This window comes from Castor canadensis, chromosome 10 (assembly GCF_047511655.1).
Source record: "Castor canadensis chromosome 10, mCasCan1.hap1v2, whole genome shotgun sequence".
Lineage (NCBI taxonomy): Eukaryota > Metazoa > Chordata > Mammalia > Rodentia > Castoridae > Castor > Castor canadensis.
This window is the reverse complement of record NC_133395.1, coordinates 115,392,945-115,956,922: the sequence shown is the minus strand read 5'-3', so window position 1 is coordinate 115,956,922 and position 563,978 is coordinate 115,392,945. Positions and strand designations below refer to the sequence as shown.

Below are 563,978 nucleotides of genomic sequence, written 5' to 3'. Positions count from 1 at the left end.
TTCTAGTTCATTATGTTGTGCTCAACTCTCATTCCTTTATGTGATATTGATCATCTGGATTATATCTATTTCTAGTTTAATGTCTTCCAGTCTACTGTACATTTTGTTGCCATGTTGTGTTAACGGAAAAGGTGGTATAACTGACCTGCCTTTTCTATGTGCTCTAACACAGTCACTGAAAACAGGGAGCTGCTTCTTCTCTTCCCTCACCTGGCAGAATGGGTGACTCCCCTTCCCTCAATAAAGATATTTTTACTTCAAACACCCCCCCCCGCCCCCCAAAAATAAAAGAAAGAAAGAAAATAGTCGGGGAACTTTCTAAGCAACAAAACAACTTTCCCATTGTACCTGCCACATAACATGGGTTGGAAGGGAGTCTTCTCCACTGTAAGGAAATCTGGGTATTTATTTTTTAGTTAATGGAAAATCCAACTGTGGGGGAAAGGAGAGGTGTTTGTTGGTTGGTTTTACTGATGTTACCTTGAGGACTCTGTCCAGTGAAAGCCATACTTCAACTTTCTCCATTTGAGTTAAATTTTCCCTTGCTTTCCTTTTCTTTCTTCCCTAATCCTCTGTCCTTCCTCTCTCCCAATATTGATCAGAGCAAAGGTTCTCTTGGAATTATTAATTCTATGACCACTACACATTTCTCTGGAATTTTGTTCCTTTTTCTTTAAACTACAGAAAGTTTGTCTTTTATTTCCAAAGAAAAGCAGCCTACCTTGGAATTGAGAGTTTTTTAAAATCATTTACCGAGAGCACATTTACTTGGGGTAGAGAGCTCTGTGTCCCAACCACCTGACAGTTTCACTGTTGCAGAGATAGAGAAAGAGAAGCAGGACCACAAGGCAAAAGCAAGGCCAATCTTCTAAGGAAGACTGGGTCACTTTTTTCCAGTCTAAAGAGCTGCTTCCCTTAGTTATAAAATTGGAGCACTCTATGCATTATGTTAGTCAAAACTTACCTACCAGGAGCTTTCTTTGCTCTTTATTAGGTTCCTATGAAATCGTTACGTTAGAGGACTGGAAATTACCAGGAAAAGGCCTTAGCAGAGTGGTTTGGGAGGGGAGGGAATGTCTTTTATTTTAATCCCCAAAATAATTTATATATCGTACACAATTTAAGCACTATAGAAGTAAAATCTCTCTCAAACTTTATCCTTCAGAGATAACCATTCATTATTAAATATTTTATAGATCTTTGTGTGTGTGTGTGTGTGTGTGTGTGTGTGTATACCTATGTATGTATATACTTGCTGGGTCTATTTTTTTTTTTTTTTTTTTGAGGTACTGGGGCTTGAACTCAAGGCCTTCTCCTTGAGCCACTCCTCCGCCAGCCTTATTTTTATGAAGGGTTTTTCAAGGTAAGTCTTCGTGGAATATTTGCCTAGGCTGGCTTCGAACGGCAATCCTCCTGATCTCTGCCTTCTGAGTAGCTAGGATTACAGGCGTGAGTCACCGGCACCCAGCTATACTTGCTGTTTTGCTATTTTTTTTTAATATGATCACAACTCACAATCTGTTCTACATCTTTCTAATATCTTCCCATGTCAGAGTTATAGCATTTTTTCCTCAGTGTCTGCTCAGTTTATGATAAGATTTCAAGTCTTGCACAGAACAAGAAACTATAAAATAAATATTAATATTTGGGTATTTTCAAAGTAGTGCTTTTTACAAATTAGGATTTCAAAGAGAAATCATGGTTTGTCTGGAATGTATCTAGAGTTAAACCTAACCCCCAAATTCCCTGAGGAGTGTTAGGAGTTTGTAAAAAAAATTACAGAATTTAGAAAAAAAGAAAAACATCAAAGACATTGATCAATAGCCAATCACTTATTTTTTCAATTTATTAAAACTGATCATACATATAAAAAGTCTGGTGAGGAAAGAAACAGTATCTCCACAATTCTCTCAGTATTTTCCAGCAGCAAATTTTGTTGCTGGGATTTGAACTCAGGGCTTCACATTTGCAAAGCAGGCACTCTACCTCTTGAGCAACACCTCCAGTCCATTTTACTCTGGTTATTGTGGAGATGGGGGTCTTATGAAATATTTGGCCTGGCTGACCTTGAGCTGCTACCCTCCATATCTCAGCCTCCCAAGTAGCTAGGATCATAGGTGTTCATTGTTGCATCCAGTAACAGTATCATGTAGCTGATTTATGTGGTCCTAAAATTCAACTTTATGTATAACTGAAGTTACATATTTATAATTGAAATACAATAGAAATAATACAATTAGCACTGGGTGTAGTGTGCTATGCTACACTGAGAGCATACCACTACTCATATTAGTAGAGTACTTACCTAGCCTGCACAGAGCCCTGAGTTCAATCCCCAGCACCACAAACACACACACAAAAAAATAGAGATACTATAATAACTGAACTATATTTGGAAGTCAGAAAAAATTGCTGGGAGCGTGGTTCAAGAGATAGAGTGCCTGCTTAGCAAGTGCAAGGCTGAGTTCAAACCCCCAGTACTTTAAAGAAGTCAGAAAAAATTAAAATAATACCAGAATTTGTAATGTTAAAGGAATAACCACAAATGTAACTTGTATATCTTTTTTTTATTTTTTAATACTAATAACAATTTGAGTTTTATTAAGACTTTTCTGAAGCAAGTTCATAATACATAATATTTAAAGAGCAAGATACTATCCAAGACAGCTATTTCCCCAGAAATCATTTTAAAATCCTAAAAGGCAAAGTCTGATCTCATTAAAGGAAATCGTGAGTCATTAACATTTTGGAATTACAATTGCTAATAATTTGGAGAGAACAGGATGACATTCAGAGAAAAATGGGACTTTAACTTTGAGAAAAATCAAGCAAAGTGAAAATGGACAGGAAAACCTAAGAAAGAATTCTCTTTCCCTCTAAACACACAGGCTGTAATCCACAGCTTATCTGTGCTCCTGGTAATTCCAGCCTTTGTCTCCATTAATGCCCAGGACCAGGTGAACAGTAGTAACAAATCAAACTGATGCAGTCAGGCTAATACCTGGAGGTCTGTATTATCTGATGTCTGCCTCAATAAGGTTATTTAGTCTCCCATAATGGTATTTGTCTCTTGTGAAGCCAGTCGGACAAAGCCCATCACTAAAGAGTTTTGGAAACAATGGCTGTGTGTGCTGGTGGTCAACTTTTGAGTTAATCAGTGTTAATGGCTGTTGCACCAGCATGCATCTTACCACACCATGGCATAAATCTCCCATTACCAAACCCAGCACACAGCACCATAAACTGGGGTCTGGGTGCCTACGTCCAAGTCAGGGAACCATGAAGCTAGCCTTTGTTTATTTTGATGTGAGAAACAAATCACTATGACTTGCTGACTCCATTTCACTGAGACCCACCAGTATAAAAACTTCTCCCAGTGCCTTTGGCTTAATTTAGTGTTCAATTTTTATACCCCTGTCTTGTTGCACTAGTCCACAACAGTCAAGGCAGCTCTTCATGGCTCTCACCACTTGACACCCTGTTAGACTTACCCTCTCCCATTTTCCTCTCTTATTTGCTTACTTGAAATCCTTTTCCTTTTCCCCTGCTAATTAGCCTTGGCAAGCATGTTGGTGTCAACAGGCTTTATTGAATCCCACAAATGAACTTTCCAGACTATTGTATACCTCTGTCTCCTTCCTGTGAAATCACCACCATATAGGAACCTAGTGTCTGTTCTCTTCCTCCAGGTCTCCTAGGATTGGCATTTTATGACAAGATAATTTCAGTGGAAAAAATGGCACCATAGTTTATTGTCCTAGTGTTCTGTTTGCCACATCAAAAACTTGCAAATAACCATGTACCTCCATAACTGCTGCCATTTTAGTCTAAGAAACCTGTAGCAGATCTGAACCAGAGGCTGTGGTGTGAAGCCAAGGCCACCCATACTGGCTTTCTCTGCTAAACCCCAGGTGACCCACGGACCTGCGGATGAGTTTTCAACCTCAATTTAAGGGCTTATAAAATAGCTTTGTTGCAGCTATACAAGGTACTACACTTTCTCTTTTTGATGGGTACTAGTTTTTATATCATAAAACATCGATTACCGTATTTTGATTCTTAACATTTGCCTTTCAATTTGATGACTTGCATACAGAAATTTAAATATTTTTAGCTTTCAGTTCTTTCCTTCATGATTTTTTCCCACTGCATTATCCAACATCTTTCCTACTTTGTTTTGCTTTTTTTTTTTTTTTCCTGGCAGTACTAGTGTTTGAACTCAGGTCTTTGCACTTGCTAGACTATGCATTCTACCACTTGAACCAAGCCTCCAGCCCTTTTTGCTCTGGTTATTTTGGAATAGGGCCTCTCTCTCTCTCTCTCTCTCTCTCTCTCTCTCTCTCTTTTTTTTTTTTTTTTTGCCCTGGACAGTGATCCTCCTATTTTCCTACAGTGGGGGGATGGCAGGTATATACCACCTATCTCTGGAGATTGGGGGTCTTTCGAACTTTTTTGCCCAGCCTGGCTTGGAACTGTGATCCTGTCACTCTTAGCCTCCCAAGCAGCTAGGATTACAGGCATGAGCTAGCAAAGCGTGGCTGACACCTTCCCATTTATATGCTCACTTTTTAGTGTCTTGATAGCTCATCTCTATAATTTATACATATCTACTACATTTTTGGGCCTATCACGTTCCTTTTGGGTAATGAGTAGGATGACCATCATAAACAATGGTTATACTAACAATAAAAATAATAGTACTGTTTATGAAGTGCCTGCCCCCTAGAGTTCGATGTGATATTTGGTGGTAGAATCTTTGGGAGGTTACCAGTTCATGAGAGCGGAGCCCACAGAACTCCCTTGCCCCTTCTGCCATGTGAAGACACGGTGAGATGATGGCTAACTACAAACCAGGAAGCAGACGCTCACCAGACATTGAATCTGTCCATGCTTTAATCTTGTTCTTCCTAGCCTCCACAACTGGGAAACTTGTGTTTGGGGAGTGGTCGTTTTTGTTTTGTTTTGTTTTGTTTTTTACAATACTGAGGATCGAACCCAGGGCTTTGTGCATGCTAGGCAAACACTTAGCCATTGAGCTATATCCCCAGTCCAATTTCTGTTTTTTGTATGTTTGTTTGGGGGGGGTTGTTTTGTTTTGGGAGCACTGGGGTTTGAACTCAGTGTCTGCCTGCTGGCAGACACTCTTACCACGTGAGCCACTCCTCCAGCCCTTTTTTGTGGTGGGTTTTTTTTTGTTTGTTTGTTTGTTTTTTTTTTGCCAGATAGGGTCTTGCAAACTATTGGCTGGCTTTAAACCAAGATCCTCCTGATTTCTGCCTCCTGAGTAACTGGGGTTACAGGTGTGAGTCACTGGTGCCTTGCTCAATTTCTGTTTTTTTATAAGCCACACAGTCTATTTTTCAGAGGTGAGGTTACCACTACATTAAGGAAACTGGCTCTGTTTTTATGATAGCAGCCCAAATGGACAGAGACAGTGCTCACCATGAGCTATGCAGTATAGTTCTTCTCATGAGTTATCCTATTTAATTTTCACAATAATGCTGCAAAGTGGATATAATCAACCCCTTTTACAAATCAGGAAACCTTGCCTCAGATATTTCTTTTAGTATGACTTATTACCTCCATTTTACAGATGAGCAGACTGAGAGATTTAAACTTCATCAAAGCCAGACAACTAGGAAATGGAAAGTCAGAATTTGTACCAAGTTTGCTGGGCGTCATGCCTGTAATCCTAGCTACTCAGGAGGCAGAGATCAGAAGGATTGCTGTTCGAAGCCAGCCCAGGCAAATGGTCCCATTAGACCCTATCTCTAAAAAACCCATCACAAAAAAAGGACTGGTGGAGTGGCTGATGGTGTAGGCCCTGAGTTCAAGCCCCAGTACCTCAAATAAATAAATAATAGAATTTTCACCAAGTTCTGTCTGACTCCAGAGTTGCTTCTTTCCACCAAGCCTTCCAGAAGACAAATGTGATGCCAATACCTAGAAAAGTGCACTAGATTTTTCTTTTCTTATTTGGTTGGTTACTTTTTTTTTTTCTTGAATAGGAGAGGCAGGATTGCAGGTTTGAGTGTTTGATACATAAAGTAATCAAATTCTCTTAAGTTCTAAGAATTCTTTATAAGTAATATGTTTTCTCTATATAAGTGCTATTTTGGTTAGCAAATATGTACTTCCTTGGCTATATAAATATTAAACCTTGCAATTAAGATTTAACAACAGTAACTATTACTGGAGGAGGTGTCCAAAAGGGAGACCTTGGATCTTGGGTACTAAGTTCATGTAGTTGCAAAAAAGAATTTTATGATACATTGAGGTGGAGACCAAGAAAGTTTATTAATATAACAAAGGAAAGTTAGAAATATGGTACATAGTCAGGACATGGTATGGGGACATCTGATAACAGGTGCAATGGAAGCCCTTACAATCAACAGTATTTATGGTGAAAAAGTGGGGTGGGGGTTTGACCCTAACATATCCTGGGGTGATTACTCCTTTTTGTTATGAATACCTGGTATATTTTGTCATTCTTGCTGTCACACTACCTCATCAACTGGACCCAGAGATTTTCAGTGTTGGCCTGTTTACTGAATTTGAGGCATAATTACGTAATGGCTGAGCATCCCTTTAAACAAAGGATGCGTCCTGCCACAGGACCCCTTCAAAACAGATGTCCATCTTTGTGGTACACATTGTCGTTTGTAAATCCTTTTTGTGCCCAGAGCAATCATTTTCCCAGGTGTCACCCCCCACTGAGGAAAATGTCTTTCTCTGAGACCTCCTTGCTCATTCCCAGAGCATATTCATTTGGGCAGGAGGGCCAAGGACATAGCAGGTGCTGGGTGTCACTTCTGTAACCCTAGCAACTCAGGAGGCAGAGATCAGGAGGATCGCGGTTCAAAACCTGCCCTGGCAAGTACTTCACGAGACCGTATCTCAAAAAACCCTTCACAAAAATAGGACTGGTGGAGTGGCTCAAGGTGAAGGCCCTGAGTTGAAGCCCCAGTACCAGAACCGCCAAAAAAAAAAAAAAAAAAAAACTGAAACATGTCCACATAAAAGCGTATGCACCAGTTTTTAACATCATTCATAATAGCCAAAAAGTGGAAACAATACAAATGACTGCCAACTAATAAATGGATAAACAAGATGTGGTATGGCCACACAATGGAATATTATTTGGCCATAAAAGGGAGTATATCCTACAACATGGCTGAACCTTGAAAACATTATACTAAGTGAAAGGAGCCAGTCATAAAATATCTCATATGGAATGATGGTTTATACAAAATGTCCAGAATAGGCAAAGCCATAGTTAGAGGAAGTAGATTAGTGGTTGCCAGTAATTAAGAGGAGAGGGTGGGAGAGCTCTTACTGCAGTGTTGAGAGAGTGCTGATGATGCTGTGGCATTAGATATGATAATAGTTACACAACCAGGTGAATGTGTGTATTCATAAGAGTTCTCCAGAGAAACAGAACCAGCAGGACCTGTACAGATGGAGAGATTTCTTCTAAGGAACTGTTTCCCATAATTAGGGAAATCTGGCAGGTCCAAAACCTGATGTAGGAGGCTGGTAGGCTACAGACAAGTTTGAGTCCAAAGGCTGGAGACCTAGGAAAAGCTGGGATTACTGTGTAAGTCCCAGGGCCCCTTGTGGACAGAATTTTCTCTGGCTTTGGAGGATGTCAGTCTTTTGTTCTAATCAGACCTTCAACTGATTGAATGTGGCCCACCTTGCTTTACTCAGAGGTCACTGATTAAATGTTAACTCATCTCAAAACATCCTCACAGAACTATCCCGAATGATGTTTCACCAAATATCCTGCATCATGACTCAGCCAAGTCAACACATAATGTTCAACATCACAGAATTCTAACAACTGCTGAATTATGTACTTTCAGCAGTTCATTGCCTTGACTCCTTTCATCCCCTGAATTATGTACTTTTAAAGCATGGCTTTTATGTCATGCGAATTACACCTCAGATTTGTGTTTGTGTGTGTGTGGTGCTGAGGATCCAACCCAGAGCTTCACACATGCTAGGCAAGCACTCCATTACAGAGTTACATCCCAGCCCTCAAATTTTTTTTAAAAAGGTGAGGAGTCGGGGCTGGGGATATAGCTCAGTGGTTTAGTGTTTGCCTTGCATGCATGAGGCCCTGAGTTCAATCCCCAGTACCACAAAAAGAAAAAAAAAAAAAGGTGAGGAGTCTTGGTAAATGGAAGCACTGATTACAGGGAAGAGACTAGAAAATATGTCTGGGTAGCATCTGGAAAAGCAATACTTCTGGAGGAAAGAGGCTAAAAAGGAAAAGAGAAGCCAGGCATGGTGAGTGCGACTGGTCCAGGCCTATAATCCCAGCACTCAGGAGGCAGAGGCAGGAGGATCACAAGTTCTGCATCAGCCTGGATTACATAGCAAGACCTTGTCTCAAAAAGGAAGGGAGAAGTAGAGAGCTGTCCTTTGAGGCTGTGTGGTAAAGGGGGAAGGAGCAAGAGAGAGAAATTTAGGATTCTGCCAGCCAAAAGGACAATAAGAATATCCATGTGAGTTGTGTTGGTTTCCTTATTAGGAAGCCTGTATTGCAGTATTTGAGGTGCTTAGGGCTACAAATTGGCAATTTAACTAATGATTCAAGAAAAAGTGGTCTTTGTATTGTAACCTGTTTGTTCTTTGTATTACAACCTTTTTGTACAACTGCAGTGTATTTAATTGACTAATGAAAAGGACATTTTGCTATGAAGATTAAAATAAATGACACAGATTATGTTTCTAACATAATCTGGATTGAGCCCAAAGTGGCCTTGAACTTGTGATCCCTCTGCCTCAGCCTCCCAAATTCTAGGATTACAGGTATGTACCACCATGGCCGGTCCATAAGAGACTATTTTTAACTGGGTGTGGTTGTTAACTGCAACAGTGCAGTCTTTGATCAGAAGATTTCCATATTCTTTGTGTCCCGTGTGGAAGCATCCAGGCAGTACACATAGGTGTAATGGAGTTTATTAAAAGTTAGAGAAGGGAGTTACAAAAGGGAGCATGGTGGGCCCAGGTAGAATCTCGAAGCAGAAACAGCATGCCTTTCTTCTCCAGGTGCTTTTAAAATGAGGTGATTACCATTCAATGATCAATGAGTGAGGAGGGGCACGGTGGTCCCCAGGCCAGGTGAGGGCGGTCTAAACCATCCCTGAGCCAGCATGGTCAATATGAAATGCAATATGAAGCATATATTTTCTATGAGTTCCAAACTCTCTCTAGCTCTAGTTTGTCTCACAGTGACTTGCACCTGTAATCTCAGCTATTTAGGAGGTGAAAATGGGAGGACTGCATCAACCTCGGAGTTCAAGTCCATCCTAGTCAGAAAGAGAGAGAGAACCATTTTGGAGACCTTTAAGTAAATGCATTTGAAAACCTACACAAAATGAATTTCTTTAAAAAAAAAATTCCTAAGTTTACAAAATGTGATTCCTTTAGAAATAGAAATCTTAGACTGATTCCTTTAGAAGAAAGAGAACTTTATCAAGAGACAATGCCACATAAAGTACCAGCTGCAGGTGGTTTCACCAAATTCTACCAAAACCTTCCATTCTGAAGATTTTAAGTTGTACCAGATGCACCATAAGTTGTCCCAGAGTATTGCAAATGAAGGAAAGCCTCAAAAAAATGTTAACGCAAGTACAACATTGATAACTAAACCTAATGAAGTTGATTTTAAAAAGCAAAGAAAACCACAAAGCCTTGATTACTCATGAGTATTGATGCAAAAATAGTAAACAGAATCCAATGTTAAGAAAGCAGTACCATGTTAAGAAAATAAGGCACAGGCTGGAGGTGTGGCTCAAGTGGTAGAGTGCCTGCCTAGCAAGCATGAGGCCCTGTGTTCAAACCCCAGTGATGTACAAATAAATAAATAAATCAAAGAAAGTAGTGCACTCTGAACAAGTGGGATTTATTCCAGGTATATAAAATAGGTTCAACATTAGGAAATTTATTAATTTGATACACCATAGGAGTAGAATTAAAGAGAAAAATTATATGCTTATCGCCATAGCTCCTTGATAAATTCAACTCAGTTGAGAACAAAGAAAATTATGTTTATTTGTGCTAACTGGGATTGTAATCCAAGAAAATGGTTTCATACAATTTTTTTTTTTTTAAGCAGTACTGGGGTTTGAACTCAGAGTCTCACACTTGGTAGGCAGGCACTCTACCACTTGAGCCACTCCACACACTTTTTTGTGCTGGATATTTCCAAGATAGGGTCTTGTGAACTATCTGCCCAGTCTGGGTTTGGACTGTGATCCTCCTGATCTCTGCCTCCTGAGCAGCTATGATTGCAGACATGAACCACTGGTACCCGGCCCAAACATCTTCAAAATGTGCTTCCCCAGGTTTTATAAAATGTTGACTGTATTTATAGCTTTAAATTACAGTGGGGCTGGAAATTGCAGCACTGAGTCAGGAAGTATGACTGGTGCTGGCAAAAGTTAAGCTGTCTTGTAGGAAAGGGATTGGGTATGGTCTTAAGGCAGGCTAAAATAGGAAAAATTTGGAACTCTTAGAACATATATGACTTAATATTGTATTTCATATCGAATATTCTTCTCTTTCTCTTAGCCTTCTTTTCAGTTGCAAATATGTGTAGGTTATTCACACCCTGGTGGGGGGACAATTCAAACTACCCCACCCACCCAGGGACCACCCGTGCCCCTCCCCACTCATCAATTATTGGTGGTCGGGAATCACTTGGTTTTTCCCTTCCCATAGGTTAGCATAGGTTAGCATCTGGAAAAAGGAAGACTCTCTCTGCTCCCACCTCATACCTGGCCCACCATGGCTGCTTGTAACTGTTCCCATAACTTTCAATAAAGCTCATTACCTCCCTTACTACACCCATGTGTCCTGCCTGAATGCTTCCATGTGGGACACAAAGAATTTGGGAATCTTCTGATCAGAGCCTACAGAAACCTACAAGAATCTCAGTCTCTGGGTGGTTTGGGGGTGTGGTCCATTGTACAGATGATCGGTAGAGGTTAACAGTGTTTCAAAGGTCAAGTCTCATGGGGTGACCAGAGATCTGATTAACAGTGGCCTCCTGGCTCTGTTTTAAGTGCCTGAAACCCAGGCTACTCCATTGTGATTTTCTTGTTTGTTTTGCAGTGCTGGGGATTCAACACAAGGTTTTGTGTGTGCTAGGCAAGTGCTCTACCAACTGAGCTATATCCTCCGCCATAATTTTTTTCTTGACATTCTGACAAAGTTTTGGACAAAATTCCACATCTATTTCTATTTAAAAAAAAAAACCTCAAGAAAACTGGAACTGATGGACACTTTTTAACATATTTGATTGGAAAAAACCTAGACATTTCCACAAATATCAGGAACAAAGCAAGAATGGCCCCATCTCCATTACCAAAAACACTGACAAGTTTTCTATCTAAATATAGAAAGTGATGTCCATATGGAAAAACAACAATGAACAAAAGCAAGAAAAACACCAAAAGAGAAAATCTGCTGATGCCTACCATCCATTAAAACATTCTATAAAATTTATGTAATTTTACATAATTTTCAAACTATATTATTGGCACATGACTATACAATGTGGCAGTAGATCCATGGAATATGATAGGAAGTTCAGATAGAGACCCAAATACTTGCAGAAATTTAGTAAATAAAATTAAAAAGGCATACATGTTTCAAACTTCCAGAGTGAGAGAGCAGATTAGACTCTTCCTCCTTGTGAAAGAAAAGTGTCATGTAACAAAGGACAGAGCATAATTCCAAAAAAAAGAGTGAGAGAGCATCTTGAAAACAGTTACAGGACAGCTGAAAAGCACCGAGAAACAGAAAGGCTATTCAAGACAACCTTTTTAAGGTCTAGAGTCCACAGCTCCAAACCCAGCTGAGAAGGAGAGGTGTGAAACCACGACCGCAGGGGTACCTTGATGCACCCCCTTTTTATTCCAGAAATAGAAAGAGATTTAGACACAGACATTAGTCCAGAGGCATTAAAACTATCTGACTCATTGGAATTTTCTGAGGACTTCATTATGTCCAGAACATCAGCCTTTAGGCTAGAATTCATTTCCAAGTATTGAACTTGGGGAATAAATTCTCTTCTTGATGAAACTGTAAGCCACTCTGTCTGCCTTTAAGTCAGCATCCCCAAGAGAGGTGCGATGAGGGTGATTCCAAAGATCCTGAATGCGATAAGGGATGCTATGGCATTTGGATTCTTTGGTTCCTGCAGTTCTGGGGAGGTGCTTCACAGTCACTTGCCCCCAAACACCAGCAGGACAATCTCAGAGGGCACTCATTCCCTGCCCTGCTTCGGTGAGTTCAAACCCCAGTACCGTCAAACAAAACAAAATGAAAAGATTAAGAACTGGGAGAAAATATTTGTAATTGATATCATAGACAAATAGTTAATGTCAGTGATATATAATGAACTATTAAGTATTTTTATTAGCACATATTATTTGTACAAGAAAGTTTCATTGTGATATTTCCATACATGTGTATAATGTACTTTGATCAAATTTATCCCTTGCATAACTCTTATCTCTCCCTTTTTAAGAAATTTTTAAGAGGTTACATTATTCTATTTTCATACATATATATAAAGTACTTTGACCATTTCACTCTCCTTCCTCCTGCAAGTTCTCATGCCCAACTAGTCCCTGTTTCCCACTCCTGTCATTCATTTTTATAAGGTCTAGATTCCTCATATGAAACACACATGCAATAATTGTCTTTCTCAATCTGGTTTATTTCACTAAGATAATGATCTCTAGTTCCATTTTCTTGCAAATGACAGAAATTCATTCTTCCTTATGGCTGAATACTACTCCATTGTGTAAGTATACCACATTTCATTATTTGCTTATCAGTTGATGGACACCTAGGCTGATTCCATGGCTCGGCATAGTGAATAGTGCTGCTATAAACATGGGTGTGCAGGTGTATCTATGCTGACTTAACATTCCTGAGCATATGTGCCCAGGAGTGGTATAAGTAGGATCATACAATAGTTCTATTTTTAGTTTCTTGAGGAACCTCCATGCTGACTTCCAGAGTGGTCACACTAATTTACATTCCCATCAGCAGTATAAAAGGGCCTGCCCCACTCCCCACATCCTTGCCAACATTTGTTGTGGTGATGGTAGCCATTCTGACTGGTGGGGTGGAGTCTCAGTGTGGTTTTCATTTTCATTTCCTTTATGGCTAAGGATGCTGAAAATTTCTTCATGCATTTATTAGCCATTTGTATTTCTTCTTCTGAGAACTCTCTGTTCATATATTTACCCATTTATTAATTGCATTGTTTATTCTTTTGATGTTGAATTTTTGAAGCTCTTTATATAGTCTGGATATTAATCCTTTTTCCAATGAATAGCTAGGAGACATTTTCTCCCATTCTGTAGTTTTTCTTTTCATTCTGGTAATTGTTTCCTTTGCCATGCACAGCTTTTTAATTTGATGCAATCCCACTTGTCAGTTATTCTTATTTCCTGAGCAATTGGGGTCCTATTCAGAACACCATTACCTATGCCTATGTTGTAAGGCCCCAAAATGACCATGTGGAGAGGAGTGATCTGGCCAAGAGATTCTTTATTGCCGGGCAGGAGAGGGAAAGAGCAGAGAGAGCCAAGAGAGAGAGGGAGAGAGGGGCAGGGGCTTAAATACCCTTCAGTGGGACTCAGCATGATCTGATTGGTTAGGATCTTATGGTTCATGTTGATTGGAGGTTGGGGCAGAGGAGGGTTCAAGCTAGACTTGAGGCAGGACTGTGACTCTGGGAGGCAAGACTGTGACCCTGGAAAACAGAAGCTTAAGGGTGCAGTAAGAACTGAAACCTATTGGCGCCATTATTGCCAACATATATCTCCAAGGGTTTTCCCTATGTTTTCTTTTAGCAGTTTCAGATTTTTAGTTCTTACTTTAAGATCTATGATTCATTTTGAAATAATTTTTGTATAAGGTGAGAGATGGGGTCTAGTTTTGCTCTTCTATGTATGGATATTCAGTTTCTCCAAAACCATTGATGAAGATACTGTCTTTTCCCACTGACAACATGCTTTTGTCAAGAAGCAGATAACTGAGGTTGTGTGGGTTTATTTCTGGATCTCCTATTCTACTCCACTGGTCTTCATGTCTGTTTTTGTGCCAGTACCATGCTGTTTTTATTACTATGGCTCTGTAGTATAGATTGAAGTCAGGTATTATGATACCTCCAGCATTGCTCTTTTTGCTCAGGATTGCTTTGACTTATTCAGTCTTTTGTGCTTCCAAATGAATTTTAGGATTGATTTTTCTATTTCTGCAAAGAATGACATTGGAATTTCGATGGGCATTGCATTAAATATGTAGATTGCTTTTGGTAGTACAACCATTTTCACAATATTAATTCTTCTTATCCATAAACAAGGAAAGTCTATTTTCTAGTGTCTTTCAGTTTTTTTCAAGATTTTATGGCTTTCATTGAAGAGGTCTTCCACCTCTTTAGTTAGGTTTATTCCTAAGTATTAAATTTTCCTTTGAGGTTATTGTGAATAGGACTGTTTTCCTGGTTTCTTCCTCAGCCTGTTCATTATTGGTATACAGAAAAGCTACTGATTTTTTTTTTATAATGTTGATTTTGTATCCTGCTATTTTGCTAAAAGTGATGCTACTATCCAAGAGTCTTTTGGTGGAGTCTTTAGAGTCATTTAAGTATAGGATCACATTATCTTTTTTTGATTCGCACATGTTGAACCAGTCTTGCGTTCCTAAATTTTTAATGTAGGCACTTACAGCTATAAACTTTCTTCTCAACAATGCCTTTGCTGTGTCCCAAAGGTTCTGGTAAGTCTTATTTTCATTTTCATTTAATTCTAAGAATTTTTTAAGTTTCCCCCCTTATTTCTTTCATAATCCACTGATCATTCAAAAGTGTGTTGTTCAGAATCTATGTGTTTGAATATTTTCTATAGTTTCTCTTGTTATTGATTTTTACTTTTTTTCTTTTGTGGTCTGATAAAATATAGGAAATTATTTCAATTTTGTTGTATTTGTTAAACTTGCTTTATGTCCTAAAATATGATCTATTTTGGAGAAAGTTTCATGGACTGCTGAGCTTTCTGTGGGTTTTGGGAAGAATATTCTGTAGATGTCTGTTAATTCCATTTGGTCTATAGTATCACTTAATTCTGAAGTTTTTGTTGATTTTCGTCTGGGTGAGAGTGGGGTATTAAAAGTCACTCACTATTATTGTGTTGGTATCTGAGTTTTACATACAGTAGGGTTTCTTTTATGAAATTAGGCTTGCCAATATTTGGTGTGTATTTGCTTACAAATGTTATATCCTCCTGATAGATTAAAACGCTTAAATATTTAAAGGTAAAAATGACTAAAACTCCAGTAGAAAAGTGGCCAAAAAACATGAATTAGAAATTTACCAAAAGACAATTTAATATAGACCTTAAAGATACAAAAAGGTGTTAAATTCTCTTTTTTCTGGGGGAGGGGGTTATTAGGGTTTGAACTTAAGACCTTACACTTGCTAGGCATGTGCTCTACCACTTGAGCCATGTCTCCAGCCCTTTGTGTTTGTTTTTCAGATAAGGTCTGGAGCTTTTACTGTTGCAGGAGGGCTCAGACAGAGACTAAGAGGGCACCAAAGCTTTTGGGAAGCAAGTTTATTAAGCAAGCCAACAGCGCCTCAGTGGACTTAAGTACAAAGACTGAGCACCGAGAACAAAGGGGGCCTTCTTTATATATCATTTAGATCAGGTTACAGAAATGGGGGGGTACAGCTTGTCCCATACATAGTCACATGCTACTTCATTGGCCGCTTTATTTAACCTCTAGGGCAAGGTGACCCTTCTCTGGTCTCCAGGTAACATTCCCTGACTCCTGTTTTTTGTTTCACTGTAGCACTCATTATCTCCCTTCCCCCTCCCGGCCTTCCTGCCACATTCCCCCTTTGATGCTCAGACCCACTTTTGGGTCAAAGAGCATCATTTTGATCTAAGGGTTTATATTTCCATAGCGCCATTACTTGAGCAGCTGTCTTTCTTTTTATAGTGGCTTCCATAATGGTCCTAAAAGACCGACTACCAGAGGAATTAGGCGGGGTGATATCAGGCATGCTCGTAAGAAAAGGAACGCTGTCCCTATTAAGGTCTTGAACCCACCTAGGGTTGAGAACCAGCTCCTGAATAGGTCACTGGGACACCATCCCTTCCAGGTCTGCACGGGGACATGGGCAAGCTTTTTCATCTTGTTGGTAATCTCTTTAACCACCTTTCCTTCATCATCAGTCTGTAAACTGCAGTTACTCGATTGAACTTTCCACATATTTTACCCTCCGAGGCTAGCAAATAGTCCAAACCCAGTTTTGGTAGATGGCATTGTGTATTTTAGTTTGTTGTTTGGCTAATGTGTGCAGGGCTTTAGCTGTTTTTGCCTTGTCTGAGGGGGAGCAGTAAGAAAGAAGGCCGGATGGTGCCCAGTATACAGGATCCAAACCAATCCTTGGGAAGGATTGTGTAAACTTGTTCCCCACAGATCCAATATACCCTCAGGCTCCTGCCACTCTTCGCCCACGGTTAGATTATTCCAGGCTGTTGTAAACTTACGGAAGTTGGCCAGTGAGTGAGGTTGGGGCTCCATGTGATTGGGAGCCCCCCCACTACTGAGTCTCCTGAATAACATCATTGTAAAACTTTTGTCCCAAGCAGATCAAGTCCCTTCCCACCTTTTGGACGGGAGATACAGTAATTCCCAACAATAGAGGTTTTTAGGAGTCAAAAGCTCTCCCCGAGGCTAGGGAGAGTGTTTTTTTTCATTAAAGGGCTCTTGTGGGTTTAGCTCTTTTGCCTCCCATGCCCAGTGGTCCCCCATATTCGCTCCCCCACAAACATAACACGAAGTTACATTTAGAGTTTGTATTATGGACTCAGCTAGTGAGAGGAACAGGTTTTTGGTTGTAACTGAGATGGGAAACTCACTTTGTATCTCCTCGTAAAAGGAGTGAAAGACCTGGTATAAGGAGAACTCATGAATGATTATGATGAGTTGAAAATGCAGCAAAGTACTGGGGCCTGTTTCCTTTCCATAGATTAAAATGCCAAACTTTTTCCCAACTTCCCAGCCTGTTTCACTGAGGTTGAAAATAGTGAAATTTGCAGGGTTACAGGCACCAAGAGAGCAGTCGGGGGTTGCTTTCATTTTTTGTAAAAGAGCAGCATTTCCTGTGAGGTATGGACCTCCCCTTTTAGCCAAGTTGCCTGCCTTTCACAATCCCAATAAGGGCAGTAGAGTTGTTTATAGTATGCACAACCAGATGTCTCACTGTCGTCTTCTGGACATATAACCTTGTCATTTAACCTATAGGTCCTTTCCCAGGCTAGCCCCCACAGTTGCCCTAAGCCCTGGTGTTTTTAGCTATTGCAGCACACACATCAAAGAATATGGACACAGGTTTGTTGGGGGTCATTAACCCGGGTGCAGTTAATGAGCTTCCCAGTTCTGGTGAAGCTTCGGACCTCTAGCCATTGCTCCCGAGGGTGATAGATGGGGTTACAACAGATATACTGACCGTCAAGAAAGAACACTGAGCAGGTGGTATGGTTTTGGGTGCATGACCCAACAGTGGTCCCTGCACAGAAATAATAAGTATGGAAAAACCAGAGTTTTGGTAACAGCATCCCCACTTGGGTAGTGTGCATACATGAATCGCAGTCCAAAGCCCTGGGTAGAAAGCTGACCAAATTATCAAGAAGAATACACAGATTGGACTCATCCTCAAAGGTGAGACGGGTGACTCCTCAAGCTTCTGCCATGCATAGACTAGTCAGCTTCCAGAGTGACTAGAGCAGGGCTGACATCTCGTCATCTGTGGTCTCCTGTTGTCTCCTGGGAGGCAAGGTCCTGTCAGGGAAGGGCACAGGTGTTCTGAAGGGTGATCTTGCACAGTGAGGCTGGGTCAGGAATGCACTCCCATTCCAGGCAAGCTGGCTTCACTCGGCTGTGGTGGATCCAGGGAATGATCTCTGCTACTTTAACTGTGGTGGGGGTGGACAAAACAACAACAAAAGGGACCTTCCAGTCAGCTTTAGTGGCTGAACCTTCCGTTCCTTTACCCAAACAGCATCCCCTGGTTTATAAGGGTGCATGGGAAGTGTCAGGCTAATGGGGAGCCTCTCTCTTACCCAGTCATTGATTTTCAAGAAAGTCAACCCAAGGGCCTGCATCTGTTGTCTTAGGGTGAGGTCACCTACTTCCTTAAGGTCCCCTCACAGGCTCTTGACTAAAGGGGGTGGATGCCCAAAAAAGAATTTCAAAAGGGGAGAGACCTGTCCATTTGATGGGGCTAGACCTAATCCTGAGCAAGGCTGTTGGCAATAATTGATCCCACTGTAGGTAAGTCTCCCGGCATAGTTTTCCCAATTGCAATTTTAGAGTCTTGTTCATACATTCTACTTTCCCTGAACTCTGGAAGCAGTAGGCCATGTGTAGCTTTCAAGTTATCCTTAATCCCTTAGCCATCAACTGTACCACCTCAGCCACAAAGGCCAGCCCATTGTCTGATCCAATAGACACAAGTATTCTGAATCGAGGGATGATTTCCTTTAACAGGCACCTGGCCACTTCTTGGACTTTCTCAGTTCAAGTGGGGAAGGCTTCCATCTATCCTGAGAAGGTGTAGACAAGTATCAGCAAATATTTACATCTTGGCCCTTGTCAGGGATTGTTTCTGGCACACAGACTGCACTTTCACATACTGTCTTATGCTGGAGAGCTTGGGAACATAAAAATGTTGGGCCAAGTTGGTCTTGAGATCTGTCTGCCCTGAGTGAGTTCCTTCATGACAAATGTGGCCGTCAATGACTAAGGTATGGCAATGCAATCATCAGTAAACTTCCACCATCCGTTTGGTAGAAAATTTCCTCCTTCAGTCTCAAACCAAGACTGTTCTTGTGAAATATACCATGGGTCCCATCTAGATAAGGGGCACAGGAACAAGGTGGCTGCCAATGAGTCAAGGTTTGTCCTTCTGTGAGGGCTGCTCGCTTGGCTTCCTATCAGCCTTTTGGTTTCCCTGAACAGCTGTTGTCTCCTCCTTCTGGTGTCCTTGGCATTGCATGACTTACTCGCTTAGGGGCCCACACAGCTTCTAGTAATTTTAGAAATTTTTTGTCCATATTTAACATTTTTTTCCTCCCAAGTTAATGAGTCCCCTTTCTCTATAAAGGGCTCCATGGACATGAATGGTAGTGAAGGCATATTTAGAGTCTGTATAGATGTTTACTCATACTCCTGCAGTGAGCTGGAGCACCTGTGTGGGGGCAATAAGTTCAGCCTTTTGTGAAGAGGTCCCAACTGGCGGTGGTCCTGCTTCAAGGACAGTGTCCAGAGTCACTACTGCACATCTGTCAAAACATGTCATCCCAGACAAAGCTGCTGTCATCTGTGAAATACTCAACATCCGGATGACTGATGGCTGGTCAGTCAAGTCTGGCCATCTGGACAACACCTCATCCATAACCTCTAAACAGTCATGCTTTGGTGGGGGAGGGGGGCTGAATCAACCAGTATTAGGGTGGCTGGGTTTAGTCTTAACAACCTCTAGCCAGACACGTGGGTTTTCACATAATGTGCTTTGATATTTGACCATTCCGGAGTTTGCTAACCAATAATTTCCTTTATATTTCATGAGAGTCAAAACAGTGGGGAACTCAGATTGTAAGTTCTTGTCCCAAAGTAAGTTTGTCTGCTTCAGCCACCAAGACAGCAGTGGCCGTCAAGGGTGTGCAGGCAGGCCACCCTCTGGAAACTGAATCAAGTTGCTTTGATAAAGAGGCCACCAGCCAGTGCCAGGAACCTAGCACCTTGGTCAAGACTCCTACTGCTGTCCCCAGTCTTTCATGTACATATAGGAAGAAGAGCTTCATCAAATCTAGTAAGCCCAGAGCAAGGGTGTTTGTGAGTGCCCTCTTAATTTCTTTAAAGGCCTTTTCTTGCTCCTCTCCCCATACCGTGGGTTCCCGTTCTTGCCCCTTTTTGGCTTCATAAAGGGGTTTTGCCAAGGGAGAGTAATTGGGGATCCAGATCTGGCAGAAACCTGCAGCTCCTAGAAATTCTCCAATCTGTGCAGTGACACATAGGGGGCAGGGGATCCTCAGGGTTCTCCACTAATATGGGTTTCTCTGGATTTTTACATTTTTCCCTGTACTTGGAAGCTGTTGCCACCCTAGCTACCATGACACTACATGCTTTCTCTAAGTGGGGCTTTAGCCACGTGGCTTGACTGAAGACTGCATCCTGCCAGCAGTCAATATAAGGAACCATCTGGGTGTCCAGGCTCCCTACATCCACTTCAAAAACTCTATTGACTATGACCTTATCTAATGACCCATCTGAGGGCCATCCTACATCAAAAGCAGGCTGGCCTATTTCACAGAAGGTCCTAAGCTTTCCAGGAGTCAGCTTGAGCCCGCAATCTCCATTAAATCCCCCCTTAAAGTTCTTAAGCACGCACTCTAGGAGGGCATTTTTACTCTGATCTCCTCCCATTCCTCCCATTTGCCAGATGTCAAGATAGAGACAAAGATGGAAGGGATAAGGGCTATGGAGAGGAGAGGAGGTAAGGGGTCCTCCCATCCAGAACACAGGGAAAAACAAATAACACCACTCACTTCATCGTTATCTGGCTGCTCCCCTCACAGGAGTTTAGGCATCTCTTGGCCATAGTGAGTCTGTATAAACCCCAGACCAGAGGCCCTGTTAGGGCTCACCCTAGACCATATGAGTTCACCACAGACCTGCAGATCATGACTCTGCACTCGCTTTGTAACCAGGTTATGTCTTAGGTTCACACTTTCACAGACACTCACACAGCACAGTACTTTCACCCTGCTCCCTGGACCTGAAAGATACAGTTTCACCCCCAAAAAAGGGGGTTACTCAAGTGTCTTTGCTGGAAGTTGATCAGACTCCCCTTCTGCCTCCTGAGGCAGACCTGAATTTGAACTTGGGTGCTTACCAGTCTGGGACATGGAGCCAGTGACAAGGAGGTGAAAACACCACCCGCCAAATCCCAGACAAGCACCCCAGAAGTGTTGTAGGAGGGCTCAGACAGAGACATAGAGGGCACCAAAGCTTTCAGGAAACAAGTTTATTAAGCAAGCCAACAATGACTCAGCAGACTTGAGTCCAAAGACTGAACCCTGAGAACAAAGGGGGCATTCCTTATATACATTTAGATCACGTTACAGAAATGGGGGAATACATTATACATAGTCACATGCTATTTCATTAACAGCTTTAACCTCTGGGGTGAGGTGAGACTTCTCTGGTCTCCAGGTAACATTCCTCAACTCCGGTCTTTCTTTGTTTCACTGTAGCACTCATTATCCCCCTCCCTGCCTTCCTGCCACATTCCCTAGGGCCAGCCTTGGATTGTGATCCTCCTACCTGTTTCCCAAGTAGCTAGGATTACAGTTGTGTACCACCATGCTCAACTAAAATTCCCTTGTAGTAAGAGAAAGGCAAACTGGGTGCCAGTGGCTCATACCTGTCATTCTAGCTACTTGGGAAGCTGAGATCAGGAGGATGACAGTTTCAAGCCAGCCCACGCAAAAATGTTTGTAAGGCCAAATTTCACTGGGAAAAATCGGGGCATGGTGGTGCACACCTGTCATCACAGGTATGGCCAGAAGCTTAAAATAAGAGAATTCTGGTCCAGGCCAGCCTAGGCAAAAAGTGAGACCCCATCTAAAAAATAACCAGAGCAAAAAGGACTGGAGGCGTCGCTTGAGCAGTAGAGCATCTGCCAAGCAAATGTGAAGCTCTGAGTTCAAATCTCCATTACTGATGAGAGAGAGAGAGAGATACAAATCAAAACTATACTGAGAGCATTCTTGTTCCAGTTATGATTAGGCAAACACACTCCATCCTACCTTCAGTCTGACCAGAGACCCTTGGGTCCAGAGGGCAGAGGGAATCCCCTCTGCTTCTTTTCTCTCTGTATCCTCCCACTGTTTTGCCCCAGAAGCAGGTACAGTCACAGGAATGCATAGCAGAGATGGGAGACTAAAGCCCTGGTCTTCCAGATGACCGCAAAGGAAGGAGGATGGGCCAGGACAATGTAGGGAGAAGACCACAGAAAAGAGGTGGGAGAAGGGAGAAGGTAATCTCATATTCCCCTGGGTTGCATATATATGAGTCTGATCCTAAACAGAACCAAAGGCTTTGAGAACTAAACACAGGACAGAAAACTGCCCAAGTATCAGCCTGACACTTGTGTGGCACATTTGCAAAGTGGATTCAAATACACTGCAAAGGCCTTGAATATTGTAAACACAAGCCACAGAAGGCAGGTCAGAACTTGCAGCCTGAACCTAACAAGCTTTTTTTTTTTTTTTTTTTAAAAAGGCCACAGGAATTTAACAAGACTTGGAGTGTCATAACACAATATTCAAATGGTGAGTATATACAATCTGAAATTACTCAACATACAAAGAACCACAAAAAGTCTGACCAATGCTTATGGGAAAAGAGAATCAACAAACACCTGCCCCAAGATGTCCCAGATGTTGGGATTATCTGACAAGACTTTTAAGGAGTTATCAAAACCATGTTCAAAGAAGTCAGGACAGCCCAATATGATGCCAGGTGTCTGTAGTCCCAGCTACTTGAGAGGCTAGGACAGGAGATGGATTGAGGCCAGGAGTTTGGGACCAGCCTGGGCAATATAGTGAGATAGTCTCTTTCAAAAAAAGAAAATGCTGTAATCCTAGCACTTGGATATCCTGAGGCCAGAGTGTGCTACAGAGCAAGACACTAACTCAAAAAAAAAAAGGCACACTGGAATAGAAAGAAACTCTTGGTACAGAATTATTAGAAAGTATAAAAAAGAAAAACTAGGAGAATATTTAGAACTGAGTATAGCAAAAAAAAAAAGAAATTCCCTTGGGTAAATTCAGTAGCAAAATGGAAATGACAGAAAAAATATTCAGTAAATTTGAAAACAAAACAACAGAAATGATCAAATCTGAACAACAAAGAGGAAAAAGCATTGAAAGACAAAATAGAGGGTCTGTGGAGCAAGGTGGGTGCCAGTGGCTCATGCCTGTAATCTTAGCTACTCAGGAGGCAGAGATCAGGAAGATCACAGTTCGAAGCCAGCCAGGGAAAATAGTGAGAGAGACCCTATCTTGAAAAAAAATCCATCACAAAAAAGGGCTGGTGGAGTGGCTCAAGGTATAGGCCCTAAGTTCAAATCCCAGTGCTGCCACAAAAACAAACAAACAAAAAACAAACTGCTAACACTGAAAGGATCCATCACTATACTTAGAGAATTAAATACTAATGGACGAGGAGATGAAAAAAGCAGCAATCTATGAGGAACATCACCAAACACATTTGACAATGTGGAAACAATACAAGAGGAAACAATACAAGAAGCAAATCCACCTGGGGATCCAACCCAGGGCCTGGTGCACACTGGGAAAGCTCTCGATCACTGAGCTAGATCCCCAGACCAAGAATACACATTCTTTCAAGTGCATATATTCCAGCTCATAAAGCAAATCTTAACAAATTGGTAAGACTTGAACTCATACCAAGTATGTTTCCTGACCACAGTACGATTAAACTTGCACGGTAAAGGCTTATCTCAGTGGATCCAAACTGTTCAAATCCTGCACATTACAAAGACACTGGCCTGGCCTGGCTCCTACTGTGACCTCTGAAGAGGCTGGAGACCAAGTACTTAAGTTCAGCCACATAAGCAGTCTGTGGCCACCTGACCAACCCCAATAAAAACACCAGACCTCAAGGCTCCTCCCGTTGTCATTACTCCAGATGCTTTGTCACTTGCTGAGAAAATTAGGCACTGTCTGTACAACTCTACTAGAACAGGACATCTGGAGGCTTGTTACTGGTTTCTCTTAGACTCTATCCTATATGCTTTTTTACCTTTGCTGACTTTAAAAAACTATAGCATGATGCTGGTGGCTCATGTCTCTAATCCTAGCTACTTGGGAGGCTGAGATCAGGATTGCGAGTCCAGGCCCGCCCAGGCAAATAGTTCTGGAGACCCCCATCTCCAAAATAATCAGAGCAAAATGGACGAGAGGTGTGGCTCAAGCAGTAGAGCACCTGCTGTACAAGTGTGAAGTCCTCAGTTCAAATCCCAGTCCTACCAAAAAATAAAAATAAAAATAAATTGTAGCTATAATAGCTTTTCTACATTCTATGAGTCCCAATGAATCATTGAACCTGACGGTAGTCTTTGGAGACCTGATATTTCTGAGATACTGAATTAAATTCAATAACAGAAAGACATCTGGAAAATACTACCAAGTACTTAGAAATTAAACAACATTCCAAACAATCCTTAGGTCAAAGAGGAAGCCCAAAAGAAGATAAAAAAATACTCTGGCTGGGTGGTGGTGGCTACTCAGGAGACTGAGATCAGGAGGATCACAGGTCAAAGCCAGTCAATAGTTTGCAAAATCCTATCTCAGAAAAAAACCCATCACAACAAAAGGGCTGGAGGAGTGGCTCAAGGTATAGGCCCTGAGTTCAAGCCCCAGTACTGCAAAAAGAAAGAAAGAAAGAAAGAAAGAAAATACTCTGAACTGAATGAAAATTAAAATAGAATATGTCAAAATTTGTGATGCAGTACCTGAAGTAAAGTGATTAGTGTTGAAGGCATTGCTAAAGAGTTCTCAAATCAATACTGTGAACTTCTACCATAGGAAAAATTGAAAAAGAGCACACTGCATTCAGAATAAGCAGAAGAAATATAACAAAGGACCAGAAAAAGCACAGAGAAAATGAATCAGTCAAAAAATGGATTTTTTTAAAGTATCAACAAAACTGGTAAACTTCTAGCTAGGCTAACAAAAGACAAGATACAAGTCACTGACATATGCAATAACAGAAGGGATGTAACCACACACACACTGGCACCATTAGAAGAAGAATAAAAATGCACTATGAACCATTCTATGAACGTAAATTCAATAGCTTAGAAGAAACAGAACAAATGTACAACCTACTAAAATTCATCCAAGAAGAAACAGATGGTTTCTTAATATCCCATATCATTAAAGGAATTTGAAATAATAATTTTAAATCTCTGAAAAGAGAAACCCCAGATATAGATGGTTTTACAGGCAAATTCTATCTAAGATTATAAAGTGACTTTTTTTTTTTGGCAGTATTGGGGTTTGAACTCAGGGCCTCACACTTGCAAGGCAAGTGCTCTTACCACTTGAGCCACGCCACCACCCCCCACCTAACATTTTACAAAGGGTATGGGAGGGTAGCTCAATAGAGCACCTGCTCATTGACAAGGCCCTGGGTTCAACCCCCAGGACCACACACACACACACACACACACATTCCAGTATTACAAAAGAAAAAAAAACTGGTAACATCATACACCAAGATACCATGCTTACATCGAAAGACAATGAGTCACATTATTGTATCAGGCAATCCTGGAAAACTACCCAACAGCTACTGAAATTCAGTATCTATTCATAAGCCGGGTATTAGGACATGAGTCTATAGCCCCAACTCTTAGGAAAGCTGAGGCAGGAGATAGTAGATCCAAGGCCAGCTTGGACAACATAGTAAGACCTTGTCTTTTAATTTAAAAAAAATTCTCAGCAAACTAAGACTAGAAGGGAATTTTCATAACATCTACAAAATATCTGCGAAACCCCCTAAAGCTAGCATTATACCTAAAGATGAAAGACTGAATGCTCTCCCCTAGGACTGGGAACGAAGCAGTGTTTGCTCTCATCAGTCCTATTCAATGTTGTCTTTGCAGTCCTAGCCAGCACAATACACCATAAAAACAAAACAAACAAACAAAAAAAACAGCATAAAGATTGGAAAGAGGGCTGGAGGAGAGCACCTGCCTAGCAAGCGTGAGGCCCTGAGTTCAAACCCCAGTACCGCAAAAAAAACCCAAAACAGATTGGAAAGAAAGAAAACTATTCTTATTCACAGCGAAATGACTACCTGTGTATAAATTCCAAGGCAAGGCTGGGGTGTAGCTCAGTGAAAGAGCATTTGCTTAGCATGTGTTGAGACCCCTGAGTTTGACCCCCCCCAGCACCAAAAACAACAAAAAAAAAAAAAAAAGAAGAAAATTCCAAGGTATCTACAAATTAGTTCCTAAAATTAGTGGTTTAGGAAGGTTACAGGTTACAGGATGCATGGTTCACATGCAAAAATTAATCATGTCTACATATCAGCAATTAACAATTAAAAAATGAATTTTAAAAAGGGAGAAGCAGGGTGTGCAGCTCAGCGGTAGAATGCTCATCTAGCATGCATGAGGCCCTGGGTTCAATCTCCAGCACTGCTAAATAAATAAATAGAAAGCTATAGCAATCCCTTCCCCCAATGAATATTTAAGTATAACTCTAGCAAAGCATGTATAGGATCTGTGTACTGAAAACAACAAAAAAAGCTAGTGAAAGAAATTAAATAAGGCTTAAATAGAGAGACATACTATGTTCTGTGATTACAAGACTCCATGTGGCCAACAATCAGTCCTTTCCAAAGTGACAGAAAAATTTAGCAAAATCCCAGAAGTTTTTTTGTGTGGAAAAGGCTGTTTGCAAAATGTCTGTGGAAATGCAAAGGAACTAGAAAAGACAAAATAATTTTGTAAAGGAAGAACAGAGAAGCAGAATCATGCTACCTGATTTTAGGACTTACTAAAAAAGTACAATCATCAGAAGAGTATAAGATTAGTGACTAAACAGACACACACCAACGTAACAGAGGAAAGTCAAGTTTCCCAGGCTTCACACTGTTGACATTTCAGGTTGGATAATTTTTTGTTGTGAGGTGCTGCTCCATTTATGGGATGTTTAGCCATATGCCTGGCTCCCATCCACTCGATGCCAGCCAGTTAGCATCCTGCGTGTCAGGTTGTGACAACCAAAACTGACTCCAGACCTTCCACATGTCCCTGGGAGTCAAAATCGCAGGAGCTAAAACCTCTAGGATAGAGCATTCAGAAACAGACCCACACTGTATGTCTAATTGGTTCTGACAATGGGCAGGGCTAATCTAAGGAGAAAGGATAGTTGATTTAAAAAATAGTGTCTGAACAACTGGACATCCATATGCCAAAAAAAAAAAAAGTGAAGCTTGATCTAAACCTTACACATTAATACCAAATTTGAATCAAAAGGGGCCATATGTCTAAATATAAAGCATAAAATCCTAAAATGTTTGGGAGAAAACACAGGATAAAATCTTTGTGACCTTGCTTAAACAGTGTTCTTGGCATGACACCAAAAGTATAATCCATAAAAGAAAAATATGATAAACTGGATTTCACTACAATATAAAACTTTTCCTATGTGAAAAATACTGTTAATAGAATGATAAACTATGGACTAGAAGATATTTGCCAATCATACATCTAATAAAGGTTTATATCCACATATGTAAACCATATATAAAAATCATATTTATAAACCATATATATATACACATATATATTTCAAGAAACAACCATAAGAAAATAAATCCAATAAATGTGAGCAAAAGACTTGAACAGAAGCCTCATTTGAAAAGATATGCAAGCCCAGCACTGGTGGCTCACACCTGTAATTCTAGTCTGAGACTGGCAGGATCGCGGTTCAAGACCAGCCAAGGCAAATAGTTCACGAGACCTTATCTCCAAAATAGCCAGAGGAAAATGGACTGGAGGTGTTGCTCAAGTGGTAAAGCACTTGCTTTTGCAAGTGCAAAGCCCTGAGTTCAAACCCAAGTCCTGGCGGGTGCTGGTGGCTCACGCCTGTAATCTTAGCTACTCCGGAGGCAGAGATCAGGAGGACTGCTCTTCAAAGCCAGCCTGGGCAAATAGCTTGCGAGACCCTATCTCAAAAAAAATCCATCCCAAAAAAGGACTGACAGAGTGGCTCAAGGTGTAGGCCCTGAGTTCAAATCCCATTACCCACAATAAATAAATAAATACATAAATAAATAAAGTAAAACGTGTACCATATGACTGGGCAATCTCACTTATGGATAGTTACCTTAAAAACTGAATGCAGATGTTTATAACAATTTTACATATAATTAGCAAAACCTGGAGGCAACAGATGAGTGGATAAACTGTCATATAGCCATACAGTCGGTTGGTATTCAGCAATAAAAAGAAACAAAGTAAGCTAGGGGCATGGCTCAATTGGTAGAGTGCTGCCTAGCAAGCCAGAGTCCCTGAGTTCAAACCCCTGTGTCACCAAAAAAAAATAAACAAACTCTTGGTACATGCAACAAGTAGATGAATTTGAAAGATGGACTGAAAGAGGCAAGTCTCAAAAAGTTACATACTGTGTGATTTCAACTACACAATGCAGGACAAGTGACAACCATGAGAATAGAGGAGAGGCTTTGGTGGCAGGGGCTATGGCTGGACAGAATATTTGACTAAAGAGGGACAACATGAGTACATTGGTTTGGTTTTTTTGGGGGGGGGAGGGCGCAGTGATAGAACTGTTCTGTGTCCTGACTGTGGTCACACAAATCTATACATATGTTCAAAGCTCGTGGAACTGTATACCAAAAAAAAAAATTTTTTAAGCGGGACACAGTGGTGCACACCTGTAATCTCAGCACTCAGAAGGTAGAGGCAAGAGGCTCACAAGTTCATGGCAGCCTGGGCTACATAGTGAGACCCTATCTCAAAAAACCAAGGCCCAGGAATATGGCTTAGTAGTAGAGCACTTACTTGCTATCATGTGGTACCCTAGTACCACCCTACTTTTTTTTATATATCTACATTTTTAAAAAATTTAAAGGATGGCAAAGCATTCAACTGGCAGGCTGCAGGTAAACAGGCTGTTATTTCTCATTTGGGTGGGATGCAATTGTTAGAACCCACTTGAAGAGAAATCTAACAGCATCTAACGGAACTACATATGCGTTTAACTTTTGATCCAGCAATGCTGCTTCTAGGGATTTACTCTGAAGAAACATTTCTAGCAAACAAAAATCCTTATGCATGCTGGGCACCAATGGCTCACGTCTGTAATTCTAGTTACTCAGGAGGCAGAGATCAGGAGGATTGCAGTTTGAAGCCAGTCCAGGCAAATAGTTCAAGAGTCCCTATCTAGAAAAACCCTTCACACACAAAATGAAATTGAAGCAGCAATCAAGAGTCTCCCCAAAAAGAAAAGTCCAGGACCTGATGGATTCTCTGCTGAATTCTATCAGACCTTTAAAGAAGAACTGATACCAACCCTCCTTAAACTGTTCCATGAAATAGAAAGGGAAGGAAAACTGCCAAACACATTTTATGAAGCCAGTATTACACTTATCCCAAAACCAGGCAAAGACACCTCCAAAAAGGAGAACTATAGGCCAATCTCCTTAATGAACATTGATGCAAAAATCCTCAACAAAATAATGGCAAACCGAATTCAGCACCACATCAAAAAGATTATTCACCACAACCAGGTGGGCTTCATCCCAGGGATGCAGGGGTGGTTCAACATACGAAAATCAATAAACGTAACAAACCACATTAACAGAAGCAAAGACAAAAACCACTTGATCATCTCAATAGATGCAGAAAAAGCCTTTGATAAGATCCAACATCATTTCATGATAAAAGCTCTAAGAAAACTAGGAATAGAAGGAAAGTACCTCAACATTAAAAAAGCTATATATGACAAACCTACAGCCAGCATTATACTTAACGGAGAAAAATTAAAACCATTCCCTCTAAAATCAGGAACCAGACAAGGATGCCCACTATCTCCACTCCTATTCAACATAGTACTGGAATTCCTAGCCAGAGCAATTAGGCAAGAAGAAGGAATAAAAGGAATACAAATAGGTAAAGAAACTGTCAAAATATCCCTATTTGCAGACGACATGATCCTATACCTTAAAGACCCAAAAAACTCTACTCAGAAGCTTCTAGACATCATCAATAGCTATAGCAAGGTAGCAGGATATAAAATCAACATAGAAAAATCATTAGCATTTCTATACACTAACAATGAGCAAACTGAAAAAGAATGTATGAAAACAATTCCATTTACAGTAGCCTCAAACAAAATCAAATACCTAGGTGTAAACCTAACAAAAGATGTGAAAGACCTCTACAAGGAAAACTATACACTTCTGAAGAAAGAGATTGAGGAAGACTATAGAAAGTGGAGAGATCTCCCATGCTCATGGATTGGTAGAATCAACATAGTAAAAATGTCAATACTCCCCAAAGTAATCTACATGTTTAATGCAATTCCCATCAAAATTCCAATGACATTCATTAAAGAGATTGAAAAATCTACTGTTAAATTTATATGGAAACACAAGAGGCCACGAATAGCCAAGGCAATACTCAGTCAAAAGAACAATGCAGGAGGTATCACAATACCTGACTTCAAACTATATTACAAAGCAATAACAATAAAAACAGCATGGTACTGGCACAAAAACAGACATGAAGACCAGTGGAACAGAATAGAGGATCCAGATATGAAGCCACACAACTATAAGCAACTTATCTTTGACAAAGGAGCTAAAAATATACGATGGAGAAATAGCAGCCTCTTCAACAAAAACTGCTGGGAAAACTGGTTAGCAGTCTGCAAAAAACTGAAACTAGATCCATGTATATCACCCTATACCAAGATTAACTCAAAATGGATCAAGGATCTTAATATCAGACCCCAAACTCTTAAGTTGATACAAGAAAGAGTAGGAAATACTCTGGAGTTAGTAGGTATAGGTAAGAACTTTCTCAATGAAACCCCAGCAGCACAGCAACTAAGAGATAGCATAGATAAATGGGACCTCATAAAACTAAAAAGCTTCTGTTCATCAAAAGAAATGGTCTCTAAACTGAAGAGAACACCCACAGAGTGGGAGAAAATATTTGCCAATTATACATCAGACAAAGGACTGATAACCAGAATATACAGGGAACTTAAAAAACTAAATTCTCCCAAAACTAATGAACCAATAAAGAAATGGGCATGTGAACTAAACAGAACTTTCTCAAAAGAAGAAATTCAAATGGCCAGAAAACACATGAAAAAATGCTCACCATCTCTAGCAATAAAGGAAATGCAAATTAAAATCACGCTAAGATTCCACCTCACCCCTGTTAGAATAGCCATCATCAGCAACACCACCAACAACAGGTGTTGGCGAGGATGTGGGGAAAAAGGAACCCTCTTACACTGTTGGTGGGAATGTAGACTAGTACAACCACTCTGGAAAAAAATCTGGAGGCTACTTAAAAAGCTGGACATCGATCTACCATTTGATCCAGCAATACCACTCTTGGGGATATACCCAAAAGACTGTTACTCCAGAGGCACCTGCACACCCATGTTTATTGCGGCACTATTCACAATAGCCAAGTTATGGAAACAGCCAAGATGCCCCACCACTGATGAATGGATTAAGAAAATGTGGTATCTATACACAATGGAATTTTATGCAGCCATGAAGAAGAACGAAATGTTATCATTCGCTGGTAAATGGATGGAATTGGAGAACATCATTCTGAGTGAGGTTAGCCTGGCTCAAAAAACCAAAAATCGTATGTTCTCCCTCATATGTGGACATTAGATCAAGGGCAAACACAACAAGGGGATTGGACTATGAGCACATGATAAAAGCGAGAGCACACAAGGGAGGGGTGAGGATAGGTAAGACACCTAAAAAATTAGCTAGCATTTGTTGCCCTTAACGCAGAGAAACTAAAGCAGATACCTTAAAGCAACTGAGGCCAATAGGAAAAGGGGACCAGGTACTAGAGAAAAGGTTAGATCAAAAAGAATTAACCTAGAAGGTAACACCCACGCACAGGAAATCAATGTGAGTCAATGCCCTGTATAGCTATCCTTATCTCAACCAGCAAAACCCCTTGTTCCTTCCTATTATTGCTTATACTCTCTCTACAACAAAATTAGAGATAAGGGCAAAATAGTTTCTGCTGCGTATTGAAGGGGGGGAGCGGGAGAGGGCGGAGCGGGTGGTAAGGGAGGGGGTGGGGGCAGGGGGGAGAAATGAACCCAGCCTTGTATGCATATATGAATAATAAAAGAAAAATGAAAAAAAAATTTAAAAAAAAAAAAAAAAAAGAAAAACCCTTCACAAAAACAGGCTGGTGGAGTGGCTCAAGGTGAAGACTCTGAGTTCAAGCCCCAGTACAGCAAAAAAAATCCTTATGCAAGGTTGGAATGTACCTCAGTTGGTAGAACACTTGCCTAGCATGGATAACAACATAGGTTCAATTCCCAGCAATGCCAAAAAAAAGCAATCCTATGCATAAAAATATTTTCGGAAGTATATTTGTAGTTGCAAATATTAGAAGCAGTCTAAATGTTCACACATAGGGGAGTAGTTGGGTTGATCCTAGGTCAGCTGCACAATGGAATACTATACAGATATATAAAAGATCAAGTATCTCCCTATGAACTGATAGAGAGTGATGTTCAAAGAAGGAGTGATGAACAAAGAAAAATGCTAAAGGGTCTTCATTGTGTGAAAAGAAGGAGAAATAATAATAATAATAATAATAAAAACCATAGATATATCCGCTTATTTTTAAAAGGGTACACAGAGGAGATTGACCAGGAAACAGAACTGGTTACCTTCCAGGAGAAGGGATGTATGGCAGAGATGGAGACAGCGGGGAAGGCATGGGGTGGGAAGAGGGAATACAACTTACCTGCAAATACCCAGAATGTATAGTTGGATTCTCAGCCTCTATTAATATTCCACATACTCAAAAATTGAAACTGAGGATAGAAGAAAAAATCAATTAAATTCAAATACAAGCAAAACCGATAAACTTAACATTCATTCAAATGAAGAGGGCACCAGAACCTAGAGACTTTTGCACACTGTAGTCTGTGAAAGTATCCATGCATTTTGCATAAGAAGGCCCTACCACACATGCCCCCTCTGTAGTGTGCTTTTTTTCTGTATAAAATGTCATGATTCCAGGTCTACACATGACCCCCATCCGATGAAGGGAAGTTGAATCTCACACAACAGGATTTCTTTGTTTATATATATTTTGTAAGTCACAGAAAGACCTTGAAGAGGTATGGCTTTGGTAATTTTCCTAAAAGGCAGGAGAGGGGCTAGGGGATTTAAAAATTAAAAAGCCAGAAAATATACTCCAAATAGAGGAGCTAAAAGTGAGTGTAGTAATTTCCTCCCAGAAGGGAATGTGATGCCTGGACAGATTCCATTGTTTATTTTTCATGGTCTTAACCCTAGCTACACAAAAAGCCCGAGAGCAGTGGCAGGAAGTGCCTTCCTGCGTCCTGGTGGAGAACAGGCTCCCCATGTGAGGCCTTTGGATGTCTCAGGATTAGTCAGGAATCCTCAGAGCAACTTACCCAAAACACTAATTGTATTTGCGGCTCCGTCTTGGATTGTTGGTTTATTTCAGCTTTCTGGCTCATTGTCATCTTAATCTTTTTTTTTTAATGTCTTAGGCTAAGACTCTCGTTTTATTTTTTTCATCCTCCCCCAAAGGGAAAATAAACTTCAATACAGATTTGAAGGTATGTTCTATCCTCTTTATCTTAATATAATTAGTAACCTCAACATGAGCATTTTGTCTCCTTTCTGGTGTGTCACCAAATGGCTAAAATAGAAAGCAAAGGCCTTGGATTGCCTGAACCCTGTACTCTGCCACCAGTTGTCCTCAGGTGGCTCAGAAAGAAAAGAATCAAAGTGTGCATGGGGGGAAAGTGGGATTTTATGTTTTAGTGATGGAGTGTGACAAACAGGAACAACTTGATGTGGATGAAGTGTAGAACATGGGTGGTGGATGGATGGTGTTCACCGTAAACCTGAGTTCTAGATTATTGCCTTACTCACATCCACTTGGTTTCCCAGGCTGGCCTTGAGCTCAACATCCTCCTGCTTCAGCCTTTCTAGTGCAGGGATTACAGGCGTGCACCACTGTGCTTTATTTAGGATTCTCACATTTTATAGGGGGAGAGGGCTCCTTCTCATTGTCCAGAACTTTCAATAGGAAAGAGATAACCCTCCCGATCCTGTGTCTCCCTTCCATGTAACTACTTTTTCAGTTTGATATGAATGCTTCCAAATCTTTTTCTTATGGCTTTTTACATATGTATATGCACCCATAAAATATGAGACAGTGTTCTATAGTTTTCCTTATTCGTTGCTTTTTATAAATGATATATCATATGTATATCTATAATTAGCTTTTTTTCCAACCCACTTGATAATCCATTTTAGGGTTTTTTTCTAAACTCCTCATAAGGGCTGGCAGAGTGGCTCAAGTGGTAGAGCGCCAGCCTAGCAAGCATGAGGCCGAGTTCAAGCCCCAGTGCTGCCAAAAGACAAAACAAAAACCCTGAATCTAAGCTCCTCATAGCTGTACCTTCAACAAACCTGTTGGTCAGTATATAGCGTGTTTTCAGGCATCTCCCTGTTGATGCACATCAAGGTTGTTTCTGTTGTTGCTTTTCCTACTTTTAAAAATATTGTTACTACATGGGCTGAGTGTAGGTGCCTCTCCCCCCAACCTCACCAAATTCATATGTTGAAATCCTAATCCCCAAGGTGATGGTAATAGGAGGTGGGGCCTCGGGGAGGTGATTGGGTCTGGAGGACAGAGTCCTCATGAATGGGATTGGTGTCCTTATAAGAAAGAGGCTTGAGGACTGGGGGTTGTAACGCTGTGGTACAGCATGTGCTTAACACGAATGAAGCCCCGAGTTTGATACCCAGCTCAGGAGGAAAAAAAAAAAAAGAAACAAAAACCGAAAACCAAAAAACCCCACTAAAGATGGAAAAGGACTGTACACAGATTGTAGGTTAGTTCGTAGTTTTGTTTCTCCCCATGGCTCTCAAAGGGAGTGATTTAGCAGTTTCAAAAATACTTCAGATGCAGACTAGCTGTGTCCTATCAGGAGACAGAAACCTCACAATAATTTGAACAGATAAAGTTTAATATAAGTAATTATTGACCATTACAAGGGATTGGAGAAGTGAGGGGCTGGTCAGGAAGAAGAAGAAGGAACACTAGAGAATACAGGAATAGCAGCTCCAAGGAACTGAGACAGACAACCCAAGAAGAGCCCCTCCGCCAGGGCAGAGACCCAGACCCTGCTGGAGAGGAAGGGCACAGCCACACTTCTGGGAGGCAGAGAGGTTGCTGTGGTAATGTGCTGTCACAACCTGCTAGAAATCCTGACACCTGCTGTGGTGACAGGAAAGGCAGCTGCTCCTGCCTCTCTCCTATGAAGCCACCCAAGTGCAGGGCCACTGGCACTTTTGGCTTCTGGGCACTGTGGGGGCCAGCTGTCACAAGAACCAGGTCTTGGGAAAGCTTCCATGATGCAGGAGCTGGACACTGGAGAAGGAGCCTGCACTGCAGGTATACTGGGTAAGCCACCCATGCTCCAGGAAGCAATTCACACTGCAGGAGCAGCTACACTGCAGGAACACAACAGCCAGGTTTTCTTCCTTCCTCTGCAATGTCTCTCCATCACCCTCTACTGACAAAGTTTAGAATAGAGCTAGCTGACAAAGGAAAGTAAACTGACCAGCTCTATTTTGGCATATCTGGTAATAATGGGTGAACTTGGACCTGAGAGGCAACTAATTGATTAGGAATAGACTCCTCCCTTTTCTTAATTTCCTTATGCTCCTTTGTTACACACATCTGAATTCTTTCACAACAAAATATCCTTATGATTCCACCTAACAAAGTACAGATGTTCATTTTATTTTTTATTATTATTTTTATGGTGCTGGGATTTGAACTCAGGGCCTCATGCTTGCTAGGCAGGTGCTCTATCACTTGAGCCACTCCATCAGCACTTATATCCTGTTATCTAAAGACTAACTTGTAACATAAACTTCAGCAACTTCTCACATACACACAGAGAGAAGTAAATATATAAACATCTGATATATGTGTGTAGCTTAGTGTACATGCAAAGAGTCCCTAGCTGAGTCCATTGAGGACCTAGGAGCAGCGAGGCCCCACTAACAATGAGCACACCTGGTACCCAGAGTTTCATTTCTAAATGTGACACTCCAATAAAGGAAACATAGATTGGTGGACATAGGGAACATTCCAGAACTGGGATAGGGAAAATACAAGATGATCCAGGAGCATTTTGTGTACCAAGAGGAAAGGATGTATTCAAAAAATGACAGGGGCAGGTAGATAGAATTCAGGGCCATCTTGAAGGTGCTCGCAAAGGTTGAAGCTGAAATAATTTGAACCACAAAAGAACTAATGATAGTGTTGGAATTAAACCTCCAAAAGTAAACACCCATGAGTCCACATTGATGTAAATAAATATTGAATAAATAAATTACTGGGACAGGAGAGACAGGAGAATTCTCTTTACAGAATTGCAATTAATAAATGTAGAGGGAATGAGGGAAATAGAAAATCACCATTAGAACATCACTGTAATAATTTTGCATGCAAGATCCTCCTGTGCAAGCGAAGGAGAAATGAGATATCTAGATCATCTACAAGCATCTCTCCTAAGATATTAATTAATTACAAGGGAAACTAGTAAATAATAATTTCCCAGTGGAGAAACCTGACTGATACCAGCTTAACCAAGTGATCAGGTGTAATATGTCATTGTGAGCTGGAGGCATGGCTCAAGCAGTGGAGCACCTGCCTGCAAGCACAGCACAAAGCCCTGAGTTCTGCCAAAAGCAAAGCACAACAGAAAGACATACTGCCATTATGGACACCTGATACATAGCTGCATTTCTCTGGCATTCTCATAGAACTTCCTACCTTCAATTCAGTTATGAAGAAAACACTAAGCGAATCCAGATTAAAGGATACTGTTGAATATTCCTCCAAAGTGTCTAGGTCATACAAAACAAAGATGAGGAACTTTCAGAGACTAGGGGAGACTCTACTTAAAGTGCGATTTTGGATTGGATGCTGGACAAGTAAGAAGGTCATCAGTGGAGCCTTGCTATGTGATGAAAATGCTACTCTACTTCTGTGGTCTTCTTTTCAAATCCCCAGGCCCCCAGTCTACTTGTGTGAAAATGTCAGACAAATTACAGTTGAGGACTAGCCCTCAAAACACCTAACTAGCACTAGTCAAAACTGTCAAGGTCAGCCATAACTGAAAGTCCCAGAGACTGTCCCTGCAAGCAAAGAGGGGCCTGACCCAGCATGGTAACCAAGTGTGCCCTGGTATATTGGAGGAGAAAGCCACACCCAGTAAAAAAACTAAAGAACTTGGAGTGAGGTGCATAGTAATACAGCATGACTGACTTCCTGGTAGGGCACTCACTTTAACATGTATGAGGCCTTGGGTTCAACCAGCATTGAAAAAAACCTAAAAATCAAGAAACCAAAGAGGCAAATGTAGCTTACTAACTAAATAAGATGTTAAAAAATAAGGGATGCGCTGGGATGTAACTCGGGGTAAAGCACTTTCTTGCTAGCTTGCTGCGATGCTCAGCACTGCAAAAAGATCAAAAAAAGAGAAAAAATGGGGAGGGGACTGATTGTACAATATTTGGGAATTCTGTAGTCTTCCCAGTTTTTATGCAAATCTAAATCCACTCTACAATTTTAAATTTTATGTTTTTCAAATGGGACATTAGTGGAAAGGCATGAAATTCCAGTATCTGTAGATGACTCGGTATTACCTTAATGTTCTAGCTTCTGACCGCTGTGCTCTGCTTGTATAAGAAGTTAGAACGGAAAGTCCAGTGATAGTGGTTCATACCTGTAGTCCTAGCTACTTGAAAGGCTGAGATCAGGGGGATTGTGATTCCAGGGCATCTGGGGCAAATAGTTCCTGAGACCCCATCTCCAAAATAACCGGAGCGAAATGGACCGGAGGTATGGCTAAAGTGGTAGAGTGCCTGCTCTGCAAGTTTGAAGCACTGAATTCAATACTCAGTCCCGAAAAAAGGATGGAAGGGAGGGAGGGAGGAAACTTTAAAGGAAGTTGAATGGAGAGCATACGGGGATTCTGAGCTTTTTAAAAAATATTTCTGTAAGTTTAAGATTGTTTTAAGTGCATTTTATTTCAAATGAGCTTGAAATATTGCCTTTTTTTTTTCCTTTCCAAAAAAGAGGAGCCCTGGCCAGGGTACATGCATACTTTCAAAGGCACAGCCTGTGTCGGGGGTGGCCGGTGTGCACATGGCTAGGTTTTTGGAGCGCCGTTTGGAAGTCCTGAACAAAGCTGGAAACGCCACCGAGGCGGTAAATGAGACCGCCTGGAGGATCCCCGGGAACCACCGGGAGACGTTGCATAATCGCAGCCAGCAGCGATGGGAGAATTTGTTTTAGGTTTCCAGCTTAAGTACATCTATTTACCTGCGCTGAGCAAGGCTCACGGAAGCCATCGTGTAAGCGCGAGGGAGGGTCGGGGTGACAGTGCACCCCCCCCGCCCCCGCCCCCTGCAGGGGACCCCGCCTGCCCCCCCGGGGTGCTCGAAGCCTCGTCCAGCTCCTGGCGGGGCGGATAAGGCGCCTGGGCCTCTCGGGGCTGTTCTCTGCTGCGCTTTTGTTGGTGGCGTAGGGGTGATTTCTCTTGCTCGTGAACTTGGCTCAAGGCCTCGCTGTGCTTTTGCAATCGGTTACTCCGATTTAGAAATTTAGAATTTCCTGCGCGACGGCTTTGGTTTGGGAGAGACCAGAGTCAGGGTGCACTGCGCGTCTGCTCAGCCGCGGGGCGCGGGCTGCCCCCTGCCGAGGAGGGTGGCGGCTCAGAGCCGCGGGGCTGCCATGGGGCCGTGGTCTCCCCCCCTCCCCCAACACCACCAGGGATTAACTCCGGAGTCAGAGGCACAGCTGCACCTGGAAAAGGAACCGCTGCCTCTCCCAGCGCTTGCAGCCCGTGCCCCGCTGTCGGACCAGGGCCTGGGCAAATGGCTCACGCCTGCTATTTGGGAAGCTTAGATCGAGAGGATTACTGTTCGAGGCCAGCCCGAGCAAACAGTTCCCAAAACCCCATCTCCAAAAATAACCACAGCAAAATGGACTGGAGGTGTGACTCAGGTGGTAGAGTGCCTGCTTTCCAAGTGTGAAGCTCTGAGTTCAAACCCCAGTCCCACCATAAAACAAAGTTAAAAAAAACCCTTCAAGCTTAAAAACTCCTTTTCAGGTTGACTCCTTTTGAGTCTCCTCCTGTCTCTCTGAGCCCTCCTTTTTTTTTTTTTTTTTTTTTTTTGGTGGTGGTGGGGGTTGCAGTACTGGATTTTTTAACTCAGGGCCTCACACTTGCTAGGCAGGCACGTTTACCACTTGAGTCATTCCACCAGCCCTGTTCTGTGATGGGTTTTTTCGAAACAGGGTATCTTGAACTATTTCCCAGGGCTGGCTTCCAACTGAAATCCTCCTGATCTCTGCCTCCGGAGTAGCTAGGATTACAGTGTGAGCCACCAACGCCAGCTCTGAGCCTTTCTTTTGATGTTCATCTGTGGCTTGTCTTTATAACCTTCAGACATAGAGTGTGGGAGAAGATTTGAATTCATGACACAGCGCAATTCTCAAACAGCTGTATGTCACTGGGTAAGCCAGGGAACCTCCCTGAGCCTTGATTCCTTTATCTGTTAAGTGGAAGTGGCAGTGGCCACCTCCCAGGCTAGGTGGGCTCTGCTAAGTGGAAGGGAGGGCCCAGAGGGGAGTTCCTGGAGGTCAAGGACATCATGACTTTTTTCATGTTCTTTTTCAGTGCCTTGTACAGTGCCTTGTATACATACAGTAGTCATTCAACAAACACTTGCTAAACTAATAGTTAAATGTATAAATGCTAATCATTATGGGTATGCATTGATATATATCACGATCACTTGGATTCATGATGGTATTAGAGAAAACAATACAATGTAAGGTTAAAAGGTGAATGGAGAGCTAACAAAATGGGTGTGATAATCTGAAAATAAAAGGACTAAGAGTTGGCATTTCCTCCAGATGGGGCAGCAACCAGGTCTCACCCAAGTGTCACCCTGGGGCCTCTTTCCTCCTGACACGTGTGGCCTGTCTGGGATCTTTATTTCTGGATGTTGAGTGCATGATTTAAATTCTAATCTGCTAATATAGCATTTCCCTAAGAATGATGGTAGAGGAGCCAGGAAAAGCTGATTTCATTTTAAAAGTTCAAGCAAACTGAAAAAAAGGCATTTGGAGGGAACAGAAGAAAACTTTAATAAAGCTATTCCTTGGGGAGATGAGAGAAGGAATTACTTCCTTGATTCGAGAACAGAAGGCTCAGCAAGAGACAGCACTGAAATAAGAATGCTCTTGGGTATTAACGTAATAGCTGAAATAAAATGCACTAGTGTTTGAAGACCTGCTTAAAATGTTCCAAGGCATGGACTAAAGTGACTAAGTGATGGAAAGTGGTGGATAATGACATGAAAATTAGAGGATATGTTTTTAGGACACCTGTCCTCCAACTGAGGGCTTCCAAGAGAGTGAGCAAAGGGAAAAAAAAAATACAGTTGTGCCTCCTTGTCTTCAATTTTGCTTTTGGTGGTTTTGGTTATTCCCAGTCTACTGTGATCCAAACATATTAAATGGAAAATTGTAGAAATAAACAATTGATACATTGTAAATTGCATGCTGTTCTGAGAAGTGCCATGAAATATTACACCATCCTGCCGGGGTTGTGAGTCATCCCTCTGCCCAGTATATCCACACTGTATGTGCTACCTCTCGTTAGTCATTTAGGAGCTGTCTCAGTTATCAGAGCCACTGTCATGGAATGGCAAGGCTTGGGTTCAAGTAACTTTTTTTTGGTTTTTTTTTTTTAAGACAGGCTCTCTCCACTATCTTGCCTGGATTGGCCTTGAACTCAAAATCCTCTGCCACCCGAGTAGCTGGGATTGTAGACACGTGCCACCTCACGCAGTCTGTGCTCAAGTAACTCTTGATTAGGTAGCTGACTGCTCTATAACCATGCCCATATCATTAATCTCACTTCGTCTCATTAGTCAGGCATTGTACATCAGGCGTTGTATCACCTTGCACCTTCATAAGAATAAGAATGAGCAGAGTTCAATAAGGTATTTTCAGAGAGACCTCATTCACAGAACCTTTATTACAACATATTGATGCAATCCTTCTCTCTGATTGCCGTTGTTCACCTCTTACTATATCTGATTTGTAAACTTTGTCGTGGGTATGGAGGCATATGAAAAAACATGGTATACACAGGATTCAGTACTATCTGAGGTTTCAGGCATCCACTGGGGCCCTGGGGCGTATCTAGCCACTGTGGATAAGGGAGTCTGTTGTACTCAAAAGAATGTTCCAGAACTCAAGGACATGTGTCTCTGAAGGAAGGGCCACAGCAAATGAAGACATTCATTTCTAAGGAACCCCAGGACAACAGGGATTAAGGAGAACAGCCAAAAGTCAGAAAGGGAGAGAAAGAGAGAGACTTTCAAAGGACCAGAAATGAAGACGCCTAGGGAACTGAAAGGTAGGGGAGCAATGCTTTGACATCCGGGTGGAAGACTACTTTCAATTTAAAATTCAACACCCAGACAAATTATTCATCAGTAGTCATGTTTAATATAGTTTTCAGTCAAACAAGGTACCACAAAATCTACCTCTCACACCTTTTCTCAAGAAGTTAATAGACATGGGCTGGTGGAGTGGCTGAATTGCCTAGCAAGCTTGAGGCCCTGAGTTCAAACTCCAGTACTGCCGAGCCAAAAAAAAAAAAAGAAGAAGAAGTAGTTGATGGATAGCTGGGTGGGGTGGCACATATGTATAATCCCAGCACTGGAGAGATGGAAGTGGGAGAATTGTTAGTTGGAAGCCAGTCTGGGCTATATAATGAGACTCTGCCTCAAAAACAAACAATAACAACAAAAATCCAAAACAAGAACAACCAAAAGGAAGCTACTGGAAGGTCTTCCCCACCAAGATGAGGGCACAACCCCAGAAAGAGACATGGGATCTTGACAACAGGATCCAACCCAAGAGAAGGAAAGGGACTGCAGCTGAGCAGTCAGACCAAGAGGAGTCAGGGAGGAGAGACTGGGGACATAAATATCTGTGATCACCCAGTCACCTGCCTGCGCTTCCCATTGGCCCAAAGGACCAGGGGAAGGAAGCCACCTGATGTGGTTTGCATGGATTGGCATGGCTCTGGAAGGATTACAGAAAAATGCCCAGCACAGACCTCAGTGGGTGGAAAGAGGAAGGGAATTTAGAGAGAGCTTGATTCTCACAAAGAACAGGAAGTTAGGAGCTAATTCCAAACTGGGCAGTCAAGCATGATGGGGGCTGGGGGAGGGGCTCAAGGGCTAGAGCGTTTGGAGGCCTTAGGTTCAATCCCCAGTACAGTTAAAAAAAAAGAATGAGAAAAGAAAAGGAAAAGGAAAAGCGTGATCAGCACATGACTTAGCTTTAGGGCAGCAAATGAGAGGAGAAACAGCTGGAAGAGTTGAAGCAGGGTGCTCTGGGGAGGGGGACTGGAGAGGGACCCATCAGAGGATGACTGTTTTTCATTACACATCCATTAGTACTAGTATGACTTTTTATACTTTAATCAGAGTAAAAAACGTTAAGATCCAGTCTAATGAGAAAAACATCAGTCAAATCCCAGTAGAGGGTCAACCTAACAAAATCTGTGACTGAAACTCTTGAAAATTGTCAAGGCCATCAAATACAAAGGAAGTCAGACTGTTAGAGCCACTCAACCTGAGACATGACAACTAAATGTTCTATGGTATCCTGGATGGGACGCTGGGTACATAGAAAAAGGACATTAGGTAAAAATTAAGGAATGATAATGTAGCAACATTGAGTCATGAACTGTAACAAATGTTCTATAGTAATGTAGTGTGTTTGTAATTGAGTAAAGAAGGGGCAGGGGCTGGGCGCCGGTGGCTCATGCCTATAATCCTAGCTATTCAGGAGGCAGAGATCAAGAGGATCAGAGTTTGAAGCTAGCCACAGGCAAATAGTTCGAGAGACCCTATCTCGAAAAACCCTTCACAAAAATAGGGCTGGTGGGGTGGCTCTAGGTGAAGGCCCTGAGTTCAAGCCTCAGTATGGAAAAAAAAAAAAGGGGAAAGGGATGTGGGAACTTTCTGTTAGATCGTCTCCATTTTTCTGTAAATCTAGAATTATTCTTTAAAGTCTACTGAAGGGCTGGAGATATAGCTCAGTGGTAGAGTGTTTGCCTAGTATATCTAAATCCCTGGATTTGATCCCCAGAACTGCAAAGAAAAAAAAGTCTATTAAAAATAATAAAAAGGATTGGGAGCAGGTGGCTTACATCCATAATCTTAGCTACCTGGGAGGCTGAGATCAGGAGGATCATGGTTTGAGGCCAGCCCTGGCAAATTATTCATGAGACCCCCCATCTCCAAAATAACCACAGCAAAACAAACTAGAGGTTGGCTCAAGCAGTAGAGCACTTGCTTTGCAAGCACAAAGCCCTGAGTTCAAACCCCATTCTCACCATAAATAAGTAAGTAAATGAATGAAATAAAGAGAGCGAGGCGTGGAGGCTCATATCTGATATCCCAGCTCACAAGAAGGTCAGGAACCTGAATATCCATCCCAGGCCACCCTGCAAAAAGCTTGAAACCCCACCTGAAAAATAACTAAGGAAAAAAGGGCTTGGGAGGGCATCTCAAGAGATAGAGCACTTTCACAAGGCCCTGAGTTCAAACACCAGGACTGCCAAATAAATAAGTAAATAAAAGAAATAAGCAAATAATTTTGGTAAAATAACAATTACTTCAAAAGAGAGAAAGAAAATGTTTTTCACTTTGTTTTACTTTATTTGTATCTTTAGGGGGTAATTTTTTTTCCCAGATGTTTTAATAATTCTTGGATTCAAGACATTAAAATCCAGAATTTCAACAATGATCCCGGTTATTCATTCATTCTACAAGTATATATCATACTGGCTGAAGGTGGGGAGAGTAGCACCCAATGCATGTCTCTTCGAAATATAGCTTCAGCCCTGTGCTTAGTCCCTGGCTACTTTTAGGTTCAAACCAGAACAAAAGCAGGCTGGGAATGTAACTCCATGGTAGAACAGTCACATACAAGTGGCCCTGGGTTCCATCCCCAGCATCACAAAACAACGAGGGAGGGAGGGGAGGTGGCCAAAACAATGTATACCCATGTAAGTAAATGTTAAAATAATGAAAGAAAGAAGCGGGGCATAAAGTCTGCTTGCCTGCTTCTCTACCCACCATAAACCATTCCTCCACACTTCTCTGCTCTCAACCACACTAGCCTTTCTCAGTTTATTTGAAGTTGCCATGTTCCTTACTGCCCCAGGGCCTTTGCACATGCTATTCCTTCTTTCCAGAGCACTTTTCCTCTCTCAGTTCCCCTTTTTTCTTCCCCAGTAACTCTTTTTCTTGGAATCTCAGCCCAGATATCACATCTTCAGGAGCAAATTGTCTATCTGCAATTCTCCTCTGGTCACGTGGCTATTTGGGTAATACCAGTGTTGCCCCAAGAATGTTTCCTTGTAGGTTTTATGACAGCTGGGATGGCGTTCTATTGGGGACAGAGTCTGTGTTGTTCACAGGGGTCCTCACTATCAGGCCTAGTGACTGATAAGGACTAGGAATTCCTCAAATAGTTGTTGAATGATAAACAGGGTATGGCCCGGATCCTTCCAGGCTAGTGCAGCTCCAAACTAGGTGTCATCTGAAGGAGACAGGTGGCCATCTCCCCAGCTCCTAAGTGGGTTCTACCTGCCTCAGGCCTGGCTGCCTCAACTCAAGGCTATTTGATTACTTTAGATTGTCAAAAACTCACTGAGGTCTGCATTCCCATCATCTCCTGTTGCGGCTGAGAAGATGAGCTGCCTAAAACCACGTGGCTGCTAAAAGCCAGTGTTTGACCCTGTTTTCTCACGGCCTCCTGAACCCTACTTCCCCTAAAACTTGTGCTAAGCTTGTCCCTCTGGGCAAAGCTGATTCCTTGCACCTGCCCTGGGGGCTCTGTGGCTACAAGGATGTTCCCTGGCAATGGCAAATGCAGGATCCTCCCGAGATCGCGCACCTGGACTGCGCGCGCCCCCTCGCGGTCGCCATGGAGACGAGACGCCAGGTGCTTCATTTCCTCCCGCAAAAGTGCCAAGTGGCGGTGGCGCCGTGATCTCCGTGCAGCGGCTGCGGGCGCGCCCCGGCTCCTGTCCTTTGGAGTCCGAGTCTTGGGATTCTGGGGCGCCGGGTAGGGTGGTCCCGCCCCAGACCTTCCGTCCACTCTGGTCCGGGGTCTCTGGGCGGACCCCGCGGCGCGAAGACCGGGGGGGGGGGCTCTGGAAGGAAGTCTGGAGGGGTCCGAGGAATCCGGGTCCGGGGACTCCCGCCCAGGGCAGGCGACCCGGCTTGTAACCGCGGACAGACTTCCTTTCTCTGAGTCAATTCTGAAGTGGGGATGATGACACCTACCCTTTTGGAGCCAAGACTGCCTTAGGTGGGGACTGACACCCCAGCAACAGCGCGGTCTTGGGAGTTCCGACAGAGGTTGTGCTGGGCAAGCAGGTGCGGGTTCTCCACATGTGCTCCCCCAAGGTCCTAGGGAACCTTGCAACCTCAGCTTGAGGGTGAGGGCACCCCCTTTATATTCAACAACTTCATTATACAGAAAACTTATACGCACTACTTTATCACAGTACCAAAAATAAAGTAGGATTTCAGCTCACTGACTGCAACCTTTGTTCATTAAAATGGTGTTTAGTTATTCTTGGCTAAAAATGATTCATGACACAGATTATTTCCATGATCTTTTTATCCTTTCTTATGTTTCATGGGATAATTTGACTCCTAACAAAAGCCAAACCTTGTAATTAAGGGTTTTTCTTATCTGGTTAGATTCTTGGAGGATTGGGGAAACACATTGGTATTTCAGCAACAGCTCCCCCCTGCCTCTTGCAGGGGATCAGGCATGCTAAACAAGGTGCCTACTACAGAGCTGCATCTTCAGCCCATCAACGTCTTATTTAAGGTCATTTTGTCTGGTAAACCTTCAGCTTCATTCTAACAAGGGAAAGAGATAGCAGTTTCTCGCCTGCTGATGTATGCCAAGCAGAGTGCCAGGCACAGAGGGCAGAGAAGTGAGTCAGACAGAAACTGTGATAGGACCTTAGGCAGTCTTGGCCCTGGTGGGTGAGAGCAGGTGTTACCTGTAGGGAGGGCTCCCCTCTCATCCTCCGCTCACCTGCACAGCTGTGTCCTTCTGCTGTTTGGAGGAAACCATCGTACACGGAGGCCATGTGGGGGCCTGCCCCTCTCATTTTATCATAATATCCAAGATAGAATGCCCTCCCCCCTCCCCCTACACTCCCCTCTTGTAATCCCAGAATATTCTGAAGGATCAGGATAAAAAGGAGGAGAGGAAGAAAAACCCAGAATGAACCAAATGCCAATTTATTGCCTTAATTTCCTGACCAAAGTTGACCTTTTGATGTAGGTGGTTCCCCTCCCACCTCCACACAAGCTTAGGGCTTTCCTAGAAAGTAAACATGCCTCTTTGTCCTGGTCCTGAAGGATGTCACTCTGTGTTCTAGACTGGGTGCTCAAGCCTTTTCCTTCGTCCTCTGTGGGTTTCATCCTGGCTTAGAAAGGTGGGGCAGTCTCTGGACTCTGCAGTAGGTGACATGGCTGTCTGTCAGGTTCTGCAGTGAGCTGTGATGGGAGTTCAACAGCGGGTGGATGTGACAGAAAAGGGAGCAAGGTCACACGGTGATGTGAGGAAAACTCAGAGAGCAGCACCTTCCTTTCCCTAATGCCTTCCCTAAGGTTTTCCCTCTGTCATAAGCCCCAAACACTCTTCTCCCCCTTCCCAGGTCCAACTTGGAACAAGAGAAGAAGTGCAAGTGGTTAATAAATATCTGGGAACGTGGTCTACCTCATTAGTAACCAGAGAAGCAATTAGAGGGCAATGAAGAGACTGAGAAGTTTGGTAATTTAAAATGTGCCTAATTCAGTAATTCCAATTTTAGGAATACGTCCCAAGAAAGCAGTGGAATAAATGTGCAGGCCTATTTTTACCACACTGATTAGAAGCACTTCAGCATTGCACTGGTTAATAGTTATGGAGCATATCTAGCCAGGAACACATGTAGATTAAGGAATCAATAGACTCACGGTTTCCTTGGATTTTACCAACACCCTGTTAGCCCTGAACACATCTCAGCCTGTGGCATTCCTGAGCCTGGATGTCCCCACTGTGGGGGTTTCAGAATGACCAAGAGAGGCAGACCAAGTGCAAGGGAAGGTGGTGAGATGAAAAAAAACTCTTCTGTCCAGCAGTGCACTTGGTCAGGAAATCCCAGCACCTGGGTTCTGTAGTGGATGCTGTTGTTTGGGGAACCCTGAGCCCATTCTCCCTCTCCATGGTAACAGTGCCAGTATCCAGGCAGCAGCCTGCCTCTGCTGGCTCTGCTCCTTGGTTCCAGGGATAGGTACTTTGAAGCCAGACTCTGAGACTTCTGCCAACCTTACTAGGAAGAGTCCTCTTCTCCACAAGGGAAACATGCAAAACTGGGGCGACGTCGCTTGAGTGGAAATTTAAGTACAAAAGTGGGGCAGTATGTGGGGAGCCACCAGTGTAAGTGCCAGAAGGCTGTGTTAACAGCAACTGAGCTCAGGCCAGGCTAAGACAAGAAGGAGTTAGGCAGAGGAGGTTGCCTTGTTGAATAGACAAAGGAGATAGGAAGACCAAGATTGGGTCAAAGGGGAGATCAGTATTGTCAGAGCCAGGTATCAAAGGCAGAGAAGAGGTGATGTGGGAGATGAGGAGGCCTGGATGGATTTTATTTTAGGGTCGAGGTTTTTTTTTTTTTGTCTTTTCTTTTTTGGTGCTGGGATCGAACCCAGGGCCTCACGTATGCTAGGCAAGCGCTGTACCACCGAGCTACATCCCAGCCCTGGATTTTATTTTAGATGGCCTTTGAATAAACGTCACCAATGGAGAGTTTTAATCAGGAAAAGTCAGTGGTCTGATCTACCTTTTTAGCTCTCTCTGAATATAAGATGAAGAAATATACTGTACACAGGGATAAGAGTGGAAGCAGAACTGGCTCATGTCCATAATTGTAGCTACTCAGGAGGCAGAGTTCAGGAGATCGTGGTTCAAAGCCAGCCTGAAGCAAATAGTTTGTGAGACACTGTCTCGAAAAAAACCCATCACAAAAAGGGCTGAAGGAATGGCTCAAGCAGTAAGAGGGACTGTCTGGCAAGTACCGTGAGGCCCTGAGTTCGAACCCCAGTGAGGCCAAAATAAAAAGTGGAAGCAGAGAAAACCTCAGGAAGCTGCCTGAGGAGGAGGAGGGGCTAGATAGGTGCACAGATATGAGGCAGAGTGGAGGAAGGATTGAGGTGTATCTTTGGCTGCTAGTTTTCTGAGTATCTCAGCCTCCTCTTCCAGAAGTAATCTCCACTCCACAGGGGTAAGTTTGGCACTAGTGTAGTGGTTAAGAATACTGTTTGCAGTCAGATCTGAATTTGAATGCAAGTCTGTTGGGTATCAGCGGTATGACCTTATGCAAGTAAGTCAGTTAATAATAGATGTGCTATGTGTTAACCGACAGAACCTTCCCCAGCTAAGAATTCGTACTTTTTCATTCCAGCTAACGAGGGAGGGCACAGCATTGTGGATGGAGCAAGCCATTTGTCCTAGGTCCCAGCTGTAAATGTGGCTCTAACTGCCACGTTATGCTAACTTTTCTGCGCCTAAAACATGGACACTGACATGTGGTTGAGAGGACACAAGAAGTGACCTGGCACATAGCAGGTGTTTAATAAATTATTATTAAAATTACTATTATTATATTCTTTGTGTTCTTCCAAGTTTTTGCACGGAGAAGTCATCATTTGGACAAATCCTTTGGATTAAAAAAAAAATCCTTTAAGGGAGGGGGGAAAAAAAACCCCTGCAGTTGCCGGAGCCTCAGAGGCAGCTTGGGCGTAACCAGAAAGGGCGTGGTCAAGAGGGGCGGGGCAGGCTGGGCGGGGGGGAGGACCAGACCTCAAGAACTGAGACTGGGGGCGGGACCCAGAGGAAGGGGGCGGGACATTGGCCGGCAGCGCATGCTCAGTGTGGTCCGCTCCACCGCGGCCGCCGCCACCGCCCACTCGGGGCTGGCCAGCTGCAGGCGGCCGGGGCGCAGAGAAGGGCCAGACTGGGCGACCGCACGGCCATGGCCCCGTGGCTGCAGCTCTGCTCTGTCTTCTTCACTGTCAACGCCTGCCTCAACGGCTCGCAGCTGGCCGTGGCCGCGGGCGGCTCGGGCCGCGCGAGGGGCGCCGACACCTGTGGCTGGAGGGTAAGGCGGGGACAGCGGGTGTCCAAAGTAGTCGGGGGCGCGCGGAGAGGCAGGGGCGCGGCGGGGCGCGCACAGGTGCTCGTGGGACGGCGAGCCTGGGCGGATAGAGTTACTCTCCGCTGAGTTCTCAGCCTCACTGGGGTCCCCCATCTCCACCAGCCCATCCTCGGTTCTTCCCTCCTGGGGCTCGCGTCCGCCGGCCCCGGCCGGGATGAAAAGGGCCGCCGACCCCTGGCTTTGTGTTGCTAATGAGGCACGGCCGCTGGCCGGGGTCCGATTCCAGAGGGCGGGTGTGAGGGGGGCGGCGAAGCGGGGTAGGGGGAGTGCGCCCCACCCTTTGTTCCCGGCCCTCTGCCCCGGGGCTGTGCGTCCTGGGCTGGGATCCCACAGCCCCAGCTGTCTGGACGAGGCGGCCCTTGGGAACGAGTGTAGGACTTGCCCCCCTCCCCGCCCGACGTCTGGCCCACAGTTCTGCAAAGGCTCGGGGTGATCAGGGAGGAGACCTGCATCGTTGGGGAAGGGTGCATCCTTCTGTAGTGGTCGCTTTGTTCCTTCTAGGCAGGGGTCGTCACCCCACTCCCACCCTGTCTCGGACTCCTGACTTGTTGAGAAACTTAGCTTCCTATTTAGCGTTCAGTCTCCCAAATGGGCATAGATGCTACTGGTCCCCCACTTCCCGCCCCCAGCTGGAGTTGAGAATGTTTTTGGCCAAAGGGCATCGAGAGTTTGTCACCTCAGCCAGGTGCCCCAGACAAGACGAGACTGGGGAGGTGCTTGGAGCCCGCGCCTCAGAACTGGGCGCTCTTTTGACGTGGTCTGGGCAGTAGGGCATTGGTATTGGGGGAAATGTGCCTAGGGACACCACCCTACCCCCCCACCTCCGTCTCACCTGTGCTCCGGGGGCTTGGACGACCTGGCATCTGGAGATTTTATCATCTGCCTCCCACAGAGACCAAAGTAGCTTCTGGGTCACTATTTTCACGGTGTAAACTTTGTGCAGAGAACACAGGCTTTGCACTCCGGCAGCCAGGAACTGGGCTTTGGCTCTCCCAGGTGCCAAGAGCCTCAGTTTCCTCATCTAGAAAGTGGGAAGGAAATGAGAGATTTACTAATTATCCCAGGGCTCAAGGATGAGTGTAGAGTAGTTTGCTTAAACCAAGGTTGACCTCTTCTGGGAGGCTCTGACCAGCCTCAGCACAGACAAGACCTAGGACATGACACCTCCTTAGGAGCACAAGCTAGTGCCTCTGGTTCACATGCCTCACATTTAGAGAGAAGCACAATTGAGAAAACCAGGTGTCCCAGAGCAGCTGGGATGTCCTCCTCCCAATAGCTGTGGGGTGGTCAGCTGTACCCGCCCCACCCCTCAGTGAATACGACTTTAGACTATCACTCCTCCCCATTTGAGTAGACATTACATATTCTTACTCTGTTCTACTGTAGCAAAACATCACAGCTCTTTTATTTTCAATAGATAGTGAGTTTCCTTAAGGCAATTTCATGTTGACATCAATCCTGCTAAAATTTTGGATCTAGACTGATTTTGGCTTTTGACTAAGTGTACTAGTATCACAGGTATTTTATTCTGAGTTTGTGTGTAACTGATAGCGTTGGTGGATCAGTCCAGTTTGCTGCTCTTCTCTCTTCTTTCCTTTTCTCTCTCTCTCTCTCTCCCCCGCCCCACCCTCCTGTCATTCTTTTGTTTTTTGTGGAACTGGTTTCACAATTGCAAAGCAGATGGTCTACCACTTGAGCCACACCTCCAGTCCATTTTGCGCTGGTTATTTTGGAGATGGGAGTCTTGATAACTATTTGCCAGGACTGGCCTCGAAGTATGATCCTCCCAATTTCAGCCTCCCAAGTAGTTAGGATTACAGGCGTGAGCCATCTGTTCCTGGCTTCTTCATATGGTCTTTTGACACAGGGTCTTGCTGTATAACTGAGGCTGGCCTTGAAGCCACGATACTCCTGCCTCAGCCTCCCTAGTACTGACATCTCAGGTATGCACTGCCGTGCCTTACAATTTGCTGCTTTCCTGCAGTAGCCTAGGTGGCTTCGTGTGCTGGAACCCACAGCTTGTGAAGTTTTCATGCTGTGGGTGTGGTAGTGCTCTTGAAGAAGCCAAAGTGGTGGTTTTGCTCACCTACACCCCCACGGAATTAATGGCGGCACCTATCCCAGGCTGATCTTTCTTCCACCACAGGCTGCTGTCTTAGCCCCTGTTTGGGTCCTTTGTTTGGGTCATCATCCCGTTCCTGGATGAGTGTGGGGGCCTCTGGGCCATACCCCAGATTCCAACTCTTCCCAACCTGATACATGGCTCTTCCCTCCTGGACTTGCCTGCTCGTGATGCTTGGGTGGCCCACCTGTTCATTCTCACCCTGTGCCCTTCCCACTCTCCTCCCTAACTCCTGATACCCTTCATGCTACCAGAGCATGCTTTTCCTTTCTCCTGGGGTGTCCTTTCCTCCTCTGAGATTCCCTGCTTGACCCAAGATTCAGCTCAGGTGATGTCTCTTCAGAAAAGCCCGCTGGGAATTCCATGCCCTATTCCTTACCTTCTCATACGTTCCTGAGACTGGTTCTCATCCAACTGTAAGGTTGGTGTTTGCTCATTGTGTCTCTTTAGACTGTTTTCTTGGTGACCTCAGAGCCTGGAGTCCTTAGACCCTGCAGCCTTCCTGCAAAAATCCTGTAGTAAGTGATAGATTTTCAGAAGTTGTGGGAGAGATGTCAACACCTAGCTCTTGTGTCCTCTCTGCAGCAAGCCTTCGCACATGCAGTTCCTGCCTTTCGTCCTTTTCTTTTTCCCTTCCTCTTCCCCTCTGAGCTGCAGCATCACTTCCTGCAGGAAGCTGTTTCTACCCACACCTCTGTAGGTATGATTTCCCTAGCAGGGTGGCATATGCCTTGTAATCCTAGCTACTTGGGAGGCTGAGATTAGGAGGATCATACTTACAGGCCAGCCCTGACAAGTAGGTCCTGGTGTTCAGAGACTTGAGTCTGGGTCCCTGACCAGATCTTTCTTCTCAGTCTACAGATGCAAACCTCAGCTGAGGGTGCTCACATTCTAGTTGTACACAAACATGTAAGAATAAATGTGAGCTATATGTGATGCAAGCAGGAGAGGGCTTCTTATGGGTCCAAGGTTCACTCAGAACTGGGGGGGGGAGGGGTGGGGAAGCATGGTGCAAAATGGAGCCCTGAAGGAGGGGCAGGATCTGGATGCTGGAGAGAGCTGAGTGAGTGATCTCCTTGATCTCCAGGGAGCATGTGCTCCAGGAACCCTGGTCCCAGTAGGAGTGGGGTATTTTCCCAGGACTTGCAAGGTGGCTGCAGACAGCCAGGCAGCAGCCCTGCTAACTGATTGTTCAGAACTGCTCTCGAAGTCCTGGTTTAAGTGGTCAGGTTTCACAACCTCTCCATTATTCGTGGGGCAATTAAGAGGCTGATACCATCTTGAACACAGTTCAGTGTTTTAGAAATGAGTTGCGGGCACACTTCCTCAACCACTAGAAAAAAATCTCATGGCCCTTGCCAGGTAAAGTTGCTCTTTGAGTAATAAATGCTGTGGTTTTTTTTCAAAGAAGTAACAATTTGTAAAACTTCCATAGGGGCCAGGCCCCACTTTTACCCTGGGTCTCTTGCTTCTTGGTAGTGGAATGGATTGGTTTGTGATGGGTAACTTTAATTGTACCAGTTGGTTGTGTCGAGGTTCACAGCTTGGCTCATTTTGCTGGTGAAGAAGCTTGTTTATAGAACAAGGAGTTAGGAATCTAGGCCTATAGATTTCTGTTCCTGCAGTCGGGAGGAAGGGACATTTGTTGCCTCCTTACCTGAATGGAGTACACATTCTCTGGTCTATTGCACCAGAAACACAATTGCTACTCTAACCCTTAAGGCTGCACCCTTCAGCAATTTAGGCTAGCATCATCTTCACAGTGAAGTGCAAATTTCCCATTTAAGGCAAATACTTCATCTCAAAAGGTAGGAAGGAATAGGGTGGTACTTGGAAAAAAAAAAAAAGTTCCAGCTGGTTAAAATTTAGGTCTCTGATAAAAGTCCAATCCAAGAATTTTCTTTGGCTGTGATCCCAGGCATGTTTATTTGATTCTGAATTGGATGCATTTTCATTCACTAGCAGCGCGTGGCTCTTCAGCCCAAATCTGATCTGCCTGTCCTGTGGCCATGACAACCACGTTACAGATGCTCTTGTGTCCCTTACAGAAATTTTGGTTAAAAATTACACAGCCCTGGGTTGACAGATTTTTCAGAGTTTTTTTTGTTTTGTTTTTTTAATAAGAAGTGCAATGTTTTCTTCCAGCTTTTTGCCTCCTTGACTGGGAACCATGCCCATCTTTCTAGAATTGCCCTCTCTTCTCTCCCTAACCCCATCCATCCATCCATCCATCCAACCAGCCCTGGAACCCCTGAGGTATCTAATTATTAATCAGGAATGAAGGAGACTAGGTACCACTTGTTGCACCTTTTCCTTCCGAAGGTGGTTTCTCAGAGTGATGTCTAAGGGCTTTTGAAAACAAGGCTTCCACAATTAGGAGACAGGAGAGAGAAGATAGGTTCTAAACATTTAAAATCAGTCACTTTGATTTTAAGTTATTTTACTGAACTTAGAGAGAAATGTGGAGACTTTGTCAGAGCTCTGACCAGTAAAAGGGGTCAGGCTGGCTGGGGTGGGGGTGGGGTGCCTGGGGAGTCATTTAGGTAGGGCACTCTGGTGGAGGTGGGGCCTCTGGTCTGGGGCTGAAGAGGAGGTCTGGAGGAAAGGGGACTTGATACTTCCACTGGGTTCCTCCCCAGAACAGCTGGGTTTGTCTGGAAAACTGTCTCAGGAAGAACAGGATCCAAATCAGTCTTGAAGTTCAAAACTTACAGACAGCTTCCCTACAAAGGAAAGAACTACTAATGCTTGTTTAAGTCTTTTGAGTATTTTTCATGCTTCATTTGGCCTAAAATGTGTTGGGTTCTCTCTTTCTCTCTCTCTTTTTTAGCATGCTTTTCCCTCTTGAACATACTGCGCCCAGCAGATGTTTGCTGCTGCTGGACCACTCCATCAACAATTTTATTGTCCTCTTTCATTCCCCCACTGCTTCTTGTGCCTGCCTATGATGGATGGGTTTTCAGGCTTCTGGTAGCTTGTCTCCGCCCCACCCACATTTGTAAGAGTATGGGCTCAGGTACACTCAGAAACTTGACAGGGTGCACGATGGAGCAGACCCCTCTCCTGCCGATCTTGCAGCCAGACCTTTTCCTTTTCCCGTCTCCCCCCAATTTGGAGGGTCTTTTGTCCTCAGCAAGCCTGGGCGCCAGCTGGGCTGGTGCCACAGGCCCTATCCCCAGCTGGCTAGACTTGCCCAGCCTGTGGGAGGCATTTTCCTCCTGGGCAGTGTTTGTCTTGGTTGCCTGGAAGTTCTGAATGGCCCTGACACACGATTAGGTGACTGATGGCCCTGCAATACATTGTCAGGGCCTTTGAAGCTCCTCCTGGTGGGAAGTAAAGAGACTATTTGCTCTGTTAAAATGTCTTGGTATTTCCTCTTTTTAACCACAGGCCACTTCCCCTCTGCCACTCTAAACCCGGCAGGGCCACCAGCTGATTGAAAAGACACAAGCCCTGTAGTGATCACATCCTATTGAAACAGATAGTCTTAATGCAGATTAAACCTGGGGCAAGTCTCCAAAAGGGACAATCTAAGGGAAGGAAGAGATCTATGAGGTATTTCCTTGTTTTGCTCAAAATTTAGCCTGTTGACAGAATTCATGTTTGAGGTCCTGACTGCATAAGTGGGTCCTTTTTTTCTCTTTAATAAAGAAGGGAGGCCTAAGTTATAAATTGAGATCAGTGCACGTCTTTCCTATGTATGACCAGTTAAAGCAGTTTGGTCAACAGAATTTCTCATTGTGTGAGTTGGAAGTTCTTTGGTATCTGTTCACTAAACCACACTGGCCTTGTTTCTTGCAGATTGTGTGCTTGGTTTCATGTGCTCAGAAGTCCACACAAGAAGTTTGTAGCTTGACTAATACCAAGAATGTCTCTAGGGAGACTCCCTGGTCCTTTTCCAAGCAATATCTTAAAAAGAAGGTTTAATTAATAACACTAGTCAGGAAACTAAAAACTGAACAATTGAAAAAATTACCTATGTAACAAACACTGAAAATTGAAACCCCGCCTGTCCCATTTTTGTGAAGGACCCTTAAAAAGGCCCTAGAGTAGTACTCTCTAGTAGGGACAATTATTTTAAGTTTACAACTCCATTGTTCAAAGTATCCATGATAAAAATGGGCTTCCCTTTTCTTTGGTTCCTTGTTTGGAAATGTTGGGGGAAGGTGGATGTAGCTAATTAAGGGCTACAACATTTAAAGGGGGGACTTAATAGGTACCAGCTGTCCTCAACAAATCACGGGGTGGATGACAAAATAAAGATGTGATGTGAACACACACATGTAATTCTCTTCTAAAACGGAAGTTGGCCTGTAAATTTTCTGATTTAACAGCCTAAATGAAAACTGCCTCTACTGTGTATATTTACGAACATTTGTTTTTATAGTGAGCCTAATGGCAAAATGTCCTATTTATGTTTGGCTGGCACATTGAGTTGAAAGGGTAATAGATGGCAATTATTGTTGGAAGCTCAATGCATTACAATTTTATTGTACCTTCCTTTATTCCAAATCTGATCTAATAGACATTAATCATGATGCTTTTCATTAAAATTACTACACTGAAGTGAAGCTTGCTTGAATTTACCAGAAAAGCCATATAAGATTGAAGCATCAACTTTGAAAAAGAAATGGAAATTAATAGCATTAGTTAAAATGCTCATACTGCTATTTACATTTCACACATTAAATACTTTAAATGAACCATTTTGAAATCATGAGGGATTAGATTTTTAAATATAACTTTTTTTCATATTTAAAAAGTTGGGGACTGGGAGTGGCTCAGTGGTAGAGTGTATGCATAAGGCCCTGGGTTCAATCTGTAACTCTGCAAAAAAAAAAAAATTAAAACCAAAAAAACTAGGGCTGGGGCTGGAGTTCAGTGGTACAGCGCCTGCCTAGTATGCGTGCGGCTCTGGGTTCAATTCCCAAACACAGCGTAAAAGAAGAAAAAAGGACTTTATATCCTTAAAAGTAGGAGTTTTCCCAAGTGTTCTGTTTTGTCCATTTTGTATTTCCCCCCGCCCCGCTGCTGAATAGTAGTAACCCTTTACAAAGTGTTGGCTGTGGCCCCAGACTTCTGTTCTGCACTAAAGAATGGGAGGAAGGTTGATGGGATTGGGGTGGGGGGAGCACCTTGGAACTAAAAGGTACACTCTCCTGAGACAGGCCATATGGTTTAGAAACCCTTTCCCTGGGATTTTATTCTGTCCAGGTGACTTCTAGTTTTTCCTCTCCTGAAGTGGCCCCCCTTTTATCTGAGGAAAATGCAGTGCAATGCAGACCAAATGTTGGAGCATTCGGCCAGAGCCTGGTCTCTGTTGAGTGACAGTTTATGGCCTCCTTCCTCTGGGGTGTGCACATTTGCACTGGGTGGAGCACAGGCACTAGCCTAGTTAGGCCAAGCTTTAAAAGACTTATTTAGAGGCAAGAGATGGTTGTTTTTGAACAGCTACTCTGGGTCAAGTCACCAGGAAAAGACAAATAGTAGTAGAACTAGCTCTTGTTTCTGAGGCTCCCATCCAGGTGGGGATCACCAGAGGGACAGGGGTCAGGACGGGGAGGTGTGCAAGTGGGATTCCAGTCCATGGTCCAGAGACCTCTATGCCCTTCCAGGCTTCCCTGCTATTCCCAGAGAAATGCGAAACCACTTCCGTCTGCTCCTTATCTTGCAGTCACCTCTGTGTAGAGCAGTTTAATGACAAGTGAGTGTCTGAGGCCCTGCTTGGAGGCCCCTTGGGTGTTCTGAGCTGTTTAGTTTCAATTGGTTCCTAGTCCCTCTGGCACCTTACTCTGCCTCAGTCTCCACTGCTTTTTTTTTTTTTTGTGGTACTGGGGTTTGAGATCAGGGCCTACACCTTGAACCACTCCTCCAGACCCCCCCCCTCTTTTTTTATGGTGGTTTTTTTTGAGATAGGGTCTCCTGAACTATTTGCATGGGGCTGGTTTTGAACTTCCATCCTCTTGATCTCTGCCTCCTGAGTAGCTAGGATTACAGCCGTGATTTCCCCTGTGAGGCTTCTCTGCATGTGAATATTACCTGTGCCCATAAATTCTGCGTTGAATAAAGTCAGACCCACTCTACTCCTCCAGTTTTAGTGAGAATGTGTCCAGCTATGTTTGCAGTGAGGCAGGAAAGAAGCAGCAGAAATAGGATTTCTTCTGAAGAAGAAATTGAATTTGAATGTTTGGCCTGGGTGGGGGGGTGGGGGGTGGGGGGTGGGGTTGGGTGGAGGCTGAGACAAAGGAGATGGGGATGGATGGAAGAAGGCTGGCTTTCCTGAGTGGACTTGGGTGGGGGGAACAATTTGGGCAGCCAGCAAAATGTGGGGGAGAGCTGCAGAGGGGTTCATTGAAGAGAGACAGTGGGGCTGAGTGGATGATGATGACCAGCTTGATAAGTATGACACTTTGGCATTCATTCATTCCATGACTATTTAGTGCTTCCTGGGTATTAGGCATGATTTCTAGAGCTTAGATTTAAGGTGGAGACAAATAGGGATAGCAAAATGCCAGGGCGACCACCTGTTAAAATACACCCTGCTGCTCACTCTGTCTGCTTTTCCTCACTTTATTTTTTCTCCACAGAACTTTTCACACTGAGAGAGACATGGCATTCTCTTGTCTGTCTGTCTCGCTCATCACAACGCCAGTCCTGAAAGGATGGGGCCTTTGTTGTTTTGTTTCCTTCTCCATTTCCAGAAAAGTGGCTGGCATATATGAGGTTCTCCATACCTGTTTTCTTGAATGACTAAGTGCTCTGCAGGAAATTAAAAGTGGGTGCTAAGAATGGCTCCTTGCAAGTGAATGAGCTCCCATGGCCTCTCTGAGGAGGCAGGCAAAGGGATAAGTTGAGCCATTGTAATAAAAATTTCCTCTGAAATTCTCGAGTTACTTAGGTCTTCTCACCAGTAGTTGATCATGGGGCAGTAGTGCTGGGAGTAACACAATAATATGCTCAGATTATTCAGTCATAGCACACACAGATTGTCGGTACTTTGCCTGGTTGTCACATCATAGGTGAAGGCTGTGCTGCAGGCTGGGATGCCCCATCATGACCAAGGGACTGAGTGGAGGGTAGGTGCCACACCTTACTAAGAGTCACTTCTGAGAGGGGGTTTGTGGACTATCCCTGTTTCCCTGCACTGTGGATGAGAAAAATAGAAGTTACTGCTAAGCACTAAGTATCCCGGTTTTAGACTTTTTCAATGATGTGAATGAGGCAAATTTCACTCCTTGGCAGCAGCTTTTACTTTGAAAACTTTCTTTTTTAAACAGAAGTTCAGGCTCATTTTTGTTCCCCATTCCTCCATGGTGAATGCGTTTCATTTTCTGAAGTCACAGGAAGGTCCACCCAGGATCAGAGGTGCTCTTTGCCATCTTTCCAGGCTGTGGATTTACTGGCCAGCTGTGATAATGAGTTTTTGCTGAGCTTTGATTTTCACGCCTTGCCTCCCTGTGGGAGGAACTAGATATTTCTCATCTTACCTCTGCTCATATTCAGATCCAGCCAAGCAGGCAGTGACTTCCCGGGCTTTTTTGTAGGAGACTGTGGGAAAAGTCCTGGTTGGCTGGCTACGAATTAATGAAATCCTTAGAAGGCTTCACTAAAGATAGTTCCTGTGGCTTTTTTTTTTTTTTTTTAAATGGCATTGCTGTTTTAATTTGAGCAAGAGGTCATGGAGTTTTATCAGAACTGAGCAGAGAAAATGCAACATCTGGCTGCATTGGCCAAAGACTGCTTCAGGAACCTGGGCTCCCCAGTGTCCCTCCTGCTAAAGGTGAACGCCACTCCAGACCCCTTTAAAGGTGCCCTGGACTGACTGCCTCTCATTGTTCACCTCCCTGGGTTTTGAAGTCATTGAGGCACAGAAATTCTACCTCCCATATCTTTTCACTTGAGCAAATTTCCATCTACTGAGCTTTCTCTTCCTTTGAGTTAAAGGATCACACTTTAAAATTTTTTTAAGTGTGTAGTTTTCACGTAGATTAAGACTAGTGTAATCATTGCTTTTATCGCATTAGAAAACGATGGGAGTGGATAATGGGGGAGAGCTGGGGTGGAAGACAGGTGGGGGTTTAAAGAGCTCTAAAAAGTTTTCAGATCAGTAGGAATTTTGATAAGAGGAGAGGGAGAATGATAAATTGTTGGAGAAGACTTCTAGGGGAAGGCATGAAGAGGATTTTAAGGGACCTATGACTCTTAAAAGCAGAAACACGAATGTCTTTAGTGTCCTGTGTGCACACTCTCCCCACCTCATCTCCAGCTGAGTAACAGTAGCAAGTTACATGTTATGTTTTTAAAAATTTATTTTTAAAAATCTTGGGTGGGAGGGCTGAAGGCATGCAAGGCTCAAGCAGTAGGCCTGCCTTGCAAGCGCTAAACCCTGAGTTCAAACCCCCAGGGCCACCAAAATATAAAATTGGGTCTAGCCTGTGTTAAGAGTATATGATTTTCATTTTTAAATATCGTAATATTTTGGAGCATGTATTTTCTGCAACTGCACAGGAAGATGAAGTTGTTGAGCTCCTCCCCACCAGCAGGCAGCCAGTCACCTGTACCTGATGCTCCCCTCTGTTGTACTTGGTATTATGAAAAATTTCAAACCTAAAACAAAATAAACACCCATTTCCCCTTGGCCCAGAGTCACCAATTTTTTTTTTTTCTTTAACATTTTTGCTACTCTTAACCTCAGGTGTCCTTTCAGTGCCCTTCATTCTGAATTACAGGATGAACGGGGCTCTGTCATACATAGCTTTGGATGTCTTGTCTCTTTGGTCTGCTTTAATCTAGAACAGTTCCTCCATCTGTTTTTGGTCCTTTATTATCTACACATTCTGAAAAGTCCAGGTCACTTGTATAGACAGTCTCCCAATTTGGATTTCTCATTGTTTCTCATGATTAGGGTCCAGTCAAATATTTCAGCAAGATCCCTTTCAAGGTGACATTGTGACTTCGTTGTATTTTAGGTATCAGTGGGTAACAAATACGGATGCTGGCTTAGCCATAGGCAATTTTTTTTTTTTTTCTGCTTGAAATCATTACACATAGAGACCTTTCCAATGCAATTTAGTCTTATGTGGTTTGTCTTTTTTTAAAAAAATGCAGATGTCAGAAAAAAAAATGAAGTGTTCACATTAAGGCTTCTCTTTTAACTTTCTTGAGTGCCTAAAGAAAGTGCAGGGTATCATGTGCTCTCTCTTAATACACTCTTTCCTTAAAGACTGTTTGAAATCAGCTGAGCTCCCTGAAAATTAGCAGTACTGTTTCTCAAGAATGCCGAAGGTTTTTGCCATTCACACAGACTCCTTGCAAACAGTTGTTGACGTCGCCCTCAGAGACTGGGAATGAGTTTCTATTAACAACCTCTACTTGGCTCAGGCAGGTTTACGGTTGAGTGGCTCCTCACACCAAAATGCAGCCATTTCTTTCCTTTGTGCGAAGAAAACACTGAACTTTATTTTTAGCAAAGGCTGCTTCACTCAAAACATGCCCTCAAAGTCAGTTTCTAGCCTTTTACTTCTGTGATTACATGTCGCCTAAATTATTTTAGTAGCTGACAGTTTCATTAGTTTAACTTGAATTACTATCTTCTACCTAATTACATGACTTTTTCTTACTTTTATTTCCCCCCTTCCACCCTCCACACCCCAGATTTAAGGGCCAAGACATGTAAAGTTAATATTAGTCATTTTTCAGAGTAAGTTAAAATGTCAAAAAGCGACAAGTTGTTATTCTTGCAGGGTACCAGGGAAACAACGGAGACAAAACCTCCATCTTTTATTCATAAGTCCAGGGGGACTGGGCGGGCACAGGAGTGCCTGGCGTTTGTTCAGCTGTCAGGATGGGGCCTCCTCCCCTGCTGGCCATGAAACGTCATGCCGAGATGGAATAGTGGGACATTCAGCCTCCAGAGAATGGACTCCAGAGGTTCCACTTTGCTTTTTTGGCATCAAGTGTACAGGCTCCTCTGTGGCCTGACAGTGAAAGGCCAGAAAACAGCAATTGGGATGCTGGCAGGGATGGGGTGCAGCCAGCCCAGTGGGCTGGGGCTCCTGTGCTGGAATGGACCTCCACACAAAGACTATGTGCAGGGTGATTGCCCCTCAGACTCTACTGAGTCTAGTTTGCTCTGGTCCTAGGGTGGGGAGAAAGGGAGAGAGAGTGTCCTTGTTTCCAGGGCTATGATACCCTCAGTTTTGGTGGGTTGGGAGTGGTGGTTACTCTGATTTCAGAAATCACTCACCAATAACTTGTTCCTGTGTAGAGGGAGGCATTACTGGCAGAGCGCTGAGGCCACCCAACTCCCCAGGCTCCACATTTTCTTTGCATGAGGAAAATCAGACAGCATTTGCTAAACAATCTTAGAATTTGATTTAGAGCAGTGGTTTTTGATTGGGAGTGATCGGGGGGAATTTCTGGAGACATTTTTGGTTGTCACAAGCAGGGTGAGGTGCTACTGGCATTTAGCAGGTAGGGCCAAGTAATGCTGTGGAACTTCCTAACACGCATAAGAATTATCTGACCAAAACATCAATAGTGCCAAGGTTGATTAGAGCTCCTATCTTGGTATGGGAATTTTTCAACTCACTTAGGTTCAGAATGCTTTTCAATTTCCTTTCTGTTTAACAGAAGCTGGTGGCTCTATAAATGTATAGTCAAGATGGATTGCCACTAACATCTCCAGGGCACACCAGTAAACCTTTGTTGGTGCTCCTTGAAGATATGCCCTGAATGCAGCTACTATTTTAAATGCAAATGATGATTTTTTTTGGAGGGGGGGGCATAATTTGATCAAAGTAGCCTAACCTGCACCTCTGTTTTTGTTGCTCGCTGATGGTCTGTGGATAACATTACATTTTTTCAGCATGAAACCCAACACTTCAAATCCCCAAAGCAGTCTCAAATTTATGGTTAATAAAAGCATTTATTGTACTGGATGTCATCTGTTATATCACTCTGGGGCTAGAAACTGGCAAGCAGTGGACAGGAAATATTTTCATTTCAAATCGCTTCAATCTTATGGTCTAGGGGCAAAAGTGTCTGATTTCAGGAAAGCCGTGGTGAATAGCAGAGTATGAATGCATTTTTAGTTGATTAAGCAGGCATTCTCTCCTTTTCAAACAATCTTCCCTTTTTGGCTTGGTGGAGCTAAATAAACATGTGATATTAAATGATAGCATTTCTTCTGTTGGCCGTGCTTTGCCTTTGATCATCTTAAACTTTTCAGTGTTTTCCAGGAATCCTCAGCTGAGCAGGCACAAGCCGGTGGAGGTTGTCTAAACTCAAGTCTGGGCCTCATAGTCACCATTTCTTCCTGAGCAGAGGTTTTCTGAGATGATGCTGACTCTTTTGAATTCCTCTTTAAAAATGGAATTTGGTATCTTGCCCTTGGGGTATGAATTTAGGATGAAAAAAACCCCATTTCTGTTATTGTTTTGTTTTGAAAAAAGTCTGCAGTTTGAGTGTAATTTGAGCCCCAATCTCCCACATTCAACAAGCGAAGAGTGTGGGTGATGGAGTTCTATGCAGAGGAAATCTGTGTTGTGATGTTGCATTCGTAATGCTGGCCTTTCCTCCTGGCTGCCCAATGCCTTTGAACGTGAAATCTCAGTCCTGTTTCCCAGTGAGCCTGGAGCCTGGGAGCCAGACAATTATTTCTGATGTGGTTCCGTGTTTTCCAGATGAGGGTTTCATGGCACAAAGATCCAGGAAGGGATTAAAATGGGAGGCCATGTGATTTGGGGAGGTCTCTCTCTCTCTCTCTCTCTCTCTCTCTCTCTCTCTCTCTCTGCCAGAAACCAGAGCCACAGAGTTCTTACCCTGCTTGTGCCCCTGCTTGTAAGCTTGAGCTTACCCGCCTTCCAAGCACCCAGCCTGAGGGACATCTGCCATGTGTCACAAGGCAGCCAGTGGGGGTTGGGGGTGGACAGAGAGCAAGATAGAGACCAGATAGATAACACTTTGCAGATAATTAAGCCCAGATACATTTACCTCAAAGGTTCCCAAACCTGGCTGAGAACCAGAATCACCTGAGGAAAATTCTTGGGCTGGAGAGGGGAGATCCCGGGCCTTACCCCAGATCTGCTTAAGTGGGATTTCCAAGGGAAGGCCAGGAATCTTGAGTTTTTAAAAAGGCTGCCAGATTAGTGGTTGCCAGGGTTTTTGAGGGATAAAGGAAAAGTTTGACTAAAAGAGGCATATAAAGGAATGTTCTGTATGCTGATTGTGGTGGTGGATAATCTAATGTTTATATGCATATAAACTCCTGGAAATGTTAATTTTACTGACTGTAAATTAAAAAAAAATTGCTGCCTAGACTAAATTGAGTTATCACCTGGGTGTTAGATGAGGTGGTAGATGTGGCTGGTAACAGTGCTGGGAGAGAATGTCACCTGGAATTGCAGAGGTGTACATGGTGGGCAGGTGCCATGCTCTCTAGCCTAGTAGAATGATCTGTGGTGGTGGACGTGTTCCTTCTTGTGCTGTCCAATACAGTAACCATGAACTATACTGCCTATAGTTCTTGAGCACTTGAAATGTATCTTGCACATTTGAGGCTCTGGTTTTTTCATTTTAATTTAAATAGCTGCACATGCTAGAGGCTATTCCGTTGGACAGCTCTCCCTCAGACGCAGAGCTTTGGCTCTGAGCTGGATACATAGTGAGCCCAGTGGTACTTGACGCTTGGACAATTGTGAGTCATCGCAAGTGCCGAGCAAAACGGAACCTTGGCAAGATTTGCCAATGGGGGTTGGTAAGTACAAAAGAAAAGGAGTCTTGGAATGAAGACTGACCTGGGGCTTGCCCAGGCAGAGGGCAGTCCTGCCCAGTGGAGAAATTTGCATTTTCTTCCCCCAAATTATCACTGTGTTTGGCCCAGTTCTTTCTCCAACTTTCCAACCTTCTTCCTCTTAAAAGATGCAGAGATTATTTGGGATGCTAATTAATTGTGCTTTGTTCCTCCACAGTGATAGAATAGTCAGGAAGCCACTTAAGGTGAGGATTCAGGGGAGTCCTGTGCAGAGGTTATGGATGTGTGGCCTGGGTGGGGGTGCCCTGGGCCCACCAGCCTCTCTGAATGGAGTATGATAAAGAACTTGTACGGCTGGTGCTGGTGGCTCAGGACTGTAATCCAAGCTACTCAGGAGGCAGAGATCAAGAGGATCATGGCTTGAAGCCAACCTGGGCAAATAGTTCGTGAGACTCTATCTTGAAAAAACCCTTCATAAAAATAGGGTTGGTGGAGTGGATCAAGATGAAGGCCCTGAGTTCAAGCCCCAGTACTGTAAAAAAAAAAAAAAAGAACTTGTATGAACATATCCTTTTCCTTTTTAGGGATTGAGGTCATATGAAAATGGCAGTTAAGTATAAACACCCCACATCAGGCATCGGCACATGGTCCAAATGTGCTTTAAAAGAGATTCAAGGTGTGGACTTTATTATTAGTCTAAACCAAATGGTGACAGAAATAATGTTCCAGTTTATAAAGATACCTGTTCATAAATAAATTTGCTCAATGGCCAACAAAATTTTTCATGAGCCGTGGGCTTAACTAAGGAGGTTTTGTTAATTTGATTTAAAAATAGGACTTAAAGGAATAGCTCTATTAATCTGAAGGCCCTCCTTTTGGGCTTCCAAATAAGTCCTTTTTTTTTTTTTTTTTTTGTGGTACTGGGGCTTAAACTCAGGGCCTACACCTTGAGCCACTCCACCAGCCCTTTCTCTTAATCTCTGCCTTCTGAGTAGCTAGGATTACAGGTATGAGCCACCAGACCCGACTTCTTTTCTTTTCTTTTCTTTTTTTAATATGAAAACTTAATTCCTTTGGAACAGGAAGAAAAGGACATTTTTGGGGTTGGGGTTGAACCTCAGGGCCTCACACATGCTAGGCAAGTGATCTGCCACCAAGCTATATCCCCAGTCCAAGAAGGACATTCTAAATCATAGCATAGTCATGGAGGGTTTCTTGTGTTGCTTTTGTGAATTGATAACTTCAGCCTAATATGAGAGAGAGAGAGAGAGAGAGAGAGAGAGAGAAAGCTAGCTTAAAGCTTAATGAGCATTAACTATCAGTCCCTCCACTTGAACACACAAATACATCTTACTGCAGAGTTGTAATCAGTGTATTGACTTTACTTATTTATAGTTAATTTTTACTTAAGTTTGTTTTCCAGAGCTATTTCCAAGTATTGACATAGTGCACAGACATGTCACTGTTAGTAGCCCTATAATACTTGCATGTTGTCTACCTTTCTCCATTTTGCCAGCTGTCTCCCCCTCCCCCCTACTTCCCAAGGAATTTGGGCTGATTCTATGTTATTGTTACTGTAATACTGCCATGAGTGTCTTCATGCAGTTGGATTTCCTACACAATCCTCCTTTGCCATTTTGGTTTATTTCCTTGGCATAAAGGAGGATTTGTAGCTCTTATTACATGTTTACCAGCTTGCCCTGTATAATGACGAGGCCAGTTTACTGGGAAGAATTGTTTTGAGAAAAGCTCAGGGTTGCTCACAAATCCCAGCTCTACTATTTGCTGCAATTTATTGTGACTCTGGTAAATTTTTTTCTGAGCCTCTTTCTTTTTTCAGAGGAAAAAGAATACACAAAATGTATTGCATTGCACAGGAGTTGTAGACTCTACTTCATCTGTAAAAATGGGTTCATAATAGCTCATCTCCCAGGGTTGATTTGAGACTTATGAGATACTGTTATTAAAATATTTACCTCCTGGGTGCCAGTGGCTGACACCTGTAATCCTAGCTATTCAGGAGGCAGAGATCAGGAGGATGTCAGTTCAAAGCCAGCCCCGGGCAAATACTTTGCATGACTCTGTTTTGAAAATATCCAATATAAAACAGGGCTGGTGGAGTGGCTCAAGTGATAGAGTGCTGAGTTCAAATCCCAGTACTGCCAAAGAGAATTTACCCTTGTACCTGGTCACATAGCAACTGCTTAGTGATTGGTGGTAGTCTCTGTTGTCAACAGAATGTGTGTACTATTTTTCCACATCCTAAAAATAGCGACATTTATGATAATCATTTACTCTGTTATTATCTGTACTTTGTTTGATGCTGAATTTATTAAGGAAGGATGAATCTTTCCACCTGATTTACTTTCTGGGTATGTTTTAATGCTGTTGAATCTAGTAGTATAAGAGCTAGGAGTAGATAAAATGTATACTCAGAAGGGTGTTGGGGAAGATGTTTAAGTGGATAAACAAAGGTTTTAGAATAAGAATCATTGGTTGAGGGAGTCTTTCTGATATAACCGCAAATTAAGAAAATCATTGAACCAATGGGAATTCTGTTTGGACCACTAATTTGGCCCCTTGCATCTCTCAGTTTGTACCTTCAGCACTACTGTTAATGACTGATTTCAACCCATTTAGTTTTCTGGACCAAGAGCTTTTAGGGCCCAATCCATCACTGAATCAGTAAACAAGGCCACTGCCTCAGACTCCCCTGAATCACATCAGGGTATTGACAGTCCTGAAGGCCTGGACCTTTCTGTCAGTAGTTGTCAGGCTTGGAGGGAATTTGGGGTATTGTGGAAGGTGGGGAGCAGGCAGAGGAAAGGCCCTACAGATAAAAATAGATTAGAAATAAGTGTTTATTTGGTGGATAATCTGCATGTGGTAATTGCAGGATTTTTTGTGTTTCCCTTCTCTCATTTATACCAAGATGTCTTCTTACTGGGAAGGATAAAAAGATTAGAATAGTGATACACACATTCACACACACACACCCCGCCCCCTCCCTTATCTGTTCTAAACAACGAGTCCTTCCTTGGATCCCCAGTATCAAGCAGAGAAGTGTATAGGAGCTCTAGTTGAAGGGAATGGGAAGGAGCCCCCTAAATCAGTGCATGGGTTTCCCTCTAGGTCAAGCACCGTCCTCCTGAGAGATTGTTCACCTGCCCTGGTTGAACTAGTATTGCTTTCATGGGTCCCTGCCTGTGATAAGAACATATCTGGAAGCACCTTGTGATAGCAAACCCCTCCCTACCACAAGGGTGAGTCTGAGTCACCCTTCTCAGTGCTTAGTGTGCACAGAAGGAAGGCCTTGAGGGGACCAGGCAGAGAGAGGATAAAAGCAGAAATGTGCTTGAAGAAGATGTGAAGACTGGTGATGGGCAGAAGAGGAGACAAGAATGCCCAAGACTGTCAGGAAGATGGATACCTATAGAGGAGTCTGTGACACAGGCCAGTGGAGGAAGAGGTGGCCAGTGGCTGGGGAAGGTCACTCATTCAGAGGTCAGAAGGGCAGCTGCACCTGATAACAGGGCCTGAGCTGGACAGGGCCAATTCAGTGCCTTATCTCCAGAGGTCAGGCCCTCTGGAAGTTCTGCGTTTAGACAGCGGTGATGACAAGTTGTCCTGGGAAGGAACTGCCTGGTGCTCAATCAGTGTTTTCACCTGCCTCAGTAGCAGAGCAAGCAGTGTCTTAACCCTTTGCGGAAAGGTCTGAGGCATGCACGGAACATGAGCTTGTACCTCTGAATACCCTTGCTTCGCCCCAGTAACGTGTGGTCATGGGCATCTTCTCTCAGCCTTTCCCCAACATCTCATCATTTAGCTGGCCATCCTTCTGTGGCTTTAAGGCTTGGGGTCCCCTGCCAGCAGAAAGCACTCAGTGTGCTTCTATGGCAGGGTCCACGCTGCTGCTATGAGGCTGAGAGGGAGGGAAGGGAGGAAGAGGCTGTGGCCGTCTTGGAGTTCCCTCATCACTGGGAGCTCTTCTCTCCTCATTCTGCCTTGGTTGCTTGAAACTTTGGCCACTTTTGCAGAAACTCTTGGCTCTGGTTGAGAAGATCTTGAAATGGGCTTCACATCTGTGAAAACCGGGAAAGGAGATAAACAACAGGGGCCATTTTTCCCAGTTCTCATGTGCCTCCCACCCCTGTGGCTATAGAAATACTGAAGTTGAAGTAAATGTGGTTTGAGTCATAGTCCTGTGTTTTAATTTGCAAATGTGAAGCTGGCCACATCCAGAGGATGTCCCCTCACCCAGTTTTCTCTCAGGTAATGCAGTTATGTCTCTTCCATCTGGATGGCACATGACCGCCATCTCAGTCACTCTTAGACTATTCTGCAGGCCCTAGCTCTTGACTCTGCTCATCCTGGGTGCTCTATAGACAAGGGCTCTGATTACCTACGGAGTAAATTCAACTGGCATACCTTTAGGGCATTTGGTTTCAGGGCATTGTGTGCTGATCAGCATCATCAGGAACATGTGAAGTTTGGAGGGCCTTAGTCACATGGCAGATCTGTGTGGAACCCAGCCTCCCTAGCCCCTGCCTGTGTCCAGTTGGGACTGAGATGGATTGTCCTGAAGGTGACCCTCTGACTTCTGGGAGGCAGAAGGAGAGCGCCGCCAGGCTGGCTGGCTCCTCTGATGGGGTCACTTGTTTTTGCTCTCACCTTCCTGATGAAGCTGGCTTAGCCTTGGTCAAGGTTGTCTTGGTAGAGTGGAGATAAATAAATTCCTTCTAGTACCAAGACGATTCTGTGCAAACAAACCACTTCAAACAGGATACCGTCCCTGCTCCTCCTGGTGTAAGGTGGCGGAAGGAAGCGGTGGCTGACAGGGGAGTTAAACAAACGTGAAGGTAGGTCACATTTTTGACATACCATTTTCCTCTGCGGAGCCAGCAGCTGCTCTGTACTTTGAAAGGGGCTTAGCCGCTCATATAAACTTTGGTTTGTGATAATGTAAACTATTATTAGGATTATCTTTTTATTCATAATATATGCCTGACTCTCTGTCTGCCTTATTTATGTTCTGTTTAAAACACTCATTTACCTTTTGTACACTGAGCCAGCATCAACCACTCTGAAAATGAAGGAAAACTTTAGAACAGACTGTTTACATCCCTCCTTAGTAAAAAGGGACTCTGGGAAAGAAATCACTAGGTTGAGGAAACTTCAAGTCTCAGCGAAGCTTCCAGGTTAAAACTGCGATGTGGTGTTGACAAAATATTTCAGTTTATCCCAAAGGTGGTAGTTTTAACACAGAAATGCTTGATTACTCACTTGAGAATTTTTGGCCCTCAGAGTCTGTTGCTCACTCACTCCCCCATTTCGTCCTCCACTGGTGGAACCATTTACCATTAAGGACATTCTTGAAGGGAGAGAAGTTGCTAAGAGCAAGGCTGGTGGCACTGAAGTGGCCAGACCTGGACTCCTGTGCAGAGGCAGGAGGAACACCAAATTGGTTCTGCCTCAGGTGCTTCTTCTTGCCTTGTTCCTCAGCTGAGAAATGGTTAGTGTGTGAGCCAAGAAAATCTAATAACCTTTTCAGTTTTTAATAAAATGTCTCTCTCACCCTTTGTTTCTCTCCACTTCTTCCCAAAAGAAAGAACACTCTGAATTTTTAAGCACATCTGGACACTGTTTTTGTAAAACTCTTACCCTGAATTCCCAGAAGGAATGTATTGGCTCCCATTTTTCCAAGCAAAAACCAAAATGATTCTTTTGTTTATAAGTACTGTGCTTGCCTATTTTAATGAAACAGTAAAGGAAGGAATTGCACTGGTTTGTGAATCCTTAGTTAGGCCCAAATATTGTTCTTTATGCCTCTCTTGAAGTCTCTGAGAGGTGCTAAAAGTTTATGGTTGGTTATTTTTGGAGGGGGTAGGGTGGGGAGTAGCAGAGAATGCATGTGTCCTTTTTGGAAATTACTTTTTCTGCTTTCCGTGGCTGTTAGTATCTTCATGCCCTTGGGCACGAGGTGCTCATAGTTCCTGTCCATCCCTCCGTTCTGCTCTCTCCCATGCAGTGCCTTGTAGGTGGATACCACGTAGATATAATCAGATGACAATATTCCAGATCTGAGAGCCTGGAGGCTTGCAATGGGAGATGGAATAGTGTTTGTGTTCTTAGGCGAATCTTCTAGAAACCCACTGTTGCTAAGAAAGCGCTAAGAAAACAAAGTTGATCTTTCATTAATACCCATCCAATGATTCCAGTATGGGAAGAATTGCAAAAGAGGTTTGAGTGAATGTCAAGCTTTTGAAGATGACATACAGGAATTGCTGTTTTGGGGAACTTGTAAGATAATGTGGTTGTGTTCAAACTGGTCATTGCAGGGTTTTTTTTTTTTTTTTTTAATGGCCATATGAATTTTAGTTATACCTTCAGGAAGACATTAGATTAAGTTATGAGGGTTGTAGCTAAGCTGTTACCCCATAAGTGTTCATTAGACACAGTAACCAGTGCAATAGTTACCATTTCTTTGAATATTACTTTCCCTACACTAGTTTTTGGGTATGTCTGGCAACAAATTCTAGAGATGGAGTGTTTCTGTATGCCTCATCTTAGAGATGAGTCAGTTGTCAGGGATGAGCTGGGCACCAGTGCCTCCTAGCTACTCAGAAGGCAGACATCAGGAGGATCAGGGTTCCAAGCCAGCCTCAGGCAAATAGTTCAAGAAACCCCATCTTGAAAAACCCATCATACTGAAGAGTGGCTCAGGTGGTAAGAGTGCCTGGTTAGCAAGTGTGAGGCCCTGAGTTCAAACCCCAATGCCAACAAAGAAAAAAAAATTAGGGATGTCCACCCTTCTTCAGCTTTCCCCCCCTACTTATTGGGAAGAAGGTTGTTAGTTATGACACCAAAATTGATCCACTAAGCCTGTCATTGCTATGGACAGGCATCTGTCAAAAGGTAGCATGTGTAACAGAATAATGTCCAAAGCAGAATGAAGTGATAATGAATATGAATGAATATTTGTTTTTTTGTTTTTTATTTTATTTTATTTATTTTTTATTATTCATATGTGCATACAAGGCTTGGGTCATTTCTCCCCCCTGCCCCCACCCCTTCCCTTACCAACCACTCCGCCCCCTCCCTTCCCCCCCACCCCCTCGATACCCAGCAGAAACTATTTGCCCTTATTTCTAATTTTGTTGTAGAGAGAGTATTAGCAATAATAGGAAGGATCAAGGGTTTTTGCTAGTTGAGATAAGGATAGCTATACAGGGAGTTGACTCACATTGATTTCCTGTGCGTGTGTGTTACCTTCTAGGTTAATTCTTTTTGATCTAACCTTTTCTCTAGTTCCTGATCCCCTTCTCATATTGGCCTCAGTTGCTTTTAAGGTATCTGCTTTAGTTTCTCTGCGTTAAGGGCAACAAATGCTAGCTAATTTTTTAGGTGTCTTACCTATCCTCAGCCCTCCCTTGTGTGCTCTCGCTTTTATCATGTGCTCAAAGTCCAATCCCCTTGTTGTGTTTGCCCTTGATCTAATGTCCACATATGAGGGAGAACATACGATGTTTGGTCTTTTGGGCCAGGCTAACCTCACTCAGAATGATGTTCTCCAATTCCATCCATTTACCAGTGAATGATAACATTTCGTTCTTCTTCATGGCTGCACAAAATTCCATTGTGTATAGATACCACATTTTCTTAATCCATTCATCAGTGGTGGGGCATCTTGGCTGTTTCTATAACTTGGCTATTGTGAATAGTGCCGCAATAAACATGGGTGTGCAGGTGCCTCTGGAGTAACCTGTGTCACAGTCTTTTGGGTATATACCCAAGAGTGGTATTGCTGGATCAAATGGTAGATCAATGTTTAGCTTTTTAAGTAGCCTCCAAATTTTTTTTCAGAGTGGTTGTACTAGTTTACATTCCCACCAACAGTGTAAGAGGGTTTCTTTTTCCCCTGAATCCTTGTCAACACCTGTTGTTGGTGGTGTTGCTGATGATGGCTATTCTAACAGGGGTGAGGTGGAATCTTAGTGTGGTTTTAATTTGCATTTCCTTTATTGCTAGAGATCATGAGCATTTTCTCATGTGTTTTTTGGCCATTTGAATTTCTTCTTTTGAGAAAGTTCTGTTTAGTTCACTTGCCCATTTCTTTATTGGTTCATTAGTTTTGGGAGAATTCATTTTTTTAAGTTCCCTATATATTCTGGTTATCAGTCCTTTGTCTGATGTATAGCTGGCAAATATTTTCTCCCACTCTGTGGGTGTTCTCCTCAGTTTAGAGACCATTTCTTTTGATGAGCAGAAGCTTTTTAGTTTTATGAAGTCCCATTTATCTATGCTATCTTTTAGTTGCTGTGCTGCTGGGGTTCCATTGAGAAAGTTCTTTGCTATACCTACAAATTCCAGAGTATCTCCTACTCTTTCCTGTATCAACTTTAGAGTTTCTGGTCTGATATTAAGATCCTTGATCCATTTTGAGTTAATATTGGTATAGGGTGATATACATGGATCTTGTTTCGGTTTTTTGCAGACTGCTGACCAGTTTTCCCAGCAGTTTTTGTTGAAGAGACTGCTTTTTCTCCATCGTATATTTTTAGCACCTTTGTCAAAGACAAGCTGGTTATAGTTGTGTGGCTTCATATCTGAGTCCTCTATTCTGTTCCACTGGTCTTCATGTCTGTTTTGTGCCAGTACCATACTGTTTTTATTGTTATTGCTTTGTAATATAGTTTGAAGTCAGGTATTGTGATACCTCCAGCATTGTTCTTTTGACTGAGTATTGCCTCGGCTATTCGTGGCCTCTTGTGTTTCCATATAAATTTAACGGTAGATTTTTCAATCTCTTTAATGAATGTCATTGGAATTTTGATGGGAACTGCATTAAACATGTAGATTACTTTTGGGAGTATTGACATTTTTACTATGTTGATTCTACCAATCCATGAGCATGGGAGATCTCTCCACCTTCTATAGTCTTCCTCAATCTCTTTCTTCAGAAGTTTATAGTTTTCCTTGTAGAGGTCATTCACATCTTTTGTTAGGTTTACACCTAGGTATTTGATTTTTTTTTTTGAGGCTATTGTAAATGGAATTGTTTTCATATATTCTTTTTCAGTTTGTTCATTGTTAGTGTGTAGAAATGCTAATGATTTTTCTATGTTGATTTTATATCCTGCTACCTTGCTGTAGCTATTGATGGTGTCTAGGAGCTTCTGAGTAGAGTTTTTTGGGTCTTTAAGGTATAGGATCATGTCGTCTGCAAATAGGGATATTTTGACAGTTTCTTTACCTATTTGTATTCCTTTTATTCCTTCTTCTTGCCTAATTGCTCTGGCTAGGAATTCCAGTACTATGTTGAATAGGAGTGGAGATAGTGGGCATCCTTGTCTGGTTCCTGATTTTAGTGGGAATGGTTTCAGTTTTTCTCCGTTAAGTATAATGCTGGCTGAAGGTTTGTCATATATAGCTTTTATAATGTTGAGGAACTTTCCTTCTATTCCTAGTTTTCTCAGAGCTTTTATCATGAAATGGTGTGGGATCTTATCAAAGGCTTTTTTTGCATCTATTGAGATGATCAAGTGGTTTTTGTCTTTGCCTCTGTTAATGTGGTTTATTACGTTTATTGATTTTTGTATGTTGAACCACCCCTGTATTCCTGGGATGAATCCTACTTGGTCGTGGTGAATGATCTTTTTGATGTGTTGTTGAATTCGGTTTGCCATTATTTTGTTGAGGATTTTTGCATCAATGTTCATTAAGGAGATTGGCCTATAGTTCTCCTTTTTGGAGGTGTCTTTGCCTGGTTTTGGGATAAGTGTAATACTGGCTTCATAAAATGTGTTAGGCAGTTTTCCTTCCCTTTCTATTTTGTGGAACAGTTTAAGGAGGGTTGGTATCAGTTCTTCTTTAAAGGTCTGATAGATGAATGAATATTTGTGATAGTGCCCTCTTCTTCGAATTCATCTCTTTCTTGAGCTTTGGGCAAAAAGAGTTTGCCTGGGTGGAAATTTGATAACTTTGAGTCATATCGATAATGTTCTAGCTAATCTTTTGAGCTTCTTATCTGTGTGTGGGTTCTGAGAAATAGTTTTGCAGCTATTCTGAATGCTAGCTATTAGACTAGTTAGTTAGGAGTATTGGTTAAAAAGATTACCTTGTTTAGAACTAGCAGTCCAGTGTTTCTCGCCTCTACACTTTTGAAATAATTTTATTTCAAAAACTGAGAAAATCATGTAGTGTCTTCAGTGGTTGAAGCAGTAAAGCGCTGAGTAGGTTTTTAGTGACCATGGTGACTTGGGGTCTCTGTCCTCTGTAAAGTGGGAGACCGGAGTGCTGTCCTGGCAGGTCTGCAAGCTTTGCAGGCAGCTGCACACAGCAGCTGGAGAGTCAGCAGTCTTGTTCCCATTGCCAATGACACCTTTTTTTTTTTTAGTTTTCAAATCCATGGAAAATTTTTACTTAGATGATCTTCATAACATGCTTTCTGCAGGGGATGTGTGCTGGGCATGGTGTCTTATACCTGTAATCCCAGCATTTAGAAGGCAGAGGCAAGAGGATTATAAATTCAAGGCCAGCCTGGGCTACATAATGAGGTACCCTCTCTATAAACAAAACATCAACAAAAGCAAAACAAACCAGAAAACCCAGGGGCTGAGTCTGAATAATAGCAAAAAATTGGGGAATTAATATGGAGGAGGTATTTTAAATAATAATCCATCAGCATATTCATTTGCTTGGATTTTATGCCATCAAAAGGGTAGTTGAAACATTATCTTGACATTCTTTTATCTGTAACCTATTTAACGGTACTGGCAGCCCCTTTAGCTATAGTTTCTTTTCTTTTCTTTTCTCTCTGTCTCTCTCTTTTTCCTCCTTCCCTCCCTCCTCCCCTCCTTCTCTGCTACCCTCCTTCCCTTCTTTTTTTGGCAGTACTGGGGTTTGAACTCAGGATCTCATGCTTTCGAGGCAGGTGCTGTACCACTTGAGCCACAACACAAGCCTTTAAACATTTTTAATTCACAGTGTTGTATAACCATCACCACCATCCATCTCTAGAAATTTCTTATCTTCCTAAACTGAAACCCAGTACCCATTAAACAGTAACTCTCCATTCTCCTCTGTCCCAAGCCCTGGGCAGTCACCATTTTACTTTGTCCCTTGGAGTCTGACTACTATAAGTATCTCATATAATGGAGTCATATACTATTTGCGCCTTTGTGACTGTCAGATTTTTAAAGGTTGTATTTAGTGATTCTAAGCTTTAGATAGTAGATGAAGAATTGGTAAACATTAACCAAAGGCCTTTGCTTCCGGGCTTCTCTTTATTTCTTTAGTATCTCGTGAGTTCTGCCTGTTTTACCCTGATTATAGAAGGAGTGATGAGGAAGATCAGGGAGATGTCGAGGGAGACTGCCCCCACCATGGGTCTCTGCGGGACTCACCTAATACTAAAAATTAGTGACAGTTTTTGTAAGGTAAGGTGAAAATTAGAAGCAGGTAGTGACCCAGACTCTTCCTCCTGCCTTCTTATCTTCTTAAATACCTTCTATCTGTGTTAATGGCAGGGAACCAGGCCTATCTTCAAAATAAGAGGATGTATGTGACAAGACCCCAGCTGTTCTGTCTGTGAAACCTCCAACCTCTAGGCCCTGGGGTTGACTCATCCTTTGACTCTGCTCTCTGCTCCTTTTGGTCCATCCTTTGAAGCTATTTTATTGCCTCTTCCTCCTTTCTTCCCCATGTTTCTCTAGCCCATTGCCACCTGTCTGGATCAGAGCTGCCAAATCCAGGCTGTTCTCACCTCTGCCAGGACCACTTTGTTTAGGTCTTGCCTAACTTCAAGATGCATGGCAGGCAAAGCTGGACCTACTTGTCCATTCCAGCCCCATGGTGCCTGTGTTTTCAGGCCAGTTGGGAATAAGGGACTTGGTTAGTTTCTTCAGGGTTGCCAACAGCATCTGTTCCTGGTGAAAAGGAGGGCTCTTCACCATCCTGAGGAGTAGTGAACATTCACTGAATGCAGATCGTGTGTGGGCACAGGGCCATGCCTCTGGTTACAGGGGCTCCTGTGTCTGCATTTATTGTCTTCCTTTCCTCTACTCACCCTGAGGCTCACATGCTTCAGGACCCCTACTAGACACCTGCCTGGCTGGGAAGACACTTCGCTGCCAGCCTTCCTCTGTTCCACTCCTCTTAAATTTGGAGTTCAGCTGTGTAACTTCCTGTGTTCATTCTGGAAAGTGTAACAGCAGCTACTGCAGTTTCACAACTTTTAGCTTTGTTTTCCAATGTGAATTGTAAACTCCTGGAGGCAGGGGTCATGGTTAGCTTTTTTTCCCCTCACTCAGAATGGCTTCTTGGTGCAAAAGTGACCATCAAACTCTTGAGGCACCTGGTTGATCAATGCTGGGGCCTTTGTAGAGGTCTCTCTTTAGTAAGTGAGAAGAGAACTGCAGGGTAAAATTTAATGCTGCCCTTAGATTGGGCTATACCTAGGCTATCTATGTTCATTGACTTTAGTCACAAAATGGAATTTGCAGTTTTTACCTACATGTTGTGTTACTTATTCAGCTTCTTCTATAGAGTCAACCCTGCTTGGTGTTTTCCCAACTGCTTCTCTGGATAGAGTGGGAGCACTTAAGTTGCTACCTGCTATAATGTGATGACTGTGGGGGACGGGGACATTGTCAGTCTGCTTCCTGGATTTGTCATTTTCACTTTTAATTTTACACAGTTCCATTATTTACATGAGACCCACCAGCTAATCATAAAATCCCCTAAGCTTATGTAATTTTTAAGAGACGTACAGGATAAATTATAGTAATTCAGTTATCCTTAAAGCAGCATTTAGGGTACCCACATCAGTAGGCAACCTCCCAAAGTGTCAACATGTGTGTGCTGCACTCAGTAGCATTAGTGGTGTGTTTGTTCTGTTGCTCTTTCCAAGGAGACAATGGATATTAGAGCAGGAAAAAGGACTAATTTTGCTACTTCTTAGTGATACTTTCCCATCAAAGCAAACAATGGTAAGCCAGGTATGGTGGTACACATCTTATAGTCTCAATTGGGTGGGAGGCTGTAGGTAGGAGGATCACAGTCCAGGCCATCCAGGGGCAAAAATGTGAGACCATGTCTAAAAGATAACTTAAAAAAAACAAAAAGGGCTAGAGGAGTGGTTCAAGTGGGATAGTGCCTGCCTAGAAAATGTGAGGCTCTGAGTTCAAACTCCAGTATTGCCAAAGGAAAGGAAAAATGATGAGGAATGATTAGAGTTGACTGAACTCTTAGAATTTGGCTTGATGTTCCTAACTCTCACCTTATTAGGTTCTTTCTGTTACTTCCCTCATAGGTCCCACATGTCTCTCCCAAAAGGAATGGTATTTATTGGTAGCCAGTGGAGATTTCTCAGAAAAAATACTGTGTATTAGGATCTAACTTAGGAGGAAAGCATTCTATTGCTTGAGTCCCTCCTCCAGTCCTTTCGGAGGTTATTTTGGAGGTAGGGTCCTGCTTTTTGCCCAGACCTGGCTGGATTGTAATCTTCCTTATTTTATGCTTCCCGCTGTTGCTGGGATGACAGTGCATGCCACTATGCCCAGCTTTTTTTGTTGTTGAGATGTGGTCTTGTGAATTTTTTGCCCAGGCTGACTTGGAATCACAATCCTCCCAATCACAGCCTCCCAAGTAGCTAGGATGACAGCTGTGAGCCACCAGCACTGGACTTGAAAATCTTTCTTAAGGAATACGGGTTTGAGAAGCGCTGAGTGTCTCACCTGTCTTGGGCATTTGTGAAATAGCATATAGAAGATGCTCCATCCTCGCTTCTGCCCCTCCCAGCCACCTGCCCATGAGGCTCTGGACCTGCTTTTCCTCCTCAGCATTCCTAGGAATACACTGGCCTGTCCTGAAGAACTGTGCTGCTCACCTGACGACATGGCCCGGCAGTGACCCAGCTCCCCATTCTTAGCTTGAAGTCATTTTAGCTGGAACCTTTGGGCTGGTGGAGTGGCTCAACTGATAAAATACCTGCCTAGCAAGCACAAGGCCCTGAGTTCAAACTACCCCCCTCCCCACAAAAAAAATGAATCTGGAACCTTAGGCCCTTAAGAAAAAAGAGCCAGGCAACAGTGGCTCATGTTTATAATCCTAGCTACTCAGGAGGCAGAGATCAGGAGGATCACGGTTCAAAGCCAGCCTGGGCAAATAGTTCCTGAGGCCCTATCTCAAAAATACCCATTACAAAAAAGGGCTGGCAGAGTGACTCAACTGGTAGAGTGCCTTCCTGCAAAAAAAAGCTTTTAATTTTTTTGGCAAGCCCCTGCCTGTTTCACACTAACTTTATGATACCTTACAGTTTTCTTATTCATTTCCACCATATGCTTTGATTTTGTAAACATTTCTTCATGGGAAGTCTAATGAAGGAGACAAAGTACATTGGTTTTTTTCCCCCAAGGAAGAAGGCTGGATGTGCCATTTGCCTGCCTCTGCCTGCAGGATAGGAGGGCTTCGCCAGGGGAGGAGATACACCCCCACCTGCAGTTCCATCTCTGCCTGGTCACCTTCAGTGGATTTGCTTTTCAGCTGACTTCTGTAACAGTTCATGTCAGAAGTACTGGAGAGGGATGCAAGGAGACCTTCATGCCTAGGAAGGTTACACTGCCTGCTTCATCAACAGGAACGTTGACGAAAAAATCTAAAATCAATCAAGACAGCCATACTTCATTTTCACATCATTCTTCCTTTTTTCTCAGAAGGACATTTTAGCTGTTCAGGAAAATTAAAATAAAGCTGATTACTTCTTGGCAAACACAGTTATTTCCTGGCCTACCTATCATAGGACGATTTAATTGGTGTGTCATCGTGTATGTGTGTGTGTGTGTATTTGCACACGTTTGTGCTTTAATGGGAATTCCATGTGGTATTACTGGGAAATTAGGACAGAAGTTCTTCTAGATTTATTGCTTATAGTTTTAAGAGCAGAGTGTTGGCTTCCATCCAAGAAGTGGAGAGATGGAAAGTGAGAGGGATCATTAGTATTTGAGTATATCCTTCTATTTGCCCCACCATTTTGAAATTAGTTTGACAAAAGGTAGAAATCAGAACCAGTAATGAGACCATTTGCCCTTTGAAGCTCGTTGTGTGGAACCATGTAAGCCATGATGTCTCTTGCTGTCTACCAGCAGCTTAGTCTTGATGCTTGAATGAGTTTTGCCCTTGCTGGAGGAGGCAAAGCCACACATTAGTTTTCAGTTTGGAAAGAATGCAGCTTTAATGTTTTAGGTTATCTCCTATAGTGGCTCTTGGGAAAAGATTTAAAAATATATCCAAAACCTAACCCAGTTTTGTGTGTTGACCACAAACACCACACTCTGTAAAGGTCATTTATCAGGACTGAGGAAATCAGCTGTTTTCTTGTTCTGCATGCTATGACTGTTTTCCTCCATGTCCAGGGCTTTTTTTTTTTTTTTTAAGTATAAGAATTAGCCACATTGTGGTTTATTTTTTTCAACTTGATTCAGTGAAACTGACCTGACTTAAACATGACCTTTGGGTCCCTGTGATCTGAAAAGTGATAGACACTCTTTTCTTAATGGGCTCACTGTGCTAAACAGGTAAATGGTTGTTGCCTTTGATGTTGCTACTTTATTAAGTTCATGAGTCCCTGCATATGAAACTGGAATTTTGGATCCAAGGACCAAACTCTAGAGATTCCATAGGCCAGGCCCTTAAACACCAAATAAAGAGGCACGGAGAAAGCAGAGAGAGGTTTATTACACGGCTCGGGACATGCCATGGGAAGAGGCAGAGTAAGCACTCAGCTCACCCTCAGGGTACAGACATGAGTTACAGGCTTAAGTAGACAAAAAACTGTGGGCAGGGGACAAAGATATGCATAAACAGTTCAGTCACAGGTGTGGCCTGGTTGGCTATTATCTCAGTCTTTGTTCTGCTGGTGGTCCGTTCTGAGGAAAGTCTACTCTTGGAGGAACTTTCTGTCCCTTGTCATGAAGATGTTATCCGTCTTTCCTGGAATCCAAGGTGATTGCAAAGTGACACAAAGAGAATGTCTTAGAGCAAAGACTGATAGATACAAAACGGAGGCAGGGATGCCAAGCTCCTCCAGTTTTTAGTTAATTGGTGGGCCCAAGTAAGGAGTCTGTGCTTTTCAGCAAAAGCAGTTTGAGCACCTCTTACACATCTAGGACAAAGTGTTCCATTACTGAGTTGTAACAAATACTGCCTACAAAGCCTAAGAGGTGGACAGCATTAATCCCGAGTTCTGTTTAGAACTGAGATTTTTCTACTTCTCTCTTCCATTTTAATTTTGTTTGAAGTCACCAAAGTAAAATTACTATTTCATTAAGAGGAGCAGGACTCTCAGGCAGTCAGGTGAAGGGCTGGGTGGGTTGTAGGGACCCAGAGCTTCCTGCAATACTGTGCACATGTGCCCACCATAGTTTTCATCAAGTGTAGAGCATTTGCATAGCAAGGACAAGACCCCGAATTTAAATGCCAGTAATACATAAACAAAGAGTTCTCAAAGACATCTGTTCCCCCAAATGAAAAGCTGAAACCTTCTGTTGGAAGGGCTGAGGGGATTTTAGTGATTTTTGGCTCTGATGGTGATGGTATTACTGAGAAGGATGGTGATGGGGAGGATTACTACTATAGCAATTCTCACTTACTCCATTTTTAGATCTGACTAGTGTTTGAAAACCTCAGGGTATCTATCAAACCTTCAGCAAGACCTCTCACATCCTGAGACTGTCTTGCATTTCAGTCCCCAAGCACAGGTGAATGGAGCACCCTCCGTGCTTAAGAGGGCTCTGGGCTGGGTGTGGCTAGACTTTGTTCAAGCCTTCCTAGTTTAAGGCAGGACAAATAACCAGCAGGCACTCATCACATAGTTGCATGCTTCCAGCAAAAAGGCCCTTGGGGACCGCTGGCTCCCTCACTCCTCAGCATTGAGACTTGGTATTTCTCACAAGTAACTTGGATTCCCACAGCTGGAGAAAACTAACTGTCGTGAGTTGCCCAAGTGGTGGGCTGGATTGAGGCTGAGGGGAGGGCGGCGGGGTAGGGGGAGGAGAAGCTTGTTCACATGCTTGTTAACATTTGAGGGTCTTTGACAAAGGAAGTCTAATGCCCTGCCCGGGTCAGCCGGCGATTGCCCCCTGGGAGGCCCTGTTGTGCACAGGAAGTCAGACACTAATGATGTTAGCTAGGGGACAAAGGCGCCTAGCCTTGGAAGGGCCTAATTGCTGTGTCCGGCTCCCAGGCGGCCAGCCTCCAGCTGGAGGGGGCTGGGCAGGATGCGCTAAGTGTTAACACCTGGAGCCAAAGCTGCTGACTTCCTGGTCTTTTTTTTTTTTTCTCTGTGCCATGTGGCTGGGCACTCTCACTCAAAGGCACTCACAAACTCACATTTCAAGATGTGGTTATCTAAGAGACTAGATGGAAATGGTTTAATCAGAAGCCAGTCTTTTGTTGAGTATTGTTGAACCCTGAGCCAGGGGTGGAGAACCAGGAGTTCTGAAGCCCTCTGTCTATCCACCCATCAGGGTTTGGTGACTGTGGTTTCACCTCTAAACCGAGCCATTCCTTCCCTCTCCTTCAGGAAATCACCTGGGAAAGGCCAGACACCTTGCCAAGAGGCTGATACATAGTGTAAGGGTCACCCTGGCTTTAAGTGGGATATGCTAGTCAGAACTGGTAGGAGAATGCTTTTGGGGAAGAAGGTGAGGTTTTGGGTCAGCTGAGGTCCCAAGGGAGGTGGGAATATGGCAGGTTGAGAAGTGATGCAAATATTGTCAGCTCTCAAGGGGGATCACACTGTATGTGTGGGTATCTGTGTATGTGCGACTTTGGAATACACACATCTGGAGAGGCAGTTGGAGATTTGTGTCCCTGGAGTGGACAAGCCCAGATGCACTCCCCTCATTTCCAAGTGTGGCCTTGGACCTGGGACCTATGAACCCCTCAGAGGCTCTTGGCAGCCTTAAGGTCCTGGGAATTCCCTGAAATTGTTAGGAAATGTTTCTGTGGGAAATTGGGTAAGGAATGGTTTTGAAAGGATTCTCCAAAGGTGTTCTAGAAACCCTTCCCCCCTTGACCACACCAGAGTCATCAATAATTAAAAGTGAGGAGCCCCAACCTTGGCTAGTAGCCCTGTGGTAATAGGATCGGAGGCTCAGCTCCTTTAAGGTCAAGAGCTGGCTGTCTATACCCTGAGTCTGGGAGTCTTCCCGTGGGTGCAATGATGGCAGTTAAAGCACAGTTTGGATTTTTGTAGCTTGAGAACAGGAGAGGTGGAAAAGGATGTTTGAAGCCTGCCTTTCTTCTAAAGAAGGGGGAAGCCCTTCTTGCTGCTTCCCACTCTTATTTTAAGGAGGTTTTTCAGTCCAAGACCACCATGTGGACAGATTCACAGAAGGGCTCACCTTGTTTTCTAACACATCCTGTACTGTTTTGATTAGCACCAAAACCTGAAAGGGTGGCCTTCCATAATTTCCAAGTATGAGAAACCCACCTTGGAGGAATCACGTGTGGGGGGCATGCCAGGGATCTGCTGTGAGGGAGGAGGCTGGGTTCCCATGGCAACGTCACAATCTCCCACTTCTCAGACGTGTGTGCTGTAAAAGCAGAATTCCAGATGTGACACAGCACTCAGAGACTGTCCCGCCCCTCAGAAAAGGTATTTGAAGTGGGCACAATTCGGTGTACCACTTTCTGTGTGGTCCTAAGGCTTTTTATTAGCAGTTGTATTTGGAGATGAACATTTCCTCCCAGCTTAAGCATAACAATCATGTTTATAGCTTTAAGTTTTCCTCTATTGTCTAATCACTGTTTTGCCCTTTTGGAAGAGACTTTCTCCGGCTTCTGGAGTGAAGTCTTTGTTCCTTTCACAGCTAAGTAAGATTGAACCACTTGCTGATTTGCTGGGTGGGTATTTTAGGGGTTGGTTGTCTGTTTCCTCTTTGTACCCGGTGTTTACAGAAAACCAGCTAATCTCTGTCTGTGAGTAGTCTACGGATGGTTTTTCAGCTACAGATAGGCTGCCTGTTACCTTGAAGAAGCTGGTTCTCTAACATGCGGTTCTCATTTGAGTGGAGGGGCGTGGTGTGAAGCAGAGGGGAAGGTCTGGCCCTTCATCCGGAGCTATGTTTTATGGCCTGCCTTTAACGTGTTCAGAACTGGAAAAATGGAACAATGCTGTCTGCTTGTGAGTATCGGCCACAGGAGAACACACAGCCCAGATCCTTAACAGACTCATTGGAGAAATTACTTGGGCTTTTGCTTTGTGAAAACCAAGAAACCTGTGGAGCTTTGTTTTGTTTTGTTTTGTCTTTAAATGCAGGAAGAAAGTTAGTATGTGTGTATGTGTGTGTGCATGTGTGCACAGACATGCAGGCACTGATATCTCTGGGCTTTTACTACCCAAAGTATGTTCCAGTGGCAAAGCAATGAAAGAAATCCTAAGAGCAGGGAAGGACATTTTAAAACACTAAATTCCATGTAAGTTTCATGTCTAGAAGTTGCTGAGTGTCAACTCTAAATGGCCTGGCCCGTCTGTATGTTTAGTGAATGAGTTGATAGTGAAAAGGAGCCTGGAGGAAAACTCGAGTTTTCAGTTTGATAAGCGGGACACGTGGTAACTTGGCATGGGAGGACTCCATGTTGGAGCTCAGAAACAGTTGTCCCTTCAGCTTTCCTTTGGGGAGCGTGAAATTAGGAACATGTGTGTGCTGATTAACAGCATGTCAGAGATGAATCATGATTACGGCTTTGGTCTGGAGCACAGACCATGCTTTGGAGTAGTGATTTCCTACCTCCCTGAGCAAATCTCTTTAATTAGCTTAAGATCTCTAGGTCTTTGGGCCGATTGGGTAATTGCTGCTGGGAACCCCATGGCACTGCCCCAGAGCTTGTCTTGCTAGACATCCCAGACCTCACCTCCGAAGATCAGCCTTCGGGAATCCTTCATTTCTGAAGGTGATTGCATCTAGATTGAGAGTGAGAGAGAACAGCTCCCGGGAATGCGGGGTGGGGGGCGGGGGGGGGGGAGGAGATATATCTTGAACAGATCCAGGCGCAGGCTGGCTTTGTGATTTATTTTCCTTGTGTTTTGGATTCGCCAGCATTCTCCTCAGCTTACATCACCTGGGGCTTCTCTGCCTTTCCTGATTTTCCCCCCCTAAGTTAAAGGTTTGCACTGAAATGAGTGGGATCTGTCTTCATTTATAAAACCATCTGAACCAGTCCAGAGTCACATGACCCTTGATCTGCCTGCTCGTGCCCTTCTCACATCCACTGGTCATGGGCAAAAGTGTGTTCTGTTGTACGTTTCCAGCCTCACAATGCTCTCTGCTATCTTTTTAAACATCTCATTGACTCATTGAAAAAAAACCCAAGGTGGGGAAAATGTTACAGGCCATGCAAAATATGAGTTGGCCTTAGTTTTAAGTAGTTACTTGATGTACCTTTAAAAATAAAAACATCCTCTGGCTCAAATGGTAGAGTGCCTGCCTAGTAAAAAAAGCTATCCTCTTAGTTCTTCTGATGAGTGCTCTGATCTGAATTTTCACTCCAAGTCTGTTCACTAAAATGTTGCCAGCTTTCTGGAAGATCCTCAGCTGGTTTGAATGCAGTCTTGCCTGGCCTGCCTGGTAAATTTGGGGGTACCATATTCGCAGTGTGGTCCTTTTGAAAAAATGCACTTTTCCTAAATGGCATTTAAACTATTGGAGATGGATGGAAATGTAGCTCTGGGTACTTGGATTCTTCAGGTGGCTTCGAATCTTCAGGAAATTGGCAGTGGAATTCCCTCTCCATGGCTGCTCCTGGCCTCTGGTGGGAAGGGATCCTGCCTCATGGCTGACTTTGTGTCCAGGCCTTTGCTTCTTGCCATATGGCTGGAGCATGGTGTGGGTTTTTGTCTTTTGAATTTTATTCCTTTAGAGCACTTAAGAGTTATCCTCTCCTCACCCTTCCTGGTTAAAAGATGTTTTCTCCATTATGTTCCCATTTGCTCCTTCCTGCTCCTTCCGCCCCTGCTTACCATAGAGCACCAACCAAAGGAATTTCATAGCAGAGCTCCAGGCGTCGGGGGCTTGCTTCTTAGTTCCCTTTGGAACAAATTAAAAGCTACCCGTTACTGCAGCAGATGGGGGTGGTTAATTAACTAAGAATGTGGCACCCTGAGGCCACAGCATTGGCATTTATAGGTTTTAAGTAACAGGCAACAAACAAGTATTTTTAATTGTCAGCTCATTAAATATCAGAACTGTGTAGTAGCTAAGACTTTGGGATCGTTTCCTGAAGAACAGTTTACAAAGCTGTTGGCCAGCTTTGTAAGTGGCCTTGTCTATTTTCTTTTGGTGTGGGCTCTGATTCTAAGACCATAAACCATTGTGGAATTCCAAGCCAGGTTCTAGTATTGAATTACCTAGCTTAGTCATGCATTCATTTATTTAGGCAGAAAACTAATATTCATCAAGGGTTGACAATGTACCAGGCCCAAGAGTGTGGGGCAGGGGTCTTGGGGGCTGCACACCTGCCTACATTGTCTTCAGCATCTCCACTCCACTCCAACTTACACACTTTTCAAAGACGGAGTTACTGGACCACCCAGTTTCCACCACAACTATCAGCAGAACCCATTCCTTAGCCTGATGCTCATAACTTTCTGCCACCTTGCTTTGACTTCTCTGTCTGCCACATCTACAGTCCTCCCAGGCTCTGCATGCTGGGGACCATCCTGTCTAGGAGATGCACCCTTATCTGCGTCATGTACCCTCATGTCACCTTCCCTGCAACTCAGCCTCTCCCATTTATTAAGGCAGGAATATTCTCAGGAAGGATGGCTCAGACACTTTGGAGTTATTAGGTGTCAGATGCTATGCTGAGCACAATAGATGTCATCTTTTGTAGTCCCCACACCAATCCTTCCCAAGAAGTTGTATTCGAATGCCCTGTAACTCAGGGAAATGAGGCCCAGGGAAGTTCAGAAACTTGCCTGAGGTCACACAGTAGGAAAGTGGGTGCTTTGAACACATACCTATGTGTGTTCTCTTAAGCCTCATTCTCAATCTCTACTCCAGATGAACCCCAGGTGAGCCTATAGATGCCTCTAGGGTGGCAACATCACAAGCAGCAGCTCTGATGGGTCAGGTTTTCCTGCCTGCCTGAAGCCAGGGTGCAGAGGACAGGTGACAGTGTGTGATCAGTGCTGATTGCAGGAGGGGAAGAATGACAGTGCATGCGTGTGTGACGTTCACATCCAGTTCATCTATAGTGCTGAAGTTTCAATTGCTGCTGTAAAAATTACCATGAGCTTAGTGGCTTAAAATGACATGACCTATTATCTTATAGTTTTGGAAGTCAACTCCAAAATGGGTTGTAAGCTGCTAAAATCAAGGTGTTGCAGGACTGGCTGCTTCTGGAGGCCTTGCTTAGCCTCTAGAGGCTACTTACATTCTTTGGCCCTTAGCTCCTTCCTCTTCCATCTTCAAAATCACCAGTCTAACAGCTCTTCCCCACCTTTCTCTTCTCTTGCTTTCATTGTCACATCTTCTTTTCTCCAATACTGACCCTTCAGTCTGTCTCTTATAAGAACCCTTGTGATTACATTGGGCCTGATAGAGGAGTTAGGCAGGGAGTTAGGCAATCTGATGGCTGAGAAAGATGACTTGTATGTTAACAAGGAATCAAATCCTGGCCTGCTGACATTAACAGGACATCTGTGACATGCAACAGGGTCTTGCTGACTCACAGTCCCCACAGCCTGTGGAAAACGACAGCCTGGTCTGATCATCCAAGGTCATGAATTCCCCCACCCAACATATAGGAGTTGATAACGCGTAACTCAGTCTCTGGAAATTAATGACACCTTAACCCAGTTTTCCAGGACTGACTGCCGCCAAGTCTGCAGACCCCAATAAAAGCTTGAGGTCTTGGGACCTCCAATGCATCACTTCTTCTTGAGCCTGCCCGCCCTCCCATCTGGAGAGTGCACATTTGCTTTGCTTTGCGTTGATAAACCAGCTCATGCTTGCCTCCTCTGTGTCCATTCTTGCATTCTTTCTCAGACAAGATCTTTCTGGCTTGCGGATCCACTGATATGAATCCGGTGACAGACTCACCTGCGTAACCCAGAATACGCTTTGCATTTCATCATTCTTAAACTTAATCACATTTGCATAGTCCCTTTTGCTATGTAAAACAACAAACTTTCAGGTTGAGGAGGTGGACACGTTTAGGAGGTTATTGTTTCTGTCTGCCATGAAGTATAAAGAGAGCAGCAGTGTTTTGCGGGCCAGCCCAGACACAGCATTTCTAAGGTGGTTTCTGAGGGCTCTGGAATAGCTAAATCATTATTTGATGTGAGTTGAAGACAGCTAGTGGAGCAGCTGCCAGGAGTAAAAGGTCTTTAAAGTTCAGGTAAGAACTGGTATCTGAGGGTTGAAGTGTGGCTCGAGTGGTAGAGTACCTGCCTAACTAAATGTGAGGCCCTGAGTTCAAACCCCAGTACTGCAAAAAGCAAACAAACAAAAAACAAAAAAATCCTGCACCTGGTGTCTTGATGGTGTCTTTTGCTTCTGAGTTCCATGACCAGGCTTGGATGGTCACAGGCTCTTAGGTCTCTGGTTTGTTGTGGAATTGGAATCACTAGTTCACATTTACATCTGCAAAAGTAACATGCTAGTTGAATTGTGGGGATGAATTACTGTGCTCCCCTCAGGTGAGTATGTGGGTTGATGGTGTGTCAGGACACAGCATGATAGGAATAGACTAAGACAGGCAGCCCATTAGGGGAGCAGGACCTGCATGATGGGAAAGGGTTCACAGGGGATATGAGGAGAGGAGAAGGGGATTCTGGACACACAGGAGTGCCTGAAGACAGGCACTGAATGGAACTGCAGTGCTTGAGGTGTTTGGAGACTGGGAAGGAAGTAGCTGGGAAGGCAGGCAGGTGGGAGCCACATCAGGAGTGGTGTAGTAGGGCAGTGAGTCAGGGCAGGGGAATGAGGCTAGATGTGCATGGTTGGAGCTTACCTTGATGGCCAAAGGCCCCAGAGGTCAGAACCTGGGTCTGGTTCATACCTGAATGCTTAGGCCTGTGGGGCTCAGGACAGGCTGGAATGCTCAATGGGCAGTGACCAGATGCCACATGCAAGCCTCACCATCCTTGAGGCCAGCTCACTGGGCCCTCTCTGAACAGCTCCCCATATATCACAGATTTTATGTGGAGGGATTTAGGTTCTTGCATGCATGATACAGCACAACTCACTGTCTTGGACTCCTTTCCACAGTGCATTAACCATTTCAAGTGACTGACAAATGTGTGTTAAAAATGCTGCAGGCCTGAGGGCATGACACAGTAGAACACCTGCTTAGAAGTCCTAAGTTCAAACCCCCTGCCAAAAGAAACAAAAAAACAGAACAAAACAAAACAAACAAAACCCCATGATGCAATAGAAATAAAGTGGAAAAAGGAACAAAGGAAAAGCTGACCAAATCCCACAAGTAAAGTGATTGGTCACTAGCGTCCCTATGTGCCTTGAAACCGTTTTAGAAGAGTGCCTCTTCCACATGGCTTCATGGTCCTCCTCAACTCTCTCTCAGAGAAAAGCTGTATACATTCTTCAAAAAAAAAAAAAAAATCAAGATAGTTGAGGAGAATCTGACCAGTGGAGCAGAGAATAGTTTTTCCTGGAGGATGAAAGTGCTGAAGTACTGGCCACGGCCTGTAAATTATACTTTTGTTTCTCTCTAGTGATGCTGCTGTTTTCCTCTCCATTCTAGCCCAATCACCTTCCTGTTCCCTCTAAAGCTTCTGTCACCCCCATCCTTCTCTTTCACTGGGCCTTATTCAGGTGCTGCCTTGTAGCATTTTGTGTATCTCGTGTGCTCCTCCGTGGCTGGCTCTTTCAGCTAGCCATTTACACCTTGTTTGCCATCTCAACTGGAGATCTTGGAGGGCCATGTGTTTTGAGATTTGTCTGTATCCCCGTTACTCTTCCCTGAAAGGGTGAGCGCCACATCCTTTTAGGAGGCAGGGGCGTGGCTGTTGTGTTTACTACCACACCTGGTATGATGTTTGGCTCACCATGGAAACTGAGTGGGTTCATGTCCTGGGGCTTTGTAAGGGAGGAGAGGTTATGGTTTGGGGGTCTCAAGCTTTGCTCTTGGGTGTTCCCAGAGGGGTTGTGTGTTGTGGGTCTTGGATTGTCTCTTTCCTGTTTGTTTTTCACATCTCTGCCATTTGGCGGTGGGGCAGCCTCTTGTTGTGCTGTGTGACCTTGTGCCTAAGGAGTCATGGATACTCTTAGGATTCTAATAAGGTAATAGTACTTTCCAGAGTTTCAATTCAGGTGAGGGGTTGAAGAGTTCTGGAGTCTTTTATATGTGGGGAAGAGAAGGTAGGAGGAGGAAGCTAGAGAAGGAAGGTGAAATCAGACAGAAGGGGAGCCCCAGCAGCAGATCAGGGATTGCTGGGGCACTTCTCCTATTGTCTTAGGGGAAGTTAGTACCCACTGATTTAGGTTTTGTGTTACTGCCTGCCTTGGAGTGGAGTGGAGTGTGTGTGTGTGTGTGTGTGTGTGTGTGTGTGTGCTTCTGTGCAGCTGTGCTTTCCCAAGGCCCACTTATATCTGAGCTCAGGGATATGGTTTCAGTGGGCGTGCCTGGCTTCAGGATAAGCAGCGTGAACATGCCTGCAGCATATGGATGTGATGGGGTTGTGGCCTGGAACCCTGGGCCCCATCAGCAGTGTTCTCCACATCATGTCTCAGTAACAATTGCCCATTAAATACCAGGCTGCCAGCATATGGTTTCTCCCAACATCCTCCTTGTTAAGTGGAAATGTTAGCTGTGTGGTTAGAATATTTTCCCATCATTTAGCGTTTCAGAATTAACATAGTTTAGAGATTTTTGCAATTAGTACTGAATGGCCCATTTGCAGATTATTAGAGAAACAGTTTAATTTGGGTCTGTAGATCTGGAGCTGCTCTTTCCCATGATGGATAAACTGTGGGTTAGGGAAAGGCAGGATCAGCAGGAGGATTCGAGGCTCCCTCTGTGGCTGCTGTAATTAAAGTGGGAAGTCTGGCAAAGTTATTAGTGCTGCTATTAAGAGTGCAGATGGCTAATGGCCACATCACCAAGAGTTAGGAGTTAGACCTTTTAAGGTCTTTTTACTTTTTATTTTATGACCCACCCTGTGTATTCCAAGCATAGGTATGGAAGCAGTGAAGAATTTTCTCATTAAAAGTAACGGCTTATTCCCACACTCATTCCCAGTCTTGGAATGAGAAACTGGTTTCCTTAGACTTGAGGAATTGCCTATCTGTCCTGGCTTAATAGAGCTTTCGGATGAGGGTGTCTGGTAGGCAAATTTTATAACCAGTCAGTGCTCAAAGTGGATCCAACTGGAAGAGCTCCAGTTGGCAGCCCTGGTCTCTCTCCCAATTTTACTGCTAATGAATTATTTAACCCCGAAACATAGAACAGCCTTCTCCTGTTGTCTTAGGGGAAGTTAGTACCCATGATCCTGGTAGCCTGGCAGTTTGAAAGCTCTTGGATGTTTGGCATTTGAGGGGAGGGGGTCATGGAATGGGTGTGAGGAGTGGTGGCTGATAGGTGGAGACCCCCCCCCCCCCAGGTCTCTGCCCTGCTCTGAGCATTTAGACTCCATGGGGATCTGTGCTGCAAAAATACATTGGCTTCACTTGGCCTCATGTCTCTTGTTTTCCCACAGGGTGTGGGGCCCACCAGCAGAAACAGCGGACTGCACAACATCACCTTCAGATACGACAGTAAGTAATACTTGACCGCGAAGAATGGAGCTCTTTCAGTAATCTAAAGCTTACATGCTTGTACTTCATCAATGACACTGCAGATCCCAAGGCTGAGGACTTTTCTAAACCTTTTTGTCAACAGCTAGAGCACCGTAGTCTCGATTAAACCACTAAAGTATTTGGGAGCTTGAACATGTCAAGTGTCTTACATAGTGTTTAGAAAAGTTATATAATAAAGGCCTTCCCTGAGCTCCTTAGGACATACCTGAAGAACAAACAAAGAGGTCATTAGAGCCCAGCAGGGGACAAAGGAGCAAAGCTGCCCAAGCAGGATGCTAGGGAAAGGTAGGGACTGTAGCAATCTGGGTAGCCTATGTCTGGTTCAAAGTAGGCATTGACTTCTTTGTGTGAGGAATTCCCACAGAGTGTAGCTAGGATGGAGTTTTCAAGAATAGCCAGAAATTTGCCTTTTTGGTGAACATTTTAAAGTATTGGCATTTATTTAAGTTTTTTCATAAACTCAGAGTGAGGCAACTGAATCCGGGTCCCACGTTGGCCCAGGTATCTCCAGTTGGCCACCTCTAACTTAGGCCTTGGTACCAACTTTCAGTTTCCCATCTATTTGTACGAGCCACGGCAGGTGTCTTGGTTTCTCCATGCTTCAGTTTGCTCATATATAAAAAAAGATTAGTTTCTTTCTCCTAGCATCATTTTGAGGCTTAAATGAGGCACTGCTTATACCTGTTTAAAGTTGGTAGCTGGCCTTCAGTGGACGCTCAGTAAGTGCTATCTGTTAATATTAGAAGTCATTCTAACTGGGGTTTAGTACAAGCAAGTTTTTTTGCACTGTGTCTTAGCAAAGTTTGACTTTTTAAAAAGTCTGGCTGACTTGTTTTCTAAGGATGCTGTCTGATTAAGCATATGGGATCTTCTCTAGGCAGCTGCTTTCATTCCCAAGACGGTAGTTGTATAGACCTGGAGTATTTTTAGCCTTATGAGCCGTAAGTCATATAAAAATGACTCATAGTTGGTGACTCCTGACATCTGATTCAGCTCTTGGAGAAGGTTAATGGTTCCTGGGATTAGGTCACACGGAGGCCTCTAGGATAATCAGTGCTAAGGCAGAGTTCTTGAGGTCGTGGATGAGATACAAATATGTATGTCAAATTAACATCATCGTTGCTGGCATGGGAATCTTAATTTAACCAATGGGGACTTACACAGGACACTCAAGCATTTCATGTTAGTGGTGTGTGCGTGCTCTGAGTAAATGCTGTGATGGTAATGAAAGATTTGCAAGTCCATGATACTTGATGCAGCTAAGTAAAGACATGTGTAAGGGTCTTTCTTTGAGTTCAGAAAGTTAATTTCTAATATACGCTCTTGGTCCTGGCAGGTCTTGTATTACATTCAAGAGTTCAAAATTTTCCGGTCAGCTGAAAACAAGCATTTGCCTCTTTAATTTAATATGGCGTGGTGAAAAAGGATCTATACCTGTAAGAGTTAAAAGCATCTTATTGTTCTCTTCACTATACTAAATTTTTGGCCCATGTGCCTACGCTTTTGTCTTTGTTATTACTTTTTTCTTAATTCTGCAGCATTTAATTAAAATTTAATTCACAGCTTGCATTGACTCCTGGGATGTTTGAGGCTCAGTTGCATTTTGGCAAAATGTCATTTGTATATAAAGTTTTTTGAAACCAGAATCCAAAACTGTAAACTTGCTAATAATTGGATGCAGGCTGTATAAAAACTTATTCAGTGTTTTTCGTTGAAAAATATATCTCTGTCTTCTACAATGAAGTTCTTGCTGTTGCTCAGTTGACTGGACTAGTTCTGTTTGAAATAGCTAAGAACCAATTATAATAAAGTTTTCACCAAAATTACTAAACTATATAAATCTTTCTTTTTTTTTTTTTTTTTTTTTGGAGAGTCTTGTTATGTAGCCCAGGCTAGCCTTGAACTCTCTATATAGCCAGTGCTGGCCTCAAACTTACTATCCTTCTTCCTTCGTCCTACCGAGTGCTGGGATTATAGGCATGAATCACCTTGCCAGCTTTCTATTCCTTTGTCATTAAATGTTATGAAGAAAGAAAATGTCTTTCCATTAAGTCATAACAATTTCTCAAGTCTCCTTGCCTCCTATGACCCTGCGTTCCACATTTCTTCTTTAGGCTTTTGAAGGGGGTATGCCTAAGTAGACTACACTACATTTTCTTAATTCTTAGACTTTCTGTTTGCATAATTGTATTTGCAGAAACTCAAAGAGTATTAATTTTGGCATTAGGAAGGAACAAAGATAAAATCCCCAATGATTTGCTCTTGTTTGTACATCTTTTCAGAGCTAAGTCAAAAGTTTCCCTTACATTATAGACCTCAACAAATGAAAATACTGGAACCTTACAAGTCTGAAAGACTCTTAGTCTTTATTGGGAAGCTGGTCTCAGTGAGCGTTTTTGCAGACTGGACACTCTGGTTCAGTGCTTCTGCTAGAAGTAACATGCTAGGTACTGAGGCCAGAACACGGGGCCCTGGTTGGCTGCTTTTCCTCGTCCTGCCCCTGGGCCCCCTGGCTTATCCCTCATGGTCACAGTTTCCTCATTTGTACCATGTGGGTGTTAGATGTTAACATTTTTTTTTCCTATTCTAAATTTCTCTTCTATACCAGAAAACACACGTAGATTGCTTTGAGAATAAAATTTTCATCAGAAGTAGAGTGTGGCCAGGTGCCAGTGGTTCACACCTGTAATCCTAACTACTCAGGAGGCAGAGATCAGGAGGATTGTGGTTTGAAGCCAGCCCAGGGAATAGTTCGATGAGACCCTATCTCGAAAAATTCTTCATAAAAATAGGGCTGGTGGAGTGGCTCAAGGTGAAGGCCCTGAGTTCAAGCCCCAGTACCACAAAAAAAAAAAAAAAAAAAGAAGTAGAGTATGGTTTTGTTATGACTATCTTTTCAATTGCAGTAATATTGACATACAAATGTGACAGCTTTTGAGGTGGTTGGAGTTTAGGGAAGAGAGTGTGCCTAATGTGCTTAGGCAGGAAAACAGGACACAAGGCATCATGGAGAATGGAGTTTTACAAGTAGAGGGTGCGGTTTAGTGTATGAATGCTGTATTTCATTAAGAAATAAAAAAGGAATATTATGTGCATATTACAAGGCTTGAGAGGCTAGCTCTGAGAATGTTAATAACAGTTACCTGTGTGTGGTGATTGAGTATGAATGACTTTCACATTGTTTTGTTCTTGTATTCCTTTGTGGTTTTCAAATGACTGAATATTTTTAGATATAACAATGGGGAATGCACTGTACAACTTACAGGGGAAAAATGCAGCAGATTCACCGAGTATCTGAGAAATGCCCTGGAATACTTCAATCCAAAGAAGTCCCCCTTGCTTCAGTGGGATGCCAGGCAGGTTTGGACCGTTGATGATGGGAAGACCTTGTGCAGTAGATGCTGAAGAGGCTATTTGAATTGAATTGTTGAGAAAGAGATGGAGATGGAGTAGCATGAGGATTCTGGGTTGCTGTCTGCTGGGACTGGCCAATGGTTATCTCAAGTCCCAATCTGATTCTGGCAAGTTTTTAGGGACCTTACAGATTTTTGAAGGTGTACTTAGCAATACAGCTGCTTATGTGGTTGTCGCTACATTGACAGGAGGTGGCAGTGAGTAATGTCCTCAGACAGAATCAAAGGAGGCGATTTTGGGGGTTTAGTGAGGATTGTGGGCATCTTTGATGACATTTAGCTTCTCAGAGGATATTTGAGGATGCTAGTTGGTACCCTGTCGCTCAGTCACTCAGTTAGTACTTGTGTAAACACTGACTTCCATAATCACCTGGCTATGACCCAGTCCCCTTGGAGTCACATCTGTACACCAGTTCCTCCCCACTCCCACTTGACCTCCAGGTTTCCTCTAAAAACAAATCCCAAATTATTACTATTGTGGCACTGGGGTCCGAACTCAGGGCCTCACGCTTGCTAGGCAGGCACTCTACCACCTGAGCCACTCTGTCAGCCCACAAACCCCAAATTATTTAGCATTTTTTTTTCTTTAAAATCACTCTAATGCGAGAAATTGGTTGAAATGATATAAATACTGATTGATTTAGGTAAAATCATAAAAGAAAAGTTAATGCCAGATACACAAACTCCACATTGTGAATGACCCTCAAGTACTGTCCTGGAATTTAACTGGGGGAGGGCGGGTGGCAGTAGGGGTGCTATAAATAAACCCCTCTGCAGCATCTTACAGTGTAACAAACCATAGGCAACCTTTCATTTCATATTTGGGCTTTTGAGGCACATGTCTTTAAATAGCATGGATTTGGCTACTTCCAGACATGTTCTGTATAGTTTGGTAAGATGAAATCGAAAAGTAAAAATTTAGAAGTAACCATTCTTACTTTCCCAACCTTCCAGACTGTACCACCTACTTGAATCCAGTGGCAAAGCACGTGATAGCTGATGCCCAGAACATCACGATCAGCCAGTACGCTTGTCATGACCAAGTGGCAGTCACCATTCTTTGGTCCCCAGGGGCCCTCGGTAAGTGGTAAATCATCAGGTCCACTGTGATGGGCTGGGTGGATGGTGCCCAGTGTGCAAGTCCCACACGTGATGATCTCCCTGCAGGCAGGTCTGAATGAGAGTGACACCAAAGTCACGTTGGGCACTGGCAGTTTGTGCTTTGTTGTGTCTGCTTGCTGGTCATACACAAAGCTTGAGGCTGGGCCCTGTGGCTCTTCTTTTGTTTCCTTGATTATTGTTGAGAGAGTTGTGGGTCTGAAAAATAACAGTGTGCGGTTAATAAGGCACCAAGGCCTTGGCCTCTCTGTGTCTCAGCAATAATCAAAGGGAGTTGGGCGACAGTATCAGGAGAGCTTGTGGACTCTCCAAGGGATAAATGCTTTGACCTCCAGCATTAGTGGTCTCTGTGGCCACAAGGACATGTGGGCTCAGCATTGGCACATTTTGTGACTTTTAAGGAAAATCCTGGTTTTCATGACAAACCATGAAATGAATGAATTTTTAAAATTGGCAACCAATTGAAATTTTATTTACACTGTGTGGCTCCCACAAAACACAAACTGAAACAAAGAAACAGAAATAAACACACCTTATCCAGCCAGATTCAGGTTAGGTTTGAATCCAGAATTGGCCCTTATTTCTTTCCTTCCTTCCTTCCTTCCTTCCTCTCCCTCCCTCCATCCCTCTTTCTTCTTTCTTTTTTGCATGTATATGTGTATTTGGTTGTTGTTTGTTATTTGTTGGAGACAGAGTTTCACTATGTAGCCCACGCTGGCTTTGAACTCAAGATCCTCTGGCCTGAGCCTCATGAGTGCTGGGATTACAGGTGTGTATCACCATGCCTGGCTGGAAGTGACCTTTCACACAAGGCACTTAAGCCTTATGGATCCCTAGCTTCCCCATTTGCCAAGTGGCACTTCTCATTAGAAGTGCCTCAGGGTTTTAGGCATACACAGTAAGTGCCCAGAGAGTACAGTCAGAGAAGATTAGCTGATTATTACTTGAATGTGGGTTTCAGCCCTGCCCCACTGATGTTGCCACTGATCTTAGGTATTTTCCAAAACCTGGCTAAGTTTGGATATCTTAATCTGACAGTATAAAACTCAGAAGAACCAGATTGCAGGGAGGAGTTGAGTGCAGGGTGAGGGCGGTTGGAGTAGGCCATGGGCCTGACCTACCTGTGCACATACATACTTCTAGATCTGAACTCTCTGGGTTTCTCAAAAATAATATTGCCTTAACATTTAAAGATAAAAACATTCTATGTAGTTAAAAGGGAAGTGGTTATTCCATGTAAGGCTTAAATGACCAAGGCTTGGTCTGAGGCACTGGAGGCACCTAGTTAGAAAGAGAGTAAGAAGTGTGAGCTGGGGGTGGGAAGACTACTGAACTGGACAATGAGAGCAGAAGGCCATATTTTCCTGGACGGTGACTTATGGGTGGGATGAATGGACAGGTTCCATCAGCTTCTATTAGGTTTTATCAAGGAAACTCTGGAAGCAGGAAAGCATGTGGGTTCCAAGGTTTGAATCCCACCTGTACCATTTCATTCCTCTGTGACCCTGGGCAAGTCAGTTAGTTGTTGTTAGTTTCCTCATCTGTACATGGGAATGACAGTGTCTTCCTCCTGTGGTTGCTAGTTAATGAGTTTCAGATGATCTGAGAGAGAGCAAGCGTGTTCCTTCAGGGGAAGCTTCTCTGTAAGACTGCTGTTCATTCTGTAACTTTAAGAGGTGTTGGTGGTTCAGAGGTTGCAGAGACAAACACATCTCTGCAAGTTACACTTGCTGCCTCTGCCTCCAGCCCCAGATTTGACATAATGATTTTTCAAGCTAGCCTTTGAAAAATAAGGACGAGTTCCACCCATACTCACCCCAGCTGATTAGTTTTTAAGTAATTGTGAAATGCATGCCATTAATCCTATCAGTCACCTGACTTTTGTTAAGCAATAGTTCTGGGATCACTGCGTAAATTAACTTAGTATAAATAATAAGCATTTGTTCAAAAATCTTTTTACCCCCCTTTTAAATAGTTGGTTCAGAGACCTTGTATCTTGTCATCACATCTTGTCACCACAGACTGTGGGTCTGCTGACTGTCACCTACTGAAAGTTTGGTGATTGGAAAACAACATGGCAGAGTTAGTTCCTGTGCACTATATAGAACTCTGAACCCTAAAATATAAGGCTTTAATAGTGACTCCTTTGCCCTACCTACCATGAAATCTGTACTCTTCATTGCGTAATTATAGGATTGGAGAACCTATTAGAAAGAGAAAAAGATTTCCCTGGCCTTTGCCATCAATAATTTTCCCACCTGGTTAATTGCCTCCTGTGTAATTACTTTTGCCCTGGGAGGGGAAGGGTTGCAAATGTCTCCTTGTCTAGTGTTCAGAAAGAATGTGAAATCGATATCTTGCCAATTGAGGCTGGCTTTGGGGATCTCCAGCTGCAGTTGGGCCACTCCAGTCTCCATGGGATACGAAGCCCCAGTGCTGGCTCTTGTGGCCATCAGAGCTTAATCCTTTTGAAAGCATGTAGTTGGATGTGGAGTGGGGGGAGCTCAGGTGGCTGGAGGTTGGGCCGGTGCCTGTGCCTTTCAGCAGCGCTGTGGGTGTCTCCGGGCCTCTTAGGGCTGTATGAAGAGCAGCCCTTGGATGTCTGCCTTTCAGGCATGATTAGAGTAAGAACTGCTTTGTAAGTCACATTGCCATTCCCCTGAAGTATTTAATCTTAAGCCTGGGAGCCTCTTAGGTGCAGACACATACTTTGTTGGGAATTTTGTACTTTGCTCATTGAAAAATGCCAAAAAATAGAGGACTAAAACTTCAAGTTGAAATGTGGCTTAGGGGCATTCCCCAGTCAACATTGGGAATTATCATCAGATGAGTGTACTTTGTTGAGTGACCTAGAAATGACACCTTCCACTTTTATGGTTAGTTGTGACTTGAACTGAAATATTTGAACTTTAATGTCACAGAGGCGATGGGTATTTGTAAAATGGCTGGGTAGATTAGAGATTAATTATATCAGCAAGGATAAGACAAAGAAAATTACCTGGCCTGTCCCAGAGGAATGAAGGGTATGCACTTGGCCTTTGTATGGACTTACATATCCTGGGCAAGGAATGAAGTCTTTTAGCTATGGTGTGCAAGTGGAGAGGACTGCAACCTCGGAGGAAAGAGAGTGTGTTGAGAAGTAATTAGGTCTGCTTTTCATAAAAGCATTCTGCTTTGCTTAGGCATCGAATTCCTAAAAGGATTTCGAGTAATACTGGAGGAGCTGAAATCGGAGGGAAGACAGTGCCAACAACTGATTCTGAAAGACCCGAAGCAGCTCAACAGTAGCTTCAAAAGAACTGTAAGTCACACTTGGGGAATGTGCTCCTGAAGACACACCATTGTTCCTGGGGTCTGAATGGTCTATTGAAAGTCTGAAATTGGAGAAGGAGGGGCTGTGGGGTCTCACCCAAGGTGGGCAAGATTGGGGAAGCAATGCCAGAGTGGACTCCACACTCACAGGGAAACTCTTCAGCACCTCTCTGTGGTAAACACACCTCTCCGGTTACAGGAGCAGCCATCCCGGAAAGAGGGCTGTGTGGACTTACCCTTCTCTCTCCACAACTCTCAGGTTCAGCCCTAACAAGCCTGTCAAAGAACAGGCAGCACTGTTCATCTTCTGAGTTAGGGATCCAAAACCCAACCCTGGTTTAGAAAATAGACTTGACTGCTTCCCTGGGGCATGGCCCCAACTCTGGAACTGTGTATGAGCGACAGTCTGCGTAGGAGAGAAGTTCTCCTATGTAGGTGGAGGGGTGGGTATTTTCTCCATGACGCCACATGTGTTCTTGTTCCCTTTTAGGGAATGGAATCTCAACCTTTTCTGAATATGAAATTTGAAACGGATTACTTTGTAAAGATTGTCCCTTTCCCTTCCATTAAAAATGAAAGTAATTACCACCCTTTCTTCTTCAGAACACGGGGTGAGTATGGTCTTTCCTACCTGGTTCCAGTGAGGAGATGTTTCTTTTTCTTTTTTTTTGTGGGTCTGGTTTTCTTGCTTTCAATGATTTCTCTACAGAGATGAGTTCAAGAGCACACTAGATACTGGTATAAAATGAGCAGGGTGAGAAGAAAAGCATCCAGTAATGTACTTTTTTTTTTTTCTTCGTCTGGGGTTTGAACTCAAGGCTTCATGCTTGCTAAGTAGGCACTCTACCACTTGAGCCACTCCTCCAGTCCCAGAAATGCACTTTTAAAACTAAGCTTAGGCCAGGCACTGTTAACCTAACTGGAGACACCTGCTCCTGGTTTGTTCTAGAACAACCCCGACAGTTTGTTTGTTTGTTTATTTATTTATTTATTTATTTATTTTAAAAGGACACTGTGACTACCATTAAGGCAGCCATATATCAGAATAGTGTGATTTTTGTGGGCTGGGGGTATAGCTCAATGACAGATTACTTGCCTAGTATGTACGAAGCCCTGGGTTTGATCTCCAACACCAAAATCAAAATGTGATTTTTAAAACCCAGGAATAAAAAGTATAAATTGATTTTTGGGGTAAAGGATAGGAACATGATATGGTCCTATCTTATATCTGTTATCAGGAGGGAAGTAAGGAGTAGATACAGAAATTTAAGTAGTATTCCTGAGACTACTTCTTTCTAAAAAGGCCTAGTTAACATGAAAGTGCCAGGCCTTGTTGTAAATGCTCTCCAAATATTAATACAGTTTATCTCTATAATAAATCATACACAGAGAGAATAAAAGCCTGAAGGTGGGGTTTGAACCTCAGAAGTCCAGCTGTGGCATCTACACCCTCAACCATAGCCATGCTGGATTCTAGATGCTCAGTTTTCCCATCTGTTCTGTTTTGGTGTCTCTTTAATCTTCCTGACTCATTGCTTTCAAATTTGGTTGCCAGTCACCCTGGCACCTGCAGTGGCTCCTTCCTGCCTCCAGATGAGTCTTCCATCTGGCATTCCAGGTCTTGGATGGCCAGCTGCCCGCTGAATCTGACATCCCCTCCCTGTGGTCTGGTCACAGTCTTCATCCTCTTTGAGATTTTGGTCTCAGCTCTAGCCTGCACCATGTTTCCCTTTGGTGAATTCTTAATGTGGTTGTTCTCTATGTTGAAAAGTTATTTTATAACAATTGGTCTTCTTTTCTTAATTTAAATGAGATTCCATAGGGCAGAAACCATGCATATGTCAAAACATCTCCCATGCATAATAACCAGATAGAGGATTCAAAGATGTGTTTATAAAAACCTTTCCTAAATAAAAACTAGCACAATTTCAAATTTTTCCCCAGTGAAGTAATTTGTGTATGGTGTGAGGAGGGAGCAGGATATGCGTTCCTGGAATGCAGGTGTTTGTTACCATTTCAGTGCATCATGGCTTTCTTTCATGTTACCTTCTACTTTCTTGACATTGTATAACGCCAAGGTACCAGGCCCTTTCCTAGATGCTTTGTGAATATTAATTCAGTTTAGCTCTGTGACAACAATTATGGGTATTTCCAGAAGATCCTCCCTGGGTTAGCAGCAGGCATGTTGGACTAGTCGTTTGGCCTCTGTCAGTGTGTGTGACAGTGTTTGAATCCTGTTTCAAAGGTGCTGACTTGGGGTGCCTGGTTCTCAGTGCTGATGCTACTGTGTAGCAGATGCCAGCCTGTCATTTTGAAAGCCCATCAAAAAGATTTTAAATTAGAATGCTGGTGAGGTTAAAATAACCCCTCAGCAGGTACCAGAACCACTCCAAAGTTCTCTCCTACATGAAACCTCCACAGTGGGGCAGGGGCTGGCATTATTTCTGTTTACAGTTGTAACAGCCTCCATGACAGTTCTACTGCCCTTGGCCACCAGTCTTGAAAGTATGTAATATCTGACAAACTTTTAAAATCTCCATGACTTTACACTGTTTCCATTTATGTGGCATAAAATGCACCGCTTTAATATTTCTATACTATACCCTTTAAATTTTCGTAAGATACAACTGCTCTGTAGTGAAAATCATTGTGGAATTGATGTATTTTATAACCTTTCCAGCAGCACTAGGCACAGTATTGTTGTATTTTTTTAACTGTTGCATAAGAAAAATGTAAAATTGTCCTTAAAAGAAAAATATGTTCTCTCTTAATAGCCTGTGACCTATTGTTACAACCTGACAACCTGGCCTGTAAACCCTGTAAGTACAGCTGTTCTTATCTGTCAGGCTCAGTGTGTTACTTCTGTAATGGTGTTGGGGATGCTCACTCTGGCCCTTCCTCCTCCCAGTCTGGAAACCTCGGAACCTGAACATCACCCAGCATGGTTCGGACATGCAGGTGGCCTTCGAACATGCACCATACAACTTTGGCTTCCGTTTCTTCTATCTGCATTACAAGCTCAAGCATGAAGGACCCTTCAAGCGAAAGACTTGTAAGCAGGTGAGTGTTTCAAAGTCACTCCTCCTGGGCCCCTGGAACTTGCTTGGTGCAGTGTGAGCCTTAGGCTTTGTTGGCTGTCAGTGGTCAGTAGATCTTCCAGGATGTTTTTCACTGCGAGTGTCTCAGGGTGTCTTGCTGCTGTCTCTCTCTCCCTGGTTATCTCTGTCTTGGCTGTTCTTGTGATGACATAACCTGGAAAAAATACTGCCAATGAATCAAAAGAATTAGTATTTCTAGTTTGTTCTTCTATTTATTTATTTGGCAGTACTGGAGTTTGAACTTATGTGCCTCACGCTTTCCTACAACTTGAGCCACACCTCCAGCCCTACTTTTTGTTGTTGTTTTGTCTTGAGACAGGGTCTTGCTTTGTAGGTCAGGTTGGCTTGGAACTTGTGATCTTCCTGCCTTTGCCTCCCAAGTGCTGGGATTACAGGCATGAATTGCCACACCTGGCTGTTCTGTATCTTAAGTATTTACTAGGTGCTCACTATATAGCAGATACTATGCTTTCTATTCCTTGAACCCTGACCGTTCCATGAAACAGAGACTGCTGTCACACTGTCACCTCCCTACCCCTTACAAGTGGAGAACCTGAGGCTCATCGAGATCACCTGACCTGCTAAAGGTCATACAGCTAGTAAGTGGAAAAACCACTTAGCCAAACCACTAGCAATTTAGTGGCCATTGATTTTACCACAGGCCAAGGTTAATTAGAAACTCAGTAACCAAGATCTTAAACTGAGCATGATCAGAGGAGTAGGAAGTGTTTGGTGGATGTTTATAGGACTGCCAAATGGCCCCTACAAGCACCAAGAGATATTCTTGGTGGTGTGGCAAAACTCAGCCCCTTCCTATCCTAACATGCTCTCGTGACTGTTGAGTTTGCTCTCCTGCTGGCTCTCATCTGCATCACTGAAATTCTTTGACCTTCTACTCAAGTTACAATTATGGCAAATAAAATACTACAAATACAGACTGGTAATATCTTTCCCCACTTGTTTACTAAGCAAAGTAGGTATTCTAACTAGGCTCTTTATTGTCCAGTGAAAATCACAGCTAAAAGCACCACCAACTAAGCACAGAATATGAACGTTATCAAGGTGAAGTCAGATAATATGTAGCAGGTAAACACAACTGCTTTCCAGCCTAGTCACATCTTCTAAAAAAGTGATGAAAACTGGTAGGGGAAGAGAGAGGCCTTGATGACCTTTATGCATGAGGTGAGTTTTTGAAGTGTTGTTTGCTTCTTTGCAGGAGCAAAATACAGAGACAATGAGCTGTCTTCTCCAAAACATTTCTCCAGGGGATTATATAATTGAGGTATGTACAACTGTAGAAAGCCCTATTATTAATTCTATACAACGCAGTTCACGTAGACCTCTGATTCTTTAGAACACTAACATTTCAAGCATTGAAGATGTGTGTTATTATGTTTCAGCATAGTTGTTAGGCTTTTTAAAAAGTTTATGCATGAGCTGGGAGTGGTGGTGTATGCCTACAATCCCAGCTACTTGGGAGATGGAGATAGGAGGATTGTACTTTGAGGCCAGCTTGGGCAAAAAAGTTACCGAGACATGTTACCGAGACATTGTCTCAAAGAAGAAGCTGTAATCCCAGCTACACAGGAAGCATAGGGAAGAGGACTGTGGTCTGAGGTCAGCCTGGGTGAAAACCATGTCACCCTCTCTGAAAAATAGCTAAAAGCAAAAAAGTGCTGGTGGCTTGGCTCAAGTGGTAGAGCACTTGCCTAATAAGCATGAGGCCCTGAGTTCAAAACCTCAGTACCACCAAAAAAAAATAAATAAATAAAGTTTATACATAATTGATGTTTGATATTTTCATTAAATAGCTCAAATAAATATTTTTATGTACCCATATAGTCCACATAACAATCATTTAAAATTTCTGTATAGCATTACTTCATATTACAAAGACATATTTTCAAATTTTTATCTTTAAAAAAAGTTTTGTTTTAGGCTGATCATGATGGCTCATGCCTATAATCCCAGCACTCAATAGGCAGAGGTAGGAGGATCACAAGTTCAAAGCCAGCCTGAGCTACATAATGAGTTCAGGGTCAGCCTGATCTCTAGAGCATGACCCTGTTTCAAAAAACCAAGGGTTGGGATGTAGTTCAGTGGTTGATCACTTGCCTAGTATGCACAAGGCTCTGGTTTGATCCACAGCACCATCAAAAAGAAAACATATTTTGTTTCAGCAAAATATGAGTTTGGCCCATTATATCTGCCAAGTTTCTTTTGCTGTTTTCTAGAGATACCACTTCAAAGAGCATCTACATGTTTCTTTTCTAAGATTACTTTTCCAGTATTAAATTGGTACTATAGAAAGAGTAGAAAGAAATTAACAATTTGTCGGTAGCCTCACAATGGAGAGACTCCCAGCATGTTTTAACATTTTGGTAAAAACACCTAGTTCTTGCATTCCCTGGTTTGGGACATACACACCGTAAAGCACTCAGGGCGACCCACTAACATCAGCTGTAGGATTCCTGTGGAGCTGACAGTTATGAGAATGTGGGACTCACTAGCTGAATTCTTCAGTGAATAAACAGCCTTCTGATTCAGGAGAGGAAGCATGGTGAAGGTTAGAGTTTTTTATTTTTTTGGTGCTACCGGGGTTTGAACTCAGGGCCTCCCACTCACTAAGCAGACACTCTACCACTTGAGCCACTCGGCTAGCCCAGTTAGAATTTTTTGTTGTTTTGATACAGGGTCTCTTCTTGTAGCCCAGGTTCACCCAGAACTCTTTAGCGTAGGCTGGCCTTGAACTGTGGATACATGCTTCAGCCCTCTGAGTGCTGGGATTATAGGCATGTGCCACTGCTGCTGGTTAAGGTTAGCGTTTTGAATTGATAAAAGTGGAGATGAACCTGAACAGATTTGGTGCCTCGCTTCAGCCTGGTGAATGGTTTAGCCTCCAGCCACTTTCCTCCCCTTTTGAGCCCACCCCACTGCCCACTGATGGAAAAATGAATGAAATCACCAGTTTTTCCCCTTCCCTTTGTTGAGGTGCTGTCTCTTTAAAAAATAACAATAATACAGCTTCCTCTGTTTTGCAGCTGGTAGATGACACTAACACAACAAGAAAAGTGATGCATTATGCGTTAAAGCCAGGTAAGAGTTGTTTTGTTTAAAATTTGGCTTTAGACCACCGTAGCCCAGGGTTACCTGATCTCTTCTGTACTCGGTACCTCATGGTTCACAGAAACAAAACTCAATGCAGCTCTTCTCTCTTCTTAAATGATGTTCCATCAAATCTGTTTCCTTCTCCCTTCATGTTGATGCCTGGAAGATCAAAGCCAGCCTGGTGTCTGTCACTGGGACTAAATAAATAGGCAATTGTCCTTGGAAGAAAAGTGGGAGGAGAGGTTTCCTTAGGCAAAATTCCCACTCAAAGGTATTTACTGTGCCAGCAGACTCTGAACTGCTGAATTATTTTCTGTAACTCTTTAAAGAGGAACTACTGAATCCTTTTATAATCACCACACCAGCTAGAGAAAGGTGGTTGTGGGAGTCCTAGAACCTGTTAGACGGCTTACATTTACCAAGGAAAAAAAAAGTTATTTCTGTTTGAACCTGTTAACACTGCTTAACTTTAAAAGCCTTCCTTTTGAAATTCCCAGTGCATTCCCCATGGGCCGGGCCCATCAGAGCTGTGGCCATCACTGTGCCCCTGGTTGTCATATCAGCATTTGCAACGCTCTTCACTGTGATGTGCCGCAAGAAGCAACAAGGTATCTCTTTGTGTGCCATGTCTCCCCCAACCCTACCCCCCAAAAAAAGAAAAAAGAAAGTATAGAGCAGGCCAGGTTGGCTGCAACAGAAAAGCAGACTGGAAACACCTGGTTCCTCCAGGCAGGCATCTAGGAAGCCTCATATCTTCTAGTCAGCTCCCTGCCTACTGTAGTTCCCAGAATGAAAATTTTTGGCTTTCAATCCCTGGAGCCACTGAAAGGACAGGTATGATTCAATTCTCAAACTCAAGGTAGTAAATTCAAGGGCAGAAGGGAAGTGTATGGTATGAATAAGGATCTAGGGAAAGATTTGATCATTTATGAAAGTCAGGTGTGTTACATGAGCGCTTTCTGGGGAGCCGGTAATGATTGACATCTTGGTCTGGGTGGGGGTTACACAGGTATATACTTACATAAAAATCCACAGAGGTGTACACGTAAGGTTTGTACACTTTTTGTTGGGAGTACTGCCAGCTACTTGGGAGGCTGAGGCAGGAGGATCACTTGAACCCAGGAGTTGGAGGCTATCCTGGGATATATAGCAAGACCCCAATTGTCCCCCAAAAAAGGATTTATATAATTTACTTTTATAAATTATACCTCAATCAACCTTTTCTCTATTTTTTAAAGGGCAGTTCTACCAACTTAATTTGTCTAGTAGGTGCACTTGGTTGCAAGAGCAAGTTGTGGGCACTTCACTGACTGGAATAGCCCCTGGAGCATTTTTGGCTTGTCCAAGGTCAATTTCAGGTTAAGAATTTTTTTTTCAAAAAAAAAAAAAAATTTTTTTTTTTCTTGTGGTATCAGGGTTTGAACTCAGGGCTTCATGCTTACTAGGCAGGTGCTCTACCACTTGAGCCATGCTTCCAGCCCTTTTTTCTCTTTTTTTTTTTTTTTTTAAGATAAGGTCTTTTTTTTGCCAGGGCTGAACTGGAAGTGAGAGTAGCTGGGATGACAGGTGTGCACCTCTGTATTCAGATATTGGTTGAGATGGGGGTCTCGTGAACTTTTTGCCTAGATTGGCCTCAAAGCATGATTCTCCTGATCTCCACCTTCTGAGTAGCTAGGATTACAGGCATGAGCCACTGGCACAGGACTAAGGATGCTCTACTACAGAGATTGTCTGTCCCATTCACAGTGGTGACTCGGGGCTGATGTGTTGGAGACTAGAATTCTCTAGGTGAATATGTCAACTGTTTGTTCTTGAAGATATCATTGAGTTCCAAGTCATATGAAACCAGACAAAGCTTTGTTCATAGGTATCAACCCTCTTCTTTCCCAATTTAGAAAATATATATTCACATTTAGATGAGGAGAGCTCTGAGTCCTCCACATACACTGCTGCACTCCCCAGAGAGAGGCTGTGGCCGCGCCCCAAGGTCTTCCTCTGCTACTCCAGTAAAGATGGCCAGAATCACATGAACGTCGTCCAGTGTTTTGCCTACTTTCTTCAGGACTTCTGCGGCTGTGAGGTGCAGAATTTAATCTTTTTCTCTTACCCTGGGCAGGACAAATACTCCATACTCCTTCCTTGCTGCCTTCTCTCCTCCAGGGCTGCTTCTGTAACACCTGCTTTTGACTAGTGCATAGTTTCCCAATTGGGGATAGTCTTGTACTCTTCTTTCAGTCTGTCCTACCCATTACTAGCACTAAATGTTTCATAAAACTTGGTTCTAATCTTGACACACTCCTGGCTCAAAAGCCTGGAGTGGCACCCACCTGGCAGGAAGTTTCATAAACATTTAAAAATCAGTGACTGCCATGGGAACATGTACTTACGATGGGGACAAGTCACTTGACATTCTGGTGAGCATGTGCCAGACAGAAACCTCAGTGGAGAGTCAAAGAGGGAAGGGCAAGTGTAAGGACAATTCTTTGAGGGAGTGTAGATAATTCTTTGAGGAAATTTTGCTGAGAAGGGAAGTAGAGAATGGTACTGCCACTGGATGGGATCTTGGGGACCAGGGAGAAATGTTTAACAAGGGGCTGTGTGAGTTTGGCCACTGTCTGGTATGAAGTCATGGAAAAGAAGAAAGTAGTGAGGTAGAAGAGGGCAGTAGCTGATGAGAACCAGGAGGTAGAAGGGGAGGACCCCAAAAAATGGAAATGTCACGTGCTTGAACATCTGCTCTGGTTTCTTAGCTGTTTTTGACTTAACTACCAATTTGTAGCTTTTCTAGCTACAAATCTGAAGTCTGAAGCTAGCATGGAAGGCGTACTATGCTTATTTTCTGTTTTGGCAGTACTGGGGTACCCATTTCTTACAAATGCAGTAACTGTACAATAATTGTATAGTTGGAAGTGATTTGTACTTTGTAACCTCCCCATTGGCCTGTTGCTCGACTTTTTCCACGTGGTGAGGCTGCCCTCTGCTGTCAATAAAATGTATTTAAAGACTTGGCCCAGTTTCCCCATGTGCATGCTATGAACTTGGCAGATCAAGCCTCTGGAAAACTGCAAACTCTTAATACACTGTCTTCAGACACCACAGACATATTTGGTGTATTTCCTCCCACTCTTTTTCTCTGCAAATGAACTCACACGTATACTTTTGTAGTTTGGGCAAATTGATCTTTTTCTATCTCTTAATAATTTTCTATACTATTAGCAAGTTCTGTGTGAACTACAATTTTAAGTAGTTGCATAATCTATAATATTGGCATATAATAGTAGTCCAATATTGGCCTATTTCTGATTATTGCCCAAAGAGAAATGCCTAGAATTGGAATTAGTGAGACAAAGATAGGTAGTACATACTTGGTATATACTACCAGTTAACAAGAATTAAGGAAAGTATAAGAGGATTCAGTATTAGTTTCAACAAGTAGATAGATGCTATGACTTTCTTCCCTTGGTTAACATCTGAGAGCAGAAGAGGAGAACAAAATCGTTTCAGAATGTTCTTCCCCTATAAGACTCAGTGTCTGCCATGTTTGACCATAGCCATTGAGAATTAATTTTGGGGGGCAGTATTAGGGGGTTGAACTCAGGTTCTTCAACTTGCTAGTCAGGTGCTCACACTCCCAGCTTGGGAATTAGTTTTTGAACTACAGAAGGAACACCACCAACACAACTGCCAAGAAGCATTTTCAGTAGAATCAGATGAAAGTGGCCTGAGATGGTGATGACACCCTCTGAAGGGCCACACATGCCTAGCTTTCTTTTATGAAGTACTACCCCACCACCCCCTCCCTGCTCAGTTAAAAAAAAAAAAAAAGGTCTTATTGCTCACAAGCCTTGCAGAGATGTGATACTGCCGATCTGTATGAAGCCATGGAGGAAGGTACTGGTCATTCCAAAGTGAGTTAACCAGAACACCCATGTTACAGCTGTTCATCCTCCTCCCCATCAGTGACCAACTGACTGACTCTGGGTCTCTGAGAAGGGCCAAAGGTCGTCTATCAGTAACACTTCTGGATATGAGTCAACTAGCATTGTGTGTTGTGACTCTGGCATTTCCCAGCACACTTTTTGGTTACTCATCTACATATTCCTCTCAGAGCCCACCAGCCTTCACTCCAGGATCTGCTTTTTGCATCTGGTGGCCTTAATACCCCAATCCCAGTTCCTTCCTGTTCTGTGATCTCCACCTTGTAGTTCCTTCAGGGCATCCTCTGTAGTGACTTAGACAAATTGCTAAAAGTTCTGTGATTCTGACTCCTCAGGGTTAGGGCAGGTGGTAATAGACCCCACATGATGCTAAAATGAGTTGAAGGATAGTAAGTACTAGCAGAGGGGCCCATGTATGACCCTTATCACAAACCTCAGCTGTTCTATACCTTACTGGGAACACAGATCCTTCACATAACCCTGCTAATAACAGTTAAGATGGCAGATAATGGGCCCTTCTCTAACATTTAACATCTTTTTCTCTTTCCTTTTCTTTTTGCGGCACTGGGGTTTAAACTTAGGGCCTCACACTTGTTAGGCATGCACTCTTATGACTTGAGCCTCTCTGCCATCTCTTAACATTCACCATCTTATTCCTTCATTCTTCTTCCTGGTGTTGGAGTGAACTGCATTGTCTTCTTTCCAGGTGGCTCTGGACCTTTGGGAAGACTTTAGCCTCTGCAGAGAAGGGCAGAGAGAATGGGTCATTCAGAAGATCCACGAGTCCCAGTTCATCATTGTGGTGTGTTCCAAAGGCATGAAGTACTTTGTGGACAAGAAGAACTATAAACACAAAGGAGGTGGCAGAAGCTCTGGTAAAGGGGAGCTCTTCCTGGTGGCTGTGTCAGCCATTGCTGAAAAGCTCCGCCAGGCCAAGCAGAGTTCAACTGGGGCACTCAGCAAGTTCATTGCTGTCTACTTTGATTATTCCTGCGAGGGAGACGTCCCCTGCATCCTGGATCTGAGCACCAAATACAAACTCATGGACAACCTCCCTCAGCTCTGCTCCCATCTGCACTCCGGAAACCACAGTCTCCAGGAGGCTGGTCAACATCTGGGACCTGGCAGCAGAAGGAACTACTTTCGGACCAAATCAGGCCGCTCCTTGTACGTAGCCATCTGCAATATGCACCAGTTTATAGACGAGGAGCCTGACTGGTTTGAGAAGCAGTTTGTACCCTTCCATCCTCCCCCACTGCGCTGCCAGGAGCCAGTCCTGGAGAAGTTTGACTCAGGCTTGGTTTTAAATGATGTCATCTGTAAAGCAGGGTCAGAGAGTGACTTCTGCCCAAAGGCCGAGGCGGCTGCTCTTGGGGCCACTGGACCCGCAGACTTGCACCCACTCCAGGAGAGTCAGCATGCAGGCCTGGAGCCTGACACCGAGGCCCGGCCAGCCCATGATGGCAGCTCCTGCCTCCCGCCCCTGCTGCATGCGGTTAAAGTCGGCAGCTCTTCAGACATGCCTCGAGACTCGGGCATCTACGACTCTTCAGTGCCCTCATCCGAGCTGTCTCTGCCTTTCATGGAAGGACTCTCCCCCGACCAGACAGAAACATCTTCCCTGACTGAGAGTGTGTCCTCCTCCTCAGGTCTGGGTAAGGTGCCCTTGGGTCAAGTTCCTGACATAGGCCACAGCCTTTGATCACACTTCTCAAGTCCTCTGTCAAAGTGTTGTTCTAATTGTAGCGCCTGCTTTTTGGGCAGTGAAACCTGATGGGAAGTTGTACGGTGCCTTTGATAGTCTTGGTAAGTCAAGACTATAAGTCAGCTTATCAAGACTTATCAAAGCTCCTTTTGCTCCTATTTCTACAACTCTTTTGATGGTCTTGATTTATCTCAGCTAATGGGAATATTCACTTGTTTGAACTGCAGAAATACTGATCCTAAATTATGAAGAGCTGCCTAAAGCCCCTCCCCAGTTATATTATGGAGCATTCACTAGCTGCATTATATTGCTTCTCTGAACCCCCCAAACACCAGAACACCAAAACACTTTGGGCTCCAAGAACGTTACTTAAGGTTCTGCGGACCTTTTGTCTTTGCTGGGACCTGTAGTGTTTACTGCCTTCACTCTCCCTTGCCTTTAAAACCACATATATTGAGCGTGGGGTTCATAGGTGCAATATTCGCTCCATCCTAGCTCAATACAAGGCCTCAAAGTCCAAGGGCCAAGACCACTTCTCCAGGGAGCTCCAGCAGGATGTCATGGTTGTAACTAGTTGAATTATACATGCAGACACTGGACCCTTAGGGAAGGTGTCTTCCTTCCTCAATTAAGGAAACTAGAATCTGCTAAGAGAATGAAAGTGCCACATCTTGAGCTGGTGTGGATGCCTTTCTCAGTGGTACAAAGCCTATAGCTCAGTCGCAGATCCAGCAATGTTCTGGTATGAGTGCTAAGACCAGTGAAATGCAATGACTGTGTGGCTGTGTCCTCTCTTCTCTCCTTAGGTGAGGAGGATCCTCCAACCCTTCCTTCCAAGCTCTTTGCCTCTGGGGTGTGCAAAGCAGAACTTGGTTGCCGCAGCTACACTGATGAACTCCACACGGTTGCCTCTTTGTAATGAAATGGAAGAGTCTAAGCATTGCCACTTTAGCTACCGCCTCTCTCTGGTTCCCCAGCTCATCTCTGTGGTTGTGTGTTCTATCTGCTTGGAGCTGAGGGCTCATACAAGGATATTTGGAGTGAAACTCTGGCCAGTATTTGCTCCCTTCTCTCAGTCCCAGAACCTCTAGCCAAATATCTTAGCATGTTTTCTAAACCATATGGAGCTCTGAAAGGCATGTCCATAAGGTCTGACAGTAACTTGCTATGTTAGGTCAATCTATGGAGCAGAGCCTGTTCTGGGAGGTAGGGAGGAAACAGCTAAAGAGAAACAGGGAGATACCTGCACTGATCATTCAGACTTCATTGAACTCTGCAGTTTGCTTATTAACTTTTGGCTACTTCGATTTGAAATACTTTGTGGGAAAAGCACTTTTAATGTCATTACAGCTCCAGAAATCAAGTGCCACTCTATCTGGAGTCCATGCCCTATTGCAGATGATCTTCCCATCTGTTTTTGATGTGGGACCTACAATGCCATGAGTGTTAAATAAGTTGTGAGTCAAAGGTCAAGAAAGTGACTGAATATCTAGTCATTTTTTTATAAAACTGATCTCTGTGCATTACTGAGTAACATGGCTGGTAAAGATGGGGACCACAGAACAGGATGACTGTGTTGACCATTCCTCTGAAATGGGTTGGCCAACTTGCAGAAGATGCCAGAACCTCAGCTAGGGTCTGAGTAGTCATCATATGTGAGCTGCCTACCACGACTGTCACCCAGCTGGGCTGTATTGTTGGAAATTGTAGTTCATGCTTTGGTTGGCCTTCTGGTCTAAGTCTGTGTCCTGGGCATTAGGGATCGAATTCACTGACACAAAACAGTGTGCGGAGGGGTGGCCAGTAAATTTGTTGAACTGGTTTTGACTGATGACAAACCTCTTTTAAAGAAAATAGAAAGGAGGGGACTGTCACAACAGTATATGTTCTATTTTTTTTTTATGAACGGTTTCTCTACAGAATTTGTTTCCAAAGGGAAAATACTTGTGTGTGTTGATTAGCATGGATGGAAACCCTTGCCCTCCCTATGCCCTGGAGCATCCGGGCCCAAGCATCTTTCCCCACCTTTCTCATAGGTGCTGTTGGATTTTGACATTCAAACTGGGAAGGGGGATGCTAAGAAAGATCTAAGCTGGGGTGGGGGAGGTGGGATGAGACAGGGCTTTCCCTTCCAAGCACATGCTGGGCGGGCAGGTGGGGGAAGGAAGGCTTGCACTCCTGCTACAAAGAAGAGGTTTGTGTGTATTTTGAATGCAAATGTCTTCCTCCCTGCTCTGTAAAGGCAGCTGGCAGCTTCTTGGGAGAACGTGCTCACTTGTTCTCTGGCATCGAGTTTCCTGCAGCTGCTCTGAGGGAGAGACAGTTAGCTGCAAGACTGTCTCCCCATAAAACCAGGCATCCCAAGAGAGGGGAGTTGTTCCATATTGTCACTGTGGAATCCAGAAGAGGGACAGAGCTCCTGTCTACATAAGACTGCCCCACTATTAATATGAAGGAGATTGGTTGAGCCCAAATTGCTAAAAAAACGAAAAGTTGCTTGGGACATTACCTGACGGATTTTTAAAAACTGAGGCCAAGAGATTCTTCCTATCCCCAAAGGAACCACTAGGAGCCACTTTTAGGATAGGACAACTTTGCGTGTGAAATTGACTTGGGGGGAGCATTAACTGGATCCCAAGATATGGGCAGAGAGTTCACTATACAAACTCACTTGCTAATAAATGGAAGGGAAAAAGAATGTGCTAGTCCAAGAATCAGGTGTGTTCTAGTTTGGATGTAAGGTTTGGATACTTATTTTGGAATACTAATGTTTCTGACAACAAACTCAGATTTTAACCTGCCAAATAATGAAACTATGCTTGGCTCAGAATAAGCTGATAAGCTGAAAATGAAGTTGTGCTTCATTACTTTCACTTTGTTTTCCAACCTTCCCATCATACTAGGAATGGGAATAGATGTCTTGCAGATTAAGGCAAAACATCTGTTCTGAGCAGAGCTGCATATTTTGACTCGCAAATTGTTCCAGACAGTGGAAATGATAAGAAGGAATTCAGAAAAGTTTTCTGCCAAGTCACAGGTTTTCCAATCTGGGAAACAAGAATTATATTATAGGGACGATCTCAGTGACAGGCCTTGATCTGAGAGTGAAAATTGCATGGATAATTCCAGGAAAAGAGACAGGTGAGTGCAGGGCTCTAGGAAACCGAGAAGATTGAAGGTAGGGAGCTAGTTGTTCACCTCAAATCACCAGTTCCCCCAGGAAGGATTTGGCCTCTGATGCAGTTAGCTTTGTTGGGAGAGTGGTCAGGGAGGTAGAATCTCAGGCACAAGGATGCTCCTCTCAGAAAAATTGGCTACAAATAACAGGGACCACCTTGGTGGGCCCTGCCCAGCCGCATGGGTACACATGGATCTCCAGGAAGAATCAGAAGTCATTTCAGTCCAAGCCCTGGTATTCAGCCAGGTGTAATACAGTATTTTTGAGCCTAAAATGAGATTGAACCCTAAAGTTAGGAGATGAAGTTAAAAGTAGGTGTTAATTGGAGACAGTCCTAGGTTAGAAGTTTTATTTAAAAAAATTGTTTTTAATGACACCATTGGAATCTGTGCAGTAGGTTATTGGTATATAAGTTCATGTATGTTTGTTTGTCATAGTTCAGTCTTATTACTTCATAGCTATAAGAGTTTTTGGTTTTGTTTTTACCAACCTCTAGTTTCAAGTCCCTGACTTTCATGCAAATAAACAGGAAGATTATCCCTCTAAAAATGTGAGGTGACAGGATTTTTTAGAGTTTTTTTTTTTCAGAGTTGAATTTTTTCCTTTAAAAGAAATAAAAGGGGGAAAAGTTATTTTCTTCCTGTAGAAGAAATGACAGACCCTCCCTCCAAAAGAAAGAAAACCCTGCAGTCCCTTGACACTTAAATAAACTTTCTTAAGAGAGAAATCACTCTGTATTTTCTGTTGTTGAAGACTGCTGATTCTGAAGGCACAGACCCTGTGCCTTCACTGTGGGCACCAGTGTACCCAGGTATAAGGAAAATAGCTGTATGAAAGTTAATGCATTGACACACCTTCTCTTTGTCAGAGACAATAGGGCATGAAGGGACTATGGCAAACTAAAGAGCTCTTGTCCAGCCTACAGGTTGAATGTGGGCATGCAGTATCCCTGATCTTCCCATTTTTTGAGAGAAGGCAAGCCAAGTGCCGGTGGCTCATGCCTGTAATCCTAGCTACTCAGGAGGCAGAGATCAGGAGGATCACGGTTTAAGGCCAGCCTGGGCAAATAGTTCTCAAGACCCTGTCTTGAAAAAAACCCATCACAAAAAAGGGCTGGTAGAATGGCTCAAGTGCTAAGAGTACCTGCCTAGCAAGTATGAGGTCCTGAATTCAAACCCCAGTGCTGTCCCCCTCCCCCCCAAAAAAGGTAGGTAAAAATTCTGGTTTATTTAAATACTGACAACTCATTTTAAAATTTTTCTACAGTGAATTCAGGACCAACAGAATACACAGATGGACCTAATTTGGCCTACTGGCTGCCAGTTTGTGACCTCTTCTTTATAAGATATCTTTATAAGATATGAAATGAAAGCCATCTATAGTAATTACAAATGTCAGGAGCCACGAGAAAATACTGTTTCTAAACCCTGTCTCTCCTGGAAAGAAATTTGATGCGATTCTGAATGTATTTAAAATGTTTTGATTGCTTTTTCACATTTCATAATTTTTTTTTAAGAGAAAGCAAGTCAGCTGTTAATTTCAAATTCAGATTGATATTCTCCCAATTTAAAATATATGCTGCTTGAAACAATTTCACTTAAACCCCACAACCCTTGGGTCCTGGTTTATACTTTAGCTCTAGATATAATTGCATTTTTAGGTGGTGTACGATTCTGAGCTTAGGCCAAGACATAATTAGGAAAATAGGCATTTGTGGGGAAAAGGCCAGAAATCAGCCTCCTGTGTCCACTCAAGCCAGGTATTTGCATTATCTTTTTTCTTTTCTTTTTTTTTTTTTTTTTTAAAGTGTGACAGAGCAGGGAAGGATGCAGGGAATTGGGCAGTGGTAATAAGCATGTATGACATGCCAATAACCTTGATGCAGGGTATGATAAAGAAGAGAAATCCACCAAACTGGGCGATTTTTATATAAATGTCGTTCAGAACAATCAGAGGAGACAAAGAATGTATGTAACCAAACCCAATAGAGTTTATAGCGGCAACAGTGACAGCAGCACCCAAAACCTCATGCTTTATCAAATTGTGGCCCAACAGCAATGGCAGTAGGATCTGTCAGGTGGGCATGTGTACCTAAGTCTTCTATTACATCTGAATCAGGGAATTTGACATTAATTAGTTCTAATGATTGTGGAGACTGAATTTCTTTAGGCAAAGAAGATGAGCTGGAAACCCCAAGGAAATAACAGTCATCAGCCTTGATAAGAACATTTGATACTAAGGGGGAAGAAGCATACACTATTGCAGTGTATGGGTTTACAAAAGAGCTTCAGTTATTGTAAATTACTGGGGGAAACAAGGTCTTATTTATCCATGGTTCAAATTCAACATCAACCTCTGAACATGACCTGTATAGTACAAAGTCTCCGTTGACCAGGCTGGTAACTCTCTCCATCCCTGTAGATGGCAGATGAACGGTGCCTGGTCTGTCAGCAGTTGAGCCATTAACAGCTGTAGATACCAAGAACCCATAATTGCTAACACTGTCACATGGTCAACAATTGGAGCAAGTAAATCCAGGAGGTACTGCTGTTCTTTGTCAATGAAGAGTCTATTTTAAACTGGTTGTCGGTAAAGCAGTAATTTTCGTACAAAGGGAAGGAAGTGTGCAGCTCATCAGTCATGACATGAGGAGGTACCACGAGAAGTATTCCACCCACTTCTTTCTTTGTGTACTCCACAATATGTTGAGGAGTATCAAATACAAGTTGTGATCTTGGCCCAAAGAAAAGTTCCCCTTCACAATGTCATCCTGTGTACAAATGCTGCAGTCATCAAAGGAGCAGTAAATGTGAAGAGGATGAAAGGACAGCACTATTTTTACAGCAGTCTCCTGAAAACACATACACACTGGGTCTTGTAAATCTGCCTTCCAAGTGCGCAGATGTCAGGTTTTCCTTACCCTTGATACCACCATTTATCATAAGGGTCAAGAGAGTACTACTCCATTAAGGTGGAGGTATAAGTTTATATTGAAAATTCCAATCTTGAAAGACACCCCAGGTTGTTTCAGTGTCAAGGCCCTTGCAGCAAATAAGCTTGGCCTGAATATGTAATAGCTCAGACCTGGCAACTGAAACCAGGCATTTCCTTATTTCTTTAATACTGGTTGGTGGGGAAGAAAACTTGAACCATATTCCTCCTGGAGTGATGCCTTAAAAGTCATCCCAGTTGACTCTGGATCAGAATAGGGAGGAAGAGGAGCAGGAGCAGACCGGGTAAGCTGAGGATGGAGCTTGAGGTTGGTGCCAGATTAACTGCAGAATGTAGGTCAACATTTCCTTGTTGTACCTTAGTGGAGACAAAAGATGACAGATTAAGTGCAGATAGCTTTTTTTCAACAGATGGCAACCTGGACAAAATATCCATGAGCACTGAAATGATCTCATCTAGTTTGTGATTTAAATTTTGGAGTTCTGGATGTGAATGCTCACCTCTGATCCTCAGATGCTCCACTAATCTGCGTAATTTGGATTCCAGACTCGTTCCAGAGTTCTGTGCCTTCACCCAGGCAGCTAGGGCTATCTCCTGAACTTGTAACACAGTGTCTTGGAGCATCTTGGGGTCTAGTTCTATTGCCATGTCTCTGCCACCATCTTTGTAATCTCCCCAAATTCTTCCCTTGTTATCAACTCTGACATTCTGATCTGGTCCTGGATCTCACTCTTGGAGGCTATATTTGCATGTACTTGATCTTGTATTGTTTTCGGAGGCCGACACTTCAGATTCCTCCAAGGTCTCTGGCCTTCTGCACTTACCAAGATAGACTGACATGAGCAACAATCTCAAGGACTCTTACTATGACCCTCTCAGACATTGTGTCCTCTTGTTTTAAATGATCTGTGCATCGGCTGATTTGGAGGTGTGACACGAGAGGAAAGCTTTTCCTGATGTTGAAATACCAGGAAGGAATCCCTGTGGGCTGTGGGTCACCCTTGCCATATACATTCGCCTCCTTTCCAGGCATAGGGTGGATAAACCAGAGGAAGTCTGTCAGCCAATAGCTGAATTTCAGAATTTGGGGACAAGGAGAAAGGTTAGATCATCTAGCGTGCTTCCTCCATGGGTGTCTAGATAGGCTGTGCCTGAATTATTCCAGACAGAGCTGTGGATGAGATTCTGTAACCTACCCTGCTGATCAGGTGGTTCTTTGTATGTCTCCTTGTAGAAATTCAAACCGGCTTTCTTTTGTTTAGGGTGTAGTGGAGAAAGAACAGCTGGTCACCTTCCTTGTGGTTGAAAGCCACAGTGAAGTCATTCCCCTGGTGTTTTTATTCCAATGGTAAATAATACCACCCACTTAAGCTGTTCTTCACAGCTCTTGTTTTCCAAGGGCTTAGTGATTTTCACTGCTCTTCTGTTTCTCAGCTTCACACTCCGTTTAGTTGCCCAAACAGAACATTGGTGCCTTATTCACATTGGTGCCTTGTGACAGCCAAGCTCAGGGTAGGATTACAGGGAACTTTGTACATGCCTGGCTCCTCTTACCACATAAAGATATAATGGCACTTTTAAAAACTGGTACATTGCTTAAATTTATTCTGCCATGTGTTTTGTTTTGTTTTTCCTCTTGGTGATAGTTCTTTGCCCTATCTTGTAGTTTATTTTCTGCATTGAGGACTTATTCTTGATGTCTGGTGTCCATCTTGAACTTGGGGATACTCTGGGAGACGAGCTCTTGCCTTCTGAGTGGCAGCTACCCCACACTCCCAATTTTGGGTTTATTTTACCTATGTTTAGACTTTACCTTTACTTTGTGACTCACAATGTTTTAAACAGTGCAGAATTCAGCTTAGTCACTGGTAAGGTGATGCCAGTGGATGCCAAATGCCACCTTACTGTTGCTGTTTGGGGGCTCATTTGCAGACACATTTAAATACCACAGGGAGGACTTCTTGGGAACTTTGGCCCGTTGTCTTCTTTCCTGTTCTTTAGTTTGTCCCCAAAATTCAGCAGAGACCACAGACACCTCAAAGTCCTTTTCCGTGTTCACAAGGGCTAGAGCTCTGTGACTTGAACAGACAACATGTTTCCCGCAATCAGAAGACTGACAAAAGCAGTCCATTCCCACTCCATACATATCTGATATTTGTATCATATAAAATCTCAGTCAAGACTGGGAGTGTGGTGCTCTCTTCGGCAGCACATATACTAAAATTGGAATGATACAGAGAAGATTAGCATGGTTCCTGCGCAAGGACGACACGCAAATTCGTGAAGCATTCCATATTAAAAAAAAAAAAAGACTGGGAGTGTGGCTCATGCAGTAGGGTGGTGCCTGCCTAGCAAGTGTAAAGCCCTGGGTTCAAAGCCTAGTACTGCCAAACAAAAACAAAACAAAAAACCCTCTGTCAAGAAGATGTAAAGGAGCAGTCTTTCCTTTATGCATGACATAGCCGAAAGTGGCTACTCCAATTTTTAGACCAAAAAATTGCCATTGGGTTACACTAATATGCTCACCCATTAATTAAAGCTTTTTTTTCCCCTTGAGAAAAGCAAAAGCTTCTGTAAAAACCAAATGCATTCATTTAGAGAATTAGTAGCTTTGATTTTCACTATTAGTTACATTTTTTTGTTTGTTTACTGTGGAGGTTCCTTATTCCTGTGTGTGTCCTCAGGGGAACACCTGTGGAACATAGTGGTTATTGATGTCATTGTTTTTGTTTCATCTTAAGTGTGTCCTTTGTGGGAAGTGGTGGCATAATGGACAGACTATAGCAGTGTGCTCTGTTTTTATATTGAAAAGGTGAGTGACATGTTTGATTTGTACAGAACTGTAAATAGGTGAAGTAGACTACAGCTGACATTTGCAAGATGTGTTTGTACCCTAGAATTTCTGCATCAAATAAAATGTTTTGTAAAGACTTTCATGGTTCATTATTTTAGAACAGCTGTCCTGTTTTCTACCTAGCAGGGCTTCTAGTTTTCAGAGTGTTCTGCCTCAGGAGGAGGAGGAGGCAAGGGTGGCCCGTATTTCTTACACGTTAGACAAGGGAACCTGTTCCCTAGATTACTTAGCTTGTTCTCTGGAATGCACTGGCTTCCTGCTTCAACACAGTGACTCACATGCAGAGGAGATGTAGCTCTCAGAACAAATGAACTTCCTATTCAGATTTGAAAAAAGCCACCGAAATTTGGGAGCCACCCATAAAGTAGGAAGAGAGATGCCTGACTATTGTTCCGGTGGATGCTCCCTTGCTCTTGTGTGCCATGTGCTCTGAAGGGACTGTTGATGTTCATCCACTTCCAGGCCAGTTCTCAGTTCTGCTGCTTTTGCTGTGACCCATGACTGTCAAGACTGTTCCTCAGTTTCTGTCTATAAAGTGAGCCAAAGGCTCTGCTTCAGAGGGTAGTGACAGGTGTCAAGTGCTGCTGGCATAGCACCTGGCACATGCAAGAGCTCTGAAAATGACAGGTGTCCAGAAGGGGCAAAGGGTGTGAAGAAACAGCAAGCACACAGTACAAGCCTTTTGGCCATCTCCAGAAAATTTTAGGGCTTGGGAGTGTAATAGTTTTAAAGTTGTGTCTTCTTTGTTTATTTGTTCCTTCTCATTCACCCCTGAGACTTGAGTGTTGAGGTCCTTCAACCTCAGCCCCCCCCCCCCAAAAAAAAGTGGAAGAGTGCAAAACAACTTCAAGAGAAGCACAGTTGGTCACAGGGGGGGCTCTTCCCCCTTGCCTTGGCATGCCCTTCATTTTTCCTGTTCACATTCACTCCGTTTGCAGTTGCTTGATTTACCCTTTGATAGCTTGTTTCCCATGGTCACTGTCCTTTCTCCTTTTTTCTCAGCGCCAACATTTGAACACCAAGTGCCTTACGTGTGAGATCTCGTTTGTCTTCACAGCTACTCTCTGAGGTGGCTAGTCTTAATATTGTCCCCATTTTACAGACAAGGAAACTGAGGCTCAGAGAGACTCTCATTGACTTGAACTCATAGCTGGCTAGGGCAAAGTCCACTCATGTGGCCCCTGAGTAAAGGTCTAGCCATTCAAGGTCACCCAGAATGCTAGGACGGTGAAAGGGAACAGAGCTTCCTTGTAAAGTGGGTGGAAGAGGAAGTGATGATAGGCCACCTCAGACTGGTTCCTGCACCAGCTCTCTTACGCCTTTTCTCACCATCCCACTGTGGAAAGTTCTTAGCATCCTCAGCTTTGAGATTCTGAGGGCCAGAGATGGGGTAGCTTTGCCAAGATCACACATAAGGAACCCACAGCCTGGGGATTGGGATGTCATCAGTCCTAATTAGTAGGCCACAGTGTCCCTCAAAAGACACCAATTATGGTGACCTGATTCCTTTCTCAGTATGAATTTTTAGAGAGTAAATCTGGTTCTCCTGGTCACCTTTTAGCCTTGACAGAGACACATGGACTTGCTGCTGCAAGGCCTCTCTGCCCACAGATGACCACAGCTGCTCAGGATATGAACAGAGGTGGCTTGTTTCTCACACTGACTATGTGAAGTCAGGGGAATTACACAATTTTTAAAAGTGTGAAGGGGCAGATCAAATTTTAGTCCTCCAAGATAAGGTGGCCCTGGCCTGGTCTTTTCTACCCTTGCAGTCAAAAAATATTCCAGGGAGTGGGCAGAGGTCAGCTTCATGACAAACCAAGGCCAGGCCAGGGGGAGCTTTTGCCATGGAAAGTAGGCGTGTGCCTGCATCAAATGTAAGCTCAAGCCAATTCTGCCTTTGGGTTGACACCACTGAAGTAGTTGTCCTGAAAGACCTTGTATGTATGGATATAGTTGTGCATTATGGATGAGATATTATTATTAGCATTGTGATTAAAATGGAAGCATTGATCTCTGGCATCCTGAACGCAGAGCTCACCGAAGGATTTTCAAGGCTTGAATGAATGAGGCCAGATGACAGAGCCCTGCCCACAGTGAGGCCCTGTGCCTGTCAGGATATGGCCACCAGAGGGCAGCATAAAGGATGTACAGTTAAGTGGGACATCCCCCAGAAAATCTGCCTCAGCCCTGGTCCAGCTGATGGGCAGCTGGGAATGGCCTTTGGGGGTGACTGATGCCACTCCCTATTTGAAACTGCCAATGGCCCTGGTGGACACCAAAGTTCATACATGGCACCTTGTGACTGCTCTTCTCTGTCCCCTTTTTCTCTCTGACCATACAGACTGTTTTGAGATTCCTCACTTCTATGTTCTTGCCTATGGCCTTTGCATTTGCTGTGACACCCTCTTTCTGCCTCCATCCCACCTTTGCAGTGAAACCTCTGACCACTATTGACCCCCAGACAAGGTCCTGACTTGTCTTCAGAGCACTTCAGAGCACTTATCTCAGCTTGCATGAGTACATGACAGACCTCTGTGTCTATTAGAATGGCCTTCCATCTGGGCTGGATGCTGCTTTAACCATCTTGAGACCTTAGCTCTCCCACTTAACAGTCCCCTGAAAACAGTTTCCTGAAAACCATGCATGGAAATAGACCAGCCTCATGGGCTGTTGTGAGGATGAAACAGGCAGAGAGGTTGGGCATGGTGACACACACCTGTAATGCCAGTACTTGGGAGGCAAAAGTAGTAAGATCACAAGTTCCAGGCCAGCCAGGACTACATAGCAAGGTCCTGTCTCAAAAGACCTAGGTTGGGGGCATAACTCTGCAGAGTACTTGCTTAGCATGTGCAAGGTCCTTGATTTGATTCCTAGCACTGCAAAAAGAGAAAGGAAAAAAAAAAACACGGGAGATTGCCCAGTGTCTGGTACAAGGCAAGTGTTCGGAAATGTCACGTTTGTTTGTCTCAGCTGTCAAGATAAACAATCCCAGTCACTAGTACCTGAAGGAAGTTCTCCTGGAGCAGAAAACTTTATCTGTTCTTTACTGGCTCTAGGTTTCCACCCCCTGTCTGAACACTGGATAATAAACTCCTGTAGACATGGGGTTAGTTTACCGTGTGGGTTCTGTCTGAATCATCCTGATGTTGGGTGCTTGCTACTGTGCCAAGTACCAGGCTGCCGTGTGAGCGCACCTCACCCTCCCAGTGGTGCTTCACAGTTTTAGGTTACATTTGCCTCCAAGACGGGGCTCAATGGATTCAGACTCAGGTGCTTCTTACTGTGTAGCTCTATCTTTCCATTCCACTGCTCAGCCATGCCCCTCAGGTTTTTCTTGTAATCCAGATCATAGGAACAGAAAAGGCTTGAATTCAAAGAAGCCTTTTCACAGCTGCTTGCAGAGCCTTGCTTTGATTTGAGCAGTAAGACCAGTGCCTCAATCCTGCAGGAGAGGGGGATGAAGCCAGTGTTGCTTCATCAGTGGGCTGTTCCATGTCTTTCAAATGCCAAAAATGAGAGGGGAGCATCGGACAGGGCACTGCTACAGGCAGAAGGTTCAGTGTCTCTTCCAGGAATTCTAAGGTTTTAACTTTAGGATTAACCAGAAATGTGGGCCAAAGTTTATTGTGTAAAGACTTTTTTCACCACACATTATCTTCATGCCGAGAAATGAAGAACAAAGCCATTACTCTCAGGATTGAGTCTAAAAGTGCACGTTGGGCACATTCATACAGCAGGCCAAGGAGTCTTTCAGTTATGTCACAGAATAAATAGTTCATGACAGAGGAAGAGGCTCATGATACATTAAATAAAAAATAAAGGACACAAATGAACAGTACTTATCTCTGGGAGATGTGATTATGGGGAGGTTTTATCTTCCTTTTTATATCCCTCTTGGTATCTTCTACTGTTTTTGCAACAAGTGGTATCACGTAATCAGAGGGTTTACACTGCATGTTCCACAAGTGTTAAGGCACCTGGTGGACACTAAGAGGCCAGGGCTGGCCTGAGCATCGTGCCTTCTTAGCCCAGTTACTTTTCCCAGCCATGCCATCCGGCCCTTCACCATGGCTTTCCTGGCTGGTGTCAGTCAGAGCTTATTACCTGCCCCTCCACGTGAGGGCTCCTGCAGACACCTGCTCCTCATTGACGATTTAGTGGCGTGATTGCCCCAGTCCTGCCCTATCCGGTCTTGCACTTGAGGGAGACAACTGAATTCAAGAATGACGGCGCTTGTAATCTAGTGGACTATTCCAAGGAGAAAAGGTGGATGCTTGTGAATGTCTCCTGGCCTCTTCAGTTGCCAAACTCTGTGGATGGTCACCATGTTTTCTGCCTATCCCCTTACCCACCAAAGGACTGTCTTCAGGTGTGTCATCTCTTCCTCCAGCAGTTTTAAACTGAGTCCAGGAACCAGGACAACCTCGGGGCCCGGTAGGGCATAGGAAGGAGGGGTGGGGGGCTGCATTGTAACTTAAGTGCTGCTAGTCTGTGTATGCTACTTGCAGACATGTTGAACTTTCTGGAAGCCTGAATTATAAAAACAGGAAGTCATGGAGTTTGCCTTTAGTAATAAAAAGGCATGTTGCCTTTGGCCGTACTCATAGAACTATCCTCACTCAGCAGCCAGTGTGACGTCTCCAAACCACAGCCTCCATCCCATAATGCCTCTCTGCCTGTGGGCAAAGTCTTGTGTCTCACCTTGGCCATCAAGGTCTCTCCAGCCTCTTTCTCCCCCACGTCTCCTCCCTCTGGATTTCCAGTGGTGTGGGCTGTGCTCTCCCACCTCTGGCCTCTAGGTCATCTATCTTCTCATGCTTTCTTCTACTGCTTTCCTACCTTGTCAGGGCCCAAGCCCAGGCCCCCTCTCCACAGGAGGCTGCCCTCTGCCTGGGCCAGTGCTTCTTGAAGTGTTTCTTACCACAGCCTGCTCTCTACATGCCCGTAAGAAGTCTGACCGTCTTCCCTCATCAGCTCCCCAATGTACTAGACTGTGTCTGTCTTGGTGACCGGACACTGTCTGGTAGAGTGTGTGGTGTGTAGTAGACATTTAATTGTTAATCTAATGGAAAGAAAACTGACAAGGCTGAAAGTGTGGGCCTGAGGCCCCTGCTGAGCTCTGGGTAAGTGAGGGAGTTAATGCTTAATAAACTTAATCAATCACTTAATGAACATGGCTGGTTGGAGCAGGGCTCTCCTGCCCTTGGAAATGGAGTATCGGGGAGAGTGTGTGTTCCCTGAACAGGAAACAGAGGAGGCTCCAGGGCTCTGGTCAAGGACTTCCCCCACCTCCCCCGAAACCATAGTGGAATGAATTTGCAGCTGTTGGAAAGAAAGTTAAGTTTACTCAAGGTGCTCCAAAAGGCTGCAGGCCAGGAAGATGCCACCCAGCACGTGGAGGCTGAGTACTTCCAGCAGGCAGAGGTCGCTGGGAGGAAGGTCCCAGTTGGATTGAAGGAAGTTCTGAGCATGGACCTGTACTGGAAGATCCACATCTCAGGGATGCCATCAGGAAGGGTGGCCTCCCTGGACGCTCTCACCCATCCTGTGACAGACAGGGAGGGGTGGCTGTTAGAGCTCACCCCAGGGGGCGCAGTGGGTCCTCTCAGATCCCTGGTCCTGCCCCTACCCAGTCTCTGAACAAAAGCCTTAGCACCTTGGGCTGATGCTCTTCTCTGTACACAGGGGCCCACTGTTCTTCTAGGGTCTGTCCTCTGATCTGGGGGCTGGATTCATCTAAGCTTCAGTTTCTCCGTCTGAGAAGCGGGCTGCACACAAACCCACACCACACAAGCCTGCTGTGATTGTTAAATTCCACCAAGCAGCTACAATGCACGTGGGAGCAACCAATAGTTTAATTTTTAGCCCCAGGGTTTTCACGACAGCCCAGGTAACTACTGTCCAGAGCATTCTTTATTCCTGATTTTATGGTCCTGAGGGCTAAAGGCGTTTATTTAGTAGACGAATGAATGGTTGCAGCAAATAGTTTTATTTAGATGCCCATATTTATTTCTGCATGGGTTACCCCGGCCATGTTCCTACAGGCTCGGTACCCACCCACAAACTCCGATTACTGAGAACATGCTGGGCGCCCCGGGGTTTGCGCAGCAGCAGGCGCGTCCTCATTCTCACCTCCAGGCAAGCAAAGTGGTGAGTGGGGCAAGACTTGACAAGCCCCAGATCAGCCTAGGGGCGCGGCGGGGGCTCAACGCGCAGGCTGTGGCTCTAACCCTCTAGGGCAAGCCCTCCACTTCAGGCTGGAGTACCGCCATTCTCCCCTCCAGCTCGAATACTTGTCCTCGGTCGGGGAGGGCTCCGCCACCTTTCTCCCACCCAGAGAACTCTCCGCTCCAGGCTTGTTATGGCGGCAGGGCATGTCCCAGGGCCGCCCCCTCCCAGCCTTAACCTCGCGGGAGACCCGGGCATGGCGTGGGAAGCGCGAGCGCGCAGCACTGCTGCACTAGCGATGTCCAGTCCAGCCTTGGCCGGCGCAGGGGTCCCGGCCCGCCTCCCGCTCACGTGACCCCTCCCACCCCCCACCCCCGGCGCCGGCCACGCCCCCCGGCGCCGGCCACACCCCTCATGTGCCCCGGAGCCGCTCCCGCAGCCCCCGCCTCCACCACCTCGGCTGCCGCCGGGAGCTGCCCCAGCCGGGCGGGGCCGAGCCAACGCCGGGCGCGAGGTGAGCGCGGGCGCCCGGCCGGGAAGCCTGCCCTCTGCTGCACCCTCCCGGGCTCGGTCCTCCTGGCCTTGGCCCGTCACCCCGCCTCAGCTGGACCTCCAACCCCCTCTCCGCCCGCAGGGACCCCCGCCCGGGCACCCAGAGCGCACCCGGGCGCACTAGGCGCAACGCAGGTGGGCAGTGCCACCGCCAACCGCGACCAGACGCCGCTTCTGCTGGAGATCCTGACTTCGGTCCTCTGGCAGCTATTGGGCGAAAGTTCTCCGAGCTACTTCCGGGGACGAAGGCGCCACCTGTCCCGGGGCGCGACCCTTTCCCAGGACTTTTTTCTCCAGGTCAGTGTCGCGGGGGGAGCTGGGCTCTGTGCTCCCTGCGGGCGCGCGGGTCCTTGGGTTGGTGGGCTGTGTCTTTTAAAGTGCGATCTTGAGATGGGAGGCGAGGGTGACAGACGCCGAGGTTAAGGTGGACATTGACGAGTCTTGTCGCCAGAAGCCGGTAAGCGTTTTCCAAGGGTGGTAATCAATGGAGCCGGGTGGGAGTGGGTTCCCGTGGGCTTTGCCCGTGGAGGGCTGTCTCGCTCATGGGCTTGAACGTGGCAGGAACACAGCGGCTTGTTCCTGGAGGATTTAGCTTGCTCGATTTACTGCCTGGACCAGGCTTGCTTCCAGCACGGGGCAAGGATGTGACAATTGCCAAACAGCAGTTGTCCTGAATGCACCAGCGCAAATAGTTATGTTTTTTGGCGACACTGGGGTTTGAACTCAGGGCCTCACGCTTGCTAGGCAGGCGTTCTACTGCTTGAACCACTCCACCAGCCCTCTTTTTTTTGTGATGGGTTTTTTTCAAGATAGGGTCTCACAGACTATTGCCCGGACTGATCTTGAACCGTGATCCTCCTGATCTCTGTTTCCTGAGTTGCGCGGGAGCCACTGGTGCCTCACCCTGCTCGCAAACTTATTTTAAGTGTGCCTAAGTGTGACCGCTTTGAGAAGTTTGCTGTCTTTGTCTTAACAGTGTCACAGTCTTGGGCAGGTTACACCACAGGACTATGCCTTACTTTCCTCATCTGGAAAATGGGGGTGATAATAGTACAGGAAGTCCGCCTATTCTCGGACTTATTACCAGCGGTTTTGACCAAGCATGGACAAAAAAAAAAAGACCCAAAAAAAACCTTCAAAAGCAAAAAATTTAAATTCCTGTACGCATCATGCAGCTGGTGGACTTGGAGAAGCCCTCACTCTGTCCCGTTTTCCTCAGTTGTGTTTCAATCGTCCAGTGATCTCCTGTTTCCCTTTCCTTAATTTTGGGAAAATCTGCCTCCCCAGAATGGTGCCCAGAAATCAAGCTAAAAGTGAATGTGTTTAATTGAAGTGGCCAAGTGACAATTTGAGATTTGTTGAAGGATGGCATGTCTTTAGCAGAAGTTGCGGGGCATTATGGGATAAGCGGGCCAAGCATCTAGGGTACAGCGCTGAACGCTGTGCATCCTGAGGTGCAGGCTTTTGCTCAGTGATGGTCTCCTTGGAACTATACGCCCATGGATTCCAAGGTTGTACTGTACAGACCTTAAAATTCCTAAGGTTAAAGTGCCTACAACAGTGGCTGGCACAAGGTCAGTCCTACATGTGTTAGTTGTTGTTGTTATTATTTGGGACATGTGACTAATAGCGTGTGTATACGCTCAGCTTGCCAGTGAGGTGGGCCTGCAGGCTCCTGCTCCTTCCCCTGATTGCATGGTAGCATGGGAGCATGGGGACACCCTTCAGACTGCAAAACTTGAGCTCTGCAGGAGCATGTCCCATGGTTAACCAGCCTTGTGTGAAGTGTGCCTCAGAAGTGGGATTAGGTGAGATGACTTTTGTCAAGGTTACTGTTGGGAAAAGGGGTCTTGGACCTTTTGGAAGCTGTGGGTGTGACTGGCTGTTTGCCTCTCATGGGTGGTGAGGGGATGGGGCTGATGAGGTTTCACTGGAATTCCTTCCAGCCTGGGGCCCCCTGGCAGGCTAACACCCTACAGTCTCTGAGTGTGGGAGTCTATTTAAGGGTCCAGTGCCTGATCTCCTCTGTCTCTCTCCCCATACTTTCATCTTTGGTTGATTGTCCCCTGCCTCAGTGCAGTCTCCCTGGGCTGCACCTGTTTAGTTTCTTCTAGAACTCCACAAGAAGTATTGAGCCCAGGGCCTTGGCAACTCCTGAAATTGGAGCACAGGTATATATTTTTCCAGAGGGTTCTCCTTTATCCTACTCCCCAAGAGGGTACAAAAATAGACTCTGGACTGCTGGTGGGAAGGGACAAGTTCCCCAGTCCCCCAGAGCAGGGCATGGTTTTAGGGAGTGGAGATGATGGAAAAGCCAGAGCTGCCTGGACTTGAGGGAATCTGATAAGAGGTCAATTGGGGAAGGAAGAAGGGGTTAGGGACTGTTAGCCAGTTGTGGGGAGTGTGGGACGGAAAGTCAAGTGCAGCAGCGTCAGTCAGAAGACTTCTCACGGCCTCTGCACTTGCTCTTCCCTTTTCTGAGCACAGTCTACTCACTTCTTCCCGTGCGTCCCTCACTTTTTAACCTTCAGCTCTGACGTCTCCTCAGTGGAGTAGCTTCCCTGACCACAGTGCAAGTGCAAAGCCGTCCCTCCCCTCAGTTTTAGTCCCGTTCTCCTGTGTTGTACTCAGGTAGCCTTCCCACGATGATCTGTTCGTGTATTTATTTCTGGCTTTGTGGTCTGCACCCACCCAGGAGAAGGTAGGGTCCAAGAAGGCAGGAGGGTTACGCTGGTTACCACTGCAGCCTGGCCCTGACACTCAGTAGATGCTCGATAAATGTCCCTGAGTGACAGAATGAAGGGACACCACAGGATGAAGTGGGGTGAGACTGGAGAGCTTTAAGAGTAGTGGGTACAGGGGACAGGCCAGTAGTCCAGGTGGAAAGTGGCTTCCCAGGTCACATCCCTCCGTACCAGTTGCCATCACCTCTGTGACATCTCTTCCTGGTTATTGCTTGAATTGGTGACAGGGGACTCACTGCCTCCAGACACAGCTGCTTCCATTGTTGGAAAGGTGTGGGGGACAGAGAATCAGACAGTCCCTGTACCCCCTCTGATGGGGACAAGAGTGGCCTCCAGTCTTCTGCGTGTCCCTGCTTCAGCCCTTCCAGTCTGTTGAACATCCCAGTCATCCTCCTTTCATCAGTATCTGTCACCCTAGACAGCTGTCTCTTCTTCTCCGTGAACACTATGTTCCTGAGCCCCTGGCCAGAACTCAGTATGCCAACTGAGCCATGTGTGACCAGATAACTGAAAAGGCCATTGCCAGACAGGTGTGGTGATGCATGTCTGTAATCCCAGCACTTGAGAGGCTGAAGTAGGAGGATTATAAATACAGTCTGGGCTATTTTGTGATACCCTGTCTCAAAAAAAAAAAAAAAATGAAAGAAAGAAAAAAAGAAGAGTTACTGCCCCAGTCTAGAAATCTTCCAGGCCAAGTTCTGTACTGCTCAGGCCCCTGTAACTGCAGTGGGTGGGGGTGGGGATAGTTTTGTTTCACTTTTTTGTTCTTTTACTGAAGTATTCCTTAATCAATTCATTAATTGTAACCCTCACTATATTTTTCAGAAATTACTTTTTAGACTCATTTTCTTAATGTTTTATTCAGATATTTTGTGACATCACTTGGCATGTACAGGTTGAAATTCAAGTGAAAAATGCGATGTTTTTCTATGATACATTGTGTTAGCTCAAGTGCGGTCTCCTTTGGAGAGCTTTGGTGACAAGCTTTGCTTTTTCTTCACTTTGGTATAAACCGTTCATTCCCTTATGAAAATGAATTGGTACACATTTTTTTAAACAAACAAACAAAAAAGGAGGACCAGGAAAGAATATTTTCTTTTTTCTTGAGTCAGAGTCTCACTGTGTAGCCAGGCTGGTCTTGAACTCATGAGATCTTCTTTCCTCAGCCTTCTGAGTGCTGGGACTACAGGCATATACTGCCACACCCTGCCAAAGATTGTTTTTAGTTGAGGTCATATTTACACACGAGCCTTAGCCCTTAGCTCAGCTGATGACTTCATTCGTCTGAAGAACACTATGGAGTGTGGGAGTCAGTGGCAGAGCACTTGCCCAGCATGCACGAGGCCCTGGGTTCAATCCACGCCGGCCTCCCCTGGTGCTGACCTTACAGCGGTCAAGAACAGAGAGGGCAATTCTTCCCACCTTTTACCCGCTGGCAGAGATGGGCAGTGGACAACGAGACGTGGAATGTGATGCCTGGGAGAGTGCTTGTAATGACCATGACAGTGGGAGGGGGATCCAGAGTGCTGGCATGGAGGCAGAGCTGGCCCAGGTCAGGAAGGTCTGTCTGGGGAGGTGACATTCAAGCAGAAACCTCCCACGAGGTTGCGGCCATGTGGCTATCTGGGGAAAAACTGCCCATGCACATGGAGCCCAAGGTGATGCTTGAACTCCTGGGTGGCCGGTCGGCTCTTGAGGCCTGGATGTGGTGTGCCCCACCCAGGAGGGAGAGGGGGGAGTGAGACCATGGCGGGGAGGTCTCCTCCCCGTCCCCAGGTCTGAGCAGGTGGCTGGGTTAGTACCAGTGCCTTGTGTGCTGTGACCATAGACTAGACAGTCTGGCCTCCTGTACAGAGGGTGGGATCAGCGGCAGCCAGGCCAGGGCTTTTGCTGGAGCTACAACCTGCACACCTTAAGACCTGCCTCACCCACCTGCCCTGGCCTGGATGCCTTCATCTTTTGTGTCATTTGACTAGAACCACATGGAAGGAATGTAGTTGCTTAGCAGGGCTCCCATTAAGAAAAAAAAATCAAGAGATACCATTATACAGCCTTAGAGAACAGAAGATGCATGCTTCACACTCAGTCCCTCGACTGACTGACTGATGAATCAACTGATATTACTTAATATGGTGTAAGATTTCCAGAGGTTAAGAATATGAGAGCTTGTGCCATAGACTTGACCTTTCTGAGGCTTGGTTTCTTCACCTGTAACATTGTGGAAAAGGTAGGACAGGGAGATGCCTTGGAAAAAGTGACATCTAAGAAGACACAGAGGGGGATGGTTGCAAGTCATCCCTACCTAGTGTGGGTGAGGGTGAGGGATGGACGAAAGGGACAGCAGCATGTGCAAAGGCCCAGATAAAGATGATGGAGGATTCTCTCTCTCTCTCTCTCTCTCTCTCTCTCTCTCTCTCTCTCTGTGTGTGTGTGTGTGTGTGTAGCAGCCCTCTGGATATGCCAGTGCCCATTGACGTGAGCTCAGCTGTGCTGCTGGACTCTGTGCCTGCCTCCTCATACGGTTTCTGCAGCCATCTTGTGTCCAGGCTTCTTACTCTTCCCATCTTCCAGACCAAGAGACTGAGACATGGGGTCATGAATCCCTTACTGACAGTTCTGCTGGGCTGCACCAGGAAGTTGGGAGGGGAGCAGAGCCTTCCTAGAAGACTGACTTGGGATGCAGGGATGTCAGCAGAGATGGCTGGCTCTGAGCAGCTTCAGCAGCCTCGCTTTGGTGCACCTCCCATGGATACACCAGGCTGGGAACAGAGACTGATCCTGCTTTATTACTTGATGCTGGCCTAATGCTAGTGCATAGAGAGGGTTCACGGGGTGTGAGGTGGATGCCCAGGGCAACCATAGGACAAGGCTGGAAGAGGTCTTTTTTTCACTTCCTGGATCCAGGGTGGCCCCATAGGTTGAGGCAGAACTAGACAGGGAGTCCCAGTCAAAACCAGGGGTTCCAGAAAGAGAGGCTGGGGTACTGGTTAAAGGACTGCAGAGGCCCACAGCCTCTGAGGGTCATACAACCTGGAGCCTAGTGGCCTTCACACACTGTTCTGACTGGTTTTCAACTGCACCCCCCCCAGTCACCTGTGGGGTGCTTGGGCAGGGCCCAACCCCAAGTCTGCAGGTACCTCAAAGGCTCACAGCTTTGCCCCAACATCCAGTGCTCTTTCACCAACGGCCACTTCCAGAATTTCCCACACTGCCCGCCTCCTCCTGCTTCCTCCCTCTCTCCTCCTTTTTTTGGCTACAAAACCACAGGCTCTTTTGCACAAGAAATCTTGACTATGTTCTTAGCATGCACAGTTGAAGGTGGAGAGTAATAAATGAAATTCTGTCTTTCTCAGCCAGGCTTGTCTCCAGAGACAATGTGTACTTCTGTCTTTCTGGACTGATGCGTGTACCTGCAAGTATCTTTAAAACCCTACATACTGAGCTCGGTTTTCACATATTGCTCACTCACTGATTTTTCTTTTTTTCATATAGCCATGCCTGAGAGTGCTTTTCTGATCCATGCACATTTCTCTCTCTCTCTCTCCTTTTTTTGAAACCTGCTTTGGTAGGTAAAACTTTGTCCAGCTTTATGTGGACATAAGTTTTCATGTCTCTTGAATACATACACAGTGCTGGAATTGCTGGCTCGTATGCTCATTCTATAGGAAAAAATTTATTTTTGGTGGTGCTGTGGTTTGAACTCAGCCTCATGCTTGCTAGGCAGGTGCTCTACCATTTTAGCCCTGCTCCCAGCCCTTTTTGCTTTAGTTATTTTGAGGACAGGGTCTTGTGTTTTTGCCTGGGAAGACCTGGACCTCATCCTATTTATGCTTCCCATATAGCTAAGATGATAGGTGTATGCTGCTAAGCCCAGCTATTGGCTAAAAGTACCTGGGATTATAGGCGTGAGTTACCACGCCCAGCATTTATATTAAAAAATTTTTAACTGCCAAACTCTTTCGCAGAGTTGGGATGTCTCCTTCGTGGGAGGGTCTCAGTTTCTCCACATTCTTACCAGCACTTCTTACTGTCTGGTTTTTGATTATTGCCCCGATAGTGGCTTTGAAGTGGCACCTCACTGTGGCCTCGGCTTGTGTTTCTCTGATGGCGGATGATGTCGAGCCTCTTCTCAGGTGCTTATCACCATCCCTGTGTCTTCTTGGAGAAATGTGTATTCAGCCTTTTGTCCATTTTCAAATTGGGTTTTGTATCTTTTTTGCTGTTGAATTCTAGAGATTGTTTATATGTTTTCAGTTCAGTCCCTTGTTAGGTAGGTGATATACATACATACTTATTACCATTATTATTATTATTATTGTTATTACTGGTGGTACTGGTGTTTGAACTCAAAGCCTCGTGCTTGCCAGGCAGGTGCTTTACCACTTGAGCCATGCCGCCAGCCCTTTTTTATGTCGGGTATTTTTCGAGATAGGGTCTCACGAATATTTGCTCAGGCTGGCTTCGAACCATGATCCTCCTGATCTCTGCCTCCTGAGTAGCTAGGATTACAGGTGTGAGCCACCAGCGCCCATCTCTTTCCCCTTTCTTGATCATGTCCTTTGCGTAATTAATTTCAGTGATGTCCAATTTATCCATTTCCTAGTCTTCCTTGATACCTAAGAAACTTTATGCCCGTGTTTTCTTCTCAGATTTTTTTTAGTTTCAGCTCTTAGATTGAGGTCTTTGATCCACTTTGAGTTAATTTTTATGCAAGGAATGAGACAATGTTCCAGCTTCATTCTTTTGTATGTGGCTATCCTTTGTTCCAGCACCACGGTTCCAGCTGAGATGGAAGGATGGCTTGAGCCCAGGTGTTTGAGCCCAGCCTGGGCAACATAGCAAGACTGGCTCCAAAAAAAAAAATTAGTCTTCTCCATTGAACTGTCTTTACACCCTTCCTGAAAATTGGCTAAGCATAAATGCAGGTGTTTCCACACCTTCATTTCTGTTCCCCGTATCCAAACATCTTCCTTGTGTCAGTATTGCTGTGTGTGCCATGTAGATGGCTGTAGCTGTGTAGTTACATCTGCGATGAGGAAGTCCAAATCCTCCGGCTCCCTCCTTCCTTTTCAAGGTTGTCCTGGCCATGCTGGGCCTCCATGAGTTTTCAGATCAGCTTGCTCAAGTCTGCAGAAAGGCAACTGAGTGTGGAGAGGAGTTCGGGTGACAGTGTGGATGCTGGGGGAGTCTCCCCACCCTGATCACTTCAGTGTGGAATCTGGGGTGCTCTTCATCACTCAGTCAGCTCTCCAGTCACTGATTCTGCAGAGGAGATGCTCAGAGGCCCACCTTTCAGGCTGCCTGGGCACAGATCCTAAGAGGGACCTAATAGGCTCTCTTCCTTACTGAGGACAGTGACGAGAATAGTGTGTTGTCTAACCCAAGTCTGGAAACCTGGGAGAAGACATTTTACTGTGTTGGTGATATGGCAGCCCTGGCTGGAGGGGCCTGGTGTCTGCCCAGCGCCTGGCGTCTTAACTTTGAGAAGGTAAGAACTGGGATCTCCACAGGCCTTCAGGTAGCACTGGTTTGGGGGGTCTTGGAGTCAGGCCTCACTTGCCTGATTTTTCTGTTGGGCGAAGAGGTAGGGATTTGTTGGAGGAGAAGATCCTGCTGCTAAAGCAGTTTTTTCCATTTCTCCCCCAGTTCACCAGCATCATAGTGCTGGTGAAGGATGGGATAAAAATAAGAAAGGAATTGGGGGGGACCAGAGGAGGGGGAGGTGACTAAACAATGTATATAGATGTAAGTAAATGTAAAAATGATAAAAGAAAGAAAGAAAAAAATAAGAAAGAAGTAATATCATGTATTAAAAGTTTAGTTCACATCCCTGCATGCACTTATGTATTCCAGATGTAATGCTTTGGCACGAATAAGAGGTTTTAGTCTCAAGAAAGAAGAAATAAGAAGTGAAGCTGACTACATTTATATCGCTGGGGGCCTTGTTTTCCAAAGTTAAGGAACAATCTTGGAGCCTGCAGTTGAAGTTTCAGATCCATTCACTTATCCCTCTGCTACAGTGCAGCTGGGAGCGTGGCCCAAGCTGTAGGGCACCAGCCTAGCCAGCCAGAGGCCCTGAGTTCAAACCCCAGTACTGCCAAAAACAAAGCAAAACAAAACAAAACAAAATCCTTAAACAAAAATTGTGTGTATATATGTATTTAGGATTATTTATCATTGCTTTTTCTAAAAAGGCAATTTCTTTTTCTTTTTTTTTTTTTTTTTTTTGTGGAACTGGGGTTTGAACCCAGGGCTTTCTGCTTGCAAAGCGGGTGCTCTCTTACTTAACACACCTCCAGTCCATGTTGCTCTGGTTATTTTGGCGATCAGGTTTCTTGAACTGTTTTCCTGGGCTGGCCTTGAATCTTGATCCTCCTGATCTGAGCCTTCCAAGTAGCTAGGATTACAGGCGTGAGCTATCAGTGCCTTGCTCAAAAAGCATTAATTGGGCCTGAATGTTCTTAGTTTGCTTCCGGAAGGAAAAAGTTGTATGCAATAGAAATTATTTTGAGATCTTCAAAGTCTAAGCTCCTTGGGTTTAGGAGATCTTTACTTAAGAGGTTACCACAGTCAGTTTGTTTGTAGGGATTTTATTTCCGTTCTGTAGGGGAGGGGAGGAGGTGTGCATGGAAAGTTAGGGGAAAAACACAATGAAATAATCTAGTCCCAAAACAAGGAAGGAGTTTCAGAGCTGACACTGGCCCAGCCTCAGAAGGTGAAGCTTAGTTGACCTTGTGTAACCTCTGTCCATGACACATCTCCCGAGGGGGTGGGAAGGACCAGGCCTCTCCGCATGGCTTTAATTTTACAAAAGCTCTGTGCAGTCTTGCAGACTCCAGGGTTTAAAAAAAAATTTTTTTTATTAAAACAAATCACTCACATTTCATGTGTTCTGGGTTGGGCAGGGCCTCACTAATCTTTGGCCAGCATTGTGAGTCAGAAAATATTTAGATGACCACCAAGTCCTTTTGTGGAAAGAGAGCTGAGTGGTTAATTGAGGGTGGTTAATTGCAGTGACTGTCATACAGTGCTGTGTAATGAACAAGCAGCTGAGTTAATAGAAATGTTAGCAACTCTAGTCTATGGTGACAATAAATGCTAATAAAGTTAACATATTCTTTCTTAGAGGACAGATGATGTTGCTACCAAATCTTTTTGTTTTTTTAATGGTATGGGATTTGAACTCAAGGCCCCAAGCTTGCTAGGCAGGCGCTCTACCACCTGAGCCACTCCACCAGCCCTGCCACCAAATCTTATGGAGCATTTATTCTGTGGTACCCTGATTTTTTTTTTTTTTTTTTTTACTGTTCTCCTCCATAAGAAGGAAATCCAGATTATAATCTGAAACAAAGATTAGTGAAAGAGTACTCTGTGTATGTCTGGTATCCTCTGATAATTCTTTTCTACATAAGTTTATTTCTGCTTTTTTATTATTTTAAATAATGATTGTGTAACCCCCCTGAATTTATTTCACTGTGGAATCAAAATCTCCTGTTTGAGAAACCCGGTGCCAGGCAGTTCACCATTGCCTGATCTCATTTAACCCTCACATCAACCTCAAGGAGCAGGTATTATCCCCATTTTAGGGATGGGGAAACTGAGGCACAGAGAGGTAGCTTTCCTGGGGTCACACTGCTACTGAGTGGTGGAGCCAGGATTTGAATCCAGAAAATCTGAGTCCTAGTAAGAGATCTTGGTATGAATCCAGATCACATACCTACCACCTGTAGCAATTAAGGAAGGGGGTATAATTCATGTTCTAATGAATTATTATACATTGGGAAAAGAAGCCACAAAAGTGCTACAAAATTAATGACATTTGTTTGATCTAAGAATGCATTCAAAAACAAATGTGTCTATTCTGAAGGCTTTGATCAGTATATAGATAGATGTTGTTCTTCTGGGGCTGCTGTATTTTGTGAAGTTTTTTGTTTGTTTATCTTCTCATACATTTAATGATGAAATTTCATGCAAGTATAGTTCCTTAGGATTGATTTCTGATGGAAAATCACTTGTTTTAGGTGTGTTCTAGGGTTTTGAGAGAAATAGGACTAGTAGAATGTATCCATCCATCCATCCATCCATCCATCCATCATTCATCCATCCATCCATCCATCCATCATCCATCCGTCCGTCCATCCGTCCATCCATCCATCCATCCATCATCCATCCATCCATCATCCGTCCATCCGTCCATCCATCTGTCCATTCATCCATCCATCCGTCCATCCATCCATCCGTCCATCCATCCATCCATTCGTCCATCCATCCATCCGTCCGTCCGTCCATTCATCCATCCATCCATCCATCCATCCATCATCCGTCCGTCCGCCCATCCATCCATCCATCATCAACCAGCTATTGAGAGACTCATTTTCAGGAATTGGCTCATGTGATTGTGAAGGTCTGGTGAGCCCAAAATCTGCAGTTAGGGCAGACCCAGGGAAGAACTGCAGACCCAGGGAAGAGTGAGTCCAATGGGAGCCCATGGGTGGATTCCTTTGGACTAGCCATTTCAGGGAGGGAGTAAGATACTGTTTAAAGTTGTGTAGAAGAAAGGAAAAAGGCAGTGATTATAAGCAGGAGTGTGAGATCATTACAGATAACAGGACATCCCAAAAGAACCTCCGTCTCCCAAGGCTGATTGCAAAATAAGCCCATTCCTGGTTCTTTGCAGTTACAGACGTGGGCTGCATAGTGACATAGCAGTCAGTGATGGACCACTATTTGGCCGTGGTCCAGTGGGGTCATAACGGAGCTGAGCAAGTCTTTTTTTTTTTTTTTTTTTTTTGTGGTACTGGGGCTTGAACTCAGGGTCTATGCCATGAACCACTCGCCGGTCCTTTTTTTTCATGATGGGTTTTTCAAGATAGGGTCTCTCAAGGTATTTGCCTGGGCTGCTTTTCAACTGCAATCCTCCTGATCTCTGTCTCCTGAGTAGCTAGGATTACAGGCGTGAGCCACCAGTGCCCGGCTCTGAACAATTCTTACTGTACAGTGATGTCACAGCCGTACAGCACATTTTTCTTGTGTGTTTGTGGTGAAGCTGGTGTGCACCTGTGTAGTGCTGGTGTAAAAGTGGTGCACATGAAATTATTACAGTATATTCTGCTTGTGCTGGTAATGACCGTGTTACAGGCTTATGAGTTTATCACACTGTACTTTTTATTGTGCCTCTGTGGTCCAGCTACTCAGAAGGCCGAGGCAGGAGGATCATTTGAGCTGGGAATTTGAGGTCAGCCTGGGCAACTTAGTGAGAACTCATCCCAAACAAACAAACTACTGTGAGAGAGTGTGGTGAGTTAAACTGGCAGCTGCTTCTCACATTTTGTGCTTACCAAGTCTCTTGACTGACCCAAGAGGCTATGTCCAGGTTTGTGTGAGTACATCTGGTGACACATTTCTCAGCATGGATCCCCACTAGGAAGAGGTGTGTGACTGTACAGGGGCATGGTCTGGACTGGCAGATTAGGGGGATGGTGTTGATTTTCTTCCCTTTGCATGTCGCTTTAGTACTAGAGCCATGTGTACGGATGGCTGTAAGCGGAAGAGCCATCTGTTTGCAGCCCATTAGTGCAGGTTCAGTGGTTTTAGCTGCAGTGGGCTGCATGTGCTCTGTAGCATTGATGTCTCAGCCAAAATGTAGGTGACCTTGCCTTGCCTGTGCCGCAAGCTACCACACGGTGGTGGGGACCTATCGGTCACTGACCGTAGGAACTGTGGGTGTCTGGGGCTGTCTGGAAAGAAGTTCAAAGAACAGGCTATTCAGGAACATCGGACATTGACTGTAGTTGTTATTTTATTTTTATGGAGATAGAAATCACAGACCATAAAATCAACCCTTTCAAAGTGTCGATACAATTTAGTATTTTTTAGCACATTCACAAGATGGGACAACCATCACTGCCAGCTAGCTTCAGGACATTCTCACCACTGCACAATAGAGCTTTTATTTTGAATGTAATTTAAACAGTCAAGGATGTGGTCTGCTGGATCGGCCCTAGCAACAAACAAGTAGGCTGTTATCACTCCCAACTTAAAAACAAAAACAAAGAAAACCCTCTCCTCACCCAAACTCTCCCTCTAGTTATGCCCCCAGTTCTCTTCACTTTACAGCAAAACTTCCTGAAAGAATTGTCTGGAGTTGTTACTCTAGTTTTTTTACCTCTGTTGTCTCTCACTTTAAAACTGTTGTGATAAAGATACATCACCAGGTACAGTTACTCACCCCGAAATCCCAGCTACTTGGGAGGCAGAGATTGGGAGGATTGTGGTTCGAAGCCAGCATGGGCAAAAAAGTGAGTAGAGATCTCATCTTAACAAGCAAGCTGGGTATGGTGGTGAATGTGTGAATGTATATTATGTATGTATTTTGCATATATATATTATATGCATAATTATGTATGTATATGAGACAGACTCAGGGAGAGAGCTAACTTTTCAACCGGATTTTCTTGCCTAAACATTTTTTCAGCTCTAAAGTCGCTAGTTAGGTCTTCATAATCATTGCTTGTTAAGTAGTTACAAAGTTTCTTTCTGAGCAGCCTTCTTTGGCCTTGTTTTGCTCAGGGATACTGGGTAGTGTCCAGTCTGGGCTCTTGTAGATTGCAGGGCAGTGTACCTCCCTCTGTGCTGGACATTTCTCCTCTGAGCCTGAGCAGGGCCGTGCCCCAGGCCAGCCTTATCGTGGTTCCCCAGCCCCTGGTGCGGTGACCATCAGGACAGACCAGGCTGTGGGCTTCCCAGGGTTATTGCAACTTATTCAGAAGTGACAGGGAAGATACTCACGGTACCTGGGTCCTGAAAGTAAGGACAGGCTCAGGGTTTAGTAGTGACAGCGTGAGGCGTGGGGTGAACATGCTGCCTTTGGATCCAGGGGCAGTCCTCACTCCAAGGAGTGACTCTGCTAAGGGAATCCCAGCGCCTCCCTCCCCTCCCTTTGGCTTTGGCTTTTCTTAGTCCTGAGCAAGGAGAGGTCTGGAAGCCCGACAGGCACTGTCAAGATAAGAGGTGCATGGAGGCTCTCTGTTACCACCGCAGAGACAGTGGAGAGCTGGCGTGAGTCTGGGGTTGGGTGCTGGCATTGCCATCCCATCGCTAGCCTTCCGGCCTTCTTTTTTTTTTTTTTGGTGGTGGTGGTTCTGGTGTTTGAATCCAGGGTCTTTGTGCTTGCTAGGCAGCCACTGTACTACTTGAACCATGTCCCCAGCCCTTTTTGCGATAGAAATTTCTTGAATAGTGGCTCATATTTATGCCAGGACTGCCTGAACTGTGATCCTCCCATTCATACTTTGTGCATAGCAGTGATGACAGGTGCACATCACCATGCCTAGCTTTTATTGGTTGAGATGGGGTCTTTTTGCTCAAGCTGGCCTTGAACTGCAATCCTTCTGATCTCTCTGCTTCCCAAATAGTTGGGATTATAGGCATAAGCCACTGTTCTGTCCTTCTTTGTTTCTTTGTCAATGAAATGGGGCCGAAAATAACCACATCCCACTTCAGAGAGTTGTTTTGAGGGCTAAATGAGTTAGTGAACAAAGCCCTGTGTCACAGTGTGTGACACAGAGGGAGAAAGTAGTTAGTATCAATTGTGGTGACTGATTCAGTTCTGATACCAGAGTCCTAAAACTGGAACATGAGTTAAACAGAATTTCCATAGAGTCCAGAGAATTGAAGGCAAGGGCTCAGACACATCACACCCACCTTCTATTGTGCAGTGTTATGCACAGTAGCTAAAAGGTAGCAACAGTCCAAGTGTCCGTTGAGGGATAAATGAGCAAACAAAATGTGTAGACATACAACAGAATGTTCGTCAGTCTTCGAGAGGAGTGAGATGCTGACATTTCTGCAGCGCGGATGATGGATGAGCCTTGAGGACACTGTTACAAGTGAAATAAGCCAGAGAAAGGACAAATCCTGTGTGAGTCCACTTATATGAGATTCCTGGAGTTAGGCAAATTCAGAAGAATGGAAGTTGCCAGTGACTGGGGAGGGGATGGGGACGGGGAAGATGGGGTGATGGGAAAGGATGGTGGTGATGGTGACACACAGTGTGAATGTACTTGACACCAGCGTTGTGTACTTAAAAATGATTAAAGTAAATACATTTTTATGTTTTACCACACACACACACACACACACACACACAAAGACAGGAAGAGTTTGAGGAGGTGAAAGGGTTTAAATGCTGTAGGAGTACCCCTAGACCTGTTTTAAACTGGAATTAAATCAGAATGGAGCACACAGTGAAGAAACGGTCACTAGCCAATAAAAAAGTGGTGGTGGTGATGCTGTTCGTGGTAGGGGGACGGTGGTTGTGGTGATGTTGGAAGTAGAGGGGTAATGGTGACAGAGGTGGTGGGTGATGGCCGTGGAGGTGGACGGGGTGATGGTGGTAATGGGAGACTGCTCACAAGACCCCCATGGTTGCTCTGTGGCCTGATGCACTAGCAGGCTCTGGGCAGGGGGAGGTAAGCACTGGGGAAGAGGAGCCAGTGCACATGGGGTTTCCTTAGTGACTCTGGGCAGGGCAGCTGGGACAGGGTCAGAGTGGCACAGCTCAGGACTGGAGCCCGTGTGAGTCACAGCTCACCTCCCAGAGAACAAAGGGATATGTCAGGGAGGGCTGGTGGTGACTCAGAGGCCACTGTTGCCTAAGTATCCCCCAGGGCCCCCTGTGGGGTGGAGCAGGTAAGCCCACTTCCTGGGCAGGACCTGGTATTGTCCAGACTTTTTTTGTGGCTTCTCTTTGACAGCACAGATAGCAGCAGCTATACTGATTGAGTGCTTGCTGCATCCAGCCCTGGGCTCTGTATGTAGCGGAAGTGTCACTCCCACTCTATGGGGAACCTCAGCAGTCCTTTCTAGAACAGGAGCTGGGCTGCTTGGGGTGGAGCAGCTGGCCTCGGGGCCTCACAGGTGGTAGAGCAGGATTTCACCCTGCTACTGACTTTGGAACCTGGACTTGTCACCATGCCGAGGCACACACATGTGGATGGATAGACTCCGAAATGTGACTTTTCTCTTACAGAAAAGGCTTCATATTTTCCCCTCATGCTTATGAAGAATTAGAAAATACAGGGAGAAATATTTTACAACAAAAAGACATCAGCAGGCATGACTGTGCTTGGCATCTCAGGTCATTATTTTTGGGCCTGCCTTTGGGACCTTGAGGAGCGGATGACATGAGCCACACCTGAGGTACCAAGAGCGCTCATTGTGCTGGATGCTGGGCATCACAGAGCAGAAGGACCAGACTATTTGAGCAAATTGCCATAAGAGTTGAAATACATGCTGGGCGCTGGTGGCTCACACCCGTAATCCTAGCTACTCAGGAGGCAGAGATCAAGAGGATGAAGGTTCAAAGCCAGCCTGGGCAAACAGTTCACGAGTCCCTATTTCAAAAACACCCAACATAAAAAAAGGCTGGTGGAGTGGCCCAAGGTATAGTCCCTGAGTTCAAACCCCAGTACTGCAACAACAACAACAACAACAAAAAAAACCCCACAAAAACCAAAAAGCCCGGTACAGGGAAAAGGAAATTCATTTTAGCCAATAGTTCCAGATTCAGTCCTTGAAATTTTATCCAAGCTGCTTACCTGGTGGCAAAAGTGACTCATTTGTGTGGCCCCTCTTTAGCGGTTCCCTATCTGTCTGACATCAACAGCAAAATCTGTGAGGATGAGAAGTAAGCACCCACGTGTGTCTGTTACACTAGGGCAATGCATTCATTCATTCTACAAGTTTGTGTTAAGTGATAAGATGACTGGACTTTCCTTTGCCAAGTGGGGTATAGGAATAAGATTAGGTCAAGTGTAACCTTATAGAAATAAGATTAGGTCTCAGTACTTGGGGAGATGGAGGCAAAAGAATCATGAGTTTGAGGCCAGCCTGACATACATAGCAAGACACTGTCTTAGAAAACCAAAACCAACCAACCAACCAAATGAACAAAAAACAAAAGGAAGGAAAATTAGGAATGAGTCGACCACTGAACTTTTATGGCGTATGGTACATGGTATACATCATATTCTTTCTACCTTTGGATGTTTGCACGTTCACATTTGTAAAAGACTGTATATATGAACTTGGGCCAGGACCTGTGCTAGCTGCTGGGGAGGCCTCTGGCTTAGACTTGGCCCTTCTGTCATCAATAGGCTTATTCAGGAAACAGATATTAATCAGTCAAACAGTCACGTGAATGCAAGTCAAATTACACTGGGGTGAGTGCTGGTGTAGACTCCGCCTACCCACGGCTGGAGGAGGGACAAGCCGTCTCAGATTGAGGTGGTTCAGGGGACAGGTGATGTGAGAGCCTGCTTGCATCCAGAAGGGGCTGGTGCGTGTGCGTATGTGTGTGTGCGCGTGCGTGTGTATGTGCGTGTGCGCGCGCGCGTGTGTGGTGGCCATACAATCAAGGCCAAGGGCATCTCTGTGGTTCCTTGCCTGCTTAAACCATAGTGTGCAAGGAGAGTTTCAAGGGAGACCACTGCCTTCAGCCTCACATAGGACTCTCGTGATGTTTGTTCCGGGAGTGAAGTAAGTTCTAGCAGAATTCTCTAATGGTTTCTGATTCTACCTAGAGAAAATTCACACTTTTTCTTACCTCCATTGGAATGCCCTGCCACTCCTTGTCCCACCTTCTGGTTTCATGGAGGTTCCAGTGATGTCCCAGTGCCTTTCCTTTCTCAGCCTCTTGGGTACGCGCAGTGTTCTTCCCCCTCAGAGTGCTCTACCCCTTCTCTTCTCAGCGCTGGTTCATCTCCCCCGTCAGGGTTTGGCCCCAGTGTTACCTAAGAGGCTGTCCTCGAGCGCTTCTGCCCGCTTACTTTCTCTTCCCCTGTGAGCGAGATGATAATGGGGGATGTCCCTTGTACTCCATGGCCTCCCTGACTCCCAGCACATGGGGGTGCTCAGCTATCCCTTACCTCATTATTAGTATTTTTTTGGGAGACTGGGATTTGAACTGAAGTCTTTGTGCATGCAAAGCAGACGCTCTACCACTTGAGCCACACTTCCAGTTCATTTTGTTCTGGTTATTTTGAAGATGGGATCTCACAAACTCTTTCCCCCGACTGGCCTTGAACTGCAATCCTCCCAATCTCTGCCTTCTAAGTAGCCAGGATTACAGGCGTGAGCACCTGTGCCTGGTCTCATGTTGCATTTTGAGAGGATTTTTGACCCATGTACAATTGTCCAGGTACACTTATGGAAAGCTGTAGAATCTTTAGGTAAGGTGGGAATGTGTCATACGCAGCTTCTCTCAAACAACAGGCACACGTGCGTCTGAATTCTGTTGGAGGCGAAGATGGAGTCACATGCTTCTGGAGGGTCCAGGACTAGGGCATGAGGGAAACCACATTGAGCTTTGGAGGAGAGGGTGGAGGCAGAGATTAGTTTTCTTTTTTATTATCGTTTTAGTTTATTTCCCCACAATATTTTATAGGCATTTTTGTATTGAAATATTTCACACACCATAAAATACATTCCTTCACATGATTCAGTGGATTTTAGTTATTCACAAGGCCTCTCTCTAACCACCACCACTCTCTAATTCTGAGATATTTTCAACAACCTCTCTCAAAAAAAATGATGGTGGGCTGGCAGAGTGGTTCAAGTGTAGAATGCCTGCCTAACAAGCGTGAGGCCCTGAGTTCAAACCCCAGTTTGTGAGACCTTATCTTGAAAAAACACACAAAAAAGGGCTGGTGGAGTGGCTTAAGGTGTAGGCCCTGAGTTCAAGCCCCAGTACTGCAAAAAGAAAAAAAAAAGGTAACCCATTAGTGACTACTCTCCATTCTCCCTCCCTCTGCCCTGAGTCTACTTTCTGTCTCTGAGGTTTTTGTTTTTCTGTTTTGCAGTACTGAGGATTGAACCCAGGGCCTTGTGCTTGCTGGGCAGGTGCTCTACCACTTGAACCATGGGCCCAGCTCTGGGTATTTCTAATAGTTACGTTTTAAACCTGGTTGATTGTGGGAACTGTCCTTGTTTCAGTTGAAGTCTGTCAGAGATAAGTTTTTTCATTAATGAACACATCATCTGCAAACTGAAATACAGAGAAATCTTTTTTTATTTATGGTCATACCAGCCTTATTCATAATGACCCCCACATGGAAACAATCCAGTCACCTACCCACAGCTGGGTGGATGGAGAGGTAATTTGAGGCATACCCATATAGTGGAGTAAATGCAGCAGTGACACAGGAGGAGCTATGAGTCCACACAGCAATATGGATGGAACTCGTGACTCGGTGCTGAGTGCGAGAAGCCAGGGGCAGAGGCCATGCACGTGAGCCCACGTATATGCGTTTCAACCTGGGCAAAGGCAGTTATGCCGTTAGAAGTCAAGGTAGTGGTTGGTATTAACCACAGGGGTGTTAGCCAGGAGGAGGCACGAGGAAGCCTGGTTTGTAGGAGAATGGAACTGTGTTATGTTTTCATTTGGTTGGTGATTATATGGGGGTGTATGCTGTTGAGTTGTATAGTTAAGATTTGTGTGCATTTGGTACGTTGAAAACTACTTTATGTGTCATTGGAAAAAAGAGCACAGAGTCTTTGGTAGATCCTTGGAGGAAGGCTGAGGGTAGGCAGGCTGGAGGGGAAGGCGGGGTGGAGGCTGGTAGGAGGCCAGTATCTCCCTGCCATGGGGCGCTGCCCTGCCCCTAGGTGCTGGCATCGGTGATGACTCCTGGGTGTCCTTCCCTGCCCTCTCCTACTTCACCCTCATGTCCGGCAGCCTGTGAGCACTAGCTACCACCCGTTCCTGGCAGGATCCTTACCTCGAGGAGAGGAGACACTGGGGGGGATGGCAACAATTCCCAGTCTTATGCCATTTGTAGGATAGGTGTGTCTGTCTGGTTTTTCTAGAGTTTGCTTTCCTTGGGTTCCCTGTGGTTGTCACCACAGGGTCTGGGTGGTGGGGAACTGCCTGGTGGCCAAAGAGAAGTTGTGGTGGTGGTGGTAGTTTTACTGGATCCAGCAAGGTGGGCAGACCTGCCTCTGCCTGGGCACATGGCCCTGCTCCCACGCCCTGGGCTGATCCAACAACAAATTAAACCTGTTGTGTAGATGGCCCCGGGCAGCCCTGTCAGTCTGCTGGGTAGATCTCAAGCTGAACGGACCAAAGTGCCCTGGGGTGCTTGGGTACTTTTGCTTGGTGTCCTTCTGACAGCAGGACATGCTTCCTTTCTGGGCCAGGTGCTGGCTGCCACGGGACAGTATTCCTTGGCTGTTTATCTGAATGATAGCTTTTATTTGTGTCCTCGTGAGCTGCCATCTTCCATAAGTTTTAAGCCCCTTTGTCCAAAGAAGGCAAGATGTGTAAGATGTAAGAACATGGGTCCTGGAGTCTAACAGCCAGCTCCTCAGACATGACATTGTGCCAGGGGCTGTGGAATACGAGGAAGAGGGGGAGGAGAATGAGGAACGAATGGCACACTGGCTGGTGGCCTTGGGCAAAGTGTGCCTCGGTTTCTTGATTGGATGATAGAAGATACATGAGGGGTACGCCCAGAGGACCCGGGAATAGTAACAGTGCACCCTTTGGGTGTTGTGTGGAGCGAGTGAGGTGACTAACATAAAGCCTGTCGCAGGTCACCGCTCAGTAGGTGTCAGCAGTGGTGGCAATGGTGAAGGATGCTTAGGTGAGTACACGATGAGGTGTAGCAGCACCTCAGTGGGCCGAGTGAGTCAGTCACTGTATGCAAAGTACCTACAGTGGTACCTGTACCACAGAGGCTCAGTTGGTCCTTTTTTTTTTTTTTTTTTTGGTGGTACTGGGGTTTGAACTCAGGGCCTCGCACTTGCTAGGCAGGCACTCTACTACTTGAGCCACTTCACCAGCCCTGGCTCAGTAAATCTTCAGTGACATTATTTAAATTATTCCATTATCTGACTTTTTTCCATGGTTATAAAAACAAGAAAACTAACATTAAAAAGAAATGTGGAGTCAGGTGCTGGTGGTTCACACCAGTAATCCTAGCTACCTGGATTGCAGTTCGATGCCAGCCTGGGAAAGATACCCCATCTCAACCAACGGCTGGTCACAGTGGTGTGAGCCTGTCATCCCAGCAATTGTGAAAAGCATAAAATAGGGAGATTGAAGTCCAGGCTGGCCTGGGCAAAAATCAAGACCCAATCTCTGAAATAACCAGAGCAAAAAGGGCTAAAGGCATGGCTCAAGCAGTAGAGCACCTTCCTAGCAAGCACGATGCCCCGAGTTCAAACCCCAGTACCACCAAAAGCCCAAAAATACAACAAAACATCCTGTTGGGGTTTTACATAACATACTGAACATACTTCCTGTTACCTTTCCAACATTCCAGCAGGTTACGTCCCTTGATAGTCAGCAACCAGTTTCCCTCCATGTCACACACACACACACACACACTCTCTCTCTCTCTCTCTCTCTCTCTCTCTCTCTCTCTGCACAGACCCCCTTCTTTGTGCGCTGGGGCTCAACCATGCAGGTTAGGGCTGCCCTTGTGGCATTGCCTTCCAAGGAAGCAGCACACCCAACTTGGCTTCTGGACATCCCGTTAGCTCACTAAGGGCCCTGAGCTGGGAGGAGGTGAAGGGTGAGAGGGAATTGCATTCAAGGACAGGGAACAACCTGTGGGAAGGCCCCGTTGCAGATTTGGAGGAAGATTGGAGTCTTCACAGCTGGGGGAAGGAAGCCTTTGAAGAGTGCCATGGGTCATGGTGGAGAAGCAGCAGAGTTGGGAAGGAGAGGGCAGAGGGAAAACAGTCAGGCCTCAATCATGGATTGAACTAAGGGGAAGGGCAAAAGAGGTTGGCGACACGTCCCAGGTCTTCAGATTCAAAATCCAAGTGGATAGAGGTGTCCTTCTCTGAGCCTGGGATTCAGAGGGCAAGAATGGAAGGAGCCAGGGTTCAGGCTGCTGGGTTCAAATGCCACTCCCATCACTTGTTGGTGCCAGCACCTTGGGCAAGGAGTGTTGCCAACCCTGAGCGACGTCTTGTAGGGTTGTAGGGAATACAAGCAATGCTGACAGTGGGTTCTGGGTAGGTGCAAATCTTGGTTTCCCTCATGTTGTGAAGCCACCCCCTTTCCCTCGCCAGCCATGCATCCCCAGACTGGCTTTACTGTCAAGATCACCTCCGCTGTTGTCATCTTCCCATTTCTCTCTCTCTCTCTCCTCTCTCTGGCTCTCTCTCTTTCTCTGTTGACTGTGCTGGGGTTTGAACTCAGGGCCTCATGCTCGCTAAGCAGGCACTCTGCCACTTGAGCCATTCCTCCAGCCGCTAATTCTCTTGTCAGGTGTTGCTTTTGTTTCCTCCTTGGACTCTGAGTCCCTCAGAACTCAAATCCAGGCCTTGGAGTGCACACATCTGAATTTCGGAGCCAGTCCTCGGGGGGTGCGGCTGCTTATACCTGTCTGTGTCCCCAGAGGGCTGTGTTTCCTCAGAGCCTTACATGGGCCACCCTCGGGTGTGGGAACCATCAACTACTGTGTGGCCTTGGTGTCTCCCACAGATAAACCCAGCAGACTGCTCTGGTCTGCTGTCTGGAGCATCCCAGCGCCAGGTCAGCTGCCTCAGTCACTTGGGAGGCAGCTCAGAAGTGCAGATTCCCCAGGCCCAGCCTTGGCCACCCATCTGATTCAGATGCTCTCGGCCGTGACTGCACGTGGTTCTGTGCCTGGACGGTTCTGTGCCCTGTCATGTCAGGACACCTGTAGGCCCTGAACGTTGGCTCTGACATCCTGTGACTCTGTCATGGAAGCACAGGCCTTTGTCCTCAAGCCACAGGCCCCGGCACGTCCCACTGTGCTGGGTGAAGTTGGTTTGTTGGTGTCATCAGGTGAGGGTTTCTGAGTAGTGGCAGCAGCTGTTCCCCTCTTGCAGTGAGCAGGAATCAAAGTGTCTGCCTTGCTCTGATTTTGTGTGTCTCAGTAACAACATGGGGGAGTATGTTTGATCACAGCTGATACGCCAGAAATTTGGGCACCCATGTCCTCAGATATGCTTTGGCTTGTGGTCTCTTGGCCCCTGCCAGTCCCTTGGGAGGGAGGCTGTGGGGAACAGCCGGTTCTATCCCAGCAGAGCATAGGGCTCATGTGTCAGGCTTTGCGTCCAGAAGCAGCCACCCTCCATGGGTACAGAGGAACGATTTATAACCCCACGGAATGGTCCTCCTTCCCCACTTCTGGGCTGCAGGTTTCTGGGTGGGTTCTGTAGACAGTATTGAACTCTCACGTGCACAGGTGCTAAGTGAGTGCCCTCCCACCATGATGGGGGGCACCTCCCAGTGAAACCTGCCAAATGAGAAACTTAGAAAAAAATGAGGACTAACTCCTAAGTCCACTATTCCTTTCAATGAGTGTGAGTCCTGGAAAGGAGGGGAAATTAGGTGTAGTAAGGGTTCCCCAAGCTGGACCTCTATCCCACAGTGCTCCAGCTAGTGTGGGGCAGCCCTGTGTGTGAATCTAGTTGTCACAGGCCTGCGTTTTCTTTCTTGTCTGACCACTAACTTTACCAGGAGTGCCCGTGAACACCTGCCAACCTGCTCCAGGGCTGGGCAGCCATTCTCTTTCTATGTTGCACCATCCTACGGGGTTTTCCAGCGGAACTTTGCACTCTGCAGGACTTTCCCCACCAACTTTAGAATTTTCCCTCCAGCGTCAGAAGGCTGCAGTTGATCCACCCCTCTGCAGGAATACAGAGATGGAGCAGAGAGGCAGCAGGGTTTTCTTTCGTACGAGAGTCAGGCTGCATATTCACTCAGGTGCAGAACCTGTGGACACTGGAAGTTTGGAAGGTCTGGACCCAGGATTCAGATGGGTCTCCTCTGCTGGTGTCCACTGTCTAGTCCCAGCTGCTAGAGATCAGCCACTCTGCTTAGGCTGGCGTTTGTTTCCTTCTTTGTAAAGTGGGGGTGACAGTGAGATCTCAGGGAACTCTTGTGTGTCCTTTGCAGTAGAGAGCAGGTCCTGTGCAGATCTTGGTCTGCCCTGCTGCTTAACTTGAGCACTATTGAGTGCCTTGAGTTTTCAGTTGTCTCTAAGTGACTATCTGGGTACAATCTTATGAAACAGGACTTAGAATTGTTTAAAACAATGTTTTAACATGTTTAAAAACATTTTTTTTTCTGTGTCATTTTGAAGCATGCTTTGGGCGTGAGGTGTGCACTTGTCTTTCCATGTGATGAATGATGACAAAGCCAGCTGAGGTGCTGGATGGATGTGAGCTGAGTTAGTAGTGTGAGACAGTCAGTCCTGTGGGGCTCAGTTAAACAAATGCCCCAGTGAGAGAAGGGTCAGGTGCTCAGGTCAGAAAACCTTCCTGACTATGGGAGCCAGTCTTAACCTCAGTGAGAGAAATTGGTGAGATCTTTTTAGGGCCATTTTGTGTGTCTGCTATTTCCCCTTGGGATTTGTGTTGCAAGACAAGGTGTCCTTGGCTTTCAGGCATGTGTCCTGGCTCTTCACCCTCTGTGCCTCAGTGTCCTGGAATGTGAAGAGACGCGTCCTTTGTGTGTAATGGGACTGATGCTGCAGATGCAGTGTGGCATTTGAAACCTCAGCAGGTGCCTGGCACAGGAGGAAGTCTCGTGCTGTTGCCTGTGGGGTGCTGAGTGGTTTTGCCTCTTGGAGGCTCTTTTTCAGTGACTCTGGGTTGGCCAAGTCCCTTGCGGCCACTTTATTTCTTCAGCTGTGTCGATGGCTCTATGGTGTCCTGACTGTGCAACAGGTGTGGGTTATCCTTACCCAACTAAAGAAGTACAGAGTTGGCTGAGGTTTTTTTCCTTCTGTTTGTTTAACAAGCATCACACTCATCAGCATACAGAATTAGGGGATCATAAAACCCAGGGATACATGTGCACGCTGTGGGATTAAGATGAGAAGGAGCTTGGTAGGAATGCAAGGAAGGCACCAAGGCTTGTCTTTCAGGGGATGTGAGTAGCTGAGCTTACAAAATGCTGTCATTTATCCTGTGCCCTTTACCTAGAGTGGCCCCGACTTTTTGGCCAGGCAGTTTCTTATTCACCCTTCAAAACTCAGGACAGGCATCACCTCCTCTGAGAAGCCTTCTGTGATTTTTTTTCACTTACAACTGTATATTCCTTCATTATTGCTTTTTCACATCATGCTGTAGTGGTCAGTGCTTTTTTTTGGGAGCGGGAACAGTGCTGGGATTTGAACTCAGGGCCTTGTGTTTACTAGGTAGGTGCTCTACCATTAGAACCATGCCTCCAATACTTTTGCTTTGGATATTTTTCAGATAGGGTCTCATCTTTGCCTGTGGTTGACCTCAGACTGTGATTCTTCTACCTCTGCCTCCCAAGTATCAGGGATTATAGGTGTGAGTCACTGTACCCAGCCCCGGTCAGTGCTTTTGAAAAAAAAAAACAACAACACAAACTCAAAGTTAAAAAGGTGTTACTATCCTAAAAACACTAGTGATACCGGTGTTCCTGCAGCCTGCTGCCATCAACTCCAGTCTGTCCCATATCCCCAGAGGCAGCCATGTAAAAATAACTTCAGAGTTGTTTTAATTTTTCTTTCTTTATTTTTTGTTGTGCTGAGGATTGAACCTGTGGCTTCATGCATGCTAGGCAGGTGCTCTACCTCTGTGCTACAGCCCCAAGGAGCTGTCTGTTCTAAACCTTGCAAAATATATTTATATACATAGTGTTTTCTGGGAAAGGTTGGCCAGCTTTGGGCGATGGCTGGAGGATGTGGGGCCGTGATTGGTAGTGTTTTCTGATTCCCATGATTTAAAACTCCTATCATGGCCAGTTTCAAGACATCAGTCAGAGCCGATAGAGTGGGAGAGGGACAGGCACTGTCTGCCCCCAGACTGGGATGCACCAGCTCTGCACACTACAAGAACAGCTAGCACCGTCTAGGAGTGTGCAGGCTTCTGTTTTGATGCAGACATCACCATGCTTCAAGCGTGGTTCTTCTCTGATGTCATATCAAGCAGTGTGGCCTATGGCAGTGCATCTCCACTGGCTTTGTTGTTTTAACTGTTGTGTAGTACTCCACACCAAGCAGTCAGTCAGTCATTTACCTAGTGCCCTGTTTATGACATGTTGGCAGTGTGTCCTGGGGTGAGTCCCCTCTGTAATCTGTGCACTCCCGGGACATAGGCACTGTCCCACATAGGTGCTGGTGGCCATTGTGCGACGGCCAAGAATGGTGAAGGTGTGCTTAGAGACAGCAGCACGCTGGCAGACATGTACTGGTGGCCCACACGATCTGGAGCACTGCCTGGTGACTGGCCATGAGGCAGGCCTTGAGGAAGGGGAATGCCTGGACTCCACCAGCATTGTGGGCCACTGTGGGATGTTCCCACAATGGCACAGCCGCCTGGGTCATTCAATATCTCTGGTTCAGTTTGGTGGCCACAGCAACACTCGGGGGCAGTGACCTTGCTTTCAGCCAAGGCCTCTGGGTCATGTTTCTTGGCTGTTGGAGAGGTGAGGTGATCTGGGGCAGGTGGCTTGGGACCTTATGGCTCCATGCCAAGTCACCCAATCAGCCTTTCATTCTGACTTTGGCTCTGGCCCTGAGGTTGGTAGACAGCAAGACAAAATGTACCCAGCTGTCTCCCTGCTCTGATAAAAACTGGAGGACAAATCCTGGCTATGGTTGGCTGATAAACGTTTCTAAAGCCCTCCGAGGACCAGGCGTGCTGCACAGCCAGGAGCCCTGGGCCAATGCGAAATTCTCCAGGGGGTGTGGCCACATTTGGAGCTCTGAAGAACAGGTGTCACTTGGTGAGGAGTCTTGATTTGTTTTTGGTGTACTTAGGAAAGTCTTTTTGCTTAGTACACATTTTGTAGTGCTCTAGCATGTCAAAGTGTTTATTAAGTTCCATCTGTATACCTGATCCTCCGTTGGGGTGGAGTTGCTATGGATGCCAGGTGGGCTCTGGAACCGGATTGCATGTGTTCTGATGATGTTTCTTGATGAGCTTTGGGGCCCTGAACAAGTCAAGAAGCCATTCTGTGCCTCAGTTTCCTCCTGTTCAAAAGGAGGACCCATTTTAGTGAGCAGGAAGAGAGGAAATAGGGTGTGGGGAGCAGGAATCTGATGCCCAGCAGGAGTTCTGCAGAGACCGTCGCTGGTAATGATCGGTATGAATTATTACTGATAATTATTGGAAGGTCACGGGCAGGCAGAACCAGGAGACATGGAGGGCTTTGAGATGTTCTGCTCTTGAGACGATTGCTGTCTGTTTGGGGAGAAGAGACTAACAGATCTGATACTATTAGCAATTAAAATGCCACAGTGGTACTTGAGTCAAAATGGTGCAGTTTGTGTTTCAGTCCTACAGAGGTTTGGGATGGAGAGCTCCTGGGAGGGGCTCCCAGCAGGTGAGTGAAGGAGACGAGGGGAGGACATTGTGGGGCAGGAGAACATTCTACTTTGGGTCTGGTGGGTAGCAGTTGGCAGAGTTGGGGGTGTTGAAAGCGTGAGCTGGGGTCTGTTTCATCCAGAGGTGGAATGGTACAGACTTGTGGAGTAGAAATGGGATGAGAGAGGCAGAGCCATTTCTTTCTTTTTTTAATTATTGCTCTGATAGGCTGTTTTTGTATTTGCATGATAAATTTTAACACAATGGCTCCATTGGTCAAACATATTAGAAACCATAAAAAATTAAGAACTAAAATATACATCATATACTTATTTATTTGTTTTTTTTTTTGAGACAGAGTCTCTCCATATAGTCCAGGCTGACTTCAAACTTTCAATCTTTTTGCCTCACCCTCCTGAGTGCTGGAATTACAGGTATGCACTACCACACCCAGCTCAGAGCCCATTCTTAGAGCTCCGTGTTCACATACAGTAGACCCTCCGGGAAGTGGTAGGTCAAAACTGTACACTGTGGTGATTTCTTATAAACGATTCTCCTGTGTAAGCAGTGCCTAGATTAAGAAGCAGAGCTTTGCTAGTCCCCCAGAAGACCCCTCCCTTGTCGTGTACTCTTCCAGCCACTACCTCTCTCCCTAACTGCCATCCTCACCCCTAACAGGTTGGGATAGTTTGACATTTTCTGGCCTTTCCACAGATGGAAAGACGTGCACTCTTTTGGGTTTGTCGTCTGACTCAACATTGTTCCATGAGAGCCATTCATGTCGTTGCTTATAGCTGTCAATCATCCAGGCTGCTTGCTGTGACTGACCACCATGGGTTTCATTCATTCTTCTATCCATGAGCACTGGGTAGCTTCCAGCTTGGGGCTTGTGGTAGGCCACACAATGACCCCCCTCAAAAGATGTCCATGGTCCCAGAGCCCACTCACTTGTCATACCTGGGACTCTGTGACCTTACATTGGCAGAAGGCACTTTGCAGATGGGATGATGTTAAGGACCCTAGCACGGGGAGGTTACATTGCATTTTTCTGGAGGGACTAATATTGTCCCAGAGACCCTTCTAAGAGGGACATCGGGTTCAGGTTCTGAGAGTGAGATGGGAAGAAGAGATGGGAATTGAAGATGCTGCATGGCTGGCTATGGATTCGAGGAGTAGAGGAAGATACCCCAGCAGAGGGGTCTCTAGAGGCTGGAAGATGCGAAGTCTTCTCTACACTTTCAGAAGGAAGCTTTTACCTATTTTTTTCCTTCAGAACTGTGAGAGGATAAATTTGTGTTTTCTTAAATCACTGAGTTTGTGGTGGTTTGTAACAGCAGCAATGGGAAACCAATTCAGGCTGTTAGGTCTAGTGCTACAAGAGAACATTCTAGAACATGTCTCTTGGTGCATCTGTGTACCTAGGACCAAATGCAAGGTGACTAGATTTTGTCACAGTTGATATGATCCCAGTAGCAGCAGTGTGAGCGTTCTGGTGGCTTTACATTTTCATTGTCACTACTTGGTATTTCCTGGGAATCGAGGAAGTATTGGGGCTTGAACTCAGGACCTTGCACTTGCTAAGCAAGTGCTTTACCAGTAAGCCATGTGCCCATCCGTTTTTGCTTTTAGTTTATTTTTATTTATTTATTTATTTATTTTTTATTTTTTTTCATTTTTCTTTTATTATTCATATGTGCATACAAGGCTTGGTTCATTTCTCCCCCCTGCCCCCACCCCCTCCCTTACCACCCACTCCACCCCCTCCTGCTCCCCCCCCTCAATACCCAGCAGAAACTATTTTGCCCTTATCTCTAATTTTGTTGTAGAGAGAGTATAAGCAATAATAGGAAGGAACAAGGGTTTTTGCTGGTTGAGATAAGGATAGCTATACAGAGCATTGACTCACATTGATTTCCTGTGCGTGGGTGTTACCTTCTAGGTTAATTCTTTTTGATCTCACCTTTTCTCTAGTTCCTGGTCCCCTTTTCCTATTGGCCTCAGTTGCTTTAAGGTATCTGCTTTAGTTTCTCTGCATTAAGGGCAACAAATGCTAGCTAGTTTTTTAGGTGTCTTACCTATCCTCAGCCCTCCCTTGTGTGCTCTCGCTTTTATCATGTGCTCAAAGTCCAATCCCCTTGTTGTGTTTGCCCTTGATCTAATGTCCACATATGAGGGAGAACATACGATTTTTGGTCTTTTGGGCCAGGCAAACCTCACTCAGAATGATGTTCTCCAATTCCATCCATTTACCAGCGAATGATAACATTTCGTTCTTCTTCATGGCTGCATAAAATTCCATTGTGTATAGATACCACATTTTCTTAATCCATTCGTCAGTGCTGGGGCATCTTGGCTGTTTCCATAACTTGGCTATTGTGAATAGTGCCGCAATAAACATGGATGTGCAGGTGCCTCTGGAGTAACAGTCTTTTGGGTATATCCCCAAGAGTGGTATTGCTGGATCAAATGGTAGATCGATGTCCAGCTTTTTAAGTAGCCTCCAAATTTTTTTCCAGAGTGGTTGTACTAGTCTACATTCCCACCAACAGTGTAAGAGGGTTCCTTTTTCCCCACATCCTCGCCAACACCTGTTGTTGGTGGTGTTACTGATGATGGCTATTCTAACAGGGGTGAGGTGGAATCTTAGTGTGGTTTTAATTTGCATTTCCTTTATTGCTAGAGATGGTGAGCATTTTTTCATGTGTTTTCTGGCCATTTGAATTTCTTCTTTTGAGAAAGTTCTGTTTAGTTCACATGCCCATTTCTTTATTGGTTCATTAGTTTTGGGAGAATTTAGTTTTTTAAGTTCCCTGTATATTCTGGTTATCAGTCCTTTGTCTGATGTATAATTGGCAAATATTTTCTCCCACTCTGTGGGTGTTCTCTTCAGTTTAGAGACCATTTCTTTTGATGAACAGAAGCTTTTTAGTTTTATGAGGTCCCATTTATCTATGCTATCTCTTAGTTGCTGTGCTGCTGGGGTTTCATTGAGAAAGTTCTTACCTATACCTACTAACTCCAGAGTATTTCCTACTCTTTCCTGTATCAACTTAAGAGTTTGTGGTCTGATATTAAGATCCTTGATCCATTTTGAGTTAATCTTGGTATAGGGTGATATACATGGATCTAGTTTCAGTTTTTTGTAGACTGCTAACCAGTTTTCCCAGCAGTTTTTGTTGAAGAGGCTGCTATTTCTCCATCGTATATTTTTAGCTCCTTGTCAAAGATAAGTTGCTCATAGTTGTGTGGCTTCATATCTGGATCCTCTATTCTGTTCCACTGGTCTTCATGTCTGTTTTTGTGCCAGTACCATGCTGTTTTTATTGTTATTGCTTTGTAATATAGTTTGAAGTCAGGTATTGTGATACCTCCTGCATTGTTCTTTTGACTGAGTATTGCCTTGGCTATTCGTGGCCTCTTGTGTTTCCATATAAATTTCACAGTAGATTTTTCAATCTCTTTAATGAATGTCATTGGAATTTTGATGGGAATTGCATTAAACATGTAGATTACTTTGGGGAGTATCGACATTTTTACTATGTTGATTCTACCAATCCATGAGCATGGGAGATCGCTCCACTTTCTATAGTCTTCCTCAATCTCTTTCTTCAGAAGTGTATAGTTTTCCTTGTAGAGGTCTTTCACATCTTTTGTTAGGTTTACACCTAGGTATTTGATTTTGTTTGAGGCTATTGTAAATGGAATTGTTTTCATACATTCTTTTTCCGTTTGTTCATTGTTAGTGTATAGAAATGCTAATGATTTTTCCTTTTAGTTTATTTTTTAAGTAGGGTCTTGTGCTTTTTGCCTGGACTGGCCTTGGACTGTAATCTTCCTCCCTCTGCCGCCTGCATATCTAGGATTGTAGGCATATGCCACTGCACATGGCTTGAGAAGAGAATTTTTTTTTTTTTTTTTGGTGGTACTGGGGTTTGAACTCAGGGCCTCATGCTTGCTAGGCAGACACTCTGCCACTTGAGCCACTCCACCAGTCCCTTTTTGCTTTAGTTATGTTTTGGATATGGTCTTGCATTTTGGCCTGGCACTGGCCTCAGATCACAATCCTCCTACCTATTCCTCCTGCATAGCTTGGGTTACAGTTTTGCACCACCATGCCAGGATTTTTGGTTGAGATGGAGTCTCGCTAATTTTTCCCCTGGGGTGGCCTTGAACTGTGATCCTCCCTATCTCTGCCTACTGAGTAGCTAGGACATGTACCACCACACTGCGCTGGGGAAGAGAGGTTTTAAAAGGGAGAATTAATAGGACTCGGTGCCCAGTGGACAGGGTTGTGCCTTGCAGGAGGTAGATGTTTGGCCAGTGCTGGTTGATGCTGCAGCAGTCAGCTGAGGAGAGGAATGGGGAGCGGGTGCCAAGTGGTCCCATTCCACCTGGGGTGAATTAGACTTCCTCTTCCAGGGAAGTGACTGGGATAGGAAACACTGATGAACCTGAGATGACACAGAACTTTCTGCACGAAGAATTAGCACAGTTCTTATCTCTGTAATGTTCTAATCAACTAAGGCAAGTGGTGGGAATAACCCAGGCTGTTCAGTCAGCTGCTCAGAGTCTGAAAACTGTCCTCATCTCAGAACTGTGACCAGAGCCAAGTAACAGCGTCCTGGGACTCTGGGTGTGCCATCTGTAAAATACTTGGGATCCTGGCTTTCCTGTGGGGCTGTGGGTAATGAGAACCCTCTTTTTATGATCCACATTGTCAGCAGTGGTTGTGGTCATTTCTGACAATAGCATGAAGCATTGGTACGTTCCTTTTTCAGAAGCTGGTGACCCTAGGTTCAGAGTGGCCCCTGATGGGCTGAGGTTGGCATGGAGGCTGAGGTTAGTTCCTGCTCATAGTTTACTGTTCCCTCACCCATGCCATTCCTGAACTTGAATTTGAGATTCTCTGCTTATTCATTCATTCAGCCTTGACTGAGCTTTACTGTATATGTTATAGTGCAGTGGTGAGGAGCTCAGTGAGGAGTGCAGCCTCCCAGGTCAAAGGCCAGCTCAGGTCTCAGCTTTGCCACTTGCTGTCTGTATGGCCTTTGCCAGGTCTTTGTGCCCAGTTTCCTGAGTGATTGATTGTTGGATTGATTGGGTACTAGGGATTGAACCCAGGTTCTCATGTGTGCTAAACACAGGCTGTACTACCAAGCTACACCTCTACCCCTACCCCTCAGTCTCCTGATTCTTAGGGCGAGTGGAGTCCTAGGGTGGGTGTGAGAATTTGGTGAGCTAATCCATGTCAGTGTTTGGTCCTTGGCGTCCCTCAGTCCTGGGGTACAGAGGTGGGTGTCCTCAATACCCACCCCTAGCTCCAGGCTAGAGAATACCTCTTCCAATCCTGGGAAGAAAACTCTGGAAGTCCTTACCCAGGACAAGTCAGGAGTAGGCTCTGCCCTTTCACAGTTCCTCAGTTGTGACTTCGAGGAGAGGCCTGTAGAGGCGTGATTCTGGATAAGGCATCAAGACCCCTTACCACACTTGCTGTGCTGCAGAACAGGTTGGGACACCAAGCAAGTTCGGCTTCTCAGCTGAGACGAAGCCGATCGAAGCGTTTCCAGTCACAGAAGTGACCACGTGTGGCCAATCTATTTCTCCCTCACTCTCTGCAGCAGTTCTAATTGCAGCAGTCCCTCTAGACCTGCACTCAAGTCCCTCTACCCATCCTTCCAGGAATCCTTATCTTCACTCTCACCTTATGCCAGGACTCACAGGCCTCAGTTTATGAAGTTAGTGCTGATGGAAGCCAGAGCAGTGGCCCAGGACAGGCAGCCAGAGGCTAAAAATATCTCACACTGGCTCTCTGCAAGTTATAGGAAAGGGCAGAATGGGAGGTGGTGGCTGCAAATTCTCCCTAACGCTGACTCTATCCAGTGCTTTGGGGTGCAGGTGGCCCCAGAATCTGGTCCTGCTCACAGAGTTTGTCCAAATGGTGCCTTAATCTGGGGAAAGGCTGACCCATGGTGGAGCAGATGGAGGTGGATAGGCCAGAGATGCAGCCAAGCAATCTGGGATGCTCAATGGAGCCAAACTGGGGTACAGTTTCTGTATATATGGAAATGTCACAACAGAATCTCCTCTCATATACTAAAGGAATGTTTTAAAATGCAAAAAAAAAAACCTGCTGATGCAGCAGCTTAGAGCATGGGTGTCAAGGTTGTCCTGAGGTGCACTGGAAACTGACACACTGCCCCTCAACCTCATCTTCTAGAGTGGAAACTGGCCGCTGTTTGCTTGGATGATAACAAATGAAGGAGCTGGTTTGTGTTTGGAGCACATCATACAAAGAGAATCTATGTTTTGATGCTAACACTCCAGACACAGTGGTGAGGGACAGTGGCGGAGGCTGGAGAGGCCACCTCAGAGTTGTAGCTCAGGCTCCTATGGAGGGGGAGTGCTCAGAGAGTGAGGAGAGTGTGGGCAAATCCTCCACACTTCTAGAATATTCTCTCTGACCCTGCCTCGCTCCCTCTCTTTTCCTGTCTTCCTCTTATCCTTTGTGGCTCTCACGTACTTCAGCTTAAATCTTTCCTGTGGGTATCATGTGCATTTGGATGGTGTTTACCATGCCAGGTAGTCATTTTGTGGTGAAATGCCCACTCATATTTGTGGATGTCACCTGTGCTCCTCCTTCTGTGCCAGGTACTCTACACTAAGATACTACATGCTTTCTACATCTCTCATTCATTAAGTTCCCCTGAGTACCTGCCACAGATGAAGCCATCATGAAACTGCATGTAGTTTACTGACCTGTGACCAGAGTTTGGCTTCATCCGGCCCTATAAATATAGTCCATCCCATGCTCCAAATAACCAAACCCACCATCACAAGGGCCCCAATGAGGAAATGTATGTAGTCGTAATCTCAACTGGGATGAAGGTTCATGAGGTATAAAAATAGGGCCCAATAAGACAGTGGCTTAAAGAATAAAGAAATCGCTCCAGGTGAGAGGGGTGATTGTGCTCCCTGCAATCAGTCAAAGGCCCAGGTGCCTTCTGTCTTGTTGCTCGGTCCTTTCCAGATTTATCATCATCACCTGTGTAGTCAGAGCCGGGATGGTGGACAAGGCATGCCCGTGTTTTAAGATCTGGCTGGAAAGTGGCCCATGTTCCCCTCACATTCCATCGGGAACAAAGACATCTGGCAACACCTAGCTATAAGGATGCCTGGGAAGCCCAGTACCTGATAAAACTCAGACCAAATATCCCTCATCTGACATGCTTGGGACCAGAATGCTTTGGATTTTTTTCAGATTTTAGAATACTTGCATATACGTAATGAGAGATCGTGGCAGTGGGACCAAGGTATCTCTGTTTCATGCTTGTGCCTTATAAGGCATAGCTCAAAGTTAACTTTATATGGGATTTTAAAAATAATTTTGTGAATGAAGCAATGTTTCGTGATGTGGAATTTTCCACTTGTGGCAACATGTTGGTGCTCAAAAAGCTTTATTTTTGGTGGTACTGGGGTTTGATATGAGGGCCTCAAAATTGCTAGGCAGGTGCTCTACCACTTGAGCCACTCTTCCAGCCCTTTTTTTTGTGTGTGTTGGGTATTTTCAAGGTAGGGTCTTGCAAACTATTTACCTGGTACTTCCACTGAACCATGATCTTCCTGTTCTATCTCCTCAGTAGCTAGGATTACAGGCGTGAGCCACTGGTGCCCAGCCCTCAGAAAGTTTCAGAATACAGAGCGTTTTGAATTTTGGGTTTTTGGACTGGGTCTGCTCAACCTGTGACTGTAGGAGAAAGGAGAATGGATTTTGGTGGACTCTGGGTAGGCTTTGACTTAGTCCTCTCCTGTCTAATGTAGCTCTTTGTGTGTTTGTCACATTAATGTGTCAGTTGTTGGTTGTACCCATCAATGTTGGTTGCTTTCTTTTTTAAGAAAGAAAATCTGGACCTGCTACACTGAGCCTACAGACAGTCCTACAGTAATGAATCAGTGCATCTACAGAGGAATGGAATCAAACAAGGAAAGGTAAAAGTTCAAATTGAAAATTCTTTTTGCATGCAACAATTAAATGCAGTGCAGAGCTGCCTTAAACCTGCTTAAGTCAGTAAGGGTAGGAAGAACGTGGAGATGGCACGGTGCAGGGGTCAAGCTCAGTGGTAGAGCGCTTGCCTAGCTTCTTTGAGGTCCTCATGGAAGGACCTCTGCACTGAAAAAAAAAAAAAAAGTCTTTGGAGATAACAAAATGTCATGCATTGCCTTTCACTTTTTTTCACCAGAGGAGAGATGCCATTGTTAAGCATGAGGGATTTTTTAAGTCTTAGAAGTAAAAGTTGGTATAAATGGAACCAATGTGATATAGGATTGAACGTTTTCATTCTAAACTGTGGACATTCATTCCCAAACACTGTGGCATAGGCTCAGAATGTCATGTTTACATTTATGAGTGGCCTGTCCCCCAAGAGAGGGCAGTGGCAGACCTTGAGCTCTTTTTTTTTTTTTTTTTGTGGTTCTAGGGCTTGAACTCAGGGCCTACACCTGCAGCCACTCCACCAGCCCTTTTTTTGTGAAGGGTTTTTTTGAGATAGGGTCTCTCGAAACTATTTGCCCAGGCTAGCTTTGAACCACAATCCTCCTGATCGCTGCCTCCTGAGTAGCTAGGATTACAGGTTTTGAGCTCTTTCTTGGTAGCTATATCTTCTCTTGGAGTCATCATTTCTTTCTCATTTTGTACCTTCACTTTTTTTCCCCTTTAAAACTAATTTTTAATTTAATTTAATTTTAGTATCCAAGAAATGAATGAAAGCATGTTCTTGGTTAAAAACAAGAATGAAGGCTGGTGGAGTGGCTCAAGTGGGAGAGCACCTGCCTAGCAAGTGCAAGGCCCTGAGTTCAAGCCCCAGTACCACCAAAAAAAAAAATGCTATCCCTATTGATCCGTGTTTTCATTCTCAGCCCCAGCCCCACTCCTGCCCTTCCCTGTGATCTACGTAGCATATGTATGTGATGTACATAGTATGCGTGTTTCCTTCCACAACTTTCTCTAGGTGTCTAGCTCTATAGAAAAAAAGTCATCGTTTATTACTTTTTTAAGTTTTTGATTTTAAAATGCATGCTGTCATATTCTGCTTGTTGGCTTATTTTGTAATTCTTTAATAAATTCAGTAACGTGTCTTAGAATGTTCTGAAGATAGCCTGTGTGAACCTGCCTCATTTTCGTACTGCATTGAAGTACTGTTGAGCTGTCACCTTGTTAATGTTGATACTGGTGCTAATTTTTGCACTTGTAACGATGCTGTGACGTGCTTGCTGGTATCTTCCTCCTGGCACATGGGCAGAGAGTTCTCTAAGGTACTTACTGCGGAGTAGAGTTGCTGGGCATTTAAGATGCTAATAAATTCAGTCAAGCCTTTCTGTAAAGAGCGCCACCTGTCAGCTGGGTGCCAGGTCTGCTGTTTGCCCATCTCCTGCTGCACCTCAGATCTGGTCTTTAATTTTGCCAGTCTCTTGGGTAGACAGTGGTGCCTCTCTGGGGTTGTAATCTCCTCCCCTTCTCTCTCCTCTGAGGAAGTTCATCTTCTCAGGACTCTGTTACCTGGTTTCATCTTCCGATGGTGCCAATAAGTCTCTGTCCTCACAGGGATCCAGAGATCTCTCCTGAGACCCAGTTCCCTGGCATGCCTGGGCAGCCCTCGTCTTTCCCTGGAGCAGTTGCTGCATCATTTTCTCTTCTGTAAAAGGTTCAAGTTTGTCCTGCTCTGGGCACACCCACTTCAGCAGTCTGCTTGTCTTTCCCTTCAAGGGGTTTTAAAGAGGTCGTGGTTGGATTTCCAGAATTCAGGTGGTTTTTTTCGTCACCACCATCACTGGCAACAGTTGAGTGTTTACTGAGTGTCACCCTCTGTGTGATCACTTGACCTACCTATCCATTTTAATTCTCACAGTGGCCTTGGAAGGTAGGGAGGGGTTGTTTTGTGACCACAGGTGACAGACAGGGATTCATTCAAAACCAACTCCAGCAGTAGGAAGAAAAAGAACAACAACTCCACCTCTCCAAGGAGCCCCAGCTCCTACCCAGTGCTCTCCTTGGGTAGCAAACAGAGCCGTGCTGGCTGAGAGGCAAAGTCTCCTGTGGACGTAGCCTTGGAGTCAGCATGCAGTGTTTACGGTTGCCTTGGACACGCTCAGCTGTTATTATGCATCTGTGGTACTGTGGGACAAGGAGGAGTTGGAAGTGGGGCCTTGTCCTCATCCAGCATGTGGACGTGGGCTCTGTGTACTGCCAGCATCTCTGCTGTGGGATTGGCAACCCCACTCAAGCCCACCCAGATGTTTCTCTGGAAAACGTTTTCCCAAGTTGAGCAGATTTGCCATGGGGAGTGAATATACTTCATTGGGGTAAATGTGCCCACTGAGCTGTGGAGAGACAAAATGCTGCACTCACCCTCTGTAGGCCTCCCTGTCCTAAAATATTTAACTTTAGCTGTCATTTCAAAGATCAAGAAATAGATAGAGGCTGGCTCACGCCTGTAATCCTAGCTACTCAGGAGGCAGAGACCAGGAGGATTGAGGTTTGAAGCCAACCCAGGCAAATAGTTCGTGAGACCCTATCTTGAAAAAACCCACCACACTAAAGGGCTGGTGAGGTGACTTAAACAGTAAGAGCACCTGCCTAGCAAGTGTGAGGCCCTTAGTTCAAATCCCAGTGTTGCCAAAAAGGATAGCTAAATGCAATTTATAGGCAGAGGACAAATTCAAATGTCTTCCTGAGCATCCCTTTTCTTATATATTTCAGAGATATAAAAATTTGGAGCTGGAAGAGATCCTAGACTTGTATTTAGCTTTTCATTACAGTTTTAAGCAGACAAGAGTAAGGAAGTGATTGTTCAAGTTTAAGGGGAGGAACAAGCCTGGGCCCCAGGGCTCAGGGATCTGGCACTGGCTGTTTCCACACCCTCACAGATACTTCTTGTGGGATTGTCAGGAGACTGTCTCTTGTATAACTAGGCCTTATTACTTGGTGATACTTTGAAGGAAACTAGCCCGTTGATTGACAGATTGGCAATCACCAGGTATATTAGGGCCACAAGGATGGGTAAGAGGGGAATTCTTGGGGAATTCAGAGGCTGGTGGAGGAGGTACTTGCACACTTTATGAGCAGTGGCCAAGTGGGAAAGCTTCAATGCCATTGGCCAGTGGGAATCCCAGCAGCACATCCCACCCACAAAAGGTGGTTGAGAAACCCTGGGTTGATCATCGTAAAGCACCTGGCGCTCATTCAGCACCCAAGAAAGACACCACTTTTCAGTTTGTGTGTTTATTTTTATACCTGTATAGAGGGAGGGACCTAGGAAGATTTTCATGTCAGGAAATTGATAACACTAGACTTACGTTTCAGGAACAATCATCAGCCAATGCAGTTCTTGACCTACGTGGATTGTAGTGTCTCTCAGCTTCTGCTCTGCGAACTCCATGGGCCCAGGTCTTAGGCCTTTTGTTCACTGTTATTTACCAGGAGCTCAGTACACAGTAGGTGCTTACTAGTATTTCTAGGCTCATGAGGGTCAAGGGTGGAGCAGAAAGGAGGGGCCCTGGCTCCTTGAGGTGAGGTGCTGGGACAATGCAGGACCACAGATTGGCCTGGGACCAACTGTGCCTCCCTTAGGACAGCGTCTCCCTGGACACACTGCTCACAGACCACGTCTCCCTCTGGGGGATGCAGTTTTGCTCCTAAGACTTATGAACGTTGCTTGTAACCAAGTAACTTTGTTCTGAGGACATCCATTCCCACAGCATTTATTGGTCAACCAATCTTTTCTGGTTACTTCCACTTCTGGATGGGAACTGATCCTTTAGGGACCAAGGAACACAGGCTCTCTACCTGGTAAAGCCCCAGGGAGTGAAGTTTTCTGCTGCCCACAGGGACTGTGGCTGGATAATGTCACTTCTCTGTTCAGTGCCGTTTGTTTGTTTTTTGGTGGTGCTGGGGATTGAACCCAGAGCTTTGCACATGCTAGGCAAGTGCTGTATACCACTGAGCTACATCCCCAGCCAAATGACACTTCTCTGTGCCTCAGTTTGCACTGCTGTGCAAGCAATGGAGCTAGGCAAGCAGAATTTCTGCTTCTCTTAGGAACAAAGAGGAGATTTTGAGGGGAGACATCCTAACTATAAATCTGTCCTGTGAATGGACTGAGTGAAATGCTTGAGTAGTTAGGACTTTAACCATGCTGGAGAAATGGAAGGATTTGAGTTTGTTCATTTGTTCATTCATTCATGCATGAATTCCTTCATTCATTCACCAGTCAATCCCTGTTACCCAGCAGGTCTCAGGCTTTCCTGCAGGCCTTCTGCTCACAGATTGCATCTGAATGTGTCTCTTTCTCCAAAATAAAAGTCCTGTCTGGCTCATCTGTTCAGTGTAGTCATCCCTTGGTATCTATAAGGGATCGGCTCCAGGATTCCCATGGATACCAAAATCCAAGGATGCTCAAGTCTCTTACATAAAATGTATTTACACAGAACCTGTGCACATCCTTCTGTATATGTTAAATTAGATTACCTATTAGATTACCCCAATACAATGTCAGTGCTGCAGAGATGGTTGTTATGCTGTATCACGTAGGGAATGACAAGAAAAAATCTGTCCGTATTTAGTACAGATGAAATTTAAAAATCTTTGCACTCCACAGTTGGTCGCATCCATGAGGCAAAACCCATGGATACAGAGGGGCCACTGTGCTGTGAGCACCTCCTGTGTGGCTGGCTGCCCACTAGACCTTCCTCTCCTGGAAACCTGCCTGGGCCTCGCCCACTGTGGACCTTGGCCATGTTCTGCTCTGGTGGGCTGAATTGGTGGGGAAACAGAGTCATTTGTAGGTGGCCCCATGAAGTACTTGTGCCAGTGATGTGTCCTGGTGCTTTTCATGCTCCAGAGTGAGGCTGCTGTGAGAGGCCTCCAGAGCCCGGCCTAGAGGCTGGCTGGTCTCCCTGTTCATTGTTGGTCGCTGTCTTCTCCCGGGCCCACTTATCAACGTCCATCTCGTTGTTAGGCCAGGGCTGTTTTGGTCACTGATTTTAATTAGTTCTTTATTTACTGCCCAGAAGGCTGCATGGGACCTGCTCTGCTTCCCCCACTCTACAGAGGATCAGCTGCTGACCTTGAGAAGCTGGAAAGACAACAGAAGGGAGGGTGACAGCTGGGGGCTGGAAATCCCCCAGGGGCTTTGTGACCTTGAACAAGGTACATCATCTCCCTTAGGTGATTCTTGGAGATCCTGCCAGTATTTCCAGAGTCAGCTAGAAATACAGTTTTTTTTTTTTTTTTCCTTTTCTTTCTGATATTAAACAAGCATTGCAGGGGAAGTGGGGGAATGGAGTCTGTTTCCAAACTTGTTTGGCCAGTGCTGGCTTAAGCCTAGTTAAATGGAGTCCTTGTTGCAGACCTTGTCAAAGCCTATAAAACATCAGTGTGCATGGAGGGGTTTCTTAACAGAAGGCTTCCTCCTTCCTCCCACACTGTTGGATGTGCTGGATTAGGAGTTCTCTAACCTTCTACCCAGTGCTCCATTCTGTGGCCAGAACCCGAGGCAGGGGATGTATTTCACAGGTGAAAAACCAAGACTTATGGAGATGGCAGACCGGGCTGTGGTCCTGCAGCCACGGAAGGGAAGAGCCACAACCCAGATCTGAGCTTCTGAACCTCGAGTCCTGTTTTCTTGTGTGTTTTTTCCCTCACCAAACCAAAGTCTGTCTGTGCTTGTACTGGCCAAAGGCAGGAATTGGAACAGCATCTTAGAAGGTCTCTTATGAAGCCAGGAATATTAAGAGGATTGCTTGAGTCCAGAAATTCAAGACCAGCCTGGGTAGCAGAGCAAGACCCCATCTCAAAGGAAAACAAAAAGGAAGACAGCCTGTGAAGCCACTTAAAAAGCCCATCGGTCCCCATCAGTCCCCCTGTGAGCCTGGCCAGTCCTCTACATAGGAAATTATAACATCTCCAATGTGGAAGCCTCGCAAGGGGCTGTGGGTACTCTCTGGCCCCAGACACCACAGCCAGCTGGTAAGGTGCATGTGGCCCACCTCCCTTTTACAGGTGAGGGAGCAGAATTTTAATACCTGCTTCAATGTCAGTGGCTTAGATTTAAACCTGTGCCTTTGACACTCTGAGAGAGGAAAACCCCAGGCCTCTCACTACCCTACCTGCTTCTCTGCTTGGACCCTCCTTTTCCTTTCTCTCTGCAGACAGGGGCTCAGAGCCCTTCTGTGGAATGGAGGCCTGCTGCTGAGGGCACCCCCTTGGGTGGGATTGGGCTTCAGAAATCCAGTCATTTATGGAGATGCAGAGGGGTGGGTGGGTGTTCCAATCCCACTGGGAACCCACGGGCATTTTCTAATTCCAGGCAGTCACCCACCCACAAGATGGTCCAGTGACAGGAAGGGGACTGCTAGGCCAGTGTGAGTGGCAGTGGTGATGATCCTGGCCCAGTCTGAAGTTCTGCCACACACTCACACTCAGTCTGTGTGTGAAAGGTGCTAACGGTGGGACTTGGTTCCCAGAATTGATGCAGGGAGCTGATGTGCTTGGAAGTGCTCAGCTCCTTTACTGGGCACCAGCACTGCAGCCAGCATGGGACATCCATCTGTTATCAGTCCCCAGACCTCTCCTGCCAACCTCAGAGCTGAGGAGGAGCTCTTGGCATGCATGGCCTCTACTTCTCTCTGACAATCCCAAACAGACGATGATCACTTTTTAAAAATTCAGGCAGCAGTAATCTGAGTTCCTGCCCTGCCTAGGCCACAGTGGCTGAGGACCTTGCCTCATGCTGCTTATAGTCTAGAAAGGGAGGGGGATGTGTGTAATAGGAGACTAGATGGGCCTAAGGAGGGGCCCAGCTGTGTCACTCATGTCTTTGTTATTCTACCTTCTTATGAGGATGGTTATTACTTTTGGTGATAATGAGGTTTGAACTCATGGCCTTGCACTTGCTAAGCAGACACTCTACCACGTGAGCCACTCCACCAGCCCTGTTTTGCGTTGGGTATTTTCATGATAGGTCTTCAGATCTGTTTGCCCAGTCTGGCCTCAAACCATGACCTCCTAATCTCTGCCTCCTGAGTAACCGGGATTATAGACATGAGCTACTAGCATCCAGCAATATATACGTTATTTTTTCAGGGCCATATAGACCTTATTCGTTTGAAAAATACCAAGTGGCTGCTGGAGGCCAGCAGGTACTTGGGGAATGTCTAAAGACACATGAACCCAAGAGGGTGCCATGGACACAGCACTCTGAGGTGGCACCAAGAAATATGCAACTCACATCGCGCTACAGGTCAGAGAAGGTCCTTGAGGGGTTTTTGTCTCTGGCCCATACTCATGTGGCAAAGACATGCTCAGAAGCCCCCACCCAGGAGGCGCGGATGGTGGCACCTGTCCTTGTCCCTCCCCTTGCTGGCTGGAGTCTGTGTGCGTCACGAAACTCTCCCTCCTGGGGAATCTGATAGAAAATTCCTGCCAGCCAGGAGCATGACACTGGCTCTGGAGGTAGATCGACCTTGCCAACCGAGAGCCAGGCACTGGGTACCGGGAGCAGTACGAGGGTGGCTCGGAGACAGTGGAGGCCTGCTGGCCGAGGTGCCCCCGGGCCCATGAGGTATACTTGGTCAGCGTGTGCTCACCAAGTGCTGGGTTATCTAGGGTGTTCTGCTGGGGCGGGGGTGGGGGTGGGGAGTTCTCACCATCTCCTCTGAGATACACCTACTGTTTTAGTTTCGGTGGGTTTTTTGTTTGTTTTTTTGAGGGGGGAAGGCACAGCCTTAGTTTTTAGTGTTGTTGTAATCATAGTGGGCTTTGTTTTTGGCAGCACTGGGGTTTGAACTCCACTCGTCTGGCCCTGTGCTGGCGATGAGTGACACTGAACGTGGCTCCCTCCCACACGCAGGTTCTGAGGAGCAGGAGTGTCTGTCATTAACCATCGTCACACGGACAGGATGTTCTCGTAGGACATGGCGATAAGTTAGGGATGAGTTTTAAAACATATTTTTGGTGCCGGGCGTGGAACCCAGGGCCTCACCCTTGAGCTATACCCCCGGCCTCAAGAGTAGGTTCTACGAAATGTTATCATTCGCTGGTAAATGGATGGAATTGGAGAACATCATTCTGAGTGAGGTTAGCCTGGCTCAAAAGACCAAAAATCGTATGTTCTCCCTCATATGTGGACATTAGATCAAGGGCAAACACAACAAGGGGATTGGACTTTGAGCACATGATAAAAGCGAGAGCACACAAGGGAGGGGTGAGGATAGGTAAGACACCTAAAAAATTAGCTAGCATCTGTTGCCCTTAACGCAGAGAAACTAAAGCAGATACCTTAAAAGCAACTGAGGCCAATAGGAAAAGGGGACCAGGTACTAGAGAAAAGGTTAGATCAAAAAGAATTAACCTAGAAGGTAACACCCACGCACAGGAAATCAATGTGAGTCAATGCCCTGTATAGCTATCCTTATCTCAACCAGCAAAACCCCTTGTCCCTTCCTGTTATTGCTTATACTCTCTCTACAACAAAATTAGAGATAAGGGCAAAATAGTTTCTGCTGGGTATTGAGGGGGTGGAGGGGAGCGGGAGGGGGCGGAGTAGGTGGTAAGGGAGGGGGTGGGGGCAGGGGGGAGAAATGACCCAAGCCTTGTATGCACATATGAATAATAAAAGAAAAGAGTAGGTTCTAATAACCTGCTTTAATAACATTCACCTCACCAGTGAAATGTGGGGGAGGGACAAGCATTTTAGGCAGAGGATCAGGGTCCCAGGGTGTCGCTGAAAGCGGGAAAAGATATCTAACTCCTAGTATTGTACGGAGAATATGGTGACTTCTGAAACCACTCAGAATGGAGTCTCTTGTTAGAGCTCTAACAGCCCTTTAACTTGCTATTCTTCATCTTCGTAAACAGTAATGTATTATCAAAGAATTAGCCTTTGCCTTGTTATTTTTCTACTCAGTCATATATATTGGAAGATTTGCAAATCTACAAAAAAGTTGACCTCCCCCACACACCCATGTGCCTGTGCTTAAGAGGGGAGGCAGGGGGAGGGAGAGAGAACACGTGTACACTTTCTTCCTGGCTAAACCCTTTAGAAGTAAGTTGAGACATTCTGACACCTTACCCTTAAATACTTTAGCCTGCATCTCCTAAAAATAAGGGCATTTTCCTACATAACCAACTATCGTTTTTCCACCTCTGGAGATTAGCAGTAGTCTAGCTGGGTGCCAGAGTGGTTCATGCCTGAATCCCAGCTATTGGGAGGTTCAGATGGGGCAAGTTCATGGTTTGAGGCTAGCCCAGGCAAATGGTTCATGAGATCCTATCTCCAAAATAACCAGACCAAAATGTACCAGAGGTGTGTCTCAGGCTGTAGAGTACCTGCTCTACCTGAATTCAAACCCCAGTCTCACCAAAAAAAAAAAAAGTAAATAAATTAGTGCTAATCTTATTGTATCATCTAATTTCCAGTCCACACTCACATTTCCTCAGGTGTTGCAAGACACCTCTTACCTTGTCCACCCTGCATCCAGGCCCCAGTCCTGGAAAGCACTGCATTTGGTCCATAAGTGTTTTCAGCCTCCTTCTGTCCAGAGCAGGGCCTTCCCTGCCTTTGTTTTCACTTTGTCTTACTGTGTCCTGGTGGTGCTGTATGTTGGTCCTCCCCACCCTCGCCTTCCATGAGTTTCATGTGAAGCCTAGAGGCTGCATCTGCAGCGAGAGGGCCTGTTGGTGCCTTAGAACTCCATGGTCAGGACAGCTCAGGCCGTGATGCTGCGAGTGTACAGGTGAAGGTAGCAGCTGGTATTGTGTTTGGTTCAGATCTGATAGACATGTGAGGTCACTGAGAAGGACAAGCATTTGTAATAAAAAAGCACTCTGTTCACCTAAATACAGTGCGTATTTATAATTACAGAGAGAGTCATATACGTGCTGTATAATACCGGGTTCTTGAGAGGTGGAGGTCAGAGGAACTCAGCCCAAGACCAGCACTAGGGAAAAGCTAGAGGCCCTATCTGAAAAAATTAACTAAAGCAAAAAGGGCTGGTGGAGTGGCTCAAGTGGCTTAAGTGGTAGAATGCCTGCCTAGCAAGTGCAGAGCTCTGAGTTCAATCCCAAGTACTGCTAAAAGAAAGAAAAAGAAAAAAAATCTTATACAGGTGCTGTTCTGACTTTTTAAAAAAAGACTTTCGAGTAATATTAAATGTGTTCGATATGAGTCCTGTAGGCATGGTGGCCGAGAGGGACATGGCAAAGAAAGGCTTTTTCTTTTTTCTTTGCATTGCTGGGGATTGAACCCGGGCCCTCATGTATGCTAGGCAGGTGCTCTTCCACTGAGCCATACTGCCAGCTCTCCTGTCTTCTTCTTGATAGATTCCAGTCAAATCTGGGTAGAATTGCTCTTGGCATATTAGTTCTTATATTCTGTTTCTAACATTTAGGCAGGAAACAAGGTGCCGAGTTGAGAACGTACGGTAGGAGAGGCGCTTTAAGTGACAGGTTCCCGAGAGATGTGTGTGCGTGCAGGTGTGAGCACGGATGTGGACATGGTCATCTTGGGGAGTGGGGGTGGTGAGTCAGCATGCCAAAAGCAGCCTCAGATGTGACGCAAAGACGTGAGCCCTGTGCCAACTTGGTGGAGACCTGTTTTAAGGTAAAGCCAAGGAAATCTATTCCAAGCGTCTGTAGGTGCCAGGCATTGTGCTGAGTGTCGTGAATGTCACCAGCTGGTTCTTGTAAACCTTATAGTCCAGGAGGACACAGGCTTTTACAAGCCATTTTCTGGTGGTGCATGGATTACCCCCGTGTGAGGACCTGGAGGAACTTTGAAGTGGATCTGATGTTTCCCTGGGGAGGTAATAAAAAGTGGAAGCATACCTGAGGGGAGCCAAGTTACGAACAAGCCACATGGAAGCAACAGCATGTGCAAAGGCCCTGAGGCTAGAGGAGTGTGATGTTTTGGACAAAGGAACAGTAGATCAGCATGACTGGATTGTGGAATATGATAGTGGGTTAGGCTCCGTGAGCTCAGACACAGTGCTAAGGATACCAAGAGGTCACTGAAAGCATTTTAAATAGAGGAGTGATGCGATCAAATCTGCATTTTGAGAAAAGACTTCTGACTAGATTGGGAAAGAGCTTTGAAGGAAGGCCAAACTCAGGGATGAGAGACCAGCTAGGGTTATCTGTCCCGGACAGAGGTGGATACTATCTGTTGGGAGTAGGTGGTAGATACAGCTTGCATATCTTTGATATTTGGAGAGATGTGGAAATGAATGAAAAAATTCAGGTGGTAGAATTGAGATTGGATCTGGGGATTGAAGGACTCCATCCAACACATCCACCTACCCATCCATCCACCCTTCTATCCATCCATCCATCCACTTACTATCCATCCATCTACCCACCTACACATCCACCCATCCACCCACTCTTCTATCCACCCACCTTTCCATCCACCTTCCCTCCCTCCCTCCCTTCTGTCCATCCATGCATCCATCCATCCATGCATCCATCCATCCATCCATCCATCCACCCACCATTTATTGACCCCTTCTGTGTGTCTGGGACTATTTTGGGGTGGAGGATACAGTAGTGAATGGAGTGATAGTGGTTCCTTCCTTGATGGTGCTAAGCTTCTGGTGGAGAGGGAGACTGTGAACACATGAATGCATAAAGTGACGCCAGCTGGTGACACATGTTATGAAGAAAAATAAAGTAGATTGAAGGTCTGGAGAGTTGGAGGGTAGCCCTTTAGATAGGGAGACAAGGAGTGATTTTTTTTTTTTTGGAGAGGATAACATTTGAACACAAACGTGAATGTTGAAAGAGCAGGCCCTTATCATGATACCTGACTTCAAACTATATTACAAAGCAATAACAATAAAAACAGCATGGTACTGGCACAAAAACAGACACGAAGGCCAGTGGAACAGAATAGAGGACCCGGATATGAAGCCACACAACTATAACCAACTTGTCTTTGACAAAGGAGCTAAAAATATACGATGGAGAAAAGACAGCCTCTTCAACAAAAACTGCTGGGAAAACTGGTTAGCAGTCTGCAAAAAACTGAAACTAGATCCATGTATATCACCCTATACCAAGATTAACTCAAAATGGATCAAGGATCTTAATATCAGACCACAAACTCTAAAGTTGGTACAGGAAAGAGTAGGAAATACTCTGGAATTAATAGGTATAGGTAAGAACTTTCTCAATGGAACCCCAGCAGCTCAGCAACTAAGAGATAGCATAGATAAATGGGACCTCATAAAACTAAAAAGCTTCTGCTCGTCAAAAGAAATGATCTCTAAACTGAAGAGAACACCCACAGAGCGGGAGAAAATATTTGCCAGCTACACATCAGACAAAGGACTGATAACCAGAATATATAGGGAACTTAAAAAACTAAGTTCTCCTAAAATTAATGAACCAATAAAGAAATGGGCAAGTGAACTAAACAGAACTTTCTCAAAAGAAGAAATTCAAATGGCTAAAAAACATGAAAAAATGCTCACCATCTCTAGCAATAAAGGAAATGCAAATTTAAACCACACTAAGATTCCACCTCACCCCTGTTAGAACAGCTATCATTAGTAACACCACCAACAACAGGTGTTGGTGAGGATGCGGGGGGGAAAAAGGAACCCTCTTACACTGTTGGTGGGAATGTAGACTAGTACAACCACTCTGGAAAAAAATTTGGAGGCTACTTAAAAAGCTGGACATCGATCTACCATTTGATCCAGCAATACCACTCTTGGGGATATACCCAAAAGACTGTGACACAGGTTACTCCAGAGGCACCTGCACACCCATGTTTATTGCAGGTGCCTCTTGACTATTCACAATAGCCAAGTTATGGAAACAGCCAAGATGCCCCACCACTGACAAATGGATTAAGAAAATGTGGTATCTATACACAATGGAATTTTATGCAGCCATGAAGAAGAACGAAATGTTATCATTCACTGGTAAATGGATGGAATTGGAGAACATCATTCTGAGTGAGGTTAGCCTGGCCCAAAAGACCAAAAATTGTATGTTCTCCCTCATATGTGGACATTAGATCAAGGGCAAACACAACAAGGGGATTGGACTTTGAGCACATGATAAAAGCGAGAGCACACAAGGGAGGGCTGAGGATAGGTAAGACACCTAAAAAATTAGCTAGCATTTGTTGCCATTAACGCAGAGAAACTAAAGCAGATACCTTAAAAGCAACTGAGGCCAACAGGAAAAGGGGACCAGGAACTAGAGAAAAGGTTAGATGGAAAAGAATTAACCTAGAAGGTAACACACACGCACAGGAAATCAATGGAGTCAACGCCCTGTATAGCTATCCTTATCTCAACTAGCAAAAACCCTTGTTCCTTCCTATTATTGCTTATACTCTCTCTACAACAAAATTAGAAATAAGGGCAAAATAGTTTCTGCTGGGTATTGAGGGGGTAGGGGGGAGAGGGAGGGGGCGGAGTGGGTGGTAAGGGAGGGGGTGGGGGCAGGGGGGAGAAATGACCCAAGCCTTGTATGCACATATGAATAAAAGAAAAAAAAAAAGAAAGAAAGAGCAGGCCTTGAAGCCTTCTTGAGGTGAATCATGGCTGACAGAAGGGACAGCATGGGCAAAGGTCCTGGGGCAGAAAGGGCCTTAATTTGTGGGTGGAACAGCACGCAGGCTAGTGCAGGTAGGCGGTGATGGGGCTGTCCTGTGTGTAGGTCATTGTGGCCGGCTTTGTTACAGATGGCCATGATCTTAAAAACAGGTCTCCTTTTTCTGAGCTAGAAAGAGAGGACCTGCTGGGCTGCTTCAGGTGCCTGGGGGAGTGGGCAGTCTCAGGAGATGGGTTTCTGGTCACCAGAGATGGTTGGTCCAAGGCACTTGGCTGATAGCATCTATGTTACACTGTGGAATGCTTAGAAAATTCTCACAGGCAGATAAAAGGGGAATGTGGCAGAACACAAAAAGGAATGTAGTTTTATTTTTTAACTTACTTATTTAAATTCTTTTGAGATGAGGTCTTACTGTGTTGCCAGGCTGGACCTGAATTCCTGGGCTCAAGTGACCTTCCTGCCTCAGTTTCCTGAGCTGCTACGATTATAGAAGAAATGTGTTTTTAGAATATTCCCTTTTGCTGGGTCACCATTGTAATTATATTCAGGTTTTGGTTTTTTGCATGTGTGCTTAGAAAAGCTATTGATGGATAACTTCTTTTATTAATATTGAATAATACTACCAAATAAATTATCCTGTCTCTTCTGAGAGCCTTCCAGATCTTTAAAAAATATTATTGTTTGTGGGGAAGGATTTTTTCATGCATATAATCATATCATGTATAAATTAATAAGATTTTGCTTCCTTTTCTTTTCCAGTTGGTCAAACTTTTTTTTTTCTCTTGTGTAATTGAATTGGCAATTGCTTCCTGAATGTCACCCAGTCCCTACAGTCATTCTTAGCTTGTACTGACTTCAGTTTCCAGGAAATGCACCTTTGGTTGGAACTCCGTATTTCTTAAGAAAGTTTCCCTTTGTTCCTGTCTAAGGTAAGAGATTTTTTAAAAGTCAGGAATCAATGCTGGAATTTAACATGATTGGTATCTTAAGAGACATCTGTTTTTGCTACTGTTTTTTCTTTTGATCCAGTTAATGAGATTTCCAAATATTGACCCATTCTTTCATTTTTTTTTTTTTTTTTGCTGGGGTTTGAACTCAAGGAGTCACACTTGTTAGGCTGGCGCCCTACCACTTGAGCCCTCCACCAACCCCATCCTTTCATTCTGGAATGAACCAAATTTGGTTAAGACAGCTATCTGTCTGTCTTTCTGTCTGTCTATCTATCTATCTATCTATCTGTCTATCTATCTATTTGTCCACCCATCCACACATCTGTCCATCTATCTATCTGTCCAGTGGTACTGGGATTTGAACTCAGGGTCTGCTCCAGCCAGGCAAGCACTCTACCACTTAAGTCACTCTCAGTCCTTTTTCCTTTAGGCATTTTTCAAGTAAGGTCTCAGGTTTATTCCCCAGGCCGGCTTGGATCTCTGTCCTCCTGTTTATGCTTCCTGCATGGCTGGAATGACAGGCATGCACCATCACGCCTAGATTTATTTGAGATGGGGGGGTCTCACTAACTTTTTGCCTAGACTGGCCTCCAACTGCAATCCTTCCAATCTCCACCTCCTGAGTAACTAGGATTACAGGAGTGAGCCACTGTACCCAGGTGAGAACCTATATATCTTTTAATGACAAGTATCTGAAGTCACTTTGCGTCATTTAAATTAATGCTCCATGAAGATGTACTTGGTTTACCATGTGACTTGGAGTCATGCAGACAGGATAGCTTAATTTCAGCTTGAGGTTGAACCTAGAAGGCTGAGCAAATTATTCTTAGGCCAGCATACAAAACAGTGCAAAACACTGCTGGGTGAAGGGTCTCCACTGCCCCGTGTGACTTGGAGACTTTGTAACCCTATGCAGTGGTTCCATTAGTTAGGATTTGTTACTGTGTGTCACAGGGACAGAAACTCAATTCACTCAGGATTAAACGGCGTAGGAAATGTAATGGGCTGTTTAAATGGAAGGTCTAAGAGTAGATAGCTTCAAGCACAGCTGGATCCAGTGGCTCAGTGTTATTAGGCCCCACTTTCTTCTGTGTTGGGTTCGTTCCTGTGGAAACAACTTCTATATGATGACATCCACAGCTCCAGGCTGACACTCCTATAGCTGTGGGGGGGAGCACTCGTCATTCTACCTGTCCCAACAGAACTTCCTGAGTTCTCCAGCGTGGGCCTCTTAGTCTCTCTTGGAATTCTGGAAGGGGTAGAGGATAAGGGTCAGCCTCATCAGTACCTACATGTGGTGAGTAGGGAGGGTGAGTCCCCAGTGAGAAGGCAGGTGCTGTTATCTACAGACAGGAGTCGGATGATGCAGAGCACAAACACCAGATGTCCACATCATCTGAGCCAGTGAGTCCCCTTCTTTTATTTATTTATTTTATTTTAATTTTTTTTCTTTTATTCATATGTGCATACAATGCTTGGGTCATTTCTCCCCCCTGCCCCCACCCCCTCCCTTACCACCCACTCCACCCCCTCCCTCTGCCCCCCACCCCCTCAATACCCAGCAGAAACTATTTTGCCCTTATCTCTAATTTTGTTGTAGAGAGAGTATAAGCAATAATAGGAAGGAATAAGGGTTTTTGCTGGTTGAGATAAGGATAGCTATACAGGAAGTTGACTCACATTAATTTCCTGTGCGTGAGTGTTACCTTCTAGGTTAATTCTTCTTGATCTAACCTTTTCTCTAGTTCCTGGTCCCCTTCTACTATAGGCCTCAGTTGCTTTAAAGTATCTGCTTTAGTTTCTCTGCGTTGAGGGCACCAAATGCTATCTGGTTTTTTGGGTGTCTTACCTATCCTCATACCTACCTTGTGTGCTCTTGCTTTATCATGTGATCGAAGCTCAATCCCCTTGTTGTGTTTGCCCTTGATCTAATGTCCGCATATGAGGGAGAACATACGATTTTTAGTCTTTTGGCTAACCTCAGCGAGTCCCTTCCTTTTGAAGCCTGGGTTGTTGGTTTTTCTCAGGTGAGAGGAGAGGTCAACTTGGGGGCCCAACAAGTGAGAGGCAGAATCAGGAGTATAAGTATCTATTTGAAGTTCAAAGTCTTCCTTGTTCCCCAGAATTATGCATGGAAACAGGAGAGGAGAGGTAAACCATGAGCCAGGCACCTGGAGGTTTGGGTGTTAAATAAAGTGTTTCTTGGTACCTTCACTCCTGATCTCCTTATGCAAATGTTGTAATTCATGTTGGTGGTTTGCCTGGAGACAGGATCTCATTCTGTGGACTTTGTGATCTTCCTGCTTCATCTTCCTGAGTGCTGGGATTACAGGTGTGCACCACCATCCACCCCAGCTAAAAGCGTGTCTTTGTTGGGATGTTAAGTATATTATGTAGGCTATTTATAGTAGCAAAGTTTTCATTTGGCAGAGTCTTACCTGGTTTGATTTCTCATCTCTTCAAATACTTTTTTTTCTTCAGCCTTTTTTTGAGGTGCATTTATACATGCCTGTGTGTCACCAGAAGGGCCAAGCTCAGTGAGTGTCTGTGTGTGCTTGTGCCCCAGACCTGGGTGGAGTGCTTGTTCAAATTCTCCCAGCATCCCCCATTCAGCTTCTTTCAAAAGCTAGCCTCCCCTCTTTCCTTCCACTCTTCACTTCCTCCCAGAATACACCAAGGCTGAGGCCTGGGACTCCTTACTGTCACTGGCAGGATGTGCTGGGCGTGGACAGGATACCTCCCATCCAGGGCAGACATAGCACCTACAGCCCCCGATCCAGATGGGCAGGAGCACGGTAGCCCACCGAGGCTCAGAAGCCCTCCGTTGCTCTCTCATTCCTCTTTTACAAATGAGCAAAGCAGGGGCCAGAGGGAGAAGGGTTCACTGGAGGTTATCAGGTGTTACAGGCTGGAGGCCAGGTGGGTGGCCCTGGCTGCACTTCAGCTCTGCCCCCAGTGGCTTACTCATTGAACTTGGTTGCTCTCAACCCTCACCACATGCTACTTCTGACTTTTTTTCCTGGAAAATCTTGAAATTCTGGGAGAGATGGTCTAGATAGTAGAAAGAATGCAGGCGCTGGAATCTGACGTTCTCTAGTTCACATTCCTGCTGTTTTATGACCTTGCCTTGGGATATTACCTCTCCAAGCCTGGTGTCTTCATCTGTTAACAGGACAGTATGAGTAGCGTGATTGTGAAGAGGGAAGTCCCCAGAGTCACAAGCTCAGCGTGCTGCCTGGCAGATGCTGTTGGTGTCCAGACATGCATTGTTCACGATGGGGACTTGTTCTCAGAAGTGTGTTGTTAGCAGATGTCATCTTGGTGGGAATATCACAGAGCCCTGTTCTGACAAACTAAGACAGCCTGATTATCACTGGGCAATATAATCTCATGAGGCCACCGTGCCATACATGGTCCATCAATGATCAAATGTCTTGATGTGGTGTAGAGCTGTATTTGAAAAGCCAGCTTGTAGCATCTCTGGAGGGGGAAGATGGGACATGATATAAAAGTCAGTTGACAATATCATCCCCTCTTCAACCTTAACTTACAATTCTAAATTCCTTCCTTAACTGTTTTGTTAGCATATATTAATTGTACAAAATAATGGGCTTCACTGTGACACTAAATTTCTTTTAAATTAACAATAGTTTCATATTGAAGAATACACGATCTGGAGCCAGGCTGAGTTGGTTCAAATGTACCACTAGCTAGCTGTGTGATCTGGGACAAGTCGCTTAACCTCTCTGTGCTATGCTCCTTGCATATAAAAGAAGGCTGATGATAGGATCTACCTTTGGGGTGGCTCAGAGGGCGAAATGACATGCCATGCATAACAGACCTCCTCAGTCCAGAGCCTTAGCTGACGGCAGCAAATGGGATCAACTGTCAGTGCGGCAACTCTTTAGTCTTAAGCATCTTGAAGGAAGCGGTGCTTGGTTGTCATCGTGTCACTGCTGCTTGTATTGTTTGCGAGGCACTGAGGCGTCTCCCTCATCACCATTGCTCCAGTGTAGGGCAGCGTCCTCTGCTCGTGGCAGAAAGACGGGTTGGCTCTCGGAAAAGAGTGAATGGGCCCTCTCCTGGTTCAGACTTTTGTCCAATGGGGACAATGTGTGGCTTTCACGGGTGACTCATCCTTGGACAGCGATGACCGCACCATGGGAAAGGAGGAACAGAAGCAGCCCAGTGTGTGCCAAGAGGGTGTCTTGGTGGTTGCTCCACTGGAGCTGATGGGGGCAGGGGACGATCTGTTTCTCCGAGGACCCAGGAGTCAGGTCACCCAGTGGATCGAGTTGTGCAACTGAAAGGATGTCAGAAAGTGAAAGGGCGGGCTCGGCCTTTTTTATTTGAAAATCGCTCTCTTCAGCTCTCAACTGGTCCCTGGAGCTGCAGGGAACAAAGCCAGTTACCCCTATTTAATGGGAAGCTGGGTTAGTGGACTCTTTCTTCCCAGAGTGTGTCCCGGCTATTGGACCTCTTCCAGGAGGGGTACAGTATCGGCCATTTTCTCAACCCTGGCTGGCTGGGTGCTGGGACCTCCCCTCCCCTGCCACCATCGCCTTTCCGCTAGTGGAATCTACCAGCTCCACACACAAAGTGTAGCTGTCCCCCTGCATTTTCCTAAGGGTCCATCTCTGTTTATCTCTGTACCTCTGTGGTTTGGGAAGCACTTCCACATATCCTTACCGTTAGGTTTTTTATTTTGCTCTTCAGTGACAGTTTCACTCTCCTGGGTGACATTTTTTTGTCCAGTGACTTCCCTGTGTGTGTGTGTGTGTGTGTGTGTGAAAGCTCCCTGCCTCCCTTCCCCAGGCCCCACTGTGCCTTATTTCTCTGGGGCTGGGACCCAGCAGACAGTGACACAGTGATTTCCTTGTCCTCTTGGTTCCCACCAGCTGATGGGCAAGGTCATTTTCAAACTCGACACCTGCTTATCCCACCCACCAGCTGCAGTCTACAAAGATGGCTTCCCTCCCCCACACCAGGGAAAAGGGGAGATAAGAATAGACCAGGGAGGGACAGCGCAGGAGTGAAGGACACTGTCCACCGACTGGCAGGCGTGGGTGGGCATCAGATCCGACAACTGGGCTGATATAAAGCCACCATCACAGACAGCCGCGCTGGAGAAGTGTTTGGAAAACTAAGACATCTACATGTCCTTTTGTTAGGTCATTTGGTCCCCTGTCTACTGTGCTTGCAAACAGCATTGTCATTTAGCTGGCAGTTTTAGGCCATCATCTGCCCCTCATCTTTTGGAAGTGCTGGTTTCAGAGGCTGTGCACTGTGAAATGTGTAGTTAGATTGGATGGTGAGCTTCAGGGGAGTGACACATGGCAGAAGGACAGTGTGAGTGCTGTGTGTTCCACTCCCTTTGTGTGGGTGTGAATGTCATCAGGAGTCCTCTGTGGCATGTCTGCGAACCTGCTGACAGACCCTGAGTACTGACTGGGGGGTCCTCTTCCTGGGGTCCTGGGAAATGTGCTTTTCAGGGCAGCTGCCTTTAGAAGAGGGTTGACCTTGTGGGAGATTGGAGGTCAGACTGCATCATGGCTGGAGCCACTTGGGGGCTGTGGGATAAGATCTTCTCACCTCTGAATGCGTGGTCTGGAATTGTGCACAAGAGTGGTGAAATGTCCTTGGCTTCAGGCTGGGGCAGATCACTTGAGGAGTCGGAAACCTATAGAATTTTTTTTCAAGGGGGAGCTCTTTAAGAAAAAGAATTTAAACTTATTTTCAAACTAAATGGGCCATCTGGACACCTTTCTAAGGAGGAGCCTGTGAAGTGGGAGGCTCCAAAACTTCAACTCCATTAGCCTCTTGGTGTATCCATTTGGGGCTGTCACAAGACAAGTTAGTGACACATGGTGAGAAGGTTAGAGGTGGGAGGTAGGAGATCCATCTCTGGCTCAGGTTAGAAAGAGGTGTAGTGTTCCCCTGTGTCTACACACAGCTACTCAACTCTGCAGTAGTAGCAAAAAGCATAGTGATTTATTAAACAAATGGATGGGGCTGTGTGCCAATAAAACTTTATGTAAAGCTAGATGCCAGTGCTCCTGCCTATAATCTTAGCTACTCAGGAGGCTGAGATTGAGAGGAACACAGTTTGAGGCCAGCCTGGGCAAATAGTTCTCGAGACCCCCCCATCTCCAAAATAACCAGAACAAAATGGACTAGAGGTGTGGTTCAAGTGGTAGAGCATCTGCTTTGCAAACATTAAGTCTTGAGTTCAAACCCCAGTCCCATCAAAAAAAAAAAAATCCCTAAACTTTATGTCTGTCTATCTGTCTACCTATCTATTTAGGGAGAAGCAGACTAGGAAGGGCTGGATTTGACCCTCAGGTTATACTTTGCCAGCCTCTGGTCTAGGCAATAATTTTAAGTTGTTCAGTAGACTTTTGCTAAACAGTCATGTTTTAAAAATTACAAACAAGTTTTATAAATTTTTCCTTTTATACATTTATTTTTTGTTATATTAACTATTAAAATTTGTGTTTATTGTTAAAAAAAGAAACCCTTGAGAAGTTTAGAGAAAAATCTCTTAATGTGCTATTCATTAGTAAACACTTTTAGCAGTGACTACTGCCGGAAATGTCCTGCAGTGGTGTGTGTGAGCACATTAATTGTTGTAATTGAAATTATACTACATGAGCAGCCAGGTTTCCCACTTTCCTCTAGCATCTGGGGGTCTTGCAGAGGTGATGAGGAGATGGAATGGCTTGGGAAGAGAGTGCCATAGTAGTTAAAGGCTGTGGACTGTGGTGTCAGAGAGTCCTGACTTTGAAACTCAGTGCCATCTGAGCCATGAGACCTGGGACCAGTCGCTGTAAAATGGAGACACTTGTCCTACGCCTCTTCCAGGGTGTTTGTGAGGATTAAATAAGATAACCTGTGAGGAGGATTGAGTTCAAGGCCAAGGGTAGATTTAATCCGTCTGTGGATATTGGCCATGATTGCTGTTGTTGTCCTGGCAGTGGCTCTTGGATTTTGAGGCAGGTCATGGAGCTGATGTCCTGCTCTGCAGACCCCATGCCCGTACCTGACCTCACCCTAGCATGGCTTGATAGATCAACGATGTACCTGACCTATTAAATTCCCTTGGAATGTGTGTGTCTCTCTTGGCACCCTGTGAGGACACCCACATCCTCACCGGGTTCCACCTAGGACACAGGACCCATCCATGCAGGCTGCTCCAAAGCATTATCGTCCACTTAACCAAACCTTTTGTTTCTCTGATCTGCCTCCCTCCTCTCCCTTCAGTGGGGAAGTGAAAAAAGATGGTGTGAGACCTGTACTAGCAACACGCTTTCCAAAACTGGCTCTCGTCAACCCCCAGCATGGCTTGTACAAATGAGGAGACCAAAGTCTCAGGTCACCGATAGTGTTAGGGCACCTATTTTTGTGGCATCACACTTGTCCCTGCTTTGGCTTAGATCAGGATTTCTCAACTTCTTCGCTGTTGCCACTTTGGGTTGGGAAGTCTTTGCTGTGGGATGTATCCTGTGCCTCGTTGGTTCCTTGCCAGCCTCCCTGATATCTGCCCTCTACTTGTCCTTCTCCCAACTTGTGACCAACAGAAATGTCTCCAGGCATTGCTACCTGTCCTCTGGGGTGGGTGGCAAAGGAGGAGGCAGATGGCGTCATGAACTACATAAGGATGTTTCACAATGACAGACTACATGTATGACACTATTCCTGGGAAATTACATGGCCTGGTGCCATAGTACTCTCTGTTAGTTTGCGAGCGTGTCCCCTTCGTTAAACAAGGCGTGACATGACTGTATTTGCGCGAGGAGGTGGTTTGAAGGCGACTCAGTGTCACACTTGGATTCGGACTTGTTATCTGGGTGTCCAAGTGGGCATCCTTCAGAGAGTTCACCTTTGGGGCAGAAAAAAGGTAGGATTCATGTCTAGATCGTGTGCGCAGAGCCGTCATGTTTACATAGGCTCCAGGAGGTGACTTAACCTCCTGTGATGAGAACTTGTTGCTTGTGTTTCTTCATCAGCCAGCATGGCCCCCTTGCTTCATCAGAGGTGACAGACATGTCCAGGTCCCACCTTCTGATTGCTCGAGTGCCAGTGGCATGTTCATTCATCACAGCTATTGTGCACAGTGATGGACCCTTCAGCCAGAGAGGGGGACGAGGATGTCCCCGGTACAAGTCCTGCTTTGGGTCTGATTTGCAGTTGCCTTTTGGTCCCCTTCCTGGAGATCCCTCTGCCACTTGTTAACTCCCTTTTGTCTTTTTCTCATTTCCTTCTTCAAGTTTTGCTGTTCTAAGCTGAAGTGTGTATAAATTAATAGTGAGCTGACAATGAGTGAGGGGGCCGAACGTTCCTTTCTAAAATCATCCAGGTCTGTTCTTTAGGTGAACCCCCCCAGTGAGGCCTATTCCCCAGACATGAGGATCCTTTGTCTCAATGGTTGGGGTCCTTGGGAGTCCAGGCTCTGGGAGACACACGACTTCATTGTGGTAGGACCAAAGACAAGGTGAGCAGTTTCATACACCTAAAATTGACAAGGGGGGAGGGGTAGAAGTTGTGAATGGTCAAAAATTAGCCTTAGACATCCTCCAAACCATGCATTCCTCAACGAACTAAAAACAGAACCACTATACGATCCCACTGGACCACTCCTGGGTACCCACCCGAAGAAAGCAAAGTCAGCATGCAGTGGAGACACCTGCACACCATGGCTCCCTTGACTCTGTTCTCAGTAGCCACGTTGGGGCATCAGCCTTGGTGCCCATGAGTGGAAGAATGGGTAAAGAAAGTGGGGTGTATAAATGCTCACACAGTGGGGGTTTTATTCAGCCACAAAGAAGAACAGGAAAATGGATGGAATTGTTTAAGTGAAGTAAGTCAAACTCAGACAGTGTGGCGTGTTTTCTTCATATGTGGAGTGCAGGGGAAAAAAAGCCATCAAAGTAGACGGAGCACTAATTAGTGTTAAGGGAAAGGGGATCGGAGGAAGAGGGAAGAGGGGGCAAATGAGGGTAATAAGGGGATGAATATGATCAGAGGACATTGTATGTGTGCAGGAAAATATGATAATAAGACATGTTACTCTGTACAATTAACATATGGTAACAAAAAAAAGATCTTCTAAACCATGCACATGAGTTTGGGCACACAGCAACCTCTGTATCCAGGTGTCTGTAGTTATTAACACAGTGTAGCCCGCACGCCAGTGTATTCTGCTGTGGTTTTTAGTAATGCAGCAGGGTACGGGTGGCGTGAGTTCCTGTCCCTCTGTGACACGAACGGCCACAGGCTGTGGCACTGCACGTAGGCTCCAGGCTGTAGAGAGCCTGAGGTCAAACGCCCAGGCTTAGGAAGCAGCTGCCTGTCTCCTGCACTGGCTGCTGTGCGACCTTGTTCAAGTTTGTGACCTTTCTGTGCCTTGGTTTCATCATCACTAAAGTAGAGATGATGTTAATCATACCAGCGAGGGCCTAGTGCAGAATAAGAGCTCACTAAGTGTTAGCTGTCCTGCTCCTGCTGTTAATAATCACACCATCATTGTCATCGTTGTTATCAGTGAGTTGGGCTGGTTTGAGAACCGAAAGGCCTTTCTTTGCCTCCTGGCTCAGGTGGTCCCTTTAAAGAGCTGTGTAGCATGGTCCCAACATTTGTGGGGGCTCCATGCCCTCCCTCATTGTAGGACGGCTGGCTGGTTGTTTGATTTTCAGTGACTTGTCAGACCACGCCATCCTGCACACCCCACCAATCCAGCAGGCTGGCAAAATGCAGATGTGGCTCCCTTCTCCTCGGAAACCTGCCCACCTCTGGCCTCACAGCCCCAGCTCCCAAACACGTGTCCCTGGCTGAAGGACTGGGATGAGGGCTGGGGAGGGTGTACATGGCAGCCCACAGAGGTCAGAGATCACTCTGTGTTCCCGGCATGGTCAGGGTTAGAATTGCTGGCAGGCTGGGATATAGGCCCCGCCCTGCTTGGTGGGTTTCCTTTCAGGGATTTTTGAAAATTCTGTTTGGGGTGAAATACTTTGATTTCATAGTTTGTTTGCCAGTGTTCTAGCTGAAATGAAAAGAGAAACATTTTAATGTTAAATTTAACATTAAAAGGGGAAAAAAAAGCCAAATTTATGAATACGCCTCTTAAACTTAAATGCTCCAGGGCCAGCCTGGTGATAACAGGAGGACAATAGCATAAGCAAGTCATTCATTCCCTGTCCTAGGAACTTGGTCCCCTTCTCAGTCCCTGCCTTCTGTTGGGATTGCTGTCCCTGTTGCCAAGGTTTTCCATTGTCCCAAGGGAATCTAGGAACCCAGATGTTAATGTTAAATTTCCAAATTCTCATGAGAGCCATCCAGATTTTGAAATGTTGGCCATCGGAAAAAATTCTTTGAAATGTTGTCTTTGGGCTGACATTGACAAGCCACCAGCTTGCTAGGGATGTGAGAGACGCTGTGCTTGTGCCTTTACGGTTTACAGATGTGGAAACTGAGGCCCCAAGAGAACTGACCCGTCTGTGACCCCAGAGCTGGATTTGAATGCAGATCCCTGGGGCTCTCGGTGCGGGTCTTTTTCTTCCATTCAATCCAGTGTGTTTCTGTCAGCCTCCCAGAGAGCTGTTGTGTGGAGTTTCAGTGCAGGTGTTGGGGTCATCCAACCTCCTCCCTTCTTAGGAAGCCAGCGGCATGATCACAGGAGGTAGGGGCCTTCGGAAGAGTGAGCCCAGTCCACATTCCCGCCCAACTCAGGGAGGCCCAGCCATTCCCAGAAGAGGCTGTGCATGCAGGGGCTATCCCCTGGATCACCTCCCTGGATCAGTCCTACAGAGAAACACAGGGATTTAATTTTGCTCAAGTCTGGTCTGTTCCAGACAAAAGCTTTCACTGTGGCTAAGAAGAGGATTTCTCTGCCCAAGAATATGTACAGCTTAAAATATTCAGAGCTCTTAGTAGAGCTAGGAAAACTGGGGCCAGGCCAATTCTACTTAGTTCTTTGGCCAGGAAAGACCAGGCTGCCCCTTGACCTGCCCAGCTGGGATAAGGTGATGAGAAATGCGCCTTTGGTCTGGTCAAATGACTGCCTTACCAAGGGCCTCAGAAATGAGTGTTTCCTGAGCTGAGCATGGTGGTACACTCCTGTAATCCCAGCACTTGGAAGGCTGAGATGGAAGGATGAAGAGTTTGAGGTCAGTCCAGGCTACATAGTGAGAACCTGTCTCAAACAACCAAAAAGCAAAGAAAAGAAATGTGTGTTTCTTGTTATGCAAGAAGGAAGGGGTGGGGTTTGATCTTCATGTTCTCACTTCCTTGCCCAATCTGGCCATAAAAAGGAGAGAGAGTTGATTTTTGCAAGTTATTGTACTGCAGACACCAAACACCAGAGCCAGTCTCTTGAAGGAAACTGATCAAGGTCCAGGAGCAGCTGTCAGTCCCCAGGAGGGTGACTCAGGAGCTTCAAGAGTGCCCAGAAATCACCCGTCCCTGGCCAGCTAGAGGCTGAGCCAGGAGGTACATGTGCAGGGGGTGGGGCAGGGCTCTGCAGGCACAGCCTCTGTTTCTGAAAAACACTGCGTGTTTCAGGCCAAGCATTCATCCCCTGTGGGCAGCCAGAAGATTTGCAAAACGGGAGGCTCTGCTTGCTTTCATCTAGAAGGCTAAGTCATCACTGTCACTGTCCAAGCCTTGATCAAGGAGTAAATAAAACCAGTGTAGCTCTGCCAGCCTCAGCAGGAGACACACGCACTGGCAGTGGCCGCTCTTCTGTGCTGCCTTTCCTCCAGGGATGTTGGAGGTGTTGCTGAGCCAGTGTGGGCATGGCAGGAACAACTGGTTTTGCAGGTTGTTAGGAAAGACAGTCTGTGATTTATGGTGTTATCGACCCCCGCTCCCCCACCTCCAACCCTTAAGAGTTCTAGAGGAAACTGGGGAGTCATGTGAATCAGCACCTGATTTACATTGACTGACTGCAGTCACAGGTAAGCGACAGACCTGCACCAAGTGTGCGTAGCCATGCTGCTCACCAGTTTCACACTCTGAATGCGACTTTGTCATCAGTACCAGCATGGCAGCCTTTGTGGGGGGTGACCACTGTCCTCACTTTTAACTTTGTACAGAAGGGATCATGGGGATGGATGGTAGGTAGGCTGATGGTTTGAGCTTAGAGTTCTAAGCATGGTGGTGTCTCACAGCCAGGGAACTGGCTCTCTGAAGGTGGTGTTTGGGGCCTGGGTGACTTGTTGGTGTCTTTGGCTCAGACTGAGATAAATTTTCAGGCCCCTCCCTGCCAGTGAGTGGACATGAGAAAGCGTGACAGACTTTGGAGGGCCGTCAAGGGCAGATGGGGCACTGAGCTAGCGGTGGTGTGGGTGCTGTGCGTGTCACCGATACACGAGCTCTGTCTTAGAGGCCTTGATTGTTCAGGAAGTATTAAAAGCTGAGAGCTTCGTGTTGGGGGTGGGTGAGGTGGAGCCCTGAATTGGAGCCAGCAAGAAATGCCATGTGTCATTACCGATAGAAATCTGAGCATCCCCGGATGCCGCCTGTCAGCACATGGGCTCCTGGGAGCTGTTGCTCAGACAATGTCATTGACATTGGAGACCAGAGGATGCAGCTCTGCTAAGTGAGTTCCTTGTCTGGTGGCCGAAGGTGTGGGGTTTCCTTGAGGGGAAGCCATTAGCCACTTGAATGCTTTGTTTTAAAACAACCGAGATCTGTCTTGGTGTGGAGGGTCTGCAGATACCTCTCACTGGTCTTTGACCCCAACAGCTGGGCCTGTCCCCAGCAGGTGTCGGCATAACTTGACTGTCCCGTGCCTGACTCTCACGTTACTTTAATGCTGGCTGCTTTCTATATATACACTTGCTTTGTGTGGCTCAAAGGAGTGGGGAAGGTGGCAGATTCCATTAAAAGTGGTTCCTGTTTATTCAGTATTCATTCAACATTAATTAAGCACCAACTGTGCACCAGGGCTAGGGATGGCTTTATCTCCGTTATCGAGTAATCAGCCTTTGTGCATGCAAACTGTCACAGGTGAGTTACTTACTGGATTGAAGGCTGTGTGTCATACCTTTGTCCCAACAGGAAATAATACTGACTTATCCCAGACAAGATCACGCATGTAGCCAGCTTTGTGCATGAGAAAGGGTTTGACAAGTCAAGTATTGTCCTTGCAGGGTCCACTGCCTTCTGTTGACGTGCTGGCCCTTGTGTGTGATGGATAGCCCTGTGCAGGGCACCCTGCACCCCTTACTCTCTCGGTGCCTTTGTCTAACACTGTGTGCCTCAGTTTCCCCATCTGTAAAATGGGCTTGCTGTCATATCATGATTAAATGCTCCATAAATGCTCACTGTCATTTCTCTGTATTTTTTCCTGGTCATTCCCAACTCCCAATTCTGGTTTTTTTTTTTTTTTTTTTTCTTCTTCCTTTTTTCTTGCAGTGCTGGGGATTGAACTCAGGGCCTTGTGCATGTTAGGGAAGTGTTTTACCACTTTAGCTACACCCTCAGCCATTTTTTTTCTTTTTAAAAATTTTGTTTTTGAGTGAGAGTCTTGCTGCTACCTTTGCCTGGGCTAGCTTTGAACTTGTGATTCTCTTACCTCCCTTCCTGGTATTACAGGTGTGTGCCACCAAGCCCTGCAGCTCCCAAATTCTGAAGCTAGGTATGTTTCGTGTTTGAGATATCCAGAAGAGATCAGGTCTCTTTAATATTGTAGCTTGAACTTTTGGCCTTACTGTCTACATTTTTGCAAGGACTGGGTTCCCTTGAAGATTTTGGGGGGTTAGGGTTGGGATTTTGAGGTGGAGTCTTGCCATGGTAGTCCATGCTAGCTTAAACTCATGATTCTCCCATCTCATCCTCTTGAATGCTGGGATTACAGTCATGCACCACCATGCCCAGCTTTTAAAGAAACATCTTATAAGCCCATTCCTTTTTTTGTGCCCCCATTTGTTATTTCAGTAATTGTGTGGACTGTATTTTGACCAGGTTATGTGAGGAAATCTGTTTGCTTGGCTGGGCTGGGGTCAGAGGACAGCACGTAATCATGGGTATTCAGAGCCAGCCAACTTAAGCAGAGACCTGCGCATTGGAGACACTGCTCCCCTATTCATTCGTTTACGCCTGATCTTGACCAGACGAAAGGAAGCGTCAGGCATTAACTGTTCAGAGGGCCCAGGGCCCAACCAAGAGGACAAGGAGGAAAGCCTGACTGGTTCATGCAGACGCCACTGAGGGTTCTAGGAAGGAAGCTCTGACAGTGTTGCTTCTTCCCACACCAAGTTTTTCTCTCTTGCACATATGGAAACTTTATCACAGCAGACCCGCTAGAAAATGAGTCCTCTGAAAACCTTTTAGGAAGCGGCTCTGCCTGCAATTGCCTCTTCTGGTGTTGTAGCCAGTTGTGGTTGACAAGGACATTGTAATGGTCAGGGGCCCTGCGTGGGAAGGAAGGCAAACGCCTTTCCCCAGGCTCCACAGTGCTCTGTGGAGCTCCCTCAGTGGTTTCTGTTCTCTCCTGTCTGTAGGAGCAGGTGGGAACTCCACTGTCTCCCTCCCTGGAAAGTAGGGTCTCGAGGATAAGGACAGGGCTAGGGTCATTAACCATGAGCTTCCCATGGCTGCTGTGACAGATCACCACAGACTTAGTGATTCCAGACAGCACATATTCGTTCCTTTACAGTTCAGCAGATCAGATTTCTAGCCGGGCGTGGTGGTGCACGCTTGTAATCTCAGCACTTGGGAGGCAGAGGCAGGAGGATTGTGAGTGCCAGTCCAGTCTGGGCTACATAGCAAGACTTCATCTCAAAGGCTGAGGTGTAGCTCAGTAGTAGAGAGCTAGCATGTGTAAAGCCCTTAGCACGCTCGCGCGCGCGCGCGCACACACACACACACACACACACACACACACACACACACACAATCTCAAGTTAGCCCCATGGGGTTCAGTGCAGATGTCAGCAGGCCTGGCTCTCCTCGGGGGTTTGAGGGCAGCATCTGTGTCCTTGCCTATTCCACTTCTAGAGGCCCCCACACTCTGTCCAACTTCTGCATCCACCATCACTTCCTGCTACTGCTCCGACTGTGCCCTCCCCCCAGTCTCCTGTCAATCACGCCAGTCCCACTTGGATAATCCAGGGCAATCTCCCCACCCTAAAATCCCCAATTTAATCCCATCTGCCAGAGTCACCGGTTCTGGGATTGGGATGCAGGCATTGTTTGGGGCCATTATCCAGCCAACACCTCCCTGCAGAGCTGCGCACCAGCCCTGGGTCCCAGGCTTCCTGGGGTCAGGTCCTGGCTTTGCCTCTCCCTGGGCTGTGTGGCTGCCAGGTTGGTGCACTTCTCTTCGCAGAGTCACCCCATCTGATACGGGGGCAATGATGGCACCTCTGCTGACGCTTTACTAGGTACTACATGAGAAGTGCTTCAAACAGCGCCCAGCGCAGAGTGCCATCTGTTATCACCACCATTACTTTATCCTTAATGGCACATCAGTGTGGCTGTTCTAAATATTGACACTAAAGAGAGAAAACCCTTGCTGGGCACCAGTTGCTCACACCTGTAATCCTAGCTACTTGGAAGACTGAGATCAGGAGGATCATGGTTTGAGGTCAGCCTGAGCATATAGTTCGTGAAATCCCACCTCCAAAATAACCAGAGCAAAATGGACTGTAGGTGTGGCTCAAGCAGTAAAGCGCCTGCTTTGCAAGTGTGAAGCCCTGAGTTCAAATCCCAGTCCCACCAAAAACAATTTTTGCAAATACAGGCTGGGAGTGGAGGCTCACAGCTGTAATCCCAGCAACCTGGAAGGCAGAAATAGGAAGGATTGAGGTTGCCAGCCTGGACAAAAACTTAGCAAAACCTTATTTTAGTCAGTAATCCAGGTTTGGTGGCTTGCGTCTGTGGTCTCAGGTAGGTGAAGGCTTTAGATGGGAGGATCTCAGTCTGAAGTCAGCCCCAGGAGAAAACTCAAGACTCTATTTGAAAATAACTAAAGCAAAAAAGGACTAGGAGCATGGCAGATGTGGTAGAGCACCTGCCTAGTAAGTGCCAGTCACTGAGTTCAAACCCCCCCAGTACTGCTAAAAGAAAACCAAACCAAACCCTGTGAAATACAAGTGAGGGCGACGGACCCCACATTCAGAAGGAAGGACATTACTATGCGCAGGGAAGGATGCAGGTGGGTGGGGCCTGATGATGTATGACTTGTGGGGGGTCCTCTGTAAGAAGAAAGGACCTTACAGCCAGCCTCTGACTGGGCAGGGTAAGAGTGCCTGATGCCCCGAGAAGTCACCATCAATAGTTACTGAGCTCTTACCATGTTCCAGGCACTGGGTTTGTCATTTGCCAGGCTTTCCTCAGTGACTCCTCACAACTGGCTTACGATACAGATGCTGCTTATTAGTCCTGTTTAATGACCCAGGAAGCAAAGGCTCAGAGTGGTTAAGTCATTTGCCCAAGGTCACAAAGCTAGTCCATTAGAGAGTCAGGGTTCAAGCCCACAGTGCAAACTGAGACTTATTTACTAGGAATTAAATATTTCATACATAGTGATCTCTTTGTTGTCATAAGTGTGTGCCTATTTCTCTTCAAAAATGACTCGGTGTTTTTGGGTGGGGGCGTTTAGCTCTTGGGTAGAGTGTTACAAGGATCTGGGTTTGATAACGAACACTACACAAGAAAGTTTAAAATAAAAAGGCTTGGTAGTTTTAATTAACTAGAGAAAGGGTGATGTGACCAGAAAGTATTGCTTGAAATACTTTAAAATACAGTTTTTTGGGCTGGTGGAGTAGCTTAAGTGGTAGAGCACCTGCCTAGCAAGCATGAGGCCCTGAATTCAATCCTCAGTGCCATCAAAATAAATAAATAAAATATGGTTTTATTTCTTCCCACTATGTGGAGGTTCTACTTGGAGAATTAGATGGTGTGTTCCTTACTGTTTTTCATAATAATCAATTTCATGTGTAGACAAGAATGGTTCATGGCAAGGTACATGTCCTTTTTTCTTAGTGCAGTCCTGGGATTTGAACTCAGGACCTCATGCTTGCTAAACAGGCACTCTACCACTTCAGCCATGCCCCAGCCCTTTTTGCTTTTAGATTACTTTTCAGGTAGGGACTCATGCTTTTTTCCTGGGCTATGCTAGGACTGTGATTCTCCTACTTACGCCTCTTGTATAGCTGGTATTATAGGCGTGAGCCACCTCACCTGGCCCCAAATTATCTTTGATTAAAAAAATACAACTTTGGCCAGGTACTGGTGGCTCACTCATACCTGTAGTCCTAGCTACTTGGGAGGCCGAGATCAGGTTTGAGGCCAGCCCAGGCAACAAGTTTGCAATATCCCATCTCAACAGATAATAGCTGTGCTTGGTGGCATGTGCCTGTCTTCCTAGTGGGAGGATCGAGGTCCACACTGGCCTGGGCAAAAAAGTGAGGTCCTACCTACAAACAACCAAAGCAAAAAGGGCTGGAGGCAGGGCTCAAATTGTAATGTGCTTGCCTAGCCGGGATGTAGCCCTGAGTTCATACCCCAATACTGCCAAAAAAACCCCATAAAAACAACTTTCCAAAGTTACTTAATTGTTGGCTGAGCTGATACAAAGCAATAGCCATGAGTAGTTAAGAATTCAGGCTTCTTGGCAACAAAGCCACAAGGCTCTCTTCTCACATGGAACATCTGATACACACTGCTCCCGTGAGGGCCTGGAACAAACTTGCAAGGAGGTGGCCTTGGGCTCTGTCGTGGAGTTGGCTGCAGTGAGGGCCCTTGGTATCATGGGAGCACACACAGGGCTATAACTTCCTCTGGATTTCACCACAACCAGTTCCGCAGTAGAGGGAAAAGATGAAGGCAAGCTGTTTGAATTGGCCATCCTTTGAGACAGCACTAGTTAAGAGTCAAACTAAGAAAACCCAAAGGGCTGCTGGGCTGAGTCTTGGCCGTGGCACCCTTGAACTTGCTCCTTGCTCCTGGAACCCCTTCCCCCCGACACCAGAAAAGCAGAACGTTGAAGCAGGGTGCAGCCAGTGTTGCTCTTGGCCCTAGAGATGGCCAGGCAGACAAGTGAGACCGCCTTCTTCATCGTCTGTAACTGGCGTACGTCTGTAAACACTGAACGGTATGTGGACTGGCTGGACACCTCTTGTGTTGCTCTCCCTGGTTTCACTGCCTGTTTGGAGCCTTTTCTGTGGGTCGAATCAAGGGATGGTTGTTGGTCCACTGTCTCTGTGCAGGAAGCCGTGGCCGACTGTGAAAGCCTGGCCTGGGAAGGCAGGTTACAGTCTGTGATGTTATTGATTTGTTCTTGCAAGAGTAACTCGAGCCTCAAAAACTGAACCATGGCCCACGCTCTGCAGAGTCAGGACATGGCAGTGAGTGAGGCCTCTTCCAGCTCGTGTTGCAAACGAGGAGACAGGCAGGAGAGCCGGTGTGCAGCTCCGGTCACGACTGTACCCAAGTTCATGAGGAGTGTGGCTTTTTGAGTTGTGAAAGTTTGCCAGGGAGGGAGGGGGAGGGAGGGAGAGGGGGAAGGGGAGAGAGGGGGAGGGGGAGAGAGGGAAGGAGGGAGAGAGGGAGGGGAGGGTCTCTGCAGACTTTTGCTAACTCAGCTGATGAGTTGCTTCTCTCCATGGGTGGGAGTTAATGGTTGAGGGGAATGAATGTGTTATCTGGTTTTGGTGACCTGTTTCTGTTTTAACAAGGTCCTCAGAGCCTGAACTAAAGGAGACCTCAGAGATGTTAGCTGAACTGTTCATCACAATTTTAACAGGAAACCTTTACGTGTTCAATGTTAGCTTCCACTTAGATCTGAGTTTCTCTCCTTGGGGCCTGACAGTGGTCAAATTTGTTTTTATAAAGTGATGCCATGACCCTCTATGCTCTTTTGCCCCCTGGTGGCAGACTCTTGAACACCTCTTTGGATCCCACCATTAAGGGTTCATTGATTGGAAAAATAGTTATTGAGCATCTCCTACGCTTGGCGTCGAGAAGATCTCCTCGGCTTGATTGTATGGTGGCTGGTCAGTCAGGCCCTGCATGAGCAGCAAGGTGGATAAAGTGAGCTGCAATGAATTCTGCCACTTCCATGGCTTTTGCTTTTTTTTGGTGGGGGGTGTTTCACATTATTATTCCTTTTTTTTTTTTTTTGTAGTGCTGGGGTTTGAACTCGGGGCCTTGTACTTGCTGGGCAGGTGCTCTACCGTTTGAGCCAGACTTTTTGGTGGTAATTATTTTTTAGGATAGAGTCTTGCGTTTTTGCCCAGGCTGATCTGGACTGCGATCCTTTTATGCTTCTCCCATACCTGGGATGACAGGTGTGCACCACTGTGCCCAGCTGTTATTGGTTAAGATGGACTCTCACTGACTTTTTGCCCAGGTTGGCCTCAAATCTGTATCCTCCTGATTGATCTGTGCCTCCTGAATAACTAAGATTACAGGCCTGGCTTGTTTTGTTTATTTATTTATTTACTTTTCATATGGTTTTGTGTTTTGGCCCGGGCTAGCCTTGGACCTCAAGTCTCCCTCATAATTGAGATTATAGTTGTACACCCCCACACCTGGTCCACCTTGTGAGAGTTTTAAGACTGCATCTGGAATTTGTAGTAATGATAAACAAAACACACATTTATATTGTTTTGTAGTCACCATGTGGTTTTCTGTATGACCGCTGTGCCTTTAAATGAGACACGAATATTTCTAGTTCCAGATGAGAAAACCGAGGCTGGGGAAAGTTAAACTTATCAAAAGTCACAGAATGAAGTGTCACCTCTGACTGGCCTCTTTAGTACTCTTTACTCAGCTCTTGAGCTAAGAATTGAATTAGGCAGGGAGAATCAGGGAGTTGATGGAAGGCTTGAGTGTAGAGTGATGTTTTTAGTGGAAATTAGCAGTGTTTTTTTTTGTTGTTGTTTTATTTTGGTGGGAGTGGAGTTTGAACTGAGGGCTTTGTGCTTGCAAAGCAGGCACTTTACCATTTGAGCCCTGTCTCCAGCTCATTTTGCTCTGGTTATTTTGGAAATGGGGTCTGATGAACTATTCATCCGGGGTGTTCTCTAACTGTGATCCTCCTGATCTCTACCTCCCAAATAGTTAAGATTACAGGTGTGAGCCACCGGCGCCTGGTGGAAATGAGCAGGTTCAACAAGCTTCCTTGAGCAGGTGCCTATGCTGTGTTGGCCTGGTGAATAAGCAGATGATGAGGCTGGACCAAGCTGCAGGCTGCCGAGGGTGGCAGAGAGTCTGGCGCTGAGCTGTGGGTGCCTAAGATTTGTAATTGTCCCCTGTGCTGCTGGCTGAGGCTGGAGGCTGGGGTGCGGAGTCCAGTGAGGCACCCTGTCCCTGTGCCAACTGTGTTTTGCCTGGCTCCTCCTCTGATCACTAGAGAAGGGTGACGTGGGGTTATAGCAGCCATGTGCACATGATCCGTTGAACACAGTTCTTTTTTTTTTGGTGGTACTGGGGTTTGAACTCAGGGCCTCATGCTTGCTAGGCAGGCACTCTACCACTTGAGCCACTCTGCCAGCCCTGAACATAGTTCTTCCACTTGAGAGGCCAGTTCTGTGTTGCTAGGATACGACTCTTGCATGTGACTGGGGCAGACAGAAAGAGCTTGACTGACAGTCATGTTATGATGTTGATACCAGAGACATTGGTGAAGGTTGTAATCAAAGATACTGGAGTTCATAAGATCTATCTGTTTCTTTAACATGTCACCCTCTCTGCCACAGGACCTTTGTGTATGCTGTCACCTCTGCCTAGAATGCATTCCTTCCATCATTCTTCAGATTTGAAAGAGCTCCTATAAAGGTTTCTTTTTCTCTGGCCTGTGCACAAACTTATTCTTAACTTGGGTAAAATATTTATTTAACTCACTGGTGAGAGAACTAGCAGGAAGAGGATGGAAATATTATTCTAAGGAGCCCCCAGGAAGATACACGTACGTGCACACACGTCACGCTCACCCTCTCTGCATCTGTGTACGTGTGTGCACACAGTATACATCAGTATACCTGTCACAGACGTGTAGTCATGCAAAGGGTTATGGAGAAAGGAAGGCAGAAGTAAGATTATGATCTTGCATGTAAAACTGGTTAATTATTTCTTACAGGAACATAACACTGTAACCTTTGAGATTTTACCTGACATTTTTTTTTTGCCATAAACTGGGTGGCTCAGGCCCATAACCCTAGCTACTCAGGAGGCAGAGATCAGGAGGATCACTGTTTGAGGCAGCCCCTGGCTAGTTCACAAGACCCTATCTTGGAAATACACAAAACAGGGCTGCCAGAGTGGCTCAAGTGGTAGAGCCTCTGCTTAGCAAGCATGAGGTCCTGAGTTCAAGCCCCATTACAGAAAAAAAAAAAAAAGCAAAGCAAACAGTAGATCAGACCAAATGATGTCCCTGTAAGCAAGCTGGAGCCGCAGGTACTCTGACTCTTGCTTAGTATGCTAGCTATATATGACTTTGGAAGCTGCCTTATGTCCTGAGTGCCTGGTACAGCACCCTGGCATAGAGGACAGCTAGTGGGGAGAAGGGACCTGCGGGCACACAGATGGCCAGAGTTCCAGGAAAAGCCATCCATCAGGAAGTGGAACCTGTGGCATGGTGATGGAGGAGTTTGGGGTCAGGGCTGACTGTGTGTACTCCAGGGTAGCAGTGCAGTTGCCCATCAGGATTCGGGGGAATAAAGGCAGTGAAGAATCAGTGATGGGAGCTGGGCTGTCCTACAGGAACTGGGTCTGAAGAACGAGGGCAACTTAGTGACAAGGGGAAGGATAGGAGCTGCTGTTTCCAGCCTGGGCCGCTGCCGGTCATTGTGTGAGAGGCTCACGCTGCCTCTCTCTCACTTGCCCCTGCTCCTGAGAGCAGGGGCTGTGCTGTCCAGCACATCGGGGTTCAGTTAAGGCTCTGGGGTTCATTGATGAGCTGAGCAACCCTTAGCAAGCAATGGACCCACTCAGCCTTGATTTCCTTCTCTGTAAAATTGGACGGAATCCAAGACAATCCCAAAGCTCACAATGCTTAACTCTAAGCTTTGTTGCATTTAGAGAATTCAAGCCCATTGCACAATAATTGAAGTAGTTCTACCCTGTTCCCCCCTCCCCCAAATAGTCAAGGGGCTGAACGTGGTAGTGAGTGCCTGTAGTCTCATCTACTGGGGAGGCCTAGGTAGGAGGATTGTGATCTGAGGCCTTTGGATAAAAGGGCGAAAAATAAACTAATGTAAAAGGAGTTGGAGATGTGATGTGGCTCAAGTGGTAGAGCACCTGCCTAGCAAGTGTGACACTCTGAGTTCAAATCCCAGTACCTCCCAAAAGGGGATCCATCTTATACCCAACAGCAGTGCCTCCTCCTCCAACACCTTTGTGTGTCCAGCTTGCCTAGCCTCGCAGGTGCCCTGAACCTACTCTCCTGCCCCACCAAGCCAGCCCTTGTTCTACTTACTCTGTCCACTGACATCTCTCACTGCCCCCTGTCCCCTGCCACCATGATTAACCACCCTGGTGGAGTAGAGTCCAGTGCTCAGGCTGCGGGATGTAATGGGGTAAGAATATGGTGGACGAGCACAGGCCTTCCTTAGCCAGTAGACAAGGAGCAGGGGACCTCATATGTCACCCAGTTCTTGCATTCTACCCAGGGAGACAACCACCTCCCTGCAAGCCTCCTCACATAGATATGAGGATTGCTGTGGCATTTCTTAGTGGACCTTTAGTAAATAGCAGCTCCCATTGTTGGGGGAAAGTCAGGTTCACAATGGGATATTCATGCAGCTGTGAAGCGATTGGTAAGTTTGGAACTCAGTGGCTTGACTGGTGTGTCAACTATCAGATTAGCACAAAGCCAAGAGGGTTTAAAGCTTGCTAAGGGTGTGTGTGTGTGTGTGTGTGTGTGTGTGTGTGTGTGTGGCACCGGGCTTAGGACCCAGGTCCTCGAGGGCCCTGCTGTGCAGGATGCAGACAGGCTGAGTTCTGGTCTTGAAGTGGGGGTGACTCAAGGTTGGAAGGTTCTGGAGCAGGCCATTCAGAGTGACCAGGATGCTGCTGTCCCAGGCCCAGACCTGCCGGAGTTTTGGGAGGGAAGTAGCAGATTTGATTCAGGGTGTCTGTTGGTGAACTGTGGAGCTGTTCATGACAAGTCCCCTTAAGATGGAGACAAGCCACTGCTGAGGGCCACCTGGGATGCTTGGTTGAGATCTCCATGTTGTTCAAATTCTTTGATGTGGACTCCCTACTACAGCATCCACAGGGCCATTTTTACGTGACATTCAAGTGCACCAGCAGAAAAAATAAAAGAGGAGAGTGGAACAAAATGCTCTTTGACCTTGTTCCTTTCTCTCCTTTTAGGAGAATGAAGCCTAGTTATTTTCAATTCTAATTTTTAAAAAAGGGCCGGGAGTATAGCTCAGTGCTAGAGTACTTGCCTGGAATGTGCAAGACCCTGAACTTGATCCCCAGATCCCCAATACAACCACCAGGGGCAAATAAAGGGAGGGAGGGAGCTAAAGAGGGGATTTGAAACTGGCCTCCAGGATGCTGAGCCCCCAGAGGTGCCTGAGTGCCCCAGCTGCTTTTCTGGAACTAGCCAGCAGAGGGCACTCTGCACCTGCCTTCTGCAGGCTTTCTCCTTGGCATTCATTATCTTTCAGCCGGAGGAACCCTTCTCTCTCCAGTCCTCACTCCTGGAAACGATTCACTTTCTGCTCTTTCTAATGTAACTCTGAGTCCTCAAGGAAGAGACCTTCCCCAGGGCCTGGGCTGTTGTTTTAATGTGTGTCTGCTGTTGTCTGAGCCTAGCAGAGTCAAGAGGGAGATGCATTCTTTAAGATTCTTAGGGCGCAGAGTTCAGACAGAAGTGGGGTGCTGTGTCATAAACACAGTTCGTGGGTGCCTGGAGTGGACCCGCCAGACCTCACACCCCCATGGTCCAGGCCTGCCTTCCCTTGGCACAGAATGAAATAGAAGGCCCAGTTACAGAACGAGAGACTTCACTGGCAGTCCAGGGAGAGCAACGCGGGGATGTGAAGGGTACTGTACTGCTCGTGGAGACATTCTGATCCCCTCCAGCGGGTGTCCCCCCCCATATCCCACCAATGATCTTGAGTAATGATGGTGATGTCACCACGCGCTGGGCGCTGTGCTAAGTGCTTTTGGTGAGGATTGACTTATTTAACCTCTTAAAACCCCAAGAGATGGGGACCACTGTGAGAGCTGAGGTTTTGCAAAGGTCAGATACTTGCTGAGGGTAGCCTTCTTACCTGCTGAGGAGGATCTAGATTTGACCCTGCAGAGGTACTGGCTGTAGTGGCCCATCACGGGTTTTGCTGCCGAAAACCTCATAGCTAAGGTTGTGCCCTTGTCCCCCACCCTTCCACCATCCAGATCTCCACAAACGGCTCTTTCCCTCCCACCCTTGGAAGACACCTTTCTGTCTTACACTTCCTTCTGCTTTTCTGTTGAGAGTCTAAGAAGAGCTCAGCCTCTCACCTGCCAGTCCCATCTGTGCAAAGGGGATGGTTATGGGATGTGGGTGTACTGTGTGAGGTGATGGGGAGCTCAGGTGTTTATGCATCCCCTGGTCCACAGTGAGGATTCAATATCTTTGGATCATTATTATTTATTTATTTATTGAGGTATTGACTATTACCACCTTCCCAGTTTTCTCTTATTTTCTTCCAAAATTATTATTCTTTTTTTTTCTTTTGGGGATTGAACTCAGGGCTTTGTGTATGCTAGGCAGGTGCTTTACCACTTGAGTCACACCCCTAGCCCTTTTGCTTTAGCTTGTTGTTCAGATAGGGTCTCATGCTTTTTGCCTGGGCTTACCTTGGACTGTGATCCTCCCACTCACACCTCCTGAGTAGCTGGGGCACAAGCATGTGCCCCCTACCTGGCCTGTTTTTAAAGACTGGGCCCAGGCTGTGCCCAGGCTGGCCTTGAACCTTTGTCCTCCTATCTCCTCCAAAATAGCTGGTGTGTAGGTCATACCTGGCCCCATTTTCTTCCAAACTTTCTCCTGCTACCTCATCTTCTCTTCTGCTTCTCCTTTTCCCCACCCACTCTCTCCTCCCCAGTCCACACCTGCCCTGAAATTGCCACCCGGGTTATCAGCCATCTCCAGACAGGCAGAGCTGTCAGATGGGCTCTGCTCGTGGACTTCCCGTCCCCAGCATTAGGCCTTGGCCCACCTCCTTCTGGACTATATTTCTGCTCATTTTCTGGCTTCTTCCCCTCCTGGCCCCCAGTGTCACTCTTCCCAAGTCTGTGACCTTTACCTTTTCCATCATTGTTGGTCCTTGCCTTTGGTCCCTGCATCCATGCCACAGGGCATTCACTTTGAGCTCAGCTGCATATCCCAGCTACCCACTGCTAGCTGGACCTTTCTATCTGTACTTTATGGGCCCCAGACTTTGTAGGTGTCAAACCAAACCACAGACCCTTGTCCACAGCCAGTCCTGTCTCCTGACTCCCAAATGGCACTCCACTTTCTGAATCTGCCCTGGAGCTAGTACTGTCTCTGAGGAACTTGGGGTGCTGCTGGCCCAAATGAGGGAGACAAATTATGAACACAGCCAGGAAGACGATTTGGCCCTGTTTTTCTGTCCCAAGCTAGAAATGGGTTCTAGAAAGCTGGTAACTGAATTATTAGGGAATGGAGATAGCAGTAGGTCTACTGTTGTGTTCTGTGACTTTGTCCCTGAGTGACCAGATTCCTTTCAGGGGGAAGACAATAATAAGGGGTGGACCACTGATGGCACAATGACATGGATGAATCTCTGTGCCTTGTGCTGTGTGAAAGAAGTCAGACACTAGCTGGGTGCTCACGCCTGTAATCCTAGCTACTTGGGAGGCTAAGATCAGGAGGATTACAGCTCAAGGCCAGCCCAGGCAAATAGTTCCCGAGACCCCCATCTCCAAAATAACCAGAGCAAAATGGACTGGAAGTGTGGCTCATGTGGTGGAGTACCTGCTTTGTAAGTGTGAAGCTCTGAATTCAAACCCCAGTCCCCCCAAAAAAAAAAACTTTGAAAAAAAAAAAGTCAGACAGAGAAAGCTATGTGTTGTTGGATCTCACTTATGTGACATTCTGGGAAAGGCAAAAACCATAGAAGAGGAACCAGATCAACGGTGCTAAGAACTGGGCCACTTAAGACTACAAGGGGTCAGGGTGCAGGATGTCCTGAGGTGACACTTCGGTGGCTCACTTGTGATGGCAGGCACACAGTGAGTCTTGCTACGTGCGCAGTGTATTAGAAACAAGACTTCCAGCAAGGAAGAAAAAATCCATCATCACAGCCTGCCAGCAGTTAGTCCTGTGCCGGGTTTCACAGTTGTGGGAACTGACGGTGGAGATGTCTTTCCCTTCCTTCCCTCCCTTCACCACGGCCACTCCAGGCCCTAGTGCTGCACCAGGAGCCAACAACACAGTCCCCTGGTGACCTTTCGCTGAGGCCCTTACATCTGTGTGTGTGTGTGTGTGTGTGTGTGTGTGAGAGAGAGAGAGACAGAGAGACAGAAAGACAGAGAGAGACAGAGAGACCCCTCTGCTGTGATTCACCCCATCCCTCCTGGACTCCGGCACCGGTGCCGTGTGTAACTAAGTGAAATCTGGCAGAGTCCGAGTCCAGGTGGGGACCCTGTACAACTGCACATGTCCGATGCTCCTCTGAGCTCAAGCCCGCCTTGGGAAACAGCTCTTGTGACCTGTCTCCATCCTAGTCTCCGAACAGAGCCTTCTGGGTGCCTAGCAGTGGCATGTGAGTGACTCCTGGGGCCTGAGCTCCTCATGGCTTCCACCGCCCAGTCCCCTCCCCAGCCAGGCAGCTGTACACGGACCCTTGCCATCAATGTCCCCTGTCTGCCCCAACCACCTGCTGATGTCTTGGCCATTTCTGTGATCACTCATTCGTGAGGGTTCATGCCCTCCCCTCACCTGCTTACACTACCCAGGTGTGTGTGGTTCACTCTCATCAATGCCTGGTCCCCCTGGTGGACACTGGGTGAAGAAATGTGTGTGTAGTGAGCTTGGTGGTGACACAGAAGGGCCTCAGAGTGTTCTCAGCTCTGCTGGTCCCCTGAGATCTGTGCACTACGCCCCTTCTTGGAACCTCAGTTTCCCTGTCTTTACCTCTGGCTCTGAGCTATGCTGCCTACCTGTGTGTCTGGGGAACACACCTGGGGTCCAACCACAGTGACAGAGACCAGGTTCAGGAACAGCAAGAGGTGAGTGAGAACCAGGACGATACTGAGTTGGATGCTTTCTAAAGTGCGTGCCTGTTTTAATTTAAAACCATGTAGTCACGTGAGAAGTTCTCCTTCTGTTTCCTTGCTTTTTGTTGGAAGTTTATATAGGCCAGGGCTGAAAAAAAATGACCATCTTTTTCTCCAAAGGAAATTTAACTTCCCATTTCCAGAACCCGGAAGGTGGACCCATATTCTTTTTGCTGATAGCAGGTGACAGAGGATGGTCATGATGGGGCCACCACAGAGGCTGGAAGATTGCTTTCCACTTTGCAAGGTCAGACTACTCGCCTGTTTTCTTTTCTTCCCTCTCGAGTCCACTGTAAGAGCCAAACTAATGCAGAATGCTATCCTTTCCTCTGTGGACCCTCAGTGTTTCAAAATCTATAAAAGTCTACAGGGAGAATTTTCACTTGACTACAGTTCGTGTCGGCAGCTAAATGTGGGCCTCATATAACAGACTTGCAGTCCATTTGGAAAATGTACAAGGGATTAAAAAAATCCTATCCCCATCAACACCTTTTAATTCAGTATTTTGGCAGAATTATTCCCTCATGACATTGGCAAATTAGAATTCAAAGTGAGGGGGTTCATCTCCCTCCCACCCATCTGTAATATACTCATTCATCACTTCTGTCCATTCATAGCTGTCCATCCATCCATCCATCCATTGTGGATTCAGGGCCTCTTCTGTGAGGGGCAGGTCTAATATATAGGAGAGCAGTTGTGAGTGAGATAGGCGGGGTCCCTGCCTGGGAGTTATTGTTACACAGTAGAACCAAAGTGTAAACAAGCACAGAGAAGACCTCAGGCTTGGGGTTCTCTGGGTGACAGGCATGGGGCTGCCATGGGTTTGACCTTTAAGCACGGGCTGTGGGTACATAGGCATTCAGTTTTGTTATGTATCTATGAAACCCAAATTGGGAAGCTGAATTTACCCACTAGATTTGGGGTTTCCCCATGAAAAGGTGCCCCAGTGGGGGTTTGGGACTGTGGAGTCCTGCCATTTGGGGATAACTGAGGATGGGGTGGTAAAGTGTCTTCAGGGTCAGTTGTTGAACTAGGAGGACATTGAACTTTACCCAGCTTCCTAAGCACCAGGGAGGCTCTACTACCAGTGCAGTGGGCTCTGATGGGCACGGGGCACTGGGTGGTCTTTGCAGCACCCTGGCTGGTACTGGAGGTGAGGTGAGGTTTCAGAGCTTCCCAGAGTTGTATGAGTTAAGTCTGAAGGAATACAGGCCAGGCCAGGGTCACCAACTCCGGGTGTGGCAGGGACCAGGCAGAGCAGTGGGGAGAAACAGAGACCCCAGGAGCTCACCCCTCACCTGCCAAGGCAGCTGCTGCTTCTCCTTAGCTGACCATAGTTACATGTGTGGTCTTTTTCAGATTTTCTAAGTCTGAAAGCTAGGCACCCTCTTTCTAAGTGGAATCTTCTAGCTTTGAAAATGCTGGCAGCTACCTCAAAAGTCAGTGACCCTTATGGGTCATATAAAATGTATCAACCATCTTTCATTTCTGACTTGCACTCAAAAATTTAACTTAGAGGTTAAATTATAACCATAAAAAATCATAATATATATATTCTTTTTCTTTTGTAATGAGCATACAGTATCCATAAACAGGAAAAATAAAAAGAAGGCAGACATCTTTGTAACTCAAAGGCTCCTTGCCTACTAATTCTTGTTGATGTCACTGGACATCACTGGGGGGGGGGGTGGTCAGGCTGCTAGACCGGGGAGGCAGATGTGGGAACATCAGTTCAGGGGAGGAGAAGAGGACTTGTACACAGGACAGAAGGCAGGAGAGGTAGGTGTCTCTGCTGGCCCTTCCCTGGGGGCTGCTGACTAGGGCACATGCAGGTAGGAACATGGCAGCACTGTGCACTCACTCATTCTATCACCCATTCCCTGGTTTCTTCATCCACTTGTTTACCAGATGAATACTGAGAACCTGTGGGTACCACTAGTGAAAAAAGCAGACAAAACTCTTCACTCTAAAGGATCAAGTGGGGGAAACCTCCAGGGCACAATGAGCAAGGTACAGAGTAGGTCTGCAAGTGACAAAACTCTGCAAAACAGGCGGGTGTGGTGGATTGGGAGGCTGGGAGGGCTGCCGGTTCCAGTCTTGCTGAGAACAGACCTGAAGGAAGGGCTCCCCTGCTTCCATCACACATGTACCGAGTACTCACTGTGTGTCAGGTACTGTGCAAGACACTGGGGGTGGGTTGGGGTCTCCTGGCAACATTCCCACATTGTTGCTGCTTCCCTTAACAAACTTCATGAAGCAACAAGACATAGTTCTTTGGTTGCATGTGGCAGAAATACAATGCACAGTTATTTAATTTTAAAACAAGGGACACTTTTTACCATTTGCGAGATCTAGTGATATGTCTGATATGCCTTCAAGTATGGTTGGGTCAAGATGTCCATATCACTAGGAATCTGTCTCTCCTTTGCTCTCTTGTTCTACTTTCCCCAAATTAACTTCCTTCTGTGGTAGGTTTTCTGGGTAAAATGCCTTGCACAGATCCAAGGTCTGAGAGAAGGGGAGGGGGCATCCCCAATAGAGATCAGGGTGCTGTTGACGAAGAAGGAGGACTGAACGGTGGTGTGGAGAAACACAGATGTCCAGGCCAGACAACTACACTGGCATCTATCAAGCAAAAATAAGGGCTGGCAGAGTGGCTCAAGTGGTAGAGCGCCTGCTTAACAAGCCTGAGGCCCTGAGTTCAAACCCCAGTACAGCAAAAAAAAAAAAAAAATAGGAGAACCTTCAGCAGTACACACTACCACCAATGGGCCACTTGACCTTGAACAGCTCTTAGTAGCTTCTGGTCCCTAAATTAGCATGGTAGACCAGCTGGTTCTTCCTGCTTTTGAAGAGTTTGAATTTTAGTCACAGTCCCTGAAAACAGTCACTGTTCAATTCAGTTACCAGGTTTGAAACAACACAGGATTATGGATCCTGGTGAAACACCTAGGCCGTTTTCTAGTTTTGATTTTTCCTGTTTGGGTAGCGTTCAGGGGGAGCTGTGAGGACAGGGGACCAGCCTTTGCTCCAACAGTGTGGCTGTTCCCTGGTGGCACCTACCCGCAGCTGCCCATCAGGAATGTTGCAGATGCCCCATGATGGGAAGTGGCCTTCACTGCCCCAGATTTCGTGCTCTGAAGGCCAGATGGCTCTTTACGAAAATTCACCCTACCTCCTCCTCCCAGTGGGAACTTGTGAGCAGGTTGGAGTTTAATCAGCCTGTGGCCATCGACAACTGTGGAAAACCAGCTATATGGATGTCAGCATGCTGGTGCAAGACACTGGTGAGATGTCTCAGTCCAGAGTTTGAACTCAAGGCTTTGCACTTGCTAGGCAGGGCTTGACTACTTGAACCATGACCCCAACCTGTTTTTGTTTTGGTTATTCTTCAAGTAGGCTCTTGCATTTTTGCCTGGGCCCATCCTCCAACTGTGATCCTCCTACCTATACCTGCCATGTAGCTGAGATTACAAGTGTGAACCACGATGTCCATATTGTTGGTTGAGATAGAGTTTCACTAACCTTTTACCTGGGCTGGCCTCGAACAGTGATCCTCCTGAGTAGCTGGGATTAGAAGTATGGATCACTTCACCCAGCCAGAATTTCATTTTAGTGGTTCTGTCTTATCTTGACAGGCACATGCCAGTGAGTTTCCTGGGAAATGGGGAGAGGTGGCACAGATAGTTCCTTGGTGACTGTGTTGATGTGACTTGCTGACCCTTTCTGTTGGTTAGAAGTCCAGAGGGACAAGCATTGGTCTGCATGGTGGAGGCTGGGCAGTGAGTTATCTCAAAGCTAGAAAGCCATACATGACCTGCTCTAGGAAGAACTGGCAGTCACATGGGTCCACAGAAGCCCAGTCATGGCTCTGTTGGATTGGCTGGGCTGTGGGCAAGGGCTCTGTTGCCCAGCTGGTTGTACTTGAAGCCTAGTGGTAGGGCTGCTCCCTTCTGTGTGGCCTGGCACAGGTGACCTGGTCTCTCTGTGGCTCAGTGTCCCTGTCTCTAGCTGTTACAGTATCCACTGACATGGTGTCATCAAGAAGAGATACAAGATGACGACTCAGGTTGTCATCAACTGAAATAATGACTGTTGTTTGTAGTGGTGTTATTGTGCACAGTCACAGACACATGGGAGACAGTGTTATAATGTTCACAACAGCTAACATACGTTGTCATGACCAGCCTGTTAGACCGTTATGGGGACAGACACTTTGCTCTCCTAAACCCGTTAGCTCATGTAGATAAGGTGATCATTCCCATTTGCCTTGGTAGGTACTGTTGTTATTATTCTCACTTTATGAATGGGGCAACCATGGCACAGGGACTCAAGTAACTTGGCCAAGGTCACACAGCTAGCAAGTCAGTGGAAGCGGGACTTGAACCCAGACAGGTGGCTCCAGAGTCCTCGTTCTTAACCACTACCCTACACAGTCTGACTAGGATGGGAAGAGCTGTGTACAGAGCTTCCTGAAGGTTGAGATATGTTCTGAGTGCAACTACAGAGTGAGTCATTTAATTCTGTGAGGCTGGTGCTGTTTTATAAAGATGAGGAAACTGAGGTGCCTAGAAAGAACTATGAACATGACAAGAGTTCATATCCTCAGTGACTGGACAGTCTGAGGCAGTAATGCTGACCTCTCTGAGCTTGGGTCGCTGTGGGGTGACAGGTGGCCCAAGAGGCACCACGTGCAGTCCTCCTGTAAGGGCAGTTGTAAAAGGACAAGTTTGCAAGAGCTGCATCCCTGAATCAGCTCCCTGGTGGGCTGGGGCGAGCATCAATGCCTGGACCACAAGGAGAGGTTGCCATGGTGGTCGCTATGGCAACACTGATGCAAGCGCCATCCCTGTTCCCTCTGGAGCCCAGCCAGGAGCAGGAACATGGTGTGAGGTGCCCAAGAGCGTGGGCTTCACTACCCTGAGCTTTCTAATGGACTGGTTTGATAGAAACGTCTGGTAAGTGACATGTAACTGAGTAGCAGTTGACTTCTCTCCACCCTAGTTTGTGACTCCTGTGAATAAGTGGCCAGAAAAATCCTTATGCAATGTGGTAGAGCTCAGAGGCTAAGATCCTGCCCCTCAGTGGCCAAGAGGCATTTCCAAATCTAACCCCAGTATCACAGCCTCCTCTGCCGCAAAGCAGCGTGAAGGTCCAGGGTGGCAGTTCACACAGAGAAGAACAGCACACAGGACTGTCATGAAAAGTCTACTACTAATAGTAGACGCTTTCTGACTCAGAAGTGCCTCACACCCCCCATTCCCTTTCAGTCAGCTGCCTCCGAGGTCAGCTAGGATTTGGGGGGTGGCCTGCTGATTGTCACCATGCTGAAATCATCTCAACCCCATCAGTGCCTCTGGCATCACCTTCCCTTCTCCTCCATGTGGGCTCCAGCAAGTCCGCCAGCTCCAGACCCCCCCACCATATTTCACTGACACTTTGGGAATAAACATGTTTTATGTGTGGCTCAGTCATTGCCAAAACCAGCATTTATAGAGCGTCTAATTATCCTGGAGCCTGTGGTGGGTCCTGTATCAGAGTCAATACACCACTTTAAGCAGTGCTGGCTGATTTAAGAATTTGGGGGTGTTTTTAGCTGTTAGAATCAACAGCAGCTTGATTAGAAATGGCAGTTCCCGAGGGTTATTTTTAGGACTGTGATTTTCATTTTGGGCGTGTTGAGCCACCTACTTTACTGATTGATTAGTTTCTGATGAATATATACCTAACTAAAATGGGAAAACTTCCCTCTGCTCCTCTCTGGGCAAAAAATCCTCATGGAGTACCTGAAAGACAGGAACTGGGAACGGATGGTGGCTGTAGGTATAAGTTTTCATTTGCTTGTTTTTGTTTCTAGTACTGGGGTTTGAACACAAAGACTCGTGCTTGCTAAGCCAGTGCTCTATAACTTGAACTGTGCCCTCAAGATTTTTTTCTTTTTTTGCTTTTTTAGTTTGTTTTTCAGATAGAATCACTTGCTAACTTTGCCAGGGCTGGCCTTGCCCTGTGATCCTCCTCCCTTTGCCTCTTGAATAGCTGGGGTTACAAGTGTAAAACACCATGCTTGGCTAGGTTTAAGTTTGGAGTTAGAGCTTTCTGGGATTTGAAAAGCTTGAATTTATCTCCTGCCTTTTTGTTTGTGATTTGGATATAGTTTGATAGAACAATTCAAAGATAGTGTTCTTACTTTTATTTCTATAGGCAGAGATTGGAAAGACAGTTCAACTTCATTGTGATTTAAAAAAAACCTTCTAAAACATTAAGAAAACTCAGCCATTGCATTTTTAAAAATTATACTTTTAATGAACTATGATACGCACACAGAAAACTGTACCAATTAATCTTCATGGGTTCTTTTTTTTTTTCTAGACGGGGTCTTACTATGTAGCCCAGGCTGCCCTGAACTCGTGGGCACAAGCCCATCCTCCTCCCTCAGTCTTTGAGTATCTGGGACCACCTAGGCATGCTACCACACCCAGATATTAGGGATTTTTATTTACAGATGTAGAAGAATAAATAAGTAAGACTTTATTGTTACTATTAACGCAGAGGAGCCAGCCTAGTAACCCTGGCTCTGGACTTGATGCACTGTAAGCAGTATTTAGTTTCCATCTTTTTCCTCTGTTGCTGCTAGCTACTTTCTACAATGCTTTTATCATCTCCCCCACCCCTCTGCCCTCCGTAGCCAGACTGCCTGAATTTAAATCCTGGCTTTGACATCTGCTAGCTGTGTGATTTTAGGCAAGTCACTTAGCCTCTCTGGGCCTCTGTTGCTTCACCTGTAAAGTGAGAATAACAGAAGTCCTTACTTCTAAAATTGTTCTGAGACCAAATGAGGTAATATTTCTTAAGCAATTAGAATTGTGTCTGGCACACTGTAAGCACTCTATAAACGATAGTTTTCTAATATGTAAATTCCTGAATGTGTAGTCTCTATGACAGAAGATTGAGGATAGCTCTAGTCCACAGTCTAAGGACAAGTGGTGCTGAGGAGTTGGGGTGCCCATGCTCTGGACCCCACATCTGCCTCCCGAGTCCTGAGCAGAGCACTGGGCTTTCTTACTCCAGATGAGCTGGGGTGGCTCCCAGCTGGCTCCTGGGAAGGTAGAGTCCGAACAAGGAGTCCTGGGTAGAAAAACACACTCAGGAAAGAACAGGCTCTCCCAGGCAGAACGCTACCAAAACAACAATCTGCTGGGCCTTGATTAAAGGGTAGCAATCAAATTATTCTTTCCGGAGGGCTGCAGGGCTGCTCTCTGGCGGGCTGTGACCTGGAGGCCAGGATGTGGACTTCCTTAGGATGCAAGGATCCTGTCCCAATGGACACATGCTGGCACAGCCACCGTCCCCCTCCCCAGCCTCTAAAAGCAGCTTCCCAGCATGTCAGAACTGTCACTTGCACGCCAGCCCTTTGAATATATATATTTTTTCTGACATTAGATTTTTCAAAAGACTTCTGCTTCACAACATCCTTTTAAAAGATTCTGTAATTTCTGCTAATTAGGCCAGCTCACAGCTAAAATGAATGTGTGAAGACCGGAGCTGCCAGCCACACACTGGTGACATGGAGCCAGAGTGTCAGTGACACAGTCACTGGGGAGCACTTTTTGTCCTCCCTTTAGTTAAGGGTGAAGAAGGAAAAATCCACCTTGGAGTAAGTTGGGTGTGACATTTCTTATCATCTTCCACACTGAACTGTCAGGGATGGGTGTTCCCAGTGGCCTGTGCTGCCTGGCTTCAGGTGTCAAGTGCAAGAATGTCTTCTCATGTATTTACTGGGACATAGCCTGTTCCAGGTGAAGTATAAAATGACAGAAGGGCCTGCCCTCAGGGAACTCCTGTCTTCAAGACTTCAGTGGACTGGTCAATCCTAAGATCACTGTCTGTTCCTATACGTGATGCTTCCAGACAGTTCTGGACCAGTGTCTTCCGCTCTGGCTCCCCATCTCACTCACATTCTCTTGTCAGGTCACAAGAGAATGTCACTTTGCACATGTGGTGAGCACATCTCCGCCGGTGTACCCATGACTTCCTGCCTTGAAGGACTTCTGCCACTGGCCTGTGGCAGACTCTGCTCCTGCTTGGTGAGGTTCGTCTTCTGTCTACAGCCTGAGCACTTCTGAATTTAATCTCTGGTTCTTAGTCCGGCTGCCTGTTCTACATCTTCATTTGGAGGTCCATATCATTTCCAGTGTGGTATCTCTCAGTATGTCTTGACTTTTGTCCTCAGATCCGTTCCTCCCATGGGCCGCCTCTTTTTTCCCAGTCATTTAGGCTAAAGGTCTTAAAGCAGCCTTTAGTGCTCTCCTGGTTCACCTTCTCTATCCAGCTCTGGGCAGTCCTGTTACCTCTACCTTCAAATACGTTCATAATTCCACTACCTCTCACCACACCCCTGCCACCACCTTGGTCCAGGTCCCTGTCACCACTCACTTGAGCCACCATAGCAACATCCTCACCTCCTCCCTGCCCAGTCCTGCCCCCTAGAGCAGCTCTCTCCATATGGCATTGAGAGCTAAAAGGATAGTTGTTAAAACTTAGACCTTGTTTCTCTTCTCAGAACGCCTCCTCCCGCCCCCACGCCTCCGATCTTACCTACACTGAAATCCAGTGACCTTGCAGGCGTGCAGAGACCCTTTACACTCTACTTCCTGCTCTTTCTGTGTCCTGTTCTCGGTCCACTCCTCACCCGTTCCTGCCAGATTCGTCTTGCTGCCTCTCAGCTGTGCCAAGCATTTCCTGCCCCAGGTCCTTTGCATGTGCTTTCCTGTTCATGAAGACATTCTCCCATCATCTACGGTCCTAAGCACTGGGCAGAAATGCCCCTTATGGCACCTCCTAGGGACTGGGAGCTGTCCTTCTGAAGGACCGCACTCAGGCCAGGTTGTTCTAAAGTCACAAGCTTTGCAGGAAGCTAAGGTGCCAAAGGGAGACAGCAAAATGGCTTGTGAGGTGGGAGCAGAAGACAGAACAGGTGTTGCTGTGGCTCTCTGAGCACAGGGTGGGGAGGCAGAGAGGGCAGAATGGGAGGTGGAGGAGGAAGCCAGCAGGTGTGGGGATTTTATCACCACTGGGTGAGTCAAGTAAGTGTGTCTCACTCACTTCTCTCCCAGAGCTGATTCCTCCCACTTGCTGATAAACTTACAACTCAGCCATTTGCACCCATTCTCAGGCTGCACAAAATGCTCGCTCTTCATTTTTAATTACAAAATTCTCTCTTCTGGAGTAGCTAATACCGTTTTATTTTATATTATTATTATGGGAAGGGTTTTTTTCCACATTAAATACGTATCTTTAATTTTGCCTACAAATATTTTATGTCACTCTCACGTTTTAGAAACTTATGGTGAGATACACACAAAATACTGGTTTTAACCATTGCTATAACTACCATTTTAAGGTGTGTGATGATTCATGGACATTTAATGCATCGAATCCATTCACAGTGTGTGTACCCATCACTACTACCTAACTCAGAACCTTTCCATCACCCCAAAGAAACTCTGTATCCATAAGTTGCCAGTCTCCATTCTCTCTCTTCCCCAGCCTCTGATAACCATAAGTCTCCTCTGTAACTATAAATTTGCCTCTTCTGGACTTTTCTTATAAGCAGAATCATACAACATGTCACCCTTTGTGCCTGGCTTCTTTCAGTCTGTACAATGTTTCCAAGGTTCTTCCTGGTTGTACGATGTATCAGTGCCTCGCTCTTTTTTAGGGTTGAGTAATATTCTTTTGTGTGTCTGTACCACAGTTTGTTTGTTCATTTGTCGGTTCATGGACATTTAATGTATACCTTTTAGATATAGTTATTATAGTACCAGCTGTGTGCCAGACACTTTGCCAAATATACATATGCTAATTCTATTAAATAGTGCTGTCCTAAAAACTGGCACAGGGTGGAGAATGGGTGAGAGATGTCCATGTGGACACTTTCGATGTCTCTGGGCTCAGAATTTTGGAACACGGGGATGAGGCAGGGTACCTGGAGCATGGGCACCAGCAATACCATCCCAGCTCAGCTCTTGGCTTTCTCTCTGGACCCCCTCCTCTTTCCTCTTTCTATCAGAGAGGTCTGTCTAAAGAACAAATCTCGTTCTGTCACCCCCACTTTATAACCCCTCAGTGGCACCCCATTGCCCCATAATCAACTTACACCCATTCCTCCTGCAGCCCTGCCCACCTATTCAGTCTCCTTTCCTGCCTCCTGGCCTCCTTCTCCACCTTCCAGGGCCTTCTGATAAAATGTTACTGGAATTTCACTTCACGCACAGTGGATTTTCATCATAAAAGGCTTAAAAATACATAACGTGGACAGTGTCCACCATGATGCCACAGACTCCACCCCAGCTATGTAATCAGTCACTGCCAGCAGCTGGGCCGTGTCCCATGGGGCCCTCCCCTGCATACGCACGGCTCCTTCTGGGTGTTTATGGCATGTTCATCTCTGTACCCACTCTCCACACGCAAGGATCACGTGTGGCCCTGTTTGCTTCAGACTGTATGCGTGTGAACAAATGAAGTTACCACAGGCTTCTGTGTGAAGTGCTGGGGAGGGAGCCCAGGGCCTTGCGCTGGGTTCCCAGTCCCTTTTTCCCTCCCCTCCCACATGTGACTCCTCTTCTGTGGTGGATACAACCTTTTCATCTGCAGTGGCAATCTTTCCTACAAAGGTATGTGGCTGAAAACACTGAATTTTGTGTATTCCTAAATAGTTATAATATGCTTAATGCATCCTTTTTCTACCTTTTTGATCCATCCTCTCTTGCTCCCCCTCCCCTGGTCCCCTTCCTCTTCCCTAATAGTCTCCCTTTTACTTTCATTCTTTTAAAAAAAAAAAGTCTTTATTCCACATATGAGAGAAAACATTATACTTGTCTTTCTGGGTCTGGCTTATTTTGCTTAACACAATTTCCCATTCCATCCTTTTTCCTGCAAATGATATGATTTTGCTTTTCTTTATGACTGAATAATACTCCATTGCGTATATATACCACCTTTTCTTTACCCATTCATCCATTGACAGGCTCCTAGGCTCATTCCATAACTTGGCTGATGGCAGTTGTGACACGACACAATAAACATAGGTGTGCAGATATCTCTATTGTATGCTGACTTTGGTTCCTTGGGATATGTGCCCAAGAGTGGTATAGGATTATATGGTAGTTCTAATTTTAGTTTTTTGATAGGCCTCCACGTAGGTTTCCATAGTGGCTGCACTAACGTACATTCCTAACAGTGTATGAGCGTTCCTTCATCCTCCGTGTTCTCTCCATCACTTGTTGGTTTTCTTGGTGATCACCCTTCTGGCTGGGGTGAGGTGGAATCCCAGTGGTTTTGAAACTCACCTTCTTCGGTGGTCTAAGCAGAATAAGAATGTCTGCTCAGACATGATAAAAGCGAGAGCACACAAGGGAGGGGTGAGGATAGGTAAGACACCTAAAAAATTAGCTAGAATTTGTTGCCCTTAACGCAGAGAAACTAAAGCAGATACCTGAAAAGCAACTGAGGCCAATAGGAAAAGGGGACCAGGAACTAGAGAAAAGGTGAGATCAAAAAAAGAATTAACCTAGCAGGTAACACACACGCACAGGAAATCAATGTGAGTCAACTCCCTGTATAGCTATCCTTATCTCAACCAGCAAAAACCCTTGTTCCTTCCTATTATGGCTTATACTCTCTCTTCAACCAAATTAGAAATAAGGGCAAAATAGTTTCTGCTGGGTATTGAGGGGGTGGGGGGGAGAGGGAGGGGGCGGAGTGGGTGGTAAGGGAGGGGGTGGGGGCAGGGGAGAGAAATGACCCAAGCCTTGTATGCACATATGAATAATAAAATTAAAAAAAAAAAAGAATATCTGCTCAGCACAGCTGTCTCTGATCAAGTGTACCTGGGTGGCTTCTCACAATACAGAGAGGGAAAAGAAAAGGAGTAACAAGAAAGTTTTGTCAGCAAGGTGCTCCAGGTTGAGAATTCAGACATTAAAACAGATACGTGATGCTGGCAAAGGCAGTGGTCTCAGGAGAGAGAAGCGGGGGGGGGGGGGGGGGGGGGGCGGGGGGGGGGGGAAGTTGGTTAGAACAGGAAGAGGGGAGTCTCTTTCCAGGATTCCATCCTGTGGCATTTGTGGCTGTGTTGTCATTGGCCCTCCAGCGTGAACCTCACCAACGACAACAACCCTGTTTAGAGGCTCCTTTGTGTGCCTTTGTGTCTGGAAAACACAAAGAACCAAGTGTCATTTCATTGCTTGGACCTTTGCTGACTGTGTAAAGAAGTTGCTTCTGAAACAGAAGAAATCCTCAGGGTTGATGGGTTCCTCCCTTGTGAGGACCTGGCCTTGGTGGCTTCTCCATGGCATGCTGGCTGCTGCCAGAGTCCCTTGCTAGCCTCATGAAGGGATCTTCTCATGAGGTCGGCTCTTGTCCCCTGCATCTGGTGGCTGAAGCCCCCCGGGGGGTGTAGGGTCTGATTGGGGAGGAGGGAGAAGTGATTCTTAGGATTAGAATTCAGAAGGGAAGTGGTGGAGGGATGCAAGAGGGCTGGGATCTAGAAATGAGTGAGGGAATCTCTTCGTAGGTCTCCTGGCCATTCCCCAGCTGACAGGGGGCACCCAAGTTGTACCCCTGGATTGACAGACTGACTCCAACACTTTTTCTTTGGCTGTGAGACTGGACATTGTGAGGCCCTGTGAAACCACTGTCGTCCCCCAAGGAACCCCCAGGCTGTCTTCTTCCTAATGTGTGCTCAGCCCTGTCTGGGTGGAAGGGTCTTCTGTCTGTCTGAAAGGGATCTGGAGGTGGACACATGGGGTTTGAACCCCAACTGGCCACCTACCAACTGTGTGACCTCTGGCATGTGGTTCACCCTCTCTGGACCTTGGTTTCGGGGTAATTATAATATTCCTTCATTGTATCATAATATTATATGTTATATAAAATTATAATATTTACTTGAAAGTATACGAGATCATGATAATATATATATAAGTATTTTTCATAACACCATTGTAACACTAGCTGTGTGTCATGTGTTAACATAATATAACAGCCTATCTTATAAGGTTACTTTAGGACTTAGGTTTATGTAGGTGTTGGCATAGCCCTACTGAATCACTGTTTAATTTTTTGTGATAACATTGGGTGTGCCCTCTGTGGATTGAAACCAGGGCACCTTTATCCAAAATGTTCTGAAATATATTGTTGCTTTGGAAGCAGTGCAGCTCATCAAATAATAATTAGGACATCAAATATACACCCCAAAAATAACCTGGGAGAAGTATTGTTGAAATCCAGTGTTTCTGTTCTAAGGCAGAAATTCCTTTTCAGAAGAACTTAGGCCATGGTGTTCCTAACAGAGAAGAGTGTTAACTCTGCGCAGCCACCCACGTGTTCTCTGTCTGTCTCCAGACGTTATTGCCTGGCTTGTGTGGTACCCGTGGGTGAGGAGGAGGTGAGCAGGAAGGACCTGGGACAGAGGCATGTGTGGCAGGAGTTCCCACAGGCGGTGGCTGAGTTGCCTGTCACACCTGCATCACTGCGTCCTTGCTTGGATGCTGTTCTTGGAGCCAGGCTGTGGAAGGGAAGGAGGGTGACATGCTGACATCTGGTGAGAATTGGCCAGTGACAGCAGTGGAGGCTGAGTCCTTGTGTCATCCTGACTCAGCACAGTGGGCCTTAGCCCCCCTGGTTTTGCACACAGGAAAACTGAAGTTCAAGAAGTTAATCTCATGTTTGGATCACACACCTCGGGGTGAGAGGTCAGGCGGGGATCAGAATCCTGATTTCTGTAAGGAAAGGGGGTTGGAGGGTGAATATGATGGAAATATTTTGTACCACATGTATGTAAATGGAAAAATGAAACCTGTTGAAATTATTCCAGGAAAGGGGGATAAAGGAGAATGACAGAGGGGGTGCATTCAGCTATGATACACTGTAAGAACTTTTGTAAATATCACAGTGTACCCCCACTACAACAATAATAAAAAAATTTTTAATTTAATTTAATTACAAAAATAAATAAAAGTAAAAAAAAAAAAAGAATCCTGATTTCACCTGTGTGGTCATAATTCAGTTACTTAATAGCCCTTGGTCTCAGGGGTTTCTGTTTTTGTCTTTCTCGGTGCTAGAGATCGAACCCAAGGCCTCACTCATGCTGTGCAAGTGCTCTACCACTGAGCTGAGGCCCCAGCTGCTCAGTTTTCTTATTCATTCAATGGGTATAGTAATGGCGGGAGTCCGTGGAGTTATCTGTGTCAAATGTTAGCACATGCTTTTGTGAGCAGTCAATACCTGTTTGCCGCAGTTATTATTGTATTTCTCATTGTTTGCACTATTGTATTTATCTCTTTCATATGGTACAACCAAGATAGTTATCCAGGTCTGACATGCTGCACAGGCTGGGCTCTGGTCCCTGGGTGCTGTCTGCTTGCATCATTGCTGATACAGCAAAGAGCTCAAGGCAAAGGTGGTAGCCACGTACCCAGTAGCACCTTTTGGGACTTCAGTGATTAAGGCCTCAGGAAAAGCCTAGGGTGGACCTCTTTCAGGGTTGCTTCTCAGCTAACCTGAGATCTGAGTATCTATATTGACAGGCATTACATTTTGAGGTAGAGGGAGAATTTATCACTTCATATAAGCATCGGGAAAAGTAACCCCCAAATGTAAGTCCCTTTGCAAGACAGAAATCAGGTGCTTCGGAGCTCCTATAATGCCCACACTACTTCTAAAGAGATGGATTCATGCTAAGCTTCCTGGGGGAGGGGACAAGTGTGGACTTGTTTGGCAGGGGTGACATAGCCTATCGCTTATGCCTTTAAAAACCTGGGGCTCAGGCTGGGCATGGTGGTGCCCAGCTGGAATCCCATGTATTCAGGAGGCAGAGGTAGCAGAATCATAGTCTGAGGCTAACCCAGGCAAAAGTGTGAGATCCTGTATGAAAAACAAACTAAAAAGGGCTGGTGGTGTGGCTCAATTGATAAGAGCCCCTGCCTAGCACTGGCAAGGCCCTGAGTTCAAGCCCCAGCACCATCAAAACAAAAACACCCTGGGGCTTGCATGGCCATCATGGGAGATGTTAGGATTCCCTCGTGTGTGTACAGCGAGGGAAAGTTCCAGGCTGAGCCAAAGCCATAAACATCACCTGATGACAGCCACTGGGAGTTGTTTTCGTGTGAGAAATGAAGGCAGACGGGGAGTTTGGTCTGACTCTTTGGTTGCACCTGGGTCGCACTGCAGGCTTTGTTTTATTTTTCTGGGTAAAAGGTTGACTATTTTATGGGCCACTAGGCCTTCTTCCTGGGAGATTGGGCCACCTCTCCTCGTGGCCTTCTTTTTGATAAGCAGTGACTTCCTCTAATCACCTAACGTGATTGACAAATGCGGTGTCCTTTTCCTCCTCCAGGCCTAAGCGACAGCGGCAGAACCACACTCCCGTGTTTCCCTCTCCCAAGACCTGGAACTTCAGAGGGGTAAGTATGTGACCTGGTGCCCTGTGGTAAATGTCCAGTTCAGGTGACACTCTGGCATCCAGAGAGGACACTGTTTTTGGGTTTGCATAACTAATAAAGTTTCCACCTAGACAATATCCTGTCACTGCCTCACCCCTGGGGGATGCCACCCTGCATGGCGGTGGTGGCTTAAGTGGCCCAGCAAGCATCTGCTGTCATTGCCTGCTCCAAACATTGTGGGTGTCTTTAAAGAAGCCAAGGCGTTGAGGTTGGTGAGGTGGGCCCTGGGCTGCTGTCCTTGAACCTGGAAGGAAAAAGAAGGGGATGCACAGTCTGTTACAGTGTGGATTTGTGCCTTCCAGGGGACCTTGCTTTCCAGAAGTCTGTAATCTTGATGCAGACTTTACAGGGAACCCTCAAATTCTGCCAGGAGGGCAGAGGGATCAGGTGGAGCTCCTGACATGAGGTGGTCTCCTGTGACGTAATTGTGATGATAACAGTAACAGTCACAGTGCATGGAGGTTCTACTGTGTGCTAAAGTAAGATCTCACACTGACCTGGAGGAAAATCCCTTCTGTCTGAGAAAGTGCTCAGAGCTAAGTCACCTCCAGACCTACCCAGACACTGTCTTCCTTGCCCGCCCTGCACTCCTGCACATGCTGCTACTGGCCCACCCACTTCATCCACAGGATCTGAGTTTTGGTATCAGCTCTTCTAGAAAGTTGTCATAACTGCCTCTCTAAGACCCTTCCCAAGAACCCCAATACTTTTTTTTTTAATCATTGTGCTTAGTTACCATATACTGAAATTTGAGATTGGAAGTTCCATGCTGAAGGTATATAGAATGCACAGTGATACATGCCTGTAATCCCAGCTACCCAGAAGGTGGAGGTAGGAGGTGGGGGTAGCAATTTGGGGTAAGCCTATATAGCAAGATTCCGTCTCAAAAAAAAACAAAAACAAAAACAACAAATAAAAAAAGAGAAAGGGATGAGGGGGAGAAAAAAACAGTTTTGCAAATTTTTAGCACAATTTACAACAATTCTTGTTTGTAAAATTTGTTGCTCAGAGGAACCTGGTAGGTACATACTTGCTTTAATTTGTTTGCCTCATTCTTGCCAAATTTACAATAACAGTAATATTTAAAATTAGTAATTCACTGAAGGGGAAAATCTGCCCCTAGCTAATTACAGTGGTGGAGGGTCGAACTCTAAGGTAGTATTGATTTCAGGTTCCTATCAACTTCTTAGCAGCTCACAAGAACTTCTCAGATGGGGTTGATCATTAATCCTGTGATCCCAGCACTTGGGAGGCTCAGGCAGGAGGATTGCACGTTCAAGGCCAACCTGGGCTACATAGTGAGACCGTGTCACAAAATAGTAGATAGGGCTGGGGTGTAGCTCAGTGGTAGAGCAGTTGCCTAGCATGTGTAAGGCCCGGAGTTCAATCCCCAATGCAGCAAAAATAAATAAATTAATTAATAAGTTAATTAATTAAAAACCAGTGTTAGCTTGAATGACTAAAGTCTAGCTGCTGTGTTTATTTATATTGGTCTCACTTGCTTTGATTTCTTCTGGCCCTGGAGCTTCTTGGTGAAGCTAGAGAAGTTGGCTTTAAGAGGTTCCCGGGGGTGGGGGGATGTTGGGGGCCTGGCCAAACCCATCCCTCTCACCTTGGATTAGAACCCACAGCACGTGGAAGGGAAGCTGGCCAAGTGGAAACCCTCATGCACTTGCTTTGAGGTTGTCAGGATGGTTATGGAAGCTGACGAAGGGTCCAGAATGCCAGGATGAGGCTGTTTGAGGCATATTCTGGCTGATAGGTTTTCTGTCGGAGCAGGTCTGTTGGAGCAGGCTGTTCGTGCTGTTCTCGGGCAAGGTCCTAGAACATAGCGTTTCTGTGAACACTTTGTTTCCTTCTATTTAGAAAGGAAGGTTTTAGAATCTCCGTGCTAGCAAATTTTCCATATTTATATACGTGGCAGAGAAAACCGTTCTATTATAAGCGTTCGCAATTCCATTCCTCTCTAGCTTGGAAAGAAAAAGAATCCTGTGTTTGTTCACCCAGGTCCTGCACATTTGTGGATCTGAAGGTGGGGGGCATGGGGTCACTGTGGAGAGCAATGGCTTGGAAAAGACAAGAAGAGCCATGTTGCTTTAGATGAGGGTGAAGATACAGGTGGCTAGGAGAAGCCATTTAGGGAAATGACATTTCACAATAACTTTGTTGATGGTAGTAAGTTTTGAACTCAGGGCTTCGAGCTTGCTAAGCAGGTGCTCTACCACCTGAGCCACGCCTCCAGCCCTTTATTGCTTTAGTTATTTTTTTGGATAGGGCCTGCCCTTTTTGCCCCGGTTGACCTTGGACTGCACTCTTCCTATTTATGTAGCTGGGATTACAGTTGTATATCACCACACCCAGCCAGATTTCAGAATAATTTTAAAGAAAGATTTACAGAGTGACTTTTATTGCACCTCCTCCTCACCTTCCCTGGAAACATTTATGACTACCTCCATTGGTCCTCAAAGCTTCAGGACTTGCATTTGTGGTTTTCCTTTTTGCTGGAGTTATTTGGCTGTGGAGATGGGTAGGCAGAGCTAGTGATGCTCCCATTACATGCCTCTCTATTTATAGTGTTTTAGCCCTTTTCCAGGTTGCCACTGTTCAGGTCTTCAGATGTCTTTAGCCCCACCTTCCCTGCCCTGTTCCCATGCTTGTAAGGAGATAAGGAGCTGGGTGGTTGTGATGGCCCATGATCTTTCCAGTCCCTGGAAGGAGTGATGCTACTCTTACCACCCAGTAGACTAGGGGTGCTGAGACTCATTCACTGAGAGAGCTGAGAAGGTGGTGTGGGCTGGGGAGATCTTGGAGGGAGCACTGGAAGGCAGAGTAAAATCAGAACAGAACAGGAGGCATGAGAAAGCTGGGGAGATGGGACCTGGGCGGGGGTGGGCTTGCTCCCAGACAGCTCCTCTGTCAGGTACACGCTGTACATCTGGTCCCCATCTGGCCGGGGAAGTGCTGAGCTCAGAGTTTCCATCCTTGTGAAAGTATTTTGTATAGCTTCTCCTGTTAGCAGGGAGGGAGGGAGGGAGAGAGACAGACAGACACACAACTTCAGCCACCACATTGTCGTTTTTGGAGGGACAGGATGGGCATGAATAGCCACACGTTTCCAGAGGAAAGAGAGCAGTTTTTGCTTCAAGGGTGTGCAGATGAAAGCCCAGTGTAGGACAGGTTGTCCTGGCCTGAACCATGCAGCTGTAGGCTGGCCAATCACTGCGGCCGGGAGCCAGGGTTTTGCAGGTGGCTCTGCTAGAATCACTTGAGGTGGGAAAGGGGCAGCAGCTCAGAGTAGTGGTTTGGTACTGCTCCCAAAAGAGAGTCCAGTTCCTCGACAGGCAGGAACTAATGGTGACTGCTCCCGATGGTGTCTCGTTCAAAGCAAGAGTTGAGGACTTGTCTTCTGGTAGTAGGCCTGCTCCATGCCACCTTCATTCATCCCAGGCCTGTGTCTGAAAGGAAGCTGGCAAACCTTTCACTTGTCTGAATTTCTCAAAGGTCAGTTTGAGATACTCTAAAATTCACAACTCCATGGAGTGACATCAGTGTCTATTGTGGCCTTATAACCTCTGCACTGTGAAAGAAGCCAGCAAGCTACCTCATCGGTCACACCCTCAGTTTGTATATTTACTTCTGTTTATTGAACATTGGCTCCAGACCAGGCTGTGGATTCCTGAGTGGTAGATAGTATAGTTGTCCTTGTATTTGTGGGGCGTAGTTTTAGGACCCCCCCCCTCCAGGTATCAAAGTCCCTGGATGCTCAAATCCCATGTATAAGATGGCATGATATTTGCATATAACCTACATATGTCCTCCTGTGTGCTTTGCGTCATCTGTAGGTTTGTGTAGTGTGTAATACAAAGCAAATGCTATGGAAGTAGTTGTCATACTGGATTGTTTAGAGAACAAGAGAAAACTTTGCATGGGTTCTGCACAGGTGCAGGGTTTTGGTGGTTTGGTTTTTTTTTCAAGTAATTTTGATACACAGTTGGTTGAATCCACAGACAGAGAACCCGTGGATATTGAGAGCTGATTGTTTTATTTCCATTTTAAAGATAAAGAAAGCAGGTAGCACATGAGACTCAAAAAAAAAAAAAAAAAGAAAACAAGGGTAAATGGCTCATTCCTGTAATCCCAGCAACTGGGGAGGTACAGATCAAGAGAATCACTGTTCTAGGCCAGCCTTGGCAAAAAGTTAGTGAGACCCCATCTCAACCCACAAGCTGGACATGGGCACACCTGTCATCCCATCTATGAAGAAGGTGTGGTAGGAAGATTACAGTGTGAGGCTACCCCAGGCAAAACATGAAACTACCTGAAAAATAACTATAACAAAATTAGAAAGGGTTGGGGGCGTGCCTAGGAAGCATGAGGCTCTGAGTTCAAAATCCCAATACTGCCAAAAAAAAAAAGGGTATGAGCCCTACAGCTGCTAACTTGCTTAAAAGTATAGTAAGTGGCAGAGTCAGCATTTGAATCCAGGACTTCTTGCACCAGGCCAAGAGAGTATGCATATTGCCTCCTTAAAACAAGGCAAGGGGTCCTGCTGAGGTGGCTCACTGCTATAATCCTAGCTACTCAGGAGGTAGAGATCAGGAGGATTGTGATTCAAGACTGGATCTGGGAAATAGCAAGACCCCATCTCAGCTAATAAAAAATCTGAGTGTAGTGGCACACAGTTATCATCCCAACTACTTGGGAAGCATGAATATGGGGATCAAAGACCGGGCCAGCCTGTGCATAAAAGCGAGACCCTATTTGAAAAATAACTAAAGCAAGAAGCACTTGGAGACATGGCTCAAGAGTAGAGTGCCTGCCTAGAAAGCAGGCACTGAACCAGGCCCTGAGTTCAAACCCCAGTACCAACAACTCCCCTCCCTCTGAAAAATGACAATATATAATTCTCAAAGGAGGTTAGACGTGAAGGGCTACAAACAAGGGAATATTTTATCTTTAATTTTTCTTTACCCAGGATTCCTCTTAATTTAGTCCTATTCCCTTGAACTTTATCTTAAAGGTTTTAATCTTCCCTATTACAGTTATGAAGAAAATGATTAGTTAACCTTGTTTTGTAATGATAATTATTAACATGATAGCAGTAACTCCATTAATCCCAGGGAACAATGCCTAGCTGTCACTTACGTGACCCAGGCTCTGTGGAGTAATTTGTGCACATAATACTTGCCAGAACCATCCAAGAGGCCCATGCTTTTTATGAATGAGGAAATAAGGTATGTAAATTTCCCATTGCTGAGGAACAAGTTACCACAAATTAGCAGCTTAAACAAACCTAGTTTTGTCAAAAACTCACAGTTGTGTAGCTCAAAAGCCAGGGCTCGGTGTGGCTGACTTCTCTGCCCAGGGTCTCATGAGACAGAAATCAGTGTGTCACTCTAGACTGGGCCTTGCCCAGGCACAAAGTCCTCTCCCAGGCTCATTTTGGCTGTTGGAAGAACTCATTTCCTTGTGGCTGCCAGGAGGTGGGCATGCCCTTGCTGGCTGTCAGCTGGGAGGTGCTGTCTGCTCCTGGAGGCCACTCTCAGGTCCCAGCCAGGTGGCCCCTTCCATTCTCAGAGCCCACAATGGAGGATCTCCGTGTCACATCCTCTCCCTGACTTCAGGAAGAGCCAAATTCCTTTCCAGGGTCACCAGAGTAGAGTAGGGCACCAGATACGTTCCCTTTTGATGATATAAGAGTTCACGACTCATCTCATCATGGGCGATGTCCTGTGACAGTTTCAGGTTCTGCCTGCCCTCCAGGGGAGGGGCTATGTTAGGAGGTACCTAAAGATGAGGATCTTAGGGACCATGTTCGAAGCCTGCCCACTCCATGGAGATTTTTATTATTCACATATAATAGTTATATGGGATACATTGTAACATTTACATATGTGCTTACAATATAGCTTAGATTTACCACCTCCATCATTCTCCCTCCTCCCTTCTTCTTAGAACAATTTCAACAGGTTTCATTCTTCTACTTCCATATATGAATATAAAATACATCCACTATGTTCATCCTCATTCCCCCTTTCCTTATTCCTTCCCCCCTCCCACTAGTGTCTCCCCCCACCCCACCCACCAAAAGACCTGTTTTACCTCCTGTCTTTCATTTTTTTAAAAGTATATTGATAGTCCAAGGAGGTTTTGCCTTGGCATTTCAGACCTGTATATATCATGCTTTAATCAGATTAACCTCCTTCCCCATTGCTTACTCTTTCTCTGTCACCATGCTCCCGTAATATGTAAAGCTTACAGTGCATTGTGTTATATTATCTTCTCTTACATTTTACCTCTCCTCCCTCCTGTAGTCCTCTGAGACAGACCCAATAATGCAATTTTGTTTTGTCCTTCCCTGTATGTAAATGTGTATATGCACAAATATATATGATCATACATATTTATATGTACATTTAACTTGTAGGTCTAGCTTCCACATATAAGGGAAAACATGTGACCTTTGACCTTTTGAACCTGGCTTACTTTGCTTAACATGAAGTTCTCCAGTTCCATCCATTTACCTGGAAACAACATCATTTCATTCTTCTTTATGACTGAATAAAACTCCATTGTGTATATATACCACATTTTCTTAATCCATTCATCAGTTGTCCCACAGAGACTTAGAGAGGAGAGTAGCTGGCTCAGGGTCTCAAAACAGCTGAGCGGCAGAGCCTAGATTTGAACCTGACCTCCCCTCATTCTCAAGCCCGTGTCTTTGAGCAGCATCTTTTTGGAATTTCTCTTCCATGGGAAATTATTTGCAAGTGGAGAAAACGTTTGCAAAATTCATCTCATACTAACCTCCCTAATACACAGAACATTCTTGCACAGAACATAATACAAATCTTAAAACCCAATAGGAGAAGAGGAACCGATTCTCATCCCAGAGAAAATACACAAGATCAGTAAACAAAGTCACATTGTTCATCCTAACTAATAGCTTCATTCTGTGTTTGCACGTGTGGTACTAGAGATTGAACCCGGGCTTTGTGCTTGCTGGGGAAGCAGTCTACCACTCCAGCCCTTTTGTTCTTATTTTGTGTCTGAGATAGTGTCTCAGTAACTGCCCAGGCTGGCCTCTATCTCATGATCTTCCTACCTCCACCTCCCGAGTAGCTGGGATTGCAGATGTGCACCACCATGCCCAGCCTAAAAATATTTTAAAATGCCAAAAGTAATAAAAACAATATCATTAATAATGTATTTTATTCATTTAACTCTTACAGTGTGCTCACTACTATTCATAGTGTTTTACAAGTCATCATATCCTCTAGAAGCCTTATTTAGGAGTCACTATTATTATCCCAGTTTCTGGATGGGAAAACTGAGACCAGAACAATCCCAAGAACCCACAATAATTAAATGGTAGATTCAAGTTTTAAATCCAGGCAGTCTGTCCTCAGAGCAAATGTGGTTGTTGTATGTGGAAATGGTGCCAAAGAATATAAGTATGTGTAGATTTAAACACATGAAACCAACTAAAATAATGCCTTTTTACATGGAAGTAGTATATTAAAATATACATTTAAAAAAAGTCTGGGGAAATAACACCCTTGACTGACAGTTCAGGGTGGGTGAGATCTTCCAGAACTTGGGTAACATTTTTGTAATGTCTGAATTTTCTGGAGAGGGCATGTATTGCATTTATAAACAGAAAAAACAATAAGCAATCACAATAATTTTTAAAGATCTGTAACCCAAAGCTTCCACAAGTGAGAAGAGGCTTATTTTTAAAAGTTCAGGGCCAGATATCATGGCACACACTTGTAATCCCAGCTACTCAGGAGGTGGGCAAACTTAGTGTGGGACCCTAACCAAAAGCAAGCTAAAAGCAAAAGAACTGGGGTGTGTGGCTCGAGTGGTAGAGTGCTTGCCTAGCATGAACAAGGCCCTGAGTTCAACCCCAGTACTGTCCCCTCCAAAAAAAATAGTCTGGGGTCTTAGAACTCAGGGGCATCATTGAATATGTGTTGTGCAAAGCATTTGGGAACTGATGAAACCTAGATGCATAGAAAGGTCCTGCACACTCTGTGTCTCGTGGCATTTGCCACACCCTGTCTCACCAACTTCTGTCTCCCTGATAGTCTAGGGCAAACTCCGTGTACACTTGGGACCAGGGGTTTTTCTCTCTCCTGCCCCTGGACAGTCCAGACTCTGAGTTTACTGATACTCTTGTTGTTCCCAGTTTCCAGATGGAAAAATTGAGGCCAGAATCATCCCCAGGAACCCTCATCAATTAAGGAGTTGGTTAATTAATAATTTTGTTACACTGTAATAATCATCAAGTTTAAGTGATGAAAAGTCATGTACTTTGGGGTCCGGACGCCAGATTGGGAACTTCAGATGGGACACTTTTGAGAACATCATCAGGTCCCTTATTTGCAAAATGGGGATGGACAATAAAGTCATCTTTTCCAGTGTTAGGCTTCTTAGTAGACCATGTGCAAAGTGAACAGAATAAGGTCTCCCATGGAGTTCAGTGTGCAGCTCCTTACAGTGAGGGTTCCCTTACACCTGACATGAGTGTCTTCTAAAGGTAGGAGCTGCCCCTATGAAGGAAAAACTGATCACACCCAGTTTCTGCTTAGTCCAGCTTGTGTCATTCCTTGCAGGCAGTAGGGGTATAGATGCTGATGGTAAAGAAAGCTCCTGTCACCTTAGGCTGTTGACACCGAAAATATGCCAAGCATACCAAAGCTCATCTTTAGCTTCAAAGCAGTTTCTTTCTCTGACTATGCTCCAGATCTGTGGTGCTATAGCAGGTTTGTGTGTTAAGTTCTGTGGATTTTGCACACAGGGAGACAGAATTTATCAATGTCTTTATTTATTTTCTGTGGTTATCACTTCCACTAGTCTCTTTTTTTAGTTCCAGAGTTAGGCAGGGTAAAAGATGCTTTTACTTTGGCCTCCATGGTTAAGTAGGAAGTCTTCATTTCAAGTGACAGGAATTCAAATTGTCTAAAGCAGTAGAGAGAGTTTTTAAACATACAGAGGTATGGGAAATACTTCATGGAATGCAGTGGAGCTCAGAGAAGTGCCCAGAAACTCCACTTCCCCATACAGTGGCAAAGTAGCATCTGCAGAGACATCCTCACTATTACTAGGGAGGGATTCTGATTGGTCCAACTTGGCACAGGTGGACAGTCCTGGACCAATCAGCAGTGGTCAGGGAGTGCTGTTTGTTGCACCACCATGGTATCTCCTATGGTAACCATAGTAACATGAGGGGGCAGTCTCTAGAAAAAGGAGGGAGGCTAAAGCTGATGCAAAACATTCTTGTCTACAAAACTCTTCTCAGTCTCATGATCCAGAGTTCTGAATTCACATGGACCCAAAGCCTTGCTTCTCTTCCTTGGAATGGAAGCTGCTAATTATTAACTTTTTTTTTTTTTCTAAAAACTCTGACTATTTGACCTGATAGCAAGAATAGCCCCTGTCAGCAAGAATCCACATAAAACATGATAGTCCTGTAGATGAACCATAGTAATAGCAGGTCCTGAAATTCTGTTGTGAAATGGCTCAAGGTCATTTCTAGAATATTGGGAAGTAGTAGAGTTTAGTCAGGGGTTTTCAATGGAAGGCAGTCCAAGAATCAATCTAGTATCATGTTGTGGTTTTGTCATGTAGATTTCACAGAACTTTTTATTTTTCACTGTAGTCAGATTTAGCCGTTATTACACCATCACCATCACGGCAGTGACCTTGCTGCCTCCAAAACACCCTTATGCTAATTGAAGGCATGGGAGGAGAGGGGAAGACCTACTTCGAAGCTTTCTTGCCAAAAGCTGAAATTTCTCCCCTCTGTTTCCTTTTTTCCCCCATGTTAGATTAATGTTCTTGATTTTCTGCTGGGATTGGGGATTAGTGACTTTCCTTCTTTCCCATCAGAGTCTTTCTCTTCAGTCAGTGTGGCCTATTTGGTGGATTAGACTGGGTTTTACTCACTGTGACTCTCAATTGTGATTGCTCTATAAATGCCCCAGTCACACTGCTCATTAAGTCAGTTGAAGCACACAGGGAGAAGTAAGGGGGAAGATAATGCAGGCAGGTGGAAGGACCACAAAACCTGACACCTGGCCTTCAGCATGGCAATGTGTCTGTCCCATGTGTCCCATTGCTCCCTCTCCCACATCAGCTGTCTCCACTGATAATGTGATTCATGAGGACCAGAGTTGAAATTCAAGCAAGAAGCCCACTGACAGAAAAAGTGCCCTGGGTCAGTGGCCCACACCTCATCAAAGACTCAAGCACAAGTCTAATTGGTCAGTAGCTGCTTTTTGCTAGTTAGCTGAATTGACTGCTGCCTAATGTCTTTGTTATTTGTCTTGGTGTTTCTTATTTTTTTGTTTGTTTGTTTTATTCTCTTTGGGCAGAAGACACATGGAGCCAGAATGGGTTGTCTCCAATGGTTAACCAAGTGATGGTCTCATGTGTATTGTGTGCTCATTTATATTTCATACCTTTGTATATTTAGTCCCTCCCAAGTATTGTGCATATTTAATGTGTGACATTTAGTCACAGGGTGCCTCTTGAATATTAGATGTCTTTTGCTCCTCTCACTGATGGCTAGCACACACCTGTTTGACTTCCTTCCTCCTTATACTTAAAACATTTTGTATTACTGAAAATGAATATCTTCCAAATGTGCCCTTCTTCTGTCATTGAAGTGAATCTGCTGTAAATGCAAACACTCATTAGGATGGCATAAGGACCCATTTGTAAGCTGAACGGCTCTATAGAAGCATGACAATGACAATTCTTTTCTTGTTTGATTTTTGGGCTGCCATATTTGTCATTCTCCACCCAGCCTCTCTCTTGCTGTCCAACCTGCAGATCTCCATGCACACAAGCCCTGGCCTGGGCTTTTTGTGCCTGTCTGTGACTGTCAACTTCCAGGTGGAGTTGGTGATAAAACCACCTGGCTGGATGCTGCCTTGGAACGTGAGCTACTGGCTTCTGAGAGCTCTTGCTTAACACGTGCAGGGTGGAAGGAACATTCTGTGCCTCAGAATACTGCCGATGTGTACTGTGCTTTTCTGTCCTCAGGCTGATTTGATCTAACATCACATTAAAAAAAAAAAAAAGGAACAGAGCTGGTTAGTGTTTTATGGAAAGATGAGGATTTGGTAAAAGCACAGCTCTGATTTAAGGGAAGTGCAGTTGTGTTGTATTGGGTAGACATTTAATTCATTCAGGGTCAACTTGTTGAAAAGGGGAGAGAGAGATAGCTTACTACTGAGTGCACATGTTAGAGAGAGCTGTGGCTCAAGCAGTAGAGCACCTGCTTTGCAAGTGTGAAGCCCTGAGTTCAAACCCCAGTCCAACCAAAACCAAAAAAAACAACAAACCCCCCCCCACAAAAAAATAAGCACCTGAATGAATTTTCAGTGTGCTTTCCTATATTCTTGACCATTCTTTGTGTCATCCTTCTGATATGTGTGGGTTTATGGTAATTCAGATTTTACACCTCTTGTGAAATTTGGTGATTGGTTTGGTTCTGAATTTCATTGACCTCTTTGAACAATCGTAGTCAGGTATGAACTGATTGTTCTTGGCTTCTGCCATCGGCACCTTAGTTGCCCAATGAAAACTTCCAACAAATAATTACATTCCTCTCATGGTTGCAGTTTGGATGTGAGAAAAATTAACATGCTTGGAGGAATCAAGGATTATTTTGATATAGAAGTAGCACTGAAATCATTGACTTCAGTAGGTCAGTCTAAGGATCTAAGGAGTGGACTTTTTTTTTTTTTTTTGGTGGTACTGGGGTTTGAACTCAGGGCCTCACACTTGCTAGGCAGGCACTCTTACCACTTGAGCCACTCCACCAGCCAGGATTGGACATTTTTTAAGTGTCATTTCTCCCAAACAGAATTAATCAACTTATTAAATAGTGCTAACTTGAGATGCTGATGAAGGACCAGTACATGGATTGTCCAGGTGTTCAGTGGTGATGTTACCTGGTTGTCTTTTGGGACAGAAGTTTGGCTTTTTGTGTCAAGAACTGTCAATATACTTATGGTATTGACCCACTTCTAGGAAGTGACTTCTGGAAGTTGCCAAAGATGTGGATTATGATTTATGCACAAAAATGTTTAGTGCAACTGCAGTTATGATAGGAAAAATGGAAAAACTGTAAATGTCCGATAATGTGAAATCACTGGTGTAGCTGATTTTTTAGGAGGGAATGTTACAAGCTCTAGTGGAATGTTGAGGAAGAGTGTTAATTTGTGGCAAATGTTTATTGGTATGTTTGGTTTTATTTTCATTGTTGTTGTTTTGGGTTTTCTTGAGACAGGGTCTTGCTGTGAGGCCCAGGCTGCCCTTGAACTTGTAATCTTCTTGCTTCAGCCTCCTGAGTGCTGAGATTACAGGTGTGATGCACTGCACCCAGGTGTATTGATGTTTTAAAAGAAGGAAACAAAATTGTATATGTTTGTGATCTTAGCTATAAAAAAATCATTTAAAAGTACTAAAAGAAAACATGCAAAATAATAATAACGGTTTCTTTTTAGTAATGAGGTTAAAAATGATATGTTTTGTTCATTTTTTTGACTTTCCCATGTTACAGGGTGCAGACATAATCTTTATATTTGAGGGGAAGAAAACTTAAAGTATGAAGGCAAATATTTGAACTACAATTTTTTTTTAGGAAGGCAATACGGGGGTTTGAACTCAAGGCCTTACACTTGCCACAGGCGCTTTACTGCTTGAGCCACTCTGTCAACCCTTTTTTAAAAAAAATTCATGTTGGGTGTTTTCAAGATAGGGGCTCTCACAAACTATTTCCCCAAGCTGGCTTTAAAGTATGATCTTTCTGATCTCTGCTCCTGAGTAGCTAGGATTACAGGCATGAGCCATTGGCACCGGGATGAACTACAGTTTTGAAGTGGAGGTTTTAAGAATAAAAATCACCTTTGAAAGTAATCTACATGTTTAATGCAATTCCCACCAAAATTCCAATGACATTCATTAAAGAGATTGAAAAATCTACCGTTAAATTTATATGGAAACATAAGAGGCCACGGATAGCCAAGGCAATACTCAGTCAAAAGAACGATGCAGGAGGTATCACAATACCTGACTTCAAACTATATTACAAAGCAATAACAATAAAAACAGCATGGTACTGGCACAAAAACAGACATGAAGACCAGTGGAACAGAATAGAGGACCCAGATATGAAGCCACACAACTATAACCAACTTGTCTTTGACAAGGAGCTAAAAATATACGATGGAGAAATAGCAGCCTCTTCAACAAAAACTGCTGGGAAAACTGGTTAGCAGTCTGCAAAAAACTGAAACTAGATCCATGTATATCACCCTATACCAAGATTAACTCAAAATGGATCAAGGATCTTAATATCAGACCACAAACTCTAAAGCTGATACAGGAAGGAGTAGGATATACTCTGGAGTTAGTAGGTATAGGTAAGAACTTTCTCAATGGAACCCCAGCAGCACATCAACTAAGAGATAGCATAGATAAATGGGACCTCATAAAGCTAAAAAGCTTCTGTTCATCAAAAGAAATGATCTCTAAACTGAAGAGAACACCCACAGAGTGGGAGAAAATATTTGCCAGCTACACATCAGACAAAGGACTGATAACCAGAATATATAGGGAACTTAAAAAACTAAATTCTCCCAAAATTAATGAACCAATAAAGAAATGGGCAAGTGAACTAAACAGAACTTTCTCAAAAGAAGAAATTCAAATGGCCAGAAAACACATGAAAAAATGCTCACCACCTCTAGCAATAAAGGAAATGCAAATTAAAACCACACTAAGATTCCACCTCACCTCTGTTAGAATAGCCATCATTAGCAACACCACCAACAACAGGTGTTGGCAAGAATGCGGGGGGGGGGGGGGGGAAGGAACCCTCTTACACTGTTGGTGGGAATGTAAACTAGTACAACCACTCTGGAAAAAAATTTGGAGGCTACTTAAAAAGCTAAACATTGATCTACCATTTGATCCAGCAATACCACTCTTGGGGATACACCCAAAAGACTGTGACACAGGTTACTCCAGAGGCACCTGCACACCCATGTTTATTGCAGCACTGTTCACAATAGCCAAGTATTGGAAACAGCCAAGATGCCCCACCACTGACGAATGGATTAAGAAAATGTGGTATCTATACACAATGGAATTTTATGCAGCCATGAAGAAGAATGAAATGTTATCATTTGCTGGTAAATGGATGGAATTGGAGAACATCATTCTGAGTGAGGTTAGCCTGGCCCAAAAGACCAAACATCGTATGTTCTCCCTTATATGCAGACATTAGATCAAGGGCAAACACAACAAGGGGATTGGACTTTGATCACAAGATAAAAGCGAGAGCACACAAGGGAGGGCTGAGGATAGGTAAGACACCTAAAAAATTAGCTAGCATTTGTTGCCCTCAATGCGGAGAAACTAAAACAGGTACCTTAAAAGCAACTGAGGCCAATAGGAGAAGGGGACCAGGAACTAGAGAAAAGGTTAGATCAAGAAGAATTAACCTAGAAGGTAACACACATGCACAGGAAATTTATGTGAGTCAACTCCCTGTATAGCTATCCTTATCTCAACTAGCAAAAACCCTTAGTCCTTCCTATTATTGCTTATACTCTCTCTTCAACAAAATTAGAGATAAGGGCAAAATAGTTTCTGCCGGGTATTGAGGGGGTGAGGTGGGTGAGGGGGTGAGGGAGGGGGTGGGGTCGGTAGTAAGGGAGGAGGTGGGGTGGATTGTAAGGGAGGGGGTGGGGGCAGGGGGGAGAAATGACCCAAGCATTGTATGCACATATGAATTAAAAAAAAAATCTCCTGTGACAGGGAACGGCATGAACTCTAAGTCAGAAAGGCAATGACCTGGCAATTTAAGGTGGAATTTTAAAATATGACCTGTGTTTGTGGAGGAGTTTCATATGTGAGAACTTGGTCAAAGTAAACTTGGAGGAATTTTTGTTTTCTTTTCTTATGACCAAAAAAAAAAAAAAAAAACCCATAAAATTTCCTTAGATAGTTGAGAGGGGAGGCAAGCAACTTAGTAAAAGTGGGTACTGCGTGCTCAGCCAGGAGGGAAATCATGGCTCTAAAACAATCATCATGGATGAAAAAAGTTAACATTCCAAAGTATTAAGAGTTTTTTTGTTGTTGTTGTTTTTTGTGGTACTGGGGCTTGAATTCAGGGCCTTCACCTTGAGCTACTCCCCCAGCCCTATTTTTTATGAAGGATTTTTGAGATAGGGTCTTCCAGAACTATTTGCCCAGGCTGGCTTCGAACTTCGATCCTCCTGATCTCCGCCTCCTGAGTAGCTAGAATTACAGGTGTGAGCCAAGTCAATTATGCTTTTTAATGGACTCTGGATAATAGTCTTGGGACAAAACTTAGAAATATCACTTAGGGAAAAATACCTAATGTAGTAATCTATGTATTTCTCCACTTAGTTTTGATTTATTATTGAAACTTAAAGGACTATAGATTGCAAACTTGTATTAGGAATTTATGGGTAAGGTGGGTAGAGTGGCTCAAGTGGTAGAGCGCCTGCCTAGCAAGCATGGGCCCCGAGTTCAAACCCCAGTTTAAAAAAAAAAGGAATTTGTGGGTTGCATTAGTCAGTTTTCCTTCACTATGACAAAAAAAGAAGGAAAGGCTTGTTTTTGGCTCACCATTTCAGAGGTTTTAGTCCATGGTTATTTGGCCCTGATGCTTTGGGCCTGTGGCAGCACAACCCACCATGGCAGGAGCACATGGTGGTGAAGGCTGCTCATCTTATAGTGAGTGGGAAGCAAAGAGAAAGACAAGAGGGGCCAGGGTTCCAATATGTCCTTCAAGGGCCCAAGTTCCTTCCACCAGGTACATTGTAAAGGTTCCAGGACCTCCCAGTAGTGCCAGATTGGTGACATTTCAGATCCAAACTATAGCAGGGGTCAAAGAGAAACTTGATTTTTAAAAATATCTTCCACCCACAGTGTGTTTCCCATCTTAGAATTTGTGTCATTAAAACCTAACCCGTTTTTCTTGGGAAGAACCTTTGCCAGGCACCACTAAGTCTTACTAGCCATTTCAAAAACTTCTCAAGGAGGGAAAAGGCTTGAAGGTTAGACTGGAATAGTCCATTCCAGTGTGCAGAATTGGCACAAAGAGATCAAATTTGCTGTTCTCAAAGCATAATAAAAAACCTCTGCTGCCTATTCTTCCAGTCTTGATTTCATCTTTTTAAAAATATGCTCTTCTCATTATCCAGAGTGACTAAGAGGCCTAGCATATGTGCCACAAAAATACTTGTCCTTGATTCACTTTTTCTTTCCTCCCGACACCCGTGGCTCAGGAAGTAACTTCTACACCTCGGTTCCTTTGTCATCCTGGTGCGGTTCATCAATTTCCCTCTACTGAATGTGCTACTTGAACATCTGCTCAGCAAATCTCTTCCCCTCCACTAACCACTTGCATTATATTTCTATTTTAGGGTTTTTGTTTCAAGATTAAACTGCCTGCTATATCTCTGATGTGTAATTTTGCTATTTAATAACCCCAAACTTCTTTTTTTTCTTTTAAGGTACCGGGGATTGAATTCAGGGACTTGGGTTTGCTAGGAAGCATTCTACCACTGGGCACAATCCCAGTCCTTTTGCTTTTAGTTTGTTTTTCCGATAGGGCCTCTTGCTTTTGCCTTGGCCAGACTTGGACTATAACCTTCCTACCTCTGCATCTTAAGTAGTTGAGATTATAAGAGTGTACCACCATGCCTGGCCCCAGCCTTCTTCATATAGTAAGAAATATTTTTGCTACTGAGCTCAAAGGACAAATGTTAAAAAAAAAATGTGTCAGTGGACAAGAATAAGAAACAAAATCCTGGCTGGTACAGTGGCTCAAGTGGTAAAGTGCCTGCCTAGCAAGCACAAGGCCCTGAGTCCAGGCCCCAGTACTGCCAAAAAAAAAAAAAAAAAACAAGCAAAATCCTTACCTTGAGACAGTAAGAAGACAGCCCAAGTATCTCAATTAACTTTTAGTTTTAGTAGTGATAGTCCAGTTTCTCCAAAAATCTATACATACCTCTGTACATGTTATCAGAAGAAACACAGTTTGCTTTCTGGGTGTTTTTCCTTAAGCTGCCTTCTGTTCCTTGCTGTTAGCACTGGTATTATTTCTAGAATAACCCAATCTCTAAAATCTCCAGTTTAGCAACAGGAGGAGTCATGAACATTCTCATCTTTTATGAGTTGTGTTTATTTGAACAAATGCATGCAACTACAGCTGTTCACAGTCAGTGGGCTGCAGGGTTTTTGGTGGCCACAGTGAGGAGGCCCCATGAGCAATTAACCACTGGGCACTGCTTGTGTGACAGGCCAGAGCAGCCAACTCCAGCCACTGAAACATGCTTAGGTTCAGCTGAATGATTCTCCTAAGGTGTCTGTGAGGTGGGGAAGGTGCAACCTGTGACTGCTCAAGTCCCCAAGAGGACCCCAGCCACAGCTGGCAGGAGTTATGGCTGCACCTGAAGTGGGCTGGCTGCCCATGACAGGGAGAGGAGCGTCCCTGAGTGAGAATAAGGGTGAATGACGGCGACCTGTTGCAGCTGTGGTGGTCTTGGAGGCTTCAGGGCTTTCTACCTCAGGTGATCCAGAGCTATTCCAGAAACTTCTGCCAAGGGAAGAGCTGCCAGGTTTTCTTCAGCTGATAGAATCTCAGCAGTTTTCCTTCAGGAGCTTTGTCCTATTGACTATTAATCAGATAACTTGAACATGCTGAGGTTCTGACAAGAGCCTGGAAATAAGAACTTGAAAAATCACCACTTGTCGCATGTCTGTAGGAAGGTAGAAAATGTGAATTTGGTAGGAGGTGGGCTGCTTAAGTCTCTGCATGTCTCCCAGTGAGGTCCTCAAAGTGTGGTCCGTGCGACCTTACACAAGCAGCACCTGAGGTCTGGTTGGAGGAGCAGAATGGAGGCCATCCCCAGCCCAATAGGGACCTGCATTTTATGAAGTTCCCCAGCTTGAGAAATGTTCTGATTTGGGGGGCATTCTAGATTCAGCTTGCAGACAACAGCAGAGCTCTCCTGTGTAGCTCTTCAGTCAGGGATTGGGGTGACAGAAATTGACACATAGTTTGTCGTCTTTTGCCACTAAACGAAACTGGGGCTGTGATGGATTTCAATTAACCGTTACTTGTGACTCTAGCCACTTTGGACCAACATGATTCGTGCAAATCCCTCTGTGATTGGGCCACAGTGAAAAGGCCACAGGTAGGGTTAAAATCCAGTAACCCCACTTTCCCTCTCTACCCTCCTCCCCCACCACAGGGCACCCAATTCCCAGCCTTCTCTGTACACCCACAGGTCCTCCTGTCACTCTTTCTCTAATGTGGCAGGTGCACCCTTGCTTAGTTTGCATGTAGTAGGCCTTTTGCTGACCTTGGGGTGTTGTGTGCTATCCTGGGCTGCAAGACCACCAGGTCCTGACATGTGACTTTAGGCAAGACAGCAGCTGGTGATACACGAGGGAGGATGGCCACTACACCTCCTCCCTGAATCCATGTGCTATTAAGTATTTCCCACCTGTGACTACTGGAGTGGCCCTGCCTGTCCATGTGCTGGCTGATATTTTTGTTGTTGTGCCACAGATGAATTTGACCTTCTGAGATTTGAATCTCACTCATCCCTGGCCATTTCTTGTCATTTTTTTTTCAGGGGGCAGTTTGCTGAGGACTAAGGGATTTTCCAAACTCACTGTGTTGTCATTCATGGAATATGTCTCCATTTCAAGGGAGATTTGGGAAGAGGCTAAGCTGGTTATGGGGCTTGAGCCCTGACCTTGCTTCAGATTTAAGGTGCAAATCATTTGCAATAATTGCAGTTTGTGTCAAGGTCCTGCTGTGTGGCCCTGGTCATCATCCTGGTGAAGAATGAGCAGCTCTTTGCTTTCAAAGTGGGAGATAATGAGGAGAGAACACTGTTTGGGAGACGTTAAGGGGGGTTTCAGAGCCCATTGTCCCAGCCTGCGTGGGAGTGGAACATGTGATCAGATGTTGCCACTGACAAGCTCTGTGACTGTGGGCTAGAAACTCAACCTCTCTGAACCTCAGTGCCCTGCAGTCTTTGTCTCTGAGTTGCCATGGTGATAAGATACAGCCAGTCATTCAACATGGTGCCTAATGTGCAGTAGTGCTCAAAACCAGGAGGTGTTTCCTTTCATTGCCTACAGGAGCCACAAGCACCTTCAGAAGGGTCTGCAGGAGGAAGCATGAGGTCTTCTATGAGGAGTGCTTCCTGTGTACATGTTGGTTGTTTCTTGTCCTGCAGGGGGGCTGTGGTGCATCCTTATCACATTCCCGTGAACGCAGAATTAGTGGGAGCTCAGGGTCAGATTTCCTGCGTGTCAACCTAGCTGTGTGCCCTCTGGTGATTGTTTAACGTCTCTGAGCCTGAGGTTTTTGTCATTTATAAAGTGGACATCATGCGGGTCTGTAATCCATGAGGCTGTTGGGAAGGTTCCTATGAAAACAGATAAAATTGAATGCCTGGGCTCAGCACAAACTGGGGAGGGGTTGCTGTCATTACCCCTTTACAGAGATGAGGAAATCACAGTTTTGTAGGATGAGTGACTTTCTCAAGTTTGTGGCTTGTGTATGGTGGAACCCAGCCTCTGGCCCAGCACACTGGCTGTAAGGTCCACATTGCGTGTCCTCAACATTGTACCTAAATGTGGCTGGAAATCACCAGATTCCCCCAGGCATCTGCTCTTGGGGCTTCCCTCCTCAGGTCCTTGTTTTGGTGACAGACTCTTAAATTGAGTTTAAAGCAAATTATAATATCACAATTGCTGTATAATATAGTTTTTATACTATATTTAAATATAAATTTATTAATGCTACATATCATAGTTACATACAGTAATGTTTTATGTATTAACATCAGTAGCATCTGTTTATGTAGATTTGCCTTTCTATTAGAAATGTCCTAGCCAGACCGGGCACCCGTTGCTCACTCCTGTAATCTAGCTACTTGGGAGGCTGAGATCAGGAGGATCATGGGTCACCATCAGCAAATGATTCAGGAGACCCAAAATCTCCATAATAACCAGAGCGAAATGGACTGGAGGTTTGGCTCAAATGGTAGAGCGCCTGCTTTGCAAGAACAAAATCCTGAGTTCAAACCCCAGTCCCACCAAAAAAGAAAAAAAAACATGACCTAGCTCTTGTTAGCACTTATAATGGCTTATGGTTATACAACTTAGGCACTCATTGTCTATGGTCTCACTGTATGATTTTTATCTTATACGGTCTCTAGGAAGCTGCTCTTGTTACTTCTTACTTGCTATACACTGCCCTTAGTGTCTCTTTCTCTCTCTCTCTCTCTCTCTCTCTCTCTCTCTCTCTCTCTGACTTATCTGATGCTCACAATAATCTTTGTGGTGGCTGCTCTCATTATTCCAGTTTAACAGATGAGGTCACAGGGGCACAGAGAAGTTAAGTAAAATGCCAGAGGTCACATAGTAAGTGATGGCTCTGGGATTTGAACCCAGGTCACCTGGCTCAGAAATCCTATTCACATCCCCTGCACTACACAGCCTTCATTGGCTTGCAGTGTATGTTCTGGATGCTGTACACTCATGACCTTGGCTGGCCTCTGTTTCCAGACGTCCTCAGCTGCACACTTAGCATGACATTCCCTAGGGCTTGTTATTGTGTGACTCTTGGCCTCAGAGGGTCATGCTGGGGACTACTCCTGCAGTCCCCAGATGCTCATTCAACACCCGAGGCCCTTTGTGTCCAAACCACATCTTAATGAAAATAAAAAGCAGCCTGTCATTTTCATGATGACACAGCCCAGAGGTGAGCTTCTTGTTATCATGCATGGGGAATCTGGGCAGAGGTGGCTGGAGCTATAAAGTCAGATCGTGGGGGAATTCCTTGTTTTCTCTATCAGTGATCTGCATGGGAGCTCTGTGCAGTTTCACAGCACAGGAAGGAAGGGCTGTACCTGACTCTCAATGGAAACAAGGGCAAACGTATCTCACTTCTTCAGCAACGAGACCGAGTCAGGAGGCATGGAAGTGCTGTGATTATAGCTTCTGACTTTTAGCTGATGTGTTTATGCATGTGTACTTTGACATGCCTAGGAAACGAACTACCAAAACATCTCACCTGTGTTATTTAGCCATGGCTGCCATTCTTGAAAAAAGATAAAGACAGTTTATATCTGGCCACACTGAAACACTCACTCTGGTTCCTGGTTCCTCCGGGATGGAGATGGAATTCCCACCTTGGCTCTAACTAGTCCCCGCCTTCCCACCCTGTCCCTTCCATAGTCCCTTTGACCATGTGTGTCCCCGAATGAGCTGGGCCATCCCCACTTTTCTCCTTTCCTTCAGCCCACTCCCCTCAGCCTAGCAGCTCCCACACATTTCTGGCAACCTGCTTGAAGGGCACTTCCTCTGGGAGACTCTGAGAATTGTCCCTCTGTGTCACGAGTGATCCAGGGCTGTGGGGTTCAGCTGGTTGAACAGTGAGCGCTGTTTGCAGATCCGAGTACCCTCTGGCCTCCTCCAATGTATTTTTGTACATCAGACATTTTGAGCACAGGGCTGGGCCCATTTCTGTTGATTGAAGAAAGCCAGCCCCACCTTCGTACATATGAGGTTGCTTTTCTTCTTGAGGAGGTCTGCAGGACTACCTAAGATAGCAGGTGGGAAATTTGGAATGACCAGCTAATAGTATTTGCCTACTATGTGTCACATAGCAAGCCTTCAGCCAGTGGTGATGACTATCATTATTAATAGTGAAATGAAGCTGGGTACCAGTGACACATGCCTGTAATCCTAGCTACTTGGGAGGCTGAGTCTGGGAGGATCAAGTTTGGAGAACAGCCTGGGCAAATAGTTTGTGAGAACCCATCTCCAAAATTAGCAGAGCAAAATGGACTGGAGGTGTGGCTAAAGCCCTGAATTCAAACCCCAGTCCCACACAAAAAAAAGTGAATTAATTATAGGATGTGATAAGCACTGGAAAGGAAATCCACAGGGTGTCATGACAGAGAATAAGCCCTTGGATATGGGTCATGGTCCTTCAGACAGCCAGGTCAGGGAAGGAGATGGATGCTGCTGTTTTGTGAAGAGATGGAGAGTTTTCTGGAAAGGAGGACTAGTGAGTGCAAAGGACCTGAGACAGGACCTGACGAAGAACAGAAAGTGTGACCTCAGCTTGGGAGGAGGTCAGGAGAGTTGAAGGAAATAAGGCCCAGGAGGAAGATAAGGGCCAAAGATGCAGGCCCCAGTGAGAAAGGAGCCCTTCAGTCCTGATGCACAGACTCACTCTGTGCACTTCGCTCTGGATAACTTTAGCTTTCCCTCATCTTAACTTCCGTTTTGTAGCAACAAAACCCAGCTCTGCCTGCTAACCAGAAAATGAATTTATTAAGGGATCTAGGGTAGCTCAGACAAATTTGGAAGGATTAGGGAACCAGGAATAAGCCCAAGTTAACACCACCAACCATTGCCATGGGGCTTGATGGGCGCTAAGGTTGGTCCCATCACATGCTTGTCCTCACGGCTGCCTGTGTGAGCCACCATCTTGCAGAATGGGGTCTGCAGTGTTCCCACTGCTTGACAGCCCACACTTCATGCCAAATGTAGGGTGGGAGCATCAGGTTGGCTGAGCTTAGCTCATGCTCCCAGGCCCTGGCTGCAAGGGAGGCTGGGTATCTAGGGTACGAGACTCTCCTTTCCTTTGGTAGAATGTGGGCTCTGAGCCTGAGCTGGGGGATCCCAGACTTAGGAAGGGAGTTCAGTTACAGGGCATTCACAGTATCCCAGATACCATGAGTCAGTGACACTCTGCCTGGAGTCATTTTGGCCTTATCAGCGTTCATCTTGTAGGTAGTGGTGCTCTAAGAAAGACCTGACTGCTTTCTTCTTAAGCAAGGATTGAAAAGATGAAAACACCAAATTTGGAAGCTGCTGTTTCTCACTGTGTGTTTTTAAAAATCCGTTCAGTTTGTGCAGGTGTGTGGGTAAAGTGCTCCCCCTCCTTGTTTATCTCCATCTGCGTTCCTGTTGGAAGTGCCCTGGCTATTGTCATGCTTGTAATTGCTTCTGGTTACGGCCATGTGGGCCTCATTGTCCACTATTCTGCCACAGAGTTTATTGTTAATGTCTGTGGTCTCCAGGAAGCTGCCTTCCACCTCACCAGGAAGTCTCCCTTAAAGGGATAGCATCCAGGCAGAGAGCCCTGAAAGGGAGGAGGTGCTGCCCCTCCAGCTAGGACTTTTTGGGTCCCTTAGGTGGAACTGAAGCCCTTTCCCAGGATCCGGTTTGGCTTGCTGTTTTCCAGTGTATGGGTGATGCCATTCTGATTTTTTATTTAAGCGGGGGAACAAATGGCAATATTTATTCTTCATGTACGAAAATCCACTTTCACTTTTGCATAGGTCCAGCCAGTTCTCTGCATCATGGGAGCCAATAGGCTTTTTGATCTCCTGGCATTTTCTTAAGGGTGTTTTTGTAGAACTCTTAAAATTTTTAGATGGACACAGTGATTTTGGAGAAATATGGATTATACCATTTAAATACAGGGCTTGGGGCATGACTCAAGTGGTAGATAGCCTACCTAGCATAGGTGAGGCCCTGGGTTCAATCCCCAGTTCTGCAAAATCAAAATAAGAAATAATTAGAACTGGTGGAGTGGCTCAAGTGGTAGAGTGTCTGCCTTGCAAGCATGAGGCTGTAAGTTCAGATCCCAGTGCCACCAAAATATACACACTAGGGCAGTTGGGTGTGGTGGAGCATGCTAAGATCCCAGCACTCAGAAGGATGAGGCAGGAGGATCACAAGTTTGAGGCTGACCTGGGCTACAAAAAAATAGACAAGTACACACACATACATTTTATTTCAGTTTTAGCCACCCATTTTTACTCTATTGGAAGAAAGAGGGGAAATGGAACCTTGCTAATTTCTATCCCCCCTGCCCTTTGATTCTTCTCCTCCTTCTCTTTTTATGGTGCAGGCTCTCTACTGCTGAGCCACAACCCCACGTTCCATTGCCTTTTTTTTTCTTTTTAATTAGCTGCCCAATGGACAGCTCTCAGTCAACTCAGGGTAAACATCAAATTGTGTATTTCAGATTTGGAACCACCTTTCCAACTTGATAAGGACAATTTGAACCAGTGTCCATAATTACATTTAAAAAACTTCTTCTCTTGGAAAAGAAAAAGAAATGATTACTGTGCTTCTGTCTTTTTTTCTTACATTTTATTGTAAAAAGTTTGAAATTCCACAAAAATAGAATAGTATGATGGTGCTCAGTGTCACCATAATCCTTTGTTCTGCTTTTAAACACTTGTCAGTTGGTGTCCTGGAGTCCTCCCTACAACCCTGAGCGGGATAAAGGAAGTATTATCCCGTTACACATGATGACACCAGGGGTCAGGGATGTTAAGTGACTTAACCAGTAAATGGCAAAGCCAGAAATCTCACATCCCCATTTTAATGCACTGTCCATTATTGTAGCCAGTCAGTCCCAGAAATTATCCCTAAGGAAACATCTACAGTCAAAATAATGGTGAGAAACTTTTTAATAAAAATGACTTTTGCTTTTGCCAGAAATTGAGTGTGTTGGGTTGTTTTTTCTTTTAAGCAAATGACTTCTTAAAGTCCTCCTTAGTATTCAGTGTAAGCAGCAGAAATACCATCCCCATCTCCATTTCATATTTTCCACTTCTAGCCAGATTTGGCAATCCAGTGCCAAACAGTAACTCTCATTTCCAAGTAAGGAAGCTCTTTGGCTGACAGATATCAGCTAATCAGGTTTTGAACCTAATTTTTCTTCCTAAGAATTGGGCAGAGGTCAGCTACCCACAGGAGTTTCACTTTTTAACTGACAGTATAAGGAAAGGAAGTTGACAGTCCCTTGAAAAAGTCATGCCCGGGGGACTCATGTTTCTAAGAAATAAATCTAATGGGCCTCTTTGCAAGCAACCCCATGAGCTCCATGCAGAAATTCTTCAGGATGCCCATGTTAGCAAGGAAGGTAGAATCTGGAGATCCAGCCAGGGCTGCTTCATAGCTAGGCTTCCCCCAAAAGAAGATGGCTTTCCTTTTCTCCTGTTCACTTTCTAAAACAGAAAACAGAAATAGAAAGTCTATGTATCAGTTGCCAAAGCAGTGTGAGGAATTTGGTTATAAAAGTTCCAGTTTGTTTAGAGAGAAAAAATACAGCCATTAAGCGATGGCTTATAATAAAACCATCTCAAGATGAGCCCTAGTTAGCACTGTGTGGAGGCATCCATGGTTGGAGCCCTGGCCTGGAGCGGTGTCTGTCTGGACCCCTTATTTGCTCACAGTTACGGAGGGGGAGCAGAGTAGTTGTCCAGGCTTTGCTTCTGGCACAGAGGAGTGGATATGAAGACTTTCAATAAAAGTATCTGACCACAAGTAAGCTCCAAGGCTCTGCATATTGTGCAGTTCTTCTTCTTTCTCACTGATTTGCTGTGGGTTTGCCTCTCTGCCAACTTACCACCACCGCAAAGTCTTGCTGTAACTCCCCTCTCAACCGCAGCAGAAAATTTTGAGTTTCCCTGGCCTTACCTGAATTTGATCATAACCTTAGAAGCCTGTGATGTGTGAAGTAGCGCTGTTCTGACGTCTAACCCTGGTTAAATGGACAGGCTTTGTTAATTTGGTCACAGTTACTATCCCATTTCTACTCAGATTGTTTTGCTTCCTCCTTTACATTTCTGTTTGTGGAATTATTAGAAATTTCAGGCATCAAATGGATATGGTTAAAGACTTTGAGACTCTTCTAAGTTTTTGTGACATCTTTGGCATCTTAGGTCCAAATAGGAGAGAGATTAAGGAGTCAGAATGAATTTTAGAGGGAAAGAACCACCATCTCTTGCTTTTTTCTTTTCTTTTCTTTCGAGACAGGGTTATACTACATAGTCCAGCCTGGCCTTGAACTGGTAGTTCTGCTTCAGCCTCCCCAGTGCTGGGATTACAGGCATGCCTGACCACATCAGACTCTTGCTAACTCTTATTTTGTTTGTTTTTTGGTGGTACTGGGATTTGAACTCAGGGCCTTGTGCTCGCTAGGCAGGTGCTCTAACATTTGAGCCACACCCCTAGCCCTTTTGACTTTGGTTATTTTTCCAGTAGGGTCTTGCATTTATGTCTGGGCTGGCCTGGACTGCAATCTTTCTATTTACATTTCCTGCTTAGCTGGGATAACAGAGGCACACCACTGCACCTAGCTTGTTAGTTGAGATGATGGGGGTGGGGGGTGGTCTCTTAAACTTTTTGCCTGGGCTATTCTTTACCTCTTTAGTAGCTGGGATTACAGATGTGAAACACGGCACACAGCTACTTGCTAACTTTTGATGAAGAAAGAATTCTCCTGAAATCTAACCATTTTGCAAATGAAATTCTCACAACCCTAATCAATATGTTTCTTACAATATCTTTGATAAAGAAACTGCTTAGAACCTCTCATCAGAAAATGCCCTCTCATCAGCTAGATAGAATAACAACACAGGAAACATAGCATCTTGGTTCCACAAAGTGTCATCTTAGCTCAGTCCCCATTTTTGTGCTGGACTAGCAAGAGATAGTCACCAGTTTGGGTGTTTAACCAGGCATGGGAACACAGGGGTCAGTCTTTACATCATAAGTACCTTGTAGGTAGTTTCCCACATAGAAATATAATTATTCAGCTCTGCACACTTTAAAGAAAAAGATTGAACTCTGAGAACTTACGCCCCTGCAATTTCATAGTTGTGTGTTTTTTTTTTTTTTTCATTTAACATCTCTCTAACCTGGGTAAGCTTTACCTTGGATGGCTGTGGAGTGGAGCTTTAGAATGTAATTTTTCTAAGAGGCAAGTTAATTGTCCCATTGTGAGAGATCCTTTTCTTTGCCAGTGGATTGGGGTCCAACATGTCAGATTCTTGAATATCTAGAGCAGGTTTCTGGCTGGCTTTTCAGGGAGCTGTAGACATGTGAGTAGCAGGTCTGATGTCAGACCAAGAGGCTCCGTTCCTGACTAACCTCTCCACCTCTAGGACCTGAGCTATAAGTGGACTTATGCTACTCTTTTGGGTCTCAGTTTTTAAAAGTCTGCAAAGTATAGATAATATTATTAAAGCCTACTTTGAGATTGTTGTGGGGAGCAAACAAAAACATACATGATAAGGGCTCATGTTAAAACATCAAAATCATCAGTCATAGGCCAGGCCAGGCATGGTGGTTCATGCCTGTAATCCCAGCTACTCAGGAAGAGGACACAGGAGGATTGAGGCTCAAGTACAGCCCAGCAAGAGCCAGAAACCCTATGTCAAAAACAAGCTGGGCATGGTGGTGTACGCCTTCATTCCAGCTACTCAGGAAGCTGAGGTAGGAAGAGTTTGAAGCCAGCCTGGGTAAAATTAGCAAGAACCTAGCTCAAAAACAAACTTAAAAGCAAAGACACTGGGGAGACTCTGAGTCAATCCCTGGACTGAAAAAAATAAAGTAAAATAAAACCTGCAGTGACAATGTATAGTTTCAGTAATTGTGAAATTGATGGGTTAATTTCTGCACACAGGTGCACTTTGAGCATGAGTTAAGTGCAGAGAGAAGAGGAATGAAATAGCAGCATTTCAAGTGCATCTTATGTGTGCAGGACGTCCACAGGGCAGGGGCTGAAGGAATTGATGTTCTCCCATGCAGTGGGGTATGTGGCCTTTGCTTTTGGGAACTTTATCCCCGATCTCGAAGGCATTCAGGTTTGTGACCCCCTCTGTCTGTGCCTGGCTTTTCCCTAGGGGAACTGGGGACTGCAGCAGGACTGTGGGAAGGTTCACTTGTCTACTTTCTATTCTTCTGTATGGCTTGACTACATTATCATGACACTTCGTTACTTCTAGAATTCAAAAGCCACTAGCAAAACCTATTTGAATACTTTGCAGGATCCTAGATGCTAACAGAGAAAACTGTTCCTTTGTGAGCTCCCATTCTGGCAGCTTCAAATAGACTTGAACTTGGCAGGTCAGGAGTCGCTTCTTCCTGACCAATTTCATTGCTGGAGCTCTTGTTTCTGGTCAGGGCGGAAGTGGCAGCAGAGGAAGTGGCTGTGCCCTGGCCTTTCCTTCCTTTTTGAGGGCTGTGCCACTGTTGCCTGCCAGGGCGTCCCTCCTGGCTTCCAATCTCTCCCATTGCCACCGTCCCCTGAGCCCACCCAGGTCTAACCCCTTCCACTCAGAGCTGCAGCCCACAGTTTTCGGTTCTTCTTTCTTGTTCACTGTCATCACCCGGAAGCCAGGTTGAATCATTCTAGGTATTAGTTGAGATGAAGGTGCCCTCCCTCCCCAGAAAAGAAAGAAACTGTAGTGTGCTCAGGTCATTTCATATGTCGCTTGGATGCTCACTGGGGGTCTTGGCAGTGGCTTGCTCACAGATTCTCAGGAAAGAAGGGACCAGGCTCAGAGGACTGGTATTTCTCACTAGTGGAGTTGATCTCAGGTTGTTGATTGGCTGTACAAATGTAGAACACTTCCTGTGCAGAGGCTGGAGCAAGAAGCCTTCTTAGAAATGCCTGCTCTTGTTCCCCTCTGGCCACTGTGCAACCCCACTTGCTTTGTGGTGTTTTATTGTGCTGAGGGAAATAGGGCATCCCGTGGGCCTTCTGAAGCCCACTTTTTGGTGGGGATTGGCATACACTACTTACTGAACACTGGGTGCCACTCCCAAGGTGAACCAGATGCTCAACATGCACATTTTTACAGTGGTTTCACTTCCTTCTTTCTTCAAACAGGTGTGACCCCCCACTCACATTCCTTGATATAAGAGCCAAGCCTGTCAGAGCAGGCTTCAGGTCTAGCCAACCATTTGCATTACTTTCAAAGCATGCTGGGGTCCTCACCTGGTCTTCTTTCTCCAGCACCCCTCAGAGCTGCTCCTGTGTCTTGTGCTCTGAGAAACCTCAGACTTTGTTTCCATAAGGAATAAATTGACCAGGCTCAGTTAATTCTTAACTCCCTCTGCAATTTTTGCAAATTCTTGACAGCCCAGATGGGGGCTTTCTCATAAGCTCTCAAGTCAGGCCTTGGGTTGACTGTCCTTCGGTGAGGCTAGCACTTGCTGTCCAAATGGATTTGCTCCCTGTGCTGGGTCCCCTGACCTTCCTCAGGGCTGAGACAGATGAAACTCTTTAAAATCTAGGCCTTTGTAAGAAAGCCTCAGGAAACCCCTTGCAGCTAAATGTTGCAATTAGGAAGATTTTTGCAAGTCATATTCTATCCCATTAGAGAACTAAAACAATATAAAAATTGAAAACTATGCTGGAGTTTTAATTGGATCTGCGACCTATGGCTCCATTGCATGGAGAGCAAGGGTGCTGGTGTGTTGTGGGGAGGAGGGTAGAACTGGGCATGGTTTTCACCCCAAACCTTGTAGGTCACAGTGAGACTGGCTGCCTTATCCAAGGGAGTCTGGGTTTTGCAAAAAGTAGGAGACTGGGCCAAAGTGTTTCTCCTGGGGAGATCCCCAGTCCCTAAAATGAGAAATGTCAGCTGTGAGGTCCTTCCTTCCAAAGTAACTCCGAGGAGAGCAGGAAGGTCTCTTGTGTCCCTTGACAAAAGCCAAAAGGGAGATTTCCAGAAGCAGCTGTTCTGAAAGGGCTCTGGAGGGGAGATGCCAGATTTGTATAAGTAAAAAGAAAGAAACGGATGGGCGTCTGATTGCTTTTAAGTTGGGACTCAGTGTGTGCACTGTGTCCTGGGCAGGGCGTGACATTGAAGGGCACCATTGATTCCTCATTGAATACCCAAAGCTGTGCTCCCACCTCTAACTCCGGGTCTGCAGAGCTCACACGTCCCCTAGAGATGCCGGATGGTCACCCAAGCATGGCATTAGGTGGGGACCTAGTGAGCATTGTTCTCTTACTGCAGTCTGGGAGTTGTTAGCCAGAAACTGAATTTCTGCTGTGCCTTTGAGTGTCAAAAGACAATGTGTGCCCTGAAAGAGCAGCTGCCACAGGCAAGGAAACCACTGGAGGTGGCGAGCTCCGGGCTGGTGCGGCTCTCAACTTCTGACACTTATAACTGATGGCCCCTGTCACTTCCTGTCATGCAGCCCAAGTGGCGGGGAGGAGTTCCTTCAGGGAAACCATGCTCAGTGCTGCTCAGAGAATCCCCTCCGCAAGGCTTCGCTGTGGTTAGGGGCTGGGGTGTCCGGGTGGATGAGCACGGAGCGCCCCATGGTGTGGTGCTGCCTCTTTGTCCATGCGCAGGTAAGCTCTCTGCTGCTCCCCAGCCAAGGATGGACCCTACCAAGCCTCCCTGTGCCAGGAGCTGAGAGGTGGGAGGGTGCAGTCAAAGCAACTGAGGGTTGCTATTAAAAACCCAAGGATGATGGAGCCTGATTTCTGCCTCACTTCAGTATGAATCAGGAAAGAACGGTGTGGTTGTGTTTAAGACTGCAGTGGTGTGCATGGTTGGTTGGGAGGGTGACCCAGGTGGTGTGCACTGCCGCCAGGGCCTCCTGTACCACTGTGATTGGAGGAGATCAAGGCAGGCGGCTGAGCACCTGTGCAATTTAAGTTGTATGAAAGACTCACTCTAAATAATGGGAAGGACAAAAGAGAGAGAGAAGGATGCACCTGCCTATGGTTTTAATATTTATTGCAAAGTGGTTTTTCCAAGATCATTTCTTCTTTGGATTGAGAGATGGCCACACTCAGTTTTAGAAGTTCGTTACTCTTGGAGCAGCTGTTCAGAGGTGTCCTGGAAGTGGTCCTGGTGTTGAGAACGTGTTTGATAAATGCTCTGTGGGTTCTTTGGCTTCTCCCTCAGAGCGTTGGTGCTTGGTTTGGTTTATCTTGGGAGGAGTGGCTGGAAATGTCTTCTTCGATGGGTTGAAGATGGTTAAGAACCCTGAAGCTTACTCTCCCTTTGTCTCTTTTATTTAGATTTGTTTGTGTAAGGGTAGGTTTTGAGGTTTTAGATAAGCCAAAATTACTTCTTAAAGGAAATGCCCATCACTTTTCCTATTCCTTTCATCAGAATTATGTTTCTGGCACTGATTGTTGCAATCCTAGCTCCAATTCTTGTATGTGACCATTACAGACATTTTTACTGTGGCAAAATCCATATGACATTAAATTTGCGCTTTTCACTATTTGAAAGCATATAGTTCAGTGGTAATAAATGCATTCATAATGTCTGCAGCCATCACTGCCATCCTCTCCAGAACTCTTTGTCTTGTAAAACTGAAACTCTGTTCTCATTAAACAGTAACTCCCTCATCCCCTCCACCAGCCCCTGGCAGCCTCCATTCTACTGTCTAGCTCTGATTTTGACTAAGTGCCTCGTACAAGTTGAGTCAAGCCAGGTTTGTCTTTCTGTAATTGGCTTATTTCATTTAGTATAATATCCTCAACGTTCCTCCATAGAATTTCCACTAAGGCTGAATAATACTCTATTTTGCATATAAACCACATTTTGCTAATTTATTCACCCTCAGTAGATGCTTGGGTGGCTTACGTGTTTCAGCGTTGTGAATGATACTGCTGTGAACATGGATGTGCAAACATCTTTTTGAGACTCTGCTTTTAATTTGGGAGGGGTATATACCCCAAAGTGGAGTTACTGGATTATAAGATTTATGAGGAACCACCACCCTGGTGTCCCCAGCATCTGTGCCATTTTGCATTCCCACCGTTTCTCTGCATCCTTGCCAACAGTTGTTATTTTCTAGGTTGGTTGTTTGTTTTGCTAGTAGCCAACCTAATGGGTGTGTAAAGTGTGAAGGGATTTTTTTATTTCTCTAATGATTTGTGATGCCGAGCATCTTACCTTTTCATACACATCCTTGCCATTTGTGTGTCTTCTGTAGAGAAACGTCTATTTGAGTCCTTTGTCCATTTTTTAATCAGGTTTGAGTTTTGAGCTTTAGGATATATTTTTTTTCTAGATGTTTATCCCTTGTTAGATATACGATATGTAAATATTTTACCAGTTTTGGGTTTCATTTTTATTCTGTTGATATTGTACGTACATTTTCAATCTTCTCTTGTGACTTGAGTAAATTTCATTACCTTTCACTATTCTTTGTCCACTCTCACTAACCTCGCTGTTTGCTTGCTTGATAAAGAGTATTTTTTGAGCTTTTAAAATATGGAAATTGACACTTAAAATTATTCACTGCATGTGGATGGTTGTTACTGCAGTGTTAATAAGACCATAATACAGTAATAACTTAGATTTATGACATGCCTATCATGTTATTAAGCTCTTTTCTCATCTTAGCTTATGAAATTTTTATAGCACTGTAGGGATTCGCTACCATTGTCCCCTTTTGCAGATGGAAAAACTGAGATGATAACTTGCCTGTGGTCACCTAGCTGATTAGTGTGAATCCTGATCAAACCCAAACAGAATGAATCCAGAAGTCGCATCCGTAGTTGTTAGGTACTGTGTGGTGATTTTAACACCAGGACCCTTCCCAGATTTCCTACCAGGTACAGCACCTGCAGGAGCAGTTTTTCTTTCCAGTCCTTTGTAAAGTCATTCTATTTTGGTGGGTGTTTGGTGTGGTTCAGTAAGAGGCACCTATGACAAGTCACTTCTCCTCTGGACTCAGTTTCCCTATCTATCAAGTGGCAATGTCTCTAAACTCAGCTCTGATAGGAGTCTGTGGCGTGCAAGTATCTTACACAAAAAACAAATATTAGTTTTCATACCTGCCCTATTTGACACCAGATTTTTTTTTTTTTTTTGGCGGTACTAGGATTGGAACTCCAGGCTTCATCCTTGCTAGACAGGCTTTCTACCACTTGAGCTTTACCTCCAGCCCTGAAGCCAGCTGATTTAATGAGAGTTTTTAAGCACACATTTCCCATGAATATCAACTTGAACTCAAAATGTAATTGACTAGCTGGCTACTGACCTTTATTTTGCTCATGAAAATATTACTGAGTGGATTTTGATTCCTTAGCTCAGAGAGTCTCCAGATAGGTCTGGGAAAAACTGGGGCCTGGATATGGGAGGGAGAAGCTGGAAGAAGAGGGACACCTTCTAAGGTTCTCATAAATTCATCTTAGATTTAGCTAGAGTAGTTCTGTGTCTCTGGAGGGCTGATGGAGTGTGACGGGTAAGTGCCTGGGCTTCAGAACCAGGCTGGTGGAGATCTGAGTCCCAACTTTGCCTCTTACCAGCCAGGCCATCCAAGCCTTTCAGAATCTGGTTTTTCCTCTGTAAAATGGAGATAATAAACAGTGGGGATGTATGAGGAGTAAATGAAGTAACAGGATCAGCACTCAGCAAACATGCTCTGTGTCCCCTGTCATAGTGATTCTAGAGCTTGCTGGTGGTTTTGAGAGAAGCAAGTCCTTAGTGTGTGAGGGCTTAGCAGCAACAGGGCTGCAAAACACTGATGTCCTGAGTAACTGTGGACCAGATTTGATTTTGTGGAGGAACGAGCCACATGCTCCACGGAGGGACTTCATTTGAAAGCCCCTGTGCCAGCCATGTTTTTACAGCTTGCCCAGGACTCCAAGTGGGAAGGAAGGTGAGTCAAAGTAGATCCTGAAAAGGCCCTCTTGGTAGAACACTCAGATGTGTGACTCACAAGGGATGGTCAGGGTGGTGACCCCGACTGTCCACTGGGACAGAAACAATGGGTGGCTTCTGACCTAAATATAGCCATGTGGATGTCACTTAGGAAAACTGGTTCCCAGTGCTGGCAGGGTGGGCAGGTCTCTTGGGAAGAGCTCAGGAAGCAGGCTCTGGGAACCTCCCCATGCTCTGTCCGCCCTCTTTTCTGAGTAACCCCATATTCTAGCTTCCTGGCATCCCTAGTGCCACTCGTCCACTTGGCTGCCTGTATTGTTTCACCAGTTCTTCCCTGCCAAGCCCTGCCATTAGCCCCAGGTGCTCTCTGCACTGCTCTTCGTGGGGTGGGAGTCAGGAGTTTGGGGTCTAAGTTCAGTTAACTTTGGACAATGCTGACCTCCCTGGCACTAGGTTCTCCACGAAGGGGCAGTAGAGACATAGCTGTTACAAACCTGGATCCTGGAGGTTGCGATCCTCACTGTCACTTCCTTTGTGACTTTGTAAAGTTCCCTACTGGCTTCGGTTGCCTCACCTGCAGAGCGGGGATGCTTATGGGATCTTCTTCATGGGCTATGAAGTGTTGATGAAGTAGAGTCTGGGAAGCCCTTCAAATGAAGTGTCTCACTGGTGCTCAGAGGTGCGCACGTGATCCTGAGTGTGACTTGTTAGAAAGGGAATTTGATGTGAGTCTGTGTTTTCCCAAGTTCACTCCGTTTCCATGGCGGTCGGTGTACCATGTGTACTGTTAATTTTCACTTACTGCTTTGCTTTAAATTATCTAGGAGTTTTTTGGTTTGGGTGTTTTGGTTTGGTTTTAGGCATTAAGTTCATCCTAGGTAGTAATAATCAAAGGTTAGATATATTTTCCTAAGATACATTATAATAAGTGTACATTATAATAAATATCAATCAGCAAGAGGCTGACTGATTTTGTGACACACTGGAGTCCACTTCCCACACTTTTGGGGCTGCAGAATCAGTGGCTACCTGAGATCCAGGCTGTTGCCTGCTGGTGGTGTTGATTCTGCTCATCCCACAAGAGTGAACAGTGACCTCCTTTCATTCCTCAGCCTACTTTGTGCCTGCTTCTGCACCAGGTGCCCAGATGCCCAAAATACGGGTTTTTGTAACCTCTACTGTTCTCACTGAATGGCCCATTACCAACCTAGAGAGGAAGGGAGAGGAAAGCTACAGAACAACAATTTCTGAAATTCCACCTTCATGAGAAGTGAAAGAGGTCAGGGACACTCTGCCTGAAATCCCTGGATCTGGTTAAAGGAGACTGTTGTAGTCAGCTTTTGCTGAGTAACAACTCACCCCAGATGCCATGGCAAACAGACGCAAGCATTTATTTCTCAGCTCACAGGTGTGCTGGCTGGCTGGTGGGGGGGCCTACCCCTCATGGATTCACATGTGTATTTTCTTGTGGAGGTCAGAGCAGACGCACATGATGTCTTTTAAGCTGTGGACCTAGAAGTGGTACACTGTCTTCCACCCATAATGCATCAGTCAGTGCAGTCACAAACTGAAGCCATGGAGGTCAGGGGAGGTTGTAATCAGTCCGCCTGCACTTACTGAGTATTACCTCATGGAACACTCACCATGCTGGGGCAGGGAATAGGAGCAATAAATGATGGCAGGGATGAGGACAGCCAAACTGAGGCCCTGCGTGCATGAAGTCCTCAGTAAATAAAACCATGATGAGTCTCACCTGATTCTTCCAGAACACCTGTTGGAAAGGTACAGGTGTGAATGCCACCCTTACCTTGTTAAATGCATGTAATCTCCTGATGCAAGAAAGGGCAGAGATGGTGATGTGGGGGAGAGGTGGGCTTTGCACCTGAGAGTCTAGGGTTCTAATCTCTTCAGCCTTTATTTCCATGTATGTGTCGTGGACTGTTCTGGGTAGTACAAGTACTAAGAATTAGGCATGGGCGGGGCACACACCTGTAATCCTGGCTCCTCAGGAGGCACAGATCAGGAGAATTCAGGTTCAAAGCCAGTCCGGGCAAATAGTACTCTAGATCCTGTCTTGGAAAATGCCATCCGATAAAAGGGCTGGCGGAGTGGCTCATGTGGTAGAGTGCCTGCCTAGCAAGCACAAGGCACTGAGTTCAAACCAGTGCCACACACACACACAAAAAGAATCTCGCACGGTACTGGACCTGTCACAGTTTCTCCAAATCACCTGCACACTGCCCCTCTCCCTCGTCATGTGACTTTTGAGCATCTAGGAAATTGCACATACTTGGGAATATACCACACAGACTCCCAGCCCGCCGTGAAGAGCTGAGGTCTAATGATTTGCTCGGTCCCAGCTCCTTTCTCTTGCCTTCTTCCCCTTAAGAATCAATCTAGTGGAAAATACGTTTTGTGTGTTTGGATGTCGGGGTCACGACATCCAAAGTATGACTCATAAAAACTGGCCAGTGAGTGTTTTCCAAACGAGTGAGACCATAAAGGTGTTGGTGATATCTCATTTGCATGTGTGCATGGTCACAGAACTTTCCCACTTGGATACATTATAAAACTGAGACCCAGAGAGGTTAGTTCACTTGCCTAAAGGCACACAGCTAATAATAGTAATAATAAACAATGTTTTTCCCCCAAGCAGATGACTTATGCTCTGATGCAGTTAGATGTCATTCTCTCAGTACCTTTTGACAATAGTGCCCATTCTCATTTGTCAACTTTATGGGTCATGTTGCAAAATTTAGTTTCCTCATCTCTCATATCCCAAGCCAAAGATGTGGGTGACAGAAACATGTGTGCCATGCCTCAACTGCAGAACCATGTTGGGTGACAGAAACATGTGTGCCATGCCTCAACTGCAGAACCATGTTGGGTGAGTCATAGTCTTCCCTTTCTCTTGTGTGTCTCTGTCCTCACCCAGAGCTGTGTGTAGAGACTGCTGAGCTGGGGACATTTGTGCAAGACCAGGTCAAGTTGAAGATGGAAGGCGGAGTGGGGACAGAGCCCTGGAAATCTTATTTGGGGCCACCCTTCTATTCTTAGTTTCCAAGGCACTTTGTTCTCTGGTGCATTGTTTGCACAGCCACCAGGAAATCAGTCCCTGCTTGGGTCAGCGATGCCACTGCTTCCTGCCTGTGGCCGCCCAGGTAGGATGTGTGCTGGCCTGTTCTAGGGCTGATCCTTTGTCACCAGGGTGTTCTCATGCTGCCCAGCCTGTCTGTGTGGGGAAAGGTGGGGCAGGGAGGAAAAAGAGATCCCAGTGAGTCTAGTTTCCATTCCCTCCCGCCCCTCCCCCTCCCTTCTCTCCTTTCTTTTTTTTTCGTAGTAGGGTTTGAACTCAGGGCTTTGCACGTGCTAGGCAGGTGCTCTACCATATGAGCCACAACCCTACCCTTTTTGCTTTAGGTTATTTATCAGACAGGGTTTCATGCTTTTGCCAAAGGGTGGCCCTGGACCTTGCTCCTCCTAATTCTACTTACCAAGTACCTGGAATAACCGGCACAAGCCACCATGCCTGGCTTATCACTGGGATAGAGGATCTTGCTAACTTTTTTTCTTAGGGTGGCCTCAAACTAATCTCTGCCTTCTGAGTAGCTGGGATTACAGGCGTGGGACATCATGTCCCACTCCTGTTTATTTTTCTTTATAGCAATATTAACTGCAGTTATTTTTATGTAAAAAGAAAAGTGCTAAACTCCAGCTCTCCACAGAGCACTGTGTCCTTAGGAACAGCCTCATCCAATAGAAATAGAACACAAGCTGCATGTCTCATTTGAAATTTCCTAGTAGCCACATGAAAAGAAGCAAAGAGAAACAGGTGGTCATTTTGACGATCTATTGTGTTTATATCAGCATAGTCACATATTAGCATTTCAGTATGTAACTGGTGTAAAATTAAGTAGATATTTCACATTCTTTGCCTTTTATACAAAGTCTTCCAATTCCAGTACATATTGCATCCTTGGAGCACATCTCTGTTGGTACTGGCTACATTGCAAACACCAGTGACCACATGTGGCTCACGGTGGCTACCGGACAGTGCAAGTTTGAAGTGGCACTGCTGGGAGAGCTTATGACAGTGATGGATGCTTTATACCTGTTCTGTCTCAGACGGAGGTCATTAGTCACAGGGGACATCAAGCCCAGTAAATGTGGCTACTGCAGCTGAGGAGCTGAGTTTTTAATTCTGCTTAGATTATCTAATTTGATTTAATGAGCATGTAAATTTGAACAGATCTATGTACCTAGAGGCTACCATATTAGAGAGTGCGACTGTAGCAATTTGAGCTTCTTAGAGAAATAACAATTTAAGCAGACAGCGTGCTGCCATTTGATTGAAATAAATGATTTCCTTTGTTGAGGGCAGGTCTGGAAGAATGCAGAAGGACCTGATCACAGTGAGAGAGGAAGGAGTGGCTGGACTGGGAGACAGGTGTACTATTGGACAGACTATCCTTTTGGAATTAAACCCTATGCATTTGTATTACCTACTCAAAAAAGAAATATCTAAAAGAAAAGAAGGGGAAACTCTAAGGGGAGGGTGAATCAGAGAGGGGTTTCTAGAGGAGATAACCTTTGGACTGGGTTGTTGAAGATGCACAGAAGTCCTTCTGGCAGGAGGAAAGCTGAGGTAGAGGCAGGACCTGGCAGAATGTTTAGGCGTCTGTGTGCACGCTGTGGTGCGTACTCTGTGCATATAGCAGAGCGGTCATGGAGTCTGGATGTGCATGGGACTAGCCAGACTAGAGAGTTTTTGTCAGCAGTTTGGACTTAACTCTGTGAGTCACAGGAGCCTCTGATGGTTGGAAGGAAGCAGAAGGGACAGGATTGTATTTGCTGAATGACAGCTTTCGCACAGTAGAGGACAGTCTGAAGCCCTGGCTCTCAAAGTGTGATCTTAGGATCCCTAGGACATCCCAAAACCCGGGGACAAGTTTTCTTCCTGTGTCTTCCAAAATGACAAATCACAGCAAATAGATTTCAGGAGCAGGTGTGTGAATCCTCCTATCTTCCAGGTAGCCAGATGTTGAGGAGAATAGGCAAAATTAAAACAATGCTACTCTTTTCACTATGTTTTAGAAAATCTAGTTAGTGTCCATTAAAATATGATAATTAGAGCAACAGATAGTATGCTTAATTTTTAAAAAGCTGATACTTTTTAAAGTTCTGAATTTTATTTTCTAATGCTGTTGATATTGATTGATTTAATCCACATAAACAAAAGCTCATTGGGGGGGGGCCTCAATTATGTTTAAAAGTCTGAAGGGGTTCTGAGACCTAAAAACAGCAACCATTGGGCTAGAAACAGGAGGCCCTATGTGCTGTGACTCTGGCTGGACCATGGTGGACATGGAGCTCCCAGTGTGAGCCAGATAGGAGGCAGGAGTCAGTGGTGCTGGAGCTGATATGTGGTCCACACCCCTAAGGGAACCATGTGGCCTGGGCGGGGTGTGCAAGGGGCTACTCAGAGGGTGGATCAGTTTTGAGTGACAGGCATGTTGGGGCACGTCCTGTACACCAGTTTCCCACTGATGGTTGTTTCTGTGATTTCCAGTTCTTTGCCATTGTAAACATTCAGGACAGGTCTCCGAGTGTCTGGGGGCAAGGCTTACCTAAAGCCTCTCCCTAAAGCCAGGCCGAGCAATGCCACCCATCTGCAGCTTGTCTGGAAGCTGTGAGTGGCCTGATGATCTCTGGTCTATCCCCAGCCTTGGGTGAGGACCAGCCTCTTCAACCCTCAGATTGTTGGACTTTAATTTTGCCAGTCTGAGGGTGTGGCATGGCTAAATCTTGTTTTAACCCCTCCCACACCTCCATTCCCACCTTGGAGAATAACATAGGAAGTCTGAATTATAGACAATTCAGGAAAAGGCTCTTCTTAATCTTTTTCCCTCTCCCTTTCTCTCTCTGTATGTACACACAGATCAGATTCTGTATTCTGGTTCCCTGGGTAAGGAAGAAGTCAAAAATTGGAACACTAATCTTTGTTTAGGTACACATTTCTCAGCCAAGTATTCTTGAGGTGCTTGCTGTAATTTGGGCTTATGGGGCCCTTGGTGAAGAAGAAGCAAGCAGGCCTTGTTCTGTTATCTGACCTAGGCTGGTGTTTGGGGTTAGGCCCAGTCTGAGGCATCACACAGACATCTGAGGCCTGGGGCACACAAATGCAATGTGAGTATGTGAACTGCCTTCCCTGAGCTGCTCAGGTGCCCTTACCTGGGTTAGGCCTCCCTATAGGCTGGAAACCAGAACCCTGTTCCCAGCCAGCAGTCTGTGTGGCCACACTGGGACCTGCATTTAGAAGGTCTGTGTGCTTGGGTTTTAGGGCTCTGTTGTGGTTGGGGACAAAGGACCCCTGTTTTCATTTTGTTCTGGATCCTGCAAAGTATATAGCCAGCCTTGCTTGGAGCATCTTGGTGCCTAGAGTAGAAGGGTATGACAGAGGGTATACAGCTGCATGGTAGCATTATTTTTCCTGCTTTGGAAGATACGAGGACTGTGCCGTACTGTGAGCCTCAAAATTCCTTAGGATGAAACATTCATTTTCTTGCTTCATACATTTCTTTTCCTTTTCTTCTCTCTCTCTCCCCCACCTTCTCCATGATGTTGGAAATAAAGACCCTCTGGTGCTGAAAACAAACACACAAGAGACAGAAAATCTTCAGAAGGCAATTTCTTTTTATCAAGAGGGTGCAAGCTGTGCTCACTACAGCTAAGCAAACACGCAAGCATAGATGGCTGACAGTGGTTCCTCCTTATATCCATGATGCAGTCGTACCTGCTCCTCACCTGGAATTTGTGCAGGTCAAAGGTTCACAGTTGTTCCCGATTGGCTAAAAGAATTGGGGGATGGATTAGGGCATACAGTTTGGAGCGCAATGGAGTTATTCAGGAATCCAGAAAAAGAAGCAAGGACCCTTTAAACATGTAAGTCATCTAAGATGGTGACCTGAGGAATTTTTAAGTAATCTAAGAGGATAGCAAATACTTTGATAGAAAAGATCATTTTTCTTACAATTTCTCCCTCTTTTAATTTAAATTCTTTTCTTCAAACTCATTTAGGAGCCGCTGGCTCTCGTGTTCCTGCGTTTCTAATAGAAACAAGTTATTTTGGTAGGGTGGGGGCAGGGGGTGATTGTTTGGTGAGGGCTGTCTCAATTAACCGTTGTATTAGTCCTCGGACACAAGGAATTATGCAGCATCCTACTAAAATTAAAACTCCAGCCACTACGATCAAGGAGGTTAAGATTGAGGTCATCCAGCCCTTCCATCTCTCAAACCAGTTTTCCATTAAGTCAGTGAAGGGACCATTTATAGCTGAGTTTTCAGCTAGCTCATTAGATAGGGATGTTAATCCCTGTAGGGTCTTAGTAATCATTCCATCAGGGGCTGTATTATTTGGTATATACATAAACATGAAACTCCAGTCATTATGCAAACTTCTCCCTTTTTGGGCAACATCATGTCTAATGCTAGCCTGTTCTCCCAAGCCATCTGGCTAGTTGGTTCCAATTGCTCTGCTATTCCTTTGATGGCATCCCAACAAACCTTTGTTGGTTATAATAAATATAATTAATCCAATCAACATTTTTATTTGTAGTGGACCACCAGAAGAGAACTGATTCAAATCCTGCCTCAGTTTGATTTCTGGCTTTAAATTCGTTTGGCACCCTCTAGGAACCCCAATGGTATCAATGTAAGCGTGGGGATCAAAGGAGCCTCTGTGGCTGGCTGCAGTGTCTATGTCTGTATCTCTCCTTTTTCTAGATGTGTGGCACAGGCTGGGAATCTAAATGCTAGGGTGAGAGGGATTGCTAACTGCTCCAGAGCACAGGTGCCTGCCCAGTTACCTGGAAGAGTCTCATGTAAAGGTCCTCCGCAGTACCACCAGACATCAGCTCTGCCCACTGAGAGTGTGGACTGGTTTGTGAGGCTGTTGAAGGACTGGCTTTCACTGCATCCCATCAGGTTTCCCGCATTTGTCAATCATCCCCCCTGTCTGCTGAGACATGTGGTATAATTGATGTCTAGGGCGAGTGACCCTATAGTCCTTGGGGGCTGACCCATAGGACCTCTGACCTCTGGGAATAGTAGTGACAGCGTCTGGCAGGGTTTATTGCCCCAAGCCGTGGCATCCTGAAACAGAGCCAGCATGCAATGTATTTCATCTCGGTCCAAGGACTGTCCTAATGAAAACAGGACCACCTGAGACTGGTCTCCCAGTAGCACAAACATAGCATTGCTCTTATTTAATGTACGAACAGAATATTTTATCCATCCCATCCAAGCATTTGCATCTCCGTACCCAATTTCAGTAGCCACAGTTTGTCTTAGGTCCTTGGCTTCTACTACAGTTACCTGAGTTCAAGTGTTGTATAAACATGAAGGTAACATTGGGGCAGAGGTAGAACTGAGTGTCACCTAGGAGGGTTTGGGAGCTAGATGGAGCTCAAGGCACCTTAAAGGGTCTGTTCCTGAGACATCCACCCCCAACCCATATTTGCGAAATATGGATAGTTCCTTTGTCATACTCCAAGAGCTTTCTATGACTGATCTAAGTGGGTCACACTGTTTACCTTTGCAAGAAGGAGAGGGGTGTGTCCAAAACAGCTGTAATTTTGACTGTAGTCTGTCGATTATTTTGTATGGTGGAAATCAGAGTCTTTCCAGTGCCCTGGGGTCTAGTCCAGCCCTTAGGATTTTCATAAAAGAGAGAAGTGTATCCTTTATGCCCAGTGTTCCACCCCACATCCGTCCACTCTGAACAGATACCAGCTTCCCTTTAGGTCCCGGGATGGGACACATATAAAGGGAGCATCCTTGGAGTTGGAATTGGGATGTAAAGTCTCCGAAAGGAAGGACATGACTTGCTTCTAATTCAACAATTAAGGGAAAAGTACTCTGAGTTATATTAATAGTAAGCATACTATTTCCCAAATGGAAAAGAAAGAATATTTTCACTGTAGTGTTTTTAAAGTCACTTTGGTGTTGCCTGGATGTGAGAGCACAGCCCATTGTTCCTTCTGGTTAGATTGGGGCACCTTCTTTACCCAGGTGTGATGAGTCCACCCCCGTTCCATGGTTCAGACAGCTGTCTCCATGGTCAGCAGGACCAGGAAGGGTCCATCCCAAGCTGGCTCAAGTTTATTTTCTTTCCAGGCCTTGATCAGCACATAATCGCCAGGCTGGTGTGGGTGAACGGGAAAGTCAAGTGGAGGAGCCTGTGCTTATAACCAATTGCAAACAATTTGCAAGTCTGTGCTGACCAATTGTTAGGGAGTCAGCCTGATTCTATTATAGTCAAGGCCTACCCATTATGTCTTTTTCCCTCAATTGCCCAAGAGGGTCCACCCACAAAGAAATGGAACCCATTTTGGAAAGGAGTTTCCCCAAGGTCTGGCCTTACTTTCGTTTGGTTTTCAGAAATATGTAAACATTTATGTGCTTCTACTTCCTGCTTCTCCTTTCAAGAAAGTGGCTGGATTTAGGGCCTCAGTTGCTTTTAAGGTGTCTGCTTTAGTTTCTCTGCATTGAGGGCAACAAATGCTAACTAACTTTTTAGGTGTCTTGCCTATCCTCATATCTCCCTTGTGTGCTCTCGCTTTTATCTTGTGCTCAAAGTCCAATCCCCTTGTTGTGTTTGCCCTTGATCTAATGTCCGCATATGAGGGAGAACATACGATGTTTGGTCTTTTGGGCCAGGCTAACCTCACTCAGAATGATGTTCTCCAATTCCATCCATTTACTTGCAAATGATAAGATTTCATTCTTCTTCATGGCTGCATAAAATTCCATTGTGTATAGATACCACATTTTCTTGATCCATTCATCAGTGCTGGGGCATCTTGGCTGTTTCCATAACTTGGCTATCGTGAATAGTGCTGCAATAAACATGGGTGTGCAGGTGCCTCTGGAGTAACCTGTGTCACAGTCTTTTGGGTGTATCCTCAAGAGTGGTATTGCTGGCTCAAATGGTAGATCAATGTTTAGCTTTTTAAGGAGCCTCCAAATTTTTTTCCAGAGTGGTTGTACTAGTTTACATTCCCACCAACAGTATAAGAGGATTCCAAGGAACTTTCTTAATTCTTGTTTTGTTCCTGGGAGAGGGAGACCAGTGGTTCCTTCTATTCTTTCTGGACCAATCCTTCATTGGCCCTTACTGATCAAATGTCCCAATATTTTATTTCAGTCTCAGCAAATTGTAACTTATTCTTTGAAATACAAAGTCCCTGGCTTCCCAGGAAACTTATAAAGCTAATGGTTGTGTTAATCACTTCCCCCTGATTATCCCTTATTATTAAATCTCTCAGGTCTCTTATATTTTCTCAGTGCCCTGGGGTGTTATTATTCCATCAGGGATCTTGATTAAGAGACTTAATATCAGCCACCAGGACATTTTGTCCGGGGGATGTTCACACTCCCAGATAGCCATTGCTGCTCTACGGATCATGGCTCTTTCCTCCTCTGAGAAGAGATTTCTCAAAATAGACATTAACTCAGCCCAGGTATATTATCTGTGGTCCCAGAAATTGATCAACCTGTTCTGAGACCCCAAAGGGATCCTCAAGAAGGGGTCATAGCTCCTTTTCAAAATTTTAGACCTCAGAGCTGGTAAGAGGGGCAGTTACAAACCCAGTATCACCCCCTCCGAGGGGAACCTCCCTGAGAGGAAAGAGGGAGTATGGTTTTTGTTCTGTAGATTGAGGAAAAAGTAGATTCTCAATGTCTGGATGACATTGCTCTAACTCCCTTTGAAGTCCCGGTAGGGAGGGATTTGGGTAGGGAGGGAAGTGGGGTGGAGGTGGAAGGGTTAGGAGGGGGAGGTGAGGAGGCAGAAACCTGAGGTGGTGGCGCAGGGTGGCTCTGGGACCTGAGCTGGAGGACAGCAGGGTTGTAAGGGGGCGGGGAAGGGAGGAGAGTAAATCTCAGTTAGAAGGGGTTTTGGGTTTTTTTTTTTTTTTTTGTCTTTTTGTCTTTTTTCCCTTTCTTTAAGTGGAAACAGGACCACAGGACTCTGTCTCCAACAGAGGGCATATTCCATCTCCTCTTGAGTGACTGGGCTCTTGTCCTTTACATGCTCAATTAATAGTTGACAGACCCAGTCCTTGTCAGACCCAAATTTTGGCCAAAAAAACCAAAGGCTTTAAGATCGGTTCTTGGGTCCAGATCAAACAACAGTATTTAACCATTCTTTGTTTCTTTTTTCCTATAGTGTGTGTGTGGGGCTATCATCCCAATAGTTTAACATGCTCCCTAGGGGACTCTCAGAGGGTATTTTATCCTGGGCCTTTGTTTTCTGGACCCCATCTTTGCTGCCTTTATTTCCCATTTCTTTCTGGTCGACTGTGCTCTGTCTATCAGGAGCTCAACCCCCCCTTTGCCTTGGAGGTTTCTTGCACTCTGATTCTCTTCCACTTTGTCTGTCTCCATTTGGATCCCTTGTGGGAGCTTGAGGCATCTCTTGGTAGCCAGCAGGTCAGTATAAACTGCTGACCTTGATTAGATTCAAGAATCTAATTCCGCCTTAAACAGTATGAGGTTGCCTCAGAACTGTGGATCAGGACTCCACTTTCCCTCCGTGTCACCCGACACGTCTCATTCACACATCACACAGCCTCCAGTATCCTGACCGTCAAGACATTACTTGGTCTCCCCCATGATGTTTCTTGTCTTGGTTTGTGCACAAAACTTATGTGGTCCCCGTGGTCCTTGACTTCAGGGCTCTTTTATCTGTGTTGTCAAGAAATTCTGGAATCCGAGTTCATTTGCAGATCCAGAAAGTTGTTACCTTGGCCCAACCTCGGGACCACCTCAGTCAGGCAGCAGGATGCATCTCCCCAGGGAAGGGCCGGGACCCCCTTCCTGAATGGAATGTAAAATCTCAGAGGAGTCCCCAAATTGTTGGAATTAAGACACACAAGAGACAGAGAAAATCTTGACAAGGCAATTTTCTCTTGATCAAGAGGGTGCAAGCATGTGCTCACTCCAGCTGAGCAAACATACAAGCACAGAATGGCTGATGGTGGCTCCTCCTTATATCCATGACTCAGTCGTACCTGCTCCTCACCTGGGATTTGTCCAGGTCAGAGGTTCACAGTTGTTCCTGATTGGCTAAAAGGCTTGCGGGATGGGTTAGGCATGCAGTTTGGTGGGCAACGGAGTTGTACAGGAATCCAGAAGAAGCAAGGACCCTTTAAACATTCAAGTCACCTAACATGATGACCTGAGGAATTTTTAAGTACTCTAAGAGGGTAACAAATACTTTGATAGAAAAGATCATTTTTCTTACAATATACACAGACTTTTGCTGTATATACCTTCTCATTAATCACAGATTTCATATTTTTGAATTTGCCTACTCTCTAAAAAGTTATTTGTAACCCCAGGATCAGAACTCAGAGCTTCTGTGAGCCTTTGCTAACGTAAGCATATGTGGTAGACAGGTATGAGTTCTGCCTTGGGCTGCCAGGAGTTCAGTGGTGATGACTCATAGTCAGCAAAGAGGTCGCCCCAAGCAGAAACACGCGTAACACAAGGTTATGTATTGATTGGTTGATGAGAATGTTGCTACCAGAGACTTGAAGGCACTTAAGCCTTATATTTCTCAGAGGGGGAATGGTTTTATATTCACTAACCCAGTATCTACCGTAACTTTGTAGAACAGAACTATCTCAAATAAGGAGAATTGACCACAAGCAAATATGTGTCTTTTCCTCTCCCTTGCTCACGCTCCTTTTTTTTTTTTTTGCCCCCTCTTTCTTTCTCCTCCCAATTCCTTGCTTTTTTGGTTCACTTTCATTGGTGATGGGTTTTGCTGGCACAGCCTTCAGCCCTCCAGGACACACAAAGAAGGGGTCTTTATTCCACCATCCATTCACTCAGTACACATCTGTGGCTCACTTTCTTTTTTTGCTGTGTCCTGGGCTATGCACAAACCAGAACACAGACCTTATGCATTCAAAATATCACTTAGAGATGGGGTTATTGTCATGTGTGATTTTGAGGCAAACTGAGAACTTCAGACTCACTTCTAGAAAGTGTTTCCCAGTCTCTGCCACTCTCATCACCACTCTCCATCCAGCCATCTTCTTGGTCACATGTTGTCATAAAATGTAAGAAGGAAACTTTAGAGGTCATCTGGCTCAATTCCCCGAGCTTACAAATAATGACACTGAGATCCACAGAGGAAAGTGAAATGCCCAGGGTCACACAGATAGCGCAAGGGCCTTGAAAAGTAGATGATACCCAGGTAATAATTGTTATTAAATTTTACAATTTATGGATCAGGCAAGAAAAAGATATCATCAGTTATGATAAAAACTTTAGAAAACAGATTTCTGAAAATTGTGTACCCTGTAGTAAAGCTAGAGCAAATACCAAGCATTGCTTGGTCCTGACAAACTGTAACATAAATTTGTGAGCCAGGCCTGTGACAACAGAAGAGGGGGGGACCTCCTACAATGCCAACCAGGAAACAGATCAAGCAGGCCTGGCTTCCCTCCACTCTCTCCCCTCCCTAAGGGGGGAAGGAAGGAGGCTGTGGGGAGATAACAGGCCCATCCTCAAACAAAGCATGGCTGACCCTCAGGGTCCCCCAAGCACTCCCATTTCCTGTGGCTAAAGTTAGGCCTATTAGATAGAATTTCAGTTTTCATCCATGACTGGGCAGACAGAGGGTTCCAGTCCACTCCCTAGAGCACAGGAAGAGGAGAAAGCCCTGTTCAGCCATCCTGGGGAAAGAGCCAGAGAGTCGCTTTTTCTGTACTTGTCATAAGCAACAAAATACATGGGACAGTGAGCCAGTTATTTTGTGTGACAATTAATTATGGGAGGGAACTTTCTTGGGCTTCTCTTATTTGTGAATAACCTTCACTGTGGCCCTTAATATTGAAAAAGACATATTAATTTACAACAAAGGCTTTTCCCTGATGTTTTTCTTTAATGGAAGTTTGTATTTCTGTGATAAACAAAGTCCAGTATGCTTGCCATAAATGAAAGATAGCTATCAAAATAAATTAATATGCATAAAACAGTATAATTAAATTCTAGCTAGATGCTATGGCCTGAGCCTCTTTGTGTCCAGAAGAGAGATTGAGGTTGGGAAATAAATATTAGAGGGGTGTTAAAGATGAGAGAACCCTGATTTGAACTTTTCTCCTTGATGGATTCAGAATGGATGGTGAATGGAAATCATAACTCTCTGACTATGTGATGTGTTTCTACATGAAAGCCATCATAGCAGACGCTCGGTGCCCTGGTCTGCTGTCCACATCTGTGACTTCCTTTGCCCTTCTACCTGAAGAAGTTTCTATGTAAAGCAGCAGGTGTCCACAGAGTCCGCTCCATAGATGAAGGGAGGAGGTAGCGGATGGAGCACTTCCCCACCTCCTTACTCTCGCAGAGGGTCCCCAGTAGCATGGCTGTAAGCTGATGGCCCCACATCCTTCACTGACGTCCCTCCTTTCTCCCCTCTCACCTCCTCATTCCCACCAGCTCTTCCGAGGACCCCTCCCAAGTAAACATCTTACACCTCAGTCTTTACCCCAGGATCTGCTTTAGGTAAGCATATTGAAGAAAGAAGACATCCCTAAAATGTTTTGTAGATAGACATATATCTAGCTAGGCATGGAAGCCTCAGAATGAGATCATTGTTATCCACATATATGTTCATATTTTTTCCTGCTTCTGTCTACTAAGAAGGTTCAGGATCAGTGACATCCCAGAAGCAAATAACACACCTAGTGCCTGGATCTTGGTCCCTAAATACCACACACCGAAAGAATAATCCAGAGTTCATTGGAGAACGGCTGATTCCAGGGCTGTTGCAGAAAAAATACAAGAGCAGCCTGAAGTATCTTTTTATATTAAAGTGCTCGAAGAATGATGAGAATATGAACAAGCTTTGCGCAGATACTAGCGTGCAGGGCTTTCCCTAGCCAAGTCTGGGGCAATGTGAGCATCTAAATGAATAATGGTAGTAATGGGTTATACCCCACTGAATAAAATAGGAATACTGTGAACCTACATTTCTATAAATATGATGGTGGTCCTCCTTCATCCATGAGGAATACCATCTAAGACCCCAGGGGATGTCTGAAACCATGGATAGCACCAAGTTCTATACGTAGTATATTTTTCCTATACATAATCTACTAAGTGACTAACAAGAGAGTAGTATATACAGCATGGATACAATGGACAAAGGAATGATTCACTTCCCAGGTAGGATAGTCAGTATAGGATGGCATGAGATTTCATCACACTATTCAGAAAGGTATGACATTTAAAACATGAATTGCTTGTTTCTGGAATTTTCCATTAAATACTTAGAAAATGTGGTTGACCATAGGTACCTGAAATTGTAGAAAGCAAAACCGCAGATGGAGACGGGGTACTCCTCTAAGTGGATAAATAAATAAATACTAGAGAAGGGAAAATTCTGCCATACAATAACTCACTAACATAGAAGGGATGATAGAGACCCAGCACTGCTTCCCCCACCCCCAAAAAAGTCTTTAAAGGATACTGAAGATACACGACAATAAATACAATGCTGAAATGAACCAAGCCTTGTATGCACATGTGAATAATAAAAGAAAAAGGAAAAAAAAATACAGTGCTGAATCCTGAATTGGATTCTGGGAAAACAACAGCTAAACACACATTATTGGGGTAGTCAGCATATTGTAAAAATAAGTGGTGGGTGAGTTGATCTATTTTGTCAATGTTAAATTTCCTGCTTTTGATAGTAATTATTCTGTGTAAGAGGATGTTCTGTTCTTAGGAAATACTAAAGTCTTGCAGAGTGGAGGGTGATTAAGGGACAATATGTTTACAAATCATTCTCAGATAGGAAAATTAATTTATATTTATATGTCAGAAAGGGAGAGATGAGTCGAAGATGTGATAGAGGGCCTGCCTAGCAAGTACAAGGACCTGAGTTCAAATCCCAGTATCACCAAGTGAGAGGGAGAGAAAGAGGGGGGTTGGGGGAGAGAAATAGGGCAAAATGATGTGAGTGATCAGTGTATCTGAGTATTTAGCAGTAGCTTGTTCTAGATTTGCCAACTTTTCTATAAATTTGAAATTATATTAACATAAAGTAGCAAAAAGTAAAACAAATAAATTCACAAATAACCAGCATACCCTGCCTTCCCCACAGAAGGCCAGTGTCCCCTCATTCCCCTCAGGACATCCGGGGTCCTCTCCCAGCCTGGCTCCTAGGGCAGCAGGTCCTTCATGCTCACAGCTCCATGGGAGCTGCTGACCCCCGGTGCCCTGGGCCTGTCACACTCCTCTAAGTCACTTCTGCACAGTGAGGTTGGGTCTTAGCAGGGCCACAGTTCCTTAGGCCAGAGAAGAAGATAATGTCAGGATTATTTAATCAAAAAGAGCTCTCTTCCAAACAAAACTGGCAACTTTCACAAGAGACTGGCCGTTTAATCCTCAAACCTCAAAGATGTCCCTGTCACTCATGACAAAAGAAAGAGCTGTAAGGAGAGTGACTATAGTAATTAACCTCTTCGTGCAAAGCAGTAGGTCAGCATTGCCTCAGGACCAGCCCTGGGATGTGCCTGTGACCAAGGCCCTGCTGGAGCCATTCAGCACAGGGGCCACATCTTCAGAGCAGTTGTGACTCACTGGACAAAGATGCTCTTGGCAACAGTCTATGAAGAAGCTACCAGAACAACAGCTCAAAAGCCAGCAACCATTTCTGATGTAGTGTCTGGACAGATGTCAACTGTGATTACCGGGACATTTCCCTCCTGTAGCTGTCATTGAAAGTGGAGGAAGGGCTCGTGATAACCTCACAGAGGGCCCCAAACACCAGGGACAGGCAGGTATTCAGGACATCCCTCCTCCAGTGGCCTCGTCATGTCCCATCAAGTTTTTGAGTAAAGAGCGAATGTCGCAGTGAGCTGCAGTGGGCTGCAGGAAAGGGCTGGAGAACCTGGGGTGCATGTTCTCATCCTGAATCTTTGCTTTAAAGTCTGTCACCCTCGCTTTCATCATGAGGTCTGAAACCAACACCCGGATTTTGCAGAATCAAAGCATATTTATCCAGTGTTTAACCTGTTCACCAGGAATCAAACCAGTGTTTTACCAAGACTGAAATCCTTCATGTCTTGAACTCCCCTGGACATTTCTGAGGCTTAATGCAATATATAGAGCAAATGTTTGTTGACTGACATGGGAACAAATGAACTCACTTGCCCACAAAATGACAAATAGAAAGTCATAGAATTTCTTTTTAGGAAGACTGATGCCAAGAACTACTGTCTAGAGGACACCATTTTTTTATTAGGGGCTCGAAGTGTTCCTGAATTTTGATGATAGAATGCTGAGGAAAAACATGCTGAGCATGGTGGTTCACATCTATAATCCCAGCTACTCAGGAGATGGAGGTAAGAGAATTGAGGTTAGAAACCAGTGTGTTAGAGGAGCAAAAGCACAAGACCTTATCTGAAAAACTAAACACAAAACGACTGAGGGGTGTGACTTGAGTAATAGCGTGCTTGCATAGGAAGTGCTAAACCCTGAGTTCAAACCTCAGTACCTCCAAAAAAGAAAAGAAATCTAGGAAACCCAGGGGACCCTGATAAATGGATCTGACTCCATGGTTCATTCATTTGACAGCTATTTTATTGTGCACCTACTACATGCCAGACACTGCAAGCACCTGCAGATGCACTGGTTGGTTAAGTGCTCTCAGGAAGGAGGTAGCCAGATACACTTAGGTGACACCAGTGTTCAGCAAAGACAGAACCACACCTCAGAGTTGTCCCACCAAGCTCTAAGGGGCCAGGGCATTTATCTACCAGTTCCAGACCATCACAGGTTGAAGGCAGCTGCCAGTGCCATTACCTCCCCAGCATTTCTGGCCTTTTGAGAGCTAGAGTGTGCAGAGAAGTGGTGATTGTCCCAGGGAGACCAGCTGGCTGGCCGTATCTGCTGTCCCAGTCACTGGATCTGGTAGGAACTTGTGACTTGGTTCAATCCTCACCGGATGGCCTTAGTCAAGCCTCTTTAACTCTAACTCTCAGCTTCCTTCTGTGTGAAAGGATTGGATATAACACATGTTAAGTACCCAGAATGCATAAAGAAACCAAACTTCAAAGCTGAGCATGGTGGCATGCTGCTGTAATCCCAGTACTCAGGAAGCTGAGGCAGGAGGGTTGTGAGTTTGAGGTCAGTCTGGGCCACATAGCAAGACACACACACACACACACATACACACACATACACACACACACACACACACACTTCAGCCACTTAGCTTATGAGTTCTCAGGAAACTCATTTTGGTTTCTACTGTTTAGGATCAAACCCAGGGCCTCACTATGCTAGGCAAATGCTCTACCCCTGAGCTCCACCCCCAGTCCTGAACCCTTTGTTTATTTAAAGTATGACCTGATTTTCAGGGCGGCTTGGCAAGTACAGCCCATTTCTCTAGTGTTCCTTATCTCTCCTTTGTGTGGCAAACTGCCCCAAGGAGCTGAAGTTCCAGACAAGAGAGCTGAAAGAATCCTTGCTTTCCCTGTGGTTAGGGATCTACCTGCTGGCAGCTGGGCACTGCTCATAAATCCACAGCACTGTGGTTGACAAGGGTCATTTCTAGACAGGAGGGGGCAGGGACACAAGCCGCATGGCAGTGCAGAGCTGAGAACTCTCCTTGTCCCTTGGAGGTTCCAGTGTTATTAGGGATGGTAAACACATCTGGATCTGAATTAGTCTGTTGATTGGCTACATAAAGTAATTCTCTAGAAATAAGCAATTGGATTGAGGGTGCAGCTCAGTGGCAGAACACTTGCCTAGCAGGCAAAAGGTCTGAGTTCAATCCCCAGCACTGCAAAAGAGGAAATTAAGCAGTTAGTTGAGTAATCCCTAAATGAATTATGTATTTGTTGACAATGGCTTAAAGCTATTCTATTGGTGAAGAATTTTAATAAATAGGAATTTGTTACAATGTTTAAAAAAAATAAGTGAGCAGGGAATGGTGGCAGCCCCTATCTTCTTAGTACTCTGGAGGCTGAGGCAGAAGGATCAGGAGTTTGAAGCCAGCCTGGGCTACACAGCAAGTGCAGGGGTAGCTCAGTGGTGGAGCACTTGCCTGGTACATGCAAAGCCCTGGGTTTGATTCCCTGCATCAGGAATTAAAGGCAGGGCAGGGGGATAAACGAAAGAAAGCCCAGTGGTCAGTGTTATGAACCAAAGATTGTGATTAATTCAATCCAGAGCACATGACAGCCAGTAGAAAAAACCAGAAAGTAATTGCAGTCATTTGGAAGGCCTGGGAGAAGGGACTCTTGTTAACTGAATTCTGGGCTGCTTGTCACATCTCATTATTCACAATCTTTGTGAATACAGACCCCTTTTGCCACCTCAGATCTGTGCCCCAGTGGGTTTTTCTGGGAACTGTCACGCCAGCCCCCTACCCGGGGAGGAGTTTTCTGTCATTTTCTTTGGCTTTCCTGGCTGTGTAGCTCCTGCCTTCCCTCCCGTCTTCCCTTTGCTAGGATGTGTAATGTCTGTTAGGAATCCATTGCCTTCTGGGTGCTTCCCACGCGTTATAAGCAGTCCTCCTTACCCATAAGGAAACGTAGGCTTACAGTTTAAGTGTCTTAAGTGAGTCCACTCCGAGCATTGAACAAAGCCATGATACCATACAAGATCCAGCTACTGATGTGGCAGACACACTTCTCTGGCCTTGAGTGTTTGGCGGGAAAGGGTGGGGGTGCAGGTGTCTATCAAGTAGCAGAGCGAGCCCCACTGCTGCTGGCTCCCATAGCGGGCTGGCTGGGTCGTCCCCCTCCTCCTCCTCACTTGGTTGAAATTTTTTTCTTTCCTGAGGATGAGGAAGGGTTTTCTTTGGCTAAGGCTATCTTGTCTTTGCTTCCAAACAAGACAAGCCAGGTGTCCTGTGACTAAAGTCTTAATAGGGGCTTTTCCTAGTTTGTCAAAATCAGGATAATGAGTTGACTTTTAGATGTGGTAAGAATTTTCTCAGTACCGGTGCACACTTGCTGTTACTGCTGCTGTTGCTTCTAACACTGACCGTAGTGAACACGTGATCAGGTACTCAGGGCCAGGCACAGCACGAGCCCTTGTGCCCACATTGATCTAGTGAGTGTCCCAGTCACTGTACAGAGGAGGCACCATGTGTATCCCCATTTTATGGATGAGGAAACTGAGGTTCAGAGAAGTGAAGTGCTATGTGTGAGTTCCCCGACGAAGAAATGGCAAAACTAAACTCACCGAATCTGCCATTAGAGTCTACCTAGCATCTTCAAACTACAGTTAACAGCAGCTGAGCACACTACTGCATATTATGTTAGTTAAAATTTATCTATTATTAGCCCAGAGAACACCACGGTTTTTAGGTTGTCTGTCCTGGGGGCATATAGAAGGGTCTAGAATAAAGGACTCAGGTTCCAAAATTCTGGAAGAAGGAAGATGTCTTAAAAATATGGAGAAGCAGCTGGGCATCTAGCAGCTCACACTTGTAACCCTATCTACTTGGGAGACTGAGGATCTCATTTTTAGGCCAGCCCAGGCCAAAAAAAAAAAAGTTCACAAGACCCCATGTCAACGGAAAAAAACTTCCGGGATCACAAATAGGAGGATCGAGGTCCAGGCTGGCCTGGGAAAAAGGCAAGACCCTAGCTCCAAACTAAGCAGAACAAAAGGGCTGGAGGCATGGCTCAAGTGCTAGAGTGCTGAGTTCAAAACCCAGTACTGGAGAAAAAAATATATACATATATATTTGGAGAGAGAACAGCACTGTGTTAAATGGAGTAGGCTCCTCCCTTAGATCTGCTCACCCCTGCAGAAAACCAAAATGTGTTCTGCTCCAATGTGAGCTTTTCAAGTCAAGCCCCAGCTAAGAGCAAGTACAAGAACACAAAATCCTTCGCTAATCTCTGCCCAAAGAAGGTGCAGATGAAAGGCAGGCATCAAAGCCTCCAAAGCCACCAGAGCTGTCTGCCAGCAAGGAGATAAATCAAAACGGTTTGCAATCTGGTTTGAATTTAATAATTATAAATGACTAATCAGGGACCATTTGTGTCAAGCCGGGAGCTGCACTCTCTCTATCAGTGTGTTTCTGCTGCTCTGGTCACCTGGTTATTAAATAGAAAAGCCCTGTGATTAAATAACAGGGTTGTTCTGACACTAAATTCAATCTCAGTCGCTTAAAATGAAGTCAGGCTTACACTTGCCTTCACTCTGTCCTCAGTAGGAAGGACACACTATAAATGTCACTGAAGGTATCCAGGGGTCTCCGTGGACAACCATGTGGGACCTGGGCAGTTTGGGAGAGGCGGAGTGTTTCATAGGTTTCTTACCTGTCACCTGGTAGGATTCCCCCATCTCTCGTGCGTGCCCTGCCAGCCTCTCAATGTCAAATAGCAGCGAAGCAAGTACACCAGTGTAACAGTATTAGTAATAGTAATCACTGCAAGGACCACAGTAGCAAAAATAATTATAATTTTAAATCTTTTGCTGTATGCCCAGCCCCCAATATATAAACATTTTATCTTCTCTAATCTTTTAAATAGCCCTGTTGTGGGACCACTAAAATTATGGAAGTGTTTTATAGACACAGAACTATCACCTGGACCCCTCCTGGCACATTGCACCTTCTCAACAAGTGTTTGTTGAGTGAATGAAAGAAGAAGGAAGTCACTCGTCCAAGGTCACACCAAGTACCAAGTGATGGGTCTGGATTTTGGACTCAGGGCTATCTCATTTCTGCTCTTAATTTTCTTGAGATAAGTATAGGTAGATGCCTCCTGGGCCTTTTAATATTGACTTAAAACCCATATTGTTTAAAATAAATATTTAAATAAATTTTAATGTATTAATTTAGAGGAAACACATATTGTTTTTATTTATTTATTTTTGAGACAGGGTCTCACTGTGTAGCCCAGGTGGGCCTCAAACTCACAATCCTGCCTTGGTCTCCTGAGTGCTGAGATTACAGGAGTGTGCCACCTTACCAAGTGCAAGTCTTCTCTGGTTTTTGTGTTTGTTGTTTTTTTCAGTGCTGGAGATCGAACCCAGGGCTTTGTGCATGCTAGGCAGGTGCTATACCACTGAGCCACATTCCCAGCCCCCATACTGATTCTAAGTAATCTAAAGACAAAATAGTATTGTGTGGCAGAAAGATGGGTAGTTTGGAAGTCTGGACCATCGAACTTGCTAACTAAAGCCTTCCTGATCTCAGCGTCCCACTCTGTAAAGTGAACACTGGTGTTTCTGTAACCTGCACTTGGGAGAAGTTACAGGCCCAGTCCACAGGCTCCCAGCAGGTGACCACTTCCAGCATCTGCTTCCCGAAGTCAGTGTATTAGAGAGCACCAGGTGATTCTCCTCTGAACCTAACACTCAAAGCCTCAGAGGATTCCAAGATCTCCCTAAAGAATGGAAGCCAGCATAAGGTAGATTGAGGCTCAGACCAGGGTTGGCTCCCTGAGACTGGGTCAGCAAAGGACTGGATAAGCGCCCTTCACAGAGAGCGCTTCACAGAGAGTGCTTCTGTCCCTAGGACAGAAGAAGGGCTTTGTTCACAGGTCATTTACTGATGCGATTTCATTATCTGCCTTGTGCTGTCTGAAGGTAGTCAAGTTAACAGGATAGCTCCCCAGAGCAGTCCAGGAAATAAGAATGCATGGTAAAAATGGATCGGTCTGTGGGGTGCAAGGTGAAGGAGAAGACTGAGGCTGCAGGATGATAGGGTTGATGGGAAGTTTCTATTTGAGGTCATCTGTTCCAACCAGTGACACAGACATCGCCTTGTGACCTTCCATCCACTGTTTGCAGAGCTATGCTCTGTTGCCCATTAACAAAGAGTCCTCCTGGAGGCTTTTTTGTTGTTGGAACTGAGGTTTGAACTCAGGACCTCACACTTGCAAAGCAGATGTTCTACCGATTGAGCCACACCTCCAGTCCATTTTGCTCTGGTTAGTTTGAAGATGGAGGTCTTGGGAACTATTTGCCAGGGCTGGCCTCGAACTTCTGTCCTCCTGATTTCAGTCTCTCAAGTAGCTAGGATTACAGGTGTGAGCTGCTGGCACCCAGCAGTTTTGTTTTTTTTTTTTTTATTCATATGTGCATACAATGTTTGGGTCATTTCTCCCCCCTTCCCCCCATCCCCCTCACTACCAGGCAGAAACTATTCTACCCTTATCTCTAATTTTGTTGAAGAGAGAGTATAAGCAATAATAGGAAGGAAGAAGGGTTTTTGCTAGTTGAGATAAGGATAGCTATACAGGGAGTTGACTCACATTGATTTCCTGTGCCTTTGTGTTACCTTTTAGGTTAATTCTTTTTGATCTAACCTTTTCTCTAGTACCTGTTCCCCTTTTCCTATTGGCCTCAGTTGCTTTAAGGTATCTGCTTTAGTTTCTCTGCATTAAGGGCAACAAATGCTATCTAGTTTTTTAGGTGTCTTACCTATCCTCACCCCTCCCTTGTGTGCTCTCGCTTTACCATGTGATCAAAGTCCAATCCCCTTGTTGTGTTTGCCCTTGATCTAATGTCCACATATGAGGGAGAACATACGGTTTTTGGTCTTTTGGGTCAGGCTAACCTCACTCAGAATGATGTTCTCCAATTCCATCCATTTACTAGTGAATGATAACATTTCATTCTTCTTCATGGCTGCATAAAATTCCATTGTGTATAGATACCACATTTTCTTAATCCATTCGTCAGTAGTGGGGCATCTTGGCTGTTTCCAATACTTGGCTATTGTGAATAGTACTGCAATAAACATGGGTGTGCAGGTGTCTCTGGAGTAACCTGTGTCACAGTCTTTTGGGTATATCCCCAAGAGTGGTATTTCTGGCTCAAATGGTAGATCAATGTTTAGCTTTTTAAGTAGCCTCCAAATTTTTTTCCAGAGTGGTTGTACTAGTTTACATTCCCACCAACACTGTAAGAGGGTTCCCTTTTCCCCGCATCCTCGCCAACACCTGTTATTGGTGGTGTTGCTAATGATGGCTATTCCAACAGGGGTGAGGTGGAATCTTAGTGTGGTTTTAATTTGCATTTCCTTTATCGCCCAGCAGTTTTTTGATTGGAGAAGCATGAAAGCGTTTCAGCACCCAAACTTACTTCTAGATAGTCTCTCCATGAACCAGGTAGCCTGCAGGGATAAGGAACCAGATGTACCCAGGCCCGTTGGTCCCACCACTCTCCTCTGTCACTGCTTTTCCTCTTCCCATCCCCCAGGTTGGCAAAGTGTGGACGAAAGAATCCAGGTGCCCACAGCAGTCATTTGTGGTTTGGCTCACCTGGGTCCTTCCATTGTGAAGCGTTACCGGGTGTGGTGACATGTTCCTAAGGCTCAGAGACAGTCCTGCTGTTGCTCAGAGCCAGGGCAGATCGGTTGGTCGGGGATGTGCCTTCCTCCGAGCACATGGGACCTTCCCTCTCCTAGGAGGCGCCAGTGTCCCACTTGGCCCAAAGTCTGAACTGCTATGACTTCCTTCAGCATGTCTATGTATTTTAAGGCAAATCAGTGCCCCGGCTGGTAAGGAAAAGACTCTTATTTGAAAAGCAAGAACTTGAGCTGGAATTGGCAGTTTTTCAATATCCAAGGAAATTTGAGGTTGAAGAATTTCAGCCTTCAGTGACCTTTGCTTTTGAGGTGTCGGTTTAATTTTGGCAGCCAGGTGGCTAGCGGAAGGGAAGGGTGTCACCTCAGAACACTGGCCTCCTTTATTCTTTCTTTCTTTGAGTCACCCATTTGGAAATTATTGACTGACCCACCACTGATCACAGGGTGCTGGGGGAGGCGGTGTAAAGAAGGCTCGTGCTGAAATCAGAGCACAGACTCTACATGGCACCGTTATCAGGCTCAACTGAGGGACTTTGGTTTCCTGGTCAAAAGGGAAGTGGATTGTACATTTACTTCAGTAAGCTTGACAGGAATCACAGAGTGATTCCTTAGCCCCTCAGGGAGCCTGGCAGATGGAGTGTGTAAATGCATGGTTCACACAGTGACCTTCCTGCCTAGGCACTCCCCCAGGTCACCTGCTTATATCTTGTGATGTCCAGAAGAAGTAAAATGGTCATGACCCGAGAGTAGGCAGACAGTAGGTAGTGACAGCTCTTACAACAAGAAAGGACCACAAAACTGATTTAGTCTGGACATCATCCTGGAGTCTCCAAGTCCACGGCTCGAGGAGAAAAGTTATAAAGGTGCTTCCTCCCACTTCCCTCGTGTTCTGCAGGTCCCACACACGTGCTGTCCCAGACTTGGGAGCACCATGGGGAGTCAGGCCACTTGGAGTGAGACCTGAGTTTGAGTCCAGGCTCTGCCACTTGCTAATTAGGAAGCTATGGGCAAGTCCCTCCCCCTGTCTGAGCCTCTGTCTCCAACTCTGCAGAGTGGAGATGATGCCGATCCCTCCCTGCTTCGTGATGTGGTTGTAAGGATCCAGTGAGGTCCCCAGATCAGGATTTGGCTCTGAGAGACGCGTGGGGATGTTGACTGGGGTGAAGCTACCATGGTTATTATTGTCATTGGTCATTTTGTTGAAGTTCAGAGTGAGTGCAGTGGCCTGCTACAGCTCTTCTTCCTGAGGTCTTACTCGTCCATGTCTCTGTGGCTTATTTCCACCTGGCGACTTTTTCCATGAGCCAGTGACACAAACCAGCTCGCCAATATTTGTTCAATTCCGGTGCCAGTGTGTGGTTCTGGCCCTGCCTATCCCTCATCATCAGAGTTGACTGAGCCACCTACCTGGTGGAATGGGTGCTCGTTTGGTCCTTTCTGCTCTCACCATCTGAGTCCCCCAGGAGTTGGGTGATTGGTGAAGAGGACAAGCTTCTCAAAGGGAGCGGGGCCAAGGGCATCAACAAAAGAATCAAGCAATCCTATTTTAGGAGAAGGCAGCCATGTACCAGGCTCTGGAATATGATCCTGTCTTTACAGTCTAGATCTCATGAAAAGGTCAATTAAAAAGCAGGAAACAATCAATCAAATAAAATTATCTTTCTCTGTCAATTATTTTATCTGTTTGCCTCAGCACCTTATCTGATTCATTCATAGCAGAGATCACAGTCTGAATTTTTTTTTTTTTTTTTTTTGGGATACAGGGGATTAAACTCTAGGCAAATGCTCTACCGCTCGAGCCATACCCCCATCTTTTAGCTTCTAGTTTGTTCTTTATAAAAGGTCTTGATCTAACTTTGCCTGGGCTGATCTTGAACTGTCATCCTCCTACCTCCGCCTCCTGAGTGCTTGGATTGCAGGCGTGCACAACCATGCTCACTTGAGCCGTACCTACAGCCCTTTTTTCCTCTGGTTATTTTAGAAACAGGACCTCTCTTTTTGCCTGGACTAGCCTGGGCTGGGATCCTCCCATTTTACCCTTCCTTCCATATCTGGATGCACACCACCACACTCAGCTTTTTCTATTAAGAGAGGGTCTTGTGAACTTTTTGCCCTGGCTGGCCTGGAACTATAATCCTTGAGATCTCAGCCCTCCAAGTAGCTAGGATTATAGGAGTAAGCCACCAGCACACTGCTCTTTGATAAATTTTCTTATGGTTTATAAATGGATTTATTTCTTATAAATATGGAAAATATTTTCTCTTTCTAACTTAGCAAGCTGCCCTGCTCATAAATTTATAAATTCATTTCAAATATTGTTTAGAGGGGTGGGAGTGGTGATGCATGCCTGCAATCCTAGCTACTCAGGAAGCGGAGATCAGGAGGATTGTAGTTCGGGTCCAAACCAGGCAAAAAGTTAATAAGACACACATTCCCCCCCCATCTTAGCCTACAAGCCCAGCCAGGTGATACATAGTAATCTCAGCTAGATGGGAGTAGAAATAGGAGGATCACAGTCTGAAACCTGCTCCAGGCAAAAAATGCCTGGAGCATGAGGCTCTGAGTTCAAACCACAATTCTGCAAACACTTTAGTTCAGTGATGACTTTTTTGCATCTTGTTTTTTATGGCTATGAAATGGGAAGACTAGGGAAATGTGTAAGGTTCTTTCCAACATTGTGGTTCTGTGGTTGCATCAGGACCCTGGACGAGGTTTAGAGCCACTGTTAAGCTACCCAACTACAAAGCAGCTCTGAGAACAGAGTTTCTCCAAGTGAATTCAATTTCCTTTCTAGGTTAGTCTGTCCATTCAAGCCAGTTAGAATCTGACCCTGGTGTCTAAATTTCTAAATGTTATGTGGAAGCATTTAAAAAAAAAAAAAAGGAAATACAAAAAGAGAGTATAGCAGCACGAACAAGAAGAGTGACACAAACTGATCATCCCAACTCTTCCTAGCCTCCCTTTATTCTTTCAACTGTTGGTTTACATCCCTTGATTAAACGTGGACATGATAAGGATTGCTTGTGCTATTTGATTGCTTCTTTTCCTTCCTTCATCAAAGCCACAATCCCTGTTTACATTTGAACTTTGTCTTCTTGTTCATTTTGCAGCGGAAACGGAAGCAGAGTGCTCAGGATGAAGATGCAGTCAGCCTTTGCAGTCTCGACATAAATGTAAGTTCGGTCTTTGCCTACCTTGCCCAGGACAAGCCTGTTGCTCCTTTCTGAATATTGTTTGTGCATATGCTGTTTCTTTTTTTTCTTTTTTCTTTTTTCTTTTATTATTCATATGTGCATACAAGGCTTGGTTCATTTCTCCCCCCTGCCCCCACCCCCTCCCTTACCACCCACTCCGCCCCCTCCCTCTCCCCCCCCTCAATACCCAGCAGAAACTATTTTGCCCTTATTTCTAATTTTGTTGTAGAGAGAGTATAAGCAATAATAGGAAGGAACAAGGGTTTTTGCTGGTTGAGATAAGGATAGCTATACAGGGCATTGACTCACATTGATTTCCTGTGCGTGGGTGTTACCTTCTAGGTTAATTCTTTTTGATCTAACCTTTTCTCTAGTACCTGTTCCCCTTTTCCTATTGGCCTCAGTTGCTTTAAGGTATCTGCTTTAGTTTCTCTGCGTTAAGGACAACAAATGCTAGCTAGTTTTTTAGGTGTCTTACCTATCCTCACCCCTCCCTTGTGTGCTCTCGCTTTTATCATGTGCTCATAGTCCAATCCCCTTGTTGTGTTTGCCCTTGATCTAATGTCCACATATGAGGGAGAACATACAATTTTTGGTTTTTTGAGCCAGGCTAACCTCACTCAGAATGATGTTCTCCAATTCCATCCATTTACCAGCGAATGATAACATTTCGTTCTTCTTCATGGCTCATATGCTGTTTCTTTGAAATGGACTTCTAGGATCTGTTGTGAGCTGGGTGAAAAATTTAAATATATATATATATATTTTTTTTTTTATTTGCTAAGACAAGTTGTACGACCAACTTTACTTGCAAGCCAAGTTGTTTGTTGCCTGCGTTTTTTCTCTCAAAAAATGAATTCTAAACTTAGTGCCTCTGGGTAGACTCTAGATACATCCTGCTGTGCTGTTTAAGAGGCTGGTTCAAGAAGATGGAGAGTTTGTCCCCTTAGGGGAAGTGACTGGTTGGCCCAACTCAGGCACCCAAATGGACCAAAGGCTGGAAGAAGGCTCCAGCAACATGGTGGAGTGAGTGGCTTTGGAGCAGTAGATCTTAGCTTGACTCAAGATTTTTACACCTTGGTCTAGCAGAGGGGGTCAAGTGGTAGAGTACCTGCCTAGCAAACATGAGTGTGGAGAGCAGATTATGAAAAGCCTATGAAACCTGAATGTCAGCAAGGTGAGATGTGGCTTAATTGCTTTTACCTATAGGCCGAGATAATCACAGCCCTGGCCATGAACCAGAAAAAAGCAGAACAGCTATATCTCCTAATCTGCTCCGCCATTTGTAAAAGGTTGGCTGAAGGAGGGCTGGGGGCTTTTTGCTTTTTGCCTTTGGCTTTTGTTTTGGAGGGGGGAATTGGACTTTGCCTTTCGGCTTTTCGGTGTGGGAAACATTTGGAAGGGAAAAGAATTACTAAAGGGAAAAGAATTGCTAAAGGGAAATTGCTGAAGGGAAAAGTATGGCTAAAGAGGGGTTGATAGAAAGTCTGCACCCATGGAGAACTATAACATAGTCCTTAGAAAAGAAAGCCAAAGAAAGAACTTTAATATAGGCTTTAGAAGCTAAAGAAAAGCCAAAGAGAACATGGGAGAGTGCAGGATAGAGGACCAAGACTTTGCAAGTATGAACACCGAGGCTTTAAGAAAGCTAAAGAGAGAATGCTAAAGGTTAGCCTGGCCCAAAAGACCAAAAATCGTATGTTCTCCCTCATATGCAGACATTAGATCAAGGGTAAACACAACAAGGGGATTGGACTTTGATCACATGATAAAGCGAGAGCACACAAGGGAGGTATGAAGATAGGTAGGACACCCAAAAAGCAGATAGCATTTGTTGCCCTCAATGCAGAGAAACTAAAGCAGATACTTTAAAGCAACTGAGGCCAATAGGAGAAGGGGACCAGAAACTAGAGAAAAGGTTAGTTCACGAAGAATTAACTTAGAAGGTAACACACATGTACAGGAAAGCAATGCGAGTCAACTCCCTGTATAGCTTATCTCAACTAGCAAAAACCCTTGGTCCTTCCTGTTACTGCTTATATTCTCTCTTCAACAAAATTAGAGATAAGGGCAGAATAGTTTCTGCCAGGTAGCAAGGGGTAAGGGGGGGGAAGGGGGAGGAGGGGGGAGAAATGACCCAAACATTGTATGCACATATGAATAAAAGAAAAAAATAAAGAAAAGCTGTAAGCCTGGAGGCAAAAGCGATAAAGCTAAAGATAAGCTGAGAGAAAACATGGGGCAGTGTGAGTCTGAGGAAAGAAGTTTCAAGCAAGGTTTTAAAGAAAACTTTAGAAGCAGGGTTTTAAAGAACTGCAAGGAGTAAGGCCTTAAAGAATCAAGCTAGAGAAAAGAAGCAATGAGGGTTGGGCATCTCCACCTGAGCGTCCAACACACCTGACCCCACTTTCTGTCTGTCTATCCTATGTCTTTTCTGAATCTCCAGTCACTCCCAGTTAAGCTCAGTTAGGTTCAGTAATAACCAAGAGCAAGAGAGAAAGCTCACTCCAACAAGGGAGGGAATGAGAAAACAACGTCCCTTCCACATGAGGCCCAGAGTTCAAACCCTAGTACTTCCAAAAGAAAAAAAAAAAAAAAAAGATTTTACACCTACCATTCATGTGGTATGTTTCCTCATCTGGAAAAGATGGATGAAAACACTTCACCTAGCAAAAATTTTGTGAGTCAAATAAAACAATAAAAGTGGGAATAGCACACACATTATCTGGTATATACTAGGCACCCATCAAACACCCCATTAGCTTTGGGGTGTTTTTCATTAAAAGCAAAAGTTGGCCTAAGAAACTCAAGTGACTTGGTAATCACATGTTGGTGATGATAAAGGGGAAAAGTGTCTTTGGAGTTTTTAGGCCAGGTCCTCACTCCCTGCATCTCAGCAGCTCTGTGCATGGCCTCCTGTCTCCCTGGTTATTCAGGGCTGGAGTGGAAATTCAAGCTCTTCCCAGGTTCCTCCTGTCCCTGTTCATTTTGTACCTTTCCTAGGGGTTTAACTGTCAGGCACTGTGGATCCATCTAATGTTAGGCCTTGGTGTCTCCTCTAACAGAGCCCACAAAAGCTACTGTTGTGATGTGAGGAGCTCGTAAGAGTAAGAACTGAGGCACAAGGCCCTAGGTTCAAACCCTAGTACCACAAAAAAGAAAGAAAGGAAAGAAGGAAGAAAGAGAGGAGGGAGGGCAGGAGGGAAGGAAGGAAGATAAAGAAAAATCCTTAAGGGCCAGGTGTGGTGGCTTACACCTGTAATTCTGTCTACTAGGGAGGTGGAGACTGGAAGAATAATGTGGTTGGAAGTCAGCAAGGCAAAAAGTTAGCAAGACTCCCATCTCCATAAACAAGTCAGATGTGGTATTGCACACCAATAATCCCAGGTGGATTGTGGTCACAGGCTGGTTCAGGCAGAAAGTGCAATGAAACCCCAGCGAAAAACTAACTAAAAGAAAAAGGGCCAGTGGCATGGCTTAAGTGGTAGAGCACACAATGAACAAGTATGAGGCCCTGCTTTCAAACCTCAGTACCCCCCTGTGTCCCCCTGCCCCCCGACAAACCAAAAAAACAAAACAACAGCAACTGCTCTAGCTTTGCCTTACCTAACAGTGTAACTTTGGACAAGTCACTTAACCTCTCCATGCCTCAGTTTCTCCATTTGTTTAAAAATATTGGGAATCAGGTCTTCTAAAATCATTGTGAAAATTTGAAACTCACTGAATGTGAATTACCGGGTTTTCATCTGATGACATCTGTTTACTGGAATAAATAGTATTCTTTGAGCTATTTTTAATTACTGCAGAGTTTTCCATGGTGCAGACGGCCACTATGGGGTGAACCTGGGCTGGCATCTAACTAAAGTATTTGCACATCTTTATCTTAGCACGGGGTGTTCATCCGTTCCTGTCTTCAGACCGTCATTGATGGAGTTGGGCCAGTTTACTAGGTTGCCATGGTAACATGACACCTGATGATGTTCTGGATTTTACTTTTCTCACTGGACATTTTATTATCAACAGGTGAAGCTATGAGACTTCCCTCTTCAGGGCTAAGATTTTTTTCTGTGTGTCTGGATATTTTTAATTTTTTGGAGATTTACTTTTAGAAATTAAAGACTTTCAGGATTCAGAGAGCGCTCAGCCACCATGAATTCCAGTTCCTTCCCTTTGCAAATGAAGAAGTAGAAGACTGGGGGGGGCGGAGTGATTCAGGCAGGACTTTAATCCACTTCCGATCTGAGTTGGTCACACAGCTTCCTCAGCTATGCACTCCAGTGTACTTTTCAGGAAAGCATGTCTCTGGATGCTTTTTCATCCAGCTGGCACTAAGCTCTCTGCCTGAAAGGATCACTTGCAGTTATGGGGTACAATTTGGTTTTTGTCTTGGCTGGCATCAGTGGCCTTGCCTTCTTACCAAGGTCACATAGGTCTCAGCTGCCATGGTGTTTCTCTTAGTCATCTCCTGTGTCATGTCATATCACGGTAATGACACTTTCATAGGAGAGAAATCCACCCCACTACTACCACAGGGCTATGCTTAGGGATTCAGCTGTACCAAACTCATTTCTGATTTACTTGGCATTTTTTTCCAGAACCTGGGCTGGGTTTCTTCCATTTATTGTCACATAGTATTATAATAATCATACAAGTTGGACGACACCTGGAAGCTGTAGTGGGACTACGAAGATACTGTTTTTCATCTTCCATTGATCCTTAGAGATGACAGACGTGTGGCACACACAAGAAGGTATTTTGCTATAAATGCAAGAGTGTCTAAATAAATATGAGTCAAGTAAATTAATTATTCTAATTAAATAAGTGGCCTTTGTGGGTTGTTTACCCAAAGGGAATTTATGCTTTATTCCCTGGTTTTGTTTTGTTACTGTTTTTTTGCTGTGTAGTTCAGGCTGGTCTTGAACACATGACCTTCCTGCCTCAGCCTGCTAAGTGCTGGGGTTATAGGTGCTTGCCACCACAACCAGCCGGACTTTATGCTTTTAAATGGGAACGCTCAGTCAGCATTACTAAAGCCTGACTACTTGAGCCACACTCCGCGAGCCCCATTTTGTTTTGGGTATTTTCATGATAGAGTTTCTTCTAACCTCTATCCTCCTGATCTCTGCTCTCTGAAGTAGTTAGGATTACAGGTGTGAGCCACCAGCACCTGGCTCAAGAGTTGGTACTTTTGTTGTTGATTTGATATACTGCCTTGCTATATTGCCCAGACTGTCTTGAACTCCAAGGCCTAAGCCATCCTCCTATCTCAGGCTCCTGAATAGTGGGGACTACAGGCATGTAGCATTACGCCCTGCTGAAGACTTACTTTGAGTCTGCTTGTATGTGTAGTAGAAAGTATCAGGAAAAAAAACGGGGGAGGTTCCCACGGGTGACTCACGACAGGATGTGAGGGTTTAGGAAAGTCATATGGTAACTTTCAATTTTAATGTAATAAATGGAAAGACAGCCACCAGATGTATGCTTTGAACAAGAAGTTGCTAGATGAGGGGTCAGAGGTCTTTGGGGGGATTATGGTCAAGTTTCCATGGAGTCCTGCTCAGTGCTAGCTAAACAGCAGTCTCTTGCTAAATACTTACTGTTGTATTTCTGTATTTTAAATACCCTACTGCATACCCTCTTCAAAGAAATACACATGTGACATAAAACGTTGGGAAATGTTAACCCAGATGGAATTTTCCTTTGATGGAAAAGTAAGTGCCAACCCTGGCATGGTGATGCATGCCTGTAATCCCAGCATCTGGAGGCTGAGGTAGAGGGATCATGAGTTTGAGGTCAACCTGGGCTACACAGTGAGACAAAAATAAAATAAAATAAAAATAATTCCTGTGTGATCCCAGCCAGGCCCCCATGTTGAGAGTTCCTTTTACAGAGAGGACACTAGAAGAGCCTTAAATCCCAGAGACAGGTGACATGTCTCCAAAGAACTTCTCCCCCACCTTCTGCCCCCAGCAGTTGGTAAAAAATGGATCCGGCCTGGAGAGTACACTCCAGCTGATGAGATAATTAGTCTCTATTTTTTCCTACAACTTCACGCAGTCCTGTGGTTAAGCCCCCAGCTTCCGGACAGAATAGAACACAAACTATTCCAGAAAAGAAAAAAAAAAAGGCAAGGTACAGTGTTGAACAATTTGCAGAGTGGAGAAGGCAGCCGCCCACAGGGCTCCTCTCGCGTCAGAGGATCTGAGTGGGGTGCTTGCGGGGAGCTGGCTGCCCCCACGGTGCCTTTCTAGTTTAAATTCTAACCTGTGAGAGAAGCCAGAGTGAGGAGCTGTGGGGTTCATGACGCCCCAGAAAAGGTCTGTGGAAGGGCCAGGTGTGCCCACTTCAGGACTTGGCTCAGGGCAAAACATCCTTTCTCAAACAAACCAATGAGTTCTGGGCTGGATATAAAAGTAGTTTCCAATGATAAAATGATGTAAAAGGAGTACATGTTGGACAGTGTCACCTCAAAGCAGCAGCTCCATTCTGATGTGTTTCCTTCCTGTCATTATGTATATTCCCCTTTCAAATGTTTGCACTATGAGGTAGTTCAGACGTCCACAGTAGTAAAAAGAGCTACCAGTGCAACTGAGGAAGCATTTCCTTAGCAAAACCAAAGACCTTGCGAGCCCCTTCCTCAGCTGACCGTGACGTTACTTGACAGCACTGGTGTTTGAACTTAGGGCCTCATGCTCGCCAGGAAGGCACTCTTCCCACATGCCCACTCTGCCAGACCCCAAATTTGCTATTTCTTGCTGCCCTGGCTGTCTGTAAACTTGCTATGTGCATGGGTCCCTGCGTGATGGATATATTTTTAGTCAGCCTTTCAAGTTTACATAAGCACGCACAATTTTTTTTTAAATTGGGATCATAAACCAATTAATTTATTCCTGTGTTTTTTACTTCCTATACTGAGAATATGACCTGAAATATCCTTTAAGAATGTTATTGTTAATAACTACAAGGGCATTTGGTGTCCAAGGCACCAGATTTATTGAACCCATCCTGTCTTGGGAATTTAGATAAGTTCAGACTTTTCACGATAACACCGGTGGGCATCTACAAACACACTTGGATGTTCTTTTATTAGTAGGATGAAGTCTAAGATATAAAAAAATCCCTGGCTCAGAGGGTAAGGATGGTTTTTAAGCCATCCTTAGAGGTTTATATCCTCTAAGAGGTAGAAATAATTCACTGCTCTTGAGTGTCTCGTATGGGACTTCATAGGAACCGAGGATCATTTTCAGGTTCCTCTGGCCTGTCTCTCTTCCCACTGTCTCATCAGTCCCTTGCTAAGTTATATGGCGTGGCCGTTGGCCTGCCCCCGACTCCCTCGAGGAGAGCCCCTTGCAGGTGCAGGCTCCTGTCTTGGCTGGTGGCAGTAGAACTAGTGGCAGGACTTCCTTTCCACAGGTGCCTGGGCCACAAGTGGGGTGGGGTGGAATTGGAGCTCAAATCCTTCCTGTGTTTTCTTTGCTGATTTACCTGCACCAGGATGGGTCTTATTATTTGAAGCTCCTGCAAGGAATACGTAGAGAGGTGACTCAACTCTTCTCTGTGTGTTTGAGATCCCCGCATTGCTGTTACAGTACCTCTTATGTCTCCTTTGGGACAACTGACAGAAGTCCATGTGACAAATATCTGTGTTTTGCCCCTCCTTCTCCTCCTAAGGAGGGAGGTGAGGACAAACTGAGCTGTGGTCTCTGAACAGTGGGGTCTTCTCTGGGCTCACTCACTTGATGCAGACTCTCTGCTTAGCACTATTCAGTGTCTCTGTGGCCTCCCCACTGGCCTCCCTGCCTCCTTCCAGTCTGTCCTCCACATACCACCAGCTCACCTGTCTAAAGTCTAAGTCTTATCTTGTCATGCCTGCCTCCAGGTCCCCAAACCCTTTGCATTGCTTCCAAAGCCTGCATTATCTGCCCACCTTCCTAATAACAATTGCCTTCCACCCATTACACGTGCAGGTCAGCTGTGCTGGTTTTCTTTTAGTTTCCCAAAGTCGTCATGCTCCATCTTACCACTGGGCCTTTGCATATGCTGCTTCCCCTGTGTCTGTAATACATGCTAACACTCCCTCTTCCAAACACTTCACCTGACTCATAGCACTTATCCTTCGTGTCCAGCTCGCCTCTAGGAGGCTCCCAGACTTCCCAGAATTCTTTGCCTTCCTCCCTGTAGCCATTCTCTATTCCATCCCCCCCCACTGCCCACCATCCCAGGCAACTTGTCCCTGTCCTAGCCTTTATCACACAGCATTGCAATGCCTGCTTCCTGTCACTCTCCCTTCCAGGCTCAGAGCTCCTCACAGGGAAGACTGTGTTCTTGCTTATTATGTCCTCAGCACCTGGCCCAGGCTTTGAATTAACATTGAATAAAGATAGATTATAGTCTCTCTTATGGTATGAGCGGCTGAAAGGGACAGAGAAATATTAGAAAGCCAATCACAAGACAAAAGGGGCAGAGTAGACTTTTAACACTCCCAGACAGAAGATGAGATGAGCCTGTTTATCTCAGATGTATAGTGCCAGGAAATCGCTGAACAGGCTGTTCCCTGAATGTTCACAGTGTGTGGTGCAGTCATGCTCTGCTTATGGAGTCACCCGTAGCCCATGAACTCCTTCAAGGCCAGCAGCATTTGTCATAGGCATCCCATCAATCTGTCTGGGATGGATGAATAAATGAGTGAGTGACTGAGTGTCAGATTAGTTACTCAGATGTGTGCGTCTGAGCTACTCAGACTTACTTTTACTGCATGGGTTTCCTGGGGGTAACTGAATGAGGATTTCAGGGAGGGAAGGACCAGCTTGCTGGAGCCTTTTCGCTATACACTGTAGCTATGGGAGACCATTTAGATAGATAGCGATAAGAGCAGTCACCATTAATTGAGTGCTCACTATGTGATGGAAACTATGCTATTACACATTTTTTGTCATTTAATCCTTATGTGACTCCTTTAGAGGGAAATAGACATCTAGAAGTTATAAACTTGCCTGAGATTTAAAAGATAGCAGGTGGCGTAGCTTTTGGATCTGATGTCCTATCAATCACAGTGCTAATTAGAGTTGATATATAGCAAATAGCATGACCTTGAGTGTTGGCATAGACTAAGCATCCATGTGCTCTGTGCTTTGCAAACACATCATTCCATTCTCAGAAGGGTCCTATGGACATGGTGATAACCTAACCTTTCTGCAGATGAGGAAACTGAGGCTTGGAGACAAAAGTAATGAGTCGAGAGGCATAGCTTGTGGGTTCAGCCCAGGATAGATGGATTCCACAGATTCCCCTTCTGGATAGGCTTTTGGCTCTGTCACTTCTAGTGCTGGATGATTTATTTTGCATTGAGCTGGTCTTATTAGCCAGGCAGTTTTTCAGCGTGTGACAGGCATGACCACGTTTTCCTTACCTGAGTGTTCCGCTTACTTGCTTGGCTCCATGGATGCTCAAAGCACGAGAGCCGATACAAAAGAGGAGAACACTTTCCTGCCTCCATTAAGCCTAACGATGCTTTTTGGTAGCATATGTTCAGCCAGACACAGAATAGCAACTGTGCTATTTTGAGATAGCAAAATATTTTATCTCTGCTCAGCAGAGTTCAGATAATTAAAAAAAGATACCATTTCTGCAATTTTGTTTCTCCTAGGCTATTCTGGAACTTGCTAACTGGGGAGATTAGCCTTGTCCTGGCCAGTGTGAGGCCATGAAGAATTAGGTGGGAAGTTTTAATGACATTCTTATCGCTGAGGAGACCAGGCCCAGGGTGGGGCTTGGCCTTCAGTGGCACATGCTCTATGTGACCTATGTGTGGTTTTTTTTTTTTTGTCCGGGGGGGGGGCGGGGGTTGGTTTTGTTTTTTTTTTTTTTCTGTTTTAGATGTAGGATCAATTCTGCTACCTATGAAGTCATTTGGGCTTAAGGTAGCAGAGACCCTCGGTTCAGTCAGAAGTTGTTTTTTTGGCTGCTATCTGGTGTTGAATTTACGCAGTATTGATGTAAACATATTGCATCCTGCTTTGACCTAATTGACTAAGTGATTATAATCACCACTGTGAGCTTTTCTCTTTGGCCCACTCTTTGGAAGTACAGTGACAAATTCCAAGAACCTTCAGAGCACAGTCTCAAAAATTAACAAAGCGTAAGTCAACATATCCATCTTTTACTGACATCAGTGAGGCCCCCACATTAAGAAACCATGGGGTTCTGGTGCCCCATGATGTCTGTGTTTGAATTTAGTCCCAGAATTACAAATTTTGGGGACTTAGGGACAATTCGCTTGTAAAATTGAAACCACAGCAGCCTCCTGCCTTAAAGTTAGTATAAGTAAAATGAGTCACTTCATATATAGTAAGTACTTAGCACCCGGCCCACCGTAAACACAAAAAACACTGGCTGTCATTACTGTTGATACAAAGTCAACTTTACAGTCAAGTATGAGGGACATTGTTGTTAGCACAAGTAGTCCATAAACGGAACTGATTTTAAGATTATTTGAAGACATGTATGCAAGGATTTCTAACACTGCATTATTTATAATAGCTGAAAGACAAATAGCACAAATGTCTAAATTATGTAGAGACTTACAGATGTATTATAGAATATAAGTGTAGAATTCAGTTGTAGAGCCATGTGCTCGTGGCTCATGCCTGTATCCTAGTTACTGAGGAGGCTGAGATTAGGAGGATTGAGACTCAAGGCCAGCTCAGGCAAATAGTTCATCAGACCCCATCTCAGCGGGAAAGAAGCTGGGCATGTTGACGTGTGTCTGTTATCCCATCCATGGCAGGAAGCTTAAAATAGGAGAATCGCCATCCATGCTGGCTTGAGCAAAAGGTGAGACCCTATCTCCAAAATAACCAGAGAAAAAAGACTGGAGGCATGGCCTAGCAAGCGTAAAGCCCTGAGTTCAAACCCCAGTACTGCCAAAAAAAATTACAGTTGCAGAACACAGCATGTATGTTACACTGACTTCTGTATACATGTTTTTCCATGCCAAGGAAGAGGCATGAAAAAACACGCACTGCATTGTGGGTAGTGGTCAGTCTGGGCGAATGAAATTACAACAATGAAGAGATTAAGTTCCAAGATTTCTTAACTTTGGCATCTTGTGGAACTATGAGTAACCCCCACCCCCGAAAATGGTTTTATATGTGCTTAAAATATGCTTAAAATGCACAAGATTACAACAAGCCAGTTATATTGAAGTGTAGTTATAAAAATATTTAAAAATCTAATTTGTGGCAAGAGCTACCTCTGCACTTCTTAATGTGTTAAGTCTGGTCACCTGTCTAATACGAATACACCTTCAATGAGGTGGCAAGAGTAAATGATACATTGAAACACTTGCACAAGCCACACTGTCATCTGAAAACAGTGATTTTTATTTTGTTTTTTGCAGTGCTCATGCATGCCAGGCAAGTGCTCTACCACTGAGCTAGCCCTGAAAACATGGTGCCTCCTCTGTTAACCACGTTACAGGTCTGCAAATACTTCTGCAGGCTGTGGTCTCCCCTCATACTGGAAGGCAATACAAAATTTCAATTATTGGGGAAAATAAAGATGTATTTTTTCTAGCCAAGCTTGAAGATACCCTCAGTTTTCTCTCTGGACACCTCGGTGGGGAGGCCTGAGGATTCTAGAGTAAGAATCCCTGCTAAGAGACCGCATCTGTTTATGATAAGCTGTTGTATTACATTACTTTAGTGATGCAGATGACTGAAAACTCTTAAGTGGGTGGAACTGTTGGAGAGAATATAGAGCACTAGATAAAAGTTGTTTTAGGAAAACCTTGCAGTGGCCATTTAATCAATTCTCAACACTTAGTGTTTCATTTCTCTTTGAGAACCAGCTTAGCTGATGAGTTCATAACATTGCTTTTTGAATTAGATGACTTCAGCTACCACAATATTTTAGTGGAAGAATTTCTCTGCTTCATCAGTTATTAAAAGGTAACAATTATGGGTAGGAAAATGTTCTTATTCTTTAGAAGTGAATTCCTTAGGGGTGGCATATCCTATCTTGTCATTTGTTTTTGAATACTTAAACATAAAAAGTGATTTTTTTTTTTAGAAGCACTAGGGTTTGAACTCAGGGCCTCACTCTTGCTAGACAGGTGCTCTACCACCTTAAGCCACTCCACCGGTCCTTTTTTGTGTTGGGTTTTTTGAGATAGGGTCTTGTGAACTATTTGCCCCAGCTGGCTTCGAATCTCGATCCTAGGATTACAGGTGTAAGCCACTGGTACCTAGCTTTGTCTTGCAAATTAATTTAACTACAGTGACTATTTTAAAGAGAAAATGATTTGATTTTTAATTGCACAATATCACTGCATACATTTCTATCATTTATGGTGGAAGTATTGTGTACTCATGTATGAATATGGAACAGTGAGACCTGTTGAAACTGTTCTAAGAAGGGGGGAGAGAGGGGATGAAGGAGAAGGATGGAGGGGTGAATTCAACTCTGATATACTGTAAGCACTTTCATAAATGTCACAGTGTACTCCTGGTACAAATATAAATAAAAAAATTAAAAATAAATCCAACAGAGAGACAGAGCTGACAGTTGCTCCCAGATGCTGGTCTCACCTCCTCAGGCCCAGCCCCAGCTCTCAGTGTTGTGTCTCCTTCCAGCCACTTGGATATAGTTAGATAGGTAGAGAGATAGGGACAGATAGGGATGGTAAGATTAGATTGGAAAGGCTTTTTAAGGACATACGTAATTTTTAAAATTTGAACATTTTGCAACCTGTATTTTTTTCCTTTTAAATAGACTTTATTTATTTATTTTGGAGACACTGTCTTGTTGCGTTGTGCAGGTGGCCTTGAGCTCCAGGGCCGAGCCGTCCCTACCTCCTCAGCCTCCCAAGTTGTAGCAGGGCTACAGACCTGTGCCTCTGCGTTCAACTTAAACTTTATTTTTTCCTTTGCTTTTTTGTTTTGTTTTGAGACATGGTCTTGCTATATGCATCACTTCCCTTATCAAAATCCACATTTGTCACAATGGATGAACTTGCATGGATATGTCATTATCACCCACAGTCCATGGTTTGTATGAAGACCTACTTTTGGCTGCGGAATGGCTCAAATCCTGCTTAGGAATCTCAAGACCCTGAGTTCAAGCCCCACCCAGTACCACAAAAAAAAAAAAAAAAAAAGTCACTCTTGGTGTTACATACTGTATGGGTGCAAAAAGTGACATGCATTTGCCATTATAGCCTGCTGACTACTTTCACTGCCCCCAAAATCCTGTGTCTCTCTTTTCTTCCCCCCTCTGTGATCTTACTGCCTCCATAGTTTTCCTTTTTCAGAATGTCATGTGGTTAGAATCTTACAGCATGTAACCATTTTTAGGTTGGCTTCTTTTACTTATTAATATGCATTTGTTTCCTCTATGTCTTTTCATAGTTTGTCAACTCACTGTTTTTTGATCACTGAAAAATGTTGTTGTTGTATGGATGTACCATAGTTTATTTTTTTTAATTTTTTATTTTTTGGAAGTACTGAGGTTGAACTCAGGGCCTTCACCTTGAGTCACCCCACCAGTCCTATTTTTTGATAGGTTTTTCGAGATTGGGTCTTATGAACTGTTTGCCTAGGCTGGCTTCGAACTGTGATTCTCCTGATCTCTGCCTCCTGAGTAGCAAGGATCACAGCTGTGAGCCACGAGTGCCTGACATAGTTTATTACTCTGCTAGTGAAAGGTGTGTCTCGTTCTTTTTAATTGCTCTTATTATTGCATGAAATAGAAGAGTATAGTTTACTTTTCCCCTGATTCTCGTTTGAGGAACGTTTTTGTTGTGACTAATATTTCCCAGTTAAGAACAGCAACCATCCTCATACACCAGGGCAGACAATAAAGTAGATGAAAAAAGAAGAAGAAAAAAAAATACCTGTGGACACTTTCTAACTTTTTTTTTGTGGACTAGAGTTTGAACTCAGGATCTACACCTTGAGCCACTCTCCCAGCCCTTTCTTGTGATGGGTTTTTTTGAGATACGGTCTCAAGAACTATTTGCCCAACAGGCTGACTTCAAACTGCGATCCTCCTGATCTCTGCCTCCTAAGTAGCTCGGGTTATAGGTGTGAGCCACCGGTGCCTGGCTCTAACTTTAATGTTAATGTGAATCATAATAAATTTCCAGTTTTTGTAGTTGCATTTCTTATGCTACTTTGTATTACTTCCATCATGAACATCAAAGAAGAACAAAATAAAACCAAACCCATTCCAAGTGCAGATCTGAACAGACTGAACATTAGTGAGGAGAGAAAGTGATTGCATTTGCTTCAGTTATGTTTGCAGCTTTTAAACTTACGTATCCAGAAGTTTAGTCCCTCTCTGGCATCCATAGTTTTGTATATGCATTTGTGAATTTAAAGAGTAAGTTTGTTGGGTTGGGCGTACTGGTTCACACATGTAATCCAAGCTCCTCGGGAGCCAGAGGTAGAAGGATCTTGGTCCCAGGTGGTCCATACAAAAGCACGAGACCTTATCTGGAAAACAAACTATAAAAGCAAAAGGGCCAGGCACCAGGAGCTCAATTCTATAATTGTAGATGCTTGGGAGAAAGCAAAAGGACTAGGGGTCATGGCTCAAGTGGTAGAGTACAAGTGTGAGGCCCTGAGCTCCATCTGCAATACAGCCCAAAAAAACAATGATAAATTTGTTATATTAACCAAATTTACGTCTCAGCTGCCTTTTAAAATGTGTACTTTGGAGCAGGAGGTGTGGCTCAAGACATAGAGTGCCTGGCACTCTGGAGTGCTAGCAAATGCAAAGCTCTGAGTTCTAACCTCAGAACCACAAAAAAAAAAAATTAAAAATGTACGCTTTATCATCCCATTTTTTGACCTAGGTTATTTGCAGTAAGAAGTCAGTAGAAAATAATGCTTTGCATATGGTTTTCTTTTTTTTTCCTAGACTGCAGTCTGAGCCTGTCCACCTGAAAATTATGTAAATAATCTTGGTTAGGAAGTGCCATCCGGGCTTCCATCTTGAGCTAATTGAGTTTTTCTCCTAATGACTTAGTAAGTGCGTCAAGCCTTGTCTTGGATCTGGCTATATATTCCTGGTTTCCATAGCAGACACTGTTTTCCTTTCCTCTGACCTTTCTCGGTAGTGTCTGAGAGGGAAAGGCGGGGTGTTGCCTCCCGTGGTACTACTGTGTGTGTAATTTTACATCACTTGATTGACACTTGCATCCTTGGGCAACTTCCGAGAAATGGTAGGAGAGCAAAGTGTGTAGGAGAATTCTGGCGGTCTGTGTGTCTTCCTCTCCCTGCCATATAGCTGGGGTGAGGAGGAGGTTTCTCTATAAGTGGCAGTCATGGCCAGTAATTGAAGATGAACTTTTTGATGATACAGAATTTTTATCTTCAGGGGTCAAACCACCACATTTGGATAACCTGTTTAGAAATTCTGCAAGGGAACCGAACACTCAGTTTATTATGATTCTTTTCCAAGCAGATTGACTTCCCTCTGATCTTACTGTAAATGAGATTTTATTTTAACTTCTCCACATGCTTCAAAATATCAGTGTCTAAAATTGGAGTCTTCTTCTGAACACTAAAATCAATACACTGAAATTGTTTTCTTCATTTTTATTTGGCAAAAGAAAGTAATGGTTTTGTTGGCTGGGTCTATATAAATTCCATTCAAGAAATTAATTACTATAGAATTAGTGAGTTTATTTTTTCATCCTTCAGGGTATTCATTATGTGTGGGCACTGACTCAGTGAGCTCTGCCATGCGTTAGGCACAGGTTGCAGAAGGAAGCTGAACTTCAGACTTGTTCACAGTGGTACATGCCTGCAATCCCGGCACTTGGGAGGCCAGGATAAGAGGGTCATGAATTTGAGGCCAGCCTGGGCTCATAGTGAGACCCTATCTCAAAAAACTAAAACAAAACAACAACCAACCAACTAAACAAGAAACCTCACTCATCTGCAGACAAGGGGTTTAAAATCAAGATGTCTTTATCCTATATCAAGTTAACCAAGCACAGGGAAGGCACGTGTTAGCTGTACCCAGGCAGGGCTACTTTTCTCCTTCATGTAAGGGAGGCATTCTGGATTATTGGCTGGTTTTGAAACAGAGAAATTTCACTGTAGATTCTGCTGCTAACATTTTTCTCCCTTAGAAAGCACTGGGTTTCAGAATGAGATCTTCCCATTTTTAGGCCTGGAAGGGACCTTGATGTGGAAAGGGTTGAGGGTCACTCTTCCCTTTTAGGAGAAAGGTTGCTTTTATTTATGTTTTTATTTATTTGGTGGCACTGGAGTTTGAACTGAGGGCCTCATGCTTGCTAGGCAGGTGTTCTTACCGCTTGAGCCACTCTGCCAGCCCTTTTTTGTGATTTTGGGGGTTTTTTTTTCCCCGAAATTGATCTTGTGAACTATTTGCCTGGGCTGGCTCTGAACCATGATCCTCCTGATCTCTGCCTCCTGAATAGCTAGGATTATAGGCGTGAGCCACCAGCCACCAGCACCCGGTTGTAAGGTTGCTTTTAAATGAGCTACCTCTGTAAATAATAATTAGTAGAAATAGTTGATAAAATGCCTTAGCTGTGGATTTCATTCTGCAAAGCTTCATTGAGCTCCCAGCGCTGACGTTTAGTGGATGACCGTGGATAGCACCACTGTCGGTTCTGCCTTCAGATACAGCAGAATCATGCCATCACCATTGCTTTCTCCAGCCGGACCACAGAAGCAGGTTCCTCTTCGCTAGTCCCTGCTTCTGCCCTCGAAGTCCACTCAACACAGAGGCTAGGAGAGCTCCTTTTAAGCCTGCCTATGTGCTCTTTGTTCCCGTGGATCCCTTCTCAGTGGCACTGACACATCTTCCTAGTGGCCCTCAAGGCTCAACATGATCAGGTCATGTCACTCCTTTTATACCTGATCACCTGCCACATTCTGGCGTTTTTTGTTTGTTTTGTTTTGTTGACAGTACTGGGATTTGAACTCCGGGCTTCAGGCACGTTGAGGAAGTACTCTACCACTTACTTGGGCCATGCTCCTAAGGTTTCTTGTTGTTGTTCGTCTGGGGTTTTGTACTTCCTAGTGTCTGTCTCTCCACGCTAGAGTGCAGCTTTTGCTTTTTGCCGTCTCCTCAGTATCTGAAGCAGTGTCTGGCCCAGACTGCATCCAAGGGACATTTGTGGGGTGAGTGAATGAGCAGTCACTCCATTGTTCGTGCTTAACGCTGCCTTTGGACGTGAACTAGATTTATCTTGGCAACAGTGAAACAATGTCTGTCTTTCTCCATACTCATACTTGCATTCCTTCATTTTTTAAGAAACCCAATAAAGGGAAGAGGAAAACCAAGGACCACCTGAAAGGACCGGGTAGCAATACAAATCAAGCTAATTGAAAATAACTCAAGGCTGTCTGAGCTACTGAACTAAATCAGCCAGCAGCCGAAAGCTTGTAAGGAGTGTGAAGTTCGCCTGCAATCTCACACCGTTGTGGAATCATTAATGCCAGTCCTTTCCCCTCTGGCTCAGCTGGTCCTGCAGGAATCCTCCAGGACAATGTTAGGAATGGAATTTTCTGTTAAGTTCAAAAACATTCCTCTTTTGAAGTCTCCGTTTCTTTCCGGTGTAATGAGTGTCTGTCGTGTGCATAATGGCTGCTCATTGTACCCACCCGGGGGTTACAGAAGGAGGGAATTGTAAGTTGTCCATTAACACTCACTGCTTATTCATCCAAGTTCATGGGCAGCAGTATATTCTGGGTGAAATACAAGCGGTGGAGTACCAGTATGTGGCTTGTATCTCTTCCTTGAATATGTTCTGGCCGTCACATTCACGTGTGAGTTGGCCTTGCATCTTGAGCGTTCTTAATATTGTGAAGAAAATAAGGAAACCATGTTTGTGAGATATTATCATCTAGCAATGTCCCAGGTTCTCCCAGCTGGGCCATAATGGGATTTTTTCCCCCATTCTCCTTCTGGGATTAGTGGAAGACCCCCCCCCCCACACTCTGGGAAAGTGATGCAGGGCACCTGCCAGGCTGAACCACTACCTGTAGCTTTGTTTTTACCCTGCGTGTTTAGCTTTTCTTACTTGAGAAGGCAAATAAGGTTTGGGCTTACGATACCTTGTTTGAGCCAGGTGTTGGTGGCTCACATCTGTATTCCTAGCTATTCAGATGGCAGAGATCAGGAAGATTGTGGTTTGAAACCAGCCCTGGGCAAGCAAATAGTTCTCGAGAGCCTGTCTTGAAAAACCTATCACAAAAGGGTTGTTGGAGTGGCTCAAAAGATAAGAGCACCTGCCTAGCAAGTGTGAGGCCCTGAGTTCAAACTCCAATATCACCAAAAATAAAAATAAAAAAAGATACCTTGTATGGACTATAAGTTTTAAAGACAGTAGAAACTGTAAGAGGTGCTGCATGGATCCCAAAATGAACTCTCAATGACCTAATCAGCTTAATCATGCTAATAACTTAAAAGAAAGGTGTGTCTGTCTGTTGAAATTTGCAGATAACCCAAAAGGTAATAGCTAACAGAAGCAATTGCACATCAGATAAGATGTCTGCCTTACTTTGCACTGCTATAACAAAATACCATAGACAGGGCAGCTTATAAACAACAGAACTTTTCTATTTCTCAACAGAACTTGTTGAAGAGCAGAATGTCACCATGGCTAGGTTCTGGTGAGGGCCTTCTCTCCTGGGTTGCAGACTGTGCACTTCTTGTTGGACCCTCATATGGTGGAAAGAGAATGAGAGTTCTCGGGTCTCCTTTATAAGGGCCCAAGTCCCAGGCACAAGTGCTTCACCCTGGTGACCTAACCACTGGCTAACACCATCAAGGTGAGAGTTGGGTTTCAACCCATGAATTTTGAGGGGACACAAACATTCATTCCATGACAGTGTCCAAGCTTACAGATCACACCTTACCAGCCACCTATCTAAATGTCACCAAAACCACAGGAATTGACTAACTTCCGCTGACAGTAGGTGAAAAAGAAAACCCCTTCTCTGCAAATCTGAATATTATGTTTATCTGAGACATCCTGGGCTTTAAGCAGTTGTTAAGCTGTCTTCCTTTACATCTGAGGCTTCATACTGTTTTTCCTTCACATATAAAGGGGGCTGGGTAGGGGCTGGCAGTGTGACTCAAGCACCTGCCTAGCAAGCGTGAAGCCCTGAGTTGAAACCCCCATACCAACAATGGGAAGAGGCTGGAGGGTAGGTATGTATGTGAAGTGCGTTCTCTAGACGTTGACAAGTCACTGTGCCCTGCCACGTTGTTTTCTGCCAGACTGATGATTTAAGTTTTGCTGTGTTTCTCAGTGAAGATCTGTCTCTGTAATCCAACCAGAAATTGAAATTATTGTTGGGCTGTGGAAATAGCCTGTTGTGCAGTCAGTGTCCCCAAGGGGAAGTGGAGGAGTTCCTGAAATGAGAAATGAGCAGGCTTCTGGCAGCTTGTGAAGAACGGGTCTGAAAACAGGGATGGTCTGAAAGGAGGGTTGTCACTGTGTATTATATGATCAAGGGCGTGATTGATGGGCTCCTGGAAAACCACCGTAAGGAGCAAAATGGGCTTAGGGACCCTGGCGGGGGGTTATTTAGTTTGTGCATGTAGGTTGGACTGGAGGTCTCATGCTGTTGGTGAAGGGGTGACATTTTCCTGAGTAGACTTTGTAAAGTTATTATGGTATAGGCGATGTAGTCTCAGAGATGCAAGTGTGCTTGGGTGGGAAGGAAGATTGTGAGTCCTTATCCTTCAGATCTTCTGGGGGAGGGAGCTTTGAGACCCTCAGAAATGACTACATTAAGTGACATTGATCAGTGACTGGCTTTCTGACTTACAGGTGACTCAGAAGACTCAGTTTCTAGACTGTAAGGTTCTTGAGGGCCTTACCTGTATTCTTTTACTATTTCTTCTTCATTCATGTTCTAATTGGATAAGTGTGCTGTGCACTCACTCCGTATTGGTGGTAAGAGAGAAACACGGGGAACAAGCAGGCAAGGTTTTGGGGACTTCATTAACTTTCTGTCACTGGGACAAAATACCCAAGGAAATCAATGTAAAGGAGGAAAGATTTATTTTTGTTCTTGGTTTCAGTCCAAGGTTGGCTTTGAGTCTGAAGTGAGGCAGAACATCATGAGGGGAGTGGGTGGTGGAGCAAAACTGTTCACCTCATGGCTGCCGGGAAGCAAAGAGAGAAAAGGGAAAAGGACAGGGGACAAACTATAGTCCCCAAGGACGCATAAGGACCCACTCCCTTCAACTTGGTCCCACTTCCTATGTTACTCCCGAAAAGCCCATCAGATTATGAATCCATCAATGGGTAAATCCATTGATAAAGTCAGGGTCCTCATGATCCAATCACTTACCAAAAGCCAGTGTGCTGGTAAAGTGGTGTAGGCAGTGTTAATTAATGTTCACAATAGCAAGAAAATAATAACAAATGGAACAATTAGCTTTTAAGGCGAGAGAAACATGCTACTGTCAGGGCATTTAACCAAGGACCTTGACCCAGTCATAAAAGGTCAAGGAGACCTTCTCTGCAGAAGTGGGATCTGAAAGAAGGAAGGGTGTTAGCTAGGTCTAAGGGCAGAGTACAAGTCGTTACCATGGGAACAGCACATGCAAGGGCCCAGTGGTAGCAGGGTACATGCTGCTCTGAGGCTCGTAGGTGGTGGATGATGAAATTATGGTAGATGACAGGAACCAGACAGTGTGGCGCCTCGAAAGCCATGCTCAAGTCTTTAAGAGCGGGAGGAAGTTGACATGGAACAAGGGTATGGTTTGTGTTTTGAGAAGATTCCTCTGACCACTGAGTGGAGACTGGCTAGGAGGAAGGCAAGGATGGATGTGGACGACAAATTAGAGGCTTTGTCACTTTTCTGATGAGAGGGGTTGGTGTCCTGGACTCAGCTGGCGGTGGGACAGCCTGGTTTGAGAGACACGCATAGAGCTTTGTGTCTCTACTGGCTGGTTTGGGGTGCACTTAGTCAGTGCTGTTCATCGAGGTATGGATTAGGAGATTTAGGTTTTATTGTGAATTCTGTCATTGTGAAGCCATCAGTCCTTGTTCCTGTCACTTCACCTCTGGGGGCCTCAGTTTCCATATCTATCAAGTGACATCGTTGGATTACATCCTTTCCAGGGCCCAAATTCCCTGGGCTCCATGATGTTTTGGATATTATGGGTTGTTTAGGTAGACAGAACTATGTTGGTTAATAATGGGAGTGAGATCTAAGTTTGCTCACAAAACCCTCTTGCTTCAAGTTCTTCTCTCAACCACCAGGATGGTGGAAGAAGGCATATGCAGTTAGGGGGCACCACTGTATACTTTGCTTAAACACAACACTATGGTTTAATGAGGGCTCGCTTCAAAACACACCAGATGTGATTCATTATAGAAACAAAACAAACCTTGCCTAGGAGTGGGAGTGACAGCAGGGGTTCTAATGAAGTGGAAAAAGCTAGAGGAGGTTTGGCTCAGGGCTTCACTTGATTCTTGTGTCCAATGATTTGGGAGGCCTTTGTCAGCAGTTGTCACGGGAACACTCAGCTGTAACCACAAACAGTTTCCAATGGAGGAGTGTTGATTACAATTTCATTGACCTAAAAAAAAAAAAAAATCTAATAACAGGGTCAGGCGAAAGGCAAGAGGTATAATTTGCTGACTGGCTTTAGTCAGCTGCCCACAGCAGCCTGGTCCTGTGTGTATATTTAAGAAAGGTACCTTGGCACCTAGGTTCCCCAGGGGTGCGGATGAGGGGTGGCAAATCAGCCTTGGCCTCACAGAGCAGCCCTGTTGACTTGCAGACTGCAAGCCCACACTGTTTTTTTGTGCTGGGCCACCCAGCAAAATAACCCCTATGGAAGCTTTTTGTGTAGCCACTGAAACAAGAGATTGGGAGGGAGAGATTTCTCACCTCCTTAAAAGGGGTTTGGTAGCCATCAGTAGCTGTTCAGTAGACTTGGGGTTCACAGTGGGTTCAGGGCTGGATTGGGGGAAGGAGAGTCTCTTGGGGAGCTCTTCGGCCATTTTGAAGGTTTCTGTTGCATCTGTCACATTCACAAAAGGACAGCCTGCCCCAGTTTCTGCTCCAGCTCCCCTCGCCTGGCTCAGCCTATGTCCTGTTCCTTTTAAGTGATGGTGGGGGAGAAGGGTCAGACACTTGCTCTCTGTTTTGCTCCGCCATTTCTTAGGTGGATGAAAACCTGTGGTTTTGCCAGTGTATTGACTGACCAGAGGCAACCCCTCCTTTTGAGGTGGAGGTAGCACTGGAGTTTGAATTCAGGGCCTTACGTTTGCTAGGCAGGTGCTCACTCTTACTGCTTGAGCCACTCCACCAACCAGTTTTTTGTGATGGGTATTTTTGCGATAGTGTCTCATGAACTATTTGCCTGGGCTGTCTTCAAACCATGAGCTCTGCGTCCTGAGTAGCTAGGATTACAGGCGTGAGCCACTAGTGGCCAGCTAACCACATTTTTTTTTTTTTAGGTATTCTTTGTTGCTGCCTGTGGGCCTCCAGGGAACTATTTTAGGTAGGGACCAGTGGAAACAGAGACGCTCCTCAGTAGACTTGGAGGCATTCGTAAGAGAGTTTTTAAAAAGTAGGCTAAAAGTTCTCAGGAACTTTTAGAAGAGAGAAAGCAAGAAGAGCTCGAGTTCTCCAAGGTGGGGACAAAGGTGCTTCTGGCAGGAGTGGCAGGCTCCCCACTGCTCCCCACTCCCTGCAGCCCCACCTGAGGACCAGGCAGCTGTGAGCCTTTCCCACCCCACTCCCATCCCCCTGGAGCTTCAAAAATTCAGGCTTCCTTTAAGAAGTGGGTGATCAGCTGGGTGCCTGTGTATCACTCCTATAATCCTAGCTACTTAGGAGACTGAGATCAGGAGGATCCTGATTTGAGGCCAGCCCAGGCAAAGTTCATAAGACCCCATCTCCAAAATAACCAGAACAAAGTAGACTGGAGGTGAGGCTCAAGCAGTAGAGCGCCTGCTTTGCAAGCTTGAAGTCTGAGTTCAAACCCCAGTCCCATCAAAAAAAAAAAAAAAAAAAGTGGGTGATCCATCACCCCCTTCTGCAGTGTGTCAAGAGAAGAAACCTCAGCCTGGAGACTGCCAGGGGTCCCTGCTCCAGCCATTGGCCATGCTCTCCTCCTCTGGGTCAAGTTTCCTTGCTGCCCTTTCAAGGAAGCAGGCTTTTTTGTATATTTTCACCTGGGAATCTAGTGTTTGAGTTCCACCCCTCTGAAATTGACCCAAGGTCCCAGGCAAAAGGTGTCAGAAGGGGAAGGGAGCATCAGGCATGGCCACCCATCACCTAGTGCTCAAGGGGGCCCAGGTGCTTGTACCCCAGCAGTTCTGTCTCCCTGCACAGGGAGCCCGGAAGCGGCTGCCCTCAGGCATCCTCCAGGAAGCTCAGGTGACATGGCTTCTCTCCCAGCCTCTCAGACTCACACAGGGGTCTCTCTTGGCTGGGACTCTCCCCTCTCCTCTACTCTCTCCTCTCCTCTCCTCTCCTCTCCTGTCCTCTCCTCTCCTCTCCTCTCCTCTCCTCTCCTCTTCCCGCAGCAGTCCTCCTCTGATCTCCAGCAGCTGACATTCCAGAGCCAGACTGGTGCCCTTCCTTCCAGCTGTCTTTTGCCAGCTTCTACACAGGAAATGACTTTGGCACACTGTATTTGTTTCATCTCCCATCCCCCACCATCCATGCAGCTGATCTCTTGAAAAACACAAATCAGATCATGTTCCACCCCTAGTCAAACCCAGTGACTTCAGAGGGGCTTCCATGAGGTCTATAAACTCAGACTGGGAAAAAAAATGGCATCTTTTCAGGGCTTCCCACTTGCTAGGCAGGTGCTCTACCGCTCGAGCCACACCTCCAGCCCTGTTTGCTTTGGTTATTTTGGAGATGGGGGGTCTCGCTTTTTTTTTTTTTTTTTTTTTTTTTGGTGCAGGCTGTCCTGGACCTTGATCCTCCCATTTTGAAGCTTCCTGCCATCGAGGGAATGACAGGTGTGCACCACAGCACCCAGTTATTGGTTGAGATGGGGTTGTACAAATTTTTTTTGCCTGGACTGGCCTGGAACCACAATTCTTCCAATCTCAGCCTCCAAAATAGCTAACATTACCAATGTGAGCCACTGGTGCCCAGCTGACAAAAATGACGTTTATTTTTACTAACTTCCAGCTGAAATGTTTCCTTTCTGTAAATGAAGACAACAAACCATGGTGATAGCAGCTACTTAAGTGACTGTCACCAAAAAAAATGCACTGATATTTTCTTTTTAAAATTACAAAAAAAGTTGACATTTTCACTTCGGTGGTATCTATATCTTACTTTGAACAATGTGACTTACCTGTGACTATAGTATAATTCATTCATTTTTTTTTTACAATTATAAGTAATATTGACATGACCAACTTTATTTTTGGCAGTTTAGGGGTTTGAACTCAGGGCCTCAGGCTTGTTAGGCAGGTTCTCTACCACAGGAGCCACTCCGCCAGCTCTGAAGTGACCAATGTTTTACAAATTTCTTTACCTTCTGTTTAAGAAAATCTCTTAGAAGTAGAATGTTGGGATCAAAGGAAAAAGCGCATCCAAGATTTTTCTTTTCCTGACATGTGGTCTCACTATTAGCCCAGGCTGGCCTCGAACTTAAGATCCTCTGCCTCAGCCTCCTCAGTGCTGGGATAAGTAATTATGTCCACACCCGGTTCTGCATTTTCTGTTCCCATAACACTGGTTATCTGTATCTCAATAATCATATGCTTATTCAGCATGAGAGCAGTGATTAGACCCACCACATCTGTTATTTAAAGCATGTGATCAATTGTTTTTTAATAGGTCGGTGGCTATCTTTCAGTATAATAGTTTTCCCTGATCAGAAGTATACCAAGGTCGGGTGGGAAAGGGAAGATGGGAGTGTGCTCAAGAGCATCCTGCATTGGCAATTGAAAACCCATAGTAAAGTCAGCTGAATTCTGTCTGTTTTCTGTCACTGTTCTAAGCTGGCACCTCTAATAGTGCCTGTGATAAAGTGCTCTTTCCTGCTAGGATCAACTACTCCCTTGTCTCCCTGCCCCCCCCCCCGCCCCACCCTTGATCTTTCATAATCCTGCACCCTTGTTTTTGTTTTTTTGGCATTTAAAAACATTTGTAAGAAGTCTATTGACGTCAGCAGGCTGCCTAAGAGATCCATGGCACAGAAACAATTAAGAATCCCTGACATAGGGCAGAAAGAGTGACTCAAGTGGTAGGGCGCCTGCCTAGCAAATGTGAGGCCCTGAGTTCAAAATCCCAGTACCACCATCAAAAAAAAAAAAAACAAACAAAAAACCTTGACCTAGAATAGAATATAGATCTGCTCCCTTTGGCCTGAAGGGCCCTCCATGACTGGGCTCTTGATTACAGCCAACCTCTTTCTCTCCACCCTCTTGGTACCTTCTGGTGAACTTCCTGATGCTACTCAAACAGCCAAGTTTGTTCTTGTCTTTCTTCTTCCCCCCAGATCTGGCCGCTGTCTTTCTGATTTCAGCTTTCAATGTCATTGGCTGAACTTGTAGATTTATCTTCTGGCCCTGTGCTCTGCATGTGCTTTTTTCTGGTTATGGTTGCTATCTGAGTGTCCACTGGTCCTGTCAACTGTCTGTCTCCTCTGGCAGAAGATAAATCCACAAGTTGGGATACTGACCCTACTTGTCAAATCCTCATACCTTGATAGTCACTGGCTGAGCTTGGTATTTCTCGGAGGTGGGTTTCTAGCCTTTGAAAATTCCTTGGGGGCTGCAGATTGATCATATATATTTAATCTCTGAGTTTGAAACCATTAAGTGGTTTTTTCAAAACCTGGGAAATGTATTCAGCTCTAAAGTCCATGTAGAAGCCAGGTGTTAGTGGCTCACACCTGTAATCCTAGCTATTCAGGAGGCAAAGATCAGGAGGATCATGGTTTAAAACCAGCCTGGGCAAATAGTTCAAGAGACCCTATCTCAAAAAACCCCATCACAAAAAAGAGCTGGTGGAGTGACTCAAGGTGTAGGCCCTGAGTTCAAACCCCCAGTATTGAAAAAATAAATAAATAAATAAGATAAAGTGCATGTAGACACAGTGAGTGAGTAACACACAGTGCAGGAAAGAAGCCTCTCAAAGCATAATCTGTGGATCAGAAAATGGCACCAATTGAATCCCTGTATCTCTCCCCGCTCCTGTCTTTGGCATCCATAAGTTTGGAGAAAGGAGCAAAACAATTGCCTCATGACTCCCATGAGGATGCATGAGGGGAACTTTCAGAAAGCAGGGACTCTGTAAGGCAGGTAAATGGGGTTTTTACAAGAAGGCCACCCACACGGCCATTGTAAGGGTGGCTTGTCTTAAAATCAGATTTCTTTTTGTTCTCGTGTGAAAGAATAATAATCTTTTTGTTACTTTTCTTTATGTTTTGAAATATGTGAGTCTTTTTTTTTCTAGAAAAAAATTTTTAATTATTGCCTCATCTTCGCCTTGTTTCCAGTCATGTAATGTGACAACTGTAGAAATATGGCCTGTGGCTACAGAGTTGGATGCTTCTGTCACAGGCTTTGGTCTCCATAGTTAATTTTAGAGGGAAACTATGTGCCAGGGATTTGAGAGAACTCTAATTCAAATTTTCAAAGAAAAAACATTGCTCAGAGCTTTTTTTTTTCTAGTTTTAGTTTTTTCCATTTTTATTAGCAGATAGTCATTGTACAGGGAGGGATTCATTGTGACAATCCCAAATAGCCTTACATTGTATATTGGTTAGCTAGCCCCCACCCTCTCCCTCTTGCAACCCTCCTCCACCTAAAGCAATTGCAAGAGGTTTCATTGTTCTTTTTCTTTTTTTTTTTTTTCTTGACAAGGCAATTTTCTCTTGACCAAGAGGGTTCAAGCATGTGCCCACTCCAGCTGAGCAAACACGCAAGCACAGAATGGCTGACTGTGGCTCCTCCTTATAGGCATGACTCAGTCGTACCTGCCCCTCACCTGGGATTTGTCCAGGTCAAAGGTTCACAGTCTTTCCCGATTGGCTAAAAGGCTTGCAGGATGGGTTAGGCATGCAGTTTGGTGGGCAACAGAGTTGTACAGGAATCCGGAAGAAGAAGCAAGAACCCTTTAAACAAGCAAGTCACCTAAGATGGTGACCTGAGGAATTTTTAAGTAATCTAAGAGGGTAACAAATACTTTGGTAGAAAAGATCATTTTTCTTACAGTTTCTCCTTCTTTTAATTTAAATTCTTTTCTTCAAACTCATTTAGGAGCTGCTGGCTCTCGTGTTTCTGTGTTTCTAATAGAAACAAGTTATTTTGGTAGGGCTAGGGGGGCGGTATTTGGTGAGGGCTGTCTCAATTAACCGTTGTATTAGTCCTTGGACACAAGGAATTATGCAGCATCCTACTAAAATTAAAACTCCAGCCACTATGATCAAGAAGGTGAAGTTTGAGGTCATCCAGCCCTTCCATCTCTCAAACCAATTTTCCATTAAGTCAGTGAAGGGATTATTTATAGCTGAGTTTTCAGCTAGCTCGTTAGATAGGGACGTTAATCCCTGTAGGGTCTTAGTAATCATTCCATCAGGGGCTGTATTATTTGGTATATACATGAAACACAAAACTCCAGTCATTACGCAAACTCCTCCCTCTTTGGGCAACATCATGTCTAATGCTAGCCTGTTCTCCCAAGCCATCTGGCTAGTTGGTTCCAATTGCTCTGCTATTCCTTTGATGGCATCCCTGGTAGAGTTAACAAACCTTTGTTGGTTATAATAAATATAATTAATCCAGTTGACATTTTTATTTGTAGTGGACCACCAGAGAGTACTGATTCAAATCCTGCCTCAATTTGATTTCTGGCTTTAAATTCGTTTGGCACCCTCTAGGAACCCCAATGGCATCAATGTAAGCGTGGGGATCAAAGGAGCCTCTGTGGCTGGCTGCAGTGTCTATGTCTGTGTCTCTCCTTTTTCTAGATGTGTGGCACAGGCTGGGAATCTAAATGCTAGGGTGAAAGGGATTGCTAACTGCTCCAGAGCACAGGTGCCTGCCCAGTTACCTGGGAGAGTCTCACGTAAAGGTCCTCCGAAGTACCACCAGACATCGGCTCTGCCCACTGAGAGTGTGGACTGGTTTGTGAGGCTGTTGAAGGACTGGTTTTCACTGCATCCCATCAGGTTTCCCATATTCATGTCTGGTGAGACATGGGGTATAATTGACATCTAGGGTGCTCAGTCCAGCTGAGAAAACACGCAAGCACCTCATTGTGCGTTCTATTTCATATATGTATCTGAAGCCCATTAACCATATTCCCTCACCTTCATCTCCTCCATTCACCCTCCCACAAGTAACCTCCACACACACTGTACGTGTTTTTTATTCTTTCAGTATTAATTCCAATGTCAGTATTCAAGGGGACGCCCCATGTGAGTATGCTTTGGTCAGTTCCACCAACTCTGAGCTCAGACCTTACTGAGATGATGCAGAGCAAATCAGTCAGTCAATCTTGGGAGGTAGAGCAAAGCCTTGACCAACCTCTGAAAAGCCTGTGGATTTTTTTTTTAATTCCATTTTTACTATAGTAAAAATGTCAACACTATCCTGATGGAGGCTGTGAAGTTTTTCCAAACTCTCAAGATGGTTAGATTTGGTTCATGTTGGGAGAATTGTAAAAGAAAAGATACAAGTAAATGAGGAGCTATAGAAAGTCTGGAAAGAGAACTGCCTGTCCTGTAGCAAAGTGGGAAGCTCCCTGAGGATGGGGGTAACAGTTGTGGAATTGGGACATGGTGTGGTGGTGGAAAGGGTGAGGGGGCTGACCCCCTCTTTTTTTCTTTTTTGGTGGCACTAACGTTTGAACTCCGGGCCTCACACTTGCTAAGCCAGTACTTTACCACTTGAGCCATACCTCCAGCCTGGACCAAAGGATTTCTAAAGATTCTGAGTTATTATTCTTCAGACACATGCTAGACATAGTCATTTTCTTTCTGCTTATCCCTCCATTTCATTTCTCTCCATGAGTTGTATATTTAATGTGACTTGCTGCTTCCCAATGGCACCACCTCCCACGAAGGGCTGGTTATGGACTCTGACCATTCAGCCCCTCACTGGGCATGTCCATCTCTGGGACAGCAGGTCAGCCCCTCAGCCCACATTATCCCCCTCAGCAGCAGGGCCCCCCACTTGTCTGCCTCATTGATGAAGTGAAATAATAACACCCATCACGAAAAGATGACCCTTGAAAACCGAGTAGTGGAATTTAAAAAGGAATACTTGTCTTTGGGAGGGGGTTGGTTTAGAGTTTAAATTTCCTTTTATTTGGGGGTCAAAGGGTAAGTGACCAGCAGGCCTTGTCTGATGGTAGCCTTGTCGGCATCATCTGAGCTGTATAGGTCACATCTGGGAGTGCTGTGGGTTGGCATTGTAGCTTTGTCCCCATCATGATCTATAGTTGGTTGCTGTAGCCGTCAGGGACAATCAGCCCAGGGTGCTTGCTTTTGCCACCAAGATAAGATGTCGTGGAACTGGTTATTAGCAAACATGTTTAAATTCCCGTTCCTCCACTTTTAAGATAGGCAGTGGGCTGGGGAAAGTAATTTTCTTTAGATAGAAATGGGAGTGGAATTACCACCTGACAACCTTTTTGTTTGTTTGTTTGTTTTTGGTGGCACTGGGGTTTGAACTCAGGGCCTTGCACTTGTGAGGTCTACGCTCTACCCCTTGAGCCACTCACCCAGCCCACCACCTGACAACCTTAGGACTGGCACCTCCCCTCCTGTCCACCTTCTCTACCATCTCCCCCTGTGGCCACCACTGTCCTCAGCTCTTTTGTCCCTTGGGGCCCTCAGGGTGCCCACAGAGGCCTCAGTCTTCACACTCACCTGCTCTGACATGCAACTCTCCCTGCCTGCTCTCAAACCCCATTTCCCAGACACCTAGTGCTATCATGGCCTCTTTGCTTTGAATCCATCACCATGCCTAAGCCTACCTGCCTCCTAAACATTTCTGGAATCTTTCAGTTTTCTCCCTCCATGCACAGTCCCCTTCCATCTTTGGCCTGCATTCCTGGTGCCAGCCAAGGGATCTGCCTCCCCACCACCTTTCCCTTCATTGAAGCCAGGAGCACCCTCCTAAAACATGAGGCAGTTGTCACTCCTTTGTAACTGTTCCTGTCTCCTTCTGTTCTCCCAGAGAAAGCCTTGAGGATCAACGCTTGTCCTTATTGTGGCTTCAGGACCAGCCCACTTCCATTCCCCTTCTCCCTCTCTCTACACTGGCCAAACAGATGGGGACTTCCTGGGCACAGTCCTCCCTGCTGGCTGGCCCTTCTGCCAGGGTCTTCTTTCTTCTTCCTTTGTCCTCAGCCTTGCCTGATTGTTCTGTAGGTCTCAGCCTTCCATGTAATATCCTCTACAAGGCCTTCCTCACAAAGGGGTCCCCCTGGAAGCTTCCATGGGAACCCATGTTTCTTTTTTTCTTTTTTTTTTGTTTAATTTTTATTATTTTATTATTCATATGTGTGTACAATGCTTAGGTCATTTCTCCTCCCTGCCCCCACCCCCTCCTTCTCCCCCCTACCCCCTCGATACCCAGCAGAAACTATTCTGCCCTTATCTCTAATTTTGTTGAAGAGAGAATATAAGCAATAATAGGAAGGAACAAGGGTTTTTGCTGGTTGAGATAAGGATAGCTATACAGGGAGTTGACTCACATTAATTTCCTGTGCATGTGTGTTACCTTCCAGGTTAATTCTTTTTGATCTAACCTTTTCTCTAGTTCCTGGTCCCCTTTTCCTATTGGCCTCAGTTGCTTTTAAGGTATCTGCTTTAGTTTCTTTGCGTTGAGGGCAACAAATGCTAGCTAATTTTTTAGGTGTCTTACCTATCCTCACCCCTCCCTTGTGTGCTCTCGCTTTTATCATGTGCTCAAAGTCCAGTCCCCTTGTTGTGTTTGTCCTTGATCTAATGTCTGCATATGAGGGAGAACATATGATTTTTGGTCTTTTGGGCCAGGCTAACCTCACTCAGAATGATGTTCTCCAGTTCCATCCATTTCATTCCAGAAGAACGATTGATAACATTTTATTCTTCTTCATGGCTGCATAAAATTCCATTGTGTATAGATACCACATTTTCTTAATCCATTCGTCGGTGGTGGGGCATCTTGGCTGTTTCCATAACTTGGCTATTGTGAATAGTGCCGCAATAAACATGGGTGTGCAGGTGCCTCTGGAGTAACCTGTGTCACAGTCTTTTGGGTATGTCCCCAAGAGTGGTATTGCTGGATCAAATGGTAGATCGATGTCTAGCTTTTTAAGTAGCCTCCAAATTTTTTTCCAGAGTGGTTGTACTAGTTTACATTCCCACCAACAGTGTAAGAGGGGGGAAACCATGTTTCAATTGCATGTCAATGCCTGCAACCCCTGGCACTACTTTGGCACCTAGTCTATGTTTCCTAAGCACTCAGCACAGGGAAGGAGAAAAATGAAGAGTTATGGTACATGGAAGAGGCTCTGCATAGTTTAAACCATTTATTAATTTGGGTTGTTAATAAAAATTTAGCAAGAAACTCTGTTGTGTTTTTGAAGATGAACAGATGTGAGCTCTTCTCTCTGTAGTCCCCAGACTCATTGGCCACTTGTACTGAATTTTGCTTTGACAACATTGTATCACCTCTTCTGTTACCTCGGCTCCCCATACTCAGATGTTGGCAGGGAGTGCTGAATTGAAAGAAATAAGAAACACAGTTTGTCATGTACACAGATTTCCATCCTTTGATCAAATAAGTTTAAAAATCCCCCATGCTGAATGTCTTTCCTTAAACAAAACCCCATGAACTTCAAATAGAGAGGGTGGACTCAAGCAGTTTCTGGAATAATGGAAGGTCTATAGTCCACCAGGCAGCCGTGCATGCTTTTTGGGAAGTGGTGAGTCTAGGGAGTCGGGAATGGTTGGGAGGGTGAAGTGACTATGTCAGATCGGGGTTTGGTGAGTTAGCCAGCCCGGCCAAAGCTGGGAAAAGTATCACCTGTATACTTCTCATTTTCGTTTTCACATTATACAAGTGGGTTTTTTACAGCATCTGAATCAACATTGTGACAATTCTGTAGGGTTTTTTTTTTCTTTATCTGATGAAATAAAAAAATAAGGATCCAGTTTATAGAAGTAAAGAGAAAGGGAGTCTCTGACCCATGTGAAATGTGACCCAGTTTGCCTCACAGTCATGCTCAATCTTTGAAAAAAAACAAGCAAACTTCATATGGAAATGATGGATGAACCTATGTTATGCATAAGAAGAGGCAGAATCAGAAATGACTTGATGAAGGCTTATCTCTGGGGATAGGCTTTGGGTAATTTAATTTTCTTCTCATTTTTCTGCTAAGATTGTGTATTACTTAGAAATTAAAAAAAAATTAAAGAAAAGACTATTGGAGCCAGGTGTGGTAGTGCATGCCTGTAATTACAGCACTCAGAAGGCTAAGGCAAGAGGATATTGAGTTTGAAGGCAGTCTGGGCTACATAGCTAGACCCTGTCTGAGAGAGAGCAAAAGAGAGACTCACCCACATGGAGGTGATAGAGATAGTCCAGGTGAGGATGAGGAGTGGTCTTCAAAGCTGACCCTGCCATGCTAGGAACAAAGGGGTGGTAATGCAAGCACTTGGTAAATACCTCTTGTCCTTACCTGAAGCTCTGCTGGATGGAGGAAGAAAGAGGAAATGGGGAGGCTACAGACACACAGGAGGTGGGACGAGAAGGGTGCACCCATCCCCAGCACACAGCCAGAACCATCAGGTGGACTCAGAGGGACTCCCCACCAGAAGGCAGCTTGGTGGACAGGTGGAGACAGACCGGGGAGGCAGACCGCCTGGGTTTCGGTCTCCAAATGACATTGAGTAGCTGCATGACATTAAACAAGTACTTGACCTCTCTTTCCCCCACTGCTGTACTGGGATTGAACTCAGTCTCACACTTGCTTAGGCAAATGCTCCACCACTTAAGCTATGCTCCAGTCCTTTTGCTTTTAGGTTTTGTTATCAGATAGGATCTTTGGCTCTTTGCCTAGGCCTTCCTTAGACCAAGATCCTCCTACTTCCATTTCCCAGGTAGTTGGGATTAGAGATATGTATGCTGTGCTCAGCTTGTTTTTGACATAGGGTCTCACTAACTTTGCCTGGGCTTGCCTCAAACCTCAATCCTCCTGTCTCCACCTTTCAAGCAACAGGGATTACAGGTGTGAGCCTCTGCCCAGCCCTGCTTGACCTCTTTTGTGTCTCGGTGTCCTCATCTGTGCATTGAAGGTAATAAGAGTACCTGCCTCATGATGCCGATGTAAGAATAGGATTCAATGAGTTAATGTTTGTAAAGTGGTTAGCATAACACCGGGCATATAGTGAGCTCGGTATAATGACTGATGAATAAAAATAGAAGCTAGACCTTAAGCCCCTGAGGACCTGGAACATGTGTTTAATTCATCTCTGCCCACGTGCTTCCCAGTACCAGGCAGGTCTGTCACGGGACTGTGCATAGTTGTCAGATAAACACACATGGCAATTAGATTTTCAAAAGTTTTTTGATGCACCATGAATTCAGTAGACCTCAAATGGCTTTGTTTCCTACATATCTGGAAAGAAACGAAGGAAGGAAGGAAAGAAGGGAGTGAGGGAGGGGAGGGGAGGAGAGGGCAGGACCTTCCTTCTTTCCAAGTTCCAAGTAGTCAAGTTGATAAGAAAACTTTGGTACACAACTCCTTCATCAGATGGAGACTGCCGATATTTTTTTAAATTCCAGGAGCTATGGTGCTTGTACCTACATGTGACAGCTGATGATGTGAGAAAAGATCAATTAAGGAACAAGTAGGGCTCAGAAAATGTCCAATCAGGCTCTGTTAGGGTCTTCAGGAAGTGGGAACAGAGCATGGATTAGAACCCAGAAAGCAGGGCTGGGATGTATCTCAGTGGCAGAGGGCTTGCCTCGCGTACGTGAGGCCCTGGGTTTGATCCCTAGCACCAAAAAGATATTGATACAGGGAGTTTCCTTATGACGTTTCCATGTATTTATGTATACATGGTTCATCCCCTCCATTTGTCTCCCTTCTACTGTAGTCCCCTTCTTATGAGCTAGCATCAAAAAAAGGAAAGACAAATAAAAGAAAGAAATCCAGAAAATGCATAAAGCAACTTAATTTTGGACCTCAAACCAAATTTGTTAAGATCTAAGGAGACTGTTTTCCCAAAAGGCCCTTTCAGCTGCAATGCCCCAGCCAGAGTGGAAGGTGCCCTCAGAGAGGGAAGCAGGGTAGACGAATGCTGGTGTGGTATTTTTAGAATTCATTGTTCCCTGCATTCTGGAAACAGCCAACCCAGATGAAAATGTGTTTTTTAGAGACACTCTTCCACGCTCTGTGCTACTTTAGGCTTTGTATCTAGAAATAGGCAACAGTGCATTTTCTTTGGAAATTAAATTTCTTGTTGCTTCACCCAGAGGTGAGGAAGGACCTTCTAACTGGGGCCACTAGGGTCAGCATGGTCTCCAAGGCACAGGACACCAGCATTTGGGGAGGGATGTGTGCTATCAGAGTGAAAGCCTTGTGGTTGAGATCACAGAATAAGAACGATAAAAGTAGCTAAGGCGTCCTGAACTTTCCCAATGTGCATTTAACCTTTATTCTCTCTTTTACTCCTTTCAACAACACTGAGCAGATGTTGCTGTCACATCCCCATCTTACAGATAAAAAGAATGAACCCAAAAGAGAGTCAAGAAACTTTGGCCAAGGCCTTGTCTGGAGATGCCCAAGATAAATCCAGGGACTGTCAGTAAATCCTACTGTATGTAAATTTGCCTGGAAAATCTCGTGGACCATGTGTTCTTTTGATTTTTGATAAACTCCAGCGCTAGCTTCTCATACAGCCTTGAAGAGAAGAATCACTTAGGTTCCTGGTTACAAAGACCTTCTGATTCTGTAGGCACAGACCAGTAGGTGCTACTTGCAATCCCTAGGAGCATACAGAATAAAGTGGCTTTAGAAAATGCTGGCTGCCTTATCAGCAGGAGGTGAGGGAGGCTTGATTCTCTGCAATTATGATAAAAATAAAGCTCTTTGAGTGGCTTTACTAAATAAAGAACTGGACACCTGCTGGCAGTAATTAGTGTTGAGTTCAACCTTTTTTCTTAAAAAAAGCCACAGGTACATCAAGTGGATTAAGATGTCTCTGTGGGAGGGTTGAAGAGTGATTGTTCAACTGTATGCATCATGTAGGAGTGTGTTTTCCACTACCCTGCCCCCACATAATTATGTCACAGGGTAATAATAATAAACTGCCTTGTGTTGAGCTCTTCCTTTTTTTTTTTTTTCCAGGAATAATTCCACGCCCTTTACATATATTTTATTATCTTGTCGTTTAAATCTATCTGGGACTGGTTGCGGTGCCTCACACCTATAATTCCAGGTGCTGGGGGCAGAGATGGGGAGGATTGAGGTTCAAAGCCAGCCAAGGCAAAAACTTATTGAGAATGCCCCCATCTCAACAAATAAGGTGGATGTGTTTGCTTTTGTAATCCCAGGCATGGAAAATGAGACTCTTGCAAGAAAGAGGCAAGGAAACAGTCCCTGCTAAACTCAGTGTCAGAATTGTGCTTTGGCTCCAAGACAGACAAAATTTTTCACAGAGTAAATTCTAGAGAGTGGGGAAGACCGCTTACTCTCCTTGTGAATCTGTCTGTGTATAATTTACAACTTGGTGGGAACAGAGGGAGTTTGGGATGCACAATCAGAATCTTGTGTTCTAACCCCACCTTTTGCTATGTTTCTAGTTTACTTTGTGACTATAGACAGATCACTTTACCTCTCTGAGCCTCAGTGTCTTTTTGTTTTCTTTTGTTTTTTGTTTTTGAGACAGGATCTCTGTATGTAGCCCAGGCTGGCCTTGAACAAGCAATCCCTCTGCCATTGCCTCTCAAATGCTGGGATTATAGATGTACACCCCCATACCTGGTGAACCTCTGTTTCTTAGTCTGCCTATTCAGTAAACACTGGGTGCCTATGGAATGCTGAGTCCTGGGTTTGAAGAAGATGGTATATGTGCAGGTTGTTTCTAAATGAATTCTGTGATAATTATTGGTGCTTTCCTTGTTAAAATGCAAGAGCTTTTGAGGGGAGCACTGTGAACAGTCTGTCCCTATGACTGTTTCTTAGCTGTTCAGAGCTTTAACAGGCAGGGGAAGGGGGCAGGACACAGGCTCTGGGACCATGGGGGAAGAGCTCTGAGTAGCAAGCCATATTGTAAACCACCACCAGATAACCCCCAGATAGCGGCCCATGGTGGTCAGGACCCCATTCAAAGAGCCAAACAAACAAACACAAACCAATTCAGACAGCTCTGGCATGGGCAACCCATGCCCAGCCTTCTCTGTCAAGGGCAAGGGCAGCCCTGGGCCTGCAGGTTCTCATCATTTACATCCATGCTGATGACTCCCTCACTCACCCCTCCTGAGCTCACTGCACACTTCCAGCCCCTATACATCTCTCGGGTGTAGCTGGTATTAGAATTCATTCCCTATTTCCTCCAGCCCTGTTTTTCTGATTTCTGTGCTTCTCTCCAGGTTTATTTGTGTTCTTGTGCTCGTTTGAGGCATGACATAGAGTAAAAAATATTAAATGACAGACATAAAAACTCCTTGGGCCTAGGGGTGTGGTTCAAATGGTAGAGCACTTGCCTGCCAAAAAGAAAGAAAAAGAGAAGGAAGGGAGGGACGAGGGAGGAGGAAGGGAAGGAACAGAGAGAAAGAGAAAGAAAAAAAAGGGAAGGAATGGAAGAGGGAGAAAAGAAAGAGAAAGACAGGGAAGGGAAGGAAGGAGGGAAGGAGGGGGAGGGAGGGGGAAGGAATGGAAAGGAGAGAGAGAAAAAAGAAAAAGGAAGGAAAGGGAGAAAAGGAAGGAAGAAAGAAAGAAAGAAAAGGGAAGGAAGGAGGAAGGGAAGAGAAGGAAAGGAAAAGAAGGAAGGGAAAGAGAGAGAAAGGAAAAGAAAGAAAAAGGAAGGAAAAAAAGCTGTTAAACAGAATGTGTGTTTAACACACATTCATAATTGTCAGCTGTTAAGCCCTACAATTCCCACTGGGGTCCCTAACACTCCCTTATTCACTTCAGTTGTCTTCTACCAGATACCTTTATTTTTTTTAGTGGTACTGAGGTTTTGAACACACAGGTGCTCTACCACTTGATCCATGCCTCCAGCCCTTTTTGCTTTTAGGTTATTTTCAGCAAGTTGTCACATTTTTCGCTGGGCCAGCCTTAGACTGTGATCCTCCTACCTTCGTCTCCCATGTAGCTGAGATTATAGATGTTCAACACCCCACTTGGCTGATTGAGATGGGGGTCTTGATAACTTTTTGTCCCTGCTGGCCTGGAACTTTGGTCTTCCATCCTCAGTCTCCTGAGTAGCTGGGATTGCAGGCATTTATTCCAATGCCCTTATTCAGTTCTTTGCTCATTCCACACACCTGAACTTGGGGCTCTCCTAAGGACTTTGCTTTTGTCTAGGAAGTAAAGATTTTGGAAGAGGGATGTGATCTGATCGAGATGGCCTTTTAAGAAGGTCAAGGACTGAAGTTAGTGGCTTAGCAAAGTCAGGGCCTGGTGGCCGGTAAGTGAATTAGGAAGTCAGGGAGAAGTCCTGGGAAGGTCATCTGTTTGTGAATTAACATTTTATCCTAATATGTATCTTGTTCTCCCTCACTGTGAGCAGAAAGGAAAAGCCAACAAAGAAACACAAAACATAGCACTGTTTTTTGCAATAATGTTACAGACCTCATTTCAGTTTGGTATCACCAAACCTCCATTGGTGCTGCTGTGGTATGATAGCAGCTTTGTTTTCTCATGACTGGTAAAACCAGCTGTTCGTGACATCTCTCTTGAGTCAGTTGAAGAAATGTAGGCGAGTGTGATGCATGAGTTATCTGGAACAATAGTGCCATAAATTTAGGGTCTTAAGTACCTACAGTTGTTATGGGGCAGTTTTTGTAGATTGGGGTCCAACTTGACAGGACCCTCTTCTTCAAGGAGTCACAAAGCTGAAATCTAGGTGTGGCTAGGGCTGTGGTCTCATCCGAGGTTGGACTGGAGAAGGATCTATTTCCAAACTCACACAGTTGCTGGCAGCTTTTAGTTTCTCATGGTTGGAGGACGATGGCTTCTGTTTCTTACAGGCTGTTGGATAGAGGCCACCTTCTGCTTTGAAAAGTAGGTTTCAGCTCCACAGGACCTCTTGTTTCTTTAATGCCAGCAGAAGAGAAAGCTGCCTCAAAATACGAGTAACCTACCTTATGTAGCCTGGATACACATCCCTGTATACATTCTGTCACCATGCTGTCATCTGCATGGCTAGAAGCAAATCACTAGGCCACTCAACACTAAAGAGCAGGGGATCAGCCAAGAGGTGAACACTAGCAGGCAGGGATCAAGGGGATACCCTCAGAGGTCACCCGCTGGATGTGATGTGTAGTGGCTTGGTGGAGGTGATAGAGCAGGTGAGCTGGTAAAGAGAACACAGCTGGAGGACTCCCAGAAAACATGGACATTGTCATAAAACCACTGTCTGTTTTCTTTTACTTCTTGTAATCCTGGGACCTTGATCCAGAGCCCTTCTCCCAGCCCCAGCTCTTCAGGTTGGTTTTCAGTCTCACTACAAGGTCAAGGCAAGACCTACCCCAAGCTCTGTTGGCTGGGACCCCAGTGGTAGCAGTGGGAGGTATCAGTTTTATTTTCATTTTCTTTTTTTTTTTTCTTGTTTTATTTCTTTACCTGGAAGATTTTGTTCCTTTTATTTGTTTTTAAATAGTCATTTGTGGAAAATTAACAGAGACAGGCAGGATCCCAGACAACATGCTCAGAAGGTTTCAGGTATCAATTTCAAGCACTCTGGTTATTAATTTAATAAGTTGTAGTGAAGAGGTGCTCGGTGGCTTAGAAAAGCTTTTGCTGGCACCATGATAGATCTACCTGGAGCATCTCTGTCTGTGTCAGTTTCCCCACCTATAAATCCAGGGTGCGGTATCGATACTAACAGGATATTCTACAGGGAACTAATCGTTTCTGAATAGGAACTGGAAATTCTACATGATGGAAATTGATTTGCAGTCTGTATCGATGAGCAAGGCTATGCCATGAAGTTTTAAGTGATTTCCAGGTGCTCAGTGCTTACCATGCATCAGGCCCTCTGTTTGTCATTTTCCTTTCCTTCTCTTACAAAATCTTGACAGTGACCTCGAAAGGCACATACAGTAAGCTCACCTTATTCACAGATTTATTACACTCAGTTTTGACCAAGTGCAATTTAAAAAAAAAAAAAAAGACGGTTTTTCTAAAAACCAAAAGAAAATTCAAAACCAAAAATCTTAAATTCCCACATGCATTCTGCAGATCAGTTGTGGAGAAGCTCAGTCGGTTCCATGTTATCATCAGTTGTGTTTAAACCCTTGTGTGATCGCTGAGTGTTTCCCTAGCCTGAATTTTGTGGAAATCTACCTCCCAAAAAGCAAATGGTGCCCTCCCCCAAAAAAACAAGGAAAAAAAGGAATGTGTTTAAATTGAAGTGATAAAGTGACAATTTTAGGTTTGTTGAAAGGTGACATGCCTTTAGCGGAAGTTGAATGGCACTGTGGGGAAAAAACGAACCAAGCATTTGCAGTCCAGCACTGAACCTGCATCCTGGGCATGTGAGGGGCTCTCAGTGGCACTATCCCTGGAACCATGGACCGAGGGACTACTGTATTTTTAGCTTCTGTTTGCCAGGGATGAGGCTGAGATCAGAGATGTTTAGCAAATCCAGGGCCACACAGCTATAAATCAGGATTCTGCCTGATTCTGTGTTCTATTAATATGTTCTTGTACCAAGAATTATGGAACTAAGGCCACCATTCTCTCACATTGTCTTCCATGGAATATTTTTACTGAAACGGGTCACTTTTCTAGAGACCAAAAGGGGCAGAACTTCAGGAGAAGCTTCTTGAGTATCATTACTCTCCAAGAAACAGTGGTATAGAAAAAGCAAAGGCTAAATTGCATGATATTTTCAGCTTTTAAAATATAAAATAAAACTGGACATGGTGACACATGCCTGTAATCTGATCATTCAGGAGATTGAGGGAGGGAAATGGCAAGGTTGAGGCCAGCCTGGGCTACATGGCAAAACTGTGCCTCAGAAAACCAAAAAATAAGTAGGACAAAATGAAATAAAATATAAAATATATATCCACACTGCAATGCAGTGCAGCAGTAAGAGAAACAGACAGAGGAAGGGAGGGAAAGAGGAAGGAAGGAACAGAAGGAAGGAAGGAAGGATAGGTATAAAGGGCTAAGACACAAAGATTGCTAAGACATGTTGTTAAATTTTATTTATTTTTTTACTTTTTTTTTTTTCTTTTTTGGTGGTACTGGGGTTTGAACCAGGGCCTCCTCCCTCTTAAGACAGAGGTTCTACCACTTGAGCCTCACTCCAGCCCAATATTGTTATATTTTTTTAAAAAGTAAGTTATAGGGCTGAAGGTGTGTGACTTAAGTGGTAGAGTGCCTGCCTGGCAAGTGCAAGGCTCTCAGATCAAACCCCAGTACCACCAGAAAAAAAAAGTAAGTTATAGACTGGGCATAGTAGTACACATCTATAATTCCTGCCATTGAGAGGTTGAGATCGTGAGTTTGAGGTCAGTCTGGGCTACCCTTTCTCAAAAAAAGAGTAAATTATATAAATTTGTGTATGATATATCATTTGTGTGCTAAACTAAACCCCCATAAAGCATCTCTTTATTTTTCAAAGATACACAAATGCACAGAAAGCAAAATGAAAGTGGCAGTCTGGGAGATATTGTAGCCCAATCTTAAACATTTGAAGTTTTTATAAGGAGAAAATATTCATGTGTTACTTGTGTAATTAGAAGTAATTTTTAAAGTAAAATATGAAATGCTGTCCAGTCTGCCTCATGTTTAACCACACACAAAGTTATAGTTACTTATAAATTACTTTATCAATAAAGAAAAAGAATGAATAAAAAATACCATAGTAACAAGAGGACTTTTTCCTCCAGAAACTTCTAAATCATCTGGGACTTTGATGTCTGGTTGTAGTCTAAACAGGGTGCTTGCTCAGGGGTCAGCTGATGGCCACTCCAGGGAAGGTTCCCTGGTGAGCCACAGAGGGATGAGTGAGTAGGTCTGAGTAGATGAGTAAGGTCTCACCTTATGTTCAGTAATGTTCCAGGGCTAGATAATTGTGTATTGGGAGGAGGGGAGAATGGCAAAGGAGTTACTTGATGCAGAAGAAAAGAAACACTGATGGAAGGGGACAATGGATCACCACTTTTTTTTTTTTTTTTTTGGTGGGACTGGGGTTTGAACTCAGGGCTTCACACTTGCAAAACAGGTGCTCTACCACTGAACTACACCTCTGGGTCTATGTTTCTCTGGTTATTTTTGGAGCTGTGTATCAAGAACTATTTGCACAGGCTGGTCTCAAACCACAATCCAACTGATCTCAAACCACAATCCAACCTGATCTCAGCCTCCCAACCAGCTAGGATTACAGGCATGGGCCACTGGTAAAAACCCCATGGATTCTAGACACCCACAAGGGATCCTTTCATGTTGACTGATTACCTGTTGAATGCCACTCTAAAGAGACTATATATGGTCTCCACATCCCTTGACAAACCACCTAATTCTTAGGAGAAATTACAGGAGAATTCTTGACTTTTATTCCTGGCCTCTTGCAAAGTACAGAACTGAAACAAAATCAGCTAGGTCCTAAGCAGTAAGATTCGAGTTAAATCAGCTAGTTGTATAATTTTTTAATCCACACCAAAAAAAAAAACCCCACACATTTAACTATTGGAATAAAAAATGAATATAGCCACATGTCACTTAAAATCTCACATGTGACTAGTCATACATGGACTGTCCAGAGGAAATGCTGCTGCAGCGTGATGGGCTGAGGCTTTGGGGAGGCACTGAGTTCAAATCTTGTCTCCACAAGTAACTTGATAACCTGGGGACTTAACCTTGTTGGCCTCAATTTCCTCCCCTATCTCATAGGATGGTTGTGAGAATTACCTAAGCTATTACCTATAAAAGCATAATGTGTTGTGCTTACAAAATGTGACAAGAGAAAAAGATCTTTTGCAAATAATAAAACAAACGCCAAGCCGCTGATTCAATATCACCTGTACAAAAGGTGCTGTCAGTCTTTACTGTGGGTCCATATTTATCTTCTTGTTTTAGAAATTTGCATGTGCCTGCATGGTTTTGTTTGTTTGTTTGTTTGTTTGTTTTTCCCCTATGCTCTTCCCTTTGGTTCTCTTCTTTCTTCTTTCATCTTTTTTCTTCTCCTCCTCCTCCTCCTCCTCCTCTTCCTCCTCCTCCTCCTCCTCTTTCTTTCTTCTTCTTCTTCTTTCTTTTTTTAAATGAACACATGGGTGGTAATTCACGAAAGTACCTTTTTGAATCAATCTGATGGCTGGAAGGGGGAAAGCATGGAAGAGGTGATTACATAGCTTCTCTGAAATGCATAGTTCATACTCAAGAATTTTTCTGTTTAAGTGGTCTTTGTGGAGGTGAGGTCTGAGTATGAAACTATGTAACTAAAGCCTTAGAAACATCCTATCAGATGTTTAAATTGTGTATCAAATGTGTCAGCCAGGCTCTAGTGCTTGCCTGGCTAACTAGAACATAAGAAAGAGAGGTTCATTTTGCAGACTCAGCTTGTAAGTGACTGACCTTGATGGGGAAAGTGGGAGTGTGAGGTCCTTGGAGTTGATGGAAGCAAAATGGGTAAGTTGTGTGTAATTGGAGGACATTGACTATCTCAGGGAGCAGGGACAGACAGACGCATGCTGTGACTGACAGAGGGATTCAGGGGGGAAAGCCCACCCACTAGGAAGCCAGCAAGTCTCTTCTCATCTCTTTAGGGCTTCTTTCCTGACTAGCTGGTGGCATTGGCTCACACTTTTCCTGCCACTGCTGCTTTGGGAAAGACTCAAGCCAAGGGAGTGTGTCTAGGGTGTTTATTGTAGCACGAATTAAAAAATATACATTATACAACTAACAGATCTAACTTGGATCTTATTGCTTAGGACTTGGCTGATTTTGCATCAGTTAAAAACTTTACAAGAGCTACAAAAAAAGAATAGAGTTCTTGTGCCATTTCTCCTAAGAATTAAGTGATCTGGCCTACCAGGGGATGGAATGGACCCCTTACAAGTACGTACAAGCAAGGGGTCATCTCATTCTTGCATTCATATGGCAATTTGCCACTCTGTTTTACTTGATCAGTACAGCTGAGGATCTGGAGGTACTTGTGTATTTGGGGCAAAGAGATTTTCAACATTTTTGCACCCGAAAGTACTAATTTAAGTATGTTTAAGAACAGGCAGAGCCGGGCACTGGTGGCTCACCCCAGTAATCCTAGCTACTTAAGAGGCAGAGATCAGGAGGATCATGGTTTGAAGCCAGCCCCAAGCAAGTAGTTTTTGAGAACCTATCTCAGAAAAAAAAAAAAAAAAAAAACTACAAAAGAGGCTGATGGAGTGGCTCAAGCAGTAAGAGCACCTACCTAGCAAGTATGAGGCCCTGAGTTCAAACGTCACTGCTACCAAAAGAAAACAGGTAGAGCTGTTTAGAGCTGGAATGCTTATGGCTCACACCTGTAATCGCCTGCAATCCTAGCTACTTGGGAGGCTGAGATCCACCCCAGGCTGGGCAAATAGTTCATGAAACCCCCAATCCAAAATAACCAGAGCAAAATGGCCTGGAGGTATGGCTCGAGTGGTAGAACACCTGCTTTGTAACTGTGAAGCCCTGAGTTCAAACCCAGTCCCACCAAAAAAGAAGAAGAAGAACAGGTAGATATGTTCTGGGGTAAAAGTTTTCTTTAACATTGATTAACTGTGTATGTTGACAACAGGAACTTTTTAATTTTCATCTTACAGTTTTTGGAAACCTTTTTTATCTCAGTAAATCTTTTTAACAGTGACATTTAATAAAGTAATATCATAGAAATTCCTACCTAAAAAAAATGAAAGTATTTTAGTCTTTATCAATTGAAATAAATGAAAAAATAATTTAATTTTTATGTCGTTGGGTGAATTTCCAAACCCCTTGCTGGTTGCTGTACCAGCCATTCAAAAATAGGATTCATCTTTCCAGTTTTAAAATCAGGGCTGGCAGAGTGGCTCAAGGGGTAGAGCGCCTGTCTTGCAAGTGTGCGGCCCTGAATTCAAACCCCAGTACCACCAGAAAACAAGCAAACAAAAAAAAAAAACCCAAATTCTAAAATCAGATGCAGTAAGGTAGTCCCCAGAAGCATGAGTCAAAGCAGAACTCCCATCCTGGTGTCTCCAGCAAACTTTTATTGACTGCTCTAGTGTTCTTTCACAGTACTGTGCTGAGTCCCTTGGCAAACACACACTTCTGATTTCATGATAATCCAGACAGATGAACAGTGCACAGTGGCTTAGGGGACGTGTGTCATACTAGAGATATTTTTAGAAGCAGACGTTTGAGGGGAACATAGTTGAAGCTTTGTCTTACCTGTGTAATGTGGGAATCAGATGAAATCTCTGTTCTTCCCAGCTTGGAAACTCTGGGATCCTGAAGAAGTCCAGGCCACCTCTTGTCCTAGAACGTTTGTTTTGCAGAGTCATTGAATAATAAACACACCGTGGGACACAGTAAATATTTATAGCCCCCTAAATTGGCATGTTTTGTTTTGTTTTTTTTTCCTGTTGTTGACCATTGTTGGCCGGCTAGACATGCCATGGGTTTGGGGTGTGTGTGTGTGTGTGTGTGTGTGTGCATGCATGTGTGTGTGTGTTTAACTGATTGTGACAGAGATACCTGGAGTGTTCTTAAAACGTAACCTCTTTGCTAGGTGCAGTGGCACCCATCTGTGGTCCCCACTACTCTGGGGCCTGAGCAGAGAGGCTCTCTTGAGCTCAGGACTTCAAGGCCAGCCTGGTCAACTTAGCAAGATCCCATCTTAGAACACAAACAAACAAAAAGAGGCTGAGAGCACTGTTCACTGGGAGAGTGCTTCCTCATCATTGATAAAAAGAAAAGAAAAAAGAAAGAAAAGGTCATTTCTTTGCCTCCAAGTGCAAAAAAATATCCACCTAAGCACAAGGTGGGCCAGAAGTGTGTTTCATCCCCCATTTCCTCTTAGCAACTTGAAGGAAAATGCAAAGGATGACACACAGCACAGATGAGATAACACCGGGGCTCTTGTGGTTGAAGTCATCCCCAGAAGGCTTCCTGTTTCCCGGCAGGAGAGCCAGGATCCTGGGAGCTGGGACATTGTATACTTTCCCCTCTAGGTTTTGCAAACCTAGGGACCAGGTCTTCTTTCTTACCACTCTGAGTGACAAGAGAGGTCCTTCCCTGGCTTGGGGGGACAATGCGGAGTCTTGATCCTTTGCTATGAACTGTTAGGTTCTAAAGGTGGGAGCCTCCTAGCCCCGTGTTCTGGACCCCATGAGGTTTGAGAAGAGGATGTTGAATGTGACAGACAACCAGGACCCTATTCTTCATTGATTTATTGTTTTATATTTTTATTAAACTTCCATTGTGGGACAATTTTAGATATACAGAAAAGTTGCAGAACCAGCCCTTTTGTTATCTCTCACATTTCCAAGATAACTTTGTCAAGTAAAGAAAGTGATGTTGGCTCACGCCTGTAATCCTAGCTACTCAGGAGGCAGCGATCAGGAGGATCATGGTTCGAAGTCAGCCCCAGGCAAATAGTTTGCAGGACCCTATCTCAAAAATAACCAACACAAAAGGGGGCTGTGGAGTGGCTCAAGTGGTAGAGCTCTTGCCTAGCAAATATGAGGCCCTGAGTTCAAACCCCAGTGCCCCCGAGAAAGGGATGTAGTAGTACTGAGGAAATGACAGACTCTGTTTAAACTTTACCACACATTCTTCCTTAAAAACTAAAATTTTTAAAAAGCAAGATACAGCGTTCATGCTCCTACACCAACACACAAACGTATATGAACTCGTGCTTCAAAACTCTGTTAATGCACACATTTATCTACTTAGAGAAACAGATGTTCCATTCCCCTGCCTTCTGAGACTGGTTCTAAGAATTATCATCTGTGATTTGGCGTGGCCCTCGGTGGCCCTCTGTCAGTATATTTTTCCATGTTGTGTTGGCCTCCAGGCTCTGAGGATATATCGTTTGGCCCCAGAAATTTGTGCATTTTGAATTCTCAGGTCAGCTCATCGTGGTTTCCCTAGGTCCTCTCTCATGTCAAAGCTGCCAGCAGATGTTTTCCTCCACCACCAGCATTTCTGTCTGTTAGAACCTTCTTCTTGTGGCTGTACTGCAGCCAGATAGCCCTGCTCAGATGTAGCCATGCACTGGGGCCTGTTGGAATTACAGGAAGAAAGATGCCAGTTGATAAGGCCTGTGAATTACATGAGTCTGTGGCTTTGATGACATTTTTTCAAAAGCCTTTTTATTGCCTTATTTCTCAATTTTTAGCAGGTCGGTTTTTTGCTTTTTCTTTCATTCACCTTCTTGCACTTGCTATGCAGGTGCTGTATCTCTTGAGCCATTTTGCTTTAGCTCTTTTTCAAACACAGGCCCACTTAATTCACCATGATTCTCCTTTCTTCTTCCCATGTAGCTAGGATGACAGGTGCACACCATCACGCTCAGCTTGTTGATTGAGATGGGGAGTCTTGCTAACTTTTTTTTCTTGGGCTGGCCTTGATCTGGGGTCCTTTTGCTCTCCACCTCCCAAGTAGGTAAGAAGTAGGTAAGATTACAGACATGAGCCACTGTGTACACTTGACCAGGTTTTTATTAAAAAAAAAAGTGAAAATTTCAATGATAATTTAATAGAATCTAGATTTTAATAACTAAAACGATAAGAGTGGATATCTGTCTTGTGTAGAGATTTGTACCAAAGACCACATCCTAATTTTATGTTCTTCTGATGTATTTAAATTATTATTTAACTCTCTAAACACTGATGTGTCTTTTTAGTAGCTTTTTACAGAAATACTTGTAGAAAATTGGGAAATGTGGATTTCTTACAGCATTATTTTTAAAGGCTATCTATTATTACAGTTTATATTTAACTTATAGAGTAAATATATTTATATAAATATCAATTGAAATTATTTCATCTGTTTAAATAACTGTTCATCCTGTGATGAACTGTTTTGTAGATGCATTCTTACATGCATTAATAATTCCAGGAGTGGAATTATTAAGTCAAAAATGTGCACTTTCAGGCCAGGTGTGGTAGCAGACTCCTATAGTCCCATTTAGTTAGGAGGCAGAAGGAGGAGGATCATGGTCTAGGGCCAGCCCTGGACAAAAGTGAGAGACCCTATCCAAAAAGGACTAGGGGCGTCACTTAGATAGTAGGGTGCTTGCCTAGCAAGCACTAGGCCCTGAGTTCAAATCTCAGTACCACCAAAAAATTAAAAATTAAAAAGCAAAGCATTTTGATAGTTCTTAATGGCCATTCCAACATTTAGCAGCATGTTAGAAATACAGGCTTTTCTGGCTACAGAAGACAATTTATAATCCTGAAGTTCTAGAATGGTTATATACACAGGATAGCATGCCGGGGAGAATTCAGAATTCAAAGACCAGAACTAAGCCTTTGCAGGTGACTTATTGACTCCTGGGAAGGCATGATTTGTCAAGACCTGTTGCAGTTTGTTATGACCTCATCCACTGGAGGTGATGGGCTTGGAGGGCTGGTTTACAAGGGGGCAGGCTTCCACAGGCTCTGCCTCACTCTGCATTCCCTGCCCTCCAGCCTCAAATAGCTTCACAAAACAGCCTAATTCCTTATCGTCATCCTCTTCAGTCCCAGTGGTAACTCATTTATCCTCCTGTTTTCTGCATGATGGACTGTCAGGCCAAACTTCTTAGCAGGTTTGCTAGCCCATTAAAGATAGAAGACTTTCTCTCTCTGTCACTGCCTCATACCTGGCCCATCATGGCTATTTGTAACTTTTTTCCCTAACCTTCAGTAAACTAAATTACCTCCCTTACAACAACAACAACAACAAAAAGACAGAAAACTAATTCCACTGAGCATCAGTGCAGCTGTTGAAACATGGTGCTATGTGTGGAGCAGTGAAGCAAGGGTTTGATTCTACATGAGCTCAGCTGGCTGGACATTTCAGAGTATGGAGGCTGAGTGGAAAATTGTCTGCTTGCTTTGCTTATGTTCTCCTTCCTTTTAAATAAAGTTTCCTTTAGGAGCCTCGGGTGTAGGTCAGAGGTAGAGCACCTGCCTCATGTCCCCAGCACTGAAAAACAAAACAATAAAAAGTCTTTTTAATTTAAACTCTTCTCTAGAATAGAGGAGTCACCAGTCTTCAAAAGCTGAGGAGAAGTGTTTTGAACCTCCCACGTGGATTCTGACTCTTCACTTCCCTAGGAAACCATGAGTTTATCATAGAAAGCACACTTGCTGCATGAATTCCTGGGGTGGAGCTGGAGAATGGGTCTGGGAGAGAGTGAAGTAGAGAGTCTAACACAGATCGTTTTTCCTGTCATTATTGGCCCTTCCCCCAAAGCCTCTTTGGATCATTGTCTGCTTGTCTTTTAAGGATCTTTAAAACTGGTTTGGGTTGAGTTGGTTAGCATCCCAGGACAAACAAGATCGTGTCTGATCTGTGTGGGGACTCTGTGCATCAGTGAGAGAATGGATCATTGAATTAACAAGTCACTGAATGAATGATCCCATGGTGGGATTTCTAACATTTAGAACTAACTCTTCATTTAAAATGTTCCCCAACTATTTCCCATTTCCCCAAGAATAGTAATAGATTGAAGTTAATAGACATGTCTATGCACAAAGAAAAGTATGCAAAGATCCTAAAAAGGCCAACACTAAAGCAGGCTGCCTTCCCTGGGAAGAGAGAGGCCTTGTTGCTTTTGGAGTTTTTCATCTACTATTGATCATAAACAAACATCTACTTTTCAACCTGTCCCTAAAATTACTCATTCAGCCTTATGTGATCATTAGACATTATCTCTGAGGTGCAGAGGAGAGGAGAGGCCCAAGTGTGAAGGTGGCTTGTGTCAGCCTGATGTGAACCTGTTACTTTTTCCTGCACAGCTGTGTTGGAAGGCCATTTTTGCTGTAGAAATGCTTACACTAAATACTAGTAGTTTTGCTGAGTCAGGGCTTTTCTCTCTTTTGGGAAACTGAGGAGAGAAAAGACTTAAGCCATTTTTTTCTCCCTTTTGGAAAAGTAAGGAAACAAAGACTTAAGTCTCCCTTTTGGGAAACTGAGGAAACAGACCAGTCAATTTTTTTTGGAGACAGGTCTCACTGTATCGTAGTCCAGTTTGGTCTCGAATTCACCATCCTGCTTCAGCCTCCCCACAGTGCTGGGATTTTAGGCCTGAACCACCACAACCGGCCTTAAGTCATTTCTTGATCTCTGAGAAATCTTTTTTCTGAATCATGGTCCCGTGGAGAGGTGCGTGATTCAGTTTTTCTATACTTTTACTCCAGAGGTGGGTGTGAACCGTGGGTGACTCAGCCACAGGGCTGTCCTGTACCTTCTGGGTCATTTCCTGTGTAGTATGAGAAGGGGTGAAACTGAGGTTGGCAGTGCACACCTATAATCCTGGGACTTGGGAAGCTAAAGTAAGAAGATCTGGAGTTTGAAGCCAGCATGGGCTGCATACTGAGTTCAAGGCCATCCTGGGCAATATAGGGAGATCCTGTCTCACAAAATGGAGACAGGGGCTGGTGAAGTAGCTCTAGTGGTAGAGCGCCTGCCTACCAAAACAAATTTTTTTAAAAAAAGAAAAGGGTGAAGAGCCATGTATCTTAAGCCTTTCTACTAAAGCTACATACACAGTTCTTCAAGTGAACGACAATGTGGTCCTTCCACCTGGCTTAGCCCTTTGAAATAGAAGTAGCAATTAATTAATTAAATGATTAATCAAATCTTATTCTGAATTAATGCTGTTATCCAACATTTAACATGTCTTAAAATCATTTTAATGCATGTGGTATGGCATAGACTTGCTTTTAAAAAAAATTAATGTTAAAATGGTGACCACACAAAATGACAGCTAGAGAGTTCATAGTCAGAATATTTTTAGGTAGCCACAGTTTGTATTTAAGTAAAAGTACCTGACTACATTTGTTTTTTTCACTGTGAAAAATTTCTTTATTATACTAGCATGACATGGATGTTGCTGGAAATTATAACACCAAGTCTAAGGAAAGATTACTAAAAAGATGATCTTAGTAGAGAAGGAGAGTTATTCTTTGTATTTTGGGCAGTAGTCCTCCTGAATGTGTAATTGCATGTAGGGTGACCATAATGCACACACAATTTGTGGGTTGCTTGTGTTCCTCAGTAGTACATGCAGACATTAATCTTGTTCATATATACACCTGGACTTTAGTATTCTTAATGTCTGTTAGTGTCATATATTCAACTGGCACCTAACTTTATTAATATTAGTCCGCTGTTGTTGACATATAACCTTTTTCCAGCTTTTTTCCTATAAACGTCAACTTTTGCAAAAATTACATCTATTTTCTACTTCCTACTCAGTGTCAGATGTGACAGAGTGACTTGTATCATTTCATTTAACTGAGGCAAAATTCACATAACACAAAATTGACCTTTGCAAACTGTACAATCCTGTGTCATTTAAATTCATACTGTGTGCAGTCTAGCTTTGGGACCATCACCTCTATCTATCATCAAAACACTTCTGTCAGGGCTGGCAGAGTAGCTGAAGTCATAAAACACTCACCTAGCAAACATGAGGCCTTGAGTTCAAGTCCCAATACCGCCACCAAAAAATAAGCAAAAACCATTTCTGTCACCCAAGGGAAAACCCCATACCCATTAAGCAATTACTTCGTCTTCCTTACTTCCCAGTCCCTGGCAACCACTAATCTGCTTTCTGTCTTTATGGATTTACCTATCATGGATATTTCAGATAAATGGAGTCAAGTAACATGTAACCTTTGTTGCAGTGGCTCTTGTACTCCTCACAGCCCTGGAGTAAGACCAAGGTTAAGGGACTTGCCAGTGTTCCCTGACCTACTACCCTGCAGGATCCAAACTTGAACCTCTTTCTCTCTGGACATAAAGGTTCATCCTGTCGCACCACTTTGCTGTCCCCATGGTCTGTAGACTCTGGTGTATAAAAGCACTCACTTTTTTCATGGCTGTTGGCTGACAAAGTGATTCAAGGGGTAGAGCACCTGCCTAGCAAGCGTGAGGCCCTGAGTTCAAACCCCAGTCTGCCAAAAAAAATCCTTTCATGGCTGTTACCTCAGCATCTCAGTTAGGTGTGTGGTCCTGTACTTGACTTGTTGCTTGTCCAGTGGGGACGCCCTGACACAGTGCTTCCCCACATTTTAACAGCTGTCAGCGTCACCAGGAGGACTTGAAGAGTTTCAGATTCAAGTCTGGGATGAGGCCTGAGAGTGTGCCTTCCTCACAAGTTCAAAGGTGACATTGATACTGCTGGTGTTTGACCACCTTGTGGGAGTCACTGCCAGGGAGGGTGCAGAATCGTCTCTGATGCTACTTTATGATCCAAAGGCTTCTGATGGCACTTAAAAATATTGAAAGGCTGGGACTGTGGCCCAGTGGTAGGATGCTTGCTTGGCACATGTAAGGCCCTGGGTCCCAGCCCCAGCACCTGGGGAAAAAAGAGAAGAAAGATTACTAAAGAGACAGAAACATTTTAGAGTTACCTCACTTGGTGAATGTGCAGTGTGATATGTTCTGGCATCTCCTGGAGCATGAGCTAAACTTGCATTTGGGTTCACAAATAGATGTTAAAAAAAAAGGTACTGTGTATCTGGTAGGATTGTAATGGTGCAGATCCTGTGGTCCTGCCTTACAGATCCAAGCTTGTGTCCTAGCCCATCTTGGGAATGCAGAAGGAGGCATGCCCACAGAGCACAGTGCATTTTATTTATTTAGTTTTTTTTAATTGTTTTATTATTCATATGTGCATACAAGGCTTGGGTCATTTCTCCCCCCTCACAGTGCATTTTATAACAGTTCAAGAAATCCATAAAGATGTAAATATCTGCACAAAAAGACAACAGATAAAAAACAGTGGTGTAGGGAAGGCTGGATGCGGCCAAGTTGTGGACTAGATCTATATTAAGCAGCAAAGAGGAACTCCTAAACAGTGCTAAATGGTGAAAAATATTTAGATTTGTACTCAGAAAAAAATCCTATGCACTATTTGTGGATGTCAGGAATAAATATGGAGATAAAACTTGGTAATCACTGAAGATACACAAATGATGAATGAAAACATGAAAAGCTGCACATTATCAACTGTTATTAAATACAAACCAGAACCATGAAGATATACCACTTCATGCATACTAGACAGCTAAAAGAAAAGGGGGGATGTGGACATCTCATAGATGGGAGATGTCTCATCTCCTATCAGCAGGAATGTTAGTGGTGCAGAGTTTGGCAGTTCCTCAAAAAACTAAGGGTAGGCTTACCATTTGAACCAGCAGTTTCATTCCTAGGAACACACCCAAAAGAACTGTAATCAGCTGGGCATGGTGGTACATGCCTGTAATTCCAGTTACACAGGAGGCCTACATTGGAGAATCATAGTCCAAGTCTGGCCCCAGGCAGAAATGTGAGACCCTATCTGAAAAAATAACTAAAGCTAAAAAGCGCTAGAGGCATGGCTTAAGTGGTAGAGCACCTGACTAGCAAGTTTGAGACCCTCAATTCAAAACCTAGTACCACCAAAAATAAAAATAAAAAACATCCATCAAAATAGGTATTTGCATCTGAATGTTCATAGCATAATAATTTTTAATAGCCAAAAAGTTGTAACAACCCAAATGTCTATCAACTGATGAATGAATAAACAAAATGTATTATATTCAGGCCAGGCACTGAATATAGTATAGGATTACAGGCTCACTCCTATAATCCTAGCTCTCAGGAGGCAGAGATCAGAAGGATTATGGTTCAAAGTCAGCCCCAGGCAAATAATTTGCAGGACCCTATCTCAAAAATAAACAACACAAAAGGGGGCTGCGGAGTGGCTGTAGTGGTAAGAGCACCTGCCTAGCAAATGTGAGCCCCTCCCCAAGGGCAGCCAAAAAAAAGTACTATATTCAAACAAGGGAATATTACTCAGTCATAGAAAGGGATGAATACTGATTTGTGCTCCAATGTAGATGAAACTTAAAAACTATGTTTCCAGTGCTAGTGGCTCAGGCATGTAATCCTAGCTACTCAGAAGGCAGAGATCAGGAAGATTGCCAACCCGGGCAAATAGTTCATGAGACCCTATCTCAAAAATACCCATCACAAAAAAAGGGGGCTAGTGGAGTGGCTCAAGGTGAAGGCTCTGAGTTTCAAGCTCCAGTACCACACACACACACACACACACACCAAAGCTATGTTAAGTGAAAACATGAGATACAAAGGGTCATATATTTTGTGACTTCATTGACATGAAATCTCATAGGCAAATCCATGAAGACAGAAGTAGATTGGTGGTTGTCAGGGACTGGGGAGAGGGAAGATAGAGGTTTCTTTTTGAATGATGGAAATGTTCTGCACATGGTTTTACAATGGTATGAATTTAGTAATTGCTACTGAATTGTGTACTTTCATGTTATGTGAATTTTATCTCAGTAAGGTTTTTGTAATGATGAGTGGACTGGTGAGATACACACCGAGTCCTAGTGTAGGATGCCACTGAGGCTAGCTTAGTGTGGGATGTCTGAAAATTTGCTATTAGCTCTGTTGGAGATGTTTTATTTCTCTCATCTATTAAAAAAATAAGATTGGAAACAAATTGCACAAAACGTTGAACTGTCAGTTCTGGATCATGTTATAATTCAGTGTTTATTATGTTAGCCATAGCATTTTGCTATGATTTTTTTCTTACATTTTTCTCACAAAAAAAAAAGATGACAGTAGATGCAAAAGGCCCAGGAACAAGTCAGAGAAGGGACTTCTGCAGCTGGTGACGTAGTTCAAGTGACTGCCCAGCATGCATCAAGTCCAAGGATCAATCCCCAGCACCACAAAAAAAGAAAGAAAGAGAGAGAGAGAAAAGGGAAGGGAAGGGAAGGGATGGGATTTAGTGTGAATGTCAGAGTTCCCTGTTCCCAAGTGACTCATCCCCAGCCCTTGCTCCCCCTGGCTTCCCCCAGAGCTAAACACAGGGACTCTTGCGTATTGTTAGAGAACCCCAGGCCACCAGGCTCTCTGACAACTGCTGAAGTGTAGGTCCAGAAAAACCAGAAATGAGTCATTTCTGTTTCTGTGAATATGTGACTGGGTACCATGGAGCTGTAGAGAAGACCTTGGTCTTTCTTTAAATGCTGACGATTTCTTCTGAAATTATTTCTTCGAGGAAAGGAAGAGTGTTTCACCTCTAATGGGAAGACCTCTTGTGAACAAATGGCAGATGAAACTACACACTTCTTCCCCAGTGGTCTGAAGCAGGTGTCACCAAATTACAGCCAACTCTGGCCCACTGTCTGCTTTTATATATAAAGTTTTATTGGAACACATAAACAGACATCATTTACATACCAGCTATGGCGGCTTTTGTATGGCATCAGAGAGTTGAGTAACTGCAACTGATGACCTACAGAGCCCAAAATGGTTATTATTTGCCTTTTATAGGAGAAATTTGCCAGCCCCAGGTTGTGGTTTAGAACACAGGCTCTGAGCTCCAGATACCCTTGGAAGGTCATTAAGAGACATGGAAGATCCCCCATCTTCTTATTTTAGGTAAAGATGATGTTAAAATGCAAAGAAAGGGGATCACAGAGCTGATTACTGCATGGGGGTTAAGAGCTCTGGACTCACAGCTACTTACAACTGCACGGCCTTGGCTGGGTTATGAGAGCTTATGGCTGTTGCCTCACTTCTGAAACAGTGTTCTTGAGAAGAGTAAATGAGGTAACTCAGTTATTTCATCAGTAAATATTTAGTGGGCTCCTTTCTGTGCCGGGCACTGTTTGAAATGCCGGAGATAAGCCAGCAAACATGAGGGACGAGCCCTTTGCCTTACCTGTAGCCTCCATGGGGAGACAGTAAATGGCAATGGACCAATAAGGTTACTGTCCAGGGGCTGGGGTGGGGGAGGACAAAGGAGGCCTGGAGAGAGGAGAGACCTGAGTTGAGGCTTTACATGGTGAGACAGGCTCAATGAGCTGATTCCCTCCAGGACAAGAAGGGCCTAGGCCTGCAGAGATTGGGGGACATCAGTGACAGCCAGTACAAATGTCCTGGCCTGGCTATGAGGCTGTCACCATCAGGAGGATGGTTTGCGAAGAAGAAAGAAACAGAAGGTGAGGTTTGAGAGATGGACAGGACAGGAGCCTGCAGGCTCCTCTCTGTTGTGTCAGGCGATTGGGATGTAGCCAGGCAGAGGGTGGTGTGATCTGAGATAATGATTGAAAAGCTCCCTCTGGCTGCTGTACTGCAGGGAGGTCATCGAGCAAGGTGTGGCACTGGTCCCTGAAAGAGGTGATGGTAGACGGGGCTGGAAACAGGAACAAGCAGAAAAGGTGAAGAGAAGTTGATGGTGAAGGGGAAACCAATGGGACCTGTTGGAAGATTAATGTGACAGTGTATGGGACCAGGACCAGGGACATAATCATCACCACCACTGCCATCGCCACCAGCTGCATCTGAGTCGCATTGTAGCATTGTGGTTAGAATTGTACACTCTGGCCACATTACTTGGATTTGAATTCCAGCTCTGGGCTGGACACAGTGGCTCAAGCCTGTAATTCCAGCTACTCAGGAGGCAGAAATTGGGAGGATGGCAGTTCCAGGCCAGTCTGGGCAAAAAACTGGGGAGATCCCATCTTGACCAATAAAAGCTGGGCATGGTGGCACCACCTATAAGAAGAAGGTGTAAATAGGAGTATCACAATCCAGGACAGCTTGGACATAATTGTGAGACCCTATCCCCAAAATAATAAAAGCAAAGAGGGCTGGGGATAATGGCTCAGGTGGTAGAACACCTGTCTAGCAATAGCAAGACACTGAGTTCAAACCTCAATACCACCAAAAAAAAAAAAAAAAAAACCACTAGCCCTGTCATTCACCAGGTCTTTGACCACAGGCAGATTACACCTCTTTGTGCCTCAGTTTACGTTCTGTAAAATGGGGTGATCACAGTTCTTTCCTTAGAGGCCATGATAAAGGGTCAGAATGAGATGATCAGATAGCAAACCCTGCACACTGCCCGAGGCTGTCATCTGGAGGCCGATCAAAGACCTAGACTTTAGATAGAGGTTTGGTGAACATGGCTGAAATTGTGACACTGTGGATAGCCTCCTTACAGATGGAAAATGTATGGGTGGACGAGGCTGCTGGAGGCTCTCTTCCTAGACTCTGAAATGCTACACTTTCAGACACAAGACAGCCCACTGTCCTTAGAACATTTTAGCTGTGGATTTTCAAGTCAGCATTCCAAAGATTTAAAGGCGAAGCAAGCATGTGTTGGAATTTCCATAGAGAAGAGTATTAAGGTTCTGAGTGGTTTTCAAAAAGCCGGACTGTCTAAGGGTTGGCAGGGCTGTCACCTGGTGTATTACCTCCTAAAGGGAGCCTTGGGGAGGGTGCGTTTTATTTCTCCACATTGAGCAGCCTCTGGCTTCAGCCCGAGGGCCCTATGTGTTCCAGCTGTGACCTTCAGCAATCGGAGGCCAGTGTGGGGCCTATGTGGCAATCATGCAGGGTGCTGTGCTCACCTAAGTCCCAGACATCCTGCAGGCAGGACCATGAGCACTGAGGCCCAAGTGTCTCCCGCAGGCCCTGGACTGGCAGTTGCACCATATCCAAGTCTGTCTCTGAGACACAGGGCTGTGTCCCCTGCATCCACACAGGGGGCCTCTGCTGGTCCATAAAAAGGAAGAGCAGTAACGACTGATCCCCCCAAACCCTGCACCTCAAAAGTCATGCGTGCACCCCCTCCCTCCCACTCCCAGGCAAGCCACCACACCTGGCAATTTGCCCTTCTGGATGACAGTCAGCTCTTAACACCCCAGGGTGATTATTGAAGGCCTGCTGCTCTGTTTATCTTTTGTTTTTATTACTTTGGTTGAGATGTTGTTTCTTTGCATTTAAATCAGGGAGAGACAAGATGCTGCAGTATAATGAACGAGCATCTTTTGGGGCCAGCCACACCTGCAATCAGATCTTAACTTCCCCCTTTAGAATTTACCTCCTTAAGCAGATCATGTGATCCCCACAGAGTCTCAGTTTCCTCACTGTAAAATGGGAATACTTGTGGTTGCAGTAAATAGAGCCATGTATGTAAGGTGGAAAAGAACAGGACCTTGTTTTTATAACAGTGTTGTTTGTTTTGGTTGTCATAGACCTTGCAGTCTTTTTTTTTCCGATACTGGGGTTTGAACTCAGGGCCTATACTTTGAACCACTCCACCAGCCCTATTTTGTGATGGGTTTTTTCAAGATAGGGACTCGCCCACTATTTGCCTAAGCTGGGTTTGAACTGTGATCCTCCTGATCTCTGCCTCCTGAATAGCTAGGATTATAGACATGAGCCACCAGCAACAGTGCATATTTACATTTAAATCTTTGATCCATTTGATGTCTACCATTATACAATGTGAAATATACTTTCTTAAAAACACTGCAAAATATAGCTGGGTGCAGATGGCTCATGCCTGTAATCCCAGCTACTCAGGAGGCAGCGGTCGGGAGGATTGAGGTTCAAAGCCAGCCTGGACAAGTAGTTCATGACACCCTATCTTGAAAAGCACATCACAAAAAGTGCTGGTGGAGTAGCTCAAGGTGTAGGCCCTGAATTCAAATCCCAGTACTGAAAAACAAAACAAAACAAACAAACAAAAAACCCAACAACTACAAAAAAAAAAAAAAACCACTGCAAAACAAATTACCATGTCCACTGTGGTCAGAGTTGGTATATGAAGACTATTTGGGATGGTGAATCTTTACTTAAGGAAAAGAGAAAGATGCCACCAGGTAACAAGCAGAGTTCCTCACAGTTCTAGTTAGAAGACCAAAAGCCTAAAGTTCTTACATGGGGTTTGCTGTCTACTGAACTGGTAAAGTAGAGGATTTAGCTTTTGACTCCTGCTATCAGCATCCAAAAGCCCACTTCTGGAATATCCTCAAACTTTTCTTCTCTTTGACATTGTCATGAAATGATTTCTTGGCCATTCTAAGTATGATCTGGGGGAAAAAAACCGCACTTTTTCAGTGGATTGTTAAACTTGTCTCCTGGTGTCAAATAAAGAAGCAAGATTTAGATGTGCAATATACATCCTAGAAATGCAAGGAAGTGAGAAAGCCAGTGCTCATTTATGTGGTAGTGACCCTTAATATGTGTTTGAAATCAGAACATCCAGTTACAAGTGACAGAAAGACAACTCAAGGGGCAGGTGGAGTGGCTCAAGTGGTAGAGTGCCTGTCTAGCAAGGCCCTGAGTTCAAGCCCTAGTACCACCAAAAAAAAAAAAAAAAGGACAACTCAAATTCCTTTAAGTAAAATGGCAATTTGTGTTTATGTAACAGAAAAGTCTGGGAGACATCGGCCTCAGGCATGACTAGATCCTGGTGCTCATTTTCCTTAAGAATCTTCCTCTGTTTACCTTTCAGTTTTTATTTTTCTTTGTTGCTGTCATTCTCAGATACACTCTCCCCTCCTGGTGGTAAGATGGCAACAAGAAACCTGTGCCAAGCTTCCCCTCTCCTAACTTTGAGCTGCTTTCTTGCCTGGTTCTCCCTGTAAAAATCCCAAGCCTGGTTTTCATTCCTTTCCAGAGCCACTGATTATGACCAGAGGCAGGTGGTTGCTAATTGCACAGACCTGAATCACATGCACCACGAAAGGAACTCAGGATGGGCTCAGTGTGCTGAAACCACAACTACTGGGAGTTGAAGAGGAAGCTGTTTCCCAAAAGAATATTGGAGAGCTGTTAACAGAAAAGGGAGGAATAGATGTTGAGAGAGCCAAAGACCCAGGGTGCATTGTGGCATGAACTACTGTTCTCCAACCTCTTAAAATGATGGTTACCAACAGCACAAGTGTGAAAGTCTTGAATGCAAGCACTTGAACTCTGTGAAGCTTCTAAAAATGAAGGCTCACTGAGCTGTGTCCATGCACTCATCAAGAGCAATAATTTGGACTGGAGGTGTGGCTCAAGCGGTAGAGCACCTTTCTTGCAAGCAAAGCCCTGAGTTCAAAGCCCCATGACTGCCAAAAAAATAGCTTTTTTCATTTCTCAAAATTGTTACAAAATAACACCGAACAGAAAGTGTTGCTACCCACCTATTACTGGGAACAGGTTTCTGAGATTATAAGGAAATTTGTCAGAAAAGGTACCAATCATTCAATCATTGTTTGTCAGGTACCAAATCCTAGCCGAAAAGATCACAGATGTTTTTTCTCTTGTCTGAACCACTGACCATTTGAGGGAGAAGACAAGGTCTCAAATTGAGTGAGGATCTGAAATTTGTGCTTTTGTAAATGTCATTTTAAAGCTCATTCTGCACCTGATTTTTCTAGAGCTTGTGAAGAATGTAGCAGGATGGAGGTGGGGGGAGGGTATCCCAGTAAGTTGGCTACTCTGTTTGGCTGGGCCAGGAGCAGATGCTGACAGTTACTGTGTCCCATGTCATCCATGCCTCATCTATGCACTTACCAAAGTATGGGGAGGTGACCCTGATCTTATTCCTGTATGGGGTCTCTGCCTTCCTTTTTACAGGAAAATATCTGGGTCATTAGAAAAGTCCCGAAACAGCAATGCCACTTAAGTGTTTGACTCTTCCTAATGTATAATAGCTCCTAGTGATGGACGAGAACTAAAAACCCTCAGGTTTTTCTAATCTGTTTCTTCTCCTTCCTTTCCCAGGAAACCGTCAGTTGCTAAGTTGGACGGGTAGGGACATTCTTTTTGTTTTATCTGTAGGAAGAAAGGAGAGGGAGGCAAGGCACTGAGCAAGTTGGCCATCCACTCTGAACTTGATAATCGTCTGTGAGACCGGATAATTATACACCTGTGTGTCGGTGGTTCAAAGGCTAGACTCTTCAACAAATCTAGGTTTGAATCATAGCCCTGTCACTGTGACCTCACAGACTGGGGAGACTGTCTGAACCTCAGTTTCCTCATCTGTAACGAGAGTCAGTAGTAGGCTGAGATCCTACGAGGGTTGCCATGGGGATTAAAGGAAAGGATGCTTTCAAAGTTCTCAGCCCTAAATAAGCGGTCAACCCAGGCTTGCTGCTAGCAGCAGCACAACCATTTATTACTGTCTTACTATTACTATTATTTCCTGTCCTTACAGGAAAATAATAACACCCCTTTCCCCCTCCAAAGTAATTGCACCCAGAACAAAAATCCATTTTGTTGATCACTGACATTTAACAGTTAAACATGCTTTGCTCTGCAGTGGTTAGCACAACACCTTGTGACTTTTTTCTTCCTAATTCCTAGAATTCTGTTTGTTTGAACTAGAATTGTTTAAAGCTCTCTGTTCAGCAACCCATTTTTTGTGCTTTTTTCCTCTGATGTCCAGAAACTTTGACAAACAGCACCTTTTGCATAAGCTCTGAAAAAAGTTGCACCAACTCCCTGAAGGGTCTGAAAGGGTCAGAGTTTTAGCACAGTCGTCTTCCAGCCAGCTCTCTGGCTCTTTCCAATTTTATCCTTTGCTCAAGCTCTCTTCTCTCTGTTTAGCTTTGAGAAGGAGACTCTCTTGAAGGGCTTTCTCCGAAATATTTTCACCTCCCCTGTTCAAGGTGAAGCCGTTATCTTGGTGACAGGCAGTGATGAACACCACATAGAATCACCAATGGTTTCTTTCTTTTTTTCTGGGTATAATAATTCCCAAGCAGTTACAGAAGCTTGGTCATAAAAAGTTGATTATTTATGTCAGCCTTGGTTCTGGCAGTTAAAATAACCTGGGATCTAGTTAGTTGGGTTTTTTTTTTTTCCCCTCCCTCCCCAAGGAACATCTCTGAAATTCATTTATGGGGAAAAAAAAAAAAAAAAACCCACACAACACAAGGACACAAATCAGCTTTCTAATCAGGATAACCTCCCATCTGTAGAGCCTTTCTCAAATTCCAAAGCACTTCCAGGTCTTTGGGAGCTGTGAGATGGGCTTTCCCAGGGAAGGGGCAGAGCAGGGAGAGGGAAGCCAGGGTAGGAGGCTGGGCTGGAGAGTGGGTTTGGACTGATTAGCTGCCTGGTAGCTGCAGATAGGTTGTGCCTAGGCCAGCCCAAATGATAAGATGGAGAATTGACCTCCAGCTTTCTGGTGCTTTTCTCCCCCAGTCATGTTAATAACAAATGACCTGTGAGAGGATTTCACAATACTTAGAGAGAAACAATTCTCTGTAGATTCTTTAAGCTATGGTCTTTTTCTTTTTTTTTAACTTGTGGTATGTTTAAGACAGACATCTTATAGTCTAACATTTTACTCTGCATCTGCCCCGAGAGAAAACTACTATAATTCTTGCTTCCTGATCAAAGTAGGTAAAAGATATTTTACTTCTTCAAAGTAGGAAGAAGAGGAATATTTGTTGATCCCAGAAGAGGAGAAGGAGCAGGAAGAGGAGGAAATGGAGGGGGGAGAGGGGAGAAATATTTGAAGAGAATAATGGTTTATAATATTTCATATTCATGAAAACACCACTACCTTCAGCTCAGTTTCCCCTCTTTGCATTTTTAATTCTAAAAATAACATAACCACATAGCAATAATTAGACCTCCCTTCTCATACAACCATAATTTTCATTTTGTATTTTTTTCCCTGCAAAGCCTTTCCACATATATTTATACATATTTCACAGGTACCTTCATGAACAGTTTTCATTCTTTATTAGCATTTCCCCATGTTGCATGGCTCCAGAAGTGCACTTGATCATGCTTACACAGTTCTCATCCAGTGAGTGTCCTATAATTTAATTACACATCTCCTGTCGCCTGACATTGGGCAATTTAGTGCAGGACTGGAAAGTGTGGGCCCTGAAGCCACTCTGACCTGGGTTTCCTGCTGTGCCACTTCCTTGCTGTGTGATCTTCAGGACTCGCTCTGCTCTCTTCATCCATGCCAAGGAAATGATGATACATTCCTCAAAGAGTCGTTTAAAGGAGAAAAATGTGCAGAAAGCATTTAGTCTATTTCCTGGAGCGCAGTATTATTTTGTTATCATTTTGAATTCATGGTGCACTGATAATCTTTTCTTCTTTTAAATATTTTTCTTTTTTTGGTAAATTCACACGCGTAGAAATATTGGCCCAACCTATTTGTGTATTTACATTGGTATGTGTTGACATCTCCATGCCAATCCACGGAGATGTCATCCATGATTCTAAGTATGCCATCTGTCCTGTTACCCTCACCAGAACTGATCAAAAGTTGTAATTTTCTAAGTTAGGTAATTTAATATATTAAATATGGCACCTTATGATCTGCCCACATTAGAAAAAGTAGAGAGAATAGTATAATTAGCACCCACACTCACCCTTCATCCAGCCTCCATAATCACTGGCCTCTTCTCACTGGCCTCTTCCCAGTCTCATCACACCTTACTTTTTTGTATTCTGAGCAAACCCCAGTAATACACCATTTCATTCATTAGTCTGTCGGTATATATCTCTACCTCATAAGGCACTTTGACTTACGTATTTATTTTACATAAACATCTTATCATATCTAACCAGATTTCAAAGAATTCTTGCACCTCCCAATTTGCAGTTCTGTATCATGTGGCACGAAGGAATTCTTGTTGACTTGTCACAAACAGGTCCTTGTACAGTTGGCCAGTTTAAGTCAGGATCCCAGCATGACTGTGGCTCACCCATTTCTCATTCTAAAAAATTTCTCCCTGTCTCTTTCTTGTCCCCTCTTGCCTTTGATTTGTTGGGGAAACCTGGCCATTTGACTGCTAGGATGTTTCATGTTGGACGTAGAGACTGTTTTCTCATGGCATGGTTTAACTTTTTTCTTCATCTCCCTGTTTTCTGTCAACTAGGAAGCAAATCTGGAGGTTTGCTAAGTGACTTCCTTAATGTTAGCATGAAGTGTTTTGAAGGAGAGGGCATCCTCTGGTTGGCTTTAAGGAGTCTTAGACTTTTGTTGACCTTTGCCCTTGTTACTGGCCTCCCTGGCTGTGAAGAGCACAAAGATCCTATTAACCCTTAAGCTATGGGAAAAAGGTAAATGTAGGATTAAGTCATAATATTAGCCTAAAAATCCTCTGGATGCAGTTGTTTCTCCAGAAGTCCCTTTCTTAGTCCATGTCTCAAAAAATACTTGCAGAGGCAGGTACTGACAGGCCCTGCCCTCAAGGGGTCCTAGGTAGGGAGACATTCTGCAAAATTACACCCACCATAGAATGTATAGTGACTAAAAAAGATGCCACTGGGCAGAGAATGGTTGGTAAATGATAACAGTCATCTTTGCTAGAACTCAAAAGAAGGAATCATCAGCTCAGGCTGAGTTGGGAGGAAAGACTTCTCAGAAGAAAACCTTGGGATGAGATTTGAATATGAAGTAATGTTTTAAAATACAAGAAAGCATGAGAAAGAGAGAGAGTGAGAGAGAGAGGCGCTATTGTGGACCTGAGTTCAAAGACACACAAAACTTCTTTTGTGTGTAATGCTGGAGAGTGAACCCAGGTGCTAAACGCCAGCTTTACCACTGAGCCGTATCCCTCTCCCAGAAATGTTTAAAATGCCACCCATAGGTCCACTTGTGTCAACAGCCCTTGGGATATATCATCTGTGACCTCTTTCTTTTGTCCTTTAATTTATTCAACAAATATTTATTGAGTACCTATTATGTGGCAATCATTTTATGGCTGGGAAATGTGGTTTGTGAGGCAGGCCAATTTCATGATAGAACCTTAGCTGAGAGTCAAAAGACCTGGATTAGTCTTAAATCCTGCTTTCAGAATGCAAGCATGAAAAGAATTCTTCATAATTATCATTACTCTCAGTATTTCTAGATGGAGACTTTGGCAGGTCCCACTGAGGTTGTAGCACTGTTGCCTTTCCTGGGAAGAAAAGACTTGTTTATTTGAGTGAAAAAAAAAATTAAACTATATATATATATTATTTTGTCCTACCTCTTTCTTCCTTGTGGGAGCACTTTATCCTTTGAGCTCTAAGAATTAAGCTGGAAACTCATGAAACAATCTTTGCCACTACACTGGGCAAAGATACAGATAAAAACAAGAATTCTTTACCTTGCAGACAAGCTGAACACCTTTGTTCAGCTTCCAAGCGCGTGGGATGCTGCAGAGGGGGAGGTTTACCTGTGGTTATCCCAGCTGGAAGAGGTGAGCTGTTCACAAGAAACAGAATGGGTCTTGAGGCTGAAAATGGCTTATGGCAGAGTGGGTGGCTGAATACAAAAGAAATAGTTAGCATTCTTGACATATTCCTACAGCTTCTATCCATTTGATTCAGGTCTGTTTCCTTTTGAATTCAGTGTTCTCAGCATCCATCAAGTGCTTGCTGTGTACAATACTGATTGATTTCAAGAAAGATTTCTTTCTCCATTAGTTCCTTCAGATTCTTCACCCCAGATCACCCCCAAATAAGCTTATAAGATAAGTATGCACATCTTGGGTGCTGTGCAAACACAACTTTAGGATGAACCCCTGAATTTTCCTCCATGACTCCCTTAAATCTCTCTTTTCTATTCTCCTCTCTCTGGCATGTAAAATTCAGTAGAATTTCAGAATTTTCAAGAGGGAAGGAACTGAGGGTCGATCAGTTCTATTTGCTAGCAAATGTATTCCCTTTCTTTCCCCTGCCCAAACCAAAATCCCAGGACAAAGGGTCAGCTCATGTCTTGCCTGCTCTTTCATTCTTTACCTCCAGGCTACAAAATGAACATTGACATTCCACAAGACTTGGATTGAGAAACTCTAATCCAGTACATTCTATGGGTTCAAAAAGTTAAATGACGTCCATCACGGCAGGAGTCTATGAATTGACAGGGACTAAAAGTCAAGGCCACTCAATCCCACATGCCTGGCCTTCCTATAAAGCCACCTGCCCATGTTGTGGGCACGGCTGCCCTGTGGATCTGGGGCCACTTCCAGACAGACTAAGTTCTCTGTGGCTGTTTACTAAGCTGTGTGACTTTGAGCAAGATATAAACTTCTCTGAGCCTCGTTGCCCTCACCCATAACACAGGGAAAGTGCCATCTTCAGCAGGCCAGAGGATTCCCTAAGGGAATGCATGCCATCTGCTCGTCATAGGCCTGGCAGAGAGCAAGTGGCACCTAACATTATTTCCTAGCTTTTCACCACTCCCCAAATCACAATGGCATTTTTTTTGTTCTGTCCACAGTTAACTCAAACCTGTCAGCGTTACCCATTTTTTGAAAAAGAATCTGATATGGAGTTGTTGCCGAATGGGGTATGTGACAAACATAACCTACTCTTAGAAGTTCTTTGAGCCTTTGAGTCTGTTTGACTGGCTGTTTGGTGACTAGATTTAAAGACATCGTTTTGTCCTCTGGCCATAGTTCACAGCTCTGCAGAACCATAATCAACCTAGCTGCTGTTTAGGAAATTATTACTATATGTCTGCCCCTTTACCTGGCGTCTCTCTAATCTTCACCTCCACCCTTTGAAGTAGGGGCTTTCTAACCTAATTGCAGATGGGGAAACTGAGGATCTGGAGAGATGAACTTGATTCATTGTTGAGGATATTTTTGGTGGCAGACAATTTTTGGTGCCCTGAGTTTGTCTTGATGTAAAATCACATCTAGGGTAATTCTAGCATTTGGGGTTGACAACTGACGGGGCCATAAGTGACATTCTAACCCTGTGTTGAGCAGCTGGAGAAAGTGGTGACGGATGTTAATGCAGGGATGTCAGGCTCCTGATCTTGGATATCACAAGCCTCAGGTCACCCTGATTGGTAAGTGGCCAGCAAATTACCGATGTTCTGCTTCCTTGGGAACTTCAGGTTCTGAAAGGCAAAGTACTTGCATTTGAACTCTAGCCCTGCCACTTACCAGCTGTGTGACTTTGGGCAAGTTGCTTGAATTTCTTGTGCTTCAGTTCCTCCTACTATAGAAATACACACAGGATTTCTTACCCTTATGTTGTAAGGGTTCCATGACAACCCCCAGTCAGCTGCCAACATTATTTATTGAGCTCTTGTCACTTGTCAAGCTCCTTGGGGGGTAGAAGGCCACTGGGAATACAGTCCTGAACAGTCTCTTGTGAAGCTTACAGTGTAGAAGGAGAAACAAATATTAAAGAACAGTGATGCTCGGCCAGGTTCAACTGTACACAGCTGTAATCTCAGCTACTCAGGAGGTGGAAGTAGGCGAATCATGGGCAAAGTTAGCAAGAGATTCTATCCGAAAAATAAAACTAAAAGTGAAAGAACTGGGGGCTTGACTCAAATGGTGGTGTTCTTGTCTAGAAAGTACATGGTCCTGAGTTCAATCCCTAGTAATGGTTAAAAAAAATATGCAACTTATGATTTATTGAGAAACTCTGGTTCCATTTATTATTTATAGGGCACTATTTAGATGTTGTTGCAATATGCCCTTGCGTGGCATTCTGACTTTTGTAAGCGCACAACTTCACTGTCTATATTTTGTGTCAGAAGTTGTATCTGGGGGCAGCACAGACCCTCAGCTTGAGAAGCTAGTGGTGCTCAGCGTCTCGTGACAGCAGCCATGTGTATGTCACATCCAGAACAGAGCCTGCAGCCGCCCACCCCTGGAAGGGCGCAAGGAAGTTATGAGTGCCACAGACCCAAGAGTGGCTCACGAAGGAACAGATAGCTATCAGAGTGCTGAGAAGCCTGTAGAAGAAGCCAGAGTGGGACCCCAGTGTTGTAGGATAGCACTGTGCCTATTTTTAAGCGACAGTGGTGGATCTTAGACCAGTTCCATCCTATTGTAGCCTACCTCCATTTTCCATCAGTATTTCTTTTCTCATGGTTTGACCTTCCAACCTTGTTTGCATTGCCATTTGATGTTAAAGGAATTTATCTGTACATGTATTTCCTGACACATGAGGACAGGGATCTTCATTTTCTGACAAGCTTTATGAAACATTGCTGTTCTGAACTCACCCTCACTATGGGCTGCCTACACAAAACATGCTGAATTTAGTCAGAGGTACCTTCGTCAGTATGAAATAGTATCATTGTTATTTGAAGACTTTCCTGAAATAAAATAGCATAAAGTCAAGATGATACTCTATGCACACTTCAGTCTGTGGTATTTTATAGAACCACAGAAGCATAAGCATGTATCTTTAAATCACCTTATTTCACAGTTCAAGAACTTGCACCTCAGAGAGGTTAACTGACTTGCTTGAGGTCACACAGCAAAACAGCAAATTTCATGGTAAAGCTAGGATTGGACCTCTTGTCTTCTAGTTCTGGTCAGTTCACTATTCACTGTGATGCTGCTTTTATATGTCCAACAGTCAAATCAATATTTGAAATCATGGGGTTAAATTAAAGAATTAACCGTTTTGAAAGCAATGAGGGGGAAAAGTTCCTCGAATCCATTTTTCCTCCCTAATGCATTGAGAAAAAAAAAAAAGGAGTCAGATGACTTATTTACCAAGAAGATTAATAACAATATGGGTTATGTGTTTACTATCTAACCTAAAGCCGATTATATGTTTTATCTCGTTGAATTATTCACGTTTTTTTTTAAATCGAATTAAAGCCTTGAGACTCTCATTTCCCCATTTTCCAGGTGATTAAACTGAGGCTTGATATTACTAAATAAATAGTCCAAAGTCAACCAGTGAAAACTTGGTGTTTGAATCCAGGCTTCTCTCTCATGAGCTTGTATTCTTCCTTTGTTCTGCCAGGTACTGAAGGATGGTGTGTTGAATATTCCATAAAGAAAATTTTCCTGTGGGGTTGAGGATGTGGCTTAGTGCTGGAACACTTGCCTAGCACATAAAAGGCCCTGGGTTCAATACCTAGCACCACCAACAAACAACAAAAAAGAAACCAGCAAAACAAAACAAAAGCAAACAAGCAAATGAAAAACACCGGTTTTGCTATAGAAAGCCAGGGTAGGAGGAAAATACCTTATTCTTTGAATAGTGTCGCAAAGCAATGCATTTATAATTGTTTTTCAGTTTACCGGAGCAGTCTGCATGCTTTGCCTTTACTTTGTGGCTTTGTCATTTAAGCTTCCCTATTCAAAGTTCCTTCAGGAAATAAGAATGAATTTTTTGGGGGGTGGGGGGGGGAGCCTGAATTCTCCTGCTTCCTCAGGACAGGTAGGAGAGGCTGGCAAGCTCCTTGATTGGGGACCAAATTCAGGAGGGATGCCAGGAGGGTGGGGACGAGAGAGGGAGGAAAGGGATGTGGTGCTTGGAGCCCGCCCACAATCCAGGAAACTCTCTGGGCCCTCATTTCAGAGTGCCATGAGGCACGCATTTAGGAAAAAGAATATAAGCCATTGTTTTGGACTTTTTAAAAAAATGGGTGGGTTGTTTTTATAAAGTTTTATGTACAGGAAACTGAAACAAAATGCTTATCCCTTTGGGGTTTTTTTTTTTTTTTTTTTTTTTAAGCTCTGCCAGCATCGTTTTCATTTTTTGAATTTTGATGACAGGCACCTCCTGTAACACTTCTAGGGGGTAAAGTATAATAAGACACCCCAAAGTACATTTCGTAACAGCATCAAAATGAGGAGTTGTGGCTTCAGATCTTTCTGATAATACCACAGGCCAAAATTAGATCCCTCCCCAACCAGGGGAGAAAGTTCTTTCAGTAACCGTGGTAGTCTATCAAATGTTGGCCCTTTCAAAGACCTTCTAGAAAATGTGCCTAACATATGAAAAACCTCTAGTATGCCTTAAAATGGGTCGTGCTGTGGCCATGAGAAGCTGGATCAAATTGCCCTCCTCCCCTGAGTCCTAAAACCCAGCCCCCCCTGCCAGTGTTTCTCCTGGAAGACAGTTTCGTTCTCCCATATGTGGTCCTATCTGCTGCGTCTTGTGTTGTGAACACACTAAGCCAACGTCATCTTGGGCATCCAGCTGCCAACCATGGAGACGTTAAAAGCCTGTTCTGCTCCTGCAGGGCATGTATTCATCGCCTCCCTTGTAAAAGTTATGTCTTACTGCGTTTTCCTGGCAGCTGGACGATCCTTGTACCTGCCATTGCATTTGTTTTTTCTAAGCCTGCAGGCAGCCAGGGGTTATTACAGTTCAAGAAGGAAGCCACGTGAAGCTAGCTTTACAATTTTAATTCTCCTCCCTCCTTCCCTCCCATCCTCCCCCTCACTGACAGTGAGTTTGGCTCTCTTCATACTGTTTCTAAGCCAGAAGGAGCTCTCAAGGCAACCAGCAATGTGTCCTATTCCTTCTTTGATTTCCTGGGATAAAAAGTAGAGTCCAGGGCTGGACATGGTTGTGCATACCTGTAGTCCCAGCTACTCAGGAAGCTGAGGTGGGAGGATCACTTGAGTCTAGGAGTTTAAGATGAGCCTGGGCAATATAGCAAGACCCTGTCTCAAAAAAAAATAAGGTTGGGTCCATAATTTCACCTCAGCCTGGATAGCAGCATGTGTAATACTGCACAAATACCAGGCAAAGTATCCCTCCTGCTCCCTCCAAAAGAGCCCCTCCCCCCCACCTCAAGAGAACAGAGTCAATGCAAGTAGTGTTAGGTCTGAACATGGCAAGTTGAAAAAAATTATAAAGTTTAACCTGGAATCAAAAACCTAAAGAATGAAAAGGAAGTCCATTTTGTTCAGGAATTAGTGTCTGCTACTGAATGTGCCTAAAAAGCTAAGAACTGCAAATTCTTGTAAGATCTGAGAGTATCCCACATCCTCTACTGTAGAAGCCATCTCTCAAAGTGGTTTCCCTGAGTTTTGGACCCTTCAAGAAACTAAAAATTAAGGACCCATGTCTACCTTTCAAAATTTCTGATAGTCACCAGGTCCAGTGGCTCATGGCTAAAATCCCAGCTACCCAGGAAGCAGAGATCTGGAGGGTCATGGTTTGAGGCCAGCCTGAGCGAAATATTAAACCCTAGTCTGAATAAATAAACCAGGCAGGTACATGGGAATGGAGGTAGGAGGATCACAGTTCAAAACCAGCTTTGGCAAAAACATGAAACCTGTCTGAGAAATAATTAAAGCAAAAAAAAGGGCTGGGGTCATGGCTCATATAATAGAAACTTGCCTAGCAAGTGTGAGACCCTGAGTTCAAACTCCAGTACCACCAAAAAAAATTTTTTAATAGCCCATAGAGGCATTCTGCATAGACTTCTTGATCCCATCTCAGAAATGAGAACTATGCAAGACAGATGTCTGAATTTACTTCTTCTGTGACATCTTCTCTGATCAACCCCATTTCAATATAGTTTTCATTTCAACAAATGTGGATCCTGACAGGTGCCATCATGGTAGAAGGAGCTGGACCTATCATGAAGAGCCAGATGGGTAAGATCCTTGTCTTCTTGACAGTAGGTGGGGACAGAAGTCAGTCAACATACGTAGGGCAAGTAAGTGAGGAAAGAGAAGAACCCAGCACCGTGGGGACACACAACAAGGGCTACCCTACCCTTGGAGACACAGATGACCTTGGACAAGAGGTCTTCACCTGACAAAACCATTAGGGGACTGTACTTGTTACACCAGCATCAAGTTGGGGAGCTAACCCAGGGTTGGGTTTGGTCAGCATTTTGTACTGGGTTTGTGGAGTTTGGTGTTGACTGTCAGATGGCAAAAATTCAAATAAAGCAAAAACTCCTTAACTCCCATGAACCAAAGCTCTCAGTCAACACACCCTCCAGCCCCCGGTAACACGCTTCTGAAGCCCACCGCACCTGGAAACTTCAGCTATGGGCTGCTTGCTGCTCTGCAGAACTCATCGGCCAACTTCTGCTCCCACCAGATGGGACACACAGCCAGGAGTCCCCCAACCTGTTTCTGCTGGTTTGATGTGATGTATAATTAAGGTCTACAGAACACCTCCTCTTTCCCCCAGCCTCAGCTCTTTTCTCAGGTAAACATCTCCAGCCAACTGCCCTGCTTTCATTCTCTGCAGCTAATTTTTTAAAACTTAAACACAGCCATGCCCCTTGGCTATGAAGATAAGTAGGTTTTTAATTGGAGCTCTGGATGCCAGATTGTAAATTGGGTCCCTAGTGCCAGGACATGTCTCCTGGTGGGTGGCTTAGATAGTAACTGTACCCGGAGTGTGGGCTTGCATATTTTTCATGTGTGTATATACCATGCTATCTGGTACACAGCACGTCCCTACACCCACTCTGAATTTTATTGTTTTGTGGTGCTGGGGATCGAACCCAGGGCCTTGCACAGGCTAGACAAGTGCTCTACCACATGAGCTATACCCCCAGCCCATTCTGAATTTTAATGCTACAACCATTAGGCTCATTGTCCTGGGCACCTCTGTCCCAAGGATCTGTGCTCTGAACATTTCTGATGAGAAGGAAGGAAGACAGCAAGGAGCAGGTTCATGATGGGGGTTGCTGATAATTTAATTCATAACGCCATGCTCTTTGAGGGTATTGATGAAAAATGCAAATTTCTGGGCTCTAGTGCCAAAGATTCCAATCCAGTAGACCCAGAATGGGACCCCAGAATGTGGATTTAGTCAGCTTCTCCTTTGATGTCACTGCAAGTCAACAACTTCATGGAAACATTGGCCCTGACATCCCCCAGACATCACATCGGATTTCCAAGTGCAGGCCCATTGACATGAATGCTGTGTATGTCATTGTTCCCCATTTGCTACACATGTTAACTTCTCTGGAATTGTGATGTGTCTTACAAGCAATCATATGATATAATTCCTTTGCAATCATTTTTCTTTCTTGAAAGTGCATAAAATAATAGTGCACAATACAGTCCTTGGTTTCTTAGGTTTCGAGAAAATATGGTACTTTGTCGCTGAGTTTGTAGTGGATGGAAGAGAAAATACCTCTACTGTCCAAAGCTAGACTTTTACATTTCAGGTGCTAATTCCTCTCCACAATGGTGAGTAAACAAAGCCCACACAAATGTGTACATTAGCTGTAGGCTGAGGATAAGAAATCACTTCAGAATAGTGCAAAGCCTCACACTTGTTAGGCAGGTGCTCTTACCACTTGAGCCACTCTGCTCAGTGGGGTTTTTGATAGGTTTTTTGGAGATAGGGTCTTGAGAACTATTTACTTGGACTGACCTGACTTTGAACCTTAGTCCTCCTGACCTCTGCTTTCTGAATAGCTAGGATTACAGGCGTGAACCACTGGTGGCACCTGGCTCATGGCCTTTTGAATTGCATTTCTGTATCTAAAGCAATTTAAGAAAATCTACCTTCTCTGCTCTTGTATTTCATTTTATTCTCCTGTGCTTTTTGTGTTTTATGGGATCTAGTATTCTGACATTAGTCAATTTCCAAGGTCTTCAGGGTAAAGATTCTTAAGGTCAAAACCAACAGATTTTCTTGGCTCCCATGTCATATTTCAGTTCTATTCTCTCTTTAATGCAGAGTTTTTCAACAGTAGCACTATTTTTTTGGCAGCACTACGAGTTGAACTCGGGGCTTACTAGGCAGGCGCTCTACCACTTGAGCCACTCCACCAGCTGGACCTGTTCATTCTTGGTTGTTTGAGGCTGTCCTGTGCATTATAAGTGTTTACCAGCATCCCTGGCCTCTACCCACTGGATGCCAGTGGGACTCTGGCATCTTCTGGGGACAATCAAAAATGTACCTCAACATCACCAAATGTTGCCTGGGGGACAAAGTCACCCCTGATTGAGAACCACTGCTGTAATGAACCAGAGAGTGGGAAATGCACTTGCTGTAGTATATTAAGGCAAACTAATTTTCATGGCTAATTTTTTATTATAGCTTTTTTGGGGGCATTATAGCTAATAATCCACAGGATTAGCTCAATCAGGAGAATGAATTTGTCACTTAACCGGCTTTTCAGACTTGTTTCAGAAGACAAAATCTTCAGGAGAATGCAAAAATTAAGCTTTCCCACTTCAGGATATTCAGGGATGTATCTTCCTAAATCCTAACCCTGAGCCAGTGTTCGCATTCCCAGGCAGGGGTTAATAATAAGAGTGCGTGATTTTCGATGTGATAAGGGCTCCGTTGAGGCCATTTTTAGCTGTAAATCACAGCCTTCACCTCTCAGGATTCCTTGCTTTCAACTTCTTCAGGCTTCTTGCTCCCCTCCCTCTCCATCAACACTGAAGTCACAGAGAGGAGAGGGAGCTTGATCATTAACTGAGAATGTCGCCCAAATGGAAGGGGAGGGGAGCGGTGTGCCCAACATGTGACTACATGACTTTGTCAGTCAACAGGAAGAAATGAGGGCTCTAGCCAGGGAAGCTATTGGAGGTGGACGTGTTGGAAGGTTGGGCTTTGGAGGGTGAGGCTACTGTCCCTTGAGCTTCTGCAGATGATCCTGCTGCAGAGGTCACAGCTGAAAGGCCACTTTTTAAAATAGACCTTCTTTCTTTTTCTTTTTTTAATTTTTATTTTTTTATTATTCCTATGTTCATACAATGCTTGGGTCAGTTCTCCCCCCTGCCCCCACCCCCTCCCTTATAACCCACCCCACCTCCTCCCTCTACCCCCACCCCCTCGCTACACGGCAGAAACTATTTTGCCCTTATCTCTAATTTTGTTGAAGAGAGAGTATAAGCAATAATAGGAAGGAACAAGGGTTTTTGCTGGTTGAGATAAGGATAGCTATACAGGGAGTTGCCTCACATTAATTTCCTGTGCATGTGTGTTACCTTCTAGGTTAATTATTCTTTATCTAACCTTTTCTCTAGTTCCTGGTCCCCTTCTCCTGTTGGCCTTAGTTGCTTTTAAGGTATCTGCTTTAGTTTCTGTGCGTTGAGGGCAACAAATGCTAGCTAGTTTTTTAGGTGTCTTACCTATCCTCACCCCTTCCTTGTGTGCTCTCGCTTTTGTCATGTGCTCAAAGTCCAATCCCCTTGTTGTGTTTGCCCTTGATCTAATGTCCACATATGAGGGAGAACATATGATTTTTGGTCTTTTGGGACAGGCTAACCTCACTCAGAATGATGTTCTCCAATTCCATCCATAAAATGGACCTTATTTCTTGAGCAGGTGTGTGTTAAACACCTGTCTGGGATGGAGGCCCTGGAATGGGTGGAGGGGAGGTGAGGAGACAAGTAGCTTAGTCGTGCTTAGGAAGCACTCGGTACAGACTGAATGCATGAATGTGTGAATGCAAAGGAACCTAGCCCTGATGTTAAGTACAGCACTGATAGGCACAGCATTGTCCCATTGGCTGAGTAGATTGTCACAGCCACTTTATCTTCTGAGGTTTCAGCCTTGTGTTGGCCCTGTGGTCAGTAGATGGGCTCCTGGACTTGCCTGGTCATTTGCTAGTCTTTAGGGGCCAATGACCAGTGGTGGTCTGTGCATGGAGGCCCCCCCACTCCACCAGCCACACAAATGAACCAGGCCGGCACAGGCAGACCACAGCCCTGTGCCTGGCACTGTTCCTGGAAATGCAGAACAGGCTCCTTTATTTTTGTCTCCAGGCTCCTGGCCTGTGAGGAACACGGCCTGGCTGCAAAGCATTTTATAGGATTATAACTGTGGTGCTGAAGGCGAGTTCTGAAAGGAACTTTGTGCTGTTGGTTTGAGTGAAGCTGTCTGTTAGGGCCGTGTTGTTCCTAAGCCCATAAACATACACATGCACACACACACGTACACATACACACACACACACACACACACACACACACACACACACACAGGCAGAATGGGGAGCACCCAGCTCCTGGGGATGCTAGTCAGGCAACATTGCAGGGCTGGTCCAGCTTCCTTCAACTGTGACACTTCCCTGGGGGAAGAGGGCTGTTCTGGAACTGTCCTTAGGGCAACTTGCTTTCTGACAGGCTTTGTTTTTGTTTGTTTGGTTTTTGGCAGCACTGGCGTTTGAACTCAGGGCCTCATGCTTGCTAGGCAGGCACTCACTGCTTGCAGAGCCACTCCACCAGTCCTGTGACAGAATTCGAACGTGTACACCCCTGCTTAGAGTCCCAGGCAGATTGCCCAAAACCCAAATCACTTAATGATGGAGCATGCATTACACAGGAGAGAGGTTCTGAAGTCTGGGAACAAGGCGGAAATTGCATGTGGTCAAAAATAAATCCTTGAAAATTCTACTTCTTTTTTTTTGTTGTTGTACTGGAGTTTGAACTCACTGTCTCACTTGCTAAGCAGTTGCTTTACCGCTTGAGCCACACCCCCAGCCTCTTTGTGCTTTAGTTACTTTTCAGATAGGGTCTCCAGTTTTTTGCTTGGGACCAGTCTTAGATGGCAGTCCTCCTACCTATGTCTCCCTCCCACCTGGGATTACAGGTATGCCCCACCATTTCTAGTGTGTTTGTTGAGATTGGGTCTTGGTAATTTTTATCCCCTGGCTGGCCTCGAATATCAATCTTCTGATCTCTGCCTCCACAGTAGCAGGGATTACAAGCACACATACCACCATGCCTGGCCTTGATTTTTTTTTTTAATGTCCGAAGGACCACAAATATAGCTTATATGTACCCAAAATTACCGACTTGAGTTTACGAGCTTTATTGTACCAAAAATATATGTCTTTAAACACCAAAACCCCTTGGGGGCAGTGAGATATTTGGAAGAATCAGACCACCCAAGGGGACTCCAGATTCTCATCTTCCCTTTACACTCATTTTGGAGCTTATGCCTTTTTGCAGGCTATTTAAATAGTTTCAGGCCATTAGCAAACTCTGCCCCATGTGTGTATGTGTCTGTTTCTCTCTGCCAGTGTGCACAGTGGAAAAGTCATGTGTTATGTCATCAAACATATTCTTTGATTTCTATGGTTCTAATATCATTTAAAGACACAAAGTTTTAAGAGAAAATATATATGATAGTCTTATCACTCAATATGGCTCTTTTGCTCTATAATAATTATACTTAAACCTGAGGTTATTGCCCCCATTTTGTAGGGTTTATTTATTGTCACACTATATTTATGGTATGTCACACTCCCTGATTGGCCCTAAGGATACTGCAATGACCCACCAGTTAGAGGGTGGTGGGAATTTGCCTGGGGGGGACTCTTTCCTTCCTCAGATGCTCTAAGTACATTTTCCACCTGGAGAACAAAAGCCCAGTGAGCTTCACTAGGGATCAAAACCTATCCCCAAAAAGACTTTCCTTGGCCTGAGTCTGCTAGTTGAGATGGCAGGTCTGGAAGGGCAGAAAGGAAGACAAGGATGGGGTCTGCGATGCTGGGCTCAGAGTGAGGCCATCACTGCCTCTGCTTGGGAGCCCTTGAAGATGGGGTTCCCTTGTCTCCTCCACACAGGGCCAATCCCCCACAGCTCCTGCTGAAAGGATTAAGCTGTGTTCAGGAATATCTAGGAAAACTAGTTCTGGAATGTTCTTTCCCACTGCTGCCTCTGCCTCAGCCACTCTCTTCCCTGGGTGCTTCAGGTTGTCTACTGAGGGGGAACCACAGGCCCTCTCTTCAATCTCAGTGAGGAGCTGTTCATTCCAGAGCCCTCTTTACATGTGTGGCACTGGTGACCCAGCTTCTCCCAGAGGCAGGAAGGTGGGTGGATTCAGTGCCGGGATGTAGGTTTGACACCTGGGACAAAAGAGGGGTGTGTGTGTGTGGGTGGTGTGTGGTGTGTGTGTGTGTGTGTGTGTGGTGTGTGTGGTGTGTGTGTGGTGTGTGGTGTGTGTGTGTGGTGTGTGTGTGTGTGTGTGGTGTGTGTGTGGTGTGTGTGTGTGTGTGTGTGGTGTGTGTGGTGTGTGTGTGTGTGTGTGGTGTGTGTGTGTGTGTGTGGTGTGTGTGGTGTGTGTGTGTGTGTGTGTGGTGTGTGTGGTGTGTGTGGTGTGTGTGTGTGTGTGTGTGTGTGTGTGGTGTGTGTGTGTGTGTGTGGTGTGTGTGTGGTGTGTGTGTGTGGTGTGTGTGTGTGTGTGTGGTGTGTGTGTGGTGTGTGTGTGTGTGTGTGTGGTGTGTGTGGTGTGTGTGTGTGTGTGTGGTGTGTGTGTGTGTGTGTGGTGTGTGTGGTGTGTGTGTGTGTGTGTGGTGTGTGTGTGTGGTGTGTGTGTGGTGTGTGGTGTGTGTGTGTGTGTGGTGTGTGGTGTGTGTGTGTGTGTGTGGTGTGTGTGTGTGTGTGTGGTGTGTGTGGTGTGTGTGTGTGTGTGGTGTGTGTGTGTGTGTGTGTGGTGTGTGTGGTGTGTGTGTGTGTGTGTGTGGTGTGTGTGTGTGGTGTGTGTGTGTGGTGTGTGGTGTGTGTGTGTGTGTGTGGTGTGTGTGTGTGTGTGTGGTGTGTGTGGTGTGTGTGTGTGTGTGTGGTGTGTGTGTGTGTGTGTGTGGTGTGTGTGGTGTGTGTGTGTGTGTGTGGTGTGTGTGTGTGGTGTGTGGTGTGTGTGTGTGTGTGTGTGGTGTGTGTGTGTGTGTGTGGTGTGTGTGTGTGTGTGGTGTGTGTGTGTGTGTGTGGTGTGTGTGTGTGGTGTGTGTGGTGTGTGTGTGGTGTGTGGTGTGTGTGTGTGTGTGGTGTGTGGTGTGTGTGTGTGGTGTGTGGTGTGTGTGTGTGTGTGGTGTGTGGTGTGTGTGTGGTGTGGTGTGTGTGTGTGTGTGGTGTGTGTGTGTGTGTGTGGTGTGTGGTGTGTGTGTGTGGTGTGTGGTGTGTGGTGTGTGTGTGGGTGTGTGTGGTGTGTGGTGTGTGTGTGTGTGTGTGTGTGTGTGTGTGGTGTGTGTGTGTGTGTGTGTGTGGTGTGTGTGTGTGGTGTGTGTGTGTGTGTGTGTGTGTGTGTGTGTGTGTGTGTGTAAAGGGGTTTCCTGCCTGAAAAGTTAAGCCACTGGTCTCTCAGCTCAGCTGGAAGCAGAGAGGAGTGAAACGCACTAAATGTCTCCATTCCCACTACCTCCCCACACCCAAGAAGGAAAAATAAGAGTCAGTGTCTCCCCAGACCAACCCCTGATGTAACTGTGACTTTCACATGAGGGAGGGAGGAGTCAGCAGTGCAGCCTACAGAATAGTTTTGGAAATAATGATGATTTTAATATTTTTGAAAATTAATTTCTAATTGGCCAAGGGATGCATGAATGTATTTTTCTTGTAAGAAATTTAAAAACATTAGCTATAAGTTTAAAGTCCCCCAGCTTTAATTCTGTCATTCCAGATGCCTCTCCTTGGCCAGAAGGGAGTGGGTAAAAGTTTGCTGTGGATTCTTATTTACTTACAAGTATGTCTTTATAAAAAAGATGGGCTGGCAGAGTGGCTCAAGTGGTAGAGTGCCTGCCTACCAAGTGTGAGGTCCTGAGTTCAAACCCCAGCACCGCTGGGAAAAAAAAAAGATGGTATTCTTTGGTCGATGTATTTTTAACATAAGTGGTTATCATACTACGCTTTTTCTGTATTAACTTTTTTTTTTCTTTTTCTTTTTTGGCTGTGCTGGGGGTTGAACTCAGGGCCTTGAGTTGCTAGTTAAGCACTCTACCACTTGAGCCACCCCAGCTCTCTTTGCTGTTAGTTGGGTTTTCTGATAGGGTCTGGAGTTTTTACCGGGGCTGGAGTGATCCTCTATGCCTCTTGCCTAACGAGGTGTGCGCCACCATGCTTAGCTTGGAGGTTATGACTTTGCCCTGGTTTCAGACATCTGCCTCCCAGGTAGCTAAGATTACCGCAGTGCACTACTGTGCCCAGCCTCTTTGTTGTTGTGCCTCCCTTCTCCGTTTTGGTGCTGGGAATCAAGCCCTAACTAACATGGCCTACTACTACAGTTATTTTTTAAACAGAGCCCAATACATGTCCATAGACCCCCATTCCACTTTTGACTGTTGCTGAGTGGTTTGAGGGAAGTTTATTTAAGCACACCCTACTGATGGGTTACTACCATTGTTTCCAGCCTTTTTTTTTTTTTTAAACTACCCCAGACAGGGTTGCTGCAAACATCCTCATAATTGCATTTACAATGTCAGGTTCCTCCAGAACGGATCTCAAAAGGCGCAATAGGGTAAGGGGTGATGGCTGCACAGCTAGCCTGGAAACAGACCCTGTCCGATTGCCCTTCTTAACCTCCCTCTCCTCCTCCAGAGTGGGTTCAGGGAGAGGACTAGAGTAGACTCTATGGGGGTGGTGGAAATGTTTTGTGTGTGTGACTGTCACACACAGGATGCTCACAGGATGCTCACATTTGCCGGAACTCAGCGAAGTGCACACTTAAGACGGTTGCGTTTCACTGTTCACTCCAGTAAGTTCAATTTTTTAAAAAATGCAGATTACCTGGCCTGGGAATAAGGCAAGACAGAATTCTGTGTCTGTATTTTTATTGTGGGCTTTTGAATTACTCGCTTTCCCCCGATCCGGTTCCTTCCTTTCACCTGAGTTTGCCCGGACCTCCTCTGTACCCGCCGCCCGACTTCGCCCCAGCATCCTTTCTACCCAGAGAGGACGAGGGAGCGCAAGTGGAGCTAAGGCCAGCTCCAGGGGACGGCGCGGAGGTCGAGTCCCCCAGGGCTCAGCAGCAGGGGGCGGTCCCTGTCCGTGGCGGGAACACCCCTCACCGCCCTGGGGGCGTGGCCTTCCCTCCCCCGCCACTCACTGCTCAGGGGCGTGGCCCACCAGTCCCGTCCCCCCCTCCACCGCCCAGGGGGCGTGGTCTTCCCGCTCCGCTCTGCTGCAGCGCCCGCTTCGGCTCCGCGGGGGCTAGAAGCCGGCTGTCCCTGCTCTGTGTCGCTTCCTCCCGCCGCCGTGGAGCTGGGGTCCCCTTTCGCCTGGGAGTTTTGTAGTCGCCTTGGATCAGCGGTGACATCCCAAAGAGCAGGCCCGGCAGCCGCCATGGTGGCCAAGGATTACCCCTTCTACCTCACGGTCAAGAGGGCCAACTGCAGCCTGGAGGTGTCCCCGGGCAGCGGCGCGGCCAAGGACGCCGAGGTAGGGCGCGCTCTCCACCTGGCCCCCTCTGGATGTCTCCGCGGGGCGCTCTCTCTCCATCGCTCGCTTTCCTGGAGCCCTGGCACTGGTTGGCTGTCCTCGCTCACACTCTGTGTGCCTGTCGCTTTCTCTCTGTCTCTTACAAGCTCTGCTTCCCCCATCGTCATCCCTCACCCTGTCTGTCTCCCCTCTCCTCTGTGGGTCAAGCATGAACTGCTTGACTGCTCTCTCTCTGTCCTTGTCTTTCTGTCCCTGCTGGCCTGGGAGCGTCTCCTCCTTGTCACTGCCTCTCCTGCCCAAGCAAGTTCAGTGGCTCGCAGAACGTGGACCCCCCGTCTAGACCCAGAAGCACCAACAGCCACCCTTTAAGCGAGTGTTTCTTCTTGCCCCGGATTGGAAGGGCAGAAGGAGGTTCTTGGGGACTCATCCAGACATCTCACCTGCCAGACTTGGCCTTGCAGCTATTTGGCAGCAAAGACAGGGCAGGGCACTTATTATATTTGTCACCTGTGGCCAGTGGGCGGGGTGGGGGGGTAATTTAGCTGTAGGCCTGGAGCTAAGTGAGTCATGCAAGTGTCTTCCATATGGAGCCTGAAAATGAATTAAACTCCTGCAGTCAATGGGAAGCTGTCTGAGAACATTGGAAGCTTCCATTCCCCGTCTTCCCCCAACTTTCCTGTGCCTTGAGCCTAAAGTGGGGGAGTCCTCCCAGCTTGTTTAGCTGGCCTTTTCCTCCTGGGTGTTATTTCCCAGGCAAATAGCTCACTGGCCTTTAAGGCTGGTTGGGTACAGCTGGAGGAGAAAGCAGTCTTACCTTCTTTAAGGGTCCTAGGGAAAACAATTGCTTGCATTAGACCACAGCTTTGCCGTAGCCAAACTGTGGTGGGACCCACAGGACCCAGCTCATCATCGCTGCTCAGATGTGTATGGGAGATCTCCACTCTCCCCCCCAATACCCCCAACTGAGAACATCACCACAGGGAATGGAGGGGTTCTGGAAGCAACTGTGCATCTGGCTTTGTCACAGCATTCTTGGGGTTCTCCCCACTGTGCCACCCTTGGGTCTGCCTATTGTGTGCACTTGGCTTATGAATTATGTATACTTAAGAGGATGGCATCAAACATTCATTGCTTCTAACAAGACCTGCCCCAAGCTGACAGGACAGTCACTGGTTGTATTCAGCTTTCTGTAAGCTGAACACAGCCTAACTTCTCTCCTCTACCCCTACTCTACACCCCAGTTCAGCTGAATATTTTCACAAAGAGTTTTTGTTCCCACCAGCTATGGAAGTGTGATAGCGCTAGCATTTGAATTCATATTTAAGTTTTGACTGCATGGTACCTGCATAGAATTCAGGTTGCTCAGGCTTGGGATTGAATGGTTTTTCAATGGAAACTTCATACTTTAATGAATGGAGGAGTGATGATCCCTCAAACTTCTCTTGGAAGGAAGAAAAGCATAGCCAATTTAGTTAATAAATTGAAGTGGGCTAAAGAAAAGAATAATGAGAATAGCTCTGGGTTCTAGCTTTTTTTACTCTTCCTTAGTCCTGTGTTTTTGAGCAGTTTAGCTAAGGTCTTAAGAGAACTTACAAGTTTAATCTTTCCTTATGTATAGAAGATACCCCAAATGAGCTGAAACATGTCACATGTCAAATACTAATTTATTCATTAGTAGCTAGATCTGGATGGTAAAATATGATTTCTTTTCCTTCTGTGAGGATGTCCTGGAGTGAGAGTAGGATGGGGTGGGATGAATAATTTTTGGAAATAGTTGATAAATATTTTTAAGGTATTCCCACTTAGGTTTTTTAGTCATGGTAAAAATGTTTTCTACACTTTGAGGCACAGATGTCTCTTAGCTTCATTCACCTGGCATAACTCATTTCCTAACAGTGGAGATAAGCAAAGTTGGAAAAAGAAACCTAAGTGGGTTTCAGGGGGAAGTTTTCTGGTTTCCTTGTCAGCACAAAAGGCAGCCAAACCTTTGCAGGCCTGGCTTTTTGGTACCCGGTTAACTAAAATATATTTTCCACCAGTAGGTGTCATCAGTATTTATAAATGTTTAAAAAACAGCATTCACTGTCTGCCTTTTGAAAAACATGATTATATAATCATTCATAGACACTATTAATTCCTCTGAAAGTATATTTTAAAGATTGATCATTGTCAATGAGAAAGAATAACAATAAAAAAGAAAAACAGCTTTATCCAAAGGCCTTTCCAGGATAATAGGACTTGTTGACCTTCAAAAGCACTTGGAGCAGAGCACCTGTGCTAGTAGATTTGCAATGGCTGTTCCTTCTGAGTGTTCTGTAGGAACGGCAGTGATGCAAGTGCTTTCTAGAAGTGGTCCCCACCAAGTGTGTTGGGATAAGCCCCCTGTGAAAGGCCCATGGGGAGCAGGTATTGATATGCATTTGATACCATACCCTTATAAAGAATATACCAAAAAAATTAAAAATTCCCTTGAAAGCAAGTAATAAAATTTGTATTCAAGATTTAATTTAAATGCTTTCTATTTTTTAATTTCAGTGGTAGTTCCAAGTGAAAGCAAAAAAAAATTTTTTTAATTTTTATATTTTCTTTAAAGGATCTATTTTAAACTTTTAGAAATATTTGCATGGAATATATTGCATGTGTGATATCTCTGGATTTCCACAGAGAAGCATGGTATCCTGTAAGCACTGTTAAGTCTGTTTCTTCTGATGGTTAATGCAGCTTTGGTCAATCTATCTGTTTTCATATTCATTGGCTGCTCATTTCCCATGCCAGCAGGGATTGCTTATCTAGTTATGTTAGGTGCTGTGAACACCTGATCAGTTCACTAGAAGGAAAATTGTTCATTGTAATGAATTACGCTGGTTGTAAATAGTCACTATTTCCGCCATGGTCAGGTTTGCATTTAGAAAACAAGGCTCAGGTGAGTGGACACCTGGGCTCAGGAAGCTAGATCCTGAGGAGAAGCTTTTAAGAGTTTTCATGAAGATCCAGAGAGGCATTTCTGTCATGTCTAAGAACATACAAAACAACTTGGTGGCCAACTCAGTTTTGACTTTAACAGTCACCATCTTGGATGTTGCTTAGGATCAGGCCTGATTTGGTTGTTGGTATTTGTACCCATTGCCTTTGTCTCTAGGTGGTAAAATTTTGCAGCAAGTAGACCATATGTCTACCTCATGAATAGTTTAGTATTGCCCGGGGTCTCAAAGGTATAGGTTTTGCTTCTGACTCAGTAACCTTGCATGGCCCTGGGAATACACCATGCATCTAGAAATAACAGAGTTCTATCTCTTTTCTAAATCTTCCATTGTGATATTCCCATGTAAATATCACAGTGAAACCCCTTTGTACAATTAATTTATGTTAATAAGATATTGGGGGGCTGGAGGCATGCTTAGTGCCAGAGTTCCTGCCTGGCAAGCATAATACTCTGAATTGAAACCCCAGTACCACCAAAAACAAAAGTTAGGGACTGGGGAGCATGACTTAAGTGGTAGAATGCTTACCTGGCAGGTACAAGGCCCTGAGTACTGCCAAAATAAATAAATAAATTTTTAAATAAACGTTTTAATTAAAAAGCAATGTACTATGTCTAGTGTCTCATTCGAGATCACAGCCATGTTGGAGGATAACATATAAAGAATGCATTATTCTCTCCACTTTATGAATAATGACACTGAAGGGAGGTAACTTGTAAGAAATACACAAAAGAAAATCAACTTGAGCCAAGATCCAATGCCAGATTTCCTGATGGATTTAATCCAGCTTTCAATACCGATGGCCCTTTTAGCATCTAAGGGTATTTACCGCTCTGGGAAAAAAAGGAAGGAAAACACACAGCTTACCAGACATATAAAATGCTTTCAAATATTCTTTTAAATATATAATCTTGAACACCTAACTGAGAAGGTGTCTTTGAAGCCTCAGCTACAGGGCAAGGTGAACACCATGTTCCTGTCATGATTTATGCCTCACCAGTCAACACGTGTATTTGAGAACTGTATATACCTGGGGCTGTATGCCTGGAATGCCAGCTTCCAGTAATTTATACTTTTCTTGGAATCTGCATCATATGGTACTAACTGTGAGTATCTATGACCAACTATGTGAAAACAGTTATAGGAGTTATTGCAGTTAAAAATCCTAGGATTCTTTCAGATGACTAAATCAGTAGGCCCCATGAATCATGTAACCTTAGAGATCTTGCTGCATGGAGAGATATACAGAGCTACCCAGGGAAAGGCCATCCCTTGCTGATCTGATTATGGTTATTGAGCCATCATTCTGAGGCTTGTTCAATTGGAAAAATATATTGGTGATTTGTGGACCTCCAAGATACACATAAACTAGGATCAGGTTTATTAGAGGAAAACATGTTGACTTTACACATGTTGACTTTAAAACTATTTAGAACATCAACTCTAAAATAAGACTACCTGGGTCCCAAAGCCATCTCTACTACCTGCTAGTGGTGTGACCTTGGACAAACCACTGTGGCTCTCTAAGCCTCAGTTTCCTAAATGGTGAAATGGAGATAGTGAAGCATAGTAAGGGTCACATGAGACAATTCATGTACAATATTTAGCCTAGTGCCTGGCACACAATAAGTGCTCAATAAATATTATCATCAAGACCTCTGCTTCTTAAAAATTATCCATAAAACACTTTTCAGAAACATCTGAATCACCATCCTGACTTCCTGAATGCTGTATTACACTTAACAGTGCATTGGAGACATATGTGTAAGTGCCTTACTTTAACCATGATCACAACAATCCTGTGAGGTAGGTAGTATGGTCCTCTTTTTTTTTTTGGAAGAAGAAACTGAGGTTCCAAGTAGGGTAGTGGTTTCCCAGGATGGTTGAGCTACTGGTTGGAGGCCAAGACTCACACCCCAGTCTGACCCCAAAGTCTATACTTTTTCAACCACATCACATTGCCTTTGAATGACTAAATCACTGGTCTCCTTACCACATAACATTCTAAGGATGAACCAGCTTGCCCAAGCAAATTGCCTGACAATCAAAGGCTCATTCTTTCCTGAGTGTCTGGGTGGGAGACCCCACCACTAGTCAATGCTTCTGACAGCCCACTTCATAGAACAGCTGTGACCCACAGGAATGGGGTTTGCAAACCCCCATTTGGGAGGTTTTGGCAATTTCCGTTTTGTGTTTTTCAAGACCAAGAGGCTGGTGTTTGGCAGAATTCTGCATGCTCAGCTCTAGGGAGGTTACACTGGGAGTTCTTCTATTACTCATTTTGCTTATCTACATGAACCACCAGCCTTCTATTTAAACGAGTACCTGAAAGGCCCAACCACCATCTGGTTATTCAAAAATTGTGTCATTTTTTTAAAGACACCCTCTGATTGCCTATAAAATTCTGGACCTGTGCCACTATTTTCATAACTGCTGAATGAAAATAAATGACTGATTGCATCCTAATTTTGCAAAGCCCTATGTAAATGTAATTGTTATTAATGGGGTGTGTGGATGTGGAAGGGCTCCATTTGTGATTTATGTTGCTCTGTGTAATTTGTCACTATTGCTAATGGGTAGAGGTCACACATGAAATGAGGAAAGTGCTGTGATTTCCTTACCATTTATTCTTATTGTGTCAACTCATGGACTGATGGGAGTGAAGACTAGTGGTTTCTAATGCTGTCCTCTTTATTTTTAATAAATTGACATCAGTTACTAGCTTAGAAGATGTCATCACAGGTTAATCAGGAAAGGCTTGTGAACCTTGGACTGGCTGGAAAAGGAGTGGTTCTTTTTAAGTCTAGAAATATTTGTCCTTCTGTGTTTGGACCATTGTGTCCTTTTGTGAGAAGGCAGCCCTGATTATTAGTAAACTTCAATTAATTGGAACTGAACCAGAAACCTTAACAGTAAATTCACTTGATTTTTTTTTTCCTTTTTCCTTTCTGGCTCTTAAGCTGTAGAGGAAAGGAGTAGCAAAACAGGCTTTTTCTTCAGGGATTTATGAAACAAACAAAACCCGCTTCTAGGAAGTGACCTAGGGTCTTTGTATCAGAGTACCTTGGGGTGGGACTTGCAGCCCAGTTCTTATCCAACTGCTGGATCCATTGGATACCTGCTTAACACCTCCAGGGACAGAAAACACATAACCTTCTGAGGCCATGTGTACTGTGTTTGTTCAGTATGGATCCTGAGAAAATCCTTTCTTAATTCTAATGTCACATTCTGGTGCTGTATATTCTATAGTGACACTTTCTTTTGTGTCATCCCCTTCAATATGTGAGAACATATATACTTAGCACTTGCCACCAGTTGGAATATTTTTGAAGGAAGAAGCTCCAGAAGAAAAAGGCAATTAAACCAATGGGTAGAAAGAGACAAAGCTAAGTCTGATGGCCATAGGGACCAAGGCCTCCCTCTGGCTGCTTTTTGGCCTGGACACAAGGCCAGGGCAAGCCTCTTCTCAAGTGTGTTATCTTATATTGACATGGTAACATTTCATAATCCTCAAGTGAGGCATCCATTTCAAAAATGACCCTAGGCAAATATAGAAAAGATAACTAAAGGTCACTGGTAAAGACTTTTTTTTTTCTCAATGCTAGGGATTGAACCCAGGGCCTCCTGTATACTGAGCACACACACTACCACTGAGCTAACACCCTCCACCAATTCTCAACTTTTGACTTCACATGGGTAGGAGAGGGATGTGGGTGACGGCCTTGGCTCGTTTTCACAGGCCTTATAGGCCATCCTGTTTGTTGGTTGGTGATTTTCTTGGGTGCTTCTGGGTGTGACCTTGCAAAAGGAGTTGGAAACCACTGTGGAAGGGAAATAAAGTGTTAGAAGAGGGGAAAACTCATGGTAGCTTAAATATAAACCACAAAGACATGATGACATGTTACCTCAACCACCTCCTGCCTCAGCTGTTTGATGGTGACTTATCTGAGAACTTTGAAGGAGGGAGCATCCAAAAACACACCTCATTTTCTCTTTTTGGTCTGACCACTTCTTGCCCGGGCTCAGAGGGCCTGGGAGAGGGAGCTTGGTTTTGGCATCAACCTTGAGAAACAGGTGTGTGCTTCAGAGGTCTTGTAAATGCATCATCTTTTTCTAAACTGGTTCTTACAGTAGGCTCAATTTCTCAGGACCTCAGCATCTTTCTTCTGCATGAGAAGACTGTGTTATATCACTATTTCAGAAAAAGGCAGGTTTGCCCACTTGTGAAATGATACAGAGACAAGACACGCCCCCCCCCCAATAGTTTTGAACCTCTCCTTTTTTAGTTCTCCTCTCCTTCTATGTCACTTCTCAGTTTGGAGCTAGTGTATTGTTGCTGCCTGTCTATCATTTGTTAATTTCCCTTTTTAACAAAGTGCAGACCTCAGCATTTGGAGGCCTTGAACAAGCAAAGGTATCTGACAAGAGCTTAACAGGGTTCATTTTTAAAGTTAATTTCTGTTTATGACAGGTGATAGTGATTTCCCAGTTAAGGTGGTGATATGGTTTATTTTTACAATGTTTAAGTTAAAAATGTGTAATTTATGGAAGCATTAAGTACATAATAACTTGAGTGATCTATGAACATGGCAAAAAATAAAAACAAAAACTACATTGTTACCGTATCTCTAGAGATTAGAAACTGCACTAGGCCTGTTCCCAGGGCTCTTCTAGGATTGGAACTCTACAAGTTCCAAGTTTGGGTAGTCATTTTCAGACTAAACTTGAATTTGGACATTGAGCATAGGATTCAGGTTTCAGATAGTAAGACTTTTAAGTAGAAAATACCTTTAGCCAGGCACAGTGGCTCCTAGCTACTTGGGAGGTAGAGATTGGAAGGAGAGCGGTTCAATGCCAGTCCAGACAAAAAGTTCACATGAGCCCATCTCAGTCCCATGGTAGCACACGCCTGTTAGCCCAGCTAGGTGGAAAGCCATAAGTAAGAGGATTGCAGTCCAGGTTGGCCTCAACATAAATATGAGACTCTATTTTGAAAAAAATGCCTACAGCAAAAAGGGCTAGGGGCCTGGCTCAAGTGGTAGAGTGCCTGGCAAGCACAGGCCCTGAGTTCAAACCCCAGTACTGCAAAAAAAAAAAAAAATTGTCCTTAATGTGTCATTAACAAAAAATTCTGAACTACCTGTTAGTCAAGTTTAAAAAAATCAGATTTCTGTCCTATGAATCATTTTTTTTCAAAACTTCAAAGAAAGTTCCAGGGTTCCAGCCAAACTGAATCAACCCATCTTCTTTCTTTCCCCCTTCTTCCTGGTGGGAAGGATTGGGAAGTATTATATTTCAGTTTGGACCAGAGTGTAACAGTTGGAAACTTGGGTTTGGGGATTAGACTGAGCTGAGTTCAAATCCCTACTGAGCTACTTGTGAGCTGAGTAGACCTTGGGCTGAACTCATCCTGTAAGTCTCCTTTTCCTCATCTGTAAAGTGAAAATTTCCAGAAGAAACGTGAAGATAAAATGGGCATAGACAGGGCTTCACAGAAAAATCATTCAACAGATTGTGAACACAAATGCAGATCAGCTACAACTGGTCTTCCCTATCAAGGGTCTGCTCCGAGATTACTCTTCCCTTTGTAGGAAATACCCACTCAGTTCCCCCAGGAATCCAAATTAGCACTAGACATTATTACTATTTATTTTTAAGAAAAGATGTCCTGAGCACACTGGCAAGCTTCAGGTAGAATAAAAAAATCTAATGTGGTTTTCTAGTTGTTCCCAGAATGCCTTTTGAACAGGAAGTAGTGCATGAGCTCTAGTCAGAGAGGCACTCTAGCCACAGGCACAGCTCCCACCTGACATGCGTCATCCAGGAATCTTAGTGCAGTGCCAGACACAGACAGACCCAAGGAAGCAGATGAGGGTGGATTAGGTTGCTTGGAGTTTTCTTTGTGCCCTGTTCGTTAGCAGGGCACTTTAATTATAAATAGATCCTTTGTTAGAAGTGTGGGGAGAGAAGATAGCATGATGGACGCCAGCTGGAGAAGAAGTTGAACAACTAAAATGTGATCCCCTAATGCTCTTTAGTTGACTATGCATTCTGACCTGACCAGATCATTTTCTCATGTTTTACGAACAACCAAACAACAACAAAAGGCATGCTTTCTGTCGTAAAGGAACTTCTGCTTGAGTTTGACCAAAACATTAGCAAAACTGACATATAAGTAGTGACTGTCAGTCTGAGAGAGATGTGGATGGGAAGCAGCAATGTCACTGGGGAGCTTGATCACAGGGGAGGGCCATGTGTTGGCCAGTGGCCATCCAGTAAGCCCCCTGTTGCTGGATACCATCTACCATTTCCCAGGTGTGCCCTTACCAGAGGGCCTTGTCTGTTGGCAGCACTCAAGCAGGACATCTGTGCAGCTGGCTGGGCTCCCTAAGGTGCTGAGGGAGGAGCCAAAGGGGATTCCTGATCCCAGAGAGCGCAAGCTTGAATGTTGAGTGACCTTTCCACTTCCTACCTCAGTCTCTTTCTGCCCCTTCTGCCTGTGCAGTCACGTTACCTTTAGGGCTCCCACCTGGCTTAGGAAACTACAGCCCTGCGGTTAAAACCCAAGCCTTGCTGAGGAGTAAGCCGTGGACTCAGTCCTGGCTGGGTGACCTTCAGCAAATTCTCAGATTCTCTGAGTAGTACTTGCCTGCTTCATGAAATGGGTTTTTGTAGCATTAACGCACAAGATGTCAAGGTGCTGATGAAAGGACAGAGAGCACTCGGGACAGTACTGCCTGCATATTGCTATTATGTTATTATTGTACGAGGAAATTGTGTGCCCTGGGAAGCCAATGGGGAGACGGCAGAGAAGGCTTTCAGGTCAGGTAGATTTGAATTCAAATTTCAGCTCTGCAGATTAATTGCTCGGTATGACTTGGAGCAAGTGGCTGCCCTTGGAACACCTGCTTCCTCTTCTGTAGGTAATGGTGTTACTATGGAGAGCAAGGGAGAGCGTGTGTGCCCACACCTGGCACAGGGGAGTTCTCGATGCCTCCTCCTCTCCCCAGAGGTCCCCGTTCTTTACATAGCAGTTCACAGTCAGAAGAGTCTAGGCCATAGGTGTGGGCCAATAACTCTTGTTCCTAGAAAATTGTTTGAATCTGTGAACAGACATGGGTCTTGGCAGCATGTCATTTATTTAATAGTCATTTGTGCAGGCTTTGCAGGATCAGTGGCCCCCGCCACCCTCCAGCATAGCTCTGCTCTGTAAACTCAGGGGTGCCCTCCGCCTAACTCCTGGGGCAGAAGGAAGGAGGGGCTGGTCCTGTAATGAGCTTTCACTCCATCACTGTAACCTTTTGCCACCTGGGGCTGATCATGAACCTTTACCAAGGAAACTGTTTTGCCTAGCGTGATGCCCAGCAGTTTTGGTTTTTTGTTGTCTTTTTTTTTTTGGTGGTACTAGAGTTTGAATTCAGGGCCTAACACTTGCTAGGTAGGTGCTCTACCACATGAGCCCTCCCACTAGCCCTGTTTTTTTATTTATTTTTTTCTTTTCTGAGAAAGGGTCTCACAAACTGTTTGCCTGGGCTGTCTTCAGACTGTGATCCTCCTGATCTCTGTTTCCTGAGTAGCTAGGCATCACAGGTGTGAGCCACCAGTGCTTAGCGTCAGGAGTTTTCTAAGTAGTTTTTCCTCCTAGATGAAAATACTTGCAAACTTTGCCCTCTCTACTACAGCTATCCTTCACCTTTGGAACGAAAACCATTTTCAGCAAAACTCCTCTTTTTTTGAAACTCTTATTGGCACCCATTATTTCTGGCTCCAATGGCTACATTGAATTTTTTTTTTTAAACCAAACTCAACATTCAAGTGACAAGTTTGTATTTACTTCTGTATTTTAAGTCAATTGCCATTGCCTGTCCATTTTCCTGATTATTGCTTTGTAATTGAAATGAGCTGAAGGTGATGTGGGGGCAGAGCTGGAGCTCCAGGGCTCCTTGCCTTCTTTGTCACGTGGTACCTCTCTTTTCCATATTCACACACTTCTGAATTTTAATAGGCATTAGATAATGATACATCTGTTTGCATATTAATTGCTGGGAGTTAGAAATAACACATAATCACTGTGTTTCAATGTGGCAAATGCACAGCGTTGAGAACCAGTGTTGGTCATGAGCCTTTGGAAAAATCCATTGTTAGCGGCCTTTTTAAAATTTCTGTCATTAAAAATGTGCTACAGAACCAGGCATGGTGGTACACATCTGTAATCCTAGCCCTGGGGAAGAAGAAGTAGGAGGATTGAAGTTCAAGGCCAGCTCGGACTACATAGTGAGACCCTACCTCAAAAAAAAAAAAAGGTGCTATAGATTGAAAACTGTCTCAAAGATAAAATCAGTCTGTGTTCTGCTTGCACACACATGCACACACCCCTCCTAAGAAATGACATTGGGAAGCTGTTTATCTGCTCATTTGAGGAGAGTGTAGGGTAAACAGAAGGGTGATATGAATCCACCATAGATTACCAGCCTCACAGTTTCCCGAACAGCATGCCTTGAACCTTATTTTTGAAATTTATTTTTGTGCATACCATTGCTTAGTGGGTGGCAAGATGTCAGCTGAAAGCCAGAACCAGGAAGGTTTAAAATTTCTTTAAATGTATTCCCAATTTAATCAATCCATGTGGCTGGTTGACTGTAGCCTTTTCTGCTTAAAATATCAGATTTTAATCAGATTTGAATGTATTCTGTTCTCAGTTGGGAGCAGAATGTTCTAACACACCCAAGTGCTGAGTTCCCTGGCTCTAAGCATGGGCAGATGCTGCCAAGGACACACACAGGGGCCACGAGTCTGAAGGAGATTCTAGGAGGGACAGCTGGTGTTACCAGGGAATACCATGAATGTATTTTGTTTCTCTCTGGAGGTCATATCCTTGCAAGGCTGGTCCACTCAAAACCACTATTCTTGCCAAAGATGGAAAGTGACTGGGCACCAAAAAGAAAGGATCCATCACCTCCTCCTGCAGACTTGGTGCCCTTGGTCAGATGTCCCTTTAGATTTTATCCAACAGCCAAATGTAGGGTCCCTTGTTCCTGCCTTGTCTTTGGTCAGATGGCGGACCTGTCAGGTTAGCTTGCCTATATGTTTGATCATCCCAGATTCACCTGGAGCAGTCTGTCTTTGGAACATTGAAATCTGTGTATCCTTTTCCATTTCTGTATTTCTTTTTCCTCTCCTGGAAAGCTGTGATAATGTTGAGCTTCAAAAGATGACAGGTGGATGAGAAAGAGGACATATGTGAGGCTCTATGTGGTCCTTTCTGAAAGCCAAAGGTAGCACATTATTTTTGTGAAAAATTCTGCCTTGCAAATCTAACAGGGGTTGAGTACCTGGGGTTCCTATCATTGTATAATCCTAGACAGTATTGGGTTTTGACAAGACTGCATACCAGTCTTCTAGCCTATAATTCAGCATTATGTGCCTAGAGATGGGGGGAGGGGTCCATGAAGACTTGAAGATTCCCTCCCTCCTCTCAGGTCCTTATCTGGGATTTCACCACCGACATTTTCTTCTCCTCCTACATAGCCTTGGATGCTGCCAAACCACTCCTGGTTTTGTTCTGTCCAGCCAGAGCTTGACTAAACAGATGATGAAGCCACAGGAAGAAAGGAAAGACAAGAATGTAGAATCAAAATACATGGTCTCATAGAAGCCTCAGTGGCCGGGGAGTGTTAGTAGTATGTTTGTGGCAGGTGATTTGGGAAGCCAATGGCAAAATCCAGTGCTGCAGGGAATGGAGGAGGCTGGGGAGAGACCATGCCATTCCTTGGATATTAGAAATAAGGGCAGTGCTCTACTATTTTGGGGGGCTTCCTATGGGACAGGCCTGCGCCAAGCACATTACACACATAACCTCATGTGCTCTTCCCCCAACCCTACAGAGGTAGGAGAGCCATTGTCACTTGACAGCAGAGAGAGCAAAGCCCATAGAGGTTGCATTGTTGGCTGAAGAGCAGATGGTATTGGGAAAGCCAGAAAGGTTAGCTCATATTTTATCCTTAAGATCCTCTGCAAAGAATTAACACATTCTTTGGGTCAGAGTGGTAAGAACTTTGTCACCTGCAGCAGAGGCTTTCAACTTGTTCCTAATTTCTGAGGGAAGCCAGAGAACATCCTAAAAGTACTCCTGAGGTCTGTACACACCAGCTTCCTGAACCCTGAGGCAGGGATAGAAACCCCAGTGGCATCCTTCTCTCCCTTCCTCTCCAACCCAGCCCCAGGGGGAACCAGGATATCCCTTTGGCAGAGATAAACAAAGGTAGAACTCATATCTCACCCAACGGATTCCAAGAAATCAGTAGGAAGTGACTGAGCAACTCCAAAGTCACAGAGACCTGACTTAGGGCCCCGTGACTGTGACCAGGCCTCCATTGTCACTTCCAGGTGCCTCCTTGTCATCATCCAGTCAGGGATGCTCCATTTTCCAGACCCTGAGATGGGTAAGACATGGTGGTCACATCACTTGTATGGGAGCCTCGCCTAGATGCATCACATCTCTGGACCCCAGGTTGGCCCTCCCACAAGGGCCACAGAGACACGAGGCCCTGCTTTTTTAGGAGGTTGAATGCCTGCGGCGTCGTAGCCATAAGATTTTGCCCCTTTCTGCCTCACCAGAGTAAGAAGTCTGCTTGAAGTTTAGGAGCCAGATATGGAACCAGGAACTGCAGAGAGACTTAAATATTTGGCTTCCTCTTTCTCTAAAAGTCCGTAGCACGATGTCTGGGCATGGCCGAGATGAGCTTGAGGCGATGGGCGCTGGCCTTTGCTGAAAGGAACTTCTCTAGGTGTGGGTGTGCATTTCTCCTCCTGTCCAAGGTTAAGTAATAGTAACATCCTGTGTAAGAGAACTCAAATGCGGTTTTCTACTAAACTCCAATTTTTTAGGGCCATTTATTGGATGTGTTTAATCTTGGGCCAATTTCACCAGTAGCAGACTAATAAAATAACAAATGTGGGCTTGCTGCCAGGACAAATGTTGACTTACCCTTCTAATGTTGACTAAAATGAATAACTTTGAAAGTAATTGAGGAGCAAAACCTTAGCCAAAACTACAGTCTCAAACAGTGGTTCTGTTTTATTTTACTGGCACTGCTGAGAGAGTGTTCATAACCTAGGTTGCTGCCCACTCCGTATTTTACTGAATTCTTTCCCAAGGTTCTTCTCCCCTTCTCCTTCCTGCAGTTCTTAACCTTCATTCAGCAAAAATAATTTTCTTCATGACAGGATAGGATAATTTTCCAACGTGGGAGCAAAAATTCAACTCAATAATAATGAGAAGAATGAAGTCAATAGCTTAAACTGGGGATGGTGGCTCTCAGCTATAATTCCAGCACTTGGGAGATTGAGGAAGGAGGATAATGAGTTCAAGGCCAGCTTGGGCTACATGGCAAGTCCCAGGCCAACTTGGGTTGCATACCATGAGACTCCATCTCAATTAAAAAAAAAAAAAAAAAGAAGAAGCAGAAGAAGAAGCAATAACCTACTTGAGGTCTTCCCTCAGAAACAAAAAAGCATGCCCTGAATATTAGTCGTCTTGGAGTTTGCAGTGAAATTAATTGCTTCTCCTATTACTGGGTGAATTCCATCTCAATTGCCCCTACCCCAAACTCCCTTCATTTTGCTGTTCCATTAATTCAAACAGGAGAGAGCTAGAGTATTTTGCCTGTGTGTTTTGGACTTAAAGTAAGCAGGGGAGGCCTAGAGGAAAGGAAGCCAGGAGCACCACAGGCGTTGGTAATCATATGAATTTCCCTGGTTGTTTTTGTTTATTTTGTTGTGTGGTATGAGAAGCTGTGTTCGGGACAGGGACTGATTGTGGTTCAGGGCTTCATAGCAGCATTGTCAGCCAGCTGTCCTGATGTCTGTCCCTTAACCAAGACTCCCCAAAACACAACTGCTTCCCCAGCTGCCTGGCTCAGAAGCCATAGGTGCCAACAGGGCTTTTGGTGCTTACTGTGACTCAAAGAACTTGATACATGAAGAACGGATGTCGTTTCCCCAGCCCCAGTATGGTCAAGGATTTTGGGAAATTGGAGTGTTTTCCTCATTTTACTGACCAGATGAGAAAGACAGCATTGAGCTATTTCGAAAATCAGAGGAAATCCAGTCTCTTTCTGATGCCTAATGCAGGACAACAGGCAGCCAGACTCAGCTGGCAAAAACAACCACAAGGGTGTGGCCTCCATGTTTGAGATTATCCAAGGTAAATGTGTCAGGGATCCCTCCTGGAGCTGCTCCTGGTGGTTTGTCACCATCCACAAAGCCCTAGACTCTTGTTGAAATCACTAATAACCTCAGAGGAAAATTATGGTTCTGAGTTTAAAGACCTTTTACTTACCTTGTGGGTTAGAAACCAATAATTCTGAAACATGTGTGGCTTAATCAATGAAGCCAGGTTTCCGTTGGAACTCGGGCCTCATAATTTGCCTTTCATCTTCTGGTAACAGATGACACCAGGTTAATTAACTGTGTGCTGGGGAAAGAGAGCAGAAAAACAATTTTAATGGAAATTTTTGGAATCAGGCACAATCATTTCATTATTGTCTTTTTGTTTCCAAAAACTTAGATGAAGAGTCACTTGCCAGCTCAAAGGAACCTCCCTTTCCTGTCCCCACAAGCCCACTCTGTTGCCCAGACAGCTTCATGAAGGCCTTCTATGACTGCCTGTGCTCTGCCTATGTGTATCGTCCACCTTTGTCCTGCCTGCTGACCACTTCCCCTGCCCCCTGCCTTGCCAGCTCCAGCTGACTCTTAGGACTGTCTGGATTCTCCTTCCCATTCTTCCTGTGAAGCCAGGAGACACTCCTCATGACACCCATACTTCAATAAAGTTCACTTTGCAGACACTGGATTTAAAGGATACACATAGATACAAACTGTTTCCGCCAATAAATGTATTACAAAGAGGATAATAGTAACTTTACAGCAGAGCAGGCCACCTGTGTTAGCTTCTTAGGGCTACTATATGACAAGGTACCACAAGTCAAGTGGCTTAAAAACCAAATTTACCATCTTACTGTGCTGGAGGCTGAATATCTGAAATCAACGTATCAACAGAGCCAGATCTCTCTGAAGCCTGCGTAGGCATCCTTCCTTGCCTCTTCCTAATTTCTGGAGTTCACTGGCAGTTCTTGATATTCATTGGCTTATAGTTGCATAATTTCAACTATACACATCTGTGTGGCCATCTTTGTGTGTCTGTCTAAATTTCCCCCTTCTTACAAGGACCCCAGTAATTGGACTTGGGGCCCACTGTAATCCATCATGATGTCATCTGCACTTGATTATATTTACAAAGATCCTGTTTCCAAATAAGGTCACATTCACCTGAGCTTAGAACTTGCACATGTCTTATTGTGAGAGCTTAACTCGCCCATAACAACACCCTAACAAGCATCAAGGTTAACATCACCAGTAATAAGACAGCAATATCCTGTACTCCCCAAATAGGATGTAATGAGAAGGGCACATCCTTCTGTTATAGTCTTACCAAAATACAAATACAAAATGTTGCTGAACCTAATTATGAGGACTTACCATGAGGCTAAGTTGAGAGACATTCTATAAAAAACTGACCAGTCCTCCTCAAAAGTGTCAGGTAGAGCTAACTATGGTGTTTGCTATAAAATCATGAAAGACTGGAGAACTCTTTTACAATGGAGGAAGCCAGGGAGATAAGACAATGAAATGTGGAATTCCAGATTGGGTCCTGGAACAGAAAAAGGACATTCATGGGAAACCTGGTGAAATCCTGAAATCTTCTTTAATATTTTAGTTAACAGTGTTGTGCTGACGATAATTTCTTAGTTTTGCTGAAGGTGCTGTGGTTGTGTAAGATGTTAACATGAGAGGAAGTAGGGTAAAGGGTGGATAGGAACTCTGTGCTATTTTTGTAACTCTTCTGTGAATCTAAAATTGTTTCAAAATCAATTTTTTTTTAAAAAAAGCATATGTATATATTGAGTGATATGATAAGTTTGCCTGTTTTTAGAGGCAAAGGGGAGGGAGGAGTAATCTTTAGTAAAAAACATACCAGTTTGTGAGTCCTGTTCTAGGCTGTGAAATTGAGAGCTTGCTATTCACAAAGCACTGTTTCATGTGCTCGTTCTCATTATCTGTTGGGCAGAGTAGCATAGCAGAGGTGTATGGTTCAATGTGTGATCCACACTTTGTTTCTGCCACCTGACGTATGTGATCCTATATAAGTACTTATGTTCCTTGAACCTCCACATGCTCACCTATAAAGTGGGGTAATAACATTCCTTTTCTCACAGGATGTTCTAAAGATGCCATGAGCAAATCCATGTAAAGCTCTTAGCCCAGTGCCTGACACGGATTCTAAGATCCCAATAAAGAATGGCTCTTACCCACAGAATTCCCACTGCTGTCTTATGAGGTTATTTATTTTTTCACATAAAGAAGCTATAACTTGCCTCAGATCACACAGTTAGTAAGCATGAGAGCCAGACTAAGACAGATGACTGGATGGATGGACGGGCGGACAGACAGATAGACAGACAAAATAATATAGCTCATTCTCAACCATTTTGTCCAAAACACAAGCAGGAAAATCTTCCAAGGACAAGCTGTGAACCAGGCTGTCAGGTCTCCCTAAGGGAACAGTGGGGCTATTTGAAGCAAAGCTTGGAAGGAGGCAAGGGCAAGAGTGCAAGTATTGGCCAGTGGTGAATGAGGTTAGGGAAGGCCTTGGCAACAGGAGGTGTGAAAGGAAGTGAGAACACAAGAGTATTTGTGGTGACCTAGAAGTTTTGAAGGGTGAGAATTTTGGGCCTAAGCTGTAAAGCCATGTGAACCTTGGCCCTGAGGAAGGAGGTGATAGAGTCAAGGCAATTGCAGAGTAATGAACTTTACTGTGATTCAACTGGCCAGGGCAGAGGGGGAGTGAAGATCTGGCAAAGATGGGAGGGCTTCACCTCCTCCTTCATAGAAGATGGTGTTGCTGTAGGAATGGAAAGAAAAGCATGACTTTGAGAGGCAGTCATGGGGAAAGCAAAGCATGCTGGCAAATTAAAATAAATATAGCAGGATCAGAAAACTCCTGTCCTTGGGTAGTCCAATCTTAACTGGCCCTTTTTTTTTTTTCTGTGTTTTTCTAAAATAAATCAGAGTTGACCTTCACTGGATTGTTTCAAGTCATGGAGTACAGTGATTGGGAGCCTGTTGATGGGCTTCTAAATGAAAGCATATTTTTTTAAAAAATGCAAAAACAATCCATAAAGTACAACAGAAAAACTGATGCCTCTCCACCAGGGTCTGTCTGTCCTTGACATGAAATATTATGAAGTAGCTCCCCCTGCTTCCACTTTCCTATCTGTGTGCACCTACTTTTCCCTGGGCCAGTCTGTATCAATTGAGAGTCACTGAAATTCAGTGGCAGGATTTTTTTTTTTTCTTCTTCTTCTTCTCATTCTACCAGTTTCTTCTGTTTTGAATGGTACCTGAATCTTTAGTCTCCTCCCTCACTAAGCCTGCACTACCAACTGACACAAAAAGCTCAGTGACACCTGTCTTTATCACTTTAGCATTTGTTTGCACATTTGCAAGACAATTTTCTGGTCTTTAAAATAAGTACTTTTTATGATGGAGCATTTTATATCATAGGCAGGATTGCTGATTGAATTCCCTCTGTCTAGCACCGAGTTTGGCAGTTATCAACCTGGGATCAAATCTGTTTTCTCCAAGTCCCCTCTCCCAATGTCATTGTATTTTGAAGTAGATCCAGGCATTATATCTTTTTTTTTTTTCTGTTTAAGTGGTACTGAGGTTTGAACTCAGGACCTTCATGCTTGCTACACAGACGCTCTACCACTGGAGCCTCACCTCCAGCCCTTTTTGCTTGGGTTATTTTGGAGATAAGGTCTTATTTTTTTGCTCAGGCTGGCCTGGACCACGATCCTTCTGTTTTACTCTTCCTACCATCACTGCGATGACAGGTACACACCACCATGCCCAGCTTCTTTCCATTGAAATGAAGTCTCATACTTTTTTTGCCTGAGCTGGCCTGGAACTGTTATCCTCCAGATCTTAGCCTCTTGTATAGCTTGGGATGTCAGACGTGCACCACTGCATCCAGTTATTGGTTGAGATGGGGTCTTGAGAACTTTTTGCCAGGGCTGGCCTCAAACTGCAATCCTCCCAATCTCAGCTACTCAAGTAGCTAGGATTACAGGCTTGAGCCTCCTGCACCTGGCTGCATTGTATCATTTTTACATCCTCTATTCAGACATATTAGTGACCAGAGAAAGTTGGTGTTATGTTTGGACTGATTTATCAAGTTAAGGGAATAAAATGTGATAGGATAGGGTTTACTCACATAAAAAGTAAAGTCACATATGTCCCTTGTGCATCAGGGGAGGACCCTGCATGCCAGCTCCAGGCAGAAAATGCAAATCAAGGTGTGTCATCTACTGGCTCCTGAGAACAGTTCTGAGTGCCTGTGGGAGAGTGCAGGGTCTGGGTGTGCTGGCCGGGTGTATGTCACAGTAAAAGCTGAGCTAAGACTGAGGACCACTGACCACTGATGTGACTGGTCAGCAAACTACATTCTGCAGGCCACATGTGGTACACTAAGCTAAGAATAGTTTCTGAATTTTTTAGTAGCTGAAAAAGAATATTTGCAACATGAAAAGTATGCGAAATTTGAATTTTTACGTCTGTAAATAAAAATTTAATGCACCATACCCATATTTGTTACTTTCAAATTGTTTAGGCTGATAGCAGAGATGAATAGTTGCAACAGAGGCTGGATAATCCACAAAGTCTGAAATATTTGCTGCCTGGCCCCTTAGAGAAGAAGTTAGCCAACCCCATTATAAGACATGGGCTCTGGAGTCAGTCTGCATTTATTTAAATTTTTTTTTTTTTTTTAGCTGAATGACTTTAAGCAAGAGGACCGCTCCATGCCTCCGTTTCCCCATCTTTAAAATGGGGCCATAATATTTGTTAACTTGTAGGGATATTAGGAAAAATAAACCAGTAAACTGTATATGTTTGACACTGACACAAGTTCCTGCAACTGTTGTTAGTTCATTATGATCATTTATTTATGTTAGAGTTGTTAATCACCATGAGATTGTAACTTTCTGTTTAACATGAAATGATGAAAGCAACCCAGAATGTTAAGGGGTAGATTAAATGTGACCCCTGGGAGTGTGTTTTCCAGCACACACAGATGGAGCCCTGCAAAGGCTCCATGGTATTCCTGAACATTTGAAAGATCTTTTTATAGGACCCCATCAACTCATGGGCAAAGACATAGAGCACCTGCGAGAGCAAAGTCCCTGTGCCACTGGCTACATTTCCAGCTCCTCCGTTTTGGCTCAGTGAAGGTGGAGTTTCTGGGTAACTGCAGACATGACGTAGGTCATCTTCCTACTGCTCCAGACACCACTCTGGTTGCAAAAGTGAAGTGCAGAGGAAATGAGGGAGTGCTTCCTATATGCCATTTCTATTTCAGAGGACCTATTTGTTGAAGGAAGAAAAATTGAGTTAGATCATGTTGATGTGATAGGCATTTTCTTACATCATGCAATCTGCTTTGGTTTTTACTTCTCGGTAGAAAGAATAAGAAGGTAAAAATCACTGTATCCCCTAGAGAAAAAAATGAAAATTTATTTTATTAAAAAACTTACATAAAAAACAAAATTGCATGAAATGTTATAATCCATTTTGTTTGTAATTTGACCCAAGGAATATTTTAAATTGCTGAATCAATTCCTCTGTGGAAAAAAAATGACCCCTATGCCTGCCTGTCATTATTCTCTCTTTCCCTTCCTCCCACTTCTTCCTTCTTCTTTTACTTCCTTCTTTTTTTCACTTCCCTATCCTCTGAAGAGATAAGGAAAAAAAATTGATAAAAGTCACTGTCAATTCATGATAGAAATTTACAGCAGACTTGGTACAGAAGGGACTTTTTCTACTTGATTAAAGGTATCTTTTCCATGCTCTTGGCAAGTAAATACATAAAGAGTAAATCTTAAAAATAATCACTTTAGAATCAGGAATTAGACTAGTGTACCAACTATCTCAGCTTGCAATCAACAATATGCAGGTGGTTCTGGCCAGTGTAATATGACAAGAAAACAAAAAGAATTATAAAGCTCAGAAAAGATGAAACAAAGCTATTATTATTCACAAAATACTTTCTACACAGAATGCTCATTGCCTTTTTTCTCCCCCACTCTATTTTTTAAAGTTCTTTAACGGTACGTACTCCTGCTCCCTCTTAAAGTCATGTGGTTGAGGTGGTGTGAAACAGGATGGTCTTTTTCCTAGGTTTTATATTGACTTTGCCCAGCTTGATCTGGCAGCTTGAGTTGTTGGAGTAGAATCCTCTTGCAGGTTATATTCTGTCATGTTTCTGCAAGGCCTAAAAGCATCCCTGGTATGGTATTTGCTAGTTCTCAGTGGAGCTATTTTGCTACCTGGAAACATTTTCCCAGAGGGCTCTCTTTAGACAGTGGTAAAATGTAGCTGGAGATAGACTGAGTAAATGGAAAGGAAAAATCAAATTAGGCCACAAATTGTTTTTAATCTCCTATTCTCGCCGAAGCCCTCAAGGAAAACACCATAATTCACACTTCACTCATGTGGATCAGGCAGAAACCTTCCCCCCTTAGATCCAATAACCTGTAAGTTTTCTGGTTTTTGAACTTGCACCTGCCTGCATTGCTGGATCATAGCACTAAATCACACTGCAGTGACTTCTGGGTCAATTGCTCGTTACTTGGGAATGTCAGATTGACAGAGAGCAGCCTGACTTTTACTTACAAATGGGCAGTGCCTTTGGCAAGCAGTTTTAATTGCAATCTTATGCCAGCATTTGCATTGTACATATATCTTACAGCTATGTAAATAATGCCCATCTGACTAGGTCGTGTAAAATAGACAGCATAGTCAGCAGAACCTTAGAACAGATGACACAGCAAGCAGAACAGAGCTGGATCCTCCCACAGCCTGCCAAATGTGCAGTGTTCCCTGCCCCCCCCCCCCCCCCCCCGTTAAAGCAAGAGCACCCAGCTGGTGTTTGCCCTTCAACCTCCCCATTCTCATACAGAATTTGTGCCCCAGCAGCTTTAGCCATGAAAATGAAACCCAGAGTCTCTGGGCTCTGAGGTTCATGCAGAATTAGCTGAGACCAAATCCTGCTATCCGCCCCTCCTCCCCAAGGGAAGCACTCGCTTGCTGCAGTGCAGTTTATGGCACCAAAGGTAGAGATCTCCCAACCCTGGCATTTCCAGACCAAATCAGGAGCCATTTAGGCAGAAGCCTAAGAGGCTGTGTGTAGAGCGTGCGCACGCGTGGATTCAGTATGCCGATGGTGCAGCTCTTACGTAAAAAAGAATTAAATCCTCCTCTGGGCGCAGCTGCTCAGGAGCCAAGCACTGGACAGGGAGCATACTGAAGGGCACTGTCACCTGAAAGCAGAGGGCTGTAGGATCTTTCTCCTCAGCACTTAGACCTCTGTAATGCAATGTCTCATATGTTGGGAGATTCATTTTGGAACCGAGTCTTTCTAGTGTTTTGAGAGTTTCCTGCTGTCTGTACAGCTTAGCATGCAAAGAAGTCAGAGATCCCTGGCAGCCTGGATTCATTCTCCATCTTAGAAAAGTAATTGACTGCCTTAAGAAATCATGAAGTTACTCTTGGTCACTCCGTGGACATTTTTTTTGAACTTCTTTTATTAAGGTTTCAAATTTTCCTACTTAAATGCAAGCAAACTTGGGGACAGTCTGTTTTGGAGAAGGCTTCTGCTTTCTGAGGCTGGCAAGGACATAAAATGATATGAGAGCTTCCTGGCGGAATTCTAGGTTCGCGAAGGATTTTTGCAAGCACCTGCTATGTTCAGTCCCTGCAAGGATGCCCTGAAGAATTGGAACTTTTGGCTTCACCCTCAATACTTTGAGAGCAATGGCTGAAAAAGAAAGATGAGCACCTGGGGTCTGCCTCAGGAAATGATTAAGGTTTGCCACAGTTGGCTACTTTGGCTTTTTCCTTCAAAATTTGGAGTCTTCATGTGCTGTCCATTGTCTTCTAACGGTCAGATGGAGCTTAGGAAGACAAGGGTAACTTTCTCTTTGTCTTTATGCAATGTTTCGTCTGTCACCCCTCTGTATTGTTTTTTCTTTTTATGGAAATCTTGTCTGCAGTCATTAAGGAGTAGGCTACCCCTCACCCATCATCCAGTTTAGAAGTAACCTGCAGGTGTGCAAATAATACTTTTTGGAAAGGTGATTTTCAAAATCAGTGGCTGTAGATAATATAGAAACCAGTGCTTACAGTGTGATTTTTCTACCTACACGTTTTCTTTTGCCATCAGGTCTTTATTTATGAATATTAATGTGTACATTTCAAACACAGCAATATAATGTACAGCAATAAAACTTTTTTAAGAAATAGATTTTAATTTGGTGGGTTAAAAACCATCTTTGTGCTTTAGCAAAGCCATTGCATAAAATGAAAGTGGCTTTAGGCAAGGTGGGGAAAGGTTTTTTAAAAGATGAAACCGGCAAGACTTATCACTGCCTGGCAAGGTCATTGGATGGGAAACCAGAGGTCACTTTTCTTTACAGAAGGAGTGGAAGGAATGGTTGTACCAAGTGAAAGATTCTGAATTAAGAACAGACATATGTTGGGGGTGTTCCCTCACCCTGCCCTTCTGCTGCCCTGACTGAGCTGCTTCTGTCAACATCCTCTGTCATTCCTTCTTTCCTGCTTAGAAGCAGGATCACCTCAACGGAGCTGGAGTGAGATGGGACACTGTTTATATGCTGCAGATTGGTGTACTGCTAACAGCTTGTGGAGTGGGACATGGTTTGTGGTAGAGTTAAGTTGTCTTCAGAACTGACCTTGTTCCCTCTCCTTTTTTTTTTTTTTTTTTACCCTACAGGAACCTAGTAATAAACGAGTCAAACCCCTTTCCAGAGTGACATCACTAGCCAACCTCATTCCACCTGTGAAGACCACACCGTTAAAGCGCTTCAGCCAAACTCTGCAGGTAACAAGGGCACAATGGGCTTGTAAATGTGTAGAAAGAGACATCTTGTCCTACCCAGACTTCTGGTTTCAGATTGACCTGAATCAGTGCTTATTTCAGTAAACCAGTGCAAGTGTGAAGACTGAAAGGAAGAAAAATATTTTCAAGTTGCAACCTAGAGTCAGTCAGAGTCAGAGCCATTTCTCTTGGGTTTTTTTCTCACAATCCTATTTCCAAGGTATGTGTTCTTCCCAGACGTGCTCTTGCAGGTTTTGTCCTCAAATATCTCTGGGATCCTAAGGAAACAAGCACATGATGTATGCTGCAGGGTAGCAGAACCTGGTAGCTTCAACCAAGTGTGAGACAAAAATCCAGCCTGCCACCTGGGTTTTTATGGCCTATTAGCTAAGAATGGTTTTTACTTTTTAAAGTGTTTGGGAGGAAAAATGAGATATTTTTTAATTTGTGAAAACAATATGAAATTCAAACTTCCATAGTAAAGTTTTGTTGGAACACAGCCATGGCTGTGTTCACTTACTGTCTGTGGCTGCTTTTGAACCACAATGACAGAGTTGAGTAGTTGTGACAGAAACCATATCGTTTACAAAACCGAAAATATTTACTATCTGGTCCTTTACAGAAAATGTTTGCTGACCCTTGTTTGAGGGTCTGGAAAGATCTCGATTCCAACTTTAGCTCTCCATTTGAAAACTTTGTCACATGAGTGACTTCTTATCCTAGGTCTTGCTTTTATTCCTTATGGACAAATTCGTCACAAGGTCACCAGTTCCTTTGTAGAATCATTGTAAAAATTTATCAGACAGTAGATTCAGAGGGCCTGGTCTAGCAACCTGGCCTTTAGTTAGCCATCAATGATTTTCTGATAGTTAAGAAGTAAATAAATTGGCTACTATAGTAATTTTTTACTTAACAAGTGTTCATAGTTGTTCTTTAATTCCTGATGAAGTTTATGTTATAAAATTGAGATTTGTCCAAGGCCTTTTATTTATTTATTTCATTTTATTTATTTATTTATTTTTGGTGGCACTGGGATTTGAACTCAGAGCCTCACACTTGTAAAGCAGACACTCTACCACTTGAGCCACTCCACCAGCCCTGTCCAAAGCCTTTGACCCAACTCATTAATCATAAAAATATCCACAAAAGTCAAGTCAAGGAAAGGCTCACCCAGTTTGGCTGAACAGTAGTCTTGAGTCTGCCACTTCTCATCTGTCCTAAATGCTTTTGCTTGGACATATTTTTAGCTTTGCTTTCTGAGTATTTAAGATAATAATGGACCAGAACCCGAGATATTTCCCATGCTATGAAAACCCATGACTTGAGAACCATTTGGGGTTCTTTCTCACCTGTTTCTGTTCAGCCAATATGCCATGAATCCACAGAGCCCACTCTGTCCTTGCTATTTTCCTCCAGACACCATCCCTCTCTAGCACATATCCCGCCCTGTCCTTCCTCTGCTAACTCTGCTAAGCACTTGCTTCTAAATCAGTTCTTTATCACTCAATTAGCTAGAGGTTTGGCTCAGTTTATGTCAGTGCTTGGGCCTCTGGGCCCCTGAATATCCCCTGATCTCTTTTGTTGAAGAACAGGAGAGCATGAAAATAAGGTCATCTGGGGGAGCCAGGTGAAGGCCTGTGAAGCTGGTGAAGAAAGATGTTTACTGGCTATCCCTCATGACCAGTCAGTCCTTCAGCCCTCCAGACAAGTTCATCACAGGCTTCCACTGGAAGATTCATCACCTCAGAGCCCAGCACATCTGGCCTTTCACTGAGTTCCACTTTTTGAAAATTCTTTAGCCTATTGATTGCATTTGACCCTTTCCTCTCCATCCTAGAAGGTATGGTTCAAGTTCATATTGTAGCTGTTTCCACTCTTGATTTGGGACCCCCATGTCACTGGCTATCTTTTCCCATTATTTCTCCAAGGACTGTCCACCCTGCAGCCAGAAAGACACCCATTCCACAGGTAGTAAGTGAGCCCTCATCCTGCACCAGCCTCTTCTTCCTGTCCTCACATTGCTATGTTCGAGACACAGTTGCCTTCTAGTACATTCATGGCAGGGCTGGGCCTGTGTTCTCACATGGCCTTAATGAGTTGAACCTGTCCCCTTTGTATGCCCCCCAACCTTACTCTCCCACTTGGTCCCTTCCCTTGGCTGTCATTGCCTTGCCTGGACTGGCTTTTGTGCTCCTGGTAAGAGTACTGTCTCCACCACTGCAGCCTGGCCCCAAGTGCTCATTATGTTAAGACATCCAGTCTTTCTTTTGGTTTCCCAGGCAATCTTTATTTCTTTTTTCCTGTTCCTGGGAATCCTACACAGGAAGCTGCAGGAAATATTGACTATATTTCACCTTGGAAATTGGCATTGACCAAGAGAACTGGGACAGAAAGAAATCAAGGCATGTCTGAGATCCAGTAGACTGAGGCCAAGCAAGAATGAGAAAGCTAAACCCAAGGGAGGGTCTGACCTGTGGAAATTGGTTTCCAAAGCCTCAAAGATTTTTTTTTTTATTGGCAAAATAAATTTTCTACTTACCTTTTCCAAATGTCATGATAAATAGTAACTCCAGGCTACACATAGAGGGCAAAAATAACTCAGCAAAAATAGAAGAGTTACTTGGCTAGTCAGCTAGTCACATTGGTACACCCCTATAATCTCAACACTCTCAAGGTTGAGGCAGAAGGATCAATTTTGAGGGCAACCTGGGCTACATAGCAAGACCCTGAGTAGAAAGAGGAAAGGAAGAGGGAAAGGGGAAGAGAGAGGAGAGGAAGGTGGAGGAAGGGAGGGAAAGGAAAAGAAATAGAGCAATAATGACAGAATATTGAGCAGCGTGGTTTTCTGTTAAGCTGTTCCTTTCCCCTGGCTCCTGGCACCTTAGAGACATGTGGATCTCTTTGGATATCCAGTATTGTCTCCCAGGGTGGGTTCCTTTAATTATAGGATAAGAGATGACTTAGGCCCAAACGTGATGCTTTCATCGATCCTGGAGCACTTAGCAGCTTTTCTGGCTCCTTGGGAGACCACAGTTAGCACAGGAGGACATCAGGGCACTCTGGGTTGGCAGCCTCTTCCAAAAAGATTAAAAGCCCATTCACAAGTGTGAGTGGTCCTTGCAGCAAGACACTACAGGATTTGTTCTGTCTTGCCTCCCCAAGCTCATAGGGCTGGGGGCTCGGGCCTCAGCACAAAGGCGGCATTTGTGGACATTGGGGAGGGACAGCCTGACTGTATGCCTCTCTGTTCCTCACCAGGAAGGTTAGCATAGTGCGACCGGTAGACTAAAGCACAGATGTCTGACTCCCTCCAGGCCTATAAATCCCCTCCTGGCCTGCCTGAGAGGAAAACCTGGCCCAGCTCTGAAAGGGGCTGGCATGTGCTCCTCCGGTGCAAGTAGGAAAAGCATACTCTCTGTGGACCAGATGCACACAGAGCCCTGCTTCTCTATACACAGCTGTGCACCGCTGCAGGACACATTTGAGCCAAGTCCAGCCAGTGATGCAGTGCTATGCTTGCTACCCTGTGATGAAGCCCTTCTTCCCTTTGGACATGAACATTTTTTCTGTTATAAAAGATCATTATGGAAAAAGAGAAAGAGAAAAGAATATGTGTAGTTTTCCACTCCAAAACAGCCCCTGTTGTTAATAGTTTAATAATTTCCTTCCAGAATAATTCTGGGCATACGTATGTACCAAAGAGCCCCTGAACTTAGTTGAAGTCGCAGTCTTTCTAGTTTCTTCTGTGTGATTTGCTCACTGTGGGGCTAAAGCCTCCATGGTGACAGGAGAGGATTGGTGACCTGTGTGTCTCCATCTGTCCTATCTTCCCATGCTTCCAGGCTCTGAAGTTAGGTGCAAACATGCTTTTTTCTGTCACTGGTACAGCCCCTTGGGGTATTGCACCTTCATTTAAAGTTAAATACCCCTGGTTGTTTCTCTTAATGCCGTTTGCCTTGGATTTTATTTTGTCTTTTTTTTTTGCTTTAGCATCTTTTGCTCCATCTCTCTATTTTCATCCCTTTGTCATTTAGCTGGATGAGAAGTTTTTATGTAGGATGAGAAGTACTGTATCACAGTTATTTATGGAAGATAGCATTTTTATGGGCTGACTCTATAATATTCCAATGTATTGATATGATTAATTTTACATAACTTGTCTATGAGTGGGTATTTAGGCTGTGGGTTTTTTATGTTGTTAGATAACTATTTGGAATGTCTGTTGAAGACATTTATCCTATATTTAAAAAAATACCTTCTATTATATTTTCTAATCATATAGCATCATAAAAAAATTGAAAATGTAGTGAAACATGGAAGAGGGATTAAAAGTCACTTGTAACCCCTCATTCCTGTCACCAAAAGCTTATGTTAACCTTTTGGTGTATACTCAGACAGTCTTTTCATTTACTATACACCTGCATTTGTATTTTTAAAAACAAAATCATAAGCATATTATATATGCTGTTTTTAACTTGCTTTAGCCTTTTTTTTTTTCTTTTGGTGGGACTGGGGTTTGAACTCAAGGCTTTGTGCTTACAAAGCAGGCACTCTACCACTTGAACCATACCTCCAGTCCACTTTGGTCTGGTTATTTTGGAGGTGGGGTTTCTACAAACTATTTGCCTGGACTGGCCTCGAACCTGAATCCTCCTGATCTCAGCCTCCTAAGTAGCTAGGATTTATAGGCATGAACCACTGGCACCCAGCTAACTTGCTTTAGTCTTCATAATATAAAACAACCTCACAGTATAAGAATTTTTTTCATGTCATTAAATATTTTCCATGAGCCTGATTCTTAATGGGTTCCTACAGTGAACCCATCAAAAAGATGTATCAGTTAATAATAATTAATAATTGCTTTCCTATTGTTAAACAGCTGCCTTCTCATTTTTTCACATTTATATATAACACTGCTTTAGATATCTTAATCACAAGTCTTTTTTTTTTTTTATTATTTTTTGGGTGCCTTGGGGTTTGAACTCTGGGCCTCATGCTTGCTAGGCAGGTGCTGTAGCACTTGAACCACACCTCCTTTTGTGTATGTGTGTGGTACTGGCATTCACAAATCTTATATGTGTTTGTATATCTTTCTTTCCTTTGATTATATCCCTAGAAGTGGAATTCCAGCCAAAGTGTATGAAAACCAAAGTCATTTGATATAGCTAGAGTTCTATTCTTGATTGCATGTCAGTTTTTGGGAGAATTGCTTCTCTGTTCTCACATCCTAAATCTAGACTCATAATCACATTTCAGGTTCTGTTTTGCCACAGGTCACAAGATATCCCTTCTCGAGGGTCCCTTGTCTTTTCTATGACAAGGTTGCTTCTTAATTTGTCTCTGTGTCCGTAGTACCTAACACTGCACATTACTTAGAATGTACTCCCCCTCAGTACTTGGTGGTTACTGTCATAATCAGTTACTATTAGAACAGGTGGCCCATGCTGCTTCTAGGCTCTCTCAGGGACTAGCGTGGGTATCTGCCTGGTGATGGGGCCCTGCCCTCCTCCTACTTCAACTGACACAAAGAAACATGCATCCCCTCCCTCAGTGGGGCCCCTCCAGGGAGAAATGTTGGGTTAAAGAAGGGTTTCTGGCAACTAAGAGATAGCATAGATAAATGGGACCTCATAAAACTAAAAAGCTTCTGTTCATCAAAAGAAATGGTCTCTAAACTGAAGAGAACACCCACAGAGTGGGAGAAAATATTTGCCAACTATACATCAGACAAAGGACTGATAACCAGAATATACAGGGAACTTAAAAAACTAAATTCTCCCAAAACTAATGAACCAATAAAGAAATGGGCAAGTGAACTAAACAGAACTTTCTCAAAAGAAGAAATTCAAATGGCCAGAAAACACATGAAAAAATGCTCACCATCTCTAGCAATAAAGGAAATGCAAATTAAAACCACGCTAAGATTCCACCTCACCCCTGTTAGAATAGCCATCATCAGCAACACCACCAACAACAGGTGTTGGCGAGGATGCGGGGAAAAAGGAATCCTCTTACACTGTTGGTGGGAATGTAGACTAGTACAACCACTCTGGAAAAAAATTTGGAGGCTACTTAAAAAGCTGGACATCGATCTACCATTTGATCCAGCAATACCACTCTTGGGGATATACCCAAAAGACTGTTACTCCAGAGGCACCTGCACATCCATGTTTATTGCGGCACTATTCACAATAGCCAAGTTATGGAAACAGCCAAGATGCCCCAGCACTGACGAATGGATTAAGAAAATGTGGTATCTATACACAATGGAATTTTATGCAGCCATGAAGAAGAACGAAATGTTATCATTCGCTGGTAAATGGATGGAATTGGAGAACATCATTCTGAGTGAGGTTAGCCTGGCTCAAAAAACCAAAAATCGTATGTTCTCCCTCATATGTGGACATTAGATCAAGGGCAAACACAACAAGGGGATTGGACTATGAGCACATGATAAAAGCGAGAGCACACAAGGGAGGGGTGAGGATAAGTAAGACACCTAAAAAACTAGCTAGCATTTGTTGCCCTTAACGCAGAGAAACTAAAGCAGATACCTTAAAGCAACTGAGGCCAATAGGAAAAGGGGACCAGGAACTAGAGAAAAGGTGAGATCAAAAAGAATTAACCTAGAAGGTAACACCCACGCACAGGAAATCAATGTGAGTCAATGCCCTGTATAGCTATCCTTATCTCAACCAGCAAAAACCCTTGTTCCTTCCTATTATTGCTTATACTCTCTCTACAACAAAATTAGAAATAAGGGCAAAATAGTTTCTGCTGGGTATTGAGGGGGTGGGGGGGAGAGGGAGGGGCAGAGTGGGTGGTAAGGGAGGGGGTGGGGGCAGGAGGGAGAAATGAACCAAGCCTTGTATGCACATATGAATAATAAAAGAAAAATGAAAAAAAAAAAAAAAAAGGGTTTCTGGTAACCACAGCCTCCCCACTCTTCCCCCGCTCCTGCTGCAATTCTGGAGTTCTACCACTTTAGCCACACCTTCAGCCCTAACCACAGACTTTCAATACTTTTTTCTCTGGCCTTTAGACCTGCAAGTTATTTCATTTAGCCCAGATGCAGCATAAATATGTGATAAATTAGTGCTCTTCATTAATATTCTTTGTAGCTACTGTCTTACTTATTTTCTGCCCTAGAGTTGATGGGGAGGCAACCAATATGGAAAAAGAGACATACCTGTTCTTGCAGACTGTAAAATCTACTCAGTACTAGTTGTCTAACACATATTAGCCATTTTTTTAAAGGAAGAAGTTCAGAACCACTGTATTCAATTAATCACAGCCATCCATGTTAGTATCTGTATGGAAAAAACCATGAAATCAGATTCTTAATAGTGGTTAGGCCTTGGGGATACAATTATAAAAGACTTTTACAGTTCTTTTATTTTCTGTTTCATGTTTTCCTCCTTTTTTCTCTATTAAGTAAGGGTTAAAAATGAAGCCAGGCGCCTGTGGCATGCCTGTAATACTCAGGAGGCAAAGATCAGGAGGATCGAGATTCAAAACCAGCCAGGGCAACTAGTTCACGAGACCCTATCTCAAAAAAACCCATCACCAAAAAAAGGAGTGGCTCAAGGTGCAGATCCTGAGTGCAAGCCCCAGTATAGACACACACAAAAAAAAAAAAGTTAAAAATGAGTAGAGAATGAATGAATGGATTGGAACTATTACCTTTTTATTATATATCTTTATTATATTTAAGTGTAAAAAAAACTTGTGTATTACCATTGTAAACAGCTAGGAATGAATAAGATTTGAGAATTTTATATAATATAGTATACTAGAAAGAGAGCTTAGTAATGACCTGGGGCTAGGGGGAATGGGATGTCAAGGAAGGCTGCCTGGCAAGGAATGACCAAGGGATGGAGGAATTTGTGTTGGATTTGGGATGGCTCAGAGATGACTATGATAAAGGGACAAAGGATATTTCAGGTTTCAGAAGGAATGAGAAGATGGATGCCATGTAGACATCAGAAATAATAAGGAAGACCACCTAAGCCTATGTGCTTAATTCCATGTCCGCCATGATTTTCTTCTTCAAGGACCTCAAACTTAGTCCCTAGTCTAATGTCCTAGTCCCTAGGTCTGATGTCACAAACTCTCAAACTGTAAAAAGTCTTTGGTCTCTAGTTACTTGGCAGAGATGGAGATGAGCTTGGGGTTTGTGTGTGCACAAGAGCACTGGTATGTTGGGGAAGAAAACTAGAAACCAGACGACCTTGCCATCTAGGAAGTAACCGTGCAGCTGAGAAGTAACATGTGTTCTACATCAAGAGGAACTCCCTATGCTTGGCTGTTCTTTATTATTCCTGAAGTGATAGGAGGCCGCTGTAAATAGTTGACTTGTAATTTAAAGCATGTCACTTTTTATTTAGTAATTATGACCCTCATTACTTGAGTATCTACAGGGAGCCAGCTCCTGATCAGTATTGACATTAATGGCCTCATATCATCTCTTCTAGGACTCTGCAGGGTCAGCTTCATTGCCACTTTATAGGAGAAAGACCTGAGGTTTTTACCTGCACCCAGGGTCACACAGCTAGTAAGTGCTGGAGCTAGTATTCTACAGGGTGTTCATGGTACCACTTTTGTGGTGCATTTCTTGCAAAAAGTCAAAGATTGGTCATAATAAAGCCTACAGTTTGCCAGGATCTAAAAATAGCTACCAGACTTTGGAACTGGAACATACCACTCTCCAGCTATCCCCTACTTTGTTCACCTCCTGGCTGGAAAGAGTTGTCATTTCCAGCTCATGGACTATTTTAGCGTTCAAGAGCCATTTTATGGTACCTGATGAAAATGGCTGGCAGCTACCCCAAGCCTCTGGAAGTCTTCCTACTTTTTGGCTGAGTAAATTGTGTAATATTTTTTCCACTCCTAACCCAAATCTTGTCTTCAGCTTTCATTCATTCTACTCAGAAATTCCCTGAATTACAGATGGATTTCCCTTCTGCTGGGTGTTTGAAGTTTGACGTTTATTGATTACAAATCAATTGTGTTCCCTTTCACTATGTTTTTAATAGGCATTACTCTGAATCAGATTCTACATATGTGACTGCTTACAGTTCCACTTCTAACACAGTCTTCATGGTCTTGCCTGTTTGTCGACTGATTTTTGCTTTTTACTTAATTGATATATCTTCACTTAGAAAGTGTAGAAAATAAATGTAGAGATTTAGGAAGCTGAAAATAAGAATCCCACCATCCAGCAGTGTAACCCCAGCTAACATTTTGTGGTATTTTAAATTGGGATCACCCTTCTCTTACTTAACTCTGCATGTACAAGTTTTCACTTACCATTAAGCTTTTCTCAAAATAAATAGATATTTATATTGCGGTACTAGGGTTTGAACTCAGAGCTTACATCTTGAGCCACTTCAGTCCTTTTTTGTGATGGATTTTTTTGAGATAGGGTCTCTCAAACTATTTGCCCAGGCTGGCTTTGAACCTCAGTCCTCCTGATCTCTGCCTCCTGAGTAGCTAGGATTATAGGCAGTCCCAGCTTATTTTTTAAATTTTTATTAGCATATTATTGTTGTACTGGGGGTACACTGTGACATTTACAAAAGGGCTTACAATATATCTTAGTTAAATTCACCCCCTCCATCATTCTCCTTTATCCCTCCTCCTTCTCCCACTCTTAGAATGGTTTCAGCATGTCTCATTTTTCCATTTTCATACATGAATACATATTTCTACTATTCCTCCTTCACTCTTTCCTTATATACTCTCCCCTCCCATTGGTACAAACCCCCACACAGGACCTGTTTTTACCTTCTTGTCCTTCATTTTTGAAAAATGACTGTTTGTTTGTTTAAGATAGCTATACAGGGAGTTTCATTATTACAATTCCATGTATATATGTATTTTATCCTGAACTGGTTCATCCCCTCCATTTTTCTCTCCTTTCCACCTTAGTCTCCTTGTTATGGTGAATTCAACAGGTTTAATTCTATATTCATTCTTATATAGAAAGTACATCAGCCGTATTCACCTTCTTTACTTCCTTCTTTTACGCTTCCCCTCCTATAGCATGACCTATTTTTCATTCTTGTCCTTCATTGTGTAGGTGTCTGTTCATTGTTCAATGGGATTTTTACCTTGGCCTTATACCTGTACATGCATTGTGCTTAAGTCAATCTAACCTCCTCTATGGCACTTCCTTGCCCTTTTCTCCCATCCTATGGTGTTTAACAGTTTTCATTTTTGGCAGTACTAGGGATTGAATTCAAGGCCTCATGCTTATTAGGCAGGTGTTCTACTATTTGAGCCACTCTGCCAGCCCTCAAAAGAAATATTTTTTAAACAACCATGTAATAATTCCATTTTATGATTACAGTATAATTTATTTAATCCCCATTGTTGGTACTTCGGGCTGTTTCCAGATCTGTGCTTTTATAAATAACACTGTCCTATTCACAGTGTTTCTCCCCTATAAGTTATTCTAATGAGGATCCTTCAAAGAACTATTTGGCCCAAGTAGTTCAAAAACGTGTCTGCTGTTTGCTAATGAATAAAAGCCTCCAGTACTCTTCCCTTAGCTGTGATTTTGCTTTCCAGTTCAGTTATCCATGGTCAACTGTGACCTGAAATTATTAAATGGAAAATTCCAAGAATAAACAGTTTATAAGCTTTAAATAACTCGAATTGTTATACTGGTTCTATTTTTTATTACTTATTGTTAATCTCTTACCATGTCTCATAAATTAAACTTTGTCATAGGTACGTCTGAATAGGAAAAAAACATAGTATATATTGGGTTCAGTATACTGTAGTTTCCAACACCCCCCCGGGGGCCTTGGAACATATCCCATGGACCAAGAGGGCCTGCTATATACAAGCAAATGCTAATAGTAGCAGTGCAATTAATAGTCTTAGCAGTGATAGGTAACAATCATCTCTTGCTAGCTGAGTACCAGGCATTTGGCTAAGCTTTTGACATACTTTATCTTAGCTAATCCTCACTACAACTCTCTGAGTCCTTATTTTGACCCTTTCCAGATGAGGAAATTGAGATCCAAAGAGATAAGCTCTTCCAAGGTCCCTTGGCCATTGCAGTGATTTGAAGCCCTTTGTTTTAACTGCAGAGCCTTTGTTATTAACTCAGATCTGTGTTTTGGAGTTGAACAAGTGGACTTCATTCTATTCCAACACTTATCTTGGGCCAGTCACTTAATCCTCAGGTTCTTCTATTAAAAGAAGAACCTGCCCAGTGTCTCCCCAGAATTAGCACAAGAGTCAAATGTGATATGGCCACACAACAGGGAAGTGTTATTTCTCTCTTCAGGCTAATTGTACTAATCAAATCTTGTAGGAGACTCCTCCAGGGTGTTGGGTGAGAACTTATTCTGATCCTAGCCATGGTCACTGTACATTATGGCTAATTCACTGCAGTGGCCACATAGGAATGTGTTTTTCTCTTGCAGTTCCGTCCTAACCTCTAATCCATTTAATAATGAACCATCTGCTACCAAATAGTAGCATAGTCAGGATGGTAAGTGAATTTGCCTGGTCTAAACTCTTTAGTAGAGCATGTTATTTTTGGCTGTGGAGACCTGTTTTGGGGAAAGGATGAGGGAGCACCCTGCTGAACAGGCAGCACTAACAAATCAGATCTGGCCCTCCATGCCTACCTGCTGAGCTTACATTTCCTCTGAGACATGTAAAGGGGCCCCTCTTCCACCTGACAGACAGGCCCCTTTGTATCTGCAGCATCTCCTCCACATGCCCAGCCAGGGCATAAACATGGGCTCCCACTTCCTAAATCTGCAGTGTCTGGTTCATGGCCATTGTTGTTTTAGCACAGTAGTTATGAGCTTTGGGTTTTCAATTCATTTGCTAGGCCAGATTCCCTCATGGAAACTTCTTGCTCATCCTAGAACGTTTTTCAGTTCAGTTGCAAAATCTCCACACCCTGGCAGATCTATGTATGTTTCTTTTTTTGTTGCTGCTGTTTTGTTTTTTTAAGGGGGGTATTGGGGTTTGAACTCAGGGCCCTGCACTTTCTAGATAGGCACTCTACCCCTTGAGCCATGCCCCTAGCCCTTTTTGCTTTCGTTATTTTTCTAACAAGAATCTTACATTTTTGCTCAGGCTGGCCTGGACCACAATCCTCCTATGTATATCTCCCCTGTAGCTGGTAGGACAGGTATATGCCACCACACCTAGCTGATTGGTTGAAATGGGGTCTCAAGAACCTTTTGCCAGGACTGGCCTTGAACCTCAATCCTCCTGATGTCCATCTGGAATCACAGGTGTAAGCCACCACACCTAGCATGTATTTCTGTTTTTATGTGGTCCCTCCCAAGACTGTGTCCCTCTCCTCCAGGTGTGCCTTTTTCCTCCTTCCGGGGGGCCAGTGTCTCTCACCTTAGGGCCACTGGCAATGTCTGGAGATGTTTAGTTTGACAAACTGGGGTGAGTGTGCTACTGGTATCCAGTACCCACTGACTGGAAGCCATCGATGTTGCTAAACATCTCACAGTGCACAGACCCTCCCGATAAAGGGTTTTCTGGTTCAAATGTTAGTGATGACAAGGTTGAGAAAGTTCCATAGACTGAGACTGAGAAGGAGCGTGAAACTCCATTTTGGCATTTCTGCCACACCGCATGAGGGCAGACCTGAAACATCATTTGAGTTCCCCGTGGCCACCTGGCTTTAATTTCTAAAACACCATTCCCTTTGGTAAAGTTTCACCTTCTCTGAGCCTCAGGTTCCCACATCTGTAAAATGAGAGTGAGAACCCTTACCTCTCGGGTAAGCAGAGTTCTAAGGCTCCCCTCCAGTGCCTGGCATACGGCAGCCCACCTTTGATTTCTAAGTTGTAGATGCCCTCCTTTGTTCCACATGGTACAAATCAAAATCAAGCAGAGAGTGGGCTGGCTGGGTAGTCATGAGGACACTGGAAGGGCTAAGATGGCCTCCTCTTTCAAGAAGCATCCTTGTCCTTGGGGTTTTTCTTCTAGCAATTGTCACATGTTCCTCCTCCATCCTAATTCTATCATATAATTATGTCCTGTTGTGTGGATGAGTGGTTGGGGTGTAGCCCATGGTGTGTCATCAGAGTTGTTGTGAACACCTGCCTGTGTCCCAGGTGCTGTCCTGGGATAAGCCCAGTGTCCACTTCCTTTCCCCATGGCCAGCCAGCTGCTAACCACACTCCTGACCAGCATTCTTTAGTTCTTTTTTCAGATTTTTCCTTCCAATATCCATCCCCATCTGAGAGGAGTAAGAAAAACCAAAATGTTTGGTTTAATCCAGTGTAACTCAAGGTGTAAATCTGAAGTTTGAGTGGTCAAAGATCAGTCATTATTCCTAAAACCCAGACAAATGCCTTCTATTTCTTTAACTACATTTCCATTCCTAGAAGACGAATGCTGGATCTCCTCTCGTTGAAGTCAGTGCATGACTCTGGGCATCCAGCAGGTGCTTACCTATAGTAGAAAGCACCCAGGCTCTGAGAAGAAACAGATCTGATTTAGATCCTGCCTGGCAAGTGCCTTAGCCTCCTTCAGCCTCAGTTTCCTCACTGGTAAAATGAGAACAAACCCTCCCCTTGCAGGGTGGATGTGAGGATTGGAGCGCTTGAATCCAAAAGTCTAAGCACAGGCAGGCACAGAAGGAAACCTCAGTGATAGTCTCCATAATGCCCGAGCCCAGAAATCACTAAGAAAGCACAAAATGAGGAATTCTTAGTGATGGTGCTCGCCAAGTATAGCTCACCTCACTCACTTTCCCCCAGCAGCAACAAAAGAAAATCTAACTCTCCAGGAAATGTTTCAATAAATACATAAAAATATGCTCAGACCAGGTGCCAGGTGCTCATGACTATAATCCTAGCTACTCAGGAGGCAGAAATCAGAAGGATAGTGGTTCAAAGCCAGCCCCATGCAAATAGTTCTTGAGACCCTATCTCGAAAAAACCCAACACAAAACAGGGCTGGCAGAGTGGCTCAAGTGGTATTGGAATTCAAGTATGAGGGTTTTGCCTGCAGATTTATAATTACCTTGTTGATGAGAGTTGAATAAAGTATGCTATCCTAAACCCATTTGGGAAATGTACAAAAAGCCTATTTGAAGATCACTTTGGCAACACATGGCCAACATTAAAATGGTGATGCTGACCTTGCCTAGCATGCATGAGCTCTGGGGTTCAATCCCCAGCAATGCAAATAAACACATAAATAAAATGTTGACACTTCTTAGACTAAGGAATTGTACTTCCAGAACCTACCTTATAGAAATACCAGCACAAACACATGAAGGATATTCATCAGAGACACTTTTTGTAATAGCCAGGTGCTGGAAATGATTTCAATGTCCATCAATTAGGAGTTAATGAAGTTCACCCAGTCCACCCAGACCTTAGGGCACCAACTGCAGCCATTGAAAAGGAGTGACGGGAGGTGACGGATGTTTCAGCCTGAGGAGGAAGAAGAAGTTGTGTAACATTGTGAATGTTCTAGATGCTACTGCCTTGCTCATTTTAAAGATGGGTAGCTTATCTTATATGAGTTTCAACTCAAGTATTTTTTAAAGAGTAAGTCTAACAGGCTAACACTGAAAGATATTGCTGAGTGAAAAGAAAAAACTTTGTTTTCTGAGAATGTTAATTAGTGCATAGAAAAAGTTTGGAAAAATCTAGAACCAACTCGACAGTAGTGCTTCTAAGAGGTGAGTTTGGGCAAAGGAGAGAATTTGTACTTAATATTATATACTTTTACAATGCCTGTAATTTTAAAGCTGGAATAAATTACTTTCATACTGGTGGGGGAAGTCCAAAATTTGTCAGGGACTGAAAATGTAATGAGATGGGCAATTGCTTCTTTCAAGTGAAAGTGGAAAGTGTGTTTCATTTTGAATTTTATTTTTTGTGTGTGTTCCTTTCTTTCTGCTCTTTAATTCCTGCCTCTGCTGCCAGCAGAACCGCAAAGGGGGGTTAGTTGATGACTCACTAGGCTTGTTTTGACCTTTCAGTGACTATGGCTAATTGCTTCTGAGTGCAGGCCATTTGTACCACTTATTCTAGTTACTGTTTAGAAGGGACTGTTTTTGGAGACTGTAAGGATCTGTGAGATACCATTAGTGAACCACGTATTTGGTACAAATGCTTTCTTGATCTTCTGTACCAAGCTGGTCCTATACTCATGAGCCTGTCACTGAGCCCGGGAGCTCAACAGAACCCTGCGCTGGTCTGAGGAGTTCGTGTTGCTACTTGCCAGCACAGCTAAGCTTCCTGCTTCCAGAAGGCTCTGATAACACACAGGCCCCTTGGAAGTTTCCTCTTACATTTTTTACTTATTCATTGTTCTTAGGTTATAAAAAAATACATAAAGTAAACCAGAAATTACCTATAATGTCATGTGGGGGGAAAAAAACCCCAAGAGAATCATATGGCATTGCCTTTCTATCTTTGCTTGAGAACCCTTTTTGCATAACTGTACAGTGTTCACTTACAGATTTTAATCCTAAGTCACGTAGAAAGAATTTGTAAGTGTTAAATTATCTCAGAATTGTCTTTATGGGTAGATAATAGTCTGTCCATCAGGTAATTATAACTTATTTAACAATGTTCTTATACCGAATGGTTCTCTTAAAAATACTCTCTTAGTTGGGCAGGGTGGTGCATGCCTGGCTACTTGAGAGGTTGAGGCAGGAGGATTGCTTGTGCCACAAGTTTGGGGCCATTCTAGGCAACATAGCAATACCTCGTATTTAAAAAAAAAAAAATCCGACTGGAGGTGTGGCTCAAGCAGTAGAGTGCCTGCTTTGCAAGCACAAAGCCCTGAGTTCAAAACCCAGTCACTCTAAAAAAAAAAAAAGAAAAAAAATTCTCCTTAAATCCTACTTTATTGAAAGTTATTGTCATCTGTCAAAATAACTGGGAATGTCTTAGTGATGTCGTCTCATAGGTCACAGGCAAAACCATACCCCAGATAAATAAATACAGTAAAATGTGATCAGTGCCACATCAAAGGTGTGTCCACTTGTTCAGAAAGAAGAGGAAGGAAGAACATTGATAAGGCTACCAAAAGGAGGTAGTATTTGAGTAGACAGTTAGACAGTTCTAAAATGTAATAAATGCCTTCCTACAAGCAGGAAACTCGAGGGATGGCAAAGCATGGCATGTTAGGGGATGGCAGTTAGCCCAGTATGACTGAAGAGTAGGAGGGCTGTGGCTGAGTGGCAGGATGTATCATAAACATGTAGCCTGTGGTCAGATTATAAGAGGCCTTGTGTGCCAAGCTGAGGATTTGGAACTTCACACTGCAGGCCAGAGGGAGTGGTACCAAAAAACACTTGTGAAATAAAGAATATGGGTTTTGAACACAGGAATACCTCCTTGCCTTGGGAAAGTTTCCAGTGAACATGCTGAAATCTTATAGGGTGAAGGCTAAAGGTGATTCTTTTACCTTCCTTCCTGATGCTTTGTATTTGTCTTGAAAAATCATCATGGTCATGTGGCATATGTCAGCCACAAGTGGACTTGAGGTGGTGAAACTGGAGCCTCCTTGGAAAAGAAGAAATTGTCAGGAATAGGTACCACCTACTACCAGGTGGTATTTAGCTTGTATGGTGGTTGGGACTCTGAGCTGACAGAACCTTGGCTGAGATAATTGGAAGCACAAAAGGGGAAACCAAAATCTGTAAGGGTGGCTCTGCTGACTTCTGGTACAGTGGGATCCAGGAGCTCAAACAGGAAAGCTTGACAAAGTTTGTTGCCTTCCTTCTCTGTCAGTCAGTCTCTCCATCCTTCACTCTGAGTCCCTTTCTTCTCTCCTGTGACAAATAGATTCTTCGTAATCGGGGAGAGTTGCCACAAGAAGCTTCTATTATGTTATCTACTGAACTCACAATCCCAGAAGACTAGATACTTCCCTTTTTCCCTCATAAATCATGTAGCAAATTTTGGGGGAATCAGCACCCTGAACCAGGGTGGTAGAATTGTCTTACAGGTTAGGTCTGGAGAAGCCCACCCAAACTATGAACAAGGGGATACCTAAGGACAATCAGTCCTATTCTTAGATGGAGGGAGAATATACACACTGGCCCATGTTTTGGGTTATTTTTTAATGGCCATCCACCACTATCCCTTGTCCTGAAGAGAAGAGATTTCCCCTGGAAACAAATAGAGCTCAGTGCTTATCAGAGAGCTGCCCTCCTGTGCAAAGCCTGACCATCCATGTTCTACTTCTCTGGTACACTTTGTGTCCAGGTAGCACAGATGCAACGATGCTCCCAGCACGTGTGTGATGGGTGCTCCCTGTCCAATTTTCCTCAGCACATAGACTCAAGACAATGTCCTGTTTCCTAAAGGTCTTGTGACCATGTCCTCTCTTTCTTGTGAATGTATGATTTATGTTCTGTCAGAAGGACAGGAAGCCGCTCAAAGGATCCACCCAGTCCTGCTGCTGACACTGTGATGGTTTGTTTTCCTCATTGTTTAGCGGTCCATTAGCTTCCGCAGCGAGAGCCGCCCTGACATCCTGGCCCCCCGACCCTGGTCCAGAAATGCCACCTCTTCAAGCACAAAGCGGAGAGACAGTAAGCTGTGGAGTGAGACCTTCGATGTGTGTGTCAATCAGATGCTTACGTCCAAGGAGATCAAGCGTCAGGAGGTAGGTTTGGGGCCCATCTTGCTGGCAGACATGGCCAGCAAGAAAGGTGCCCTTGCAGGCAAGAGCCAGGCAGGGCTGCCTGGTCTCCTGATCAGTTCTTCATTGCACAGGGAGGAGGACAATCAGGGGTGGAAGGAACTGAGAAACCAGCAGCCAGCTGGGTGGGTGTGGCCCCTACTGTAAAAAGAAACTGGTGTGAGGGCTGCGGTGGCTCAACTGATAGGGCGTTTGCCAGTAAGAGTGAGGCCCCAAGTTTAATCCCCAGTACCACCAAAAGCCAATGTGAAAGCCAAGTGTCTAGTTAGGATTCTGAAGTTCACAAAAACAACCATTTTAGTTACATTTTGGTAGCAACTTCTAGAATATTTAAAAATATTCAGCTAATGGAACTTCAGCTTAACTTTGTAAAGGAAAAACATCTTTTCCATGGAGTACATACAGTTCACTTCATTCCCTGTAAATTTTCTGTATCTATAGTCCTAAGTAGTTGTGATGACATTACCCTCGGCGGAAGGTTTATTATGGGCTGTGTTGGGTGAAGGACTTCACGTGTGCGTCCAATAGCAAGAATCTTGGAGTCTGTATTTTTTGTGGAGAACCTGACATTGGCAAAAGGGTTACTTGAAAAATTTCCAGATTCTTTTCTAGGAATTTACTTGTACTTGGGTAAAAAGATAGGTGCGAGATTGTTCACTGCAGTAATTTTTCTAGGAGTACTGATTGAGAAAGAACCTGAACATCTATTATTAGGAAATGGTTTAATTCCATGGACTACTACACAGCTATAGAAACACAAGTGCCCAAATTTGCATTTGGCTAAGTAGATAAAGCAAGGCACAAAACAGGGTATAGAGCATGTTGCCATGTATATAAAAAATAGAAAATGAATGTGTGTGCACGTATGTATTCTTTGTAGAACCATAAGTTGTTTCTGAGATACCAAGGGAACTAGCAATAGTGTTGCCTCCTGGGGTGGCTGGAAGAAGATGAAAAGGGAAAGTTTTTACCATGTGTCCAACTAGACACTATAAATTTTTTATACCATGTAAACTTATCTATTCAACAATGAATGAATCAATAAAGCCTTTAAAAAATAAGACATGTAGGCTGGCCATGGTGATGCACATCTGCAATCCCAGCAATTCAAGAGACTGTAGGTAGGAAGATCATGGTACCAGGCCAGCCCTGGACAAAAGCACAAGACCCTATGTGGAAATTAATTAAAGGAGAAAGGGCTGGGGGCATGCTCAAGTGGTAGAGCACTTGCCTAACAAGCATGAGGCCCTGAGTTCAAGTCCCTGTACTGCCATAATAGTAAAAGTAATAATAATAAAAATAGTAATACATGGACCCAAAAAACTCCTGTGAAGAAGTATGGCAAAATCTTAGTGGTTAGTGTGATACAGTGAATTATATATTGGTTATTTATCTTATTTCCCGGCACACAACTCCTCATATCTTTGAAAAAACATTTTGTATGCAAATGGGCTGACCGATGGCTGTCACCAGTGGCTTCATGTGGGACCCACTAGGATTAGAGACAAGCAGGATTAGAGGGGTGAGACTTTCAGCCCCAGTCCCTAAACTCTGGGGAGGAGAGTGGGGCGGAAGGTTAAGTTGATAACCAGTGCCCCGATGATTTAATCAGTCATGCTGGTATAATGAAGTCTTCATAAAAATCCAGAAGGACAAAGTTTGGAAAGCTTTTTTCCAGCTAGTTGAACACATGGAGGTTCTTGGAGGATGGTGCCCCTAGAGAGAGAATGGATGCCCCTTTCCTGTGTCTTCCCCTATTCACCTGGTGTTCATCTGTAGCCTTTAAGATAAACCAGTAAATGTTAAGTGTTGTTCTGTGAGCCCTAGAAAATTAAACCTAGAGAGGGGGCACGGGGACCCTGAGGTATAACCAGTTGATGAAAAGCACAGGTAAAACAAACAAACTTGACTTTTTTTTTTTTTTTTTTTTTGGCAGTACTGGATTTTGAACTTAAGGCCTCACACTTGTTAGGTGGTCTACCACTTGAGCCATGTGTCAACCCTACAACCTGGGCTTTCAGTTGACATCTGAAGGAGGTGTTGTCTTGGAGACTGACCCTCACTTGTGGATCTGATGCTATCTCTAGGTAAATAGCATCAGAACTGAATTGAATTAAACCAGGTGGCGGGGGGCCTGGCAGAGTGGCTCAAGTGGTAGAGTGCCTGCCTAGCAAGCTTAAAGTCCTGAGTTGGAAGCCCTGAGTTCAAACCCCTGTACCACCAATGGTATCGGTGATGTCCACTGCAGAATTGCTTGCTTGCTTGATGTGTGGGGTAAAGCCCTACATACTGGGTCTTAGAAATGATCTGGGTGTGAGAATGTAGGAGAAACTGAGGCTTATTGTTCCTATATCCTCAGAGTTAACAAGGTGCTATTAAATGAGTTACTTAAATTTTTCTTCTTTATGCTTTCCTGTATTTTCCCAAGTGTACACTGTTGTATACATATATAATGTGTAAAATCTGACAGTGAGGGGAAAAAAGAAGTGAAGGAGGACAGAAGAAAGGAAGGAAAGGAAAGGATTCTGCAGATGAGGAAATGGTTAGGGCATAGTGAGCACAGGGTCACACCTGGTAAGTTACAGTCAGGATTTGAACCTGAATCCTAGCCTACGCCAAAGCCCATGCTGTATTTCCTAGTGTGGAGTTCTGTGGTTTCCTCTCCTGGGGGCCACATTTGGTCAGTTTACGTAGTGAGCTCTAGTAAAACAGATGGAGGAGGAAAGCTGAGGTAGACCCACAAAAAGGGTAGTGAAGAATTTTGAGCCAATCCAATTTTTCCTGGTTTTGATAAGATGCTGTAGTCATGTAAGATACCAACATTGGGTACAGTTGGATGATGGGTACACAGGGCCTCTCTGTACTAGTTTTGCACCTTTGCACGTGACTCTATAATTATTTCAAATTAGAAAGGTAAATAAAATAGAGGCCATGACATGAGGTTTTCCTGAGCCTGGGAAGGGGTGGGCATGCACAGCCCTCCAGCTGTGCATTCTTTAGGAATACCTTTTAAATCTTTAAGCAGATTTGTAGCTTTGAGTGTTAGAACCGGCAGCATCTGAATTTGGTCACATAAATGGAGAATTCAATAAATCTATTTTATCTTTTCTTACAGGCAATTTTTGAGCTTTCTCAAGGAGAAGAAGACTTGATAGAAGACTTGAAATTAGCAAAAAAGGTAAACTAAAATCCAGTCATTTGAATCACCTCGTGTTGTTTTTCCTGTGAGTAATTTCACAATCCTACATTGATGCTCTAGGAGCAACCTCTTCCTGCCTAAGACAGGTCATCAGAAATTGAGAAGCCTGCAACCACAAACCAAGCAGTACAGAAATAGCCCTGGGCAAAAAGGCAGAGCAGCTCTGTGCATCTGGCCCCTGTAAGGGGTAACCTCTCTGAGTCTCTGGTGCGCCTCAAAGACTCCATCAGTTTAAATCAGAAAGTGCCCATGCATGCCAGGCTTTATGTGTATTTCATCATCCTAAAAGTCTCACATTCAGGGCTTCTTTGTCCGTGAGAGAAAATAGATGTCTGAACCTGTAACTGTGTCTTATAAATAAAGGCATTTGAATCTTGGAAGTGGTGAACCAAGCAATTATACTGTCGTAAGTCAGGGTCTTTTATATGGAAACTGGTTTTTTGGTTGGTTTTTGTTTCTGTTTTTGTTTTTTTGGTTGATTTGTTTAGTGCTGGGGATCAAACCCAGGACATTGAACATGCTAAGCATGCACTCTATCACTGAGCTCAACCCCAGCTGGAAGCTTGTTTCTTAATCAACATTGTGTGGGAGGAAGAGAAGGAAACCTATGCCTTGTATCATTTATATTCTTGATAACAAATCTTTCTCCAAAAACCTTTCCATTCCAATGACCCCCATAGTTTGGAAGCTCAATCCAGGCTCCTCCATCGATACAGCCTCCTCAGAGAATCCCAAGATTGGAAGGATGCTTCCCTTCTTTGAAGGGTCCTTAGTCCAACTTTCTGCTAATAGGAAGCCCACCTCTAGCGTTCCTGGATGGCCATCCAGCTTCCATTAGATGGAGGCAAGAAACTGAGCTTTAGGTAGGGCTGGAGGGAGCAGGAAATCAGAGAGGACCAGGAAGGCATTTGACTCTCAGAGACATCATACTGGCCATATTTCCAGCTTCCCTTCCTGCATCAAGATCCCCAAATGCATGCTGGGAGTGTAGCTCAGTAATAGAGCTCTTGCCTAGCATACAAAAGATCCTGAGTTCAGTCCAAGACTCAGGGAAAAAGGATGTTTTACAGTCACCCTCTAGCTTGTAGTGGCCCTGACTTCCTGGAAACCTTTCTCTTTCCTTTCAGTCATCCACATCCACCCATCTTCCAGGCACCAGCTCAAATCGCAGTTCTTTTTTTTTTTTTTTTTAGTGGTACTGGGGGCTGAATCAGGACCTCATGCTTGCTAAGACAGGCACACCCCTAGCCCTTTTGCTTTGGTTATTTTTGAGATGGAGTCTTACCTTATGCCCGGTCATCCTGTACTTTGATCCTCCTGTTTGTGCCTCTCTGTATAGCTGAGGTGGCAGGTATACATCACTGGTTGAGATGGGGTCTCAGGTACCTTTTGCCCTGACTGGCCTGGAACCTGATCTCTACCTCCCAAGTAGCTAGAGTCACTTCCCTGCTTAAATCTCAGTTCTTATTCTCAGTACCAAATGGCTGCCCTTCAGCACCTCCCTTGGCTGCTCCAACTTTAATTTTTGACCCTGTAGAGCAGTTACAATTTGATTTCTCCTGCTGTTAATCTTAAACTGTTTTTAAACATGTATTTGATTTAAATATATTTCATTTTCCACACACTTAAAGAAAAAACAAAACTTCCCATTCAGTTGTATAAAAATCCCTGGAGGCAGGAACCTTGACATCTCTGTCTTTGTATTCTATCCCAGAGGCCTGGGTATCACTGGCCATTCTTATTGTTTAATTATCTTTAATAAGAGGTCATAGGGGACTGGCAAAATGGCTCAAGTGGCAGAGTACCTGCCTAGCAAGTATGAGGCCCTGAGCTCAAACCCCAGTGCTGGCAAAAAAAAAAAAAAAAAAAAAAGTCATAGGATTGGCTAGAGGTTTTTGCTCTCTTTGCTTTAAGACAATAGTAAAGGATACCAATCACTTTTTCTTTTCTTTCTTCATTTTTAATATGTACTCACTGAAGAAGCCTGCTAATTAGCTAATTTTTAATAAAGGGAGAGTTTTACAAGGTATAGGATCTTGTTGAATTTTAAAACATTATAACAGGGCTGGAGGTATGGCTCAAGTGGCAGAATGCCTTTCTAGCGAGTGCAAACCCGAGTTCCAACCCCAGTACTACGAAAAAAAGAAAAAAACAACAACATTATAACAATCAAATCTCTGCACCTAGGATTTGTGTGTTTTCCTAGTTGCATGATAAAATAAAATAAAGCAGCTTTGCGGAATCTGCTTTGTTTTATCAATAACCACAAAAGACTGAAAACAGAACTGGATTCTCCTCCCCTCCAGCCACCCCTATCTGCTGTTTCCACAGTGACAAGGAAGAAGTCATGGGGACAGCCAAGTGTTTTTTTATCATCTAGTACCTCTTGATGAACAGCTAAATTCCTCTGATTTTCAGTGTCTGTTTCTATCTCTTGCCCTTCCTGTGCAGGCCTATCATGACCCCATGCTGAAGCTCTCCATCATGACAGAACAAGAGCTGAATCAAATTTTTGGAACACTGGACTCTCTAATTCCTCTACATGAAGGTATAATTTTGTTTCCAGAACAAGTCATGACTTATAGCCTTAATTGAGTTGTCTTATAGTAAGTTAGTGATTATGCAATAATGTGAATAACTCAGGATCTACTTCCACTCCTGTTCATATTTGAATGCTAACAAAATAAGCATTCTGTTTGTTTTTTGCCAGAGCTCCTTAGTCAGCTTCGAGATGTTCGGAAGCCCGATGGCTCAACTGAACACGTCGGCCCTATCCTTGTGGGCTGGGTAAGAAAAGTTCTCTGATCTTTGTTGAAGATGGAGGTTTTCTAATTGAACTCTGGGTCTCATGCTTGAAAATAGAGTTTAATAATTTACATGGAGTTTCATTTTAGCTCAACCTTTTTTATTTTTGGCTAGACTTTTCTTATTGGCAAATATTGGTTTGACATCAAAAAAAGATCAAGTTTCTAGTAATTTGTAATTACACTCAGGCTTTATCTCTTCAGGGCATGTAGGCATTTTTTTCTTATTAAAGGTTTACTACATTTAAAGACAACGTGGCATATTCACAATAAAATATGTAAAGGTACATGTGAATCTATTATTAGTTTCACATCAAATAAAATAAAGCTAGGTAATAATTGAATTCAGGGCAATTACTAGTATATTTATTACTATTTTTAGTTCAGTAAAAATTGATCAATATATTCTTGTACATCATAAAACAATAAAAGCTTTTTAGACTATTAAGGAAAAAATTCTCATGTTGCCAGGCACTGGTGACTCATGCCTGTAATCCCAGCTACTCGAGAGGCAGAGGTCAGGAGAATCATGGTTCAAAGCCAGCCTAGACAAATAGTTCTCAGACCCTATCTCAAAAAAACCCATCACAAAAAAGGGCTGGCAGAGTGTAGGCCCTGAGTTCAATCCCCAGTACCACAAAAAACAAAAAGAAAAAAAGAAAGAAAAGAAGAGAAGGGAGGGAGGGAGGAAGGAAGGAAAGAAGGAAAGAAAAGAAAGAAAAAGAAAATACCCAACACAAAACAGAGCTGGTGGAGTAACTCAAGTAATAGAGCACCTGCCTAGCAAGCATGAAGCCCTGAGTTCAAACCCCAGTACTGCCCAAAAAAAACAAAGCTCATGTCAAAATGTAAACAAGGTAATAAGACATAAAGTGCATGTTTCTAATATTTAGCATATATTTTTTTTTTCATCCCAACATAGGCCATTCCCTTTCCTAGTTAAATAAAGAAATAAGCTGTGACCTTATATTAGGCCTCATACATTTGTAGTCCTAAGACTGAATTTGTTTTTTCTTGGGTGCATAATGTTACTGTTCATTTATTTAATTTACTTTAGACAAGACAGATAATCTCTATTTTGCTACAGTCCCTGCTACTCCCTAGTCTACATGTTCCTGTGTCCTACTGTGAGTACATGAGTGTTCCAACTCCAGGTGGTTTTCATTTGTTATTGCAGCAAGTAATGAAAGCAGATTACCTTGATGGCTTCTTCCAGTGAGATTAGGCCTCTTAATCCCTCTGATCCACCCAGTCTTAAAAAAAAAAATAGGCAAGGAGTGCCACAGCAAGTATTAGAGGTCATTTCGCTGTTTGGAGAGTGTTTCGAAGGTTATGAATCCTACTATGGCTATGAGTTCACGTTCTCCAGTTATACTTGTACTGTAATCTTCCTAAAACCTTCCAGTTCCCACCAATGCCAAGCAGATGTGCAGAAATTGTGCTTCTCAATTACTGCCTTGATCCAGAACCTTGGAAGATCTCATGACTTAGCTAGCTTTAGTTTAGGAGTTAATTTTAGCACCAACACTGATATATCCCAAGGGTATCTGAAAGATAAGTAATGTTCTAAGATGAATAATTTAGAAAATATGCCTTAATATTTCAGGAGAGATCATTTCTTATATTTTTGACTTTGGTTTTATTATGAGCCATGGTAGATGTTTCAACTTCTTTAATCCACAGACATTCCTCCAAAGACAGCCAACTAGAATCAGAGAAGGTTTAATGAGCAGAGTATTTCTTAAACTTCCTGAGTCTGTTGAGTGCTTTGATGAGAGCAAGGGGGGTGAGGGGAGGGAGCGCACACCACTTCAGCAGCATTACCAGAATGACTACTCTGCTTTTCATGAGACAGCAATGTAGAACTCCTTAAACATCATATATGCAAATTGTGAATTTGTGCCAGAAGCAAAATTGTGGGAACTTGCCTTGTTATTAACTTTTTTTCTGAAATACACATCTGTCACTTGTGTTAGGAAATTAGTTTGATCTGGGGACAGCTTTTGTAGTCCTCTTCTGTACATATCCAAAGGAAGTGTGACCATGCTGATCCATTGCAATCTGGACCCATCAGACATCACAAGGAGGCTCACAGCTTGAAGAGTAGCCTAAAATTAAACAACTGGCCCGTTGTTGCCAGACCCCGTGAGAAATGGCCTTATTTATCAGGCCTGATGAACTGTTAAATGTTTTCCCTCTTTTAACTGCAGGTGTCCATGTGAGTGGGAACTGTAAACCAAGAGGTACATCTGTTTGAATTCTGGTCTTTTTAACAACAAAATAAACATCTTAGTGGACTTTAAATGAGAAAAGTCAGAGCCCATTCGACCCATGAAAAATTGACTTATCCCCCCCCTGCCCCCACCAGGAAAAAAGTGAAAAGAAAAAAAAAAACCCTTTAAGCAAGTGAGCCGCCCAAACATGACTGCACTGGCTGGTCCTTTTGACCTTAGAATGAATCAATTACTCTTCCTTTGAAGACCTTAAACAAGTAGTTGCTTTTTTTAAGGAACCACCCTGATTACTGAGGATCAATGTCCCCTTCCTAACAGGTCACTTATTTGAGCAAGTCTTTCCTGTCACAAAGAAAAAACTTTCCAAGTCTCCAATCTCAGTAATAATTTATATGCTCTCCACTGCAGTGAGTTCTCATGTTAATTTCAGTTAATTAAAATTGAGTTCCAAAGAGAGAGGCTGAACACATGGAAGTTAATTAAAATAATGATACATATAAATTATTATTATATGTTAGTTTTCACAATGTTAGGGCGATAGAATTTCTAAAAAAAAGTGAGTTTTCCTTATAAATTCTTTTTTTTTGGTCAGTACTGGGGATTGAACTCAGAGCCTACACCTTGAGTCACTTCACCAGCTCAATTGGGTTTTTTCAAGATAGGGTCTTGCGAACTGTTTGCCAGGGCTGGCTTTGAACCATGATCCTCCTGATCTCTGTCTCCTGAATAGCTAGGATTACAGGTGTGAACTACTAGTGCCCAGCACCTTATAAATTGATAGTCCATTTAAAGAGATATCAAGTAGTTCAGAGCTTTGGGGGGAGGGGAGTAAGAATAGGCCTCAGACTGCAACTGAGCAAGTAGTTTTGCTTCTCTAAACCAAGGTTTCTTCAGTACAATATTGTAGGGACAAATAATAATAATAACTAGTGTGTACTGATGTGTAACCAGGCACCAAGCCCCATATGCCTTATCTCCTTAAAGGAGAAGAAGACATTAGTATATGCACTCTGTAAGTGGAGAAACTGAGGCTTGGAAAAGTCATCCATGAATAGCTGTCCAAGTTTGCTTTTAAATCTGTTTCTACTTCCAGGGACTGTCCACTTCACCACTAAGTTTTCCTCTCATACTTTAAACAAGTGAGTGTGTTTGTATTTGAGAACCAAGACATACATGTTCTTCCTCCTGTGTCAAGCTAAAGATCACTTGGGGTCTTTTCTAAACAGCAGCTGAACCAGATAGCTTTTTTGAGTCATGCCCAGGAAATGAGCACCCTGTCAGGTGTGAACACAGCACCAAAACTTGACTTGGTTACCATGGTAGCAGGTGGCAGGATCAGAGAGACTAATGGCCCATTGGACAGTGAGCAGCAGGGCAGCTGGGGTTCCTCACTAGTTTATATCCAATGGTTACTGCTAATTTATTTCTCCATTAATGAAAACATTGGTCATTTCCAGGTCTTTTAAGAGGCGAGGAAGTAGAAATTAAATTAAGAGAGCCGGAGGTGTTTTTTAATTAACTCTGAAACTAAATTACAAGTGCCACATCTGTGTGTGTGTGTGTGTGTGTGTGTGTGTATGTGTACCATTATCATTACTTTTGAATGTAAGGTTGCAGCTCTCTTTAACACAAATCGAAGGAGTTTTATAGCATATTTCCAAGGAATGCTAAGTTCTCTATTAAACCTTTCAAATATTACTTCCCTGGTAACTTTTTGTTTGTTTCAGTCAGTGAGAAAATAATCTGAATAAGAGATGTAAAAGAAGCAGCCAAATGTTTAAACTTTCAGATGCTGCTACTTTATTTTTGAGCAATATTCCCAAACCTTCAAATATTACCTAATCTTGTAATCCATTAGGCATTCATGTATTTGTTCACCCAGAACACAAACTTTGTCTGTTGTATAATAGGCACAGTGCAAAGTACTGGGGCTACAGAAATCAAAAATGCCCTCTTGTCACCATCTTACATTGAATCTTCTACAGAGCGGGTGGGATGGTGAATGCATCTTCCTAAATGATGTACAGGAGATGAAGGAATGCAGCTAGGCCCCTGGCTACATTTTATTGCTTCTGGTGGCTTTTCGTTAGGACTTGGAACCTCAGGTGCAATTAAGAGGGAGGAGTAAAATGGGGAGATGGATAGAGAACCCCTTTCCTTCAGTCTCTGATGTGGTGTTTGCACAATGTGACTAATGGGACCTGTCAGGGAAATTAGCATTCTGCTGGAATGAAAGCAGTGAAGTTCAAATGTTCCAAAGTCTTTAAGCTTAAATTGTGCTTTGCGTGGTTATTGTGATGTGAACCACAAGATAATAGCCAGAAATATTTCCTGGCCTGTCAGGGCTAATTTAAAAGATTTTTCTAAATAATTCCTATGTCTAACTTTTTTTTTTTTTTTAACTAATCATACTTTTGCTGTAACTTCTTGAGGCCTGTTATAGTTGGAGTCAGGTAATCTTAAACAAGGTGGAAGCGCTTGAGGGCAGGGCTGTGGACTCTGACTCCTTGTTTTGTGTATGTGCCACTCAGTCTTCTACATTTGTTTCTTAATTTTTAAAGGAATCCTTTAAAAAAAATTTTTTAATCCTTTATTTTAAAAACTAAGCAAGGTGACTTTTGCCTTCCTGGATACTTTTGGAAGGATTCGGAAAATTCTGAAAAACATAAACACGTGCATAATTCTGGTTCTTTTGTTTTTAGATTAGATGGTTAAAATGCAAACAAATTGTGGTAGGGGTCTTACTACTCAAGAAAGTAAAACATGCAACTAAAAAACTGCTGCAGTGTTTGAGGCTTCCACCACTGGTTTCCTCCAGCCATGCAGATAAAGGAATATTGACCAGCCTGCAGATTGATTTGGTGGTTGTTCAATCCCAAAAAGTGATGCTAGCTTGTACCTTCAGAGCTCCATTATTTGTCACCCTACTCCCTTTTTGTGCTTCCTTCTCAGCTGCCTTGTCTCAGCTCCTATGACAGCTACTGCAGCAATCAGGTAGCCGCCAAAGCTCTGCTGGACCACAAAAAGCAGGACCACCGAGTCCAGGATTTCCTTCAGCGATGCTTAGAGTCCCCCTTTAGCCGCAAACTGGATCTCTGGAATTTCCTTGATATTCCAAGAAGCCGTCTGGTGAAATACCCTCTGCTTCTTCGAGAAATCTTGAGGCACACACCCAATGACAATCCAGATCAGCAGCATTTGGAAGAAGCTGTAAGTTTGCCTGTTTCTTTCTGTCTTGCTTTGTTATTTCCCCATATTGGCTAATGAATTGGGTCCATGGATACTATGGTCCTGGGACCCAGAATCTTGGATTCTAGGCCTGGTACTACCATCAACCTTGTTTTTATTTTGCAAGTCACTTATCCTGTCTCTGTCGCAGTTCCTAACCCATAAAACACCGTGTTTACATGAACTGCTCTTGAAGGTTCATTTAGTTCTAAGATTTCTTAATTTCTTTTTATTTTTTTTTTGATGGTACTGGGGTTTGAACCCAGGGCCTCACCTTGCTAGGCAGGCATTCTACCACTCGAGCCATTCCACCAGCCTTTGGCTCTAAGATGTCTTGATTTTTATACAGGTGACTCTAATCTAGTGTTAAAATTGTTGACTGTGATGGTTAAGATCTTTGCTGAGATCTTAAATTGAATTGAATAACTTTGCTTTGTAAGAAGATGGGAGTTGCCTTTTAGCATAGCCCCAAAGCCCATTTGTGAGAGTGACATCTGTTTAAGGTTTAACTCCCCACAACACCCAATAGCAGTGGAGTGCCTGGTGTCACTCCTGTTAACCAGTGAGCTCCTCATTCAGCAGGCATTTATTGTGTCCAGACTGAGAGATGCTGAAAATGTAGATTCTTTCCTAGCAGCAATAAACAAGAGAAAATGGAGTTCCTATCATTAGAATATTATAAACTGTGAGCATCCCACCCAGAAAGCTGGATTATGACTCCAGCACAGTGAAGTGCTGTGGGCAGGCCAGGGAGAGTAGCCTGAGCTCAGGTGTAAAGAATGACAGGACATTGGACTGGCAGAATAGCTCAACTGGTAGAATTTGCACCTGTGTAGCAAACATGAGACCCTGAGTTCAAACCCCAATGCCACCAAAAAAAATAATGACCGAACAGGTCTCACCTGTGGAATAGGTCAGTAGGCCTAGGGTTAAGGATACCCTGAGGAACCAGCAAAAGATAAAGTAGAGGATGTAGATCCAGATGTGGTTATATCAGGTTTTAAATATCAATCTGAAAGTTTTTTCCTGTGTTGTATAATTAATCAAAGGTTTGTTCTATTTTTTAAGTATTTGGGATTCAGATTTGAAATCCCAGCTCCATTTCTTCCAAGTCGTGTGATTTTGGACACACTTTTTGCAGATCAGGGGACCAAGGAGAAAGAAACTAGGTACAGGGAAGTCTCTGTGGGAGGATGCTGGTGTGGGCCAGGTTTGAAGTCGTGAAAACCTGATCAAGGAAGTTAGTGGTAGGATGCAGTGCAACAGACCAATTCAGAGGACTTGCACCCTTGTTTAATCTGGCACAATAACAGGATATTCATAGGTAACTGGGAAATTAGAGTCCAGTGCTAACAAGTGATGGGGTTAATATTCAAATTCCATGAATGTGGACTCCAAATCCTCCTCCCGTACATTGATGTAAAAAGCTGGCCCAGTCTTTGAGCTCCTGTTACCTTTGGAATTACAGATTGCTGTCTGGTCACCAGACAGATTTGCGTCAAGACCTTGTTGCAAAACTGAGCTGGGTCCCTCCATATAGAACAGAGAAAGATGAGAAAAGACCCTAACTCATGAGGTGTTGGGTGTATCTGGCAGGCCCAACACACACAGGCGAGGCCCTGAATCCAGCACAGAGCAGGGAGGCAGGCTCGGGGAGAAAACCCATCTCACTTCATCTGTCTGTTTTTATTACTGGAAGAGTGTGATCAAGTTACCCCTCTCCATATCTCATCCTAGCGAGCGTGTGGTCTGTAGGAATAAAAGCAGGGAGTTCCAGCTCCTTAAATAGTTACTTTTGGGAAACGTGTGAGCCTGTTCGGAGTTTTACTAAGAAGACGTCTTCTTTTTAACATGCAGCATGAAAGAATACTGTCTTCTTTTCTAAAAAAAACACCCAATGAGCTAAAAGTTTGAATTTCAAAAACAGATAAAAATATGATTGTTTGCAAGATGAAAGTGCCAATTACCAGTTTCCCTTGAGCAGAAAGTGTAAAGCCATTTTCAAAAGTTGAATCTTCAGATAATTACTCAGACAGCCCTGTACATGAAGCAGTTTACCTACATTTGAGAATGTCTGCAAAGAATGTCTTCTAAAAGCCCACTTGCACAGGCACATTTTTTTCCCCTTCTTTTCAAAATCTTTGTAGCATTACCCCAGATGAGCAAAATTACTTAGCCCTGGACTCTTGGGGGTATTGTAAATGTTTGATAAACATAAAACCTGCAGTACTAATGTAGCTCAACTTAAATGATCCCTGAATAAACTTCCTATTTCTGCAAAGGGGAAAATCAGTGCTAAGCAAATTGCTTCTGCACTAACAGAGTTGATTGCATTCAGTCCTCTGATTAGATCAAAGAAAGGGCTTGATTTTAATGCAGTGCATAAACTACCTCATTGCTGTTAGAATTTCTTACTTAATAGTGTTTTCTGGATTGATGGAAATTTTTCCCCAAAGAGACTATCTTAAAGTAGAACTTTGGATATTCAGATATTCCAGAGAATTGCTTGTTTAATGTTTTAAATTCTAAGGACTGTTTCAGCCAGAAAGCGATCCTGTACGCCATCCCTTTCCCCTTCCCACCACTGTTCCCCAGCACCTTAAAAAAAATATTTACTGAAACCAGTGGGTAGAACCAGTTCTTTCGATGCAGAGGCAAAGAACACTGCTATTCTTGGTTCATGTCAGGAACTGATGAGTAGATGACATTGTGACACCAGGCACTAGACAGATAGGGCTTTCAGATTACAGAGAGAATGATTCCAGCATGTGTGAGCCTAACCTCTGTGTACTTGTATTTCTCATCATCTCCCTTTTGCAGTTCCTTCCTTCAGTTTGAGCAATAAATTTCAGTATCCAACAATAAGTTTAATTTAGATGCGCAGCTACCATGACGGTTTATTACTGGCAATCTGCTGTACGTAACTTTATAACTCCCTGAACTCCTGCAGAATAAATCTCTGAACCTTCATGATGTTCAGATTGATATTAATAGAAAACACTCAGTAAATAAAAGCAGATCCGGAGTTACTATTATGAATATGCACAGAATGTGGACTGATAACACCACTGTTTCCAAAACTAAAGAAGTAGTATTTGAAAGTAGTCATAGCTGCCTAAGGAACCACTGTGGCGTTTTATGAGTCTTCTGGCTGTTTATTTCTTGAGTTGAATTATGTAATAAACACATCTGTACATCTGTGGTGCATATCTTTTTCTGGTTTCCTGGATACTCACAGGAAATTCAGAAAGTGGACTCAAGTGCTGATGAATTCCTCTGTATAGATATACCTAGTAATAGGTCACTGGTATGATAAATCATAGACATTAATGCTAAGGTCTTTAAAAACAAGGAGAAAGCATGGATTCCACAATGAACTAAAAACATAGCAAGGTGAAAAGGTAGACATAAAGCATTTGCTCAGAGACCACCCAGATGTTTTAAGTTTCTTTGAAGCTACCTAGTCTTACGCAGAGCAGGTACTTAAAAAACATTAGTTAAATTAATTTGAAGGATGATTCACGGGTTTCATGTATTTTGTGAAATTTCTTTTTTTGTTTGTTTTGAAATGAAAGTTAATGACTATCAAAGGGAAGATGGGCTAGGGGGTGTGGCTGTAGTGGGAGAGCACCTTAGCAAGTGCAAGGCCCTGAATTTCAAAACCCCAGCACTGAAAAAAAAAAACACAGAGTGGAAGACTCTATTAAGAGTTTCAAGCTGGACCCCAGTGACTCAATCCTGTAATCCTAAACTACTTAGGACACTGAAATCAGAGTGTTCGAGTCTAGCCCAAACAGAAAAGTTAGTGAGACTCCTCCCAAGAGAAAAAAGCTGGGTGTGGTATTGTACACCTGTAATCCCAGTTATAGCAGGAAGCCTAAAATAGAAGGATCACTATCCAGGCCCTGTTGGCTTTTCTCTGTTAAGTAAATGTGATCAAGAACTCACGTGTGCTGTAGACATGATAAAAATGTGTATGTACTATCCTCATCATTACTCCCAATGTCTTTTCTTTCCATTCTTTGGTTCCTTTGTTTTGCAATATTTTCTAACATTTAGACATGATATCCATGTGGTAGAATTAACAACAGATCAAGATCTTGTGAGTGTGAGGCCCTGAGTTCAACCCCAGTATTGCCAAAAAGATAAAAATTAAAATAAAATAAATGCCCACTGATGACATCTCAGGTTTTGCTTTTTAATGACATCACTTTGAAATCTCTGCCCCTCACTCACTCACATTTGCTATAACATGGGTGAAATGTGTATACACATTTCTCTGTCCTTTATAAAACATTTATGTTTGTTACTAAAAAGATATTCAAACCATTTGTTTAAACTCAGTTTGCAAATACTGCTTGTACAGTAGACTGGTTATATGTAGAAAGATCTTGAAAGCTGCTCTCAAACCCCCCAAGAGTTGAATTTCCCTTTTGTTGAATTTCTACATTTTGCTTTGTTTTCTTTCCTTGGCCCAGTTTTGTATGTGCCTACATTTTCAGCTCTGTGAGCATGTTTGAAAAAGTGTGTAACATGAAATATATTACATATATATAGTAGTGGAGTCATTTGGCTTTGGTGGTCCTGGGATTTGAACTCAGACCCTCACTCCTGTTAGGCAGGCACTCTACCACTTGAGGCATGCCTCCAGCTCCTATTGTTTTGAGACAGGGTCTCACTATGTAGCCCAGACTCTTGCCTTAACCTCTCTAGTGCTGGGATTACAGGCATGTGCTACCATACCTAAAACATCAAAGGCTACCTAGTATCTCTTCCCCTCTGATAGAATGATGCATCACTGTTAGTTTTATATGCAGTACAAATATCTGTATGTATAAATAAATGTGTGTGTGTGTGTGTGTGTGTGTGTGAGAGAGAGAGAGAGAGAGAGAGAGAGAGAGAGAGAGAGAGGACAATATATTAAAAGCCTTTTTTTCTCTTTTCCCAAAGCTGCAACTCCCAATCCCAGAACCTCATCATTAGATCCAGTTAGTTTGGATGACTTGTGGGCTGACACTAAGACTTGTTATGGACAGCCTGCTTACAATCCCCATATTTATTTTCCTCTTTGTTTCCATAGATAAACATCATCCAGGGAATTGTGGCAGAAATCAACACCAAGACTGGGGAATCTGAATGTCGTTATTATAAAGAGCGGCTTCTTTACTTGGAAGAAGGCCAAAAGGACTCCCTGATTGACGGCTCCAGAGTTCTGTGCTGTCATGGTGAACTGAAAAACAACCGGGGTGTGGTAAGGATTACTCTCCTTGGGTGTCTCATCCTGGGCCTCCCCCGTCACTAATCCATTTGATCTGTGTTTCCTCTTACTATTCCTTGCCGACCTAGGATCATGTTGTTGTTGTTGTTGTTGTTGTTGTTCTTCTTCTTCTTCTTCTTCCTTTCTCCTTCTCCTCCTCCTCCATCTCCTTCTCCTCCTCCATCTCCTCCATCTCCTCTTCCTCCATCTCCTCCTCCTCCTCCATCTTCTCCTCCTCCTCCTCCATCTCCTCCTCCTCTTCCTCCTCCTCTTCCATCTCCTTCTCCACCTCCTCCTCCTCCTCCATCTCCTCCTCCTCTTCCTCCTCCTCTTCCATCTCCTTCTCCTCCTCCTCCTCCATCTCCTCCTCCTCCTCCATCTCCTCCTCCTCCTCCATCTCCTCCTCCTCTTCCTCCTCCTCTTCCATCTCCTTCTCCTCCTCCACCTCCTTCTCCTCCTCCATCTCCTTCTCCTCCTCCTCCATCTCCTCCTCCTCCATCTCCTCCTCCTCCTCCATCTCCTCCTCCTCTTCCTCCTCCTCTTCCATCTCCTTCTCCTCCTCCACCTCCTTCTCCTCCTCCATCTCCTTCTCCTCCTCCTCCATCTCCTCCTCCTCCATCTCCTCCTCCTCCATCTCCTCCTCCTCTTCCTCCTCCTCTTCCATCTCCTTCTCCTCCTCCACCTCCTTCTCCTCCATCTCCTCCTCCTCCTCCTCCTCCTTCATCTCCTCCTCCTCTGCCATCTCCTTCTCCTCCTCCCCCCTCAATCCTTCCTTCCTTCCTTCCTTCCTTCTTCCTCCTTTTTGGCAGTACTGGTGTTTAAACTAAGGCTCTTGCACTCTCATGGGCCCCCAGCCCAAGGGTCATGTTCTTATAAACAGAAATTGCTCTTCCAGGGCCTTTTACATCATAGGAATATATATATATATCCTCATATTTATTTTCCTCTTTGTGTGTGTATATACATATACACACACAGGATATATATATACATATATATCCCCACATATATATATATGGGGGATTTTTTTTATTGTTTTATTATTCATATGTGCATGCAAGGCTTGGGTCATTTCTCCCCCCTGCCCCCACCCCCTCCCTTACCACCCACTCCACCCCGTCCCTCTCACTTCCACCCCCTCAATACCCAGCAGAAATTATTTTGCCCTTATCTCTAATTTTGTTGAAGAGAGAGTATAAGCAATAATAGGAAGGGACAAGGGTTTTTGCTGGTTGAGATAAGGATAGCTATGCAAGGAGTTGACTCACATTAATTTCCTGTGCATGTGTGTTACCTTCTAGGTTAATTCTTTTTGATCTAACCTTTTCTCTAGTTCCTGGTCCCCTTTTCCTATTGGCCTCAGTTGCTTTTAAGGTATCTGCTTTAGTTTCTCTGCATTGAGGGCAACAAATGCTAGCTAATTTTTTAGGTGTCTTACCTATCCTCAGCCCTCCCTTGTGTGCTCTCGCTTTTATCATGTGCTCAAAGTCCAATCCCCTTGTTGTGTTTGCCCTTGATCTAATGTCCACATATGAGAGAGAACATACGATTTTTGGTCTTTTGGGCCAGGCTAACCTCACTCAGAAGGATGTTCTCCAATTCCATCCATTTACCAGCGAATGATAACATTTCATTCTTCTTCATGGCTGCATAAAATTCCATTGTGTATAGATACCACATTTTCTTAATCCATTCGTCAGTGCTGGGGCATCTTGGCTGTTTCCATAACTTGGCTATTGTGAATAGTGCTGCAATAAACATGGGTGTGCAGGTGCCTCTGGAGTAACCTGTGTCACAGTCTTTTGGGTATATCCCCAAGAGTGGTATTGCTGGATCAAATGGTAGATCAATTTTTAGCTTTTTAAGTAGCCTCCAAATTTTTTTCCAGAGTGGTTGTACTAGTTTACATTCCCACCAACAGTGTAAGAGGGCTCCTTTTTCCCCGCATCCTCGCCAACACCTGTTGTTGGTGGTGTTGCTGATGATGGCTATACTAACAGGGGTGAGGTGGAATCTTAGTGTGGTTTTAATTTGCATTTCCTTTATTGCTAGAGATGGTGAGCATTTTTTCATGTGCTTTATGGCCATTTGAATTTCTTCTTTTGAGAAAGTTCTGTTCAGTTCACTTACCCATTTCTTTATTGGTTCATTAGTTTTGGGAGAATTTAGTTTTTTAAGTTCCCTATATATTCTGGTTATCAGTCCTTTGTCTGATGTGTAGCTGGCAAATATTTTCTCCCACTCTGTGGGTGTTCTCTTCAGTTTAGAGACCGTTTCTTTTGATGAACAGAAGCTTTTTAGTTTTATGAGGTCCCATTTATCTATGCTATCTCTTAGTTGATGTGCTGCTGGGGTTTCATTGAGAAAGTTCTTACCTATACCTACTAACTCCAGAGTATTTCCTACTCTTTCCTGTATCAACTTTAGAGTTTGTGGTCTGATATTAAGATCCTTGATCCATTTTGAGTTAATCTTGGTATAGGGTGATATACATGGATCTAGTTTCAGTTTTTTGCAGACTGCTAACCAGTTTTTGTTGAAGAGGCTGCTATTTCTCCATTGTATATTTTTAGCGCCTTTGTCAAAGACGAGTTGGTTATAGTTGTGTGGCTTCATATCTGGGTCCTCTATTCTGTTCCACTGGTCTTCATGTCTGTTTTTGTGCCAGTACCATGCTGTTTTTATTGTTATTGCTTTGTAATATAGTTTGAAGTCAGGTATTGTGATACCTCCTGCATTGTTCTTTTGACTGAGTATTGCCTTGGCTATTCGTGGCCTCTTGTGTTTCCATATAAATTTCACGGTTGATTTTTCAATCTCTTTAATGAATGTCATTGGAATTTTGATGGGAATTGCATTAAACATGTAGATTACTTTTGGGAGTATAGGCATTTTTACTATGTTGATTCTACCAATCTATACGGGGGATATTTTTATATGAAGTTTGCCCAGTTAGTCTGAGTTCAAACTGCCAGTTGCAGCTAGAAGATTGATTGAGGCAAATACAAAGTAAACATCTGATTATTTTAAGTACATAAAATAATGACCAACCCCTTCCCCCATCAAAGAACATTTTTTAAACTTTCTTACCTCTCCCCTGCAAGAAAAGCCTTTAACTTGATTATTTTGTGCTATACTGTTTTCCCAGTTTTTCCTCTTTCTTTTTGCAATGCTAAGGATCAAACCCAGGGCCTTGCACATGCTAGCCAGGTACTCTACCACTGAGCTGAATCCCCAGCCCTTGTTATTATTTGTTCTGGGCTGGGTAATACTAGGGTTTTGAATTCAAGGCTTTGTGCTTGCCATGCAGGTGCTCTACCACTTGAGCCACACCCCCAGCCCTTTTGCTGTAGGTGTTTTTTGAATGGGGTCTTGCATTTATGACTGGACAACAATCCTTCTATTTATGCTTCTTGTTTAGCTGGGGTAACAGGCATATGCTCTCATGCCTAGCTTTTATTGATTGAGATGGGGGCTCATGAACTTTTTGCCCATGTTTGTCTTAAACTGCAATCCTCCCAAGTCTCTACCTCCTGATTACAGGCATGAGCCACCATGGCTAGCTTGGTCTGGGGATTTTTAAGATAGGGTGTCCCTATGTATCCTAGGTTGGCCTGGAATTTCGTATGTAACCCAGGCTGGCCTCAAACTCATGATCCTCCTGCCTCTGACTTCAAAGTGCACGAATTACAGGAATGTACCACCCTGCCTGGCTTTCCTTTTTTTTTTTGTGGCATTGGGGTTTGAACTCAGGGCCTTGCACTTGCTAGGCAGGTGCTCTACTACCTAAGCCATAAAGTTCAAAATCTGTCGTGAACCTAATATTGGGTACCTCTTGCCAAAGAGGTCCAGAAACCTACCACTCACTACATTATTGCTTAAGGAAATCCTGTGGATTCTTTTCCCCTAGAAACTGCATGTTTTCCTGTTTCAAGAAGTGCTGGTGATCACTCGAGCTGTCACCCACAATGAGCAGCTCTGCTACCAGCTGTACCGGCAGCCTATCCCCGTGAAGGACCTCCTGCTGGAAGATCTGCAGGATGGGGAAGTGAGGCTGGGGGGCTCCCTGCGAGGGGCCTTCAGCAACAATGAGAGAGGTATGCACTGGGGCCTGGAGGGGGTGGGATTTGTAGGTGAGAGGCTGTGCAAATAAGAAAAGTGAAACATAGGTAAGGTACTGGGCTAGTATCAAAGAGCAGAGCCTGAATTTAAGGGACTAGCTTCCAGCTGAAGATAGCTGGCAATGAACATTGGGCCTCCTCTGCCTTCATGGTTAGGCCTCCAAGCCTAATGTGCTGGTTCCCAGTCTGTTGGCTACAGGGGCAGTGCAAGGGGATTGACTTCAGATGCTTCTGTGAAGCAAGCACTGCATGTGGCACACAGGACCCATTCCATGCCAGTTTAATGTTACTAGATTGAAAAGAATGCCTTCTGTAGGGAAATATAGGCCCCAAATGACCATGTGGAGAGGAGGTTGGGGCAGAAGGAGGATTCAGGCTAGACTTGAGGCAGGACTGTGACCCTGGGAGGCAGGACCGTGACCCTAGAAAACAGAAGCTTAAGGGTGCAGTAAGAACCGAAACCTATCGGCGCCATTATTGCCAACACCTTCCATATCATACACTACCATTTTTTACTGCATGATGCTCCTGTTGAGGTAATTGAAATGTAATTTCATTTTTTTTTTTCTGTAGTGGGGTTTGAACTCAGGGCCTACACCCTTGAGCCACTCCATCAGCCCTTTTCTGTGATGAGTTTTTTTGAGATAGGGTCTCCTGAACTATTTGTCTAGGCTGGTTCAAGCCACAGTCCAGATCTCTGCTTCCTGAGTAGCTAGGATTACAGGCATGAGCCAGCGCCTGGCTTGTAATTTCATTTTTAAATGAAACCACACTTCTAACAGCTCTATGTCTTTACCTGTCTTTTCAGTCATTGAATACTGTATGTACAGGTATTTGGTGGAGGGTTGCGGTGTCTGAATGTTACAAAGAACTTCTTACACTGCAAGTGGCCCTATCTTGGGGAACTTGTAATTATAGATTACCAGGTGTACTTTAGAGCTATTGAATCAGAAACTCTAAGGATGAGCCTGAGGTTCTGTATTTTTAATAGGCTCCCAGAGGGATTTTTATACACAGGCAGGTTTGGTAACCAGTATTCTCAGATCTCCTGAAACACAATCATTTGTTCCAAGCTGATGGCCATGTGCTAGCATCTGAGGACAACTGAGAACTAGGCCATTGTCAGCTCAGGTGGCATCAGGGTGGAGCTGAGCTATGTTCCAGATCCGTGGGAAACATTTTTTAATCAACAGTGTCTGCCATGAGTAGGGTTAGTGTCACAACCTGTGTTGTCTTTGGCTCAGAGAAATACCTACCCATTGACTCTTTTGTTTGTGTATTTTTCATTTCTAGTTAAAAACTTCTTCAGAGTCAGTTTCAAAAATGGATCCCAAAGTCAGTCCCACTCGCTACAAGCCAATGATACCTTCAACAAACAGCAGTGGCTCAATTGTATCCGTCAAGCCAAAGAAACAGTTCTGTGTGCCGCTGGGCAGGGTGGGGTGCTTGACTCCGAGGGACCATTCCTAAATCCTGCCACCGGGAGCAGGGAGCCACAAGGGGAAACAAAACTTGAGCAGATGGACCAATCAGACAGTGAGTCAGACTGCAGTATGGACACGAGTGAGGTCAGCCTTGACTGTGAGCGAATGGAGCAGGCAGACTCTTCCTGGGGGAACACCAGGCCGGTGGAAAGCAACGTCTGACAGAAGGCTATGTCCTTCCTGCAAGTAGCCCTGTGTCTTACCTGTACAGTATTTGCATTCCACACATGGAACGGTTTGGAGAAGCACTTTTTAATACTCTTGTGACTGTGTTGGCCGTCTCTTGTATCTGTACCTTTGTCCCTAGTACTGTAACTGCCAATCAATTTGTCTTTGTCAGCTGAAATCAGTGGCAGCCATTACCCTGTACTGTATCTTACACGTGTCTGCATGGATGGAGAGGTATTTGAACAAGTTACTTTCAGTTGTCCTGCTGGATTTTAAAAATAGAAACAAAAGAATCTCTAAACTACTGTTTTGCATAGATTGCTTGGCGAGTCCTTCCTCTCATGCTTCCCTCTGGTGCGTTCCTAGCTCTTAGACAAGATAGCATTGGATTTAAGAGCGCTTTGCATCAGAGTATTGGGATGGCATCTGGGGGAGAACCAGGAAAGGCCAGCCCTTCAAGTGAACTTGGTTCCATGTTATTCAACCAGAAAGCATGAAAACATCGCTGAGGATTCTGAAGGCTTAATTTTGCAAAGAAAGAAGCATTATTTGAACCTTGCAATTTTATCCAGTGCAAGTTTGGTTCAGTAACCTATAAGGACATGAAATAGAAGCTGACTTTAGAAGGGCCAAGACAAAAGCAGCTGCCAGCTCTGAGTCTTTAACTGAAATGTGCGTGGCTCTAAGAGATGCCTGTCATGGCCAGTGGCTTGCCATAGAAAGCCATTTCTAGCCTCCCAATCAGAATAGAACCCAGAGGGCCTGGGAAAACCTTCCAGGATAACGAGAAAGCCCTCTGTCTTCATTTTGTTTCATCTGCCTAGGTCACTCATATTTTACAGTGTGAATGAAGCAATAGGAAAAGAGACTATGTGTCAGTGACTCTGTTTACAAACACTTGAGAGGCTAGGCATGGTGTACACACCTGCAATCCTAGGACTGAGGAGGCAGAGGCAAAAGGATGGAAAGTTGGAGGCCAGACTGGGCTACATAGTGAAACCCTGTCTCAAAACAAAACAACAATAACAACAACACATGAGAGGAAGAATTGGGAGTGAGAAGCACTTCACCCAGACTATTAGAAGAGAAAAGCACGGGCCTTCTGGGAAAGATTTCTCCGTGCTCTACTTTTCCGCCCTCAGTTTGTGTCTCTGGTTCTGTGCTATAATCAGAAACATAATCACATTCTCCCAAGGCCAATTTCATTAACTGATTAGGCTCAGCTAGCCAAACTGGTAACCTCTTTGTCCAGCCTTGATTTACAGAGTAGGGTGGGGTGCAGACCTTTAAAAAAAAAAAAGTTAACAAACTACAAGGAAAAGCTCCCTGCAAGTGTAAATATTTAGGATGACCTGTGCAAAATTATACCCACACCAGCACTAGTAGTAATGATTCTAAATTATTGCCAAAAAAGTTTTTTTTTTAAATCTGTGTCTTTCAAGTTTACAGAAAAGAACGCAGCAAATACAATGTTGTCATTTTATTATGTACATATGTCATGTGCATTCAAAGAAGACGTGTGACAAGATTTATCAATATGAAAACAGGTATATTACATTATTATTTTTCAAAAACAAAAAAATGTTATGGTCAGTTTTACCCTGTAAAACATATTTCTGTATTTATAGATTTTAAACATGGTGGGTTTTTTCTATTATAAGTTTATTTAAAACTGCTTTGTTTCTCAAGTTGTTACTGATTCAGCAAATGAATAAACCTGCTGCAGACAGAGCAGAGGCCACCTGAGGAGTCATTTGATGGTGAGGAAGAGGCGGAGTGATCTTTGCAGAGCCATTGGCCTCTTGCCAGTGGATTAAGAAAAGAGCTTTGTGGATGTCGGCCTATGGGAAGAAAGTCAATGAATGTTTTGATGAAATGAATGTTTTTGTATAATGGCCTTAAACTTTTCTGGATGCATTTCAAATAAATTACATTAAAAATGTCATCCTCCTCGTGTCCAGTTTGTGCTCTGCAGTCATCAATGTTCAGCTATCCCTTTGAGAGGCCAGAGTGTTCTTTTTTTTTTTTTTTTTTTTTTTTTTATTCCTTTGAGATACTGGGGTTTGAACTCAGGGTCTTGTACTTGCTCAGCAGGTGCTCTACTGCTTGATCTATACCTCCAGCCCTTTTTACTCCGGTTATTCTGGAAATAGGGTCTCACTTATTGCTCAAGATTGCCATCCTCCTATTTTAGGCTTCCCATTGGTGCTGGGAACACACCACCACACCCAGCTTTTTTGCCATTGAAATGGGGTTTTGCAAACTCTTTTTGCCCAGGGTGGCCTGGAACCACACTCCTACTTCTACTCCATCTCCCTGCTCCAAAAATCCATGTAACATATTGTCCTAAGAGACAGAACGTATGGGATATTAAACTGATAAGAACAGATACTGCACTTGATCTTAGCCAAAAGGCCAAGAAATGATCCAGAGGGTTCTTTTTGAAATTTTTGCATATGGTTCCCAAGTGCGAACTTGGGAACTAAGGTGCAAGTTGAAATAAATTCTTTGACTGGTTTATCAAAGCTTTGGCATAACTTTATGTCTTAGTCCTATTTTTTCAACATTCTATATGCATTCACTTACTCATCTTTAAAACTGTTTTTATCCATACGGAGCAACTAGGATAGGCAGTTAGCTGAAATTAAGTATAGCTTTGACAGAAGCGCTGCTGGAAACCATTATGACCTCCCTGTGATCTTAAAGGGCAGAAAGAAGGAAAAGCAGGATAGACCAGAATGAGAACACTATGAGAACTAGTAAGAATTTCAAACCCCCATGGTTTAAAGGCACAACCAATCAGAATGTTGGGAGCACAACCAACCAGAATGCTTCTCTCTGCACATCTAATTAGCATACCGCTTGAGCAACACTCTGGGGTAAATGGATAAAAACCTTAGACCACTTCGCTTCTCTGGCAACCCTCCCTTGGGACCCTTCCCAGCTCTGGGAAGACTTTACCATTTTTCTATCTCAATAAACTGTCCTGCTTTACTCACTCTCATTGTCTGTGATTTTCATTCTACGAAATTGCAAGACAAAAACTCAGGCTCAGACAACAAGTTGGTTACAATGCTATTTACAAAGTGATAAGTCATGAATGCTATAGAAAAGAAATGCTGAATCTCATTGCCAAGTTAGGTGACTGTTGATGAACTTGAGACTAAATAAAAGAAGGTAAATTTCACTTTGAAATGCTTACTGGAATTTCAGTGCACTTGTTCATGAAAATGGTTAGATTTGTTTCCCACCAAGAGCAGTTTTTAGATGAAAAGGCTATGCAGTTTTAAGCTGTTAGCCAGTTCTCAATAGCACATTGGCCCAATAAGGCTTGTGGTTAGTTTTATCTTTATAATAAACTCCCACCATTTTCTTTAACACACTAAATTCCCAGATTAGGCAAGATACTCAAATAAATAAATGTAAATATTTTTTCTCAAATGGAAACTTAATTCTCAGCTGGGGGCATGGCTCAGGTGGTAGAGCACCTCTCTAGCAAGCCCTGAGTTCAAACTCCAGTACTGCAAAAAAAAAAAAAAAAAAAATTCTTGTTTCTCCCCTTCCTGTTTCCTTTTTGTGCTGCTTGTCCTCCTTCAGTGCCACTTTGGATATTCCTTCCACCTTTCACCCCCACAATTGTATTGGCTGTTGATACCAGTGGACAGGTTTTTAATAGTATATTAGAAAAATGTTGATAGTGTAAGTACAAATGACTGAGGGCTAAATGACTTTCTTTAGTCTGTTCTGAAGATGCTATTTTACACACAACTGAATGTCATCCTTGCAGTCAGAAACAATAAAAAGAGGCAGAACTAGCAATTTTGTGCAAAATTAGAGTGTGGTTTCAGCTTCTGAGTTGTGGTCACCACCACCGACTGCTTTAGTTTCCATTCCCAGCATCTCCAGCAGCTAAGATGCAAACTTCTTCATAGCCGCAGTCTTGTTTCAACAAAGACTGTGCTTACAGGAAGCTACAACCCACCAGCTTGGTGAACAAGCTGTTCAGTTCTCCATTTCCATTCTGTCCCTATCCATTTTTTACTAACTTTCAAAAAGCCTGAGAAAGAGCTGGAAGATCCGATGAAGAAAATGGCCAGTTCACCCCCCAGATGAGTGTATCCCACTGACTCTAGTGGAACTAGACACTGAATACCCCTTACATCGATGTGATTGGTTGTTTAATTCATACAGTCTTGTTCATTGACAGAATTCTGTAATTACAGTATTGGAAGGGAAGTGGAAGAGGATAAAGATATAAAATCTTGCTCATTTGAGTGAGCACACAGTGAGAAAAGGTGACTATATTCGCTGCTTATCAAGGGAATTTAAGATAACAGTTTGCTTATTACATCATATCTCCTTTCTCAAGAATAGCTGGCATATCAGTCTTCTACACAGACCAACTCAGACAAAGCAATTCATCAGATGACCTGCGGGAATAACCATGAATTAGTAGTCAGGCACTCTATCTTTGAGAGCTGACCAGCCATTTTAGGACCATGAATGTGCATTCCAAATAGCTTATCCATACGCATACATGTTCTCACACACAACACCCTCAGTGTTAATGAGTCGTCCCACCTCATCTGTGAAAGCCTTGAAAAGTGTCATCCTTGGGTGTTCTTTTCAGGGTATCTGTTTCCATGTCTGCAAAACAAGACATTTAAAAAATGAGACAGTATATTTGAAATCTTTGAAAACTATGAGCACAGCCATCATTAGCAACACCACCAACAACAGGTGTTGGCAAGGATGCAGGGAAAAAGGAACCCTCTTACACTGTTGGTGGGAATGTAAACTAGTACAACCACTCTGGAAAAAAATTTGGAGGCTACTTAAAAAGCTAAACATTGATCTACCATTTGATCCAGCAATACCACTCTTGGGGATATACCCAAAAGACTGTGACACAGGTTACTCCAGAGGCACCTGCACACCCATGTTTATTGCGGCACTATTCACAATAGCCAAGTTATGGAAACAGCCAAGATGCCCCACCACTGATGAATGGATTAAGAAAATGTGGTATCTATACACAATGGAATTTTATGCAGCCATGAAGAAGAATGAAATGTTATCATTCGCTGGTAAATAGATGGAATTGGAGAACATCATTCTGAGTGAGGTTAGCCTGGCCCAAAAGACCAAAAATCGTATGTCCTCCCTCATATGCAGACATTAGATCAAGGGCAAACACAACAAGTGTATTGAACTTTGATCACAAGATAAAAGCGAGAGCCCACAAGAGAGATATGAGGATAGGTAAGACACCTAAAAAATTAGCTAGCATTTGTTGCCCCCAACGCAGAGAAACTAAAGCAGATACCTTAAAAGCAACTGAGGCCAATAGGAGAAGGGAACCAGGAACTAGAGAAAAGGTTAGATCAAAAAGAATTAACCTAGCAGGTAACACACATGCACAGGAAATCAATATGAGTCAATGCCCTGTATAGTTATCCTTATCTCAAGTAGCAAAAACCCTTGTTCCTTCCTATTATTGCTTATACTCTCTCTTCAACAAAATTACAGATAAGGACAAAATAGTTTCTGCCGGGTATGGAGGGGGTGAGGGGGAGAGGGCGGGGGTAGGGGGGAAAAATGACCCAAGCATTGTATGCACATATGAATGATTAAAAAATAAATAAAAAAAGAAAACTATGAGCACATATGAATAAAAAAAATTTTTTTAAATCTTTATGAAAAAAGAAACTATGAGAAGCTAATAGTTTTCATAGTTACTTAATCATTTTTGGTACATGTATTAGGAAATTTCTCACAACTATGACCTCTGCAAGTTATGGAATCCCCCTAGGTGCCTGTCAACAGATGAATGGATAAAGAAAATGTGGTGTGTAAACAAAATGGAATTTTGTTCAGCCATAAAGAATGAAATTATGTCATTTGCAAGAAAATGGATGGAACTGGAGCTGTTTCCAGTTACAGTTTGGACGTTTCCAGTTTCACTTTCATGTTAAACAAAATAAGCCAGACTCCAAAAAACAAGTATTGCATGTTTTCTCTCATTTATGAAACTTAGGAGGATGGGGGGGCATAAAAGTAAAAAGAGGACCATTCAGGATATAGAAGGGGATAAGGGGAGGGGGCACAAGAGAGCAATGGAGGGTGAATACCCTCCAAGTCCATTATACAATGTCACAATGAAATCCCTTATTTTGTACAATTAATAGGTGCTAAAATACAAAAGTAGAAAAGTATTTCCTTGGCCTGGATCTTTTTTTTTTTTTAATTTATTGTGCTGAATACTTGAAGGGCTTAATCCAGGATTTTGGAGTTTTTTTCTTGTACTTTTTATTAGATAGTTTACATCTCACTATGTTCTGTTTTTTCTGTCAGGAATTCCTGAAGTATTGACTTTCAAATATTTTTATGTCTTTATTCTTTTTTCTTTTTCTTTTCTTTTTTTTTTTTTTTTGTCAGTACCCAGGGCCTCACACATGCTAGGCAAGTGCTCTCCCACTGAGCTACATTCCCAGCCCCTATCTTGCTTTTTATTTCCTTGCATTTTGTTCTACTCTCAGGAAGATTGTTTTTTTTAACCCATCTATTAATTTGAAGAGAGTGTTGCCATCATTTTCCTGTCATTGTTCTTGTACTAAGAGCATCAATGTTGTTATTCAATGAAGACAATGACTTTTCTAAACTTTCTGAGGACATCACAGTTTGGTGGAAAGTTTCTTCTTCATGCATTGTTTGGGGATAATAACAGTAACTCTTGGGATGGTTGGGAGGATTTAATGTGATAATGTACCCAAAGCATCTCAAATGGTGCTATGTGAGATATTATACACCTCTCCAGATGTACTCTGCATTGACCCACTCTTCTAGGAGCCCGGGTCACCTCTGTGGACCTCAACAGTGGGCTTTCTTGCCTGCAGCTTTGGGTTTGATTTGGCCAAGCACCAGTGCCTAACATAATAAAATTATATATTTGTGCAATCATCACCATGAATGTTAGTTCCATCTTCTTTCCATTTTCATATGTTGTATTCAAAGGTATGAAGCCCTCTGGACTTGTCAGAGATGGATTTTGTGTTTCTCTTTCTTGTTATTGTGATGGATTATTTTCTGAGATAAATGAAAGTATCTTTCAAAAACAAAGGCAAGCTGGGTGCAGTAGCTCATACCTCTAATCCTAGCTACCTGAGAGGCTGAGATCAGGAGGGTCAAAAAGTTCCAGGTTAGCCCTGGAGAATAGTTCAAGAGACCCCATCTCCAAAATAACCAGAACAAAATGGGACTGGAAGTGAGAAGGCCTGAATTCAAATCCTGATCCCACCAAAAATTAACAAAAAAAATAAAAACTGACTGAGTAGCAGATGTGGACATTAAAACATGTAACTGTATTCCACATTTTAGATATTAAATAGAGACATGACAGATTTGGAAGAAAAAAAAGACCTACACATTAAAACTACCATAAATGAGATTTTTAAAAAATGCACTGTGTTGGTTTAAGAGCAGATTAAACATTGCAGAAGAGACCATTAGTGAAAAAAATATAGCAATACAAACTATCAAGACACAGGAGACTGCTTTTAAAACTGTAAAGAGCACCAGTGAGCCATGGGGCAACTTTAAGCACCCACTTTAAGACTCCTTTGGAACCTCCAAAAAAAATAAGGAGAGGGGGAAGACAATATTTTTTTTAATTTTTATTTTTTGATTATTCATATGTGCATACAAGGCTTGGGTCATTTCTCCCCCTGCCCCCACCCCCTCCCTTACCACCCACTCCACCCCCTCTCTCTCCTCCCCCTCAATACCCAGCAGAAACTATTTTGCCCTTATTTCTAATTTTGTTGTAGAGAGAGTATAAGCAATAATAGGAAGGAACAAGGGTATTTGCTAGTTGAGATAAGGATAGCTATACAGGGAGTTGACTCACATTAATTTCCTGTGCATGTGTGTTACCTTCTAGGTTAATTCACAAAAAAATTCCCAAAACACTAAAGCCAGAGATCCAAGAAGCTCAAAAAACACCAACCACTTGCCGGGTACCAGTGGCTCACCTCTGTAATCCTAGCTACTCAGAAGACAGAAATCAGGAGGATCACAGTTCAAAGTCAGAAAATAGTTCGAGACCCTATCACAAAAAAAAGGGGCTGATGGAGTGGCTCAAGGTGTAGGCCTTGAGTTCAAGCCCCAGTACCAAAAAAAAAAAAAAAAAAAACCAACAAACACAAGAAACAGAATAAAAAATATACCAAGGCATATCATAATGAAACACTTCAAAGCAAGTGATAAATCTTAAAAAGCAGGCAGAAGAAAAAGACATGTTGTATATAGAGGAATAAAGATAAAGATGACAGAAGACTTCCGAATGGAAGCAAGACAAGAAATAAGACTGTGAGTGACAGGCAATGGTGCCTCATGCTTGTAATCCTAGCTACTTGGGGGACTGAGATCAAGAGGATCACGGTTCAAGACCAGCCTGGGTAATAATTTGCAAGACCACATCTCCAAAATAACCAGAGCAAAATGAACTGGAGCTGTGGCTCAAGCAGTAGAGCTCCTGCTTTGTAAGTGCAAAGCCCTGAGTTCAAACCCCAGTCTCACCAAAAAAAAAAAGGAAAAAAAAACCAGAATGAGCAATATCTTTAAAATACTGAAAGAATAATAATTCAACCTAGAATTTTATATCTGGTGAAAATGTAATTAAAAAACAAAGGCAAGGCTAGTGGAGTGGCTCAATCAGTAAGAGCACCTGACTAGTAAGCATGAAGCCCTGAGTTCAAGCCCCAGTGTTGCCAATAATAACAAACAAAAGCAAAGGCAAATCAGATACTTTTCAAACATAAAAAAAAAAAGGAAAGAATTCATTACCAGGAGACCAGAACTATAAAAAAGTAAAAGGAAATCCTTGAAATGGAAGGAAGTTGGTACCATATAGTTAACATTCCAAAGTCAACGAGTATAACTCACCAAATTACAAAGGAATAAAAGAACTAAGCACAGTGGTCCATGCCTGTAATCCCGACACTTAGGAGGCTGAGGCAGGAGGATTATAACTTTGAAGTCAGCCTGGCTACATAGATAGTTCCAGCTAGCCCAACCTGCGCTAAATAGACCTTGTCTGTAAAAAACAAGGAGACCAGGTGAAGTGGTACATATATGTAGTCCCAGTCACTTGAGAGGCCAAGGCAGGAGAGTCACCTGAACCTAGGAGGTTGAGGACAGCCTAGAACATAGTGAGATCCTGTCTCTAAACAAAAGATATTAGTAGACCCAAACAGGGTTCAGAAATAAAGCAAAACATATATGTTGACTGATTTTCAAGGAAGATGCTAGAATAATATGTTGCTAGAACAATGCCCCCAATATATGCAGCAAAACAAATTTACAACCTTATATCATGTCTTCTACAGAAACTAGCTCAAATGGATCATAGATATACATGTAAAACCTAAAACTAAAATCTCTAGAGGAAATCAGGACAAAATCTTTGTAACCTTGGGGTAGGCGAAGATTCTTAAAGATGACTTCAAAATCACAATACGTAAAGGAAAATGATACATTAGATTTAATTAAAATGAAGAATATCTGCTCTTCAAAAGATATGGTTAAAAGTCTGAAAAGACAAGCCACAGACTGGAAGAAGATACTTGCAAATCACATCTCTGGTAGAGAACTTGAAGTCAGAATATACAGAATTGCGAAATTTAGGGCAGGAAGAGTACCTCAAGTGGTAGAGCACCTATCTAGTAAACGTGAGGCCCTGAGTTCAAACCCTAGTGCCAAGAAAAAGCAAAACAAAAAAACCCAGTACCACAAAAAAAGTGCTCAGTATAACTAGTCATAAGGGAAATGCAATGACATACTACTACTCACCTTTTATAAAGCAAACTAAAAGACTAACTGTGGCTAACAAGCATAAGGAGACACTCAACATCATGAATCTTTTGGGAAGTACAAATCCAAACACTAATATTACCTCAGATCCAATTAGGATGGCTACTGTTAAAAAAAAAGGAAAGAACAAGGAGTTGGAAAGTTTGAAACCCTGGTGCATTGTTGCACTATAGAAAAGAATAGGGAAGGGGCTGGGTACTTGGCTCAGAAATTAAAACTAGAACCATTGTATGATCCAGCCAACTCACTTCTGGGTGTATAGCCAAAAAAATTGAAAGCAGGATCTCAAAATGATACTTGCACATTCAAGTTACTTGTAGCATTATTCACAATAGCCAAGAAATGGAAATGGCTCAAGTTCTCTCCATGGGTGAATGAGTAAACAAAATTTGACATTTCTATATAATGCAATTATTCAGCTTTAAAAGGGAAGGAAGTTCTGATAGGCTACAATGGATGGACTTTGAGGACATTTTGCTGAGTGAAATAAGCCAGTCATGAATTCCACTTATTTGAGGTTTCTAAAGTGGTCAGATTCATAGAAACAGACAATGGAATCATGGGGTTACAGGGGCTGGAGGAGAAGGGCATGGGGAATTTAATGGATATAGTTTTACTTTTGCAGGATAAGAAAGTTCTGAAGGTCTGTTGCACAACAATGGGAATGTACTGAACACTACTGTATTGTACACTTAAAACTGATTTAGAGCCAGGCATGGTGGCTCACTACTGTAATCCAGCTACTTGGAAGGTGGAAATGGGGAGGACCATGATTCAAGGATAGCCTGATTCAAGATCACAAGACCCCATTTCAGGGCTGGTGGCATGGCTGTGGTGATAGAATGCCTACCTAGTGAGTGCAAGGCCCTGCATTTAAACCCCAGTGCCACCAAAAAAAGGGGGAAGAAAAAAAAGACTCCCCCATGTCAACCAACAAGCTGAGTGTGGCAGCGCATGTCAGTAATCCCAACCTTATGGAGGCAAAAACTTAGGACCTTATCCAAAACATAACTAAAGCAGAAAAGGGCTGGGGGGCGTGGCTCAGGTGGAAGAGCACCTGCCTAGCAGGTATGAGACCCTGAGATCAATTCAAACCCCAGAACCACCAGGAAACAAAAGCAAAACAAAAACTGGTTTAGATGGTTAGTGTTATATATTTTTATCACAAGTAGAAATCAATAAAACAAACCAGCCTCTGGTCCAGAGAGGGTGGTGCAGATTCAGTCTTCCCCGTCCCTCAGACCAACTATAAACTCTGTAAATAACATCAACAAGGGACGAAAACTCTGAAAGTTACTAAGAGGTGAGGTGGTTTGGGACCTTGAGACTCAAGAAGCAACGCAGCAACAAGGTACCTTACTAATGGCCCTATAGTAAGGCCCAGGGCCAGCATTTCCTGACCTGACAACAGAAGGCAGCCCAGGTAGGCTCACACAGGTAGCCCACCAAAGATGGCAGTGGGCCAGTACCACCAGCCTGGGCTAGGGGATCAACTGAGAACCCTCCTCACACTAAGCACCTTGGGAAATACTCTCCTTTTCCACCAGGTCTACAGCTCCCCTCCCCCACTGAGACATCCCAGCAAAACTGAGTGGTACCCACAAGAGGGACCTTGACACAGCAGGTGGCCCAGCCCAGAACACGATGTACCCTTCTCCTACCCAGAGATGACAGTGTCCTGCCACACAAACACCTGGCACAAGAAACTGATTTTATCCTCCCCCCAAGCAGAGAGGATCCTGCTACAACAAACACCCATCCACAGAAGCCTGGACTCAACCCCCCTCAGTGACAGACACCTGGTGGTCCAGCCTGGGGAAACCCACTCTGCAGCTTCAGGCAGCCAGCAAGGACCAGCAGGAGCCCCAGCAGCACAGATAAGTCAAACCAACCAAAATAACACTGAAAAGGCTCAGAAAAATGGTCACTGGAACCACAGGTGGAAAATTCAGTTGGAACCTGCATGCTAAACCTACAGAGGCTAACTGACTGCTGTTAAAATCTCCTGACAGGAAAACATCTAGGATCCAATAAAAAAATCATGCATCATAGCAAAAACCAGGAAAATTACAACAGGAATGAAAAGACAATTGATTTCAATCCCCAGTACTACCAAAAAAGAGTGAGAGAGAGAGAGAGAGAGAGGAAGGAGGGAAAGGGGGGTAGGGGAGCAGGGGGAGAGATGGCCCAAACAATGTGTACACATATGAATAAATGAATAAACAATAAAAAAAAGAAAGAAAAGAAAAGACAATTGATGACAACAACAAGATAAGTCAAATACTGTCATTAAAGCCAGGCACTGGTGTCTCACAACTGTAATCCTATCTACTCAGGAGGCAGAGATCAGAATTGTGATTTGAATAGCTTCTGAAACCCTATCTTGAAAACATCCATCACAAAAAAGGGTTGGTAGAGTGACTCAAGGTGGAGGCCCTGAGTTCAAACCCCAGTACCACAAAAAAAAGAAGAAAAAAAAAAAAAGCTTGAAAAGTAAATTATGAATGCTCTTGAGATAGATAAAAATGAGAAAAATCTCAGCAAATGAATAGGATTTATATTAACACACATTGAATGGACATTATGAAACTTAAAAATACAATCACAGAAAGAAAAATGAAACTCCCTGTGACGCATGCCTGTAATCCCAGCTATTTGGGAAGCTGAGATGGGGAGAATTTCAGTCTGTCAGTGAAAATAGTTCACAAGACTGCATCTCCAAAATAACCAGAGCAAAATGGACTAGAAGTATGGCTCAGATGGTTTGCAAGCACAAAGCCCTGAGTTCAAACCCAATCCCACCAAAAAAAAAAAAGGGAACAAGAAAAAAAATAGGGAATCTGAACCACAAGATAAAATTCAGTGAAAAAGAAACAAAATGGACAAAGCTCCTAGGGGCCTGTAAGACAATGATTTTTAAAAATCCACTGTTAGTATTACACCTAAAAGTGCAAGCTAAAGTGGAAAAATCTGAATAAGATTGGCAGATTGTACCCATGTCAATATCCTAGTTGTGATACTGTACTAGAGTTTCACAGTTACCATGGGGAAGCTGGGCAAAGGGACAGAGTCTCTGTTACTTACCACAACAGCATATGAATTTACAATTATCTCAACAGAATTTTCAGTTAAGAGATGACCCAAGTTGGGCACCGGTGGCTCACACCTGTAATCCTAGCAAGTCAGGAGGCAGAGATCAGGAAGATCATAGTTTGAAACCAGTCCAGGAAAACAGTTCTCAAGACCCTATCTCAAAAAAACCCATTACAAAAAAAGGCTGGTGAGGCCTCAAGGTGGAGGCCCTGAATTCAAGCCCCAGTACCACAAGAAAAAAAAAAAAAAAAAAAGAGATGACCCAAAACATGGCCTAATAGCAAATGCATGTAATTCCAGCACTCAGGAGGCTGAAGTGGGAAGATTCAGAGTTCCAGGTTGGCCTGATATTATTGAGTAAGACCTTTTCTAAAAAAAAAAGAAAAGATTCAATGTGGAGAGTAAATAGCAGATTTAGAGAATCAGGCATGGGATGGTGACACAGAATGCACCTGGGATGTCCCATTTAGTTTATCACATACTGAAGTATGCAAAATGTTATTTTTCACTTTAAATCATGTTTATCAAGGTATAGTTTACATATGATCCAAGGAATCCCTTTTAAGTGTACTACTCAATGGTTTTAGAAAAATGTTTAGATTCCTTAACCACAACCACAATAATGATCCTGAATTTTCCATTTTCCCTGGAGAGAAGGAACCTTGTGTCCCTTTCCTAATTCAATGTCCCCACCTACTCCACCCTCCACCTCGGCTCTGGGTGACTATTGACCTGCCTGCTGTCACTATAGATTAGGCTTTACTTTTCTAGAGTTGAAACAATATAGTATATGTACTTTTTGTGTGTATGGTATTGGAGTTTGAACTTGGGGCCTCACTCTTGCTGGGCAGGCACTCTACCAGCTGTTTTGTGTTGGGTTTTTTTGAGATAGGTCTCGAGAACTACTTGCCCAGGCTAGCTTCGAACCTCGATCCTCCTGATCTCTGCTTCTCAAGTAGCTAGGATTACAGGCGTAAGCCACTGGTGCCCAGCTGTATAAGAATTTTTGTTTCTGGCTTTTTCCCTCATCACAACATTTTTAATATTTGGCCAGGTTTTTGTCTATACAAGCAGTATTTCCTTTTTATTCGCAGTAGCAATCTACTGTCTGATTACATACTGTAGTATGTTTATTCATTGGCCCAATTGATGGGACTATAAATAAAGATGCTATGAACATTCGTGTACAAATCTTCTTTGTGTGTGTGTCTGTGTGTGGAAGAGAGAGAGACGGGCAGAGAGAGAGAGAGAGACAGACAGACAGAGTCCTGCTATGTAGCCAGGCTGCTGGAACACACAGTCCTCCTGTCTCAGCGTCCTGAATACTGGGATTACAAGTGTGCACCATCACACTCAGCTCTTCATGCATGAGTCTTAATGTGGATCTGTATTCACCTCTCTTGGGTAAATACTTTAGGAACACAGGTGTGGGCGGCCTAGATTAAGCGTATGTTTGACTATGAGAAATGTCTGAACTATTTTCCATATGGTTAGATCACTTTACAGCCCCAACAGGAAGCCAAGTTACTCCACTTCCCCTACCCCCTTTCATCCTTTCCTCCCTCTCCCTATTTTGATGGGGGCGTACCGTAGCTCATAGTGTGGTTTTAACTGGTCTCCCTGATGGATGTGATGTGGAGGCCGTCTCCACATCACATACTTTTTCTTTCTTTCTTTCTTTTTTTCTTTTTTTTGTTGCTATATTGGGCTTGAATTCAGGGCCTTCAACTTGAGCCACTCCACCAGCCCTGTTTTTGTGATGGGTTTTTTTGAGATAGGGTCTCACAAACTACTTGCCCGGGCTGGCTGCAAACATCAATCCTCCTGATCTTTGCCTCTTGAGTAGCTAGGATTACAGGCTGAGCCACCAGCACCCAGCTCCACGTACTTTATTAACCGTTGTCATCTTGACTTTGGCAAAGCTTCCGTTCAAATATTTTGCCCATTTTTGCAGGATCATTTTCTCCTTATTGAGCTTTGGGAGTTCACTAACTTCTTGGTGCAACTGCTTGCCACAATTTTTGCTTTGCAGATGTTTTCTCTCATTCTCTGGTCATTTTTTAATGCCTTTCAAAGTACACGTTCTTCATTTTGATGGAGTTCCATTCATAGTTTTCTGTGTCCTGTGTAAGGAATTTTTGCCTTTCACAAGTTGATGAGGTTTTTGTGCATAGCTTATGAAAGGGGTCAAGTTTCGTTGTTTTTGTTTTTTTTTTTCCATATGGTGATGCAATTTTTCTAGGAAAAATTTGAAAAGAATACCCCATCCCTCAATGAATTATCTTGAAAATCAAATAACCATATGTGTGAACATTTATTTCTTGACTCTCTGTTTTGTTTATCCGCATGCCCATCTTACACTGTCTTGATTATCAAAGCTTAACAGCACTTCTGGAAATTAGGCAGTGTAAATGTTACTTTTAGCTGGGTGCTGGTGGCTCACGCCTTAATCCTAGCTACTTGGGAAGCTAAAATCAGGAGGATCAAGATTAAAGGCCAGCCTAGGCAAATAGTTTGTGAGACCCCATCTCCAAAATAACCAGAGCAAAATGGACTGGAGTTGTGGCTCAAGTGGTAGAGCGCCTGCTTTGCAAGTGCAAAGCCTGAGTTCAAATCCCAATTCCGCCAAAAATAAATAAGTAAAATAATACTTTTTTCTTGTGGTCCATGATTATTTTTATTTTAAGTCCTCTGCTTTTGCCAGATAAGCTTTAGTATAAGCTTACCAATATTTATTTGTTTATCTATTTATTTATTTATTTTTGGTGGAATACAGGTTTGAACTCAGGGCCTTGTACTTGCTAGTCAGGTACTCCTGCCCAAGTTTGTCAATTTTTACAAAAAGAAAGAAAGAAATGACTCAAGTACGCAGGTGTTCTACCACTTGAGCCACTCTTCCAGCCCGGTTTTGTGGTGACTATTTTCCAGATAGAGTCTCCAGCACAATTTGGCTCGATCCTCCTGCTCTCTGCCTCTTGAGTAGATGGGATTACAGACGTGAGCCACCAGTGCCCTGCAGATGATAAGTTTTATCAAATTGAGCTAATGATATGATTTTCCCGTTTTATTTTGTTATTATAATGGATTCTGTTAATTTTCTAATGTTAAACCAATTTTGCTTTCCTAGGATATACCATACCTGATCTTACAGTGTTCCTTTTTGATCCTTTTAAATCTACTGACACTTGTTTTATACCCCAGCATATGGCCTCCATGTGCATTTGAAATGAATGTGTATTCTGTCACTGATGAGAAGGCTGTCATTTCGATGATGTTGGTAATTTTAACCTGTTGTATCCCTACTGTTTTTCTGTGTACATCTTTTATTGATTAGAGAAGTATTAAAATTTCCAATTATACCTGGGCACCAGCTATCTCAGAAAAAATCCTTCACAAAAAGGGCTGGTGAAGTGGCTCAAGCCCCAAATCCACACACACACACAACCAAATAAAAAATTCCAACTATAATTTTGAATTTGTCTATGCCTCAGTTCTATCAGTTTTTGTGTAGGTATTTTCAGTGAAAGCACATTTAGGATTGTTAATTTTTCTTTTTCTTCTCTTTTCTTTTTGCAGTTCCTCTCAAATGCTAGGTGGTACCAATGAGCTATATTATTTTATCTTCTTGAAGAATTTCCCCTTATCATTCTAAAATGTCCCCCTTTTATCTCTGATATTATTCCTTGTTATAAAGTCTCTTTCTGATAGTAACGTAACCACTCCAGTTTTAATTTGATTAGTAGCATATATGGTCTATTTTTTTGTTATCTTTTAAATCTAGCCTGACAGTCTCTCTCAGTTGGAAAATCCCCTTTATATTAAATGTAATTGCAGTGTAATTCATTTTAAGGCCACCACTTTGTTGCTTTCTCTGTGTCTCATTGTCCCAGCACCCATTTCCCTCTTTTTCCACCTTCTATTAGATTCTAAAAATTTTATTATTTCATTATATTTCCTTTATTGGCTTACTAGCTATTTTCCTTGGATTTTTGTTTGTTTGTTTTTTCTAAATTTATTAGCAGCTACCTTTTGTTTGAAAAGTATTTAATTTTGCCTTTTTGTTGTTGTTGTTCTGGGGATTGTGCCTTAATTTATTTTTATTTATTTATTTATTTTTTTGTGGGACTGGGGTTTGAACTCAGAGCTGTGTGCTTACAAAACAGGTGCTCTACCACTTGAGCCAGGCCTCCAGCCCATTTTGCTCTGGTTATTTTAGAGATGGTTCTTAGGAACTGTTTGCCTTGAACAGCAATCCTCCTGATCTCAGCCTCCCAAGTGGCTAGGATTACAGGTATGAGCCACTGGCATGTAGCCATGCCTTAATTTTTGAAGGATATTTTCACAGAATATAGAATTCTAGTCTCCAACTTCTTTCTTTCAGCACTTTAATGATTGTGGAGAGTGGAGTATGAGAAGCCTATGAGAACTTGACATAAACACAGCTGTGTCAAATAATCTGCAGGCTGAGTTTGGCATGCCCCAGCCACAGGAGAGGGCAAGAGCAAAATGCAGCACAGCTGTTTTTCCTAAGATGTTTATGTTCAGTGAGAAGTTCCCAAGAACTACAGTGTCATCAACCCCCCCCAGAACTGTTGCTCCACCTCATTTTGCTACTGTATATAATAAACTTGTTTGAGGTGGACGAAGCTGTAGTGTCTCCATCTGAGCACCCAGCCCACCTGGCCCCAGCTTTTTGCGTGTTTTGTCTTCTGTCTTTTGTCCTTTCTGCATCTGTTGTCACCCCCAGTTAGGTTTCTAGGACAAGCTCACACAGGTCTTGAGAAATGATGCCATTGCCTTGTCTCTGGTTTGCGATTTCTAATAAGAAGGCTGTGTTAATTCTTATCTTTGTTCTGATGTGTGTAGTGTGTACTTGTGGTGAGGTGAATGCCTTTAAGATTATATCTTGCAGGGCATGCTGGTGCACAACTATAATCCCAGCACTCAGGAGGCAGAGGCAGGAGGATTATGAATTTGAAGACAGCCTGGGCTACATAGCAAGTTGAAGGCCAGACTGAACTACATACTGAGACCCTGTCTTCAAAAACCAAAGAGAAAGAAAGAATGCTAGATTTTATTCCAGCTAGTAGGAAAATTAATTATAGATCAATATGACTCTCTCAAGGCCTAGTTTAAATTTTGCTGCAGCAGGTGTAGATTGGCTTTTACCTTGAGGAATATTTTTTCTACTAAATTACAACCCCTCAGAATATCTATAGTCTGGCTTGCTCAAGTACTCAGCATTTTCCATTGGCTACTGAGGTCTTTGGCAAATTGAAGTTCTCACTTCTCTCCACCATAGTGAGCTCAGTTTATAATTCCCAGTCTCTATTTGCTCCAGGTTTTTGCCCAGGCTAGCCTGGACCACTATCTTCCTGTTTTATGCTTCTTGCTGTCAAGGGATGACAGGCCCATGCCACCACACCCAGCTTTTCCCCATTGAGATGGGGTCTCTTTGCCTGGGCTGACCTGGAACCAGTAATCCTCCCAATTTCCCTAGCAGCTCAGATTACAGGTGAGAGTCACTAGGCCTATAATGTACTTTGGTCACCCTCAATCTCCCCATTTCCCCCTATTATCCCCTCTCCCCCTCCTACTGATCAATCCCCTTCCTCTTCCCAATAGTTCCTACTTTTTTTTTTTTTTAGGTTCTGCATATGAGATAAAATATGTAGTATTTACTGGGCACCGATGGCTCAGCAAATACTGTAATCCTGTAACCCTAGCTACTCAGGAAGCAGAGATCAGGACAATCACGGTTCAAAGCCAGCCGGGGCAAAGAGTTCCTCAAGACCCTATCTCAAAAAACCTTTCACAAAAACAGGGCTGGTAGATTGGTTCAAGGTGAAGGTTCTGAGTTCAAATCCTAGTACTGCAAAAAAAAGTATTTATGAGTCTGGTTTATTTCACTTAACACAATGATCTCTTGTTCCATCCATTTTTCAGCAAATGACATAATTGTGTTCTTTATGGCCGAATAAAACGTTCTTTATGTATTCATCCCTTGATGGGCTGCTAGAATGATTCCATAACATGGCTATTGTGAACAGTGCCACAGTAAACATTGGTGTGCAGGTATCATTACTGTATGCTGCCTTCATTTCCTTCTGTTAAACCTTGATTCTTTGTAAAATAGTTGGCAAACCACCAGGGAGACATTCCAAGGAGATGTTGTGATTCACTTCTCTTCCCTCTGGCTCTCTCCAGTTAAAAGCCAGTAGCAGTCTCAGAACTCTGAGATGAAAGAATCTTGCTCTGTATAAATGCAAGTACTGTGATACTGCAATGCCACAATTACTACAAGATCAACATACATATGTACATATACATGTACCCCAAGCCCACGTAACTTCTAAACACACAGTCTTGTTTTTGTACTAAAAACAGTTAAAACATGTTTAGAAAAATAAAATGTATGTATGTGTGTGTACATATGTACACATATATACACATAAATATGAACACATATTTATCACATAACTTTTCTGCTGGAATATTTTAAAAATATTTTTAGGGCAATGGCCAGGTGCTGGTGGCTCATGCCTGTAATCCTAACTACTCATGAGGCAGAGATCAGGAGGATCATGGTTTGAAGTCAGCCTGGGCAAATAGTTGGTGAGACCCTATCTCAAAAAAAACCTAACACAAAGTAGGGCTGGTGGAGTGGCTCAAGTGGTAGAGCACCTGCTTAGCAAGCATGAGGCCCTGAGTTTAAGCCCCAGTGATGAAAAAAAAAAAAATTGGGCAATGTAGAAAAGTTGCTAGTACTTTACTGGTACTGCAGTTTAAACTCAGGGTCTCACACTTGCCAGGCAGGTGCTCTACCAATTGAGTCACTCTGCCAGCCCTTTTTTTGTGTTGGGTATTTCCTTCCTTCCCTCCTTCCTTCCTTCCTTCCTTCCTTCTTTATTTTTTGTGGTACTGGGGTTTGAACAAAGGGCCTACACTTTGAGCCACTCCACCAGCCTTTTTTTGTGAAAAAAAAAAAAGGTGAGAGCCACTGATGCCGGCTAAGGGGCTAAAAACTGCTTACCGAAGTTTTGCTGCTCCCTGCTGTACAGTTTGTGTATATGCTTGGGGTGGGGGTAACACCTTGGTTTCCAGTATTGAGGAATTATACGTGTAAAGTTTAGTATGCACTAGCTCAGTGCTGGGTTCTGCTCTCAGAACCTAGAGTTTCAAGGAGATATCTTGGGCATTCTGCAAGTGTCTGGTTCAAATTTTATTTTCTAAACATGTTTTGACTATTTTTACCATAAAATGAGATGTATGTTTAAAAGTTTCAAGGGCTAGCGGTGTAGTTCTGTGGTAGATGTGAGAATCAACTTCAGTTGGGTCTTTTCTGTCAAAGGATTTAATCAGTCATCACTGCTGTTACAAATGTTAGTCTCACTAACTCACTTCCCATATGCTCACTTCATGGACTCTGCTTAACGTGATAAAGGTTTCTATTAAGAACAAAGGGTTGTTATCCTCAAAGGGGCAAGAATTCTGCTAGATGCCCTGGTTCCAGAGCTGATAACCAAAAACAGTTATTGCTTCTCTGAACTTCTTCGTTCCCAAAGCCCTCTCCTAACCTCGCTCCTTTCAAACCATCAACCCAAAACCTGCCAGATAAAACACTTGCTGACTTCTCACCAGTGTGCATGCCTCCCAGACTTCCTGGTGTGCACCCTTCTGCAGAAGTAAATTTTGCCTTGCCTGTCTTTGCCTAGCAGGTCCTGGATTTGCGCCTCAGCATCACAAAAGTAAAATAAAATAAAATAAAAGGTATATATGTATTTTTGACACACCAAGATGCTGCTTGACACTAGTGTTGTGATGGGAAGGAAAACCCTTAGCAAGAAAACTGGTTTTCTTTTTTCTCTCTCTCTTTTCTTTTTATTTCATAGTACTGGGGTTTGAACTTGCTAAATAGGCTGTCTACCACTTGAGCCACGCCCTCAGCTGAAACTGGTGATCTTATCCGCTCTGTGTTCAACCTACTTCAAGCCCCATGGTCCTCTTGAAACATCAGTAAGGAAATTACTTATAATGTTTTATATGTGATTTGATTATCTCTTTTAACCTCAAAAATTACAAACTATTGTAAGGTCTTCTGCATCTGAATTGTGAACTGGAAATATTGGGAGGAAGGTAGTTTTTGTTTTTATGGTGCTGGAGATTGAATCCAGGGCCTTGCCCATATGAGGCAAGTATGCTACCACTGGGCTACACTCCTCAGCCTTGGAAGTGTTTTTAGTCCCTTATTTGTCTTTTTTTAAAAACAACTAACAGCCTCATTTTATGGCCTATTTTTCTGTTTTTATTTTTTTGGCAGTGCAGGGGTTTGAACTCGAGGCCCTGTACTTGCTAGGCAGACACTCTACCACCTGAGCCATGCTCATAGTCCTTACGGTTTACTATTTGATGCTTAAAGAAAATTCTAAATTCCTGAAAGGAATACAGTGAGTGGAGGGGCAGGCAGAACAAAATTTTTTATTTGTTGTGGGTGTTTTGGTAGCACTTGGGCTTGAACTCAGGGCCTCATGCTTGTTAGTCAGGAGCTCTTACCACTTGAGCCACTCCACCAGCCCTTTTCTGTGGTGGGTGTTTTCAAGATAGGGTCTCAAGAGCTATTTGCCTTGGGCTGGCTTAGAACCACAGTCCTCCTGCTCTCTGCCTCCTGAGTAGCTAGGATTACAGGTGTGAGCCACAGGCACCCGGCTGTTGTTTTGTTTTAGGTTTGTTTTGCAGTGCTGGGGATGGAATTTAGAGTCTGGCACATGCTAGGCAAGTGCTCTACCATGGAGCTGAACTCTCAGTCCACTTTTAATTTCTTCCATCCCTTTGCATTTCCCTTTAAAATTCTCTTCCACTATAGTATAACCTTGGTTTGCGTGTCCTCTGACAATTATCAAATATGGTAAACTACACATAGCTATTTTTATCTAGATTTTTGCAGCAGTGTCCTAACTGCCACCTTTCTACCTAAAATCCACCTTCTAGAAACACATGCACAAACACAATGATCTGTCTACAATGCTTATCTGGGATGGGATGTAGTTCAGTGGTAGAGCACTTGCCTTGTATGAATATGGCTGTGGGTTCAATACCCAAGGACCACCAAAATAGTGAAAAAAAGGATAAAATAAAATGTCTCTCTGATTGGGTCAGCCTCCACCTACAATTCTTAAACTCTTATCATTTGTTTAGATGCAAGTTCTTTACCATGGTCACAAGGTCCTTTGTGATTCAGCTTGAGTTTTCAGGGGGCCTGTCGCTTCCTGCCCTGCCCTGTGCTCCCTCAACAGCTCCAGTGCTTCCCTGCTGCATTGGTATCTCTGTTCCTTTATTTTTCTTATTGTCCTCCCTACCTGGAATTCCTTTTAGCTCCATGCTACTTCCTTCCTCATCATCTCTGGCATTTAGGAAGGGTGGGGACAGGACTCAAGTGGTAGAATGCCTGCTTAGTAGGCACGCAGTCCCTGAGTTCAAACTCCACTACCTCCAAAACAAAACCAAAAAACAGTCTTAGGAGCTGTCTCCTGGCTTGAGTGGCCTTGAGAGCAGAACTGCCTTCATTTTGTCCCCTGCTTTAGAAACAGTTCTTGCCAAGCCCAGATGTTCAGTATCTCCAAATCACTGAATGAATTCAGTAAATGTGTCGTAGCAAGCTCCAAATCATCATTGTCCCAGTGTGAGGTTATGAGGCATTCTCCCGACTTAGTCCCTTATATGGCTTATTTTAAAAAAACAAAACAAAACACCTGGCAGCCTCTGATACATTTTTGGGGGGGGGCGGGGAGGAGAGTCTTGGGGTTTGAACTAGGCCTCATGCTTGCTAGGCAGGCACTCTTATTGCTTGAGTCAGTCCACCCGTCCTTTTTTTTTTTTTCTTTTGTGATTTTTTTTTTTTGAGATAGGGTCTCTGGAACTATTTGCCTGGGACTGGATTCGAACCATGACCTTCTCGATCTTTCTGCCACCTAGGTTTATAGAGGCGAGACACCACCGGCATGCTTGGTACTTTCAGAAAATTTTAAATTGCTGACACATTAATAAAAGAAATCTGATGGGGGAGGGAGAGAAAACAGTAGCTTCCTTTAAAAGACTTTTATTTTTTTATTTTGCAGTGCTGGGACCTAAGGTATATTAGAAAGTCTAGTGTTAAAGATATTGAGGAATTGAGACACAAGTTATATGTTAAGTGTTTTATAGAAAAATGTAAAACTTGCAATTGGTTCCACTTCAGCCTCCTTAGGTAATTGTGTTGGTCTGTTCAGGCTGGTGTAACAAAATACCAAAGAACACCAGGCTTATAAACAGTGGAAATTTGGGCAGTTGAAGATCAGGGAGCTGGCAGATTCAGTGTCTGCTGATGGCCAATCTCCTGGCTCATAGAAGGCAACTTCTCACTGTGTCTTCTCTTCACATGTTAAAGAGGAAACTCTCTCTGGGTCCCACTGATAAAGGCACTAATCTCATTTATGAGGGCCCAACTCTCATGGCCTAATCACCTTCCAAAAGCTCCCTCTCATTTTTTTTGTTTTTTTGGTTTTTTTTTTGGTGGCACTTAGGACCTCACATTTGTTAGGCAGGTGCTCTACCACTTGAGCCACTCTGCCAGCCCATCCCCCTCCTAATGCTATTACATGGGGATAAAGTTTCAACATATGAACATGGGAGAGACCTAAGCATTCAGTGTACACCAATGGTAAAGTGGAATTTTGAATAACTTCTGAAGCTTAAGTAGATTATCTTGTGTGCAGTTCTCTGAGACCCTAAGGGGTATCTAATATTCTGGTAGATATATCTTATTTAGAGCAAGAAATATTGGAGGGAATTTGACAGTCTTAAAATGTCTTACGTTGGCCCATTATATTTATAGGAAACAGAAACTCCAGTAACAGGCTTTTGGACCTAGAAGGGCAGATCGATGAGGAACGTGAAGAGCTCTTCAGCAGTGAGAGGAAGAAGCAGACATCATGGTAAATGTAACCAATCAGTGTCTTTAGCAGGAATGTGGGTAAACTTTCTATTTTCATGCTAATTTGATCAAGGAAATGCATATGGATAGTATTGTATATCTTACATATATTTTCAACAAAATTGATTTGTTTTGAGCATTATTACATATTTTTTGTCCCCAGAGAAACTCAGATTCTTGAGAATGGACTAATCACCAAATGGCACTAACCACAAATAGAACTCCTCTAGATAGTAACTGAAAACCACATTTTCTTCAATTAGATAAATGTCTACTGTTTCTATAATTTATGTAAATTGCAACCATACACCTAACAATTACCCTATTTAAACTTGGCTGGTTCCCCCAGGACTTCTTTGAAGGAAACTTATAATAATTAGTTGTTTATCTTTTCAGAGCCATTGGGGAGTATGAAAACATGAGGTTGGTCATATTTTTTGTAAAGTTTTATTGTTAACCAGGACTTTTTTTTCTTTAAGGGACTGAGCATTGAACTCAGGGTCTCCTGCTTGTTAGGCAGGCGCTATACCACTCTACCAGCCCTTAACCAACATTTTTGTTTTACATTAAGTAGAAAAATAATTGGGAAAAAATTTTTAACCTGGAAATATTATGGAGAAGGATATTTAAAATAAGGTATTTAAAGCCAGTCTACAATTTAATTGTTTGTTTTTGAAACAGGGTCTGGATATACAGTTCAGGCTGGCCTTGAAATTGCTTTGTATCCCAGGCTGGCCTCAAATTTGTAATCCTCCTGCCTCAGCTTCCCAAGTGTAATTTTTGTTTTAAATAGTTGAAATGGGATTATTTTGAAAAAGAATCCAGAATATTTTATGTCCTTACATCACTGGACTTTGTTTCATAGTCTTTTTTCAAATTGTTTTATTTTATTATTAATAATTATTATTATTATAGTAGTGGGGTTTGAACTCAGGGCCTTGTATTTGCTTGGCAAGTACTACCACTTGAGCTACACCCTAGCTCTCATAGTCTTTTATAAAGGAGGTTAATATTCTGGTTCCATATCCCCTAATCCCAGTATTTAGGAGGCCAAGGCAGGAATATTGCAAGTTCAAGTCCAGCCTGGGATACAGAGCAAGATCCTGTCTCAAAAAAAAAAAAAAAGTTAATCTTAATTAACTTTAATACAAACCATTAAGATGTAAAAACCAAAGAAAGACACAGCTAGTATTTTTGCTACTCATATATACCCACAATACAATAGCTCTCGATGTAATCATGTGTAGAGTGTAGATATCAATTGCTTATGCTTTAAATGACCCAAGCTACATTTTAACTGTAATATTTGAATTGGTACAATCCAGTGTTTTTTCTTTTTTTTTTTAATTTCTGTTGACAGTCTTTTTTTGGGGGGGAGGAGTAATTGGGGGTTGAACTCAGGGCCTTGAGCTTGCTAAGCAGGTACTCTACCACTTGAGCCAAACTTCCAGCCTTCCCTTTTTTTTTTTTGCAGCGCTGGGGTTTGATATCACAGCCTCCTGCTTGATAGGCAGGTGCTCTACCACTTGAGCCACTCCACCAGTCCTTTTTGTGATAGTTTTTTCCAAGATAGGGTCTTGCAAACTATTTACCTGGGCTGGCCTGAACCTCAAGCTTCGTGATCTGTGCCTCCTGAGTAGCTAGGAATACAGACCTGAGCCAACAGCACCCTGCGAAATCAAAGGCTTTTAATTTGAAAGTTTTTCACACATTTCACCCAGCTTTGGTAGTGTGCCACTTCCTCTTGAGGAATTTTTTTTTTTGTCTTTGTATAACTCTTGTCCTTGGCACCAGCCAAAACATGAAGTTAATATAAACCTGGGTCTTTGTTCAGGTGGAAAAGGCAGTGGTGAAAATGACTTCACAAGTAAGCCTGTAGTGGTGTCAGGTGGTACATCACCACTCCTCAGTATTAAATCCTTTTGCTTTCAGCAAGCTTGCATTTGGCCAATGATGATCACCTGTTTGCTCAAATGAAGGTAAGGGCACTTGATTAGACCCATACTAACTTGTATTTGGGATAAATCCAGGTTCCCATGTAGTGGATCCTGTTTGCTTAAAGTACAACCCAGTGAACACTTAATGGGGAGAAACACAAATCACGTTATGTGAGAAACCAGGAATTTTTCTGCTAAACAATGCCAGATAACCCATTTGCTTCAGGAGTCAAAACAAATTTATAAGGCTGGGACTATATATAACTCAGTAATAGAGCACTAGCCCTACCATGTATGACGTTCTACATTAATCCCTGGCACTCCCCCCCAAAAAACCCAAAACTAAGAGAAAACCCCCAAACATATTTAGTAAACACCTACTATGTTCCAAGTGGGTCCTGGCAGTACCTAGGAAGGAAACCCAGACACTCTACCTTAGTTTATGAAATGGAGCATAGAGTCCAGTGGGAGAGACAGATTAAATTAAATAATCCCACCAAAGAGGGAATAATTACAGATTGAGGAAAGTGCTATGAGTAAATCATCAAAATTCTTTTTGTTTTGTTTTGTGGTGCTGGGGATCAAACCAAGAGCCTTGAGTTTACTGGGCAAGCACTTCACCACTGTGCTACATCCCCAGCTCAAGGTAAGGGATCAGAATTCCATGAACACAAGGGAAACCCAACATAGAATAAGAGGGGGTGTGGTCAATAAAGTTCACATAAGGACAGAAGTTTAAGGCCAGGGAAGTGCAGGAGTGGACTGGAACTGGGAAATTGGAGAATAGAGTGGCATGGGGAGAATGTGCCACGCTGTGCACTTAACATGTGTGCTGACTGTGTGCCAGGAGAGCCTGGTAAGTGTGCCAGACCTAGGGGAAGACTGAAAGGTAGGCAAAGTCAAAATCAGGGAGCCTTTAATGGACCACATGAAGAAAAAGAAGAATTCTTATCATTAGAGTAGTGAGAAAACACAGAGGGGTTGTATAGGGCTTTTTTTTTTTTTTGGCCGTACTAGGGTTTGAATCCAGGGATTCGAGCTAGCTTGCTAGGCAGGCACTCTACCATTTGAGCCACTTGGCCAGCCCCAGGGTTTTGTTTGTTTAATTGAAGAATAACATTATACTATAAAATGCAGAATTCTTTTAAAAATTTTTATTGTTTTTACATTTATTTATATGTATATACATTATTTGGGCCACCTACCCCTCCCCCACAAAAAAATACAGAACTCTTAAGCATACAATTCAATAAATGCTTTTTTTTGTGTGTGGCAGTACTGAGTTAAACTGAGAGCTTTAACTTGCTAGGCAGGTACTCTACCACTTGAACCATGCCTCCAGCCCACAATTTAATAAATACTCTTACATATGTACCACCCAGATACAAAACATTGCCATTATTTCAGAAAGTCCCTTCATTTGCATCGATTTTCCTCCTGTACACACACACAAGGGAACCACTCTCCTGAGTTTCATTGCCATAGGTTTTGTCCATCCTTAAACTCTGTCAATGAAATAATACAGTGTGTATTCTCTTGTGTTTGACTTATTTCACTTAACTTTAGATCTATGAGGTTCTCTCTTGTAGAAGAGTTTGACTCAGAGATGACAGAAAACTTAAGCCTTAGTGCCAGCTCTTCACTCCTGGGTTGAGCTGAGGATTCTGGTTACTGGAGTCAGATGTGCAGCTGAAGGGGAGCCTGCATAGTTGCTTATCACTAATTATATATATTTTTAAAGTTATTTTTATTTATTTATTCTTGGGTGTTTTGAACTCAGGACCTACACCTTAAGCCACTTCACCAGCCCTTTTTTGTGATGGTTTTCTGTTTTTTTTTTTTTTTTTTATTATTCATATGTGCATACAACGCTTGGGTCATTTCTCCCCCCTCCCCCCACTCCCTCCCTTACCATCCACCCGCCCCCTCCCTCTTCCCCCCCACCCCCTCGATACCCAGCAGAAACTATTTTGCCCTTATCTCTAATTTCGTTGAAGACAGAGTATAAGCAATAATAGGAAGGAACAAGGGTTTTTGCTAGTTGAGATAAGGATAGCTATACAGGGAGTTGACTTACATTAATTTCCTGTGCATGTGTGTTACCTTCTAGGTTAATTCTTCTTGATCTAATCTTTTCTCTAGTTCCTGGTCCCCTTCTCCTATTGGCCTCAGTTGCTTTTAAGGCATCTTCTTTAGTTTCTCTGCGTTGAGGGCAACAAATGCTAATTTTTTAGGTGTCTTACCTATCCTCATATCTCCCTTGTGAGCTCTCGCTTTTATCTTGTGATCAAAGTCCAATCACCTTGTTGTGTTTGCCCTTGATCTAATGTCTGCATATGAGGGAGAACATATGATTTTTGGTCTTTTCGGCCAGGCTAATATGATGGGTTTTTTTGAGAAAGGGTCTTGTGAACTATTTGCCTGGGCTGGGCTTCGAACAGAGATCCTCCTGATCTCTGCCTCCTTAGAAGCTAGGATTACAGGCGTCAGTCACTGGTGCCCAGCTTATTTTCAACAGAAGATCCCTTTTGTAGCTTCTCCCCATTGCATGCAAGTTTTTCTTTCACACATCAACCATGAGTCAAATTTAATCCAGATTCTTGCCAACCTAGAGGATCTTTCTTAGGCCTCCTTAGGACACTCAAGAAATACTTGCTCACAGTGAAGCTGGGTGACTGTGGCTCATGCCTCTAGTTACTTGAGAGGCTGAGAGTGCAAGGATCATGGTTCCATGTCAGCACAGGCAAAAAAAAAAAAAAAAAAGTTTGTGAGATCCCATCTGTGTGGAAAAAAGCTGGGTGTAGTGACTTATGCCTGTCATCCCAGCAATGGCAGGAAGCCTAAAGTAGGAGGATTGTGGTCTAGGCCAGCCTAGGAAAAAGGAAGACCCTCTCTCCAAGTAACCACAGCAAAAAGAGCTAGGGACTTGACTAAAGTGGTAGAATGTCTGCCTGGCAAGTGTGAAGCCTTTACTGCCAAAAAAAAAAAAGGAATTACTTGCTCACAGTTAGTCACTAGACCAGATAAGCTCTTTGGGGGAAAAAACATGAAGTATAATGGAAGGAAGGTATAACAGTTTTACATTTCTTAATGTCTCTGAAAGGCCAATGGAGTTGTAACCTTAGTACTGTCTACATTCATAATTCTAAGATTGATTCTTGAAGTTCTAGAGTTAGATTTGTTAGTGGTTATTTTGTTGATTGGCCTTAATTGTCTTTTCCTACAAATGCTTACAGCAACTCTGAAAAAAAAAAAAAACAAAAAGAAAGAAATAAATAAAAGAGTCTCCTAGTTGTGGGAGTTTCAAGGCTCAAGGTACTTGTGAGCATTAAAAACAACATTTTGGGCTGGGGCCTGGCTCAAGTGGCAGAGCACCTGCCTAGCAGAGGAGAGGCCCTGAGTTCAAACTGCAGTACTGCCTCCCCCAAACTCCAAAACAAACAAACAAAACCCCTACAAAATGTCTTTCCCAGAAAGACACAGGAGATGTTTTTCAACTGCCGATTGTTACTATAAAACCTTAGTAGTGATGTTCACTTAAAAGACACTATTATCAGAGCTTTTGGTTTTACTATGTGTGAATCCTGACTATATCGTTATCTAATTGCTTTGATCAGCAAAGCTGTCTGTATTGTTACTGATTGTTTCACTCTTTTTATTTTGAGACAGGATCTCTGCATAGCCCAGACTGCCTCCATACTCACGTTCCACCACACCCAGTTTACTGTTTCACTCTTACACGTGGTCATGAGTAACAATAGTTTCTCAGCCAGCTCTTCTCTTCTTCCCTTTTTCTTTTTCACAGTAAGAAATGCATTCAACTTTTTTTTTTGTGGGACCAGGGTTTGAACTCAGGGCTTTACTCACTCTACTGCTTGAGTCAAGCTTCCAGTCCATTTTGCTCTGGTTATTTTGGAAATAGCGTCTCTTGAACTATTTGCATGGACTAGCCTTGAACAGCAATCCTCCGGATCTCAGCCTACAAAGTAGCTAGGATTACAGGCACGAACCACGGGCACCTGGCTCTGGTTTTTATTTCTGTGAATTTACCCATTCTGTGCCTTCATATGAACAGGATCATATAATACTTGGCCTTTGTGCCTGACTTCTTTCTGTTAGCATGTTTTCCTTTTTTTTTTTTTTTGCGGTACTGGGGTTTACCCAGTAACTCGGGGCCTACACCTTGAACCACTCCACCAGCCCTTTCTTGTGATGGTTTTTTTTCAAGATAGGGTCTTGAGAACTATTTACTGGGGCTGGCTTTGAACTACAATCTTGATCTCTGCCTTCTGAATAGCTAGGATTACAGGCATGAGCCACCGGTGCCCAGCTAAAAGCTACATTTTTTCTTTTTTTTTTGGTGGTATGGGAGTTTGAACTCAGGACCTAACACTTGTTAGGAAGGTGCTCTACCATTTGAGCCACTCCTCCAGCCCCGTGCTTTCAGTTTTGAGGCTGCTGAATATTCTATTGTGTGACTATCCACTATTGAGAGGTATTTAACCTGCTTCCAATCTTTTGCTATTGCAGACAACACTATAATAGACATGTCAAATGTAAATGAGTACATCTGTAGTATAGATTTCTATAAGTAGAATTACTAGGTCAAAGGTTGATGTATCAGTAATATTGACACTGCCGAGTTACACTACTCATAGCCTGTATTTATTAATTTATTTAGTTTGCTATTTTTTCTTTTGAGCCAAATTCTCCCTGTATACTCAGACTGGTCTTGAACTCTTGGGCTCAAGGTATTCACTTGTCTCCACAAGTCCTTGCTACCACAACTGGCTCTTGACCTTGAAAGTATTATTTGAGGAAGGAGGTGAAGTGTCCTAGTGAAAAAATGCAATGTTCTGGGCTTTGCCACTAAACAAGAGAGGTTAATGCATTGTGGTTATTAATAACATGGGGCTTTGGGAACAAAGAGCCACAGTCTTGGTTCTGTCACTTACACACTAAAAAAACATTAAGAATTTATACTGGGCACTTGTGGCTCACTCCTGTAATCCTAGCTACTCAGGAGGCAGAGATCTGGAGGATCATGGTTTGAAGCCAGCCTGGGCAAATAGTTTGCTATATCCTGCCTTGAAAAAAACCCTTTACAAAAAGGGACTGGTGGGTGTCTCAAGGTGTAGGTCCTGAGTTCAAACCCCAGTACTGCAAAAAAAAAAAAAAATTTAACCACTCTACCTTAGTTTCTTCATCTGTAAAACAAAGGAACATTTATACCAGCTGTGGGAATTAAGGAGACTATACCCATAGAATAGCGCCTAACACAATAGAAAGTGTTCAATAAATGTTAATTCTTTTTTTTTTTTTTTTTGTCTGATGCTGGAGTTGAACATATGGCCTAGTGTGTTAATTGTTATTAACTTGCTATGTGATTTTTAGGTCACTGTCTTTTTATAAATGAGAAGTTGAACTGGATATTTTTATGTTTCTAAGTTTATAAAAGCAATTGCGGTTCTGATATTTATTCACTGTTTCATATTGTTCTCTAATGTTCTTATATTGCTATATTTTTTTCCCATTACTGATTGTAGGACTTATACCTTTTTCTTCTTTTTACTATATTATTGTTGTATGGGAAAACTTTTTTTTTTAAGTACTGGGGATTGAATCCCAGTTCTCATGTTTGCTAGGCAGGTGCTCTACCACTTGAGCCATGTGCCCACTCGGACTTACACTTTTAACCATGGTTACCCTTGCTTCAGAACCACCTTCATCTTCGGTAATTCCTTCCCTCCCCCATGTATACAATGGATGTCTGTACCTATATACACACATATAAACAGAGATGGAAATGCCGTCTATCTCATTGTGTTGGTTTTTTGGCCATAGGTGGGATGTAGCAAACACGTATCTCCTTTCTCCTGAGGGAACTACTTGTTCAATCTTTTGGTCTCAGCTTAGCTGTCCACAGACCCCAGTTTTAGATATATTCCCACTGAACTGTAAAATTGACAGAGGTAACCCTGTCTGTTTGCTTCAGTTACATCTTCAGCATCTAGCAGTGTTTAGGCTCAAAGAAACAACTAAAAAATATTTCCAATATTCAATGTAATATTATCCAGCTGAATGTAAATTTTTTCTATCTACAATAATTAAAAATATATTTAAAATGATATTTTAGGGATACTTTTTTATATTTTATAAGGTGTAATAATTAATTCACTAATTTCTTAAAAAAATGTTGATTAGGGATGGAAAAACAATTTCTTTCCTAACAGAATTTAAGATTTAATCTCTATGGAGGACTAATGGTTCTTTCTGGCCTTTGTTTCAGGTATGATTTACCACTAATCTGTGGTTGCCTTGCATATAGTCTAGGACCTTTCCAGTAAGGTTGGCTTTTGCTGAGTGGATGAGGAAACCCTTGTTTAAATGGCAGCACCCATATGTAGTTAGTTCTTACTTTTTTTTTGGTGGGACTGGAGTTTGAACTCAGTACTTCTCTCTTGCAAAGCAGGCACTCTACCACTTGAACCACATCTTCACTTTATTGTGCTTTGGTTATTTTGGACCTGGGGTCTGGAGAACTATTTGCCTGGGCTGGTCTCAAACCTCAATCCTCCTGATCTCAGTCTCCTAAATAGGTAAGATTACAAGCTTGAGCCACTAATGCCTGGCTCCTTACTAATCTTTTCACTTAAAAAAAAAAAAAGCACTCAGGGGTGTCTTCAATGAGCTAACAAAAATGAAAATTATTATTATGAGGATTGCAAAATCTGAGTTTCTAATCTTCCGTAGAACCCTTTCAAAACAGGTAAAGTGCCTCTCCCAATTTTATTTTTTATTTATTTATTTTGGCAGTGTTGGAGGTTCTAAGGCAAGCTTTACAGCTGAGCTCCAGCTCTCCCCCAAACTTTAAAAGGTTTCTTTTAAAACAATGTACCATTTTCCTTCAGCCTAGCCCTCATTTCTCTTCATTTAAAAAAATACACTGAAAGGTTTTTATCTTAACTATTTACTGATAATTGATTTATACTCATTTTCCTTTGATCTACTGATTCGAATAGGTGAAGCAATCTATGAGAAGCTTTTCTGTATCAGCTGTTAGTCACAAATGGTCATCCCAACTTTCTGTTGTCCTTGGGAATGCCCTTTAAGTAGCAACCACATGACAAAGACTGGGATTTTATTACAATTATCCTTTCAATCTGTTGCCTCCCTGGGAGATAGCCTGAATTTGGGAACAGGGGCATGGGTCTCACTCCTGATCCTGCTGCTTGGTGATCATGGGCAAATTATCAGCCCTCCTGCATTTCTTCATAAAATGCAGGGCTGCTGTGAAGATTAGGTCTTAAGAGAAGGCAGGGGCTCTACCACTTGAGCCACTAGATCAGCCTTTTTCTGTGTTGGGCATTTTTGCGATAGTGTCTCCCGAACTATTTCCCTGGGCTGCCTTCTGGGGTTTGAACTCAGGGCCTACACCTTGAGCAACTACACCAGTGCTTTTTTTGTGATTGTGTTTTTCAAGATAGGGTCTCGCCAATTATTTGCCTGGGCTGGCTTCGAACTGCGATCCCCCTGATCTTGGCCTCCTGAGTAGCTGGAATTACAGGCGTCAGCCACCGGCATCCCCCGTATTTACTATAGGAAAAACTGAAAAAGCCAAAGGGGCAAAAATGCCTAAAAGCCAGGAACTACCTCAATACTAGCCTGCCAATAACATCAAAGGTCCCAGGTATTTGGTGCTTGCTCTGGGTCTAGCCCTGGAGGATTAAAGAGGACGGGATGGCGGTAATCTACTGTGAAGATGCTAGATCTGGTGGAAACGGCAGGTTGCAGAAGCTAATGGCCTTATCGCTGGAGCCCATCCATTCCCTTATCTCTTTCCCAGGCCTAATTTATACACACAGGTATTTCGCAAAACTGAGATCAACCTGTGTCTATTGTTTACAGAAAAGGCCGTCTTGCCTGCAAAGGGGCGACGCCTAGCGCCGTGGGCACGCGGCCGAGCCCGCCTCCCCGGTCCGCAGCAACAGCCCGGCGCGACCCGGGAACTCGCCGAGCACCTGGAGGACCACGCAAGCCGCGCACGGCCACGGCGTCGAGGCTCTTACCGGGCGTTGCGATCGCCCCTTTTTGGCGGGTTCGGGCGTCCGGAGGCTCCGCCCCTCGGCGCGGCGTAGCTGCACCCGCGGAGGGGGGCGCTGCACTCCTATTGGCGGAGCGGCCCGCGAAGGCCCCGCCCCCTCCCGGCCCCGACGCGAGCACGTTGAGTGGCGGGGGGCTGACTGAAGAGCGGGTGGAGCGGGGAGCGGCTCTTGAGGCCGAGCGGCTCGTTTGGACGCCTGCTTTTGAGGCTCTGAACTTAGGTGTAGGTCGGGAGCACAGCCCGCGGCCACAGGGGGGAAGGGGGTGGGTGGGTCAGAGCAGCGAGGGTGGGCGCGCCCGCCGCCCCTTCCCCCCACGCCTGTCGACCTTGTGGGCAGAAGCTTCTCGGAGCTCCTCAACGCCGGCGAGATGGCGACTGTCGCGGAGACGGAGACGGCTCTGCCGACGGACGCCAGCTGGGAAAGCAGCGGCGGCAGCGGCGACGATGAGATGAAGCCGGAGTTTCCGGATCTGGAGTCCTCCGCACAAGATGGCGGCGGCCTCGCCATCGCCGAGCCCAGCGGTGGCAGCGGTGGTGGTGGCGGCGGCGGCGGCGGCGGCGGCGCGGGGCCCGAGGAGTTCGCGGTGGCCGAGGCCGCCCAGAGCCTCAGCCACGACGAGCAGCCTCCGGACTCCTCGGACGCGGGCGCGGCCTCCCTACCCAACGGCCCCGAAGAGCCGGAAAGGCCCGTTAGGAGGAGTTTTCAGATCCCCAGGAAGAGCAGAGAAAAGAAAGGTGGTGCCTCCCCTTCTCCCCAACCCTTCTTCCTCTCTCCCCTCCATCTTTTCATTAGGATCTCTCTTCCTCTTCCCACACCCACCCGAGACACGTAACCACGCACGCAGCGCCGGCCGCCCCTCCCCCACCCTCCGTGGAAGCTGGAAGTGGCTCGGGGTTGGAAGCTGGTCCCTGAGGCTGCAGCAGCAGCAAGCAGCAGCTCGCAGAGAGGAAAGATGGGGTCCCTGCTCCCCAATCACAGGAGGCCGAGAAGCCGGGGTGTGTCCTCCAGATGCCGCTGAGAAGTCTCGTTTATGGAAAAATAAGAGCCTGTGGCCGTGGGGGCTTTGTCCAACGCCCTGGCCTTCTGAGGACCACGAGTGGAAAGTCTTCAGCTCTGTGTGGACTTGGCACTTTGGCTGTCCAGTTCAGCATCTTCCCTTCTTTCGAGATCTCTTTCAGTAGATCTCATCCATGCACACTTAAAACTTCTTTTCCATCACACTTCATTTCCATAATAGGTTCCCACCCCCTTGCTTTTGGAAGCGTTAGGTTAAATAGGTCTCTTTTTTAAATTCAGACTTAGAATGGCTGTTCTTGTATCTTAAGAAGTATGGGAAGGTAGGTTCTTGGTGCAGTCATTACCCTATAGGAAGGGGAAAAAGAAATAAACAAGTTCGCTCAGGGCCTAGAGTCTCCAATTTGAATTTGAGATATAAAAAGAAGTCCAGACTTAGTTTTTGAAGCCAATATGGAGCTGTTGCACTAGTTGGTTGCTTAAAAAAATCTTAATGCCATATTGTAGAACTTTCAGTGGAGATAAAAGTATTGTCGTTTATTGGAGTATTTTTGACTATGGAGGAATTTTGAATATTCTGGATTTGTTTTAATGTTCTTCTCCTGCCCTAACGCGCGGTTTTACTTTTTTATGGCTTGCTTTAGGAAGCTTTTTGTTTGTCATTTGAATCTTAATGAAGACTTAGAATCTCCACTGAAACGCTGTGCATATGCATAAACCAGCTCCATTTGCACAACTGGAATTTGGTAGGACCTTTCATCAGTAAGGTACAAAGAAAGTTCATTTCTGTTTGGATGACAAAGCCAAGGAAATCCTTGGCGTGAGAAACCTTGTTGACAAAGCTGAAGTTAACCATTGTCCACTAACACAAGGAATGTTTCTAGAAGTACCTTTTAACTGAGTTAATGTAGCATTGTTTAGGACGTAGGTCAAAATAGCTGATTCTCCTGTGTATTTAATGAGTATGTATGGTTGTAGTTGTGAGAAAAGTTAATAGCCCATTACTGATTACCAGTTGGTAGAGAATAGGTTGGAAGTATATTCACATGGATTCATGGGGGTTGGAACTTAACGTTTTTCTTTTCAACTTGATAAAAGCCTTTTGAAGTATCTTTTTGGTGGAACTCAGGGCCAGGTGTGCACTAGACAGGTGCTCTGTCACTAGTACCATGCCCCCCACCCTGAAGTCTCTTAGCTTTTAGTTGGCTAAGAATATGGACAAATCATGATACACTTTTTAAAAAGGGCTTTTGTTAGTACTAGAAAGTAGGTCTAGAAACCCTTAGCACTTGGTTTGAAATGAAGGGAGGCACAGTGTATGTTTAAGTTACATAAACCAAATCCAAAGGTTGCTCTAAAATAGACTTCACTCCAACACACTAAAAGTGGAATGGGGAGTTAGGAAATATAAACCCTGGCTGTTTTCCCTCTGAAGTCTTAATACTCCTTGGGGAAAGGTTAGAGTTTCCATTTTCGTTTAGAAAAGATTTGCTTCTCACCTGTAAGGGAGGTTGTGATTAAGAAGGAAAATAGACTTCTCATGCCTACGGAAAATTTTAACTTGTCTATATGCTGAGCAGCAGTTGTTCAAATAGTGCAATAGTGGTTTAAATAGAAATTTTAAAAATTAAATGAGCAGCTATTTACCACTGTGTGCTTTAACTTGTCTAAACTGGGAGAAGTTAGTGCTTGAACTTTTTATTAAGAAAAGCATAGATATTGTTGGTTTTACACTTAAAACATCATCTGTTTTAAGGTATCACTGTGATACTTTTAATAATAGTATTTCATCTTAGTCTTAATTGTGAATATTAGATTATTTTCAGTAGACTTTTTTTTTTTTTTTTTTTTTTTTTTTGACAGGACTGGGGTTTGAAATCAAGGCCTTACCCTTGCTAGGCAGATACTGTACTACTTGAGTCTCTCCATCAATCCCTCTTTTAGCTTCACTGTGTAGCACAGGCTTGCTGGCCTTGAATTCCCTCCTGATCATTCAGTCTCACTTCTAGCGCTGTGATTACAGGATCACCATGCTCAGCTGGGTATCTTCCCCCCCCCCCAATACTTGTAAAGTGGGTGCTTTACCACTTCAGTCACATATCAATTTCATTTTGCTTTAGTTACTTTGGAGAGGGATCTCTTAACTATTTGTCTGGGCTGGCCTCAGTGATCCTCTCAATCTCAGCCTCCCAAGTAGCTAGGATTACAGGAGTGAGCTACTGGTTGCTTACATTGGCTGGATATGTCATTGGCTAGATATGTCTTGTTGAACTTTTAGATTCATGGACCTTTGCTTGTGACTGTTTTTCCAATGAATTTTTACTAGGATTTTGTTTTTCACATTTTACAGGTAAATACTATGGTGTAGTTTTATTGACTTTATTCTTTTTTTCTTTGCTTGGTACTGGGCATTGAACTCAACTTCACACTTGTTAGGCAGGCACTCTACTACTTGAGACATGCCCCCAGCAATATTAGAAAGTTCTTTCTTTCTTTTCTTTTCTTTTTTTTTTTTTTGTGGTACTGGGGTTTGGGCCTTAAGCTTGGTAGGCCGACACTCTACCACTTGTGCCACTCTGCCAGTCCTTTTTTGCGTTTGATATTTTTGAGATAGGGTCTCTCAGATTATTTGCCTGAAATAGCCTTGAACTGCGACCCTCCTGATAGGCTGCCTTGAGTAGCTAAGATTACAGGCGTGAGCCACTGGCTCCTGGCTAGAAAGTTCTTTATGATGACAATAACATGACATTCAAAATACTGCCATTCTAACTGAGTAATAATTAAGTGTTTGACTAAGCAAACACTTAATATACTTCTTAGTAAATTATGGACATTGTTCTAAGCATTTTACATATATTAACTAAATCTCAAGATTCCTGTGTGATAGGTACTATTCCCATTTTACAGATGAGGAAACTGAAGTACTAAAAAAATTAAGTAACTTGTTACTTAACCAGTGTTGAGACTGGAATTTGAGCTTTGGTATTGAGAACTTCTTACCACTACTCAACTTGTAGCAAGATTGTTCTTTTTATAATATAAAAATTAAGTTAGCTTTTGTTTTGACTTGTTTGTGTGGGAAGTTTTTTTCCCTGTTAAATTTAGAAATGTTTAATATGTATTCAACCTTGGGGCATTTTGAGATGGAGATACTGTGCTTACTATAAACACTTTCTCTTTTTGTGGTACTGACGTTTGAACTCAGGGTCTACACTATATGCCCAGCTGGCTTCGAACCAGGATCTTCCTGATCTCTGCCTCCTGAGTAGCTAGGATTACAGGCATGAACCACTGGTACCCTGCACCATAAACACTTTTAATCAGTACTGTCAGACTAAGGGGTAGAATTAAATTTTGTTAGATATTTCCCCCATTGTCATCTTTTGTTGTATCTAAATCTAGTATGTCATCAAAAGTAAATTAGAATGGGCAATTGTATTGAATATATTTCCTTCCAAAGTTAATGTGAGAACTGGTGGAGTGGCTCAACTGGTAGAACACCTGCTTACCTAGCATGAGGCCCTGAGTTCAGGCCCAGTACCACCACCACCACCAACTACAAAAAGAAACCAAAGTTAGTGAGAAATGGAGTTAGTGATAATATACTTCTTGGAGTCTCAAAAATTAACAGCCTTCAGGCCCTGGTTTCCATACTGGTTTAGTCCAGGAGAATTGATGACTAATTTTCCCTCCCATCCCCCATCTTTCCCATAAAATTTGCACTTTTTTTTTTTTTTTTGAAGCCATTGGGGTCAAGCATCATTCTTAAGGAAATTTCCATGCTGTTTTGAGTAGTTGGATGTGGATGACTGGGTTCTGAAAACATGAGCTGTCTACATGGAAGTCAGCCTGGGCCCCAAAGTCTAGCCAGAAACATAGTTATCCCCATAAAACATTTGATAGGTGCTTATAAATTCTAAGTAATGAAAATAAAATTTTCAGTGGCCAGTCCTCATTCCCTCAAAAGTTAAATTTGATATTTGTACTGGTTCTACTTGATTTGTCAGTGTTTTCATTACTAATCTGCATCAGGTTTAACATTGTTGATTTAGAGATGAAACACCCCTTCCTGAAGCATTTTGTCTGTAATAATTTTTTTTAAAGAAAAGTGATTTATTTTAAAAACATCTTAATTATTGTGAAGAAAATATGGATAGTTTTTATATTATGGTCATTAATACCAGTACATTTTAGCTGTGACTCAGAATTGTAGACCACCTTCAATTAGTAGCCCGTCCTTGCTAATTTCCTTATCTATGAGTTACTTTAAATTAAAAAACTTTATAATAAATTCTGTCCATTTGTATGTTTTGATAACAGTGGCCCATCTTTTAAAAGTTTAGCATGTTTTTATATCTTTATAATAATTTTTACATAGGCATAATACAGGAAGATCTGCATTAGCACTAACTACATTTATAAAGTCAACTGAGGAAAATGTTCTTTGGATTAGGGAACAATGCTGCTACTTGGTCAGTTCTTGAATATGTTTGTATATAACTGGTAATTAAAAAGTGTTTTGATAGTATGGCTGGGAGTCATATTTGGGTTCTTCTAGTTCTGAGTTATGAATTCCAAAGTACCCAACTAGATCTGTGTTTTTCCATCTCATAAAATACTCCTGTAATCACTTTGCTGATAGGGACCTTGTATGATCAGAATTCAGCTCTCACATGCTTTTAATGGAAATTAAGCAAAATTTTCCGTTTCTTAATGTGTCCAAGAACTGATGTTGCAAATGCTGTTCATCTTCATAAACCAAGAGTTAGTATTCCTTTTGGTCCCATTATCTCTGTAGGAAAGGAAAAATTAGAAAAAATACTTAAGAGATTTGAAAGAAGATGCCTAAGAGACTAGAAACAACATAATCTTAGAAATCAAATTCTTTGGGCTAGAGGTGTGGCTGGAGTGCTTGCCTGGCCCTGAGTTCAAACTCCAGTACTGCCAAAAACAACAACAAAAAACAATAAATCAAATTCTTTGCTTATATCTAATTTCTCATATCTAAATGTTCTGTATGATTTCCTGGTTCATAAAATAAGGAAATAATCATTTTTCCAGCTCTTGATTGAATTGAAGATGCCATTTTTAGTAGCCACATGTATCTTCTGTTTTTACTTAGATTTGGAGCTAGACAGTTTGAGTTTGAATCACAGCTGCTTTATTTATTAACTGTAACTTTGCGCCAAGTCAGCTGATCATATGCGATTGAACTTCAAAAAGTGTTTTTGATGATTAAATGAGATAATGTATATAAAGCTCTTAGTATCTGAAAAGCAGTACTCACCTAGTATTGGTTAGAATCAATAACTACCAGAAACCAGGAAATAGCGTATTGGCTAGTGACTTCAAGAAGTGAAATGGATGGTTCACATGAGATGCTGTCTCTCCATTTGAATAATTACAGGGTTTATTATTCCTCAAATAATGACCCATAATTGAGAGTATGGTATATTTAAGCTTTCTTTAAGAGAAGTGAGAAATAATATTGATGAGGGTAAATGCAGTGTTAAGAGACCTTATTAAAGAAAAAATAGGCTACCAAGGAATGAACTTACTAAATTTATAAACTGTCACTATTAGCATGTTGACTTGAAATCCTTAAAAATAGTAGCAGCATAATTTTATTTGTAGAAATAATAACTTTTTGTTTTTACCGCACTGGGGGGTTTAAACTTGGCCTACACCTTGAGCCTCCACCAGCCCTTTTTTGTGATAGGTATTTTCTGGATAGGGTCTTGTGAATTATTTGTCCAGTCTGGTTTTGAACCATGATCCTCCTGATCTCTGCCTCTTTTGGGTAGCTAGAATTTCAGGCATAAGCCACTGGTGCCCCACAGGAAATGACAATTCTGATCTAACTAACTATCTGAAGCATGAAATATCTAGGACACACACAGACATTTATTGTTAGGCCTAAAATCATACAACTTTATATATATATATGTATATATTTATTTTTTATATATTTTATTTCTTTGGCGGTTCTGGGACTTGAACTCAGGGCTTACACCGTGAGCCACTCCACCAGCCCGTTTTTGTGACGGGTATTTTTGAGATAGAGTCTCATGAACTATTTGCCTGGGCTGGCTTCGAACCGTGATCCTCCTGATCTGCCTCCTTAGTAGCTAGGATTACAGGAGTGAGCCACAGGTGCGTAGCTAACTTTCTATATTTTTATTTGCAAGAGGTTTTTTTTTTTCCTGTTAGCAGTCATCCTAAGTACATGTGACAAGACTCCATGGGACATTGCTTTGGAATGGATTGGGAATCTTAAGTACTTTTTGAGGAAGATTTTAAAGTTTTTACCCAAATTTATATTTGACGAATTTTTACTCATTATTAGATTGATGTTGGGAATAGTGCTGGGGCAGTTTAATTAAAGAAAATAGTTTTTTTATGTAGACTTGTAAAGTTTCTTAAATTTGAAGCTGTGGATGTGGCTCCAATAATAGAGGGCCTGCCTAGCATGTGAAAGGTCCTGAGTTAAAGGCCCAGTATGGGCAAAAAATAATTAAAAAATAAATTTGAAGCCACATACTATGATTTGGTACACTTAAATACATGAAGTTACTTTGCTTAAAAACAAATTATACATAAAACTCAAAATTTTATAATCAAACTTGGCTCATTTGTTTTTCACAATTAGGTAGGAGACAGTTGTCACAAAGATGTTTATTCTATAAAACATTCTATAAGACATTTGAATTGAGATGTGTTTTTCTGAGTTTTCATTTCACTTTTGTGTATTGAATTTGTGAATGGATTTTAAATTGATAGGCATTTTCAAAGTTGTAGATCGTGTTTGTATTAAGTATAAAAATTGTTTTAAGTTGGGCATGATGGTGTGTACTTATAATACCAGCCTTCTGGAGGCTGAGGCAGGAGGATTGTGAGTTCAAGGCCAGCCTTGAACATATAGCAACACTGATCAGATCTCAAAACTACCAGAAAAAGTCTTGACAGTGTTTATTTTCATTTCTTCACTCATTTCAACCTTTCAACCTACTTGGGGCCAGCACTCACAGTTCTACCTACTGGCAAATAGGAAAGAATAATCAACAATGCAGATGTAGTTTCTGCTCTCATGGAGTTTACAATCAGTTACTGACTACATTTACAAAGTTGATTATAGACACTTTAGTAGTCTTGTTCCATTTTTAGGGATTTTAGTTAGTCTTATTTTTTAATTGTATTACTGTAACCATATTCAGTTTATTCTTATGGGTGCATACATATCTGCAATCCCAAAGTAGACAACTTGGTTTCATACACATTCTCTCAAAAACTACTTTTTTATAGTTTTGGAATGTACATACAGTTAGTTTGAGTGATACATCATTTGACGTTTTGTTTTGTTTTTTGTTTTTTTTGCGGTACTGGGGCTTGAACTCAGAGTCTGTACCTTGAGCCACTCCACCAACCCTTTTGTGTTAGGTATTTTTTGAGATAGGGAACTATTTGCCCAGGCTGGCTTTGAACCACAGTCCTTCTAATCTCTGCCTCCTGAGTAGGATTACAGGCATGAGCCACTGGTGCCTGGCAGCATTGTGTTTTTTAAAGCCAAATAACCATGTATAGAAAACACAGTAAAAAAACAACTTATTTACAGTTACCTGCCAGATGGCATACTTAAAAGAATATGTATAAGAGAGCTCTTGGTAGTGACCTGAGTATTTTAATTGACATCTGTTAAATAGCATCTTAAAAAATAATGATAATGAGCATAATATAGTTTTTATGTTTAGTTCTGTCTGTAGTGAAAAGTGGTTCCTTTTTGACTTGGGGGAAAGGTTATATGTATAGATTTGTTGTTTGAAATTTCTTTGTCCCAAAGAACAAATTAGATATTTAATGTTTTAAAAATTAAATGGGATGTAGAATGGGTTAAGGACATGGGAATAAAAGCTTACTACCTACTTTCTACCATATGCATGCTGAAGAGCCTTCTGTGTATCATCTTACGGTTTTTAGGAGAGCTGGAGTTCTCCATTTTACATTGAGAGAACTGAGCTATTGTTTGGTTATTTATGCTGCATCTTAAACAAAGCAGTAAATGGTAGGTCTGGTATTGTGTTCAGTTTTGACTTAATGTTATGTCAGATGTTAAGTTTGCGTCTTAACATTTTTCTAAATAGCCATAGTAAGTGTTCTTTATGTTATTAATAAAGCTATTTGAGTGCAGCCTGTTCAGCTTCAGTAGTGAAAGCAAACAGAACCATTTCATAGACACATAAGTGCCTTAAATGTTTTTGTTTTCACTTCCAGTGTAATCATTTAGTTTGCTGAAAGACACAGTCTTAGACATAAAATAGGAATTGAGACAAATTGAGTGCATGCAGAAGGTCTTAGAAAAATCTAAGCAGTTTAGATTGCCTAATGTAGCATCCCTAAGGTTTGTACATTTGCAACCTTGTCTGTATATATAAGATCCAAATCCTCATTTCTGAAGGAACTAATCTGTCTAGGCAATTGATTTTACTTGTTTTCAGTGAGTTAATAAGTATGTCTTGCATGACATAAAGTAGACCAGACACCTTTTTTTCACTTTAAAGTTAAGAGTAAGAAACCCACAAAAACAGAAGAATCTACATTTAGGATGGAATAACCTTTATTGTTTTTTATTTTAGCACTTTTCCAGCCATTAACTCCAGGTTCTCGAGAATTTGAAGATGTTTTAAATATTCTCCATTCAGCTTACCTTGAACCAACATCAATGACAAATTTTAACTACAAACGAGCTTGCTTGATACATAATGAGTTACTGGAAAAGGAGGTATGTTTTAAGTTGTACTTTCTGTAAGATTCTTTAGCCTAAACAAAAGAAAATCCTTTTTCTCTAGAAATACTCCTTTTTACGAAAGTCATTATGGAGAGGTGAAGTTTTATATGGTATCTTTTTTTCCTTTCAGGTGCTGGGGATTGAACTCAGGGTCTTGCGCATGCTAGGCAAGCGCTCTACCCCTAAGCTACATCCCCTTTCCTAAGTGGTATCTCTTTTCTTCCTAAAAGTTGTTACGCCACTATGTTTATCACACTAACATGCAGTTTTATAAAGTAGCTTCTTTTCCTAAAATGAATAGGAATAGCTTACTGTACAGTGGTTTAATTCTTAGTTCATAATAAGGCTTTTTTCTCTTTCATTTAATTTGAGTACGTGTTAATTAAATGTCTTAAATTGGAAGATAATGAAATCAGATGTATTTTTTTCTGCAATTGTTTGGTAACTGGGTTATGTTAATATTATTAGTATAAATTGTTAGTGAAAAAGTATGAAAATATTAAGTTGAATATATTAATGAACTTAATATAACAGGGATTATGTAATTTTATTTGAAAATTTGTCTGAAGTTACATTAACTATATTATTGGAGGGCAGTAGTGGCCTGAACAGTAATACAATGTTATGTATTCTATATTTTGAGTAAGTTTGAATCTAAATATAAAAGCTGACAGATTAGAATTACATTAACAGTTCAAAATAGTTTATAACAAGTCACTCTTATCCTGTAAGAATGTATAAGATAGTGAAACATTTTTCCTCATCCTAATTGAGTTTATAGTCTAGAAATTGGTCATTCAATAGATTTACTAATCCATATGCAATGTGCTATGTTAAGTAAAACCGTGAGATTATAGACAGTTCTACCACTTGAGCTACTTCACCAGTCCTAAATGGGAGTTTATAAGATAACTGAAACATGAATTTATCACATGAGAAAATTGAAATATGGTAAAATTTTCATAGAAGTTGTTAGAATTTATAGTACTGGATGCTTGTTTGACTATTTTATATCAGTAAAGAGCCAGTTAAAATGAGAAATAAACCTGAAAGGCAGAATTATAGGGATAGAAAAAATAATTTCTACCTTGATTTATATGGGATTTCTTGGGAAAAATGCTTGAAACTCTTGGTTTAGTAAAGCATAATCATATGCCACATAGTTATTATAGACTTGGTTTCATTTAGTTTACAGAAAAGCGAAGAGAACTGAAATTTGATGGTCGTTTAGATAAGGAACTTTCAGAATCCTATGCATTTCTCATGGTTGATCGATACCAGGTGAGTTGACCTCTTAGAAAAAATAATTTGAGGACTAGGGCAGAGAACAAGATTTGGCCCTGAGTTTAAACTCCAGTACCACCAAAAATAAAAAAGAAAGAAAAAGAAAAAAACATTACATTTGGTAAGTATAAGCTAACATATTTTCTTGAAGTATAAGTAGAAGAAATGATTCAGAGGAATGAATGTTTTGTAATTTGTCTTTCAAATGTAGTCGTATTTTTTCTGAACAGTCCTATTTTCTTCCCCTAGAATGTGCTTGATAATACATTTCCTTTTATTTAAAAAAAAAAAAAATCATCCATTAACCAGGCACTGGTGGCTCAGGCCTATAATTCTAGTTACTCAGGAGGCAGAGATCCAGGAGGATTGAGGTTCGAAGGCAGCAACCTATCACTAAAAAGGGCTAGTGGAGTGGTTCAACACGGTATAGGCCCCGAGTTCAAAATCCCAGTTAAAAAAAAAGAAAAGGTTATCATTCTCCACCTCTTTCTGAGACAACCTGCTTTCAGTCTATTTAAAGTATATTCTTTTCCGAATAAACTTTACTGTCACTTTCACTATAAGAACTGTATGTTCTTGTAGCCATTTTTCCCCTCCTTTAAAGACGGTAGAATTATTGTCTCTTTGATTTTTTTTGTTTTGTTTTGTTTTTTTCCCCTTTAAATTTTTTGTTATATTCTAGCTGGGCACCAGTGGCTCATGTCTATAATCCTAGCTACTTGGGAGACTGAGATCAGGAGAATAACAGTTTGAGGCCAGTCCAGACAAATAGTTAAGGCGACCCCATCTCCAAATAACCAGAGCAGAATGAACTGGAGGTGTGGTTCAAGTGGTAGAGCACCTGCTTTACAAATGGGAAGCCCTGCCCAGTCCCACCAAAAAAACCCTAAATACATACGTGTGTATTTGTGTGTGTATATTTTTATTGTGTTCCCTAAAAGGGGACGGTTACATTTGTAAGAGGCAGGAATTAAGAATATCTGTCACAACTAGTTTAAATAAAGATGGGATTCCTGATATTATTATTTTGAAAGTGTAGGTTTCAGATTGATATTTAGTAATAAATGGGAATATACATTTATATGTATTACATTATACAGAAATGTCTAATGTAGAATATATATACTTAGAAGTTTAGATTTAATTTAGAATAAATGTATAAATTACCTTTTCATGTTTTTAATAACATTATGAAACATTTTGTTTATTTAGGTTCAAAGCATATGTGAAAAAGGATTACAGGTGGGCCAGTCCAAAATAACAATTCTTGGCAGTCCTTCCATGGGTAATTTTAAAAATTTATATTTCACCTGCTATTAAGTTGCCATTTAAAAATACCTCATGTAATTGTGCTGCAAGTCCTTGTAATTAAATTCCTTTATGCTTTATCATATTTCCAGAAAAGTAGACTAGTCTCAGGCTGGATGTGGTGGTGCACGCCTATAATCCTAGCTACTCAGGGAGTGGAGATCCTGAAGATAGTGTTTTGAGGCCAGCTCCTGGGTACAAAAAGACCCCCATCTCAAAAAATAATCCTGGCATGGTTGTTCACATCTATAATCCCAAATATTTAAGAGGCATAGGTAGGAGGATCATGGTCTGAGGCTGGCTGGGCAAAAACTGCAAGACCCCATCTGAACAAGAACTAAAAACAAAAGACTGGAGACTTGCAATCTTGGGGCCTGAAGTTCAAATCCGAGTATTTTCCCCAGTCCATGTGATTTTGAAAAATGTGGTTAGTTTCATGTTTTTCCTTCTTGTCTTTTACTTTGGTTAAATGTCAGTTATTTCTAGTGTCTTTACTTATATCTCTTTAAAAAGTTGTTATAGTTTATATTTCTTTTCTTGTTGCTTAATTATTTGGATTTTTTTGTATTTATATCCTGCTTATTCAACTCTCTTTTTTTTTTTTTTTTCTTTATTAGGTATCTATCTTTCTAGGTATGCTGATTTATTACAAGCTAATCCTTTGGAAGCTGGGGCAATGGGTGATGTTGTTATTTTTAAAATTATGAAGGTAATTTCAGCTTTTTACATTGATGTATGAAAGACAACATTTGATTTGGGTTTTAATTTTAGTTGACCCCAAGTCTTTAGGAGTTAGATTAAAGTCCACACTTGCCAGGAGCTGGTGGCTCATACCTATAATCTGAGCTACTGGGGAGGCAGAGATCAGGAGGATTGAGGTTTGAAGCCAGCCCGGCCAAGAAGCAAGACTGTCTCAAAAATACTCAACAGAAGCCGGTTGCCTGTGGCTTATGCCTATAATCTTCGCTACTCAGGAGGCAGCGGTCAGGAGGATCACAGTTGGAAGCCAGCCTGGGCAAACAGTGCATGAAACTCTATCTCAAAAATACCCAGCATAAAAAAAGAGTAGGCTGGGTCAAGTGGTAGATCACTTGCCTAGCAAGTGTGAGGTCCTGAGTTCAAACCCCAGTACCCATCCAAAAAAAAAAAAGTTCATACTTGCTAATACATGTGAACCTATATATTTTGAGAGTGGTTTATCTTTGATTTAAATTAACTTAGTTTGTTTTCCAAAGAAAGGAATGTTAATGTGGTTTAGATTAGTGAAGAACATTGTGACTAGAATTTCTGTTTACTTGTTATATTAATTTCATGTAGCAAAAATCATGTTTAGATGGACACTTAGAAGGTTTTCTCTATTTTAGGGTAAAATAAAGAGTATATATGACCCCATGAGTGTAAAAAGCTTGGAATCTATGTTAAATAAAAGTGCTTTGGACCCAACACCAAAGCATGAATGTCATGTGTCGAAGAATGCCAGTAGAATTACATCCCTTTTGGCTTACAGAGCCTATGAGCTTACTCAGGTATGTGCCTGGATCCATTTTTAATTTTAATTTTTTTTTTGTGGTGGTGGGGTTTGAACTCAGGCCTTCACACTTGATAGGTAGGCGCCCTACCACCTAAGTCTTGCTCCAGCCCCTGGATCCATTTTAATGTTATGATCTCTCATACCTGTGTTGGTAACAAAATGTCGCCCTTTCAGTTTGCTGTGTTACTGTCTCTGGTTTTCACATCTCACTGTTAGATGCCAGTGTCTCTCACTTCAGTTTATTCAGTGTGTCCAAGATAGCTCAAAAGCATGCTTTGGCTCCTCAAGCCTATAGGGGTTATTCAGACTCTTTTAGTTGAGCTATCCCTGGCTAAGAACTGTGACCTCAGCCTGGTTTTTGTATGGTCAGTAATCTGAAATCTCAGCTTTTCTAGGCCTAGAAAAATCCTCCTGCAGAGTAAACTACTACCCACCTTTCAAAGTAATTTTAGGCCCCTTGAAATGTCATAATTCATAATATTTTGTTACTGATTTGACAGGTATTTTCTATCTTTATTAACTTTAAGATGTAAACTTACAATTATTTTTTAAGTTTTATCAGGTATAGTTGATTCACAGAAAGCTACACATTTATCTTTTCCACCTTTTCTAAAAATATTTTTTATTTTTGGCATTCTAATTTACATATTTATGATCAGTGTAACATTTCAGTACATGTATGCAATGAATTATAATGTATAATAATCACATAGTTATAAAGGTGATAAATTGGCATATCCACACCCCAAACATCATTCAGAATCTCTGTGGGCTGGGGTACTGAGGTGGCTCAAGTGGTGAGTACCTACTAAGCATACTTGAGGCCCTGAGTTCAATCTCCAGTACTGTTTAAAAAAACAAAACAACAAAAAAACTCTAGTAGCTTTTTTTTTTTTAAAGTGGGAGCATGTATAGTGATCTCAATTTATTTTGTGTTTTCTTGTGGAATTGGAGATTGAACTCAAGGCCTCGTGCTTGTAGGCAAGTGCTCTACCACTGAGCTACATCCACATCCTCAACCCCTCTAGTAGCTATTTTGAAATGTGCAATTAGCTGTTGTCAGCCATAGCACCCTTCCATACTATAAAACATTTGAAGTTATTCTTAGCTGAGGAAAGTAGCCCAGTGCTAAAGAGTATGTGCTTAGCATGTGTGAGGGCCTGGGTTCAATCCTTGGTACCACAGAAAGAAAATACTCCTCTTTTTCAACTCTGTCCTTATATCTGTTAATCATCCTTTCTCCACTCTTTTTCCCCCATATCCATTCCAGGATCTTATACTACTCTCTGATTCTAGGAGATAACTTTTTAACTTCCACATAAAAATGAGAACATGCAAGTCTTTTTGTGTCTGACTGATTTCATTAACCTAATGCCCTCTATTTTATCTTTTTAGGACTTACTTGTACTACTTGCTATTTAAAGAAGTTAATTTTGTTTTTTTATTTTTAGTATTATTTTTATGAGTATGGCTTTGATGAACTAAGGCGAAGACCAAGACATGTTTGTCCATATGCAGTTGTGTCTTTTACTTACAAAGATGATGTCCAAACTTCAAAGTTTGTATCTTCATTGAGGTAAGAATTAGGAGTTTGAGACATCATCCAGAGTGATGTTGCAGATCCTACCACACTGTCCCACCCCTCGCCCCCTTTTAAACTTTTCTTGAAATTAATTGGATGCTTGAGTGTTCCTGATGACTTTTTAAGAAGTCAATGTGCAAGACAAAAGAATAAAAACAAGCAGAAATAGCAGGTCAAAAGGGACCAAAAATTAGTCCTTTTCTCTCTCATGTAGTGATTTCCAGAAAATGTTTTAACCAAATGGAAGAAGTAAATTTTAAGATGTGAGATAGTCAAACGTCTATTTACTTTCACTTTGAGTTCCTGTATATTTAAAATAACTTGTGATATCTATTAATTTAAAAGTAGTTCATGAGTCACAAAACATTGGTATTTTCAAGGTTGACCCTTCATTAGTTTTCTAGATCAAATTGCTTTTCTTCCATTAAATTGTTTGAGATAAAACACTGTTTTTCAGGGCCAGTGATTAAGCCCTGAAAAATGGCTTAATGATTAAGCCCCCATCTACAACTACCAATTCACATAATAGCAAAATAGTTGTGTTACCATTTTTTTTTTTTTTACCGCTTATAATATTTATAATCCTTATGGTCTATACATTTGCTATAGCATTTTAAAATAAGATATCTAGCACTTTACAATTATGTGGTTATGCTCTTGGGAATAGTGAATGTTAATTTTCTTTGCCTTCTTTGATTCAGTCTGTTGACCTCCATATCATTTCAAACTTTTTTTTGGCAGTACTGGGGTTTGAACTCAGAGCTTCTTGCTTGTGAGGTAGGCGTTCTTTTCACTTGAGCCATGCCTCCAGTCCTCAGTCATTGTCAGACCATCTGTCCTATACCTTGAATGTGCCATGAATGCTCTTGCCTTGGCCCTGCATTTGCTGTTCCTTTTTTTCCTAAATTAATCTTCACTTCCTTCAAGTCTCTGCTTAAAGGTGACCATTTTAGTAAGGCCTTCCCTAATTTTTCTTTTTAAAAAATTTTTTAAACCCCTGTAACTTGCATCTTATTCTGCAGTACTTAAAATCATCACCACCTGGTAAACTATACTTGTTGGTGATTGTCTTCTTTATTATAAGTTGTTAGAAATCAGGGGCCTTGTTGTATTTATCCTTATAATCCTATTACCTGGAATTGTGCCTGGTAAGTAATAGGAGCTTATTGTAAGTATTTGTTGAGTGATGAGTGAATATACTTACATATATGTATTGAAGCTTTTTTCTAATCTTACCACCAAGATAAAGTAATTGACAGAGGATTAATGGACTTATCTCTGTTAATGGATATTTTTTTAAAAAAAGAAAATGATTTCCGTAAGTTTGGGCAAACGTGGTAATAGGAGAAAAGTAAGTACTTCTTTTTCTCTGAGTAGATTTGGGTTTATTAAATTTTGTAATGGGTAATACTTGGAAGAATGATTTTATTTTCTTGTTCAGTATGCCATTAAAAATAGTATTTATGGGCTGGTGCTATAGTTCAGTGTAGACTACTTGCCTAGCATGCAGAAGGCTATGAGTTCAGTCCCCAGCACTGGGGGTGAAAAATAGCACTTACATCAAGGTCCTGAATGTTAACTTTCATGTTACCAATCAGTAATATGTTTCTTTTTTTTTAAAAAATTTATTTATAGATCTAACAGCTTTAATGCAGATAGAAACATAGGTAAGATTCTTACATTTCTTTAATTTTATAAGTTGAGAGAAAAAGTACATATAGTAAAATATTAATAAGTTAAGTGCTTTGTTTTATTTTTGTAATGAATGAAAATCTGAAAAGTATAAAAAAATCAGATAAGGCCATGTTAAGATGTAGCATCAACACTTGGTCATCCAAGCATAAGGTCTCCTTTAACAAGATGCTCTTCTGAGGATAGACTAAATGGTTTTAGTACTTTAATTGAAAAAGTAAATGATAAATCAGGTTTTACAGCTCAGTCATTTGTAACATTTTCTTTCCTGGGTTTTTTTGAGACCCAAGCTGGCCTTGTACTCTTAATCCTCCTGCCTCAGCCTCCTGAGTGCTGGACCACATGTGGCTTATAATTCAGCCTTTTAAAAGTATTGAACTCCTTCGGGAGAAGTAAGAGGGTAGTGATTATATGGTTATTGTTTCTCAGACACATTTGTTATTCATTAAAGTTGGCATTTTTTACTTTAAGGGAAGAAGATAAACTAAAATCCTAATACTTGAATTTTTCCAAAATGCAAATGTCACTTTTATGTTTGTTTTTTACTTAAATCTTATTTCTAGGTATTTTTTCATTTCTAGGAAATATGTATTTACGTCTAGGCTATCAAGCAGTTGACATATCATTATTTATTTTATTTAGATAAATTTAATTACACCTTGTGGAAAGGACAGCTTTTAAATAAAGGAAAGCTTCTGTGCTATATTTCTCTGAGGTCATCCACTCGTGCTTTTTTGCCTATCAAGCTGTAAGTATTTGTAATTCTGTCAGTTTCTTCTTTAGCTTTTTCCACTTTTTAAAATGTTTTTAAATTTTATTTTGGTCCATAATAAATTATAAATGTTGACTTTTTGGGGGGGAGGAGAGGCTAGGACTAGAGTTTGAACTCAGGGCTTTACACTTGCAAAACAGTCACTCTGTCACTTGAGCCATATCTCTGGTCCTTGATTTGCTTTTAAAAAGGTTTTGTTTTTGTGATACTGGAGTTTGAATTCAGGTCTTTGTGCTTACTAAGCACGCATTCTACTGCATGAGCCATGCCTCCAGCCTAAAAGGTTGGTTTAATAGGTTTAGAAAATTAACTGGCAAAGTGAGTCCTATTTCTCTCTTGATTTGAGAGATGGGCTAGTCATGCATGTTTATGGCACAAAATTTTTTTGGTTTAACATGGCAATCCATATCTGTAATCTCAGCTACTTGGAAGGTTGATGTAGGTGGATCACTGTTTGAGGCCAGTCTGGGCAAAGTTAGTGTAAGACCCTGTCTGTAAAACAAAAGAATTGGGGGTGTGGTTCAAGCGATAAAGAGTATTTGAGGCCTTGGGTTCAGACACCTGCACTGCTCTCCCTTGTCCCCCTAAAAATATATATCTTAGTGATTGTAAATCAGAAAGAAAGTTCTGTCCTGATTAGGTAGATTTTTCTCTTAAACAGTTTGCAAAAGTGAGCAAGTTTTTTGTTGGAAAGAGGTTTGATGTGGTAAGTCACGTTAAACTATATACGCTGTTTGCAGTTATGTGCAACATACGTTGGAACAGAAAGGTCTAAAATGAAGTTTTGCTACCACCATAGTAAATATTATGGGCCTTTGTAAAGATCTGAAGATTAAGTTTGTACTTCAGAGCTAGGATGTAGCTCAGGGTTAAGAGTGGTTAGCTAGCATGCTCAAGGCCTTGGATTTGATACCTAACACCTCAAACAGAAAAAAGAAAAAAAGCTTGTACTTGAATTGTCTTTTATAAAATGACAACCTTTTATTCTTTGTGATTCATAAAATTGATATGTATGATTAGCTTCTGCTTAAGGATGGTTGGCGGTATTACGAGGCATCTATTTACATAGTATAGATATCTGAGCTAACTATAGCTAATCTTTATTTTTATTTTTGTATGGTGCTGAGGATTGAATCCAGGGCCTTGGATGTGCCAGGCAAATGATCTACTACTGAGTTACAGCCCTAGCCTCACTTTTTATTACTTTTTGGTGGTCCTGGGGTTTGAACTCAGGCCCTCATGCTTGGTAGGCAGGCACTCTTATTTCCTGAGTCATGCTTCCTCCCTTTATATTCTAGAATAAGGTGAATTATTAATGAATATACCCTTTTATTTTCCATCAAGTATGTTTTAGTGTGTATGTGATAATATTGTTAGAATTAAAAATACAGATAACAGACTGGTGGCATGGTTCAAATGGTAGAGCTCCTGCCTAGTTAGCACAAGGCCCTGAATTCAAACCGCAGTACTGCCAAAGTAACAACAATAAAAAAGCTATTACCAAAAAATGGAAATAAATTAAATAAATATGGATGGCAAACATTCTTTTTTATTTTCTTTCAGTCCTGAGAAATTAGATGTTGAAACAGTTATGAGTATTGATCTTCTGAAACAGAAAATTCCTCCAGCATTGTTTTATAAGGAAACATACTTAGGTCCAAATGAAGGTAAAGTAATCTAATTCTTAAAAAAGTATATAAGAAGCAGACTTGACTTGGATATTTACTGTGTGTTTTTTCTTATGTCAGTTTTGAAGAATGGAATGTATTGCAGCCTTTATGAAGTTGTAGAAAAGACAAGAATTGGAAGTAACATGGAGAATTTACTGCAAAAACTAGAGAAAGAAAAACTTGTGAGTAAAATGTTTGTAATAGTCCTTATGTTTTCCTTGAAAATACCCATATTAATAAGTGATCATATTTATAATTCAGTTTATTTTTGCCTCTGAAAGTACCACAAGGCCTCTCTTTGTTGTTGTCATTTAGTTAACAGTATTTTATGATGGCTAGTATTTTTCTTTTTTTGGCTATGATACTAGGCCTTCTGTAGACTCAGTCTTTCCAATGAAGTATCTGTTTTTTTTTTCTTAATTTGTGCCCCATATACAGACTTTTATATTTTTATTTATTTATTTGTTTATTTAGTGGTACTGGGCTTTGAACTCAGGGCCTCAGGCTTGCTAGGCAGACGCTCTACTGCTCTGCCTGCCCCCAATGAAGTATTTTTATTATACTTTGTGAATGTGATCATTAGCACATATTTATTGAGTATCATTTTCTTTCTTTTTGGGGGTTGGGGCAATGGGGTTTGAACTGGAATCCTTGTGCTTATAGGCAGGAGCGCTACAACTGGGCCATGGCCCTAGCCCATGTATCATTTTCTTATACAGTGTGTATACACATACACAATTTTGGTAAAAAATGAGACCAAGAGTCTTCTCCTAGATTATAGGGAGTGATGAATAAAACTGTTTAGCTGTAGTTTGGTCCAGTAGACACAGCAGCATATTTGAAGATCCAAAAGAAGTATTGGGATCTATATCATGTAGCATCACTCAGGCAGTGTTGGAATACTTGGAAATTTGGATTTGATCCTGAGAGCAATGGAATGAGGGCCTAGAATGTGTGTGAAACACCCGAAAGTTTACCTTGCTTACTGTAGAGTATAAATCCAAGGAGAAAGATGAAGTTCCCACCTCATTATATTACCCTATTCCATTATAGGGTCATGGTGGGTTGCATGAGAAAGGTAACTATAATAAGACTGATGAAAAAGATGTTTAATAAGTAGTATCCAATTTAATAGATAATGAGTATATCTGGTTTGGGCAGAGAGGGTTAGACATTAGATTTTGATAGGTTGAAGAATGAATAGAGAATGTATGTGATGCCAGTATGTATGGTTAAGATGTAGGAGAGGAAGTGGTTGTTCCATGTTTTTGTTTTGTTTTGTTTTGTTTTGTTTTTCTTTTAACACAAAATAGATGAGGTCATGCTTAAATGTTGGTAGGAAGTTTTAGTAGAGAGGGTGAGTTTTTTGCACCATGTGCCATTTAATACAAGGTTTTCAACTTAAAAGTTTACTTTTTGCTCTTTGTTGAGCCTCAGTTTCTGTGTAATTGAATGTAGATTTTTATCTGTGATTTTCAGAACCTGATATTTTATTTGTAATGGTTGTATAAAATTTCATTATATGAATAGAGATGAATTTGATCATTCCCTAGTTTATAGATGGAATTACTCAGACTATGTAAAACCTGTCTGCAGAGTATCAAACACTTAACCATTGATCTAACTGGCTATAAACCTAGCTAGGTATGTTTGTTTGTTTTTTTTTGGCAGTACTGGAGTTTGAACTACAGCCCTCACACTTGCTAGGCAGGTACTCTTAAAGCTTAAGCCACTCCATCAGCCCTTTTTTGTGATGGGTTTTTTGAGATCTGCGCCTTTTGAACTATTTGCTCTGGCTGGCCCTCAAACTATAATCCTCCTGATCTCTTCCTCCCAAGTAGCTAGGATTGCAGGTGTGAACCACTGGCACCCACCTTATCTTAAACATGTTTATATTTCTGTGTGTTTGAAGGTAAGGGCTTTTTATAGGAGTACTGAGAAATCTAGGGATGTTTTATTTTTCTGCAGAGAACATTATTAACTAAAATTATATTGATCTCTTTTGGTTGGTGGTAAGTTAATTTCTAAAGCTGAATTTTAACACAGATATGACTTTACATTTTAATTTGAATACTTTTCATATTTTCTTAGGAACATATACAGAATTTTCTCTCTGGTATCTTTCTAGAAGTACTATTAGTGAATCATAATATGTGCACATGACTGGCTTTATAAGATAAGGCTGTAGTACTTTTAAGTGGGATATACCAATTTCTGTTCCCAGTAGCTATATGTTCCCATTGATTTATGTATTCAGAAGTACTTTGTGTAGTCAAGACTTTAGCAGACATTTGCCGTTCTGATAGGTGTAAAGTAGTATTTAGCTTGTACTCTTCTCTCAAATACAAGTTTTGAATAAATTTATAAATTTCTTCTAATGTTCAGTACCTGTTTGTATCTTTTGCCTATTTGCCCTTTGAGTGGCTTGTATTTTCTTGTTAATTTGAAGATTTTTTACTTTGCTGTTTGTCTTTGCCTCGTGTAATATAGTGATCTAACATCATTTTTCCCCTAATATAATAACTTCCTGGAACATTTACTGAGTAGTCCACTAATTTTTCTACTAACAATTATTTTGATAATAGTAGGGCAAATTGTCCCATATTTTTCTTACTTTCTAGGAGTGTTTTGCATTTAGGATTTAGCTTTTTTTCTAAATCTTTTAGCTAGGCTGGCTTTTTAAAAAAAATTTTAAATCAGCTCTCTATTCCCACCCCCCAAAAAAAACCTTATTGGAATTTTTGTAAAATTGGAATTGTATCATTTCAATCTGCAAATCATATTTAAGGGAACTGACCTATAATAATGTCTTATCCACAATCAAGATCATCTGTTCTTTTAGGGGTTTAATAGAGAGTTCAAGAATTTTTTGAATATAGGTGTTCATCACTTTTTGTTAGATTTATCCAAAGGCACGTTATGTTTTTTGATGCTGTTGTAAATAGTATTTTCCATTTCAGTACTTTTTTTGTGTGTGTGGTTATTGAATCCTGGGCGTTGTGCATTCTAAGCAAGTGCTCTGCCACTGAGCTACACCTGCAACCTCATTTCAGTAACTTGACCTCCCAAGTTGCTAGAACTTCAGGCACTTCTAATCTTTATACTTTTTTTCTTTGTGCTAGCATGCAATCTAGGATCCTAGACTAGTTCCCTGTCTTGGCACCTCAGGGCTTAACCTAGAAATTGGTCTTGCTGTAACTGCTGGCTTTTTTGTGCACTTCTTGAGCACTGTTTTTTGGCCTACTTGATACTCTTAGGTAGATAAGAGTTTCATTATCCTTTAGGATTGAACTAGGTAAAAGTTTTATTATCCTTTAGGATTGAACTTCAGTCTCTTTTTATCTCTGCTTCTCAGGTAGCTAGAATTACAGGCTTGAGCCATTGTGCCCCTTTGCCTTCTTGATTTTTAAAAGAACATTTCTGACATTTTAACATTAATCAGGAAGTATTCAGTAAGCTCCACATGCACACTTTTAATCACTTTTAGATTTTTTTTTTTTTTTTGTAGAACTGGTGTTTGAACTCTGGGACCTCAAGCTTGCTAGGCAGGCACTCTTCCACTTGAGCCACTCTTTCTGTTAGCCTGTTATCCCAGCTACTTGGAAGGTGAAAATTGGGAGGATCAAGGTTCAAGGCCAGCCCAGATGAGAGACCCTATCTCAACGAATGAACTGGGTGTGATGGGACTCATTTATAGTTCAAGCTAATCAGGAGGCATACATAGGAGGATAGTGAAACAAGGCCAACAGCAAGTCCTTATCTGAAAAATAGCTAAAACTAAAAGAAAAAAAAAATAAATAAAAGGCTGGTGCTGTATGGCCGGAGGTAGAGTGCCTGCTCAGCAAATGCAAGGTCCTGAGCTCAAGCCCCACAAGCACCTCAAAATAAAAATAAATAAATGTCAACACATTGTATTCATCCTGTAACCTTAATAAAGTGAGTTATATTTGCAGTTTTTTTTTTTTCATTTTTTTTTTATTATTCATATGTGCATACAAGGCTTGGTTCATTTCTCCCCCCTGCCCCCACCCCCTCCCTTACCACCCACTCCGCCCCCTCCCTCTCCCCCCCCCCAATACCCAGCAGAAACTATTTTGCCCTTATTTCTAATTTTGTTGTAGAGAGAGTATAAGCAATAATAGGAAGGAACAAGGGTTTTTGCTGGTTGAGATAAGGATAGCTATACAGGGCATTGACTCACATTGATTTCCTGTGCGTGGGTGTTACCTTCTAGGTTAATTCTTTTTGATCTAACCTTTTCTCTAGTACCTGTTCCCCTTTTCCTATTGGCCTCAGTTGCTTTAAGGTATCTGCTTTAGTTTCTCTGCATTAAGGGCAACAAATGCTAGCTAGTTTTTTAGGTGTCTTACCTATCTTCACCCCTCCCTTGTGTGCTCTCGCTTTTATCATGTGCTCATAGTCCAGTCCCCTTGTTGTGTTTGCCCTTGATCTAATGTCCACATATGAGGGAGAACATATGATTTTTGGTCTTTTGGGCCAGGCTAACCTCACTCAGAATGATGTTCTCCAATTCCATCCATTTACCAGCGAATGATAACATTTCGTTCTTCTTCATGGCTGCATAAAATTCCATTGTGTATAGATACCACATTTTCTTAATCCATTCATCAGTGCTGGGGCAGCTTGGCTGTTTCCATAAAGTGAGTTATATTTGCAGTTTTTCATTATTAAGCTACTGTTGTTTCTGGTGTAGAAAGCCCTTCTCTCCCTCTCTTTTAAGAAAAAGTATGGTTGGGTTTAGCCGGTGTTTCTGGTTTAGGGATTTTGTATCTGTGATGATGAATGAGGTGGATCTGAAAATTTTCTTATAAAGTCCTTGTCAAAATATTTTTCTTACAGATTTCTTGAAGGATATGCTAGTTTGTCAGAATGAGTTAAGGGATGTTTCTTTGTATTCTAAGTAAATTTAACTATTTCTGTCTTCTAGTTTTAAAATTCTATCATTAGCTATGTCTGATTGGCTTTCTCATCTGTTCATTGAGTTTGTAATTTCACAGAGAATATTATTTATATTTGATTCTTTTTGGATCTGTGGGCCATTTTGTTTTAAACAGGTTTTTTTTTTTTTTTAACTCGTTTATTCATATGTGCATACATTGTTTGGGCCATTTCTCCTGCCTACCCCGCCCCCTCCCTTCGAGGCAGAATCTGTTCTGCCCTTACCTCTAATTTTGTTGAAAAGAAAGTATAAGTAATAATAAGAAAGACAAAGCGTTTTTGCTAGTTGAGATAAGGATAGCTATACAGAGAGATTCCTAGCATTGCTTCCATGTACAAATGTGTTATATCCCAAGTTGATTCATCTCTAACTGACCTTTTCACTAGTTCCTGATTCCCTTCTCATATTGACCTCTGTCACTTCAAGTTTTCTGTATTAGTTCCTCTGCAGTGGGGACATCAAATACTATCATGTTTTGGGTTTCTTACCTATCCCCATACCTCCCCCGTGTGTGCTCTCCCCTTATCATGTGACCCAAGTCCAACCACATTGCTGTATTTGCCCTAGATCTAAAGTCTGAATATGAGGGAGAACATCTGACTTTTGGTCTTCTGAGCCTGGCTAACTAACCTTGCTCAGTATGATGTTCTCCAGTTCCATCCATTTACCTGCAAATGATAAGATTTCATTCTTCTTCATGGCTGAGTAAAATTCCATTGTGTATAAATACCACATTTTCTTAATCCACTCGTCAGTAGTGGGGCATCTTGGCTGTTTCCATAACTTGGCTATTGTGAATAGCGCTGCAATAAACATGGGTGTGCAGGTGCCTCTGGAGTAACCTGTGTCGCTTTCCTTTGAGTATATCTCCAGGAGTGGGATTGCTGTATCATGTGGCAGAACTATGTTTAGATTTTTAAGAAGCCTCCAAATTTTTTTCCAGAGTGGTTGCACTAGTTTACATTCCTACCAGCAGTGTAAGAGGGTTCCTTTTTCCCCACATCCTCGCCAACACCTGTTGTTAATGATGTTTTTGAGATGGCTATTCTAATGGGGGTGTGTGGAATCTTACTGTGGTTTTGATTTGCATTTCCTTTATGGCTAGAGATGTTGAGCATGTTTTTGGTGTTTTTTGCCATTTGAATTTCTTCTTTTTAGTTTAGCTGTCCATTTCTTTATTGGTTCATTGATTTTGGGAGAGTTTAGTTTTTTGAGTTCCCTGGATATTCTGGTTATCAGTCCTTTGTCTGATGTATAGCTGGCAAATATTTTCTCCCACTTTGTGGGTGGTCTCTTCAGTTTAGAGACCATTTCTTTTGTTGTGCAGAAGCTTTTTAGTTTTATGAAGTCCCATTTGTCCATACTTTCTCTTAGTTGCTGAGCTGCTGGGTTCCATTAAGAAAGTTCTTGCCTATACCTAATACTTCCAGAGTGTTTCTTGCTTTTTCCTATACCAGCTTCAGAGTTTCAGGTCTGATATTAAGGTCCTTGATCCATTTTGAGTTGATACTAGTACAGGGTGATAGACATGGATCTCATTTCAGTTTCTTGCAGACGGATAACTACTTTTCCCAACAACATTTGTTGAAGAGGCTGTCTTTTCTCTGTTGTGTATTTTTAGCACCTTTATCAAAAATAAGGTGGGTATAGCTGTGTGGATTCATATCCGGGTCCTCTATTCTGTTCCACTGGTCTTCATGTCTGTTTTTGTGCCAGTACCATGCTGTTTTTATTGCTATTGCTTTGTAATATTGTTTGAAGTCAGGTATTGTGATACCTCCAGTATTGCTCTTTTTGCTGAGTATTGCCGTTAAACAGGTTCTTAACTTTTTTTTTTTTTCTTTTTTTTGGCAGTACTGGGGTTTGAAGTCAGGACTTAATGTTTACTAGGCAGGCGCTCTACCACTTCAGCCACTCCACCAGCACATTAAACAGGTTCTTAATAAATTTTCAGATGTATTTATTGAGTACCTGTTAGGTGTGAGGCACTGGTCTTCGAGGTAGAAATAACATTGTGGTAATCAAAATAAAATTCAACATTTTAGCCTTTTTAAAGTGTACAATTCAGTAGTTTTTAAACCATCATCTTTGTTTAATTCCAGAACACTTTTATCATTCCAGAAAGAAACCTCACGATCACTAAGCATTCACTGTGCGTTCTTCAATCCCCCAGTTTCAAGTAACCATTAATTTACTTTCTCTTTTCATTTGTATATTATGGACATTTTATATAAATGGCATCAGGCAGTTTGTAGCTTCTCTTGGCTGTCTCCTTTTACAGAGGTTTATCCATGTTACAGCATGTATCAGTGCTTTGTTCCTTTTTGTAGCTGAGTAATAATTGTTCATTATATGGAGAGTACCTCAGTTGTTTCCACTTTTAGACTATTAAGGAAAAGATTAGAGCTGGTTGTGGTCATTACATGTCCATAATCCCAGCACTTGGGAGGTTGAGGTGGGAGGATTGTGAGTTTGAGGTCAGCCTTGGCTATATAATGAGACCCTGCCCCAAAAAAGCAAGGAAAAAAAGAGAAAAAGGTTGCTATGAACATCTGTGTGAACCTGTTTTCAGTTCTGCCAATTATGTCTATGTATACTTTTATAATATCTTATAATTTGCACCTGACAATTCTATATTGAAGCCTTCGGGAGTTTGAATGTTATTTTCTACTGAATCATACTTAGTGTAACTTTCTTCCAATCAGGGTGATTTAAGATTGTGAGCTCATTGTATACTTTTTATACTTCTGTTGTTCCTGTTCCATATTGTCTTTAATGTTATCTGAGAAGTCAAATGGGTAGAATTAAGTAAAAAATAACCAAAGATTGGAATTGTCTTCTGAAGGTGAATAAAGCAGTAAGTGTGATAAATACAGATACCAAGAACATAGAACTCCTGGGATTTTTTTCCTCCCTCCAGGGCTGAAATCACAGGTATAACTGCAGGTGCCTCTGTGTTAGTGTTGTTTCTGAGTGGAGACTGCCTGTACTCTGTGGGTTTTGGGGCATAATGAGGTTCTTAAAGTATGGTCCTTTAAACCACTAAGCTAGTGGCATTTATAAAACATGGTACTGTATATGAAGTGGGTGAGAGGATAACAGTGTGTAACTTGTTTTCCTCAGCACAGAGCATGAAAATACTTATGCTTCCCAACTTGCTGTTCTGATTCTAGGACTTGGACAAAATGTTAAAAGGGATATAATGTTTAAGAAATTTTGGATCACAGTATTTATATATGAAAATAATTTTGCAGGTATATGTCAGCTTATATACTCTGTGGGGGACAAGGCCACCTGCTTTGTGACCTACACTGAATATAAGCATCAGGGGGGAGGATTCCTTAAGCTTTGGGAACAGTCTCCAGATAGAGCTCCTCCTGGCCATTCTGTCTTCTGACCCTCTCACTATATTTGGTCTGGCCACCAGCCTAATGCAACTACTTGTCTTGTAAGAGCACTGCCAGAATAAGCTTCTTGAGCGTGAGAGAGCATTTATTACGTTATCTTTGGCACAGGTGGAATTGAAGGTGAGAAGTCAGCCCTAGGGAAGCAAGGCACATGGGAGCATCTATACCCCCAAACATAACACCATTTTACTTTTGAGTGCTTCCACAAGTTTGTTTTGTTTTGTTTTTTTTTAAATACTGAATTAGTAGCACAGTCACTTTTTATCCTATAAATTATTATTTCTTACAGTCTTTGCTTACTTGCATTGTTAATAGTTTAGGTAGTATAAGTTTTCATCAGAATGCAGCTATCCTTTTGGAATCAACTGCCATGTACACTTCCTCATTTATAACCCATCCTGCAGCTCAAAAGATAGTGTGGAGTATTTTAGTAGCCCCTGAAATAAGTATTTTGCATCAGATTGGTTTTTTTCCCTCATGCACAGTGCCCTCAGTCTTTTTAGTTAACTATTGTTGTTTAAAGAAATACTTCAGCTTAAAATGATATATACTCTCAAGGACGTTACTGAGTAACTTGGAATTCTTGTCTTTTTTACAGTCTGACCCCTGTCTTTCTTTCTAGACTTACACATTTATTCTAATCTCTCCTCACCCTCTTGCCAGTCATAAGTATTAGGATGTTGCTTGTGATGTTGTCTCTCCTAAAATGTACTTCCCACAATCTTAGGCTCTTGTCATTGTGCCCATACTTCAAACTCTTCCTTGAGTACACTTAGTAAACCTTCTTACACCATCTTTTACTACTGGAAATGAACTGTATTTTTCTTTTCCTCTTTGTAAATCTCTTGGGGGAGCTTTTCTGTGTTAGATCACTATTTGTATTACATGTGTTACTCTCTCTACCCAGTTATAAACTTCTTGTGATCCAAGGACCTTGTGTTGGTTGACTTTCTAGTTATCTCTGGCAGGTCAAATTGTGTGACCTCTGACAGGTGCTCATTAATATGTAGAATTAGAGTATGGCAGCATATTTCATTCAAGATTAGCCTGAATTCTTAAAAGGCATTATTTCAAAGCATGTTGTATAGCCAACAATCCAGCATATTGCCTTGCACTAATAATGTCTTTTGAATTGATGAGGAAAATATTGAAGTCTTTTTTTGTTGTTGTTTTTATTTTGGGTGGTACTGGTGTTTGAAATCGGCCTCATGGTTGTGGGCTAGTGTTCTACCACTTGAGCCACTCAGCCAGCTCTTGGTTATATAGCCTCAGGGGAAAATTAACAAATTGGTTTCACAGTTAATTAGGGGAATAATATTCTCTTGTTTTATAATGAAAATAAATTTTTACTTGCCTGGAATCTTCCTAATCAGAGTTGGTGTGGTTTGTTCCTTCGTTCTTCTGTTTCATCATGCTGAGGAGGAGGTGTTTTTAATTCAGTAGCACTATGTTGACTAAAAAGGTGATTATAAACCTTTTTCCTTCATATTTAGTAGAATGTTCTATGTGTCTCTGCCTTATGGTGAGTAGTAGTAAAGCAGATATAACTACTACTTCTTTCTCTCAAAAAATGCAGGTTCTTGTTAAACCTTTGGGAGACCGAGGATTCCTTTTTCTTCTCTCTCCTTATCAGATGGTTCCACCATATGGTAGGTATTCTTTCTTTAATTTTTATAATTAAAAGTTTTTTGTTTTTTTAGTTAAAATACATTGCTTATGAATTTGGCTTCTGTATTATTTGCTAATGATTTTGACTTCTGTTCTATAGAACACCAGACTATCAAGTCTCGAATACTACATGCTTTGTTTCTGTTTCAAGAACCGAGAGGCATAGTTACTTGTAAGTTACTCTGATATCAAAAAGCAACTACTAATAGTACCATAATAATAATACCAACATTTTATTAAAAATTCTCAGATAATTTACCATTTTATCTTTACTACATCATGTTTTGGGAAATATTGGGGGTATTTGGAAGAATTAGCATTATAAACTTTTTTTTTTTTTTTTTTTTTTTTTGGTGGTACTAGGGTATCTCACTAACTCTGCCCATGCTGGTCCTGAACTGCCATCCTATTTCTACCTCCTGAGTATCTGGGATTACAAGCATGTGATACCATGCCCAGTGGAAGTTTCTTCTTCTTTTTTTTTTTTTCCCTTAGCTTTTGCTAATAAAGTTTGATGATAATTGTTACAGTGCTACAGCTTAGCTTTTGAGGGTTTTATGAGATTTATTTTTTTTAGCATATTTAGGGTTTTTTTTTTTTTTTTGGTAGTGGGGTTTGAACTCAGCCTACACCTTGAGCCACTTTACCAGCCATTTTTTTTTTCCATTTTTCTTTTATTATTCATATGTGCATACAAGGCTTGGTTCATTTCTCCCCCCTGCCCCCACCCCTTCCCTTACCACCCACTCTGCCCCTCCCTCTCCCCCCCCCAATACCCAGCAGAAACTGTTTTGCCCTTATTTCTAATTTTGTTGTAGAGAGAGTGTAAGCAATAATAGGAAGGAACAAGGGTTTTTGCTGGTTGAGATAAGGATAGCTATACAGGGCATTGACTCACATTGATTTCCTGTGTGTGGGTGTTACCTTCTAGGTTAATTCTTTTTGATCTAACCTTTTCTCTAGTACCTGTTCCCCTTTTCCTATTGGCCTCAGTTGACCAGCCATTTTTTGTGATGGGTTTTTTTGAGATAGGGTCTCTCAAACTATTCGCTTGGGCTAGCTTCAAACTGCAATCATCCTAATTTCTGCTTCTTGAGTAGCTAGGATTACAGGCATGAGCCACCAGTGCCTGGCTTTCAGTTCATTTTTGCATTCACATTTTAGCCACTTCAGAGTATCATGTACCAGGTTAAATATTAGGACATTCCAAATTAATATGAGTTTGGGGTGCTGATGTTAAAGAAAATTTGCTGTTCACCTTTTCTAAAAATAAACTTGAATACTATGTTAAACTAAAGTTCCTACTAATGGTTTACTGTTGGATCAAGGATGATTCTCAGTTGTGACTACTTAGTGCCTGTATATCTGCTTATTGGGAAGAGGGTACATGAGAAGCTATAGTTGATACTTTATGAGAGATAAGAATGACATTGCTATTATTTGCAGGTATTGTCTTGTTGGAGTTTCAGATCTTTTCTCTCTTTATTTCACCTTATATTTTGCTTGCCACCATTTGAATTGCCTAGGGCCAAGAAGACATGAAGATCTTCCATAAGTGAATGTCTTTGCATTAAAAATGTGTTCTGGTTTTGTATTTGTCTTCATTTCTTTCCTTTTTGTTTTTTTTTTGGTGGTACTGGTTTTGAACTCTGGGCTTATACCTGATAGGCAGGCGCTCCACCACTTGAGCCCTTACAGCAGCCCTATTTATGGTTATTTTTGAGATAGGGTCTGCCTTTATGCTGAGACCAACCTGGACCCCATCCTCCTATTTCTGCTTTCTCTGTATACCTGATGAGTACTACCATGCTCAGCCATTGGTTGAGGTGAGGTCTCTCCAACCCTTTGGTCAGGCTGTCCTTGAACCTTGGTTCTCCTGATTTCCACTTTCTGAGCTGCTTGGGCTGTGTTTTAGTTTCTTACTGATCTGTTTTAGGCAGAAGCATGCTCTGTATTTCCTCTGCTACATATACACAGATATTAAGGAACATGCTTGTTTGGTTCAATAGTAATGTATAAATGTTGTTAATACCCTTTTTGACAGTGTGTAGATCTGTGTTTAATTAATTTCTTGATTGCTAACATGGGTTGCATTTTGTTTTTATTTGCAGCACATAAAGGTTCAACCAGTGCAGCACCACAGGAGAGGCATGAGAACATGCCAGATGTATTAAAAATAGCTCAATTTTTACAGTTTGCTTTGATTCAGTGTCGAAAGGAATTCAAAAGTATAAATACTGTCAATTTTCATTCTGCTGTTGAAAAGTATGTGAAGGAATTTTTTAAACGAGGTTTTGGTTCAGGTAAACGAGAGTTTATCATGTTTCCATACGATTCACGGTTAGATGACAAAAAGTTCCTGTACTCAGCACCAAAAAATAAATCCCATATTGATGACTGTTTGCATACCTATATTTTTCGGCCTGAAATGTATCAGTTACCTATTTTTAAATTGAAAGAGCTATTTGAAGAAAATAGAAAACTTCAAGAGTTTAGTCCACTTTCAGATTATGAAGGTCAAGAAGAAGAAATGAATGGTACAAAAATGAAATTTAGAAAACGAACTAACTCAAGAAGTGAAAGCATTAAACCTGGAAAGCAAAAGTCATCTCATTCTTTGGATTATGATAAGGATCGAGTCAAAGAATTGATTAATTTAATTCAGTGTAGGAAAAAAAATGTGGGTGGGGACCTAGACAAAGAAGATATGAGAAACAAAACTGTTCTGAAGAGGAAGCTTGAGGATCTACCTGAAAATATGAGAAAACTCGCCAAAACCAGCAGTTTATCTGAAAATTGCCATCTGTATGAAGGTAAACTAACATACTGCTGCTATAATAACCAAAAGTACAGAAAATCAGTTCAGCTCTTTTCCATAATACTGAGATCTACAAATTATAAAGCTTAAGGGGCAAATCTAAATTGCCCCATTTTTGTAAAGAAAGTTGTATTGGAATATAGCCATGCCCATTCATTTGTGTGGGATATAGCTGTTTTCACAGTATCATGGCAGAGTTGAAACAGAAACTGTGGCTCATGAAGCCTAAAATAATCATTCTCTGATCATGTGTAGAAAACATTTGCTAACTCACTGTGCCTGGATCCTTTCCTTCTTTATACTTCACTGCGCTGTATACTTTATACTTCCTCTTTATATTGCTCGCTCTTTCTCTCTCTTTCTCTTTCTCTCTCTGTGTATAAAATATGGTAGTTGCTAGCTGGTTTAGATTGTTTTTAATTAATTAAAAATACATTTCATCAGCCATATCACTGTATTGGTCAATACAGATAGAGAACATTTTAGTCATTGCAGAAAGTACTATTTCACAGTACTATTGCCCAAAGTAAATTTCAGGGTTTTTTTCTCAACCTCTGTGACTCTTCCAGTGTTGTCATCGTTTTCATGTTCTCATCTAACAGATGACTTTTTACTTCTTTGACTCATTTCAGTATCATGCTCTTCATATTGATTTGTTACTTGTAAACAATCTCATCTTCTGTTCTTGGCTTTTCAAGGCATTGTATAGACTAGCCACAGTCTGGCCATGCTTCCCACACTTTCACATGTTCTTTGGTTAAGACTCATATCTCCTTAGCATATGTTATGATCAGTATTTTACTTGTCTTTTTTTTCTGAAGTACCATCTACTTTTTCAAGTTTTATATTTGTACCAGTAGTTCTCAACCTTTTTTTTTCTTCCAGAAGTTTGAACTCAGGGTCTTGAGCTTGCTAGACAGTGCTCTATGTAGACATTTAAGCTACTCCACCAGCCCAGGTTTTATATCTTCACATGTCAGCCCTTCCTTAGACTGTTCTGCTTCTTAATGTCTTTGTTTCTTTTATCTTCCTTTGAATTTGTGATTTGTGCTCAACTGATTGACAGTGATACACATTGATACTATTGACCTGTGTCTTTATTTTTGGTTTTTTTTTTTTTTTTTTTTTTTTTTTTTTTTGAGATTCATTGTCCCTATGTAGCCTAATCTGGCCTCAAACTCTAGGTCATCCTGTGTCAGCTTCCCAAGTTCTAGCATAACAGGTATGTGCCAACACACCTGATTTGATCTGTGTCTTCAGAGTTTTAAGTGTTGGCTATATGCTAGGTAATTCATGTATATAGACTCATTCAGTTCTTGAATAGTAGGCATTTTTATTCTCCTTTTGCAGATGAAAAAACCACTTAAGGTGAGCTAAATAATGTTACCTAAGGTTAGTAGTAAAATCCTTATTTGAACTCATTTGTGACTGACTTCAAACATTGAAAAAACTGCTGTATTATTTAGCACTGAGCACATAAAATAGCCACTCATCAAATATGATACTTATTTCTTGGTACCAGTTTAGTTGGTAACTGATTAATTCTGTGTATGTGAAGAAGTTGTGGGTGGAAATCGTGCTTCACTAGTTATTTATTGGGAAAATCATGCTAATTACAATAGACCCAAGGGAAAGAAGTGTAGATAGATTAAAACTAGTGACTGTCAGACTTGGATTTTTAGGTTTTTCTCACTAGTATAGTCATGTTGTACTTTTTTTTTGTCTCTATATTTTAAGGCTGGAAGCACACCTTTTTTTTGGTATTGGCAAATACCTACATGGGTGCTCTACCACTTAAGCCACCCTTCCAGCCCCTAATGGCCTTGAACTGGGATCTTCCTAACTCCACTCCTAAGCAGCTATGATTGTAGGCCTTTGCTATAATGCCTGGCCCCAGTTACAGTTATTAATACATATTACTCATATTTACAACTTGATGCGTGAGCTCATTTTCCTATTAATAGAATGCTTAACTTATGATACAATAACTTTAAGAGTTTTGGCCTATGTGCAAGATTTTAGAACCAATTATATTTGTAAAGTAAGGGGTGGAGCACATTTATAAAATGTAAGCCCTAGTTGATTGAGTTCTTATCTATAAATGCCTAACAAATAATTTTAAGGTATATTTGATTTTTAAAATATTTATAGTGGCTTTTAAACATTAAGTCATGACTTTTCTTTATTTTCAGAGTCTCCACAGCCCATTGGCCTACTTGGGCACAATGCTGATTTGAGACTACAGCAGCAGGATACCTGTAACAAGGACATCCATAAGCTGTTTAATTGGCTATCAGAAACACTTGCAAATGCACGCCATTCTGATGCATCCCTGACAGACACAGTCAACAAAGCCTTAGGGTTGAATACTGATGATGCCTATGAAGAGCTGAGGCAGAAGCATAAGTATGAGTTGAGTTGTACCACAGACAAGAATGAATATGAGCAGCCTACTTGTGCAAAAATTGAAAATACACATTTTAAGGGTGTTCCAAGCCCATTGCTAGAAGTTGATACAACATCTTTGAAGTTTCCTGGTGGTTCTACCAGTGACATAGGCACTGACCATAAGCTACATGTGAAAGAAGTAAGCATATGTCTTTTGGCTTATCTTTGTTTCTTTTGTTAGTGTGTGTCAAAAATAGGATATGAGTATGCTTCAGGGAGTGCTTTTTTTTTTTTTTCTTCTGAAAGAACTAAGGTATACATACTTTAAGTAGAGATGTCTGTTCAGAGGGTACTTCTGACTTTCCTTGTTACAAAGAGGTAAGTGGTGAAGTAGTTGTTTTCCTTCCTTCCTTTTAGGCTTTATAATATGTACATACATATGCATGTATATATTATATATACATTATATTATGTATCTATTTGTATATACGTAATATTATGTATATATGTATATAAATGAAAATAGAAGTAAGACTAGACAATGTTTGTCAGAAATGACATTGGGAATTAAGTCTGTATTGTTTCATAATAAAATTGACTCCCGAAAATGTTGGCTCCTTTTTGCAGGCAGTAATAGAAGTCAAAGGTGAGGCAGATGAAGCAACTGAGCTCAGTGCCCCAGAGTAACAAATAAAGCTAGGTCCTTTGTATTTCTCATGCAAATACGAATGGAAATGAGTGGCCTTTGGGATTAGCTCAGTCTTGCTTATTAGGGTATCCAGTTTATTCACGGTATGTTCTTAAGAGTACTGATTTCTACCTGGATTGTAGCCTTACCTCTTTAAAGGAGTGGCTGCACATTGAGAACAGTACCAGGATGGCATCATATTCCTAAGGATTTTTTTTCTCTTGTTTTCTTTGTCTCTCCCTCTGCCTCCCCCCCTCCCACCCGCAGTGTGCAGGTTTGAACTCAGGGCTTTGCACTTGCTAGTCAGCTGCTCTCCTGTTTGAGCTAAGGGCTTATTTCAAATTTATTCTTCTCTGCCTTTGAATAAAAATCATATGTGCATGTCCCACCCTTTCTCTCATATAGTTTTGGGATATTTATTTTAGGGGAAAAAAATGATACTAAGAGACTTGTGTGTAGTATAAGCATTGAGAAACTAACCTGTATCATTAATATCATCCCAATATAGTTAATACTCAGGATGACAGGAGTGTGCACTGACTGAGCCCACTTCCTGCTTTTATATCTTTTCATTTAGGTATTGCCTGTGGTTGCCTTTCTACTACAAGGGCAGTATTGAGTATATGGCCCTCAGAACCTGAAATATTTACAGTCTGATGCTGTAACTTGAAAGTGTACCAATCACTGCTTTAAATCAACATTAAAATACGAGACTGCATATCTTGTTGATATTACTCATTTGTATGTGTTTAAATTGAAGTTTATGAATTTACTTGGGAAAAGTAGTTGTTTATTCTTTACATTAAAATTAGATGGAAATAAAGCTGTTGAATATGTGCTTTAATTTTTAGGATCCAAATTTAATTAACATCAATAATTTTGAAGAGTGCAGTTTGTGTCCCTCTGTTCCCATTGAACATGGGTTCCGGAGACAGCAGCCTAAGTCAAATAATGTTGAAGAGACGGAAATACATTGGAAACTGATTCCAATTACAGGTAAAAACAGGTATATACTAGCTCTTAGGTTTGTTTGCTTCAGTTTTCTGAAGGATTTCATCCCTTCTAGATTTCCATTCTTTGATCACTGGGTGTCTCATCTTACTTGGCTCTGACATCTTCAGAGTCTTCTTTTGAGTAATATACTGTTTATTATAAAGTGTTGATATTCTTGGATATCATCAGCAAGTATCTGCAAAAGGGTCTGTTAATAACAAGAGAGGGACTTGGGGCATGCATACTCTCCCTATAGAACTTAGCATGCAGACTATCAAATGAAAACTTTTTGTAGAAACTGACTTTCTTACAAGTGGAAGTAGGTACAAAGGTGAAATGATGCTTTTTGGGCAGCCATTACTTCTCAGCTTACTTGAGGAAGCTTCAGTATAACCAACAGTCGTGAGTGTCATGTTAAGGATCATCTGTTGGAAAGAAATTTGATTTCTTAATACTGGATTACCTCAAAGAAATTGGATCTTAGAGAATGATGTGAAATGCCCAAGTGCATCTATCCTGAGAAAGCATATTGAGTCTTTCAGAATATTATCATTTGCAGTAATCTAATATCTCTGTGCAAACACACAAATAACATGCTCTTAATAGTCTAAGTTCTTACTAATCTTTTTAGCAAAATAGTTTTGGAAATGTTTCCAGGGCGCATCGTCTCCATTCCTAGCCTTTTATTTAACTTTTTAGGAAGAAGAAAAAAAAAAAAACCAGAATGGCTGTTTCATAAAATATAAGTTGACTTGTGACTTAAAACTTAAGAAATTACCAAGGATTCTGAGAATAATTGCTAAGACTTGATGAGTTTCCATGGGCTCTTAATAGAAAGGACAAAAGGCTTAGACATGATGCTAGAGAGGGAACTGATAACTTTTCTGAGCTGGAGACATTGCCTTGAGTGGGAGAAATAGACTAGGGAACTAACTGATAGATAATAATTATCCTAACAATTTTTCATGTGAATGCTTTCATACTTGTATTGAGAGTCATTTGAATGTACTGCATCTAGGTATTGTCTCCATTATCACTTGAATGGAAAGGGATGCAATTTCTCATTTCCAATCGAGTCTTCAGGAATATTTTAGGCAAAACAAGGAATATTTCAATTTGTTAGCATTTGAGGTGGTCTGAAAGGTGCTTAATAGCTGTCACTGGTATCTGAAGAGAGTCTACAAATCTAATGGATGCTTTCCCTCAGGAGGGAATTCAAGAAGCCCAGAGGACCAGCTGGGGAAACACGGTGAGAAACAAACAGCAGGTAAGAAGGCTTGCTTTGCTCTTCCGAATGTGCCCTTCTTCAGAAGGGCTACTTGTATTTCTCATCTCCATCATTAGGGCATTAAGTTCTGCTAATTATAGAAAAGTTGGGACAGCACCATATTTATACTTAAATTACTGGTTGAGTTTTATCAGATGTTCTTATTCTAAACAGTGTGCTCAAAGAAGTCACTGAATATTCATAGATTAAGTTTTATTCACCTATTAGAGTCTTAAAAGTTTCCTTTAAATTAAAAAATACCAGAAGGTAAAACCACTTATCTTATTCATATAACTGTTTATATTCTTAATTTTTTAACCTAGTTCTTCTTATGATAAAGCTAGCTTCTGTAGATAGTTTAAATCAGATATTAAGGAGCTTTCTGGTTTCAGAAACACATGCAGATAATACTGATGTTGACTAGCCTCTTCAGAGTTCAGTCAGTTCCCTGCAGGTGATAGTGGGCATTGTTTTCTTAGAGTTTGGCAGTGATCTGTTTTTATTTTGTTGTATCTTACTTTTTCAGAAGTCTTTTTTTTTTTAATTTAGAAGGAAAGATAAATGACTTTTCTTAGTAGATCTTTAGTAGTTCCTTCCCTTTTAGAATTAAGGGAAAAAAATCCTTTTCATAGTCTTCTTTAAGATCTTTGTTTCCTTCAAGAAAAGATGATTTATAAAATGAAAGAAACCACAGATAATGTAGCATGTACAAGCATGCACGAATTTGTAGTGTAGAGCTCAGTGAAGTATTACATATGGTATACACATGTGAACAAACACCTAAGTTAGAACATTTTAGCACCCCAGATTTTCTTCTACATTGTCCAAGTCTGTACTCTACCTATTCAGAGTAGGTAACCACTAAGATCACTTCTTTTACCATAGATTTTGCCTCTTCTTATACTTAAGATAAATGGAACCCACATAGCTCTTGTGTATTTGGCTCTTTCACTTAACATTATATTAAAGTTCCATCCATAATGTGTATCTACCAGTAATTCCTTCTCATTGGGGCAGCAGATATCTTGTTTGTGCTTCAAAATGCACTGTTGGCACATGAATTCTTTTTATTTGGGATACTGTATTCATATTTTGTAACTGAGAGTGTAGATACCTCTATTATGCTGCCTTAGAGAGCTCCCTTATCGCTTAGAAGTCAAAATACTGCAGTGCTGAAAGACAGTAAAAATCACGTATGTATCTTCTAAGTAATTTGTAGATGATGTGTGATTTTTTTTTAAGTTGTTGATTTTAAAAATCACATGGAAATTTGTGCAAAATACAATTAGGTTGTAATTTTTCATATTGTTAAAAAGGGACTTATTTGGTGTTTAAGGTTTTTAAATACAGGAAATTTTCCATGTGATTTAAGTTACACTTAAATAAAAAAATTTTTTTTAAATCCCTTTAAAAATGATAGCCCTTCAGGAATAAGCTATGGTTTATTTCCGATATTTAGCTATAAATTTTGGGAGCAGGTATTTTGTTTAAGATAATTCAGAACCAGGCATGGTGCTACACACATGTAATCCCAGCACTTTAGAAGACAGGAGATCATGAATTTGAGGTCAGCCTGGCCTACATAGTGAGTTCCAGGCTAACCTGGAAAACATAGTGAGGCCCTGTCTCCAGAAACTAACCAACCAACTATAGTTTTAAAATTATAGTCTTCTCCAACCCATTTTTTTTAAGTAAACAATTCATGTTTTTATTTGAATGAATCAGATATTTGACAGTGGTACATAAATCAAGAATTCAAACAATACTAAAAGTAAGTGCATTAAGTTTTCTCCTAATGCATCAACCTTTGTTACCAATTAATTATATGCCCTATAGACATTTAAGAGAGATATTCAAAACAGTCAGTATTCCGGAATAATTTTACATAATTTGAATTTTGTTTTATTAATTTCATAGTTTTAATTCTGATCTTGGCAAATTGGATATTTTGTTCTCTTTCTTAGTTTCACTTAATGGACCTTTTATGGTCTTTTTCTGTACTGACAAGTGCCTTTGCAGGAGAACAGTAGTTTATGGGAACTACCAGGATTGGTAGAGACTGTCACAAGTTGACTGCTGCTAAGGTTATTTACATCTTTAGGGAAAATCAAAACTGAGTTTTGTGTCAAGACACATAATACTACACTTGAGTGTAAACTTGACCAAATCTTTAAAGTACTGTAAGCTTCAAAACTTGTACCTAGATCTTCTGATTTAGAGGCACCATTTCCTGTACTATAGCACTGGCTTGTTTTTGTTTTGTTTGTTTGTTTGTTTTTTTTGATGGGACTGGAGTTTGAACCCAGGGCTTTAGGTTTGCATAGCATATGCTCTACTGCTTGAGCTACACCTCCAGTCTATTTTGCTATGGTTATTTTGGAGATGGGGATCTCATGAACTGTTTGCCTGGGCTGGCCTTGAACTGCATTCCTCCTGATCTCAGTCTCTCAAGTAGTTAGGGTTATAGGCATAAGCCACCAGTGCCTGGCTGTAGCAGTGATTTGTTAGGAAATGTTGGTTAAGACTTACGGAAAATTAATCTGTTAAAGGTTAAAATTGTGTGATACAGTCTTCTGGGCAAAAATGAAGTTTTTCTTTTTCTAAAATACAGTATCACTATAAATTGCAGTTAATATGTGTCCAATCCCCCTCCCCGTTTTTTTTTTTTTTTTTTTTTTTTTAAGCAGTTCTAGGGTTTGAACTCAGGGCCTCCAACTTGCTAGGCAGGTGCTCTGCCACTCAGCCCTGTTTTGCTTTACTTTTTTTTCCCTCAGGTAGTGAGGTAGGGCCTTGAAATTTTGCATGGGGGCTGACCTCAGACCATAATCATCCTGCTTGCAGCCTCCCATGTGATAGGAATGACAGGTGTATGCCACCATACCCAATTTACTGACTGAGATTGGAGTTGCATTATCTTTTTGCGCCAGCTGACCTTGAACTGTGATCCTCTTGATTTTTGCTTACTGAGTTGCTGAGATTACAGATATGAGCCACAGCACCCAGGCTTTTTTTGAGACAGGGTCTTGCTGTGTAAGCCTAGGAAGCCCTTGAACTTGTAGTCCTCTTGTCTCTGCTTCCCAAGTACCATGATTACAGATGTACGTCACACCTGGCTATTTTCCCCCTGTTTCTTTAAAATGGACTCATGTGCCTATCTGTTTTGTAAAGTAGTTTCAAAAACATACCATGTTTGAATTTAGGCATGTGGGGAAAACAGTATGATCTTGTGGATTGAACTCATTGTCACAAGTCAGAGGTTGTAGTCCTATTATTGTCAGCTAACTGAAAGACCTTTTTCTAAAATTAGATGGTAACTATTCTGTATTCCCCTGGAGTTTTTTCCAAACAAAATGACAACATTTATGAAAGCACTATCAAAGATATTACTGTTAATGCAACTATGAAATAAGTTCTCTTCTGGCCTTATTGACTCTCTTATTGATTAAAAAAAATTCTGTAACAATGCATGAAATCCACTAACCAACTCCAAAAGTAAGAGCACCAGATAAGATTAATTTTCCTAGATGCTAAATGATTGGCAGTTGTTCCCACATTACTTTTTGGCCATCTTTTAGTTGCTTTATACTAAATTCTCATATGAAGGAAGGGGTGTTACCATTATTTGGCAAAGAATTGAGCAAGCTGATGCAACTGACCATCCATCCTGACCAAAACATGTCTGTTGGGCTGGCGGAGAGACTTAAGTGGTAGAGTGCCTGCCTAGCAAGAGTCAAGCCTCAGTACTGTAAAAAAAGAGACAACCAGGTCTATTAAAGTCAGATCTATAGAATGGTAAGAAAGCAGAAAGAAGAAAATGATTTAACCTGTGTCCTGATGCTAAATAGGCCTGATTTGAATACTCTGAAAGAAAATAACTAATATTCAAAGTTGTTATTCTGTCTACTGAAACCCAAAGCCCAGTCCATCAGTAGGGAATATAGGGACTAGGTAGGGTTCATGATCCTGGGGCAAGGTTCAAGTGATGGAGCACCTGCCTAGGAAATAGAGTTCACTCCAGTATTTGAAGTTTTTATTTAAATTCCTGATCCTATAATTAGTTCTAAACATATATTTGATATTTTTTTTTCTGAGTTGAGATTTTTTATTTTTAAATGTTATCTTTTTGGATTGCTCTTATAATAATAAACTCTTCCTGTATAGGTATGAAATCACCAGAAGAACAACTGGTGTGTCTGCCGCCGACAGAGGCTTTTCCTAACGACCCCCGGGTAATAAGTAGACAGAGAAGTTCTGATTACCAGTTTCCATCCTCTCCATTTACAGACACACTGAAGGGCACCAGTGAGGATGACGTGTTGACAGGTCAGGTGGTGACAGTGGAAGAGCAGTGTGTGCCAGCAACAGAGCCTCCAGCAGTGAGCGAAACTACAGAGAGAACAGTGTTAGGAGAGTTCATTCTCTTTTCTAGGAAGATAGAAGAGATTTTGAAGCAAAAGAATGTTTCATATGTTAGTAGAAAATCCACACCTATCTTTTCAACACAAGAGAAGATGAAACGCCTTTCTGAGTTCATATATTCTAAGACTTCCAAAGCTGGTGTACAGGAATTTGTAGATGGATTGCATGAAAAACTAAATAGTATTATTATTAAAGCATCAGCAAAGGGTGGGAATTTGCCACCAGTCAGTCCTATTGATGCTGGTACTAAGATGGCATTGAATCCTCTGGGAAGACATGTCGTATCAGTTTCCTCAAGTGACTTCGACAATAAAGACCTCCTCGAGCCATTATGTAGTGATGCTTTGAAAGACACCAACTCTAATGAACAGCATTCCTCTTTGACTTTCACTGAAGTAGAAATGAACCAGCCACACCATGGCACAGAGTTAATGGTGACTTCAGATCACACTGAACCTGATGATACTTTCCGGGAACCATTAGATAAAGAAACAGTAACATCTCCCTCTGATGTAAACATTTCTTCCCAACCAGCTCTTTCAAATTTCATAAGCCAGTTAGAACCTGAAGTATTTAATAGTTTGGTTAAAATCATGAAAGATGTACAGAAAAATACTGTGAAGTTTTATATTCATGAAGAAGAAGAGAGTGTTCTCTCTAAGGAAATAAAGGTAACTAAATGAGAAGGTAATAGTAATGTATGAACTTTGCCTTGTTCGTCTGACATCTGTAAAATGGAATTTTAAAACAAGTTAGCTATAGTTTTCATAATTTAGTAATTCAGACTAGAATAAAAAATTAGTAAATTGAACTAAACTAAACTTATGATCTGATATCTTAAGAATTTATAATCTAGTGAAGCATTTTACACTTCTTTCTTTTTCGGTGGCACTGATGTTTGAACTCAAGCCTCATGCTTGCTAGGCAGGCGCTCTCCCACTTGAGCCACTCCACCAGCATAATGTAGAATTTTAAAGAGCATTTGCATGTGTAACTTCAAGGAGGGGGAATGTAGCTCAGTGGGAATACATTGCCAAGCATTCATTAGGCCTTGGTTTGACCCTCAGCACACTTATAAAAGAAAAACAGCCTGTGTGTACATGATATATCTAAACTGTTGATTGAGAGGTTTTAAATGTAGCTTATTTCAGTTTTTAATGAAGGGAAATTAAAAATACAGAGATAAAGTAAGTTGCCAGTGTTCATCTCTTGGAGCTTGACCGGAAAATACAAAACCAGAATTGTCCAGAGATGACCTAATGATGTTTTTTTGGTCACTCACTGATACCCTGGCTATATCATAATTTTCTGTGTCCTTACTATGATCGAAAAACTTGATGGTTGTGAAAGATTCTTCAATAATGAAAAATAAGTCACTGTAAGGTATATTTTTCTGCAAATGTTATGAGTAACATTTCAAGTATTTGGTTTAGATACATATATACTTTTGCATGTATCAGTATTGACATAGATAGGTAAAATTGGTTAACAGTAGGTATGTAAGTGGTAACACACTGGAATAATTGTATTAATGGTTTAATAAGCTTCAGGATTTTTAGTTCCTTAATTAGGGGATGCCTTGGGTTTTAAAATAAATGCTTATTCCCACTTATGTAACTAATTTACCATGAGTGGAGTTTCTGCCTGTTTTGTTAGAGGAAGCAGAGGGACTATAAATAAGTGACTTACACCTAGAGTGGCCCAGAAGCTCAGTACTACTGATAAGTCTCAACTCATCAGCAATCTCTGGGATCGCTGATGTCAGAATGCTTCATGTGAAATCCCCAAGGAGGACATGAAGAGCATGGAGATGAAAGAGGATTCATAGTACTAAAGTCCAGTAAAGTCCAGTTGTGTTTGCCTTACTGACCCTTATGGGTTCTTTGCAAGATAAAAATAGACTTGGTTGCATTTTTGCTTTGTGTGATAAAATGTAGAACTTCTTATCCCATTTCCCTCCCACCCCCCAACACGTTCCTGAGCACAGAACTCTTTGGGTCATTAGGTGCACATTGGTTTAGTGCTAGGTGAGAGAATAGATTGGGCATGGTTCCTAATGCATTTGGCCTAACTCCACCTCCCTCCACATTTTTTTTTTTTTTTTGGTGATACTGAGATTTGAACTTAGGGCCTCACACTTGCTAGGCAGTAGTTCTACCACTTGAGCCCTATCCTCAGCCATTGTCTACTTTAATTATTTTTCAGACAGGGCCTCATGCTTTTTGCTTAGGGCCAGCTTCTTTAGACCATGATGATCCTACCTTCGCCTACTGTCTCACTGGAATTACTTACAAGCGTGCCCTACCATGCCTACCATACCAGTCAGGCATGCCTGACTATCCTCTTTTTTAATGGATTGTAACACAAAGATGTGACATTTAGATTGAAAGGATACAAGTGCATTTCCTTATGAATGGTCCTTTGAGTCTATTGTAGCATAGAACATATTTGTCATTATTTACTTTGTATAGAATAAGAGACTGTTTAATTTATACATCTGATAGGAAGTCACATTGGAACTTTAGACACGGTCTCACTACGTAGCCCAGTGCTGGGATTATAGGCATGCACTATCATACCTGACTGGAATTTTAATTCTTTTAATCAGTGTCCATTGGATCACTGTCCATTGGAAAATTTCCAACAAAAATAGAGTAGAAGACTATGAATAGAAATTTACACTTCCTAAGTGTTTCTGTAGTCAAGACTTTTGTTATTGTAAGAGGCCTTATCAAAAATAAACTTGAGGGCTGGAGGAGTGGCTCAGGTGGTAATGTGTCTACCCTAGCAAGCATGAGGCCCAGTACTGACTCCCAAAAACCCTGACTTTAAAGTTACTTAATGTGAAAAGACCAAAACCACCAGCAAGCCTGTCAGGCAGTAATTTACCTTTTTATTAACTTACTCTAAATTAGTCTCGTATCAACCCAGAATCTTCAGAGTCTACAGCAAATTCTGTCTAAGGAGATGTGGCCTTAGTTCAGGATTATACAAAAATGTCTTCTTTAAGTGTGACACTTTTGGCAGCTTTTAAAAGAGCAGTGGACTTGTTGTAAAGCAAGCTGACTTTTGATTATGGCTTTTTGACGTAATCTGTGTCTGTGGAATGAGGAATGTGACCTCTAAGATCCTGCAGTTTGCTTAAGAGTTCAGGATTTTACCAGCAAACAAAGACTAAAGGGAACTCTCCATGGATTTATTGCCTATGTCCTCAGAAAGATGTTAGATGGGATAGTTTATTTTGGCATAAATGGCTAATTAACTTGTGAATACTGTTGTACATATTGAAAGCTGTATATTGAATGTTTTTTGAGCTGTAGTCATAAAAATGTTTTAGAACTCTGAAGGAGGCATATCCCAGTAATATTGTTGCAAATAACCATGAGCCTGCTTAAGGAAAAGAAAAAGGGAAAAAGGGAGTGGTTAATGATTAGGCTCTGGGTTTCCCTTAATAACAAACACAGCTGGGTCAGGAGTGGGCTAATCCATTTTTAAAATTAGTTGACTTTAGTTGCATAGCATTTTAACATTGTGAAAGTGGGATTGCTGAAACTTTGACCTTTTGATTCCTCTTCTATCAGAGAAGAATGTATTTGATGAACTTTGAGGTTTCCTAGAGTGAAAGTTCATAGTTGAGTGTCCTAGATGTAGTTGAACTTACCAGTTCATGTTGCATTTCACGTGTTAAATTGATGTTTATAGAAAAGCTTTTCAATGTTGATTTAGTTGTTTTTCTTTAACAGGAATATCTTACCAAATTGGGCAATACAGAATGTCATCCAGAACAGTTTTTGGAAAGAAGATCAAAATTAGATAAACTATTGATTATTATTCAAAATGAAGACATTGCAGGCTTCATTCACAAGGTAGATTATTAAGTCAGTCACTATATATTTTGATTTTTTTAAAGGACTTCCCCACACCTGTTTTTTTTCTTTTTGAGGTACTGGGGTTTGAATTAAACTTTGATTGCTAGGTAGACCCTCTACCACTTGAGCCATGCCTCCAGCCCTTCATGCTCTGGTTATTTTGGAGATAAAGTCTTGCAAAAAGCCCAGGCCAGTCTGGACTGCAGTCCTATTTTACGTTTCCCACTGGTACCGGAATGAAATATACATGCTACATGCCCAGCTTTTTTCCCACTGAGATCTCACAAACTTTTTTGCCTTAGCTGGCAAAGAACCAAAATTCTTCCAGTCTCAGCCTTCCAAGTAATTTGTGATGACAGGTACACACCACTGTGTCTCACTAACTTTGTGCCCAGGCTGGCCTTGAACCGATATACTCCAGATCTCAGCCTCAGAGGTAGCCTGGACTACAAGCATGTTACCAGTGCACAGATAAAAAGATAGAACTCCTTTTTTAAAATTTTATTATATTATTGTTGTGCTGGGTGAGGGGTACATTGGAGTATTTACAAAGGTTCTTGCAATGTACCAAATGTATCATAGTTGAATTCACCCCCTCCCCTGAAAACTTCATTTTAAAGAAGATAAATATTCAAGCACCTGTCCGTGAATCAGTTTGTGTCATTTATACCTCTGCAATTTATTTATTTTTGTGGGACTGGGGTTTGAACTCTGGACTTCACACTTGCAAAACAGGTACTCTGCCACTTAGCCATGCCTTCAGTCCATTTTGCTCTGGCTAGTTTTTGGAGATAGAATCTTTTGAATTCCAGATCTCAGCCTCCCAAGTAGCTAGGATTATAGGCGTTGGCCACTGGTGTCCAGTTCCTTTGTAGAATTTTAGGTTTCCGTATATCACAGATCTTCCCTGTCAAACTCAAATTAGCCAAGATTAATAAAAGTACTGAGTCCTTAAATGCTAGGGTGTGTGCTAACTATATTGTTCTCATGTGTAATTGTCTGGGCAGAATCTATTTTGTGCCACTTCTTTGCCATACCAGTTAGTCCCCTCTATCCCTTGGATTTGGTATTACCCTAATTTGGTGTTACAAGCCTAACTCAAGTGTTAGGCCTTTCATGTGTGTCCTAGCAGATAGGCACTTGCCCATTTTGAATACTGAGTTGCATTCATCAGTTAGAGATAGGCTAGTATTGTAAATTTCTATAGTTAAGTGTTCTTCCTTTCATGGTAAATTCCTAGCACAAATTCTCGGTTTTATTTTTGGGAAATATTTTTTTGTGACATTCCAGATGCAATATATTAATATAGATGAGCCATAATGCAATTTGTTAGTTTTTTTTTCTCATAGGTTACTTCACACTTGAATCCTTTTCCTTCCTTATTTCTATTTTTGTTGGGATATTTCACAGGTACCTGGCTTGGTGACTTTAAAGAAGCTCCCCTGTGTTAGTTTTGCTGGTGTTGATAGCCTGGATGATGTTAAAAATCATACGTACAATGAGTTATTTGTATCTGGAGGTTTTATTGTGTCTGATGAGTCAATTCTGAATCCAGAGGTTGTCACGATTGGTAAGATTAATGCATTCTTTTCAGCATGTGATGTCTTGTTTTTTTTCCTCTGGGTGTTTAAAGTAAAACTAAGAACTTGTATTTTTTTATTACCTATTTATGTGCCATTCACTGATAACTAGTACATTTCCATCTTTTCCTGAGCTTTTACTACCTCAAATTTCTTCCCCATTCTCTTAGTCTTTTCAAATACGTTCCTGTAAATCTGGTGTAAAGTTACCTGCTCTCAAACTTGGATTCCTTCTGGTACTGCTATTGTCATTTTGTTGTTGTTGTTGTTAATGTGTAGCTGTTAAATTTTTAAGAGCTTTAGGCTTTTATAGAGCTGTCTTTCCCTTTAGGGGTGGGAGAATGAAAATAGCACATAGGAAAGTTGATGTTTCTATATAAGAACAGGTACTTTCACATTTCAGGTGTGGAGTAGACTATTATTTATTGAAATGTAAATGAACTTCATTGTCTCTAACAGAGAGCCTTAAAAAATTTTTGACATTCCTTGAAGAACTTAGTACTCCAGAAGGAAAATGGCAGTGGAAAGTCCACTGTAAATTCCAGAAAAAACTAAAGGAACTGGGCAGGTAAGGTTTGGAAAAAAATTAATGGTTGCTGACTTTAAACTCATTCCCATGAAACTACTTTTTCTCTTTTTCCCATGTTTGTGGATTATGGGTGGTGCTGTTTTCACATGTCCATAGCCAGTCAGAGTGGAGTGTAGATTGTTTGGTTGGCATTGGGTAAGGTTAAATGTATAGTTAAAATTGTTTTAATCTGCTTGTGGATCTAGAATAATTGCATTGGATGGGCATTCTGACCCATTGTCCTGTATATGCTGTCTAGATCAGGCCTTCTCTCAGGGAAGGACACTAGGTAGCTAATCTGATAGAGTCATACATGCTTAGACAAGGATTGATCTTATTCATGTTTCTGATTTTTAATATGCCTGGAAGTCATATTAAAAATATTAGTGTCTTGCAGCACTAATCATTTAAGAGACTATACAATTGAAGTGATGAGCTTGAGACGCTATGTCCTTTTAGTAGAGTCCATAAAATGTAATTAACACATTAAAGGATTTCAGAAAGTATACTTAAGGGTTTTGTTTTATTGTGTATGAGTTAGCATTTCCTAAACAAATCACAGAACTTTTGTTTTTGCAATACCTATTGGCCTTCCATGGCACATTTTCCCAGAAATTCAGGGTTAAATAGCAGTTCATTTTTTTAAAACTTCAAAGTCTGTCATGTAGGCATAGGGCAATTCTTTGTGTTTGTGTTACTGGGTTTTGAACTCAGGGATTATGCTTGCTAGTCAGGACCTCTACTACTTGAGCCGCTCTGCCAGCTCTTTTTGGTGTTTGGTATTTTTGAGATAGGGTCTTTGCCTAAGCTGGCTTTGAACCAGGATTCTCCTGATCTCTGTCTTCCAAGTATCTAGGATGCCAGGAATGAGCCACTGGCACCTGGCATATAGGGCAACTCTTGACTTTGTAAAACGTAACATTATAGAGACTCAAAGCTGAAACTCAATAGTAGGACTTTCCTTCCTAACTAACCTTCAATCGGTTGTTGCCTTTGCCTTGGGTTAGAGCTACATACTGTTTTATGAAGATTCATACTTTTGTGTTCTTCACTAAAGTTCAAAATTAATAAAGATAAAAAATAATTTATTAGACTGGCCGAGATATTAACCTAAGGTCCTCTGGCCATATACTAGGGCCACCCTTGCTGCCCCCTACCCACCAGGGTTTACTTGGGGATTACATAATTACTGTTATCCCTTTCTTCTACGAAGCATCCTTACATTAGGCTGTGAAGTAATAAGCACAGTGCTGTTGTCATTAGCTTCCTCAATGTAGAAGTTAGGGTTTTAATCTAAAGCAAACTCTGTTTAATTTCACAGATTGAATACTAAAGCTCTAAGTCTGTTGACACTTTTGAATGTCTACCAGAAGAGACATCTGGTTGAAATTTTGTCATACCACAATTGTGATTCACAAACTCGAAATGCTCCAGAGTTGGATTGCCTTATCAGACTTCAGGCTCAGAACATACAACAACGACACATAGTCTTTTTAACAGGTAAAGCGAGTACACTTAAGTTTTCTACCATGAATATAGATAGGAATGTGGATGAAAGAATTTTGAGCAGTTGGAATGGGTGTTGAGATAATTCTGAACACGTGAAGTAAAGGGTCTTGTTGAGGGCGGGCACCATCATTTGTCCATATATACTTACAAGTGCTTTATACTTGAAGTTTTTTTTTTTTTTTCTTTTTAGAGAAGAGTATCAAGATACTTTCCAGTTATACAGATAATGGAATAGTAGTTGCAAGTGCTGAAGACTTTATGCAAAACTTTAAAAATCTTGTGGGCTATCACAACTTAATCACAGAAGAAAACGTTCCAGTGCTTGGTGCTAATGAGAATCTTGAGTCACAGTCAGGTAACTTTTCAGTAGTTTTCATTTTTCTTTAAGGCAGAAGGAGTGGTTTTGTTTGCTAAGCAAATAGTGAAATGCTTATTTTGAAACCATCCTCTTCAGTGTAAACAGTCTTAGTGTTAGTGTTTTTGAGGCATTTACCATTCTAGGACTTAGCATGTAGAAGATCTGCTGATTTATTATACGGTAGTCAATACAGGTTGTTAGTTACTATAAGGCTATATGCATTTCTGTCTTTACTGTGGGCTGTGCATACTCTGGAATATGCATTTTGTCTCTGAAGGTATGTAAGCTTTATTGACTGCTGTTGTCAGCAAAGGGGTTTTATTAACAAAAGTAGGAAGCCAGATATGGGGATTTAGCATTGGGCTACTAAATCTCCTCAGATGCCAGAAGCAATTTAATTACAAGATAGTAGGGATATCATAGCCTCAGTCTCCTGTGAGATGGCCTCTGCTCTGGTTCCAGACTATGTAAATGAAAGCTGTACTTAAATACTGTTTTTGGTGAAAAGCAGAGATGATCAGATAGATGCTAGAGCTAACTAGTTTAGTGATCCAGTGAAGCTACATGTCAAAATTTTTATTTTTTATTTGTCTTGTGAAATACTGAATTACCGTATAACTTTAGATGCTGTTTTGACATTAACCCCTTTGGAGCTGGGAGTTGGGATTTCCCAACATTAAACGTGAACACATTTCGCAGAAGCTTTTAGCATCGGATTATCTGGACATTCACACCTAGTGTGAGTGTTGTGACTAAGTGAACTTGTGGCAGAAGACCAAGCTTTAAGGGATTGTGGACTTGCAGATCCTGACGCGTTATATTGTGTGAGTAGTGTATAATTTTAAAACTTAAACAAATTGTGTATTTCAATAGAGGAGGACTTTTTGTTTTTTAAATGTAGCTCTTTTAGAAAACGATGAAAAGGATGAAGAGGATATGTCTCTGGATTCAGGGGATGAAATCTCACATATAGAAGTATTCAGCAATTTTCATTCAGAAATATTGGCGAAACAGACCAAAGGATCAAGTGGAACAGATCAAAAAAAGAATATTCAAATTGAATTGCAATCGTCTCTTGACGTGCAAAAAAGTTTATTAGAAGATAAGACTTACCAAATTGATTGTGAAGACAGAGCTCCTATTGATATAGTATGCTCTGAAGGAGAGGACAGCAATTCAGAACAAGATTCATATAGCAACTTTCAGGTTTACCAAAATCAATTAAATATGTCCCATCAGTTTAGTCATTTTAATGTTCTCACTCACCAGACATTTTTGGGGACACCATATGCCCTTTCATCAAGTCAGTCTCAAGAAAAAGAAAATTTCTGTCTGCTTACAAAAAGCTTTGATAGAAATCTCCATTAAGTTAAGGGAAAAAATGATCATTATTACAGTAACTTCTTTTTATAAGGCTATTGTGGACTTTTGTTTCTGTTTCTTAAAAGTGAATTAACAATTTATATTTCATTCTCTAAAGGTTTCTTATCCTTTCTAAAATGTTTTTTCCTCTTATTTAAATCATGATGGCCTGTAACATTTGAAGCATCTGAAAATTGAAATAAATATATATATATTTTTAACATATATTGTACTTGAATTATCTCATGTTGGCACTTTTAAGTTTTACATTTGTTACTTGTACTTGGGCTTCAAATTGAAGTCTGTTTTATATGTAAAATTAGATGTTAATAGAAGGATGGTAAATTACAATGGCTTTACTTTTCTTCCTGTCAAATGATAAAAACTACTTTTGCTGAAACAAATTGTCAACTATTTATTTTCATTAAAGCTTTTGTATAGTGTTTTTACACAGGTATAAGCTAGTGATACTAATATTTATAGGATTTTGGCTCAGCACTTCAAGATGTATCTAACAAACAAACAATGCAGTTTCATCCTAGGTAATAAACATACATACATAAGACTTAGCATCAAGCAGCATGATTTTTTAATCTTCAGATTGAGCCATGTAAAAATTTGCCTCATTGAAGTTTTTGAGGTATTTGATAATTATAATTTTTTTAAAAAAACAGGACTTGTTTATCAAAGAAAGACATTGCACAATTGGGAGCACTTTTTTTTTTTTTTTTTGATTGGTACTGGGGTTTCAACTCAGGGCTTTGATTACTCTATCATTACTCTTACCACTTGAGCCAGGCCTTCAGCCCTTTTTATATTTTGCCTGGCTCACCTAGACAGACTGCTCTCCTTTTTATGCTTGGGAAGACCAGCATTGCGCCATCACACCCAACTTTTTCTGTTTACAAACTTTTTGCCCAAAGTGGGCTTTAAATTGTTAGTCTTACACAAAATGGATGTGTATTTTTGAGATGGCCCTAAATTAGAGTTAATTATCATTTATTAAGCACCTTAGTGCTATACAGATAAAATATAGGGAGGAGATAGATTTCAAGCCTTTAATGTACTTACTGCCTGCAATTAGTAATGCTAACTCTCATGTTTTGAAAAGTAATCTGAAGTTCAGTAAAAGTGTAATGTTCTTTACACAACAAAATGCATGAGTAGTATGTATGAACAAACACTTAAGTCAGGTAAGTAGAGTTTTTACAGGACTTAATGTAACAAAATTTTTTTTTTTACTACTCAAGCTTTTATGCAAGTCTTTTATTGTAGTTTTAAAAGACAACATTTTACTACATTATGTACAAGTTTTAAATTAGCATTTGAAAAATAAGTCTAGGGTATTTAAAAAAACACAGTTGAATGATCACTTTTTAATCATGTGGAAGACACTTTCTACATTTAAAATGAAGAACTAAAATTCTCTTCTTGATTTGCAGCTAAAGGCATCAGATTAGTTTCCAACTCCTTTTGCTTCTGGAGAAGGCCCTGAAATCACATTGATACTTTAGTAAGATGTACAGCCAACTTGGAAGTTATTTCTAGCTTATTTATGTATTAATTTCAGCTTTGATCAAAATTATCAATAATTCTTGAAGTTTTCTGTGGACATTATGCAGTTCTTAAAATTTAGCATAAAAACAGGAATAACTTTTATTAAATATCTGGGGCTAAGATGAACTCCTCTCCCAAGTGCTCTTAAAAGACATCGAAGAAGTCTCCCTTAACATCATAGTCCTTCTACCCTCGAAACTTTTGTAAATTACCAAGGCTGAATTGCATAACTCTCAAGCTATGTGTAACCAGAGGTAGCATTTAAAGGACACTTCCATAGTATCCTTGTATTAGGGGCCAGAATAGGGATGATTTTCTAGCGCTAAGGGACAGGTTAAGTAATACATGAACCAAATTTTCCCAAACACAAACTGAATCAAAGCCAGCTGCAAAACTAAAAAGTCCATGCGTACATTTCAACAAAATCATAAATATTACACGTTTATCTGATTTTGATACAAACTTGTAATTGTTCTGGGAGAAAATGTCTGATACTGTTATATTTCACATAAATAGTGTCTCCGGAACAGACATGGATATTCTGTTCTAAACTGCCAACACAGTTTTTTAAAAGCATGGATCCACAATGGTTAAAAGTTCATTTAATGTCATTGTTATTTTGTGGTTAGTTTTAGGGCTTTACTATGTTTTCATGTTCAAGTGTACATATTTTTTATTCAATAAAGTTTTCTTAGTACTCAACTGTCTTATGATTTCATACTGGAAAAAACTTTGAGACAGGTTCTTATACCTATGATTCTCCTGCCTCACCAGTGCTGGGATTACAGGTGTGCACGTCCAGCCAAGGAACATTCATAATAATCCAAGGCAAGTCCCACTTCATTTGTCAAAACCTCATACCTGTCGTAGTTCTGAAAGTCCCTTAAGGATTGCCTGCTGTCGATCCCTGTTTTTCACCAAATTAGGATTAAGAAGTGGATCCCTGACATGGGCAGAGTCAAACAGCTGTCTTTGTTCTTGGTCACAATCTGAAACCAGATAAAATTTATACAAGTTAAATGTTTGTAATAATTTGCTGTAGTATTCTAAGGATTCATTAATTTATATCCTAGGAAAGCACCAGCTTCTCTCCACCTCAGATTACTAACTTTGAAGTAAATTGAGGGGTTGGGGTCTTTACACCCACTTCTCGTTTTTATAGAAGAGGTGGTTTACTTACCATGAGGATTTTGGAACTGAGTGTCCTGAGTGGAAGGCCTAGACAGTGGTGCATCTGGATCGAGGTAATAGATCTCATTTGTTCGAACATACGGAATAAAATGGGATGGTTCAGACATCCCAGATGACAATTCTGTTTGACCACCTTCTGCAATCAGAGTCTCTCTTTCGTAGCTACTTTTTCTTAGGGGTAAGTATAATGTGTTAGTTTGAGTTTGTTGGGTTCTGTTTTTTACTGCTGGAACTGGTGATGATTGTAACCTATTTATTAAAAAAGTACAATAACAAACTGAGAAGCTTTAATAACTTGTATATTTTAGATTAAACACATCTACTGTTAATCACATTTCAATTTATTCAAGATATACCAGTAACACCTTTAACAATGTCAACCAAGTATGGTAACCTGATGTCTGTTAGGGTATAATTTGAGTTTTTATTAGTACTAGCTAAATATATGTATTTCAGTATAAGGGGAAAAATTAAATTGCTAGACCCTAAGGATCTATTACCATTAGGCTGGGCTAATTTAAGTCTGTCCTGTAAATTAATGTCCTCATCAACTGAACTAAGTTTGCTCATTCTCAGATAACTCTTTTAAGCTGGTTCATGCACAAAAACATGGGATTAACTTCTTTTCCTCCCCACCACTTAAATCCAAGTACAAGGCCTTTTCCAGTGTTGATGCACCTAGAAAATCAAAAGTATTTAGACCCAGTATAGCTATCCCTTAATCTCTACCTTGCATCTGGAAGCCATACTCCTGTTCGTGCATTCATATATCTATGTACCTAGATATATACACCTAGACTTTTGTATCTCTTTAGTCTCACACAGAAAGCACTAAGTAGCCACATACCTTTCCTTACTGAATGAATGAATTTTCAGAGCTGCTTCTTCCTAAAAGAGATAGAAAATGTAAAAAGGAGTAAGTATATAGCATTTCTAAATGTCATCACAGATACTTAACGGTTAATTGCCAAAATAATCTGAATACCAGACAGTAGATAAATGAAATAAGAGACATTTAGTATCAGACCAACCCAAAAATTCTTAATCTCCCAAATTGGACAGTGTCAGACAAGATTTTTCTATGTAGCTCAGGATGGCCTCGAACTTGTGGTCGAAATGCTGAGATTTCAGGTATGTACGACCACAGCTGGCTAAAAAAAGGTCGTCTCCCTTCCCCTGTGGTGCTGGGGATTGAGCCATGTCTCTACTGCTTTTTTTAGTTTTGCAAACATAAACTTTTCCCCAGCTGGCCTTAGTTGGGATTATATGGGCATGTACCACTACACCTGGCTTGCTTTTCAGATAAGGTCTCCCTTAGACTGGCCTTAAATCACTATTCTGTCTCCAAGGAGCTGGGATTACACCATGCCCAATTTGAATGAAGAATAGCACTCTTTCTTCTAGAGAAGTGATTAAATAACCAGGTAATTTTCAGCTTTTTGGACCATTTGTGTTTCTGTTGTAGCTAAAAAAACCACTCATAGACAATTCATAAAACATGGTTATAGCAGGGCACAACTACTGAGGAGGCAGAAATCAGAAGGATCACAGTTCAAAGCCAGCCTGGGGCAAATACTTCATGAGACCCTATCTCGAAAAAACATACCACAAAAAATGGCTGATGGAGTGCAGGCCCTGAGTTGAAGCCCCGCCACAAAAACAAAACAAAACAAAAAAACATGCACATAGGGAATTGTGTTTTCAATTTAGAAACATCAATGGATTCTTTAAAATGTGATAAAAGAGCTTTACCTTGACTGGAAGCCACCTGATCTTTGACTCAGCTTCTGGATGAGATGAATGAAGAATTTCTGGTGAAGTGCCTCTATTTTGAGAAAGGTGTTCAGGATTGTTTCTCTCTACCAAATGAAGCAGTTCCATCTGCCTTCTTACCTTTTTTTCTTCTCTCTGCTTTTGAAGCTCCTTAGGGTACTTTTCTGATGCTGGGACATACCTTTTGAGAGGCTTATTTATGTTCCAGTCAAGCCTTTTAGGACATTTCTTCATGAGCTTTGTTTGCATCTCTGTTCTTATGAACTGGTTATTACACCAACTATTTCCATTTTCCAAGTTGGCTCCTCTATCCTGACTGACTTCTTCCTTGTCATTTTTAGTGGTAAACTGTCCATTAAATTCTGAAGAAATCTCAGGAGATGAACAATTTATAATTTCCCTTTCTATTACTGACCCACAGTGTGATTCTACATTGGTGCAAATTCCTGTATTGACGTTATCTAAAAAAAATTTCAAATAATTTTTTAAAACCATAGAATACATAATAGTTTATCACTTTATCATTCTTCCAATATTAATTTTTATTAGTTACCCTCTATAACCATTAAAGAACAGCCAAATCACCCCTTCTCCCACTGGCAACAACTATTCTATGTTGTATTTCCATAAACTGACTTTTCTAGACTAGCCCCATGTAAAGGGAGTCATACTGTTTTGTAACTGGCTTATTACTTGCCACAAAGTCCTCAAAGTTCATCCATGTTTTGCCATGTGTCAATTTTCTTAGTATATATAACACATTTTTTTTTTTTGTTCATTCATCTGTGCATAGACACTTAGGTTGCTTTTACTTTTTGGGGGGGGCGAGGGTAAAGGTTTGAACTCGGTCTTACACTTGCTAGCTGAGCCACTCCACCGGCTCTTTTATTTGGATATTTTTGAAATAGGGTCTTGCTTTTTTTTGCTCAGGCTGGCCTTGAAACCTTGATCCTCCTGAGTGCTGCCTCCCAATAGCTAGGACTATAGGCATGAGCCGCTGATACCCTGCCGCTTTTACTTTTTTGACTATTATAAATAATGCTGCTATGAATAAAGCTATCTAGTATCTGACACCTTATGTTTAAATCTTTTTCATCCTGTTCTTAATTTTTTGAAGAACTATAATACTTTCTACAGCAAGTACAAAATTTTACATTAATTCCTCCAAACCTCCACTTTTTGGCACTACTGGAGCTTGAATTCAGGGCCTCATGCTTGCTAGGCAGGTAGGAGCTCTACACTTGGGCCATTCCACCAGGCCTTTATTTGTGCCCAAACTATTTGCCTAGGCTGGCTTTGAACCTCCATCCTCCTCATCTCTGCCTCCTGAGCAGCTAGGATTGCAGGCGTGAGCTACTGATGACCGGCCACATTTTAACAGTTCTTAAGTATGCATTTCAGTGGTGCCATATAATCACCATCTACTTCATATGATATGGTTAATCTGGTATTGAAGTCAGGAAGTAGTGCAGTGTTAGGAGAACTGCCTTAAGACATTTTGGGTTTGAGGCTACCCAACTCAAGTGGCTCATACAAAACTATTCCTACCCTGTGGTCAGCTAAATTGGTTTTTGTGGTCTTTGGGGGCAAGGACCACAAGTACCAATAGGAAGGTCCCCTTTACTAGTGTTTTGAAAGTGAAGAGGTAAAATGACTGCCTGGGGGGAAAAAACAAAACCCAGGTGTGGTGGTACATACCTGTAGTACCAATTACTGAGAAGGCTAATAAGGCAGGAGGATCACCCGAAACCCACGCAAGCAACACAGCAAAACCTGCCTCAATTTTTTTTTTTTAAAAAACAGATGGAAGGCTGAAGGGATTCATAATAAGCAGAGACCTATGATAATGAAAAAGATGGCTATTGCACATGAAACAATGTCACTAGGAAAATGTAAATTAGAACACTCCTATATTTTGATGGACAAAAATATTTTGGAGGACAGTTTGGTAGTTCCTCAAAATGCTTAATTTTGTCACATGACTCAGCAATTCTATTTTTTTCCCAACAACTGAAAACAGACTCATCACACAAAAACATTATACATGGCAGCATTATTCACAATAGCCAAAAAGGGGAAATAACCCAAATGTCCATCAAATTATTAAAGAACTTCGCAGAATGTGAAACTGTCCATTCAATAGAACATTACTCAGGAATAAAAAGGAAAAATGTATTGATACAGCTACAAGGATGAACCTTAAAGCATTATGCTGAGTCAGAGTAGCCAGACAGAAAAGACCACATACGGTACGATTCCAGCAACATGAAATGTCTAGAAAAGGCAAATATTCCAACAAAAGTGAACTGGAAGAGGGAAATAGAGTGACTGCTAATTGGTTACTAGGTTTGGTGAAAACACCAAATTGTGCCTCTAAAAGAGTAAATTTCGGGTTGGATCTGTAGTTCAGTGATAAAGCGCTTGCCAAGCCTGGGCACCAGCACCACAAAGGGGGAGGGGGAGCACTAAATTGTGTTGTGTGATTCAATATGATGTTAGAAAAAGTTAAAAATCAAGACATAAATTATTTTCTTAAAAATATCAAATCTTTACACTTGAAATGGACTCAGTGCTAATTCTTTGTAATTTTAAGTAAGTTTTAAATCATAATTTCTACATATCTGAATACCTGTTTGTACACCAGTATCCTTCTTAGGAGAGGCTATAGGAGAATTGACACATGTATTCATTTTTACACCAATTTCATCAGCATCATATCTTGAGTTAGGAATGTTAGTGCATGCCTTATAATCCACTTGCATTGTGTCAACTGGCAATGAGAAATAAATTGTTAAAATAATACTTAAGAATTATAAATAAAAATTATGTATAGGGGTCTTAGGATATAGCTCAGTTGTAGAAAGTGCTTCCTTATCATGCAAGGCCCTGGGTTTGATCCCTAGCACTGCCAAGAAAATGAAAAATGTATGTATGGCAGCAACACAAAAGACTTTTACTTAACCGGAATGAATAATGCAATAAAAATGTCTAAAGGCTAGCCTAAGTGTTTTTCTTTTTTTTTTTTTTTTTAACACAAAGTTGTTTGCATTCTTAGCCCTTACTGAATTTAGGGAGATCACTAAGTGCTTTCTTTGTAAAAATGTATACAGAAGTACCTATTCTATTAGGGCCAGGATTGCTGTGAGCAATACATAAGAACATTTATAGGCAAAAGATACTGAAAAGTGTAGCATTACTTCTATTTTTATAGGGAGGATCGGGGGAGTACTGCATTTGAACTCAGGGCCTCATTCTTGCTAGGCAAGCACATGAGCCACAAAGCCATTTCTTTTAGAATTTTCATTTTTTTCCTTTATTGTGCTGGGTGGGGGTATACTGTAGCATTTACAAAGGTTATTACAATGTATCAAATGTAGCATACTTCAATTCACCCCTTCCACTGGCTCTCCTTTATCCCCTCCTCCCCTGATTCCTGGAAGTTTCAACAGGTATCATTTTTGCATTTACATACATTTGTACACATTATTTGCAACATATTCACCCTCCTACATTGCCACCTCCGTACTCCTACTAGTGTCAAAAAAAAAAAAAAAAACCAAAACACCCCTCTCCCCCACCATCATCTCTTACTTCTACTTTTAAAACAACTTCCTAAATAAAATAAACATTCCTATTATAATTAGGTTAGCTGAGGGCTCTGGGTGTGGTCAAATGGTAGGGTATATGCCAAGCAAGTGAAGGCTCTAAGTTTAAATCCCAATACCAGCAAAACAAAAACAAAGTTAGGTTAGCTGAAAAGCTAAAATTTCTTTAGAAGTATTTACTTGTCAGGTATAATAAAGGTATTAAAAATAAGCAACTTTAAAAAGTTATCTTCAAAAAAGTTATTCTGATTCATCACCTACCACCGAGATTTTTAATCAATCTAGAAGTGTCATGTCCCTTTTGAGCCAATTCTCGGATTCTCTGTTCTTGTTTCAGTCTCTGTGCCAACTCCTGTGCTCTCTGCATTTTCTGGAATAGCTCATTTGTCTTGAGAGTCATGGTTTCCTATCAATATTGACAAGAACAGAGTTATTAAATACAATTATCAAGCATATACACACTTGACTAGTCTCAGTAAATACTTTCTAAGCTTTTCCTGTGTACAGTCTGGCACTAGTCTAGATGCTAATGACAAAACAGCAAAGAGGGCAAAGTTTCTGCCCTTCTGGACCCTGCACTCTAGCATGTTTTTCTTCAATTGTATTAAATCACAAAAGAATTCTTTACGTATTTTAAGTTTACTAAACCCTGAATTCAAACTTCAGAACCACCAAAAAATAAATAAATAAAAATTACTCAAACCACAGCATTTCTGGCTATTTGCCATGTAAGCAAATGATACTTTGATTTTCTCATGTACATATGGTTATCACAAAAGGGTGGCTGCCTGAGCCAATTTAACACAATGAAATTGGAACCCAGATCACACACCAGCCAGTTTTAGAGTGAAGAGTGCCAAAGTGGGAAAAGGCAAGAAAATGTTCTACACCTTTAATCTTTGGCAACTGAATGTCACTATAATCTCTCTGTCAAAACACGGCACATGACACTATTCTATATCTGAAGCACTGAATGGTGGAAGGGTGAGGTTTTGTAGTGAACCAGATACTGACTTTTTTAAAAAGGCTGTTACTTTGCTCAGATGAAACTACTACTATAGTTACAGACTGTATCATCAATGCCAGTCAATCACTACAAAAGAATGCTTCTCTTAACAGGTAGATATGGATAGAAAGGACAATCATTTCTCTTATACTTAGAATTATCAATACAATCATTGCTTAGAAATTAATTACACAAACCCCTAGTATCTAGACCACAATTATGCACATGGATAAGCTTTAGCTTTTAGCTTTAGCTTTGTGCTATGATTCATCGTGACCTCTTCTCTCTTTGCACAAAGACCAAAACAACAGAATGTTTGAGAACTTCGTGAGAAAATAAAACCTCAAGCTTCTCTTACTTCCATACCTTTTTTTTGTTAAAAAATTTAATGTCTCCTACAGTTTCACAATTTTAAAATAAATGCAGATGTTCAACTTCTAATTTATTTTTTCTCTAAAAATACATACACTAAGCCGAGTACAGTGGCTAGCACCTATAAATCCTAGTTACCCACTGGACAGGTGGAAATGAGAGGCCGATGAGGCCAGTCCAAGCAAAAAATTTCCCAACACCTACATCTCGACCAGTAAAAGCCAAGAATGGTGGTGCGCCTGTCATCCTGACTCCAAGGGAAGCATAAATAGGAGGATCGTGGTGCAGGCCAGCCAGGGCATGGAGCATAAACACAAGACCCTGCAGCACACAGACTAACAGATGCAAAACTCACTGTACAGTATGAATTCTGATACATTTAAAAAGGAATGTGAAAACCCAAAAGCCAGTGCTTGGAAAATGCCTTTTAAAGTAAAAAGGGCTCGGGGCCTGACTCAAGTGGTAGAGTGCTTGCCTAGCAAGCTCAAGACCCTGCAAAAAAAACAACAAAAAATCCCATTGTTATTCTAATATGTTAACAGTTAAATACTTACTTCCTTTTGTTTTTGCTTAAGTATGTCTTCTTCATACTGTTTCTGCATCTGTTCTCGTTCTTGTGCTAAGCGCTGGTCCTCCTCTTGTTCTTCCTTCCTTCTTTGTTCTTCTTCCAGTTGCTTTTTTCTGCGCTTCTCTTCTACTTGAGCAGTGATTGCTTTCTAGTCATAAATAACCACATAAATCACTGTCACAAATAATCCATGCAGCCTTTGTTTTAGAGATGAGAATAAAATTTTATCAGTATTACAGTATTGTACACAGTACATACTACACATGTGAGTAAAGTTAAAATGTCAAACTTGTAATGCATTTCATCTTTCATTTGTCCATTCAAGCTCTACATGCCTTTTCTTCAACCCCACATGGGCTGTGACAAGAACAGAAAAACCAGGTACCTGAAGGGAACTGGAGACGCAGCTCACTGGTACAGTGCTTAACTACCATACACAAGGCCTTGGATTCAAATCCCCAGTACCACAAGAACAAAAAAATTGAAGAAATAATCTCACTGCATGGAAAGTGGCAGATGCTCTGAATTTTTCACTGAATCAAGTAAGAGTAACATTAACTATGCTAAACTATTCAGGTATCAAAGGGTTTAAAGAATCATTCAACTGAACACAGTGGTGCCTGCCTAGTGACTAACTGTAGTCCCAGCCACTCAGGAGGCTGAGGTGGCAGGATGGCTTGAGCCCAGGAGCTCAAGAGCAGCGTGGGCAACATAAACACACATACACAACAAAACAAAAAAGTTCAGATTTCAGGGAAAAAAATCACCACAAAAAATTATTCAGACATTAAGTCCCCTTACCTATCAGACTAAAATTGGGATTTTTAATCTTAACTTCTTATATTATCTGCTAGATTCTTAAAATTCTACTTTAATTCCCTATATTGTTCCCTTTCAAAGAAATAATGTTCAGACTCTACAGAACTCTGGGGAAATAAATTGATGAAAAAATAACCAACACTAACCTAAAAACAATACAAATCCATATATACAACTTATATGTTAAAGACTCTTGGAAGGCAGGTAGCTGTAGTACGTGACACTGGTTTTCAGCATAAACTTAATGCTAGCATAATGCTAGCTGCAGTGGGTTTGGACTGTCACAAGATTGAACAGGACCTGTACTGTAAATTTATACCAGAATTTTAATTTCTATTTATGTAGGTTTATGTTGGCCATGACTATCACCAATTAAGGCAAAAAAGAATGTTTTACAATGTTATACCTGATGTTCTAACTGTTTTTGTCGCCGTCTGTCCCGTTCCTCAATCTGTGCTGGGTCCAAGAGAGCAGTCATAGAACGGAGAAAGCTGGCAAGATACAGGCATTAGCTATTCAAAACCCCCCAAAAGGAAGGTTCAACAAAATAAGTAATTTCTACTTCAGATACATCTACTAATCATTTCTATTTCAAACAAAAACACCAAACTTGAAAACAATTACACATACTAACAGTTCTATTACAACACACATGCTTTCTTAAAAAATCAATAAAATTAAAGAATGAACTTACTTTGTTTTCTGACTGTTTGCCACAGCTACATTGCTAAGAGGTTTTGCTATATGCTCTTCCTCTGATGATTCAACCTGGCTTCCAGGAGTAAGTGTATAAGCATTGCTGACATCAGCCAGCTTCTGAGTGTCAGGAGAGACACAGAAGTACTCTGGGTGTTTCTGTGTTAACTGAGATGACAGCCAAGACTGAGAACCAGGACGACTCTTTAATAAATCAAAATGCGTTGCCCATCTGTCATTCTCCTCACTCTATTTGTGACAAATAAGAATTGCTAAGAAATTTTCCAATTATTCCCACACAAAATCCTAAAAGATAAACATGATTTCTAAAAGTCACTACAGAACAAAAATAAGTGTAACAAAATTATGTTGTTTTGAATCCTAGCTTGGAAAATGAAAAACTCAAAGAATTGGGAAATTACTAAGAAGTTTAAAGAAGCTATGCAAAATCACACTAAATGCATTTAATGCCAACATGTTCACATGGCCAATGTGGAACTGGAGTACTCCGTGCTTGTCAAGAAGTTTCAGAATACTTGTAAATTTATGTAATTAAAAGACTTTGAAGCTGGGAGTGTGGATCAAGTGGCAGAGCACTAGACCTGAGTTAAATCCACAGTACTACCAAAAACAACAACAACAAAAATTTATTCCCCCAGTATGGCTGTAAAGCCTCATTCATTACCTTTGAATACATAATTTTTTCCCCTGTTTTCCTTTGTTGGTCATTTTCTGTTTGTTTCTTCAACTCTTCGATCCATTTGTTCTGCTGCTCTTGTTTTACAGCACTGAAAGAGTGTTCCAGCAGTACAGATTCCTAAATAGAAATCATCAGACCATCTAAAGTTCAAGTCTCTTTTTCTGATTATTTATAGCTGTAAATTCTGCCAAAATTACTTATGCCAGTAAGACATTTATCACTAGGAGGAGCAATAGTGTCAAAAAAAGAATTAGACTGGTCCTCAGGACCATTTTAAGCACACACTAATAGAGGACTATAATAAAATATCTAAATGTAAGGAAAGGTAACATTTAATTCTCTAAGCAGCCTATAAAAGTGCAGCTTTGGGAAAGAACACTCAGTGGTGACTCTGCCTGGTCCAGAACAGCCTTGGTCATTTCATAACTCCTAAGATGAGAGACAGCCTCCTCCTTATTCTAGACACCATCCACCAGCCCACCTTGTCTACCTGGCAGGCAGAAATATCATTCACATGGGGACGAAGGATCCAAGATAATAGATCTTCCAAGATGAACAACAAATTAGTAAAATTATTTTGAATTCAAAAATGAGTTAAAAACCCTCTGGAACCAGAAGACCTATAGAGGTTTAGTATGTAGTTCAAAATCCTAGTTTTTCACATGCTTGTTTGCCATATATCCTCTCCTTTAGAGTCATGTCTATTCAAAATCTTTTGCTGCACTTAAGAAAATATATTTTGAAGTTGGGTGTGGTGCAAAACTATCACCCCACCATTTGGGAGGCTGAGGCAAGGAAGATAATAAGCTCTGAGAGGAGTATGGGCTGTACAGAGAAACCCTGTCTTAAAACAAAACAAAAACCTTCCATGCCCAGATGTATTTCATAATGAATTCTTCCAATTAATGCAGAAGGGAAAACTCAGTTTATTAATGAGAGTAGCAAACCTGATGGGATCGTCTAGGCATTAAATCATTTAGTCTTGGTCTGTGTCTATTGAACTTTTATAATGACTGCTCTATTAACTAGAGGAGAAACCGAAGATCACCATGATTTTTGTTGTCCTTTCATACTTAAATGTTTGTATGAGTCTTCTTTTTCTTAAAATTTGAAAACTAAGACTTTCAGATTGGCCTCACTTTATTCATTTAATCTAATTCTTCTTCAGGGTACAAAAATGTTTGCCTATGAAACCAGGCATTATTATTTATCTACTTGCTTTATTTTCTTTTTTAGAAAAAGCTATTATTCAAGGTTTTATCTTTGTAAGATATTTATATCGCCTATTCAGATTTTTCATTTTTAAAAAAAGTTTTCATATGTCCTGGGAGTATTCCTATACTTTCACTATAATTTCAATTTATTGTGTTACCAAATACGTTTGTTTTTCTTTCCTGCTATTGTACCCTTCGTTCTCTTCCACTCTTTTATGTTGGGCTTTTTTTCATATAACATGATTTCCTGAACCACTTCAAGTCCTTTGTGGAAAAAGATAGAAATAAATAAAAACTAAGGCAATGTTTTCTTTAAAAATGTCCTGCCCACACAATATGAGTTCTTCTAAGAGTTTCTTCTTAGTGCTTAGCAGGAACATCTCCCTTTCTAATGCTTGATTTTTGTCTACAGTCAAACCACCTGAACGCACTCGATCTTATCTAATGCTTATTTTCGTCTCCATTTTTCCCACCTTGAACAAGAGCAATTTATGTATGTCTAGTGCTGTGGTAGATTGCTCAAGTTGTCCTTAATGCTCTCCTCCAAACTTTTTTTTTTTTTTTTTGTAGTGCTGGGGGTGGAACTCAGGGTCTTGTGCATGCCAGCCAAGTGCTCTACCACTGAGTTACATCCCCAGCCCTATAAATGCTGTCTCTTATTCTGAAACTGGATATACAGATATTTGATAAGCTTAGTACAGTTCTTGTGCAGTTAAATAATTCCATTTCCTTGTTTTATTGACTGTTAAAATTTTCCTAGCAAGGTAAAGAGACCCATCTAATTTTGGATAAGACACTTTCCATAGTTTAATTCTGAAGGACTGACACAGCGCTTAAGAAAGACAAAAGAAAGATTTGGCCAGGATTGGCTTACTTCAGTCAGGACATAAGGTCCCCCCCATTTGAAATAAGACCATCAGAAGATTAAAACTGGGTGATAATTTATATCCCAGTTTTGCATAGGAGAAGCCTCCTATACAGTATACATACACAAAAATTTTGTCCTCTTAAGTGGATATAAATCCACAGAAATTCCTGCTGAACTCTGAACTATGCTATAATGGGCTCTTCCCAAGTGTGCATGACAGAGATATTTTTTGTAGTATTTTATAGTCCTTTGAAGTGTTTTCTTCCTCAGTATTGGAAATTAACCCACGGCTAGGTATTCCTCAGATTCTTTTGCATGTAAGAACTATAGGGCTGGTGGAGTGCTCAAGTGGTAGAGAGCCTGCCTGGCAAGTGTGAGGACCTGAGTTCAACCCCAGTATCACCATCAAAAAAAAAAAAAAAAAAGGAAGAAATATAGTCGAAAAAGGAAAATTACATCTAATCCAGTTATTATACATATGTGAGTATCTTGGGCATTAACATAGATTAGTGTTTAGGTATCTACTCATTAAGAAAACAAAAATACTATCAGAAAGATCCACATCAAACCTACATGCCACACAATACCACCACCAAGAGGGCACAAGAAACCTTTTAGAACTAAAAATCAAATTTAGCAATGTTTCAAGACACAAAATCAACACACAAAGTCAGATGTGTTTCTCTTTACTAACAATGATTAATTCAGAAGATGAAATTAAAAAAAAATTCTACGTACAATAGCATCAAAAATAATAAAATACTTAGCAATAAACCTAACCAAGAGGTTAAAGACTTCTACACTAAAAATTATAAAATGGCTGGGCTCAGCCTATTATCCTAGCTACTCAGGAGTCAGAGATCAGGAGGATCACAGTTCAAAGCTAGACCAAGGAAATAGTTCTCAAGACTATCTCCAAACTAACATGAAAAAGGACTGGTGGAGTGGCCCAAGTGGTAGAGCACCTGCCTATCAAGCATGAAGTCCTGAGTTTAAACCCCCATACCACCAAAAAAAGAAAAAACCCAAAACCTACAAAACATTGCTGCAAAAAATTGAAGACAACACAAATAAATGCATAGATATCCCATGTTGCTGAACAGGAAGAGTTAATACTATTATCAAGATATCAATACTACCAAAAGCAATCTACAGATTCAATATAATCCTGATGAAAATATCTGTAACATTTCTTTTACAGAAACAGGAAAACTCACCCTAAAATTCATATAGAATCTTAAAAAAGAAGTTTATACCATAAGAAAGGGACTAAGGCAGAATAAAGAAAACTAGAAGATATAAACCAATTGAGGTTATAACACATACATACATGGAAATATTATAAGGAAACTCTCCGGAGTTTCATCTGGAGCTAAAATGTCATGTTTTTTGTTTAATCTTTTCTCTTTTTTCTCCTACAAAATTGGAGAACAGGAGGGCAGAGTAAGTCCTGCCCAGTGGGGAGGGCTGGCACCCATGGGAGGGAGGAGGTGTTGAGGAAAAGGGGTAGGAGGGTGAATATGGTATAAGAAAATGTGTACACATGTAAGTAAATGCAGAAATGATACCTATTTAAACTACTCCAGGGAAACTACTTGGGGAAAGGTGTGGAGGGGGGATGAAGGAGAATGGTTGAGATGAATTCATGTTATGATATGTTTGATACACTACAGTGTAAATGCCACTACGTACCCTCACTCATCACAATAAGAAAGAGAAAGTTTAGGCTGGAGGTGTGGCTCAAGTGGTAGAGCACATGCCTATCAAACATGAGGTTCAGAGTTCAAAACAGCAATAATGCTAATAAATAAATAAATAAAATAAATGTTGGAGATTCATACTTTCTGATTTCAAACTTAGTACAAGGGCTAGATGTGTAAATGTGAGCAAAGTGCTTGCCTAGCTTATATGAGGCCCTGGGTTCAATGCCCACCACTGTAAAACAAAAACATAAAAATGCTCACAAGTTACTACAAAGCTACAGTAATCAGTGAGACACTAACAAAAAGAGAGACATACAGACTAATGGAACAGAACAGGACTTATGCATACATAAGTCAAATAATTTTGGACAAGGGTGCTAAGACACATACAATATTTTATTTAATAATGGTGTTGGGAAAACTGGATATCCACATGCAAAAGAATAAAGCTGGACCCTTACCTTACACTCAAGATGTATCAAAGACCTAAACATAACAGCTAAAACTAAAAAACTCTTAAAAGAAAACAATACATGGAGAAAAGCCCATGTATTGGATTTGGCAATGAGTTCCTGGATATGACATGAAAAGCAAAGGTAACAAAATAAAAGAACAGATACAATAGACTTCCAAAAATTTAAAAACTTTTTTATACGTTGAACTCAGGGCCTCATGCTTGCTAGGCAGGTACTCTATCTCGAGTTATTCTTCCAGCTCTTTTTGTGTTGGTTATTTTTCAGTTAGGGTCTTGCTTTATGCCTGGACAGACCTGAACCATGATCTTCCTATCTGTGCTTCCCCGAGTGACTGGGATAACATGTGCATACCACCTAGCCTGACTGAAATGGGGTCTTGGAACTTTTTGCCTGGGCTACCCTTGAACCATGACCTTTCTGACAAGGGGACTGTGACAAAATATTTGAAGAGCCAGCAGAAGTGGTAAGAAAAAAAAAGAAAAGAAAAACAGGGGAACTTTTTCTTTGTATAAAATTAGGCATATAAAATTTAAAGAGCACAGAAGCATTACCTGAAAGATATGTTACATACTTATTATGTTGACATAAAACCACTTAAGGTTGATTTGATAAACCTGTCATAGATATTACATGGTTAGTGGTAGATTTTTGTGTCATTTATAAAACTGCAACACTTCTTTACAGGAGGAACTTAAAGGAAGCCTCTACACTTACCTAGTAGTAAGCCAGTCCAGGTCAAAATTATATTCAAATACTGTTTTAAAACAAACTGAAAGTAGGGGTTTTTGTTGTTGTTTAAATAAATGAGCTCTGAAAATAAGTCTTAGAGCTAGGTGAGGACTCAAGTGGTAGAGCACTTGCTTGGCAAATATGAGGCCCTTATTTCAAATCCTAGTACTGCCAAAACACAAACAAATAAAAAAAAACTTTTTAAAATATGAATGTCATTTTGAACTTTAAAAACTATAATAAAGGTGTCTTACACTTGGATGTGTTATATTGAGACATAAGAAAAACACTTGATTTTGATATGCTTACCCTTGATTGATTAGGAATCTGAAATTTTTCCCATGCTACTTTATCACTTTCAGATTTTTTCCAAGGATTATTCCATTTTTCAGAAGCTTCTTTTTCTTTCTTCTTTAAAGCAACCTGTTCATCTGTAAATAATGTCCTTTTTAAAAAAAATGTACAAAAACTGTAAAAAAGAGAATCATGTAAGCAAATCATGACCTTCTTAAAGAGTGCAAATTGCAACACAGATTTAAGCAAAACGGTTTTTAAGGAAGGAGATTAATTCACAAAGTAGAGAGGAATTTTTCAGGATATGGAGGAAACAAAAACATTTAAATCAGGACCAAACTTAAGTATAGTATAAGTAAATGTAAGAATGTTTTTTATTACTATAATTATCAATATGGAATAATTTTTTTCAGAATAACTTACATTACATTAAATAATCTGAAATTCTACTTTCTTATATCATTCATTTAGTTATCACTAAGGGAATTAAAAGCTAGAACTCTGAACTTCAGAGTAAACTTCAAGTTCAGTCACTTACTTTAGCTATCTGATTCAGGGCAAACTACTATTAAACCTCTGTAAATCTTGTTTTCATCTTCTGTAAAATGGAGATAATAATATTGACTATTTCAGTATAAGCACAAAGTTAAATATGTTAGTAATTTTTTCATAATTGCTGAAAAGTGAAAATATACAACCCTATGTCTAACAGATGGCCAAAACTAAATCTTGAACCATCAAAAGTTTTTTCCTTTTTTAAAAAATATTTTTATTGGCACATATTATATAGGGGGATTTTACTGTCACATTTCCATGTATGTTTACAATGTACCTTAGTTAGATTCATCCCCTCCTCATAAATAGTTCTTTAAACACAAAATTCAGAGATGTAGTGGGGGGAAGGGGAAGGGGGTAGGCATGAGAGATGGCCCAATGTATTCATGAATAAATGAATAAACAATTTTAAAAAATGCAATGTAACAATAAAAAAATTCAGAGATTATAGATTTAAATTCCAAGAAAATTAGTGAATGCATGACTTAAAGAGAGATGTCCTTTGCCAACAGTATCAAATTTAAAAAAAGAAAACTATTTAAGATAATAATTACAGCATAAACTATTCAGTCATTTCTAAGTAGTTCCAACTTATTTCAGAAATTTGGCATGGAATTTTTTTAAATGTGTTGAAAGAAAATATTTAGGGCTGGGCACTGGGTGCACATCTGTAATTATAGCTACCTGGGAGGCAGAAATCAGGAAGATCAGGTTTAAGGCCTGCCAGGGCAAAAAGTTACTGAGACCCCATTATAAAAAAACAAGCCAGGTATGTTTGTTATTTCCATTATCTTAAAATTGAAGTGAATTATTTTTTAATGAAGCCAACCTTAAATTCATGTTTTTCCTCAATGGAAAAATGTGAAAAAGGAAAGTTGAAGAATATTTGCTTGAGGGCTGGAGGCATGGCTCAGGCAGTAGAGCATCTGCCTAGCAAGTTTGAAGCCATGAGTTCAAACTCCAGTACACCCCCCCCCCCCACGCACACACACAAAAGTATTTACTTGAGCTACACAGGCTCTAGTGACATTAATGCTTTTGGTGCACATCAAACAAAAAGATACAACTTAAAGCAATGTGAAACCACAAAACTTTATGCATTTGCAGGAAACTACTATAGATGTCAAATGTTGTCAAACAAGACTTTAGATAGTATCCTAACAGACAGTGTTCAATCTCACTATACATTACATAAGCCAACAAAAGATACAAAAATTCCCTACCTAGCTCTTTTCTCCATTGGGCTCGTTTTGCTTCCAACAAATTTCTATCACGTTCCCTTTCTCCCAGAGTACTGAATATGTCAGCCGGTTTCCATTCATTCTCTCTAAGGAAAAACACATTAACATACACACACAACCAGAAACTTTGTCACTGTGCATTTCTATGTGACAGACTCCATAAATATTAAGTAATAAACTTTTAATCAGCCAAATCTTCAGAATAAGTATTTCATATGCAAGTAAAGGAAAAACAAAACTACATTTCCAAGATGACCCTAAAAAAACAAGTATGGGTTACATACATGACAATTTTCTGCTCATACGGTTTAGATGCCTCTTGATTTTTACTGAAGACAGACTTATTTTCATCTTGGATGCATGAAACAGCCTCAGTTTTCTGCACTAATCCCATAACATTCTCATCTTTTGGCTGATTAGGAATATTTTGTAAGTGTAGATTATCCTGACCTAAGAAATAAAATGTTTAAAAATTTATTAATTATTTTTCTCATTAACCTGTAAAATCAGTGAACTGTTATTTCTATGCCCTGGTTGTAACAGTTAAACCAAATGTTTTATAGAGAGCTCATATGCTAGCTCCGTAATTGTTCTAATTCCTCTTGAATGTGCTAGTTTTCTCCATATAGAGAAAGCAAATCTAATATGCAAATCATCACAATTAGGTAAAATGTGCTTTAACTTCATTGATACTATCTCTCCTTATGTTTTCTGAGTTAGAATTCTATTGAGCCTTAAAGACAAAATCAAGCTCCCTTATTTTACAAAGAAAAATTCTCACCAAGAGGGTAAATGACTCCACTGTGAGTATCTTGGGAGTGTGTAGGAGTTACCTGGCCCCAAGTTAGTTGTGTGGTCCCTTCATTGGGACTGCCAGTGTACTTTATTTAACTATTGCCTAATAAAATTTTAATGTTATTTCTATTACCTTCATATTTACAATCCCGTAGCTCAAAGGTAAGAATAGGTTTTTTAAAGATGAAACAATGCTCTATCTTGTGAAATAGAAAGTATGTAACAATCTACTACTCTGTAAATCTGCATTTTACATTAGTTAAAAACTGTGTAAATAAATAAAGTATGGGGGGAGGGGCAAAAATAAAATGCAGTAAAGCTGATCCTTAGCATGAATTGAAGGACAGGAAGAACAAATACAGAGGCCAGGAGAGCAATGTGTTTTAGAAACTGAAATCAAATCTTCACAGTAAAGTCTCTTCTTTCAAAACACAAAACAAGACACACGCATACATTTATTTATTTTTTGGGGTGGTATTGGGGTTTAAACTCAGGGCCTTGTGCGTGAAAGGCAGATCCTCTACCACCTGAATCACATCACCAGCTTTTTTGCTTTAGTTATTTTTCTAATAGAGTCTTGCATCTATGCCCATGTCAGAATGGACCACCATCCTCCTATTTATGCTTCCCACATAGCTAGGATGACAGGCACATGCTACCATGGTCAGCTTTTATTGGTTGAGATGGGGTCTGGAGAACTTTTTGCCTGAGTTGGTCACAAACTGTGATCCTCCCAACCTCTGATCCTGGGTAGCTAGGATTACTGTCATGAACCACAATACTCAGCCAAAACACTGTTTTATATAATTATTTTTTATTTTCATTTATTTTTTTGGTGGGACTAGGGTTTGAACTCAGGGATTCAAGTTTGCAAAACCTGCAAACTCTACTACTTGAGTCACACATTGGGTCCATTTTGCTCTGGTTATTTTTGGAGATAAGTCTCTTGAACTGTTTGCCCAGGCTGGCCTTGAACCTCAATCCTCCTGATCTCAGCCTCTCAAGTAGCTAGGATTACAGGCGTGAGCCACCAGAACCCATTTTAAATGTTAAGCCTCCTAAATTCTAAACCATGTACAAGAATTTTTTGTACTGACATCTTTTCTGAAGTCCACAGAAACCAGGTTTCTTTAAGGATACAAATACTTTGAGCATTAACCTTAAAATATAGCACAACTGCAAAAGCAATTTTACATTTAAAAGTCTTCCAAAAGGATAGAATTTTTAAAGATTGTTACATGTTAAATTAGAATTTAAGAGGCACAGTTACATAAAAGCCAATGAATCTGAAATTCTAAAGCACATACTGAGAAAATATGCAGTAAAAATTAAGAAAATTCTTACTTGTTTCCTCCTCCTCTCCATTCTCAGTCAGGGAAACAAATCCATTTCCTTGGTTTACTGTCATCAAAATCTGTCGTAGCTGATCTTGTGTTAAACACACCAAATTGTTATTTATGTTTTCAGCTATGATGTGTTTTTTGCAAGGCTTCTCTTTAGCTACTAAAGATGTATCTGGGGTGTTTTCAAGCTTCTGTATATGAGGGGTTGCAGGTGAAATCTCTTTTTGGATATGAAGACAGTCTTTATCTGTATACTGCTTACAAAAATCCTTAGTGGGTGAAAGCATCATTTTATTTTTTTCACTTTTTGCCTGTGAAGTTTTCTTTTGCAAAGGTTTTTCACTTCTAATACTATTTTGTGTTGATTTTAGAATGTGTCCACTTTGTTTTGTTCTTAAAGGACATTTTGCAATCTTGGTCTTATTTCCGATCTGTTAAAATACCAAAAGTTTATTTTTTATAACAGTTATGGAAATCAACAATGTGAGACAGAGTCTCATTTATATAGCCCAGGCTGGCCTGAAACTCACAATCCTCTTGCTTCTGCCTCCAAAGTGCTGGGATTAAAGGTATGTGCCACTATGCCGCACACATACATAACAATTATCTTTATTCACATAATGTGTGATAAATCAGTCCTATAATTTTTTTTCATTTTGTCCTTTAGTTAGGTAATATAATAAGATATTAATGTTTAACTTCATATATCTTCACTTGAAAATTTCATCAACAATTAGAAATTATTTTACTTCTGGATGAGGGAGACAAACTTCTGCTTGTTACAGGACACCTCCGTTCTTCTCTAGTTTTGAATTTCATGTCATTAAATCATACTACCCACATTACTCTTTTCTTTACTTGTATCTATAGACACACAGGTTACTAGTCTTGAATATCTTAGCTCATTGGTCAACCTCTCTCCAGCATAATTACTGATGCTTTCACATCTACATAGATAATTCTTCCAACATCCCAATCATTCATTTCTTTTTTTTTATTATTTTATTATTCATATGTGCATAGAAGGCTTGGGTCATTTCTCCCCCCTGCCCCCACCCCCTCCCTTACCACCCACTCCGCCCCCTTCCTCTCCCCCCACCCCCTCGATACCCAGCAGAAACTATTTTGCCCTTATCTCTATTTTTGTTGAAGAGTATAAGCAATAATAGGAAGGAACAAGTAAAACTGCTCCTATTCTGTTGTTCCCCATGCTACCTCAATTACTCATTTCCACAGTGACACTTATACTCACCTTGTAATTACTCACAACTGCAAGCTCTCCACAATTTCAAGTGCAGAATAATGGCTAACATCTCCTATTTTTCCCAATTCACTTCCTCCCACGTCCCAATTCCAAAAGTCTTTACCTGGTCTAGAATCTATAATCTGTTGCTCCTATCACCTCCTTCTTGCTTTTATTTCCCTTCTTAACAAAAAATCTTAAATTCCACAATCAACTGAAATCATCTCTCTTCCAGTCTTTGTTCTGTTGTCAGGCACACTTAGCAAATCCCAATTCTGGTAAAATACAACTCTTCTCTAGTCTGTAATAACACTCATGGAGAAAAACACAGCCACATGCTAACTGGTTTTGCCTAAATTCATAACCAGGAACTTCAAATGGGCTCTAAATGCTACCCGGTAGTCCTACATTTCCCAAGTCCATTTACTCTCTCAATTTTCTCTTTCTCAAAACCTCACTTTTTCTTCCATTTTTTTTCTCAGCTGAAGACCTTGTTTAGTATTTCACTAAAATTCTTGTAGAGAAGTACTGAGAAGAATACTTCCAGTTTCTACCTCCAAATCTATACCAGCATCTAGTATAGACTACTTGCACTCTTGTTACTCATACACAATCTCATAACCCTTTCTCAAGGATCTCTCTCTCTGAAAATTCTTTGTTTTCTTCTGAATCATTAATTTTTTTTTCTTTTCAGCTACATTACATCCAGCATGTCTGCATACAGCATGCAAACATGCTGTTATTTTACCATCTTAAAAAATTCTCAGTACCACCAAAAAAAAAAAAAAAAAATTCTTGATCCCACTTTGTCTTTCACCTCCTAAAAGCACATTTCATGCAACTTTCACCCTACCAAAACTGCTCGGGTCACTAATAACTTCTACACCACTAATCTAAGTAAACATCTAGTAAGCAATTCTCAAATCTTATTTGACCTATGAGCTGTATCTGACACAGCTGATTACTCTTTCCATTTTCTTTTCTGTTCTTTTTTTTTTTTTTGGTGGTACTGAGGTTTGAACTTAAGGCTCTACACTTGCTAGGCATGTGTTCTGCCAGCTAAACCATGTCCACAGTCCACTCTTTCAATTTTCAAATACTTTCTCTACTTCACTCCCAGGACTCCATAATCTTGGTTCTTCTCTAATTTATTTCACTGCTTCTTCTCAGCCTTTGCTGGCTTCTCCTATTCCCTGAGACTAATTTTTTTTTTTTTCAGTACTGGAGCTTGAACTCAGAGCCTTTACTTTGAGCCACTCCACCAGTCCTATTTTTGTGAAGGCTTTTTTGAGATAGGGTCTCATGAACTATTTGCCCGGCTTTGAACCGTGATCCTCCTGATCTCTGCCTCCTGAGTAGTTAGGATTATAGGTGTGAGCCACTGGTGCCTGTCGAGAGAGACTCTTAAGTTACCCACAGGTCAGTCTTGTTCCCTTAATTAATTGGTAACTTCATTTATCCTTCTGGCTGTAAACATTATCCATGTTGATTTCCAAGTTTGTGTCTTCAGGTGTTCCTGTCCCCTAATTACAGGTTTCATCTGCCTATCCAACATTTTCTCTAAATTTCTAATAGACATTTTAAACTTGGCAAGTCCAAAACTAAACTCATTTCTCTTGTCACTAAATAACTTCCACACCACCTCATTTACTCATGCCAAAAATTGTGCACTTATACTTGACTCCTTTCTCATATGCCACAATTAATGTGTCATCAAACACTGTTTTGCAGTATTTCAAAACATATCCTGAGGTTCGGTGTGAAGGCTCATACCTGTAATTTTAGCTGAGCATAGATCATGGTTCAAAAGGCCAGCCCTGGCAAAAAATTGGGGAGACTCCATCTCAGTAAGTAAGCTGAGGGTGCTGGTGCATGCCTCTGACCTCGTACCAGGGAGGTATAAATAGGAAGATCACAGTTCAGAATGGCTGGGGCAAAACATGAGACCCTATTTGAAAAGTAACTAAAAGCAAAGACAGGGCAGAATACCTGTCTAGCAAGCATGCAACCCCTGAGGTCAAACCCCAGTACCACCAAAACAAAGCAAAAAAATGTATCCTGAATCTGACCACTCCCAACATCTCTTTTGTTACTCCTCTGCTCCAATAAATTAGCTTCCCACTTATTTTCAACAGAGGAGCCACAGTGATTACCTTAATATGTAAGTTGGATCATGTGCTGTCTTCAAAAAGTGGCTTTCATCTTACTTGGAGGCAAAGTTGAAATATTTATGATGACTTAAAAAGCCTTAAGAATCTGTGAGCATTCCTTCCCCCTGCCCCTTTTGCCCCCATTTTTTCTCTTACATCTGACTTTATTTTTTATCTCTTAACTTCTAGCTACATGGGCTTCTTGTTTGTTCTTGAACTCAACAAGGACTCAGTACTCATTAATCCTCTTCCTAGGATATTCTTTCTGCAGATTCTACACAGTTCATTCCCTCATCTCCTTCCAATCTTTGCTCGAATATCATCCACTCAGTGAGGCCTAACATAACCACCATTTGACCCACCTCTCTAGAACTCTCTATTCCCAGTGCTGCTAAGTCCTTAAAGGTGATCACACTTTTTCCCAGCTCTTATTTTTCTTCAAAGCTCTTTTTTTCTTATAATATTTATTTGCTTAGCATCTGCCCATTCCACACCTTCTTAATATCTTTCCACAAAACAGCTGTTTTTTTTTCCTGCTTTGTATCTCCTATATCTAGAACACATGAGTGGAACAGAGTAGGCTTTCAATGAATTTTGGATGAATATCCTCAACTATACCACTTATGCCACTGAATTCTTTCTCTTGCCCTCAAATTAGTTCCCTTTTCGAAAATAATTCATTTCTGTGACATCACTCTTCTAATCTCAGGCCAGTAACCATGGAATCATCTTTGACCCACTTCCTTCAGGGTCTTCATTAGCATATTAGCAAATACTGGTCATCCCTTGCTTCCAAATATCTTTTGGTCTTCATTTACATGATGACAAGCCTAAATTCAGGTTTTCATTATCACTACTAGATTACAATTTGCCTATTTCATGTGTCCTCCATTTAATCCACTGTAAATTTTTGTAACCTCAACTAAAATAACTCAACAATCATCTAATCAATATTAAGTATTGATGTTTATGTGCTTACTACTATGGGACAAGTGTTGAAAATATAAAAATTGTTAAGACAAGGATATAGCTCAGTGGTAGAGCACTTACCTAATGGAGCAAGGCCCTGGGTTTGATTTTCCCCCGCTTCCCCACAAAATAAGACAGTATCCTTGTTGTCAGTGGGTTAGATGTCTGCTGAGTTAGAGCTTTCATCTGGCTTATTCAAATTTTCCTTGTCTTTAAAGAAAATCCCTAACATATAATCATGCTGACCAATTAGTCAATTGCATTTCATCCTACTTTCCAAAACATAACTACAGCATCAGACACAAAATCCATTTATTATCTTCTTTACCTCATCCTGTTTATTCCTGACTTTAGGTTTTTGGTTATACCCCTATCTCAATCTAAAATGTCTTTCTGCCCTTTCATTCCTGCAGTTATTTTAATACAACTGTCTAAATAAATGGTGATAAACTCAAATGCCTACTATGAACTATACTGGATAGGAACTTAAACAGAAAAGTACTTTCCCATCTAAAGGAGACCACCACCACTCAAAGCCACCCAACTGCTAAATAGGATTATAGCCTAGTTGTTAGATCATGCAGTATTTCAAGAGAATCAAAAAGGCCATATTTTACATTAAAATTTCCAATTTTTAAGACATTAGTAACTCATTCTAGTTTTTAAAAAAATCACTTTGTGAATCAAGCAAATTTACCAGCATACTGCACATGGCTGAGCATGGTGGCCCACAACTATAATCACAGCATGAGAGGCACAAACAAGAGGATTGCAAGTTTTTTATGGGCTATGTAGCAAGTTCAAGGCTAGCCTGAGATAAACAGTGAGACCCTGTTCCTAATACTGAAGGGCTGGGGATGTAGCTTAGTAGTAAAATGCTTGCCTAGTATGTGCAAGGACCTAGTTTTCATCCCCAGCACTGCAAAAATAAATTTTAATGTGGTAATGCATTTTGGAGAAAAAGGTACAATAGGTTCCTGATAAAGGAAAATTACCAGTAAGTTTAATTGTAACCTTTTTTTTTTTTTTTCTGGCACTTGAGTTTGAATTCAGAGCCTCATGCTTGCTAGGCAGGTGCTCTTACCACTTAAGCCACTACACCAGCCCTTTAACTGTAATCTTTTAAAGGAGAAAGCTAAATGAATATAACAATTTGGGAATCAAATTTCCTTTTTGGTGTGGAATTTGAGCATAAAAAGAAAAAGTATTTTTGTTTTAAATTCTGAATACCTATTTTTAAAGATCTCTGGAACTGCACTGTCTGGTATAATAGCTATCAAATTTAATTAAACATTAAATGAAATTAAGACATTCAGTCCCTCTGTTACACTAGCTACACTTTAAGTGCTCAATCTACATATGGCTAGTGGCTACCACAGTGCACTGAATTTACATTTCCATCTTTACAGAAAATTTAATGGATAGCAATGATCTAAAGAAAAGAATTCTGTTGGGCTTTTTAAGCTGAAAAAATTATGATCCCATTTCTGTGAGAAGACCAGCCTGAAAACAAGATAACAATAACTCTTCGGCATCATTCCAAATCCCTAAGAACACTTTGACATTTCCCAGGAATTATTTTCAAATAACTGAAAAGTGCATTTTACATTTGAAAACAGTTTAAGTCAAAGTCATGTGGCTTACCTTCACAGAAATTTTTGATTTATGTTCTACAAAAGAAAAAAAAATTACTAAACTATCAACCAAAAACTAATTAAAGCAGTTACAAAAGAAAACTTTAATTAGCATTGTCTAAGATTATTAAGGTAGAAATATTATCCTGAAAAACATTAACTTCATATCCTTTACACCCTGGGTTTAATCCCCAGCACCAAAAAGAAAAAAATATTTGCTATATGCAGACACACAAATATTACACATGAAATATACTGGAATATTAAATTTTACGAATCTGAATACTGACAGTTGTAAGCGCTGATGTAATCTTACTTTTTTCAAAGTATCATCTAAACGTCACTCTATTACAAGCAAAAAGTATGCTAAACTATTATAATAAACTTTATGTAAGAACTTAAAAGTTAGCATTTTAAATTTCTTGTAACACAGCATACCATATGGAGATAATATTAGCTTGGTTTTCCCATCCAGTAATTCAGTTTCAAGCTTTAAACCATCTCTGCAATGTAAAAGAAATTTGCCTGTTATTTTTAATAAATAGCAACGTTTTAAATAGCCAGAAATGTTCATTTGAACCTTGAAATCTATTCCTTTGAATTTATACAAGAACCTTGTACATATCAGAATAGTCTTTTAATTTAAAATATTTTTCAATCCAAGAGAAAAAAACTACAGGGAGAAAATTTTTCTTGAAACTTTTCAATAATCCAACAATTCCATTACCTTCAATCTGAAACCTGATTTTTGTTATTGGTAAAAAATAAATTAGTCCAATTATCATACCATCCTTTAACTTGTAGCTCTAGACTAAAAAGAAATAATAATAATAATAATAATGTCAGTTACCCAAATTCCTCAGCTAAGCCGGTATAGGTAAAAAGTTCTACCATTTACATTCATAAAGATCTCATATGACTAACATTATATAGAGGGCTGGAGCGCCTGAAAATAACTACAGCAGTGCCACAAAGTCTATTAACTGCTAGAGCATAGAGTTCCTTGAATAATACATATTCGCACGTAGTGACTCTTTGATTGCTATCACAACAATAAGTGTACAATTAACTTTGGCTAATATGGTACTTTGTACATTTACGTCAAAAGCATGAGCATAAAGAAATGCATAAAGAAATGGCAGACATGACTAACAAAAGACTTGTACATCTGTTAAGGTCCTAAACAGAAACAGCGTTCCATATAGTAATTCACTGTCTTACTAAGAGGAAAAACAAACAAACAAACAGTGTGTCACTACACAAGCACAAAAGCGAAGCTGAAAGTCAAATCCAGCAGTCTCTCCAGAGAGAGGCCGGGAAAGGTGTGATTAGCGAAACTGAGGATGTTGCTGAAGTAAGGAAATCTAATTACCTCAACTTATTGTTAACACACTGGAAGGAATAGACTTTAGGGTTTCCCTGTTGCAGCATGAATAGGTCATGTTTATGCTGGTGAAACGTCACCAAATAAAACTGCCGAGCGTCTGTTCTGCACTATACTGTAAACTCCTTAATGCAGACACAGACTGTCTTATCTAAATCCCAGATTCTGGAGCCTAACTTTCACCTGCAAAGGATGTGCAGTGAAATCTGGGCTGAGTGCCTTTTATCTTCCGAGTGATGAAAAGCACACCCCAGGCTGTCTAATGTACCCTACCGCTCCTCCGAGCGCCCGTTAAGGGCGATGCACGGGTGACACATCACCTGGAGGGCGTTAGGTAACCCGATGCTCCAACACTCTGCAAGACCTCAAGGACGTAGGCCCAGAACCTCCGCTACGCTTTCTCCCTCCATCTACCCTCTCCACCCTGCGGTAAATGACCAGACAGAAGGCCGTTGCGGACGGCTCTAACGCCCACTCAGGCAGCGAAAAGCGAGGCCCGCTGGGTCGAAATGGCTAAGCCGTCCCCCTCGCCACTCTCTACCTCAGGTTGCTGGGCTCGCCGCCCCAGGCGACGCACACACAGGTTTCCCACGAAAGACTCCAAAAGCCAACCCAGCCTACCCGACTCCTCCGCTAACGACCACCTTCCTCGAGCCGGCTTACCCCAAGTTCATGGCCTGACTACCTACTCCGTCCACAGGTACTCAGGCTTCTTGTGTACCGCTGTTGCTGCCGCGGCTCAACAAGCGCTACGCTGATTGGATACGGGGATCCGGCGAGCTGGAAGAGTAGACCAATCAGAGTGGAGCGTGCTGCTGCGTGCCCTCAGCGGGGGCGGGGCGCATGTTGGGGTGGGGTCCAGCTGTTCTAGTTGTCGTAGCCCTCAAAATTTACAGGGAGTGTTGAGAAATGCATCAGCTTAGGTGAAGAGGGTAAAAACAGGGAGGAACGAAAGGTATGATGTTTTAATTTACACTTTCTACAATGTATTTAATATTTGGAAAAGTGTTTAGTACAAAAAAACTTGAGGGAGCGGGGACACCTAGAGCATGTAGTAGGTAGGTCTTTTACTGTGTCTCTGGCATCAAGCCTGGTATATTGTAACTCTTTTTAAGTACTGTAGCAAAATAAATAAATACTGTAGCAATAATCACAAGTGCTCAAAAAATGTAGTCGTTACGTGCTACCCATGCGCCACTTATTTAAGCCTTATAACATTATCTCTGAGGCACAGAGAAGTTAAGCGACTTGCCCAATGTCACTGTCCACTGGACAATTTAACACCAGAGCGCATGTCTCCATCCAGTATTTTATAAGTGTGACTAACTCCTATTCATCCTTCAAGTCTCAAAAAGTCAATTCCGGCAAAAAGCCCTCCTGGAATCTACACGTGGGTAGAGTAAGAATCTTTTTTATCAGCTCACATAGTGCATTTAAGATCCTGTACCAAGCCAGGCGCCGATGATTCATGCTTATAATTCTAGCTATTCAGGAGGCAGATCAGGAGACTCCGGGTTCAGAGCCAGCCCCAGACAAATACTTGGAGCGACCTTATCTTGAAAAAACCATCACAAGAAAGGGTTGGTGGTGTGGCTCAAGCTGTAAAAGTGCTTACCTAGCAAGTGTGAGGCCCTGAGTTCAAACCCTAGTGCTGAAGGGGGGGAAATGATCCTGTATCAACCGGAATGAGTTTCGGAGGGGCAGTTGGCTTCTTTATGCTTCTTGTAGTTACAGCATTATGGTCTGCACCCATATCTACAGTAATATTCATTAACTGAGTGAACAAAAGTTAAAAATGCTTTATTAAATTTAACCAATTGCATAATATTTCATTATAAGGATACTCTTAGATTATAACACAGTTGCTGAAAGTTCACAATTTTGTTATGTATCTGCACTTAACATGATTTTTTTAAAACCACATTTGATTAGAAACGAGGCACATTAAATTCTCATGCATACATTAGGGAAAAATTAAAGGGATCCTTCAATATTCATTTTCCTGGCCTGTGTAAGTTATACTTAAATAAACATTGGCCAAGTAAACTCAATAAACACCAATATAAGTTTGATCCTGTGTTGTTGTTGTTGTTTAAAGGGATAGTGTGTATATATATATTGAGAGAGAGAGAGAGAGAGAGAGAGAGAAAGAGAAAAGGCTAAAAGGATTTAAGCCAATATAATAAACCAATATGTTAATAGGGATAGTTCTGGGAGGCAGAGTGGCCTAAATATTAAAGTTTTCCTTTTGTTTCTAACTTTTATTATGAAAATGCTTAAATATACAAAAAAAGATAGGCTAGTACCACAAACACTCATATATCCTTCACCTAGATTTCACAGGTGTTAATGTTTCAATATATTTTCCCCCCTCTTCACATATTTTTCCCCCTATGTGTTACTCAGACTTTTGTCTGTATGCCAAGTGCCTGATAGTAACAATTTAAGGAAGAAAGATTTATTCTGGCTTACAGTTTGTGTATCATGGCAGCCAGGCATGGCAGAGCAGAGCAGCTCACATCATGGTGAGCAGGAAGTGGATTATAATTCTATGGTTAGTTTTTTGAAATACTGCCAAACTGTTTCTACAACAGTCGCACCATTTTTACATTCCCACCAGCAAGGTATGAAGGTTCCAATTTCTCCATATCTTCACTGTCTATTCCTTTTTTTTCTTTTAAACTATAGCCATCCTAGTGGATTCCTTGATTCTGACATTTCTTACAGTTACTGTTGGTTTTTAATTTTTCTTAAATTGAGACTAGAGCTTTGAATTTCCTATTCAATTATTTTACTGATGTCCATACTATCATTTTGCTGACTTTCTTGTAATACAAAACAGTCACCCCACTTGTTTTTTCCATGATACTGATTTGGAAAAGTTAAAACTACTTGCCTTGTAGAATGACCCACAATCTAGATTTGTTTATTTTATTCCTCAGTACTCTTGCTTTCTTGGAACATGCAAATTAAACACTTTGGTAATCCCTTAAAGTGATGTTTTGTGGTTCACAATGCATCATTGAATCAGGTTGTCCTATTATTTGTGTGGCCAAGTTTGAAGATTTAAGGTGGTGGCTGCCCTACCTCTCTATAGTAAATGTTTATTTTCCCCTTTGCACATAGTAAATAATCTAGGGGCTGATATTTTGGCACTATACAAATATCCTGTTCTCTTATCAGTCTTTTACCTAAGAGTAAAGAGGATTTTTTGTTTGTTGGCTTTTGTTTTTGTTTTCAGGTAGGATCAACTATGTAGCCCAGGCTGTTCTCAAACTCTTCATCCTTCTGCCTCAGCCTCCTGAGTGCAGGTATTACAAGTGTGTTCCACCATGCCCAGCTTCTTAAATTTTTTTTATTATTATTACTCTCTTAACTACACTCCTCTCTGCTTACCTATTTATCGAGAGCAAGAAACTAGTATAAAACTCTTCACCATCCAAGCATACTATGAGACAGGAATCAAAAGTCAAGTTCCCAGGGATAGCCTTCCTTAACAACCTAGGCTTCTTTCTGTTCTGCCTAATGTCCATTTCCCCCTAAGAGTTGAGAAAATGCTGTGAATCTTGGTTATTCAAGGGTATTTAAGACTCAGTGATGCTGAAAGCACACCCCTCAAGGAGTGTCATGTTGACAATAGTCTTGCTCCAAAACTGCTCTTGGGTGTCCTGGCCAATGATAAATACCTTGAAAGCTCACTGGAGCCCTTGAAGTGCACAAGCTGCAAGTCCCCTGCGAGAAAGGAGAAAAGCATACCCTTGGTGTTCTATTTTAGGGCATAGAGTCATTTATCAGAGATTTGGAGATGTAGTGCCTGGGTTCAGATCCAGCTTTGTTGCTTACTAGCTGTGTGATCTTGACTGTATAAATTTATTTTGCTTCATTTTCTTCTTCGGTACAATGGACACGAACAATAGTATTCCACCTCATAGGGTTATTGTGAGAATTAAATGAGTTTAATATACTCAAAATGCTTAGAATAGTGCTGACACAAAGTGCCATGTATGTGTTAGCAATAATGAATATTGTCACCAAAGATGTGATGTTTGAGCCCAATGACTTACAGGGGTTCAGAGCACTCTATTTTTTTTCCAATAAAAAAACTTAAGTATCTGGGCACCAGTGGCTCACACCTATAATCTTAGCTACTTGGAACTGAGATTGGAAGGATTGCAGTTCCATGCCAATCCAAGCAAAATAGCTTTTGACACCCCATCTCAATGTAAAAAAACTGGGCATGGTGGCATGTACCTGTCATCCCAGCAATGGTAGGCAGTGTAAAATAGGAGGTCATAGTTCAGGAGCACTGGGCAAAAAGCAACCCTATCTCCAAAATAACCAAAACAAAAAGGGCTAAAGACATGGCTCAAGCAGTAGATTGCCTGCCAAACAAGCACAAAGCTCTGAGTTCAATCCCCAGTGTCTCTCTCTCCCCCCAAAAAGTAAAATTACCAACAGTAACGCGTACAGACCTTAATTGCACAATTTGAGGAGTTTTGGTAAATGTAAGTGCCCATTTCACCACCACTTGAAGTCAAAATATAAAACATTTCTGTGATTCTAGAAAAGTCTGTTGTACATTCTTTCATCAACCCATCCCTTTCTATAGGCAATCGCTGTTCAGATTTCTATCAGCAGAGATTAGTTGAGCCTGTTCTGTAACTTCACACAGTTGGGATCATGCAGGGTGTAGGCTTTTGAGTCTGACCTTTTTCATCTAGCATATTTGTGAGTTTGTCATGTGTGAGTATAGTGATTCATTCTTTTTTATTTCTGAGTAGAATTACATTGTATGAATGTGACCATTTACTGAAGATTTGAATCATTTCTAATTTGGAGTCATTATGAAAAAAAGCTGCTCTATAAACTCTTGCATAAACTTTGTCTTTGTGGACATAAAATTTTCATTTTTCATGGGTGAATACCTAGGAGAAGAGTTGCTAAGTCCCAGTGCAGGTGCTTAAAAATTTTTTCTTAGGAACTACCAGATTGTTTTCCAAAGAGACAATACCATTTCACGCTCTGTAGGAGAGGATGAGGGTTCCAGTGGTATCATATTTTCATCAACATTTGGTTTGGTGAAGCTTTTTATCTTAGCCATTTTAGCGGATGTGAAATGGTGTCTTATTGTGGTTTTTATCTGCATTTCCTTGATGACTAAGAATTTTGAGTATCTTCACTCAATTTTTATGGAATGTGCAAGTGGGGAGCCCATTATTGAGCTCTTTCATCCCTTTATGTCCTTACAAGAGGCTCTTGTACTCTCTAACCAACCAATTTATCAGACATACTTAAGTGTGCATGACCATCAGGGTATGAGTGTGCACCATTCAGGCAGAATTTATATTAGAATAGTCTTTTGCACACATCGTATACATCACGTGTATGTATAGTTGGCCCAGGGTCACTTTATTAATGGTGAAAAGCAATGGCCTGTTAGAATCTGGACAACCAAGAATCCATTTGCACAGTCAGTCCCTAAGGACCTTGTTGTTGACTTCTATAATTTTCTTTCTATAAGGACTTTTGGCAGACTCACTTTTCTATTAGGCAAAAAATAAATAAGACCCTGTCTTGGAAAGCTAACTCAAGGCCTATAGCTTGGTGATTTCTGCAGTTTTGCTTGAAAAAGTTTCTCAGAACTTCTTGTTTTGGGAAGGCCTTCCCGCATCCTGCATTTGTGAAGTTCTCTTTTCCTCCTTACATACTATCAATATCAAGCAGTGTTTGTGACTCATTTGTGAGTGCAGTTCCTCATAGCAGGTTAATGAGCAATCTTCTTTGTTTCCAGGACCAGACACAAAACAAAGGAGAGATATATTATACCAAAGCAAACTTAAATTACACAAATTGTTCAGGTGTGAAGGGATGAAGGTCTTAATTGGGCAGTTCTGAGAAATGTCTTAAGAAATACAGGAAGAGGGAAAGAGGGAAAGAAGAAAAAGAAAATTGCTAGGGGAGCAAATCAATTAACCCGCTCTGATATCAAGTTCTTCATATAAAAGAGAGGTTAAGCTGGCTGTCAAAGGTACACTTCAGTTGCTAAGTGGATGATTTAAATTATCCTCACTCTCTTGCCTATCTACTGCTTCCACCCTGGTTAGGGTCAATCTCATCAATCCCCAGGACTATTCCAATGGCCTCCTAACTGGCCTCCACTCTGGTCAGATTTTCAAAATGCGAATCTGTTTAAGTCACTCTGCTGCTTAAAATCTCTCAATAGGTGGGAGCTTCCTAAATTTGGTAAAGACTGTTGGAATTGATAACTCTCCAGTGCCGAAAACAGACACACAAGAGACAGAAAATCTTGACAAGGCAATTTTCTCTTGATCAAGATGGTGTAAACATGTGCTCACTCCAGCTAAGCAAACACACAAGCACAGAATGGCTGACAGTGGCTCCTCCTTATATTTCTGATGCAGTTGTACCTGCCCCTCACCTGGGATTTGTCCAGGTCAAAAGTTCACAGTCTTTCCCGATTGGCTAAAAGGCTTGGGGGATGGGTTAGGGCATACAGTTTGTCGGGCAATGGAGTTGTACAGGAATCAGGAAGAAGAAGCAAGGACCTTATAAACATGCAAGTCACGTAAGATGGCAACCCGAGCAATTTTTAAGTCTAAGAGGGTAACAAATACTTTGATAGAAAATATCATTTTTTTCTTACAAGATTATCTATGAAAAACCTATAGCTACTATCAAACTTAACAGTGAAAAAGTCTAAGCTTTGGGCTGGCAGAGTAGTGCAAGTGGTAGAGTACCTGCTTAGCACGCATGACGCCCTGAGTTCAAACCCCAGTACCACCAACAAAACAAAGCAACAACAAAAAAAAAACCCTAAGCTTTCCTGCAAAAATCAGGAACAAGGCAAAGATGTACCTCCCCACCACTGTTTTTTAACATCATATTGGAATTTTGAGATAATTCTAGGACTGAAGCTTAGTCTTAGCTAAGATAAGAAAAGGAAATAAAAGGTGTACAGACTGGAAAGGAAGAAATAAAATTTTGTTCACAGATGTCATAATTGTCTATGTATAAAATCTGAAAGAATTGATCCAAAAAAAACCCTCCTGAAATTAATAAATGATTGATTATAACAGTGTTGCAGAATGCAAGTTTGTTACAGTAACATCACTTCCTTTAAAAACACAATATCATTTACATTAGCACCCAAATGAATGAAATACTTAGGTATACAACTAATAAAATATGTTCAAGATCTGTATGGAAAAATTACAAAACTAATGAGAAGAGGAAGTAGTGCTACACAGCTTTAATACCTCTGTTGGCAATCATGGTGCCGATGGGTTTTGGTTCTTACTGCACCCTTAAGCTTCTGTTTCCCAGGGTCACGGTCCTGCCTCAAGTCTAGCTTGAATTCTCCTTCTGCCGCAACCTCCAATCAGCATGAACCATAAGATCCTAACCAATCAGATTATGCCGAGTCTCACTGAGGGGTATTTAAGCACCTGCCCTTCTCTCTCTCTCTCTCTCTCTCTCTCTCTCTCTCTCTCTCTCGGCTCTCTCCCTCTCCCATCTGGCAATAAGGAATCTCTCGGCCAGATCACTCCTCTCCACGTGGTCACTTTGGGGCCTACATTGGTGCTGTGACTTGGATCGGGTTTCCCCACTAATCCTGGTGGGACCCTGATTCTGACTCACCCCACGACCACCCTGAGGACGTGACTGGCCAGGACTCATCCTCCCGATCGCCCTCACCCGCATCCAACACCAGACATCCTTTGGTGAGTCCACATACCCTTATTGGGCTCCCTTTGTGGTCTCTCCCTTCGGTGTCTCTGGGGTTTAAACATTTCCCCTTTTTGGCCATCTCTGGGACTCAGACAGTAGAGGGGGGGTTCCCCTCCCTCCATCCAGCTTGGGTCTATTTTTGTCGTCAGTCTCGGACACTGCCTACCGTAAAGCCTGGTGCCGGGTGACCTACAGCCTCTGGGCCCTTGGGGCCCTACAAGCCACTTGAACGCAGTGACAACTGCTTCTCGTGTGCCTTGTACCATTCTCAGGATATTCGAGCCATGTGGGGATGCCCCGCGATTCCATATATCCTTCCAACCAGCTCCCACTATGGGGGCCACCTCCTCTTTGCCATCCCCACTGAGATGCCTCCTCAATAATTTGGACACCTTGGGTTTGACCCCAGATATAAAACAAAAAATTTAATCCACTTTTACACTCAAATCTGGCCCACTTACCCTTTAGACAACCAAAGTCACTGGCCTCTTTTTGGGTCTCTAGATCCCAATCTCCTGTGGGACCTATATAACTACTGTGAGTGATTGGGACGATGGGGAGAGATTCCATATGTCCAAGCCTTTTCATACCTCTGTCTAAATCCAGTCCTCTGCACCACTTGCAAGCCAAAACATGTACTTCAAACCCTCCCTACATACTTTCTGTTCCCCTGCGCAGATTCTATTAGCCTGCAAACCAGTTTCTAAGTCAGCCAATTCCTCTCCCAAACCTCCTCCTTCCCCATGTAAACAGACTTCTTGCACTGCTTACCATACCTATCTCCTCCTGTCTTCCTGAAAACTTTCCCCATCATGGAGTTAAGCAAGCCACTCCTTGCCAATTCTGGCCTCAAGGTGGTTCCAGCTCTGGGAGAGCTCTGCTCCCTTCCTGTGGGCTGAGACCAAGCCCCAGATTTATTTGGTATGCCTCATGCTACATTGTTGGAGTCCTGTTTGATTATGGCATCTGATTACTGCTTCTCTCCCCGCCTCCCATCTAATGTCCATTTTTCCTGAGACAGTGACCAGAGAGTGAAGGTTTCATTTTGCTGAAAGCATGCCAGTATCAGTCAATGGAAGCAACCTAGAGACACAGGTGATGGCTAATCCCATAAACATGTGTCACGCCTCCAGGCTCTGCCTTCCCCTCCCTTACCTAAGATGTCAGCACACCTTTTCTGCCTCCTCCATGATCTCACCACGTGTCCTTTGTCTCTGTCTGCCTTCCCCTCCTTGGGCTCACTGGGACCCTGCCTCCCATAAAAAACTTGTAACATGGTACCTTATGACTTAAATTATTCCAGCTAGTTTGGCAGTCTAAAGTAACTTTAAGTCAGCTGCTTTACAAAATGCACTTACAAAAAACTGCAGCTGCCATGCTCATGCTGTAACTCCGCCCCCACAAGGGGAGGAGGGAAAACAAATGGGCACACCTGTGCACAGGATGCCAGCTTCTGGACACAGCAAAAACGCCTGCCATAGCTAAAAAATCCATAGAGAGGACCCGTACATCCTAGGCTGCCAGCCACACGTGGTGATAACTGTGGCCCACTGCCACTTCCCCTAGAATAAACGCACACAGAGTACACAGGAAGGGGGGAGGGGTGACAGGCCGCAGGATCAGGCCTAGGCAGTCAGGGTCATTTGTCCCAGGTGTGTGTGGAGGGAGTGGCGCCTTGCACAAGTCCTACTCCTAGCCCCACCTCACACTTTGGGGCATCAGACCTCAGCCCTTGTAAGCCAATTGTTAGCTCAAGATTATAGTTCCAGAAATAACAAAATGGACATTACTGTGGTCTCTAAACTTCTCATTTAAAATTTCCTATACCTTTGGCCTCAACATAAATTTTTCCCTCCAAATATTAACACTAGTTGTCCCATATGGTATTGTTATTGGCCTGAAATGCCCTCTGAATGCCCTTCTCTAACTTTGCGAATGATTTCTTTGTTAAAAAGGTAGCCTTTATTAAAGAGGCTGCCTGCTGTTAGCTAAGACATGATCCTAATGTTTTGTTCTCTCTAGATGGGACCTACATCTTCCAGTCTTCTGGCTGGTAGATGTTGGAAACTTTGTACTGAGGCCTGCCTTCAGTATGCCTTGGGTGACCAAGAGAAGTGGCCTTCACAGGGTTCCTTAAATTACAATACCATACTCCAATTAGATCTTTTCTATAAAAATAAAAAAAATAAAACTGAGGTCCCCTATACAAACTTCTACCTTCTAAGCCACTCCAATACTCAGAACCCCTTAACAAATGCTTCCCTCTTCAACAGGCAATGGTAGGAAGAGGACAAATTGTATGTCCCCTTCCAATTATCAGATCTAAGGGAAATTTAAAAACATCTAAACAGCTGTGCTGATGCCCAGACAAGTACATTCAAGCCTTTATCTCTGTGATCCAAACCTTTCAACTGACATGAAAAGATATTATGCTTCTACTAGACCAGACTCTTATCTCATTAAAAAAACCAATGGGTTCTGGCCCAGGCCACTCAGGTCAGAAATGATCAAATGGCTCAAGTAGTAGAGTGCTGCTTTATAAGCATAAAGTCCTGAGTTCAAGCCCAGTACAGCCAAAGTAAATAATAATAATAATAATAATAATATTTGGAACTAAAAAAGTAGCTCAATGGGAAAATGTCTGCCCAGCATGTACAAAGCCCTAGGTTTAATTCCCCAGTATCACTTCAGCCATCTCATAGTAAAAATATGTAGTTTAACCTAGACCAGATCCCTCATTCTTCAAGTGAGGAAACTGAGGCCCAGAACAGTTCAGAGACTTGCTCTCCAGAGTGTCATGTGTCAATGTAAAATAACTTTACTTTACAGCAACAACCTAAAAAAAAAAATCCTCTTACCTTTCTACAGCATCTTAAGGACACTATCAGAAAGCATACCACAGTGGACTCAGAGTCACAGGTGAGAGAGGTTCTCCTCAAAGGTAAATTTCTAACAGTCAGCCCCAGATATTTGTAAAAAACTCAGACTGTGGCTGAAGGGAAAAGTCACTGAACCAAGTAATACAGCTAGCCATGTCTGTATTTATGGCTATGTCTGTATGTCCAGGACCTTACTAACAGGAGAGAAAAAGATAAGAGACACCATGGCCTCATTGCTGCTCTCGGAGAGGGCCCTACCCGACTGGGGCCTGTATCCTGAACTTGCTACCACGGTGGACAGGAGGGTCACTTCTGCAGAGAATGCTTAAGGGGGGACAGCCAGGGAGACAGCCCCACCCCCAACCGGGACCCTGCCCTCTGCAAGGGTAACCACTGGAGGTCTAAGTGCCCCCGTCACCAGATGGAAAGTGAAGTGCCTCCTATGGATTGATGGGTCCAAGCCTCCTGTCCACATTCCACTTCTTTGGCATCAGTGTTGAGGAGCCATAATGGCAGAAAAACAAAAGGCCATTTTCCTCCTAGACAGTGGAGCCCGTTTCTCTGTTTTACCTTTTTCTCCTGGTCCCTGGTCCAATGACAAAAGTTATCATTCGGGGAAAATCTGGCCAGCCCCTAGAGCGCTAGTTTACCTGGCCTCTGGCCAGCTCTTAGGGAGACCTCCTCCTCTGTCACTCTTTCTCCATAGTACCTAAAACTCCAGTGTCCCTGCTGGGATGGGATTTACTATCTCAATTAAAAGCTCAAATTCTCCTCCCCCCAGACAGCTATCTCTGCTGCTCCCTCCTTCAGGAACAAAGAGATTCCACAGTGTGGACTGATGAGATGAGTGTAGGGTGAGCCAGGATGGCCCTCCCTATTCAAATAAAACTCAAAAATCCCTCACAGTTTCCACACCTAAAACAACATCCCCTCAAGCCTGAGGGATGATGAGGTCTTATGCCTATTCCTAAAAACAACAAGGGCCACTAATTAATTGCTCCATCCTCTATAATAAATTTAAAATTCTTATGAAAGTTAATTTTGAAATACAAGTTACAAAGTAAACAGCTAAAAAAGACATAGATAGGTAATAAATATATTTTTTGAGAAGTTAAAGGAAAAATGAATGATTTTTTGAATGAGAAGGGATTTTGTAAAGAAGGGTTTGTCCTAAAATTGTTTCAAATAGGAAGGATAAGGACAAACCATCAAAGGGTCTAATACGTTATATAAAGGTCTGAGTAAGTTTAAAAAGTATATAATAAAAGCTTCGGTGTGTGATAAAGTTAAATATAATCTAAGAGTTGTCTAAAAGATTTTTACGGTCATGTCAAACTAAAATCAAATCCTCTATGTCTATGAAATAACAAGGTTATCTTAATATTCTTCTGCTCTGAGTAACATCTACAAAAAACTATTACAGAAAAAGATTTTATCAAAGAAATTATTTATGTTTTCTGCTGATCTTGTCAAGCTTTAAGTACTACTAAATCAGAGTTCATTTACATATTTGCTTATGTGTCTGAAATGACCACCTTGTAACAGTGTTATACTTTACCTAAATATGGTACAAACATTTAAAAAGTTAAAAATGTCAATTTATATAAAATAATGAGCTAAAGCTCTCTTTTATCCAAGAGTATTACATTTAAATCCTGACAGCCCCTGCCTCCCACAGGTCACCTACCTAGGTGTGGCCTTAAAGGGACAGACTCACTCCCTGAGTCATAAATGCATCAACCCAATCCATTTCCCAACCCCCATACCATAAGACAGCTTACAGCTTTCCTGGCAGTTATAGGATTTTGCAGAATTTAGATCCCTAGGTATGCAGTCCCTGAGCAGTCACCTTTTTTTGCTCCTCCTAATATTCCTATTTGGGTCTTAGATAATGTATGGCCACCCATTTCTCTTAGAAAACTTGCCTCCAACAGACTCTGCTCCTCTGGCTGACTACCTGCCTTCTCAAGGAACTTCTCAGAGAGCATGCAAACCAGATCCTGCCCCACCCTATAACAATTTCTGTTAAACCAGGGCATCTTGTTCTCCAAAAAGGATCTTCTACCCTCTCCATTGGGACTTTGATGGACCAGTCCTCATCTGGTCATTCTCATGACACCCACTGCTGTCAAGCTCAATGGGTTCCCCCAATGGGGCACCTCTCAAGAAACAATTAGAAAAATGGAGAACTCTTGAAATTGTCTAGGGAACAACATTTCACAGTGGTTCTCCTGGCCAATGCCCATCCTAATGCCTATGTTTCTTGCTCTCCTATTCTTAAGGTTCCTCCCTTGTATCATACTACATGTCTGCTATTGCTAATCAAAAATTTAACCAGCTTCTCCTCCAAGGATACCAACCCCTGATAGCACAACCAAATGACACCTATAATGGACCCTACCAGGACACCGGGTTATAAACATCAAGACCCCGTTACAGGATGCCTGCTACAATTCCTTGACTCCCTACACGAGGATAGCTGGCTGATACCCACCATGCGGAGGTTGGAGGATTGGCTCGAGACTTTTTACAACCTATGGCTACAAGGAACCTTCATCAACTTCAGGGAAGAAGAAATTTTCATTTTCGGAGCCTGGGTGTACAGCATCATGAGGCTCAGCACCCCAACATTGTTTGCCAACTAACCCTCCCTTCCCTTACACCGCCCCTAGCCAGCTCGAAGAAGTCAGAGCGAACACAACGCCCCCCTTCCTTAACAAACAAAAAAGGGAGGAATGTTGGCAATAATGGAGCCAATGGGTTTTGGTTCTTATTGCACCCTTAAGCTTCTGTTTCCCAGGGTTACAGTCCTGCCTCAAGTCTAGCTTGAACTCTCCTTCTGCCCCAACTTCCAATCAGCATGAACCATAAGATCCTAACCAATCAGATCATGCCGAGTCTCACTGAGGGTATTTAAGCCCCTGCCCCCCTCTCTCTTTCTCTCTCTCTCTCTCTCTCTCTCTCTCTCTCTTGGCTCTCTCCCTCTCCCACCCGACAATAAAGAATCTCTTGGCCAGATCACTCCTCTCCACGTGGTCACTTTGGGGCCTACAACCTCCATTTGGGAGGCTAAGACAGGAATATGGTGAATTCAGGGCCAGCCTGGGTTACACAATGACCCTGTCTCAAAAAAAAAAAAAAAAAAAAAGCCGCTCTGATGAAAGAAAGACTAAAGTGGAAAGTTATTGCTTGTTCATGGATAGAAAGATAAGATGGTCAAGATGTCAGTTCTTTCAAACTTGACCTATAGATTCAATAAAATCCCAATCAAAATTCTAGTAAGTTCTTTTGTGGATACCATCAGATTGATTCTAGCTGGGCCCTGGTGGCTCATGCCTGTAATCCTAGCTACTCAGGAGGTAGAGATCAGGAGAATCATGGTTCAATGATACGGTCTCAAGACCGTATCTCAAAAAAAAACCCTTCACAAAAAATAAGGCTGGTGGAAAGGCTCAAGGTGAAGGCCCTGAGTTCAAGCCCCAGTATTAAAAAAAATTGATTCTAAAGTTTGTATGGAGAGACCAAAGACCCAGAATAACCAGCACAATAAGAAAGGAGAAAAACAAAGTTAAAGGACTAACTAACCTGATTTACCTAACTTCAAGGCTAACTATAAACCTATAGTAATCAGGGCTGGAGATGTGACTGAAGCACACAGCACATGCCTCAAAAGTGTAAAGCCCTGAGTTCAAACCCCAGTACTGCCAAAAAATGAATAAATAAATAAAAGCAAAAACCTATAGTAAGGGCTGGTGGAGTGGCTCAAGTGATAAGAGTGCTGGCCAAGCAAACACAAGACCATGAGTTCAAGCCTCAGTGCTGCCAAAAAACAAACAAACAAAAAACCTATAGTAATCAAGACAGTGTGGTATTAGAGAAAGAATAGATAAACAGATTAATGGAACGGAATAGAGCACAGAAATAGGCATATACAAATATAATCAACAGCCTTTTGGCAAAGGAACAAAGGCATTAACAACGGAGAAAATATATTTTCAACAAATAGTTCTGAGCTGGATGACAGAGGCTCATGCCTACAATCATAGCTACTCAAGAGGCAGAGATCAGGAAGTTCCAGGTCTGAAGCCAGCTGGGGCAAATAGTTGTCTAGACTCTATCTTGAAAATACACAACACAAAAAAAGGCTGGCAGAGTGGCTCAAGTGGTAAAGCACTTACTTACTTAAGTGTGGGTCCTGAGTTCAAACCACAGTACCATCAAAAGAAAAAAAATCATTCTAGATTTTTTTTATAAGCACTCACAAAAATATGAATCTAGACATAGACCTTATCTTTTCCCCCAAAATGAATTCAAAATGGGCCTGGGGTCATGGCTCAAATGGGAGAGCACTTGTCTAGGAAATGCAAGGTCCTGGGTTCAATCTCCAATACTACAAAAATAACCAAATAAAAATAAAAATTCAAAATGGATCAAAGACCATGTTTTCTTTTAGGAGCTTTATAGTTTTTCATTTTACATGCCAAAGTAGATGACTCTAGGTTTGGTGGTAACTTTTTTGATTCAATACCAAAGATAAGATTCATGAAATGAAGACTTGGTAAGCTTAAAATTAGAATATTCTGATGTTTCAAAGACACTGAAAAGAGAATAAAAGAATGATGCAGTCTGGAAGGAAATATTTGCAAAAGAAATATCATATAAAAGACTTATCCAAAACATACAAAGAGATTTGTTTTTTGACACAGGATCTTAAAGAGATTTGTTTGTTTTTTGAGAAGGGGCTACATAGCCCAGCTCGCCTAGAACTCTTATCCTCTTGCCTCAGCCTCCCCAGTGCTAGAAATATAGGCATGTTCCATGATGCCCAGCTACAAAGAAATCTTAAAACTCAACAACAGGCACACAAACCATCTGATTTTATTTATTTATTCATGTATTTATTTATTTTGACAGCACTAGGATTTGAACTCACGGCCTCATGCTTGCTAGGCAGATGCTTGCACTGCTTTAGCCATTCCACCAGCATTTTATTGTGATGGGTTTTTTGAGATAGGGTCTCACGAAGTATTTGCTTGGGGCTGGCTTCGAACCACAATCCTCCTGACCTCTGCCTCCTGAGTAGCTAGGATTACAGGTGTGAGCCATCTGATTTTGAAATGGGCCAAAGACCTTAACAGAAACCTCACCAAAGAGGATACATTGATGGCAATAAGCACAGGCCAAATTGCTCTACATCATATGTTATCAGGGAAATAATGCAAACCAAGACAACGAGATAATCCCACAGACCTTTAAGAATAGTCACATTGACAATACCAAATGCTGGTGAGGATGTGGAGCAACAGGAGCAGCCATTCATTGTGGTCAAAATACAAAGTGGTGCGTGCAGTCACTTTGGAAGACAGTTTCTCACAAAATGAAATATACTCTTACCATACCACCAAGCAATTGTGCTCTTTGGTATTGTCCCCTAGGTCCTTGCTGAGATGTCACACTCTCCTACGAGTCTCCTATAACAGTGGCTTCTCTCCTTCTGCTGGGTTAGACCCCCTGCAAGGTATACACTGTACTGTACTTCCAGCCAGAGAGCATTTGTTTCCAATCCCCACCGTAGTATAATCTCTGTGACAACGTGGACCTACTAACCCGCTCATCATTTTCTGCCAAAGTCTCTTACCAAACCTGAGAAATATTTGCTGGGAAAATATACATTTGAAGTCATAATGACAGCCTGATAGAAAATTAATTTTATAAAATGGGAAAATGCTACTTCTGAACCTATAATGAGTCAAGAGAGGCTCATGATTTATACTATTTTAATCATACCAAAGTAAAGAGAATACCATGATTGGTGTAAGACTTAGTAGCAACCAAGGAGTGGTTAGCTGGGCAGCTCTGATTCTTACATTTGGGGAGATTCCTTAGTGACAAAGCAATTAGATAGGGTCGTCTCCACCAACTCCCCCGGTAAAGTTGCTAGCATGAAGACTTCTTTACTGTTCAGTCTCAGTAAAGCGCATGGAAGTAAAAGGCAAACACATCTCCCATGTGGAAAGTGAATTGGGCTACCAATTGATTGAATTTGTGGCAGGTCAAATACATGGAAGCATATTGCAGTAGGCAGAACAAAATCCCCCCAAACTATCTATATCCTAATTCCCAGGACCTGTGAATATGCAACTTTAAATGCAATTGAGATTGCTAATTAGTTCACCTTAAAAATAGGACGATTATCCTGAATAATCCGGGTGGGCCTAAAATATAACTTTTAGTGGAAAAGGAAAAAATTTTTTTCCAGCTGATTAAGAAGCTAAGTTTAAAAAAAAATGGTGGCAGGTATCCCTGGGTTTTTTTTTTTATCTTGTTTTTTCTTAGTGGAGTGTGCTGAATGTTTCTATAATTTCATTCAGATGACTGCAGAACCTGTTGCCACTATTGATGCATAACATACAGCCATTATTATTATTGTATTCATTTATTCATATGTGCATACATTGTTTAGGCCACAGCTATTATTTTTAAACTATAGCTATACCTATATAATTCAAGGTTTTGGAAAAGAAATATTTTTGTGGTGGCACAGGATTTTATTGTAACAATAAGGAGGTTGAAGTAGATAATCATAAATTGGAGGCCAGCCTGGGCCAAATAGTGAGTTTGAGGCCAGCTCAGGCTACAGAATGAGACCTTGTCTCAAAAACAAAAACAAACAAAAAACCCCCCAAAAACCTTTATGGGCACAGAGCTACAGGAAGAAACAATACAAATCCACCTTCTGTGTTTGTAAATAAAACTTTATTGGAACACACACACACACACACACACACACACACACAAAACCAAAAAACCCCAAAATAAACAAAAACCCAAACAAAAGCACACATACACCCTCCCTACTTTTCTAATACAAGTTGCAGAATATAGCTACAAGCATATATTTTCCCCAACACTCATTTTCTACAAAGCAAAGTGATACAAACTTTTCCTATGAATATTTTCCTTTTCTCCAGCCCAGTTATTGTGGGTGACTCTAAACCTAATCTTGACACAGCAGATGGCAGTGTAGGCTCAGCTTCCTATAAGGAAATGCCATATGGACACATTCACAGATTAAATTTATTTTAACTGAAACATTGTGATTTTTTAAATGGTTAACATAGAAAACAGAAGATAATAGAAAATCATGACTCCTTGGGGATTTAGATACATATTTTCTAGTTATATTAAGCTTGTTTTTAAAAATGCCTCATAAAATAAGGCACAAACTAATTTTTTAAGCAGAAATAGAGATCATCTCCAGTGATAACAAATAACTCTCATTCTCACAAGATTGCTTAGGAATATCTGAACTAGTACTTTAACAGGTATTTGAATAGCTGCTTAGCTTGGCATCTGTCTCCATTTTGTATCTGTCAGTGGCTGAATTTCTCTCTCCTGCAATCACCTTGGAATCCAGGAGGGACAGGACTGATGAATAACATTTTTACAACTGAAACTACCCCAAGAAAAGGAACAGGAGAGCCTCCCCGGACAGAACACCCATCAGGCAACAGTGATTCACTATAACAAGGCTCTGCCTGATCAATCCTGAGATAATGAGCAACCTGACCACCCGTGAACACCACCTCTGCCCTCCAGAACACACAGGACTATTTAGTATTTATGCATACCTCTCTCTCCCCTGTCTCCATTCTTCATTTATTTAAATCTAAAACACATGGCTGCATGGAGAAGGTGTGCTAAAGTGCATACTTTGCCTCTTACAGTGGCAGCATGCCCATTCTGCTGAGTAAATTTTTCTCTTCCCTTTACCATTACTTTATTTGGCATATTGGGTGAGTGACCAAACCTGACATGTTGGAGTTGGCCTTGTGGCCTAAAACTCAGGTTTTGGTAATTGACTTTTGTCTTTAGTAAGTAAATCCCCTTATATAAAGTTATTTAAGCATTCTTATTTTGTTATCATAGGGAAAGATCACGTTTTTGATAAGACTTACAAATCAGAGATTTTTACATAGATTTTTTTTTTTTACTTAAGGGATGCAAGAGTGAGATCTTTATAAGTACATGTTTTTGTATCCCCTGCCTCTGTTTCCCAAATTAGTTTCAATCTACTGCTTTCCTTGCATTACTGAGAGCTAGAAGATGGAGGAACATGCAGGCACTGGTTAAATAGACCTGGATTTGAATTCCTGTTCTGCTGCTAACCTTTCTGTGTGATGCAGAACGTAATTGGCCTCTCTGAGTCTCTTTCCCTACAAAATGGAGGACAGTAATAGAACATGGCATTTAGGATTTAGGGATTGTTTTGGCAGTGCTGGGGATTACACCCAGAACCTCACCTCTTCCACTGAGCCACATCCCCAGCCCCATGTAGGGTTTTTGAAGGGCTAAAGGTGAAAACATATTCACAGTATTCCACAGATGCCTATTTTTGGGGATTGCCAGGTGCCATCCTCTTGTATATAGTCTCTCTCTCTATGTGTTAAAATACTCCTCTTTTTTTCCCTAGTTCTTGGAGCAATGAGTCTATGCTGCCTCTTGCTAGATCCTGATTCTTTTTTTCCACTCCTCTTTCCCATTCTAAAACTTCACTTCTCTCTCATTTTGCTACCAGTATTCATTTTCACTGGCCTGTAATTTCCAAAGAGATTAATGACAGATCTTGTTTACTTCTTTCCCACTGGGGACAAGGCCATCTCCTCTTCACTCCGCCCACTTTTCCTATGGTTCCCTGGGAAAAGCTTGGGAAAGCTGAGCACTCCTTGCTTCAACAAGAAGAGTCACCAGATGGGCTTTTCCCCAGTGTTAGAAATTTTTGAACATGGGCCACTTTAGAAAGATACTTGAAAGTATTAAACCATACAGTTTTCAGACTGTTGAGGAGACTTGTGACAGTTTAATTTTGTGTTTTATTTTGTACTCTTTGAAGGGAACACATACACTTTGAAAGCTTCATTAATTTTCCTAAGCCATAAAACATATCACAGCAAGAATTATCTAACTTTACTTATGCAAAGGGTCACTGGATACGAACAAGAATTTTAATACTGGTATTCCTGAACACAGAACAACGTCCAACTGACTGTTTCACTACTAATTTATTGAAATAAGCTTCAATTTATTTGGCAATAACTATGTATTAGGCCTCATACTAACTACTTTACAAGAATTGAAGCCAGAGTTTTTAATACCTTAGGCCCAAACTTCTGGTATTCCATGTCAGGTCTGGCCCCTCAACCCTATATAACAAGTAAAGAGACAGTAATTGTGAAGGCAAGGAAAGGAGGTTTATACACAACCTGGAACACCATGGGAAGAGGCAAAGTAAATACTTCAGCCCATCTTCAGCTATCTTCAAGATACAGACATGAGCTTTAGCTTTAAATAGACAAAGAATTAGGACTGGCGACAAAAAGTCTGCATAAACAGTCCCAGTCACAGGTGTGTTCCCATCGCCAGAGGTGGTGGCAGCTCTTCATTTTAGGATTAGGTAAGTGGGGACTGCTTGACCATTATCTCAAGTTCAGGAGAAGTTGTTATGGCTGTCATGACTTGAGGGGAGCAATTTGCTTCCCATGAGATGATTACTCCTGCTCCACAGTGCAACCTTGTCATTATAGGTAAACTGTCCTTATTTGGAGGGGTGGATTGTCCTTCAAGGCTCCATAGTTCCTTAGGTTTAGTTTCAGTCCCTTGTCATAAAGATGTTATTGATCACTCCTGTCATTCCTTGATTTCATGGTAGCTGCAGGAGAGAATGGCTCAGAGCAAAGACAACAGGCACAACATGGAGACAGGGATGCCAAGCTTTTTTCCTGTTTCTAGTTAATTCATGGGCCTGAGTAAGGAGTTAGTGCTTTTCAGTAAAAACAATTTAAATACCTCTTATAGCATGTAGGTCAAATGCTCTGCTTCAAGCAGATGGGTCTGTGATTTGGCCAATCCAGAGGAAAGACATGGAGCCAGAGGAGTTTACATGCTTTATTATCCATTGCAGCCGCTGGCCAGCCTGCCCAGGCTACTCTGTTCAGGGGTTTTTATACAGATATAGACAAAAGTGGCATCTAGCCAAGTTATTACATCTATTGTGCATGCGAATCCAGCCACAGTTACATAACTATCTGTCCTTGCGTGGTTACATAGCACTGTGTCATTAGTGCCTGTGTGGGCAATTAGCCTAGCCATGACTATTTTCCCCACACAGTGTTATCTCAGTTTACCCTTAAAAAATAATTGGAACTCACCTGTAGATCCTAGTATTGTTTCCATCCTATAGAAGATAAAACCGAGGCTTAGAAAAGTAGCTTGATTTAGCTCAGACAGTAAGAGTTGAGTCAAATTAGTCTACCTCTAAAGCCTAAACCCATTGTTATTATTCTATGCAATGTAGTCAGTACAAGAAAATGTTCCTGGCAAAACTGGCCAGTTAGGTGCTGACTCAAACCCTCTCTCTTATCTCTTATCTCTCTCTCTCTCTCTTGCCTTGCTCTTGTAGCCCAGGCTGGTCCTGAACTTTAATCCTCCTGCTTCAGCCTCCCAAGTGCTGGGATTACAGGCCACAGGTTGATCTTTTTAAAATTAGTTTCCAGTTGTCAGGGAGCTTAGTCATACAAGAATTAATTAGGAACCTATTCTGTAAAAGTTACCCTTAATTTCTCCTTTTCCCTTCCTACTGCCAAGAAATCTATCTACAAATCCTATTGGTTTTATCTCCTAAATGTGCTTCAAGTGGATCTAATTTTTTCCATTTTCTCCTTCCCCACCTGGTTCCAAGCTATCGTCTGTGGTCCCCTCATGACCACAGCTGTTCTGTAAATATGCTATACTTTTCTAGGTTTATTAATTGTTTCTTTCATCCCTTGTAAATTATGAGGGCAAAAGACATGTCCAGGACATAGAAGAATGCCTGGTGCATGGTAAAGTGCCCAGTAAATATTTATTGCTCAGATTAGCATTGGGTATATAAAGATAAAGAAAGCACATGTTTACATTCATGGAATATAGTAAGTATTAGTGGAAATAGATACATAAGCAAAAATATATATGTATATGTATAGCATATGAAAATGCTACAAAAGAGGCACACACAAGATTTGATTCATGGTAGTGCAAAGGACAGAGTAGTGATTCTATTGGCAGAATGGAAAGGCTGGAGAATATGCAGATGAGCATAGGGTTAAAAAGATCTGGGTTAAAGAAGGGGTCACCAGGTAGACAAGGAGAAAGAAGTTTCCAGGAAGAAGAACTGTGTGGGAAGACAGGGAGGTCTGCAGGAACCTGGACGCTCTGGGAGACAGGATGGAGAGGGGAACAATAATATTGTGACATGGCAGAGCGATGGTGTACACAGGGGAAGGGCAGGGAGTGAGAGCAGAGGGATCCGAAGGGGCCTCTTCCTATGTCATGCAAAGCAGGTCAGATTGTTCTATAAAAATGAGAGTGCCATAAAAACCTTTGAAGGGGAGCTGGGCGAAGGTGACTCCTACTTACTCAGGAGGCAGAGGTCAGGAGGATCACAGTTCAAAGCCAGCCCAGGCAAATACTTCTCAAGAGTTCAAACCCCAGTACTGAAAAACAAAACAAAACAAAAAAACACCCTTGAAGAAGGAATAACAAGACATTAGTAGTTTAGGGGAAAAAAATGAAACTCTGCTGAAGTGAAGAAAGATGGAATTTTTTTTTCCTCTTTTAAAACAAGGTCTCACTTTGTAGCCTAGTTTGTCCTCAAACTCTTGCTCCTCTTGCCTCAGCCCCCCAATTATAGATGGGTACTACTACGCCGGGCCTGAAGTTTCTTTTATAAGAGCTTCGATCCCATTCACAAGGTGAGGAGCCTTCATGACTTAGTCATCTGTCTTTTTTGTGTGTGTGGTACTGGGGCTTTCAGGGCATACACCTTGAGTCACTCCACCAGCCCTTTCTTTGTGATGGGTTTTTTTCAAGATAGAAGCTTGTGAACTTCCCCCCCTCCGCCCCCCAGCTGGCTTCGAACCTCAATCCTCTTATTCTCTGCCTCCTGAGTAGCTAGGATTATAGGCATGAGTCACCAATGCCCAGCAGATTTAATTATCTCTTAAAGTCCTTCAATACTGGCACATTCCTCTTAAGTCTGAACACCTGAATTTTGAAGAGAACATATTCAAAGTATTGCAGCCTGTCTCGAGATACAGGGTCACACTCTGCTTTCTGGATATGTGATTTCAGTCCCACACATTCATTCTTTAGTAGAGTTGGCTGGATCAGGAGCGGGATGGTTTCAGGAAAATACTATAGTGTGTTGTTTTTCCTTTTCCTCTTTCGTTTTTCTTTTTTGGCAATACTGGGGTTTGAACTCAAGGCCTATTGCTTACTAGGTAGGTGCTCTTACCACTTGAGTCACTCCACCAGCCCTTTTTTATGTTGAGTATTTTTAAGATAGGGGCTCACAAACTATTTGCCTGGGCTTGCTTCAAGCTGCCATCTGCCTAATCTCTGCCATCCAACTAGCTAAGATTACAGGTGTGAGCCACCTCATTTTTCAATGAGCACTTCATGCATATGCTTTATGATAGGTACACTGTTGGAGAAGGAGATATAACAGATAATAAGCAAAACCAAGCCAGATCTAAGCTCTGCCCCCCTGGAGGGTAAAACTGTGGGAAATTGAGGTTGACATTAATTTGACTACTAATGATCATAACAATTGAAAATCAAAGAAACACTCTGATGGAAATACTCTGAGTGCCTGCAGGGTGACATGCAACAAAGGAAGCTGGTGTGACCTATGCATCCGGGGAAATACTTCCCACAAAGGAGAAATGGAATATAAATTCTGCAGTAAAAATTAAGTGAAATTTTATCAAGCTGCAGTTTTGTATAAAATAGTAATAAACTCATGTTGTGTGACTCACAGAAAGAAAAAAAATTCAAGGTAAGTTAAAGAATTTAATTTTAAATGAACTATTCTCTGTGGAGAATAATTACATGGAATTTGCATAAACTGTAAGAGCCAAGATAGATGTTTTCATATCTCTGTGTGTAATCATTAATTAAATATGACACCTTAAAACTTGTCTACTAAATAGAATTAAATGTTTGTCATACACACAGTAATTTTACTTGAGCTTCATAATTCTAGCAATATATTATTAACTATAAAATATAATAGTTATGAAAATACAGACCTAAATTTGTAATTGTTTTTTGGAAGCATTTCTCACGCATAATTACTTATTTCACACAAAAGTTGATACACACAGCACAAAGTTTAAATATCACATTAAGCCCTATTTGTAAATTAATAGGATTTGGGGAAAGTTTTTGAAAAGTCTTTCACCACCATCATTCAGTTTTAGAACATTCTCATCTTTTCAAAAAGTTCCCTCTGTGGTTGGAGCTACAACTATAACATGAAAAAAAGAAGGTAAATGACTACAACAGAAAATGTTTGTGGTTGAATAATCAAGCCAGTCAATCTCAAAAATCCAATCTGAAAACTAAATGGCATCCAATTCACTCTCCTATCCCAGCCTGTCACCACAGAGAGATTTGAGCTAATTAAATTCAACTGGACAGGAGCTAAATGTGGGAGAAATGTCAAATGCTATGACCTACCATGTACTCCTGGCACATAGCAGATGCTCCATCAAAGGATTCCCTAGTATATACGATGTATAAAAGTCTGCTGGGTCATTATAATTTCCTTTTAGCATTTCCTTCCTTCTTGTGTCCGTATGCAAACTACTGCATCTTCAAAAGTTGCAAAGGGTACAACAGTGTTTAAAAACTGCCTTTGCTGAGGAGTACTGACTCCTTATTTGGACCCTTAAACTAACTAAACACAGGAAACAGATAGGAAATAGATAGAAAAGGAAGAAACAAATTGACAGTGGGGAAAATGTAACCAGGGCTACAAAAGGGAAAAGCTTTTGTTGTTGCCAGCTTGCATGCAAGCCAGTTTACTCTACTTATTAATTGAACTGATGTTTTCTCCCCTTTGTCTGCATGCAGGACAGCATGCTCTTCAATTAAGCCTCTTATCTCTCTCTGACCACCAGAGAAGTAAACCTGTCAGCCAAGACATCCAGCTTTGAAGATGTGATGCCAGGGTACTTAGAGAACCAAGGCCAGCACCTACCGTAGAATGTGCATTTTTGTCACATACTTGAACTGAGGCCCTCAACTCCCCTTTAAAAAGTGGACATTTTCTCTCAGAAGTGGGATGGCAGAGCTTTGAGACGTTGACTCTCCCTGTCCTCCTCTTCATTTGATGGATAATAAACCTTATTTCCTTTTGCTCAAAATTCTGCTCTCCTTACTGTGAATTGGTAGTGAGGCCAGGGGACTGGCTTTCCAGTAACAGGGGAGACAAAAATTCCAATTCTATCCTTCTAGAAACCTTGTTCAATCTTTTTTTTAAAACTTAAAAAAATTTTTTTTTGGTGATACTGGGGATTGAACACAGGGACTTGCACTTGCCAGACAGGTGCTCTGCCACTTGAACCACACCAACAGTCCTTCTCAGGTCTTGAATAGTGTCCCTTTTATCAATAAGAACCCTTATTTATCTTTTATCAATAAGAACCTCTTTCTATGGGTATCAATACCATTAGTTTGTAAAGCAGGAAAGCTGAGGTCATTTTTCTGTAAATTTGCATAAGTCCATTTGTATTTAATATTATTATAGCAATAAGTGAAAATAGTCTCATTTCATACTATACCAAGTCCTTATGTTGATTCCAGACTGGATCGTTGTCGCCTGGATTTGTCTCTTGGTACAAATGATGAATAAAAGTGCTGGATAAGCAGTTAGGAGTTAAAGCACATTCACCCCACAGACCAGGAGTTAAGAGTAAAGCACGCACAAAGTTTACTGAAAGGATAGAAAAGCACCCTGGCAGGCGGGACTTAGTGAAATAACTCAACCAAACAATGGCTGAAGTCTAGGGGATGATATATGGCATTAACTGCCTTAGGTCCAACTATTCTTCCTTGAAACTAAATTTGTGATTGGTTGGTACTGAGTCAGCTTCTCACTGAACTCAGC

At 42.9% G+C, this 563,978-nt stretch overlaps 4 protein-coding genes, 1 long non-coding RNA gene and 2 other non-coding genes across 33 annotated transcripts; 4 read left to right on the top strand and 3 right to left on the bottom strand.

Annotated features, from left to right (window-relative positions):
* Positions 1 to 49,079: 49,079 nt before the first annotated feature.
* Positions 49,080 to 119,786, top strand: Il17rd (interleukin 17 receptor D). 2 transcript variants are annotated; one of them, XM_020156509.2, is made up of 13 exons: positions 49,080 to 49,277; positions 90,933 to 90,990; positions 95,400 to 95,525; positions 98,747 to 98,865; positions 99,367 to 99,487; positions 101,651 to 101,695; positions 101,785 to 101,936; positions 103,191 to 103,256; positions 105,016 to 105,070; positions 105,580 to 105,690; positions 106,999 to 107,162; positions 109,727 to 110,675; positions 111,532 to 119,786. In XM_020156509.2, the coding sequence occupies exons 1-13, from the start codon at positions 49,152 to 49,154 to the stop codon at positions 111,642 to 111,644; spliced, it is 2,205 nt and encodes a 734-aa protein (XP_020012098.1). In that variant the 5' UTR covers positions 49,080 to 49,151; the 3' UTR covers positions 111,645 to 119,786. The 2 variants fall into 2 exon arrangements, with proteins under 2 accessions (XP_020012098.1, XP_020012097.1); XM_020156508.2 differs by having other exon boundaries at positions 106,978 to 107,162.
* Positions 119,049 to 119,155, top strand: LOC141413102 (U6 spliceosomal RNA). The gene has a single exon (XR_012437926.1). It is a non-coding gene; the product is annotated as a U6 spliceosomal RNA (small nuclear RNA).
* A 6,581-nt stretch (positions 119,787 to 126,367) lies between the features above and the next one.
* On the top strand, positions 126,368 to 425,958 carry LOC109681673 (rho guanine nucleotide exchange factor 3). Of its 9 annotated transcripts, none has more exons than XM_074044006.1 (13): positions 126,368 to 126,729; positions 161,394 to 161,486; positions 218,710 to 218,776; positions 279,826 to 279,888; positions 383,747 to 383,854; positions 401,312 to 401,482; positions 404,634 to 404,696; positions 407,169 to 407,265; positions 407,428 to 407,504; positions 412,708 to 412,965; positions 418,064 to 418,234; positions 422,151 to 422,337; positions 423,655 to 425,958. In XM_074044006.1, exons 2-13 carry the CDS (start codon positions 161,443 to 161,445, stop codon positions 424,005 to 424,007), a joined length of 1,659 nt encoding a protein of 552 aa, XP_073900107.1. In that variant the 5' UTR covers positions 126,368 to 126,729; positions 161,394 to 161,442; the 3' UTR covers positions 424,008 to 425,958. The 9 variants fall into 9 exon arrangements, 8 of the variants coding, with proteins under 8 accessions (XP_073900107.1, XP_073900109.1, XP_073900106.1 ...); XR_012436325.1 differs by lacking the exons at positions 126,368 to 126,729; positions 161,394 to 161,486 and adding an exon at positions 194,078 to 194,163 and having other exon boundaries at positions 423,655 to 425,560; positions 425,703 to 425,958; XM_074044008.1 differs by lacking the exons at positions 126,368 to 126,729; positions 161,394 to 161,486 and adding an exon at positions 169,095 to 169,114.
* On the bottom strand, positions 326,696 to 342,628 carry LOC141411513 (uncharacterized). The gene is made up of 3 exons (XR_012436324.1): positions 341,944 to 342,628; positions 331,215 to 331,587; positions 326,696 to 328,205 (listed from the first exon to the last, which is right to left on the bottom strand). It is a non-coding gene; the product is annotated as an uncharacterized lncRNA (long non-coding RNA).
* Positions 425,959 to 426,243: 285 nt separating the features above from the next.
* Positions 426,244 to 426,440, bottom strand: LOC141413068 (U2 spliceosomal RNA). Its single transcript, XR_012437902.1, has one exon. It is a non-coding gene; the product is annotated as a U2 spliceosomal RNA (small nuclear RNA).
* A 31,646-nt stretch (positions 426,441 to 458,086) lies between these two features.
* Positions 458,087 to 511,735, top strand: Tasor (transcription activation suppressor). Of its 4 annotated transcripts, none has more exons than XM_074043990.1 (24): positions 458,087 to 458,721; positions 467,632 to 467,777; positions 468,972 to 469,064; positions 470,280 to 470,352; positions 470,993 to 471,084; positions 471,740 to 471,901; positions 473,358 to 473,482; positions 475,124 to 475,155; positions 475,823 to 475,928; positions 477,516 to 477,619; positions 477,701 to 477,804; positions 487,566 to 487,638; positions 487,758 to 487,829; positions 489,769 to 490,470; positions 492,668 to 493,062; positions 494,403 to 494,547; positions 495,752 to 495,811; positions 500,096 to 500,901; positions 503,974 to 504,096; positions 505,510 to 505,669; positions 506,139 to 506,247; positions 507,569 to 507,747; positions 507,947 to 508,111; positions 509,016 to 511,735. In XM_074043990.1, the coding sequence occupies exons 1-24, from the start codon at positions 458,355 to 458,357 to the stop codon at positions 509,480 to 509,482; spliced, it is 4,860 nt and encodes a 1,619-aa protein (XP_073900091.1). In that variant the 5' UTR covers positions 458,087 to 458,354; the 3' UTR covers positions 509,483 to 511,735. The 4 variants fall into 4 exon arrangements, with proteins under 4 accessions (XP_073900091.1, XP_073900090.1, XP_073900092.1 ...); XM_074043989.1 differs by having other exon boundaries at positions 499,973 to 500,901; XM_074043991.1 differs by having other exon boundaries at positions 458,088 to 458,721; positions 508,739 to 509,159.
* On the bottom strand, positions 509,166 to 539,139 carry Ccdc66 (coiled-coil domain containing 66). 15 transcript variants are annotated; one of them, XM_020171822.2, is made up of 18 exons: positions 539,025 to 539,139; positions 537,416 to 537,480; positions 536,988 to 537,013; positions 530,983 to 531,412; positions 529,128 to 529,293; positions 528,826 to 528,929; positions 527,063 to 527,184; positions 521,749 to 521,880; positions 521,062 to 521,312; positions 520,774 to 520,858; positions 519,535 to 519,696; positions 517,864 to 518,008; positions 516,627 to 516,767; positions 513,977 to 514,458; positions 513,072 to 513,112; positions 512,214 to 512,473; positions 511,895 to 512,022; positions 509,166 to 510,967 (listed from the first exon to the last, which is right to left on the bottom strand). In XM_020171822.2, the coding sequence occupies exons 1-18, from the start codon at positions 539,033 to 539,035 to the stop codon at positions 510,881 to 510,883; spliced, it is 2,838 nt and encodes a 945-aa protein (XP_020027411.2). In that variant the 5' UTR covers positions 539,036 to 539,139; the 3' UTR covers positions 509,166 to 510,880. The 15 variants fall into 15 exon arrangements, with proteins under 15 accessions (XP_020027411.2, XP_073900093.1, XP_073900099.1 ...); XM_074043992.1 differs by having other exon boundaries at positions 521,062 to 521,231; XM_074043998.1 differs by having other exon boundaries at positions 539,051 to 539,069.
* Positions 539,140 to 563,978: the final 24,839 nt, after the last annotated feature.

Coding starts and splice junctions, on each gene's coding strand:
- Il17rd (XM_020156508.2), top strand. CDS start 49,152: ATGGCCCCGTGGCTGCAGCTCTGCTCTGTCTTCTTCACTGTCAACGCC. Junction 98,866..99,366: donor ACAGTAGCTTCAAAAGAACT/GTAAGTCACACT, acceptor GTTCCCTTTTAG/GGAATGGAATCTCAACCTTT. Junction 110,676..111,531: donor GTCCTCCTCCTCAGGTCTGG/GTAAGGTGCCCT, acceptor TTCTCTCCTTAG/GTGAGGAGGATCCTCCAACC.
- LOC109681673 (XM_074044005.1), top strand. CDS start 194,093: ATGGCCAGGCAGACAAGTGAGACCGCCTTCTTCATCGTCTGTAACTGG. Junction 218,777..279,825: donor AGACCTGGAACTTCAGAGGG/GTAAGTATGTGA, acceptor TTCATTTTGCAG/CGGAAACGGAAGCAGAGTGC. Junction 383,855..401,311: donor GCTTCAGCCAAACTCTGCAG/GTAACAAGGGCA, acceptor CTCATTGTTTAG/CGGTCCATTAGCTTCCGCAG.
- Tasor (XM_074043989.1), top strand. CDS start 458,355: ATGGCGACTGTCGCGGAGACGGAGACGGCTCTGCCGACGGACGCCAGC. Junction 477,805..487,565: donor AACTAGAGAAAGAAAAACTT/GTGAGTAAAATG, acceptor CAAAAAATGCAG/GTTCTTGTTAAACCTTTGGG. Junction 487,639..487,757: donor TCAGATGGTTCCACCATATG/GTAGGTATTCTT, acceptor TCTGTTCTATAG/AACACCAGACTATCAAGTCT.
- Ccdc66 (XM_020171822.2), bottom strand. Junction 528,930..529,127: donor TATGAGCAGAAAATTGTCAT/GTATGTAACCCA, acceptor GTTTTTCCTTAG/AGAGAATGAATGGAAACCGG. Junction 527,185..528,825: donor CCAATGGAGAAAAGAGCTAG/GTAGGGAATTTT, acceptor CATTATTTACAG/ATGAACAGGTTGCTTTAAAG.